Genomic DNA, 566,634 nt, shown 5'->3' with positions numbered 1-566,634 from the left:
ATTTCCAAAACTAGGAAGATCTTTGGAAAGAAGAAAGAGAGAATTAAGGAGAAAGCAGTGATGCAGATGAAACTGGCTCAGTCAAGCGATAGACACTGAGAACACCATGCTGCTGGCAGTAATTGCACAGAAGTGACAAGGCAGGCTTGGAGTGCATGTTACAAGACACCACCGGCTTACACAGAATTCCCTGCGTGATAGTGCTTCTGTATAAGAACCAACAGACAATCATCTCAAGAATTTTACCAGTTTTGGTAAGAAATGAAAATTGAAATGGTGGGCATTTACAGGACTCCAAATGCTACCTACAGCTCAGGAAACCTTTAGCAAATCACTGCTGAAAAGCACTTACTCTCTCGGTCACTACTGCAACTCCGTTTCAAAATGCAAGAACTGTTTCTCCAGTGCAGGACCTTGCACAACAACAAGCAGGTACAGGAACTGTTCCTCAGAACAAAAAATAAGAAGGGAACGTCTAGGTGGAAAGAGCATCTAATGTGGGCAGGGACCATCCAGTTGCTGTATGCCACTGGGGTATACAGTAATGGCAGGAAAATCCCAAAGGGAGTGAGATCTGCAACAACCTCAGAGGAAAAGGTCTGAATGTGAATTGACAAGAGTTGTAGCAGTAACATTTTCTAGCATCATTTTTTCTACAGTTTCAGAATTTTAGTTGCACTACACTTTCTGTGGAAAAAACCCTATGGTAGTAACATTCATGTAAATAATTTCTGATAATTTTTACATGTAGATAACAACTGATCTGTCCTACAGTTTTAAATCAAAGCTCTGGCAGACACCTGTGGTAGAAAATAGTATTTTTCCCTTTTAAGCAAGGTGGTTTACTATTTAATTCAATGGATAAACACGGCACAACTACTAAGTGCATGCCATTAGAAACTACTTAAACCCTTTAGTAAGTATGAGAAGGAGAAAAGTAAGTAGTGAACAAGACTGAAAAAGGGAAGTGGATCTTCTCTGATGCACAAGTAAAACAATTACAGAAGGATAACTTTAGGAAATCTAGTTTGTATGATCTGTAATAGATTACTTTGTTGCCTTTTTGTTGACATTTACAAGACAAGATCCAAAAAGTTATTTTAGTGAATGCAAAAAGATATTATGACAACTCATGAAGACTAACCCTGGTTTAGCACAAGTATTTAATGCACAAAGACAGAGAAATATTTCAGGTATGAATGAGAAAAATAATAGTCCACAACCCAGCAGTGGAAAGGAAAATGGACACTGTGGAATAAACAATCTCACTTCTTTTCTTTAGCTCCATGTAAGCTAGATTTGATTATGTAACACAGACATCTAATGATTTATTTTTCCCTATTATTTTATCTGATTGCCTTATAGGTTCTACTATTTCTTAGTGCGCTTTTGCCAGTAGAAAGAACCGAAAATTTTTATTTTAGTATGGATCAATCCATCAATGAGTTTTTAAGTTGATTTATAACCATTTCATTCTGAACAACATGATAAAAAAACTGCATATATTTCATGTCTCTTTTTACGCTGCCAAAATGAAATAAGCCTCATTATGTACCAACCCCCTAGAACAGATTACATTTTCCTCATATAGCATCACATTAAGACAGAGAATACCTTTGCTGTGACATTCTCCTTTCTTTGTCTAAACAGAAATGTAGTGAACCCATTTCTAAAAATATGCTAATTATAAAGCCTCAAATTAACTGAACTGGCCTTACATTTGTGTGAAAAGTAAACTTGTATTTTCATACAATGGATCTGTATTTTCAGTGAATATTCTCCCTAAGTAGATAACATAAAAGTAAACGTTTCCTGTTTTCTGAGTTGGGAAGGGTGTTAAAAGGGTTATTAACTTTTTGCTGACAGAATAACTTTAACATATTTTCAAAAAATAACAAAAGATTTTTTTCTGTAATATACTAAGATATAACAAATACATTAAAAAAGCCTAAACAAAATAGTACGTTCATCTCCATTATGTGCAAGTTTGTGTTCCAGCTATATCTCACATGTTAAAAAATTAAACCCTACCTCCCTTTCCCCTTCCAAAACCAGTCAAACACAGAATTAAACGCAGCCTCTTTCCTGAAAGCCAAGAGATGGAGGTTCTCGAATCTGTTCATCTGTTTCCAGTTCAGCTGTTGTTGCTCCTTAATCTTTTCCTCTAGTTTCTACTAGCACATTGACTAATGTCTGAATATTTAGTTCTAGAAAGGGGAGATAAAAACGTTTAAAGTTACTTCTATTTCATGTTATTTCACACAATACAGCAGAGAGAATGTTAAAATGATACTATTAACTATCTACCTAATTAACTAATTCTGGTACCATAAGCATAGTTTCACATTTGTCCAAAGCTCAACAAGAGCTATACAGTAGCATATGCTCACCTTCCTTTAAATTCCTCTTACAATCTATTTCCAAAGGAGAATCTTTTATTTTGAAGATGTCACATACAAACCAACTCTTTGATAACATTTCTCTTTTGTTATTCCAATATGTTTGATCTATTTGGAGTATTTTATCTATTATAATGCCATCCAAATTTGGTTCTGCATGGATTCCAATATTTTTTTCTTTATGCAAATACATTCCCTTCCCATAGTTGCCACCCCAACAGTATGAACTCTGACTATGATATAAGATGCTAGTCAGCAAGATGAGCTAAGACAAACCTTTCAATTGAGGAAATTTTTGTGCTATCAAGATTTCCTCCCACCCACAGCTCTATTTAGTTGTCAAGAGACAAAGTCTCCTCAGAGAGGCTTGTTCAGCTGATACAGATGTTGAGCAAAATGAACTCAACTCCTCTGAATGGAGCATACTATCTCTGCAACACACCATCTCCTGCTTGTATTAAAGCAACTATGTCGATGTAACTCATTTTACATAAGAACTAATCACCATCTTACTTTGAAGTGCTGGATAACATGGAGCCAACTGTTTGAGCATCCTGGTCATTGGAGGTATATCATTTCCTTGTAGTGTATTCAAAATGTTGGGAGCAAGACCAACAGCATCTTCATCAAACATCTTATCTGAGCTTCTGAATTGCTGGTAATCTCTGTATGAACCACTGCCAGAAAATGAGTACCGATGCGAACTCCAATCAGTCTTGTAGCCTGACTTCTGATGCTCGAATCCTTGACACCTAGTCTCCTGGTTCCATCTACTCTCCTGGTTCCACCTAGACTCCTGGTTCCACCTAGACTCCTCGTTCCACCTAGACTCCTCGTTCCACCTGGTGCCACCTCTTCCCGAAATAGCAGAATTTGCAGAAGATGTACAAGTACTCACAGACTCATCATTCTCGTAAGAGGAATAGCTTTGCAAAGAATAGTTTGTGGAATATCTTCCAAATGAAGGATATGAGGCAGAAGAATTGGGATAAGGTAATCCTTCATCACTTACACTCCTTGCTTTTGTACATGCTTGTCGGTTCCTCCATTTTGTACTTTTCTTGCCATATGAGATTCTGTTATCAGGGATCTTACTTCCTCGCACATCACTGGACATATATTCTGCTGGGTACTCACTCACTGGACTGGCCTCATAGGAAGAGGGCCCACCAGCTGAATTGCTGCCAGAAGCAGATCGGCTGAACTGTCTCAGCCATTCACTGATACCACTGGCAGGACTTCCAGTCTGACAAGCAAAAGAGTCCCTGAGTGCAGACATCATTGCAAAGTCATTAGATCTCAGATGATAGGAAGATGGTCCATCATCTGTTTGGTAACTGTATGAGTTAGCAGGAGCAAAAGAAGCATCTGCAGAACACTCTTCATAATGAGACAAAATACCTTGATTCCAGTTAGAATTTCCTGAATAAATAAATAAATGAATACAGGGCACTACAAGTTAGCAAAATATTAAAATATCAACTGAAAACACAACTATTTAGAGGTTTTATCAAGTGTTCTTTTCCTGTTCTTTTCCCATTTCCTGCGTTTATGTCCTACCTGAGTCCAGCACCATTTTACCCAAAAATCCTGATGTTAAATAGGTTAGGAGAGGTTACCACTTGGATTTCCAATCACCTTTACTGCTGTAATACCATTTAGAGAGAAAGAAGTGTTCTTAGACAGTGAAGGTTGAAGTCATTAACGCATCAGAAAAGGATATTCTGAACTGACAGACAGCAGAGAAAGACATGCAGTACTCTAGCAAAGAAGCACTATGGCTGGCTTTCGTAATTTTTGGTAAATTTTTGCAATCTGTTCAGTGTTTAGAGAAGACTTAAACTAGCAGAGCAAAATATCTAAATTACCTTTGGATTTTCCATATGGCTTATAGTGTTTTGGGATGCTTTTCTTTCCTGGAAATTCATCTTGAGATATTGACATCAGTGGCCTCAGACTGTTAGTATAATTAACCTGGGTAAAGCAAAAGGTCAGAATGTCTGTTTTTAAACTCAGACCTTGAGCATTTAAAAAAAAATAGCAAGCTGCCCATGGAAAGTTAGCAGAGTACAACTCTAGGTGACAGCAAACTCTGTATGAATGACGTGTTGTTCTGTTGTTCACAATTACCACATTAAACCACAATTTTCAAAACTATTGTTTGGAAGAGGTATGTGTCTTAGAGTAGGATGAGGTGTCTGGGGAAGACAACATCACCTGTTTCAAATTTCTTCACTTTATTGCCCCATATCCCTCAACATCACCTGGCTACAAAATAAAACTGGAACATATGCAAATCCTGTCTCTAGCTGGGGAATGCAGAATGGAAGGCTCAGCTACTGCCTGAGATCAATCTGTGGCAATGATTTTTAACTAGCTCACAAGAACTGTATTATATTCAAATACATGAAGTTTTTTAAAGTGTATCTCTCAAAAAACTGGTGGTTGTGACATTTGCACAAAGACAGTTACTATAGCTCAGCTGACATGGAATATATTACTAATGCCTAAAAAAAAAAAAAGTATGAAATATCAAGTCTGAAAAATCAGACTGAAGAACACACGCTGAATTTTGTGAACCACTAGCTGCCAGAGGTGATGAGTCATTTTTGTGCAGATTCTGGTCCTTCTTCAGACCCTTTTTTCTACAGGTATACAATTTTTATGCAAAGAAGCTATGGAGGTGTGTAAGGACCAACAGAAAGACAGGAACATCTTGCCTACCTTAGTTTTAACAGATTAAAGCTCTCAACTAGGAGCAGAGCTACAAGTCACCAGGAAAGACAGACTTATCCACATGCCCACAAAAGGATGAAGTGACACATTTGGGCAGCATATAAAGCCTGATTAACCTTAGAGGAAACGCTATGAAGCAAGGGATGAACTGCAAAGGAAAGATGACAACCAGACAGACATCATGAAGCAAAATGGTGCCCAAACGAGGGGGAGAATGTATGCAAAAGAAAACCAAAACAGATAGAAGATGATGGAAAACTGACAGAAATGTGCCATGCAATTAATGTATTTGGTACTTAGAAATTGTAAAAAAAAAAAAAAAAAATATATATATATATATATATATATATATTTATTTATTTAAGTGGGGGTTTCTGACCTATGCCTGAACTGTTACACTTCATCAGAGTGTTAACACAATGAGTTCCACCACTACTTTTCTCCCAATGGTAAAACAGCTCTGGTCAAGATTAAGTTACTTACTGCTGCTTTCTTTTCACAAAAGGCCTTCAAAGCTTCTGTGAGTTCCTGCGTAATATGAACAACAAGTGTTGCTTCTGAGTCTGAGGTGATGTGAAAAGTCTCCTGTTGAAAACCATTGTGAGAATCGGTCAATAGGAAGGCAAAGGGTCATATAATGAACAGATCAAAGTTAATACTTTGATTTAGCTATAACCAAGCTTATACTATTAGCTGATACATAAGACATATATAACATACATATATCACACACATATGTATGAAAAAATAAAATTGTGAACATAATTATGGCCTGATAAAGGGTAAATATAAACCTCAATGCCGGTGCCACTCCCCTACTGTCAATCATGAACATTTTCTTGAGGGTGAAGAAGGGCACAAGTCTTAAATTTATGTTGTCTGTGTAGAAAATTGAATAAAAAGTAAGCTTCAGCACCATCGGATGCCTTTGATTCAAAAAGATGAGTCTCCATTATAATTTTCCTATGTGTAACTTTGGGAATAAGAGATACCAAAAGATACTGATATAATTCTATAAAGCACAGATCAATTTTGGCTATCTGTCTTTTTAATGTCTAAAGAGACTGATTAGGAAGTATATAAAGTGATTACAGTAAATTAAAAGAACATGGGCAGTCTGACATAAGGAATAACTGTGATTCCTGTATATAAAGATCAATTAACTGTCTACCAAGTACTTTGGTAGTTTACTGATTATCCCCAGACTTGCTTTCTCTCTCCCTCTTCCTAAAGTCACAAGTAACCACAGCTTAAAAGAAATGAAGCACACATCTCAAAACATTCTGCTTGTGATTTCAGTGTATAAGCACAATTCGGACTCAAATGAAATTTTGTAATTACCTTAGGTGCAGAACATGACTTTCTTTCAGTAACATAGTGAATATAAACGGTCAGGTATTTTCACAGCATAAACCCAAAAGGCAAAGAGAGGCTTACTATGCCACTGCTAACAGCAACTGAACTGATAAAGATTTCCCCACTCCACACCAGCAGTTGTGCTCTAGTGTCACCCGGTTTTGCTTGGCTGTCCGGTTCTGTGGCAGCAGGACTAGCCACAGCATCACAGGCAGCCAGACTGGACTGGCTCCTCTCATTCAGCATTATCAACAAGCCCATTAGATACAGTCAGACAACAGCACCTGAGCAACATCCTAACACTGTTCATCAGAGTGGTTCCTCTGCAAAGGGAAGAACGATCCAGAGAACAGGTAGAGAGCTCACATTTAAGCCAGCAAGTTGTTCTCAGCTAACATTCTGCTACAGCTGCACTAGCTTTTCAAAGAGCAGAGTCCATTAAAATAGAACTTGGAAATTAAAGTTGTGGTCAAATGAGTTTGATCAGTAATCAAAGGCTGCTTCACAATATTCATTGCATCATACCAGTGCAATTGCATCCCTCTTACCACAATTATCTTACATACATACCAAGAACTCTAGAGCTTTCTGTTTCCGAACTGGATCATTCTGTGTGATTGTAGAATGGGGAAGAAAAATTAAAAGACTGAATATTATGGTATTTGTCGCATCACCTTGTACAAAACAAGACCTTTTAATCTTTTATCCAACAAAAGTGAACACAAAGAAAAGATAGCAATTTTTGGTCGCAGCCATAAACAGGTAACATTAGAGCCTCAATAGCAATTAGGTAGCAGCTACTACGAAAGCAACTGCATTACTTCCAGTATCAGGAGGAACACATTTCACGTCTACACTACATACCTACAAGAGCTATCCTCACTCAGGCTCTCCTCACTCAGGTCCAACCTCACGTTTAAAAAAAAGTCAAGTGCCCAGCTGCATCTAGCATAGCACCTGAACAGCCTGAGGCCTAAAAGAGCAAGACATCACCACAGAATACATCAGATTACAAAACAACATCCGCCACTAAGATAAAAAGGAGGCCGTTCTCAGTGTTTGTGCCCAGTGCTATTCAGGACAGACACTGAGAGATCAGTTTGAGTTTCACCTCTGAGTTAGCAAACAAGATTACAAATCTTTAGATTTATCTGAAGTTTCAAACCAAACCTTCAGTATAGAATACCTCAGATCTGAAGAGGGGCAAAACAGAGAAGTGGAGACTACAGCACAGGTTGGGAGACCTGGCCTGCAGACACTGGATCTGAGACTCTTCAGTGTCTTTGAACAGGAATTATGAGAGCTAAGGTGGATGTACAGTATCCATTTCCCCTCTGCTGTGATGAACACAAAACTCTGGTCATTAGGTCAATTATTTTGCTTCTGCAATATTAATAAAATAGCAAATGAAGCCAAAAGAGCAGAAGTTTTTTTCAGCAAAATTAAAAGAAAGCATAAGGAAACTGCTACAGCATAAGACACTTGCAGAATTACTACCTCTACATACCTCATGCTTATAATCATCTTCCCACCTTAGAAAGAAAATGACAATATTAAAATACATTCCAAAGATTACTAAAAAGTGAGGTTTACTCATAGCAACTAGACTAAAATAATTTCAATTTCCAAATCTCTATCACTTACCAATACAGGATATCTTTTTCTATGGTATATTTAAAATACCATTATTTCTTAAAGGTTCTCAAAGAGATCAGTAGTACTGATGATCTCCTTTACAGATCAGCTAAAGAAGATGACCAAAGTAATGGGGGTTTTATCCTCCTGTATGAACAGCGGTGCCTTTTATACAATTTACTCAGCCAATGGCATCCTAAATTAAAATGGTAACAGCTTAAAATTTGAATTGCAATTTCTCCATTTATATCAGACTGCTATCTAACTGCGTAACCAGTATAATATTTCCTCAGCCATAGCTACTATTTCCTTACAGACAAAAAGGAACAATTTACACAAAGTACAGTGGAAAGAAAATATTTTCCCTATACATTATGATGTTTGTTACAGAAAAGTAAATCTATTTATTAAGTAAAGAGATCTCAAAAAAAAAAACCCTCTTCTGATTCCCCTGTGGGGTTAGTACTCTCACCTTGCTTTCTTCTTTGATGAGGCTAGAAAAGTAAAAAGAATTATTAGCAACTTCATAGGGTTTCCACCGTATTGCTGCAACAGAAGCATCACACAAACAGAACAGTTACAGGCCCTGAAGTGGCTGCAGCTTCTTTAAAGGGCAGGATTTAGCAGCCAAAACCTAGGCACATGCCATTTTAGCAACCACCAGGCATCCTTGATGAAAGGTCTATGGGAGGCTTGTGCCCTAACCAATTCGCAGGGTACCCTACAGCATCCATGTTCAGGCAGGTGAATCCCACACAAGCAAGAAGTCAGTACGGATTGAGCTAAGGTGGGCATGCCTCCTGTGTGCAAAAAGTGAAAAGGTTTGTTTGGGTTTTTTTCTGTGAACATACCAGTGAACCTCAAAAGCTGCACATGTAATAGTTCAGTCTCCAAAAAGAAGTTATGGGGATTAGAACATCATCTCGCTTGCCAGTATAATGCATAAGCATGAGCAGGGAGGGAAAGCTCAAGTACCACAAGGTAGCTGAAGACAGTAGCTATGCTTCAAAGAATCGGCTGCTGCATGGTACATAACTTACTATCTCTTGACTTAAGCATTTACCAGCACAGGTGTTCCACACTAAGCAACAGGACAAGTAATAATACTCAGGACAAATGACATCTTTGCCCCTACAATATGGGGCCGAAAGACTTGTGTTACTGTTTTAACCACCCAGTGCTGAACACATGCTGATGAGTTGCAACAAGATGCTGCACTGTAAGTCCCAAAGTTTTCCAAATGTCAGGAAAGAAAAGGACTGCTACCATTTCACAGAAGATATCCAACCATGAAAGATAAGAACCATGAAAATGTAGGATAGGAGGGACCTCTGCAGGCAGAATCACAGAATCATAAAAAAGTTTACGTTGGAAGGGACCTCTGGAGGTCATCTAGGGCAGCCTGGGAGGTAAAAGTACCACAGAGGTGGTAAGTACCAGAAACCAAACAAGTTAATATAAGGTGAGGACACTGGTAATTAGAATAATTTTCCTTGAATTACCCAATTTGTGCCATCTTTCCAGTAAGCCTCCAAAATCCTCCCTGTTTGAAAAGAAGATAGGTGGAGACAAGGAGTGCTACTCAGTGGCTGAAAACTTCACCCTACTCAAGCTAGTGACTGAAGTTCTGCTCACTTTGACAAAGTTCACCAAAATTTCTCATAGACACAGGACACAATATTCCAGAAGCAGCTTAATGAGTCTTTAACAGAAAGAAATAAGCATTTCCCTAATCTGCTGGCTACACGTCCACTAATGTAGTTCAGTACGGTGTTAGCCTTCATGACATCAAGCACATTCAGCATGTTCATGCTGTTGTATATCAAAGCCTGCAGGCTCGTATTATCGGCTCCCTAGCCCAACAGCATCCAGTCTGTGTCCAGCCGGGTGCTGCTCCATCCCAGGTGTAAGATTTCACATGTAGCTTTGCTCCACTTCACGTTTCTGACAGCCCATTTCATCAGCTTGTGGAGATCCCTCTAAATGGCAGTCTTGCTCTACCACATACCAGGCATTCCCTCAATTTGACAGAAATGTCAGATTTGACAGTGGTGTATTCTATCGCATTTTCCAAGTCGTGAATGAACATGATAAACAGTGCTGTCCCCAGCAGAAACCACTGAGGAATGCCACTAGTGGCTGACCAACACACTTAAAATCACCGACAACTATTCTTTGAGCCTAACAGTTCAGCCAGCCTTCATCCACCCTATAGACCAGGGGTCCTCAAACTACAGCCCCCCAGGGTCCTCAATCCGGCCCCCGGTATTTACAGACCCCCGCCGGGGGTTGGGGGGGGAAACCCAGCAGCCGCAGATGGCTGCCTGCCACTGCATCCGCGCGCCGGCCCCCTGGTTAAACAGTTTGAGGACCCCTGATCTAGACATACCTCATCTCCTCAGTTTGGCTAGAAGTATAACATAGGAGGCTGAAAGATTTGCTAAAGCTAAAATGACACCTGTCCTTCTTCCCCTGTCCACAGAGCCAGCTTATGTCACTGCAAAATGCAACCAGGCTGGTCAAACCCAATTTGTCCTTGGTAAATCCACTGGCTAGTCCCAGTCACCTTTCTTGACCTTCACATGCCAGTAAATGATGTCCACAAGGACTTGCTCCATAATTTTTTATAAGTCTGGGACAGGCTGTAGCCATTACTTTCAAAGATAAACACATTTGGGTTTTTTTTCAGGTATCCAAGGAACTACTCTGGTCACCATGACCTTTCAAAGACTTCTGAAGGAGAAGACAGCTCCCTCAATACCAGAAGCATCCCTTTTTGTCTTATGGCCTTGCACATGCTCAATTTGATCTTCCTTAAACTAATCCTTCTCTCCAGTGGGTAATGCCATTCTCTCCTAAGCTTTATAACTACACACAAATATCTGAGACCAGACCGTCTCAGTAAAAACTAAGGCAAAGAAAGCTAGAAGTGTCTCAGCCTCTTCCAGGTCCTTCATCACCAGGCTACTTGCTCAGCAGTGGGCCCACACCTTCTTTTGCTGCTGTCATACCTGCAGAAGCCTTCCTGTTACCCTTCATAGTCCTTTCACCTTCAGACAAGCTTTGCCTTCTTAATTTCACCCCAAATATATCTGCAGTTCTTATGCATCTGCAGTTGTTATACATCTCTTCTTGGCATCTTGCCTCTCCTTCTGTTCTCTGTGCACCTTTTTAGCACCTAAGATCAGCCAGGAGCTCCCCGCTCAAACATAGTAGCCACTTGCTATGCCTGCCCATTATTTCTGGACAGCAAAATGGATCGTTTCTGCTCTTTGAGGTTTTCCTTGAAGACTGATTAACTCTTTTGGGCTTCTTTTCCTTTCAAAGCAACCTCTCAAGGGATCCTGACTACTAGTTTTCTGAAGAAGCTGAGGTCTGTTCTCCTGAAGCCCAAAGTCATTGGTCTGATATGTAACTTCCTCATTCCCCAAAGGGTTTTAAGCTGTATCATCTCATGATGACTCCAATTGAGGCTCCCGTTGACCATCACATTCCTGACTCTTCTTCTCCTTTGTAAAACACCTCCTCTTGTTGACTCATCCGGCACCTGCATGAAGAACTAGCCTTGACTCACTTTTGGATTATTTGCAACTTGCCATGCTGCTTTTCCAGCAAAAGTCAGTACCCCCAAGATAACTGGGACCTGCAGGTGGGAGATTTCTTCCCATTATATAAAGACAGCCGTGCTACAGACTGCCTGTCTGAGAGGGGCAGACATCTACCATGATGTCATTCTTTTTAGCCTTCCCCCTAGTCCTGACCCATAAGATCTCAACAACCACCAGCCATGGCTCTATATAGAAAAGGTACTCCTGCATCCAGCACAACTTCTACTGTCATCTTCTGTTGTCTTTCATAAGGAGCCTATATCCACCCAATAAGGCGTTCCAGTCATACAAGCTGTTGCATTACATCAATGCAATTCTGAAGAAATCAGAATTCTGTGGCCACACAGTAACGTCCAGTTCCACCATCAAGTTCAACCTCCCACTTGAAGCAGGACTACTATCAACATAAGATTCTAGTTTTGTATAGCCAGAAAACCTCTTGAAAACCTCTAAGGATGAAGTGTTCGTTACCTGTTCCAGTGTTGTACTACCCTCTAGGAAAGAAGTTCCCCCCCTCTCCTAAGTTCAGCCTCTCAAGTTGCCATCTGTGGCTGCCACCTCTTGTTACACTGCTGCAATTACCAAAATTTTGGCTTTGTCATCTTTGTAGCAGCCTACAGATTGCTTGAAGGGCAGTTATAAGATCACCCCTTACCCTCCTCTTTCCCATTCTAAACAAGCCTTACTCCCTCTAACCCTCATTCTCGGTACAGGCGCTTGACCCCTGAAAATCTTCATAATCCTCTGCTGGATCCTCTCCAATTTCTCCATCTTACCCTTGATATCTGAGACTGTCTCCCAGTTCTACAGAAGTCAGTAAGCATTGCTGTCAATTTACTCTGAACTGAGCTAAATTACTGGGTCACTTTCCCTCTCCTTCACAAGACAGACTAACAGAGCTCAGAAAGGGTCTCTGCCACCTTGTTTTGCAGACCAACATTAAAAGGCACAGCCCACAGAAGCCACTAATGATCAATCCAAAAAAAAAAGCACTGCTATGGTGGGCACCTACAGCACCATTCATACTGACAAACTGTTGATCTATGCAACTTTCACCCTTTTCAATCAAACCTACCTTCCCTCTTACACTAGTACTAGAATCAAAAGGTAGCAAGTAGGTATTTCTTCAGGTTGGCACCGTTAAGCATCAACAGCACATCTACAGTAATGAAGAACATAAACATATTGTATAGGGGAAGATGCTGTTTTTCTGTTTGAGGGTTTGTTTTCCATTGCTTGTTCCAATGGACTTGCTAAAAAACTGTAAGTTCCACTGTCACCAGTGATTCAGCATGTACAGCTTTTCATGACTGAAATGAGGTGAAGGCTTTACCAATTTATTCAGAGAAACCCACCAAATACCATTTTTCCATACTTTTTCACTTTCCTTGATTAGCAAATTACTGTAGTTATCTTAAATACTTAAGAACCAAGTAGTCAAATAAATGTCTAAGAAACACTGCAAGTTTGGCAATTCCCTTCTTCCCTCATTTCAAAACCACAAAAACTGGGAAAATCTCTGAAAACATTTTGTGCTATTACAACTTGAACATTTTATATCAGTCAAACCATTTGAGTTCAACTACTAATTCAAATCAGGCCAAATGGCAATTTTGTATCACATCTATTATAGTCAAGTAATTCATAAACTTACGTGAGGTACTCAGTCTTACATAACCTTCAATCTGGGAATAGAAACAGATTCACATTAGATTTTCCAATTAAAATTTCATAACAACAGTTAGAAATGGAACCAGTACTTTTATTTATCCCATCATAGTCCATAATTTTATAGATACATCATCTTGTAAATATAAATGAAATTTGGGAGAAAATCTGTTTACATTTGAGAAAATTTAAGTTGCAAAAATCAAGAATCATTGAAGTAAAGCAGTAAAATTTCTGAATGACTGAATTCAGATTGGACATCTTATCTAAAAAAAATTAACATCTTGAAAATAAACAACTTTGGTTTTCCAGATGAATTTCAATACTACTGTTCTTCTCCCCAGACTTTTTAGGGCAGCTTTAAGTGAAGCCTTAGTTCAATTTAATACTACACTTCCTAGAAACACACAGAAATTTAACAAGCTTTGTTAGCAGTACTTTTAAAATTTACTAGGTCAAACATAAATGCACAGATAAAAGACACATTACTGGATACTTCAGATTTACTTCCAATTACCTTATACATTTTTAATCCTTCCGCCTTCTCTAGCTCTCCTGCTATCCGTCTGAGAAATGAGACTTTGCATTCTTTTACATCTGTTGTCTTTCTCTTCATTTTATCTGGAAATTCTTTAGACTGTTGACAAACACAGCTTGAATTGGTCAATATTAAAATTCATCACAATATTAAAAAACCTGACATATTTCACCTTTTGGACAAGCTTCCAAAAGACCAGCAAAACATAATTTTGAACACTGTTAGCTCGTTTTTTCTCTGTAACACAACTAATTAAATTTTAATGTCAAAGTTGCTTAAGTGGTCTTCAAACCAAAAACTGGATATTATGCAAAGCTTGCTACCAAAAGGTATTATGCTCTGTACCATATCCAACACCACTATGGGCATGCTGAGGAGTAAGAAAGACCACAGTGTTCTAGGAACCTGATCCTGGAAGCAATCAAAACACTTAGGAACAGACTTGAGCAGATACAGACACACATCTCTGGACTGCACTTCCTCAACAGCTCACAGCTTCATAGCTGTTCATGTTGATCTGACCCCCAGAGTCAACCATACAAGTATTAGCGATTTGCCACATAGGGGTTTAAACTTCAAACTTCATGTAAGTATTTATAGAAATAAAAAAAAAGGGGAGGGGGGTATATCATAGAGAAATTGTGATCAAAACGCATCAAAATTACTCACAATGTATGCTCTTCTGTGTTTATATCCACTAAGATGTTCTATCATAGGTGCCATCTCTGTATTAAACCCACACAGCTTGCACTCATAATGTGGCTCTTTTCTTCCTTCAAATCTGATTTCAACCACATGTTCTAAACCTGTAAAAGCAAGAATTACAAGTATCTGTGGTTTAGTACAGACTACTATAAACAAATGTGTTCTCTTCAATGTTGCTCATGAAAAGCCAGAATGAATAAATAAAAGTATTCCATTTTCAGAATTTCAATGCATCTTCAGGATCACTTCAGCAGTTCTTTGGACTTATTATCCACATCAGTTAAATTTATCTCTTTACAATGCTTTATTCTGAAAGGAGAAACGGTGTCTCTGGCAGATCTGCAAGCCCACCAAAATAAAACATTTCCAAGAAACGGACATTTGGACATTTCCAAGAAACTAAGACATTCAATACAAAGTCATGTAAGAGAATTCATAGGGAAGTGCATATAAGTAAGAGAATGAGAATAGGAAATGCCATGCAAATAAACTGCATGTGAACTATTTGGTCAAACATACTTTGGATAGTGTCTGAGTAGCACAAAGCACACGTAAGAAAGACAATAATCCCTTCACAAAATCGATTCCTTCATAATCTAAAACTCTTCTATAAACTTTTAAGAATTATTGGAGGGAAAATGGGATTTTTCTTCCCTCTTTCTTAGAAATGACTGAAAGACTACGCCTTAGAAGTATTGAGAAATCTCTTAAGTTTGAGACTTACACCTTGCATGAGAAGTTTTACTCTGAAGAGCTTAAATGTAACAACTTTAGAAGCAGCTTAAAACAAATAGGGAAAACCAGCAGCTGTTCCCCATTATCATAATTTCCAATACTGTGTTATTTGTGATGATGGGTTGACCCCAGCTAGCAGCCAAACACCACATAGCTGCTTGCTCGCTCACATACACACCCCTCAGCAGGAAGAGCAAAAATGGGAAAACTCATGGGCTTATAAACAGTTTAACAGATGATGGAAAGAGAGGAAAAAAAACCCCAAACATGCAAAAACCAGTCCCTCACCTCCCCACAAGCAGACCTATACCCAGTCAGTCTCTGAACAGCTACCTTGGAAGCTTACCCCCTCCCCACCACCATCACCTTTTTTATTTCTTTACCCCAGCTGCGATAGCCGAGCATTGACATTATGCAGTACAGAATGCCCTTTTGGCCAGTCTGAGTCAACTGTCCCGGCTGCATCCTCCCCAAGTCTCTTGCCCACCCCAAGCCTACTCAAGAGGTGAGTGGTGATGACCCAGAGGGAAAAAAAGAGTCTTGAGGCTGTGCAGTGCTTAGCAGCAGCCAAAAAACCAGGGTGTTACCAACACTGTTTTAGTCACAAATCCAAAATACACAGGCTGCTATGAAGAAATCCAACTCCATCTCAGACCCACTAGAGTATTGTACTTCTAAATCTTAGTTCTGAAAATAAACTATAACCAGATGAACTGAGTATACACAAAAGTAACACTTTGCTAGTCACCTTTTTCTATTAAAAATGCTTATAATAATAAACTGCTATGCTTTTTAATATTAATACTGTATGTAGAGTGACAGCAAGATAATTCACTAAGGGAAATTCTCTGCTCTCCATAATAGGAAACATGCTACTTAGCTCTTCATCAGGGAACAGATTTCTCCAGGTCACCAGCACATACTCGGAACACTAAGGCTGCCAACAAACATCCTTGCTCATCCTCTCCTAAGGGCTGCCTACTCCAGTTTAGAAAGACGAAAACCTTAAAATCATCTCACTACTTTTAGCATTCCCAAAGATAGTGAGGAAATGTATCTCACTGAACCGAAATGCCTGCACATCCCACCAAATGGAAAACCAAAAAGAATCCCCAAATGACAAGTCAGCAGCGGTGTGAAGTCTAGTTGGAGGCCAGTAGGTAGTGGTGTACCCCACGCGTCAACACTGGGTCTAGTCATGTTCAACATCTCCATTAATGATCAGATGATGGAGCACAGCATACTCTCAGCAAGTTTGCTGATGACACCAAACAGGGCAAGATGGCTGACACACCAACCGCTTGTGCTGCCATCCAGAAGGACCCCAACAAGCTGGTGGGCTGGGCTGACAGGAACTTCAGGCAGTTCAGCCTGAGGAAGTGCAAATTCCTGTCCCTGGGGAGAAACACGCCCAGGTACCAGTACATGCTGGGGGCTGACCAGCTGGAAAGCAGATTGGCAGGAAAGGACCTGAGGGGACACCAAGCTGAAGATGAGCCAGAAATGTGCCCTTGTGGCCAAAATGGCTAATGGGATCGTGGGCTGCACAAGGAGGAGTGTTACCAGCAGGCTGAAGGAGATGATCCACCCTCTGCACTCAGCACCAGCAGGGCCATGCCTGTAGTGCTGTGTCGACTTCTGGGCTTTCCAGCACAAGAGACACGGACATATGAAGGGCCATGAAGATTATGAAGGTACTAGGGCATCTCTCCTATGTGGAAAGGCTGAGAGAGCTGGGACTATTTAGCCTAGAGAAGGCTCAGAGGAGATCTCATCAGCATGTATAAATAACCAAAGGGAAGGTGTAAAGAAGAGGGAGCCAGGCTCTTTTCAGTGGCGCCCAGTGACAGGACAAGAGGCAATAACCACAACCTGAAATACAGGAGATGCTGTCTGAACATCAGGAAACACCTTTGAGAGGATGACTGAGCACTGGCACAGGTTCCCCTGAGAAGTTGTGGTGTCTCCCACCTTGGAGATACTCAAAAGCCATCTGGACATGGTCCTGGGCAACCTGCCCTGGATGACTCTGCTTAAGCAGAGACTTAAGACCAGATGACCTCCAGAGATCCCTTCCAACCTCAACCATTCTGTGAAAAGCTTCTTTACTAAGATTGCTCCTTCAGGAATGAACTGTGTTAACAATTAAGGTGTATAAAAGAAGTGGCCTTTACAGAAGTAAGTTAAATAAACTAATCTTTAAAAGGTGTTAGAAATAAGATATATCCTATAAATTATTCAATACATTTACAGAAAATGAAACTGTACCTAAAATTTCACCTTCCATTTTAAAACAAAAGCCATCTGGTCACAAGTTCAAAGACATACCATTCAGAAAATAAAAAAACATACCAACTAGAGGTTCTTCTCTTTTGGGATCATTCATAAAATCCTTCAGACAGGTTATGTCCTTTGCGAGTCCTCTCTTCACTAAAGTAAAAAATATACACATGAAGAGATATTACACATTAAACAGTCTGCATATAATTTCTATGATCTTAAAGGAGTTTCTAGTGGAGACTTAAGGGTGGCAAAATTAATTTGCGCTCTGAAATGCATAAGAAAAATGTGCAAGATTTCAGTCACTCACAAAAAGGTTCCAAGACTCTGTTTTCTATAACAATTTCACACACAAGGAATTAGCGTCTTCAAGAGGAGAACCAAATAAGCAACAGACCTTCTAACATGATCCAATTTACTGAGGAAAGATAACAAGTTCACATTCATAGCATGCTCCAGGCCCCATCAGTTCTCATTAAAAGAAAAAAAAAAATAGCCAGGCCACCAATCTCTTCCTTCCCCTAAACCCCTGATACTTATATAGCATACTGAGACTGCTTGTGTGGAGCCTCAAGTTCAGGAATCACACTGCCTTCAGTCTAATAAAGAAAACATCATCTTCACTTATACAGCAAATGCTTCTTGTTGTCTGGGCGGACCAGAAGCTGCACAATCAGTTAGTATATTCCTGACCCTGAACTAGCAGTATTTCCATCATGGCTGTATCCTGCTCCTCACTGAGCAGGTTTTATTAAGTTTTAATAGCTTGGGTTTTGCACTGCCTAAACCACTTTTGAAGTATTACTGGTCAACTTGGAGCACCTGCAGAGTTTCGCTAAACGTATGTGCAAAAGAATCTCAGAGGCATTAAGTATATTCAAGTGCTGGCCATTATAAAAAAAGCACATTAAAGTGTTAAAACGCATATTTTTAATGTGAGAAAAAAATGTGCAGAAACAGATCTTCCTAATTACATACAGCTGTATTTTAACAGACTGATGAATTTCTTCAGTGTCATAAATGCTGCTCGTTTCTTCACACTGGGGCAAACAAGTAGAAATACCACAAACACTGAACTGTTACTATATTCTTCCCCCCTCGGATGCCAGGTTATGGCTAAAAAAAAATAACAATCACCCAAACAAAATTTCAGGATAGGGAATTCCATGCTTGTTTTTAAATATTCATTCCATTAGGAATATACTTGCGCTACCATAAAGTCAAACCCCACGGCTGCACACACACACAAAAAAAAAAATCACGAAGTTTCAGCATTAATTTATATAGAAAACCTCTTGCAATTTAATTGCGGTAAAAAACACCTCATGGGACACCTCCGGCCATGGGAACAGTGTGTCCCATTCCCACCAAAACTTCACAGTCTTGCCAAAAAAATCTCTGTTATTTTTTGTCTGAAGTGACATGCAGCAGTAGCACAGTGTGAGAGGGTTGACCCATACAAGTTGGTGCAATGTAATTAATCTCCATGAACAGATTTTTTACCAACATTTAAGTGTATTATGCAGTTTTCATGCATTTGTGTGTCTGTGCAATAGCTCTCAGTGTGAGATGGCTGTTCCCGAGCTGACAGTGAAATGCATGTCATCTTTTGGACTTAATATGGAAAGATCCACACAGAAAAAAGTTAAAAGTTCTCTACAAAGTAATGGCCATTTTCTTCTTGCTTCCTAATATTGCTAACTAAATACTCTTGTTTTAGTACCATCTTGAGAAGAACAACGCATACTGTCCTTGGCTTACACGTGTTTGTTTTGTCAAACTTTCACTGCATATGTATACACACACACGTCCTGCAAAATTTTCTGTTGAAACTTCACCAGCTATAAAAGACATTAGCTAAAATAATTGATATCAGATGTTATCCGATAATGAGGATGACAGAAACTATGTCTCAAGACTGAAAGTCTTTCTGTGAAAATACTTGTAACTTCATATTCTCCTACGATCTTTTCTTACATAAATTAACTAGAGCACAGAAGAAAAGCAACGGTTCAAATGTTTGGTAACTTGCATTACTTCTTCCTAAACCATAATCAACTACCTGCTTTGGTAATCATTAAAATAAAACCACTGTTTTCATAATTGCACCAACAAAGGGCATTAGCTCATTTATATTCAGCTACCTGGTCTCTGTGTTTCGTACTTCATCGGAGCTCGGACTGCAGCTGAAGGACCTAGGATAATAGTTTGACAGTCAGACTAGTTCTTCTCACTTACTTTTATTAAGTGCCTAGTAGATCATCCAAACAAGTCAGAGAACTGAACAATTATCTTCATTTTACAGTTTAATATAGGCTCGGTAATAGCACTATTCCATTGTGGTACACCTCCCTTTTGTAACTTTACTGCTTTAAGAGAAACTCTTCATTTCCACTCCCTTTCCCCACCAACACAATACACCAAATACATGTATGTCACAGAAGCATAAACTATTCAGTTTTTATTTTAAGTGCTTTTCATACTACTTAGTTAATTAAAGTAACTATTCAGTATTGTTCATGACAGTCAATCTCTGCTACAGGTACCTAACAGAAAACTTCTGGTCTAAACACAGAGAGCCTTAACACAGTCCCAAATACAAATCATAAAGTCATTAAACCGCATCTTCTTTTACATAGGATTCTGTATATATTCTTATCACTCAGAGCTTTGGAGTGAATTTTGAGACATGTTTTTTAAAGGTACCTCCACTTCCTTCCTTTGAAACTTCCTTCCCTTGCCCCCCTCTTCCCCCAAATCCACAGACACATCACAAGCATGCTTTAATGATGTTCTCAGAGGTTTCTTAAGTTTCAGAATTCAAGATTAAAACAAGATGACACACAGTACTCATTAAATGGAAAAAGTGAAAGCTTAAGTTAAACTATGTATTTGCCCACATAATTCCTATTTTTGAAGGCAAAAAGTTTTCCACAGTCATGGCAAATACATTTTTTACACATCAATGGTTTTCTCCTCTTTCTGCATAAGCCAGGCAGTTAAAAGACATGTATGAAAGCTGTAAATCAAATCAACATTGTAAACATTTTGCAAACAACTCTGCACCATTATCATAAGTGAGGGGTATGAAAAAACATCTCTCCACTGACTTCTCATAATCAATTATCCATCTTTTATCAGTAAAAAGCCTCAAAGTCTCTGGTAGCATGAACAAAATAAGATCTCCAGGTACTCTGCAATTACGAAAATTACTTCATTCCAGAGTTGTTCAGGTAGTGCCGGAAGCCCAGGTCATATTCCAGTATCTGGAGACTGACAACATGACCAAATACTAAGTGACATGAATAGGTACCTGTGAAATAAGATTTTTAGTGCTTTATTTTCTGTTTACTTCTATGAACTAACCACATTTGCAGGGAACTGCACCAGAAGCAGTTCACAGTGCAGTCTGTCTTAACATGGTTGAGATTTACAAATACGATCAAGTTAAAAAGTCAAGTTGTAGCTGCTACTATTACCAAAGGTAGCAGTTTGGGGGTTGGAGATTTTTTGTTTTTTTAAAAAGGCATTTAGCAAATACTATCATTGCTGCCTGCAAGAGTTCAACAAAGCAATTATGATCTTGAAGACACTCTCATATTCAGCAACAGTAGGTTTCCAGGCTAACATTTAATTCACATTTACTAGCCACATGGCTTTGGAATTATATTAATAATGTAAGTTATATTTCTTAAGCATCTCAAAACCAAAATGCAACAGTATTTTCCCTTAAAGCACATCAGACTGACCAATGAGCTGAATATCAGTTGGAGTGCCAGGCTCAAAGGGCAATGATCAACAGCCCAGCCTCTTGGCATTCAGTAAGCAGTACAGTACCCCAAAGACTGATTCCAGGGCCCACAATGATTAACATCATCATCAATAACAGAAATGAGGATGCATAGAATACCCTTGGCAAATACACAGACAAGATAATTTAGGGAATACAACCGATGTCGCAGCTTCAGTTGACCAGACCCTTAGGAACATTTAAGATCAAAGAAACCTTAAGAAACATGGTACGTGTAGAGTTCTGCAGCTGAAAATCCCATTCATGAGTACAGGCTGGGATTCGTCTGACTGAGCAGCTGCACTGTCAAAAAGAACCTCAGAGTTATGATGAATGCTAAGCTGAATACCAGCCAAAAGCATGTCTCCCATAAACTAGGCAAACTCTATCCTGAGATACCGCACAGGCGGCATACTTCCAAGTATCTTGTCCTCCACCGTTTGGGACTTGTAAGGCTATCTAGTTCCATCCTTCTCCAGTTCAAGTGGGATGTGGAGAAACCAGAGACAGTCCAGCAGAAGGGCTACTAAGACAAACAACCCAGGGCAAACAATCTATGAGAACAAGTTTGGGAGCTGGACTTGTTTAGTTTGGTAACTTGGAGGCTAAGAGAAGACCTAATAGCATGGATACCTGTACAGCAGCTACAAAAATGAGTCAAAACCTTTGGAGACTGACAATAGCATAACAAGCAGCAGCCAGAAATAGTTGCTTAGGAAGCACAGATTAGATGTCCAGATAAAACTCCTCTTTAAAACAGAGGAGCAACCACCGCTGTGATTAAACACAGGTAGCAGACACTCTGCCCTAGATGTTCATGGCTTCAGTAACCAAGTGATGATCCAGCACTGGCAGCAGTCATGCTTCAGTCAGGAAGTTAGGAAATCACCTAATCAGTCTCAGGAAATCCCTTCCAACTAATAATTTAATAAGCAATATTTGTTTTCCAGGTATAGTTATATAAAATAACTAAAAAAAACCCTTCTCCAAATTTCTGAATATTTCCCCATTATTCAATGCCACAGTTCTGAACATATTTCTTTGTTCTCCATCTTTTACATCAATACACGTATACGTAATGCACACACATGCATAACAATTGCCAGAAATAAAACAGCTGTTTCAAAATTTAAGGACAGTTTCCAACACTGTCAATTCAGTTACTCAGCAGCAACAAAGAGGTACCAGGCTCAGCATTGCCGATTCACTTTTGAATACAAGAGGAAGCGCACAAAGACTCTATATTCTTGGGAACTCCGAAGAGAGGTAGTAAGGGAGCTGGAGTAGCGTTCAGTCTTCGCACTTCTATGATTATGGTTTCTGAAGCATTTTATTTTCCAGTCTGTGACTCAGAAGAGAACTTCCAGGTTTCTTTTCTTTGAAAACACAGTAGTTTTACACCCCAAAACCTTATGCATACTAATCAATGCTTGGCAGACACTGAGCACAGAGAGACATGTTAAATAAACTTAGCTTCTATCACAAAGCAGAAATGCTCATCAGGATACTGATAAGGTGGTCATTGGCGAGCCCAAGGCAGAACACATAGCGTTTGTGCTTTCACTGAAGGAAGAACTTGTAGTCAGTGCTGTTAAATAAATGCAGCTTATCTTCAGATCCGATTCCTCCCCTTGACACCGTGCCTCACAGAACGAAGAATGTAGTTGCTGGATGAGGCGACCCGCATCTACACACCCATAACACCCCTTATTACACTTTTAATTTGTATCATTGCAAAAGAAGTCCTGCAAGCTAACTCTGCATCTTCCTGTAATGCAAGATAAATTCCACAGGCTGTGCAAAAAAATTCCATTAATCCAACTCTTTGTGTGTCAAATTAATTTCACCCATAAAGCTAGGCAGCCCAGAAATAGCTTTAACAGGGCCCACACTCTATACTATGCCTCCTGCCTAAACCGCCTCATTTTAGTAGTAAACCACTGGATTTTGCTATTGCCCAGGAAACATTTGCTTAACATTTATATTGGCATTCCCCCATCATTTAATTACTCTTGTTCAAAGCAAAGCTTTCCTCCAAACTTCTGTCTGCTTTGGCCAAAAGGTCCCAGGAAAAAAAGAAAAGCAGCAATGTTCGATCTCCTCCCCTCCTTATCCCTGAACACATACGTGCATCTGTCTAAACTACAGCTGAAAGAAGTCTTCCATCTGTCCAATTATACCATTGTACAAAGAAATCACATGACTGAAATGTATATACATAACTGAGCTTTGATTTAACTCCCTTAGTAAAGTCTTAGAACTTCAGCATCTTCTCTTCCCACATCTTCCATTAAGTTCTCTCCTCTGAACTGCTGGAGAGCAGGCAAAAAGCCACTCCAGCTATCCAGTTCTGCCATTACCACAAAAATAACTTGTTAGTTGTGCTGCATGGAAACTTGCATGGTATCCAGATGTCTGTCTTACAGAAAACAGTACTATTCCAAACACAATCATCTGGAAACAGATGCATTTTCTGACTTAACTCACTTCAGAGCCAACAAGATTGTACAGTTAAACAGGTTACTCTTGCTCATCGCTTCTGGATTATGAACAGTTACTTCTGATGAGTTCAAAGAGGATACCGTACATGGCACGTCCCATTTGAAAACACTCAGAATCCAAATAATTTGCCTTTTCAAATTTTGGTTTAAAAATGATAGCAGCATTGGTGGTGGTCTCCCCAGTGACAAAGGAACTTGCTTTAATTCTGCATCAAGGAAGAAACTGCAGATGCTGGGGTAAAACATTATGAATATGTCAAACCTCATCCTCTGAGTCCTGTTCTTTTTTAGACAGTGGGACAACAGCTGAAGTGTACAAGTGACTTCCAAGAAAACTCATCCTTCAATTTGACAACATCCATACATTTTTGTTCCTGGCTCTTTGAACTCCAGCTCTGTGAACATGCTGCCACATTTCATTCTCACTGCAGTATCTGACAACGTGAACATGAGAACAAGACTGCAGATTCAGCAGCATCTCATTAATTTATATCCTGAAATAATCCTAGATTCATACTTTACATAGTGTACCTAATTTAAGAATATCCATACTTTCCATGCTCATTCACAAGACTTCACTGCTTAACTCCAAAAACGCAGTGTAATTCTGTTCATGCTTAGTACATATGTCTGCGAACTGTAGAAAAAAAAAGTCATCAGCTATTTAAAATGAAAAAACAAAGGCCAAGCAAATTCAGAATTTATTATTCTATCTCAGTGACCGAGTATAATGAATATCCTGAATCTGCTGACTCTTGAGGGAGAATTATTTGCATAATTGGTAATACATCCACGGGAGAGTTTAGAGAAGTTCTGCATACATACTGGATATATAATTCTGCATTACAGTTCCCAAAATGAAATATGAATTGCCATCTTTGAAAAGTTACTCAGATGGAAAACTTTTCTACCTGTTACAAAGTTTCAGCCTCTTTTGGACAAATAAACCCTAACAGTGGCTGGAAAATTGGCCTCCAATGTCTGGATCCTCAATGAAGCAGAATTTAATATGGATAAAGTAGAATAAAGGAGACTTCAACAGTTTGAATAATAATTTCATATTAGAAGTAAAAGATGCTGGGTTCTTCAAAACAATTACTGAGGCACAAAACTTTCTGGATTAAAGCATATCTTGCAATGCTTCTGATATGCAGTACCCTGTGATGCTGGGACTCCCTCAGAAGCTAGCTCTAACTCGTTTGGCAAAGTTTCACATCTAGATTCTTCACTTTAATAATCACATTTTAACCTATCTTTTCTCATTCTGTAAGATACATCACAGTTGAAAGATTCTAACCTATGACAATGACAGATGCAGTGTTTATAACGAGCAGTTCTTAACCCGAATTCTCCATGGAATACTGAGCTTGTAGCACATTAAGCACTATTGTTTTCTAAAGGCACAGGTCTTTGCAACGGGCTCCTGTATTCCACCACTCTCTTTACAGTCTTGCCGCCACACCTTCTGTCCTCTCATTCAAGTCTCGCTTTCCGTCCCTTGCATTCTTTACATTACTCCTCCAACACAGAATTTTATAGTCATGAAGCAAAAACCTCTTCAGTTAGTATTATTTTTAATGACTGTTTCTGACAAGAAATACAAAGAAATTTCTAGAAAGTGTCTTCCACTAAAAACACTAGCCCATAGCCAAATAAATCTGTTGTTGTTGCTGAGGTATAAATACAATTCTGGACTGCTCAAATCCATTGGATTTTGAGGAGACCTCTATGTTTTCAGAACTTTTGCACAAATTCTGTCAATGAGCTTCACTAGCAGTATTTCTGAGGAGCGATCTGTATGAAGTCCCCACGTTTGCTGAGGCAAAACATCTCACAATTATTCACACACTTGAATGATACATCTTGCACCGACAGTCTCCTGTCAACACCGATCAATGAGAACCATTAATGAAGCCCAGTCTCTTAGAAAATGGACTCTGACCAGTGCTTTTCTAAATCTTTCTCTTGTGTTGATTCTTCAGGGTCCAGTAAGTGGTGAGCTCAGCCTGCAGCAAGCACTCCCCTCAGTAGAGGACTGACACCATCGCTCTTCTCTGTGCAGATGTGCATTTTCATGAACCCTTGATCAACTTGGTTCAAAAAGTCTGGGAGGTTCAAAAGATACTGGGAAACAGATGACAAAGCCAGAATGTAAGCCTTGTTTCTTAGAAGAATGGGCTAAGAAGATAAAGCAGAAGTGAAAGGCTTATTCCTTGCGATGACTGACTGTATAACCATTCTGGGTTTTAATCTTCTCATTGTTTTTTTTTAATCAGTATTCCCATACCTCTCAATGTTCTCTGCTTCCTGTATTTTAAAAATCTGATACATCATCATCAGTGCCTTTACAACAAGATTTCCATTTTCACTGTGAGCTATTTATATGCCACGTTTTCAACCTTTCACCACAGCTCTTACTATCATTGACATATGACAGTCTGGATTCACGTTCTTAGTTTCTGGGGGAAAAGATATCCCAGCAACTGATTCTACCTTGAAAGGCCTTTGCTACTTCAAGTCCACTACAATAAAGAAAGGCAGAACATTCCTGTGATGCAGCTAAGCAGACTCCAGCACTGGTAGAGCTGCATCTGCAACAGTTCTGTGCCAGCCTGCTGATTTAGCTTCTTAGCATACTGCCTGAAGCTTAGAAGTGAGTGCATAAAGCTGACAGACAAGTGGGAGACAGCTTAGCCTGGGAAGGTAAGAAACTAAAATACTGACTATCCATCCCTCTACTAAACAGGTATACAAATATTTATGTGGAAAGGCATAATTAAGGTTTCATGCTCCAAATTATTTCTTTGCTCAGCAGTTCGCTAGATCGAAATCTCAGAAGAATGTTCAGCATATAAAGAGAAACAGTAATAGACACAAATCTCACAAATGTAAATATCTGAACTACTAGAAAAACAACAAACATTAAAATCCCCAAGCAATATCTAACCTAGGAGGCTGGAAAGAAAAAAGTGTTAATACTTACAATACAGTGTCTTGGGTCTCAGGGCCTTCTCTTTCTTTAATTATGAAAATGCAGGTCATCCCAAAATAAAATAAGAAAAAGAAATTAATGTGCTGCACCATTTGAAGGAAAAACCCTATGCTTCCTCCAAAACCTTTGTAGATGAATTATACTACAGACCAAAGTTTCCATTATCAGATAGGAAAAAAATACAGCCTTTATGACTTTCTTCAAAAGCATACTTACAGTTAATACAAGGTTAATTTCAAGAAAACCCTGTTATTCCTGATGATTATGGCTTGAAACACATCTCAAGAATGCCAGACAAAACCTTGAGGGTCTGCATGATCGCAACTCTTAAGTTCTCAAAAGCTGTAGTACCAACAAAAAAGAAAAAAAAACTCACCCCAAAAGGAAAAAACCTACGAAAAAGCAGCATCCCCACCATTTTGAGTGGGTGTGAAAGTTCATTCATATAATGAAGAAGAGGAAAAGTGGTTTTCATCAGCCGAATCCAGAACAGATCGCTTTTTTGGCAGAATCTATGGAAAAGAGGAACTTAAATTTCCAATTCAGAACATGGCTAAAATGATCCTGACTAATTTTGAGAACTTTTTGGCGAATAAACACAAACTTGCCATTTACAGTAATGAAACAATAAGTGTGGTCATTCCACCAGTAAAGCAGCTGTCTGTCCAGAGCTGTCCATCAATCTGAATGCTGTATTTTCAGTATTCAGTGGCATGGAAAAGATGCTGCACGTCAGTGTGACAATTCAGTAGGAAATAAGACTAACACAATAGTTAATTGTTTAAGAAGCCAAATAGCTGTTCTTTCACAGCAGTTATTAAAAAAAGGAAGTTACCCAAGTCCCAGTATTGCCACAGATAGTGGGTGGTGCTGTATAAACTCAGCAGGATTTTATAAGCATAGAATACAGACACAGTCTCCCTTATGCTGCCGCAAGTTTTCGTTACTTGCCATTCTACAGAGTTTTACAACAAACAGCTACTAATACCTCACTTTTCAGACAAGTGTAGAAAACATTAGTAACTATGAGCTGTTGCTCAAAGAGAATTTCTTCCTGACCATTTTTGGAAAAATCAACTTTGACTTTGATTGCACTAGGATTACTGCTTCTGTTAATATTAGAAATGGAATTCTGGAACTGAAGATGGGCCCATTTTACTTGTGAACCCTCCCTGAGGCTTCTTTAAGAAAACAAAAGAAAACTACATCAGGAATTAAGATTCTCACACATTAGGTAAGAAACTTATTCTCTGTCCTGTGTCATGTGTTGCAAGCAAGTTGCAACAGCTGTTTTTGAGCTAAGACTATGAAAAAATTAAGTAACTTTTAACAAAGTGTCTAACTTTGAGAAGCCAAAACTCAAAAATTTCTGGTTTTTAGGATTGAAACCTCACACACACACTGTAATCTGTAAGCACTAGCATAAATTAGTTTTCCACACAATTCAGGTTCACAGGTTATCAAACAGCTTCACATGCATAGTTTATTATGTAAACATAATTCGGTTGATCCTAAACATATGTTCTTAAAATCATACCAGCTAGATGTTAGCAGCTCATACATAGAAATTCTATTTATTTTAATTCTCCAAGCTCATACTAAGCAAATCAAAGTGGTTTTTTTTCCCCAAAAGAAAAGCTCTACAGTTTAAGTCTCTTGGGATCATGAAGATAAGCTGCTGAGCAGCATACTACTGAGAGCAAATATAAACAACACAACAGCAAAACAGTTTTCCTGGAACTGAAACCTAGCCATGTTAACATTCCAAGTATCAACATAAAAAAAGTCCAATTAAAATGTTTTTCCAGCACGGCTGATTTTAATGTCATACAAAAGGACAGAAAAGTTGCCTGTACATCAGGTATTTTCAACCATAGGTTCTGATGCACACCAGCCAGGGGCATGAGGTATAGCAGAAATGCGAACACTGAAATGGTGAAGACAAAAAAATAACAACTCTTCACAGATCTAAACATTCCTTGTTTTTAATGAGGCTGCAGAGTCTCGAATGCAGATTCCTCTCCGTTTGGAACACAGTAGGCGTTTCTACCCTGTCTATCGCCAGATATGAAGGGAGGGCAAGGAACCCTGAATAGTTGACATAACCAGAGCCAACTTCATCTGTGCTCTAGATACAGTTCCCAGAAGAGACAACACTCTTCTGCTGATTTCATACCTGCAAAGGGCTGTTCAGAACACGTGGAAAAGACATTCCACTTTAGGATTTCCTCTCTAGTAAACTGAGCAATAAAGCTAATGTATATTTGTAAAACCAGAATAAAACTGATCACATACCACAGTATTCCAGGTACACGCACAGCAGATATATTTTATCTGTCAACTGCTCCCTCCAAAGGGACTAGCTTTTTCCTTGGCTGTCCAAAAAAAAAAAAAAAAACCAAAAAACCACCAAACCAAACCACCTTCCATGCATAACATCCCCCATTACTCTTATAGACTTGGTTCAATGAAAAGCATGAGTAAACTGATATAAACATTGTTTCCCAACCATTTTACCATAATGGCTCAAAGTAACATTCAACTTTTTTTTCCAAAGTATGTAATACGAGGCAATTCCAACTTCCAAAAAGCTAAGAACTAAATGCACGTGTACAAATTCCATTTTGTCCAAGTCATTTTCCACATACCCTCTGCTCCATCAATAGCTAGTCAGCAACAAAACCACAAAACCCTTCGCCATGCAACTATGCAGATGCCATAAGGCACTTAATGAACCTTGCACTGTAGTCACCCCAACCCCACAATCTATTGTCCATCACTACTTTTTACAGAGGTTTGGCCTCAGGAGCTATCAGCACTAGAAAAAAATGGAGATTTGTATTCTGCTTATTACTCAAGCTCCAGTTCAAGGACACAGAAAGCATCTGTCATGAGCACTGAAATCACTGAGAAATACAAAGTCGTCATAACAAAGAATCCACTCTCAGGAACAGAAACTAAATGAATTCTAGAAAGGTACACCATATAGAATTAAAATATTACCTAGTATTTTGTAAATTAAGCATTCAAAGACTCGAAAACATGTTTAAGCTTCATGTATCAAAGAATGCAAGCAGCAGTAATTTTATCTAGTTAGTTAGCTGATCATCTATTATTTGACTACAGCAGCTACTCTGAGCCATTTGGAAAAAAAATATTGCCATAAATTTGAAAGTGCAAATGGAAAAGGCTTCAAATAAGCAGAACCTAATCCATCAACAAATTACGAAGAAAGTCATTGCACTGACTAATCCTTTGCTTTAAATATTTTTAAATTACTTTATTTCATGATGCAATATGACATCTAGTCTATTTCTATCCCTTGAAATCAATCAAACATCAATCCAGTGGGTTAGAGCATTAAGCTTGCAAATATACAGATGAAAATACAAATGAACAACTCGGGACTCACTTTCTTGTAAGAACACAGACTCAAAGATCTTTACCTTTATGCACCAGATTGTCAGCCTCCAACACAGGAATTCCACAATGCTTTAGGTACAGGCTTATTCTCTTTTAATTTAGGAAGTAACAACATATTCTAGGTAAAACTTCAGTCCAATTTATAACAAATCTGGGTAGTCTGCCTAAGCTTCCATGAAGAGACAGATATTTACATTTCCCACTCTAGCAGCAAATTATTTAGTCGCTGTCAGCTCAAATACCCAGACTGACTGTTAATAGAGGAAAAACATCCTAAAAAAATCCCATATTCATCAAAAGCAGTATTTATGGAGCCTGAGAAGTATAGCACATATGAACTAGATTTCCTCAGGGGAAAAAAAAAGTAATCTTAATTCTTTTCTTATACGTAGGTCACTAATAAGTCTCCCTAGTTTTACGGAAGCTATGCATTTGATATGATTTACCTAAGAAGTATGCTTAGATGTTTGGGAAGTGGCCTCTTTCAAAGAAATTATGCATTCTGATGCCATTGTTAGGAGTCAAAGGCACCAAACCAATCAACTTACAGAGATGAAACAAAGATATGCAGAAGTAACCTAGATAAGTATCTTAGGTACCTATCTAAAATCCAGAATAAACAAACTACCCAGGTGATACAATAACCATATACACAAAGTCAACCGAAGTACTCCTACAAGTCTGCCAGATAGTCAAGCTTTACTAGTGCACTACTCAAAATAATGCATTTTACTTTGAATAGCTATGGGAAATGCACACATGTGAAATGAGAACCATTTCACACGTGTACCTAGTGTTTACATGGAATTTTCCCAGTGACTGTCTTTCTCTTGATGATGAAGGGTTATTTCTTGTGATTTTGAAACTTCCTCTGGTGGAGAACAAGCACAAAGTATCTTTACCAATACCATTTTAAAAACAAATGGGTAGCTGAACGAAAAAAAAAAAAAAAAGTCGTCTGACTCAAGTCATTAAAAAAAATGGCTGGTGGGTTGGCCAACATTGCAATTTAGGTAAAGAACTACCATGTCCTCTTCATTTTGTTATGTTGTCAGGACATCCTTTGGTACTATTCTGAACAAGAATTCCTCTAATAAAGAACAACCCAAGAACTATTCACCATCAACACCTAGCCTGTATCAAAATGGAACATAAGCTCACGACTTTTACAGTTACTTCAAACTCAGTGACACAAAACCTTCTTGAGATAACTCAATGAATTCTGATCTTCTGCCAAAACACAATACACTTCATATTTAAAGTGAGGAGTTAGAAGTAACTGAAAATAATGACGACAATCTTGGAGTTACTACTACAGAAATGCAGTCATGTGACTTACAAGAACTCCACACACTACCACTAACATTTAACATCTAACAAGCATCCAGTTTTCAACCAGCCTGACTCTTGTTCCCTCTCAGTTTGCATTTCTTCATTAATTCAATCAAGTCTGACAGATTTAGCCTAGCATACGCTGATTTCCAAGAGCAAAACAGAATGAAAACTACGTGTAGATTTTTCCAAGACAATAATCACTAGTTTTTCCACTTTGAAAGGGAGAAACAGCAGCAATTGCTATGGAAGTTAGCTAGGGAATAAAAAACAATCACAAAACCAAAGGAATGCCTCACATAAGCAAGAACATTAGTCTAATAAGTATAAAACAAGCAAAGGCAGTAAACCAGAAAGTCGCTATTGAGATGCTTCAAACAGAACCATAGGACTTGGTAGTTAAGCCTGTAACCCCTGCAGGAAATCTGAATTTATATTGGTCTCAAACCAACAAGTAAGCTAGTTTTATTCAAAGTACAGGTGAGTTATGTAGACTTGGAAAACAGAGCAGTACTTTTACCAACTGTATCAAAACCCAGAAGTTTGCATTCTTTCACCATCTGTGATCCCCGTGTAATTCAAGTGTTAATTTCACAATTAACACAGATTTACCTTTCGGTGCAGTTGATGTTTCAAACTATATGCTGTACAAAACAGACTTGTGAGATTGCCACCTCATCTTTTTCACGGGACTTTTCAAGAAAATTACTGTTACAGATCCACCAGTAAGTTGGATAAGCACTTGAAGCATTGTGAAGTCAATTACTGAACTTTACAAGAATCCCAAATTTATGATTAAATTTGCATATACATTTAATATGGAAAAAGGTTACCTTTCTATGCTTTGCACCACGATAGTGTGACTGAAGACTTATAGAGCTCATACACGGAACTTTACAAACCTAAAAAGAAAAATTGAAAACACATCTTCAGTTATGCTATGGATATTCTGTAGTTGGCGAGTTATAAGAACTGGGAATACATCCATTTCTACAGCACAGTTCTCAAGGTCATCTTTGGCTTAAACAGTACAACCTGCACAACATTTAGGAGAGCAGTACTCTGCTAAAGCGACCAGAAATAGCGTGCAAACTTGTTCAAATGACACTTAAAACACTTATACCAGGTGGTAAAAAATCTTTTAAAAGCCTTCCCCCTCCCTCCTACCACCACTTTCTGGATTCTTAGTTTTCTAAACTTCTCCAGGCTGGAAAGCCAAAAATGGGATGATCATACAGTGACTAGAAAGGAACAAAATTATGCCCTAAAATAACTGCAACTCCCTTCATTGTTACATCAAAGGGATTGGAAAAACAGAGGAGGAAGACATCTGCATTTCATCAACATCCACAGACACGTATATATTAATTAATAGAAGACAATACAGATCTACAATTATTTCTTACTATTGTCAGCTAAAAAAAAAACAATGACTAATATATGCTAACACTGTCTATTCACCTGACGGGCTGTCCCACCAGTTTAACGCACCAGAAAATTTCACTGCTAGAACAATACATGACTGAAGTTCAAAACGTTCTGACCAAGAGTTGCAGCCTTTACAGATATGTGAACCTTTACAGTCACCTATGAGAAATACTTAACAAGATCTGAAAGACTACAACTAAGGACCATTACATTGCACCTGTGACTGCTCAAGAACAAACTGAATTTGCTGAATCCTAAGACAAGCAGCTGTTCCAGGGGCCAAAACCATTACTCTCCACCTTATCAGCTTCTCTCACAAGTTTGCCACGCTACATCCAGGTTAGGTCTGCCACCCTACGAGCATGGTCTTCCGATGCCTTAGGCCTGCATTTTAGCATACAGTCTGAAAAGCCATCAAGAAACGCACTCACTTCACAATAAAATATTTTTTTTTCAGATTCCGGTTTGCCATCGTCTGGCTTAACTTCTTCAGCCACAGTGCTCATCCTGTAAAACCGGTTCACTGCACACAACGAAAAAAAAAAAAATCCAACTCTTGTTCATACGGCACTTTTCGGCAAACAATCGGGGGCGGGAGGGAAGCGTCAGTCGGAAGAATTAAGTTGATTATTTCGTTTCAATGCATTTCTAGATAAAACCACCTCTTTCATCGCTGGGACACCTTCACAGCCTTCAGCCTTGCGGCGAAGGCACCCTCCCCGCCGGCCCCTCTGGAGCGGTCTCACAGAGAAGCCGGCCCCCGCGAGCGCCGCGCTCCGGCCGCGCACGCCCCCGCCTCCCCCGCCAGCCGCCGAACGCACGGCGGTACCTCAGCGCCGCTCTCCCCCGCTGCCCCCCGGCGCCGCCCCCGCCGCCCTGCCGGCGCGTCCCCGGGCGGGCCGGTACCGACGGCAACACCGCCGAGCGCGCGCGCCCAACGGCATCCGGCAGCGCGAGCCCGCCGCTCGTCACTTCCGCCGCTCCACAGCCACCGGGAGGCACCCAAGGGCCGAAACCAGAGTCAGCCCCGGCGCCACGCCCCCGCCGATAGGCGAGCAGCCAATAGGCAAGAAGCCGATCGCCTCGACCAATGGGAAGCCAGCGCCGCCTCGCGCGGCCGAGCGCCGGAGCCCTCCCCTCACTCGGAGGGCGGCAGCCCCGCCCTCCCCGGCGGCCTCTGGGCGACCCCTGGCGGCCCGCGCGGCACGCGGAGTAACGGAAGCTAACGGCCGGGGCCCCGGTGTTTGCAGCCTCGGGGCCTCCGAAAGGAGGCAGGAAACGCGCTTGGCAACGGTCTGAATTTAAATGCAAATCTTTATTTTAAAATGTCATAACTTTACACTTCTGACTGGTAATAAACATAAAATATAATTTAAGAAATACACTTGAAAGTTCCTTCTAAAAGCAGACTGAGAAAACAGTAGAAAAAAAAAAAAAAGCACACAGAAAAGTGCACCGGTTTTAACAAAATGCCAAAATGTCAAACCCACGTTTCACTGCCCGCCGGTGACATGGGAGGGCTGTTGTACCGGCACACGACGCAGCGCAGCTGGCACTGGTTGGGTTGCGTGTTCCCGACGGCGTGTTCCTTCGCCGGCCTTGCTCTCACCGGAGTTGCCACGCTGACATTCCTGGGGGCCGCTGGGGCTGGGGCTGTGCCTGCCCACCGCCCCCCGGCCCGGTCCTGCGGCTGGCGGAGTCGCCCGCGTGTGCTCCCCAATGGCGCCCATCGCAGGCGTCACGTGCACAGACGGGATGTTTCCCAATAATCCTGGGGCGGGTGTGGTGTTCTCTCCAGAAATGTGGCCGTAATTTTGGGGATCAACTGCTGGTAGATCTCCACGCACCTTTTTTTTGATCTTGCCCTCCACTGGGTTTCTTCAGGAGCAGGAACAGCACTTGTAATACAGAGTTGCGAGCAGAGTGCGATGGCAGATCATACCCCTCTTCAAGATGAATGAGATTATTTGTACCGGTACTTTTCATCGGAGTTTCTGTAACAGTCAGAGGCCTTTACATGGAGTCACATTTAAACACCTGATAATTATTTTTGGTTCTAATCTCCAAATCTAAAACGGACTAATTGAGAATGCGGCACTGCACATGTTGTGTAATGCTTCCATACCCTCCTTTTTTAAAAAATTACAAATTAATAGTGCAATTACACAGTGAAAGTATAAACACATATAGAAAAAAAAAAAAAGAGAGAGAAGCAAAAAAGGAGAAAATAGGTTCCTTGATTTCTTGAAAGAGAGACAAGGTCTGCACAGAGAAGGATTTGGCGGTATATATATTTGCAGAACTAAACTATTGGTGGTAGCTCAGAGCTTCTCAGCAGCACAGCCTCCTGAAGAGAGGATGTTTCACCAGCAAAGTGATCTTTCTTCTGTTTTAGGAGTACAGCCGTAATTAGTGAGTACCTCTGTCTTATTAAAGAGGGCAGGGGGAAAATGGAGGATTGCACTTCTGCCTAACACTTTTGGCAGAACTTTTGAAGTATGCCTAAAATGGAAATAAAGCTACAGATGCAGAAAACACAAATGGTCGAGGCCACAATGTACCATCCTATAAAATCAAAAACGTAGAAAAGCTAGAGGAAGAAAAAGGAAAACTTTTTCTTGATGGACACTGCCTTTAAGGAAGAAACTGTTCTTTGGTTTTGTTAAGAAGGGGGGGGGGGGGGGGGAGGGGTATGGGGAAGGACCATTTCAGAAGACCAGAAGACGGACATTTATTGACCATGTAGAGGAAGAATCTTCTTGGCTATGATTAAGAGTAGGAAGAAAGGAAGAACACTGAATACTGTTACTTAGAACTGAGATAACTTTTGCCTTTTTGAAGTTCTTCCTTAGAAAGACAAAATTTTTAAAAAACACTCAACAGTTGATGCTAGCATATCCTTATCTCACATTTTAAATGAACAAAGGGAGGATACATACAGTCAAAAAGTAAAAAAAAAAAAAAAAAAAAACTAATAAAAAAAGAGGTTCAGAACGGAGAGTAGTGGGATAAACAAGGCAGAGATCAAGGTGTGACCTAAGAGGCAGAACAGGAGTGTTAATTCCTACGACAACCCCCTGTGCAAAATGGGGAGCTGTAGACCAGAGCTTCATGTGATTTTTGCAACATGGCCTTTTAGTTAGTTAAATACAATTACTGAGAACAGCTAAGCAGCTGATGTTCTTTGCATTCCCTTCTGTTCTATTAGTCATTGTAATACCATAATTCTACCAATACAAATGTGAAACTGGAAGTTTTGGCTGTTGTACGGCTGTCCCTGGACCCCTGTTGCATCGAGGAAATTCTGAGAGTCTTCAGCCTGCACAGTTAGAGCACCAGCTGCATAACAGAGCTACAATTACCGGCAGCAAGAGAGTTAATGCAGACACTGAATTTGCCAGTGTTTCAAAGACTAACCCCAGGAAAGGAACAGGAGCACTCCATGCCTCCTAGAATTATGTTTTCAGTCTGATTGAGAAGCATACCTTAGCACTGAATTACCTCGATCCTTGTTCTTGAGAAGTTATTTCCAGCCTGAACCATTACAAATTCAGTTCTACAGCAAAAATGAGGACATGATTTCAGAGCACAAAGTTATTAGCGGTGGGTGGAGAATTAGTGCTGTAGTCACAGAATAATTACACCTTGAGAGCAATATATCAATCAAGGTGATCTTTTTTCTCCCCAAAATTTTTCTTAACAATCTTTTTTTACTTTCCCTCCAAAATTCCACCCAAAGAAAGTCTTTGCATAAGCACAGGCAAGTGCTTGGATTTCCATATGTGTTTTTTTAAAAGAAGTACTTAGTGGGTTTAGTATGTTTTTCAGCCTGTCACTGATGATTTTGTTCAGAAGCATTTCTGATACCATGATAGGGAAATGTATTTGTAATGACACGAACACATGCCACGTATTCAAACACAACAAAGACGTATTTGTCAGGGTTGGTAGTGTCTATGAACATAGGCTACTGGCAGTCCTCTTGCATGAATCTCCTTCAGCTAGATAAAAACCTTGTGACTACAACATGAGCATGGCCACCTGCAGAATCTCTTTGCTCACTACGCATGTGACAGAAGTCTGCTTCTGTTGTGACACATGATTTCATATCAGACACTGCAAGATTTAAAAGAGAGGAAGAAACTCCAGGGAAAGAAACTCCTTTTCTAACGAGAAATTTTCTACAGTTTGGTTTAGGTTTAGGGGTTTTGTCTCAATATAATCAGAAAAGTCTTTCCAATTTGAATGTTTACACTAAGACAGAAAAAGAGAAGAGAGCAGAAAGAAAAGACATGAAGAATAGAACAATGGCTCTTATACCCCCATGGTTCTGAGGTTGGGTTTTTTAGTTACCTGACACTCTGGTGGAAGAAAAGGAGTACATTAACTTTTTCCCCACTACCTAAGGCAATGGGGTAGAGGAAATGGTGTCTTTTAACTATTTCAGTTAAAACATCACACACTGTTAAGACAAATTAATGGCTTTTCTGAAATAACTACAGCGGGTGAGGCTGCATGGCTTCAACATGAAGAGTTAAGAAAGGCCTCTTAGGCAGCAGAGGCTGATCTTATCCCACAGAATATTCCTTGCCTCAGGCTCGTTGTCTCACACTTAAGTATTTTAAGTACTGGCAATTTCCAGAAGAATTGCACATGCCCTGTGGCCCCGTATCAAAGGATCAGCACCTAAAGTCTTACTGAACTGGCTGATGCACAAATGTCAGGCTTCCATGCTATCCAGAGGAGAATCAGTTCTAAAGATTTTAAGAATACATCACTGTGTTCTAATGAAGGGTGAATAAACCATAGAGATATACTTCACATTACCATATTACAATCAAGGAGTAGGAAGTCAGTCTTTCCTGCAGAGAATTTAGGTACAGGCCCTTGATCTTTCATTTCACTAGTTAAATCTCCAAACCGAGGACCAACTGAAACCAGCTTATCCCTTGCACACTGCTGCCCTCACTCAGATTTTCAAAACAAAGCTCTACTTTGGTATTCAAAGAGTCTAAAGTGAATAGAAATTAACGATGGTGTTATCTACAGTGCAAGGTCTGCCCCAGTTTCAGCCTCTCGTGTAACTGCATCCCAGCAAACCTTAGAAGCAGCAGGAAAATCCACTCTTTTTGCTGTGTAAGTTTACCCCTCACTCAAATCAGGTTGGTTTTCAGAAAAAATAGTGGCTTACAATGGTGTAATTAAGTTGGACTAGCATTTGTACGGTGCTCAGCAGCTGTCTGCTGACTGCCAAAATCAGGCCACATTGATAATAATCTTATGCTATCTGTGGACCCAGTAACATCTCAGACTGAGGCACATTCTTCGAGTTCTTAGAGCTTACCAAAAAAAAAAAAAAAAAAAAAAAAAAAAAGGAAGAAAACACCAAAACCACCTCTCCCCCAGAATTCATGAGTTTATTCTGGCTCAACCTCTGGAGAGTTTATGGCTGAATAAATTTGAATGCTATCATCAGTCAGGTGTTTGAGGCAAGCAATGGAAAAAGAAAGGCATTTCTTTCAGTCTGAATGCTCCAAGTCCCTTTCAGGCGAGTGTTTGTCTAGGCATTTCTTCTACAGGAAGATTTTTTTAATTGTTGTTACAACAAATGGATTGGGAGGGTCCTAAAACAGACTTTAGGGTTGTGCTTGAGGGATACAAATACCAGCTCATTAAGGATAAAAGCTAAACACCAGTGATTGAAAATATTTTAAACACTACTTCTCAGTGCTAGCTTTTAAAATAATCCAAAGCAACAGCAATCCCTATGAAAAGGTAACCATTTAAAAGAACTGCTTTGTCTTTCATGGTTTTTTTAGCATTTATTTCCTTTGTTCTTTCCAAATGGTGCAATATACCAAGTACTTAGAAGGAACTAGTCTTTGCTTACTATCAACAGTACTTAGTGATTGTCCAAAAAGAGGATAAACTGCTGGTCTGTAATAAGCACTTCTTAGGAAATTGCTGAATGTGTGTAATAACTTAGACTAGAAAGAATTCCACTGATACCACATTTTTTCATGTGATACCTGGAATAACAACTTGGCCACAAATTAAGTGGGCCAAATTCAAATATGATTTGCAGGATAAGTGTGTTTTTCTTGGGTTCACACTTTATGGAGTGATAAGGAAGCAAACCTGACTGCATTTACACAGGAGGGAGTCAGAAGATGACAACTCACTTCTGAGTCACACGTTCATCCATCCTTCTAGAAGGCATCTGTTACATCTCTGATATCAGATTGAATTCTCCTACATGCAGAAGCTTCATCTACCTGTATAATATCGATTAAGATGTGTAAAATGTGTCTGGGTTTGTTGGAAATATAAGAAAAATCATCCCAACTGAAATAAAGCAGTAAAGCCTTAGAGTAGATAATGTCGACAAAATAACATTTATTCTGTAATGGAGAAATATGTAGAGAACTGCTGTTGTTAATATAAACTGCTTCTGCATTAAAGAGAGAAATCTGGCTGGTATCTTTCTCCCACTGTAGTCATGCCAAGAGATATTTCTGAGCGCAGACAAGGCATTCAGTGGCACAGTCCTCTACAGAGTTGCACCTGGTGTAACCGCTTACACCATGCAAAATGGCACCAGCATGTCCAGATGAGGATAACAGTGCTTTACAGTCATGTTGCATCAATGTAAGTGATGAGAGAAGATGCAAGGTAGTGTGAAACCAGGTCCAGGTAGTCCCGTTCAGAAGGGTGTGACAGTGAGTCCAAGCCTGGAATTAGATGAGCAGCTTTTCAGCAATCACGCTGTCACGTCCTCCACTTGCCCCCAGCCATCTATTCCCACTTACCCTGTCTCCACACTGTCCCATTTCTGCCAGGCAGCTGCACAAGAAGATGGACTGGAGAACATTACATGTCTCATAGCACAACCCTACCAGTAGCTGTGCAGTCAATGCACAGTGTCTGGCACCAGGTCATAAGCGGTGCCACTACTACACCCCAAGCAAAGGGCTGTGAGAGCAACTCTGAGAGAGTCTGAAAGAACTGCTGCTCTTATTTTTGCAGACAGTGAATCAATGAGGCAGAGGTCGTGCAGCCCCATGGATTTATGGCAGTCTCACTCTACATGAGTAACCAGTTTCCTTGCCCAGAAGTATTTTTGCAATTTGGCTTGAATTTTTGTGATGGGAACAGTGACGTACTAGAGAGCAGTATAAATTCCAGCACTGTGGTCTCACTTCAGAATGGGGTCTGATGTTGCATTGCACTCACTGGCAGAAGTATTAAGGCAAGGATATCAAGACTGTCTCAATAAGAGGCAGCATGTAGCTGACGAGGAGCTGATTTACCTCAGACATCAAAAAAGGTGATGTGATGTTCTTATGGCTTGGGTATGGTCCGCTGGACCTCACTTTAACGCAGATTTAACTTGAGCTACAGTAAGACGTTATTGCCTCTCTTTACTGTCCACTCTTGCCTTTCCTCTGGGAATACTGTCTTCTGCAGGACAGTCATCAAAAGGTACTATTTCAGATCAAACTTAACTGACATGCAGAGAATGTATATGTTTACATCTGCCAACTTTAACATACAGGCAGTAATTTCTGTCAGAGAAGACAGACAGTCTTGGAGAAGAGCAGCCTCCCAGGTGCAGAACCATTCCCCTACCTGAAAACTACACTTATCCCACATATTTATAGTATTTGGGAGAAGTTTATGCCACTTTTCTGGCATGTAAAGCCATGCCCTTAGCGACTAATACCTCTAGAATTGAAGACATTATAATTATTTATAACATTTTGAAAAAGAAAACATTCATTATAGGCCTTCCTTCAAAAAGCACATATACATCTAAGCTTTTTTAAAATGATGTGTTTTTTATATAGGTGAAGTTGATATAGAGTTGAAATAGTGCAATTTTACAACAAAAGTTAGTGCAGGAGTCAAACTACAACAACAACAAAAACCAAAACAGAAATTGTAGGTTGGTTTGGGTTTTTTTGTGAAAATAAAAGTTACTGCCTGGGTACAAAGGAAAGCATACGGATCTGCTTTCAAAAGCACCAAAGTGCATCAAAGTGCTTCTGAAGGTATACATCCTCCGATTAGCTCTTGGTGAGATTAAGATTTTCTTTTGGGAATGGAACTAGGATGCTTTTGAAAATAACATATCTTGTCTTAGTGTAGGATTTTGTTTTGATGTTAGGTGATGATGTCTAACAAGCTGCTATCAGTCAAAGAAATACTATCAAAAAATGGATTTCCTTTGTTAATGTTACAAGTAACAGCAAGGAAAATAATCGGGGCAATATTTTCTTCTCATGTACATTTAACAGCACTTTGTAACTCATTTCTAGGAGTGGATAACATCCCATTGTTCAGTCTTTCAAACAGGAACATGAAAGGCTGATGGCTTTAAAAGGGAAAAATAAATATGAGTACTAAGACATTAGTATTATCAAGGAAACCTGGGAAGAACTTCAGTTTGAAGTGCAATAATTTTTAATGCATTTTATGAAAGTAATTTGTTTTAATTAATGCTAACCTTTTATATTAAGAAGTTGGGAAGCCCTTGCCTGTTGCCATCTATTTAATGTTGAGATAAAGGAATAGCTGATGCTTCTCATTAGAGTAGCAAAAAAATAAAAATGCAAAAACTCCTAAGGTAAACTGGCCACACTGAAAACCATAAAGGTTTTGTCTTTGCATAGAGGTGTCACACCAGCTTGAGAAAAATAAACAGAACAAAGGCAGGAAACAGAAATAGCTAGACCTTGGTAATGAACTGTAGACAAGAGAGCAAAGACGCTAAAGACAAATTAGCAGGTACACCTGTGCAGTGGGTAAAGATTATTTTTCTGTGCCTAAGGTTTTATCTTTCTTTCTTTCCACAGATCACTAAGAGAAGGGCAGTAGGGGGAGTAGGGAGCGTAGGATGTGTGTGTGTCTGTGTCTGCTTTTTCTCATACACAGATGCACACACACACACACGCACAAAATCTTTCCACTGGCTTTTAATTTTAGTAACTCATTTAACCCAGCTGGAAGAGAATCTACAACTTCTTGCTTTTAACATTATAAATACTCCAAATGTTACAAAATCTATTGTAAAAATGTACATTCAGTGGTTTTATGAGGCACGGGACCTGCTAATGTATTTTCAGGGAAGCTCGTGTGTACTCTGTTCTGTCCACTGTTGGACAACGGTGGAGAATCCCGGGGCTCACGCTTGATTGCTTGAACCAAGCAGGGCATTTTAAATTCGCACGGCATTTTGAACACTTCATTATTGTGCTCTTTCTCCTCCCCTGGGCTGGGGCTGTAGAAGTGGCCGTAGCATGCTGTGTGCGGCAGGCTGGGCATGCTTTCCGAACACGCAGATGAGTTCTGAGGGCAAAACGGGGCCACCTCCTTGCTATGTGAACCCTTGCAAGATCTGTTCTGGTTTAGGTTGCTGGGGTGATTTGCTACGATGCATTGCCAGTTATGTGGCGTGTAGAGGCAGTGCCTTGGCTTCTGACAAGGTGAGGCTGGCTCACAGAGGTCCGGTTCTGTTTTGAGGTGCACTCTACTGGGGTAGCTAAACACCTGCTTTCTCACCGAGCCATTCTCATCCAGCCAGGCTCGGTTTTGCGACATCAGGTAGTTATGGGCAATGTTTTCCGAGTCAGAATCGTATTCTGTTTTGATAGGCATCTCTAAGGGAAAGGCTGCGTCATAGGCAGACTCTGAGGATATCAATGGTCTCTGCGATTTCGGATGGTCCGTTGCATAGTTCTCCACACAACGCTGTTGCACACTCGAGTAAGACTGGCAGTTTTCTGTGCTCCCCCAGTGGGAAGGGCAAGTTGATGCTAAATTTAAGAAACTTTGGTCTCTGTTGTAGAATGATCCAGCTCTCCTGTTTGAACACGTGCTCATTCGCTGGCTCATAGAACAAGAGCTTGAGTTTCTTAAAGTCCAGCTACTGTTTGTGGTGCAGTTGTTTTGAACACCTGAAACTGATGTGTTGGAACTGAGAGGTTCCTCTTGCATAAAACACTCACTGTTTGTATGAGGCTCAAACTTCACTTTTACATTATCTTGTTCGTTTTTTACTGCTGTCCAGTTAAGGTGTTTCCACTGGCCCAGAGTTTCAATGGCACTGTTATAGGGAAGTCCTTCCAGGTTCCCTTTCAAACTGGCAAAACCGCTTAGTATCTTCAGTTGTTCATCTTCTTCCCTTTCAATAACAGTAGAAAAAAGATCAGTCACTCAGAGGTTTCTAAATGTATGTTTTCTGGGATACAGAGTGGTTCAGCATACAATACAAGCGATACTTTGTCCTTAACTTAATATGGGACTCTCACACCCTTGTTCATATAACCTTTGCATTTGTTTGAGAGAAAAAAAGTGTGTGCATGCATCTGGGCATCAATGTATGTGCACAGCTACCTTTCTGTCACACTGTTTCATTTGAATTCTGACATGCATTTAGACTTCCATTTCAGGCCCACAGTTCACAAAAAACCTTAAATATTGTAGTACATTATGGTAACTACTTTACAATTTTGTTTTTCCTTTGAAATACATCTAAACAATATTTGTGTGTGGAAAAATCCAGAGAAAAAAAGCAAAGAGAATCTGAAATCTTAATCTTTATAAGGAATTATTTAGACACTTAAGAACTTTCTGATCAAAGTGGTTTGAGGGAGAACCATGAGGATTGTATATTTTGAGAATGCAAAGTTAGCTGAGAGGAAATAAAATGCCCGAATTAAGTGCCCAGAATAGTCACAGATGTTCATATTGGGCGTAGGTTTGGTTTACATGTCTAATCTAATTTATGTTCTTTCGTTTTCTAAGATGGCCAGTGAATTCATTTTCCATGACCTCCAGCTGAAGTACTCAACATTAGCAAAGAGATTTATATGCCTGCTGCAACAGTTTTCAGAACTTGGGGTCAAAATCTTTAGGTTCAGGATCTATCCTGAATTCACTAATATGCTGATTCCCGACCAGGCAGGACCAGTGCTACAAAACCACCCCCACCTCTCCGAAGAAGAAGTGGACATCTCAGTAATAAACAAGTGCATGAAAACCTGGAGACCTAGAAAGGGTTTTATAAGGCTTTTTCTTAGCGTGCTATTAACTTTTTCCTTGGGTTTGGACTCAATGTGCAAGTACAGGAGTTTTCCAGTAGAGGGAGTCCATGTTGCTGCAAAGAGAGAATGTCCCGCTGCAGTAAACGTACACCAAGAACGGGGAACGTTTTCTCCCTTTTTTTCCATGAGGTATTCAATATTTTCAGTCCTCTGATAAATATTGTTATTATTGTTAGTCTTGAGATGCAAATGGTATGACACAAGTTTGCTGCAGAACTAGCTTCTCTGGAAATGGGCTAATTGGGAAGCATGTCACAACTGGGAATGCAATATTGTCACAAAAGCTTAGACCGTTAAATGAAGAATTTTACAGTGAAATAGTATCTAGTGAAAATTCTGCAAAAGAATGTATATTTCCAGGAAGGCAGCATACATTTGAACAAAAAAAAAAAAAAAAAAAAAAAAAAAAGTAGTAGTAAGGATGAAGTCTATTGCAGCCTACCAGGACCACAGAACTGAATATAATCTCCAAGGCCAATTCTTGTAACACTTCAGTCTGCAGGTACTACCAAGCACAAAGGAAGGACTTTAACCACTCAGAGGGTAAAAATGTAACTAAATAAACATCAAAAAGCATGCTTAATTACAAAAAAAAATAAATAAATTTGGAAGTAGAGAACTGAATACAAGAAACAGCCACTTTTAATCTGTTTCTTAATAGAAATCCATTCCCTCAGACAGCATGATGATGTTTGTGCTAATCCAGTAAAGGTGAAGAGTTCCATCACCCTCAGGTGGGAGCTCCTCTGCTATTCACATGGATCCTGGGAGATATGCTGCCTGCAAGGTTTATCTACTCTAAATGTTCAAGGACTTTTTCATTTATTTCTTCCACCTGCAAGGCATCCTAAAGGAAAAACACAGTGATAACAGCCACATTTTTTTTCCACTGGGCCAGATGGTGGCTGTGTACACCTACTGGCCCCTGCTTATTCAGTCCACTCTGCTATCTCTTCCCTCAGACCAGCTTTAAGGGATGCCTTAACAAAGCCTAGAGGAACTGGAACAGACAATCCCATGGGGGAAGGCAGAAAAGCCTGCTTGGGAGGAAGGGGTAAAACCCAGTGGAGTGGTCCTCTTTGAATACAAATCCATGAGATCAGCTTCCATTCCAAGGCTGACCCTTCAGCCAGCTAGATGCATCTATCTACAAACATACAATCAATATGAGCATCCTTGTTTAGATTCTGTTGAACATCCACAACTAAAACCTTAAGCTCAACTGTCATCCATAAAGAAAAACGAAGAAAAAAACCAAAACAGAAAGCTTGACCTAATCAAATGTTAAAAAGTAGAAAAACCTGGATACTAAATCAGCAAAGCATTTCAGCTTCAAAGTAAAAAAAAAAAACAAACCACAACAAATTTTTGTGCAAGAAAGTAAAAACATTTTAATTATCAAACATTTTTATTTTGAAGTATTCTGATTTCTATGTATGTACACTCAACTTCAGAAAGAAAAAAGACTGAAGAAAAGAAATAAATATTGTTTAGGATTATAGCAGCCATTTCATACGATCCAAGACAAAAATGGATTTCCATTTCATAAGTAAACTAAATCCTTCTCATTCAGCTCTTCCCTTAGGACACTACAGTCCTTTTAAAGGTCTCATACATAAAGAATACATTTTTTTCCTGAAATACAGATTTTTTTAGTATTGGAAAATATACTTACTTTAACATTTGCTGTTGGGCAAGGACATATTCTGAACAACCATTTCGATACAGAAGTTGAGTGTTAGCTTGAACCCAGACCCAGTGATCTTCATTTGTTTGTACTTTGACTAGTGAAATGCCATTTTCTCCATTATTCTTTGCTATACAATTTAAAAGAAAATCTATTTTAATACAGGCAGTATTTAGTATTTTTTCTTACTTAAACTACACATGAATGTTCACAGGTTTGTTTGCTGCCCTGAAATTATCAGCATAGGAAAGTACAAGCTAAAGTATGTCACAAAGCTAGGCAAATCAGATTTTAAAAATAAAATCTGAAAAGCCTAATGGGCACTTAAACTGTAACCAAGGATTTTTCAGTATTATCAGTTCATTATAGTTTCTCCCTCTCAGTAGTAGTACTATACCAACAAGAAAATGTTTATGAAAAATGGGGCTATGACAGAGGAATGGTTTTAAAGAAGTCAAAGGTTTCCAGCAGCTATGACAGATGGCTGAATACAACTCTATTCAAGGAGAAGTTGCCCATTGGTGTAGACTCACCATCAAAATTTTATCCATTGTAAAATCTGAAATACAGCATAGACTCTCATATTGCCACAGCCAAACACTGGAAAAGCATGAGTCAAAGCTGCAAACAAATAATGAGTTTAAAGGCAATACATTCTAATTTTCCTCTGTTTTCTGATCTTTGGGCAATAGAAGCATTTGTAACATACTCAGTTTTCCTCGAAGAGGGATAGATATTGTCACTAATTATGAAGGTCTTCACATAATCTTATTAAATTCAGTGCTGCCAATTTTAGGAAAGCGTATGTTGAGTATTCTTATTTACTATGATTGTTTATATATCTGTAAACTTGGCATCACAGTATTTCTGCCCACTCTGCAATAGCAGACTGATTCAGTACTATCTTTTGAGGCAGAGAACTCATCTGCATTTTTTTAAAGGGATTTTAGGGAGAGGAAAAAAGAGAGTATTGGGAACAAAATTTGAAAAACCTAACAGGAGAAAAGACCAGGCTCTTTCTCCATAAACTGTATATAATCCAGAAGTACTTAGCAGACACACCTTTGATTTGGTTCTCAGCAATCTGTAACACATTAGTGAAAGCGGCACCTTCATGATGACTGTTTCTTCCATACATTTCTGCTGCTTCACACAGCCCTGAATTACCTTTGGCACTGGAGCTGTAGAGGACAGAAAATGTGGAAAATACCTTGTCAGTGAATGACAACGCAGTAGAATCACAGACTCTGAAAGATGTGATCTTAAAGCTGTTGACCATTAGTGAAGAATCATGGTTTAAGTATATAGTAACCAACATTAAACAATTATCTGTTTCCTGCATCATTCAATTGCTCAAAGTAGTGTATGAGCGGAATTCTGTATTCAATTAAGAGGAATAGTTCTATTTAGGAATATTCTGCTCACGACTTACTATATCTGGAATAATAAATTTCAGCTTGAATTGAGACAAATGCTGTGTATATTCTGCTCTGCCTATTCAAAGTACGTTCAAGTTACATACATCACACTGACCAGCAATGCACTTAAGAGTTAGCATGACTTCAATTGCAATAATCATCACATGATTTGAACGGATTCCTTCCACTCTTTAGTTCAAAATGCAAAGGGCATGGAAAGGGTGCAAAGTCCGTAACACTGCTTTACAAATTTTACCCCTTATTAAGATCATCAGAAAAAAAAATTACTATATAAATTTGCCCACCGTCCCTGGCTAGCTTGCTCCAGGCATGAACCAAAGGAAACACAGAAGTTAAATGCCCACTTCATTCTTGTCAAATCCTTGGCCACTGTCCAGTCAGTTAGCAAAACTTAAGTAAAGTTCCTCTCTTCTAGGAGCTGAATTCTGATCATCAATTAATGTCACCTGGGCCACTGAAAAACTAGTAAGTGGAAATAACTTTCCAACTCTACTCCAAAACCCTGCATAATCCATCAGATCAGCCCTCCAGTAATTTAATTCTTGTCAAAAGGATGTATGTGTTAGAACCACATTACATGTCTGGACAGTAAATCCGTACATACACAAGCATATTCTAATTAAAAGCCAAATTATGATGCTGTCAGTCACACTGATGAGCATTTTGCTTCACAGCAATGGACCTCATTACTGTAAGGTTATATGTAACCAAATAAAGGAAAACATAATCCCAGCCTAAAAACATCAACTAAAATTCAATCATAGAAGAGTAACGAAAATAAGTGTTAGGAAGGAAATGAGTCTGAACACAATCTGTCCTGATCTTCTGTGATTGCTACCGAGCGATCAGCCCCAGGCCTTTTAGTGCAATTGTAGACTTATGTGTTCATAAGCCTTCTGTTGTAAGATAAATGCATACACCAAATACATCTCATTTCACTCTATGTGAACAAACACACACACGCACATTCAGCTTTCTGAAGTTTTCCTTTTCCTTTGTTTACTACCAAAATGCCCAAGTCCAAATAACTGTGCTACTAGAAAATGCTGAAATTTGAAAAGTCTCAGTAAAAATACTTTTTTTTCCACTTTTATAATTAGCAGAGTAACTTATTGTGTTGGTAACTTCTGAAAGTTAGGAAGATATTCTAACTTTCCAGGTTTTATATAAATTTATATATATATAGGAATATAATACTTTATATGTATTATGAAGTATTTGATATGATATGATAACATTGTTGTTACGCATTATATAGTTAAATCCAGGTAGATTACTCCCTTTTCTAAGAACAGTTTTAAAATGGAGAGTTATTTAGCCTGATTTGTGCTTTTACATGCTTAATAAACACAAAGCCCATAGTATACTTTATTAACTGCTAAAATATTAATTTGAAAATACTTTGTATTCACAGCTGCTGCATCATCAGCTTTGTGTTTTGCTTTCACAAGCAGACTTTTCATCTTCATCTCTGTCACAGAAGGGAGCAGAAGTGGTACCACTATACAGAATAAGGACAGCTGAGGTGGCAGTACTGTTCCTGATGAGGATTTCTTCCTTTGTCCAAAAAGAAACTTTAGTTTGCCTTGGAACTGCATTGTCTGTTATAAAAAAAAAATCAAACAACCAACAATAGAATTATCTTAAGCATTTAGTGTATAAACATTTAAAATGCTAGCACAACCTACGGATTGTGCTGCTTAACACCAAAACCAGTTTTGAAACAGGGAGAAAAACTAGGACCTTCATCACGTTCATACAATTTAAACCATGCCATTTCAGAGGCTTGGTGAGTGGAGGTACTATCAATGGTAAAATGAGACATTTGAGGCTGCTTTCGTTTTTTTTTTTCTCTCCTGTGTACTTAAAGTGGAAGTTCTGTGTGATGTTCTATTCACCAAGATGGGCAGCATATGGTGGTGCAAACAGCTATTTCCTCTGTGCCTCAGTCTGAAGCTGGAACTATTATTTTTCTATGCTCTGTTCTCTCCAGTGAGATGGTTGCTGAGTTTCTTTCCTCTTGCTCAGCACCTCCCCTGGGAAGTATATGGACTGGCACAAGCCAAGGGCTTTGCAGGCACATGCCAAGGGAAAAGATATGCCCAAGACAGCCAGATACGAAGTACATAGCTTGGAAGAAACCATCCATCCCTGCCTCAAATCTCCATATAATCAGAAGAAAGAGATCAAGTTAATAGCAAGCTGCTGCCTCTTGGTAAAATACTACCTACCAGAAAATGATCAGAGAAAAATCTGTCCATTTGAGTTGGGCATTTTCCAGAGCTACAAGATTAAAAATGGGATGCGGAAATGACTTAACTGGTCCGGCTGTTCAGACCCATAGCCTTCCAGCAAACAAGCATCTGAGACAGAAGCTGCATCTCCCTGTCTCATGCCGATCCTCTCATTCTCCTCCCATGTGTCTTAATTTGCCGTAAGGAGAAACAGCACTGGTCTTTACTAAGCAAATGGGGAAGTGATTTCTAGAAATGAGCCACTCCTAGAGGGGTATTTAAGGACCATGTGAGAGACTTTCTAATTCTGTTTTTTATTATTAAAGGACCCTTTACAAAAGGGGAAAATAGATCACTATTATTCCTGTCCCATAAAGCAAATACTTTGTGCTTAAACGTTAATCATCAAACCCCAGGCTTGTCACACTTGTGCTAGGTCCAGTACAAAGTGAGGACAGATGTTGTCCAAAAGAGCTTAAAACATAAAAGTTTAAAGATATTTTCCAATTTCAAATATTACAACTTCCTTTTCTCCCATTTTATACATATCTTTATACACATTAACAAATGTCTTTAGGTGTTTCTTGTTAGTGCGCAGTAAATGAAAAGCGTATCCTGTCTGTGACTTTCCACAATATTTATGTTCAATATTTATGTTGAAGTTCTTTTCATATGAAGTAATCAGGATCTACTATGTCGTGACTACAGTTCTCTCAGTGAAGTTATACTTACAAGGAAGCCAGAAGTACTGTCCAACAAGCAGCGAACTCGACAGATGAAACAGCGAGTTAAGAAGGGAGAATAATCTGTTGTCATGCTGTCGTTCTCCTGTGCTTTAAACAATTTACTGAGAATATATTCTTCTCCTAGGAACAACAGTGGAGGCAATATATATCAGATCACACTAAGAAAGAATGAAAATGTTCTGTTGCCAATTGAAGAAGCTGTTATGGAAATTGCTAAAAATTACTTTACGGAAGGGCGAATATTACATTGTATCATGCATAGATACATCTGCACATGCTCTACCAAAAGGAAAAATAAAAGCTTTACAATGGGAGTCAGGTGAATTTATTCAGAAACTTTGACTTTTTTATTTCCTGAGTTTTTGTGATTTTTAATGATGCAAAGCAGGGCAACAGATGTTGCTGGTTTTGAGATCAGAGATCACAGAAAATACATTAGAAAAAGGAAAGAAAATAAGGAAAAATGCTAATGCGAGAAAAAACCAAATGAACAGTGGCAGTTCAGCTGTCGCCTCCTTGTTTTTTAATGAAGCATTTCCTAGTTTTGGACTACAAGTGTGTAGCTTTTGAAGCACTTATTTCCCAAAAGACACAAGTATTTGTACAGAAGTATGAACTCCAGAACTGAATTCTCCACTGTACATATTAGGACACAAATTCCAAATACTTGTAACTTTTTATACTTTGAAATATTTGTGCACACTGTTTAGTTTGTTTTCTTGTACCTCCTACAAAATCTTGCAAAGTTCCTCAGATACCCAAGAATCTTGCAAAACATAGAAACTGCAAGAAATTCTACTGAAGTTTTGTGACTGTACCCCAGGATTTCAAAAAGGCTGCTGAAGGATTTCTTGCAAGTTTCTCCTCATCCAGGTGGAGACTGTGCTTCCTCAGTTTCTTTCCTCAATTGCTTCCTCACCTTCTGGTGAAACGCATACATTTTGCTGAGATCAATAAATCTTTATAAAGTTAATAATTTCAACCCCATTGTATGTTCTGGTGTTGTGATTTCAGCTTAACGCTTTGTGTAGGAGAAACCTTGAGCACACGTATCCACCTGCCATCCTAGGGAAATAGACCCTCAGGGGAAAAAGTGCAGTGCTAAACCTGCTTGTTCTTCTGAAGACTCCTGACTACATGATTTTCCATGAGAAAACAAACAGCAGAAAATTATATTGCCACTGTGGTACCATACAGAAACATTTTGCATGGGATGTATTTGCATTAATGAGAGGGATACTACTGTCCTGATCAGCGTGAACAAAAGGCTAAGTAGGATGAAGACTGGTGCTGTTCATTCTGCATGGATAAGAATATCTGTAGGTACAATAGTCAGAGAAAAATAAAGGAAACACCAACTTTGTAGCCTCAGTGGCGCACACTACCTTATAAATGTCAAGGACCAGGAAGAAACATCATCTGTGGGACAGTAACATTACAACTGGCCACTATGCAGCTTCTCAGTGAAGAATCTGACTTGACAAGGAACAGACATGGGAGTAGGCGGGGTGCAGTTCTACCTCTGTACAGTGATACCTATATTTCCAATCAACACATACAATCCCACCTGTTTCTGTCTGTAGTTGCTGTCCAGACAACATCTGGGGAGGATTCATGGCCCAGTGCAGTTGTCTACAGAAATCCTGGCGATCATCCACGTGAATGTAATCATATATGTTTTGGTGCATTACATCAGTCTGAAACAATTACAAGGAATGTTTAATTTGTAAGCGTAGTGGGGCAGACACTTATGTTCAGGTTGATGCTTTCCTTAAAATAATGACTGCTGTAGGATACCTTCAGAGCAAAGACCAATTGAAGGAAGTTATTTCAGGAGGCCCTGTTTTTCAGCATCTGCTTTTTGACTTCATATTCTAAGATGATTCTTTTTATTCTTAACTCTTGTGCACCTGCAAATGTGAGTCACAAAATAGTCCACCTGGCAGCCGGTGGCAAATGGCATCCCCCAGGGATTGATGTTTAGTTTCGTGATTAGTGAATGATGGGGCAGAGTGCACTCTCAGCAGGTTTGCAGAGGGTACCGGCTGGGGAGAGTAGGGTGGCTACTCAGACCTTGATGAGCTGTAAAAGTGGGCTGACAGGAACCTCAGAAAGTTCAGCAAAGGCAAAGTTCTCTCTAACTTTGGGCACCCCAGGAAAAGAAAGACATTAGCATACCGAAGTAAGCAGGGGAGTGCTACCAAGACACTTCAGAGGGCTGAAAGACATGACATACCAGGAGAGGAGAGAACAGGGGTTGTTCAGCCTTAAGAAGAAAAAACTTCAGGAAGAACTTACTACTCTCCACATCAACTGAATGAAAGGTTGCAAAGAAGGCAACGCCTGACTCTTCTCAGAAGAACAAAGTGGGAGGACAAGAAGCAACAGACACAAGTTGCAACATGGGAAACTGGCACTTGATATAAGTGGAAAAAAAATTACAGTCAGGGTGGTTAAACACTGGAACATGTCTTCCAGAGGGGTCACAGAAACTCAGAACTTGGCTAGATGAGTCCCAGATCAACCCGCTCTAACTGGGTCTGCTTTGAGCAGAAGGTTGGACTAGATGACCTCCAGAGGTTCTTTCCAACTACACGGTTCTGTTATTCTGTGACCTTACAGTACATTTATTATACACAGGCAAGTAGCCTAGACAGCAGCATTGTATACCAAAACTGAAAGGAAACTTTTAGCTTTTATAATGGATTGTGATTTTGTTAACAAAAGCTTTACAAAAGGAACAACATTACAAGGAATTCATCTTCATCTGTCAGACCTCAAAAAAAAAAAAAAAAACCCAACAAAAAACCCCAAACAAACAGAAAATTAGTCTGAAATGGCATAGAAAATAACTTCATTTCAGTAATAGTGTATGTCTAATCAGCAGTAGAAGGACAAGGTGAAACAACATAGAGTGCTGCATTTTAAAAAGCCAGTTAGCAGAAGTAACTACAAGAAAGTCATTACAATGACAGTGACTAAGTATTCTAAATATTTGTTCATATATTTACCTGATGAAACCCTAGATAGTCCACAATCGTCGATGATGCATAAAATATCATTCCATCTGCACTCACCACCAATGCAAAACCGTTCAGTGACTAAAGAAGGGAAAATAAAACAATTTAAAAGATAATCAGAAAGTAAAGAGTAAAAAGGGTATAAAACAAAATAATTTTAAGAATATTCCAGATATATAAAAAAAATCACTCTGCAAAAAGTTGGACAGCAAATTTTTGCAGAAAAGCCTTTTTTACCTAACATGAAAAATTAGTAACAATCTGGAACATGTTTTTCTCTTAAAAAAAAGTTAGGATAGCTAATTACAGTGTAACCATATTACATTACTAGTTTATTATCTGCTTTAAACTGTATTTTGTCATTAATTCATAATTAAAAGTGTAATAGCAACCATCAACTACTTTTTTTGCTTTTAATTTAAAATATCACATTCCATAATAATTGCTTTGAATTTATATGCATTTATACATATCGATAACATAATAATCTCCAATAAGGAAATTAAACGCATGTGCTGTTGTAGCTATGACTTTAAAACTGGACATGTATTTTAAAGTATGGCTATTTTTTTAAGCTTCTATAAAAATATATACATAGCATAGTAGCATAAATGCAATGAATAAAAAAAGCAGGCAATAAATACTTCACTGATATAGACCAATATTTAGTCTAGAAAAAGCTAAACTAATTCTCATAGACTCAATGATGCAAGGAAAGCAACCAGAGAAATCCAAAAATAAAAGTAAGGATTAAATGAAATACATGACGTAAACATTAAGAGCCACCATGCTGCATTCAGACTAACTAATTTTGCCTCTCTTCCCCTGATAAAGATTCCGTAGCGTGTCTTCACTCCAGCAGGCTTGCATTCCCCATGGTAGTCTAGATGATCCTTTCGTGTGATGGTTTTGAGGTCTTTTGAGATTATACTTCAAATAGCTGCCGATGAAATTCTGATTATTATTATTATTATCCTTGCTTTACCTCACCTTTCTCTCAGTTTACTGTTGTAGTGATGTGCCTATTAATCCTCAGTTAATCCTGAAGCACAATGAGGGAAAATTTTCAATTGCTCAGTAACCAGATACACTGACATATTTTTGTGAGCTTGGTTCTCTTTTTGGTTCCTAAATAAGGACCAGATTTCCAAGACTGCTTGAAGCCTGTTCCCACTGTGACAATGGTGGCAGAATTTCAAGAGTTCAGTTCACAATAGGCTGACCTCCTCAGAAGATTTGGCCCCAATCACAGATGTGGAGCACCTTTGGAAATGTGGCCCCGTGGGACTACACACGGCCAGGGGCTCTGTGCCTTGAAGAACCAGTGGAACAGTGGCTGGAGAAATGTAATGGAGAGACTGCAACGGCTCACCTACGTTTGAAAAGAGCTGTAGCAGCAGCTGATACAACCAAGTCAATGCTAACCATGAGCCACTGTCAAGAACAGTCAAGGGCAAATTGTGTTCACCTCCAGGTCAGCTCTGCAGATCCTTTCCAGAATAAGTGCTATCTCAGCCTAGCTGGGTTTGCGTTGAACACTAGATATCCCTGCTGACCCTTCAAGCGCAAGGAGTTGCTGGACTGGTACTATTTTCTGCTCTAAATAATGTCCAAATTCATCCCAGCACCTCACCAACCAGAAGACGATGTAAGAAGAGTTCTACAACTTTGGTGCCTTTCACTGCACTGAGTGGAGCCTCCATAGATGGTATCTGTCATATCCATTTCCAATGACAAGTGGAGGCCAGAAAGCATTTTTGGCATCTTGTCTCTTTGGACTCATCTTCACAGCAATGCACCCATCAGTGATGTGATGTTAGGAATTTTATTACATTTTGAACATCTGGCAGGCCTTTTAATTTGGACATACTAAAAATTTCCACAAAGATAACTGCAGGACATTTAAGGGAGCTCCTTCGTGTCTGTGGCTGTTACCATGCTCATTACAAAAGACCTCCAGTCCTGCCCATGCAGCTGGGGGAGGTAGAAATTAAAAGCATTAAAGAAGTGGTGTTAATTAAAGAAATGTTCTTAACCTATGCATATTAACGCACCAAGACCTAACCGGGAAGGCTTAAAAAATGACCACAGGATTGATATGATTAAAGAATCTCATACATGCTGTACATCTTTAAAATGTGCCTTCCATTGCCCTGCAGGCAAGCTGGATTCTTTCAGCCCCTGTAGGAAATAGCCAGGGACCACCTGCCTTTGGCAAGGATTGCTTTTATGAATCAAGAAATAAATACCCCTATTAAAAAATTAATCTTCTTCATCTAACATATTAGTACATAATCTTTAGGCTTAGACACATACCCTAAGAGACCAGGCTCTACCTTTAAAATATGAAACTTGCTCCCCTACAATGAAAGGTGAGCAGGTTTTTTCTTCCACAGAGCCAGAACTGGGCTGGACCAGGTGCAGGAGTTTGTAAAGATGGGAAAGGGAAATGGGACCACATGTGTTTCTAAGGTTGAGATCAGTGAACTGGCAACTACCTCTGTGAGGTTGGAGGAGGTATTAAGGAAGGGTGGGAGGGAGCAAGAGGAAAGAAGTAGTGGAGGAAAAGTTCAAGAGGCCATGTGTTTAAACTAAGCCAGAAACAAGCGTGGCTTTGAGGGAAGTATGTAAATGAAGAGAATTACAAGCTTCCCCCACTTTGTTTTTGTTTTGTTCTCAAAATGCTGATGTCCTCTCCTGAGTGAAGATCTCTTAATGAAGCATTGCCTGGTTTTCATGACCGCAAACGCAGACATCAGATGCTCTGCCCTGCAGGAAGGAAAAGCAAAACCCACTTCGGTGCAACAACAACTTTTATGTAAGTCACACGAGGCTATTGAGGATTAACACAAATTCCATGTGTATAAACCTCATTTTAGCTAGGAAACCTGGTGTGGCTTCAGCCACATTAAAGAGAGACAAGCTGGATATGGAGTAAAACTTCATAACCAGTGAGTCTTACCCATGACGGCAAGTTTTTCTGTTTTCTTAAAATTACCCTGAAGTGCAGTTCAGTGTGAAACCTGACATCTGTAGCACAGAGGACTCTGAATAGGCTTGGAGCTGGGCTGAGATTTATATTTTTCTTACCTACTTACCACACTGGGGAGGACAAGGAGGGTGTTTGCTAGCACAGGTCTGGTAACCCAGGAGTGGGTAATACTGATTGCAAATTAGTAGGAAAAGACTTCTTCTGACCTCTCAGATAAATCTCTTGGTTATCATATACAACTCCATACTCAAGCCCTTTACAGTAACACTGCATAGAGATTTTCCATTATTCTGGCCAGAAGCCTAGTGATTTGTTAGACTGAGTGGAAGAGAGAGACGGCTTCAGTCCATGAGAACGACAAAAACTATTCCCAGCTTTTTTGTTGTAAGTTAATGGGTCTCACATTAAACAGGACAACAAAGTATATGGCTCCACTTAAGATTTTAAACATTCTTAGTTACTGAAATAAAATCCTCAGCAATAGCTTTCTCTCATTCCCAGTGAACGGGAGGCTGCACTGCTGTGCTGTGTCAGAAGCACAGCAGCTGTCTGGCTGGGTAATTGATAACCTACAGGAAAGAAAAGGGAAAGAGGATGCGAATGAGCGTCTTACCTGTGCAGTTCACGCTCCCTAATGTAAGGACATATCTGCCCAAAACACAGAGGGGACAGCACAGAGAAGTAAGGGCAGATTTCCTCATTTCACTTGATTTCTTTCAGTAGAAATAATGGAAAGCCTAAAATAGGGCTCTTGATTTAGAGGAGGAAATAACCGAATTCTACAGCTCAATGTTAATGGTCTTTGCTTTGTGTACAACTGGTGTGTTTTAATCAGTAAAGTCCACTTGCATCCTACTGCAGTTTTTAGCAGCTTTGCATATACTTACACATGCACAGAGGGACACACACAAAGATATTAGCATGGACATGAAAACTTTTGCAACAGAAACAACTAACTTCAAATCTGCAAAAAATACACGGTTGTAAACTACCATTTGGTAAACCATATGGATTCAATGACAGATGGAATTTCTAATCCAGGATAATAGCTGAAACATGTGAGACAGACTTAAGTATGTATTGTGAACATTTGTTTGTTTGTATTTGGCTTTTTAAAAACACTTACATGAGTTTTCTACATTGTACTTTAAAAATGAAATCATGGGTTTTTTTCCCAAATGGAAAAAAAGAAAGAAAAAAAAAAAGCTTGGCACCAGAGGCCTGTGTTCTTTTGAAAAAAACATGTACATCCAATTATGCACTCACGAAAAGCTGCACCTGCTACTGAAACAAAAAAACAATTAATCTCTCAGTTCAAAGAAAGTACAACATTATTCTGGTGCCCACAGTAGCTGTGAGATGAAAGTTACCAGTTTCTTCCATTAAGAAGTTTTTGAAACATTATTAGTCAAGAGGTTCTCTTTGGGAATGAAGGCAAATATTTTGAGGAAGATAGGACTTCCTTTGGCAAGATCCTTTATATATCCTGGTATTTTTTTCTGGTCCCATGGCAGAAAATCAGCCAGCAAATACTTCAAAGATATTTTGGTCAAGGTCATGGCGTAGTAAAAATAAGGGGGGGGAGGGAAAAGCAAGAACAAGTTCCAATCCACATTTCTCTTATTACTCTTCCTTGAAATAAAGGAAAATTCACTAGCATTAGGTCTCCAGAGACCATGTTACTATGGTTACTAAAGTACAACAGTCAAGGCCTGCAGCCATGCCTTGCTTTGAACAGATTTTCGAGTCACGCAACTTGGGTACTAAATTTCCAGGGTCAGTTGGCTCGCAGTTTATCTGGAACAGCTTCATTTTAATAGTGGATCGCTGGGTTTTTGCATCCTATGTGGGATGGGGCCATTTTCTGGTGATCTAAATAAGCAGCTATTTAAAAACTCTGGAAATGATATACTCGTTCTTGTCTTATGAATATTAGCAGGAAAATGCAGACAGTTAATGTGCCTTCTGTCTTTAACTGTATTGTTTAGTGAATCAGTATTTCTTTCCACTGGTGTTTTTAGGACTCATAATTGCTCTTCTCAAAAATCCCTCTGGAATCCCTGAGGTTCTCTTTATAAACCCAGGGGAAAAAAAGGAACTCTTACAGAACCTTGAAATAAAACCCCGCATAAAAGACTATTCAGAAATACCGTATCTGGTGACATCAGAATATGGCCTTTGCTCAACAAGTACAGTATCTCTTAGCCTTCCAGACTCTTATGTATTTCTCTGGTATCTACAAAGCAACTTCAAAAGGAGTATTTCTGTGAGTAAGCACTATTTCGTGCAAAGGGGGAGTGGCAGCACTGTTTTTAGCATTCAGTGTTGATCAAAGGCTTGCGTGTACTGCTTAGTTTTCAGGCAAAAGAAACAAAACAGAAAATGAATTTCCATCATTTGAGCCAGGGGAGGAAGTAAATCCTACAGACTGAAGCCTACAGCCACGCGTTTATATGGCAAGCCTTTCAGAGGCAAAGTGCTCGATCAGACTGATTGGTTTTCTACAAAGAAATACGTACGTATGATCATTGTTCCCCTTTCACTTTTCTTGTCTTCCCAGACAAAATGAAGTTCATGTTCCTATCTCCTTGAGCCTAGATATCACTTCAGGCTCCTTAAACACAGTATGGAAATTCAGCATCTAGTGCTGCGCTGCTCAGAGTGGGGCCTGGCAAAATTTTCAAAGATTGTTCACATTGCCAGAAGAATTTGAGCCCTGGCCCCCTCATTTACTGTTGGAGGGAACAGCTGTGCCATCTCAAAGGCACGGATGACTGTGAACCATTCAGCTGATGAAATTTCTTGTTGTTCCATTTTTCGGTATCCCATCACTTCCACTGAGGAATTAGGGCAACTTTGAAGATACTTGTTTATATATGTGTCTCCAGTCTAACAAGGGAGCTGGAACACAGTGGCTCAGAGGCAGCAGACAACTGGCCTCCTGGAAATCAGTTAGGAAAATGTAAGTCATTGAGCTCTGGTAATTGTGAGCTATAAACTTTCAAGAAAACATAGTAGTTCTCTGGAGAGTGAGACTGTAATATGTGCACACATGTAAACACATATTAAACCATGGTGATGTTGGTTTTTATATGCTTGATATGCAATAAGCATTGGACACAACCAAGAACAACTTTGCCTTTAAAGTTGTTTTGATTGCACAATGCAAAATTGTAAACGTAGTTTTTCTTCCCCTATAGTTTCCTTTTAAGTTAAGCTTCTGTAACAAAGCTTGCTTAGTCTCTGTCAAGTTCTCAGGGTAGGGCCTCTCTTCTTTACTATATGCAGGAACCGCTGGCCCTCGATGAGCGCGGCACCTCAAAACCAACCCCTCTGTCCACAATGGTACTTAGAAAACAAGAGCTGAAGCATCGTTTGACTTTGTGCAGAAAGCTGATGTGGTGCCTGCTAGAAAGACATACATCCCAACTGAATCCCATTGTTTTCAAAAGTACTAAACACTGGAAATGAGAACACTGACTGGGCTTCCAGAGTGGAGCAGTACTAAAGACTAGTAGCTTAAAGACAGGTTAGGGAAGGTTTTGTTGCCGCAAAAGTGAAATCATGGGTGACTCCACCTCAGTGCAAATTTGTTATATGGCATGTTTATTTAGAATAAATTATTAACACCAATAATGCTTTCTATTGATGACAAGGTTTGGTGGATTGTTCCATGTCTAATTGTAAAAAATCCGTGATTCTTTTCTTTGCCTTATCAATTAGTATTTCATATGGGAAGTGACTATATGAATACTACTTGAGATTAATGGACATTATACAAGTATTGGAGACTATTTATTGTAATCTAAAGAAGAATAATATTCAAATCATTAATTCTAAAATTGCTGGGGAAAAGCACATTTTATTACTACATAGATATATGCATCATGATTACTGGATATGCTAGTGAGTACCTGGATGAGTAACATGTCATTTACCTTAGCAATTATCATGAAAGGATACTAAAGTATGACATAATGTTTTATATCTTTTCCTTTAGCCTCCTTATTAGTCATGATGTTGAATTTAAAGTTGTGCTCTACCAGTAATGGAACCCTACTGTCAATGCTCTTTCACAATACTATGCCCTGAACTACACTTGGAAACAGAAACAATCTTTATATTGATTTATGCAGTTTCTCATTTCACTTCCTCAAAAGCAGATGTTGTATTCACAGATGGAAGCAAAGCTGGGGCAATATCGTATCTTCAGTGCAAGTTCAGCCTTTCATTCTTTCTGAGTTCTGCAGCTGCTCTGAGCTTTTCACTCTTCCCTTCAACAATTTCTATATAGAAAATGCAAGCCTGATTAATTCCATTTGAGAAGACTCAAAATGAAGCATTAATTGCTCACTACTCTACACTTGTAATAACAAATTTAGTTAGGTAGCCTTTGCAGTAACAAATGTAGTAAGATTACCCATTATCTTCCACAGAAATAACTTACTGAAAAGAGTCTCAACTAATATTTATCCAACATGTTGGACAATTAGACATATGTAAGTGCCAAATGTCTGGATTTTTTTTTTTTCCAGTGCTATTTACATGTAAGTGCATCAAGTCCTGAAGGGAAGAAGCCGTCACAATATTCCATCCACAGCTGACTTTTACTCCTACTTGCAAACTGTTAAGAAGCATGAATGGAAGGCATCTCTTTCTGTAAGGAATCAAAACCTAAAAGAGACAATGTTGCAGCCTATACACTGTGAACAGAATGTGATGTCCTAATTTCAAAGCACTATTTTTCTGCGTATTTAGCACTATATATCACATTTTACAACACAGAACTGTTTCAGGGGGTGGGGAGAAGAGCAAAACAATCTGTATTTCAATATTCTGTTCAATAATATATGGTAAATCAGCTTTTTTAAACACCATTTCAGGTCAGTGGAGTTTTTAGGGAATGTGGCATTCCTGAATTTGACTCTGGGAACTGTCTTACTGCACAAATTATCATCTTGAGTATGTTTTGTATCCTGTAAGTATCCTGTATAAAACACACCCTGTCCCACACTGGCAGCAGGGGTGAATAATGCTGTTAATGTTTTTCACTGACCCAGAAAGGCAAGCAATACTTTCTCTAATCTAGATACCAACTGAATGACAATTGATCGTCTGGAAAGAGGTAAGGATGGAAAGTTAGAGACAACTCCTCTAACCAGCAGCGACGACTGCAAATCTTAAGCTGAGGAGGAGGAACCCTTCCCCAAGGCCCTTCCCTAAGACCTTGCTTTAGTCTGAGCAGGCACTTCTTTTCTTATTGCTAAAAAAAGCCCAGTCTCAGTTACTGGAAAATTCTGGGAGCATTGCTGTACTGGAAGGAGGAGGGAAGATGTAGAACATGTTAGAGAAATGCCTGCTGTTGGCCACCATCGGCTTTTGCAGCTAGGAATTCCTAGAAGAACTGCAATTACAATGGGATATAAAAACTATCTATTTTTTCTTTTTTCTACTCATAAAAAGTCAGGGACAGTTAAAACCAGAATGATAGTGATTTCTTTTGAAGTTCTTGGAGTAGCAGCAGAACTATTTGAGGGGTGCCTATCTGTCCTCCTGTCTCTGAATCAATACTACATCCTTGCTAATAGGATACAGTACATTTAACAGTCAACGTCATGCTTTTTAATAGTGGTTTTCAGTTCAAATCATCAAATGGCATATTCAAGTTTTATCAATTGAGGTAGGCAAAAAGTCAAATAGAAATGTAGTCAATATTTCTAGAAAAACACATAAGCTTTTCTTTGGAAACCTTCATGACCACAAAAAAAAATCAATGCAAATTTGCAAAAATTCTTAAGACAACACATAATCTTGCCTGGAACCACTGTCTTGCTCCTCACTTCACTTTACTGAGAAGATAGCAAAGTTGCAGCCCGTTCGCTTTTCTGAGTTGAGAACGAGGAATATACTGGAAGTGTCAGCTGTACAGATTAGGCTAATAATTTATAATTTCACTTCAACCAGTTGAAGACCAGTTAAACAATGTAAGATTGCAATTATCCCTGATAATAAACAGGCGTTATTTAAAGTTGGGGTTTTTTTGCTTTTTTTTACAATACGTGACTTTTCCATCTTTAAAAACAAGGCACTTCCTCAAAAGCAAATGCTCATGCAGAAATTTGTATGCGAGGAACAGAGTGTTGTGATTGCTTTTGTTACTTGAATGCATGAAGTCCAGTTCTAGTAGCAGACTAAGTCCCAGTGCATCTATACAACACAGTGCTCATGTACAAATATTGAACCTATCAATTAGTGAGAACAGTTGCCAAGGATTAGCTTTGAAGTCGGTGAGAGAAAGAAGCCCTAACTGAGCTGAAATGGGAGAATATGTTTTGTTGGGGAGGAAGTCACATGGCCACTGGACTGTCTCCAGAGGCACCGAAATAGCCTGGGCAGAAACAGAGAGGAAGCGGCTGTGAAAAGGAGCGTGCTGTGATCAACCATCTGGAGACAGCAACAGTGGCCTGAAGTTCGGATCCACATCTGGCCTGTGCCCAAAGCTTATTGATTCTTACCTTAACGCTGCTGACGGACAGCTTCTCCATTCACCAGCATGCCTAACATTTCTTAGCCAGGCCTTCTCCTATGACAGCAGGTTTGCCTCTGCTCTGACAAATGGAACCCAACTTTACCGATGCCGGTTCAAACCAGAGAGGATGCTAACCGTCCCTCCTCACTGCACACCTGCACTGGCTGCCCACTCCTCCTGCTCTATCACATTAAACATAAGCTGCTTGTCCTGATTTTCTGATCTGCTCACAGCTTGCTCCCTCCTCAATTAAAATCTTCATTTTGTGTTGGTGAAGCTAAGTACTAACCCTCATCAGTCCAACATGTTACCCTTACTCACATGCAAGATTCCAGAACAAGCACTTAATGATGTTTCCCACTTTGCTAAAAGGCACCACACAAGCCTCTGCAGGGGCACCTGATTTTTCTCCTTCAAATCCCTCCTTAAAACTCTTGCAAAAGTCCTGACAAAGGTCAAGCTGCTCATACACTATGAGTACCAGCAATCGTGTTTACCCCTTTGTTCATTATTTCCACACGCTGTGTTACCCATAAAAATTCATCTTTCATCACTTGTCTTGTATTTAGGCTACAAATCTGAAGGGGATCACGTCTTTTTGTTTTGCTCTGCCTCCCTGTCAAGCTGGAGGGTGCCACCGCCTATATTTCTGAAACCTCAGTGCTGTGGCGGCATCATGATCATTACAGTCGTAACAGTAGCACTAAGGACTGGAGGAGATATAATACTAATGGTATTTAATGGTCAGAGGCTTTTTTGTCCTGATTTGTTTGAGAAGGAAAAAAAAGAAGAAAGGAATAAGCGAGAACATTAGTTATTTGTTTAAAGGGCAACAGAAAGGATATTTTTTGCACAAAGTTGTGGCCATGCCAGATTTCAAGTCTGGATTTTAGAAATATGCCTATTTGCAAAGAAAAAAAAGGGACCAGGGCTTCTGAAATGTTCCTTTGTGTTTTGCCTGTGTCTGGCAAGAAGAAAGTGAATGTACACATGTGATAAAATGGCAAGTTACTCCTGACCCCATTTATAGCCTTTTTTTTTCATGGATAAATTCTCTGTAAGTCACCCAAGTGACTAATGTCAGCTTAAATCATGTCATCTGAATTACTGGGAGAAGGTTCATGTTTGAAAACAAAGCAAAGCAAAAGGGTTGTTTGGGTAACTTTTAAGAGTTGTATTAGCTGGAAAACAAAATGCACTGAGACTACGAGCTTTTTATGAGAACTTCCTATTTTGATGGCCCCATTTTAAACTAGTAGATTAAAAGGTGAAGCACTGTATCATCATCTAACAGGACTTACTTTAGAAGGACTGTGCTAAGAGAGTCAGCACCATAGGAAACTGAAAAGGAATTCAAGACCAGAATAAATCAAGTCTCTCTTTACCAGTTTTTGATTTCTGAAGTCCGTGCCTTGGTCATAGCCCAGCATAATAACCATGCACTTTTGTCTGATTCCCAGCTTTCCTTTTCAAGTTTAAATTAAAAAATAACAGGAAGAGAAAAATATCTTGCTCTCAGACTGAAATTCAAACTGGAGTACTTTTTTCAAGAGCGCAGTTTTATCAAGTACTGATTACATAAATCAGTTTGGAAGGAGGAAGTGGAATTACACTAACAAGTTTAAAAAAATTACAGGAAAGCAAGTGGAAAAAGGGTTTCCTATGTTATTTCCTTATGCAGAGTGAAGAACAGCACCAATAGGGTGTTTTTTAATGTATCATTTTCTAACTCCCTTGGAATGAAACTTGAACCCTAATTCAAGCTGTTAGTAGAGGCCACCTGGAAATACCTCTCAGTGCCAAAATATGCACATACACCTCTCCGTTCAAAGAGACTCCCAGAAAGCTTATTATCTGCAGCTACTTTTAAGGTAATGACATAATGTTAAATAATACGCTTCAAGATTATATTGTCTCGAATTCTGAATCCTTTACCTAGATAAAAGGTCTAACTTTCATTGGTTTTGATTAAGACTTGGACTCCATTGGGTATTAAAGCTAATGAAAAAAAGCCTCACTGACTTCTGTGGGAACTACCAAGCAAGAACCAACATTTCTTATTCACAATAATGCCCAAACCTGTGATATGGAATTAAGAAATAATACATAAATGACTTGTCTGTGTGATAAAGTGCCTATACCTGATCATGCTACCACGTTGCACCAACAGTCAATTCCAAGCACAAATGCCACTGGTTCAGTAGCCAGATACCTGAATTGCCTCACTAGTTATGTCACTTACAACTCAAATCAGTAAAATTAATCGCTAAATGGTAGAACAAAAGCATGCCTACGAAATATGGATGCTCAGTTTGAAAAACCCAGCTTTATCTGGTTAAGTAGTTAATGTAATAAAGCTAAGATTATTGATACCAGTGGACCAGTGATTGATATAACGCCCACACCACCAAAACTACCTTTCACTGTTTTTCTTGACTTCTGAAGACTGACATGATTTTGAAGAAGTTATTTTTCTTTTTTTTTTTACATAAAAGACTATATGTCTATGATTTTAAGATGTTTTTTAAGATGTCAGGCATCTGAGAGTCTTTGTCTAAAAATTTAAGTAAGTTCTAAGCCTGACCAGACCCCTCTGCAGAGCCTTCCTACCCTCAAGCAGATCAACATTCCAACCCAACTTGGTGTCATCTGCGAACTTACTGAGGGTGGACTCAATCCCCCCATCCAGATTGCCAATAAAGATATTAAACAGAGCATACAGTGTCACTGAATAAGAAATACCAGGACAGTATGATGACTGGCATCTTCAGTGCAGCCATAAAAAAAAAACATGAGACAAAACCACAGAAATGTGATTCTTGTGCCCTGAAGCCTTAAAACTAGAGGACTCGTGGAAATCTCTCTGCAAACTGGGCAAAAGAGTGGCTTGGAACATCCTGAAAACAACATGGGCCTTCACTGAAAGAATGTCAGCTGTTGGTGACCACGGTAATGGCAGAACAAGCCAGGTCTGGCCTTTATCGGTATTCATCAGTGAGATGGGGCATGACGGAGCCAGGCGGTCTTACTCCATTAGCATCTGTTTGGGAGCTGCCTGGATCATACGGATTTCTTTTTTAATTTTTGTGACATTTTGGATATAAAACACTATTTTCACACCTGAAAAGAATTATGTCCAGTACATCTGGAGACAGGGATACCATATGCTGCAGCCTACAACAGCGGAATAGAAGACCAACAGACATTATAAAGAGGGGCAGAAAGCCCATCAAGATACAAGATATCTCCTTCAGCAGCAAGGGTTGAGACAGAAACATGAATATTAACGATCCTTCCATAATGAGCAGAAAAACTGTAGGAGCAACTGTGAGGTGGTCAGTAAAGTCCAAGTGACAACGTTAGCAGGGTGCTGCTTAGTATATGGGTGACCATTAGGCAAGAAGCAATGTCAGTGGTGATGATGGGGCCACTGCCTGACTGCATGTCATTGAGAAAACAAGTGCGGATAGGGTGTCCCTTTTGACAATGGACATTTAAATCATCTGCTAGGATAGTATAACATGTGAAAATTAAACACGCATTTGGATGAGGAATTACCTGAACAACAGTGTAGACTCTGAGTCTGGACTTGAGACTGTGAGTGCAGCGTAGCTGGGGGGAAGAGCAGGAGGTGGCTAACAGCCCTGAGATGATTATTGCAATCAAGGCTATTGCCTAGATACCCACCAGTGATTCATTCTTATTTTTCCAAGTCACCATTTTATTGTGTTTCTCCACCCCATCACCCCATAAATTCTATCTGGATTTATTGACTGCCAATCCAATTTATTTTCACACTTTTCCGGTTATGGGTTTGGCCCGGTGTTCCTTAAGTATTCAGTAACAGGCTTCAGCAACTGAATGTGGCCCTTTTCTGCCAGAAGGCATGTGGCACAAGGGTTGCAATACCACCTGTCTTGGAAAGTATTTTGAAAGTGCAAAGTTAAAAGTCATTACTGCAGTCAAACAGTTGGAGTCTCAAGTCTCCAAGGAGAGCAAAGATTGCAAGAATGGGGTATAGTCAAAAAGTCCGTTAATAAGATTGGAGTTTGGTTCTTAGAGCTTTGCCTGTCTTCCCTCCAAAGGGAAACAAAAACAGCAAGAAAAGATTCTCTTATCCAGAAGAAGCGATCTTAAAACACTGGAAGAAATTATTTATTTAGGTACCTGCTGTGATCCACTAAAAAGTCTTTGATAAACTGGTATCATTGTTTATTCTGTTATTGCTGATGAAAGCTATTTGATTATAGCTGTAAAAAATCTCTATAAAATCTTAAATAAAAAACACATGTTGTGGCAGAGGCCTTCAGAAATAAAAAACATTTTAAACATACTTTGAAGACAGTCTAATTCCATTGTTTTCTTTCAAGCTGAAAGGGAAGTACTGCATTTTTCCAAGACTCCGGAGTCACAGATACATCATTTACCAGTAATTAGGGCTGTTGCTATTTCATATTTCTGTCTATGCATAGAGCAGTGCGATGATACCCGCGCTAGGAAAAAAATAAGCCATTATCCCTGGTTTTCCATTAACATTGCACCCAGGGATTATTCACACATATTTTGGCAATTCAGATTATTCTTGTTTGTATTATATAAGCATCTAGGAGAAGTTGCACAGTGCAAGGTGGTGTCACGAGAAAGAAAGTGGCTTTTAACAGCTGAAAAATATCTTTTGAGACCTGATAAAGCGGCCAGATTCATAAGCCAATATACAAAGCAAAGCAACTACCAGCAAGACGGTTTGCTTCTCCTTCGAAGGAATCACAAATGCAACTATTCAGTTAAAACCCCACTGTCCCTAATAAACAACATGGTGAATTTGTTTGAACAACAAAAAACCCCACTTTTCTTCACATGCCATGGCCACTGAATGAGCATCTAAGCCAAAATCAGTCCCCAGGGAATATTCCTGGCAAGCCCAAAGGAAAATTAATGCTCTTATTCTAGGTCAGACATGCCCATAAATGAAGCCTGGCAAATACATTCATATTAACAGGCACTTAATCATCCAGTTAATGATCCTCATTAAGTATGACCCAGGATAAAATATCTCCCATATATTCAAAAGGAATATGACTCCTATATACCCTGTATTAAGCAGACCATTACCATGTCCAGTAGTATTAGTCTCTTGTAACCTACCTGAAATTACACATCTGTGTTCTCTCCATGTGCTTGTAGCAGTAGGGCTACTGTTTGAAGAGTCTTAATGACTGTAACTTGTGGTCATGCAATATGCACCCAACAAAACATAGACTAAAGAGGAGAGCCTCATTAAAAGTTATATACTCACCATATTTATCATTTGTTGTAAGCCCTGTACTCCTTGTTCATTGAGAATGGAAATGGTTGCAAGCAATAGCTGACAGCCAAACATTTCATTTTGGCACTAGCACTAACTAATCAGATGCTTCTGTGTTACTTGCTTTGAAATATAAAATTAAAATCTTCTAAAGTATTGAGAGGAAGGAAATCAGGGTGCCAGTTTCCATTCCACAGACTTGACAAACTTACGATATTGGATCCCACGATAAAATGTCTTTTTACTTTAATAGTATACCGCATTTATTTGCTTGAGGCTACTATTTAATTTACATTTACATGAATCTCAGAGCTGTCATTAAAACGCAGTTTTTATATCATGAATATTATCCTATCCAAAACAACTATACATATGTAGTCCTAATCACACAGGAATTTCCAAGGACCTCAGTGTATAAAAGGCATTATTACATCATGAGTTTGAAATGCAGATGTATCTGGGATGGACCGCTGTGCTCTAGCTGGTTCAGTAGTTCACAGCAGTATTAATTCTTCCTCTAGATTAATGGATCCAATTCTCAGAAACAGTATGGCCCCTTTATGCTGCTCTGCCAATATAAAAACATCCTAAAGGGGATAAAAATACATGGAAGGAGTAACTTCTACACACACAGCTTCCCTCAGAGCACAGGGTTAAGGAAGTAGGATAAATTAAAATATCCCAGAATAATCTCAACTCAGATCAGAAACCAAGCAAGTTCCTTCTGACAGCCTCAAAATATGGGCCAAGTAAACCAAACTTCTGCTATCACTCCAAGTGAAAAAGAACTGTGAGCTGGCCCACTGGAGTTCACTGGTCATTTCGAGGATGTAAGGGTGTAAGGTACAGTTGCCCAAACAGAGACTGACCGGGACTATCACAACTGCCAGCTTTGCTCTTGCAAGAAGCACTCACAAGTGTGATTCTTGAATGACTGACACCAAGAGTGACCATTTGTCCTGAGTTGCCACAAAGCATTAACCCAAATAATTCATCAAACGGAATAGATTAGAGCCAGAAAAGACAGCATTCTTTCACTCACTTCTAGTAGAAGTCCACCTTCTTGTACAGCGGTCTTGTTAGATATATTGTCTTCTTTTATCATTTGGCCAACTTGCTTCTTAAAGTGCTTTTCTTGAATGGCTGTTGGAAAGAGTTATTATCAATTTAGATACCATAATGATTAGGGCTGCTAGATTAAAATTCTTATTTAGGCACTTAACGTGCATTGATTTAATTGGGAGTTCTTGTCTTTGTGGTCTGGATGTCAGTTACTGACAACTTTCTTTTGCTGTGAAAGAGATAGATGCATATTTGGCAGTCCAGATGTTTTTTATATGAAATATCTATCACAATTTTATTGAACATATTTTTTCCATTAGTGTATTCTACATAAAGCAACAATGAAAACCCACAGGAAAGAAACAAAAGAAAGTTAGCAAATTGTTTTGTTTATAAAAATATGTATTATGACAATATAAAGAAATGCCTATATAGCTCAGAAGACAAGGGACTGAAATAAGTTTCTTATTTTCAGTGTTGACCTTCTTGGCATCAGATTATTTTCAGTCTCACTGTACCCTATTTGCTTCTATGAGTCTGAGGCTGACTGTAAGACTCAAGGGAAAGTTCCTTAACTTTTAAACAGAGGTTTAAGATTTGTTTTAAGCTGGTCGTTTACTGTATGAAATTTATTAATATCTCTCACAATAGATTAAATCGCATATATTTTCCCTAATAATAATGAAAACCTTAATGGGAGTCAAAACTGGTGAGTGCTCTTCCCCCACATGGGTTACCACTGCCTGATCTGAAATATCTTTGAATACTCAGATTAAAGTCTTCATGTCAATACATCCCACAGAAAAATCCCTTAAATACAATCCCATTTCTGGGGGTAATGAAAGAATTTCTGAGAAGGATGACATCACTTGACACACTGGGATTCTGCTTCATCTGGGGAGTATGACAGGAAGCTGTCTTTATCATTTGGTCAGTAAGAATTAAGGAGTCAGCTTCAGTACTACTGTCCCATCCCAGAGAAGAGTCATACAAATATCTGGGTAGCAAACAGAGATTCAGTTTTCTGTTTGTTCTCCTTTCCATGGAGAAAATGAGAGAGGAGAGCATACCAGTGAGATTAGCTGGGACATTTGATACACATTGTCCCTTCCAGCTAAAGGAGAGCTGGAGCAGCCACAGCCAGAGATGCTTAATAATCCAAAAAAAGAAGGGTTGAGATGGACAGGAATAGTTCATACCAAATGAGAATAAAAAGAGGAGCCAGACAGCAAGCCTCTAATACTTCTGAGCTTGTTGCTAAAAGCCATGACAATTTAAATTTTTAGTAAAAAAAAAAATTAGATTTAAATTTTTAGTAAGATACCAAATCAAGAAAAAGGTCTACATTTTTAAATGGCTTGAATAATACTTGTTGCAAATGATTAAGGATATCTAAATGGAGTTACTTCCTTTCCAAACAGCTGTGCAAGAGCCCCTTATCAATTTAACAGCCTAGTGAGGGACTGTTGTAAGATACATCAGCGTTTTACAACAGATGATGGCAACACAGAACCACGCTGACTGAATATTCGTGATGTTTTTTAGCTTACATTGTAAATATTTGCTGCCAGTCATAATGTCGGTCATTACCCCAAAGCAATCATCTCAAACGTATAATTAGATGTAATAAATCCCTCCCCTGGGCATGGGAAAACACATCAGGAAAATCCCAAGCTGCCTAAAACAGTTCCTTACCCACGTATTCCAGCCAAAACAATTTTGTGATTTCAGATTTGTAAGCTAGGCTGCTATGAACAGGACATGCAGATGCTTCACTCTGCATTTTCATTTTGGTATACCTCTTGGACTTATTTGAAATGGTTGCTTTTTTTCACCCCCAATCAGCCAAGCCTTCTGCCACGCCTGTCCATAAGAACAGACATATGGACACTCACGACAATAATTTTTAAAAGTCCAGCCCCTATTCCAATGGCCTCTTCCAGAGTTTCCACCCTCAGAAAAGATGTTTTTATAATTACTGACACTGTGGTTTGCAGGTTAAAGGACAGACAGGGAGGGGCGAGACAAAACTAAGATTTTTTTTCTGATGCGCTCTTTTGGCATTGCGAAAATTCCACCAGTTCAAACTTCATCGTTAGTGGAAACTATTATTTTACCCAGCTGAGCGGGCCAGAGCTCCCTGCCTGTTTGTTAGCCTTCAGGCTCACACAAACACAGCAGCAGAAGCACAAGAGATGTTTGTTCCGTAGCTCATCTGGCTACTATAAATTCCATCTCCAAATGGAAAGTATTTTAATGTTATTTTGCCGGCTAGAGTTACCCATATGCTAGGCCACACACATCCGTTTCATAACATACCCTACCCGCTGGCCCGGACTGCGAGGAGACCCATTGCACCATCAAAGACGAAGGACACCCTTGGCGCCAAGAGGCTCCTCAGAGAGGGATGTTTGTTCCTCGCACCTGAGGCAGCGGAGCTGTTGCTGGCTGTTCACTCCTGTTCTGCCTCCCTGCACTGGAAATACTGGATTAATCCACCCAGGGCTTGGCTGGTACTGCAGTGACAGCTCCGAAGAGATACTGTACCGGGAAATAGCCTGTCACCTGGAGAAAGCAGAGCAAGACAGGCAGAAAACTACACAGATCCCCCAAATTAATGAGGAGGAGGAAAAGCAAGACATGACAGGATGAGGAGGGAAAACTGCAAGATGTTATCTAACCAGGCAGAAAAATAGAGAAAAGAAAACAGAGCAGCCTAACAACGCCCCTGTCACCACCAGGAATCACGAGGGAGAACTGAAGGAAAGTCAGCAAAGTTATGATGGGTGGCTTGGTAGCAAAGGGCCTGATGCCAGTACAGCTGTGATCAAGCTTGGACATTATATAAAATGGTGGCCCTCTGGAGCAACGGTGAAGCCTGCGATGACAAAAACAAATGAAAGACTGGAGAATGCAGGAGTACTGTTTCTAGCAGGCAGGGAGGAGCAACTGTGCAAGGCTAAAAAATAACAAACAGCAAAGGATGGCTCCAGGACCTGAGGGGAAAACTGGCTGCTAGAGTTCCCATACATCAAGAATGGGGCAAGAAAAAAGCTGATATTGCAGGCAGACTGGTGGATTCTGCTGGCTGTAAAAAAATGGAAAGTTTTATCTTTACGGAGCTTTGGACTGCGTTCTCTGGGAGAGGCAACTCTTTAGACGAGACTGTCAGCAATTCAGCATAGAGCACTCACCTACTGCTAGGTTCAAAACTGGCAAAGTGAAGAGGTGGGAATCAGGAACAGCAGAGACTTTTTTCTGAGCACAGCTTATCTAGCCTGCACTTCCAGAACACAAAATAAAACAGAAGATGGAGCTGTTCTGCCAAAGAAGATGAATGAGCGTATTGATACCATAGGGTGATAAATAAAGATATACATGTACCAGGGCTGACAGTTTTGCAAGGTCATGCAATCTAGTGAGCATGGTGCAATCCCAGACAACATTAAAAGCTCACATGTTTGGAAATGCTGGGTCCTATAGAAGGACAACACTGTGGAAATATACAGGGCGCGGGGGGAGGGGGTTAGGAGGAGGGAGAGGAGGGAGAAAAAATGAAGAAAAATGGCTAACACAATTTCCTGAAGGAAAGGTCAAAGATCCGAGGACGTTGTTCCAATTTCTGATCTGAAAGCACTGAAAGGAGGGGAAACCAAAAACTAATATACCGTTAGAATTGACAGTTAATGAATGGACAAAAAGAAGTCCACAAAAGAGATGATAAGTTTGGCTTAAGGAGTATGGGACTGTCTCTGGCAGTGCTGCTGAGCCTTTCACAGCTGCACTGTTTCTCCCCAGAACATTGTAAAAATCTGAGATCTCTTGAGCCTCCAGTCTGATACAAGCATCACTATCTGCATTTGCAAACCCCTTGGCTTGAAAACAAAGACTGGAATATGGTAAAGAAGAGGAAAGCTGCCTGACACTTTAAAGACTATAGAAGCATTACGAAACCAGCCGTTCCCTTCCCCCCAGAAATAACAGAACATTTATTCATTGCAGAATACTCCTTAGTTCGGAGAGATGGAAATTTCAGGACTCATAAAAGCGTACTTTTTAAATTCATGGGATTACATTCTCCTGAGTGTTTCTGTACCTCTTCCCGCACAAGCACACCCTTCCTTCTTCAGAAAATAATCAGCAAAACTACCTGCCAAGCTAAGCTCTGTAACAAACTAAAGCATGGTCAAACCTTATGCCCGCTGGCCCAGGGGCCTTGCACTGCTCAGGCCACCTGCACCAAGCAACAGCAGTACAGGTGAGAAAACAGCAGTGAAGGGATGTAATTTCTTATCTGAACACCTTGCCTGGGTTCATTTGAGATGTAAGGAGGGGACAGTACTGTCTTCTTCAGACTTGGTATGATGCAGGCGTATCAGTGTCAAGCTTTTTTACAAGGAGTACCTGTGAGATCCCTTCTCTCCAGTGATGCTCAGGGGATAAATTGTTTCTTAAAATGAGCAGAGGAAAATACCCAAATCTAGCTGGCAGGTTCAGAGATACTGCTTTATGCATACAAATCTTACTTTTGGTAACTAGGTACTTGAAAGGAAGTGAAGACAGGGTCTTTCTTCCTGGATCTTCTAGCTGCAGGAAGAAGCAGCTATGCGTGTTACCGTGAATGCTTAGAAAACAAAACAACAGAACTAGGAAACACTTGGTGTGAGCAATTCTGCTTAACAAACCTACAGTCATGAAATGAAACGATCTGTTTCCTCTTGCTGCATTACAAAGAACATCGAGTGACAATAAGGGCTCATTAGATACACACTGAAATTAAACAATATAAACCGTAAAGAACAGTTATCATGCGTTGCCAAACAATATGAAAGGGGTGCTTGCATTTTGAAATGCCACAACATACAGGTTGCACAAACGCTTTGGGAAAGAAGAAATCAGCACCAAAACACACCCTCTGGATAAAAGATGTATGGTGCTCAGTCCCGTCGTGGAGGCTACCAGAACGCCAGATGAAATTATGCTAGCAATAATGCAAACTTTTTCTTCCCAACTTAGCGGTTTTCTCAGTCTGCTTCTTCTTAAGAGATGCTTTGAAATCTGACTGCCCTTTGAAGTTTCTCAAGTACAGCATGACATTTATTTAAGGTATGAACCAAACTGTTTGCTTTCCAGATCCCGTCCCCTCTTTTTTTTCCGAACCACGTTTCCCCTTCCCCAGCAAGCCTCATCCATTTTTTCCCCATGCAAGAGGGGCATCAAAGAGATGCCACCGCCCAGCAGCCCTCCTCTCCCCCCAGCCTTTGCACGGAGCTGGTGGGGCCACCTCGCCCCCCTGAGACCCCAGCCCATGTCTCACCCCCGTCCAGAGGAGCCTTTTTGAAGGGAGGCGAGGGGGAGGAGAAGTCCCTGCTGCGGAGGAGGCAGACTGCTGACTAACCCCAGCCCCGCTGTCACGCAAGCCTCGCCGCCTGTCAATCTCTCAGCAGCTCTGACAGGGGCCTGGCGCCCGTTCAAACCCTTGCGTGCGAGCAGACAAGCCGCGTTACCCTATGAAGTATTTCATAATAACAACAGCTGTTAAATATTGATGACTCCTGGCAAGCGCTGAATGCTTTTCGAGAAGGTTAAGCCTTCGTGTAATGGAACCTAATTCCTCATTATATACTGTATCAGATATCTGGAAGCTGCCTAAAAGAAGCAAAGGGGCTTAAAGTGAAGGAGCAGAAAAAGAACTCGTGCAGCAGGGAGAGGGGAGAAAACAGGCAGCGCAAACGGTGAGGAGTGTTTCCCCAAAGAGTCAAATCCTTTTGCAAACAGTAAAAAATGCTTCTGGAGCGATTATCAGAATAGCTGGTTTTGGTGTATTCCACCGGATGGTTTTGTGTTTTTAGAAATTATTGCAGACGACATGAGCTTTCTAAAATGGTGACCCAGCTGCCACTGCTGTCTGTGTATGTAAGCGTACACATGGAAATTATTTCTACAGGAAAACATAGAAAAGAGGGAGAAGGCTCGGATTCCTATAGTTTTTCTACAAACATCAGCCCTGAGAGATCTTGCTCGTTAGAAGATGTAGTGGTGATCAGACAAGATGTTCAGGATGAGATCTCAGGGAGGGTTTCTAGCAGGCAAGAAAGGGAAAAGGGTGAGCCTCTTGCCTTGGGCAAGTCCTGGTGTGCTCTCCTCCAGTTCCCAGGCAAAATGCTCCCTCTTTTCACACTGCCCTCTAAAACCTATCAGTCCTATCTTTTCTTTCTTGACCTAACTGTTGAGCAAGGTTGTGTCATGAAGGGAATCAGTTTCAGGCAGGAGTCCGTGATCAACAGATGGAGTCTTTGGGACAGAGCTGGCGGGATGCCAGGGCCAGCAGTACTGGGGAGTCCAGTGAAAAGGCAGCACCAGAGTCAGGGTGCAGGTGAAAGAGAAGAACCGCAAACCGAGGACTTCTTGGGGAGATGACCAAGTCAGGGTATTTTTTTCTTGCATGTAAAAAAGAGGTCTGTGTGCCTTTGGGGAATACAATTTAGATGAGGCAAGCCGAGAAGCTGAAAACAATTACTTGCTTATGTTCAGTTGTGCTGTGGTGCAAAGAGTTCTGCGAAGCTTTAGGGAAGTTTTTTACCAGTGGGGAACCCTGGCCTATTTATTGTGTTGGGACAGACAATCACGGAAACTCAGGAGGCTGGAGGCTGGAAGGGACCTTTGAAGGTCATCTGGTCTACCCCACCCTGATCAAAACAGAGCTAACTTCAGGCAGGCAGGTTGCTCTGGATTTTTGTTGAGTATCCTCAGTAATGGACATTTCACTTTCCCTTCAGGAAAACTTTCATAGGTTAATTATAAACAGCATTAAATTTGTAAGGTAAGAACTGCTTACGGTTTTAGGTGAATGAGCATTAGGATGTTCCGGATGGACACTTCCTGTTTCCACAATTCTAAGGCTGTAAAGTGTGTAGAATAATTTAAGAAATGCTGGGAATGCTAAGTGGGTGTTATGAGAAGTGTGTGTATATGGAGAATATGTGAAGTATGTTAAGTTATAGCTATTCTTAGGATGTTTTTGATGCTTTATTCTATCTGTATCTCACAAAACCGTATGCCACCACACTTGTATGTCATGTTTTTATGTAGTCCGGGACTGTAACATCTCCCTTATTCCATAACTTCTGAGGGATCACAGATCCAAAGAAAAGCTGTGCCTCCATGTGAAAACTATACATGAGTGCTAACTGTACAAGCAACAGGCTCAAAAGAACTTGTCTAGAAAGCACATTTCCTCTCTGCAGCTTACTGTTGCAACCTTTCTCTCTTCATATGACTCAACAGATGATCTCCCCAGCAAACAACCCCATGTTGTGCATTGGCAAAGAAGGTATTTTAGAGATCTGTTTGCATCACTGTGAGTCAATATTTGTTATCAGTGGCTCTGGTAGACTATATTGGCTATAAGACTGCCAAAGACATGCAGTCCTCCTAAATTATCCCAGGATATAAGACTTGTTCCAAGTAATTGTCTTCTGCTTCATCTTCCTAATTCCATTTGATTACCTACTACTTTAAATACGATGATTTGATAATGAAAACTTATTGATTTATAGGTTCAGTTCTGAGGCCTTAATTTTGTCCCTGTATTATTCCATTCTTAGTTTAGTTAAGCTGTAACATGATAGCTTCTCTGAGTGTGTGTTTGCTTGCACGCCCTTTTGAAAAAATCCATTAAAAGATTTAAAAAAAACGCATACAAATGAGTTATTCTGTCAAACTACAAAATGGAACACAATCGTGAGTTGTCAGCAACCTCGAGTGAGAAATCTGAAAACCACTTAGCCCACTTTCAAATCAATACCCACATCCCTCATAAAAATTAAGATGATTCCAAAAAATTCCTTATCCCTTAAAGCATAAGTTTGTAAATTACATGTCCATTAATGAGAACTGAGATATAGAGCATGAGTTTAATGTAGAAAAAAATAAATTTAAGATAACTATTCTGTATTTAGAAAACTTGCTTAGCGTTGGGCCTCAGAATGTACAGTCAATGTAGTTTCATGTGTGTTTTACTCTAGTTTCCATTTTCCTCTGTACTACACTGAAACACTGCATGTTACACCTATGCTGAGGGATTCAGACCCCACCAAACTAATCTAAATTAGTCTTAAGTGTACTGCAGTGTGTTCTGACCTGCCACATGTTGATTGCTTGAGTGGGATCTCAGTAAATCCCACCTATCATGGTATACATACATATTGGGAGGAATGGCACATCAAGACACATTTATTCTAGGCTCTATGGAGCAGATGGCCTATCAAAACAACTTGCAGAGTTTCCCAGTTCTTCTAAGTGTCCTTCATGATGGTTTATTGGCCAAAGAGCTGCCGTCTTTTCTCTTTTCCAGGTATTTTAAAAAAACTGTACAGGGAAAAATAAAATCTACGTTCTCTATATCCTCTGAATTCCCAGCACTTTCTCTCTCTGTGGTTGAAGAATGTAGTCCTCTTTTGATGTGGCTCATATTATTTTTATCCCAAGGTTTTTTCACTGGTTGGATTCTCCCAAATAATCCAACAGTGGACATTGGGGTCCACAGCAGAGGCAGCTATCCTCTCAGGAGAGGCAAAAACACCTGTGACTGTTTACTGAGAAGGATGAGGGGAGAGGTAACAGAAGTTTACAAAATTGTAAAGGCAGTGGATAAACTGAATGCAGAACTGCTGTTCACCCAACCCCACCATATAAGGACTGTGAAGTGCTCAGTGACAGTAGCACAAGACTGCTTTAAAGCAGGTAATAGACAGCAATTTTGGAGATGAGAATACCAGACTAGATGGACCACTGGTGTGACACAGTAGTGCATTTCTTATGTTGTTATAATCTCACTGCAATGCCACAACCTTGTCCACAAAATTTGTTTCAGACAGAAAATAAACAACAGATGAACAAGAGCAGCATCTGTGATGCAAAACAAAGTATATCACAGAAGCAACAATAACAAAAATCAGAACCTTATGAGAAAGCCTGTATGTGACTAAATTTCAGCATATGATGAAAGACCAGCTTGTGACTAATCACGGCATCCAAACAAACAAGAAAATACTTCTTTTATGATAAACAGCCTATTGAAATAAATTTGAGTCTGAAATATTTTTGAGAAACATAAGTATCGAGACCAAAATCCGTTTTTGCTGAAATGACAGCTAAAAGCTATGTGTGTTCATAAGTAAACAACTACAGTCTACTGGAATCTTCCCCATTTTAAAAAAGGAGACTGTAACAATTGCATCTTACAGAAGAAACACAATGAAGATCTGATAACAGATTTATCTTGAGAATATCAGAAGATTTGTAGTCTTTATTGGCTGCAGAAAATATGCACCATTTTACCCTCTTCAGTTTAGGTCTACAGTTTAGAATATTTTGTAAATCAATCACTGGAAAATGAAATCAAATCAAAGACCAAGCATGAAAATAAACGCAACTAGGAAAGTGCATGAGAAAGCATCTCTCCCCCCTTCCTGATTAAATCACCTGACATTGGCTGACTTACGTGAGATTTACATGATCTTTGTTAGCCTTTTTGGATTTGATATCCTCTTTTCCAGGCCTATGTTTCAAACAGACTATCTCCTGAGCTTCCACTCCTCAATTTCTACTGCTTTTATAACATTCTTTTCCCTTTATAATTGTGTTTGCACCACTCTGCATGGAAAGGCATGGGCTAAATTCATACCTGCTACCCCCAAGAGGGAATTTAAGTCAGTATCTCTTAGAAGGGAGTTGAAAAAGCATGTGTCAGTAGGCCAGTATATCACCCAAGAGGCTGTTTAAAAATAGCCAAAGCACATGATCTGGAGAGGATAAAGGAAACCTTTAAGATGAAATAAACATTGCATCTAAAATATTCACACTGAGCCCTCAGTGCACAGGATGTGCATATGTTACCCAGAAAACCAAATCTGGCTTCATCAGTTTCAGAGTCAGAAACATCATAGAAGCCATTCCTTAATATCTGCTTTATATAGCTGTCATACTGTATCCAATATTAAAGGCAAAGACACATTTGCTTTCCAGTGTACTTTAAATAAGCAAACACACTTGAGAGAAGAAATGCAAGAATCCCCACCTTTAAGTCAGCTGGATACCACAGTACACTGCTGCACTATCACCGATAAACACACACACACCACGGAACGCAGCACCTCTTTCTAAGGCAGAAAGAGTCTAAAGACTCTGGCCTTTTCTGCCATCTGTGGAGACTGCCAGGATGAGATTGACTGTGTGAAGCCTTGAGAGGTTAAATGAACCTAACGAGCTGTGGGGAAAAGGTGCCTGAAAGCAGGTCCTTGAGCTTTGGCTTTTCTACTTTAGGAAGTAAAAGAACGTGCTGAGACAAGATACAGGCAAATGAAGCATCAGGAACAATAAAAGTTTTAAAAATTCTTTCAGAATCAATTTTCAGGATAATTTTTAAACACTGAACTGTATTCCAGAACTTCTTAGAATGCTGAAACCAGTAACATGAAAATCTTACATAAAAGCTCAGGATGAAGAACAATCCAACAACAAAAGTCAAAAACTGAACCACCAGAACCCTAAATTGGTAAGGTTACAATCCCTGGAGATGTTTAATGTAGTTTTAGACACATTAATATTTTAATGCATGCATTTAAAGAGTAGTCCTGAAAAGCTATCCAAACAGATGGACCTTGCTTCCAACTGGAATCCCTTGTTAGTCAGAGGGCCTGGAGAGAAGACATTATGGTTTGTCCAAAAATAAATTGCTTTGCAAAACAGGAACCTTCTGCAGAAGTAGAAAACGCATGCACATGATGTGTTTAATTACTACAAGAACCTTCATTTTTCACTTCCTCACAAAAGTTTTGCTTTGCCTTTTTCCACAGCCAGGTTCCATGCTCAGAAAATGATCCTAAGCAGATCCTAAAGACCCTAAGCAGGCCAGTAGTGGGCTTACCTGTTCTCTCCCCCTTAGAGTTAGAGAAATCAAGTTTTTTTAAAAAAATGCCAGTCCCTAGGTCAATGACTAAAATTAGGACATTCAAATTTTCTAAGCATAATGAAAAATACTGTCTTTAAAAAAGGCAGAATAAGTAATATTTGAACACTCTACAAATGTAAATTGTGGCCCTACTTTGATTTGCCTTTCACTTTTTAAAAACAGAGAATACTTGGATATAGTGATAAAATTAAAAGACAGTCACAATGTTCTTATCAGACTCGTCTCGTGTGAAGACAAGGAACAACCAAACAAAGTTCTGTATTTCAGAAACAAAGTTCTAGCTAATAAAACATAACCTTTTCTCCAGTTTCAACTATTCTGCATATGTGTCATTAACTTGAACAGGCAAGTCTGACTCCTGTGAAGGTGCCCACTACCTTGACTCATAGCCAGAACCAAAGCAACAGCAAGTGTTCCCTATGGGATAGACAGGAAACTCGACTCCCACTCACGAAACATATAGGATGGGGACCTCAACTTTCAAGACAGTTATAGTTAATTACAGCTTTCACTGAGTGATCAATACTAGGTGAATAGTACGTATAAAGAGAATTATGATCCATAAATTACTTTTAGTGCTTATTCTGTCAAGGTCTTCTGGATGAAAACTGGTGATTTCTTTCCTATTGTCTCATCAGATCTGCATCACACTCATTATGTAACATAGACATCAGTTTATATTGGTTTTTCATCAATTCTTATATGAACTTCATGGGATACGCGCTGCAACTCGCTGCCAGAGTCAGTCCAATAACCACTGAAACAAATTAGTACTATGCTAAGAACGTGAACAGGTTTAAGGCAGAAAATGAACCTTGCAAATTGCAAAAAGGAAAAGCAAAGATGCTCTTGCACGTTTCTTTAGAAATGTGAAAGTTAACTGGAGAAAATGCATCGTCTAGAGCCTATTTTGTTTTAAGCCAACTATTTTTCAGAGCAAAAAAAAGCTGCATCCAAAGGAGTAACATTTTTTCTCCTGCCGGGGCAGATTTGCAGGGAGGAGGCTCATTTCTGCCGTGCTGGTCTGGCAGGCAGCAGAGCTCTATTCCTCTGATCAAGAGATCACTTTCATAACCACTTTTCTGAGGTCACAAATGAGGCTGCTGCAGTCACGCAACCCCTCGCCTACCAGAGCTTACTATAACAATGCAGGTTCACGGAAACCTTTTAAAGAGGCAGCCCATCCTTTCGACCCATGCAGATACAAGGTACATGCATATTATCTTACTGGCTTCCCCCAGCTATGTCACAGGACTATTTTATTTGAATTTGAGCAGGGAAGAAATGTATAGCTTGGAGTTTTATCTGAATGGAGTCATGTTGCCCCAGTAGAATTAAGTAAAAGGTTAAAATAAATAGCTCTAAAATTCTTTTAAACTACACTGGCACCTTTTTCAAATATTTATTCAGCCTGTTCCTCTTTATTATCTTAAAGGTCCATGTCTGCCAACCATGTGCTAATGTGAATTATGTTCATTAAGATATCTAAAAGCCATGGTAAACAGTCAAACAAATATTAGATTCAACAAACAACAGATACAATTGCCCTGAATTAAACACTGCACTACTGCAGTGTTAGGGACACCAACAATACAGAAATGGTAGATCAGGACATGGGTTTACTATAAAAAATTTATTCTGGAGAAATACTGTGAATATGCAATGAGTACTAGTTAGAGCTTGTTTCTAGGACAGAAAAGCCTGTTTTATATTTTAGCTGACAACATCCCACAAATGACCAGCAGACTACTGTAGGGACACGCCTTGTAGGTGGTAGCTGGAATGGCCTTTGGGTGATGGGGGCAGGTGGGAATTTAAAGAAACGTTAAAAATACTTTTCCTTTTATGGGTAAGTCAACTCTACCCATTGAAGGGGGGTGGTGGCCTATTTTCACAAGCAGTTAGCGCTATGAAAGCAACCGTTGTTGTTCCATCATGAAATTATTTGCACTAATTACCTGAAATAAAGTTTTCAAAAGCTGTTAAATTACTTTGGAGCCTACAATTTAAAAAATTAAGTTGGATGTATTGCTCATTGACATTTTATGAGGATTAGTATGCAGACACATTTCATTTAAAGGCAGCACAAATAGGCTTGCCCAAACCAGCTTTATCCAGCTTAAATAAGTAACAATAGTAATGAGGGCACAGCACTAAGCCTGTTGAGGACTCAGTGTGGGCTGAGATGACTCGTTCGCACACTGTCCCGCAAGTTCATTGCTATTCTTAGCCATGTTAGCCAGGTGAAAACTCATTCAGGTGCACCCACACATGCTACAGACTGATTCAGGGATTCTGGAGATGCACCCACTGGTTGTGAAGTGGCCTTGGCTCCATCCAAAGTAATATGCAGTCTTGACCTTGATGTGTATCTTCACCCAGCTCAGGCAGGGGGTCAGGTCCCCTCCCATCTGCACCGCAGTTTGCCTTTTACACAAAAGTTGACCTCCTGTTCTAGCTTTTATATGAAACTAATGACACCCCAAAATCAGCCTCGTCTCTGCTCCAGGTGCCACCTATATTTATGGAGGGGAATTAGGCTGGAAACTGGACAGGGGATTGTGCGCTTACTGCTGGTGGACCTCACTGTCAGAGCCTGGTGCACTCACGTCATGGGCGGGAAGTCAGGGCACCAAGGCAGGCTCAACCTCAGGCACCAAGCATCACCAGTTTCTCGGCTCAGAGAAAGTGCTGGTGGAGGTGATGAGACAGAGATGCTGGTCTGTAACAAGAGGGTGTTGCCAGCCTCCAGAGTGACCTGGAGGGTAACCGGACTAGTGCAGACCAGGCTGCAGGCATTTCTGAAGACAGGCCATAGTTTCAAAGGTTTCTGAAACTTGTGAAGATGTTGCCCTGAGTCTTATGTTACTGATTTGTGCCCGTTCACTTACCACTACAACAACTTCCCACGGAAATGAAAAATATAGAAGGTCAGCTCCTGCCCAAACAAAGAGATGTGACTTTGTCCCTGTTTATGAACTTCAGCTAAACCACAAGAAATTTAGATAAAGTGAAAGACCATTGGATACTAATGCAAGTATTTAACACAGCAATTTTCCTTTCTAGTTATGGCGAGAGATACACCAGAGTACTGTTGTGCTACTTTACCTACAGAAATAAATTATACTGTTCTTCTGGAGACAGTTGGCAAAAAAATCATTGGTAACAGCAGGAATTAGTTTACATATGGGTATTTCAGGGTAAACAGCTGCTAGAATACTTGCTGCTCAGCTCTGTTCTGCACGACAGTCTGGCCACAGAGCTGGTACTTAAAACATCCTGCCTTACTGAGAGTCCTTTTTCTATTCCTTATTATATGAAAATAAAATATTTGCAATCTTTTCTCAAGAATATGACCTCTTCTATTCAAAGACCATGTGGTCAATTGCTCCATTTTCTAAGTAGATGCAAGAAGGCATCCAATACATGTGCCTAAGTCTCATTCGATCTGCAATTCTAGAGAAAGAATTGGTCAGTAATTTATTATAGTGAGATTAGGATAAGCAATGACCTCTGATATGCCAGTTTCCAAATAATTACTGTAAGCTTTCCTCAGTCCCTTCTCAGCTCTATAAACTTGCACCCAGCAGTGAAAGATCTGTACACCACCTATATATCTAAGGGATCATGCAGACAGTAATTTGGATTAGCTGCAAATCTGCCTTTACATTATTTTTTTTAATCCTCTTGTGAAGTTTATTTGATTTGAAAATTATTCAGAGAAATGTAAACCAGCTCACTTATACTCCAACTAATAATCCAAAATCAAACCATTTCAGATTAGTGTAATATAAATTTTTATTTAATAAATTTACTTTTAATAGCCACTAAGAGGTATTCTTTCATTAGAAATAAGTTTAAGTACTGTGAGAAATTACAGTCATTACGATCAAGCTTTAAGGATTTCTGAGTAACTCGATTACAAAAATTATAGCAAGCATGCTCAAAAAAAAGCTTCTGCCCTCACCCTCCTTCCTGTTGCCCCAACACACTGTACATACTCGATACTCAGCTACCTTTCCACTGTGGCCCAGTGCTTTCCAGACAGTTTTTGTGGAAGTGGAAGGAAAAAAAGCGTCCTGTTACAGCAACATAAATGAAGTTCTAGCTTGGCCTGAACTGCTGAAGGATGCCTCCTACTATCCAAGTAGCAGGCAAAAGAGGACAACACATAGTGCAGCTGCAGAGATCAGTTTAATGCAAGTTGTTGTGACTGAACCTTCTGCACATGGTGGTGCATATAACCTGTCCTAGCACAGCACAGCCTTTGCCTGATGTGCAGCATAAGAAATGGAGCTGGAATGCCTAACCATAGCACCCCAGCCAAGGCATCACAGCCAGGAGTTGATGGAGTCAAGGCAGGACAGGGCAGACTGGGAATGGGGCAGCTGGAACATTCTTATGCCTTATGCATTTTCCACTGCCCAGATGTTCCCCAGTTGACATGAGCTGTGAGACACTGGATGTGCCAGTCCCGGAGGGTGTTCTGACCCCTGGGAAGCACTAAAGAGGCACAGGCCTGCCCGGCATCGAGGAGGCACAAAGGTATTTTGAAGCTCCGTTTGTCTCTTCTCCCACTCGGTCCCTGTACCAAGTTCAGCTGTGGAGCGGGAACTCAGCTGTGGCGCAAGATTCATTTTGTACATTAACCCGATGAGTTAAAATACCATCTGAGACCAACATGTAGTTAATTGCTGTGAGAACAAAACTTTGAATTTCCTGACCTATTCAAAGTTTGAATTTCCCATTAACTCTACACTCCCATACTAACAGATGGTATACAGGGTGCAGTTTCAAAATTCCCTGCATCGGAGTGTATGCAAAGAGAACAAGATGAGCTGAAATGCACACCCCTGGAAACCTGCTCCTTATACACAGAATGATAAACCTCTAAATGAATCGATTAACATGCCCAAGCACCCCCCTCCCCTTCTGGGCAGATAGTCCTGGCTGAAACTCTTAGGCCAAAGCCATCCCTGCCATAGGGAGCTGGAAAAGCACTGGTTAGCAGAGCTGACTCATCAGCTGACTAGCCACAACATCAGCCACAAAGGACCGAGAATGCTGGTGGTGGCATGAAGCATGTGGGTGGGAGCAAGGAATAAGCAATCATCTGGCAGCCTAATGCAGTAGGGAGGGTTGACAACAATTCATTTTTTATTCCCCCCTCCCGCCCTAAGGCTTCATCCCTCTGCTGCAGTGATTCTCATAATTTTGACGCTGTGGTAGGGCTCTGTGTAGGGGAGGGAATGAAAGGTACATCCCCTCCCTGTGGCCCATGCAATGAAAGCATCAGCAGGCTATCTGAGCTCACCACACCCAGACCACATAGGGCAAAAGGCCCTCATGGAGTAGAATAGAAAAGAAGTTTGCCTGATCCTTCCTTTACCCAACAGGAGATGAGAAAAATGTCTTACTAGCAGGGGGGGGAAAAAAAAAAAAAAAAGTGCGCATCGCTTTCCCACAAGTGTCAGTCTGTTAGTAGATGGATATCCAGTTCTGGAATGGCAGAGGGCAGATATAAGAAAAAACTCTTAGGGACAAAACAAGAAATATAAGGGAAAGAGAGAATGTTGTAGCAAAGATGGGAAAAAAACCTATATGAAGAAAACAGAAAATCTGCAGATGAGGAAGATGCAAAAAAGAAAAGCATTTTGAAAAAAGGTGAGGTGGATTATCTCTAGAAAGACCTTAGAGAAAAAGGGGTGGAAAATATTTCTCAAAGATTTCAGAAGAAAACAGATTAACAAACTACAGACACTGAAATAGGGAAGGAAAGTCACCAAGGTAAACAGCAAAAGCACATACAGAAAAAATAAAATTGGCAGATTTAATTAAAAGCTTGACATGAAAGTACACTGATAAAATCCCCCAAATTGTTCACATGTATCCCATTATCTCTGCCTAGATCTGAGTTCACTTTCCAGTGTTCTCTCCCTCCAGCAGCCTGCCGCCACTGTGAATCTGGCTGCAATATGGTTAGCGGGTCCCCAATTTACCTAGCACGAAACCTCCCCAGCCAAATTACTGGAGTGGTGAAGGTGTGAGCTCACCCCTCCCAGGCTCCAACCTTCTCAACGGCATTTTTGCTTTCATTCCTAAAAATACATGCAATTTCAGGCAATGCAGTTTTCAAAACGCTGGGCCAGATTTTGAAGGCCTGACTTGTATTAGTCCACTAATGCCAAAGTTAAGCAAAACATAACAAGGACTTAAGGACTTGACCAGTTGTATTTAAGTTTCCTCCCCAGCCAAACGTGCTGTTTTCTGAGAAGAGGTTTTTTGCCTGAATTTTGCCTACAGTAGGTCTTCCCTGGCAGATTGCCTTGGTGGGAAGAAGATTAGGTTTCTCACTGTCATCTTCATCCCTGGAAACTTTCTGTTACACTTCACAGTCTCCACTACAGGCATTTCAGGGCACATGAATATACAGCTTAAAAGCCTTCCGCAACATGTTTTTCACATGCTGCTGTATGTATCATTTGGCAAGAGAGTGATGAAGAGTCACAAAATTGTATTTTGCCATTGCAGCTTTTCTCTAGCTGAAGAAACTGTTCCACTTTATTTCCTGAATTAAAACTAAGCTAGCTGGACATTATCTTCAGAGATTCAGAAGATGGAATATCTGCTGATGCTAGAATAGCTAAAGTAAACACGCTGACTCCTGTCTGGAAATTGTGACTTGACTTGATAAAGACAAGAAACAATAAACTCCTCTTTTCCAAATGACCTCTTGGAACTTAGCACCCTGTAGCGTTGCTGTGAGGAGCATGTCTTCTGTCCCAACACCGACCTCTCCTCCCACCTCATCATGCCAGCGGTGGCTCTCGGTCATGTCACTGGTTTTAAAAACGTTATCAGTTACCATCACGATGTTTATAAAGTGCGATAACGAAGCAAACCTTCAAACTGACATTGTCTGCCTTCCTAGCCATAAGTCTGCAGCAACAAATGTAGGGTGGATCGCTGTCCCCAAGTAATATGGCACTTCCTACCATATTTATTAAATATTTCTAAATTGCTTGTTAGCATTAATAACAGTGAGGACTGAATATTGCAATGTGCAATACCTTCAAACTCTCTGACATGGCATCTAGTATAAGGCTCACAAGAAAGAACTCTTCCCTTAAACAAGTATATAGAGCAATTTTACTAGTATGTAATTACACGGTCCTGATGGTTCTGGAGAAGTATTGAAATCAATTGTGTTGAACGCACAGTAATCTGAGATCGCTCTGCACCTTGCATGACTGAGCATTTAACAGCTATTAAAGTAATTCCTGTAATTTCAAACAGCTCTACTTTCATCACACAAATATTACTTGTTTTGAGATGTACAGCCTTTGTCTATATGCAGTGACGTAGGCTAAGACATTAAAAAGTATGGAAAGAAGAAAATGCAGTTCCATTTTTCTCCACTTTACTGTCTCAGCCCTCATAATAACATATTGGAATACGTTCCACATAAATCCTTATATTCATCAGTTCAAGATGTATTATCTAGGTTAGATTGTTTCTCCTCTCAATAAATGTTTTCATAAACTATTATTTATTGAGCCATTTTCCCACACAAGGCTTACAGAGGTCATTTGATGGCACAATATCATTTTAATAAATTATTTGGAACAAAATACAGAGTTCTCGTAACAAGATTTCAGTGACACTGATACACAACAATACTAACACACAGAAGATAGCATTTTCTGCACAGATGAGGAAACACTCAGGGGACTATGCAAAATTAGTAGAAGGTGACATACATTTTGCAACTACACAATTAGTAAAGTGGTATGAAGTTGTTAATGGACTAAAAAAATATAAAATATATTGGGTTGTGATTTAGATCTGATCTTTACTTGTTTTCAATCCTTTTCTCTCAACTTTTTTCAGCTGTTTCCAGTATGTAAGTAGCCAATTCATGTTGCAGGTTCAGAGGTAAATGGGAATAGCAGATGCTTTATTTATTACAACAAAATACTATAGGCAGAGATTTAGTTCCAATATATACCTTCAACTTGATATATTCCATGCAGATATGAAAAAGGAGTGTACTGAAGGGATCTCAATGGACTTTTAGGGACATGGTAAATCCATGTGGATTTATGGCAAGACCATTATATAGCATCGAACTTTCAGAAAAGAAATTATGAGCTTCTTTGAAGGAATTTTTAAAGTCTGTTTTAACTTCTCTTAGCAAGCATTTAATTTAGTTTACTGATCTGCATTCTGCTTCCACTTCTACTCATATAGATGTCAAGGTTTTAGAAAATGTCAGTTGCATTATCTACATGATTGCACCAAAAATTATAATCAAATTAAAACTGGATTTATAAAGGGAAATCTGCTGTGCTTCATCTAAAAAATTATTTCATTACATGGTGGGGAATGTTCAGAGCACTGACTAATATGTTACTGCTACATTAGATACAGCAGAAAAGCATCTGTGTTAATCACTTGGGATTTTCTTTCCAATAACATAAAAAAAAGATACTAGACCAAATACAATTAAATGAAAACAAGCCCTTCAGAGTAATCCATTGAGGCAAACTGTAGGACTAATCCTACACCAAACGAGGTAAGCTTTGCAGCAGACACCAGCTCCCATCTCATGTTTTATGATTTCCAAGTATCTAAATGATATCTAGTCACAGCTTAGAAAGGTGTCTTGCACAGATTCAGCAATATAAATCATGTGACATATCAAACTTCTGTGTTTGACTAAATCATCGGTCTATTTATTTACTTTCATACTTCTATAAGCCTCCCAGCCACCCATAGCTCTGCTTATAACTAAGAATATTTTTATGCAGGAGGAACTGGTGGGTGACCTGAGCCTGACTTCAGGAAGGGTATTTCATCCATAAAGGGCAATGTGAGGAAAATGAGCAACGGCTGTAGGAGAAAGAGTCAAAACTACGGAAAGCAGAGAGAGGGTTGATAAGTATAAAGACTTGACATGCAAGGATTATTACAATTACATGGCCTTAATGGGAAAAAGCCAGGCATAGAGATGCCCACTGAGGTGGCAGAGCAAGTTGCTCATTCAGAGAAATGGGCAACAAAGAAATGACTAGCTATGATTTCTGCAGGGCACAAACGCCAGTGGTGTCAGGAAGGCCTGCGATACAAGGGTTACACAATGAGAAGGATACGAGATTTGTTCAACAGTCTTTGCATTGTGTTCAGAGAGGAAGTCGCAGTCCAGAAATGGTGGAGGGGGACAAGACGTGCCCAGGATATAGAGGCAAGATAGAGAGAGTGTGGCACTGGCTGGTCCCCAGGGAGGTGCCTGATGCCCAGCGCTGGGGCTGTCCCTGAGCCCTGCAGCTACCCTGCTCCTGGCTGTGGTGGTAGCATGGGCCCTGATGGACACCACGGGGACCCCTCCATCCCTTAGGGAGCAGCCAGCCCTCACAGCACCCTGACAGGTGTTTCTGACAGCAGATGCTGGAGCAGCAGCAATATTGGCAACCAAACGGAGAGGGGTTTGGGAGAAAAGGAAGGAAGGGCCCCTCTTGTCCATGGTCAGCATTCAAAGATATCCCAAACTGTTTTGGAAGCTATACAACAAGGAAGACTGAAAGGCATGATCTGAAGAGATTCTAGTCTTTTCCAAGACTGTGAGGACTGTTCAGAATGTGGAAAAACAATTATTAAACGAATCCTGAGAAACAGGGTCTGCCGGTCACGTGATAATGTCCTTTCCTCCATGTCAACACTGAGCAAATGGCTCAGGCTGCTACTCTGATGTCACCACTGAGTGTAGCATGACATAAAATAAGAGTTTCCAGTCATTGGCACACATTTTCTGAAGCAGTAACTAGGTTAACCAGGGTTGCCTACCTGAAGTCTAGCAAGGTGGGTTTTTTACTGCTAATATTTAATTTAGATGTCATTTGCTCATTTTATATGCCTTTTAAAGTCCAAGCACAGTATGCAAAAAAACCTCACCACACGCCTTAAGTACATTCAAAAAAGTCAATAAAATGCTATCAGTAAACAAAATTTAAACTGAATAAATCAGAAACTATGTAAAATATTTAAAAAACAAAATTAATTGCAGAAAACACTCAGGCCACTTAGCCTTCCCATCTTCCATGTCTTGGTATCCTTTTGTCCCTGGGTTAAGTCGTTCCAGTGGACCTTTAGGGCTATTAGAAATGGAAACACAGTTGCCACCACAGAATAAAAACCTGGTCACTCACTGACAGAGCGTGCATATAACCAGTATAAGAGAGGAAACAATAGACACATACAGAAGTGCAGAGGGAGCAATACAAAAACCCAATCAGACAATACTGATGCACATGACTGGCAATGGCCTCAGAGTTTCAGTGGCCCAACCATTAGCAGGACTTTGGGGAACAGAGCCAGAAAGAGGGTTTTTAAAAATAAAACTCTTGAAAGTAGACAATAAAACACATCTGTGAGTGGATGATAGAAGCAACACAACATTTATATGAAAATCTAGTAAGTAGATGATGGAAGCCAGTTAAGGATCTAGCTATTAATCTTTATTCTCTACCCTCCAGCCTACCCTGCACCTTCCTACCCCCTCCACCCACCCAGCTAGACTACAACCTGTAAACCTATCTTTACACATGACTTCATGTTAGCTATGGATTCCAGTTGAAAGGAAAATAGTAAAGTGTGCTGGTAAGTACAATTTGTAATAATAACATTTGGCCTACTCTTGACACATCTTTGCAACCTCCACATTTCCTCTCCCCCATGTTTAGCCTTCACACTGCATTTCATGAACTTCTCAGGGTTCCAGCAACCAGCATGCTTGCTAGTGAGGCATATGAGACAGCATTTCAGAACTCAATGACCTGACTCTATAAAAGTACTACAAAGTCTGAAAGCTAAATGGTAATCCAAATTATTTTTAAAAAGTCTTAGAAAGGAAGTAGTGTTTTAGATTTACATCTGAATGGCAGGCTCTTAAGTCAAGATATTAATGGGTTTGCCTTCCTGAAAGTCTCATCAGAAATAATTTCTGACTATATTTACACTACTCTGAAAGAGTTGTCTTCAAAGGAGCTATGATGGTACTGTCATATGGTTCTCACCCATCTCCATCCATGCTGCTATCTGGCAAACCATCTAAGGACAGCTTGCAGAGTTTTGCCTGATGATGTGATAAATGACAAGGAACACTAAATGAGGGTGGCTCTATAAGCACTAAAACATGTTCTGGCTTGGCCTGAGCCTACACTTGCAGCTTTCCATCTCCATGGACCACAAGTCTCATTCTGAGGTCTCCTTTGGCCAATATAATTGCGCAGACACAAAAAAACCGGAGTTACCTGGTCTGGCAAGCACCAGAGAGGTATGTCTGCACTGGACATGATATTGTCTAGTGCTGAGATCTTTGAGCTAGCTCTAAGGGTGTTGGGTATGGGTGCACAGTGTCTTATGCTGCTACACAGAGCTAACAGGACCCTGAAAAAAAGTTAGTTGTATAGGGATGTCAAGGCACGAACTCTAGTAAGCTGTGCCTCTCAGAAGGACTAATTCACATGGGCTTACCTACAAAGTGGCATAGCCACTCTGCTTATTGCTACAGGACCCGCTTTAACATCTGTGTTGTTTCAGAGTTCTCTGCAGAGAGCTTCACCCTGTGCTGTAACCCAGCAGTGAGGTGGTAGCAAACTGAGAAGAGAAACTAGAAGTCTCCCACACTGTTCTCTAGCCTAAAACTATTTGTCTTCAAAGCCCTATGCAATTATATTATGCCAAGCTAAATTCCTCATTCTGTTGGATAAGAGGTATTGTCTTTCCTTTAAAACATATCTGTGTTTAAAAATAAGAAAGTAAATCATTTTCTTGACAGTAAAGGAACATGCTTCCTCTCAGAGATGGTAATCACTCATGAAGCCGAGAACAAGTGTAAACCAAGCCAAAGTTCATGCCTGAGGGAATGCGTTCCTACCTCCCATTCACTGCAGCAGTGACTAGCACAACATTACTGCTAGTACCTTCTACGGTCACTGCAATTGCTAGCAACTTCTGAAGTAAAAATGCCATCTTTCCTATGATGAAAACCAATCTTATTTCCATATCCATGGAAAACTTGGGTTAACGTGGAGCTAAACTTATACTAATTTCTTTCTCAGTCTCCAACATCCAAACACAATTTAACTCAAGAAAATGAGGTCAATGAAAGTCCATTCATTTTAGCGTAGGATAATAGAATTTGATCCATTGGGGACTATGAGGGTATTTCAACAGCTGGTACCAGGCTGGGCCGAGGAAATTCTTTGCTGCAGAGTGAGGATTGAGCAAGCACAGTGCACAAGCAAGATTAACATCACTGAATGCAAAAGACAATGCACATATCAGTCTACTGGATTAGATGGGCCCAGCTTCTTCCCTGCCACATGCCTATATTTACAGTGATGCTACATGAGATTTATCATGTGAGCTAACCAAATGCAACCAAGCAGAAAAGCCTACCAAATCAGAATGATTAAAAATGACTAAGCAAGCTGGAGAAAGATGAAGATCCACACTTAATGGCTCAAAGTACTCTGGGACTTCCCCTAGCATTGGACCAATATGTCAGCTGTGGTTTGTGGGAACACCTACAAAACCAGCCACTGTGTGTGTCTGTGACCATGTTGTCTGGTTCTGAGTGTACCTCCACTATCACTGGAAACAGTGGAACTCTTCCAGTGCCAAATGCCTTCAGGAGAAATCTACCACTCAAAAAATTTCCCTCATGTCACTTGTCATCACCAGCTCCCTGGTTTTCTAATCAGTTTTGCTTAGATCAGGAGAAACATTGACTCCTAGAGGGATGTTCACTTGAATGGCATCCAGCAATAGAAAAGCCATATAAGATATAGTTCCTGAAAGCAGCACAAAGTCTATAGAGTCCAGCCCTCTTTGTGCAGGTGACTGACTCAGCCTAATGGCTCTGACATTGTGAGGTCTGACAATACAAACAACCCACAACACATGGCGTAAGTACCCAAGGAGTATCAGACAAGATATGAAACATTTATAACTAAGGTCCCTTTATTTGCCATTACTCAAAAAAATAGGTATGGAATTTAGAGCCAGTCTCAGAATTAACGCTTAACACAGTGTTGCACTGGAAGGTTCCCTTGATCTTCAAAGGTGTCAGGAATTCAAACAATTTAAGAGTCCTTTTGTTTTTCCTGAGTATAGGCTTATCCTGAAGTAAATCAGCTACTCTCCTTCTCTTACAAACCCCATCTTGTTTGCAGGAAACTAAAGAGAAAACTAGCTAGCACAAGAAGGTCCGTCCTCTCACAACAAGGCATAAAGAGGAGATACAGTCCTCCTTCAAGACTCAGCAAAGGTCTCCCAAGGGTCAGAGAGATCTCCAGGTTATCCAAGAGGACATAAAGCACAAAACAGCCTGAGGTATTTGCTAGAGGGAATGAATGGAGTCCCAAGGAAACAAGGGGAAAAGAAAAAAGTGAAGCATTGGTATAAGCAATACATCACAATGAAATGGTCTTTCTGGCAATTCAAAATGTCAAAAAATCTATTCAAAATAATCCACTGTGAGAACAGGTAATGTGGAGGAGAGTCAATGTGCAGCTGTTTCTCCAAAAATGAGTTCTGCAGGATCTCAGGAATGAATATATGCAGGTAGCTTGCTTGAAGTCTTGACACTTCCACTAAAATTCCACTGATGCAGTATTTTAGCACTTGGTTAAATAATGACTTGCAGACAGCAGGTCTTCCTTCAGAGATTTACTTATGTCAGACTTAAGCAGCAGATCTCTTTTTCCTTTTTTCAATTGCTATATTGTTATGAAGATGGTAAAATTACAGAGCAGTAGAGAGTAGAAAACATTTCATGAACAGTTCCTTTTTGGCTGAAACACTCTGACTGCTGTAGTAATTTGAATATGACAGCTCAGTACAGCCACAGACACAAACTTACCTGTTACCCACTATGCCCATGAAGTTTCCTTCTCAGTGCAAGCCACTGAATATGCTGCCCTAAGAAACCTAAACAAGCCAAATGCTTATTGACAATCTAATAAGCCATGACTGAACTACAGCAATAGATACCCTAAAGACATTTTGTATGTTTTCAAAAATAAGAAGTTCTTACTGCTTTTTCAAGAAAGAAGTCATTCAAACATTCATTTTCAGAGGACAGGACTAGGAGTGCTCTAAATCAGCAGAATATGTCTTTAAAAAACAAACTTGTAATTGTTAAAATATTCAAATATGTTCGGGACTTCTCAACTCAAGGCATCAGCTTCAACCCTAGTTAAGCAGAAAACCACAGCTTAAACCCTATTATATTTGTAACTCAAGATACAGGTTTCATCACAAACTAGAGGCTTGAGGATAATTTGAAAGCTTCTCACTATTTCCATACTGGAAATCAATATATACATCATACCAAGAAAAGTGGTGGGAGTGAAGAGACTGAGTCAAGGAAGTATAATTCCATGACTGTTGATTTAGGCATTTTATCCTGTTCTCAACGTAGCCTCTCAATTTTTATCAGTAATTCAAATATTTTATTTTACTTTTCCTATATCTGTTCTAAATATATCCAGTACAAAGGACCTGGTGAGTCCAGTGAAAAGATACAAAGATGACGAAGGCACTGGAGCATCTCTCAGAGTTAAAGCTGAGAGAGCTGGGGCTGTTCAGCCTAGAGAAGAGAAAGCTCAAGGGGGGATCTCATCAGTGTGTATAAATACCTGAATGAAGGGTGTAAAGAAGATGAAGCCAGCCCTTTTCAGTGGTGTCCAGTGGCAGGATCAGAGGCAATGGTCACAAACTGAAACACAGGAGGTTCTGCCTGATCATCAGGAAACATTTTTTCACTGTGAGAGTGACCAAACGCTGGCAGAGGTTGCCCAGGGATGTTGTGGAGTCTCCATCCTTGGAGACAGTCAGAAGCTGTCTGGACATGGCCCTAGGAAACCGGCTCTCGGTGGCCCTGCTTGAGCAGGTGTGTGGAACCAGATGACCTCCAGAGGTCCCTTCCAACTTCAACCCTCCTGTGATTCAATGAGACTATGGTTTAAGTTTAAGGGAAAGCTTCAGGCTACTGGAACCAGCTAACAAATGAAAGAAGACATTTTCCCATGGAAATGTAACCAGCATAGGCCATAATTGTAACAATGAAATCAAACATATGACTTTAGTTTCAAAATCAGTTAAATCTTGTTGTGGAAAATTTTTCCTTGCTTATGTAAAGTAAAATCTAAACAACATATTTAAACCCAAAAAGCGGAACTTGTCAATCCAGAACAAAGCTGTAGCTGAGAGATTTTGAAAAGAAAACTCTGGGAAAATGGAAATGTTCAGGAGAGACAGTGGGGGGAAAAGGGATGCCTGAGAGTCCTGGTACATGCACTGCAGTAGAATCTTGGCTCCTCAGACCAGAAGCTTTGGTTCAGGTAAGCAGTACTCATACAGCAGTGTTCAATAGCATTACAGTGTAGATAATGCACTGAAAGCAAGATCGTTCTTTGCTTCCTTATCCATCTCAAGTTTTAATTTCTTGTATCACAACTGTAATTTTCTGCGTCACTGGAGACATGCACGTCACATCAGAAACAGGTCTGTAAGCTATGCAGCGGGGACTGCCGCACCACTCAAATACTATAATAATAGTCTGTCCTGTACAGCCTAGTCTAAAGAATTTAATGAATGAATCTAAGGAATCTGAATCAAAGTAATAAAAAGTCCATGTATGTTATTGAGCTAGGAGATCAACAACCATGGACACAGTAGTAGAAGAAAGCTGGAACAGACTACAAGTAATTGAGGAAAAAATCAGGCTGGCTGGGAGGAGTCCTTTGTTGCTTTCTTCTTAAAAGGCATAAATCCAATTTCCATTAAAGATAAACATTGGTGGGGATTGGATCACACCAAACACACAAATGAGTAAAAGGAAATGATCCACTAATATAAATGCTAAATCAGAAGACAGACAGAAACCACACAGTGTGTGCTATGCTGCCAGAACTGAAAAGAATTATATATAAAAGATTTAATTGAAGGGGATAAATGGGTTAGAAGGTAGAAGGGCAGCTTGGTGAAAGTGGCTGGGAAATCCTGGAACCAATGGTTCTTCAGCAGCAGCAATCCAAGGCACAGCAACATGAAGACAATGAACCCAAAGAAAGGAGACTTCAGTGCTCCTGGAGAACTGGAAGGAAAAATCTCAGAGAACAGATATCTAAGGGAAGGAGGAGCTGGATGTTCTTTCAGCAAACCACTATGAAGCAGATAAGTGGAAACTATCTCAGTGGCAGTGAAGAGTGAGAAATACAAACAAAGACCATCTTAAAATCCTCAGTTCTTCAATGACTGGAAGCTCAGAAAATATTTTAAAAAATGAATGAAATAAAGCACAAGTGTATATGGAGAAACAAAAAACCCAATGTATAGCATAAGATGTAGCAAGAAAGCAAAGATTATGAAAAGCATGCTGGAAGTCCTTCAAACATACAAGGTTGGGAAAAGTTTTCTGCTACTCAGCAAAGAGGGACTAACAGATAATGCAAAAAAAAGAAGTTTAAGTGTATATTGCCTCTTTTTGCTTCCGTCAGCTAGGATCAGGCAGATACTGCCACTAAACACTAGCAACAAGGTTAGCACCTCAGGTACTTGGACAAGTTTAGTTGCACCTGGTGAGACTCATTGCAGTGTATTCTGAGAGTGAGCTGAAGCATATTCTGCTGTACTAGCTATTAATCTATGAGAAATCACGATGGAAAGGGGGGATTTTGAAAGATGCAAAGAGGACAAACATGGAGCTTTTCTTTAGAAAGCATGGGGAGAGAAAACCAAAGATATTAGGACCACTAAGCTGAGCTTCAATCCCCAGACAAATACTGGACAAAAATATCAAACAACTTATTTGTAAACACTTATAGGTAGTAAGTAGAAATCAACAGATCTGTCAAGGATATGTTGCCATGTTACACTAAATTAATTACCTTCTACAAGGTGGACATATGGATGGAAAGAATAGCTATTACATGTCTTCATAACTTTAAAATGGCTATTCCTACTGTCTCATAATCTTTTCATAAGTAAACTGAAGAATCTTGTTGGAAGGGAGTCCAAGCTTACTTAGGAAACCATAAGCTGAGAGAAGTTATCAATCATTTGCTGTAAAATGGTAGGATGGATTGCACATACCCTAGATTAATCTTGAAAAAAGACAAGCAGAGCAACAGGAACGATTAAAGAAAATATAGCCCTTGCAGGAAAAACAAAGGAGCAGGGTAGGGCTGGTTTGTCTAAAGAAGAAAGGACTGAGGGAAACATGGGATACCTTCATGGCTGTAAAAGCTGAGGTGCCACGAGAAAAGGGAATAAATTGTTCTTCTCCAAAAGAAGGGCTTAAACTGCAGTCAGAGAGCTCCAGCTTGGATATTAGGAATTGCCAAGGAAGATGTGGAATCACTCACATTGCAAATTTAGGAAAACATTAGACAAGTGACCCCCAAGTTTAGGCATGGCTGGTTCTTTACTCAGGAAAGTCCATTACAGGCCTGTTTCCTGAAGTCTTAAGTTCTGCGTGGAAGCAGATGAACTAACATTTGTAGACAAATTTCTCAGACTCTACTGTAATTCAGTTTAAAATCCATATATAACTTTAGTCTAAGGCAGGTCAAACAACTTGTCCCCATACTTGGCTGTCACTAATTTTGGAATGACCTGGATTACAATTTAAATATATTCAAAGTTTCTGTAAATTTTATATTTATTCACAGTGTTAATCTATAACTCCCTATATTCCTTATTTAGTCATCCATAAAGGTATCAGATTTTCAGCTTTCAAAATGAAATGAAGCTGGAAGTAAATACAGAGAAGGCACTGAAGTCTGAAACAAACACAAAGAGTCAAAATTATACTGCAAGGGAGATTTTTGTTGCGATGACGCTGGTTTTTGTGTGTTTGCATTTCTCTGCATATGTGCATGTGTGCATAAACGCAAAACACACGTTTGTGCATGCATAAAATGTCCAGATGGGAAAAATAACAAGCTATTGAATTATATTACTTTTCATACAAATTACATAATGAAGGACTTAAAATACCCCCATGTCTTGAATAATCAAAAAATTGCTCCATATTTAGGTCTCTACATTTGCCACCTAAGACTGTACTCAACAACATGTTATCATATATTAGGAATGCTCATGGCTAAAAGGATTAACGTTAGCGGATGGTACATTGAAGGAAAGTTTGAGTGGCCGGCTGATACAAGTTTAGTCACTAAGGACTGAACAACGAGGAGCTCTAAGCCCTAGTTGTAACTATTGGTCTATCTACATTGGCATAACTGGTTTTCCTTACAGGTGATGGGAAGCTTAAGTTAGCCGTCTCTCAGAAAGGATCTGAGGTGCTAAAAGAACAAGGTGCTATTCTTTTTACATTTATTTACAGAATTAATACCTGTACTAGAAGGGAAAAATTTAAACAATTGACAAAAGAGTCTGTTTTGAAGTGGAGTGAGACCACCATTTTTCCGTCAGTGGAAAAAGTGAGAAGAGGCACTAAAGGATGTATTGTCAAGAGTGGTAAAGGAAGAGAGGCAACAATTAACCAAGGTGGAACATGGCCAAGACAGAGGCCCAGCAAGCTCAAGTGGTCACAGCCACTAAGTGCCACTCCACTCCCACAGGAGCTCCACCCAAGGCAAATTTTCATCAGGGCCAAATGGCCAGCACAGCTTTCCTGTAGCAGTCGGATGCCTCTCCGTCTAAGCAGTGGTTCAGATCCACGCTGCCTTATACAAGAAACCTAGTGGGACTGGAACATTATTGCTGCAAGCCATTTTGAAGTGCCTATCAGAAAAATGGAAAATGACTAAATGCATATGGCTTGGGGGGACCGGGGCTATTAATAGAACCACTGTCAACTGATAACAGAGATACAAAGACTGTAAACCAAGTAGACAGAAGAATTGTTCTGAAGCCAAAGGAAAACATTTCTAAGAATGAGGGAGGGTATCCACCACACTGACTTAAACTGAATACTAGAACAATCTGTCTCAACAACCAGATCTAAATTTGGAAAAGAACCAGGCCTTTGCTTAAACAATTTAACGAAGATGAATTGGCCATATGCTTCGAGGTACTAACCTGTAACGATCACCAAAGAGGGAATAAATCACTGATGAATAGTCTCTATCCCTAATACCTAATTCTCTGAAAAATTATTTTCATACTCAAAATCAATATGGTGAGGTCACTCCACACCCTTTAATTGGTTATTGATCTTTATAAATACAACATTTGTGCTACACACTGAGTATTGCAGAGTAGCTACTGAAAGGACATCTAGTGGTAAGTAAATGAGTATGTCTAGAAATCACAGGGACTGTTGAAGGTGTGCAATTGTCATGGGAATTGCTGAACTATTATGGGTTGAATCTGCAATGTCATCTATGAACTTATGTGCCCAATAGCACTGTTCATGGTTCTTAAAAAATGGCATTCTTACAAGCACCTTTTAAAAGCCTGGAATTTAAGCTTAATTTCCTTAAAATTCGCAGAACAGTCTTTTAAACAAAAGATGCGCATTCCTGTGTATCGTAGATACACCAATTTGAGTCTCCTGAATCTCCACTGCATCCATTTTAGGAGTATCAGCTGAAGAGAACTCATTACAGCTATGGTTTTGCTTGATATTCCAGCCAAATTTCAACTTGCTCATCATCATTCCTTGGGTCCTCCATTTTGCCACTCCACAATATCCTAAGCTATTCCTTCCCTTCTCAACTTTCTCTCCTATGAAGGCAAACAGTCAAAGCATATAAATTCTACACATTTGAGCTAATTTTACTCTTTCTTTTTTTTTTTGTCCATCCAACTTTACAGCCACTTCTTGCCCGTGCTTATTCCAAACCCCTTAATATGTACTAACAGCCTTGTGACCAGGAGATGCCCACAACAGAAAGCTGTATTCCAGATGGAGTCATGCTGGTCTCATGCAGGGAGGGATTACAACCTTCCTGCGTAGTGACATGCTGCCTCTAGGCAAACAGACCAAAATCCACCCTTGGCTTTCTTGTTCATGTCAACATATCGTATTACAAGCATAGAACAATTTTCTGACCACTGTCCCTCTTTGATTATGGTTTTTATGTTCTCTTTCCCAGGTTTCTCTTTTCTATTGAACACTAGTTCCTTTGGATTAATTTTCCCTGAGTGAATTCATACGGATTTGCTAGGTCATTTTTTCCAGATATAAAATTGGATTAAAAAAAATGTAACAACTCTGTATGCCACTGGTCTGTTCTCTGTCCTCACAATGTTTATAACAGCTCCCAACTTAGTACCATCCTTTAATTTAAAAAGCCACAAACAAGCCATTTCTGCTCTTCTATCCTCTTTCATCACAACAAAGACTGAAACACTGAGATGGATATTTTTGTTTGCTTTTTTTTGGTGACTTCCTACCAAAGTTTTTGTTTTACAGATTCTGCCTTATTTCTCCACAACTACAAGGAAGTAGATTGTGACGTCCATGAAGGAGGCTGCAGCTCCTGCTCTTACCCAAACATTAGCACCTATTCCTCACCCAGTTATTTCCATGGATCGACCCTCCTCCACTCCACCCTTCTGAAGCTCCAGCCTGCTCTCGTCTTAAAATGGCACGTAGTTTCCTTCCTTTACTATAAACAATGTTTTCTGTAACCTTAGTTTCATGATGTAAACACTTAAAAATAAGAATGATGGGAACACCAACTATGTGTTCAATTAGGCAATTTGGGGATTAAATTAAACAAAATCTCTCAAAACATGGAACATTTCAGAGTAACGAAGTCTGGCTTTACTCGTTTTCCTTTCATCCCATCCTTTAAAAGAAAGGGATGATGAATCTTAGAGACTCTGGCAGAAGAGCAGTAAAGGCAGCTGAAGACAGCTTATTGCTTGTGAATCCAAGAGAAATGAAAGTAGAGCTCAGAGGAAGAGGACCTTACACTCAGGTATGTGTTCAAAGGGAAAGAGAGGCACTCTGTACACTGCAGGATGCTGGAGGCTGGGCAGCCAGCTGCCACAGTTGACATGGGAGGCTCCTGCTATCAGTAATATCACCATCTGTAATCTGATGTCAGCTTGTAAAATGCCCCGCAGTCTGCCAAAGCCTCCTCAAATTGGCATTTCTTTTATACCAAGATATATTTTCTAAGCAAGAAGCCAAGCAACAGATACTATTCTGCAGTCAAAACCAAAAAAAATATAGGCCTCCCTTGTATACACTGTGCATAATAAGGAACAGTAACAGGCAGGAGTAGTAAAGGAAAAATAACGTTCATAAAACCATACTTCTGTTTATTTCTGCAGTCCACCTATAAGTTTTGGTCAATTATACTCCTTCAAATAGGCTTTCTTCTTTTTTTTAAATAAATGCAGAGAGAATTTTAATTGTTAAATCCCTAACCTGGATTTTGCTCTTGTGAACTCTTCAGCAACAGAAGAAACTAAAACTGTCTGCAAATTTGGAAGAATTTTTATTATGTACATCTGAACATGCACATTTGGCTTTCATTGTGCCGTGTGCCAGACAGCTACAAAACCAAAGCATAGCCTAGCACAGCCTTAGTCAACACTTCAAACTCTGGGTCTCACTTATCCTGAAAGACAGTGACCTTTTTGGCCTTCCAAGCAAGCCCTTGTATGTCCCCTTGGCATACAGCAAATACAGGTAATACAGTAGCTGCTTGACTTCCACATCACATTTAAACAGGCATTGTGAACATGCACGACAATAGCTTCAAAAAGGGAGTTCAAAGTATCTACAGGTACTACACCTGTCCCCAGCCTCTTTGCTGGTTTAGGGCTTTTGCAGTCATGTTTCCCTGTTTCCTAGAGCCTGCTGAGGAAGGGCAGGAGTTATCCCATTATTTGCTGAAAAACACGCAAACAGCATAGGAAGAAATGCACAAAATTTCCCATGCAACATCCCGTGCACAAAATAAGTTTAATAGAACTTTTTTTTTTCTTTCTCTACCAATATGACTTCTTAATTTCACTTTAGGTTTAGTACAAAGCAGCAATAAAGAGACCTACCTTGGAAGAAACTTTTGACTCTGAGATAGCTGACACTAAGGCGCAAGATGGAAAGTTTGTCCAACTTCGATATGATGTCAGGTGGAAAAGGCAGGAGGCTGGCCAGGTGGTCCAGCTCCGCGTTCAGACGGTCCCTGTGTCTCTTCGAAGGATTTGATTTTTCATTCCCAACTGCAGGCCTTCTGTGGTGGAGAACACATTTTCAATTACCTGTTTTACCTCCAGACAGTACAACTGCAGACTGAGGTGCTATGTGAAATTACTTTATAACAGTCATATTTAACCTAGCTTCTATGAAAACCCTTAAAGTTTCTGTTCCTTGTCAAAAAGAGATTTATTGTCCTGTAGTATTACCCATAGTGCAAAGACATGGACATCAGCCTCTCTTTTCACATCTGCCCAGTGAAAAACAGATGAAGAACTGAGATCTCTTACTCAGAACACTCTCACCTTAGGGAAATGGGTACTATCTTCATGTTCTAGTCAATACCAGGAAACACAATTTCTCATCTATGTTGTACAAGTTAGGGTCAGAACAACAGAGGAGAATTACCGTGACTAATGCATGAACCCATTCAATACCCACTGTGTTAATTCAAAGCATCTTAGTTCCCTCCATTCAAAGACTCAGTTAACCTGTGGGTTAGGAGATAATTAAGAAAAGATCCTGTCTTTCTATATGATTTTAAAAAGTATGGGAACCAGGGTGAAGAGATGTTCTTTCCTCAAGTTCAGAAGTCCTGTGAACATTCTAATATTTTCCTGCCTACACTAGTAATAACAAGGATAATTTGGTTTCTGTCTTAAGAACATTGATATTCCTCCCAAAACATTCCTCCTGAGGCACCTTCTCCAGAATAAGAGACATTGAGACAAATCAAGGACGAAAAGATGGAAAAATACTCAAGAATGGGAAATGGTAGGCAAGGGAAATATGGGCGTGCTAACAGTTTCCACTTTTCCCTCATTAAGGCAAGGATCATAAACTTATGTAGCTTAGCTAGTGCTCCAGTGAAGAATCTGGGTAAAAATAAGTATTGGTAGCACTTTACTACTACATTTCCAGGCTCCACATATTTACTGTATTTTTCAGTCATAATTTTAATTTTTGAGCATTAGTATTTCACAAGGTGGTTAAAGGGTTAAATTACAACATTTACATGTCCCCTTCCTAAAAGTGCAATATTAATTTATCATTGTAAGTGTTATTAAAAAAAAATCCTGTGCTTTAGGAATTAGTTTTAAAAAGATCAATGTTTTGTACATTAGGTTTGAAAAATTCATTGCTACTTTTGAGAGCCTCACTTCATTTTAACAGGACAAAATTATGGACAGAATGAATGAAAAAACGTTTGAGGCAGGTATCAGTGAAAAAACATAATATCTGCTTTTTCACTCAGAATTACCAATACATGGCCCTTCAATAACACAATGAGTTGCTTTCGAAGACATGGGGGAGGTTTTGTTGATTTGGATCAATAAATAACTTTCCCCTATTAGAGAGAACAAATATGGAACAAATAACGTAATCAACGAAGAAGGAATACTCTTCACTTTTCCAGAGTTAACTGTTTTTCAAAAAAGGGCGTACATATTGGGCACTAATTCCTTGAAGAAAACTGTGAAGCTCAGCCATCCTCACTGCGGCAGCAAAAGGGTATGTGACCTGTGGAGAGGAGTAATTTTATGGGAACATAGTCTGTAGTTGAGCAGAAGCTATAGAACATAAGCTTTTACTAATTGCTCTTTACATCTGACAAACCAGCTGAAGCAAGGAAGCAATTCGTGACAGAAAAAAAAATAATTCCCATGAGGAAAGTTAGACTGATGAGTTCAAGGGGTAAAAAACTGTCAATACCAACATGGAAGAGAAATAGAAATTGCTCAAGCCTATTTACTACACAAAATAGTGACTGTTGTGTACCAGAACGGAATGGTTTGAGGCAGTTATGGGGACTGCATTTGTACTGAGCACAAGGAACAATTTTCTGGAGATTGCAGGGAACGGTGTAAAAAGACTACAAGAGAAAGTTCAGAACAGAGTCTTCCTGAAAATTCAAGGAAATGATTCAGTAAGGGAGTGAATCCAAACAAACAGGGGTTTGATGTAAATGGTAATTAGGTGCCAAGTGGATGCAATTTAAAACAATGCAAGTTCCATGGAAAGGCTAGCTTAGCTATCCATAAACAGAAAAGGGCAGGCAAGGAAAATCTTCCATGGGCTGTTTTGAGGCAAATGGCGATTTTAGCCCTTATTTTGAGCTGAAAGTGGATGGTGCTTGTTGTGTTTGTGTTAAACTCTGGATTCTCAATCTGTGTAAACTAGGTCGGAACACAGACGCAGCACTCACTCTATTATACCTTTTACCCTGCTTTTCATACAACACTTACTACAGAAAAGTAGCAATTAATGAAGTTGGCATTTCCTTCTTTGCATCATTAAACAGTCCAAATTCTGCTCAGCAGTAACAAGTATTTGCACTTGTACAAGATGCTTACCACCAGTCCCCATTCAGCAGGAACTGAGTGTGGGAGCTAGTGCAGAGAATATTTTCTGTTTCGGTAGAACGTAAGGCATTGAGCCATTTGCACGGTAATGATTCAGTGTGCCCATGACACACAGACCACCACTAGTGTAAACCAGTTTGGTGAGCTTGCAGAGGAATTTCCTGCAGCTACTGCTCCGCCGGCTGTTCACTACCCTCTGTGGGAGCCCTACCCTGTTAACAAAAAGTTCACTCTGAGTAAGTTTTTAAAGTATGCTGAAGTGTTCAACCAGCAGATGACCTAACCTGAGAAAAATCTAATCATTTATTATGATGGCAAGCTTTCAGTAAGAAGAGAAGAAAGAGACCATGAGATGCAACAGATAGGATAAATGCAACATAACAGCAAAATGATGATGATGACCTTACTGACCAGCACCCATAGCCACCGAGCTGTGCTTGGGAATTGCACAGGTACCCTGGCAGAGCTGAGCTCCAGTGCCCGCTGTATATGTGCAGATGTTCACCATCTCCCACAAACCAAAAGGACTGAACAAGAGAAAGCTGTTTGAGAGAAAGGGGGCCTTTGCCTCCTTCTACCTCTTCTGGGTCTTCGCCGCAAGGAAAGGTGAAAACAGAACTAACAGTCAAGAAGACATCACACCAGCAGAGCAGATGAGAGGTGGGATAGTGTGATACCAAGCAGGAGAAAGGGCTGTGCCACAGAGGGCCTTGAAGTGAGAACTAGGAATCAGGAGAGAGCTGCACCTCCTGAGGTCTCTGTTTACCCTGGCACTGGTACAGTTCTGGCTGAAGTGGGCAGTTTGAAGCAGTTACAGACACACTCAGAGCTAGGGCAGCTGTAGCTTGCCTGTAAAGAGCTGTAAAACATTACAAGAAATGTTTTGTGGAGGGAGAGAGTTTTATAAGATGCCAGGGTTTCAGACAAAGAAGTGGCTGAAGCTCTCAAACGGTAATTCTACTGAAGCATTGCCTCAGCGTTTCTAGTATAAGTATTCATTTTAGCACAGTGATATTAGTTTGAGGTTAAAAACAAGACCTCTTTAGCTTTCAGATGCTTGTATTGCCAGTAAAATGTTAGATTTCCACAGGAAACAAACACTTGGTAGAAAACATTTCCTTTAGTCAAAACTCAGGTTCTCTGGCTGAAAAGCATATCTGATGGAAATTTTTCCATCTGTCCAAGCTCCAGGTGTTTGAATTGAGTCCATAAAAGCTAAAATTCTTTGGTGTAGACCACATCTAATGGGACTTGTTTGGAAGCTTTCTGGGGCAAAAGGAGAACAGCTTGAGGGATTTATTTACATGCATGTATAAAAGTAGAACTTGAACCCAATGTATTGTTTGAAGAACGGCAACCTAATGAAGATAGACTCTCCTAGTTCTGTATAGAGAAGACTACCGAAACATATTAGCTCCTCACAGTAAAACAAGTTTTCCACATATTCTTCCATGGTCTTGTGGATATCTGCATTCTTCCATGGAGCTTTTCCATAGATTTTCATCACTGTTCTGTAGAACTACCTCAGAATAGAATTTCTGTGTCTGGAAAACCATGAACATAATGAGCAATATTATTCTGCGATATCCTGGATTAAAAGCCAGCTGCAGGTTCACCACCTGGCTTGACAGCCTGATGACAAAAATCTGACAGAAAGGCAGAGAGCTGGCTTCCTGGCATGTACGGAGTATGGGTAGATGTGAACATCCCAGTTGCCCTCTGCAGAGGGCAAAGGTGCAACTCTCTCCTTTAAATCCTGACCTTCAAAAGGACTAATTCATTAATTCCTACAAAAATTCAAGTATCCTGCTCAGGCTGGCACCTGAGCTGACTTTTTCCTGTGTCAAAAGAAAGTTAAAATCTAGAGGCTATTAAAGTTAAGAAGAGAGGAATCCTCACTAGAACTGGCCAAAGAATTCCCATCAACATTTTTTGGGTGAAAAATTAGGTTTTCTCAACTGAATAAACAGCCCACCCAGAACAGGTGGGGGGCATCTACCATGATTTATTATCAGAATGACAGGAGAAAAAGTAGAGCAAGGCTGTGGAGGAAAATGCACTGTGCTATCAAACAAGAAAAAAAGCTGTAACAAAAATGGTACGACAGATCAAAATCACAGTTAAATATACTGTTTAGTTAATAGGCTTTGTCTACCCTTCTAAATTCAAGATAAATGATTTGAGGCAACATAATAGCAAGGATACCTCAGAGTCCTGAAATGTAAGTTCTGTAGGACTGAAGGATAGACCATGAAAGGAGCTCTGTCAGCCCGTCTGTCTTGGACATTTGGAGCCTCTTTAGATGAGAGTTAGGAAGTCCCCGAGTGAGGGAATGAGCACAGGAAAGGCTTACCAGAGACCAAGCCCACAAACAGATAAGGTTTGAGGAAGAGACCAGTGTTGCTAAGAACTGAGAAATCATCCTCAGCAAGCAGTAAGTAACTAACCACAGAAAATAGAGGCTGTCTTCAGTGGGGGAGCTCAGTGTTCTAATAATCCAAATGATTCCCTTTAACCAAAACAAGGTTTCTTGATCAAAATTGTCTATGTCCTGGCTGGATAAGCTTATGCACAGGAACCTGTACTGCAATCTCACAGCAAAGCTAATTTCAAGGTAGGATTAGCTGCAGTGCCTCCCAAGGTCAAAGTAAGGGAGAATTTGGTTCTGAACTGATTTGAAGGCAGAACTCCAGAAGGGCTAACAGGGACAGTTCCATCCTTTGTTAGCAAGTAGTTTTCTTAACCATTGCATTTATGTAGAAGTCATGTTTGAGAGTTCTAGCTAGCACATATGTTCCTCAAAGTAACTGCAACTCTCGCTTCTTTCTCAAAAAAGTTACAAGCCATAAACAGTTCTGCACAGAGGTAATTTCATGTACTGGAGCGGTTCCATACCTCATGCAGTTTTAAAGTTAAACGCTCACATCCCTTACCTGCACAGTAATGCAGAAATGTTACATACGTTTTGGATTTAACACTTGAGGTTTTGCAGGAAGAACAATTTTCTTATGTCATTATTTTTGTCTATTGAAATCATCACCTATGATGTATTTCACACTAAAAGAAATATTTTAAGTGGGAACAAGTGGTTCATGTGCAAATATTCTCCAAAGTCCAAACAAAATCAACAGATTTCACTCAGAGAAACTCCCTTTTGACTTTAGACCAATATATACAATTTTAAGCCAAGTGGGTTATTTTTAGAAGTTCTGAACAACTGAAAATAGGGAAATCTATTTTAGTTACCTTCTCATCCTTAAATTGTCTGTGAAGGCCACCAGTGCTAGTTCATAATTTTAACACAGTAAAAATGTGTGTTTCATAACCATATAATCAAGTGTAACACAGAATATGTGGGATGATTATATTCAAAAGCTTCATTTCACAGCATGGTTTATAGCATCTGGAAAACATTTTATATTTGAGTGATAGCAACCTTTTCCCCCTCCCATTTCAACATCTCCCTTCCATTTCAAGGATCTTGTAGTAAAAATTCCCATTGCTCTTTTTCATTTTCTGCTTTGCCTTCACACATACAATTCCTTTCTCCCACTTTTCTCCTAATGAAAGTGATCCCATAGTAAATAGTGGTTTGAAAATGATGCGTTCTTTCTGCAGAAAGTGAGTCACCAGCCTGCTTTTCAGTTGGCTGAACTGACCCACTTTCCAGGCTCGCACATGTTGGACTTTGCGATGCCCCAAGCAAGGCTAAGCCAAGGAACAGGGAAGAGGGGAGCACCATGCCAGCGCACTGGTGCCACTCAACACACAGCTTCTCAAAAGGCTCCTTGACCAGGTGGCAGGGAACAGAGGCACAGAGGTGGCAGCCACCCCTCTGGCCTGTTGCCCAGCTGACATTTAGTCCACCAGGATCTTCTGCCTGAGAAAAAGCGCTGTCCTCCGCTTCTCACAGCGGCACACCCTGCAGTACACCATGCTACACACCACAGCCACCAGTGGGCTCCTCCTGGGACACCTAGAGATGGTTAAGGATGGGTTGACCCATGCTCAGCATCCTTCCTACAGCTGGTCTTGAAGAGTGAGCCCCGCAGCCAGGGGTTTCTCACTGCAGAGAAAGAGATTAGGTCTCTCCTGTGTCAGTGGTCCACGGAAGGAAGGGAGTCTTTCTTGTACCTCATTTGTAGCACATTCAGAGGGAGACGCCTCCTAATGAATATGATACTTAACTGTTTCTGAATGGGTTTCCTCCTTTTCCTCCCAGCATATAGGCATTCCCCTGGAGGAATCATTGTTTTGATGCTGAAAAACAAAAGGAATAGGTTTCTTAGTTTAGAGGGTTCTGTGTGTCATACAGCTGCTCAAGATGACAGCACCAAGAAAGTTCAACTGAAGAAAACGTTCTTGGAGCGTCACATTCAACAACACTAAAAAGCACGGTGGCATTAGTTAATATAGAAGCTGAAAGCTTACTCTAATTTCCTACCTTAATATTATTAGTATATTGATGTTTATATTCAATTTTCATTTTTTCAAATTAAGCCTACTATACAATACACGGTATAAAAATGGGTATAAAATACATCCTGTTTGCTGGAATCCAAAATACTTTTTTCCTTGTATATTCACTTTTAAATTCAGCTAAGCAAATAAGAATGAATAATACTACCCATCATCTTCTGCAGGGAGGATTTCACAGCTTTAATACACAGGAATATTGTCTTCCATTACTGACACTGTGATAAGTAGGATGCAATTATTTAAATCTGCATTTTTCCAGGTCCTCAAATCCCAATTTTCAAAGGCTGAAGGGTATAACTGCTGGCAACTCACACAGTATTGTGGCTAGCACTAGGACCTAATGCAGGTGACAATTTTCAGACAAAATTTCACCTTATTATTGCTCTATTTAAGCAAGTTAGCCTTAGAGACGTTGCAAGCTCTGAAACAAGTCTTTGCATTCGGCCTGTTTAAATTTTCTGGAGAGTAGCTGAATATTGAAGTCTCTTGCTTTTCTGTCTAAAAGAGTATTTTAGTCCTGCTGTGTGCTGTTGAGTGGTGGGTGCACCCTGCCCAAGAGGTTACTCTATCTTAAGAGTATTCGCTGCTTTGTGCAAGATCGTAAAATTAAGGGAAACTTCTATGTCACTGAATCAAATCCCATGCTACTAAAGACACATACATCATCTAATACAAATCATAAACTTGGTGAACTTGATTTAAAAACTTTAGAGGAGCTTTGCTTTTCATTGAAAGACAGATTTCTGATAACTAGAAACCTTTTACTTTCCAGCTTAAAATTGTTCATGGTCATTTTATGCTCATTTGTTCTTCTGCCAACATTGTCTTTTAGTTTAAATAGCTCTTCCTCCTCCATTGTGTTTACTCATTGGCATATTTTTAAATAGCTGTCATATCTTCGGTCAGCCTTCATTTTTCTATTCTAGGACAACCCAAACTCTTTTATTCCCTTCTCATGTTACAAACTCTATTCTTCCTCTCACCTTAAGAACCTTTATTTTCTCACGTCAGTCAATCTGTCTAAAGCATGGATAAACATAGTAATGCACAGCATACCAAGTAAAATCTAAAAGTATTTCATACATGCAGATATATATACATATTTATTGAAAAGACTAATTCTTTATGGGAATTATTTCACTTGATTCTTGTTTGACTGAATTTTCCTTTTTCATAACTGTTACCAAATTCACAATTCACAGTCATCCTGTGGTCACCTAATACACAGTTCTCTGTTTTCATGTATAACTTCCAATGCACAGTTTATGGAGGAAATTAACTTTTTAGTGCCAAAGTGCCTAACCATCTCATTCATACAGTTAATCTCCAGTTCATTTTTGTTACGTGAGAATTGTATCTTCTTCTCTATTGATGGCACAAGCATCTAAATTTATCAGTATGCTTCTGGTTTTGCATGAAATTTCTTAGTAAAAATATGATTGTCTCCAAACTGATAGTTGAGGAACTCTGCATGCAGTTTCCTCCCTGATCAGTCATTTTTCTTTCAGCACATGCTGTTGACCCAGTTCCTTCCCCTAACCCTTTTAATTCTTTACTAGTCCTCAGCAGCACAGCAGCCTTCACTAAACTGAGATAGATTAGGTCCACTGTATTTCCCTCATCTGGAAAATCAGTTATCGTATCAATAGAAAGCTATCAGGTTACTTTGTCAAAATCATCTCCATTTTTACTCCATTACACAACTAACCACAGCCATTAATGGTTCCTTCCTTGAGAATTCTTTTAAAAATGATGCATAGTACAGAGAGCAGACAAATAGGTCAGTAGTCGCCTTCTCTCAATTGTAGCTGATAGTGGAAACACCAGTCATTCTCCATTGGTGCAGCGTCAGGTATAAAGTTCTTCCAGAAATAAACAAAACCATTTTTTTCACTATTACTAGGATGATTTCATATGACATCAGATGGGTGAACTGTCTGGCTAAAGTCTATGAGGGATATGACACAGTGCAATAACTACCACTCCAGGTTAAGAAAGTTTGTGTATCCCACAGCCTTCACTTAAAGCCTTCTTGCCACCTTCAAAGACCTTGTCAGGTTAGTCTAGTCTACAAGCTCATTTTTTTGCAACAGTCCGAGAGTTTTTAAGATTTCATCTACCCTGGGTGGGTTTTCTGCTGCAGGGGGAAGCTGAAGTGGTGTGAAGATGATAAAAGAATTGCTGAAGTTTCTTGTGAGACCTTACATTAAAAGGTATTTTCTTTATATTTATGGCGGGTTGATTCTGGCTGGATGCGAGGTGCCCACCAAGCTGCTCTACCATTCCCCCCTCTTTGACTGGACACGGTAGAGAAAATATAATGAAAGGCTTGTGGGTCGAGATGGGGGCAGGAGATCACTCAGCAGCTGCCATCACAGGAAGAACAGACCGGACTTGGGAAAGTCTAAATTATTACCCATCAAATCAGAATAGGATAATGAGAAACAAAACCAAATCTTAAAGACACCTTCCCCCCACTCCTCCCTTCTTCCCAGGCTTAACTTTACCTGTGAATTCTCTACCTCCTCCCCTGCTGTGGCACAGAGGGACAGGGAATGGGGGCTGCAGTCAGTCCATCACGCACTGACCCCTCACGCTCTTCCCCTGCTCCAGCACGGGTCCCTCCCACGGGGTGCAGCCCTTCAGGAACAGAGTACTCCACCACAGGTCTCCTGTGGGTCCACAGCTCCTACCAGGAGCCTGCTCCAGCACAGGCTTCCCAGGGGTCGCAGCCTCCCTTGGGCATCCCCCTGCTCCCATGTGGGGTCCTCCATGGGCTGCAGTGATATCTGCTCCACCACTAACCCCCACAGGCTGTGGGGGGACAGCCTGCCTCACCAGGGTCTTCACCTGGGGCTGCAGGGGAATCTCTGCTCCTGTGCCTGGAGCATCTCCTCCCCCTTCTGCACTGACCTGGGTGTCTGCAGAGTTGTTTCTCACATACTCTCACTCCTCTCTTGAGTTGCAGTTGCTGCAGCAATTTCCCACCCACCCACCCTTGTTAAATACGTTACCCCAGAGGCACTACCACCTCACCAATGGGGCTCAGCCTTGGCCAGCAGTACATCTGCCTTGGAGCTGGCTGACATTGGCTCCCTTGGGCATGGGGGAAGCTTCTAGAAGCTTCTCAGAGAAGCCACCCCTGCAGCCCCTACCCCACCCCCAAAACTTCACCACACAAACCCAATACAATACTGTAATACTTGTGTTCTGAGTCCTTCCCATCCATAATATGAATCCATGACTCATAGTTCATGTTTCAGAACTGTGTCACATGCTAGACTTCCCTTCTCTTGTCTTCATGAGCAAAATTACAAGGAGGAAAAAGACTTGGACAGCATAATTCAACAGAAAACTGGAAGTTAAGAGTTCATTCAATTTCCCAGAAGGACCACTTTGTTTTAAAACTCATTCTGGTTCAATTGATGAATATGTGACAGCAAATAGAAATAAATAAAAAGGCCTCAGTATTCAAACAACTGAAAACCAGGAAATAAACAGAAAACAATACGAGCTAGAATTTATGACGTGTAAAATGCTGGTTGAGAAAGATAAAGGCCCAAAGGAAAATTCACAAGTTGCAGCGCTAAAGAGAAAAGATAGTATGCTTTTTAGAACATTATGAACAAAAGTCTAAAAAATGTGTACAGTGCTTATTAGATAGAGATGGCTGTACATCAGAACTCTGTAAAATTTAAGAGCGTTGAACAGATTTATTTCTATTCTCTGAAAAGAAAGAGAATCATGCACTTGCATCAAGTAAGAATAAACCGTGCACTCTTCAGGCTTTCTACAGGAACTTTCTACAGAATTAGGACAAGGGGTTACCACAGCAACATGGTATGAAGCACTGCCTCAGCAACTGCACACCAGCACCCCAGATCTGCGTGCAGCCAAGAGGTGCTTCTGCTGCTACCGCTAATGCCAATAATGGCATGCAGATAAAATGAGTTTGAGAATGAATGTACAGGTGTAGAGGAATGAAGGCAGTGGGTTGATTAGCATTGTTAATATAGGGTTTGTCTCTCTGTCCACTTCTGATTGCTCTAGAAAATCCATGATCAATCTCCATGTTGTTAACGAGGCTGTAAGAATTTTGTCTCCCCTCAAGGCAGCCTCAAAAAGTACCTTTCCAATGCTTTGCCATTTCTGAATGCTGAAAACCTTTTTCACTGTAACTGGCAAATCATACTTTTACACCATACCAGCAGAATTCTTACTGCCATTTTATCATATTTTACCCCTTTTTTCAGATATATCCATAAGCATTGCAAATACAGAATTTGTCTCCCTGTCCACTTTTAATTGTTCTAGTAAGTCTAAGACTAATCTCCATGTTGTTAGCAATGTTGTTGCAATTTTATCCCCCCTTGAGGCAGCCTCAATAAGTATTTTTCCAGCATTTTGCTATGTCTGAACACTAGAGACATTTTTCAGCGTAACTAACACATCATTTACTTTGCACCATCCTAGCAAAGTTTTTATTGCCTTCTTGTTATACTTTATGCTTCTTTTTTCAAATAGATCTATAAGCATTATTAACATAGAATTTTCTTCTTCTGCACCCATATCAATTAGGCCCCATCTACACTAGGCACCAAAAGTTGCCATTTGAGGTAAGATGGACAACAAATATTTCAATACACCCATATTGATTAGTCATCAACAGCTCACCTCTCACAGCATCTGTTATGGGTCACAGGTTCTCCCACTTCTCTCAGCTATGTTGGGCACCAGTTGCTTTAGCACAAACTAATAGGCTACAACAAAGTTTTTACCATCAGTCAGATTCAACTGCCTGGACTATTTCTCCTTCCTCCAGAGGCAAGACCACACTACCCCACCTATCCCCCCAGTCCTCAGAGCTATTTAACCACTTTGCAGGAACGAGCTACAGCCACACATCATCTATGTCAATCAACCCACTGCCTACGTAGCAAGGCCACAGCTGCATGTTATCAATGCCGATCAACCCACTGCCTTCATTCCTCTGCATAGGGGAATAAAGACAAAATCAGAAGAACCATAGCTAATGGTCCTAAAAATATGGTTGAAAATAGCACTTGAAATTGTTGAGCTGCACAGAACCATACCCCAAGAAAGCATTTCTTTTAGAAATTGGAGAAGAGCACACATTCATGGTCCCATCTGGACTGTGCCCTCTTCTGATCATCTGTGAGTTCTGCTTTGCACCGCTGGGGCAGAACAGCCCGTCACCACTGCGGCAGGAGGCTGGGGGCTCCTGCCCCTGCCAGCCCACCAGCCTCACGTGGGAATGGGAAACAGGAAGAAAATGGGGGGGATGGCACTCAGCTGCTCAGAACAGTTGTGCTCTTTCTCTCTGTAACATGAATGAGAGTCCTCACATGCTCTCTCCGTCTTTGAGTGAGGACAAAGATAAACCTAAAAGCAGCAACCTTCCACCCCTCCAGCAGCAGAAGAGGGGGCTTACAAGGCTGAGGAACTGCAGGAGGAGGAGAACTGGGACTGAAAGGAACAGAATTGCTGGGAAAGGGCAGATGTGGACCATGATCATTCACTTTCTTATGTCAGACGCTTTTAATCACTGCTGACATTAAGTCGTAAGGAATCTCTGAACACTGGGGAAATCCAAGCGACTGAAAGACAGCTGCTATATGACAATCTTCAGAGAAGGGAAACATAATGGTCCAGCTAACCACTGGATGGCAAGACTGACATCCATCCCAAGCAAAATACCAGAAAAGCTGATCAGAAAGATGAATTACATCACTTAGCAGCGTTCTATGGAATATCATGCTCTTTGGAGTGAAACTAGCTCACTGAGAAGTTACCACCTTTAGCTGGAATTCGCTTGTATTAGTAATTCATTTAACTTAGCAGCACAACATTCTGATTTTAAAAAGCCACAACGAAATATGGTAGTGCAGAGTTTCTGTAAGTAAAGAACTTGTCAAGTGATGATAAAAAAAAAAAGAGTAATTCTAGAAAAATCACTGCTAAATATAAAGGTTTTTATAAAGATCTTGACAGGCAACAAGGTTCAATACAAAGCCATTGGTGATAACATTTGCAAAGTTATAAAAATTTAGAAGACTGGTAAATAATGCTGAAGACAGTGAAATGGAGCAATCTGGAGTGCCCTGTAGGCTGATTCTGTTTATCCACAATGCATTTTAACACAGCCAAATGCAAACACTGGCATCTCAGAATATGGTATGCAAGTCATTGCTACTGAATAGGGACTGCATCCTGAAATGCCAGTGATTCTTGAAAGGAACTAGGGATCAGAGTGAAAAATGAATACAATTCATCCCCTGAGCTCCCAGGAAGGAGCTGCTGCAAAGGCAGCTAATGCAGTTGCTGACCTAAGTGAAGTGATTTTACCTCTGTTTACAGATACGATGAGACTGATGCTTGGAACAGTGTGTACAGTTCCCATGTAAGTGTTTTTCAAATGATAGAAATTGGAAAGGGTGAGGAAAGAAGCTAGAAGAAATACTTGCAGGCTGAAGAAACTGCTTTGCATAGAAAAAAGAATTTGGTGACTTGAGTAAAGCGAAGTACTTTCATGGGGAAGATACGGGTGCTGAATTATTTTCATCTGAAACATAGCAAGCACTTAGTGAAGCTGAAGCCAGATACATCCAAGTAAGAAATAAGGCATTGATCTCTAACATCATGAGCATTTAAACAGTGGGGCAAGCTACAAAGGATTTAATGGATTCTTTGTCTTGAAATGACTGTTAGATGTCTTTCTGTAATGTACACTTCACCCTAACAGAAGTTAGGCTTAAATTAAATAGAAGCAGTTGGGCTGAACACAGACATACTCATAAAAAAAAGCTTGGTAGCTTTGGTAGCTGTAGGAGGTCAAATTATATTATCTGATCATCTCCCCTTTCATTAAATTTTATTAATAATTTCCTTCCCGAATGTGATCACATACCATGCATTCAATGCCAGAACTACCTAAAAGGGCTGTGCAAACCACAGCTTCAAAGCAGTGCAGGATTCGAAGAGGCAGCCTGGGAGTAAGGAAGTTGCGTTCCCGTTCCCGTTCCCATCCCCACCACACCACACAACTGTGGCACAGCTTCAACAGGAAAGCCAGCAGGGGATGGTGCTGGAGTACAGCTTGGCTTTTCACAGGGTTGCCTTTCTACCTTGGGAGGAGCAACTCTGGAAAAAGACTTCCACTCGCAATGGCTAATCATCAAAATCGAAATCTACCTTCCTGCTGTCACTAAATTAATTGTGATTAGCACGTTTCTGCCAAATGCTTTGCCTCTGATGAACGGCCACGTTTTAGAGAAAATATGATAACGGCTTTGGATATATCTTTGCAAACAGCATGCAGTACTCTTTCCAGCTGAAGCAGCCCCACTTCAATAAAAAAAAAACAGAGCAGAGAGTCACAAAAATGATTAAAGCTTGAGAAAACGAGCCCCACAGTAAGAGTCCAGGAGCTCAAACTGTTTGGGTTATCAAGGAGAACAGCAACAGAGAATTTCCTCACAGTAAGTAACTACATGATGTAAGAAACAAACATTTCGTGACAGAGATCAAGCTAATTCTAGCAAGATCCAATTTACAGAATTTGAGGCTAATTAAATTCAAATTACAAATAAATGAGGATATCTATTAAAATAATTTACCTAGGACTATAGAGGCCTCTTCATCACTGAGCCTTTTTTTTAATCAAGATTTTTTTTTTCTGAAGAAAACTATCAGACCTCTGTGGCGCAGAATTTTTCTAAGGATATCTGATGGTCCATGTTTTACATGAGATCAAAACAAGACCATGGTGGCTCCTTCTGGCCCTATAACTTACTTTTCTGCCTCAATCTTCTCTCCAGTGAAAAAGGAAGAAGGTTAATTCACAAACCCGAAGAGTTGCCAGAAATATTAATTGACTAATAAAAAGGCATATAGCACTTGACTTACAAAGGGTGTTCTGCAAGTACTGGGAATCATATGTTGGGTTCCAGCACAGCTAAGGTTGTCTGACATAGCATATATATATAAACTTTCTTTAGTTTCCTTTAAAGAAAATATGTACAAGTTTTGCTACATTCAGAGCTTCCGAACCAAAAAACAGTTTGCATGTGCTCAGGAGACTTGTGGTGGTCTGACAGTTATCTATAGTTTCTGCCTGAGCTGAGCACACGTCATCCCCTTCATTCCTCCTACAGGCATCTGCACTACACATATGCATCCCCATGCGCTTTACATGCCTCCCCTCAGAGCAGCAAAGGCAGAGCCAGACTTTCCCTCTCGCTGTTCCTCCCCATCCTGGTGTGCTCTCCCTGCTCCAGCCGCTGCGCCCAGAAGCAAAGGACTCCAAACACCAGGCATGGGATGAGGAGTCGGCATGGGAAGGGCTGGGAGGCAGACGAGGCGAGGCAGGGAGGGGACAGAAGCAGGCTGCTTGTGGTCCTGAATCTCAGCATCCCTAAAACCTGCAGACAGACGCTGTGCCTCATAACACTCAGAAAGGGACGACTGCTTTTGAATTATCACTAGGACTTCAAAGTAACCATCAAAAATCCAGGATTTTTGCCAGAAATCGGGTGGCCTGCGCCTCCCAGCTGGAGTCTCCCACCCAGGTCTCCTGCGTGCTCCTTTGCCATCACTGCTTGCGTTCGAGGGAGAAGTGTGAGCAGATGGAGGCAGACCCTGCCCAGCTCACGGAGCTTTGGGGAGGAATCAGGGCTGTGCTGCGGCTGTAGGAATGAGGGCTGCGTGAGTGTAGGAATGAGGGCTGCGTGAGGCACGGCACGCGATTACAGCCCGTGACATCAGAGGCATCAGCCCTCGTTTTCTGGGAGCCTTGGTCTGATTTCCAATGGTGATGAGCTCTCAGCGCTGCAGCTGAAGGTGCTCAGAACTGCTCTCTGAAGGAACGGACACCAAAGGCTGCACCTGCTGGAAAATCGCCTTCCGAGTGCCTGGCATTGCATAAATGAGAATACATCTTTCAGATTTATCTCTCCTAATAAGACCATACGTCTCAGCAGTATAATAAAGATTAATTGAAAAAGATTAAATTAAGTGGTTTCAATGTACTCAGATATTAGAGTCACAATTATCACAGAACTGTCTGTGACAAAATTAATAGCACCGTGTTTGCATGGGATTTGAACAGTGCGTAGTATGGAACTGGGATCACAAGGTGAATGAGGACAATAGAAACAAAATACGCAATTTCTCGGTTTAGTATGAGATTAAGTTTAGTGCCTGTCCACATAGCTGAGTAATTCACATTTCATCTTTAACTCCCAGGTTTCCTAATTTGCAAGTGCAAGACTCTGAAACATGGCAGCCCTTTGCTACAGGGTGGATACGCAGCTACACTCTTCAGGAATCTTTAGTAGAACAATAAATTCAATCACTATTCTTCCCTCGCAAATGAGTTCATTTGGGGACTAAATTATCTCATCAGCCCTCCTTTCTTTATTTGTTTATATAAGAAAACCTGAAAATAAGTTCAAGGACACTTTTTTTGAGCCTTGAGGATGTAAATAGCTAACTTCTAAAAAAGTTTAGATGGAGGTGGGGGTTTTTTTAAGTCATGTTTTACAAATTAAGCTGGTTTTAGAACTTTTAACATGTGCACTGTGTCACTTCAGAAAGGATACAGACCATAGCATGTAAAAAAAACCCACAGAAAAAATCAGATTGGCCATAAATCTGGTACAATACTTTATAGTTAGTGGAGTGGCATCTCTATACCAAGCTTGACTGTGGTTCTCTACTGTCTTTGCCACAGATCATCTGAGGACAACACGGGGCTGCCGCAGCAGCAGAACTGTCCTTTCCACCGTAAGGTGTGAGCAGTGATGAAAAGTTTGCTACAGCTGGGGCAGTTAAGGTATTGTCTGACCCATATGGATTACATGATGATTAACAAGACATTAAGTCTCACATCGCAATCTTGCCCTCAGTAGAGATATTAGTGTAGCATGTTTCACCTTTAAATTCTCAGGAACATTACATCTTTGAGATCAATATCCCTGTTATTTTCCTGGTACCAGACTAACAGGTCAAAAGAAGTAACTTCTGGAGAATGAAAAGCAGATGCTGTGAAAGCCTAAATATCATTTCCATAGCAAATTTGAATAAAACCAGTAAGATAGGTCAATGAAATATTTCTGCCATGAATGTGTAGTGTGGCAGGGCCGTAGTTCAGCTGTCTCCAACCTATAGCTAGTTCAGGTTCTGGGAGCAGCTTCATGCTGGCAAGACAGCTCAGTACAAGCTAACAACTTAAGTATATTTATCTAGTGTATATTTAACTTTTCAGATAACTTCTGCCCCAATTTAGCTCTGTGCTGATAGTTTATCAGGTTTGCCTAGTTCACTGACTTGTCTACGCTACTCTGCAGTTGCAAGTGAGGGATAAATACCCTTAGATAAAAGAATAACAATTTGTTTTCACAGGACACACATGGCCTTGCATTGGCTGCGTTTTGGGTTGGTTTATCCTCACCCCACTGTGTGTTGCTCCACTCCCCTGTTCCACCATAAGGTTGTACATGTTCCAGCACCCATCCACCACCACGATGGGGTGAACTAGACATGTCACTCTGAGTCACAGAACTAGCCACAGGTTGCAAATGCAACTATGAACTACAAAGCTACGCTGGTCCTCCAAACGCTCTTCTAAGTTCACTAGCATTCCTGGTGTTACCCTCCCAACCACCTATGTTTTAATACTCTGCTTGTCATTTCAACAGATGCTGGCTGTCTGGGCTTTGGGACTCTCTTTGGAATACTAGATGAATGATCTTCAGTAAGACTATTTATCACCCTACATCCACCAGGACAAACTAGAAGTGTGGTGCAATTTTGGAGCAAACACTAACAATGTGATGAGAAACTCCGAGTTATACAAAGGGAGGCTGCAGATAGATGAGAGGATTCAACAGATGACAGACAAAGAGAGATATACTAGGAACTGTTTTTAGGAGTTTTCTACTGTAAAGCCAAAATGGAACTAATTGAAATAGAATTTTTGTCAGGAAAGGATTGCTTACCCAAATCAGGGAGACTCTTCATGGTAGCCAGTAAGCTGGTGATCGCCTCCTGCAAGTGGGCCAAGACACAGCTCCAAGTTTTTTGAACACACCATAATTGCTCTCTCATTTCCCTGACTCCTCTCTTCTTGTCCATAAAAGGTTTCTTAAAAGGTTTTAGTTGCACTCCAGCACAGAACAGAAGTCAAAATATGTGACATCTCATACATGTCGTCTATCTAGTTTTTCATGTTTATATATATGATACATATGTCGCATATGTATCATATATTCATATATTTCTGTATCACTAGAGACAGTGTGGAAAGAGAAAGAAGTGGCCATCTCTGGCTCAGAGACATAGTGTGTCCTCAAAGGAGCCTCTGTGACACCAGGAGAACACAGCACAGCGTTTTGCCCAAGAAAAGAGAAAAAAAAAAAAAAAAAAAAGGACTGGATCTAAGGCAAACAAAATGGGGACTGACATCTTTATTATTATAAAACTTCTTATGAAACGTCTGTGTGTGTGTAGGAGTGGGAGAGCAGGGAGAAAAATGCCTTATAAACCTAGATGTAACATCAGCTTGTTGGGAAGATGCAATCCCATTCTTCTGGCTTTGCTCTTCTGTGTTCCTCCTTCTCAGTGATATTCAGTCAGAGAAAAGGAGAAGCAGACGATGAAATGCCAAGACTCCCATAACAGAGGTTCAGCAGAGCTTAGATATATGAAGATCCACAGAAAAAAAGCCAAAAACTTTCAGGACAAAAATAAGGTGTTTTCCTCAAAGCTTGACATGGGAATGCAAAGAAAAATTGAAATGTAACTTGAAATATTTTCTCCTAGAACTGAGCAAGTTATGTTAACTTGATGCCTAAATTGACATTGCTATTATTGTTATCGCTGCAATTCAGTCTTTTAAAATGTTTTTGCTACAAGTGTAAGAAACACTGCAGCATTTGAAAGAAGCAGGTCACAGTTTAGAAAGGCAGACCGAGAGCCAGGCTGGCGTACGAGTTGTCAAGATTTTGCTCAGTTCTTGCAAGTGTTCAGTTTCATGAAGTACATGAAAATCAGAATGAAAACTTAAAAGTTCCTGTTCTTTCAGATAATAGAATCTGAAGACAAAAGTAAAAATAAAACCTGATGTAGCTATTATTTTTGAGATTACAAATGTAGCTAAACAAGTTATACTGGTTGAAAGGCTGGCTAGTTTTGTCTGCTGTGCTGACAAGGCACTACTCCAGCACCTTGGTTCGGATACGTACTCAAGTATTACTGCAGGTCATTAACTATGGCTGTATTAAGTGTACGATTTCTTCCCCAGGAACACAAATTTCTCCTTTGTAAACAGTATAACATATCTATTCCTATTCTGTTTCTGAGATCTATGGACATATCTACATTTTTGTTTGTTATTTGACAATTTTTGGCACTTTCTATTGCAAATAATTTTACTCTTTTAAAGACACATCTCCAGAGGAAAAAATACATTTAAATACATTTGCAAGTTGTCTGCAGTACAACTCTGTCTTCTGTTTATATCTGTTACTACCCCATACTAATCAATATATAAAGATTTATTCTCATTATTAACCCCAGCAGTAGTATTTCCTATGTACTCCTTAAATTATTCATCATATATTTTTAGATTTTTAAAAACTAATTAAATTAAACTTTCATAAACAAGTAATGACTGCAAGTATTTCACTTTATATAATCAGTGTAAGACGTGGAAGGAAATTTAATCTTTTGCCTTCAAAACTCCCAGAACTTTTTTTAGTCTCTAAGATGAAAAAGCAAATGTTTTATGGGTACATCCTACCACAGTATAATTTGTTATAAAGCATTGCTACCATCCAAAACCACCTGACACTAATGAAGGAGCTAGTTTAACATTGACTGATTCTCACCTACTCCTGAAAAGCAGCAATAAACAGTAATTTTTCACTGAGTGAAAATCTTAGGGAATACCCCCACTTGCAGGGTAGGGGAGAGCTCTTTTAGCTGCTTTTATAGCATGGTTTCCCTCCCCAGTCCCTGAACACCCATCTATCCCAAGACAGAAGGATTTTGTTAATCATTTCATCTTTGCAAATGGGGCTGAAAGGACCCTCAAGAGATCATACAGAACATCCTTCCCTGCTTCATACAGAAGCAGCTGTACCAAAACTATTCAGAGGTTTCAGATCAGAGAAATGGCTTGCAAGCATGAAAGCCTTGTCTGGTTTTTTTTGTAGCTAAATCAATTGATATAATAAAAAAGCGCCACATCTTTCTAGTCTTTTACATGCTTAGGCCATCATAGCTGTAATGACACAGCTGCTGAACCACTCCCAAAAGCTGCTTATACTGAAGAAGTATAGTTTCTATGAGTACCCCAGAGATTTTATTCCAGCATTTAACTATTACTAAAATCACAATTTTTTTCCCAAGCATCTTAACCTAAATTTTCCTTACTGTGATGTAAGATATGATTCTATCATAATTTCTTGCCCTAGCTGAAATGAACTTAAACAACAGTTTAAGCTCAATTAATTTTGCAGCTAACCCTATATTTCTAAAGATTTTTAACTTTTTCCCCTTTACTCTTCCCATCTCTAGACTAAACAATTATTTTAATCTTTTCTTGTAAGTGATGTTTTCTAGGTATCTGATCATTCCTGCTCTTTCCTCTGGACTCTTAATTTGGTCTGTACTTTTTCTCAAGCTCTCAAATGATCACAATACTCCAGCTAAGGACCTACGAGTAACATGAAAAGATTATTCATTATCTTAGAAAAAACACTCCTATTTTTACACTCCCATTTTTACACACTGTTTTCACAACAGTGCAATGCTACTGACTCATATTTAGTTTGTGATCCACCAAATGTCCACATCCTTTTTGCCTCAGCTTGTGTTGCCTAGCCAGCTATTCTCCGTGCTGTGTTTGCGTATGTGATTTACTGCTGACTGAAGGTAAGCGTTTGCACAAAACCTTACAGAATCGCATCCTCCTTGGTTTTCTGGAAGTTGTGACTGTCAAAAATCACTCTGAACTTGATTCTCATCTTCCAGGGTGCCTGAAACCTGTTTCAGCTTGGTGACCTCTGCAGGCTGAATGCCCACATCATTCAAACCATTCATGAAACCGGGAACAGCTCTGACCGACCCCTGCAGAGTCCCAACCTGAATGACAGTCTTCCCAACATACCCCTCCAAAATCTCTAGTACCTTTATCCTTCGCCCACAGAACAACCTCAGCAAATTTTGCTTCCCTAGAAGACACTGTGTTTGTGGAAGGATTCCTCATTTGAGGGCAAGGAGAGGAAGACTCAATCTGACAAGTGCACCAGCAGTGCTCAGACATCAGAAAAACACATTTTGGAGAAGCAAACCCCTGTGAAAGACGAGGCCAAGAAGAGCCACTTTCCAAACAATGCTGCCCTGACTGTGAGGTGAGAGCATAATATTTGGAATTTCAGCAAAGGAAAAAGTTCAAGAGGCTACTCAGCATCATGACTTCCAGGGATCAGTACACTACCAAATGTAGCAAACAGCTCCTGGGAAAGCAAGGCAATGACCCCAAAACTGCCACGTATTCAACTTCACTCTGTCTCAGCTCCAGCGTTAACAGAACAAGGAGAAATCCACTAATCGTGGATTTTTACAGTCCTAACAAGGAACAAAATTTGATTTTATGTTGTTAGCACGTTTTCCACAAGCTAAACCTACCAAAATGACCACCATTTAGCATCAATACAAATCAAGTTTAAGAGTAAGGAATAAATATTTAATATCTTTAATGCATTGACATAATGATTGCTGTTGAATACAGAGCCATAGCTCTGGTGCACCAGGCACCGCTGCAGTCACAGGACAGGTCAAATACATGATTACAAACAACGTGGTTTGCAGCCCCAGCTTAATAAGACTGCATCATGCAAATTTATTCATTGCCTACAGATGCAGCCTTGATTCAAAACCATAGACAGTACAGCCCAGCCCAAAGCAATCTCATCATGTGACAGGTACCTGGGTAGACTAAATGCTTTGCTCAGAGACACTCGTATTAAAGGTGTTCCACTGACACAGGCTGCTAAGCACTGCTGTCTTGCACAATTTTACACCATCTTCCTACACTTGCCCTGCTGCTGCATACCAGAAGGCACCTATCAGAGGGAAAGGGTAAGATCCAGCATAAGGTTTCAAAAACAAAGGTAAAAGAGACACGCTGGGGTTTCTTGCAATTGTAGCTGCGTGCCTGCGTACCTGAGGATTGCACTTGAGTGAACAGATCCTACCTTGTCTACACTGCAATGGTGGTATCACACACCGGCCCTACGGACCTCGGGGGATCGTGAGTATTTGGGGTGCATCCCAGTTAGCATTATGTTGGCATCATTTTGTCCACCCCACCTGCGCAATCCCGGAAGACCATCCATTCAAATTCTGCAGTTACCCATGTCATATTTGTTATGTTGACAACAGCACAACACAGCCACAACTGCTACAGAAACCTCAAAGATCATGACTCTGAAGGTAAGTTGAACGAAATCCAAAATTGCCAACAGGGAGCTCCGGACTGACAGAGACATACTACTAAAGCATTTCTGTCTCAGGATGTTCAGCTGGTCCTTAACACTGAGTCAAATTCCTTGGAAAGCACCTTGAAATTTTCATTCTTCATGCAGACACAGGAGTCTGCTTTAGGGTCCTCTTCCTCGTAAAGAAAGCATCTACTCAGTACACTTAAGGCTGCATATTTGCCCTTGTATCCACTTTCTTTGCTTTGACCTCAAAATGTTTGTAGAAATCCTGGTCTGCATTTGCTAGCAGCAATTTGCATAGAGGGCCAACAACAAAACTGCTTCTCCCAGAGCTGCAGCTCTTGCTTCTGCTAGCCAAGTACAGCCAGATTTATTCACATATATATTAGCATATACCTCTGACATATAACTGACCTTCTCATACCAGCAGGTAGCTGACAGGAAATTAATTTCTGGAGCAAAGACAATTTTTTGCTTTTCACATCTTGTTGCAGCGATGGCCCATTCTGAGCATCAGTGAGCACTGCATGGCTGCAAAGTCCTCCTGTCCTGCTTGCCACGGCCATGTGGTGACAGTGACCACCAGCAGTGAGCTGCCACAAGCAGGGCAGTTAGGCAGTAACTATGCGGGAACATTCACATTGACAAGGCTCCCCTTGACCATGTCTTTGCCCATACCAGGGAAGCAGGCGGGCACTGCCTGCGGTCCAGGTAACCCCGTTCAAGTGGGAGCAGCCGGAGCTCAGCAAAGTCGCACTTGTGTCATTCAGGCAGATCGTGTTAGCAGTTGATGAATTGTGGTTATCTGAGCTATAGCTTATTCCTCATGGGTAAGCCAACTCAAATTGAAAACATCACCACTCTTCAGAAACGGGTTTGTGTGTGGACATGAGTCAAATTAGAAGCAATGTCTGAGTTAGGACACCAGTTACTCCACAGTGAAGACAAGCCCATGTTATCCAAATTCACCCCCTTCCCGGGACTCAGCTTTATTGGTTATTCAAACATTACTGAAAAAAAAAATCCTGGCTGACACTTCCTACCCAAACTTGGCAATTCCTTAAATTTTCCTCCAAAATCTGCTTTGTCCTAGCTGTCTCTGGGCACAAAGAGACACTCCCACATCCTTTACATTCCAGTTGGGGCTAATTGAACTCACATGTCAGCATGAGTCAGCAGTAATTACCAGGAATATTAAAGAAAGATTTGGCACCGGACCTTGGTTATTCAACAGCAGAGCCCCCACATTTAGTGGGGTCTTGGGTTGAATCAAACCCCTTGAAAACACGACAGCAAAAGCTGTACCAAGTTCTCAGTCTAGTTCAACTACTTATGGGCAGTTCCTGATACCAAAAGTGTCTTTACTGCATTTTTAGATATACCTACAGAAAGGCAAATCTAATGGTAAAATAATTTCTGACTACTAAATCCTCCACGGTGGAGTTTAAACCTGTTTACACGCTGAAGCCGACGAATCAATATTAAAGCGGCTGCCTGGTTTTTGTAAGCATCCGCGCTGCAAAGCGGGCCTAGCAATGCATTTCCTCCTTACGATTCCTGGACAGAAATCCGAATCGATGGGAAGTTGAGGTAATAACATACCTTCCCCTCCCACAGCTCATTTGGAATGAAAATCCTGAAACGACAACAACCCAGCTTTTCCACATACGAGCGTTCAGTCCCTGCCACTCTTTGCTGAAACGGTCCCCCTCGGAACACCTTCACTCTGGGGACTCCAGAGCCTTGTGCTTCCAGAGCTCAAGGCTGGAGGTGTCCACAGACCAGCCCAACGCAGCCCCTCAAAGCCCAGTCCTCTCCTCAAGACCAGAGAACACTCGAACACGCTTTTACGGTCAACTACAGAAAAAAACAGGTTGTCACAAACATATATAGTGACACAGAGATGTGGTGGATGCGGCAGTGAAAAGTGAGGACTGCCTCAGCCTGTGCTCAGGGGTGCGGGCAGGAGCAACAGCATTAAAGTTACTGTCAAAACCTTAACCGGTAACTCACTCTGGATCTTAATATCTGCGGTATTAGGTACGTTGTTTTTCAAGGAAATAAATTCTTGCTCTTGGTTGCAAATTAACCGAGTGTCTTGCCAGTGAATTCGATCTTGTCAGTCATTAAGTCTCTCGCTTAAATGCAACGATTTAGTCTTAGCCCTGGATAATAACACTCTCTACGGTTCATAAAGGAGAACTGTTTTATTTTATCTACTGCAAACATATGTGCATCAACATTCTTCTCAACAGACTACTTCTGAGCCCAACCAGATCATTCAGTTTTATTTAAATCCAGTCCCGGTCGTCTTTTTGAAACCTCCAACTACCAAACAACGTCAAGCATATTCTTGGGGTTTTCTGGTGGTTTTTGTTTCTTTTTCTTTTTTTTTTTTTTTTGGTCTTCAGAGTCTATCTCCTAGAAACTCACTAATGACGCACAAACATTGTTTGTGCCCGTCTTCAGAAAAAGAAAGAAGTTTTTTATGTGATAGAATTTGGATTTATGCTATTTATATTATTCTTTAATAAAGACATAAAACTACAGCTTCACCCGAAGACATACAAAATTCTTGTTTACTAAACAAAGTAAAGCAAAGTCAGAAAAAGCGGCAGAGCCCATACACATGCTTTGCCCTTCCCTCACTGATTTCTCCCCCTTTGCTGTGTCAAACCGAAACGCAACAAGAATTTGTACCTCTGAAGTTAGAAACCGCTGAAAATGAAGGTCTTCAGGGGAAGCGCTGCCTGACCCCAAAGGATACTCACCCTGTCCAGCGCCAAGCGACCGCACTTGGGGCTCGGAGGAGGCGACGTGAAACTTTATGTCACTTGCTTTCCCCTCGGCATGTCTCTCGAGGCATCAGTGGCAAGGATGGGCGAAGCCAGACGTGGCCAAGGTGGCACGGCTGAGCCCTTCGCCGCCCGGCTCACAGCCCTGGGGACAGCGAGGCAGCGCCCCGGGCATCACCCCGTGGCCAGCGGGCACCCGGTACCTCCCGGCGCTCTCGCCTGGGAGCTGCGGCCGGCGCCGGCGCCCGGGTGGCAGCTGCGGGGCGCGTCCGGCGCGGCTGCGGTCCCGCCGCCACCGAAACGGCCGGTGGGGAGCCCCGACACCCCGGGGCGGGCGGGGGGGCGGCCGGGGAGGGGAGGTGGCCGGAGCCGGCGGGCCCCCGGGCCCCCTGCAAAGCCCGGGCTGAAGCCTCGCCTGCCCGCCGCGAGCTCTGGGGATGCAACGACTTACCGCACGGTCCCCGCCGCCACCCGCGGGTGCAAAGTTTCTGCGGGCGAGGAGCAGCCCCCGGCCGCGGCGCGGAGCGGCCGGCCCAGGCGCGGCGGCGGTGCCGGGGCGGCGGTGCGGGAGCGGGCGGCGGGAGCGGCCCGGAGGGCGCCGGGGGTGGGGAGGATGCTCGGCCGCCGCTTCCTCGTGATTCAGGTGGCGGGCTGGCGGCCGAGTGACAGGGCGAGCCGCCGGCTCTCCGCTCGCACGCGATCCCCGGCCCGCCGCCGCCACCCCTGGCCGGCGGCAGAGGGCGCTGCGGCGGCGCGGCGGCACCGGCGGCCGGGGGCGGGCGGCGGCCGGCGCGGCGGGGACCGGGCCACCGTGCGCCGCCGGACGGGGCCGCGGACCTTCAGCGCGCGCCTCCGCCGGAGCTGCCCGCCGCTCCGCCGCGGGCCGGGGGGCCGAGCCGGGCCCCCTGCTGCCCCCGGAGCCGTGCACCTGCCCGCGCCGCCGCCGGGCCCGGCGCTCCCCGCAAGTTGGAAAGGAGAAAGTACCGTGCGCGTCCGCGTCCGCCCCCGCGCTACCTGGAGCCGCCTCAGCCCCCCCGGCATCGCCGCCTCCGGCGGGGGCTGCCCCTGCCCCACACTGCCCCGCCGCCTGCCCCGGTCTCTGCCCGGTGCCGGTTTCTTTGCACTTGTCGCCGTGCGGGGCAGAGGCACATCGCTGCGTACCGCACCGGCACCGCGGTGCAGCACCGCATTTACCGGCTTCGCCAGGAAGCGCAGTAACAGCTGGGAGGTTTTCTCTCATTCACACACCCCCGCCCTCCCCCGGAACATTTTGCCAACGGATTGCTGGTTTGTCCTGGAAGCGGCAGGGGATCCCCGGCAAGCAGCGGGGCCTTTTGCAAGTGATGTTAGATGCTGGTTTTGGTAGGTACCTAAAGCGGCTCTCGCACGGGAGGCGGCAGGACAGGACAGACCAAACCAGAGCAGGCTGATGCGGAAAGTCCAAGGTAACAAACCGACAAACAACCCTCTCCCTGGTGGGATGCCGGTCCTTAGCAAGGGGATCCAAACGGTGAAACTCCAGCAGACTTCTGGGAGTGGTTGCTGTGGGGAGGAACTGTCTACTGCTCCGCAGCCTTGGCCTGCCGCAGCGTCCCCTCAGATGCAGGTGCTGTGGCAGGTAACACCCTTCGGAGAGCAGCACCCTGCACCGCAGTGCTGCAGCTTCTCGGGCCCCAGCTGGCTGAGCTTTATATCCACAGGCAATCCTTTTAGGAAAGCCCAATTATCAAAAAGCAGGTGGCAGGAATAATGTATAGTAAAGCAAAGAACTCCACCTTTTGCTAATCACAGAATCACAGAATGGTTTGGGTTGGAAGGGACCTTTAAATGTCACCCAGTCCAACCCCCCTGCAATGAGCAGGGCCATCTTCAGCTAGATCAGGTTGCTCAGAGCCCCATCCAGCCTGACCTTGGATGTTTCCAGGAATGGGGCATCTGCCACCTCTCTGGGCAACCTGTGCCAGTGTTTCACCACCCTCATTGTAAAAAATTTCCTCCTTACATCTAGTCTGAATCATCTAATAGATCTTTTATCCGTACAAAGCTTTACTCTTAGGTTGCTTGTGGTACAGACAGAATGAAAATGTACTGCCTAGGCATGAATTTACTGAGGAAGGAGTGGCGAGGAACAGGAGTGTTAGAAAGAGTGCCTGAGCCTTCCCTTCTCCCCTCTCGCCCTGGACAGCAGTGAGGAGGGTGGCACCAGCTTCATGGGTGGCCTGCATGGTTGCACTTGCCTGGCTTCCCAGCTTTCCCAGCTGTTCAGAGCTGTATCTCTCTGCAGTGCCCCACTGCCTGACCTCACGATCGCTGTTAAGTCTTTGGCTTGACCGCTCTTGTCTTGCTTTTAGCAGAGAGCCTTCACTTTGACAAATGTACCCGCATAATAAGCTTCCATCCCTCTTTTGCCCATGTTCTTTAAGATGAGGGGAAGTCCGGACCCCAGCCCTCCTGTCCTGTGCATGAAGATGGAAGAGCCCAGCTCACAGGAACACTATTGTTCCAGCAAAATAGAACCAGTCAGTGTTGTTGATTGCTCTGTTACATCTTCCCAGACAGAGCCTTGGCTATAAAAATAGATGCAATAATCCACATGGACAGTTGCAATTGTAAACGGCATTCAAAAGGCAAAAACGGAATTCATAGTTTGACACAGACATATCCCCAATCCGTCAGGATGTGACACACTAGCAACGTGTCTGTGCCAAACTATGAATGCCGTTATTTACTTTTCTTCTGAATGTTGTTTAGGATTGTAACCTTCACAGTAAATTAGTGTATCTATTTTATATCGGACATATTCTGAGAGGCTTTGGTATTGTCTACACTTACTATATTCACAGAATTGATGTAAGTTAGACCGATTTGGGCCACCATAAATCTTTGGGGACTACAGACTGTGCTTATGTTAGGAGGATTTGCCAGCATAACCCTACCAGCAAAATCCTATCTGGCAGAGGCAAGGCCTATGTTTGGAAAGAGAAATCAAAGGCCATCAACACTGAATAGCTCTCCACTAGATGGAACAATGGTGCTTCTGCTGCCAGGCCATTGACAGGGAGTGATTTACCCAATAGAGAAGAGGGGGGCTGCGGGGTGGGGGGGTGGAGTCCAGAAAGTGCTGGATAATGGTGAGACAGTCATAGGACAACTATTGTTCATCACTTCTCCTGGTGAACTCAGTGCTACAAAGGAAAGCCAGGGAGCCAGGAGGTATCTTGGTGTGTGAAGACACATCTGAGCTCATTGACCAGGCACAAACCGGCTCTCCTTTAGAAGCGGTGTCACCCCATGGTGTTCAGATCACTCTACCAAACCTCTTGGTGAATTCATTTGTCTGGGAACAGCGCCGAGCTAGCATATGTCCAGCTTGGAATTTGGACCCTTTTGCACCTGTCTGCATCGATACTTCCGAAGATGACAGTTCAGGTGTTTTATGGGAGCTTATTCCATGTACAGTTGAATGATCCAGCCTGCAGAGACAGTATTTGTGCTGTGTTTTCTTCACTCTCCGGTTTTTAAATTTTGTTAAAAGTAATTACATTTGCCAGGCAAGGATTGTTTTTCATAATCTCATGCTGCTGACTGTTTATACTTATACCAGCTACGTGCAGATCTTTTTTATACAAGTTAGGCTTTCTGAACAACTGCCAGATAGTTCTGCTTTTCTTCTTGAATTTTAATTGCTTACTTGCCCAGCATCTATTTTTAAAATGGAACTGTAAATGGAACAGTAAGTTCCATCACTCACCGTAGAGGCAGGAGGTCAGTGCCCTTCTTACTCCTCCTCTGCTCCCTCCTGCAGGGAAGGTGAAGGAATCAGGACCTGAGCTCTCAAGGCATTTAACCATGGGCATAAGCATTTAAGTTCAGGAGCGCATCTAGATGTAGGTGTAGAGCTCAGTATTTCACAGCACCGAGACCAAGGTTTTCAGGACATACTGATTTTGTATTAGCAGTGCGATCCATCTATAGAGTCACGTGCACAAATACACACATATACATAGAAACACAGAAATGGCTGTTGTTGCAATGCACATAGAGTAGGAGGCTAGAGACTCGCTCAGTCTCAACTGTGTTGTGTGGCCAGGAAAGCAGGTTCTGGATAGTGCTATGAGGTAGCTTAGTAAATCCGCTATAGTAAATCTGTGCCTGCACAGGATTTCAAAGCAGAAACTTTGAAATACTAGTCTGTTTTCTTCTCAGACTCCCTCTACTTGGTTGAAAATGTGTGTTCATTCAAAGGGCTTGTTTGAACACTAAACCTAGACTGTCATCCACACCTTCCTTTTCAAGACCCCATGCAATCAATTTATCCCATAAGCCCACTTCTCTTCTGGAAAATAATTACAGACTTTAGTCTTTATCTGCCTTTTTATGGTCATCATTATTTCAAGCACCCACATACTTAGAACATACATTTTATCTCTCGTACTATAGCTTCTTGAATGTAACTGGCTTCTCAACTGTATCCTTTTGCTCATTTTTTAATATTTCCCATTATTTTTAGACTACCAGGAAGGGAGGTGGTCGTGTGCAGGAAACTAGCAGGGAGCTGGAAGCCAATGTAATTTTCTTCTTGATGCTTTAAATGACACATGCTATTTGAAAAAAGAGACAGACATTCTTAATATTCTCATAAACACAAGCATTTCCTCATGAAGCAACACTGGTTGCTTCTTATTCCTTCCACACTGCTTTTATAAACTCTTAAAGTACAAAGTGATTGAAATAATCCAGATTGCCAGAGCTAGCAAATTACCTTATTTTCTTTGAGTAGTTTTTCAGAACTATCATATCCTCTTTAAAGAAGAAAAAGAAAAAAAGAAGGTAAGACGTTCGGATAACATTCTTGTTAAACTGCAAGCTGTCCTCACTCCAGATTTAGCCCCCAATTTAATCAACTGTCCATAGCTGCAGAAGAAGTGAAATCGCGGCTCAAAAGAGCGTCTTGATGACCAGTTGGGTTTTGGCTTTTGTTTGTTTGTTTGCTTGCTTGTTTTTAATTATTATTTTCCAAGATGTGCTTAACTGGTATTGGGTAGCTCACTGAATTTGCATACTTCTAAGGGTTGTCTCTATTGACCTTATCTTACTGTTACATGGCATCAAAAATTTCATCGTCCAAGCTACTTTTGCTTCCATTTTCTTCTTCCTACTCCTTAGAAAGCTGCAGGTCGGTAGGGCTGTGGTGCTGATGTCTCATTGAAGGCTTCTGAACACTGCAGGGAAAGAGGAGCTTCAGTTGCTGCACTTCTGCTGCTGCCTGCATGCAGGGGCTGGTGCTTGCTTGCTTGCTCAGCAAGAAGCCACTCTGGGAGCCACGGGGGAGAGAAGGCTGAAACCACTGCTCGCTGTGGCTGCCTGGAGTAATGGTAGATCCAAGTTCTCAGATAACAGCCCCCTAAAAGTGACAGTGATCTTGATATTGAAACTCAGTCACTTTTGTCTTCACTTCCCTGCCAAGGGGAAGGTTGACTTCAGCAGGGGTGGGACCTGGTGTTTAGTGCAGAAACTGTAGGTGGGTGCCTGGGGAACAGAACCACCTTTAAAAGCCACCAGAGAAAGGGAGGTGAAAAAGAAAAATCAAATGTTTTTAAATCAATGCAGAAATCTCAAAAGAAGATTACAAGATACTTCTTGCATCCTTCTCTGGCACTTTTTGCACACTTCTGTGTTGTTCTGCATGCTCCAGTTCTGTTTCTAGCAATTCCCCTGACCTTTCTTGCTTAGAAGTCCATATGAACCTGTGAATTGCAGCAAAATGCAAGGAAAATTGTTTAAAGCACTCATGTAGAGACTGAAGAAAAAAGAAACGTTTTTTAGAAATCTAAATTCTAACTGTATTTTCCCGATGGGAGTAAGCAGAAAGAACATAATAAGAAACTATTTATAACAGCACATTATGAGATACCAAAATATGATTCGTCATATTATTCATTTATTGTAAGAAGACATACAGACAGCTAAATGGACTCAATTCCCTGAAGTATTAAAAGAGGGTGCTAAAGCAACAGTGAAACGGCAGAGCTGAGCCCTTATAGGTCATTATTGTCTATAAAAATCAATAAATAACTGCATCATGTCAGTGAACTTTTAAGTCAGTTCATTCCATATGGTCCATCTTTCCTCAGACAAGTCAGTTGCTAAAAACAAGCAATAAATCATCTCCATTCTTTTATTTTAATACTGTAAAGAATATTTGTTTTTATAACCAAATTGATTTAAGACGTAGCGTGGCCACAAAACATTCTAAACAGATGTCTAACTTGAAAGACACTAGTATACTTTCTTACCCTGTAGTCATGGAAATTTAGGGTGCATGCAACCTGAAACTTAGATTTTTAAGCTCAAAGGAAAATGCATTTAGATAGCATATATGTTATTATAAATATTTATTTGTAAGAACTGAATTCAGTGAATAGAAAACATGCTTGCTGCACAGCTCTAGCTGAATTAAAAGCTGCGCAAACAGTGAAGTTGTTACAATACTTGGGATTTATGTGCAGAGGAAATATCACTGCATTAGTATGTGGATTTCTGTTTACAGCTATAGATGGCTCAGAGAAAGGAAAGGTTTTTTTGACACATATATGAAGAATCTGATGTGTAGCACAGCTCATGAGCTTTTATAATTGTCTGTGCATAGCACTTTCTCTGAGAAATATTAGAAATGTTTCATCCCGAGAGATGCAGCAATGGAGGGGCACCAAATGCTTCTTTCTTTGACCTTGGTCTCAGGGGTATGGCAGTATGGCAACCACATTCTCTTTCAGAAAACTGCCTGCTGCCTTCCTCTGACTGTTCCATTGACTGGTAAACCGGGCATTGCACATTCATCAGACTAATCTGGAGCTTTTCTAGTAGAGGATTAGAATGTGTAAAGAGGCTAAACTCAACTTAAAGGGGGCAAAGCCAACCACAGTGAAAAAGGACATAAGCCTGATCTTTTTCTGAGTCCTGTATAAGACAGAGTATCCTTCTATCAGGAAAAAGCTTGCAGACCTGTTCTGAAGCTATGCCAGTCCATCTTGCCCCTGCACACAACTCACTTGGACAGTGCAGACATGAGGAGCATGTGTGGCTGACTAGCACTGATCTTACAGTGCCCCATCACTGACTTCCTGCCTCTGCTCACCCTGCTCCCTCTCTACAGTCCCCAGTTAGACACTACCTGAGAAGGGCAAATGAGGCTTTTTCCTAAGGGAGCCTCTAGCATATGAAGCAGAGTGATGTGGGAACAGGTGCCAGGCTGTGATGTGGATGAGCGAAAAGGTGGCGCCGGGCAGGGACATCCTTAGCTCAGTTCCCAGTATCGCTCTGGAGAGCTCCTTGAGATACTTGGAGCAGCCCTAAGCTGCCCCCTCCCAAAGAGAAGCAGCCCATAAGCTGAGGATAGGGTACACTGGACTTCTCCTGTGGAGGACAAAGATGTAGAGCAATTGTTTTTTCATGCTGTGGATGTCCTTATGAGTTTTAAGCTGGCAGAACAGCACTTTTCAATAGTGGATGCTTGCGTATGTGCACATGGTGAGGAATAGGAGGGTAGATCTGGGCACATTTTTGTGTTTTCATTGAATTTAAAATGTTGACTGCTGTAAACTGTAATTTGATGTCCAGCTTGAGCACCTGGACCTACCAGGTTCTTTGTGGAGGGTTTTGAGGGAAAGAGGGATTGCATATGGTTAATGGTACAGAAAATGGGAGCTCCGCACAACTCAACAGCTTCTTGCCTGTCCCACCATGAAGTATTCACCTTGGTGAGCTGGGAACAGCACTGTCTCTTGTGTTGCCCCAGGAAACAGTTTGGCTATAGGTGTTCCATGGACATGGCTTTGTACAAAGTATAAGTGTCACTAAGTGTGCAAATATTATGCACTTGTACTAATAGTAAAAGTTCAAATTAGAGAAAAGGGAGAAAGTGAGATAATAGTTTGAACACAGTGAAGTCAAAGTTACTGGAGTAGACTGCCTTCCTCAGGGCTGTTGCAGAAGACAGCAACCCAGCTTTTAGATCTAGAGGCACTTGCCCTTGGGAAGAGAAGAACTGAGACAGGTGAGTCTTGCCAGCACAATACCTGATAGTGGTTTAATCACTTACATGCTGATAGAAATAAGTTTTGGGAACCCTGTAGCTTAGAAGATAGGAAGCAGGCAGAAATTTTGACAGAGCCTGTCCTCATGAAGTTTGGTTGTTCATGACATGTCACCTCTGTATCAACTGGCATTTTTAACAGCCACATCCCATTCAATCATGTCAAGCCCCTCTTCTGCTAGGTCATCTGGCAAGTTCAATATTTTCACCTCCCTCTGCTGTTATCCTTGGCCTTTGATTCTCTCTCTCTTCTTTTCCTTTTCCTTACCTTTGGGAAATCCTGCAGTTTGTCCCAGAGGCATCCCTTTCCTGCAGACAAGCCAGGAGTTTAGCCGCCTTTTAATTCAGTGGGTCAGTACATTTCAGGAACAGGCACAAAGCTGTGTTTGTCAGTACGAGGCTCCGTGGAGAAGATGCAGCTAAAGTGTTGCTTCATTATGCCTTTGCTGTCTTCTTAACTGTGATTTATAGAAGATTTGAGATAGTGCTTGATAACTTTACTGTCAAAAAAATGCTCTGCCAAGATACATACTGGAAATTCACAGTCTTTTTCTGACATGATTTCCTTTGTGATCTGTATCAGTATGTACATTGTAGGGGACAAATCCCCAGCTATGCAGTGCTCTGCTCTAGACTGTTTCTGTGACAGGGTTCATGGTGTGTTGGGATGGCCTGTGAAAGCCAGGTATGCAGCACTGCAAGAGAAGCAATGGCCAGGTTAGAAAGCTAACACAGGGGAGATGCAGTGCTACAGGAATCGATCTGATTGATTCCAGGAAGTGAACGGGGAATAAGATGGGGTTTTCTTTTACATATCAAATACTTCTAGATTTTGTGGATAACTATAAAAGACACTTAATACATTTAATTAAGGAACTACCTTAATTCCTTGGTAGACACATTAAGATATTCAAGCCAAATTTTGGCTTGTTTTTTTGTTTTTTTGTTTTGACAGAATAAGTATCGTAAGTGGCAGGTCTCATGTTGAATATCCTGAAATTGTTATAGGAAAACCAATGAGGCTTTGCAGTTTTGATGTGACAGGTCAGCTGAAGTGGGTGGTGCTGACCTTTACAGTTGATTTTCCAGCTTTGGCCAATCTGGCCTTGTCTCTTGCTTTCCCCAATACTCACCACTTGAGCTGGGGTAGATTGTTATCCTTTCTCTAAATTCACAAGACACAGAACTTTTACTCCCCAGAAATGAAGGAGACACAAACAAGAAGAAAACCAAACTTAGATGACATATGTAGCAGGCTGGGCAAGGGCTCACATTCAGTCGTTTTCACCAGTGTGCTAATCCTGATATTCCAGTAAAAAAACAGAGTCCCTGGAGTGAAAGAAGAAACATCTAGTCTTTCCCTTAGGGAATCCTAAGGAATTTTTCTGCCTTTTTGGAGCTCTGAAATCAGCATACCAACCTCAGACACAGAGCAGTTTTTACCATCTTCTCTGAAGTGTTGCTGACAGGGCAAGTGTTCTCAGGGGAAGGAGGCTGGCTGGTGGTGGAGAGAGAGGATGGGGTGCCATCTCCATCTCTGCAGTCTTGTCAGGCTTAAGCTATCTGGTGCACTCTTTCAGGAGAAGTCATCAATCTTGTTTCCTTGGCACTTGTTGTCTGTCATCAGCTTCTCTTCTGTTGGCCATGCCTAAATGTGTGGGTCTGAATGAGTGCACCATGCCAACAATCCTGTCCAATTTCAGAGCTGGGAGACATGACGGGAGCCTTGCCAAGAGTGCTGTTTGCCTCAAGTGCTGTTGTTGGCCACTTTCATATTCTTGATCTTTATTCCATGCTGTAGTGCCTTATCTGCAGCCCTACATAAGCATTACAATGGCAATACCACCAAGGGTATCAGCTTCTGCCTCAGTACAGGACTGTCTGCATCATCAGTTTACCCCAGAGGCATCAGTTGGAGTACAATGACCAGGACTAGCTGAAAACTGTCAGTTGTATTTGCCCAGGATATGCCTGTTGAGTTCTATATTAGGCAAGTGCAGCAAGACAAAAACTTGGCTGTACCAGAACACTGAGGTGGCACCATAGCATCTGCTCACTTTGACCCTAGGAGCAGTATCATCCTTCACATTTCTTCCCCACCCCTCTCATTCTTCTCATGGAACATAGCAGCAACAGGCACTGCCATGCCCTGAAGCAAGAGGCATCTGCAGAATGGCAGACCTTTACAAACTGGCTAGATAGAACTCAACTACGCTGCTGTGATTGTCCCTGTGGATGGAGCAGGTTTGCATATCCCTCTGAGATCACCTTGGGCAGCAGTTGGACTCCAGTCCTGGATACTCTGGGGCATAATCAGACAGGAGGTTGTAGCTGGCTCCCTCTGTATATTCATAGAGCTACAGCAGGACTATTGCCAGAGTCACTGCAGCATGCAAAGCTCATCTACCATTCACCAAGACCCTGCCAGTTAGTTTTCTTGCACTGTCTTTCCTCAGGAGATCTCTTCAGATGTTCTCTGTGCATCACTTCTTACAAACGGAAAGTCTCTGCTCACTTTTGAGCACCCAGATGTGCAGATAAATTTTCCTGGTTTGGGGGTGAGGAGACCAAGGCACCTTTCTTAAGCATTTTGGCATCTGTGCTTGGAAATTGAATCCAGTCCCTTTTACAGTTAATCATTGCCTAGCAAAAAGGTTTTTATATAAAGCTGGTTGGTGATGCAGAACTTAATACTGAGGTCACAGATTTATACCAATGGTGAGAAGCACTCCATAATGCTATTTTTGCAAACTAGATTGTTAGTTTTGAACTTTCAGAACTTTTGCTTACCTTGTTCTTTGCCTGAACTTCCGAGAGGCTCATCCTGTAGGTTTAAGGACAGAAAGCCACATTGCAGACTCTGGTTCCAATTTAGGCTCCTGGTGAAAGAAGCAACTATTAGGAGAAGATCATGCTAAATGGTTACAAGATTGTCACAGTGACTTGTGCTTTTCACATATTCTAAGAAATTGAACCAAAAGAAACAGAGTTCTGACCAATAGGTAAAATGATATGGTGCATCCTATTTGCCTCTTCCTCTCCTACTCCAGCATGATCTGCTAATGGATACTCACATTCTTGTAACATTTGAGGACAGATATAGTTAGTGCAGGATAGCAAACAATGTTGGCTTTAATCTTTGTTCCAGTCTTTGTTTTATAAGGCTATTCTGTGCAACTCTTGGTGGAAATATGCTCCCAGAAAATTCAGCATAAGCCATTTGAGCAATCTCATTTGAAATTCCTATTTTTTGACCAACACTTAGAATGACAAATGGATTACCACAGTTCATCAATGAAGTATGGTATCAGAGTGGTCTTTCAGCCCTGAAAGCTCAGAAGTGATGACATATATTAACACAGAGGGAAAAAAAAATAAAAAAAAAATATATATATATATGTATGTATGTATGTATGTATGTATGTATGTAATAAATACTGGAGATCACTCCAATCTGCTAAACAACTTCTTACCTGCTATTGAAAGAAGAAAGTGGCACCCCTTGTACCCATTTACCAGTTGCTCCCCAACAGGTACTCCAGAGCTAGGAAAAAGAGATAGTCCTCATCTCCTTTTCCTCCAGCATTAATTGACCAGGGGAAGGAAACGAGCCTTGCCCTCCTTCCCTTGCATTGCTTTTTCTGGGAAATCATGATCTGTGGTGCAGAGATGGATGTAGCAGGCACATAACTATCAAAGCTTCAAAGACAGAAGTAGGAATACTTTGCAGATCTGAAAAGGGCAATTCACGATTGTGTCATTTCATGTGCCACGCTTGTTTTGTTCAGCTGTGAAAGACAGTGAAGAGACAGCTTCATTTCACACTTGAACCTCCTCTGCTGCAGATAGCAGTGTGCAACTGCCTTCTAATGTCCTGGTCCATAACATGCACCACTTACTTCTGCCTACAGATGGTACATACCGTTCTTACAATTCATGTCTTTCTTCTTTCCTGGGTGGCCAGGGAAGAGGAGGATTAAAGCAGAGCAAGTTTGGAGAAGAGTAAGGGAGAATGCGTTGGGAAGAAAGTGATCAAAACGGTTAAGAAGACAAGTGATCCAAGCTGTTTTCTTTAAGGCCATCCTTTATCACTATATCTGCTGTGGATGGGCCCATCCACTCTATAAAGGTGAGGTGCAGGGTCCAATGAGATTATCCTCTGTAGGTCAAATCCCTGCACTGAGACATTACCAGTTGTAGACCACAGGCAGATGGCAGATTGATGTTGAACTGAAGAACAAAGAGTTCCCAGTAAGATTCCAGAAATTCCTTCGGTATCCTGTTCAAGTGCTTCAATATCCTATTAAAAACTTGCCCATTATTATTTTCTGCAAAACAAGTCCATTTATTCTTGTCTTTTTCCCAGTGGAGGCTAGTAATAACTGATCACCATTCTATTCTAACATGTAGGATTTAATAAGTTTATTCTAGAAAAGAGAGGAAAACAGAAAAAAAAAGCCAGACTTCTCCTCTCTTCTGCCAGACATTAAAACTCTTGATCACTCTTGTTGCCCTGCTTGAGTTCACTTTTGGGGGTCTTCTTTACTTGAAGTATTGTGTTTGAAACTAGGCACTGCTTCCGTTCACTAGTAGCATCTTATCTGAAATTGGCATTCTCATGTGACAAGATGGGTTGGATGATGTTTGTCCAGCAAGGCTCAGTTCTTCAGTGGAAAGGCAGACAAAATAGGAGCAGCAAAGCAATTTAATTATGCGTCCCTGGAGGAAACATTGGCTGGGGAGCATGAGGATTTCAAAAATGTAATCAATACAGAAATTAATTGCTCAGATCTGTCTTTAATAAAGGGTTGTAAAGTTATCCAGTGGATACTTTGCAGACTTCCAAAACATCCGTTTCTACTACACTCAAATCTTTGGAGAGAAGGCAAGTACATGTTTGCCCCAAACCAGAACTCTACTCCATGTCATTTCTCTCCCTTCAAAGGTTATAGAGAGTCCTCCAGAATAACCTAACCGTGATTTTTACCATAAAAAGACTCTTCAGGATAAGATATAACACCCTCTGCTGAATTATACAGCCCCAATCTGCTCATTGCTCTGTTAGCTCATTATATTAGGGGCTAGTACACCAAAGAGTGACAAGATTAATTAAAACAGCCTGGTGAAGCTGTCTAGGGTAGGGGAGATGCACTGGAGTATCCTGAGCCGTATTTCAATGAAGAGCTCTGCAGATTGTGTCAGTGGCAGCTGTCATGGTCAGGAAATCTTCCTGCCTTAGCAGTGCCAGCCTTGTGCAATAGCACTCCCCATAGCTTTAAGGATGACAGATCTCAGCAGGAAGAAAAAATGAAGCAATGGTGATTTCTGGTGGTGTTCTGCAGCAATCTGGAAGCTTTCCACCTTCAAGACTTCATTTCCCAGTATGGAGAAAGACTGTGGCTGGAACTGACACTTCTCACTGCTGCCACTGGTAATCTTACTTTCACTAGTGGTGTTTGGGAGGGGGGAAGCAGGGGAGGGATGCATCCACTGTGAATTGCAAAATGTGGACCTGTAAGACTGTTTTCTTATCCCATTGTTTTCAAAATGTAGTTACACCATGAGATCTGTGTCTGGGCAGGTTGCAGAGATACACGTTAATGGCTATTGAAACTTACAGACTTCTACCAGCATCTCTAAGTGTGTCTCGCTCTTCAGGTGACCTCTAACTTCTTCAGGTGTTTTGCTGTTTTTCCTCTACTGCATCTGCTGTCTTTTCCTTCCTAACCTCTTCACAAATGCTTCTGCCGTGTAGAAACTGAAGTCTTACATATCAATCTATGTATCAAAGAGCTCTTTCCCCTTCCAGTAGCTGATTTCTTTCTTGTGATCATCTCTGGAGCAAGGACAGATGGCTCCTATCTCTGCTTGGGAAAATGAGTGGAGTGTTCCTCTGCCAGTCCCAGCACAGGTCTCCTCCCACTGCAGCGAGACAAAAAATGAGGAATCATCTCAAGCAGTCCCTCTTGCATAGCAACTGGAACGTTGTCATTTCTGAGTCACCGCTGGGGCTTTGAGTATTCTCTTCACATGCCTCTTATCCACTAGTCCTACCCTGACAGGCAGTGTAGGAAGAATGTAAATGGTATCAGTCCAGAAGTCATCCCCTGCTCTCCTCATAGCCGAAGGAGAGGTTTGAGGCATGACTGTTGCTGTCCATTTCTACTGGGTCTTCTTAGTCCCAGGTTTCAGGCTTGTCTCAGAGGGGTTGAGAGTTTTCCTGCTATGCAGGAAGAACAAGGCATCTGCCACAAGCCACTTGCAGCAGAACTTTTACGCACCAAAGATTCCCTTGTTTACAGGTTGTTCAGACAGCCCAAATGTAACCCATGTTTTCAGACTGTTAACATATGCAGTAATAGTTAGCAGCAGCACTGAAATTCCGAAGCATGTTTCTTTAGAAAAAATACATGTGATAGCAAAGGTATGTTTCTGCTCATTTTGTTCTTTCCACTACTTTCTTTCAGTAGCAATTGGAGGGAGTTTGTTTTGTCAAAATGATTATACCCCTAGAACAGCAAAGTTTTCATCTGCTTTAAGAAGGTAAAAGAGTACAGAAATGAAGCCTCAAATGATTTGGATATCTCTGTTTACAAACGCAACTTGCCAAGTGGAATAACTACACCTGGCACCTGATGTATTGATTACACATTGTGATATGATGCATTAATTTCTTATGCTGACTTAGACTGTCTTACAGGTTTCACTATTGTGTTCATTTTCCGAATCAGTTTTTTATTCTTTTCCGGTATACCATATGAGTTAAAGACAAATATTTTTAGAGTGCATGATGTCACGCTGTTCATTGATTTTGATCATACCTAATGCCCATTCATACATGCTTTGTGGACTGAAGATAGCTTCTCTAGCTTTTCGATTTAGTGTTTCTTTGGTTATATTTAGATAACACAGGGCATCTTATATTGCAAGGGAATGAAGACATATATGAAAAAGGGGGAATCTTATCAATGTATATAAACACCTGAAGGGAGGTTGCAAAGAACAGCCAGGCTCTTTTCAGTGGTTTCCAGTGACAAGATAAAAGGCAATGGGCACAATCTGAAACATTCAAGGTTCCCTCTGAACATCAGGAAACACTTTTTTACTGTAAGGGTGACTAAGCACCGGCACAGGTTGCCCAGGGAGGTTGTGGAGTCTCTATCCTTGGAGATATTCAGAAGCCATCTGGAAATGATCCTGGGCAACTGGGCCTAGGTGACCATGCTTCAGCAGGGGCGTTGGCCCAGATGACCTTCAGAGGTCATCTTCCAACCTCAGCTCTTCTGTGATCTGTTGTGATCTATGATTCTGTGAAAAAGACACGGTAACAGTTATTTAAAAAATAGAATACTAACTCTGTCTGTGTAGGTCCAATGTTTCTGTCACTATAATAAATTACTTGCCGAATCATAGCTTAAAAGTGTCTTTTTATTTCAATTAAGTAGCTTGATATTCCCTTGTTTTGCTAAGGAACAATTAGGTACTAATTAACTTCCTCTTAAAATACGGAATTTTCACCTGTTTTCTACTCGTGCTCTCTGGATCTTCCTCAGTCACCCAGAACTGTACTGTATGAGAAGGGGTAAACCAGTTCTTTGATGAGTCACCCTGCTTATTTTTCTGTCCAAGTTCAAAGTCAATGAAGCCTGGCTTTCTTAGTACTCAGAAGGAATGGAAAGGAAGAGACAGAGATATGTAGGGTATTCCTGTGACAAGTACGTCAGTCTTTCCCTTAGTACATTTCAGCTGTGGTTTTTGTGGTATCCAATATGATACACACCATTCTCATTGCTGAGTGCATTCATTTCATCTGATGCCTGATGTCTGCCTCCTGTTTATTAGTTGCATTGTTGACATACTCCATGAACCTAAAAGCTAGGAATTTATCATGAAAACGTAGGTATTATCAACAGCACAACAGTAATTCTGTGTACAGTGATCAGAGCCAAATCTGCCCAGTGGTTTTCTTTGCAGTAGCTTTGCTGATGTATCAAAAAGGGTGGAAAAGAGACCGAGGCCTAGTGGTATTCCAGAGATGAGTCCCTCACAGTCCTTCTTCCAAGTCTCCCTACAAAGGAGAAGCCCTTCATCTGCGGCTGTAGATTTGATACCTACATGCATCTGACAAACCTCTCAGGTGCAGAAATTGCTATCTGGCCTCTGGACAGACATCTTCTTCAAAAACGGTGTCAAGGAAGAAAGGGTGGAGACAGTAATTTCAGACCTGTACACCAAGGATGCCAGTGGAGCAGTCAAGCTGCAGTGATAGCTTGTGGAAGGGAGGAGATCTGGGACAATCCTGTGAGGATCCTGTGAGGTATATTGTTTATGTAGGGTTTGAACATCCTGATCCAGGTTTTCTTGCTGGAATGGGATGCACCCTCGTGCTTCCTGCTTAGACAATTGGTATGTTCTTCGGATGAGGGTGCAGATGCATGGCAAAAGAAGGAAGGCAGAGCAGAGCTGGGGTGGACCTGCCTCTATCGGTCATGGCTGTAACATTTCTAGGACAGAGCTGATCTATCAGTAGCATTGGCGCTTTAATAAAGCACAGAGCTTAGGCTCAAAGATCCTGCAGGACCTCTGGCTGTTTGCATGGACTATGCTTCCCACAGCTGTGGGTCTCAGAAGGTTTGTCAGCTTGGGCACAATGTCAGACTCATGCCACTTCTGGATACTTTATGAGGGCCTGCACACTGACAAGTAAGCTTCCTGGACAGCAAGGTACTTGGGAGCAGGAGGGAGAGACCTGAGGAGTTGTCCTGGTGTCAGCACAGGTCCAGTGGGACTGGCACTGATCCAGAGCTAATGAGCTCTGGCTGAATGGACCTGAAAGTGCCACTGGGTATCTGCACCCCATATACTCACCACTGTGTTTTCAGCAGTACAGCATTTTTCTGAAGCCACTAAATGTTGTGAGACAAAAGCTGACACAGCTCTCTCCCCATCTCTTACCTGCCTTACCTCCTCTAATGATCACTGTGCTGCCCGTAGTTCCATTATCCTGCTACCACAGTAACCCCAAAACAGTTCATGGCCAGGAGGTGCTGCGTGCTGTCTACCTGACTGAGCAGTGAGCTACTAAGCCTTCCTGGATTTCAGAGCGCTAGGTATTGACATAAGATGCTCAGAAAGCATTGAGACTTTGCCAAAGGTAATGAGCCCAGATAGACTCAAGCTTACAGATGTTCATCAGACTACTTAATGTAGCCCAGAAACAGCTTGGCCATTCTCCTGACAAGGGTAGTGCAAAACTGGTGGAAAGCAGTAACTTTACTGCCTAGCAGGAGTACTCCAGACTTACCCAGACAGTCAGTGGTCTTTAGTTACTTGTTTACATTCTGTTTCTTCAGTAATACAATAAATATCAAGTAACTTCTTCTGGAACTTGAGATAGGGATCTGTCGCATTTTTCAGGCAGCATAAATACTCTTTATTAAAAACAACAATTGGGGGAGGAGGGGGAGTGGAAACCAGAAAACTTTTCATAGATGGTTCTTCTGTTAAGAGTGAAGGAAACCGATCATGTCTGCAGATTTGACTTCATTGTAGTTTGTGCAAGTGCCTGGGTAGCAGTAGTCTACAGGTTCTTCTTTTCTGCCCACTGCGGTTCTTCTGATTTTCCCCAAAGTGACTAGGAGCAAAGAACAGTTGAGTTTACCATACAATACATGGCTTACTATTTGCTCTTTGAATAGTCTCCCTCGTGTTTATAAAATTCCTTGTCATTTTTGTATATTACAAACACATTGGCAAATGCAAAAAATTTTTCTGTAATATATAATATATATTATAGAAGACTTAAGTGTTTAGCTTATGCCCTCTGTGGGTTTAGCTGTGCCATTTCTAAGAGATCCTGGTAGCAAGAGAGCACAGAAGGGGCTCACTCGCAGTGACCACCTGCAAGGGGGGACGAGCTCTTCTCAGGCCTCCTCGCTCCAGCAGAATGCTGTGCGAGCAGCTGACAGGAGTGGGGTGTCTCAGCTGATGCCTGCTTGCAGCCTTCGGTTTACAGCCATCCCACTAAAATAAAGGTCTGCTCGCAGTGGTGCTGTATTTGTATTTAGTGATTGAGGGCCAACAGAAGTGTGCCTGTGAGGCTTTGATACTTGAGGTGAAGGAGCCCTGGACAGGCAAGATGGGAAACGGAGAAAAAAATAAAATAAAATAGGGATGTCTTTCTTTTGCTTATAGGGACTGGATGTGGATCCTGTGCACCATTCATTTATCTTACAAGAAAATAGACTTGTAGTACCCTTGGGTCTGTAATGTCCCAAAAGAGGCTGGGGAGGCAGAAGGGGGAGCTGACTTGCCAGGACTGCAGTGGCTGGGGTGGGCCATGGAGTGGTGACTTACAGGCAGCTGGTGGTAGGCAGTGGCACTGGCTGCTCTACCAGCCAGTTGCTGAGGCCACTGCCTGGAGTGGGAACACTGCTGGAGCCTAAATACTAAGCCCCAGCTCATCAGGACACATCCAGGCCAGAATTATAAGTTTGGAGCGGGGTGCAGCTAGTAGCTGGGGTAGCATGGCTGTCCTACCAACCACATGGTGCTGAGCCAGGATTGGGTCAGGATGATTGCCAGCAGTGGATGGCTATTTCTCCTATTAGTTGAGCAGATTTTCCAAGTTACATTGTCGTGTCTTCTTCTCTTCCCTGGCCTCTCTCCTTTCTGGTCAGAAAATATGTACGTCTAGAGCCTTTCTGTTTAGCTCTCTGCTTGGGAGTGGGAAAAAGTTACTCATGGCTGAGCTCTCAGGGTATAATTTAATTTCCTGGGTCTCCGAACAGTGATTTAAACTGGTGTCATTTAGGTGATCAGTAGCAAGAGCACCTAGCAGCTGAATTGGCAGAAAGGATATGACAAGGTACAGGTATGCTTACTTTGAAAACCAGAAACAAATGTGAATGCTACCAAGAACCAGGAACTTCAGTTATTTTGTGTGTACTTTAGTGTTATCTGCGCTGATCAGCCCCCCCAGCCTTTGGTTGTCTTTGTTTTCATTTTCACATGAACACAATGATGGTGCTTTTAGACTGAGGTATTTCAGGCACTGTGTCTTACGCAATTTGCTCTTAAACAGCTGAGACATGGGTGCCTATCTGTCTATGACAAGGATTAGTTTATTGCTTATTTAATAGAGATCTTGAAAACTTGTTTATAACTGTTTACATACAATTTTTTCAACAATTCAGATTGCCTAAGGCTACGGCATGTTCCCCATGCTTATGTGTAGTGTGTAACCCCCATGTGGCCTCAGGCAAATGGAGTGGTTAAAAGATTTATGCACTGTGGGGATAAACAAAATCTGGGAGAATTTCCCTGAGGCTTTGCCTGGATTGGCAAAATGGTGTGATTTTAAAACATGATATTTAGTACCTGGCATTTCTCATATATGCTGGCTTGATGAGGAAAAACCTGTATGAGAGAACCAGGGTTTTTAAAGAAACCCCACTTAGGCAGAGCATATGTTCACAGCTTGCCCTGTCTAACTAACTTTTTATGAGACAGCAGCTACTACCACTGAAATACAGCCCTTTTTCCTAGTGTAGGTGTAACCTGAGAAAACAAATACCTTGAAGATTTTCAAGAATCTCCCTGACCAGGCAATGCAACACACACGCCAGACTGAGATGGGAGATTTGGGGAGTTTCTGGTGGAGGAGACAAAGAGGGGGCTGCCAAAATCTCCTGGGGGTTCAGATCCTGCCCTGAGGCTTTCAGAGGATTTCCTGGAGCCCAGTATCAATGGGAAAACTTCCATAGGCTGAAAAATGTGATGGTTTCACCTGCAATGTGCTTCCCTTGTTCTGGTTTTGTGTTAAACCCACAGACGTCTAGAATTAGGGTGGGTGGGGGGTGTAGCCAAAGGATTTGGAAAGACATGCTCACTCTCCCTCGGCTTTTAAGCGCAGTACAATAGGCTATATATAGGCCGTATATAATGCTGATTTCTCTCAGAAAGTGATTGATTTTCTTTCAGTATAAACCAGTCCCTCACTGACTTAGGCCGAAACAAAGACGTTGGCTTGGCTTCTCACACCGGCAAGGAAATTAATTTTAAAGCAGCACCATCCCTTACACCAGGCATTCGGCTGGTGCTCAGGCCGCCATGCAAAGTCACGGGCGCCGGCCATTTTCCTCACACCCCCTGCGCGGACCCCCAGCCCCTGCGGGGGCAGTAGGTTACCGGGGCTCACCGCCGACCCCAGCCCACCATCCCACCCCCGCTCTGAAGCCACCCTGCGGGCTGGGCTCGGTGCGCGGTGCCGGTCCGGTCCGGGGGGGCTTCCCCAGCTCCCGGCGGCGGGTCTGGGCGGCGGGCGCAGCAAGCCGCTCGCACGGAGCAGGTTTCCCGCTCGGGACTGCAGCCGCCCGGCGCTTCCCGGGACACCGGCGAGCCCGGGGACGCTTCTCGGGAAAGCGGCTGTTGACCGAGAAGCGCCCCGACGCCGGGCCGGGCCCGGCCCGCGGCCCACGGCTGCCGCCCGCTGGAGGGAGCGGGCAGGGCCCGGGGCGGGGGGGGCGGCCCGGCACGTCGCCGGTCAGACGCGTCCCCCCGGCCCGGCGTTTCACCCTCCGCCACCCGCTTCCTCTGAACCCAGTCCCCACCCGGGCAGCTGCACGGCCTAGGCGGGCCCCTGGCCCCAGCGGGCGGCGGCAAGGCGAGAAGCGGCCCCGGTTACCTGCGCTGGTTTCTCTCCCGGCGGCTGGCTGCCCATCGCTGTCCGTGCATGTCAGTCTCAGGCTTACTCTGCTAGAGCACTTCTTTTCAGTTAAAAAGCCCTTCAGTAAAAATTTTTATTCATGAGGGGAACTCTCACGCACTAAGATCATGCTGTGTTACCAAATTCTTATTTATAAACCAAAAGGACTCCTCCCATACCATTAAGATGGCTGGTATAATCGCTTTATGGCCCACATCGGCACCCTCACCCATTCACTTTTAAAATCTGTTTAAAACACGGGCATCAGGTCCAACAATATTTTGTTGCTGGATTCCCCAGGGCTAGGTGGGGCGGTATGGCTTCCATCTCTTACACCACCCTCCTTCGCATTTCCCTTCAGCCCTCCCTGCGGGTGTGTGTCCTTGGGAGCCCCTCAGTCCTGTCGGGTCCCTGCCCCAGACCCAGCAGCACCGCTGGCTCGGGCATCTGCTTTTGCCTTTAGGCCTCTGCGCATCAGCCCCAAATACCGAGTTCTGTGTCTGCACTGAGACGCTTTTGTGACCTGCCCCATCTCACAGAAGGAGCCAGGCCCTGCCATATCTCTGCCTTGCCCTGCCACTACTCTTTTGGCAAACTTGGCACCAGCTGTGAATGAGAGCGATGACTTGAATGAGAGCAATGACTTGCATGTTTCCTTCAAGATCATTCCTGCTACCAATGCCTGCGAAACATCTCTAGAGAGAGCTTTGACCAACAACTGCTCTCCAATCATATTTATGCCTGTCACTGAGCAGGTTTTAGGCCATTTAATTTGAACCATTTCTTTTCCAGAAATCATGTTAGACTGAAGCAAAGAGTTCATCAATGTCCATGTGTTTTTTATCAGTGCGGTTACCTCTTCTATCACAATTCTGATTTTGTCTAAGAACAAAACCAGATTTATTTGATAAAGGGTATTTGTTTGTTTGTTTTTTCTGTGGAAGGGGTGCTAGTTGCATTCGGATTTCCCTACGTGACCCTTACTTCAACTAGCAACCATCTGTGCTCCTCCAGGTTTCTGAATTTCTCCAGTCTTCTGAGATGAGTATCAGTTGAGCAGTAATGGTCAGCCATCATTTCTGGGACACTTGTTACAAGTTTTCAGCAGGTTTTAATGAAAAAACCCCAACCACCCCAAATCCAGTCTTTCTCTGTAGTCTTTCTTGGTAGAAAGAACTGTGAGGTTCTTTGTCATCCTCATACAACAAATCAACCATTACCCATAAACCAGTATCTTGCTGCTTTCAAAACAGAGAGACTATTCTTTTTAACATTTGCCTTTTCTGTATCAGTAACAGTTTACCATTAGCATATAGTAACAGGACAATATATTTTAAATTTTTAAATGGGTTTGTTCCTTGTCTTGTACACCTCAAAAACTCTTTTTCTTGTATTCAGATCTGCTGGTCAAGACTTCTTTTCCTACTGTGTTGTCCTGTTTTCAGCTGGGACAGAGTTAATTTTCTTCCTAGTAGCTAGTACAGTGCTGTGTTTTGGATTTAGGATAAGAACAATGTCGATAACACACTGATGTTTTTAGTTGTTGCCAAGTAGTGTTTGTACTACGTCAAGGACTCTTCAGCTTCTTATGCCCTGCTAGCAAGAAGGCTGGAGAGGCACAAGAAATTGGACACAGCCAGGGCAGCTGACCCAAACTGGTCAAAGGGATATTCCATACCACATGGCGTCATGCTTAGTGTATAAACTGGGAGGAGTTAGCCAGGAAGGTGGGATTGCTGCTCAGAGACAGGCTGGGCATTGGTTGGTGGGTGGTGAGTAATTGGATTGTGCATCATTTGTGGTTTTGGGGGGTTTTGGGGTTCTTTTCCCCATTACTTTTATTTCTCTTCCTTTTTTTTATCTCCCTTTCCATTACAACTACTACCACTACTACTATATTTTACTTTATTTCAGTTATTAAACTGTTCTTATCTCAACCCATGGGTTATACCTTTTTCCAATTGTTCTCCCCATCCCACCGGGGGCTGCATGGTATTTAGTTGCAGGCTGGCATTAAACCACGACATGTTTAACTGTATTTGTTACCACTGAACTTCATTAGCTTCTTTTCTGTATTTATTACCATCTATTTTAATTTCCTCCTGTTTGGTAAATAATGCCCTTACTGCCAACAGGTACATTTATTTCCCCTTTGAAGCAGGCTGTGCTTGTGTTGTTCACTTCACCACCAAGAGCATGAAGTGTGGACACTGTCCCAACCCGGCTGGTTTAGAAACTAAAGGGACATGGTGGCAGCACAGTAGTGACTGCCACTACAGGGAGCCAGTCAGGTTTATAATCATTTATCATACAAGGTCTTTCAATTCATGGTTTTACCTTTTTCAAGGAGCACTCAAATTAGCTGTGAAAAAAATCCAGATTATGGCATAACATACTGAATCTTGCAGATTCAGTTACAAGAAAAAAACCCTGCTGAGTTTGATGGCGTAATCAGCCACAAAACTGGCTAATTCTGTTCAGGAATCAACAGCGGTAAGATAAAGGTTTTAGACCGAAGCCTTCAGGTGCGCAAACCTGTCTTCCGCTGTCTTGTGGTCACACTCTGGAAGTCTTTGGGAAGATGAAATGATTTGAGGAGCATCCTGCTGGCCAAAAGCAATCATCTAGCACAAAGGCTTTTTTCACTCAGTGGAACTATTATCTCCTATTGAAAATGAGTTAGCGAAGAAGAGGATCAACCTTATTTTTAAGTGAAGAGTGGCTGCTTGAAAAGTACAAAAGTGAAATTCTGTCCCTACTTTTATATGTAATTATGCTACCCTTTCTTTATTCTTTCAGATTTCATGAAAGTATTTGTTGTTTTCTGATCAAATGCACTGGCAGAGATATTTTTCTGTATCAATTAAAAACCAAGCTTGTGTTGATGTAAAAGAAATTGATTGAATGAGCTATTCTAACCCTTATCTGATTTGAACCAGTCTTAAGACCTGTGAGTTTCTAACTCAAGGTTCTACATGGAGAGATAGGGCAGCAAGCTAAAATAGCAGGAATTGGCTTTGAAGCAAATGAAGGAAGGTATTTCTTCACTCTACATATATTTCAGCTGTGGAACACATGGTTACTGATAGGTTACACAGGTCCAGAAAGATCTTGGACAGATTTATACAAGAAGAATCTATTGGAGGTCATTATATGCCAATACTCCAGTACAGTCTCATTGAGTATCTGCCTCATGGAGCAGTACATGCTCTGAAAGTATTGTAGACTTGCTTTTATTTTTACTTTTTGCGAGGCAGATGCTATTAGCCTCTTTTGTAGGCAGGATAGTGGATTAGATGGAGCTATGGCCTGATCCAAAATAGCTTTTGTTTGGTCCTACATATATGAATCCAATGGCCTCTAAGGTCTTGTCCCAGTTCCTTTGGACATCTTAATACTCACCACAAAGTTCTGCATGTGGCATAGACGAGACACCATTGGGGAATTATTCGTAGTAACGTGGCTTTCAGTACCTTTGGTCTCCACAGAAAATCCTAGAGATGCAGGGAAAAAGCTCCAGTTGTCTTTACCCACGCAGCAATGCTCTCCCCTTTCCTTTCTTCTAAGCACTCAGCCTTGTGGGTCTTCAACCCTACTGTTCACCATGCTGCTTGTGAGTGGGACAGACTTTCACTTTCTTGAATGTGTCACAGCAAGGTTTAGTCTCTTGAATTTCTTTGTAGGCTTTGAACCAATATTATTAGGTGCTCTTTATAGGAACCCTATTATTTTTATTGCCCATCAGTGCAGGAGCGGGCTGGAAACTAGGACCATGTGCGGCAATCAGTTAGCTGAGGGGAATGTGCTCGAGCTTGTCTAGACAACAATTAACACGATGAGGCATGTTTACAGAGCACAGGGGAGTGGGAGAGGGATGGCGCCCAGGAAAGGTAACACCTTGCAGTTAATTGCTGGTAGTTAACCACCAATCAGGGATTGCCTAGTATGCAATGCTTAGCTTCAAGAACCAATCTGTTTAAAACGCGCAGCTTCTGAAAGTGTATAAAAACGCGTGCTTCTGTACAATAAATTGACATTTGCTTGCATCAAGCTGTGTCCCATCTCTTCATTCGCCGCAAATTGGTGACCCCGAGGTGATCCATTTAAGGATCTAACGTGAAGGGCTCTCGAATGGCCTATCTGAGCGACATGCAGCGAATCCCACAGAACTTTGAATGATCTGCTGAAAGGAAGCAGGAGCCGGCCTGAAATCCCTCCGGAGTTGAGAGGTGAGCTGTGGGAAATCCGTAACGGGGAATCAGGCTTCGTCCCCAGAAAGAGACGTATATGGACTCATGAAGGGTCTTCTAGTCAGATCAGGGAGTCCGTGCCTCAGTCTCCTCAAATGGTGACCCCTATGGTGGTGTTCCGAAGCCTTGGAAGAATAAGGACGGAAAAAAGACAGCTCGTGGAAGAGGGCTGCGTTCCGGAGGAGACGGCTTGGCTGAACGATCGTCTTGCTGTCTAGACCAGGCGGACAACCTAAACCCCGAGGATAACACCTGTATGCATCGACACAGGTGAGCAGCCAAGAAACTTTAGAGACTTTGAAAGAATGAAAGTGTGTACATACAGCAGCCAATTGTAAGATGCTGCCGCGGAGGGGAACTCCGTGTCGGGAATGCATTTAACATCTTGGTGGCAAATTCTGACTACTCTTTGCCAAGTGTGGACTAATTCTACTAACGGTGCTAAACCAGAGGAAGCTGTAAATTCCACCGACAGCGCGACTCTTCTCAAGACACCGTCAGCGATGGCGATTCCGTCCACACCTTCTCTGCCCCCAAAGCTTCTGTCACTGATTGCAGCGACCCTCACAACACAGGAGCAAGCACGGGAACAGGACAACTCGGACAATGATTTTATTGACGCTGATAAACCTTTTGATCCAGGTCCTATAGATCTGGAAAAGGAGCTAGACCTTCCCCCCCCCCCCCCCCCCGATGCACTGATTGTATTTTTGGGGAGGGTGAAAGGGGGTCTGAGGGATTGGTGGCAGGAATGCAAGTGGGAAGCACTTAAGTGAGGGGAGTCGCTATGGCATGTTCAGTATTTTATCAGACAGATCAACCTCGAGAGTGGCAGCCTGTGCAATACGAGGCTGTTAAAGAGTTAAGCAAAGCAGTGGGGGATGGGAGGATTCATAATGAGAGAACAACTAGGTATTGTGAAGGAGAATAGGAAAGATAAACATGGTTATCTAGTGTTTAATAGGTGTCTGCACGCTTGTAGAGATACATAGCTATGTAACTACATGAATGATTCCTGCCCTGAGCCTGGTGGCACATACAGCTGCTGTTTGTGTCCGGGCTCAGAGATGTAAATAGGGGCTTCTCTGTTATGGTAAAAGTGTTTCTCTTTGCATAAAAAAGAGAGGGAATGAAGGGAATGACCCCAGAGGTATGTTCAGAGAAGGCATGCGATGTTTTGAACTTTTTTGATTGAACCAGTTCTTGTTTGGTGTGCCCTTCCACCTATGTGTAATGTTAATCCAAAAGAAGATGATACTGTTTACACTTTGAATGTCGATAATTGTCTTTCTGTAGATGCTAATGTAGTAGGAGGCTATGATGGGAACGTGTCGCAGCGGTTCTTCTCTTATCCAGAGTAACAGCAGGGAAAGCATTAAAGAGTTAAATCACCTTGTTTGGTAGGCAGTTAAGAATGTGAGTCAAAATTGCCACTGCTTTTTGTTGTTGGTTCAAGGACATGGCTGTGAGGATTTTGATGGTATGTGCTGCGTGGATTTTAGGCGCCCCATTGCAGCAACATGTTATCAAAATCTCAGAAAATGTCAGCCTTTTTGGCATCCATTCACTCAATTGGCAGTATTGTTTGTTTGCTATTACCTTGGTTGCCGTCATGTTTGCAAGGGCCCAGCAGAACATGGCAAGCCTGGTACTAGCTCTTCAAAAACAAAAAGGGGAAATTGTATAATTGTACGGAACAGAGACAGTGGGTTATTTTGACACTGATAATGTGTCTCAGTTGGTTTTTTATTTGTTCTATTACTTATACCTTGTTTTTACTCTTTCGGTTTCAGAGGTTCTTTTTGTGCAACAGGAAGGGGGAGATGCAGGAGCGGGCTGGAAACTAGGACCATGCGCGGCAATCAGTTAGCTGAGGGGAATGTGCTCGAGCTTGTCTAGACAATTAACACGATGAGGCGTGTTTACAGAGCACAGGGGAGTGGGAGAGGGATGGCGCCCAGGAAAGGTAACACCTTGCGGTTAATTGCTGGTAGTTAACCACCAATCAGGGATTGCCTAGTATGCAATGCTTAGCTTCAAGAACCAATCTGTTTAAAACGCGCAGCTTCTGAAAGTGTATAAAAACGCGTGCTTCTGTACAATAAATTGACATTTGCTTGCATCAAGCTGCGTCCCGTCTCTTCATTCGCCACACATCAGTGCACAACACAGGCTGCCCAGAAGCAATCTGCTAGTGCTTAACTCGGGTTCAAACTTGGTCTATTCAACAGACCTACAGGATCAACTTTTCAGAGGAACCTATGACTGTATCAGCATTTAATCAAGCAAAATACAAAGTTCTGTAGAGAATATGTACAACGGGCTTCACAAATAGCACTTGCTCCCACAAAATTTGACAGTGCAACTGAGGAAGTTTCTCTGTTCCATGCAGTTCAGTGGAGTTTAGTTTAAAAGACAGAAATAGCACAATCATTTGTAAATTAAATGACATTATTTGAAAACAATTCTAAAAGAATTGAGACTAAAAATCTCATCTAATTAATGCATAACAATAGTTGATGATTTATTGACTTCTCTGTGAATATACAGCTTCTAGTAACAATATTTAGAAACATTTTCTCAGAAATTCTTCATTATTTATGTTTAGTAATTTATGATTAAACATTTTACAAGAAACAAGGCACTAAAACGTACAGTTAGTCATTCTTATTACATATGCTGTGAGTTTCAGACATACAGTAGATTCCCCTCACTTAGACAATTACTGAATCTCTTCCTCCAATGGTAGTGTTTGTTGCAATTCATGTATCTCCAACCGTTAGAAAGTACACATTTTAGGGCCCTAGTTTTGTCTCCTTTTACTCACTGTTTCTGTAGGAAAAACAAAGAATTTGCTATGAAAATTAGCTATACAATAAAGACAATGAAAACCCCATTCCTTACATTTTCAAGGACTCAAACATACTGTTGAGCTCCTTAGAGATTCAAACTATGATGTGGGCTTTATTTATCAATCAAAACCAAGAGTAACAACAAAAATTTTTTTAAAGGTGCAATTTCAGAAGCTACTTCCGTGCAGGACAGAACTAGCTTTGGTGGTGTTTGAGGCACTGAAATACTAAATCAACATTTTACAATGGGTGAGATGACTGAGGCTGACACCATACTAGGAAAATCAGATTAGCCTAGTGGCTACCATTTGGCTAAAAAGGGGATCTTAAATAATGTATAGTTTTTAGTGCAATTTTAAATGCAAACCCCAGAAATTGTTACTAATAAAGGCAAAGACCACAAGAGATACCAACTAATACTCCATTAAAATATTTAGTATCAGAAGTAGTGTATACATTCTCAAGTATCTTATGACAAATAGCCCAGTACTTAAGAAGTGCTAGTTCCATTTTAGATTCTCACTGACTATAAACACAAACAGCCACAATGCGATTTTATATATTGTTAAAATACAGCAGAATCTAATGTCACATAATAAATACAACACGGTGTAAAGGAAGAGTGGTTTCCTAATTATTTGACCACTTATATAAAAATGACAGAGGAATGCCTAGATTCAAGTTTCTCCTTGAGATTCTCAAGCTCTTGTGCTGGCAATATTTTAGCGGTCCAGTTTCCATGCCTCTGCATTTAGACTGCAGTGATCCCGAGCCCCTGAATACATATAGAAAATATTACCACTTTCAGAGGTTTTCAGAGGATCCTTGCAGTTTCTATGACTAAAGGAATTCAGGTGCAATTCCAGTGCTGGTGGAATATATGTGCAAAATAGGGGAAGATTCTGCAGGACAGGAAAAAGCAGTGGTGGAGGGAGAACCTCACAGAACAACCTCAAATAATTTCCTGGGTCATTGCCAAATCAAAGTGAAAGCTACTCTTTCCCCTTGGAAAGGTAAGACTTCTAAAAACCTGGCCGATAAGACTTCTCAAAACATGGCCAACATGATGCACCATCACAAGACAGTAGTACTAGCAGAGATGGCAATAACAGATTTGGAAATAAATTTTATCTTAAAGCATTTTTGCTTCTTGGGTATTGCGAAAATATTTCTGTTAAACTGCATGTGTTTTTTGAAAAGAGAGGTTCTTACTCATTTAGCAATACAAGTCACTCAATAGTCACAGGAAGAAAAAATGTTAAAGAAAACCATTATGTGATTGCTTTTGATAAGCAAAAACTATGTATTTTTTAAGTTTTAGTTGCATAGGTTGGAAATTCCACAAGATGCCCGGGGGAAATGGGGCTCCAGTGCTCCCTGGAAATTAGTGGGATCTGAAAGTGTAACCAATGTGCTCTGTTGAAAATCCCATCCATGGTTTCCACAGCCCATTTTGCCTAGAAATCCTGACTTTCCATGACCCCTGCTGAAGACAGCGGGTCAGCACCTCTGAAAAACAGGCCCTGTAACTACACCAGTGCTGCTGGATGCTAGCTGGTGGTTACACAGCTTGTACATCTTGTGACTGGAAGTTCAGAAACAACGACAAAAACAAAGGTATGATTAGAGCTATGCCTTCTAGTTCTCTGGGAAGTAGAACAGACCAGAATATTTCTGTATTTGCTTTTACAGATTACCAGAACTTTTTTCTGGTACTGATCTAAAATATCAGGACATCTGCTTCTCAAGAAGCTGAAGATCAGATCTCTCATTATTTAACCTTAGACTCTTCAGGGAAAAACATGAGGGAAAAAAAAAAAAAAGTGGAACATATAAATAAAAAGCCCACAGATAGCTGAAAATACAAAATAATAGAAAAAGATTTGATATATTGTCCATTTGGTTGAATTTATGTATGTATCTAACTTGGGATGGATTTTAATGTAGCTGGATTTATTTTTTTAATTAAGAATGTGAACTAATTTGATGGAAGTAGCAAAGATTTTACAAGGAAGAAAAGTGAGAGCATGCCTATGTGATATATTAACCACACCAGTGAGCCAAATCCTAGCAGAAAGCTGAATCCGTCAGGCTGAAGCTGTGTTAATCTATTGCTCTTGGTAGTTGAACACAGACAGGGCATAATTTTAACCTGTCCCATGATTTGGAAGATTTTAATATAGAACAATTTAAAAAAGCAATTGCTTACCACCCAAAGCCATTTTTACAGATCACCAAAGTAATCCACTTCTGTTACTATGTCCATACTTGGTGGTTTAAGTTGTGACAGGATGCAGGCTTGAGTTTGATGTGCTGTGGGGCTTGAGCCACTTATGTCCACGTGTAAGAGAAGGGATTAAATTTAAGCCAGTCTTTTCCAATGCCCGATTTTCTCAGCCTGGCTCCCTGACAGTGCACTCATACTGGATTTACAGAAGCAGTGTTGGTGGCTGCGGCATTTGGACCAGAATGAGATTGGTATCTACACTGATCTATCAAGCCTGCAGCAACATGTAGAGAAATGTATTGGCTTCAGTGGGATTGTGGAAGTATAAAGTGGCAGCAAGCAATTTATTTATCAGTCTACAAGAGGAGTAAAAGCAAGATTTACCCTAGAAGACTGTAATTGGCCGAGACAAAGTACCATTGTGATTGTTTATTGATTATACCTCTAAATTTGTAACCTTACCAGTGTGACAAGGCACCTCAGTGAAACAGTTAGCAATGAGGGTTGTTCCTGCTGGCCAAAGCCCCAAATTCATCCACCACTGCTGATCTGGTAATTGGAAAAGATGCAAGGATTCAGTGCCAGACAACTTGAGAACGTGAGCTCCTTGCCATGGTCCAACTGGCAGCACCTCATGGCTAAATGCATCCAAGTAGAAGTATTGCATTCAAGAGGAACAGGGCAAAATCCATATGGGAACTCTTCTTCAAATGCTATCCGCCACCAACCGAATGCAACATGAAGCCCAGTCTAGCTTCAAAGCCTTCATGAACACCAGTCATTGAAAGCAAAACAAGTGCATTTTGGAAACTAATGTTGCTTTATTTGGCAAGGACTTCTAATTACACCTCATTTTAGATGGAAAGTTGGAGGTAAGGCAATATTTATATTGAACATTATTGTTCCTTCAGCAGAAGCTGAACCTATTTATTAGGTCAGCACTGATAAATCCTGGCCTGCCAAAATTTCTGCCCTGGCTTAAATACCAGATCCATCAAATCACCTCCCTAATTTGTATTTTTCAGAGTCTCAGTATGTGAGATCATTTACAAGATCTTTTTTGAGATAAATGGAATTTATTGTGTGTGTGTGTCAATTCAGACATATAGTCCATAGGCTTGGTATTCAAAAGTCATAAAGACATGTGGCTCCTGGGGTTGAAGGATGGTTCTCTGGGAACACATAGCTATCTAACAGAACAAAACAATTTTTAGCAAAGCTTTGGTGAGGTAACAGGTTAGAATTTCAAAACTCCACAATTAAACAGAAGCAGGAGTTTCCTCCCCCCCACGTTATATTGTGATACAGAATGCCTGGCAGGAATTTATATGGTCGATTCATCTGGTCCATTTGTGGCTCAGTACATAATTTCAGGGTATAATTCTAAGAAAAGGGAAGGAATTTGTACATGACCAAATAATGGACTGAGCATGAACAACTTATATGTCACCTTATTAGTACCATATAAATAACAAATTACTACTAAATCAGTGTGTAGTGCCAGTTTCAGATTCAGGGCTGTTCAAGAACAGCCTCTTGTATCTGAGAAGAAATATCTGAAGACTTGTGGAATACAATCAATTTCACATCGTGCTGAATACAAACCTACTTCTACTCTCTTGCCAAACAAATTGGATTAATGAGGTGCTCTAACATTTGGTCAGAAATTGAAGCACACAGCTATTCTGCAGCTGGACTGAATAACAAAAGGAAAACAATCTCAATCAACATTAAACCGCCCCCCCCCCCCCCAGTTAAATAAGGACAATCTAAGAAATCTATCTTGCTTTGTTTCTGTTACATTAGAGTTATTGCCCTAAATATATATATATGTAGCATAGCTTTTTGTCTAGCCAGCTCTTCATCAGGAAGATAACATTGTTACTAGCTATTTTGACTGCTTAATTCTTTTTTTTTCTTCCTTTTTTTTTTTAACTTCTGTTTTCATCCTATGGCTGGTTCGATAAATTGGGAAATCCAGATTAGGATGAAATTAGATTTAGCAAAAATACTTCTTGAATCTTATGGTTAACGAGACTGACTATCCAGTGAGATGCACCCACACGCCCTGATGAATAAAGCAGTTTTATAACCCACAGCCATGAGCGGGGACAACCTTTTTCTCTTCCTTGCGGTGTAGCCTATGCCATTTGGCAGACTACGCACTGGACAAATTTGACATGCCTCTCCACAGTGCGTAACATGTATGTCTGGGTAATGCAGCCTCAGAAAATTGTCCAACTTCAGTTTAGTAAAGAGTGAGGTCTAATAACTCTGGTGGGACTCTTACTTGACGCAGTTACTTTTCTTATTGTCAGGCATTTGGAGCTGTGAATGGTATGACAGAGGTGTCCGGAGTCTCAAAGGAGTGTAATCAGGGAAGGTGAAGACCATACAGGGGAATTGTTCGAAATGCATGACCGTGTTATCTCCTGGAACAGCTAACAGCTGTCTTCACTTCTGACTTGCTCTTAACACCATGCCAGCTTTTTTTTTTTTTTTTTTTTGCCTTTGCAAGTTTTTAATTTGTTCAGTGTTATTAACATGATTGATGTCATGGGATCCCTAATCCCTTCCTCACCAGAACAGTAAAATGTTCAGAGCCACAGCTAGTACTTTTCTATTTTATTGCTCTTGTTTTAGGACCAGAAATCTGTCCACATTTCTATGTGCACCTTCTTCACATGTAAGAGAATCAAATTGTTCCGCTTAATTCCATGACCAAAAAAAAATTTAAAAAAATTTAAAAGATATCTAGGAAGCAAAGTCCCTTGTAAATCAGCAGCATGTAAATTAATCTGTGATACTGGAAACAGAGATCACCGCTTGCTTTCACTGTAAAAATATATTATTATCCTTTTATTATAGAAGGCAACAAATTGTCTTCTTTCTTTTTATCAAATGTACAGAGCTGTCCTCTGTAAAGTTTGTTAAATTATATTAACAGTCACTGCACATTATCCTGTCATCTTGTTACTTGATTTATTTTCTTAGCCTAAATGTATTCATTTTAGTACACATTAGTACTTAATTTGCACAGAAACGTTTTGAATATCTAACTAGAGACAAAGTTCAGGAAGAGTGATGATGTGTGAGTTTACAGTCAGCTGCTTTGAGAAGAAACAGAAAAAATAATGTGAAAAGACAGGCAATTATCTTATGAAAACAACTGTGATGCATCTGTCTCACAAAAACAGCTTCAAACAAGCTAGCTCAAAACATGGAATCACAGGACTACTTGTGAGGGACTTTACTTGGCTGGAAAAAAATACAATTAAATGTTATTTTAAGATTTACATGTAATTCCCCTACCCCTAAAGTAACAATATATAAATGTGTAGCAGTTTATCCTTTCAATGTCATCATGAGAAAAATACCTGAAAATATGATATTGCACGGATGTGGGGTTACACAGACTGTGATGATACAGATTCAGAATGAAACTGGAAGAATTATAATGCAAGTGGAGAAGAAGGAAAAGGAAATATTGTAAAAGCCATTGTAACTATAACCAACAAAATAAAATCTGCAAAAGATCATTGAAAAACACCTATGTGAACATACAAATCCTTGGGAGACTGATAAATTTTTTTATTGGAAACACACAAAGATAACTGATCATTAAATAAAGTTCAGGACAACATCCTTAGCTGCACTACATGTGGTATAATTCAGAAAAGGGTAGCCCTGAGCCACCCTTCATTTCTCTGGTCACAGGGCTGCAACGGGACTATTTCAACGCTGCGGTCCAAGCGCTGAGCCCAGCTGCACCAGCTGCACACCCGCTCTGTAAGGACTGCTGCTCTGAGCAGTGGCGGGCCAGGAGGGCTGTGTCTTTCAGCCCTGGCTAAACACGTCTCTGCAGTGTAGGAAAGAGCATCACAGAGAGGATTTGGGGCAAGTAACAAGATCCCTTACTCCTGTGATAGAACAGCCTGGGTGTTGAAAGAAGTAGTATAATAGATTGCAGGATGGGTTATTTCTTTGTCAAGATAAGAGCCTCCGTTTGAGGAAGTATCTGTGAAAATCTTCCACTGAGATTCTTCAATTACCTAGAAAGAAGGAACTTTGTTATCAGGAAACCCCAGACTAACCTCTGGAGAACCCCAAGGATTTATGAAGAATCAGTACTGCTTACACAGCTTCAGCGCCCTGCATTAGTCACAGACTGTCCTCCCAGAATTACATGGAGCTGGAATGGAGGAAGTGCTCTGCTCTATATGGACCTTTCTGTATACTAACCTCTTCAGAATCCTTTAATGTTTCCAAGCCTGTGTGCAGTATCCAGAATGTATGGGCAGCTGTGTAAGAAAGCCTAACTAATCATGCTTTCTGTGGAAGGGGAAGATGATGACTGAGGAGCACCCATTTCATGCTCAAATGTTGTGATATAGGCAATCTGGGCAAGAGAAAGGAAAAAGCAAAACACATAGCTCTGGATGAACCCCTCTGCTCATATTGCTGGTTAAAAAGCCACAGGGGAACACAAGACATAAGGAAGAAACAGAGGAGGAAAAAAAATCAACAAATAAAAAAGATTGTACCAGATAACAAGTTAGATGATCTCCAAGGAGAGACAGCACTTGGAGCCAGGCTCATATCAATTTGGGGACCATAAAGGAATTCACCACCCATTGTCTAGGAGATCATAGTTTCCCTTCATAAGAACACAGAGGTTGAGAACAACAGCCACTAAATGTCTGGTATATATTTTTTCTTAGGGAGTCAAGCAGGGCTCATTTTGCCCAGTGTATCTTTTAAGTTCATTCTTGCCAGCAACTTGTTTAACAAATCCAGAGAAGAAGAACAAGCATGTTCTTCTTCTTCAAACACTGCTGTATTTTATCTGTGGAGAACCCTTGGGAAATCACCTATATAGCTTGGCCAAATGGTTAACAGGAAAACACAATATAGTGAAAGTATTTGAATGATGTAACCTAGAAAAAAGGGAGAGGAACAAGTAGACATATTGTCTGAGATGGCTATATTACATATAAGTAAAGTTAAACAAAAGAAAAAATAAACTCTTAATACCAGAGGAAGTAATTGTAAAAAAATAACAAATGGTAAAAGCTACATTTCTCAAGTCATTTAAACTCCAATCACTTTATAAAGCCTTTAGATCGAGAAGCCAAAGCCTGGCAAGGAGACACATTATTTTGTCTTGTTGATCTTCTACTTTTTTCTGTGTCTGTCACCCAACCTTACAACAACCAACAGTCAACTACAGATGGGAAAGCAAAAGCCTGTGTCACCAGTAAGCCATCAATTACCTGTACCACAAAAGCATTTTGTACCATTTGTGTTAGGTGTGACATTCTTATTCTTCCTCTATGCATGTACTGATCATTCTTTCTTTCATGTCTTCATCTTGGCTCTTTCTAATTTTTCTCCTGGATCTTTCTTTAAATAGAAGCTGAATTAAAAGGGTCTATTGTTCAGCCTAAGAACTATAACTTTTGGTCTGAGAATAAGCATATATACCAAAATGCAAGGCATTGCCCACTTAGTACAGTCTGAAAACATGCATATTTTAAATGATTTTTTAATATAAAAAACCCCGCACAATCTTTCATGAGTGATGGTGTAACTTCCAGGAGTCAAAACTACCCTAATCTCACATTTCATGAGATTCTCCCTGGGCTATTTCACACCTCCTCACAGGGCTATCTAGACCTGGATTGCCTCTCTGTTCTTGCTCTCTTCACAGTGCTGAAACTGTTTCCATTTGTCACCTTTTGAGACTTAATATACATGGTTTCAATTTCATAGCTTCAAATTACTTTCACTTAGAAGCAGTATGGAAGGAATCCCATCATTAATTAAGACAAATGCCTTTCCTATTCTTTTTTTTCCAGATGGTGCCTGAACAGTTGTCATAACCACTCAAATAACTGACCCATCTCCTAGACCACAGAATGCAACCCCAGAACAAGGTCCTCTCTCCTGTTTACTTCTTTCTTTTGCCTCTACTGCTATTATACCCTCCAATAGTGTTTCCATTCAGCAGAAAAAAAATGTGTCCGTAATTATATTCTTCTTTGGAAGTCCTGTGCTTCCTTACAGCCGATTTATAAGAAAACTGAATTTGCTGTGAAAAAGATCTGTCTTCAGATTTCATACATGGCCTATTTTTTTGATCTTGCAGCAGCTCTGCGGATTTTCTTTTCTCTGTCATATAAAGTAAGTTGTAATAAATCACCCCCATTGCAATTGCTGGTGTTAGCACGTTGAAGGGAACAACGCATGTACCACAGCGCTAACCACAGTGAGTACTGTGGTAGATAATGGCAGTGCTTGCAAAGATGAATCACCAGCAGGGAAAGCAGTTCAATAAAAAGAAACACAAAAAACCCCAAACTCCAAATATAGCCAAAAGACACTCACTCCACTAGAAAGAACATCCAGGGTAGAGACAGGAGTGTAACTGGAATGTATGTTTTGTAACATATTCTACTTTGAGTATGTTGCTCACTGTATGGATTGCCCTCACAAATCCTGTTATTGAATAATGGGATACTCAGGTTTTTCAATGAAAAATTATGGGTTTGTTCATTTTTCTCACTGCTTCAAATAACAGTTATACACCTTTCTGCGAAACAGCTTTTCACACATCGGAAGTTCTTATGAATCTTTGCAGAGTTCTGTACTTCATGTTTTCTTAACCCTTGCCCCACTAGACTAAATGAATGCCTGGGGAAGGATTATCTTTATTTGTGCTTTCCTACCATCAACTATTCTAGACCTCCAAACTCCATAGGGACCTTCATGTGAATGTTTTCATACGAATAATGTCCATCACCCCTCAATGACAGCAAAGGCAAGAAACACACCACCGTAACACGTAAGACAGAACAAAACAGAACACTGCTCCAAGACAGGAAATATTCCCTTAAACTGTTCCCACCCTACATGAAGAAAAAGAGGACGAGTGTTAGTCTTTTGTTCTAGCTAGGGAGAGGTTGAAATACTCAAGCTAGTTGCTACACCAAGTACTGCATAGGGAGATAGAGGGAGACTTTGCCAATAGACTGGCCGGCTCACTACATTTTAAAAGCTTTATGAATTGTCGAAAAGCTCTTTCCCTCAGAATGACTCCAGGTGAACAGCACACCGCTGGCAGCAGCATGCAACCCTCCTATTTTGGTATTCTACTTGAATACAAGATGGGCCTGGAAAAGAAAGGACAAGCACGATGGCTTTTGAGGAAGAACTCACCTTCTTTCCAACTTTTTAAGGGCCAAGGCTCAAAGAACTAGAGACCTCCTCCACAACCGTTCTCTCAATCAGCCAGCCAGCTGGAAAATATTACTGTTCTTCATAAGCAAAGGACTCTGTTACTATGGTGGTCCTTTTCCTACTTCCTTCATTTTCACATCTTCTATGAAGAATAAGTTATGAACTATATTAACTAGAGAAGGGTTTTTTTTCCCTAAGCCCCAGCATAACAATCCAACCAATATCTGTCAATCACCTTTTGTCTCAATAGCAGAGAGCAACTCCAAACCTTGCTTTTATTTGGGAAATAGTTGATAGAAAGAAATAGAAATCAAAATAAACACTATAACCTGATGTTTAAAGCTGTTATGTTTTCTCAAGAACAACAATGTAAGAATACCCAGAGTACCTTAAATTTCAAAAGAATGTTAGGGTATTCTGAGAGGGGAAAATACATTCACATTTTAGAACACTGTGTATGTCTGAGAGTTAAACAAATCAGAACTACCTACAATTGAACAATACAGTTTTCCCCTTGGTGGACTCTACCACTGTTTCCCTAAACATTAAGAGTCAAAGTGTGTTCACTATCAGCCAGGCACCTATCCTGTCACTGTACATTCACATTAAAACATCCTCTTTCCAGTGCACGTTACTCATAAATGTGCTCAATCAGACTGACTCTCTGGCCCTTTATGTTCTAGGGTGAATTAGGAAAGGGTCTGTTAAACGATGATACAGGCCATTCTTTTGTGATGGTCTGCAGTTTTCTCTCCCAATACATTTTCTTTTTATTTAGCACTTCCATTTTTATCCTGTGTTCTTCTTCAGCCATCTCACACTCTCTTTCTATTTGCTGTATTTTTGCCACATGAACTTCATTCATTTGGATTAACTGCAGTTGCAAAATTGACATTTGCTGATGATGTTCTTCCTCATGCATCTTTTTCAGAGCACTTTCCTGAGATGCTTTACTTCTGTAGTTCTTATCTGCTGCTATTCTGACATCAGAACATGAAGGCTCAGGTTGGGAGGTACCTTCACATACTGGGAAATGTACCAGCTCTTTCTCTTCATCACAAAGTTCTCTATTTGAGACAACAAATGACTCTGCAAAACATAAGAGGAAGAAGTATTACAGTATTCCCTTCTTCTCCCTCAAGAAACATGAACTTGCAGTAATTTAGTTATTGGTGTATGCATCTAAACCTTGTGCTTCTGTACCATAGTACAGGAGCCATTACATAATGCAGTTCTGTTACAGAATACTAAGGGCACCATGAGCTGAACTGAACCACTTTGGGCTCTGTTGATAAACCTCTATGGCTATGACAGCAGCTCAGAATACTGAAGTGAATGTAGACATTTATAAGTAGACATCTAAATTTAGGTGGCTGAGCCTGGAGCTGAACCTTAATGCAGTTGTTTAAGCCAAATCCATATATGATTTGCAATATTGTTACGAAAGATCTGAGTATCAGGTGAAGAGCTGTATCAACATGAATACCAAGAGGCTGAAGGAATACTACAAAGAATATTATTTATTCCTTCCTTATCATTATTGTGCATATTGTAAACACAGTGGTGTATATTTTAAGGAAAATTTACGTTATTCTAACTTTGGGAAGGTTCTATCAATTCTTCTAAAATAAAAGAAACTACTAACGGAATAAAAGTTACCACTGCAAATAAGGGTCTCTAAATACATTCCTTTACAAATCCTGATGACTACTTACGGTAAATATAATTATGAAAGAAACATTGTAAGAATGTTATCTAACAATGTAGTTACTGTTGTCTTTTGAGCAAGGATAGTCTTATATGTGTGATCTTGACATAGTGAAGTTTGCAAGTAACTGCTGTAGCCACCCTTCCTTCTGGTTTTGGATTATGCCTTCTCTGTACGCTTGCCAAACAAAGAAGAATGTAGTGCTGAACTTTTCCGGAAAGGCCATTCTCCAATGTGGACTGCAGTGTGAAATATGGCTCTACATACTCTTTTTAGTCCTTGAAAACAAAGGAGAAAAGACCTGCAGGGAACTCTTGCAGCAGACAATTGTGTATCAATTTGCTGCTGGTGGCTTTTTTTTTTTTCCATGCTCAGACAACCTTTTCCCAGCAAAAGGCTACTTTATAAAGGATCAAACTATCCTTGGGACTGTTCTCTGGAAAGCCAGCATGATGGCTACTGCAATGCTACAAAAATGCTGGAAAAAACTGAGTAAAATCTGAGTTTAACTCCTGGGGAGCTAGGGAAATACAGAGTCTTGGAATATCATAGCTCTGAAATTACTTTTCTATAACCAGCAGTCACAGCTAAGTGGGAGATTTAGACTGCTGAAAGAGAATCACTGGCAAAATCACATACAAAAAAATACGACTTGCAACATTACAGTAACATTTATACCTTGATTAGAAGCATCAGGCTGATATTCAGAATCTTCTTCTGGTGGGCTCTGCAAAAAGTACATTTGCTCAGGCATTATGCTGGCAATCTTCTCTTTCCCTATGATGTGAGTATTTATAAGTGGACTAATACTTCTTTTTACCTTCTCCCGCCTCTCATGTGCCATTATCTTTTTTGTCCGTGCCTTGATATTTTCCCAGCATTTCTTTAACTGTTTGAAGTCTCGCAGTGATACACTGGGCTGTGAATTATATTCATGAGCTAGTGCTTGCCAGGTACGTTGTTTCAGAGCAATCGTTCTTGCATCACTTTTTTTACATTCAAGTACGTATTTGTATTTTTCAACTAATGCAAGCAGCACACTCTTCTCCACTTCTGAGAAGTATTTAGCAGGCTTTATTATTTCGTTTTGCATTTTCTACTGTTTCTCCAAGAAGCCAAAAATCCTATGAAAACAATGTTGAAAGAAAAAACAAAACAAAACAAACACACAAATTAGAACTGGTTACAGTATCAGGAAACCATGTTTCAGCAAGTAACTCCTAAGCATAGATTCTGATTCTAACACACTTCATTTTCTAGAATAGTTTGTGAATCCTTCTGGAGTACATAATGAAACATTCAGGTAAGATACAGTATAATTATATTATAATTATAGTATAATTCTATATTGCAACTTTAGTAGCTACACAGTTACAGAAGTACACTATCTCTCCTCTTTGTTAAGATCTATCTTCATACAAAATACTCAGTATTCAATTTACTTAGTAACTTGTTTAATAACTTGTTTTCCTATTCATTGCACTTTGTTAACACCTGGAGAGTTTTCAAAGTCCTGAACTGTGGTACAGGTTCTGAAATCCAGCCCATAACAGCTTCAGGTTTAAGTGTAAAGCCACCTTTCTGCCCTTGTTGACTGTGTATAACTAATTCCGTCTCCATAATATTTGAAATTTGTATGAGAAATGGTAGTAAGAAGTTATCTTTTTAAAGACTTCTGTCAGTTTGGTTCTCCCTCATGCTCAGCCCTTCTTGACTGACATCCAATAGGCAGCAGGATCCTGACCAGTATTACAATACAGAGAAGATACAAGTGTTGCAAGACATGAATTAATTATGGGAACTAACTGTTCTGAAGGTACAGGTCCTTCATCCTTTACTGCTGACTCTGTGCATGTGGCACTCTTTCTTATGCTTGCACTGCCGGTCATCTCAGGAGCAAATGACCAGGCTAAAAAGAATTTTGACCTCACTCAATACAGCCACTGCTATATAATTACACCAAGTTAACAACTGCCTCTCTTCTCAAGCCTAGGACTTAGACAGGCAACAGAAAAAGGGTACTTTGATACCAGGGAATTCTTAGCCATAAAAAAAATAAAAATAAAGCAGTGCTTCTTTGAATTATTAACACATGACTGTGCTGCAAAATGTAGTTTTTTCTTTTGTCTTTGCATACTTCTTTCCCCATTCCTTTCCTCTACAACTGTGTTGCCCTGATTACTTTTATATTTTGGGCAAAACGTTCTGGATTATTAAGCAGAAAAAGGGGAAGTAATGCTGATTTAGCTTACATTTTTTCTGGTTTTAGTTGTAAAACTCAGAGGTGGAACATATATAATGAGATAATTGGTTCATATTCCTAAGAGTCTAGGACTCTCCCAAAACAAATTTTCTAGTATTTTGCCCACTGTTTCCACTACTTCCCTTATAATGTTACTTGAAGATGCAACAGACATCACCATCAGACTTCCTCTTTTCAGAATTTTTTCTTTAACTCCACTGCACTAGCACTCTCTTCATACTATCTTCGTAATCTCTTTTCTCCAAACATCTCAATACTTACAGTTATTCTCATCTCTTTCAGTGAAAGTAACTACGTATATTTACAAAGAAAATTAGCAGATTAACTAATATTAAAATGAGAACCCAAGTCTGTGGTAAGAACAGGAGTTTTCTCAGGCAGCCCATAAAATAAGACAAAACCCAGCAAAATGAAGAGGAATCAAAGAATAGAGGAGGCAGTAGAACAAAGCCTAGAATAGCGGAACTGAAACAAAGTGAATAGAAATAAGGAATAGTCTGCCCTTAAGTCAAAGGCATGAAGTCAGTAGCTGTAGCTAAGTTGTATCCCTACTGAAAAAAAGAGGCAAACCCCACTCAGTTTGTACTTTCTGTCACTGCTCAACTGGGTAATCACCGGGCATTTATTGAGTGGACAGCCGGCACCTGTGTGGTTCCTAGCTAGTCACAGTTCTGCAGTCTTTTACCAAATGCTGGTGTCATGACATGGGAAAGCTGGAGCTTTTGCAGCAGACAGGAATTAGGGGACAAAGGGAAAGATCCATAGGAAACAGAGTTGTTTGTTTTGCAAGAAAGAAAAAAGGTGGAAGAGGGAAAAGAACTGGGTGATTAAGTCTAAGAAGACAGTTCCCTGATCCAGCATTTCCTCCATCAAACTATATAAAGTTATTTATTACTTTCTGTGAAAACTTAGTCACCCGACATGTTGGTGACAGGACTTCTTAAACACTTATAATCCTACAGAACAAACTAAGTGTACATAAACAAACTTGAAAGTATCACATACCAATTATTATAACGTCTAAGTCTAAGAGACAGAAGAGAACATCTGCTTCAGAAGTTCCTTAAATGAAAAATAAATTAAAAAAATAAGCAAAAGTCAGGAAATGGACATCCTAACAAAGATATACTGAAAACTGGCAACTTTGCTCCATGAAACAGCTCTCAAAACATGTAAAATAAGAGACCTATAATGAAACAGACTGTCTACTAATATATTTTACTAACATACTTACTGTACCATTCCAAACCATTGAGCTGCTTTGGACAGCTGCTGAAATTAAATTCTTGGGACTAAATATTGATGCTTCAACCTGCCTTAGCCTCAGTTTCACTGAAGAACAGGACAAAAAGCAGTCCCATCAGCAAGTCATAAGGTCCAATAGCTTATGACCCTGAAAAGCCAGGATGAGAAACTGTGTGATTCTGCCGTCTGCTGATGCGTATCAATCTTTTTTCTAGCTTTGAAAAGGTGTGAGAATCTCAGACCAAAAATTGTGAAACATTTGCGCACAGAAATCCCTTTAATTAGAGAAACAATGTATTTTCAAAAAGTTAAACGATGATACCGGGACTTCTGGATTTCAAGTGCTAAATATTTAGCCACACAGACTGGCAGAGATCAACTGATTCCAAATATGATTTCATATATATTAACAAGCTACGTACTAGAATAAAAGTTGATCTTTCATGGATCCAGCTACAGCAAACTCTTAAGAATCACTTATATACCACACTATCACTACTAATATTTTTACTGTGCTAGCATCTGAGATCCCCAGTCATAAGCCTAAATACTGTACATTTAAGAGCAGAAACGTAGGTCCTAATCTGAGAAGAATACAGTATATTAGTCTTCCCTTCCCCCGTAACATCCCTAAATATTCTTTCCTACACATATACACTGTACTTGTGTCCTTTCCATGAAAAAGCCAGGATTATGATCTAGGATGCATAAAAGAACTCAAGAACTGGTGAAAGCAGTTTAATGCACTTACTGCACACAAGAAAAGAGTTCTTGAAGATTCTTTTAAAGCTCACCTGCTTAGACTGCTGGCTTCAATATATTAAAGCCCATTTTCAATTAGATGAATGGAAAGCACTCTGAGATGTCAGAGAACCTAGAATACTGAGAAGCTGCAACAAACCACCACCATATATTTATAGTCACGTCTATTCTTTATGCGTATCAATCACCTTCTGGCAGCCTGCTAGGGCCTCTGCAGAATATGAGAAAGGACTCTCACAAGCTCAAACAATTTCCATTTTGAGGCTAAAAGATCCTTTCAGGACATATGCCTAGGATATAATTTATCCTAGTAGGAATCTGTGCTGAAATTGAAATAGTTCACTGCATATAGCTCATACAGTAAACAGGATTCATTTGGGAATGTGTGGGCATATGAAGACAGTTGCACAGTAAATTCTAAGAAACAAAGCATGGAAGGCTTCTCCCACTCTTACAGGTGCCCAGGCTCTAAGACATGTGCAGTAAGGAAGTAGTTTATGCTAAATATCTTCTCCTGGCATGGCTCAATTCACAACTTGCCTTAAAACAAATCAGTATCCTATGTATTTGTCTTCTCACACAAACCTTTATTCCTTTAAAATAATAAATATATATATCAACTCCTCATTTTTCCTTTGAAATGTTGCATGGCATTCTTCTTTTAAAGATTGTAAGGGATGTGCTATGATCTGCTGGAAAAATACCTTTGGGGAAAAAAAAAAAAATCACACAAGTGAAGAAGTGTACATATGTATTACTTTGCATACACACACCTAAATGTACACCTGAAATCCAACCAGCTGTAAAGAAGCCCATTTAAAAAAACACAGACCACTTCATGTTGGCATGTGTGAGCATTTTCAGTCCCTGAAATAATTTTTTTAGGCATAAGAAAAAAGCAAAGAGAAAGTTACAGTGGAAGATTTAACCTAAACATTAAGGTTACACTAACCAAACCCAAAATAATTTGCTAGCAAACTGTGGTCACTTAATGGTGTGAAAGTGGAATTCATTTACTAATGCCAACAGGATTATTACCAGAATGTGTTAAAAGTATGAGAAAAAGAATATTTATTTATCCAACTTAAAATTGCAGATGAAGCTTTAAGCATAGTCAGTAATTAAAAGCACTGGAAAGAAATCATAATTCTGTCTTTTTCATCCAGTGGCGGGTAAAAGAAAGGTATGGAAATGCAATGACCCTAACTAGTCACAACAACAGGTTTGTATTTCATTTGAATGGCAGAACCAGCAGTAAACAGTGTCCTTCTTCCTCAAATGTTAGGTTTTCCTCACCGAGCTTCCCTCAGAGTGCTCCAGGCCTGACCCTGTCTACCTTGAGACTTGAAATCACTAGGTAATTAGGTGCGTATTACAAATATGAATGAGATCTATGTGGAAATTGTGTTACAATATAATCAGATAAAACAGACGAACAAACTCTTTGGGTGCTTTCCCCCCCCCCATTTCCCACCACCCCTTTTTAATACAAATTAATAGTGATCATGGATCATCCAGCAAATAACAAAATATTGGTTAAAAATCAACAGTACTTCGCCAAAAATTTCTCCTGCAGATTTTATATACAAATACACGCAAAGGTATTTTTAAAAATACAGGTAATATTACACATACACACACATAGAGGCATTTTAAGCGGGTCATCCCACTACCTATGGAGGACATCCAAAGCAGTTTGTGCAAAGAAAGGTAATGGACGCAGGTTATTTCGAACGATTGTCTGAAATTCATCAGAAATAGGCACAAACAGGAATCCTACCAGACTCTCCTGCACCCGAACTTCTCAGACATTAACTCGAGCTTGTTTTTATTTCCTCGCTAGCTCCTCTTCTGCTTGCCCGAGAACGGAGAGCGGGTCCCGGCTCGACAAAGACGGCCGCTCCACCCAGGGCGAGCATGCGGGCTGCGGCTGGCGCGGCTTCAGGGACATCTGCCGCGGCGGGAGGCACCGCAAACGGCCACGCTGTCACCCAGCGCCCGCGGAGCCCGCGCTCTGCGGCGGCGGCGGCGGGGACAGCCCCACCCTGCAGCCCCCCGGCTTCTCCCCTCTCGTAACAAAGCGCCGCCGAGAGCCGCCGCCGCCGCCGGCTCGGCCCCCTCCCTCCCTCCTCCCCCGCGCTGGGCGGCCGGGCCTGCCTCCCTCACCTCCTCGCCGGCAGGTCGCCGCCGCTCCTTCAGCTCCCCGCAAACCCCGCGCTGGATTTCCGCCTCTCCCGAGCACAGGCGCCGCCGCACCGGCCTCCCCCTCCACCGCAGGGCCGGCCAACGGAGCCCGCCGTGCCGTCCCGGGGAACTCCGAGCCCCAAGGCGCGGCGGCGCTGCGGGGGGTGTGTGTATTCTGGGCAGCAACGTGCGAGCATCCGGCGGCCGCCAGGACGGGGTAGGGGTGGCCCCGCCTGCACCTGGCGCGGCCGGCGGGCGGAGCTCCCGGGCTACACATCGCTAGCGCGGTACCCGCCACCCCCCTCCCTCCTCCCCGCTGCGGAGCGGGACGGCATAGGAGTCCCTGACCCTGCCCGCCCTTCTGTCCCGGTGCGGCGGCAGCGTACGCCAGCTCGGGCCTTACCTCCGACAGCGGACGGCGGACCGACGCGCGTGTGCGCCAGCGCCCCCAGCGGCGGCGGAGGGAGGCGGGCCGGGGGGTACCGTTCCGCCGCCGCGCCCCGCGCCTTCCCGTCGGCGCGGAGCTCTCGTTCCCCGCTACCGTCTTGTCCCCCCCGGGCCGGCCGGGCTCCCGCGCCCCTTCCGCGCCTGGCGTGACGCAGTTCCTGCCTGCCCGGTGCGCCCCGGGGGCCCTGCCGGCGGCGGCGGTGGGAGCGTAACGGCGGGCGCGACCGAGCGGCTGGCGGGCGGCACGCGGCGGCTCTCCCTCGGTGCCCGCCCCTCCGCGGCCGCCTGAGGAGGAGCGGGGGCCGCGGCGGCCGTAGGCGCGGCGGGGAGCCACCCTGCCAGCGGGGCGGTGGGACGGGGCCGGTGCGGCAGCGGGGAGCGGCCCTGGGTCGCCGGCCGCCTCGGGCGCTCCGGGTGCTGCCCGCTCCCGGGCTGGGGGTAAGTTGGGCGCCGCAGCGGCCCGGCGGTTTGCCCGGCGAGCAGGTGCCCGTCCCTTCCCCGGCAGGGCTGGAGGTGCTGGCGAGGCCGCTCCCCCGCGCCGTGCCGTGCCGTGCCGTGCCGCCCCGGGGCCGGCTGGCTCTCGGCGCCGGTGTTCCCGTGGGGTCTGCGGCCCCGGGCGGCAGCGGGCCTGCCTCACACCGCCCCGTCGCGCCCCCGTTACAGAGGCGCGCTGCCCGCCCCGGCCCGCGCCGCCCGGTGTCATCCGGCCCAGCGCCTGCGCGTCTCTCCATCCCGGGAAAGGAGCGGGGAACTCGTGAAATCGTTCGGATTAGTTTAGTTTCTTCCGGTGGCTTTGTGTTTCCTGAGGGGAACTCGTAGAGAAGAATCGTTTCTTTCCACGCTGTACCTTTGCTCTCAAGTTAAAAATAGGATCGCTAGCCTGGAGATGTAAAGGTTGAACGTAACTGGAGGTGAGGCACAGATTGAAGTGGGAGCATGCATGACCCTTAAATAGGTGGAACAAGAACATGAGTGATATTGTGAAGGTAAAACAAGAGTTTGCAATCTTTTTGCAATTTTCCTAGAGTTTCCTTGTCATCTAAAGATCAAACATGGACCCTGAAGCTGAAATAAAGAAGCAAGTAAACCCTTTTTACTGCAATGTAAGTATTCCTAGCTGAAAATTGTAACTAACACTAAACAGTTTTGGCAAAACAAAGCTGGACTAAGTCAAGTGTGCACTTTTTTTTTTTTTTTCCCCTCCCCTTGAGCAAAATGGGAAAGTAGTTCTGGAGTTGAACTTACTTTGCTGTCTGTCATGTTTGACTTGGTTGTGTGTCGGGAATCAATTTATTAAAATTAACAATTTTAATATTACTGTGTTTCTAAATAAAAGTGTTCTTTTAAAGTGGGAGATTAAACTGCAGCTCCTGTTGAGGGGGAAAAAAAATCCTAATTTATCTGGTTCTCGGTTTTATTGCTGCTGGTTTTTAGTATCTTGAATTTTATAGAGGAGGAGAAAATATTTGGACTGCCTTTGTTCATTCACATGAATTTAATCCTAATCTGCTGCTGTTCTGAACCGGCCCAGGCATAAAGCAACTGTGATCGGAAAACTTCATATGCATGAGAGAGGCAGGCCCTAAACTGGTCAGAGTTAAGTGTGTTAGCCTGAATACAGCATGGAGGAGAACTGGCTTATTTTAGGCAGGTGTCCTGGGTTGTTACAGTATGCGGTGCCTCTGGTTCAGACAGGTTAATAGTGGGTGAGGAAGGTCTTGGATCTGTCTCTACTTACCCCCACAAAAATACGCTATGAGATAGCTGCAGGGTTCTGGAGACATCTGAAATGTCTATGTGATGTGGAGATTCCTTTTTGTTTCACTGTATTTTGGTGGTCTTGGAGCCTCATAAAGAAAAGTTATAGAAGCTGCTTTAGTTTGTCTTTGGAGGAGTAGTACTTTTGTAGAATTTACATGTACTGATATTTTGATAGCAGACTTGGTTTAGTATCGGTCATATTTTTTCTCTGTTGGTATGCGTGCGACGCTAGAAATACTTCTCTTTAACCTAGATTTGCAAAATCTGGTGTGCTTCAGCATTAAACTTGCAGACTCATTTCCTCGGATTCAAACACAAGACGGTAAGACCAGTTTTTGAATGAACCTTTTGTCAGATTTTACAGATTTATTTAGCAATAGAATATGCGTTTATAATCTGAATTGTAATGTATTGTTAAAACGTGCAGTTTCAGGTATTTAGCTAGGTTTGTTGCTTTACTATTTTTTTACTGCAATAAAGTAGAACTTATTTCCTGACAGGACTAATATACAAAACTGTAGTTACAACTTTGTGTCTCATATTCTGTATTAGTAAAGACAATACATGAGAATATATGGCTGTTAATAAGTGCAGACCAGAATTACTTAAATAATAGACAATCTAGGAAAAAAGATGTATGTCTCTTTCAAGTTTCATGTAATTATCTATTCATTTGAGATTAACATCAACACCACAGATTACCTAATTTATTTTCTAAATAATAAAATGCTTGCATTGTCATTTCTTGAATCTAAAGTGTCTGTCTGTCTTCCTTGTTGGTTGATGACTTGGTAACTTAGGTTGAAGAAGCATTGAAAGCTCATGGCATTGGTAAGTGCAAAATTTTCCACTTCCTACTCTGTTCTAGACATGTGCCTTTTTCCCCACCCTGATGTAGTTGTATGAAACAAACAAGAAAGATTTTCTCAAGACTTGTGCTTTAAGAACTGTCTTGCGTTCTTTAATGACATATCTAATCCTATGACAATAAAATCAATAATATGAGCAGGAGGTATGCAAAATTTATTAAAAAATGCTAGCTACAATACTACAAATCGCCTACATTAAAGTTCTGAGAAACCTTAAAGAACTCAAGACCTTCAAGATTTAAAATATATTTTAAAAAACTATGCTGCTTAAAGCATGTAGAAATACTTGTTTTGGTGTATACTTTATGTTTGATGGGTTTTTTTTAAATAACTTATTAAAAATATTTTAGTTAGCTGAAGCAAAGTACTTTTAATAGGTTTAATATATCATTAAACCTTCCTCGGTCTTTATGAACTGGTCTAGTTCCAGAAGGAATGAGGGTCTAACTATGTTCATAATAGTTTGCCTACTTCTGTTTCATGATGCACCAAAATGTATTTACAAGTTTCTGCAGTGCACTACTCCTAGGGTTTGGTTTGAAAGTTGTGGCCCAAGTTATACATAGGCATTGTACCTACCAATCTGGGAATTTGTACAGACTGTAAAGGAAATATAAGTGGATAATCTTTAGCAGCTGGATCTAATGAAATGGATGCCCTGAAATGTTTAGAGGTGAATTGGCAGACAGTCACCATATATCTTTATTTTTTTTTTTTTCCTTTCTAAAAGGATCAGCTGGCCACTGAAAAACTGGATGAGTTCTAGTGACCAGAATATGAATTGTGTTATTAGAGTCTTTGCAGGTTTATCTTCGTAACACTTTATTTCTTGTTTTTTACTCTTCTACTCTTTTCATTAAGGTAATTTCAGAAGGTTGGTGGTAATGCAGCTGGTATTAAGCAACATCTAATCGGCAGGAACAAGATGGCAATTTTTTCAGTTGTCAGTACAATATAGTTTGTAACAAATACTCAAGAAGAGTTTTCATGAAGATTATCTCTGTAATCTAAGTGTATGTGTCTCTTTCTGATGCAATAGGATAGGTTGAAGCCTTCTTTCTCCCACCTTCTGTATAGGGTTTATTGTAAGCCCTATGTTCAACTTCTAAGCCATATCTGAAGTCTTAGTAAGAGATTACTTGCAACAGAAGGGTAACAGTGTTGAGGGACGTTGAAGAGATGGGGAGAAACCCAAATATGCCCTTAACTGTGTCTTGTTTAAGGCACTGCTAGGAATTTATTTATTTGTTTATTCCCATGTAGTAAAATGCTGAGCTTTCTTAATTTTAGAAATCCTAATTTTGTTGTATTCTTATAGCAAGTGTGTTAAGCCCCTATTCAAGAAATAGCAACTTGCTTCCTTTGCGTGCTTGGCATTCTGCTCCCAAACACAGAGTTTCATCTCATACACATGTCTGTCTCTCTCCAGGTTCTTCAATGGCAGATAATGTTATATGGTCATCTCTGTCTGATCTTTCTTAAGGTTTTGCGGCCCCAGCTGTATCATATGCCTTATGTGGATAGAAATAAATACTGACTGGGGAGGGGATAAATGCAGACCTTCTGAAAAAGACATCAGAGTTACAGGCTGAGTCAAGTGCCCTGGCAGGCAGTATGTGATCGGGCAGTTTAAACACCTCAGGTTCAGTGGATTTAAACTGAATTGCTGTGATGTATTGGATTAAAGTAGCCCTGAAATGTATGAAATGAAGCTTTGTTCATTACAGAATAAAAGATATTTACACTGTAGAGAATTGGTCAGGCTTCTCCTTTGCTGCAGGTTGTCTTCTATGTAAACTAAATTACAGCCATAATTACTTGCAATTTAAGCCACCATTTAAGAATTTAATTTTGTGATGTGTGTTTGAACCCATGTTGTGTGCTAACTAGTGGCTTGGCTGGTCTTCCTCTCTGCCTGCTTTATTGAATTGCCTGACATTAAATACCTTTGTTATTGTTTGGTGTAAAGGTTTTTGTCCATTTTCACTAAAAAATCTGACAGTCTATTCAAAACTAAACATAGCTTATTTTTCTCATGTCAACAAAAGCTCAAAGAGTTTTCTTTAAAAAAATTCATTATCATGCCAAATTTGGTTTTGTGCTTAGAATTTTATTTTCATTTCTGGTTTGTTTTTTATTTAGTTAAAACAGCAAGTGGCTCAGGGGAGCAAGTGAAAACACCTGTAAAACTTCCTGATTATGGTAAGAATATTTAATGCAAAAAAAAAGTGGAAGAAATAAAATACTTTGAGATACAGTGATACAAGTATGTCTAGACCTTAGCAAGTCATTGGGAATTAATTTCTGTTCATTGTGGCTTCCATCTGCGGTAATGTGTTGTTATTAAACAATAATATATGCAAACAAAATGCTATAAGAAGAGTGAAAATAGGATTGGGGGGGGATAATGCTTCTCAATAACTGACTTAATTTGTGATGTGGGGCCATGTATAAGCAGGGATTCACTTGAATGTGAATTTCACAGCATATTTTCTCTAGGCCAAAGGTTAGACACAGGTGTTTGTTTCATTTTGGAAGGTTTTGTGACATGACTTGAGACCACAAGGACTGATTGATAGATAGATGATATGGGATCACACAAAATTGATTTTTATCTTACAGTGCAAACTGAGCCAGAGAGGTTTCATGGACAGACCTTGGAAGAACAGCTTAATATGTGTAAAGATTCAGAACCTGCACTTGGTGAGGGCTTTTAATACTGTAATTGTTTGCTTGTGTGATGTTTACCTTTAAAGAGTATTGTTTGATTTTTTTTTCTTTTAAAAAAAATGAAATTAGGTAATGTATAATAAAATCTTAGAATGTTTAAAATGAGTACCCAATAGTATGGTATAGCATGGTATGAAAGTGACTGATCTCAGTGACAAAATCATTGGATTTGGCCTGGAATATTTTTGATTAGGGTAGATACCACATGTTGAGAATATTCTCTAGAAACATTGTAAGGTGATATGACAGAAACAAACTTTGACATAGATGATCCTTACTATTCTTTGCAGTTAAACTGCCCATTCTGCAGAGGGAAGGGAGAGTGGAGTGGACAGGAAAAATAACAGCAGGGGCATATATTAAAATACTTTCCTGTTGATGCAGAAGGCTCGGACACAACTTAGACAATCAGTGTGATCAAGTTAGTGCCACTTTATTAAGGGATACACAGCAATTTATACTCTACTGGTGCTATTAATAGACTCACACCAATTTATACCCCCAGCTAAAAATACACATGCTACACACGCTTTGTTATGTAAAAGATGACAGGTTAAAACTACTCGTTCACATGTTTCTACCTCCCCTATGATTGGTCCTGGTGTGGCACCCACACACTGATCCCCCCTTGTGCAGACATCCTACTTTTTCTCATCTTTCTGTCCAACTCTCTTATCTCTCTGTGAATACACAGTTTCTTTGTCTCCCTTGGCCTTGGCATACGTCCTTAACAACACCTGCAGCTTGTTACAGCTTCAGCCTGCTTGCCCGGCTATTACAACAAAGTTACTTGGTCTGGATTGCTCATAATATGTCCGTTGTCTTCCAGCCACTCCACACATTCCCTTCTAAATAGTTACAAAAGAATTGTTGCTATTATTTTTTTAGATTATTTTTTTTTTAATTGTCAAGCCCTATGTGGTAAACATAAGGCATCTTAAAAAAAAATCAGTTTTGTACTTTTGGTGTTGAAGAAGTCTAGATGTCTAAAAGATAAAATAGCTGATGGTTGTAAAAACCTTGGTTCATGTGTTTGGCATACAGTAGTAATAATTTCCTTTAATGTCTCTTTTGAAACTAGCACTGATTATTTGTTTCAGCAAACATCAGATTTCCTAACTTTTTTGTTATCAATACAGGACTTAACTATATAATTGAATACAGATCAAAAGACAATTTCCCTTTTCTCTATGAATGTCAACTGTGCCACTGTAAAACAGGATTGAGTAATATGTTCATGCATGTTTGTGGTTCCAAGCATAGACTGGCATATCTGGTAAGTTTTTACAGGTTGGTTTGATGGTTTTGGGTTTTTTTTAATGTAATGATTTAAGTAGAGAACTTTCTAGTCATATTACAATTTAAAAAAATAAAATTAAGGGGTTAGATAAGCTTTTGTGACAATGTGTGTGTTTGTATTACACCTGTGCAACTGTGATAAATGGATTTAAAATTCTTCTCATCAATGAGGTGTACACCTGCCCATTGCTGACACTTAAGTTTTTAGTTTATTCTGTTTTGGTTGACTAGTAATGCCAATAATGAAATCTGCAGCTAGAATTGACTGGAAGTCAATACCTCTGGGGAGGCTATTAATAAGGCAGAATTAGGCCTTCAATGGATATACTTGGCAGGAACATAAATTCAAACAATTCCTACTTGACAAAAAAAAGTTTTTCACTGTGAGGGCAGTCAAGCATTGGAGCAGGTTGCCCGGAGAGGTAGGGGAACCTCCCTGTTCGGAGGTTTTTAAGACCCAAGCGGACAAAGCTCTGTGCAACCAATTCAGTGTTCAATGTTAACCCTGTTTTGAGCAGAAGATTTGGCTTTGGTCCGCTAAAGTATTCCATGATTCTATGCAGAGTCATTTTAATAAGTTCTCCTAGGTATATGTAAAAGTTGATGTATCCTCCACGGTTATTAGCTGTGCTAGATCTGGAATGAGTTGTGTAGGATAAAGTGTGACTTCAGGATTTGTGTTTCCTTATTTTCTAGAAACAACATTATCCTGAGATAGCAGAATCTGATGAAGTTAAGGGTAAAGGCTCTGAACTGAACAGAAAAGTTAGGCAAGTTGCATTAACAATTGAGAAGAAAGAAGGAAGAAAACAAATAAAGGTACATGTCTCTAAGAATTCAAGAAGTTTTATATTTATTAAAAAACCAAAGTAATTTCTGTTATTGTGGGAAAGTCTGCTTTCGATGGTAGGATAATCTTGCTTTTAAACCTTTATTACAAATGCTTTTTGTCATCTTAACAATTCTTCTAGGATTATTCTGGACATGATCTCCTGTTGCTCACTCCTGTCACAACACAAGTGACAACAACTGTCACAACACATCACAAGTATTTCTCTTATTTAAAAGAATACTCATGCTACCTGAGTCTACAGAACCATGACTCGAGTGCACAAATAACACAAAATATCTATATTAATATTTAATCAGTTCACAGCTGGGGTGGATAGGTATAAAATAACTTGTTTCATTGTTGCTAGGAAAATACCTTTATGACTTTTCTGAATTGGTTTCTGCTTTGTTAGCAACTTGTGGCAATTCTCAGAGGAGCAAGGTAAAAATTCTGGTAGTACAGAGGGAAGTGTGAGAAGTGTGATGTTATCAACAATGCCATGGGGTCACACGAACACCGTAAGCTTAAATTCTTGGGGGGCTGCACCCTTAGAAGCATGTCCTTATTAAGATATCTTCATATTGTTTTCTGTGGATGCTTACATTGCAACAGTATTTAGAAATGTTTACCACCTTCATCAGGGCAGGACATTGGCGAAGTTTCTTCTTAAGATGTACCTTAGCACTGATTCATGACAAGCTTACTTAGGTGCTTAGTGTTCTTTATAGTATATATTAAATTAATTTTCTCCATCAATTTAAACGTCTACCAACATCCTGCTTGTTAAGCAATGTTTCTTGGCAAGATCTCTTGCTAATGCTGTGTAATGTGCATAGGATGTGTCTGATTTCAAAGTGGGGTTCACAATATTACTGTGTTTAAGCTTGCTATGTTGTGCCCATCTGGAAAAAAGATCTATTTTTCTTTCTGTGTGATACTATTGCAGCTAGGCTCAAGGATGAGAGCCTGTACTGATCCTACTCTTTTTGATTAAAAAGAAAGTATGGTAATATTGGAAGATCAAGTCTTTCCTCTAGAACAAATGCTGTAGAACGGAGAGATTTCAGATTATCAAATTCAGTCTGTCTGCATAGCCTTCATTTTTAAACTTCTGCTTAAAAAGAAAATCAAAACTGACTATTGGCAGCAACTTTGTCTTTTGACCTACTTAATTCAAATTTCTTCTTGGCTCAAGACTGTATGTTTTAGATCATGGATACAGAAATAATTAATTCCATCTATATTTTGTAGACAGTTTTGTTTTTCTAGGAAGTTGCGCTACATCCACAGCAAATCCATCCTTGATTTTGGGAACTTCTAAACAGAGTACGCGTAACCTGATTTGGTTTTACTGCTGTATTTTCTGAAACCAGATATTTGGGGCTTTTTTATTTGTTTGTTTGTGTGTGTGTGTCTGTTTAAGCTCTAGCAAAAATTCATTGTAGCAAATAAGTGTCCAGGTAACTGACTTACTGACTTTTTGAATATCCATTCAGTGATTTACACTACGGATCATATATCCTTACAAAAATAAATGTTTAACTCTGATGAAATACCTGTGGAATGATTTTATACACACAATATCTAACATTAATGGGTTTTATTTTTAGGTTGTTACAGATGCTCCAGTAATGAGGAGGAGATGGCAAGAATGTACGTGTGCTCAGTGGGATGTAAATTGTATAGTTAAAATTTGGGTAAACTCCCTTTTATCTAAATCAGCTTGATTTAAGGGCAAATTGAAAGGTTTGGTCAGTAATTGTAGCGTGTGTTTACATTCTAAGTTGCATTTTGTAAGGTTTATATTGAAAATTTGATGGATGAACAAGTTCTTCCGTGGAGAACATAACTAGAGAGCACTGTTTTATATAGCTTTGTTCTCTCTCCCTCTTTCCATCCCAGTCCCTCTTGCTTCCCAGGATCCTTTCCCTATGGGCAAAAGGAGCAAGTTGTAGCTCCATACCAATATTTAATTTGCAGTCCAGAAAGCCAGACAGGATTCTTAAAGCACAGCTGTCGCTTTTACTTGTGGAAGAAAACTTTCTGTTTTACTAGCCATTGATATTCATAAAATTGTAGAAACATGGTATCTGTGAGACTTTTCCGCTCAGTTCAGTCTTTCAAAACTTTTTGTAGTACGATGTCATCCAGATAGACAGATGGTACAATTGCATGCCACTACAGGAAATGGCTAAAAATTGCTATGAGACATCCTTATTCTCAGATCTGTGTGAAAAATAAAGATTTGAATTAAAACTAATGTACTTAATTTTAATGTATATTATTAGTATGTAAATGGTGTCTTAAAATAGCTCCTCAGAATTAAAGGGAAGATTATTTTTATAATAATCTAGATGAGCAGTGTCACACTCTGAAGAGTAAAGATAGCCATTCTGAAACTAGGAAAGTGTTTTGAAATAAATTGAATCCTATTCAGATTAGCTTTCTTGACTGCAACCTATTGATTAATGTGTCTAATTTTGTGCATAGCTGTGTGGCATTCTACTATATTTATAATACTTACATCTGTTAAGAAATTTTTTATGTAGTTATAACCAGGCTATAAAATATTTAAAACTTCGTTACTGATTTGTATTTCACATTCAATATGCTGTCACATAATAATGCTTATAAAATTCCTCTGAATGTTTGTAACTAGTAGCGCACAGAAACAGAGCTAGTTGAAATTGAAGTGCAGTTGTAGAACCCGTCTCTGTCAAGATAAGTCCATTGTGCTACATTTCAAGCATGTTTATTTAGATCCTAATGCAGATGACAGCCCTTCAAAAGCTAAAGTTCAGCATATGGATACATCACTTAATAATGAAGAAGACTGTAAAAATAAGGATGGAAAAATGCCAGACCTTATTCAAGGTAAGAGAAGAATAATTTTTTTTCAATTATTTTTTTTTTAAGTTTTCACTTTTTTACTCTGTATTTGCCTGTTTATGGCTTCTATAGTTATGTTCTTCTATAGAGGGTGAATTTGTGCCATATCTGAATGGGTTTGGGATCTGTGGCAAAGGAAAGAATAATCCCAGTGTTTACAAAAAAAAATACCCAGTTTTACTTAATGTCGCTGGATAATTCAGAGCAGAAACAAGACAAGTTTCATAATTAGAAACTTTTACTATGCATATTTTTGGGAGAAGGGGCATAGACTCTTTTTGGCCATATAAACTGTTCTTTGGTGTCAGGAAAAAAAAGGAATAGCTGCATGCCAAACTGTTCATAGCACAAGAAGAATAAAAAGGAAATAGATTGAATAGATATTTTTTTTAATGACAGGTAAAATATTTGACTAATGCTTATTTTATTGGGAAGAAACCAACAATTAAATACAAAAATAAGTGAACACCGTGTAAGTGAAGAAACATAAGAAGTTACTGCTTGGTTGTAGACTTAATGTCAAAGGTGAGATTAGGTTTCAGTCTAGGGGCATTATAATTGTTCTCATTCAGGGTATTTCTGATCAGAAATCTAAACTTGTGCTTCATGGCTGAACCAAATCTTAGATTTTTAGGTCCGGTTTTTATTTTATTTCTTCATAAGATACCTTTCTTACACCTTCAGGTTTTATTGACATTATCTTTCAAAAAATTCTAAGCAAGGAATACTTTTAAATCAAAATACTGGGAAACCATTACTAAATATACTGGTTTTATTGTTTTAGATGAAAAGAAGGTTCAAGAGGAGCAGGAGAAAATTCAGAAAGAGCAGACAAAGCCAGATGAGAAGATTGAACCTAATGAGGCTATTGAAAGCAGCAAAGGCAACAAGACTGAAGAAGGCAGCAAAGGCAACAACTCAGAAAAGTAAAACAAACAAAAAAAATCCACCACCCCCAAAACCCTTTAAATTTACTCAAAGGAAATTTTTGTAGATTATAACTGTCTGTATTGGATTTGCATAGTGTATGCTGTGAGGAAGAAAGGCATGCTATAATAGTAAAATGCTTGTCTTATGAAATCATGCTCAGCTGTAAACTTCTCTCATCAACAGAAAATCTGGCATATGTAAAGTGACCTCAGATTTTGCTCTAGATGCATCTAGTTTTTATATTTAGCTGTGTTATCCTTAAAGCATAACCCTCATGTATTACAAATTCAAAAATAACATTCTCTTATCATTTAAAAACCCCTCTGTTATGGGTTCGTGTTGGATAATTAGAATGGTATATGAACTGATTTTAGAAGGAAAATATAATCAGTAAATAGCTGTAACAATTGGGGTTCATCTTTACAAAGAGATTTCATGGAGGAACAATTAGTAGTATTGTGTGTGGTTCCAAAATGGTGAAACCATGCTTGCTGTTTGTAAACGTCTTTATTAATAACAGTATTGTCAGTTAGTTTGAACTATCAGCCTTTGTGTGAGGGGGACATCTCCCAACATCAGTCGTCTTTGTGCTACACCAGGAACTACAGGAAAGCATTCAGTAAGGGACATACATGCGTGAACCCAAACATAAGACTTTTGTTCCAACAATTAGTTCTTTGGTTTGCTCTAATGACATTCTCTTGGAATGTTTCTTAAGCTGGTACTCTTTCCCAGACATGGAGAGCTAATATCTTTTGCTTGTTTACTGTTATCAAGTAAAAGGAGAAATTTTCTTGTTTCTGAAATCTTTTTGTAGGAATTCTGCCTGTCTATGGGACAACCATTAAGGAAAAGGATTCATTGAAACCAGATTCAAGTCCAGGTTTATGAATCTTTGTGTTCATTTGTCTGGCTTTCAAATACCTGTAACAGTTCTTAATCTGGAGATTGAACTAGATCATGAAAACATCAAAAATAGGGAACTAAATCAAGCTCAGTTATCCACACCTGGAAATGCTGCTGTCTGTTTCTCCCTGACACTGATCCTCATTGTGCTGTCCTGTACTTCAAGTTTAAAGAACAGTATCTTTTGGAAAAGCACTTAATGTTGTTCTTTTAATCCAGTTGTTAGATAGATCCTGGGTAACTATGAGCAGCCAGGTGTTTCAGCAAGAGATTGGTTTGGAAGTTGGTTACTAAATTAGGACTTCAGCTTGCTCCTTTACTGTTTATTTTTGTGAGACTTCTGAGAGATGTGAACTCAATATATAGTTTCTTAAAAGGAATAAGATCAGATTCTCGTTGACAGCAAGCAGTCAAATGATGTTTCATTCTTTTTTCTGGGTTTTAGAACTTACGTACTAGCTACTCGGACTGAAAAAACCTCATAAAATTTTTTTACAGTGATACCTGGGACCACTGGGATTTCTGCAAGAAAATAATGTGACCTTTCAGGGTGTTTCAGAACTACTGTACGAGTATTGTGTCAGGAATTGAAACTGATTATCAGTTATTGACTAGCTACACATTTTTGAGAGATCAACCAACTGTATACTGTTTTATTTATTTATTTATTCTATCTTAAGGTGTGAGACCAATAAACAATCGCAGGAAGAAAAGAAGGAAGTTGAGGTGAATGTTTTTCCATTAATGTGTTTCCAGTTTACAAATAGTTGAGGAAATAATTACTTTAATATATGATTGGCAATGGTGTTTGCTTTTGCTTATTCATATTGATAATATTATTGATAGTAAATTAGCTACAAGTTGCTAAGCAAATTTATTAAGAACTAGGTTTTTTCCTACTTTGTCATGAAAACACATGTACACGTTTCATATAAGCACACATAGTTTAATTACAATCTAGAATAACCATAATTACTGTTTAATTTTAGTTATAATTACTGCACATGATAGATCTGTGGACTTTTTTTTTTCTATATGAAACAGCAAGAATTTACAGCAAATTCTGAAGAATTTACTAGTCAAGAACAACTGTTGAGTTATTTGGTGAGTGTTGATTCTTACCTTGCAAAGTAATTTTTTTGGGAAAAAAAATAATCACAGAATTACTAAGCTTAAAATGTAGAAAGTAGCAGAAGCCAAAATGTGGGCAGTCTGATAATTTAATGTGTTTTGTCAGAAGGCAGGATTCAGAATAAAATAAATATCACTGAATTTATAATTTATGTATTCATTCTAAAGTTTCTAGACAGGATTTTTGCTAAAGTGCTGGTTTACTATCAGTAAAATGACTTGCACTTAAAATGAGCACATTTTTCTCAGCTATAGCTTAACTCTACTCCTAAACTACATGCTTAAGTAAAATGACTGTTTTAAATTTTTTTTTTCTTTTATAATTGGTCTATGATTGCCAAATGAGGAGTTTGGAAAGATGTAATTCACTAATGGAAGGAAGTAGAATGGAGAAAAATATCTGAGATATGTGGAAAGGAAAGAAGCAATTTTTAAGAAATAAAATACAAGTTGTATACTTGAACACAACACCCCCCCCAAAATCATAAACTAAAAGAAACCTACCTGTTCCCTTTGTAAAGTATGTGACAAAACACCTGAGTCTACCCAGTTGTTGAAAATATGTCTTATGTACACATTCACAGCAGAGATACAATCAATAGGAGGGGAAAGCTAGCAGTTGCTAGTTAGATGTATTAACAACATTTGTGGTCTTGGTCTTGCATACAGAAATGGTTATTGTGACAAACTGTACAAAAATCTTTAGTGATAGTTGTTGTGACTCAGCTACTGCATGTTAATTTAAACATCATTGACTATCATAAAATCTTTTTTCCCCTTTTTAATAGGGAGTTATTAGGTTTAAAGATTGCTCCTTGCTAATGAAGCTTGAATTTGTTTTGAGACGTCCTCTGGCTTGGTGTTATTGTCTCCAAGAACAAAAGAGGACTATTGGGAATGTGTTTGGAAAAGAGGACTGTTGGGAATGTGTTTGGAACAATGTTCTGTTTTGGAAAGTTCAAAAACTGTTTAATATTGGCATTTACAGTCATTTTTTGAAAAGCTGCATGATGTGTTTCTATTGTTGGATTCTGAGATTTCTTGTGTAGTGGAAAGTAATTTCACAAGTATCTTTTTGGAGCTCCTGTTCATATAATGGAATAATTCCAGTTGTTCAACAGCTATCCATGATACATACTTATTTAGTTGTGAAAATCAGTATGTTCAGCTTTGTCATTAAAATAATTGTATTTTGTTTATTACCTGATAAGATCTCCTTGCTAAAGCTTAATTTTTTCCCAGCTGATTTTTTGACAAGATCTTTAACTAGAACATATGCAAACCAGGAGAGGCAAACACTGTTAGTGTTAAAAATATAATATAATCCCTGTTATGCTGGTTTTTATTACTGTTTGTCATCGTCTGGAGTGCTTAGAAGTGTTTGTTTCTATGCCAGAATACTTTGAATTGTTAGGACAGACCTGCAGTTGTTACATTGTGCCCAGTGGAAATGTTTTCAGCAGAACTTTATTAGTACAGGATGATGCATGTAGCACACTCTGGGAGGGCTGTTGGTGCTAGAACTTGTTCCCCTACTAGAGCTTCAAAGTTTTGAAGACTTTTCCTTAGGCTTTTTGGGAAGAAGAAGATTAGTATAAGTCAAGGCAGCATATATTTTTAATTTCAGCAGTGTTCTGGATTTTTGCTATTTTTTGGATACATAGCTTATGACTATATTGCATCAGGGAGGTTGTACACATTCATTTGTATGCAAGTGTCTTGGGAAGAGATCAAAATACTTAAGAAAAAGCATTTTGCTATATCTATTTCCAGGCATATTCTTGGGTTCTTCCTCTTCAAAGGACTGTATCATGTAGCTGCAGCTTCCTTCTGTTAGGATCCTCTTCCATTGCACCTTCTTACACCAATTAATGGGATTAAAAGTAAAAACTGTATTTGCTTTGTAACTTCAGCCACGTCTGACAGAAGGATAGAGACATGGAAGTTCCTGCAGGTTTTGTTTGAACATGTTGATACTTCAATCTTTTAGAGGCAATTTTTTAATGTTTTGGTTGTGGTTTTTTTTTTTCTAGCAAAATTTTGAGATACTGAATGAAGATGATGCCTCATTTATCCTGAAAGTTACACAGACTCTTACAGATGCACTGGTGGAATATCGTCAGCAGGCTGTATCAAACAAAGTAATGTGGATTTTGTTTTGGTTTTGTTCTATAGATCTGTAGATTCCTGTGATTATGCAATTTTATTGTTACATATAGTTTAAACAAAACATCTGTGAAGACTATATTGTAAGTTTTGCCCATTAAATACTTCACTTTTTGTAGTGATGATAGAATAAACTTCCAGCTTTTCTGGTGAGGAGTCTCAATACTTTCTGTGTTCAAAGGTGCTTTCTTTTTTTTTCTTCTTTCTAATAGAAGCTAAACATTATCTTGTCTCTTATTTTCCATGCTTTTTGTTACATCTGTGTTTTTCTGCTCTTTTTGCCCCTGTTCAATTCTAACTTAAGCTTTTCTCTTCTTCTTTTGTGTTGCATTTCCATTCTGTATTGCATTTCCATTCCCAGCTTTCACTTCACTCACCATGCAATTAAGCATTACTGACACTAATTTTCTTTTACACAACTTTTGGTCCTACTCTTTGGAGTGTTCCCTTTGAGGTCTTTTTCTTCCTCCACTATTAGAAACCCAGTTTTTCCCCTCTCTGCTATTACTTTTGACTGACTTCACATAGGCATAGTATGGAGGTGTTCCGAGTACTTCTTTGAAGCTGTTGTGGTTGCCACTTGCATTTCCTATACCTCCAGTTTGTGTTCCATTATACCATAATCTCCACAGTTTCCATCCTTGGAATGACTTTTAGTTCATTCCTCTGTGATCAACAGATAGGTAGGAACTTTCCTCTTGGTCATCCATTCAACATCTTTGCCATAGGAAACAGTATTCCTTATCCCTCCCAGTGTTTCTTGCAGAATTGTTATGTGTTGAACAGACTTCTCATTTGCCACAACAGCTACTCCTACTGCTACAGCTACTTAACTTTATTTAAAGGGTGAGCTTAAGTGGAAAATGCCAAATGAGGATAAGTACCAGCCAACAACTGGAGAGAATCACAGAGGTGATGCTTCGAGAAAAAAAAGTTTAGTGTTGTTTTTTTCTCTTGTCTTCAAAAGCCTTTCTTAATTTTTAGAATAAAGTTTATCTTTGTTCCCCATATTCCGTCTTCCCTCTGTTATTTTCTTTCTGCCCCAAAGGCAGTACTTATCAATGATAAATTCCATGCCTATAGCTCTTATGAATAATTTACTGCTTTTTACTTCCTCATTAAGCTTACTTTCACCTTATTCCTGCTGTTTTTTCCATACAGGATTTTGTTGTTTTATTCATTGACAAAGGGTAAAATCTGACACGTTACAAAACAAGTTCTAACTGAAGTAACTTCTGACCTACTAGTTGTAGAAAAAAGAAAATGTTTTGCCACATTAGGGTTTTATAGTACTCAAAACTGTGATCTTTCAACTGGTAATATATTAACTAACTATTGTTCTAAGAGTAAAACGCTTCCTTTTTTAGACCTGACAGGTTGAGAATTAGGCTTTATCTCTTCTTGGCCAAATATATTGCTTTTTCAGATGTAGAGATACTGTGAGCAATGTGTACATAGAAGTTCATTACCAGCTGCCTAATCTTCAAATAAATACTTGTTTTTTCAGATTTTGTAGCAGAAATACTGGTCTTCTATTTGGTTTGTGACCATTAAAAATGTACAAATTCATCATTTCAAGAGGTTGTCTTGATGAAAATCTGAACACAATTTTTTTGAAACTTGTAGGACCTCTTAGATACTGAATATAATGGAGAAGCAGCATTGGAATATTCCACAGAACAGTCTGACTTGACTTCGGCAGATATTAGTGACTCTGATACTGGTAATGTTAGCTTTGCAATCTTGAATGTGCTTTAATCTTAACACTGAACCTTGCATAAATTTTAGTAAGCTTTTTTTTTTTCTTGAAAAACACAGCTTAAGAGCAGAATAAAGGCAGGGTCAAGCAGCGTGAATTAGTAGTTTTGGGTTTTTTCCATCCTCTACAAATGTTAGAAATGGCAAACTATTCAAAAACATTCATCCTGTTTAACTGTAGCATTTGAGGAGAAATTTAATTAGTACCGACTGTGACTTTCCTCTGTCTAGAGGCAACTGTTTCTAAGGAGGCTTTCAAAGTTTAACTCTGGCTTCCCCGCACCCCAACCCCCTCCCATTTCTTTCCCTTCTTGATGGAGAAGAGGCTTAGTGCAGGTCTAGTCAAATCAAGATATTATTTGAACAAAATTATGTTGTATAGGATGGATAGTTCTGTTTAATACCAGCTACTTGGCCTCAGTACCTCTGACTAATTTTTTCAAAAAATCTTGGATTCCTTTGAGGTCATTCCCTTCTTGATATAAACAAATCGTTATTTTTCTCAAGCGTAGGAAGTAAAATCATATGTTTGGAGAGGCAAGATATGCAGAATACTAGTGGAGCTATTTTGTATGCTTTTTTATTTTTTTGTGTGGGGTCAATTTTCTTTTTTTATAGAAACTTTAGCTTTGGAAACCTCAATTAATACAATGCTAATAAAAAAAAATGCAGTGACTTATAATACAGGAGACTTTTTGTGAGCATAATGGAAATAGCTTTCACCCACCTCCCACTCTTGTTTCTCCAGAATTTTCTGTAAATGGAAAGCATTCCTGACTCTTAGTTGTATGAAAATGTAGCAAAGCCAGATGTGAACCTTAGCAGCAATGCTGCTGTGCCAAACTGGAAATGCTTGTTTTGAAAAGCCCTATTTAGAGAAATAAGAGAAATCTTTCAGAATCTTCTGTTACTGAAAAATACTATTTCTTTTCTTTAAGATTATTCAAGCAGCCGATCAGCTAAGCACTCCTTATCAATAAATGAAGACGATGAGCCCCAAAACTTTTCAACTGGCTCTTTGGAAACAGCATATGAGAACAACATCACTACTGAATTTTTGAACAGTGTAAGAAATATGAACGTTGAGGAAGTTACTGCTACTCTACACAAAATAGCAGCAGCAAATCCAGCTTTCAGAGGTAATTCACATATACATGCATAGACACACATACACATACACACAAACACATATATAAAAATACAACATAATTTTGTTAGCTCTGTGAAATATTAATAACTATATGGGTCAAAGAACTTTGAGGTATTAAGGAGAGCTAAAGAGACCTTTTTTTTTTGGTCCTTTAACTTGCAGGATCCAGTTTAGAAATGGTAATTCAAAGTAGCTGCCTTCCCACAAAGGTGTTAATAATCGCAGAATTTTAAAAATTATTTTCTCATTGTGCATAGTAACACTTACATGGTGAGAGGCAGTAATCTAAAATCAAGCATATTGTTACTGGAAAAAAGTGGACTCTTGTCTGTGATATAACTGGTGAAACACTGGTTTTGGGAATGGCAACAGCAAAGAAATTTTTACTTATTGATTCCTGAAGGAACCGTACTTGCACAGTAACACAGAAATAATAATGAATCAGAGACAAGTAGCCTTTCTTTTGCTTACAAGGGTCTAATAGGTTTCAGCTACTAAACCTTCCCACATCTTCAGTCAACTGCTGCCCTTTCTTCAGAAGCTTCCTGTGTACATGTTTAAGCTTCTCAGAGTGAGTTTAGGATCATCAGAGTAAAAAAAGAATGCTGAAGATGAGTACATTGTGGAGAAGCTTAAGATATTCTCTGCTTGAATACTCACTGTGGAAGGAACTGCTACAATCAGTGCTATAACCTCTCTTTGGGCGTGTGTGTGTGCACACAACTCAGTTCTGGAACAAACTGACAAAACCATGAAATTAACAAACTGTTATAACTCTTCCATGAATATCACCTGGTCCTAGGGACCTCAAGACCAAAATTGTGAAGTTACTGATGGTAGTGATTTCTCCCATAAAGCTTCCTTTGGAACCTGAAAACTTGTGGGTGGCAAATGTGGTTCTTTTTCATGTATATTCCTCTCTCTCTCTCTCTCTCTCTCTTTTTTTTTTTTTTTAAGGTTTTGTTGTGTGTTGAACACAGGTGTTTGTTCACTGCCCCCCACCCCCCCTGCAGCTGGACAGGGAAGAGAATAGGAAGAACAAAAGTGAGAAAACTTGTGGGTCGTGATAACAACAGTTTAGTAAGTGAAGAGAAAGGTTTGGGGGGAACAAGTCATGCAAAGACAATCACTCAGTGCTTCCCACAAGCAGGCTGATGCCCAGCCAGTCTCTGACAAACACCTTGGAAGCCAACCCCACCCCCTTGCCTCCCCAGTTTTTATTGCTGAACATGATGTATGGAATATCCCTTTGGCCAGGCTGGGTCAGTTGTCCCAGCTGTATCCCCTCCTATCTTTTTCCTATTCCCAGCCTAATCACTGTGGGGGTGCAGAGTAGGAAACAGAGAAAGCCTTGCCACTGTGCAAGCATCCTTTGGCAACAGCCAAAACACTGGTGTTTTATCAGCACTGTTTTGGCCACAAATCCAAAACATGGGCCCATACAAGCCGCTATAAAGAAAATTAACTCCATCCCACCCAGAACTAGTACAGGGTTCCAGGTGATCTTTGAAACTGCCAGCTTCTATTGGACAGGTGAATAAAAACTGCTTAGGAAAACAAAGTAGGAATTAGTAGACACCTGGAAAAATGAAATCTGCTTAAAGTGGTTGGTGGGGAATATGAATACATTTTTTTTTATAAGAAAACCTTCCTTACAGACTTTCTGTAGTTATTTGAAAGGTATCAGCAAAGGAGTCAGATAAAGGTGATCTGGTTCATACAGTCTGTTTGGAATTCCAAGAAGTTTTTGATAGGTACTCTAATCTGGGCTTGTAAGGAAACTAACTGGCTGTGGGAAAAGAGGGAAATGCTTGCATTGTTTAAATAATAAACAGAAAATAGGCAATTACTTTTTACAATGAAGAGAAGTTCTAGCAGAGAGCTCTGAGCCTGTGCTATTTTGTATCTTCACACATGACCTGGAAAAGGGATGAGTATCTGGATGGCAAAATTTTCTCAAGAGTCAGAACAGTTAAGTGTTGGTTGACTGATGAATTTCAAAAGCTCCTAATCAGATCAGTGGAAATATCAACTTATCAGTCAGAAGAATATGTCAAATACAAGAAATTAAGAAAAGAATGGAAATAAAGGTGTGAGTCATCATTTTGCTATTGCATGAATTCATGCTTTGCCTGTATCTGGCATAGGGCATAAATTCTGTTTCCCTTATTTCAGATAAGGGGCTTTATTGCTGCAAAAGATTTAGAAAAGGCCACAGAGTAAGGGCATATCTTCCATACAAGAAGCAATAGAAAGCTACAACTTTTTAGCCTGGAGATGACAGAGATAATGTAACAGATCTGTGAAATCATGAGTGGATGGAGATGACAGACAGGATTCTGTTATTTCCTGTCTCTTTTGAGACATAAACTTGGAGTAGTGTGGGACTCCAATGTGGACAAAAAGAGTTGGTTCTTCATGCAGTATCAGGTGGATGATCTAAGGAGCTCCTAGCAAAAGGGATACTGTGGATACAAAAATGTGTGTGTCCTTGTCTTTGCTGTCTGGGCCAGACTGGGCAAGTGTTTGGAAGAGGACTACTAAAGTTCACCATATCAGACTTGGAAAGTTTCCTGAGCTGAAGATGATCTGAGATGGGGAGAACACAGTATTTCCACACCCCACCAAGCAGCAGGCATGCTTGCTCTGCTCTTACCCTTACCTTAGCATATGGTTATGGGTGCTGAATGTTTATTACCACTGCATTTCTTCTACTTCTCCTTTCCCCCTCCCAAAGCCATGGGCATTATTTTCATCAAAGCAACGTGGCCTTCTTGCTTGTGTTCGGAAGAGAACACTTGTCTTATCATTACAGTGGTAAAATCAAGCACTTCTGGTCACGCTTTTCTAATTATCAGCTGCAGATCTTTCAAAGTCGGAGATGAGTAGAAAGGCAAAACACACCCGTTAACTGGACCAGTACAGCTGTTCATGGCAATATGTAGTGATAGTTTCTGGGCGCATTCTGACTGTTAAAAGTTACGGTATTTTTCATTTAATACAAAAAGATCCAAACTCATGTCAGCATCTAAATGTTTCAATTGTGCTTTTAAATGCATTTTTTCATAAACCCACTTATTTTCTGTTTTTGTTTGTTTGTGTGTTTGCCTTTAAGGAATTGATATTCCAAATGTTATAAGGATCCTGACTGAAAGTGGAACTCTGAGAAGACCAAGCAATGGCAGCACACAGTGACGTGGTAGTTGATAGTTAATATAGCAATGTTCACTTCCTGTCACTTTGTTGTTTTACTCAGTATGAAGTCAATGTAGCTGATTTTGCTATGTTCAAATTTTGTACAATATTATTTTAAATTAATAACTTGGCTTTGAGGTTGTTATTTATTTCTTAGTATAGCTTAAATTTCTATATTGTGGAAAGGTTGTAAAGCTCACGTTCTCTCTTTCCATGTTAAAATATACTTTTAAAACAGGTAACAGTTTTTCTCAGTATCATTAAATACGATACGTTGACAGTCTAATCTTTTCTTATTGTTGGTTCTTTTCCAAAGAGTTATCAGCAGAATGAACTACTGCAATCAGCAGTACAAATTCATCCTACAATAAATACTCAGAAGTTCTTCCCTGGGCTGCTGGGCCTGACTCAAAAGATTTTGTAATCAAAAATCCTCTCCCATATAAGGATAATGACCCATATATATATATATATATATATATATATATATATATATATATATATATATATATATAAATTTTTTTTTGAGTAAAGGTTAAAAATAATAATCAAAAGTCAGTGCTGTCAGTCTAGTTCTGAGCTGAGGAGTACCTGGATTATAGCCAGCTACGGGAGCTTCCGTAATTGGAAGCCTTAGCAAAGTCAACAGAAGTTGGCTGTGCCTGCAAATTCAGGGATATGTTCCAAGAGAACTAACAGAACTGCAGATAAGAGGCACTGATGTGGTAGTGAAAGTATCTGTTGTCTTCTCTTATCCCACCAGTATGAGAATTAAATGAAAGCTGACTTATACTGTCCTTCAATTCAGGCTCTTTTAACGTGAACTTTTTTTCCATCTATAGTAGTAGTGTTTTTGACTGAATGTAAAGGTCTTGACATTAATGACTACTACTTTTGTAGGATAATGAAGAATGTTTTGGATGGTTACAAATTAAGTGTGCATGGGGAAAAGTAATTTTTTTTTAACTTGTATAATTAAAATTTGCTTTCTGCTTGTGACATTGGGTAGCATTCGGTGGTTCTAATTAAAGCTCTTCAGCTTTGCAGTCAAATGCTGGTATAATATAGACATACTGAGGCCAGATGGTAAATGAACCTTTTAATGTTAACTTTTTTTTTGAGATCTGGATGGAATTGAGAATCCTCATCCTGATGGTTTCACATCTTCTTATCATGGAATGCAAGATATCATAAAAATAAGATATCAAAGAAGGCAGCAAGAAAATTGGTTGGTTTTGTTCCATGAACAGACACAGGAATGAAAACAGTTCACTGACAATTAAAGAAATGAAACCACAGAAAGCTGCTTTAAAGAAATTGTGAAGAATTTCTACAATGCCTCTAAATATGTTCTTGTTGGAAGCAGAGATGGAACCAGACCTCTTACAGCTCATTTACACTATAATAAGGACAATGTTAATGCCTGCTTAATGAAGATGATCAGTAAAAACATCTTTTAGTTGATACAAAACTTTTGAATTCTTTTCCTGTAATACAGAAAATAAAAATAGAAACGTCTTTTGTTTATTTTCCAAGTACAGAACATTCTGTGAATTAAAATAATAAAATAAGAATGTTCAGCTGTTGGGAAAGGCCATCTCTGGGGCAGCTTCTTTCTCCTTTTGCTATGGAATCATTCCTAGTGGAAATAAAGTTAAAATTAAGTTGAAATTACTTGGATTTGGTTATTTCTTACTTCCTTGGGTGCCAGAGGAGCACGCTGAAAATGGAAACACTTCTGTAAAATGGTTTGGACGGTACCTGGCAGAGTGCTGCTGTACTTCTCAAAGACAACTGGGAAAACTAAGTTTTCTGAATCATAAAGTGTATCCTTCTGGAAGCGTTTTCTGAGAATACGGTCTAACATAGCCTATTCAGTTGTTAGAGTTGTTTTCCCCTTCATTTTTTTTTTCCTCTGGTGCAAATAGAGGCTGCGGAACTATTATTTTGTTCTTGTATCTGCCTGTGTTTTGTGATGGCTTGGTATATTCTTATACTAATGGAAAACGGTGTATTTGTTCCAAAATATTTTTTAAAGATAATGTTTTACTTGTGCCAGAAGTGTAAAGTAAGGAAAAAAGGCAGTCTCTTTACTAATGAAGTTAAACAATGTTGCTGACTGTATTTAATATGATACATTGTTTCTGAGAGTAACAGCAAGGCAGTCATCTGGGGTCACCGGCGAATTAATAGAATTAAAACTTCAGCAATAGGATGAAAAAAAGAGAGAATTCATTTTTCTTTTAGTTTTACATGTTTTACTCGGGGACCAGAGACTTCGGGGAGGAGATTTTTAACGAAACCACAGCACTTCTGCTCCTCTAGAAGGCGGAAGGTGGCAGGTGGGAAGGGTCCTCCCGGGCGGGTGGGCGGGAAGGGGAGAGTTGGGAGGGCGCGGCGGCGATGTCTGCCCAAGACCGGCATGGGAGCAGCCTGCTCTCGCGCCGCTTCCCGCGCCCGCTGGGACCGGCCCGCCCCGGCGCGGGCGCCCGCCGCTCCTCCCGAGAAGCCGCGCAGCCGCCTGCCGCGGGCGCGGCGGCCTCTCCCGGTGCGCTCCCAGCCTTGCGGCGCGAGTCCCGCTGCTCGCTGCTACTGCCGCCGTGGTCCCGTTACCCCCCGCACCCCGGCACCGCTTCGGGGGAGGAAAGCCCCCCGGCACCGCTGCCCTCCTCCCCCCCCCCCCCGCCGCTGAGGGGCCGCCCGCCCGCGCTCCCCGAGCCCGTGACCCGGCGCCCGGGCCGGGGCTGCCGGTGCTGCAGGTGGCGCCAGCGCCCCGGCCGCGGCGGAGCGGGGCGGAAGGCTGCTCCTTCCCGCGCGGGGCGCTCGCTGGCCGCCGCCGCTCACGTGGGGCGGCCGCTTCCGGGCAGGTTGTCGGGGGCGGAAGGGTGCTCGCGCTGCCGCGTGGTTGGTGAGTGGCCGGCGCGGTGCGCGCGGGGCTCGGCGGCGCCGTCGGCGCGCGGGAGGAGGCGGCCGGCCCTGGCGGCGGCGCGGCGGGGGGGCGCCGGGCTCGCCTTGCCCCGCGCCGGCGGCCGCCTTTTGTGTGACCCGCCCCCTGCCCGCGCGCTCCTGCGCAGCGCGGCGGGAAAGCGCGAGCACAGCCGCGGGCGTCGTCCGCCGCCGCCGCCGCTCCGCCGAGCCCGCCGCCGGCCGAGCCCCGGGTTATCCCCCGGCGCGGCTGCGGGGGCTCGCGGGAGCCGAACTCGCGGCCTCCCCGCCGGGAGCCCCGGCACCGGGCGGGCAGTAACGCGCTCTGTTTGAACGCCCCTTAGAGCGACCGGCGCCGAGCGGGGGCAGCGGCCCGTCGGGAGCAGCCGGAGGATGCCCCGGGACCGTGAGGAGGGTCGCCTGCCGGCCTAGACCTGCGGGAGGAGCCGCCGCCTCTGCCTCAGCAGCGCTTTGGCTTCGGGGTATGGCGTTCGCGGCGTGAGGCGGCCTGTGGTGGGGTTGTGTGGTGACGGGGGATGTGCTGTCCAGCGCGGGAGCCCAGAGCGTTACCTGCCAGTAAGTATCGCCCTCGCTGGGACGGCTGGCCCAGGTATGACCCCTCGCTGGGAGGGCTGGCCCAGGTGAAGGCTTTATCGGATGAGGGGAGGTAGCGCAGGTACCTCGCCTTTCGGTTTCTCAGGTTTTTCCTGACTGCTTGAGCTTGTCAGCGTGCTGGCAGCGGGATTCCCTGAGGATACGCCTCAGAGCTGCGAGGGAGACCAGCGCAGGTGAAACAGTCGCTCCTTTGGTTCCCCTCAGCTCCCCGAAGCTTGAGGCCAGGGTGGCCCAGTGGCACCTGAAGCAGCTCCTGAAAAGCGCTGCGTGCAGCTTCGCCTTGCAGGGAGCTGGCATTGACTTCTATTGTAATGGTTTGGATTGTAAAACTGTAGTGGTGCGTAAACTCTGAGGAGCACTTAGCTCAGTCCTGTTGGAGGAGGGCCAGCTGAAAATGCAGTTGAAGTCAAAAGGCGGTTTCAGCAAGAAGTTTCATTAAAATATTTACGTAACTTCATAAGCTGTATACAGTTTTGCTTAATGTTTTGTTAGGTAGACACTCTGGTGTTTTCAAGGCTTTGGTTTTGTAACCGTTTTATCTCTGATTTAGCGCGGTACATCTGAATTGGAAAGGGATATGTTTAGATTTCCAATAAATCATTGCCAAAGTGTGCCATGCAAGGTAAACTGTGCTACATTGTTTTAGTAAGAGGAAAGCGTATTTTATAAGCCTCCTCCTTTAAAATAACTTCACTGACTTTGTTCAGGTGCGTGTGCACCTGTATTGTTAAGTTTTTAATGCTAATTGGAAGCCAAACGATTCGTCTCGTAGACTGAGGCTTGCTCAACATCTCCATGAAAGCAAGCTTTGTAAGTGGAAATAACGTGCATGTCAAAAGCTTCTAGCTATTTCTGCATGTCTTTCCGTCAAGTAGTAAAAATCGTAATTCTTTAATAAAAGATGCACATGGTAAAAATCAAAAGCCTGTGAAACCATAGTTGTTACAATTGGACACTAAAGAACTTTTTTATTTTGGCACCAAACCCCAAGTTTTTTTAAAGCCTTTTCAACTGATAGGTTACTTACGCTAAATGGTTGTACATATAGCTGTTTTAAGCTAGCATGCGAAAAGCGGAAATTAAGTTGTAGTCAGATGTTTGTATAATCAGCTGTTTAAAGTGTTTTGAAAGGATAGAAAATGACAATTGGCTTTAAAGCATTCCGTAGTGATCATCCTGATGATAAGTATATGAAGTACTGTACTAAGCACAAATTTACAGTTTGAAGTCCATTGGGAATATCAACTGTAGAATTCTATTTTCTAGAGTAAATGATGATTATATCCACCGTAAAAGAATCATTGTTTGGGATGTTTTATTTAGAAATTTCTGTGTTTAGTCAGCTGTATTGTTTGGTTTGTTTTGGTTTTTTGGTTTTTTTTTTCTTTTTTAGTTAGCATGGTCTTTAAAATCTGAATGTTGTGTTTGCAGCTTTTTTGTATAGTTCAGATTGTAAGAACGTGCAAAATCTAGTTACCCAAAGAGTAGTTTCAAAGGGGGAAGAAACAAAAAGTTTGTGTACCTGACAACATGGGCTTTATACTGTGTACAGTGGTGGTCTGGAATTATTTAGATTTCCAGCTCCATAAATTTCCTGTGATCATTAGAAAGTTGTGAGATGTTAAACCTCAACATCAGAATGGCTTTGTGCTTGTCTCCCCCTTAAAAATTGTAAGCAATCACTACAGCCACTTCTAGGAGTCATCAGACCTCGGATTCATGGTCTTAATTAACAGAAGTCTAGGCACAATTTGTGTCTGATGCTGAATGTTTTCACATCAGCTTCTGGAGTTTTGTTATGGATGAATTTAGAAATACAGAGATGAAGGGAAGGAAGATTAAATAAAGGAGCCTGTGGTGTATTGTTTGTTGGCGTGGATAGGGTTTTTTGTTTTGTTTTGGGATATTTTTGTAAGTCTGGTAGAATTAAGATTACTCTTATCAATACAGACATGTCAAAGCCAAAAGGTCATTCAGAAACTGAGGTCGGTTTTAATTTGTTTTATTTTTGCACATCTGGTATGTCTGTATGACTTCCGAGTATAGCTACTCATACTACCTTATCTCTTATGCCTTATAAATGACTTTGTTTTTCAGTGTCATCCCCCTCCCCCTTCATTTTTCTAGTTAGTGTTTTTAAATGTACAGGCTGACTTTTCAGTGTGTAGTGGAAGTTTTCTTAGGTTCTTGTATACTGTTGTTGTCAGTGAAAGCTGATTAAACCCATGATTTTACCTGTGTACCCATATAGATTATGCTGTTAATGATTGAATTGGTAAACAATGTACAAATTAAATGAAACAGTTTGCTGAGCTTCTTTGCCTTAACCAATAGTCAACTGTATAAAACATTGCTTTATTGGCAGGAACTTTTTAAAATAATAAAAACAAGAACTTAGCTGATAAGGCAGCGGAAGATGCAGCTACTTCAGTCATCTTTTCCAATGAAGTAGTTCTCAGAGCAGAGACAATCAAAGGAGCAGCAGAATGTTTTCTGGACACTAGAAGAACAACTGTGCTGAATCGGTCTGCATGTCTAGCCTAGCATCTTGTCTGAGGAGCGTCACTAGTTTATGCATAGGAAAAGGTGTGGAAACAGTAGCCTTTGTTAGGAAGTTGGTGCTCTCTGGTGGAAAAAATACTTGTTTGTAGTGTATTTAAACAAATTAAAATTCTGAATATCTTTTTGCAGAGAATCAGAATGACTAAAAAAAGGAAACATCAAGAAGATTTCCAGAAAGTGAAATTAAAAGTTGGGAAAAAAAAGCCTAAACTAGAGAATGCAACCGATACTACCTTCAAAACAAAGGCCATACAAATTCCTGAGCAGCTTAAAGAAGATGGAGTGCTTCCTACGCAAAATAGAAAACTTAACATAAAGGTATATTACATTCTGAAATGATGGAAAATTACTTGTCATTTATCTAGGCTTACTATGTTTACTAGAGTTTAGGGAAAAAAATCATTAAAAAATAAATAATGAAACCCATCAGAGTATGTGACTAGCCTCTTTCTTTGTTCTTGACAGTAAGCTGTTGCAGGAATTCAATGACTCAAATTCCTGGACCAGCGTATAACCCAAGGGGAAGTTTTTTACCAGTGCAAAAACTGAAGTTGCACACTGATTTAAGTATTGAGGATTAACATTCATTTTTTTAAAAAGTCTTGGCTCGTAACTTAAAGGCGTTGGTTTTTTTTAAAGTAGATCTCCTGAGACAGTGTTTTAAAAAATAGTGTATTTCTTTCAGTGGTGGTTCTGCTGTCCTTCCTTTGCGTCATCTTCTGTCTCTTGCAGCAATCTGCTTAAATTGAAGGAAGCTGGTGAGACTGAGATTTCATAGTTGTGCTTTTGAGAACAAGTGTGAGAGGACTTATTTTTGGTCATCCCTCTGTTAAGTCAGTAGGGTTGTACATAAACTTAAGAATGAGAAGTATCTAATTACCTGAAGGACAAACGTGGTGGCTTATTTTTCCTGTAATTGAATTTTGATGACTTGTTCATTGTTATGCTTTAAACTAATACTTGTTCTGAACATATTACACTGTTATGAACAGCAGTACATTATAAGAATAGACTGTATTTTTGAGTGTTGTAAGAAAAATGTGCTGGAGCTTAAAAGTAATAATGCTGGCAAGTATGTATGTTTCTTTCCTTTTAGGATCTGCTTTCACAGATGCATCACTATAGTCCTGGGGTTAAGCATAATGCACTCCTTGGGCTCAAAGATCTCCTGTCTCAGTATCCATTTGTAATTGATGCACACCTTTCAAACATAATAAGTGAGGTGGCAGCTGTGTTTACAGACAAAGATTCTGGTGTCAGAGGAGCAGCTGTTCACCTGCTGCAATTCTTGGCTTCAAAAATAAGAGCAGAACAGATTGCTCCGTTTTTTCCTTTGGTAAGTGCCCATCTATCCAGTGCCATGACTCATATCAGTGAGGGAATTCAGGAAGATTCATTGAAAGTCTTGGACGTTTTATTGGAAGCATACCCAGCTCTTCTCACAGACCGCAGCAGTATATTATTGAAGAATTTTGTAGAGCTTATTTCTCACCAGCAACTGTCAAAAAGACTGAAAAACAGAGAGAAACTTTCCTGGATGCTCTCTGTTAACCCAAATCGCAGAGTGACTTCTCAGCAGTGGAGGCTGAACGTACTTAGCAGGCTCAAGAAGTTTCTCCAAGCAGTGGTAGATGGATCCAGTGAACTAGAGGATGAAGGGCTTCAAGAACAGAAGGATAGCCCTCATTCTGCGAGGAACCCAATATGTATAAGTTGGAAGGTCCATGCAAATAATCAGCAACATGTACAGCTGTTTGAAAATGGTGGCTTACGACCAAAGATCAACTCATCATTTAGACTGAGGTGAGAAAATGTTAATTAAATTTAGGAATTAATGTCAACTGTGTGATCACAGTGTTAAACTCTTGTTTGTTGCTGCTGAAGAAAACGGTTTAATTCTAATTGCGGAATTGTCCCTTAGCCATATTTTAGGACACTTAGTGTAGTGTGCAGTCATACTGCAGTGGCTTGAAAATACGGAAATGCTCAGCAGATGACTGTGCTATGTGTATATCATGACTTTCTTGTTATCAAATAAAAGCTTTATTTTATGCAATTCAAAATAATTTTGGAAGACCAACTCTTAACAGGTGTTTTTGGAATGTGAACTGACGACTGCAGGTTGTTGCAGGATATCAAACAGACCTGTCATCAAGCAGGGAATTTCTTTATATTAAATGTAAGTTTGTTTCATACGCAGTGATAATGAATTTTACTGAAATTTTGTGCTTTTACTTTAAAGAGTCTATCATAAGCTTAGGAGTGTTTTTTGTGAATGTAGCTTCTTTTAAAAAGGACAGGACATTAAGAAGTATCTGGCTGTATGAAGTTCTGCTGAGTTTCTGATTCTAGATATTTGTAATCAATTCACCATTTTAATCTTCACCATGGATAAAAGGTACCTCATCTGACACATTGATGAATATGGAAGAACGCATAGTGTGTTTAGTCAGAGAAAGGTTTGTGTGCGTTTTAGTAGTAATCTAAATAGATGTGAGCTGAAGTTAAGGGAGAAATAACTAACCATCTTTATTTCTCTTCCTCCTTTCTGATTCACCCACTCCTCGAACTAGGGGGAAACCTCCCACCCCTCTTTATGGTACATGTATATGCATTGGCATCCTCATGTATATGCATTACTATAGGTGTTACATACCTGCTGGTAGGAGACCTGGAATGAAGACTTGAAAAACAGGAACTGATTAGCCATTACACAGCGCTTCTGATCCATAGATATCAAGGTGGTTTGAAGAGAAACCACAATCCTTGTTTTACTGCTGGGGGAGACTGAATAAGCGGTATAAAGTGGTTACACCAAATTCATCTAGGAGGTCAGTGGCAGGAAAAGGTATAAATCCCACTGCCTAATCCATTGCTATGTCTATCTCATATTCATTCTTTGAATGAATGAAATGCAGAAGAGGAGGTGTTCTTTTAATACCACAAGTGTTGGCCTGAATTAGCGGGTGTTTTCCATCTCTGTCATGGAGACACAGAAATGACCATTCTATTCCCACTCTGCTAGGCTTCCTCTTGGTAGATAGCATATTACTTTTGGTGTAGGTATAGGAAATTTATATTAAGCTAAGTAAAATGTGCAGCTTATTCTCAAAAGGGTTGTTAACATGGCATTAGAGTTCAGTCATTGTATCTGCTGCAAGTAGAAATTCAGTTGGAAACCAGAGTAGTGAAGCCCACTTGTGGCAGGGGAAAGTGTGTGGTGGTGAGCATGAGAAAGTCGTATGGACTTCATCTCTGCAGTGTGGACCACTGTATCTCAGAGGATTCTTGAGTTGTGCCCTGAATGATGTGCAGTGTGTGATTATACCATGCCCTGTAATAGCTGAAGATGCATTTAAGCTTTACATCTGGTGTCATCTGAATTGAATTCCGGTTTTCTGAGGAGCTAGATTTTGGTGAAACATCGTGATCCACTTGTGGTTATAAATACTTTCAAAAAGGCGTTTGCAAGCATGAGGAGGAGCCAGAAGAATAGAAGGAAACATTGCTGGAATCCAAGGCGAGATTGGCAAAGCAGGCTGATGGCAGCAGAACAGAAGAATGGAAAGAGAAGGGGCACCTGCAGAAGGTACTAAAACGTTTTATTGCATTTGTGCCTATTTTTGGTAAATTAATTTTGCACAGAAGGCCAGTACAACAGTGGCCATCTGTGAAATTCTAGAAGTGGAAGTTGCTGTGGTGGCTTTTGCATTTGCCACTGAAATATTTTTTAGTAATCTGAAAATGTTTAATTTTATCTCTTCCAATCCCAAGTATGGCCTTTTACAGGCGTTCCCAGGCCTCTGCTGTGGCTGTTAATGCAAGGACAGAAATTACTTCTAATAAGAGGTGCAAAGCATCTGTAATGCTCCTTGAGTACTGCCCAAATCTCAAACTGTATGTGCTTTTGTTTAAATAAGTCAATGCACAAATAGTCAAGTCCTAACTATAGATAGTGAGTTGGCCAAACTATAAGTAACTAATTGTGTGTGTGTGTTGATGGCTTCATCAATAATACTGCAAGTAAGCTTCATCTTTGTTCTTCAAAAAGTAGGCTTCCAAACACCACTAATAGTATGCTAAATTTTTAAAGTTCCTGTATGTTTTTAATCTTGCAAGTTTGATGGGTAGGAATGGCACCTAATTGATAACCTAGTGATATGGAAAGGGATTTTCAGAATCAGTTTGCAGTATTAGTGTTTATTAAAAAGCGTAGATTCTGAGCTTGGAACGCGAGATGATTCAACAATGCAAATCTTAAGACTTGTTTTCTGTTGTGTGCTGGGTCTTCCTACTGCGTGTGAATTAAAGATTACAGTGAATGAGGAGATTATTGAAATATGTGCCTCTGACTTTGCTGCTTTTTGCAAAACTCATTTCAGGTGTGGAAAAATGGAAAGCCTTCACAACTTAAATGTGGTGATACTAAGGTGTGTGATCTTTTTTTTTGAACTGGAAGTGGTGCTGAAGAGAAATGAGAGAGCTTCTGTTTCTGCTGAGAAAGGACAAAACGAAGCTGGCAGAGAAAAGCGAAGACCACTTGAGAGTCCAAAATGGAAGAAAAAGCACAGTGAATAAATATGTATATGGTGTGACCTGTGCATCAGATAGAAATGGAAAATGCAGTTCACTTGGTGTACTGGGTGTTTTCTTTGCTGCAATGGCAGCGTGTACAATAAAGAACAGTAACCTGGCTTAGGCTCTGAGCCGTAAAAACTTACTAACTTGCAATGACTTTTAGTATTTTAAGCAGCAGAAAGTTGTTCCCTTGTTTTCTGTTTCTTTTACACTTCCTCGACTTCCCTTTGCTGAATTTCTGTTCTCTTAATGTCTTATGGCAGGTATGTTAGTTTTCTTTTATTTGGTCCCGCTTTATAAAAATATTGGCATTTTGAAGAAAAATGACAGCTTAGGGGTACACAAATACCTTGCAGCTCCTCTCAATAGTATTTCATGCTGATATGAAGATAATATGCTTTTGTAATGATTCTGAAAGCCACTTTACCATTAAAAGATAGTGACCACAGATACGTGACAAAGAGCCAACACTTTAACATGAAACCTTCCCAGTTCCAGTGAGCCTGTATTGCTAAGGATATTGTTAATTGAATGGATACTGGATGGGTTACAGTAATGCTTTGTCATAATCTGTTACTGGCAATCAGATTTTATTTACCTTTTTTATTGTTGATCTTGAATATTTGGAGGCGTCTTGAGAGATAGGGGCATCTTTTGCAGGGGTATGTGAAAGCTATGCTAAGTATTCTTGCCCATATGTTTTTCAGCAGCTGGGTGGAATATCCCACTTGGCATGGATTCTTCCTTTTTTCCATCCCTTGTTTCAGATAAGTACTGGAATAGTTGTGATTGTTCTTGGTGGTGTACTTTTGTAGGAAGTGTGTTCAGGTGTGTGTTGCCAGCTTCTTGGTTTCCTGCACTATACAATGGGGAGATTGTTTTTGTATGCTCTAATTTCAGAGCTCTGCTGTAATATCAGGTATTATTTTCAGAGAATGATTAAAGATTATTACTTCAGGACTATTACTAATTACTGAGATTTCAGAATCTCAGCTGAGTGTCTAGTTCTGTCATGGCATAGCACTTACAGGACAGCCTAACTTTTTCAGTGACGTTATGGTCTTGGTGTCAACTGACTTGTCCAGTGGCACTTTAGAATTCATTGTGGTTATAACTGGAAGGTGAGATTTATCTACTGTGTCTTTAGATGACTGAGAGTTAAATGTTTAAGTTGCAACCACTTTAAATTCTCTTTATAGTCTGAAACTGGTGTCTTGCCTGCAGTGTCTGCAGCATAGACACAGCATAGAGCAACAAAATAGGGACAAATAAGCCAAATTACATTGACTGCATACATTGGTTGCTGCAGTTACTGCTAAGCTTGATAAAATTTTAAGATGTCTGATAGTTGTAGGAGGTACTAAAGATTAGATTTTTTTTTCTTATGACCAGGTACATTTCTGCATGTCCATTCTGTTTTGTGCTGGAGATGTAAATTCTTTCTCCCATCTTGCCTTCATTGAAAGGAACCTGCATTTGTCTCACATTTCCTTTTTAGTCCTTTGTAGATGTCTTCTCCCTGCTCCTTTTGCAAGTTTTTAATACCTGGGTTTGGTTTGTTTTAGTAATTTTCTTGCTATACCAATTTCAACCAGGGAGAAATGACAGAATACAATTTTCTATTATGTGCATATTATAGATAATCGCAACATCATGAGATGGGTAGCTTCATAGAAGGCTATAACTAATTGGATAATTTGGATACGACGGGATGACCAGGGAAAACTGATTTACCTCTTTAATCCAATATTAAATTTCAATATTTGTAAACAGAACTCTGCCTATCTGTGGAAGGAAAGCAAACAGTTTTTCAGATTTTATTTTGAGTATATACGTAAAGAAAAATCACCTGGAGAACACAATTGAAGTAGAAAGGAGTTTAACAGGAGGTTCAGTGTACCGATTTTATGTATATTAGGAAGTAGAATTATGATGGGAATTCCTTTCTGTGAGAAAACAAAATCATGGAAAACGATGTCAGAAATCATTGACTGAAAATATTGTTGATTTTTTTATTTCTTTCCTTTTTAAAATTAATTTTTAATTAAGGGCTCTGTATTGCTTAAAATTAGCAGGAGTTATTCAGGGTTTTCTTTCTTCTTTTTAAAATGGTTACAAATTACCTGCATTTATCCAGGAGCAGGATTTGGTCATTTGTGCTGATAATGCCTTTTGAAACAGTCTTTTAAGCAGGGGGGGAAGCCCTTGTTTTCCTTCCTTTCTTGGGAGATCTTCTTTTAATTTACACTGTCTCTTCATTTTTTAGTAATTTTTGTTTAAATTCATGTTGAGATCATCTTAATAATTTTCTAGCTAGTTGCTTGCCAGAGCATTATACTTAAACATCAGGTGAGAACTAAAGCTATACTTTTGCAGAATTAATTCCCCCCCCCCCCATTGATATGAACAACCATTATTTTTATTATAGCTGGAGATAGTTATTAACTGTAATAAACTTCATGCATTTGACAATACTTCGTAGTCAGTTTCATTATTTGGCTTCAAGGAGCTTAAAACGTTTTTTATTTTGTTGTGCCGAGTACAGTGAATTCTTATCTGCTGGTTGAAGGTGATAATACAAAGCGTATTTCTCCACTTCATAGACTTCACACATAACAATGGGGAAAGAAATACTGAAATCTAAGAAGTTGTTACAGAAGCACACAAACTTGCAGGGAGACTCGGGAGCAGGTTTGTTATAGATGGTTTGAACTCCCTTTTTTCCTTCTAGCAAGAAAGCAAGTAAACATTTAATGTATTAAAAAAGTAATTTTTCTAACTTTTCCTGTTATTCCAGAAGCAGGAAAGTGGTCTTACTCTAATCTGTTTGTAAAGGTGTGATCTTTATCTTTTATCTTTTTTTGTTTGTTTTGCTTTTTTCATTTAGGTCTCTGGCAAGTGTAATGGACAGTGCAGAAAAAGGCCTGTCCTCGGCTGAAAACTTAAAAGGTTTTATTGAGATAATAATTCCATTACTGATTGAGTGCTGGATTGAAGCATCTCCTGCACAATCAGCTCCCATTCTCGGAAACCTTTTGGAATCAGAATCTCAGCAGCTTATGCAGCAAGTGCTTAGTATAATACATTTATTGTGGAAACTCACAAAGCGACATGATGAAACATACAAAATGGTAAGGGAGAGGTGATCTGTGGCATAATAATGACAGTCCATTTTGTTTTGATTGGGAACTAGTGATCTGGTGATTGCAAGTAGTGGAAACATTTTTATTAAGAGGGAAGAAGCCTGGGTTTTGAGTAGAATTCGAGTTTGGATTTTGTCAAGTCTCTTACTGTAGAAAATCTTTTGAACTGAACAATGACTTCACTAATAGTCTCCACGAATCCTTCTTGACAAACTGCAGCACAAAAGGTTTTGAAACTGAAAGTGGTGTTGGAGAAGAGGAGCATTTTGTCTCCCTGATAACCTCTAGAATATAAATATGTACAACGTGTAGGATGGAGTTGTTTGTGCCTTGGTTTTTTTATGTGTTGAAAAATTTTACAGGGGTGGGGGTTGAAAGTGAACAAACCCTAAACCCTTGGAAAGGTAGGATCTTATACCACAGTTATCCCCTGTAATTGTTTGATGCAATCTGTATTGTGTCATGATTGATTTGATGTCTTGTGATACTACCAAAACCTCAATAAGAACTTTGGAAAATACCCTTGTTGCCCAAATTATTTTGTCCGTCTTTTGATAAGTGAATCACTGTATTTTTGTAGTTTTTGCTGCTCTTCCAGAGTTTTGCAAGCTGGAAAAATAACACACTTTCCATTTTGACTGTTGAGAGTAGGTAGAAGCAGTGTCTTGGCAGCTCTTTGTTTTACTAGTGTGGAGGACTGTAGGTCCATTTGGTAAACAAAAATCTGTGCATAGAATAATTTGTTGGAAAACATTTGTGGAATTAATTGCATTAGACCAGAGTTATCCAACATGCAGAGCCTGAGGGGTGGATTCAGTGGTTCTGAACAAAACACACCATTCCCCTTTTTCCTCTTCATCTTTTCTAGAGGGCCTCTTGGAAGCAGGCAGGTGGCCAGGTAAATACCTGGGCCCACTTACTGCCCCTAGCCTTTTTCTTTAGGGTACTGCAGAGATGCTGCCCTTAGCCATAGGGTGCCTGCATTTCGGTTACATGAAAGGAGTGCTGCTGTGTCAAGGTAGGAGCTGGGTTAGGTACATGCAGTTGCATTATGACCTTAGGACGTTTTGGCAAAAAAAATTGATGCCCATACAACTTTTTTTTTTTTGAGCATATTGTGGTTTAGATACTACATGCAATTTATTTTGTCTTTTATAGTCACGTTTATATATAAAAAATGTATTCAAATGGCTCAGTCTGAAAATGGAAGCTTTGCTGGTTTGATAGCCCTTGGGCTTACAGGCCAAAGTGGTTATTACAGACACTTTGGGAAACCACTTTGAATCTGCTTAGTGGAAACCTATTAATCTTTGAAAAAGTATAATGGTCATTCTTATTTGTAGAATTTTTTGAATATATATAAAAAATTATTCTATGTGACCAATTTGTTAGTAATGCATGATTTTTTTTTTTTCATGAGTTCTGCGGGACACTGTGGAACGGTGACTGTGGATGTCTGCTAACATATAAAGTAAAATTAGTTTTAAATTTTTGAAAGAGTCCTTTTCTCTAAGAATGGCCTTTCTACTGGGAAATGTTTTGTCAGTGGGCTTTGAATAAGTACACTAACAATGGGGAAGATAGAGAGTCAGAATACATCTTAATGGAAAACTTGGGACGGTCACTGCAAGTAAATCAGAGTTCACTCTGATAAATTGATACAAAAGCACACTTAATTCACACCTGTAACTCACTCAGTTTAATACTGCATATATCCACGTTAATATGTGCTAAGAAAATATACTGAATACAGTCCAGTCTGAATTAAACATTGCTTAACCTTGATTTAAATTATAATTTTTACCCCGTTGTTTTATGGACCTTCAGGTTCATGCACAGGCCTTCACATTTACATCTGAAAGTAAATCTGTATGAAAACATGAAACAGAAGCTAAAGTTCCTGGTTTTCATTGATTCCAATAATGGATTTTGGAAGATGATTGCATTGATGTATTGCACTTACTACCATGTGTTCTGTCATCTGCTTTCCTTAACAGGAACTATGGCTTCGAATGAATTACCTTGTTGATTTCAAGCACCACTTCATGCGTCATTTTCCTTATTCTTTACAAGAAACAGTAAAACACAAAAAGAAAGATTCGTGCAAAGGGTAAGAATGAAATCAATGTCATGTTACAGCTTTTAATTTCATAAGAGAAGAGATAATGTGAGTCATGCGCTTTATCCAGTATTAAATTTTTTAATGTTGGAAAAGAAAACTTTTCATTGTGTGTTCCTTGAAGTTCTGTAGAGAATTTTCTATAGGAAGGTGGCACTGCTTTGAATTGAGAAATTTTGGTTGTTCTTTGTAAAAGTATTGTGTAGGAAGTTGTCTGAATAGCCTCCAGTAGAAATTAAAATGCTGTCCTTGAGAAATGAAAGTGTTTTATTGAACTCTTGATGTGGAATTTGCATATTGCTAAATGGTGATTTGCATTCGTCTGACTAGTTTCATATTTCTGCGTGTTTTCTTAAGTCGCTTGCTGAATTGCGTCAAAACATAGTTAAAACATTGTTTTTTCACCCACATCTACTCTTCTATAGTTGTATTACAGGGATGGCTAAATACAGCTAGGAGGGGAGATGGGACACATTGTGCCTATCTTGTTATGGCAAACCAGCACTGGAGCAGAAGCTAAACGCGTTTCTTCACTGTTGAGCTGGCAGAGTGGGTGCACCAATTTTATTCTGGTACAGGCCAGTAGCAGATCGTCTCCCGTCTTGGCTCCCAGATGTGAGACTGTATTCGCGCAAAGTCTGTTCTGGAGTCATTCTGCACCTTTGCAGTCTATGTAGAATGCTGGTGTAGGTACAAAGGATATCCGCCAGTGTCTGTCTTGGTTTCAGATACTTGCAAACTGCCACCGCAGCTAGAGCTGTAGTAGTATACAAAGGGTCTACCGTTACTTGAGGCTGAAATTTTGTTTGGTATTTTGACTGTTGCATTTTCTTTTCCTGGAGGGACACATAGATTAGAAGTACAGCATAGCTCTTTGTTAAATGCTGTCATTTCAGCAAAGTCTTACCTATTAAGTTCATACAGCCAAAAGGTGTTCTGCTTTTCCACGTTTTGACCTGAAAACCCTTCCTTGAAACTGAAAATCTCAGAATTAGCAGTTAGGCAATCTTGCCTTATGACATCCTGACTAACCATACTTCTGTTGATCTTCCTTCAGTCTGGTACTAAGTTTTGCCCCATTGTTACGCTTTAAAATAAACAGGTTATTGGATACATGCAGGAAAAACAATATGTGAAACTTATTTTTTTAAAAAACCTCATTTTTAGAAAACACTTGTGTTTTTATTTTGACTATTATTTCAAGACCTCTCAAAACTTAGCTTTATGCCAGAAAAATAAAAACAGCTGCTTTTTTTCCCTTGTTTCCCAATATATTGGGTTAAAGGCTTGCATTTGGAAACCTTCCATGGCATTTCAAAGCTTCCTTCCTTATCCAGTTAGAAAAAGTTGCAGAAATTTACCACAGTGTTACTGATAGTGCTTAGTATCTACATATTCTAAGCATAAAATTTTAAGTTATTAGCATTTATGCCATCAGTAAGTAATGTTCACAGGCTGAGATTTATTTGCTCATATTGTAATGGTTAGCTCTGAACTGAGGGGTGACTACACTTTTATTAGTGCAGGTTTGAAGTCCTTTTTGTTACTTTGTTTTCACAACTTTGCTTTGTGTTCTGGATGTAGACATTCATATTGTGCAGCTTTCTGCAGATAAATGCTGTGATTTTTTTTATATATACTGTGAGTGACCAATCAGCAAGTAGTGAATTTCTAGCATTATATGTCAAGCTGCAATACCCTTGATTACTTTCTTTTTGTCTTTCAAATCTCTGTAGGGCAACAGGGTGGTCCGGCAGAATATTGTGATGGTGAAAAATGTGGTTTTGATTCCACATGAATTTGGAAAGAAGTACATAAATGGACTTCCCTGGGCTGTTTGTGGTGCTTTTTGTTGTTGTGTAATAATGACAAAATCCATGTGATTCCTCACAGGAGAAACACAGAAGACACTGCAACTAACTAAGGATTAACTTTTTAGCTTTTTTACTGGTTTCAGTCACCTAAAAGTCACCCACTGCTAGGCCAGACTAAAAATGTCAAACAGGAGAAAAGATATGATTTAGAGCATTGGTTGTTGCCGCCACTATAAATATGTGAAACAGGCATTTTGGTGGCAGAACAAAAAATTAAATACCCATATGTCAAATATGAAGACTTTGGACATGTGTATTGACTTTAAAACTTTTTTCCGACATAGTATAATTTCTACCAAAGTAACACATATTAAAAGGCACAAAATATTTTTTTGAAATATCTCTTTTTGACTTTAAAACTTTTTTCTGACATAGTATAATTTCTACCAAAGTAACACATATTAAAAGGCACAAAATATTTTTTTGAAATATCTCTTTTTTCTTCTTTTTTTTCTTCTTTTTTTCCCCTTCCACACCCCTCTGTTCCAGCAACAAGTATTGTACGACATCCTCAAACAGCGTAGACCATCTTTTACTGAACTTAACCTTGTGTGACATAATGGTTTCACTAGCAAGCACTTCAACACTTCAGATGGATTCTGGTTGGCTGGACATGATAAGGAAGTTTGTGACAGATACTCTTCAGGATGGCAGTAAGCTGAATAGCAAGCAGGTGAACAGATTGCTTGGTGTGACTTGGAGACTAATGCAAATACAGCAAAACAAAGGTAAGGGTTTCTGAAAAGCCAAATTATGCAGTGACAAAGAGGTTGAGTTATTGTAGCATTTGCAGGTCACTTCATCTGATATCCTCCGTTTTTACGTTACAGTGTATTTTGTCTAAAGAGCTAAACTGAATTTCATGGTCATATGCCTGCATGTAGCATTGAAAACTGCTTGATTTTAGGGATGCTGTTAGATTCATACTGTTGATGTGCAAAGTACTAATACATTTGTGTACTTGTTTTCTGGTTTTACTTCTTAAGATTTTCTTATAAATGGGAAGATGAGGGGGGTTTACTGAAAAAAAGAATTACTAGGATGTAGAGGTACATGACACTTTAATATTCCAGTCCTTATGTAAAATCATTAATGTAGTTGGTAGGCTCCATTGACTACTGCCAGATGACCATTCTGGTTCTGTAGTGACATGAAATGCCAAGATAGTTGTGATGGAAGCTGCTCTAAAATATTTTCCAAGAGAAAATATATTGCCAGTTGTGACTTGCAGGACCAGTACAGTGTTTTGCCTTGGTTCCTGCCCCTCCCCCGCCCCTGCCCTTTTTCAAATACTTCTTGGTTTTGTTCCAGGTGAGACCTTGGTTGACATGTCCATTATGTAATCAATGTAGGACTTAGTGAAAAATTCCTTTCTTAAATAAATCTAAAGGTGGCAGAGGTCTGTGGTGTCTTCCTAGTCTGGTAGAAGTGAATCCCACAGCCACACGGCCAAGTAGAGTTTACAGAAAATGCTTTGCCCTTAGCAGCAGGTTTTGTTGTTAGTGTTGTAAGTGGAAAAGATGTCAAATGTCCCTCACATATATTTTGGCAGTTAGTTGTATCTCTGTCCAAATAGATTTTTAATTGGGAATCTGTCTATTTCTGTGTCTCTAATGACGAAGTTAACTAATTATTCCTATCTGCACCCCAAATTTAGCTTCTTGTTGAAGGCAGATAATAGTCCAAAGTTAGAGGTGTGCCTGTCTCGCCAGCTGAGCTAAAGCAGAAGAGTGGCTACAAAGGAAAATAGTTTCCAAACTATTGTTAGACTGTTAAATCAGATACTTCATGCTTTTCCTTGTAATGAAACAGTGATTTCTTTTTTCTCCTTCGTTTACCAAACTTTTACCAGATAGTGGATAATGGCTGGTGTTTTTCTAACTGAAGTGGCCATTTTAGTGCAGTAATTTTACTCAGGAATGCAGAAAATAAATAAGCTTAAAAAAAGTTTAAATGAAATTGTAAAAGATTAATGTGTATGGGTCTTGTCTGCTGATCCTGTAAAGGTTCAGGAATTTCACTGCAAGTAGAAAATTGTTTACCTCATGAATCTGTATCTGTTTGTGTGGACAGTATATCTCATCCCTTCAACATAATCCTTGTGCAGTACTAAAAGCCTGATTAGATGTCAGGTTCTAATTCATTCAAGTAAATAATTCATTTACTACATGTAGAGGATGTACAGCCTTGACATGCTGAAGAAAAGGGCTGATGGCTCGTTTGGCAAGAAGTGCAAAGTCCTGCACCTGGGGAGGAGCAAGCCCATCATGCAGCTGTGTATGCTGGGGGCTGACCAGCTGGAAAGCAGCTTGGCAGGAAAGGGCCAGCAGTGGGCCCTGGGGGCAAAAAAGGTCAGTGGTGTCCTGGGCTGCATTAGGAGGGATGTTGACAGCAGGTTGAGGGAGGTGATCATTCCCCTCTGTTCTGCACTGGTGAAGCCTCATGGGGAGTGCTGTGTCCAGTATTGGGCTCCCTCACATAAGAGACATGTAGACATACTGGAGAGAGTCCAGCAAAGGACCATGAAGATCGTGAAGGCACAGGAGCTTCTCTCCTATGAGGAAAGGCTGAGAAAGCTGGGGCTGTTCAGCTGGAGAAGAGAGCAGAGGGCATTTCATCGATGTATGTTAATACCTGAAGGGAGGGTGCAAAGAAGAGGGAGCCAGGCTCTTCAGTGGAGGCAGTGGGCAAAAACTGGAACACGGGAGATGCTCTCTGAACATCAGGAAACACTTTTTTCACTGTGAGAGTGACCAGGCACTGGTACAGTTGCTCAGGGAGGCTGTCGAGTCTCCATCCTTGGAAATACTCAGATGCTGTCTGGACATGGTCCTGGACAGCCAGGTCTAGCTGATCCTGCTTGAGCAGGTGTGTTAGACTAGATGATCTTCAGAGGTCCCATCCCACCTCAAGCATTATGTAATTCTGTGGAAGAAGAAAAGCTTCTTTCCTTGATTTCTTTTTTTTTGATGGCGCTTTAAAATTTCTGCACGGTATTGTGTCAGATGACGCTGCAAGAGATGGTACAGAACAAAAATATAACTGATTTGTTTAAAACCTCTCTGACATTGAGATTAAGGGCCTGGAAAGATACGTCGTGTTTAGAAGACAATACAAAATTAAAAATTAACTATTAAAATACAATTATTTTTTTTTAAGAACACAATGGCAATCAAAAGAGGGGAAATGTAGACAGAAAAAACAGAGCTAATGAATGAGAGATTAAATAAAAATAAGTCAACCTGCGCATTGTGCCACGAAAGCATGGTGGTATCTTTGCAGTTGCATTTTTCGGGGTTGTCAGTTTTGAGTAACTGTTTATGCCGAGGTGAAATGCACATATCCACCTTTTTTCTGTGGATGTCTTGAAGAGCTTTGAGCTGTGTTGTTTGAAGATTTCTCTGCATTGTTTAAAGGTCAAACTTTGGATCTGTTCTCTGTAATTAGGAGGTCTGCTCCTTTCTTGCATCTCTCAGGTATGACTTTATCAGCAGCTTGCCTGCTAGTTGTATTTTTGATAACTTTTCTTTGAGTAACAAAGCAGGCACACTCAGTCACTTCAGAAGGCTTGTCATGTGCCAATTAAAACTGAAATATGTTAAAAATCATGAGAACTTCGGCTGCATTTTGGAAGTCTGTATAATGCGGACCTCTTAAGTACTACTTCTTAAGAATACTTTTAAAATTGCTTCCATTTTTTAAACTTGTCCTTTTTATATGAAGCAATTCAAACAGTAGGAACTGCTTTACTAAATGTGCCGTAGAGAGTTGGAAGGTGTCTGAATGTCCTACACACTTAGAATATTTATTCATTGTATTTGTTCAGTTCACAGATCATTAATTATCTAAAACCCATGCAATGGGATAATTGTTATTCAATTAAGAATAAGCCAGTGTTCTGTTTAAGAAACACTATCCAAGATGAATCTTCACCTGAAGAGTATGTGAATTGAATAAGTTGATGCTCCCGATGCAATAAAAAGAACTTAATAATTTATCATAATTAAAATCCATTCTAATATTTGATGTATTTTTCTGTTGACAAGTATGTTAGATTTCAGCTTCTAGGTAGCTCCCTGCATTATGCTGAAGTATGACTGTGCCATTTCATCCACTTTTTATAGCGTGCCTTTTACAGAGAACCCCTACACAATAACTTAAATCTGTTCCCTGGTTAAGAGTTTTACTGATGAAGACCAGCCTCTGACAGGATCCGGAATCATTTTTAGCGTGAAGCATTGTTGCCTCTCTAGGCAGAAGTGGTGTTCAGTATGGAACACAGTTGTATCTGGTTTTGAATACAGACTGCTCTGTACATCTGGATGGAAAGACAAAGGTTTTGCAGTCTCAGTCTATGAAGATAAGGAAGTGATTGCTGCTATTTAAGTATTGTCTTGGCAGCCGTGAATTCCTTGGGACCCCAAGCTCTTCTGAGACAAATTGAGTCAGGTCTCTCAATACCCTTCATGTATTTCTAAGTTTTCAGATGCTTCCCCATTCTTTCCATGCTTATCTTCTCTCAGTTCAGATATTTTTTCCATGTTTTGTTAATTTTTACATCTAGTGGTTTAGTCCAGTTTCTAAAGAAAATGTTAGGTTTGTTTCTCAGTGTACTGGTAAATTCTGTAACTTTGTTACAAGGGTAGAATTTTCATACGTTGTTTTAAGTGTGGTGATAACACATAGCTAATGAGAGCTTCAGAGAAGGTAAGGTTCCAGTGGAGTTTAGCGGTTCTCTTTGCAGTGGCTTGCCAGTGGCCTCTTGAGGCGTGTATTTTCTGGTTAATTGGCAAATATGGTTTGTAGCCAGCTGGTTCAAAGACATGCAGAGCTGGTAAGGCTGGTGTGTGTGTGGCAGGGAGAAAAGAATAGTATAGAGAGAACTGAAAGCACTGTGATGATGAGGGTTGAGGGGGCATAAGTGAGGTATAAAGGAGAAGATTGGTGTGAGGTTACTGCACTAGGGGAAAAGAATGTGGAAGATGGCTGTGGAAAGCATGAATTCATTAGTTCTTAGCTGCTTCACAACCTGTGCACGGCCTTGTCTTCAAGAAGTTCTGAAGTTTTCACTTGCATGTTGTCTCTGTTCTTTTGTGTGTCTCTTTCACAAGCTATGCAAGATGATGATGTTTCAATGGTTTAGAAGTCTATCCAGTAGTTGTTTTAAAAAATTTTGATACTTCTCTGTGGAGTTAAATTTAAATAGTTGCAGATAAGTATTATAGGTCTTCCGTATATGTGTGTGTATATATAAAATCAGAAGATTAAGAAGCACTACTTCAGATTTTTGTATATTTTCTTTCTAGTGGCAACAGAACCCTTGATAAAAGCAGTATATACACTGTACCAGCAAAGGAATCTCCTCTTTCCAGTTCGTACATTGCTTTTGAAATTCTTTAGCAGAGTTTACCTGAAAGAAGATTTGAGGACTCAAAGAATCAGGTAAAAAACATTTTCTTTTTTTTCTTTTCTTTTTTTTTTTTTTTTTTCCATTTCAACATAGTATGCTTCTTTCAGAAGTTAGAATACTGGATTTCTATGTAGACATTATAAAACTTCATTCTGAATCTGTTTTGGCACTGTGTCACTGAAATTTGAAAGTTCAGGTTCTCTGTGAGATTGACGTGTATTAGCTTAGTTGTCTTTTTTTGTAACTTCAGTACTAGATTGATATTAAGGATTTCAATTTTAACTTGAAGTACACTGCTGCAAGCTCGTTACTGGCTGTGCAGTAGTCGCTGGATGTGTCAGGATTGTGCAGCTGTAGCCATGGTGCACTTCATTACTTCAGCCTGAGGTGGTGTGTGGACCTGTGACTTAGTGCCTTTGATGGTTCTGGTAGTGCCTGTCTAGCCTTTTGTACCTATTTTCTTTAAGAAAAGTATTCTGTTGTTTTGGGTATGTGGTCCTAAGGAGACTAGGTTTAGGAAAATGTTCTTGAAATGTTTGGGTTCCCAGTTTCATACTTCTATTAGATATCTGGGGTGCTTCAAGTAAGAGGAGATGATTTTCTGTATTGCTGCTGTTATTGTTCATAATAAAATTTGTCCAAATCATTTCCAAGTCTTAACTTTTCCAGAGGGTGTTTTTCAGCCAGGTCATCTGGTTCCAGCTACATAAAATCCTTAAACACAGGTCAGGCTGCATCAATCCTAACTTGTTTGAGAACAGCAAAGAGATGTAAGATCATATCCATGATACCTGTTTCTGCTGCTAGGTAAAAAATAAACCTCAGGGTCCCCAGAAGTACTGGCATCCAGTAGCAGAGTCAAGCTTTCGGAAAATTGTTGTCTTCTGCAACTACTTTGCTTTCTTAAATTTTACATTGTAGTAATGCCTGGGTGTACATGTAATTAATTCTGCAGCCAGAAACATCTAACACTACCCTATGAACGCTATAAAAAGTATGGGGAATTTGAATGGCAAACAGAAAAAAGGCTTGGGAATATCCCATTTTCCTCCTTTTCTCAACCAGCTAATTTCCCAGAGGTTACTGTTTTCTCTACTTACCTGGAAGTCTTGAGCATCTCATCCAGTTTCACATGATCATCTTAACTATCTAGAAAGCTTTAGTTTTCTATCTTTAGATGTCACAAATAGCACTAGTTTTTCTGCTGTTCATCTTAGTCTTCACATGGAATTGTGACTTTTTAGAAACAGATGAATGAAATTTCAAAAATTTGTTGCAAAAAGGATAATTGCACTTATGTCTGATAAGACATTTTAAGATGACATAATTCTTGTATGCTATACTGATTCATTTCTTTCCTTTAAAAACAAGTGGTTTTTTTCATTATTGCAAGATGTGTACTGTGCAGTAGATCCTGGATGACATTCATGTTATTCCATCTAGTTTGACGTCATAGCTCCTTCAGCCCTCCTGTGATTGCTCTCCTCCATATTTATTTTTTTTCTCAGAAGCTTGTCAAGAGTAGTCTTAAGAGGAGCAGAAGTTTTGTTGGAACATTTTCCAAGGATATTTAAGTGAAGGTGTTTAATTTTTAGGTGTATTTGATTCAAAGGCTAGGTAGAAGCTTTTGGCTATTGTTGCCCTGTGAAAGAAAACTTGATTGATTTATTACAAGGTTCAGAATTAATATTTTGGTCTTGATGTTAGTATATTGTAGTGGTTTAACCCCAGCCGGCAACCAAGCACCATGCAGCCACTTGCTCACTGCCCCTCACCCAGAGGGATGGGGAGGAGAACTGGAAAGGAATGTAGAAGTCAAGGGTTGAGATAAGAACAATTTAATAGGCAAAGCAAAAGCCGTGCACACAAGCAAAGCAAAACAAGGAATTCATTCACCACTTCCCATGGGCAGGCAGGTGTTCAGCCACCCCCAGGAGTGCAGGGCTCCGTCACACCTAACGGTTACTGGGGAAGACAAATGCCATAATGCCGGATGTCCCCCCCCTTCCTTCTTCTTCCCCCAGTTTATATACTCAGCATGTCGGCATATGGTATGGAATATCCCTTTGGCTAGTTTGGGCCACCTGTCCTGGCTGTGCCCCCTCCCAATGTCCCGTGCCCCCCCAGCCCTCTGGCTGGCAGGGCCCAAGAAACTGAAAAGTCCTTGATTTAGTATAAACATCACCCAGCAACGACCCAAAACACCAGTGTGCTATCAACGTTGTTCTCACACCAAATCCAAAACACTGCACTGCACCAGCTACTAAGAACAAAACTAACTCTATCCCAGCTGAAACCAGGACATATCTTCACCCCTAATCACTACACACATATGCGTAGTCATTGTGTGTTTACATGCATACCCAGTGTGTATGTACACACACGCATGTATATATACTGGTAGAGACTTAAAGGCTATTTAGCCTTACAGCTTGCCTTCCACACTGCTGACCTATGTGAGATGCTATAGAAAGAAGGCAAGAATTACTGTTCCATACTACTCTTAAGCTTCTAACAATTTTGAAGCCTGTGCTTCCTCACAGGGCAGATCATCTGTGTGTTTAGTATCCCTCGGTGGATGTCATTTCCATGAGCTCTTCTAGTCATTCCTTGGAGCTGCCTAAATCAAGAGCGGCTGCAGCATCCTTTGGAAAGGAGTGACAAAGCTCAGCTATCTAAAGACCAGCTTTTGTTTGTTTTGATCACGGCTCCTTCTAGTTTCATTTGATACCAGCACCCATTTCTTTTGTGGGAAGAGAAAACAACCGTTTTATTCCCATCCACCATTTACATGTCAAGTGACTTGAGACCTCTTTTGAGCCCACCTCCAACTCACCCACTTCAGTTGTCTGTTCTCCAGGCTTTTCCTGTTGTTAAACACAATCTCTCTGTGCAAGGCTCTTCCCTCTTATGTCATCGATACCTAGTTTCCTTGAAAAGCTTTTGGTCAGTGATCTTGTCTTTTGAAAATGGAATAATTTTTATCATCATTATGGTACTCTTGTTGACATTTTCAAAGACCTACTTTGAACTTCTTGATTACACCTGGTTGCTTCTTTCATGTAGTCATCACTTCAATAGTAAGCTGATGAAAATGCTTTTGGTTTATAAATGATACTTGGTTTGATAAGACAGGGTGTCATAGAAATTGTAGACTACTGAAGATATGATCTATAGGATTCTTTCAGTTTGAGCTAGAAAAGATAAATGAAATCAGATCTATAATGGAGGTTGTCAAGTTTACCAAAGACGTTTAAAGGAAAGAGAAAAATTATTAGTGAAGTTCCCTGAAGTACTGGCCCTGAAGGCCAGTTGATTGGAATGGGGAAAGGAGGTCTGGAGAATAAAGTCATAAATACAAATGAAAATTTTTCTAGGGCTAAGGAAGAACTGGTCTGAGGTTTGGGTTTGGTTGGGTTTGGTTTTTTTCTATTTCCTGACCATTTTTTAGGGGGTGTTTAGAGTAAACAGCACTTACAGAGAAAGGGAAAAAAGGAATTGATAAGCAAACGGGTTTCATTCCTACTTTTCTGACAAGAAGGTTAGAAGTAGCAGTTCCTAAATGTGAAAACAGCAAAAGCTTCTTAACCACCACACTATAGGATAAGGGAAGAAGTGGGTCTGAAATTAGGGTGAATTGAGGTTGTCCTACAATATAAGTAAGTGTCACATTTTCCCATAAAGATTATTATAACTTGTGTCAAACACAAGGGATGATCAGAGTCCTCAGATAAGAAAACAACAGTGCTGTAAACAAATTTGAGTTGAATGCAGTCAAATGACTGCAAAAGAGGACGATTAGGTAAATTTTATTCCAGAGGCTCAAGAGAACTGGAACGTGAAAATGCCGATAGTAAGAACTCTGTTACCTTTAAAGGCAGGTGATGCAATATGTATTTAGTATAAAAGATGGCATCTCACCTAGAGAGTAGGAGCGTGTACAGTGGAACACACTGTACACAGGTAACAACAGTGGAAATGGTAAAACTGGAGTGAGTCTGCCTGTGCAGTTCCTCAGAGCTCCTTTGAAGCTAAACTAGATGTTATCATTAATGACAGGCACACAAAACAGGAGTATGCCAATAGAAACTTTCTGATGACACACAGTTTAGAAACACTACCTGACCAGAGGAAATGAGAAATAAACCAGAAGAATTGGATTACCTGAGGGAATGGTAGAAGAGGGAAGAGAAGTATTTGTACAAAACACAAATTGGTGCATTTAGCAACTAACAGGATTTTTTAAAATGTAAAATTCAGCCAGGCAGTTGCAAACAATAGTCCTGTGATTAATCTCTCTCCTATATGCTGGGTTGTGTACTGGGGATGGGGGGTGGGGGGTGGTGGAACAAGTGTAGATTTTAAAGATACTAAGTGTTAGCAGAAGATACATGCAAGTATTGTAATCTGTGAACAAGCTCATTTGATACCTCATTCAGTTGTAGTTACTTATGCACAAGAAAGCCCAAATTGTAAGAGCTGCAGGGGCAACCTAAGCTATAGATTCTTTCTGCTTATGTTTGAATTGTCCCAAACACCTCAGTTGTGCTTGCCTGAGGCTCTGGGTAGAGTCAATAGAAAGGTAAACATTCCAGCAGAATTTACGTAAAAAGTCTCTTTAAATTTAGCAAGTGAAGAATCGGATCAGCTGAATGTAATGAAACACATGGGCCAGACAGATACGCAGGGACATAGCACCCTTGGGTTGAGAAAGTTGTCTTGTGAAAGTGAGGCCACTTTGTCGTCCATGGAAAGCCATGGTGACCGCAGGAGGTTCTGTATGACTGGGAAAAGACTGCTGTTTAACCCATCTTGAAGAGAATCTGGGGAATTTCAGGCTGATGAGCCTTGGCATGGTCCCTGCAAAGGTTGTGCAGCCCTTTGCTTGGAATTGATATGAACATGTAAAGACAAAGCGGGTAATCGGGAACAAGCTAGCGTGTATGCGAGAGCAAACTGTACTTTACTGACATGATAGCCCCCGATGACGAACGATGAATAGCTGCATGGTGAAGGGGAGAGTGTCTTGACACAATAAACTTGTTAATAAGGTTTGTTTAGTGCTGTGTTCTATCAGTTTTATTTTTTCGTTTTGCTTTAAGTGGTATCGGAAATGTTGATTTGCCAGCATATGGTCAGTTCACACAAATACTTTCTGGAAGAGTTGAAAATATGCAGTGCGAAAGCTGTGGATCAGATAAATACTTCTGATGTAGCTGTAGTGGCACACCAGTGTTCTCAGATCTTCTGGTGAAGTATTCTCAGCACATCACAGTATTGCAGTTTATTGTAACTTAAATGTACCTGTCATTAAAGCAACTTAGTCAACTGGAGAGAGTAAGTTTGTGGGGCGGTTGTTGTTTTGGTTTGTGTGTTTTGGGTTTTTTCCCCCAACTAATTTTCCCTCTTTCTTTAGAAGTCGAAGTAAAGTTTTATCTCGTTGGTTGGCTGGCTTACCTCAGCAGCTTGCTCTGCTTGGCTTGAGAAACCCTGAGCTTTCAAATCAGCTGATTGACATCATTCATTCTGCTGCTTCTCGTTCAAACAAGGAATTATTGCAAAGTTTACAAGCCACTGCTGCTCGAATATATGGTAAGACTTTTACACTACAGTGAAATGAATTTTGTCCATCACTTGGCAGGGAAGTTGCAATATGTGGGAAATATTGATGTTTCCTAGAAGAGCATATAGTCGGGAGGCAGGGGGGACAGGGGTGGAGATCAGTTTAGTCCCTTTTAGAAAAGGTTGAAACAAACTGTATGTCATTTCCTAGAGGCTAGTAAAAAAGTTAGATCTTTAGGTCGAGTCAGTAGGACTTGGACAGACTAGAAGGTTCAGGTTTTGTGAAATCTACTTCTTGGTAGCATTGCTTCTCTTTTCTGCCCCCCCCTCCCCACGTTAGTTATATTGTCTTCCCTCCAGCAAGTGCTGTAGGCCTTTAACTAAGACTAGTTAGAAGAGAGTGGGGTCCTTTGCGGAATTGCTGCAGAGTTTCGCCTGCGATGCTTCTGCTGTGTGATTGTTACCCAGCGGTTTTGCGCGTGGAAAAGCAGTGGCACGTCAGCGTTTCGCTTCCCTATGTGTGCCGGCAGATCCGCTAGATGGTACCCTGGTCCTGCTGCCGGCCGAGGCGCAGCGGCGGCTGGTGCAGCTGGTGTACTTCCTGCCCTGCCTGCCCGCCAGCCTGCTCGCCGGCCTCAGCCGCTGCTGCATCATGGGCAGGATGTCCTCCGAGCTGGCGGCCACCCTCATCGGGATACTGCACATGAGGTACGACAGTGGTTTGTGTTTGCTGCGGGGCGGGGGGAAAGTCAACCAGACAAAAAAACCCCCACACAACTGACTGCGGACGTTTATTCATTGTGAACTTTGTTACTGGTTTGCACAGGAAAAGGCAATATAGTGTGCAAGAATTGGCATCACAAAGAAAGTTAGTGCTTCCATCAAACTTCACTCCTAGCCTTTCACTTCCAGTGTCCTTCCACTGATCAGTTTTCTCCAATGCTTGATCACAAAGTCATACCAGTTACCTGTAAGGCTACGTGGTGTTGAGCAACCTCTACCCAGAATGTCATTGCTGGTGGTTTTTATTCTGCTGCTGGTTGCAGCTTTTCCTCATAAGTACTTTGACCTGACAGTGTTTCTAGTGAAAAATGACCAACTAATGTGTATTCTCAAGTTCTGCTTACTTTCAAACTTTTTAAAACTTAACTTTGCTTACAATTACTACACTTGCCTAGCAACTATGATTTGGCTGTTTAAGTGTCTTGTTAGAAATTATTCATGGTCTTGTTTTTGTCCTGGCCTGAAAGAGGGTGAGTTTGCCTACAAAGTCAGGGAGAGAGACCACTGTTCCGCCAAAGTGAGTGTTAGGCTTGCAGGGTTTTTACAAGGGTCTTTCACTTTGCTGCTTCTGGAAAAAATATACTTGCTCTTTTTCTATTGCTCAGTATTGTTGAACCTTGGATAAATAAGCAGGAATTAAACTTCTATGAATTGTGCTTAAAGTGATTTTTTTTTTTCTTAATGCTTTTTAGATCTTAAACGTTGTTTAGTTAAAATATGACACAACATAATGTACTGTCAAATGCAGACCTATTTGAATTACTGTATAACACGTGAATAAGGTGACTAATGTGAAGTGATGGCGATGAAATTTATAATAGCCTGTATATAATGCATGACCACTATAAAAATGAAGTTGTGTCTGGTTTTGGGAAGGTGGACCTCAAATTTTGTTTTAAAAAAATTAGAAGTTCTCTACCATATATTGGAAAATCAGTGGCAAACCACATCATATTCAAAGACAGTCATGGTAAGAACTAGAATCAGTAATAAGCATTTAGATGCTTATTCTGTTGTTAGATCTTATTGGATTTTCAGTATGGTAGACTTCTATAGTAGTAATATAACTTTTCTAAAGATTATCAGCAGGTGGGCTGCGGGCATTTGATTCTTTAAGCAGAAGGTGCAAGAGGCAGTCAGAGGGTGGTGTTCTTAGCAAAAGTAGGTTATATCCTGTCAACAGAGGAGGAGGAGGAGCAGCAACTTCTTACTTTTTGGAGTGCAAAAAAGATATATTGATTTTAACTTATGGCACTTGAAACATGTTTTACACTAAGTTGGATTCAAAGATTGTGGTTTATCTACCCAGGAAGTCAATCTGAAATAACTAGATGAAAAAAACCCAAGTACTGATGTAGTTATACTAGCGCAGTTTCTTGTATTGATAAGCCCTAACAGTCCTCCTTTCTGGAAGATTGCAAATTCTGATGAAACTTGGAAAAGAGATACTACTTTTGATTGAGTGTTGTTTTTCTTTGATAAGGCTGTTCCCACTTCATTGCAAGGATGCTGTTAAAAACAGGAGCTTGATCAATTTTATTTAGAAAAACATCTGAAAACAATGCAAGTCGTTGGAAAGAATAAAATGAGTCTTACAGACAAAGTGAATGCAACAGCATTGAAAATACATTATCACCTATATAGCCAATTTGAAACTTGTACAAGTTCTAAAGGGCTTATTGATGACACCTTTTTTTAGCTGTAGCTCAGCTTCTTGATACATAGGTGAGGTTTATTTTGTGAGACACTACTTTTTTTTTTCTTATTGTCACAACTGTAGACTTTTTTTTTTATCCTAAAGACTTCATCCTAGGATGCCTTAAAGAATTAGAACTAAGATCATGTCAGAAATTTTAGCAGCTGCTGAGGAGGGTGTACAAAAAAAAAAGTTGCTTTGGTGACTTCAGCATGCAAACATTGGGGATAAGTAACAATATTAACTTCTCAAGAACAGAAATGTCTGATGTATCTTTTCCCTTGGAAAAGAGGTACAGTTAAGGAAGTAGTAGGTTTTCTAGATGTGAACCTTAGCTGGGTTTTACAAGCTTCATAATCTGGCATTGCACATAGGATACATGAACAAATTTTCTGTCCTTTACCAGAAAAGCCAAGCTGGATTGTGTCCAGTTTTGTGGCTTGCTTTTCTGTAACGATACAGACAAACTGGACTCAGTTTAAATGAGAGCAGACAGAGACCAATAGTCTGTAAATTGTGATACTGGGGAACTGACAAATTGGCATTGTTAGGCAAATCAGGCTGGGAAGGAGGGGGAGCCCTGTGTGTGAAAGGCTGTTGAAAAGGAACAGGAGAACACGACTTTAGCAGGATTAGAAATACAGACCTTACACGCAGAAAAATTGTTTGGTTTGAGTGGTAGCAAAATTTTCTAAAAGCAGAGAGATGGCAATGTGCTGTGTAGGAAGGGGGTGTAAATGTACTTCACTGGAGATACTTAAAATCGGGTCGGACAAAAGGTTATCGTGGATGGCAGAGGGTAAAGCTATGAAGGAAGTAGAGGGACTAGGTAACTTCTGGTAACCATTTACTGCTTTTGGGATGCATGGAGTTTAACATGCAAGTTTTTTAAATGAACAGTGCTATAAAAAAAATGTATGTAATTTCACAGTTCCGTGCCACAATCTGGTTCATGGGATGCTTTCTGTAGGATTAGGATAGCTTTGCATACGGAAAGTGATACAAATCAGTCCTTTGGGAGACATCATTTATGAGTAAAACCAGTGTTGTCAGTAGATGGCACTGTTTTTCTTCCAGTAGATTCATGTTCTGTTGGGGGGGGGGGGGGGGGGGGCGGCGTTTTTATAAATTTTTCTTCTGTGCCACCTGCTTATCTGTCATTCTTTAAATAGATTGCATTCAGGAGCATCAGGGGCTCACTGCTGTGTTTGGTAATTGTTATTAATTTCTTCAAAAGCCTTTATTTCTGCGTTATTAATGACTAGCAGAGCATCTATGTTTTTACATGCATCTGAGAATGCACATATATGCCTATATATATTTGCCAGGGAGAAGCTGCATTAAGGTGGATTTGGTGGGAGTACATATGGATGATAATAAGACTGTCAGTTATTCCAGGAATAATCATTATAAACTCAAGGAACTCATATCTTTTTGTGTATGTGTGTAAACTGTAAAAGTAGATATAATGAATGTGTCCAGATGTCTTAAACCACAGCCCTGTGATGCTACCAGGAGGTAACGTTAAATTATAATTAGTGTGTTAACTTTTAGGATTTTTTGTTGATTAGAAATGGATTTTGAAGATGTTCAATCGCTTCTACTTCTTGTTTTTGCGATGGTGAAATGAATAGCCAGGTGGTCTGTAGGAGACCATTAAGACAGCCACGGTGGGCTCTGTGGGCCAAGAATGAAGATAATGTTGACGCTATTTCCACATATAATGGGAAGGTTTCTGAGTTTGGGAGGGTGATTATCTGTACTGCTAAATTATTAGGATGGTTTCTGTCATGTTTTTGGTCTGTTTTCACTAAAGCTTCAGCAGTTAACACAGGCCAAGGACAGTTCTGAAAACAAAGCTGCAGTGCAGCTGCCCCATTTTGGGTGCTCGTATGAGCATGGACAGATTTATGCTAATTGATCTCTGTGCCAACAGACAGACTTTGCTGCTGTTTGGGTCACTGGAAAAGCTACAGCTGGTGAGTTTCAGGTGAAACTGAGGGACAGGTGTTGTCTTGCCTTAATTTCCCTGCTGTTCTTCTCCAGTGCCTACTGTGTTGGACCTGAGATGTAAGTAACTTGAATAAATCCAGGCAGGTAGGGTTCTGAGACCAGGGTTTTGGTGTATAAATCTGTCTCCCCACTTTTGTTCATACATAAACAGGTGAGGAAAGATGTGGAGCAACATGAGTGAGCAATCTGTGACTTCAGACTGAGAGAAATGAGAAGTAGCAGCTTCTCTGAAGGAGATGACTTCTCTGAGTCGTCCTCTGATGAGCTTAAATTTACAGAGACATGTGGAGGGGTTTGGGAAGTATTTTAGGAAGTCTGCGTTGAACCTACTGGATGAATTTTTCTGTGGTCTTTAGGTGGTAGTACTTCGGTGTATTGAGACAAACCATTCACCTTGATGCAACATGTTATGTTTCTCAAAGAATTAACTTCAGTATTGATTTTTTCATGCATGATTTATTGGAATAACTGGTAAATAATCAAATAGTAGTTCTCTGCTAATTAAATGTTAAGGGTTTATAGTGTTGTGTGGGAATATGTGACATTTGGCATGAGCGGACCTTTTGGTTTGAAATTCCAGTCTTAGCTTCGTCTCAACAGTGGAGTTCTGTTGAACATAATAAGCATATGCTTATTTTTTTGGTACTTTTTGGAAGACTGGCTTTGAGGCAAATCTTCTTGTCAGGTATGGAAACTTATTAAATGTTGTAAACTCACCTTCCTGTATACAGTAGATTGTTTTGTTTGTTTGACAAAAGGGAAGCCTGCTGTTTACCGTACAGCTTTTGGTATGTAAGAATTGCAGAGGAGCGCCATTTTTCACCATTGATTAGGCTCAGTGGTTTTGGTTGCTACTTCTTAGTGACTTTGTGGTGATTGAATGGCATATATTCTTGCAAACACATATGTCTTTTTCTTTGCTTTTGTATAAGGCAGGATACTTAAGATGATTAATGTATAATCTCAGTACTTACTGTGATATATGTTCTGTGAAATATGGATTAAGAAATGCAGATTATGAGATTGTGATCAAACATATAAACCAGGAAGTTAGAATGCTGACTTTACAGGAAAAGTTCTGTCTCCTCTTAATATGTCTTGAGGTACAAATAAGGAAAACCTATTCAGTGTAATTACATAAATGCAATTTATTTGTGTGCCTTGTTTATACATAATAGTTATTATATTTTGGTAGAATTTTTTATCCGTTGGAACAGTGAGTCTGGAAATCATTTCACTGTAATAAAGAATTGGACAGATAATGTTTCACTACCTAGATAAAAAACAATGGGACTTAATTTATGGCATTTGTCTCTTGAAGTAGTGTCCATAAATGAGATCTCAAGTGGCTTCAAATGGCCATTTCTTATTCTTGTAGGGTTCTTTCCCTGCTGGGGACAGAGTTGTTGTTTCTGTTGCTGTAGAAAAGGAGAAGGGTGAGGACCATATAAATAAAAGCTGAGTGCACTCTTGTAGTGAGGCATAAATCATGTGGGAGTTCCCAGTCCTCACAGGTTTGAGATAACTCTGGGAGTAACTTGCATTTTGCTTGTTGTAACTGTAAATGGACTCTTTCCTTCAGAGGTAGTACCTTTAAAGTATTCTGTTGCTTTCCAGACAATAGTGAGGTAGCTCAGCTGGCATCTCATCAAGCAGCCAGGCATGCTTGTTCGTTCCTGTAATCATCCAGAATCTGGTGTTTAGAAAAAAACTAGGATGGACATTTTAACGTCTGTTTGTATAAGGTGTAAAATACTGTGTCTCCAAATACATTACCCAGAGATGTTTTAGGGTCATAATAGAGTTTAAAGTTTTCTATAGATACTTCCTTTTTAAGTATTACTCTTACTTCATTTAGTCATCCTATTTATGTGATCTGCAACCTTTGACAGTATAGCTTTAGGAGGCACAGTGAGAATGCAAAATGCAGGTAATGAAGAGCCTATATACTACTTCATTAAAGACGTACTGAATGCGTTATTGTAGACAGGAAAAATATTATGTTCCCAAGAAGTATTTGCAAGCTGGAGGGAACTTGGAACCTATTGTAACCCATTATTGTGAATAACAACATTGGTAGAGCAAATGAATACAGTAATTCTCATATAAATTAATTATAGAAAAGATCTTAATGTCTTTTTTGTTAAAAAAAGGAAGATATAAATAAAACTAAAATTTGACCAAAATAAGCTAAGTTGTTTTTGTTTTTAAAACAACAAAGAAAACCACCAGCCAGACACTTTCAGGTCATTACAGGTGGTACAATGGAAAGTCAACTCAATACACCTTGGAGAGTAAGTCAAAAAGCATACATGTATAGGAGAGTGTAGTAATTATATGAATGGGTTACTAAGAAAAGATGTAAGAATAGTAGGGTTTGTGTTCACTGTGAAGTGCTTTTTCTGGCTATATTTTCACACACCCCCAATTAAGAAACAAAAAAGGAGGAGGAAAGTATTAAAAAGGTAACAAAAATGCGTAAGCACTGTTGAATATAAAATAAAAAGAAGAATGTGCTTTCAGAATGCTGACATTTCCCTGACTGGTGCCAGTGAAGATGAAGGGTAATAGAATGATCTGTTTCCCTTGCTGCAAGATCAGAAAGGAACCATAGTTCTTGAGAATCGGATCCTGGGATGGGTTACAGTGCATTCCTTCATCCACATCTGCCCAGCAAATTTCCTTTTCCTTGCTCCTGTTACGCAAAGGTCTAGGACCTGGGAGAGGGAGAAGGCTAAGCCTGTGTTTAAGGACACAGCCATCTAAATTTGTCCCCAGGTGGTTGCTGGTAGTTTGATATTCCTAACCAAGGGGAAAAGAATTATATTGCTGCGCTTAAAATTGTACCAGTCAGTAAGTGCTGTTTGCTCATTAGTGAATGTTTCTTCCGATTTGTGCTCTCATTTATAATGTGTAAGCAGTTCTTTTCTTCAGACAACCTTTGTAAGCATGGAGCAAATAAGTAGCTGACAGGCTTACTTCTAACAATGCATAGTTCAAATTGTTGTTTTCTTAAAATAGGGTTCATATTTTTCCCCAAATCCCTTGTAATTCCTTGCAGATGTTTGTTGTATTTTGCCACGTCTTCAAATGGAAACACTTGATCCTACAAAAGGAGTAATGAAAGTTAAAACAAAAAACTCACGCTAACAAACCATTGCCTACGTGGTAACCTGTTAGAGGAAAAGGAAGATAAAAACCCTTCACTTGCTCTCAGAGTTTATGTTCAGGACCTGTGCTACCTGGAGCTAGGTTGGTGTGAATGATGAGATGGGTACAGGGTTTGAGAGGTGTTCAAAGATTCGGGTTTTATTTATTTATCAATTTTTAAATTATTTCTACATCAGTCTGTGACAGTCTTGGTTTCCTGTCTCTTCAAGAACTGGTATGAAAACTAAGTGCTGATCCTTGTTGACAATGTAATGCAAAATTGATTTGATTAAGTTGATGCAGGAACCTGAGTTTATACTTTATTGCAGTTACATTTCAATTTGACAGAAATTTTTTTTGATTAAAGCTAAACAGGAATAAACTATGCCAAAGCTGAGATAAATACCGGCACAGGACTTTTTAGTGTTTTAAAAGAACATCTTTTACAGTAGTGCAAGTACATGCCTACACTGGGGGAAAATGTTTTATGGTTTTCTTCTGTAAAGGTACAACAATCCTTGTATGGTAGTTGCACGTGGTTTTGCTCCTTCCAGTGTATATTGTTTATACACACACAGCTCCTGAGAATGAGAACATGGGAGTGTTTCAGATGTATCGTAACATACTTGCCAAGCTCTCCAAAATAACAAATTCCATAATTGTTCTGTTAACTTCGTATTTGACAGATGTTTTTACATGTGAGCACTATTTAAAATGGTTGGTAGACAGCACTGCTACTAGTTACGCAGCTACGTGTCTGTAAAACATGAGATGTTCAGAGCAGTCCTGTGAGGAGGCGGGCTAGAAGACATACCTGCACAGTGTTGTCCTGCCATTGTTTTAGGTAGCAGAGCAGTTCTCCTGGGCTCAAACAGTGACCCCTGAGCGGTGTGCTGAAGAATTTGAATGGAGTACTCTTAGCTCCAGAGTCCTGTGGAAGTCTTGTGCTCCTGAGGATACTGATCAGTAGCTGAACAGTTTTGTCTTCATAGATTAACTCTCTGGGCTGATATGAGATACGCTGTGTTCAGAGCTCATAGATGGCACAGGTCATAAAAACAGGAAGCCAAAAGAAAGAGGAACCCTTTTCTTCACCTCTTCCTGTGGATCAGTAAAGGATTTTTCTCAATACAGCGCCTGGTGGATCACAGTGGTATTCAGATTCAGTGATAACCAGATCCACAAGTGATAATAGGTATTGTCCTACGCATCTGTGGTCCTGTGTATCCACAGGATACTGTGATCCGCACAGTCTGGATTGTGTGGGAAGTCTTGGCCTTGTTTCGTGCAGTGTAAACAACTTCTTTATGATCCTTGGATGCAGTGTGATTATTCCGGCTATTGTGGAAGAATCACTTTTCTCTGCTGCTCGTATTTCCGGGGTCTTAACTGAACTCCTGGATGGGCAAAAAGAACTACTCGTTTGTATCCTGATGAGCTGCAGAACAACAGAATGTACGTCTGGAAGGTGGTGGTGTGTCATCTTCAGGCTGTAGGTGGATGAACTGACTCAGTAGCTTTGGCAAGAAAAAAAGAGTAGACTTGATTAGCTGCATGCTACTATACTAAGTGCTTTAGGACACTAAATAACGTTGTAATAATATTGGTGGGCTTTGTCATTTCTCTTTCTGGATTGTTCCTGAATAGGCTGTAGAGCCCAGTGCTAGCACTGATCTCGTGAACCTCCAGTGATGTCTGTCTTCCACTGTATGAGCTGATCAGTTAGTTCTACCCACCATTTCCTACCTTTACACCAATTATCTCTTGACCTAAGGACCTTCATTCCTACACTCTGGCTGCTTAGTTTCCTGGAGTTCTTTGTCCTAAGTATTATCGGCTCTTCCATGTTCATGTGCACCTACCCCTTAATATGTATGGCAAAAATGCGCTTTTTTTCAGAAACCATTCTGTCTTTTTTCCAAGCATGACATATGTATTCATGTCTCAGCTAATTTTATCTACCATAGTGTGTGTTAATTTGCTTAGTGCAGGCGTTAAAGTTACAGACCTCAGTTACGTGGAACTTATTTTTAAAAACCAAACTAAACAAATGCAAACACATCACCATATTTGCCACTCCACAACGTGTAGGTGTTGGGTAACTTCTCAGATGGCAGGTTGCTCACAGCTGCCAGTAGTTCAGTTCATCCTTGCCTTCCCTTGCAGCTCCTTTGCATTGTAAATGCCATCTCATCCTGGTAATACCCTTCTGTTTTCTCGGGCTCCGTAACATGTTGTGCAGCTGCTTGAAGTTACAACAGGTCTTACTGAAGAGTTGTTCTGGGATGGAAAGCAGCACGGTTTGATGATCACAGATGGGCAGAATTCCTCTGGTTCCTGTCCTAGAACCTTATCTTTCCTGAGCGCTGCTCTCATGCACTGGTTGTCTGCTGGGTGTACAGAATCTTGGGAAGTTTTCTGCTCCTGGTGTGTTTGAAGGACAGTTTATTATCAGTGTCTCAGTGGTTAAAGCACTTTCTGAGGATACAGAAAATCTGGGTTTGCTGACTTCATCTGAAGGGGAGGTTAATTTCCGATTTCCTAACACAGTGACTTAGTCATTGAACAATTTTGAGGAGGTGTACTTAATTTAATAATATATAAATAAATTGTATTGATTTTATTAAATTTCCACTGAGTTGAGGCCTGGAGTGCAGTTAGGTTCTTTTTGGGAAATGATTGAATCAGCTGGTGGCTGTGCCTATGAATATTTACGTGTTCTGTATGGAACAGAAGTATCAGTGGAAGAAATGGAGGGGAAGCTCTGTTTAGAATGGTGTTATAACCTAGAATTAAAGAAACAATTGTGGGAGGCCTTGCTTTAAATCTGTGATGAATGGTTGATAAAATGAATTTAAAATGGGATCACCTACCATAGTCTAAGTTAAGTTAGGTTTCTGATGATATTCTCTTGCAAATGTTGAAATAATTCTGTAAAGCTTCAGGAACACCCTGTGCTAGAATGTTTTCTGTTATGGTGCTGGAAGCACTTCCCTGGCTGGTGAGAGAATTGGATTTTAGTTTCCTGAACAGAAAACCCAGACCCTTGATCTTACATTTCTTGAGTTCTGTAACCCTCATATTTAAGAACAAAAGGATGATGGTATCAGTGCCTCAGGGGAACTGTGAATCTTGCGTTTGCTTTTTGTTGTTTTACTTTAAAAATACTAGAAGACTGAACTCAGGGGGTTTTGAGATTCATTACGCTTTTTTTTTTTTTCAATTTTATTGCTCAACAACAACAAGGTAATCAAAAACCCAATCCAAATTCTAAGCAAAAATTGCAGTGCTTTGATAGGTGTGTTGCTGTCTGAGTTTGAGCGGTGTGTTTTACAGGAGGACAAGTGAAAGGACAATTTCTAAAATGGCTACAGTAAGGTTTGCCAGGGTTGTTCTACCACACACCTCTAAATTACTCAAAGACTCCTTATGACTACCTAAGTCAAAACCAATGCTTTAAACCTGAACCAGAAATCAGTTGGTAGCTAGTTTAGGTCAGGAAGCACAAAGTTAATAGTCTGTAGTTGAGAACTAACCACTTGTGCACAAACAGCAATTGTTTGTTTTGCAACTGTGTGATACAGCCCAACCTGAAAGTAACAACAGTGTGAACAGAAGTAGTGAGGTCTGTCTGGAGTTAAAAGAAAAGTTAGCAGGAAGTGATGAAAGGAATGCATTGCATAGCTGCTGTGACTGGAAAATATTTGCTATGCTAATGGCAAGAGAAGCAGTGATTTTTAAGTTAATTATATTCAGCTTTTCTTTTAATGCCATTTCATATGCAGAGCAGGTTACCTAAAGGTGGAATTCTAAACCTCAGTAGAGAGGTTCTCATGGAGAGCAGGTAACCTTATGGAAATTACAACACGTATTCATCATAGTTAATGTAGGTTTGGACTACCTGACTGGAGGGGTCTCACATATATGCAATTTGAGAACAGGTTCCCATTGTCAGTAAAAATTTGTTCTATAAAAGGGAGGTTAGAATATGCTTATTACTGCTCTTCCACCTATAAATTGGATTTTTAAAATTTTAGTTAAATGTCTAACATGTAGTTACAGGCATCTTGAAAACTTATTTTAAAAGTGCACATTGTTCTTTATAATCTGCGGTAGTTTTAATACATTAAATCAAGATTTTTGAAATGGTTTGTAATGTAGTATAGCAACATCTGTTCTAGAATTATTTCTTTAAAATTCTGTTTTCCTTATCTTATTTCTATTTCCTTTAACACGAACCTCAAAATTAAGCAGCTTTAGCTACATTGTAGACATTTGTGTTCTAAGATAATTGAGGCATCAACAACTGGTTAGACTTGTATTTAAACAAACCTGTGTGCTGCAGTGCTGTTCTGCTTGTATTTGTAATATTGCAAAGACATTGGTCCTTGTCTTAATTTGTTGTGACGTATATGTTGTCTAGTCTTTGATTACATGATCTCATGTTATTTTCCCATCCTGTGTTCTGTATCGAGTGCATCGTGCTCATTAGAGGAGTGTTTACATAATGTTTTGCTTTGTCCCTGTTGTTTCAGTAAAAGACACCATGTCTTGTCTACTGTATTATGTCCCACTTGGAAAACAAAGTGATTCCCCCCACCCATGGAATTCTGTGTTGTGCTTAAGTATTTTCACAACTGTAGGATGTGAGGAGGGATACTTTTTCCAACCTACAGATGAGGAACTTAGACAAGGAAAAGGTGTAGACAGAAGTGCATAGAACTGACTTCGGGAATTCAGCATGAAACATTTGGGCACTGATTTTTCAGAATATTTAGCAATTTCTCTCTTGAAAGGAAAGGACTGACTTAGTTTCACTGTAAGTGCAAGTGGACCTGTGGAGGTTGGATGGGTCTATGTGCTGCTCAGTAAGACACATGATGCTGTATCACTCCGCAGCTGTTACTGCCCTTTTATTTTAGTCTTTTACTCGCTGTTGAACTTTTGCGGGGCTAGTGATAACTAGCAGAAAGAAGGGTTGAGGGAAACCTCCGCTATGAATGTGCGGTTTTTTTCTATTCTAAAAGTAAATTAATACCTCATCTGATGATACTTGGGAGAAATGTTTCCACTGACTTCCTGTCCTCTTAGTTTTAAAAAGTATTTATCTAGCATTTCACAGAACCTCTGCAATACAAATAGGGGTGAATCCAGTATAATACTTAGGTATTATATTAAAACAGGTTTTAGAACCTGTTTCTTTACCTCAATTTGTGAGCTAATCCTTTCTTATACTATTTTTAACCATCTCATGCCTCATACACTGTGCACATTACAGATGATGCAATAAATAAGGCAGGAACCGGTCAGGCTGTGTTATTCTTCATTGCATAGTCCTGATCAATCCATTCATCCATGATTTGAACAAGGCATAGATTTTTTTAGAGAAAGCGTGGCATACAATATTACCATACTCTTAAGGCACATCCACAAAGAAGCCAAGCTGAAGACTGTAAGCAACTTTCTCTGTCACTTTCTAAACTGAATGCTAGCTTATTTTTAACCTTAATGCTCTTTTAACATTAAGCCTTTTTTTAAAAAGTAAACTGCAGCTGGATGTGGGGATCTCGGTTGTGTGCCCGTGTGTCGGTGTAGGTCTGCTTGTAGATGAGTCTTAAAACCATTTAATAGCTCTGTCAAGGGTTTGTGTCTTACACTGCTTCCATGTTCCCAGGGTGGAACAGCAGCTCTTCTCTCCGCTTCCTCTTACATCTAGTCAGTGGCACTTAGCCTGGCATGCTGGTAGGATGCTTAAAACATTTGTCCCGTTTTGTGTGTGTACGGATAGTCGAATGTGGGTAGAAAAAAAATCCTGCTGCAGTATTTGAAAGATTTCCAGATGTTTAGCAGTAAGTTTCAGAATCATTTTTTCTTGTCCAGGGATCTCCTGAACCTATTGCAGTTTGTGTGTTTGGCAGCCAGCAGTAAATCTGAGTTTTTGTTTAGTCTCTTCGGGGTTCATGTAAAATTATTGCATCCACTGGTCCCATTATGAAGAATTTGACACATCTGCTAACTGTTGCGTGGAAAAATAGTTTTACATTTTATTATTTTAAACCAGATTCCGATAGCTTTGTCATGCAAGCCCCCTACTCCTTAAATTCAGATTTATCAAAGCTCTTCCCACAATTTCTGTCTTCCTGCCCAAGATTTTTTTTATTTTCACATTTTGATGATTCCTGTTGCAGCTTGTCATCTGATGTATCTCTTCCAACCTCATGCTTTCCCACCGTTTTGGCCAGTGATTGCATCATAATTTGAATTTCTGTCTCCGTTAAGTCCTAAATTTTCCTGAGTCTCTCTTCATGTTCCCCAGTGCTTATTTTGGTGTAATGAGTGGCCTCACGTCTGACTCATGATCCCTCTGCATTGGATTCAGGCAGCTTCTTCCCCTATGCTGAGCAGGACGCAAGCTGCATTGTCTCTCCTGGTTTATAGATGTAATTCTGGTGTGAATATGCACCTTGTTTAGGGAAATAATCAGCAAGACGTGTTGCAACCTCAGTTGACTACGTGTGTGAATCTCTGTGATGCTCTAGTGAATTGGACTGAGACCTCCTTGCAAGGAGAGAAGAAATTCTCCCTTCTCCTGGGAGAAGGCTACTAGCCACGGCCAAGGGGTTTGTCTTTGGAGAGCTCAGTGGTGTCAGCCAAGTGTCAGCCTTACCAATGAGAGGGATGGAGAAACCACAGGCTGAGGATAGGAAGCAGCGAGCCAGGCCTCAGAGGAGGACTGAAGGCCTGGGAACTGGAAGGGACCATGCCAAAGCGCCAACACCTCAGGGTCACTACGTGGCCTGAAGTATGCCTGGAAATAAGGTTCTGTCATTAAGGATACAAAGTGAAGTAGGAGCTTTATTTAATAAAGCCTTTCTTTGTTCTCTCTTGCCTACCTGTGGGTTTTTTTCTTATTTTTTTCTCCTATAGCTGTCCTATGTGGTAGCCTGATTAAATCCTGAATTTTTTTCTTTATAGAAATTCTGGTGTTCGGGTGTTTTTTTCCCCTTTGTTTTTGAGTAGCACCAGCCCCGTGCATATTCTAGCGGTCGTTTTTGCGGATGCTGAATGGAAAATTGCATTCAGAAGCTCTGAAAACTTGCAAGATGCTAAGAGCAGAAAGTGCAGTCTGTTACAGCAAAGATCCATAGTCCACAGTGCAAGTGCCAAGAGCAGCATCGAAGTAAACGTATGCAAAATGTGTATTCAAAGTGATGTAGGGCTGAGCTTATAGCCTTTTGAGGAAAGCGTGCGTGAGATGTACTTGTTCCCAGCCCCTGGCTTTCTCCTGGTTCTGCAGTGATTCATGGGCAAGACACTACCCTTAGCTGGTCAGTGGTGTCTGTTTGCTCTGACTTTCCACAAGCACATACGGCTTCTAATTTGAGAAACAAAAGTAGGCTGGTGCTCTACTTCCTTCAGATCGCCCCTAAAAAGGGAAGCATCAGGCAGCTTTGATAACAGGTTTGCTCCTGCCTTTGCATACTGCTCTTTTTGTGTTCTAAATCTCTAAGCAAGTTTTAATTTAGTTCTGTGTTTAATAGCTTTAGCTACTCTAAAATAGACGCTGAGACTGCTTTTAAATTGGGATCTATCATTCATGTAAAGAGCTGTATTAAAAGTAGTTGATGTAATGAAAAATGCAGCCCAGCTTTGTAATATAATGACTTTTACCAAATAAAGGGAATAAAACTAATCTAATTTATTGTATGTTGGCTGTCGTCACTATATTAAAGGTTATACTGGTATTTATGAAAAGTTGTTATCTTGGTCATTTAATCAACTTAACAACCTAGGCCTGTGTAGGGGTACAAAGCTCAATATTACCTGCCTTGTAAAGAGCAAGTTCTGGTTTTGAAGCTATTTAAAGTGCTATTCTAACAGGAGCAGTTAGAAACAGGAATGCTAAAATTAACAATTTAATCATGCTAATTGACTGTACATTGTGCAGGTAGGTTGTGAATTTTTACTTGCATGGTTTTTAATAAACTATCTGCTATTGGTTTTGTGTAGATCATCCTTTGCAGGCTGGAAGTGCCAAGTGCAGGATAATTCAGTGAATGATGTGGACTATTTCAGCTTCTTGTTTTCAACCCTTATAGGTAATCCATGTGCATGTCATAATTCAGAATTAACAAGATGAAATCTGGTTTGATAGTCAATTACTGGATTTAATTTAGAATAAATGGTGTAGTAAGTACTTCCTGAAAGTAATTCTAATCTTGTTACATGTTTTTGATAGAAGGTACCCTTTTTTTTTTCCTCTTGATCTGGTTTTTGACACCCTGTTTTTATAACTTTGCCATTTGGGCTGGAATATTTGCATACTGTTTTCTTCATGCTAGCCACTTTCTTTGAAAAGTATGGGGAAAACCTAAATTCAGCATATGACATGAACAAGATTATTTTTTTTTCTAGATTTAAGTAAATGCCTTTTATTGGCTCATAACAATACAAATGAGTGCCTCTGGGATTTCCTGTGGACGTGCTTACACTATTAAAAACATTCCATCAAAATAAAATAAAGTATGTTGAAGTGAGCTGCCCAAGGTCAGCATGTGAGCAGAATTCCTTCTGCTACTATATTCTTACTCAGATACCTAAATAATTGTATTGTGTGGTGATGCAACTTTGGGAAATTACAGTGGTTAAAATGGCATAGTATTACGAAGAAATATCTTCTACTAAGTTGTGCTGTGGTAAAAAGAAAGTGTCCTTTCTTCATCATCTCAGTCTGCCATAATATTAAACTATCTTGTTTTCAAAAATTACCTCTTTTTGATGAAAAAGTGAAGAGAGCTGTACCGATAACCCAGAAAACAAAAGCAAAACCGAAGTGACTGTTTTGGTACAGTAGTCCCATTATACTAAACCAACTAATACTTGGCTAGAAATAATTAGCCAAAAGATTTTTTTTTTTATTATCATTATTATTTTTAAAACCCTGAGGTTATATTAGAAGGTTTCTGAGTTATTTTAAACACACAGTGAACTGTCTTGCATTATACCTGCTTTCTAGAAAAATTTTTTAAAGATACATATGTTGATAATGGCAGCATAACATTGGCCTTTTACTGTTTTTATACCACTTTATAACTTAAATGGGTATGCCCTTGATTTTTCAAATATTTTTGTTTTCTTTCAGAAGTCAGAATTTGTATTTTGATACACTTAATTTAAAATACCAAGCAAGAGCTTTTAACAAAAAAATGTTACGCAGACATAATCTAAAAGACAGTGTTTGTCAATAATGCTGTTGAAGTAGAACAGTGCTTGGCTTGTTTTGTGATGCTGTTGTACTGCTTCTTTTTCTCTAGGGTTTTCAAGAGAGGAGTTGACTAGTCTCCAGGGCATTAGAGGAAAACCACACATTAGCCAGACACAGCTTTCACCTGTCCGTCTTTACCTAACTGATCTGGACCAGTTTTTACACCACTGGGCTGTGACAGAGGTAATACATCAACACTAATTCTAAATGACAGCATACAAACTCCGAGTGCTTTCCATCCCTTTTCCACAGATGCCTAAATCTTGTTGTGAGATGAGTTGAAAAAAGAATGAAAAATGTAATAGCTGTCAAACAGCCAATGTTTTTCTACAGTCATCAGATAATATTTTGAAGGAAGCTGTTTTAAAACTTGAATGTTCAGACATGTAATATGCAAAACAATACTTGTGGAAAAAACGGGTAGAAGCCTTGGTGGAAAATTCTTACAGTAACAAGATTAAGACCAGCAATGTTTTTTAGCTTTCAAAAATAAATTAATTGTAGAAATACTAATTATGAAGCATTTTCTTTGAGAGTAAAATCCACTGTTACCTAAAAAACACTTGCATTGCATGAGATTTTAATTTGGAAGTAGTACTAAATTGGCATTGGTGAATATTTAGAATAACTTCTGATGCTTATTTAATCAAAATTTACTGTGATCAAACTTTGTTTGGTACTTTGTTTGTAATCAAACTTGACTGTGAACTCAGTTCCAGCTTGTAAGATCGTAAGAGCTGAAAACTTAATTTTATTGTTGGTTCTAAAGAGATCTGAGGCAACAGATTCTGTTCAGAACAGGTGCGTTAGTCTTCATTCTGGCTCAACTCATTTTATTGCTTAGCTCACCAGAAACCACTTTAAGGTGTGACATCACGTTTTAATGACATGCCAATTTGACAGTATTTATGAAATCTCTGTCATGAATACAGAAAGAAGAGTGCAACAGAAGTTTTAGTTGTATGATTTCTTCTGGGATTTCGTGGCGATCTTTTTGGTTCAAGAAAGCAGTACAGTAGATTTTTCTCTAATTCATGAAGTTCAAGTGATAATCTGTTGAAACTAATGATAGTCTGAGGCGTATATTGAACGTGTGCCATCACGTATTGAAAAGTATTTCAAGTACAAGTTGTTGTTTGGTGCCGTGACTAACACACATCTAAAGATGTCCTGCCTTCAGTCAGCTGGCCTGTGGAACAACTAAACTTTTTCCAATTTGTTTTTTTGCCTCTTCTGAGCAGTAATGAAGCATTTCTCACCAATATCTTTCTCACTTTCAATACATTCTCCAGTACGGAAAGACTAGAATGCTTTCTGTCCCTGTCCCTGTCCCGTACAGAACTCTTCCTCTGAATGCACCAGAGGGATTACTTGTTTCTCAAAGCGTTAGCGTAGTCCCATACAGCATCTGAAAGATTTATTTATACTTCATCTGTTTCTGAAAATGCTGTCTCTTGTGTCGTCTTCCTCTTTCTGCGTCTCTTCCACAAATCTGTCAAAGTTGCTTGAGGAACTACACAGTAGGACTGTTGTCACTTAGGGACAGTGAAGTTGTTTGATTTGACAATAGCTTGTTTGTGCCTTCGGTTCCTGGTTGCAAGTTCGATTTACTTCTACCAGTGTTTTCAGTATTTCGGTGCCATCAAGGAAAGTCAGTATTTTCAGAACCTCGAGACGTGCTTTTGTTAAAAACACTTTTTCTTGGGAAAGATACAAGGTGCGCTCTCAGGTTCTCAGAAGTGGATGGCAATCATTAAGCAAAGAGCTGGATATCCTTGGTTAGTAATGAAAGAAGATCTGGACATCCTGTGGAGCATTGCACTACTTCCTCAGTTATGTGGCAGTTCTGGAAACTAAGTTATGAAAGGAAGAATAGGAACAAAAATCCCACACATCAGAAATCGCCGTGAAGAGTGATGAACAAAGACGGTGGAGCCTGACTCTTTTCAGTAGTACACAGTGACAGGACAAGAGGGCACAAATTAAAACATGCGAAGTTCCATCTAAACAGAAGAGAACTTTTTCACAGTGAGGGTGGTTAAACACTGGAATGATTAGCCTAGAGACATTTTGGTTCCCATCTACTCAAAACCAGGCTGGTGCAGTGCTGGGCGACTTGCTGTGGCTGACCCTGCTTGAGCAGGAGTATGGGACTAGAGGAACTCGAGGGGATCCCTTCCAGCTTCAGTGATTCTGTGATTCTTTGAAAATGTCTCCTCTTAAAAAAACAGAACTTTTGTTTCACCATCAATAAATCTTGTTATTATTAATTTTTATTTTAGACCATAATGAGATTCCCAGTATCAGGATATTTTAGTTTATTTGGTGGGTGGTTACAGTTAATGTATGATCTGCAAGTCAGACTGTTCCTGTTAAATGCTTGCCAGAAGGACTAGTTGGTATTGCAGTGCTATTCGGGGTCTTCCCCTGAAAATTGCTATGGTGGTTTTTTTCCCATTAAATTTGTGGACAGAGAACTAGGGGCACCTCTTCAGTAGCTTGCTTTCTTACGTGAGGAAAATTAAGATATTCTTCCCTTTTGCCTCTGATCTGGTGGTAATGGTCTCTGGGGTGCACTGTGTTCCAAATCTCTTTTTTACAAAGAGAAGAGACCGCTATTAGGGCAACCACTTCCTTTTATGAATCACAGGATTCCGTTCATTTCTCGCTTGGCCGGTTTTGATCTCAGATGCAATTGTCGATACGGTAAGTCATATATAAACAAAACTATGTTGAAGTTATACTTTAAAAAAATCAGATGTTAGGCTTTTTAGATGACTGCTTGCTCTGTGTTTAAATATCTAATGCACTGCTGTGTTCAGTAAGTTTTAGAGGTTTTTTTTCCTCTTTTCCTTGTTGAGTAACAATTCTTCAACCTCAAACCTGTTGACCCATATTCTATTTCTTGTTCAATTTGTAAAGAAAACATGCTGGGGATTTTAGTCCATAAAAACTTTGGGCTTTGGAAACTGGACCATCATCAAATAACAAGAAGGAAAAACATTTACAAGAGAATCCTGGCTTGGTGGAAAAGCCTTTCAGTTCACAATTTGCCAAAAGTTGCAGAGGAACGCTTTTTGTGGAGCAAATAGTTTCCACCAAGTATTGAACAAACTACTTTCCTCTCAAAAGAAAATAAACCAAACGGCAGCAAAAACCCTCAAAACCCAGAGCTGCAGCCTCTGGGGAGAAGAAAACTCCCAGCAAATCATGAGGCTCTTCTAGGATGTCTTGAAAGACAGTGTGATATGATGGCTTTATGTGCATTGAGTTTGAGCCAGGCAGGTATGGAGACCACTTTCCTCCAAGCAGATGTAGTTTAAGGCGTGACACAATTTCAGAATCAAAATATTTTTAGCTGTGACAGAAAACTATTTTAATAAAGAAGTGCTACAGAAAATGGCTTGAATTGGTCATGCTTTTGTGGAACTGAGTAGAACGGCACAGTTTCTGAATGTTGAATCTTTCATGCTTTCCCTTGCTGGAAAAGGAAGTTTATGGTGGTGCTGAAATGTTAAGCAAAATACTTGTAGTAATTTAAAATACCTAGTAACTGAGAACAGCCCTCCGTTGGCTGCAGAGCAGGCAGCATTCACACCTCTACTTTATGTTAAGAATTGTTCATTTAAAGGCATTCTCATTGTGTAGTTGGAACTCAGGGTTTCCTTGTAACGGGAGAACGTTGTGGATGAAAATAAATAAGGAACTGATGGAAGTAGAATTTGACAGCCTGGTTTCCTATGAATGCATGAGACTAGTGATTAGATTCTTATTTTTCTTAGTCCACCCATCTTCCTCTTTCTTCCACCACTAGTTTTGTCTAAACCATCGGCTAGGTTTTGGTGCTCTGCTAAAAGTATAAAGTTGCAAATACTAGTTGCCCATAAGTTTTATGAAAATAAGCAGGTGGAAGAGAAAATGCTCTAGATTAGCACAAGGCAGTTTATAACTGAATCTGCATCCCGCTTGGCAGCAGCCAGCTAGCCAGCCTGCGCACGCATCACCCTGGACCAGGCTCAGCACGTGCTGTGGCTTGGCCCATGGGGGTGTCGGGGGGTTGTGAGGCAGGAGCAGCTGGGGTTACAGTGCTGAAGAAATGGGAAGGCAAGGAAGGAGGGGTCCCAGGCACAAACCTGGAGGAGGCCATGGCTTGTTGGCTTCACTGCTTGCTGCTCGACTTTGTTTTCAAATCCAGGGGAAGGCAGTCCCAGCTTTGTCGCTAGCTAGCTGTACTGTGCAGCGAGTGCTGTGTATTTCTAATGGTAATGAACTGTAACAGGGAATTTATTGTGTGATGTCTGCAGGCCAGATATGTGGAGGAAGAAAAGGTGTCCTTCTGGAGAAAGAGCAAATTGTGTAAAGGAAAAGAGTAACTTGAGGCATTTTCAAATGGCAGTTTGGACTTTTGGAGTGTTAATATAACCAGTGCACTTGGCAGCACGTAGCTAACTGTAATTGGTGAAAAAGCCAAACAAATGCACTTCTGATAGGAATTAGTGGTTTTAAATGGTTTATAAAAAAAGCTGTTTTGAGATGGGTACTGTTTGTAACTTTTTTTTTTTTTTTTTTTTGGTCGAGAGAGTGGTAATCGGTATAGTGGAAATCTGAAGCCATGTTGTTGTTTATAAGTTTTTAGGTAATGCTGATTTTCACTTAAGGAGCAATGCTTAAGACAAGTGTCCCTTTAAATACAATTTTGTGTAGCTGTAAAGGTTAATCTTCATATTTTGTCTAAAAGATATATTAAACGCGGAGACCTTTGTTCCTTTTCTGGAGCAACTTCTGCTTAAAATGACTTCTACCTTATTAAAGCCAATTATTTAAAATCATGCCCTGTAGCCAAAATAGATGGGGCTCTAGGATAAATGTTGCAGCCTTAGGGAAGAGGCTTCACTCTTCACTCATTCTGACTGTGCCTATAGTGTTTGTCGGTAATACTGTTCACTCCCCTGTAATTGAATCGCTCTGCCAGTATTGAATGAAATGGTGCCAACAGAAATGAACAGCTTAATGAGGCAACCGTGTATACATGATAATTTCTGTAGTAATATTTGGTGTTTGTGACACTTGAATATTGTGGAGGAGGAAAGCAAAAGGTTCTGCTCGAAGTCGAGATTCTAGAGTTACACCGAGCACCTGGCTGGCTTGAAGAAATAAAATACTCACCGAAATGTTTAAAACATTTAAGAGCAATCTAGGGAAGGTCAGCTGATTTTAAAAGCAGTCTTGAAGTCAAAAACATTAGGATGCATGCAATGGGATATACTAATCTGTGTCGAAAACGGAGAAGTCTTACAAGTGAAATAGTTAGGAAGGCTGTATCAGCACTGACACGCTATGAAAAATTACAAGAAATCAATAAAGGTAACAAGTCAATGCATGTAAATGAAAAGTCCTGCAAGGATGTTTGTCCTGAGAAGTAAAAGGTGGTGTTGTAGCACTGCAGTTTAACTTCAAGCAGAGATTAACACTCAAAAAACCCACACTATTTTTAAAATATAGATTTTGAGTTGAGGTTCCTGTAAGATTTCAATTTGTCTTTATTGAGATTTTCAGTTTAGAGTTACATTGGACAGAAAAAGCAGCTAGGGGTAAAGCATCCGTTCTGAATGAGAAATATGCTATAATTTTTACCCTCTTTAAGGAGAATTTAAAAAATTCTGTGTAAGCCCATTAGTGTTTTGTAAAACTATGTTGTATCCAAGTTTAATGTTTAGAAATGAAAACAATGTTTTTTCTTGAAACGTAATGCAAATTCCAAAGAAACAAAAGAGAAACCATAGAAATAAATGTAATGCTTCCTAAAATGAATAAAGCTCTTTTTCAAAGCCCTCTTCCATAATTTTCTTAAGACATAAAACTTTCAAAACCCCACAAACACAAAAAAAAATCCCAAACCCACAGACAAACACAAAGCCAAAAAAACCCCAAACAACTAACACAAACCAAAAAAACCCTAATTTAACCAAAACACAAACTCCCAAAAAACTTTAACTTGATCTTCAGGCCAGTGCTCAATTCTACCTGCATCATGTAGTTCCAGTGTATCTTGCAACGTCTTACAGCTGGGAGCTCATGTGTTACTGCGTGTAACTAATGTGAATTAACACCTGTACAGTTACTGTGTGTTACGCCATATATTCACACCCTGGCTTGTGAGACCTAAACTAAAGTTGCTCAAAAAACCCGGCTTGGTGTGGCAAGAGCTAGCTTCCCAAGTGTACGGTTTTCTGTGGTTTCAAGCCCTTTTGTTTGGGTACGGGGAAGGGGGGCAGGCAGGTGAATTTGGGGGCTTGCACATCAGATGTTCCTTTGACCATCCTGCAAGTGGTCTGACGAGGAGGCGGCATCCGCAAGGAGGAGGAATCGGCCATGGTAACGTTTTGTAGCTGCAAGGATGAAACAAAAGCTCCTTGGGTAGCAAAGCTATTTTGTGATGTCCTTTCTTTGAATTTTGTTAGAAAGATGGCTCTGAGAAGAGAAACAGACATGTGCCATTTTCAGGTACGGCTTCATCTACTCCTGGATAGCATATTAGTTGTTGAGCACACAACCTGGTTTTGCAGACAAAAGAGTAATGTTTTCAGGTATGCCTGTCGGTGAGAAAATAGGATTGTCTCTTGCCTGTAGTTCTTTGCCTCCTGGCATCAGTCTTGCTGGTTTCCAGATTTAAACACGTGATCAAATTGTTGGACAGGAGGTGAGCAGGGGTGATTGCCACTCATGTATTTGTGTCCCGTGGCAAACCAAGATACCTCCGCTTGGTTTAGTTGGCTTTTAAATGTAGGTTTAACGTTAGACTGTGTCCCTCAGCCAAGGAGTCTGCAGACAGGCAATCACCGTGGTTCAACAGATGCAAGATGAATGAATTTGTATGTTGTAGTTAGCCTGTTCCTGAGCCAGAAATTGGACATTAACTGTGTTTCATAATCCTTCTAAGTCTTTGGAAATACGTACTCTTATCAAGGTGTGGGACACAATGCATGTTCTTAAGCATTTGTAATTCTTAAATTTCTGTATTCCTGCACTGATAGCCTGAATGTAAAATTAACCACATAGTAGGTGTCCCCCCCCTCCTTGCCCACCAATGTAATGTTCTCCTTCAGGCTCCATTCTTGCTTTTTCTTTTTTTAACCTAGGGTTTTGTTTTGTTTTATTGTGATTGTGCGTGAGGTTTTTTGTGTTGTGGGTTTTTTTCTTTCTTTTCTGGAGTCACTGAATCAGGAATACCTTTCACATCCGCCCCTGTGAGCTTAACCAAGGCAGATGAACAAAGATCTCTTGTTGTACGCAGCTTTCTCAACAACTCAGGGCACTGTTAATATTGCCCTGTCAAATCAATTTATTTCAGAAAGAGAAGCAGCACCTGTCAAGGGAATACACTGTCTGATAAGCTAGGGTGCTTCAGGGGAAGCTGGCCAGGCTTCAGACGACAAGCTTCATTGCCTGCCCCATCACCTGAAAACTTCTCGTTTTCTGTGCTCTACAGTAACAGGTTACGCTGGATAGAGTCCTGCTCCAAACAGTCATTTCACAAGGGCTTGGGAATTGACTGCAGAGCAGCCTGTTACATTTTAGCTACCCATGTTTGAGGTGGATGTCAGTGTGAATCGAAAAATACATTTGAAAGTTCACATTAGGATATAGTGTCTGGTGTATGCCAACTTTGTTTTTAAATAAAACCACTTCTCTTGGAGTCTGAACTGTCTTTGGTCTGACTCCACAGAGTGGCTTGCTAAAATACTTGACCTGTTAGCTTTCCTGTTTGCTTGGTTCCTCTCTGTGCCTCACGCTTGTGTGTGTCTTCAGAGGCAGGTGAGTATTTTTCTTTGAAAAAAAAGAGTACTTTGCAACATTATTAAGCTTGAAATAATACGTAGATTTTCCCTGGAGAGTTACTGATAAAATACTTGCCTTGAGGCACGCTGAGTCTGGATTCTGTCACGTTAGGGAAGCGTTGTGTGATTTAGGAAGTGGGAACAGTTAAATAATGAACGAATTATAGCTCTCAGTTCACCTTTTGTGCGTGTTCCTGTTGCCGTGAGGGCTGAGATTGAGTCTTGGCTTCCTGGGGTCATCGCAGCTCTGCCTTCTGGAGTTGAGAGCATCCTAACAGATAAGCAACATAAACTGATGGATCCCTCTGGTTGTGTATTAGAGCTATGAAAAGCCTGTTTCAGATTGGATTAAGAGGCGGCAGCTAGGTTGGCTGTCAGCAGGGAGAGTCCTTTTAACTTACCCATTTGAAGACCGAAGTAAAATAATACTCTGGTGTTAGCCCAAAAAGTGCTTCTGGGCTGCCCCCTCCTCCGCTTCATTTTAGCTGGCTGCTGTTGGAAGTATGTCTTGAGTATGGCAGGCAAGGAGGCCCGTGTAGTAACAATTTCCTGAAGCGCTAGTAGGGAACCTGCTGTTGTTGTGTGGCTCGTGAGTGTGATGGAGAGCTGCACTCGCCTGATCAGTAGGGTTTGCTTTGAAAAACTGCCAGTGGATTATGGAGCCTGTAGTATTTGCTGCGTAATGCCAACAGATAATCCCCATATTTAAGAGAATGCTTTTCTTTGGTTTTATTTATTTAAGAAGTGGACATTCAAACAAAATTAAAAAGGAAGAAGAAAAAACCGAAACAACAGCAAACCCCCCCCCCCCAAACCAAATCTGTTATAAAATACTTGTCTCAAAGATGATAAAACTCACTACGATCAGAAATGCTTGTTCTCCGTCCATTCGCTTCAGTAATACTCTGAAACAAAACTACTTTGGCTTCGGTCCAAAATCAACTTATGAATGTGCCAAAAACGTGATAAATGCTGATCAAATGTAAAATAATGAATCAGCTGTGACATTTTATTATGGAAATCAAACATCATGCAAACCCTTGCCTAAGGAAAACAAATTGTCAGGAAAAATACTAATTTTCATGTGATAATTAAGTTTTCTTTGCTTTTCATTTCCATGTCTAATAATGTTTCAGTTTCACTTTTTATAACAGGCATTTGTTATGAAAGCCATTTCAAGCAGGATTTAATTTATGGAATTGAAAAGGATTGCCACTCCCACTTAACCGCAGGAAGACAGAACTGCATATAGGGAATGGTTGTGCTATTTTGAGGATCAGAAGGATGTAAAAGGTTGAAAAACTAACTTGCCAATGCACTTCACTGCGACCCTTCTAAGCAAGTGTGCTGCCTTTCAGTGGCATGACGCCTATTTTCCTTGCCAGTTCTGGAAGAGTCTGAAGTGTTGGTGAATTGTACCTGTTAGGAAGTGCTCCTACAACTTGTCATCTTGGGGAGAACCTCAGTGGACTGGTCTATTCTAGTGATGTAGTCCTAAGAGTAAAATATTAGTAACGGTTTTATTAATAATGAAGCCTTAGTTTGCTGGGTGGACCTGGTGGATTTGCCTTCAGCGTCTTTAGTTTGTTGACCTCTCGTAGATATGTATTGAATTAAAAGGGATCTCTCTAGCATCTCGTGTCTGGTGTCACGTGCTCCCAAGCATGTGGGGTGCGCCGTTTGTAAACTTCCTAAGCTCTGTCCTGTGAGCAACAAATGTCTCCTGCATTTTCCCCTTTCATGGTAATCCTTCCTAATATCAATCTCATCTGCATTCCCAGCCAGCTATGGTCATCATTATTTTTAGTGCTGTTTGTTTGTATTTGTTTTCCTGTGGTTTTCACCTCTTTGTTGTATTTGTAGGTGACGATTAAAACCCTTCTGGGGTATCGTTTTGCCAGCTTGGGCAGGTTAAGTTCTTTCCAATGCCACCTGTAAGACAGGGTATCTATTCTTTGCACAGTTTGCACAGTATCTATGCCCATTCAGTTTGAATTTACCTTTCTTGAAAATGAGTAACTCCTGTTTTGCACACTATGTCAGAAATAGTCTAAGTAGGGTCTTACGGAATAGCATTCAACAGACAGTCAGTACTCTGATTACTTCTATTGTGATTATCTTTATTTTTATATCTTAAAATGATATTTGCCTGTGCCATGGTTTTATCACAACCACCTTGTGGCCGGTAGTAATGCACAGAATTTTAATTTCCAACTGCTAAAACTCCTAACTGCGTGCAGAAGCGTTTTATTAGTCTCTAAGGGAATGACCCACCACTTTCATTTCACTTGAGGTTTTTCTGTATGTTATTCATCAAACCCATACGATCTTTTCTATAGGTTAGTGCAATCCTCCTGTCTTGGCAGGTTCCTCAACCTTGAGCTGTCAGCTGACAGATTTCATCAATGTAGCTTTACCTTTTGTGTAAGTGCTACTCATTAAAATACTAGGTCAGATTGGCGTCAGAGTTTGTCCTTGTCATGACAATCCCCAGTAGTAACTCTGTCTTGGCTTGACTTTATTCCTTGACACTGCTAATACGCAGATGTTTTGAGTGCGTTTCTTGGGAATATTCCAGAGTGCTTACTATTTTATCACTTTCAAATTGCAGTGTACAGAAGTACTACCATATCTAGGACGGAGCACACAGTTCCAACATTATTATTTCATTATTAAATAAGCACACAGTATCAAAAATAAGGGTATTCCAAGAGTGTCTGTAAAATTATCTTTTAAATAGTCCTGCTAGTCAAATGAAATACTTGCACAGTTACACCTGTAATACCGATTAACATGAGCAATGTCCTGACAGTATCACGTTCCATCAAGAGGATGTGCTAAGGCTCTTGTGAATTTGGCTGGCTTAAGCAGAGCTAAAAGCGCACGTGGCATGTCATTTCAAAAAAAGCTGAGCACACCTTTCCATCACCTCAAATGATACTGCTTGGCCGTTGCTGATTAAACCACCGCTGGCACCCACATTGCTTAGGATCGAGTTTTCATACCTCGGGTCCTTGAGCTAACGGTTCTTTTCCCAACCTTTCCTTTCTTTGGAGTCCCTCTCCAGCTGGAAATGTTGGGGGCTATTGACACAACACGGGTGATGTGTTCTGTTTTGTCATTATCTCGTTTGGGTGTCTTGACCTGCCCTGATTCAACTGAAGTCTCAAACCCGAGACACTATTACAGAGTTTAATCCCTCAAGTCAGATCACTCTGTGAAAGTTTTCTTTAGCCCTTTCTTCAGCCAGCAAGGTGTCTTACCGGAACGGCTTTTTGCTTAGTCAAGATATTTGTGAAACTGAGGGACTTCAGTTCTTCCCTCCCTCAAATGTCTGATCTTGTTGCTCTCTTTCTGGTTCCCTTAAGCACAGACAGAGTATTTAATTCCTCAGGTATTGGTACTTCCATCTTTGTTTTCTGGTTTCTTTTATCCTATCAAGGAGCCATATAGCATTTCATGGGGTTTTGCTGAACTCTTCCTCTCCCTTTTCTCACCCATATGGTTTTTTTTACTAAAAATTAAGAACCTGAGTCTTCAGTGTGGGGCGTTTTGTTGGGGAGTGGTGGTGGTGTTTGGTGGCTTTTTGGTTGGTTTGTTTTGGGGTTGTTGGTTTTTTTGGTTGTTTTTTTTTTTTTTTTAACCTCTCTCCACTCTTTCCATTGTGTCTCTGGGCAGATAATACAGTTGGCTACTGCCTGATTATATAAGCACCAGGAAGTTTTGGGCAGCTCATAAAACAAGATTTCCCCTTGTAGTATTCCATTGTGTTTCATCTTTGAATATTATGTTTTTGGCAGGGTAGAGGAAAATAAGCTGGAAACAGATCTTTGCTACTTTCTTGTTATATTATTTTTCTGTCCTGTTTCACTGTGATACCTCTGTTTCAAGCTTGATAAAGTTATTTGTGAAGTTGTTTTCTGAAATTCTTCAGCTCTAAGAAAGGGCTTGTGGAGGCTCAGTGTGGTGCTGTAGCTGGATGGAATATTTTTAGCCTTCTACCTCGTATCACACAGGTAAAATAATAAAGCCACTACCCGGAAAACTAATGGTGTAGGCTGTCTTATCTTTAAAAGCTGAACAGTTTATGTTGACGGTGTTGCTCTTACACACCGTAAAGAATCAGTACTTTGAAATAAAGCTGCTATGTGTCCCCATATGTACTTTGAATTTAGGTTTGTCAACAAAGTCTGACTATACAGTGAATGATTGCTGGTTGCATTTGCAGTACTTAAATATAACTTTGTTTTATTAAAACAGATGATCTGTCACAGCTTGTCCACTATACCTTCACAGAGTCAGTGTTTCGACATTCTCCAGACTGGCATCTGTAAATATCTGGTAAGTACCATTTTTGTCTTCTAGGTTAACTTCTTGTGGTAAGATTTTTCTAACAGTCTCATTAACCCTCAAATACACTTATTCCATTATTTCATGTGTAATTTCAGCATTTGCAAAATTTTTCAACAAGATTAGTGGAGTTCTGAAAAATATCCAGTAACTGTTGGTATTTTTTGTTCCCATTTGTGAATAGTTCAGCTTGTTTTCAAGCCAGGACAGAGTAAATGAAGGGCTTCTTGGTTTGGTTTGCTTTGCTTTGCGAAAGAGCAGCTCGCACCTTCAGATGAGTTTTACAGTCTGTTGTCTCTTTCCAATCCTGAACACTCCCCGAGCTGAGGATAAGGATGACAAAGCAGAGCTGGGCAACAGAATTTTAAGGGATTTGCAGTTGCCTGTGATGCTGCCTGCCAAGAGGGAGGATCTGTCTGTCCTCCTGTCGAGATGGTTCTGCAATCTAACGGGTGTCTGCAGTTCTCTGTATGGAGCCCTACTGAAAAATGACTAGACCAAAGCTTCCGTGGGGAGCGGCTTACCTGTAACTGTTGTCTGGGGTTTTGGGGGTGGGTGTTGACTTAAATCACAACTTTTAGATCAGCCTATGCATTCTGCTACACGGTCCCTTTGAGAGCAAACGGTTAAGTGGATTTTGATTAGACTGCTGCCCATGATCTCCAGCTGGATGCTGACACCTGACAGGGAAGAAAGGCACTGTGTAGGCAGTGTCCTATATGGGAACTTGCTTGAGCAGACTCATCTATGGGATCTGTGTAAATTGAAATGTCTGCCTTCACATCATCTTCCAGACTGGCCGCCTGGCACGTTTCATCAGCAGCATTGGCTCATTTGGTCTTCAGGATGCTTCTTTATATGCAGACATCTGTCTGGTTCACAGTCGTTATTTCCTGTCTGTGGTTGGTCAGGAACTTCATTATTAGTTTTCATTATTAAGTGCCTCAATGTTCTGTAGTATTCAGCAGCATCTTGGTGATGCTGCAGTCCATATTCTGTCACATGAGAATGCCATCCTCCTCCTCCTCCTCCTCCTCTCTCTGCAATTGGCTGGTGCAGGCAGGGTCAGCGTGGGACAGTGATCTGCACTCGTGGTCTTGAAATACACCTGATGTCTTAAATTGGAAGTATTTAGAAGTTTGAACCCATCATTGTTCTGTATCTTTTACCTCTCATGAGTAATGATACCAATGATACATTCCACGTTTCTGTAGCTTGTACTTTATTGATCCTTTTCTAAACATTTCTAAAAGAAACATTTGACCTTGTTAAGTGAACCAACTGCCTCTGTCAGCTTAAAACAACGTACTAGCAGGTGAGTAAATTGGGCTACTCTAAAACTCCTTAAATTAGTTTTTTTAATAAGATGAATGGTGCCACATTAGCAATGCATGAAATTTTTTTATGACTTCACAGGACAAAAATCTAGGGTAGTTACTTGATAGCGCTTCAAAATTTAAGCTGCTTTTGAATTCACTGCCTCTACCCAAAAGAATAATTTTTTTCTGAATTATTTATCATGCCTATAAAATCCGTACTCAAGATGACGTTCGTTGTTAACAACAGAAAAGTATCTATCACCCCAGCAGGTGCCCACCATATATTTCATCAGCTTTAATTTAGGTCGGCTTATAATGCTCTCATTCCTGTTGGATTTCTGAGATTCACCCTGATGATGATCCAATCAGTTTCCTTTTACCTCAGTCACTGCTCACTCCCGTTTCAAGACACAGAAGGGCTGTTCTGTCCCAAAAACCTTTGTTAGTGCCTGTACCATCTTTCAGAGCAAGGCTCGATTAAAGCAGCGGTGGTGTTTTAAAATACATTTGAGATGTTTATTTAGAGGGGATGGAATGAAGATGCCAGTTTAACCTTCGGTTGGTATGGGTGGCGATTGCTTAGGCAAAGAGGGATTTCAGAAACACAGGAATGTCTGTCATGGTATGAAAGAGATTCATTCAGCTCTAGGCAGGCTTGCGTACCGGCAAAAACCCCTTGTGTATGAAGTGGTGAACTTGGGGGTTTTTTTGTTTTAATACAGGTTGGATTGGTTGTAATACCTGATAGCACAGCTGGATCTGTTCTATGTGCCATAAATAAGCTCTTGGATCAAGCTTGCATCCTAAGTGAAAACCTGCACAAGTTCTTAGCCTCTTGTTGTTACAGTCTTCTCTACTTCCTGCTAACTTTAGACAAAGAGGATGCAGAACATGTACAGAAAAGGTAATGCTGCTTTTCTTACTATGTTAATTGTCTCTGCCTTTATACCCATAAGTATTTAGAGATGTAAACTGGAGGGATAGACCCCACCCCCAATTTGTTTTGCTGTCTTTTACTTCAAAACACTATTGGGGTTTAAGAAAACCAGCCGCAAAGTTAGCTAGAATTATTTAAAACAATAACTGAAGAAGGTTTAACCTGGAATTGTTCTAGTTAGACATCAGAACCATCCTGACTTAAGGAAGGTATATACATGTGCACCTTAATCTTTAGCTTTAGCCTTTGGTTTCATTAGATATATATTGAAAAGCAACATGCACAGGATTTGTATGTGTATGCTTATACTCTTAACTGACTTGGCATTTCAGCTTTAACAAAACTTCTCAGGCACCATCTCACAGACTGCAAAACCTCTGACTTAAAAAACCCCCAAAAGGCTACAAATACCAGACTTAAAGAAATTTATTTGCCTGTATAACAGAAATGTCTTTAAATGGTTTAAACTTCAGTTTTTCCCTCTGCTCCATACACAGGGAAGTTGCTCAAAGCTTACTTACAATTTAAGATGTGTTTTTAAAGCTGGAGTCATCCTTCGCTTATTTGTATTTAATGGCTTGCATATCACAAAAAAGCAGATTCCATTGTTTGATTTCTTTTGAGTCTTAAATAGAGATTCAGTTGTACCTGAACGAGTGGAAACTAAAACCTCTCCCCAGCTGCATAAAGCAGAAATTACACTGTGTAAGAGCTTCAGCAACGTTTGTAGCTCCAGGACCTGAATTTTTTTTCCAGTGCTGTACAGAATTTTAGAGTATTTCCAAGTTTAGCATATTCTGGTACAAATTTTCTGCTTTGGCACCAGTTGTGGTGAAGGCAGTTGGCATGACTGAGTCCAGAGAGGCACATTTTCCTTTTAGATCTAGCTGTGAGCCTAGATCACAGAAGCGTATTTGTAGTAAGTGTCCTCGATAGTTTCAGGTTTTGTTCTCTTTTCCTCTCAGGGATATGCTGTGGGGATCGTGTATTTCTGCATTAGCACTCCTGCCACGATTACTGAGACTGATGCTGCAGAGTCTGCAAGTGAGCAGGATCTGTCAGGAAGAACTGCCTGTTGTTGCTCAGTTGCTTCGCTTACTAATGCAGCATGGTCAGCTCAGGAGCCATATGATCACAAATGAATTTCTGGTGCAACAGATTATCAAGGACATCATGGTATGAAACCTGTTGTTGTTTCCCAGAGTACAAGGATAAATACCTCACCTTTATATTTAAAAAATTACTGCCAAGCGCAGATGTTTAGCAAACCATGAGTTATGATTGTCTTTTATTTGTCTGGGGAGTCTGGGCTGTGTAGAAGGCTGCTGCTTGTCTGAACTCCTGTGGTCACTGCACAGATGAGCCAGTTTTGAAGCTCAGCTTGCACCTGATCCAGGGCCCTGGTCCACAGCTGGCTTCCTGAAACGAAAAGAAGAAACTAGTCTTTTCTGTTGATTGGAGCAGGGGTATATAGGTGTACAAAGATGTTATTGAACTGGACAAACTCAAATTTGTGCGGTGCAAAACCCAGCATTTCTACTCACGCATCTGTGTTCCAGTGGTTTTGAGACTCTGACAGTTGCTTCTCTCCCCAGAAAAAACATATCTGAAACTGCCATCACACAGAGCTCTTAGTAGTTTTGAGCACAGAGCTTGTATGTCCCACAGGTTTGATTAAGCCACATGTATCCATTAGTATCTTTTAAAAGGTCTGTTACCAGAAACACAACCTCAGTGGTGGCAAAAGCAGATATAAGAGGGTATCGCTCATTTGCATTTTAATTGACTATAAATTGCAGAGCTGGCAAGTAAGCCAAGCACTATAATTAAGAGTAAGGAAATCACATCTGGTGTAATTCGCACACTTCATGATGTAACACCCACTTAGCGTACCAAGTAGTAACACTTTGTTATTTTGGCTTTAACGGACATACCGTGTTGAAATGTATAAATCGGAATAATGTCACCGTGTGCAGGTGACCGAGGCTGTCCTGTACCTTTAACAGCGCACCTGATGAACTGTAAAAACAAAGCGAAGCTTAGCAACTTGCTGTTGGTGAAATTCTTTCTTCTTTTTTCCCCCCTTCTTTCTAGACACTGAAGAGCGGTGAAGTTCAAGAGCAGTGGCTGACAGACCTCCATTACTGTTTCAACATCTACCTTGCCTCTCATCCCCAGGGACCTGGCCCTATAAACGCGGTATATTAAAGAGGTCGAACTGCATTTATTGTAAAGCATTTACTTCTATTTAGTTTTGAATGGAAGAGGTTGGAACAAAGCTTGTCAATTTTTTTAAGTGAAACAGAATAAAAATTTTACAAAGAATTGCATATCTCTATTGCCTTTCCTTTCGAGCAAGTAGACGTTGCTGGCCCTTGTTTTAGTAGAAGTGGTGACCACAGTCAGGGGTGTTAAAGAAAATCCACCTCCTTGAAGCTTAAGTGCTCGCAGAGAAACAGACTTACATTTACTCCGATCATCTCAAACCATCATATTAAAAAAATTAACTTACATAATAACAACTAGAAGAAAAAGCAGAAAACCATATCCTTTAAAACTGGAGTAACGGGTTTTATTTTCACTGAGTTCATATTTTTAAATACTTTGTGCGAGGTAAATACTGTACGCTGGCAGGTCCAAAGCTATTACTGTAAGAACAAGTCCCATCTTGTCTTGCTTTCTGTAGAAACTTTCTGTGCGTGTATAAAAATAGTTGCCAATAGGGAAAAAATTGGTGATAAAGGGTAGAAAACACACCCACCCCACCAGTTTATTTACTGAGTAGTTTTTGTCAGCATCTCTACTTTTCCTTCTAAATCCAGAGATATCTTAGAAACGATTATTTCTTTAGTACAGAAGCGGAGCATGAAGGCTGTTTTTCCATTCCTGTTTAGATATTGAAATACATTTAGTAAATTTGAGGTGAAATTGAAGCGCAGTCTTTCAGAACTGGTCCGTCTTTAGTACAGTTTCCCTCTCCTTTGAAACCGCATTTGATGAACACATTCAAAATCCTGACTTTTGACAACAGACAACTTTGGGAGCCCCCCAACTCTATTGTCAGGCTGGGCTTAGTGCTTTGTTTTTCTGTTTCCAAATACAATTTAGATTTTATCCTGTCAGTAAATAAATTAACAGTTGCATTTAAAAACTAATTTGTCCACAAAATACAATGAGTCCAACTCCTCGGAAGTCTGCTTGGCATGTAATGCTGAGATAATACTAAAGTGAAAATGTGTTCAAATTCAGTATGTTGTAGATGACTTGTACGTTGTGAAAGATAATAGCTGTACCGGAGTGTGCTTTTTAAATTCCAAACATTCAGTTTTGCTTAGTGCTTGAGTCTTGTATTTTTTGACTTTGCGGCAGTGGTTGGTCTCAAGTTGTATGAAAATTGCTTTGATTTTCCCATGTTCTCCAGCAAATTGACACACTGTAAATTGTTTACTGTAAAAGAACACAAAATGGTTTTGATGAGTAACTTTAGTTTAATCTGCACTGCATTCTAGATTTCATAAACGCTGACTCTGCCAGGAAAAGAACGTGCCTTTATCCTGACATCTCACTGCTGATTATCTGTTAGATAGAGCTCTGTTTCTGCGGCAGCCGGCGCGGCTTATGCAGAATGCTACTGTCGGTGTTTAACACAGCCTGCAATAACGGAGCTTAACTTGACATTGACCCTCATAAACGAACGAAGGCTTCCAGGCTGACGGCTCCGCCACCAACACAGTGCTCGTGGCTGAGTCTGCTGAAAAACAGCAAGAGATTTTGTTGAGCAGTGTTTAGCAACGCTGGATACTGGGTCTTTTCTAGAAGGTAGGGGAAACTAGTGTAGGGCTACAGCAAGTACTCTCTGAATTATTAGAAAGCAAAAATGAACGTCAGCTGAGACCATTCTCTTCAGTTCTGAGCCTGGCTGAGCATCTGGACTCCTTCAATGTGTTTACTGTAGTGTGCTACAAATAGTACGTGTGTTTTCTTTTCCCAGTTTTGTAGAGGTTGGATGCAAACATTTCAGTGCTTTACCCCATTCTAGCCAGGGTCAGCCCAAGTGCAAATCGGAACATTTCATTGAGAGTGAACCCAGCAACATCTTAAGAACGTCTTTCTAATGCCAAGAATTGCAAAACCTCCTCCTTTACAACTCTGCACTTCAGTGTTCAGAGTGAAACAAAAAAAGGGGCTTATCTGTCTGGCCTGCTGCAGAGAGCCTCTTTAAATGCCATTTACTGAACTGACAAAAGGCATCTATTTAATAAAAACGAACAACTTTCAGGTTCCAAAGCGCTTTAATTGCAACGATGATAAAGGCCCTAATTGCCAGAATATTTCGAAGCGCCTACGCCGTGTCTGCATATCCCGTTGCATGCTCCTTTTCCACCTGTCACCCTCTGCCTCCCCTTACTTGTACATCTCCTTTGAATCCCTTCTGCATGTCCCTACTCCAAAGTGTTTGGTCTGCTTCCACCAGTAAGTTAACCGAGTTTGCTGTCAGGCCCTGTTAGAGATTGTCACTGCATGCTTTTCCCACTAGCTATAGGAACGTTAAAACTAGAGCTGATAGTCAGTCTTCACCTTCCCAGATGTACCTCCTACAAGAGAAGCAGCAAACTGAGCAGTCCATTCTGACCTGCTCCAGGCACCTACGTCAGAAACAGAGTATCTGGCATTAGCCACTGACAGCTCTGAACTTTTCCAACAAACGTAATGTTGTCATGCACAAAGGCAGGCAGATGAAAAACATGTTATTGTCTTTTAAGTAAGGGCTAAAGTTCCCCGAGCTCCTATTAGGTGAATAAAAGTAGGCAGTGTTCTAAAGGAACTGGGCAGAGTTCCTATCGCTATCCTATTCGTCACCAGGTTATGAAAGCAAAGGACACTCGAACCTCAAAAGAAAGCCTTTTTATTTCAGAAGACAGGGAGATCTGTTGTCCTGAACAGTTAAACGAGAAGAAGCTAAAGCTCTTTTAAAAAGTAGACTCATATCTGCATGAAGAGGTGGCAATCAAACACCTGTCTAGTCCTGCCTCTTCATTAAAACAGTTTCCAAACAGTGGAAGAAAAAAGCCTCTGTCTCTTTGTGAGGCAGAAACTTGCCTACAATTCTAAGGAAACCCAAGGGTAGGTACTCTCAGATCGCTTTCTGACTTCAGAGTTTCGTTAAAACTAGTTGCATAAATGTATTTTACTTCCCTTTGCAAAGTTTACCTGCAAGTAAAATTTACCTTTACCCGAACAACTGTCTCCTCGAAGCACTCGCTTTGTTGCTGTCTAGCCGTGGCCTGCCTCTGAACTACGTGTGATACAACCACAAAGACTAAGTGTCCAACGAGGCACTGAATCTTCCCATGGCCAAGTGCAAACACGACCATAGCTCCCACCCTGAGCAAGTGCACTGTACACTTGAAAAATATTGAAAATATCATTTTGTAAAGAAGTAGTACGGAAGACAACCATGCGCTCCAACTTCATTTTTAAGCTAGCTGTCAGTTAATGCCACATGCACAAAAGTTCCAGCCTTCAAAGACCTTGACAATACTTTTACAATCTGTTCTTCCACGCCGTTCTGTTACGCAGCGCAGCCCCATCTGTCTGCCTGCACAGCCTGTCGTTCCTGACTGTGCCGGTCCTACTGCCCCAATACCGGTCCCATACCTAAAATTTCAGTTACAAACAGAACCAAGGCTTCCCTAAGGAAGACCTGGTAATTGCTACATGGCTTCTGCGTTAAGCAGAAAATAAAGGCATGATTCTGTTAGAGCCTTAAAAGCTTACAGCAAGTAAAATTCAATGAAATAACTGAGGCTCTCTGCGCAGCACAGGACCCCCATTTTAGAAGAAAGGGCAGAGATCAGATGAGTAACTTTGGTGTTTCAAGTTTTCATCTGTGCAGTAAACCATGCATTTCTAACAAGCAGCTGTGTAAATTCTTGGCACATGTAGCAATCTGCTCTCTTCTTCTTCTTCTATAGGACTAGTAAATACCTGTGCTGCTGAACCAAAGTATGAGCATCCATAAGGGAATTTTAACCACCGGTGAAATGTTACCTATCCGGCTTATCGCTGCACAAGTCCGTTATATTGAGGCCTTTCCTAGTAACAGCCCAATGAAAATAGGTCTTCATAGAAATGACTCAACATAAGGATAAAAGTGTGGTGCTCAAGTAAGTCTGAAAGTAGTGAAAGAGTGTGCAGTCACAACAGTGTGGCAGTAGTTATGTTTTGATAGGAGATCCCAGTTCTTGAGCAGTTTTTTTTCTTTTCTAAGATGAAACCAATCTCGTATGTATATAAACATTAAAGTATTCTTACAAGTCCTACCTGAGACCAGCTGCACGTCAGAAAGTTTCAGCTTAGAAGGAGGTCTTGTTGGTTGACAGACTTTGCCTTCCTGAGAACGTCCTTTAACAAACAATACAAACAGCTCCGGTTTTATTCCCATAGAGATATGGTTATGTATAGCTATAAACTATTTAAGTAGGCTACAGCATTATTTTATCCTAAAAATTATTCTCATTTATGATAAGGAAACTCAAGTGACGTTATATATGACATAAAATTGTGACAACCACAACTGAACTTTAACTAAAGTTAAAACACATTTTGCAGTTGCTATAAAAAGGAAGGAAAATTAAATTATTAGTTTTATTTATTTGTTTATTTTCTGCTTGTGTGGCTATTTTGTGGCTATTTTGTGGCTATCTGAACTACAGAGCCATGACGGAAGTGACTTACCACCTGGTAAAGTACATACAGTTAGCACATCCTTACTCCATCAGTGATCCACACTGTAAAGGAACTCAAGGTTTACAGGCAATGCTTTTCCTCTACCTTTTCTTCAAGATGCATTCCTTTGCACCGTGCACATTCAGGCGTAGTGCAAAGCAGTGCAGCATTACCACAAAAGATGATCTTGCTCTTCCAATAAAGACCAGCTAATAACAAGGAAGTTATTAACATGGAACAAGACCATATTCTTCAAACTGAAATACTTAAAAAGATACAAACCCAAAGTTTTAAACAATGCTTAAAAAAATTAAACCGTGACCCAGATAGCCACTGTGCATGGATACAGCTAGCTATCCCCAGTTTAGCTGCTCTGTTCTCTTTCCGCATTGATACATGTGAGCAGCTCTGGCAACAGAATTATTTGGTTGCTCAAGACCCGTGCTGGAAAAACGCTAGGTGGTGATTCAAACGGCTTTAGCAGCAGACATTTTAAATCACAGATGTCTGAGGGTTTTTTTCAATCTGAAACAGAAATGCAATTACCCAAACCACCTGAGATTCAGACTAATTTTTTATACATAGTTGAAATCCCTAACAATTAGGTAAGAAGTGTATAGAAGAATATGCTCTGTTATAAAAATGCAAGTGCAGCTATTTAAAATAAAGCATAGTGAAGACAAAATTACCATATATCTGCTTAAGGATGGACTGCTTGCTGGTTTTTATGGCTGAGCTGCTTTTGTTTATAGATTTCAGATTTTTACATGAAGGAACTGACTTCAGAGGGCTATGGTTCAGCTGTTTCTTCCAAGCAACCTGAATGAAGAAGGCAGTTGTCTCTTGTCTCCATTTGTCTTCATCTTCTTTGCACTGCCGCTTGGCACTAAGAAGCTGAAACAACTCCTGTCTTAGCTGGTAACTGGAGAGCAGGAAAGAGAAGAGCACTTGTTTTAGGTGACCTGTTTTAACTTCAGTGCTTTCCACGCATCAGTTCACATGGTGGATTACATGAGTAACTGGGAAAACAGAACTCCCACTGATGTGCTAAGTCATTTGGATGAGAAATGTTTGCTCGAAAGAAAAAGTAGAAGCTGGGTTCAATTCTGGATGCATCCATTATTTTCACACATTCTGGCATTACAGTTATCAAAAGTTAGTACTGCAACATCAGCTTATCAGCTGCTTTATAACATATAGAAAATCTAGAGAAGACAAACCCTATAAATATTTATGATGTAACAGTCTAATCAATACTGTTTTCTCACTTTCATTGTATTCACAGCTTAATAGTACCAAGTTTTTCGTGTGCCTTACCACTTTGTATTCTTAGTCAGTGCAAGGGGCAAGCCAAATCTACCTCTTAGAGGTTCAGCTGTGCACTGCCTCTACAGAAAACCGAGCTGCTTTCCAGCCCTCTGAAGATGCTCCCCTCACCTTGCTTTCGGCAATCCACTGTTTTTCTTTACCCCTTCCCTTCAGAGGCTCCCCGTCTCCCAACCCAACCCTGCCACAGCTGCTCTGATTTTACAGGCAGTCACAGCCCTGTTTGAAGTGGCAATAGTAGATTTTTTATCTGTCCTTCTTCCCACTTCGGTGGCTGATTGTACCAGCAACAAGGAGTTGTTGGTTTGGGGTTTTTTTTTTGAATCAGATATAAGTATTCAATCAGATATTGGCATTTCACACTTGCAAGTCAATTAACTGGCCTAGCAATTAACTCTGATCTTCCCAGTACAAACCTGTCACAAATGAACACTGAGTAACACTTGTAAAATATTAATTGTAAGTGTTTGGTAACGGGCCAAAACACACTGATCATCATCCCCTCCAGCATTCAAAAGGCTTTTACTGGATGCCTCGGTAAAGGAAACGAGGAAGAAAGAGGTGATTTTGGTTGTTTTGTTGCTCCATTTGCAACAAGTTCCAAATTAAAACAAAAGACAACACAACCAGATACAAATTGTTTAAATATATAAGCCAATGAACGATGTAATTCAAACAAAACAGCAGCCATATATTGAAAATGAGTACATAAAAGCACAACAGAATGCCAAAGGGGGATGATACGCTCAGTTACAGCCCAAATAATTTTAAAATATCGATAGGCTTCATAAATTACCTCTGTGAAATTTGCTGGGTGAGACAAACATATTTAATTTTAATTTATTTGAGCTTCAGAATTCAGGCTTGTACTATTATACAGCTCATTAAAGTACGTAAAAAATGTGGGGAGCAACTGTATCTTACCAGTAAATGTCCGTAGTGTCTGCAAATTGCAAAGCACCGTATGAATTCAAAACAGGAGCATTATTAAAAAAAGACAAAAAAATATATATCCAGTTTTGTTAAATAACACATCGCTCAGAACTTCTCAGTGGGGTAAGAGAGGAAGAGAAAGTGAAGGGGGAGACCACAATTATTGGGACTTGCTGACATAACTTGAGCTAAGGATGGGTCATGTGAATGCCGCTGCAGGAGGAACAATTGGGGAACTGTTTTATACTTGAGCAGAAAAGAAAACTAAGGTATTCTCTTGGAATTCGGTAATTACTGCCAGACACCTTTGCTGATATGTGAAATGACCCATTCACAGGCTACTCCACCTTTGCACCCAGCTGTGACTTCATGTTTGTAGAGAACTTCTGGTAGTTTTTAAAGGAAACAGCTGTGAGGCTCTGACACTGAAAAGTCTAGACAGCTATCTTTAAAGCACGTGCACATTTTTTAAGTTCAGCTCTCCCCTAAAGATCACTCTGATCCTAGTGAGAAAAAAGAAGAATGGGACCAAGTCTGAAGCTCTAAGAATCTGATGTGATGCCTTAACAAAATAACCCAATGCTTAGTCAACAGAACTACTGCACATAAAAGAAACGCGGGATATATGTGCAGAACAACAAAGCTGGCAAAAGGTATTCAGATTCGTTGTCACGGAAGCTCTAATCTTAAAAACCACTGCTGGTCAAATATGCATATAGGAATAATACGTTAGAAAATATAGCCTGACTCCCGCAGGAGAGCAACAGCGACAGCAACCAACTTATTTCCAGCTGCTGTCAACTCACCGTGGACCCTGGAGAATGGTACAGGCCTCAGCGCCCCCCTCCACCCTCCCCGCGAGAGAGCAGGCCAGACACAGAATCTGTAAGCCCCAACGAGCAAGATAAGCAAGCAACCTTTGGCAAGCCACACACCTTAAAATACACTTGAGGAATACATTTATAAAGTTTGCTGGCTGTGGGTATTGAAACAATTTCCCGAGAAAGGCAAGTTTAATATACTTAAATATACCAGTACCGTTGTGTCGTAGCTCACAATAGCTCTCAATACACTTTCAGTAAGTAAATCACAACTACAAAATTTGCAGAGTGAGACAAATGTATTTAACCCTAATTTAGAGACATGCCAGAACTCAAGCATGTACTTCTACATGTTTCTAATGTAAAATTACACATTAACGATGTATCATTCTACTGCTGTCTACAAGTACATGCTATTTACCAGTGCAATCCTGGACCCAAGAGACAAACACGGGACTGAGTGGGACACAGGCACGCAGCAGGTACCTGCTTAAGAACTATAATTCATTGTACAGTGGATGGGAAATCACGGACTTCAGAGACGGTGTCAGAATAACTGACGTATTAGTAGTCAGCACATACAGCTGCCTGGTATGAGCTAGCTGGAAACACTAACCACGACTTCTTGGCAGGCAGATGCCACCATCTGACTTGGGATCCATATTCTAAAATACTCACGCCACCTCTTTTTTTTGAGATATATATGAACTCTGTTTCAAAGGAAAAGGCGGAAATCTCTTCTTTGTAAAAATAAACATTACTGCTGTGGTAATAGCATGGAAATCAGCAGGAGGAAATCTCATTCAACTTCACAGCTCTCATCAAGTCACGTGAGTTTTAAAACACTCAGACGACAAAGCTCGGGTTGAGCTTCAACTGAGGCAGCAAAGACAGCAGAACTGGTGGGCCTGGGAGAGAACGCAGGGGGGGAGCGTGGCTCTTCATAACAGTGCAGTGCCCTCACCTCAGCATCGCTGCCCATCAAACTGTTCTGTATCAAAACATTCACTGGCATAAATGCATTATGATATTGCTGCAAACTTTACTTTCCATCAAAGCTCTAGCAACAGTAACCTGTTTGCAGACGTAACAAAATGACAGTGAAGAAACTGCCAAAGTAATCCCTACTGCCGTCTTGCAGAATTTATGACCCTTGTTGGCATTCTATAAATACTGCAAATTATGAATTTTGCAAACAGAACAAATATATTTATTTTTCTTTATATATTTATAGTTTATATTTATACATATATATTTATTTTTCTTTATTAATTCTTTAAATAGCAAATGCCACTTAAACAATATTTAATCCCCACAATTTTCAAAGTGCCATAAGTGCATGCATGCACTTGCGGGTGAGACAACACACTCTCACTGTTTCAGCACGTGGATAGTTTAGAAACATCTATCCAAAATCTTTATATAGTCACAACTGTAAACGGAACGCTAAGATTCCTACACAGGTATGCTAGCTCAGTACAAGATTTTAGATCCCAGTTCTTGGGAGGAGATTTGCACAAGCACTCACTGCACATCTTTGGCTGAAAGCTATGGCATGCACCTCCTCCTCTACAAGGATTTTAATTTGGTGTTAAGTGAAAACAGCATAACCTTCAGAGCAATAGTATCGCTTACAGATATACTGCCTTACCCTGCTCCTGACTTTAGCTGTTGGTATCTAAAAGGATATGGACATATAGGACAAAAATTTGGGATCTACATTAGAAAAGAATGCCAAGGACATTGCCAGAACTGAGCTGCTTACATGGTGTTTGGGAACAGCACAGAGAGCTGATGGCAGAGGTGGCGTATCACGGGAAAACAAGCGGCTGCTTTGCTTCGCAGTTCAGTGGGGGTATGAGGAATATGACATGGAATCGCAGAACGGTTTGGGGTGGAAGGGACCTGTGAAGACTACCTCATCCAACCCCCCTGCCATGGGCAGGGACACCTTCCACTACATTAGGTTGCTCAAAGCCCCATCCAACCCGGCCTTGAACACTTGCAGGGATGGGACATCCACAACTTCCCTGGGCAACATGGTCCAGTGTCTCACCACCCTCATCACAAAAATCTTTCTCCTTACATCCAACCTAACCCTACCCTCTGTCAGTTTAAAACGGTTCCCCCTTGTCCTGTCACTACAGACATTGGTAAAAAGTCTTTCTCCATCTTGCTTATAAGCCTCCTATAATTACTGAAAGACCACAATCAGGTCTCCTCAGAGCCTCCTCTTCTCCAGGCTGAACAACCCCAGTGCTCTCTGCCTTTCTTCGTAGGAAAGATCTTCCAGCCCTCTGACCATTTTTGCGGCCCTCCTCCGGACCCATACAACAGGTCCATGTCTTTCCTGGGCTGGGCACGCCAGAGTTGGATGCATAAATAGAAAACAGAGAGCAAAGACAATAGAAGTACAGAAATAGGTGACACTGTACCAAAAACCCCAGCATTTTCACTCAAAAGGTCTCAGAAATGAATTAAAAATACTATGTTCCAGAATTTTAACTTTCCATAGGAATAGGAATGTACTTTCAAAAGCCAGTGTAACTTTTATATTCCAACAGTGAAGAGATAACCTGGAATATTACTGGACTGTAAATCCAACCTCATGCTTGGAAATACTTAGACTGATCAGTAAAAGAGCTGGGGCAAACAGAAGTATTTGCTGAGCCAACACAAATGTTTAATTGGCCACATTTCAGTTTAGGAACAAATGGACTACTGGCTTGGACCATGGGGTGTCTGGTCTGGTGTCCCTTCCCTAGTAATGGGCAGTGCCAGCTCTGTCTCAGAAAGACAAGACTTCTTTGGACTTTGTAAGTTAACTATAAAAAGCAATGAGAGAAATACCAGTTCTTAAAACTCTACAAACAAGCATCGAGTAATACTTGTCTTTCAGCTCCCTGGTCTTTCGTACCATGGAGAACACAGGTAACACTCCACCTTGCAAAATTGAGAAAGAGGATTTTTTTAAGCCTGGAAGCCCTACTGAACACAGGCACCACAACCTCATGCCTCTCTTCTAGCTTTTCAGAGCTACATGGTACTAGGTGAAAAGACCTTGTCAAAACAGCAGGTTTTTACGGTAAGTATTCAGTACTGTTCTCTCTCAACGTTTTGTCCTGGCCTTGCTTGACAAGGCCCAGAGGACACGTTACTGGAGTAGCTGAACAGCCCAGGCTGGCTGCCTCCTGCTGCTGGATGTGGCGATAAAGAGCAGACCCCGATGCTCCAGCTGCTGCGGGCTCCCCTCTGCTCCACGCTGGGGCAGAGCAGGTTGGATGCAGACGCTGCCCTGCGTCGGGAAGACAACTTGTACTTAGCTCTTAGCACAGCAGGGGGAAGAAACAGCCTCTCCGAATTTCTCTGCGAAGGAACCAGAGCTTCCAGCATGACCCAGAAGAAAGGAGGTCTACCAGTGACTCAGCATTTCTTCTGCAGGCAGTTGGGTATTAAGATCTGATCCTGCTGTTGCAGGAAACCTGCAGGTTTCCCAGGGACTACTATAAAGGTGGGTACTGCCCTCTGCACGCTCCCAGACATCCACCAGCTGCTCCCTTCCCTACAGTTTAGTCGGGGGAACAATTTTTGCCTCGCTACTGAACCATACCATAGGGCGTGAGAGTTGAGCTCTCAAAGGAACTTCCTTGTTATTTTTTCTTTAATTGAATACTAAGAAATATTAAACCATATATGAAACTGGTCAACTAGTGAGAGACCTGGAAAGATCGGTTATTACTAACAATCAGCAATTTACAGTTTTCTGCATCCACATAAAACCTGAAGAAATTGTCAATAAAAATAGGAAATACAAGTTATTTACATATTATATGCTTAATCTACAGTTGCCATACTCTTCTTATCGATTTTGATAAATTAAATATTAAGGGGAATGTACAACATGAATGACTACTTCTGAGCCTTCAGATGCACGCGTTCATCAAAGCAGGACAATGCTGTGGAAAGCAACACGGGGACATCTCACGCTCTCCTGCCTGCCTCTTCTGTACAGCGGCTGTTCCTGCTCAGTCAGGTTAATCAGGGTAGCTTCAAGTTTTGGCAATGAACTTCCAAAGCTTCCAAACCACTTGTGGTTTGGTTATCCAGCCAAAAGTCAGGTCAGAATACAATTTCAAGTGAGTCGGTAAATGGTGGTGAAGGCTCTGGCTATAAAAACCTTTTTAGGAAAAACCCTGTATCTCTACATGTGCAAGTTGGCTGATGAACATGACAGCAGTGAACTCTAGGCTTAGGCAAATCTTGATCTGCACCTCTCTAAAGAAATATCAGTGCCTGAAATAGAAGTTTAATAACTTCTTTTATTATTAAAAGTCATCACTTACCTTGCACTTTTAATGAACTTACGTAATTCTAGGCAACTGGAACCCACTGCTACTTGTTTGGTGAAAGATTATTAAATTTCTGATTTAGCACTGTAATGTAATGCTGTAATGTTGTATGCAAAAGGACAAAATAAAGCACATTGCCAACAAGCCTAATTTAATTTACATCTCCTTGTATTTCACTCTTCTCTAGCTACTGAAACAAGTAGTCTTACCTTCTCCACGTCCTCTGTATGACTGTAGCAGCATAGTTCTTCTTCCGAAACAGCTCTTTTCTTTTTCTTTCTTTTTCTATAATCTGCATTCGAATCTCTAAAGGGATTAGTTCAATATTTGTACTTTGCCATGTGACAGAACATAATTGATCATCTGCATTCCTGGACCCAATTACGCCTGTTTTTTCCAAGTTCAAACTGTCATCAGGAGGAGAGCACGCTGCTGGGTTTCTTGGCACAGTTCTGGTAGGTTCTGCCTCAGCAGACAATAAAGGGGAGGCCTTTTTTGCTAATTCGTTATTTCCTACTTTGCTAGTCTGTTCTACAGCACGCATGCTGTCGTTTCTGGTGCTTACAAATACTGTTTTGGCACTTCCTGGTCTACTAGAGCCAGCTGGTGAACATCGCTCGTCGTTTACCTCTTTATTTCTGGATTTCTGCTGATGCCTTTTGCCTTTGGAAGAAGCTTCACACTGCTTTGAGCTTCTTGCAATTCCACCGGTACAACTGACATTGCAGAAGAACACAGCCGTCCCTTCACAATGGTCCCTGTTGCCAGATGAAGACTGACTTGGATCTCTTATTTTTTCCCCAACACTAGCAGCTCTACAAGAAGAAGTATGCCTTCTGCTCCTCCGAGCACAAGTACCCATTGCCTCGACAGTGTGCTCCTTGTGCTTTTCTCCATCCAGCTCTGTAGCAGCCGCAACCTGATGTTTCACTTCCACTTTTGTTCCCTCTTTTGCTTTGCCACAATGGAAATGGACACAACTTGACTTGGTTTTGATGTGTTTCTTCAATGAATCTTTGGACAGAGAAATGGAAACTAACATTCAGTCACTGATCCAGCAACACATAGTTTATGTCTCTAATTTATTTGCTCAGTTACCTTTAAGGCAACACTAGTATTTACTTAAATAAATATATATATATATATATAAGCAGAAAGAATCAAAAGTGGACATGATTGCCTGTAACAGTACAGCCAAACTTCTTTATCTGCTCAATGTTCTACAAGTATTTTTCTTTCTCACATCACATTTGAGTTAGATGCCTAAAAAGAAGTTTACAAGGAGAAACTATTTCTTCACCTACCTGAATATACTGGTGTTCTTCAAAGAAACCAGCTCGCCATGTGGTGCAGGAATACAGCCCCATAAACACACTTGCTCATTTCAAGTTCATTTGCTAAACTTTTGCTCTAGCTACCCTGCATCCTGGCACATGGTGACAGGGTAATCCACTGACCCAGGAAACACAGAGTGCTTGGCTACTCAGTACTTTCCTTGACATCCTAAATGAAACTATCAAGTCCTTTCCGTTTCTCCCTTGCTGCTGTATGATAACTGCATCTGAACACTCTTGTGAGGATAACTTGGAAGCCAGACTGGAATGCAAAACTGAAAATCTCTCATCTACCATTCACTTCCATTTTGTTTGGAAACTAACAGGAGAATGAGAAAATAAGACTAGACAGGATGAAATGTAATCAACAGACAGGGTGTCAGAGGGTAGGTAAGAGGAGGAAAAGAAAAGAGCTCTTTTGATATACTGGAATCACAGAAATATCTTCTAGATCCTCCACAACCTGGTGAAACACGCTATATTTTTAGTCACTAATGCTTTTACAGGATATTCTTTTCACTGGATAACACAATATGGCACATTAATAGATTATACAGAAGACACTAATGATCATAACCAATGATATCTCCAATAGAGATTTATGACAGCGACAGGTCAGTATGGGCTGAGAGGCTACTCCTAACTTATAGATGATTCTCATATAGGTAGGTAGAAAGCCCTGCATGTACTGGGATGGGGGGTGGGGTGGGTGGGAAATCTTTTATTTTAATCTATTATTCATTTAATTACCGATTTTGTATTTATTTTGAGATATTATTTTAATCTCCCAGAATGGAGAAGGAAATTCTCTCTCTCTTGCATTATACCAGGAGAACAGACAACTAAAAAAACCATGCCTTCTGATGCCAAGATTTCTATGGGCATAATCCCATTCCCAATGAAGCCAAGTAAAAAATTGCTATTGCCATCAATAAAAATGGTATCGGGCTGACAGTCAGTTCAAACATCCAAAATTTCCAGCACCGTCACAACACTATTTTGATCTTTCAACAAGGAAAAAGAATACGGCTTTTTAAAAAAGGCCTTGTCATTCTGAACTCACCAAAACCTACTACCTGGTTTGCACATACAGCATGTAGAACGCTTTTTTGCTTCAACCATAAGACATTTAAGTAGTATGTGCAAACTTCCCAATCTGAGCAACTGGGTAACTGGATAGCAGAAAAAAAACATAATTTGAGTATTCTATCTCATCTTTTGAGGCTGAAATAAACTTTCTTAGATAGGAAGACCAAGCAATAACAAGTACAGAGCACAAAAAGAACTAATCTGTTTTACAGTCAAGGCAAATGAGATAACATACATAGGAAAGAGGATTTCTCTGTGGAGAACAGATCAGAAACGACCCATCAACTAAATCACAGTTTTCACAGGCCACAGGATCTAAATTTATATTTAATTCCAAGAAAACATCCAATGAATTTCATTCAAGTTTTGGTCACGAGAGGCCTAATTAAAACACCTCAAGAGAACTGATTAAAGAACTTCATGATCTGATCCTTGCTGCATCAACTTTCCTGGCACCTTTTCAATAGTAAAAAAAGAATACATGCCTGAAAATGGCATAATGTTTTATTTCAAACACAGGCTTTTTGAATTGAGCAAGAGGAGTCTTTCTTTACAATCTCTGAAGGTAAACTGATCTCACTGTAGAAGAAGTAGACTTGTTACATATTTTCAGAATAACCTTGAATGAACAGTTCTGTTCTTTCGTGTTCAACACTCATGGTGAAGACAGATAATAAACAATAACAAAGAATTGTCTATTTAAAATTAAAATACTATCTTTTACAGAAATTATATTCTGCTTTTAAATATACATCGAAAAGCAAAGTATCTCCAGGCAACAGCCTACATGATTATAAAATTTTACTTGAAGAACCATCAACATGGAAAAATTATTCTGGCATAGCTACATAAGGATATCTCCAACTTCATGGAAGCCTTCAGCCTAAAGTCCAAGCTACATGCTGCTGGCATTTGCTCCTGGTTTGAATTCCCCACGTTACTGTGAAGGGTAATGCAGATAACTGAACATAAATGCATTTTTTCAAATACAAGTATCAAATCAGAATCCTCTGCAGAAAATTTGGAAAATTCAGCCCTGTCCTCTGTAGTCAGTTTGACTCTATAATGCATGTTTCCCACGGACTACCTACTACCTACTTCCTGAAGTCATTCTCTCAGTGCAAAACCATTGTATTTCTTCCAAGTAACAGTGGTAGTCTGACTGATGCAATGCAGTTCCCATTGTCATAACCAATGGAAGATTTTGGCTAAGGATGGATGCTGGAGTCAGTAAAAGAAAAGGTCGCTTGTTTTACAGTTTCTTTGTCCTTCTCATTCTTTTCTCCCCACTTCACTACTGTAATCCTCCCCACATCTTTCTTTCTCCTTTCCCATTTTTCTATATTTATCAATTTCTCCTCATTATGTTCATGACAACTATCCATTTTTCATTTGGCAACCACTGTTTCTGATTATTCTCACGTTTTACTTTGTCATCTGAATATTTTGATTAATACAAAGTTAAAACACATGCAGGTGAAGCTTGCTAGCATTTTTAACACCTCTGTTTATCATTACCTAGCCATCATAGTATATCTTGGGCTAAGGTATATATGTCTGCTTGTACTATGACAATATAGTCAAGTATTTTGTTACCAAGACATTTCCATATAAAAGCTAAAGAAATATAGTAAAAAGACTCAGCAGGAACAGCTCTTTGACCTTCTTTTCTTTCGCATTATTGAAATATTCTGATGAGCAGAGCATCCAGAAGGATTAGCAATATTTTTACATCTGAGGAGTTCTTGCAACTTACCTTAAACAAACTACTTATCCAATTTTTGCTTCTAATGATAACAAAGATGATTTAACATTACCAGTTTTGAAAGATTTGAGCCATGGGCTCAAATAACCGGCTGAAGTCAGAACTGATCAAAACGTTATTAAAATGTTTATTTTGCAAAACTAATATAGGAGTGGGCAAGAAATAATAATAAACTGATGATATATTTACAGACAATAAAAGAGTGCAGCAGGGCAAGAAAAGTAACAGAAGGAGCTATCACACACTTTCATAGTATGATTTCTAAAAACAGTCTCACTTCTCAAAAAATATCCTAGTGTTCTCAACAAGAGGACTTCAGAGACAAAGCACAGGAGAACCCCTGTCATGGAGAACAAAGCTGACTGAACAGTTCCCTTTGTATGGTAGGGATGTCACTTAGAACAATTTTATCCTCATTTTAACCTTGCTTAAAAACAAGAGTTACCATTTCTCCATTAACATTCTTCAGATAGCCCACAGATACGCCAAGTATCTTTAATCTCATTTTCTCCAAACAGTGAAACTAATAGAACAAATTCCAACAACTAGTTCTCACATATTTTAGGTATTTTTACAGACACTGTACATACTGGTATTTTGATAGAACATATGCAGTAAAAGAATCTGTATCTAACCCTATCCTATATGAATTGTTTGAATAATGAAAGAATAAGGAATGATAGAAAGATAAAACAGTTCCCATATATAAACCACCCCCAGACATGGACAAAAAGAATAATCAAGACAATTAAAAAACATTACAGACCTTGCCTGATTTTATGACCTTCACTCTGAGGGTCTCCTGACAGGCAACTCTCCCTTGGTGTAACTTTGTTGTGAAAAGCTTTAGGTGAACCTCTACTGTTTCTCCTTGGTTGAATCTGTGAAGCACTGAGGGGCAGAGGTCTCTTATTCTGTGTATCAATTGATTTATTAGGTGACTGCGAGATGCTGGTAGTCTTCTCTCGATTTGTAGGATTCTGTTGTACTTGAAACCTATTTTGTTCCACGCTCTGCATCCCTTTCTGTAGCTTGGCTTTTCTCTTACTTTCCTCTTCACGTTTCCTGTAATCATAGTCAATACTGTAAGAATTCCAAAGACAAAATCTTGGGAGCATGTATCTAACTTCAACACATGCCCTTCCAGAAACCTGACGCTGCCCCAAAAGAAAGGGAGACCTACTGCACTGAAGTATCTTGGCTTGATCCAAAGTAACAACTGACTTGCAGCTACAGCCTAAAGAAGGTTAAGTCCTTATCAGCCAGCTGCCCGTTCAGTTTGTGGGAGTTTAAACTGATTTTACAATACTCCCTTATTGAAAACAATGACATTTATTTTTTTATAAACAAACAAAAATTCAAAGGAGCATTTTGAAGAGGTGTCAAAAGACAAGAAATATGATACTAATAACTATGCTTCAAATTTGTGATGAACAATGCTTTAACACAAGTAGTAATGCAATGAACTGTATTTGAAAATAGGAAACTCTGATTAAAGATGTCGTATCTTTGACAATTATTTTTCATGCTTACCTGTGTCATAATTATTACAGAGAATTATAAACCAACTTCAAACTAGCTATTGGTACTAATTTTCTGCTATGTATTTATCATTACTAGATAATTAATATATTTTACATAAATAGATTATACATTATACAAATGATAAATATGAGATGTGAACTAAAAATGTGTATACATAGTATGCCATGACAATCATGATGCTTCGTTTTCAAAAGCGAAAGAAGTCATGCATCTCTTAAATAGCATAGACAGAAAAGAGAATTTTGGACAAGGTTATGAAAGGCTCATCTGTGGAATAAAGTTTTGCAGCCTGTTTTGAAATAAAGTAAGATATCATTGCACTTTAGCTTTTACATTCTTTTTCCTACAAAGCAGAATAAACCCAATAGCAAACATTACATACCTACCTACCACTGAATTTGTTTTTATAAATTAAGCACTGGTTGTAAGATGAAGTGACACTTTTCCTGTTGGAATGGACAGGTGGTAAATGTCGTTATCATGTAGCTGTCTGGTATTTTAACTTGCTTCCAATGCTACAACATAGTTTGCAGACTGTTGACACGTTAGCTCACAGCACAGCATATGACAAGTTAGTTATGCAGCATGCCATCATCAGTTCCTGTGAGTCATATCAATGCCAGTATATGTCATTTCAGAGGAGGCTGCCAGAGAGAAGCCTTAACTTTATCTGTCAGTGCTATCTTATCAAGTACGCTTTGCAGAAGAAGCTGACTGAACTTTGCACCTGAAAAGCTGCTAATTGACCTAAAAAATACACTCTTGGCAGCTTGAGGTTCAGTATTCCCTCTGCAACAGAAAAAAAGTGGCTAGTTTCAAATAATATTGGCATTCCACAATCGGACTATGTGGTTGCATACAGTATGGGTCTCACTGCCGTTACTCTGCTGTTTGAGCTGATAAATCAGATCTTTCTATTCACAGAATAGTCATTTTCTTTTCTTTACAAGAATCAAGCAGCCTATTACTAGTATTCTCCACTCAGGGTATTAAGTGTGAGATGGGTTGTGTGATACAGAATCAAGCCAGAACGGCCTGCACTCTTTGGGCGTGCAGATTAACTCAAAACATTAACTTCAGCAACATACCAACTGTAAAGTTATTGAAATGACAGAGGACCAGAAACTGAGTAGTAGTAAAATGGGATTTTTTTAAAAAAGGTCTTGTGTGCTAATTGATCAGATTAAACTGAAGAAATAATAAATGGAAGAGATTTCAAAGCTCACAGGAAGGGACCTCTGGGGACCATCTAGCCCAACGCCCTGCTAAAGCAGGTTTACCCAGAGCAGGTTGCACAGAATCGCATCCAGGTTGGTTTTGAGTATCTCCAGAGAAGGAGACTGCACAACCTCTCTGGGCAGCCTGTTCCAGTGCTCTGTCACCCTCAGAGTAAAGAAGGTTCTCCTCATATTCCTTCTAAAGTTTTTAGGGGTAACCATTTTAAGATTACATCTCCCAGTTTTCTAAAGACCTCAGGATTAATTTTGTCAGGCTAAGATGATGTGAAAGCACCTCACTCATCCAATTAGTCTCTAAACTGTTGTTTTAGTATTTTAGCCTGCATTGCTGCCCTTTGTTATTGTGTGAATTCCATTTGCTAATGGACATCTTTTGAAATTTAAGAAAGACTGAAGGAAAAACCTCAGCCTTCTTCACATCACTTGCGGACCAACTCTCTTTGCTCTTCCTTTTACAATGTGTATGTTTACAATGATTTATTGTGATACCTCATATCCCTTGCTAGTTGTTCTTATTTTGCACCTCAGCTTGTTTAATTTTATCGTTGTATGTTAATATTACCTTCAGTTTTATAATTGCACCAAATTCACACCACATGCTTTTCCTTTTCAGGTTGCTGGAGAGCTCATCATTCTCTCTCTTGCTACACTACCCATCTCTTCTCAGCATGTGGGCCTTACTACCAGTTTTTTGAAGAACCTCATGATCTACATGTACTGTCTTGCCGCTAGAACGTTTTCCTAACTCTATTGAAGGCTGTTTAATTGAGCTGATTTAATTTCTTGTTGTTCCTCTCTTCCTAAATATCACAAGTTACTTAGTCTTAACTCATTTTCATCCATTTCCCTTTCATATCCACATTCTCAATCAAGCTTCCTCCAACTGGTCAGAATGAAATCCAGAAGACTTAGTGAAAACAGAAGTATGGATTCAGGAACTTACTTCTGAGAAATTCAAATGGATGGTCAACCAGTGATGAATGAGTTCCGCAGCCCTTTTACAAAACGGCATACACTGGACATCAGTTTTCTCAGAATATGCTTTAAACCCTAAAGTATTATTTTTCTAAAGACCTGGTTTTGTAAAAAATACAAAAGCCTCTTTGTAAAAAAGATTTTAAAGTCCATCAGTTTACCTGCATGTAGTCTGACTGGTTTTTAAATGCCTCCCTCCCCGCCTGCCTCTGTGCTGCCCTCCTAAAGCACTGCTTCTCTCCATCCCACCTATTAATAACCAGTTACTTTCACTCCCCCTGAAGAAAAACACCTATTATATTGACACATTTATGGCTGTTAAAATGTTCAATGCTCATACATTGCATCAACATTGCACTCTTCCAAAAGATCATAGGATCATAAGGTAACACATATTGGAAGGGATCTCAGGAAGTCATCAAGGCCAATGTTATGCTCAGAAAAGGGTCAACTGTAGGACAGACTGGGCTGCTCAGTTGGGTCTTGAAAATCTTTAAGGATGGAGACTGTACCACTTCTTTGGGCAACCCGTTCCACTGCTCAACTGTCCCAAGGGTGAAAAAAATTCTCGTTATTTCCAGTCAAGATCTCTCTTGTTTCAACTTATGTTGAAGCAAGTTTCCACAGGACCAAAGTGAGGCCAACCAGTCTGCAGTTCACCAGATTGTTCCTTTGGCCCTTTTCCAAGTTGTGTGTAACATTTGCTTTCCTCCAATCATTAAGGACCTTCCCTGGCCTCTATGACCTTTAAGGATGTTGGAAAGTGGCCCTTTAAGGACATCAGTTAGTTCTCAGCACTGCTGGATGCAACCCATCTGGTCCCATGGACCTTTCTGGGCTGAGTTCTCTCAAGTGATCCCTGACTTAATCCTCATTCACAGCTGGCAGCCCCCCCCTCCTTGAATCATGCTAAGGACAGAGGCATGGGAGACCTTCTTGGTAAAGACTGACGAAAAGGCCGCGTTGAGTACTTTGCCACACCTGTCTGTTGTCACTACGTCACCATTCAGCAACAGGCCCACATTTTCCTTGCTCAGCCTTCTACTGTTAATGTAGAGGCAGAAGCGTACCTCGTACCTCGTTATCTGTGACATCCCTTGAAAACCTCAACTCCATTTGAGTTTTGGCTTTTCTGATACCACCCCCACATGCCCAAGCAACATTTTTACACTCTTCCTTTGCAGCCCATCCCTGCTTCCACCTCCTGTATACTGCCTTTTTGCATTTGAGCTCCGTTACCCAAAATTGGTCTTCTGATATCCTTGCTCAATGACATAATAGCGTGTACATTGTTTTGGCCTGCATCAATATTAATTTTATAGATTACCATTTCTTTTATACAGGTTTGTTCAAAATGGGAGAATATGCTTGTATAGAAATGTGTTACAGGTACTGAATGTAACTTTACCAGAAAATAATACAGTATGAGATACCGGTTGACTTTTTGTTAAGGAAAAAAACTAAAAAAAAAAAAAAAAAAAAAGAAAAAGAACAGACTAGTTAAACCATGCAGTCTTAGGAATGATTTATGTTAGTGTGACTCTCTAAAATAACGTATTACAAAGCAAGTTTTAAATACATGCACTGAAATAGTTGGGGGGTGGGGGGCTGTTCAACCTAAGAATTCACTAGCATTCTGGATTCCCACATAATGTCTACTTTTATCTGGAGAGCAGATTTTTTAAACATCAGTAGGGATATTAGTTTTTTGCACGTAGCAACACTCTGGCCAATTTTAGCTGTGGAATGCACAGATGGGTACACAGAATGATGACAACATAATGTCCCCTCCAGTTTATTACAGATCATAAAATTGCAATTAAATAAAATTTGTTATGTGACAACTTGATTTGCTTGTACACTCCAATTGTATTTTAATTCTGTTTTTATGGTATTTTGTACACAGACTTTGTTTCTATTGTTTTCAAACAAATCAACTACAGCTTAGTAGGTTTCAGAAAGCACATCAGAAACTTACAAAGACAAACAATTATAAAAACATCCCCAAATTTCCATGAGGCAATCCTTTTTCATTTAATCTTCTAGATGGGGTATCACAGATTCTTCTAAAAATGACTGTCATCACAAAGAATAAAAATTGGTAAACTCAGTTGTGACCACACAGCAAGAAGCAGAGTTCTCCAAACTAAAAAGAAATATCTAAGATATTCAGGACATTTTCAAAGGCAGCTTCTCGATGCATGGGTTTGACTTCTACTGACTTAAGCAGAAAAAGCAAATTGTAGGAGGTCTGCAAGTTGCAACTTTAGGATCTAAAGGTGTGAGCAAGAAATTAAGTTATCTGACATTTCTAGCTTTGGTTCTTACTGGGCATTAACAATTATTAACCAGTATAGTAGTAGCAATCAAACCTAATGAAGATCAGACTCGACAGTTATGCAGAACATCAAACTATCAAATTTGAAATAGAGCACAGTGCAGGTGACTTTGTCTATGATACACAGATGCAGCAAGAATATCCCTAGATGCAGTAAATTACATTGTGTGTCTATTCATATGACCTAACAGAAATATTACCACAAAATCATGCAGAAATCTTTTCTGACTTACATTTCTTCATTTCAGAATCAGATTTCTTTGTAAGAAATGAGCTGCTAGTTTATTCTTCTTCATATTATGAATCTTAAAGATAAGGCCCAAGCAAGCATTTTAGAATTTCACCACTTTGCTACCATTACCTCATTTAAATAGGATAGAAACTCAGAACCTACACATCTTACAAATAACTATTTGAATTGCATATATTCATTATCTAAAATCTAATATCATGATTTTATGGTAACTCTAATTCAAGAGCAGAAAATGTAAGTGCAGAGAATGATACTGCCAAGACAGAAGTTGCAAATAAAATCCAGGAGTTCAGTTTGCTAGAAAAGCACAACTTACTGTTTCACAGGGCAGGTTAAGCCTTATCAAACCAGTATTTTCCCATTTTGTTTTGGGGTTTATTTTCCTTCTTTTCTTCACCTATTTATTATTCTCTTTTCAAAACTGATACACAGACTTGATAGTTCAATAATTATTTCCATTACCTTAGAATGATAAATGTTTTCCAAGCCTTTTTATCATCATACAGAATACCAGGTAACGATTCATGGATGCTAACATGCTAGTTTCTCAGCTTTTGCTATTTTGCCTTATTCTTGTATATTACATAAAGCTTGTTATTTAATTTGGGATTATCTGGAAAATAATTTCCATCTACAGGTGTATGGAAAAAAAATCCATGATGCTTCCTACAGTTTCATGCATTTTACTAAAAGGAAAAATAAATGATGATGAGTTACACATAAAATCATACACTGATACAAACTTAGGACAGATGTCTATTTGCATTTCCAGTCTCAGACTTACTTGGCAGCAGCATCTTTTCTCAGCTGTTCGTGCTTCATTAAAAGATTCTTCCTCTCTTGAAAAGCCTTTCTAACTTTGTATCCTTTGTAGACAGCCTGAATTTTGAAAGCAGCAATGTCCTGTATGGCAGCTATAGACAGAGCCCCATGTTCTAACATGAACTGAATCACTTCATGGTGTTCACCAAGCAAGGCATAATCAAGTGGAGTATATCTGAAAAAAAAACCCACAAACCAACAACCCCAAACCCAAGCCGACAATAATTATCATTAAACTAGAAATCTAATCATAACGTGCATTTACTTCATCTGCATTTCATAAGATGGCAACTTCTAGTTTGAAGACAGATTAAACACTGTTTTCAGTAGGCTGTTTTACTAATTTTTTAACATTATTTCCCTGCCTTATTCATTCTACACACCATGACTACACATCATACACACTATGTTTAAGGCTTATTTTAGTCTCCTAATTAAGGGGGGGAGGGGGCAGACTATATGAAGCATTGGATCAAAATCCTCCAAAGCCCTATGAATAGAATTAACTGCTTCAGGTAAGCAATCTTAAAAAGGTGCTGGGATTCTCATATAGGAATATAACTTAAATAAAAAGCAAATTAAAACTTTCTTTTGTGTTACTTCCATACGAATTTAAGTTCTAGATATTTACTGTCAAATCTGGCTTAGTTTCTATAACAATGACTGAGAACAGTTTGACTGATGAAGCAGCAGGATTATGCCCACACCAAGGGATAATATAGATATTTTATTATTTTTTTACGCATTAGGAAGACTTAAGTCTGTTTTCAAATGGACACAGGTGCTAAAAATATTAACTATTTTATTTATTATTAAATATAAATCAATAAATGTTAAATGGTTTTGCTTTTTAATGGTGTCAAAGATGCCTAAGCCCTTTTAAAAATAATTCCCAAATTTTCCATTATCAATAAAGGAGCAAAATTTACATACCTCCCTCACCAACACTGAAACATTGGACAGAGACATTCAGTGGCTGAAAATTATCAGTCACAAACTATAATCAAGACCATATAATAGAAGACTATCAAATAGCAAATGTCAATGCATGTGTTTGTGAAAATTAGGGCTCTTCTTGATGGTAACTTGCTAGGACGCAATGCTGGTAAGCAAAGAAAAACAGACAGAAAGCACAATTGGACTTGCCATGCAGCAATGATCTGATGGAAGGATTAACAGTATCTGAACTGAAGTGTCTGCAGGAATAAAGACAACGACATAACAAGAAAATGTGTATGCCAAGGTGCGTTGCTGATAGCGTTTGAAGAGATACAGATTTTTGATAACCCAGGAATGGAAACTTCAGAAGGGAACTCATTTCAGAAAACTGCATTTTTAAAGTATACCTGATTTTGAATATTTTCATTAAAAACATAAAGCTACTAAAGTAAACTTTATGCCTTCAGTATGTATGTACCAAGACAATGTATTATATTACAGATCCCAGTCATGAAGACCCGTATTTTTAAACGTGGCTTCTATAACTCCATTAGACCTATCTGTGGAAGTAAAAAATCACTCAAATAAAATCTGAATAGGGGTTTGTATGACTGGACACTACTCATTCAAAGCTGCTCACACACACTCCTCACAACCAGCCATTACTCTGCTCTGTCAGCTCAAGGCCTGTTAAAAATTTTCTTTTTGAAGAAGTCAGCTTTTAAATCAAGTTGGCTTCACAGGAAAACATGCAAAAAGGACATGAGCCATCATGTGTTATATGTAATTCAGCATGAAGCTGGTTGAGCAGCAGCTAGCCTGGCATCATGTGATCATGTTATACATACCCAGGACATCAAGTTGGATTATGAAATAAATTTGCAAAGAGCAACAAATCTATCACACTCCAGACTAGCACCTGATCACATATCCGCAAGCAAGTGGGCAGCTTAAAATCCCAGATGCAATCTCAGCTCCATCTTTTCACAAACCTATTTAGTTTTAATCACTATATTTGAATTTTGAACTGGTATCTCATATTGCACTTTAAGAAAGCAAAGAAAGGAAGCTTCTTTCTATGTGTATTTGAAAAAAAATTACTATATGGTGAAAATGTTACTGATTAAAAAACAATTTCATCCAAACAGATGAACCATATTCATAAGGTTATTTTTACTTTCTTACAACACTCAGTTTTTCCACTTTCCAAACTTCCAATCTCTTAACAGTAAAACAAGCTTTGTAGATGTTTATTAAGAAGCAATTGTGTGATTTATAGCTATCTACCTATCTATGAGAATTATATTTAAAGGCTGATTAATCTAGAAATATTAGGGATCTGCATAGTTCTGCACATGGACCAGTGCCTAGGGGCTGACATATGGAATACTGCTAGTTATATTTTGAGTAATCTAGGTTTATACGTAAGAACATACATTAATGCCAGAGGGGAACAGAAGAGATACTAACTGAATGGCTATAGTAAAACCACACCCAAGGTCTTTCTCTGACATTTGAGCATCATTAGTACACTTCTAAAAACTAAGGAAAATAGCAGCCTCCTTTCTGGCAAAACAGTGGCTTTTAATCTTACTTATTACCAGTAATTTAATTACAACTGTTTATTTAATTTTCTATCAAAAATCACTAAAGAGAGCATTGGCACTACTTAATTAGGAACTAATTATACTTTCATTTGTGTTTCTCAATAAAAAATGAGAACAGAAAAGGAAGAGAGATCTGAGTGGTTTGGAGTAGAGAACAATAGAGAAATAATAGGGGAAGAAAGCAATTAAAAACTGGGATAAGTATGGAAATCTCCAATTTAGCACTAAAATATGGGGATTTAAAGTCTGTAAGTTATTTAAAATGTTGAAATATTCAAATTTATATGGCACAGTGATCATAATTTTATTTATAATTATAAGGAGGTCATCTACGCTAGAAAAGGCATTATGAATTTCTGCTAATAGTAATTATCTTCACAGTCAGGTGACTAATTCAAGCTCCACAACCCAAATCACATTTAAAAAACTATTATTTATATGTCAATGAAAGACAAAGAAAAGAGATGCAAATGTACTGTCTCTTTATGATTATAGGAGGTTTTTTTTTTTTTTTAAATAGGCCTTTAGAATACAGTTAACCACCAGGTAATGTGTAATCACTATTTTAAAACCTAACGTTGCATTTCTCCCATTTTCTTACTTCTCACTGTATTCTACCAAATAGAAAAGAAAAATTCCAGTCTAATCCAACAGCAGCAGAAATGCCTTTTTATCCTTTATCTGTACATATCCACTGTCAACTTCATATACACGAAAAAGATTTTTAGTGTTTCAAACAAGACTAGAATGAATAAATACTTGCAGAAATCTCTGTAAGTTCAAGGTTCAGAAGTATAAACAGTTGAATTTGCAATGTCTTACTTAAAGAAGAGATTTTTCACATTAGAAAAGCTGCTTACACTGAAGCTCAAGATTACAGCACTCCTTTTAGATACAAGATCACAATTCTCTGGCAACGCCTGAACACTTAATATTGAAATCAGTAGGTAGCACTTTTGCTAAATTACAAACTAATGCAGTCAGACAGGCAATACCTCTCCTCGCTGTTCTCCATATGATTAGGAAAAGCATCAAAACCAAGCAGCAACTTTATAGCATCAAGGTAGCCATTGTTACAGAGCCAGTGCAAAGCAGTTCTTCCCTGCAAACAATAGAACAGCACAAAAATAAATATTACCCCTGAACTCTATCGTGCCACAATAAAAGTTGTAAATCATACTGTAATTTATGCTTTTATGGACATGAAGGACAAACTAATTCTTATAAACAAACCTCCTTGTTAAAATAAAAGAATAGAGCACTTTAAAATTAAGTAACTTTTTTTTTTTAAAAAAAACAACACAAGATTACAACACTAGTGCTTTTTTACCTAAAGCGGTTGAAAACCAGCATTAGGAGACTAGCTCCAGAATTGCTTTCTTTGCAGCTATACCACCCAGGTCTGAAGCAGCTCTCATCGGCTGTTGTAGGTCAGACTGTTTTCTAGGCTGCTCCAAGACACTGTGATAAGACTGAAAGAATTACTACAGAATTCAAAATCAGATGAAGTTTGAGGAAAACGTATCAGCCCAGGCAGACTCCAGCTGTGCTTTCAAAACAAGCCCGAGTTCAGAAGTCTAGTTTCCCTCACATGGTGGAGAAGTCCAGCTCTCAAGCTGCACTCTATATAGCCAGCTCATATATGACCAGTCTTGGGACTGGGATCACAGAACCACAATACGAATACCCCAAGTTCTGTTAATACCAACAAAACACATATTTCACTTCACTTCCAGGTCATGCCTCCTGTCTGCATCTCGCTTTTCTGAACTCCAAAACGTAGGGAATACGAAGAGGCTGGGAACCACAGAAAAACACGAAGACTTTGTGAGTTCAGTGCTAGCAAGCCACCTCCCTGAACCCCAAGGGCTGAAAAGCACGCTGCAATGTCTCTGTGTGAAATAGAGGGGAGCTGATGTGTTCAGCTGTACTCAAGCGGATGCCACACAGAGCTGGAAGCAGGCTGGAAAATCTCCCCAGCATGCTCTATAGAACACATAATAAAACCCACTTTTCCATTACCTGGAATTATCCATGCTGTACAACGAACAGCTACAGAAAAGTTTAATAAATGGGGTGAAATTCTTTTGACTGATGAAGTTCTACTGACTTCTGAGAAATTATCTCATATAACAAGGAAATCTGTTATATGTTGCACAATTATTTTGGCTCCTAATTTCACTTACTGCTCGAATAATGGCACAAAAGAACATATAAACTGATCAGTGTTGTTTTTTTTTTTTTCACCTGGAAGAGTGATACATATGTGGATACTTATGTAGGTAAGTAAATGAAGCAGTTCTTGTGCAATCTCACTTGCAATATCTTATTTGCTCTATCTGCATGCTGAAGAAACACATAACAGACTATAAATTCACATTCTCATGTTAGCTGTTAATAAGGAAGAACAGAAGAAATTTGATTATTAATATGACTCCTCATAAGATCACACTTTGATAAGGAAAAGTCAAGTGATATGGAAAAATACAAATCTTCAATTCATGCTGCATATTGAAATACTACTTTTCATTCAAGGTTTTAGAAGAGAAGACACAGGGAAAACTACATCAGGATGCATTTCCCTTCATGATAGCAGAAATGCTTCTATGTCCCAGAAAAGGGAATGATCTTGAAGGAAAATGTTTTGATTTATGATTATTCTAAAGTTAATAGCTCAGTGAAGAACAACATACCTCTTTATCCTGAATATTTGGATCTGCGTTGTTTTCCAGTAACACTACCATACAGTTAATGTAACCTCCATAAGCAGCACACTGCAAAGGTGTTCTACCTGCATAATCTTGCACATTAGGGTTGATTTTATTTTCTATCAAGATTTGGCACACATCAGCATTTCCTCCCAGGGCTGCCCAGTGAAGGGGTGAATGGCCATCTTGGTCAACCAAATCTACCCTTGCTCCTCCTGTAACAACAAATACATTTTTGAACATAAACAGAAAATAATTTTGAATGCAAAGAAAAGAAAGGAAAAAGGTTATGGTCAACTAGAAATTAATTGGTAAACTGAAAATTCAGATAAATATTTCTGAAAGTAACTTCAACTTTGTTGCTAAAATCCTAAAATCTAAATCAAAATTAACTGGGAATGAAATAGTTTCAGTGAGGGTCAGGCATCTAACTTTTACAAGCTTCTGAGTATCCCCTCAGATGCTTTAGAATCTCCAGATTTGTCAAATGCCCTTGAAAAACCTAGCCTTTGTTTGTTTCAGGCCTATTAATCTGCAGGGAAATTTTTATTTCTTAACAACAAAATCACTTTTGAAAATTAGACCTCAGATTAAATCTCTTTTTAGATCTCTAAAGCAGACGAGATAAAATATTCAGTGTAAAAACGACTTTTGAAAAAAGCTTAATTTTTTTTTAATTCAAGCATGCTAAGACTCTTTTATGGAGATAATTAATTTCTCTATGTGCTCCTGTAAGGTGTAAAAGCTCTGTACAAAGAAAACCCCAGCAACAATGAATGTCAATATCATAAAATATTTAATTAAGCATAACTCAGATTACGATAACCAAGCTTCTTGCATCTACAAAAGCTAAATGGCACAGAGGGTGGGAGAAAGAGCTTAACAGTAGGTTAAAATATACCCAGCAGATCACAGAGAGAAGCATGCTTTTCAGTAAGAAAGGCTGGTTGATGGAAAACTTGCAACTTGTTAGCCTGGATACTTCAACTGTCCATAAATGGGGTATTTCAAGTAGGAGCTCCAACTACTTGCAATGTTTCTGTGAAGCTAAAAGGACAGAATTTTGCATCTAAGATACTACTGTTCTTTCACCATACTTCTTACACTTCAGCAGTTTTTACAGTTATCTAAAATTGTGTGTATTGTTAAAATCTTATTTCTGTCTACAAATAAAATACTGCACATAAAAAACCAACCAGAGGAAAATATTAATGATTTAGGATTTTTGATAGCTACCTGCTACCTTCATTAAAAAATAAAGATTCATTTAAAGAGTAAAAAAATGAACACAATTGTCAAAGAACCTTAAAACTGCTTTCTCACAAAACAGAAGAAAGTTTAATTTGGTTTTACTTAGTGAAGGAAAAAAAAAAAAAAGAAACCCAATGACTTACTGGGGGAAGAGGCAGTTTGAGAGACTAGAACATACTTGAAAAGGCCTGAGAAAAGAGCTGTGAAAAGAACTATCCCAGTTTTTAAAGTATTATATTTAACACTTCTAGCCATTTTTCACAACATTCTGATAACCTTTTACATTTACGAGCGCTGTTCCACAAAGGGTACTTACAGACAAAATGTGCTTTAGGAAAGTAATTTTCCACCTCACCTCTTGCTCAGCTATGCTGTTTATTTCCCAGTCCCACAGAAAGCACCACCAGAACTCTGAACAGGTTTGCAAATTTGTAATAGCTGACCTCTAATGAGTGTTTGTATCACTTCTTTGTGTCCCATCTCACAGGCTCGGAAAAGCGGCGTATGTTTCATGACATCCAAAGCATCTACCTGTGCGTTATACTCCAACAGCAATTTCACTGTGCTGACATGGCCAGAAAGGGCGGCAGCATGTAACGCTAAGAGAACAAAGTAGTAAGAAAAAGGTATCACAATATCATGAGTTAGAACCGTCAAAAGAAAAATTAATTTCAACCTTTTCATGGAAAAGTTGTTCTTCAGCCACAAGAAACTGAAGAATCAAAACAAGTGATCACTAACCACATTTTCTTCCCACACAAGCATAAAAACTGTTAGCTCTGAAGTGGATTTCTAACTTGTACAAATAGGAATTTTCACCTTAACACCACCAAGACTAGCTTATGCTGAGGACTTGTACAACATGATCTACTTCTGCTTCTGTTTTGTGACATTTCTCACATCATCCCGATGGAGATGAAACTGCCCATTGCCAGTGAAAGAAAGCTTTCATTATTTCTTCAATAATTTCTTCCTGAAAATACCCTTTATATTTCTTTGAAATAAGGAAAGCTGTTTCAATAAAAAACTAACTCCAGATAACTACCTAGCTGTTGCCCCTTCCCCTGCCTTTTTTTTTTTTTTTCAGAATTACTTGGAGAAAATTTTACACAAAATTATGTAGCAAGGCCATCACATCTTGCACAGTATCTGCAGCTCCCTGTTTTCTTCAGGAAAAAGATGATGGAAAGACCAGATACTGCATTTTGTCTCATTCTTACAATCTGTGAAGTTCAGTTGTATGAAAACTACGCAAGTTGATTCTGCAGACTTCTACTGTTCTATAGGGTATTTTGCCCTCACATATTTGAATATATGCAGACTTCAGTGAATCTAAACCAACAAATAACACTGAGCTACTTTAGACCTCAGGAAGTAAAGATGTAGTGCCCTATAACTGAAGTTGCTGTTGCCTAACACAGCATCCTGTGGGTACCATCAGCTGGAATTCAGGAAAATGTTGAAATGCCAGTCCAACCAGTTCACAGCTCTTCCTGAAGGAAAGAACTACACATGCAATGTGATTTCAAACCAACGGAGGATACATATTTGGTGATTTCACTTACAGTTTGATTTCAAAATGCTTTGGATTATTTCCTATAGTCAGCAATCAAATCAGATAAACCTACATTCTCATACTGCCTTACATGTAGGAATATTTCACAGATGACAAAATCAAAATAATTTAGAATGAAAATACAGAACAGTTCAATTGTAAATGTGCATTTAGTAAAGTGAATTCATGTGTCCCCGTGAAATTTCACAAATATTCATCCTTAGTGAGAATTCACTCTGCTCAAGCAAGGGAAATGAGTGGCTGTAAACAGTACCTAGGTGTCTACTTGTTTAATCTTAAACCCGGCAGGGTCAGGATCGGGCAGAAGCATTACACAGAAAGGCACACCACAAAGTGCAATGCTAGAGGGAAATGCTTCTTGAACCATAGCCAGAATATTAAAACCGTCAGGCTTTTTGTATTTGCCTACTGCTGTTCACCACTGGTACCAGCTTCACACAGTTTATGAAACAGTAACCTAGCACAACGTGTTACACAGGCACTACTAAGATGCACAGGTTGTTCACAGTGTCCATGAATCAAATCCAGCTGAAGTCTGTTGCCTTAAAACACGCATTCTCAAAATCAGTGACAGTAACTCAATTGTGATACAGACAAATGAGGCACTTCCTACAAGAACTGGGGTTACAGGCAGAGACACTATGAGAAGTGCTGCCTTAGTAATTGGAATCATGCCTTTAAGATGACACTGATGTTTAACTGTTGCAGCTAAGCAGCACAGGGGCACTCACGGCACTCACAAAAAGTACCTGTAAGCAGCGAGATCTGCAGTAGCTATGCAAGTGGGTGGCTATCAGCAGAAATTTGACAAGAATGAGATCCCCACTGCTTCGTATTTGAATGGGTCTAGTTTTCAGGGCCTGACCTCACAGTAAACTCTAGGTTCTGGGGTTTGTACTGCATTTTTATGAAACCAAAGGCAGTAAACCACTCCATCAGATGACACATGGGGTGTGTGTAACAATACAATAGAAAAAGAGCTGCTGTGTCAGCTTGGCCAGTTCTTCTCCCCTATCACTCATTCTGACGCAGGCATCATGTTTCGCACTTTGTGCTCAATATTTTCTTGTAAGCCAAATTTTCTGTGATGGAGTCACGGTGACTGAAGAGATTCTTCGGCCAGCTGGTCACAATAGGCCCTTTGTTCAGCCGACACACAGAGCCCTCTCCATTGTACGCAGTGACGGCAGAGCTATAAAGCTGCCCCTGTAATGCTCCTGCAGCGCTGATCTCTGAGAAGAGGGAAATTCCTTTCCCTTGGTGTCATTCTCCTACACAATACAGACAGTCTCGATGTTCTAGCAAAGCTGAATGGAGAGCTTGCTCTTTTTAAGTAAATGCAAAAGGCTGCGTTAACGCAACATTATAACTGAGCTTAACAGTCGCACACAAAAGTCAGAAAAACACGAACTCTCCTCAGCAACTGTATCCCAGGCACGGTGGCATGTATGTTATTTTCTATTAGTGCAGTTTTTTGTTAGAATACCATGCCACTTTTCCCCTCACCAAAACTTGGGAATGATTAAGAGCCTTTCAGAAAAAAAACACCCAGGTCTGAAATCAGAGAGTGATTTACTAGTGGGCTTCCTTTTAAGTTTACTGCTCACTACAATAAAGCCCATGCTACTGCACATGCTTGCACAATGGTAAAGTTCAGATTGCTCGACAGCAAGCAACGAACAGCATAGTTCCCCACTTTAAGACTATTAGTGCGTTCTACACAATGGCAATTTCGAGTAAATGGAAAATCCATTCATTTCCTTGGATTAAAAGCCCTACAAGAAAATCAAGAGTACAAGGTGATTACACATCACTGCTATGAAAAGTTTAAGACTGAAAGATAATAAACCCAACCACCTGAATTATTCAAGCATGAAATCCACACCTGAGTAGTTTCAGAAACACAGTATGTGATTACTGTCCACAAAGAAAACCCTTTTTAAGAAGGTTTGCACAGTGACTGCAACGTTACAGCACCTTAAGGTTTGAAAAAAATACTGTGAGGTATTTAAAAGGGAACTGTCAGGAAGGAGCAAATACAGGTGAGTTATAAAAGATGAAACAAGATTAAACTGCAGTGTATGTAGTTTGTGAAGTCATCAAACATGAACACTGAGATTTTATTTGTTGCACTATTTCCTAAACTCAAAAATTACAAACTATCATAACTTGGAAAGACTGATATTTTGTGTGTTAATTTTTAAGGAAAGCAAGAAATTAGATATGTAAATAGAATATTATGCTAACTGTATTTGGCTTTTTGTGAAAAGACCAAATACCAATACCACCAAAGAAAATAAAAATTTTCAGGTTTTTTTATGAGAAAGTAATATTCATACATGCTATCATACAAATTCTGAACCACGCAAGATATTGCATTTATTTATCATTTATATGCTATTCAAAGTGTGATCTGAAAAGAGAAAAGCTCCTATCTTTGTTTCTTGGTTGGGACAGACCTACACAGAAAGTTCCCTAAAGCTAAGCATGCAGCTTAGACTAGTTTGTGTCTGTGTGCAGCTAAAAGATAATGCTTGAGTATACTTTAAAACAAATATATTGAAATTTATATAAACAAACACTGCAATACACATTCTTGTTTGTTTAAAATAACATAGTTTTCTATTTAGGAGAAATGCCCTCTATTGTATTGTCATGGGTGTGTGCTCTGACTACCAGCTTGGCTATCATTTTACTACTTACTATACATATGTATACATTTTTGTATTTTAAATTTGTGACCTGGCTGTGACTAGCATAGGGTAATTAATGACCTCTTCCCACACAGATTACCTCTGCAGCCCCCTGCTACCAAGCCCCTCCAATTTATGCCCAATATATCCACATACTCTTTTTTTTTTTTTTTTTTGATTCAGATTTCACCAGCACACTATACAGCTCCACTACTTTTACTTGTATTTCCAACACTGTTGGGTGCATATACCCTTCAACACCTGTCACTCTGTCAGAACTGTTATTCTATTTTTGTTGAAAGTACCACCTAGGTACAATATGTCTAGCACAAATTCTTATTTTTCATTAAAGGAAATAAATTCATAGTTGCTATAGGATATTTTGAATTTCATTACTTGCATGCTTGAATTCTGAAACACTGTTGCATACCTATCTTTTGCTTCAGGTAGATAATGGGATAATAAACTTGGGGGATATCAAGTTTAACCTTGTTTGGACAACAGAAGTGGAATACCTATAATCTTTATTACACTACCTTTACAAATAACTATGGTACTTACAATTTTCATTATGATAATTTAGCCACTTCATTGGTTAGTTTGCTCTATACTGTTTCAAAATATTCATTTACTGACTATTTTTTTTAACAGGCATTTTAAGGGAGAGCCTTTTACAAAATTGTTTCATTTTACTCTTCAAAATACAGAACAGCTCTTCCTTTCCCAGGATTACAGATCTAACTAAATAGCTGCATAGCAGTACATTTCTTCTTGCCGTGTTTCAAATGAACTGGTCCAGTCTTCACAGAAAAGATTGTTTCTTTCCCACAATAAGGCAAAGAAGTGACTCACACAATTAAACCAATGCAGATATATTTTCAGGATTAAAGTACACATCCAAGAAAAGATTAATACAGCTCCTAACACTTTTTCATTCAGTGGAAATCACACTAACTGGAAACATCTAGTGGCTCATTAATGTAAAGCATCTTACCTGTGCCAGCGTATTTGTCTGTCATATTGATATCAATATCCAATTTTAAAGTCAGCATAGTCCTAATGACATCATCACTGCCTTTGCCAGCTGCCCACATGAAGGATGTTCTTCCCTCAAGATCTGAGTCATCTTTTACAGATGGGTGTTTCAAAAATACTTCAACTGTTTCCTGAAAAGACATACTATTGAAATTAACACTACAAAGAACCTGCAACAAGAAACTATTGTCTCATTTTGCTGTTTATGAAGCAAATCAAAGCTTCATTTTTCCTTTTTATTTTTACATAGAGTAACAGCTCAACAGCAGCACTGTACTTTCTTTATGCCCTTTGCCTCATCAGTGTTTATAGTGCATCCTTAACTATGAGTTTAACACTGTAATTTATTTCATACTTTTTTCTTTTTAGTGTGAAATATCATGTCTTCATCATAAGGAAGTAAAAGACACTGCAGTCATTGTGAAGAAAGCAATGGGGAAAAGATTATCAGCTTATGAAAAAATTACTGTAATACTATGATGCTACAACAATGTTCTTTCAAAATATTCTCCTGACATATGTTTTTCTCCAATTTTAAATATGACTGTACACACAAGTATTTTAGTTTGCCAAACTCTTAATAATTTGACTATTCAACAAAAAAAGGACTTCTGGGCCAACATAGACATATCTCCTAGTATTTAATAATACAGCAGGTTACTAATTACAGAAATACTTTAAATCAAAAAAGATTAAGAAAATCTTAAGCCTGCGTCCAGGCTTTCCACTGTAACTGTTACACTAAAATCTCTATTTAAATCAAAGCAAAAAGAATTATTTCTTTAAATGGTGTGCCTGTTTTAGCTCTCAGCAAACAAGTCCACTTGTTTAACGGGCTCCTAAATTCTTAATAAGCCCCACAGGAAAGGAAGGGAGAGGAAATCACAACTGCTAGAACAAGAATTAGGGGAAGATTTTCCCTTTTTGATCTAAAGTCTTAGGCTGTGTATTTAACAGCTGGTAAACATCTCTTAAAAGCCACGGATAGGCTAGCTGATAAAAAATGGGAAAAGAGGGGTTTCATTATTTTATTTTTATATTTTAGTATTAACACAATTTTATCCTTTCCCCCACGTTACCCAAAATAGCTCTGTCACTGCTCTGGGTAGGATGAGAATTCTTTGGCTATAAGGAATCACAAAGATGTTTAAATGCTTAAGTCCTATTGATTAGTTTGGATGTTTTTTTAACTACTACTTACTATTTCATCCTGCTAAAGAAATTAGAAGTTCCTCATTTATCTTATATTAATGTGATCTAAGATCCTAACAGCTTTGTGACTTTGGGACCACGTCTGAACTGTCAGTTTATTATAAAAAGGTCCAGCCAGAAATAATGAGGAATGGAAGCATTAAGCCTTCCACACAAACCAGCATGTGTTTGTAGCTTTATAAACTCACACTAACCACCACTAGATCTCAGACACAAGTGTCTACTCATTAGGCCAGCAACTCTGCACCCTACCAGTACTCAACACTGCTTGAAATCCTGCAAATTCAAAAGCAGTATGAAGGCTGGACCTTTTCAAGACTAAGGCACACATCCTACAAACATAAATAAGTAATTTTATTTTTCCATTAAGTTTTAGCAAAGCAACACTTCTTTCAACCACAAAAAAAGAAAGATTTTAATGGGAAAAAGTGGAAGAAAATCCCATAGTGCTGTAAGAGTTGTTTTCCAAAACGAAGTTATCACAACTTTAAAACAAAATGAAATTAAAGTAGAACAGGATGGTTAAGAAACTGGGAAACAGATGTATCAATCATTGTAATTCTATATGTATTTTGTAATGAAAAACTGCATGTATTTTATCTGTATTAAAAAAAAGTGGAGAAAAAATAAAAATCAACAAATTTGAAAAACAACAGTAAAGGAGAAAAGTAAACCTGAATCATTTCATTCTGTGCTATCAAGAAACTCTGAAAATTACTAAATATTATTTTTGAAAGTTCAAAAGTAAGACAGGGTTGTGCACATTTCATTTACTAGATCAATCTATAAAAGTATGTGAAAGGGAAGTACATTTTCCCGGACATCTGTGGAAAAAAATCAGAAAAAAATTTGCATATATTTAGTCCTGCATTCTACATACCAAAATCAATACTAACAGAGCATCTGCCTTCACACATGAAGTTCAAGAATTTTAAAAGGAAATTTATTTGGACCTTCTACAGGATACATAAGACATCTACATTTCAGGCAACTTATTTGGGTGGTTATATTAGGTAACTTCTCTTCTAGAACTTTTCCTTCTATAATAAGTGGGGATAAGTTAGTCTTACAGAACAAATCTTCACGTAAATTAAGTGCTGGCTAATTCTCTTTAAAAAACAAAAATGTCACATTAGATTAAGCAACCCACAGAAAATGAAGCAAAGAACAAGATATCGAGCAAAGTAAAACTGAAAGCAACACAAATATTTATAATAAACACAAAAGAACAAACTTTCTTCTTCTTGTTGGGGACTAAGAAACATAGTATTTTAACTGAGAAACATAACACGCCTATCCAAATTTGGGCAGACTGAACAGAACAACTGTGTGGCTCTCAAACTGTAAATATATAGATGCTATTGCTGAAACAAACATGGATGTGTCTCCACTCAGTTGTCTGACTATATATATGGAACGTAGCAGTAGAAATTACTCAAGGTTTTGTATGTACCTGAGAAAAAAAGCAAATAGTGGTGCTCAGAAACAACCAGTGGTAAAAAAAGTGAGAAGCTCCAGGCATAACTTAGGTATGCACAAACAGGGGCTCTGGGATACATCACCATCTAAAAGAGGCCTGCAGATCTGCATGAGACTCTCCTGTTTGATTCTTCATGTAAGATGGGAAACAGTATTTTCATTGTAAGTATACAACATTACAAAAGAATGTTTGATTCTGTCATGTATTCTATTTCCCCATAAAACCCTAAATGATACCATAGTTTGGCTGGGTGGTGGTGTCAAAAGGCAGCAACATAATGAGGATGTTTCATACTGATGAATTAAGCCCAGAGAAAGAAAGCGAGTATGAAAAATAATTTTTTTTCCAGAATGTATCAATATAGAAAAGATAAAAAGATAAAAGCATGTGGAGATAATCATCAGTTTGTAAATAAAAACAATTCTATCCTTCCCATGAGTCTGAGTCAAACTAGAAAGAACGGCTTTTACATTATACGTATTTTAGGCTTGTGAGTCAGACCCAAACTGCAGATACCATGTAATGGAGAGTAACCAACATCAATAAAAAAATCTCTAAAAAGGTGTAAAGTATACACAGAGATATCCTCCAATGAACATCTGAACTTAAAAAGTATCTGTATGGTCTTACTAAGACCACGTCCAAAAAAACCCAGCAAAATCCCACAACATGCTCTTCACAAGGAAACAGGTGACAGCTGTGGTATTAATATACATTGGTCAGATTCCTCTTTCAATAGTACTTCTGGATTTGTCAGCTTGAATGGTTCTCAAGGGCATTAAAATAGTACTTTTAAAATGAAAATTAATATGTGGGTGTGCAAGAAAGACCCAAATTAGTATCCTTGTTAAGAAAATGCTACAATATGAGCTACATAACTATGTTAATTAGGCACGAAATAACCCTTTTTGTAAAGGGAGGTTATGAATAATACAACTGAAGAGAACTTAGATGGGAGCTCTCAGCTTACTATGCGTGGCGTAATTCGACTATGAGAGACAGAGCAGCATGAGAAAAGCCCTCATAAGTTCCAGCGCTTGAGAGCTACATCCATGATCAGCAAGATCAGCAATCATTAAACGGCTGAGTTTTATATTTAGTTCTACTGTACCTGATCTTGCTCTAGAAAAAAATTATCTGTTGTACCAAAATATAAGCATTAGGCTATCTGAGAAGCAAATTTTCTTTGTTGTCTGAACTTAAAAAATATTTTAAAAGTATTAAAAATGTAAAAAAAAAAAAAAGATTTCATGGAGGATTGAGAAAAGCTACTCACTCTGTAGCCATTATTTATGAAATAACAGCTTATTCATAATAGCAAATATTTATAAGTTAATCACCTTCTTGAAGGCAAAGACTGGTTCGACTGGTACTGAAGCAGCTGTGCAAATACTCATACAGGTGATCTCACTCTAGATACCTTCTAACTGTTCAGATTTTGCTACAATGAGTCTTAAAAAGTGAAAGCACTGTAAAATAGTAGGTGCCACTCTCCTTTCTGTTGAAGTACCTAAATGACTATTGTGTTCTGACGCAAACATATAGATCAAAGGACCTTTCTTTGTACAGCAATTTAGGGTTTTTAAATCTATTTTTAATAGATTGAACTAACCACATTTATACCACATACTCTAAATTAAGCTTGTGCAGACAACACTGTGTTTATATGATATTAAAACCAACTCAAACACTTTGTTACATTATAAATACTTCAGCAAAATATATTTAAGTCTCATTTAGGGTATATGCTACTTACAGCAAAGTTGCTCTGTGCTGCATAATGTAGGGGTGTTGCACCTTGACTATCAGATGGGATAGTTCCAAATTTATTTCTTTCTAATAAGAGATGGACAATCTGTGCATGACCTGAGAAAAACAATATAATAAAACTAGTTTATGTACCATGTCCTAAAATTGAATACTTCATTATTAAAAAAACCCCAACAACAAAAAAAAACCCTGAAGAAAATAAACAGATTTCAATAAATTGATAGTCTATTTGTGTTGTAGCCATTATAATCTAAACATAACACAGAAACATAAGACTTGATTATTTGAACTATTAAGACTGGCATGCACCTTCTTCCTAATAGTCTTCCAGTTCCACACTCTCTATCATCATTTTTGAGGGGCATCTGTAAACTGGAATGACCTATGAATAGGAACACGTGGAAAGATTTTCTGTTTCTTTTTAAAATAAATCACCAGAGCATTTTCCTAAACAAAGAAACCAGCAGCAGCTGGCGAGACAACAGTGATTTTAACATTGCAATGAATGAGTTGAATATTTCCAGAAAAAGCTCCTGATGAGATACTGCATTTGCGAGTGAGTTCAGTCAGAAGCAGGAATGTGAGCACAGACTGATGTTGATGAACATTTGTTCATCTACACTAAAAGGTAGGCTAAACCAACATTGACAATTTCATCCAACATCACACTGTTTTAGAGAAATTAAGTGTAAACTTTTGCTTAGATTTTACTCAATCAAAATTTCAGCTGAAGATGTATAGAATCTGGAGGCTAGTCTACTACCAGCTGCCATATCTGCAATAAACAGCAGACTGACACACACAACTCCTTCCATCAAAACAGATCAGAATGTTTTTATATTAAAATCACAACGTTTTTGGGGGGATAGGTAAACTTTACATCCACTTCACAGACAGGAAAACAAAGACAATATAGTAGTAAATTGCCACTAAAGTCAACTGATCATTTCATATGCTTTCTTTTGCAGGCATATGCAGCTCAGAATATCTTAATGATTTGGTATTTTAAAAGATAATACAAGGCATAAACTACATTCAAATACTCTGACTTTACAGAGTACTTTTTACTCTCCCAGTATCTTGCATGTGGGGAAAACAATCAATTTTGTAGCTTGTTACTTTTGCATAGTTGACTTAAATTACTTCAGAATAAATGGAAAAAAAATGAGGAAACCTTTCCACTAGCAGTAGACTTCGTTTTAATGAAAACACCAACAATTACAGAATGAAGCTGTGTAATAGTTGTGGCCTGTAGCTTTTAAAAACCTAAGAAATGGAGGACTAGGCAAGACTTCTTTTGTGGAATGACACTTTCAGACTTTCTCTGTATAGAAGTATCAGAAAAAAAAGAGGAAATGGTCAACGTGGGTCAAATAGGATAAACAGCTATGTGGGGGCTCTTTTTCTCTAAAGACTTTAGGGTGTACAGGAAGGTTCCTCTTTCCTTTCAGCCATTCAGATGAGCCAGGACCCAGAACATTACAACATTCTGTCCCTTTCTACCAAAAAAACACCAAAAAGAGGAGCTGTAACGTTGCTGTGCTCCTCCCATCTCAAGACTCTAAGAAGTGAACTGAAGTGCACTGGAAGAAGTTGGTTCTGAGTGCAATCCCAGCAGGAAATCCATAGGAGTACTGAGCCTGGAAAAAAAGCTGCCTGAACTTTCAGGATACACAACTAGAAAAAGGGTAACTGAACTCTATAATTGGGACAGGAAGTTTAGCTAAATTATCTGTGAGAAAGAAGACTTGAGGGAGTTGAAAAAAAATTTATATTGGTTGCAACAGGCAATAAATTGGTGCAAAGATGGATCTCACTTGGATATTACTGTAAACATTAAAACTCAGTTCTTGAGGTCAAGAACTGCGATTTCTATAATACTTTTATTTAGAAGAGATGTAACTTGGCTGAAGCAAAAGTAACAGGGGCAATAATGCTCTAAGATGCAGTCACATGCAACCCATCACCTTTAACAAGGTATTTGAGGCTGTATCCATGCTCTACTTAAAACCTCCTACTGTTAGCCAATTTATTAACATTTTAGTCTTTGAAATCTATTATACAGCATCTAACTTAAAAACTGAACCCTAAAAATTAATCATAATTTACCAATCAGAAGTTCCCCATGGGCATATGCCACCTAGAGACCTCATCAAGTTCACAAAGGATGCTGGAGGTCTTGGCACATCTCCCGCCTTTAGTCCACATTGATTAGACAATCCATTTTTCCAACAGACAAAACTCTCCTAAATACAATCAATTTAAAAACACAATAAAATTTGTTTCTTGGACAGAACAAAGTGATAACAACTATTTATTTGGGAGATCAATCTTATAACACTTAAAATGTTTCACAGTTTCTCTGTAAAAATTCAATATCCCTACTTGAATGCAAATGCAAATCTGATAACATTCTTTCCTTCTTTCTGTTTTTTAAAGTAAACATAATCAGACTACATGTATATTGTCACTGAAATTGCAGTAACTTGCTCCAGTGAGCAATCCGATTCTTCTATTTGCATTCTTTGTCAGCAGCGTCCCAAAGGATCATGGGGATGAAGCCATTAAAAGGGGAGAGAAAGTGTTTGAAGATTCTTTCTTTTTATCCGGTATGTACATGGTGGCTATTTTTCTCCCCTGTACATAGGAAACGGAAAATAGGAGGTCAATTTTCTAAATCATATTATTTTTGTGCTTGTCAGTTAATGAGTTGTTTTCCTGTATTTGGACTATATTTAATCTGGTTTTTACCTGTTTTGTAAAGATCCAGTTTTGTAACCTGTAAAATCAAACTATGCAAAATTAATATATGCAGAGTTATAATTTACCAAGCACCTGAGTCTCAGAGCAGCAATCTGAGCAGAAAGAAACCCCTTTATCTGAATAAAACTTATTGTCAGATCTGATTAGATTGTCAAAATGTATCTGATGAAGAGCTTGTACTAGGAGTAGGAAAAGTGTCAGCTCTGCCATTTTCTTGTTCACTTGTGCTGGCATTATCAGATTATCTGCTGTTTCTTTGTGGGAATCTTTTTAAGTTACCTGTCTATTTTCTGAGGAGTAGTTTAGTAAAAACTAGATAGTATAACACATAAATCCACTTAACTGGGCACATGTAAACTGCAGTACACACAAATGAGCAATGATGCCACTGTCAACCCCTCCATGTTGTGGAGCACTCACTTCCCTCAGGACACCTTGCAAACTCTACATGACCATCTTACATATGGACCAAGAGAGGGTGATATCATCAATCTATCTTATTTTTTTCAGATTAAAAATAACATAAACAGAAGTTCTGATGTTTCCTTCATGCACCCCAATGGATTGTCTGGCATACATGCTGGTATATCGCCTGCTGAAGCAGTGCATTTTACAATGCTTTGGAGACTGAAGCTAAAAACCCCCAGTTTACACACAAACTTTAATCCTGATTTAGCAGAAACTACTATTGTTTCTATTGTATTGATCTAAGAGATCAGTCAGCATAACGCTCGGCTGGAATTAAATAAAAATCAGAGACAAAGGTTAAACACCACAGTCAATTAAATATTAAAGGACTTCAGCATTGTTCATTTTACCAAGTAAGGCTGCCCAGTGAAGGGGAGTTCGAAACAAGTTGTCATAAGATGTCACATTGCAGCCTTCATAGGAGGTTAGGACATCAACAACAGCTACATTCCCATCGGCAACAGCAAAATGAAGGGGAGTTCGTCCTTCATAGTCTTGCCAGTTAAGCAGAGATTCTGTAGGTGCAGCTTCCTTAAAAAAAAATATATATATACAAGATTAAAAATATATTTAAGTTGAAGAGGAAAACTATATACTCTTTACAGATTTTTTTTTTTTAGTCTTATAATAAATAGATAAACCGTCCTTGTTCAGTAGAATACAGCCCTACAATCAAATACTTTTGTTACAGTATAGGCTATCTTCAAGTATTTCTTACGGAATTTTTTTTTATACTTACTTGTATAAGATCTGATTTTCATACACAACTTACAGTTTTACCAGTCTGTTGTGCCAGTGGCTCCTTACACAGATCTTTGAAAGAATAACTCAGACACTTGTAAAAATAACTAGATCTTCTTACTTGATTTCCTAAGCTGAACACAACATATATATCTTTGTATTTTTCTTCTAGGACATTCCTCTTTTTTCACAAGTTAATCGTATGCCTTTCATTATACTTTTACAGCATTTTCAAACCACATGACTTAGAGTATTTCTAAAGGAGATGTCAAGGTCTCTAGCTGACAGGATAGAAGTAAATTAGAGAGAACTTCTAATGAATGCATCTACTTGTAATGGGCTCAATTTTGAGTAAAAAAACCTTCTAAAGTATTGTGATTAGTCATTTGATCAAATAATGTAGGAATTAATAGATATAACTTGACTTTTCATCACATTTTCTTTAAAAACATGCTAAATTACTTTCACATAAGGCCCCTAGCTATCTAATTTCATATTATGATAATTTCCTCTCATCAACTTTTTTCTAGACAGATTTCTCTTCATTACTTTCTTTCTCAGACAAAAGAACAGAACAGGTACAAGTGAACATCATCACAGTGTTCCAGAGATCTCCAAATATCTGCAAATATCATAAAGGCCAATGAAATACAAACTTTAAACTTCACTTTCCTGAAAAAATAGGTATCTCTAAAGAAAAACGGTAAATAATAAAACAATAGAAATTCAGGATGCAGGACACCAAACGTACAGCAGAAGCAGAATGTCAAAACAAGAGCTTAAATAAACTGTAGATAGTAAGTCTGCTGCTCTATCACCAACAATTCAGAACAATTCACTGAAGTCATGGGAACCCTGTGCAAAAGAAAAAAGAGAATGTAGTCCTGAGATTTTAAACTTCCAACACTAGAGTGGATTTTAACCATGATAATTAAGAAAAACAATCCTTCTGAAAATAGAGCCACACTGTATCTTACAATATACTTATGAAGGAGGAGGGAGAGACTGTGATCCCTGCAGCTTGTTAGCAGTTAAAGCAAGTTCCTAATCCCTTCCTCACTAAACTAACTGCAATTTTTCCTACCAACTTCACTAGGCACACAAATAGGCCATAAAATCACTTGTATTTGCATTATTTGAAATGCAGTAAATATTACCTAGAAAATTAACATCTAACATTGGGAATAATAAATCAAGAAGCAGAAGGTCAGGAAATTCCAGAGATGTGGTTTGTCTACAAAATGAATTGACAAAGTTTGTACATTCTGTATGTTCTATTTAATAGAAAAAAAAAAAAACCCAACAACTCAAACCTCACTTTTAGAGCTACATTTAACCGTATTTCGGAAGTGCAATCTGGTCAAATTAATACTGAAGTAGTAAACTGAACTCTGCAATGCCCTGATTCTTGAATTCTTACTGTCTTACTTTCTAACAGTGTCGACTTAAACCTCCTAATATTTGATTAACTTAAGTTTTCTGAAGTTAAACATTTACATACTTCACATTCTGTATGTAAATGCTACGTTGCCTGTCTCACATATAAAAGACCACATCAATTTCAGATATCGGTAGATAGCCATGTTTTGCTAGAGAAAAAAATTAACATACTTGAAACATACTGTAGTTCATTACTGTATCTAGCCACTTGTGCAACAACAAATAATTATTAAAAACAAAAAATTGGTAGATATGAATCTCAACTAAAAATACAATCAAAGTTAACGTTGTTACGTGCACAAACCACAATAACCAAAGCATGAGTAACATTTCTTTTAATAAGCATTCAAAAGTATTTATCTGAGCCACTACATTGAGAAGTGAAGTTTTACGTTCTTCCCCAGCTTTAATAATTCTCAAGAGAAAGCTAACTGATAATATGCTTACTTTCTGTTTACTCGAAGAGCTCAGCAGGGGGAGTATAGAGTCCACTGCTACAATTCAGAAGTGATCTTTATGAGAATCACTTTTAAGAAATGACTAAAAATGAATGATGACATGCACAGAAGTTATTACTGAAATTCTAACTCCACCAAAGGAAAACCTGTTTGAACAAAATGGACAAACAGGAAACCAAATGCTTCTTCACTCTACCTGTAACGTACTGATGTAACCTGGATAGCTAAGTTTCAAGCCTTCTAAAAGCACAACAACATATTAAATACATGAATCCTAGAACTCCTGGCTCAAAGTCCCTGATGTTGCCCAGAACATATCCTCATTATCAAAAGTGTTGCTTTTGCAAAGTGGTAAAGCATCTTTTAATGACAAAGCCACTACTTATATTCTAGTCTAAAAGTACTTGTGTTTTGAAATTTTTGGCCACTTAAACTAAAATTTTGTATTTTGTATACATTCAGGAATATAATTTCTTTGGATTTAAAGTGGTTTTGTTGTAAGACTAGCTATAATTAAACTGTCATACTATACTAATATTTTAAGCACAATACACAGAAGACACACATTTTTCTGCAGTCATTAGAATAATGGAACTGTAGGCAATAATGGAAAGTGTTGTAATAAGTAAATATCATGTCTCTTACCATGAAGAATAAATAAAGAGAAGAGATACAAAATAGACAGAGTACTAAGCAGTTGCTTCCATCATATTAATGGAACCTTATTCTGTTCTTTTCTCCTTAAATCTTCCCAAAGTTTTTCATGTAACCAAGCACTGCTGAATCTGGAAAGGTGGAAAAGGAAGTTGACTATGAGAGGACCTCCCGATCAGAGTTTCTCTCTACTTCACATGTTTACTTTCTAAATATGTCATAGGTTCCATTTTCACTGTATTTCACAGATTTCAATATAAGATATAACCAATGTGTGCATAACTGTCACCCCTGCAAACCCAACCTACTTCTTTAGCAATCAGTTGGGCTCTTTTCAGTATTGTTTATTTTGACATTCTCCCCTCAGCTAAGTACTAAAAAACAGCACACAGAAAGATGACCCTTAATTTTAGGAATTTATAAACAGGAGACAATGAATGGACACAACCAGATGGCATGGAAAAACAATACAGTATTTTTCAGTATCATAGACCGTGGTCTCAATAAAACCCAGCAGCTTAACTCTTCTCAAGATTTTGTAAAGCAGCACTGAAGAATTCTGAGTAGGACACTAGAGAAATATAATTTTCTGGGGAATTCTGCCAGAGTGTCAAAGATAACATGAGAAAAACAACAGCAGTGTTGTTTTTCATAACTTAGTCAGCAGGCAACAAAGGCTGCCAATGTAGACTGAGCAGCAGTAAATATCAATATCTGACTGCTACCTGAGCACCAGCACATAGCTTACAGCTTATAGCACTCTATCATGAAAGCAAGGACAAATGGCTTGTGTTGGATGCAGTCATGAAAATGGAAAGGCAACAGTGACAGAGTTGTCGGCCTGCTGCACTATCACTACAAGACAATATTCTTGTGAACTTAGAAATGCACTTATGTAAGTTAAGACACAAGATGATAGAAATTTTAATTGTATGGGTACATATATTAGAAGTACCATGCAGAAACAATGTGAAAAACTGTAATGCTAATCTGGATGTGAAGACCTAGAGAAGAATGAGAATCAGAGGTGATGCCTGAGCAATAGATCTGGAATAGAGTTATACGGCAAAATGCAACTATAGAAATGAGGGGAAGATTAGAAACTCTGCTAGGCAGATATCTATGAAGAAACACTTCAGTTTGGAGGGAAAACAAGATCTTACTAAAGGATTAAACTCAGAGGCACCACCACCAAAAGAAAAGGTATTTATACTCAACAACATGTTTAATCTACCTAGCAACAATGTTTCTGTATCATCAACGTTTACAGCATATTTTGTAAGCTAAATTGCTTTTATTATCTTCCTCCATCAACAAGCATATACAGGTGTAACTATTTGGAATATAAACAATTTAACTGATGCACGAAAAAGGCTAGATGGAATCAGGAATACTCTTTTAACTGTCAGTGCTAAAAAGAAAAGAATCAAAAAAACTAGACATGATCATCATTCTGTATTACCTAAAGAGAATCTTTGAGAACACCTTCAGTAAGGAGACAGGTATTTTTTACCTTTTATAGTGCACCTGGCTAGGATGGAATTAATTTTCCTCGCAGCAGCAGGTATGGTGCTGGGCTTTGTATTTGTGATTAGAACTGTTGATAACACGCCCATGTTCTGGCTGTTACTGAATAGTGGTTCAACAGCATCAAGGATTTATCTTTTTCATGCCCTGCCCTGCTCCCCTCAGTGAGTGGGCTGGGGTGGGCAAGAGATTGGGATGGGACACAGCTGAGACAGCTGACCCAAATTGACCCAAGCAATATTCATTGATATAACATCATGGTCAGCTAAAAAAAGCTCAAGGAAAGGAGGGGGGCAGGGGGGATATCATGGCTACACTGTTTGTCTTCCAAAGCAACAATTATGAACGCTGAAGCTCCTTTGCCACTTTCCTGGGAGTGGTTAACATCTGCCTTCTGATGGAAAGTAGAGAATAAGCTCCCTTTTTTGCATACAACTTTCGCTTTCTATACTAAACTGTCATTATCTTCATCCATGAGAGTTCTTGCCTTCCTTCTCTTTTCTCCCAGTCTTGTAAGAGAGGGGTGAGTGAGTGGCTGTGCAGGTGTTAGGCTGTTGGCTGGGACCGACCCACAACGTTCACCTTGACTATCTAATGTTTGAAAAAGTCTGTATCTGAATACAGTAATCCTTACCTACTTTTCAGAAAATTTATTTCTTAATGTGGCAGAAAATTAGATGGTATATAGAAACTAAAACTTTGAGACAAAATTCTGTTTGTGACAAATTATTTCAAAACTTAGATCAAATTACAAATAACTTGAATAAACAGAAGTAATACAGAAATAAAATCGCATTAATTTAACACTGGAAACTTCTCAAAAACTATTTTCATTGTAAAAAAAAAGTATCAGTAACAGTAAAATTATCAATGTGATCTGGAGAAAAGCAAAGCAAATTTTAATATGCCACACTAGTTCTCAACTTGCAAGCTAATCAGGGAAACAGACATATAAGTCATTGTAGTTAGCTTACAATCAATATGTGTCTAGTTCTGAAAGACCTTTGAAAGACAAAGATAATAGAGAGATTGCTGTAATGGGAGAAATATTCAATTGAGACTTCTGTATCTTTCCATGTTAGTGAATTTCAGAGATTTCCACAGAATAAAAATCAAGATGAAAATCAAGCTGAGCACATGATTTCATTCTACTCATTATAACTGTCAGTGTAGAAAATGGAACTGAAATACTGCAGAAAGAGAAAATATGCCATAAAGGAAAAAGTATTAAATCCATACACAAAAACATTTTGAAAGCCTCTCAATAAATTGATCATATGCTGACTGATAATTGATCAAATAGTTCCCAGAATTCTGACTTGAAAGACAAAATTAAATTAGACTTGTCAGTACAGTTATAACTAGAAATAAACTTTCAAATAATGAAGACACGCAACAAAAATCTGTGTGTGAGATGCAACCGAGATGAGTCACGTGACTGGCCATTTTAACTAGGAGAACTTGCAACCCCTTCCTCCCTCCCATACCCCCTAATGAATAGTTACACACTTCAAACTAATTAAGAGAAATTTTACAGTCCATGAGTTGGAACAAAGATATCGACCTATAGAACTTTGAAGAAATCCCTCTTAAGAGAGGAAAAATATTTAAGATGATTTCTTACAAAATTATGGATATTAGGAAAAGCAAATTATTTCATTCTCAAAGAGTCTGTGGACTAAAATGATAAATTTCAAGATAATAAAAAAATTCTATTGAAGTAACAAATACAGAAAGTGTTATATATATAATAGACATTCTTACCAGAATACATTTCACTGTGTGAATTGCACTAGGGTCCTTGTTGTTAGCTGCCCAGTGAAGTGGAATTTTTCCTTCAATATCAGGGATTCCAATATTTGAATCATGTTTTATGAGAAGTTTCACATGCTCTGGGTTATTGTAGTAGGCACTCCAATGCAATGCAGTTTGCTGGAAGACAATATTCTCAAGTTTTACAAATGCACTCACATATGATTAAAAGATGAACATTAAAGTTGGTTAGAACCTGAAATATGATTGAATTATATTTTCACAGAATGAAAGAAATCACCTAGTCCAACTCTGCTCAAAGCAGGGTCAACTAGAACAGGTTGATCAGGACACTGTCCAGTCAGATTAGTAGTTATCTCCAAAGAGACCCCACAACCTCTCTGGACAACCTGTTCCAGAGTTTGACCTTCCTCACAGTTAAAAAAAAAATAATTTTCTCAGGTTTAAACAGAAGTTATTATATTTCAGCTTGTGCCCATTGCCTCTCATCTGTTCACTGGAGACCATTCAGAAAAGTCTGGGTCCTACAGCCTCCCATCAGGCATTTATATACATTGGTAAAATTACCCCTGATCTCTCTTCTTCAGGCTAAACATTTGCAGGTCTCAGCCTCTCCCTGAGGTCAGAGACTCCAATCTGTTAATCATCTTTGTGGCTCTCCACTGGACTTGCTCCAGTATGTCTATGCCCTTACTGTACTTGATACCCAGAAGCAGACCCTGCATTCCATTTGTGGTGCTACCAGTGCTGAGCAGAGGGGAGGGACCACAGGCAAAACCAGCTTTAAACAACCGGCAAATGAGCAAACTTTTGTTACACCTCAGTAAAAAGGACTGACAGAAAATGGAGCACATGTACCTAGGGTGGGTGACAACTCCAAATCAGTGGAAAACAGGCTTTAAACAAAACTGAACAAGAGGCTCATCTACCTGAGTAAGGGTAGATACTCACACATCTTTGCTGCTGAGGTCTGAATTAAGTCTAAGCTACACCATCTTACATGAGACCCACACTGGGAAGCCCTTATGTTTGGAATATAAGTATTTCTGGTAGAAGATTAATTGCTTTGTATGAGGATTTCTTGGACTATGTCAGGAGAATACTGTCCATGCTACTTAGCCAGCCAACAGGGCAATGCCATCAGGTACAGCAATTTCAGATCTGGAGAAAGTATCTGAGCTTGGTGTTAAGCAGTCATGTCCAAGTTAGAATGATCTCAGCACCAGAGGCTGCACTACAGAACAACTGCAGTAATTATTTGGTCCCTCTTAAATTTTGAGATCTCTTGGAATAACACAAATCAATGCAGAAGCATATAAGAAGATTACTCTCCAGTAGAGGAAGATGGCACAGAATACTGACACTGGACTTGCATCCATCTTGAGCAACGGTTTTGACTTTCTACATGGTCCTTGTTCACTCAGAATTATGAGGTTGAGTATTACTGAATCAAACACCCACCAACCCATGGCAGTCCAAGAAAACATCAAAAGGCAATCCATGCTCCTACTGCCAATTACAGACTGCCAGTGGCTTTCTAAGGGCGTTATTGATGCTCATAATTACACAAGCAAACCAGTGTGTGTGTGTTTTTTAAACAGCACAACTAAAATACTTGTTAATACACCAATATTATCAGACACATCTTTCCCAACTGCCAAGTAACAGAGGGTTGTAACATACTGAACAAATTCTATTTCCCATCTTGCTTCCCCCCTCGCCCCTGCAAAATATTACATGGCACTTTGATTTGAAAATTGAGAGAAATATCTGCTGTGGGACATTAGTGTATAAGCCTATGATACCCTGGATTAACACCCTTGAAGTTCACTATAAGAGTTCACTATCGTATCCTTAACGTCTCTGTAAAGAAAGAAGGCAAAAAGGATCTGTTTTTTGTGTTTGTTGCTTTAAGCTATTAGTTTAGTACCATGGTAACATAATTTGTCTATTTGGTAGTTTGCTGAAAAAGAGCTCATTCTAAGACATGACTTGGAGGAGCTGCAAGAAAAGGTCTGGTAACCGACACTGCATACAACAACATATAGCCCAGCACCAGAAAGCTTGTTCAAACGATTGTAGCCTGTTGGGATTTGAATTGAAATAAAAACTTCTAGCAGTAGAAATTTGTAAAAAGTTAACAAGTGTTATTTCTGAAGTGGAGCTGACCAGTATCCCTAGAAACTGACAGTTTCAATGAAAGCAAAAACTTTTGATTAGGCCATTGTAGCCTGATTTACTGTCTTCTGTCACCTACAACCTGCTTTTCAGTCAGTTGCCTACATAGAAGTAGATGTAAAAGACAGTTGTTCTATGTTCAGGAATTATATCTGACAGTCCCAGTACGGACAGTTGCAGTAAGATAAACGAATAAGCTATGTGTCCAACAGGGTCAAACATGTTGGACTCTGTCCCTGAGACACCCTTTCATCAACCTGAATTCCATCTTTGCTACTGTGACCGCTCATGACATGCACTGCAATAAAAGTGCTTTACATTTTGTGGGAAATCTGGCAATGCTTTAATACTGCCTTGGAAATCTGCTAAACAACAGGCAAGGTTCCTAAAAGTTATTGGCTGGTTTCCATATACCTTTGTTAATTAATTAACATGGTCAGGGAGTCAGCATGACCGCTCCGGAACGACTGCTGTAGTTATAGCCAGGGTTTCCATGACACATGTTAGAATATCCTGGAAGGCAAACAGCTGATTGCTAGGGCATGGGCTGGTTCAGCTCCATTGTACAGAAGGGACAGAGGTTCATTTGTTGCAAACTGGGCTTGCAGCTGTCTTATCCTGCTTCCCAGATGATAAAATCAGATAAGGATTTCAGAATTTGAGCAGTTACATCACTAGAAAGTCCAGTCCCCTTCTTTTACTATGTCCTCTTCTGGTAGAATAAAAACCCACTATATTAGATACATAATGATGATTTCCACTAAGACCAGCCTTGCCAAGCTGGTACACTGGTTATCAGCTGATCCAAATATACTTGATCAGGGCACTCACATTTGAATCAGCGGTAGATTAGTGCCTCCTGCAGAATTTTTTGCAGCAGTTCCAAGATCACTTACAAATCGTAAGAGACTTTCCTGCTCAATGCTTAAAAAGCCTCCATCATCAGTAACTCTTCCAGCTGTATTCAATACCCTGCCTACCCTTGCCAATGGTAGTTACATAATGAATTTTTTTGGTCTTCCTTTTGCTATCTATATTCACGGTGTCTCACACTTTGTTACTATATCCTTGCAGAAAAAAATTGGCTTAGGGAACATTCATTTCTCTGGGTTCTTTGAAAGAAGTCTCTTTCAAATTTCAGGAGACACAAACTCTGCCAGCACATGAATCTAAACCAGATGTTCCCAGATTAACAGGTCCACAATAATTACTAGAAATCTGTCTACTGAAGGCAATGTGATCATGTCCCAAACAGAACACGCATCAAGCATGCCAACAAGAGGCATGATTCTGTTTTGTTCAAAACATATGTGGAAACAAGAAATCCTTTACCTAGAATGCCTGTCAGGACTGTGTGAAAGTCCTATGCTTCCTCATATCCTACTACTAATGCTAATGGAGGCCACCATTTCACATCAGTTTTAAATCAAGCATCGCTAAGCACTCAAGCTTAAGAACCACACTAATCTGAGGCACCTAAAAAAAATATAGTTACTGTAGTCTAAATATCTATTCCTTCTTTTAAAACAGGTTACTGTGGTATTATTGTGGACTGGCAGTACCTCTCTGTATGAAGAGTATTCATAAATCAGTTGTTTTAAGAACTGTACCACTTTCCTTTTAAGATCCATCGTCTTTTCTGGCTAGTCATTTTAATTACAGTCTTTTTTAACAAATATCAGTAGATTATTTCCTGAGGCTATAAGAAGTCAGGGTGCTTCTGAATCAGGCTGGTAATTTTATTGATGTGGTAGAGCATGGCTTGACTTTGCAAAGGGATGTGAGACAACTCATAGTGATATATGCACTGTATGACATACTAGGAAAGTTACCTGGAGATTTCCTGGCCTTTCAAGCAACTGTTGTTACTACAGATACAGAAAGTTAGTCTGAAGGACTTATTCTAAGGCGGCAGTAATGTAAAGCTCTGAAGATGTCAAGATTACATTTTCTCCCCAAGGAAGTCTGCAGATTCACAAAACAAATGTCAAAGTCACTAACTGCTGCTCTGCTTCAAATGAAAGTCTTATGCCAGAATGTCAATCAACTTCATCATCACATCCGTCTCACTAAATGATTCACTCATGGAAGTAACAGTGCATGTGCATTGATAGCAGACCTTCTGCTGCCAATTGGTCCATTTAATAATAATAATGATAACAACAACAACTTGATACTTTTTATTGCCCTGTTTGAAAACCTTCTTGACAAATGTTATCACATTCTACCCCAGGCCAGAAAGCCACATATGACTAGGAGACTCTAAAAATTATCCATTTTTACCTACAGAGATACAGAAAAAAGGAAAGTTGACCAGACAGATTTAGTCTATGGATATTTTTACCCATGGAACATCCTTGCGAGTGGAAGTGAAGGAGTAAAGTTGAGCCAGGCAGATGGAGGTGGTGGTGGTGGCTTCAAGGTGATGTTCTAATTTTTGCATCTGTTTCTCACTATACAAAGCTATTTCAACTGGCAACAAAGGAAAATAATTTTCTTTAAATCAAGTCTGTTTTGCCCATGACAGTAACTGGTGATCAATCTCCCTCTCTTTACATCAACCTGTGAGCTCTTTCCACCTATTTTCTCCATCTGTCCCATTGAGGAGGGGGAGTGACAAAGCAGCAGGGTGAGCATTTGGCTGCTTGCAAAAGCTAACCCACCATATAGTTCTGAAAGGTAGCACCTATAGACAGCTGTGTCAACATCACCACCACTTTAGTGGCCCCAGTGCAGAGCAAAATCACTACACCCAGTGTTAGGAAGGATGTCTGCTAACAGCAAATTTTTAAAGCTGCTACAAGTCTTGTCTTAAAATAAGCCATATTTTTACCTTGTTTCTGTCCTGTGTATCCACTTCTCCAGGTGCCATATGTTTTAGCAACAAAGCTAAACATTTTGGGCTTTTGTGACGTGTAGTTAAATGTAATGGTGTCATATCCTCTAAGTCCTTCTGCATCCAGTTTCCTCTACGAGCCAGTAAAAGTTTCATGAAGCGGTAATTTCCCTGGGTAAAGAAAAATATCAGAAATTTATTCCAGTTTATCAAACCAAACAATGATACTGTTTAGATATATTTACTGTTGTATTACAATGCCTAAGAACCTGCATTAAAACAGCTCTAAGCTTTGGAAACATCTACTGAAGATTTTTTGTTAAAAAGCATTAATTCTTGATTTTTAAGTCTGGTTTGCTACTCAGTATCAGATATATATCTTCTGTTAGCAGAGTGTGTAAGACAGGGTTCAGTAATACTGAAAATTGTGCAATATTGTCAAGAGTTTCTTGACAGTTTAACCTCAATAAACATCATGTAAAAACTGAAACAAGACCATTCCGCGCTAGTCTCAGCAAGGCAGAGAGTTAGCAGATGAGGGATAAAACAAAACATGAAGAAAGATTACAATTTTCCAAATGAAAGTAAGAAAAATAACAGGGAATAATTCAGAGAGCTAAAATGTACTCATTTGAACGAGTAACAAACATACAGGAAAGTGATTGTTCGTTACATTTTTAAATTGGGAACCATATATCACTTTTGATCTACTGTATGCATGACAAATGGATGGGACAGCTAGCTTTGTAATACATTTAAAATACTTAACACTCTGGACTTACTAGGTTTTCAACAGAAATAATGTAGAAATGCTTCTGTGGCTAAAAACTGAGGGTGGATCCTAAAGAAAACAATCCTGGTTTACTTCTCAAATCACTAAAGAAGCCAGTCAAAACTTAAAGATACAATAATGAAGAAGCTGTAGTGATTTAAGGTATAGCCAGCCTGGACTTGCTACTGCTCCTTCCTTGGTGGATATTTTCCATCTAACAGAGATGCTACATAACATTTTGATACTTACACTTCAAAACAAAATCTTACGTTTTTTTTCAAACCACCTTCAGCAGATGAGTTTCAGTCAAGGACCAGTAACAGCTGGAGCAATATTAAAGCAAAACATCTGGATCTACTTGTGTGATCATACTTTAAGCATCCCTATTCTTCCCTGCTTTTTTAATCTTTCCTAAAGTGAAAGGAGTATGTTGTCTCCCAGTTTTGCTCATTATTTCCCAGTGTTTCACAAAATACTATTTTTTGCTAAATTCACATATTGACAGTTTAAGTAAAAGTACCAATTACCCATAAATATAATGAAAATAGCTCAGAAGAGAAGCGAAATTGTACTATTTTCCCCCACTCAGGGAAAAGCTGCAGCATTTGAGGATGCTTTATTGGACAATGTACACAGGGAGGTGACACTCAAATCAACAGAAGTCCCGTTTTCAGATACTTCTGCTTATTGGAACTACCTGCAAATTAACATAGATCAGTCTGCCACAATTCTTTCATAAATCCTGTACGCTAACTTAGTCCCTTTAGGCTGTCTTTGGAAAAACAATGAAAAAAAAGTAAACACGCAGACAAGTGCAAGCAGTGCTAATGAATGGCTGCACTTCTGTGTATCATAAGACTCAGAATTGCGAATCACTTTCTCAGCAAAATTGTAGGGTGGAGATGGGCCAAAGGATTCCAGAGGCCCCCACAGTATCCCGCAACAGGGCATAAAAATATTCTAGTTTCCTTTTTTACAGCAGCCATAAACATTGGAAGGGCAAATTTTGCATTTTGCATATATTACTGTTCTGATCTTTGCCTAATAAAAATGGAAGAATTGACCTTTATGTGGGCAGAATGCATTTCACCTAAAATAAACGAATGTAATTTCCCCCCATCCCCCACCCCGTACACTATTTTATTTTAAGATACAAAACAGGGAAAGCAAATAATGAATGAGCTCAGACAAAATAACTTCTTCCTGTTGCTACAATTTATTGTCATTGGTCCTTGCTCTTCAGCGAAAGCCTACAAGAAAAGTCTGCCAAAAACCTTACCACAAACCTGCCTGAAACTGCAAACTGCTCTTGCCAGAGACAGCATGGCTACTGTACTCTTCAACAGCACTCACAGCAAGTAGTGACCAATTCTCTTTCTTCTGCTGGGCGTCAGGGAAAGCATAACCTTAGGATTTTGTCCATTTAATACACAGACACACATGAAGGCATACACTGAAGTAGAGGCAGAACAGCATAATGCCTGCACAGCTACTAATCTATGCAGAACACACTCAAAATGAATTAACGATAAATTTGGGAATGAGTTAGGGATGAGAAACCCCTTCATTACTGCCATTGTATTTACAGGTAAATACAAGAAGAATTTGCAGAACTCATTAAAAAAGAAAAAAAGCCAAAATTGCAATGTATCATGATGTGGTTGAGAATTAGACCGGGGAAAACAATATTAAGTAACTTGAGAGTATATTAGTCTTGGAAAAAATATAGCTGCTTTTCTCCACCACAGAGGATAACGTATTTGGTTTGTTTCCAGTATTTCCTGCCCAATATGCATGCATACACATGCAAAAAAAAATATTTTCTCCTGTTGATGGATACTTATTGGCAGGTTTACAAGTATATTGTGCTTCTTGAATGAATTCAGCTGAAGAGTCAAAGTTAAAATAATATGTAAAATTAAGGAAACATGCATTTTATTGTTAGAGTTTCTTTCCCTATACTGTATTTTATTTTTGCTGTTAAAAGTTTTTCAACCAGTTACTACTGTATTATTCTGTTGCATGCTTAGCCACCAACAAATCCCTTTCCTTAGGAAATGTATCTGTACTAAATTTGCTCATTCTGAAACACAAAAGATTCTGTTCCCTCCAAATGATTTAACATTTTTTTTAAAACACCACCACAAAAAACATCTGTACTTACAATTACTTACTCATGATGATCCTATTCATGTGCTTACTTCTAACTGCTATTCTTTTCTTTAGTAATACTATGAATTTTGCTGTGTTTCTTTCACGTGTTAGAAAATAATACCACCCCTACTAACTACAAAGGAAAAATTCCCCACCTTCAGCTGATTACTGTTTACGTTTGTAAATATGCAATGAATGTATAAACATGTCTTGATGGCAGATTTAATTTAAGTCCTACCAGGTGGAAGGGGAAAAAGGTATGCTTGAACTGAAATGCAACTGCTAGCCAAATTCCTTCATTTTTCTAAAACTGTTGCATATAACAAGTCTTTAAGCTTGCTAGTTTTTACAGATAGGAAATGCATTTGATTGGCCTAAACATTCCTGGGCAGCATGAAGCACTTTGGGTCAGTCCATGGTCTCTTAACATTGATAGTGTCTCTAAAATGATTCTGTTATACTGTGGAAACATTATGAGCAAGCAGGATTAAATACCGGCACAGAAAACTCAGATCCTGGTAGCCAAAATTTACTATTCCAATGCTGTTTCTTAAAATTCCTTCATTTTCCATTAAAATTATTTTTAGCCAAAAGATGTAACTCTGTGTGCAAACTACATCACAGTTTCAGAGAACAGCTGACAACTAGCTTCAGCACAATGAATTACTTCTGCTATTTCAAAATTTCAGCCTCATATACTATCTGCAGTGGAGTATAACAAATTTTTTGGTAGATAGCTCAATAAGCAATCATTGCTTTGCTGTTCAAGAAAGTTCTGGACCCCAAGATTAACTACTAAGTTGTCAGAAAAACTTTACTTACCTGAACGTTTCAACAGAGAAAAAAGCAATGGGAGAAACATCTTAGTTGGAATCAATGCATTTGCCAGAATTCAGATTATTTCTAAAACTGAAAAAGTTATTCCCAAAATTGCACATTCACTCAGAAAAAAATTGTCTTGTATTTTCAATACGACTGTATTGCCAGAAACAGGCTCCAGCAGGAAATTGCCAATAAACTCTTTTCTACCTACTTTTCTGGGCCTACAAGATAATGTGTTTATTTCTTCATCCATCTGAAGCAGCTTTTTCAACCTATTTCCTCTGGCTGGCCTGCTAAGGAGGGGGAGTGAGAGCACAGCTGGTGGGTATCTGGCAACCAGCCAAGGTTACTCCGCCCCATATGGTCACCTAAGCAAAAGTCTACAGAAAAAATGAGGTTTGTACTGATAACAGTGTTGTTATGATCCCAGTCATGGGTTGATACTGAAATAACTGATGGCTGTATTACCAATGCACTAAAAACATTAGCCTCACACTTCACATCATGCCACGCTATACAGCCTGGCAGAGTCCTGCCCTAAGTCACCCAGCGCCTCTGTTTCAAACACTTCCTCAGAAGTTGGGTCATGGTACCTTCACTCAGCAGTGGGAAGGAAAAGAATATTTATTTTTCCTTTCCTTGGATCAGCGGCAGTCCTCTTCTTCCCTAGCAAACTAACAGAGAACAGGAGATCTGGTATGTGACTGAACCTAACGTGGGCATATGGGTATAGGGAGAGGGATTCCAGCACCACTGCGAAGCCACTCTAACATCTAAAGCCTTTCTGGGCCAGTTTTCAGCCTTTTTCCAAACAAATAAGCAGATACAGGTTCCTACTGGTCCATTGTTTAAAATAGTTCAATTGTACTGCAACATTTAGAGCAATCATATTTTCGTATATTATTCATTGGAAAGGTTCAAATAACGTTACCCACCTCTACTAGCTGGCTCTCTGATAACAGGTAGCACAATAGACCAATCAACCTAATATAGAAAACACTATCATAAAAACACACCTGTGCAAATATTTCAGCACTCAAAATGAACAAGGATCCAGCAGACATTTTTGTTCTTCACATGATATCTAGCAGTATAAGAAAGATTCAGAATTGTTAATGGATCTTTTTAATTTACCTTTTCAATAGATGGAGATAATTTAATACATGTATTAATTTAATAGATTTAATTTAAATCTTTAATTTAGTAAATGTAATAATTTAATTCCAAGACACATTGTTAAAGCATAAATCTTAGACTAACACAGAGCTAACAACAAATTGCTGTACATAATCCTGTTTCTTGTGAAAGGTTTTATTCTTCATGTAAGCAAAATCCTTCCAGAAATTTCTTAGCAGACACAAATGTTAACCTCCTTAACAGGTGACAGGGTATTCTCTCCTCAACTGTGAGATACCATGCATGTTCCTTCCGAGACCCAGACAGATTAACCTGCCAGCAAAGAGGTCATGTACAGTGCTCTGCTACATTTGGTAGAAGCCTGGCTATGCCGGCTATGGCAGTTGGGATCACTGCTCAGCTATCAGGAATAAAATAACAACAACAACTGCATTTAATACTTACTAAAAAAAAAATCTTACTTCCTCTCCTCTTAGGTACCTAAAATCTGATGCTTTTCAGATTTGGAATTGAAAAGAAACTGAGTACAGTTCCTGTAAAATGTGTAACATTTTCTTTCTGTGAACTGGAAGTCAAAGTATAAGAGCAATGGGGACATTTAAAGTAATATCATATAAAATACATAAATGTAAAAACCTGGATTACTGACTGTGGTTATGTAAAATAAAACACCATCTGAAATGGAGAAGTTATTATCATCCTAATATAAAGTATGCACATACTGAAACTAAGTTTCATCACAGATGTCTCCTGCGTAGTCATTAAGTAGATATGGGTCCAAACACTTTCCCAAACTACAGACAACATCAAAAGATGAAGTACACTTATTAATAGAAAAGGAACCAATCCTCAATCTGTTAATATTATTTCTCATTATATTACTTTTATATGCTATTCTATATGGATAAAGCCTCAGTAAACTGATAACCCTCTCCTGTACCAGATGTGGTTCTTGGATAAATGGGAAGGGGGAACAGAACTATTTCATCTAAACAAATGACACTGTATCAGTTTGACTGTAGTCCAGACTTCCATTTATTATGCACTAACAATCAGGAATATTTTGCAGAATCCCAAATAGAGTTCTCCTGGGCACATAATGATGAATGACACCCAAGTATTTTGCATAGCAAACTTTTAAATATTTCAGATATATACAAGCTTGCTTTAAAAAGTTCACCTGGATTCTATAAACATTTTGCTGATGGGCAACACAGCTCTGTGAAAACGTATTTCCCTTCTCATTCCACACATATACGTGCACCTCTCCAAGCATTAAAAGCACGTCCATAGATTGGCTATCACCACCTCATCATCAGTGGGTTAAAAGGAGCCAATACATACAGAAAAAGTGCTTATTTCCCTATTCATTGCTGAGACCACAATTTCAAAAAGCATAACAATTCTAATCTATGTGAAATATTTAACGTGACTTGAAAGACTGACTTGTAATAATTTATAATGTAGCACACATGAGCTGACTACTGACTGTTACAGCACAGCTACTCTTCGTTTTCAGAATACCTATAATAGGCTTGTGAAGATTTCATGGACTGTAAGGGTTGCTAGAGAGCTAGGGAAAAGGCAGCCCAGCATCTCTGTATAACCTCCTGGTAAACACAGCAGGGGTCAAAAAGAATGCCAAGCTGTTAAACCATGAAGATGTTACTTTGGCTCCAATTCAAAATTACATACCTGCTTTCCCAGTACTGGGAACAGACAGTCCAAAAGAACATAAAACAATTTAAAAGTGACCCTTACAAAGGAGGTGGGTTTTAAGGGTTCTTCACTGACAACAGCCATAAGCACCGAAGATAGTCAGGGCATATACTTCCAGTAGAACAGAAAGCCTTAAAAATATTTACACACAAACCACACATTAGAACTGAAGGTTAAAATTGACCCTCTAGGTTACTAAACCAAATACTTTAGCACCATAAGGAGTAAGAACACCTAAACCTTTTCAAAAAATCCTTTGAGATTATTTTTTTTAGTGGAATTATGGTGTTTTGGATATTTCCCCCCATTTTTCTCAGTTTTGGGCTGGGATTTTTAGGTTTTGTTTGGTTGGTTTTGGTTTTTTTATTAAAGGCACACAATTTCACTCTCTGCCCATGGAAGTATAGTGCAGGTTTTAAAACCTAAACAAGCGTTGGTCTTTTCATCTTAATAACAAAGATTAAACCCCATTCCCCCCGCCCCCAACACTGTCAGCTCTCTGCACTCATTTTAGTTTGAATTCATTTGTTTTGAACACAAACAAGACATGACAGTGTACCACTAAGTATCCTCCTGAATGGCAATGATATTTGCCTATTGTTAGTGCAAATGTCTTGTCAGATATATCAAACCCTGTATTTCTTTCATCAATTAAGTACATTTACTGATCAATTAGCACATTGATGTCCTTCTCAGTAATTTTCAAATAATAAATGCATAATACATAGAATAAATTGTTCTGCCCTCAACCCCTGCGTTTTGGACTCTCTCATTTCCAACCATTTCAATTATTTTCAGTATTCTCATTCCAGATACTCCAATCCTGTATTTGACTGACAATAACACCTAATCTTGTGTCACACTGAAGTATCCCTAGAAAAAGTACTACTTGTGATGCTAAGTTTGCTAATGAAAAATACTAATACTAGATGCACGTGCAACTGTTGAGGCATTCTAATACACTTCTGATCTCACAGCTCCTATTTCAGCTGTATTTGGTTTTAGTTCATTATGAAATTCTTTACCGTACTCTTACATTTTATGTCCTAATTTCCCATTTACCTTGCAATTTTTCATCTAGCACTACAGTAAATACTTTCATACAGGCCTAAAAAGGTCATTTATTGAATTTATTTCTAGAAAACCAGCTAGCAAAAGATCCAGTTAGTCTTGAAGAACCTACTGCTGACAGTGTGGTGCACATTCTACCCAATTTTCTATTTAAGTTTACATATTTATCCTTTAGAAAATAATTTTAAATTCTTCCATGCTACTGAGGTCAAATAAGCTACTTCTCTCAGCTACTCTTCTTCCTATGGAAAACATTAATTACCAGTATTTATGAAATTCTGCAATGTTATGATTCCCAAAGAATGATTCACTGATTAAAACTCTTTTGTGCCTTGGCCTTGCTGTTTCTGTACTATTAAGATGATCTCTATCAAAATCAGGCATCAACCACTGATCACAGCCCCTAACAGAGAGAACTGCAGTAACTAAGCCTTGTCAGCAAGTGCACAGAAGACTGCAGGCAAGTCATAATATAAAAGTCCCCACAAAACCAGAAGCACAAACGTCAGCCGGTTTCAAGGGGCGCATTTGAATACAAGAGAGGAGGAGTAGCAGTAAGTCCACCATCCATGACAGTAGGGATTTCAGAAAGCTGATAATTACACATCCCACCAGAGTTCAATAATTTATTAGCTTATTAATTTTTTATTTTTGAAATATATTCATTATTAATTAAGTGGCACTTATGTAAGACATTTTAGCACTATTTTCTTAGTATTCTTTTGTGAAAAGAGAGACTATTTAACAGTCAAGAACTCTTCAGAGGAATACAATATATGATTCAGTTAATTCTTCACAAACAACATCACAAAATTATGACATTTAATTAATTGAAAAGAAAAAACAGGTATGCTTTTCTATATACTACACCAATCACAGTATGGGCAGTGATTATACTTTCATTGTCTTTAAATATTATTCATGTTTTAATTTTCCTCTTTGAACTCCTACATCACATTTAAGAAAGTATAGCTGGATACATAACAGCTTGAGAGCAGGAAAACAAATTGTATCATAGGTTAGTACTTACATATTCGGTCATGTACACTGTTCCTCTGATTTAGACCCAGTTTGGAGCAGAATGAGAACTGGAAACGTGTGCGGAAATTTAGTATACCAGGCCACTGATAACCTTTTCCATAGATCCACATTGTGCCCCAAATATACTAGTTTTTATTCTAAGATAAGAAAAAAAGCGAAATAGATTGCTATGTTTTTAACAGTCAGACAACATATTAACCCTTTTAAACCCATGACTCCTTAAAAGTTGGAGTTAAGATTTAAGCATTACTCATGTCTGAAACACAAAATTGTCTATACTTTAATAGTGACGTGAGTTTCTGAAGTCAGTATAAATCTATACATTGGCAAATAATAAATTGTACTGTGCATTCCCACACTCGCAGGATAAGTCACTTAGATTTTAGCTCAAAACCCAAGCAGAGCATAGTAGACACTCTGCACGACATTAGCACGCATTGCCAACAGAATAGCACAGATGCTACAGCTGAAGTTGAGAACAGCTCTTTGCTGTCAGATGCTTTCAAGAAACAGTGAAAGTAAAAAAACTTGACTCCTTAATCGCTAGCTAAACCTGTAAAAGATAAATATATCCATGAGCTTTCCCTTTAAAAGCAAAATGGCAACTGAATTTAACCTGCTTATGTCCACAGGGCAGAAACTGCTGTCTTCAACCTACTCAATCTTACAGAAGATAACCTTTCTATATACACAAACATACATACTTTCTTTCCAACGAGTAGGTGCTTAAGAGAGGATGCTTCACCCCACAGGTCAGCTTGGTTAAAAATTTTCAGAACCCAAGAATTTAATAACTTTGGAAAGAAAAGGGGCTGTGCATGTAGTCTCTTTGGAGGTTGCTTCATCTATTAGTATCCCTTTGAGAAGAAACATGTTCTCAGAACATCAGAAACAACTTAGACATGGAGCATATAAAGGGACTTTCTGTCACCAACACCTGCCAGTTTTAGTAGCTTTTCAGAGAACAAACTAAGCACTTACAAAAACAGAACCATGACTATCATACTTCTAATTTGATATATATAGGAACAGAATAGTGTTCCAAAAGTAACTTCAATCCATACATCAAAAGGAGCATATTGATATGTTTATATTATGAGCCAACTTCCAGAAATCTGACAAGGATTCTTCAGAAGAAAAGTTATCAAAATGAGACTAGAAAGTAGATACATTAATTAAATTACAAATAAGAATTTTTTACATTTATAAATTAACAACACTTGTGTTTTGAAAAATTATCTATGCATGAAATAGTGAAACTTCTGATTTCTAACACACTGAAACTGAATTAATATTGCTTGGTTACAACAGCTAAGCCCTGTAAGAGCTAGCCTTTAAATGTATACGACTGCACTGTTCTTACACCCAAGTATCAGTAACATTTTTTAAACAGTTCCGGGGTGGGGTGGAAGGTAAAATTTGATATAGCTACGCAGAACCACAATTTCTAGTTAAAATGAGTAAAGTCACCATCAGACAAACAGGCTGTCCCTCTGGTTATCATGTGCTATATTGCCATACAATTTCAATACACAGAATATCCTTATTTGAGCAAATATACCCATGACAAAGTTTATATAAAATTTTGACTATGTTTAAATGTTAATCATTTTAATATATGTTAAATTTCAAATGCTTTATCAAGAATACACAAAATTAGAATCACAGACAAGCTCCCAATAACTTTTTTCCCTATCTCTGCCATAATAAATATTATTTTGATATGTAAATGATGAATAGGGAAGGAAATTCAATTTTATCCATAATTCTTAACAGCTAGATTAACCATTCTTCATTAAAACACAGTAGCTGCAAAAATACTGTCACTGTTGAATGAAACCACACCAAAAGAGAAGGTGATTAAATCAAATTATTTCAAAAATTTAAAGTAAGGTGATCGTATTCATCAATCTGATGGCAAAGTCCTATAGAAAACACACACTGATGTATTTTATTAAACATTACAATTCTAAGGACATTCTCAATCCTTTCAAATAGTCCCTTCAACCTTTGGGACACACGCTTGGGACACTGGGCAAGAATTAGACTGCAAAGATAATAATTCTTAGCTCATTTTTTCTGCATACTGTCTACTCACCATTGTAGTCTATATTAACTACATCATAAACAAAGTTGGTAGAGGTGGTAGAGAAACTACTCCCCTTCCTGTTCTCCACACTCCCTAATCAGATGGCAAATGATAGTCAGAAGACTTGATATCCACTTGCACCTTCAGTAACTGCTGTGGAGTAAATGAAAACAACCCATTTCTAAACAGACAAATAAAATCTAATAATGTAATTTTTATTAATTATAGGGAGTTAAACCAGTATTTCTTCTGCCTCTAGAACAATTTCAGTCACAGCTGGACCAGTTTAATTCAAGAAAACTTGAAATCAAGTGCTTATGTAGTTTTAATTTGAGCAAAACTAAGCAGTTAACTCCTTGATTAAAAATGTAACTGAAAAATAAAAGAAAATATTTAGTATTATTGTTTTAAACATAATCCTTAGCAGTCATCCATTGAACTACAGCTTTGAAAAAAAAATAATTGCTGTAAGCTAAAGGATGATGACATATCTTCTATCTAACAAACTACTGGTGGATTTAAATATTTGATGCTTTGTTAATCCTTTCAAGTCAACCATAGCAAAAACATCACTAATTTTGACATTAGGTTTATTCTCACAAAGTACCCTTTTAGCAACTTTGTTAGCAACATCTTAGACCCAGAAGTAAAACACTCAACTGGAGAGAACCTCTCAGACAGCTGAATAGAAACCTTATTTACCAGTTTCCAAGCTGATCGTGTTCATCTGTCTGGCTAAGCATCTTAGGCAATACATCAGCCAAGAACATCAGTACAACTGGAGGCCAGTTCTGACTATCAGACATTTTGACTGAAAGCAAAGTGGTGTCTGAACTTAGAGCACCTCTCCCCAAAGCCTTTTACAAGATTGGCTTCAATATCTTGGTTTCCATAGGAATAGACTGAACTATCCACTGGCACGCAGTCAAAGAATACAATAGAGAAGACAACTGACCAGTGCTGTAAAAGCCAAGGTAAAACTGTTTCCCAGCGTAAACTGAAGGAAAATAGGTGTTTGTATATTACAACCTTTGACCTCATTTATTCATGGTCTGTACATATGTTTCTGTGTAGTGTTCTCAGCTCTTCAGCTCTGGATTTTATGGTCTACCTATAGAAGTTAGTGGCTTTCATGTAAAAAACACTTCAAGGATGAAAATGCAATTAGCATTCTCATTTCCAGCTGATCTCTTCTACTGTTACTGAACTTGTTTTCCTGCAGTGTTCTTTCAAAGTCATTCAGGCAGAAGTACCCACAACACAATCTCTGGGGATTTACGACAAAACCCAAGACACATTATCCATATTTACAGGATTGCTGCCCACCTCTTCATAGAGAATCAAAGACTAAGTTTTCAAAAAATACCGTATTTCAAAACATACTGTGATCTGAAAGATATGGCACCAAGTACTGACTCCCTCCTCCCAAAAAGTACAAGTACTAGAAAATATGTACAACATTAATTTTCTTCATCTTAATGGCTTTAAGTTGAACAGTCTCGAATGAAGAGTAATGATAAAAAATTTAAAATATATACCTGAAATATGTTTTTATTTAAAAAAATGGTATTTTCATATATTCACATTCTTCTTGAATCCTTGTAAAGTTTTATGTCCATATTTATAATGTTCTTTCAATTTTTAGTAATTATCCATATACCTCACATAACTGATGTTTTGCAGATGTCCAAGTCCCTTATTGCTTAGTTATACGTACATTACCTAATGCCTCCTAAACTTCCCACCTCTCTTCCAGAAGCATAAGGCAAGTTAGGATGGTTGCTCAAAAAGCATTTTAGCAAGACAAAAAAAATCCTCCATGATCTTACACACAGGAACTTTTAAATTGTGTATGCTCATACTTTAAGAGGATAAACCTACATTTAGACAGACTTAATATAGTTTTCGATTCATCTACTTTTGTATACTATGTCCAGATTTCCAGTTAAAATCTAACAAAAATGTTATAAAGAACAGTATTATCCGTGACAGAATTCTAGTCGAAACACAAGTCTGAATGACAGCCATCAGTCCAGTCAAAGTATTCATTTTTTATCCTAACTTTGTGCAGTACTATTTCATTCTGGAAGCAAACTAATTGCTGGCGCTACACAGCATCTCTCTGACCAGTACTGTGTCACTATTGCCTTGTACTTCTTAACTGCACCCCTCTGAGCACCCGTGCATGTTATGTCCTCACAAACGGCTGGAAGCAACAATGCTTGCAAAATGAAAACTTTGCATATATACTCATTTTTGAGCATATCCTCCCAGAATTTTACGTTATGATTTTAGCTGCTGTTTTATCTGAAAATATCAGTCTTTTAATCAATTTATATGTATTTCAAACATTTTAATCCTATAACAAACCACTGTGTGCAATAATTACAAAACTACATAGCAAATTCTATTTTAAGAGAAAAGCTGTCCAGGGACAGTGATGTTTTGAGAACTATTACAGAAGTAGACAGACAAAACTTAATGAAAATAGCCTGCAACAAAGGTGGGTTTACCCTTACTTGAAACAGTTATTGAGACACTTGAGGCTGCTTTTATATACTGCAATATTTTACAGCTTCTATAGACACTACAGCGACATTTGAGATTCCAACTGAAGTCAGAATCTACTTACAGTACTGGTAAACAAATCAAAGCCTTAGTAACCTACTCAAACTGCATCCTAGTTGTAATAAAAGCACTAGATTTAGTTCTCTTTGTTCAGACTATAGGCAGTTAAAATAACAATTCAGGCTTGGTGTTTCTTAAAAGTCTTCCCAGATCTATAACATACTAACAGAATGCTGAAAAAACATGTCCTACGTGTGTACATACATATAGATATATAATTATGTTTAAATGTTCCTATCAGAAGGCTGAAGATATACATACAATACTTATAAATCACTTAATATTTCCGTAGAAATAATTCCTCATTAATAAGAACTGATAGCATTCTTAATTAATTAAAAAGTGCAATAAAAAAGGGTTCCAAACTGCTCTACAGAGACCAAAAAATACTAACTTTAATAGGTAAGTTAAATTAATTTTGTATTTTACGAAATGTTGACATTAGCTGTTGCTTTCCAGGAAACAACAGAATTTGCTTATGCAGTTTATACATATCCATTTTAACTTGGGTGTGATTCACCTAATTCTCTTTAATCAACAACTTAACCAACTGATTACAGACAAAGAGAGAGACAAATGAAAGATGAGTGCTCCTGGAGTTTGTGGCTGGCCATAAGATCTGAATTTATTTTTCAAACACCTTCTATAGCAATAGCCTTGCATGCTGAAGACATCCTATCTAGTATACTATTGATTCAAATGACAAGCCTGAGCGTCAGATTAAGGACGTGTCAGACACCTGATAGAAGATTCCTGGAGAATTCAGCAGAAAGGTGTCCTTTTTCAAAATGATCTATTGCTGGTACTACATTTATTGAAGTGTATGTGGAAACATTTAACACAAAACTAACTTGCTTAAAATTAGAATAACATTTATAATCAGCAAAACCAAATACCTTCACTTTTTAGTACAGAAAACCCAGAAAAAAATAACGTCATTCAAACAGAAATGGAACAGCTCAAAAAACAGAACTAAACTAAACTCATGAGCTAATACTAGGGGTAGCCCTGTTTTAATTTGTTAGCGCCAAATCTGGACACAAACAAGTAAGCAGCTTCTCAGTCCCAACAACAATATTTCTACTTGTAACCATTAAAGATCAGTTGTGAGGTCAGCTGCAGAGGGGCAATTAATGCAAGAATGATGTTTTAGAAAGGACACTCAAACAGGGAGATGTCTTTGCCTGTAAAGGTATTTTTAAGTTACAGACTTGGCAGCAGACAGCAATGTCCTGGGAGAAGAGCTGGGCAAGCCTCTTGTGCACTGAGGGATGCCACGAAGCTAAACACACTAAAGGAACAGCAGTAGTGAAACAAAATGAAATTATTCAGATCTGAACCATAACACTCCAAATATAGTAAGTATCACGTTTAAAGAGAATTGCATTTTTAAGATATAACCATTATTTTCAAGTTCAAACACTAGAGAAATTCTCACCTATCCTCTGAATGAAGCAAAAAATGAGAGAGGAGACAAGTTTTTGGTAACAGTATGTACAAGAGAGCTAGCCATTGAAAAACAGGATAATTAAGTTAACTCAAAACATCCAAATATCAAGTAACATGGAATAACATTCTGTAAAAAAAAGCACTGCTCATGCCTGCACAAAGTACTTGCTTTTGCTGGGCAAAATTTTGCCTAACTGTCTTGAAGTATGTCCGCATCCTGTCCAGTTCCAGTCCGTCTTCCCAACAAAACCTCTGCATTGAAGTTATGCACCCATGGGGTTTTTTTAGCCTTCAGTCCTCACTTAAGATGATTTTTTAATGACAGGATCCCTTTACCTTCTCATTCTTGATAACTAAAATTCTTCATAAACTAACACGAGCTATTTTATTAATTGATAGCAACCTGAAAAATTATTGCTGTGGAAGAAGACTTAGAAAAGATCAGAAAAAGTAACAATGGGTAAGTTATCGGCCCAGAAGCTCTCCCAAATTATACTCACAGAAGTACAACCATGAATTTGATAGATGAAAATAAAGTGATTCTCCAGATGACTGCACAGATATTTAAGGTCCCATTTCCTATACTATGCAGAATTAGTTCTCTTCACTGAAAACCAAAACATAAGTAGAGCTTCTCTATGTTCTACTACCATGTTTTGCACTTGATTCGTATTTTCAAAATCTTTTAGAGAATCGCTGGAGTTGGAGACATTTATTTCCTTATTATTCTTAATGACATTTCAAATGCTTAAGATCAACAGAGGCACTAATATATATATTATATATGTATATATATACAATATATTTTTTTGGCCTGACAATATCCTCTTTGGCAGTTTGGATCATGAAAGCTCATTTCAAGCACAGGGAGCATAGCAGAAGACAAAGCTGAAATGAGGAGAGTAACAGAGTAAGAAGCAGAACAGAGATGCAGAGAAGTGAAATTACATGGTGCTTGGAAATGAGAGGTAACAATTTGTACAGTGAAAATCAGTCAATGAGGTTAATGAAAATAGCTGTGACATTGCTGGAAGAAAAGAGAAAGAAAGCATCACCAGCAGTGATGTTCTAGCTAGAATAAGAAGGGGAGAAAATGGGGAAACCACAGATCATTGCCATGTCATGAAAATTATCTGAAAAAAAACCAGGGCAAGGATTTTAGTAGCAAGTGCTAGTAAAGCTCTAGAAATTAAAATACTGATCTAGAAATTAAGATACTAACTCTATAAATTAAGATGTACACATCACAATGAATAAAAATAAAGCAGAAACTTGAAAAAAACTTTCAGAAGAATGGAAAGATTTTCAATAAGCTAAAAACATAATTTAAAAATCTTCTAGTAATAAATGGGCCTGGGCTTATTTTATTGCCAGGAAAAAGCTGATTTTATCACAGTGCTTTTACAGTTCAGACTACAACACAGTGTAGAAACCCTGCATCAGCTTCATGGATATTATGGATATTGAAGCCAACCTGGCCACTGTAGCATAATATTTCTCCGATTAAATCAGATTATACAGACTCAAAAATAAGTATCAGGATCATAAAGTCAGAGTTGGGGAAGCAATGAAACAAAACAGAGGAAGATGAGGCAGGAGAAGTGGACTGTGAGAAGAGAAATGATAGAGGTACAATACCTGTCAGATGAATAATTTTTGCTTTTGCAATCAGTTAAGAGCCATGAATCCAGACTCTCACACAAAGATGACTCTAAGAGCATGACATGCAATCTCAAAGGGGAAAAAAACCACTTAAGCCATTGAAATATTATGATAACAGACAATCTATTCAAGATTTCTGCTTCTGAAATACTTACACATTGTACTAACCTGCAAAGATAAACCTAAGATTAAGGGTGGGTTTGCCAGTATTTACAGCAGACCACCAGTAAATATGATGTCATGAGTCCAAATACCCATCAATAAGTGGTGCAGAAGAGAGGGAAGCAGCTGGGGAATCAATCCAAACTGAAACACCAATAGTAAAACCACTAGTTTAGAATAAACAATCAAACCCAGAAAACAGAAATCTATGAGATTTAAAAAAAAATGTACAGGCCTCAAAATAAAGAAAAATATAAAATTGTCTTTTTTTAAAATTTTATTTAGTCAATAAAAAATAAAGGGCTTTTTCCCCCCCTTTCTAAAATCTTTGCTATTTCAAGGTCATCAGCAGTTAAGGATGTTAGCTTCTTGTAAAAGGTAGCCAGTTATATTGGTAACTTTGGCTAAGTTCTACAGATCTCTGGGAAAATGTGTTACTTAGAGAAAGGAAATACCGGTACAGTTACAGCTAAGACTTGCTTTGAAAAGTGTGACAAAATCAGATGACAAATAAAGAAACCACTATTTTAGTGATTTTATAAACAAACAAATCCTCCTTTAAAATCCAGTCCCATTATTTATTCTGGTAAGGTAAATATTAGTAGTGTAAACCTTCTGAGACATTAATCTGAAGAAATTATTTGTTCTACTATCATAATGGCTCTTTCATTGGATTTATCTTCTTATAACCACAGAAATCTTTCTCCAAGAAACAGGCAGAGAGCAAGGGATCAAAAGCAACAGCATGAAAATACAGACAAAACTCAGCTGACAATTTTACAGTCTAATGCAGGGTTGGATCATAGTACTTTATCTACTTACAGCAACAGTGAAACAACTGCTTGTGTCTCAAAAACATATTGGTACTATCGGACTGCCAAATCTTTACAACAAAATATTTAAAATAAAATCTTCCATTTCTTTATAGCTTCTGCTAAGTGATTCCCTCCATTTGTAGCTATTTTTCTCTCTTAAATTGCAATCTTTTGCAGTTATATTCTCCATCCGAGTAGTTAAATGGCTTTTTCTCAAAACACAGAACCAGTCTGATGTGGCACCATGCTGCCAAATCTGTTTCACACAAATTCTGTCTGTCTGAGGGAGAGAGGGAGGGAGAGAGGGAGAGAGGGAGAGAGGGAGAGAGGGAGAGAGGGAGAGAGGGAGAGAGGGAGAGAGGGAGAGAGGGAGAGAGGGAGAGAGGGAGAGAGGGAGAGAGGGAGAGAGGGAGAGAGGGAGAGAGGGAGAGAGGGAGAGAGGGAGAGAGGGAGAGAGGGAGAGAGGGAGAGAGGGAGAGAGGGAGAGAGGGAGAGAGGGAGAGAGGGAGAGAGGGAGAGAGGGAGAGAGGGAGAGAGGGAGAGAGGGCGCACACAACGCACCCTCATTAAATGGAGAGATCTATAATTAAACAAGAAGGGGTTAAAGTCTACGTTAGCCTATTCTACTTTTCTATCTATTACTTTTTAAAAAGCTTTCATGTGTCTCCTTCCTTGTTTCTGAAAGCTAACCATCCCTTCTTCCTTTCAGGAAGGCTGACATTTGACAGCTTAACATAGCTGACAGGGTTACCCAACAGCCCACCCTCCCTATTCTCAATCCAATTAGACCTCTAATCCTCCAGATGAAAGGCCCAACTACTCACGTTCCTCATGACAATGACAGCTATTGATTATTTGTCACTACAGCTAACACCTTCTCTGTCGAGGCCACTCTGACAGAAGCAAACCTACCAAATTAGACAGCACTTTATCTGCCCTGGAGGCCAAATGGCACAACAAGTAAAGGCTAATAAATGGTATAAAAATGAACAAATCATAACATTATGACAGGTTGATCGTTGCCAGCAGCTTCACAGCTCAAGCTTGATGCTCTGTTAGACCTGTTCCTTCTCTTTTCTCTTCCACTCCTGCTCCAACTTTGACTGAATTAAAGGCCAGAACAATTAAGGCATTTGACCAGCAAAGATAAGCTAGGATAGAAGTATCATCAAGGGACACAAATGTCAATAGCAGACTACCGTTTGTCAATAAAAACATTCCAGAGATGCAAATGCTCATGACTCTGCTCTCCACTAGGCTGTACTGACTCCCTTTGTACAGAGCTCTTCTCAAGCCCAGACAGAAATTCCAGGAAAATTAACCCCAGAAAACCAAACTTGAGCTGGGAAGCGTTCTTACCAGGCAAGGATTTGCATCATTAATAAAGGAATCCCAATACCAAGCTACATGACAGAGAGACGTTACGGTTATTATTCCATTTAATATCTACACAATTTTCCTTTCTTTTTAGTGGGCCGATATAAACCAGAACTACATCACTTGAATTTATAAGTTTTCTTCAATTGTTTCTCAAGGAAAAAAAAAGTCCATTTCTAGGACAATATGCAATATCTAATAACACAGGACTTCACAAATCACATCACTCCAAGGCAAACTGAAAAGCAGCAACAACATTGATTATTTTTATAGCAGTACTATGCAAAATCATTAACAACAAGATCAGAGGCACAGTCCTTAAACTAAGGCTGTTTAATATAACAAGCAACAGGAAAAGAAAATTTTAAAACCCCCTAAAATTAGGCACCAAAACCACAGGAACTCTGTTAAGATCATGCAAACACAAAAATAATGTGAGTAAAAATACACAAGTTCTTGAAGCAGTTAAAAAGAAATTAGAACTCCTGTGCCATAATTAATTAGTTGATTTCTCAACTATGTTAAAAATACGTATTTTCCAGCAAAGGATTCCTATGCTTCTGAAATTACTTACTAACAATAAAATGACATTAAATCAAATTACATTAATACTTAAATAAAATAAAGCTTCTTTAGTCAAGGAAGACATAAGATGAATATCTACTATTCTATTTTGGAAAAATCTACAGTTTAATTGAGGAAAATGTTTTTGTGTAACATCTAGGTCATACAGATACAGGAAACTACATGCAAGTGCAATACTATTCTTTACAAAAATCTACACACTGTAAAACGATTTACTCAGAAAAAAAAAAAAAATCAAATTGCATAGCATTTGTCCTAGGAGTGTTTTAACTTCTTAGGTTTACAAAATACTCTTAGGGTTGAACACATGTACTAATGTTTCAATCAGACACAGCTGATTAAATACTTTAAAAAGATGGTCATTTCAGTACAGTATTATCACAAAATAGAGATATTTAAATAAACAATTTGGCAAACAGATAGATTACTACTGTCTGAAGAAAAACTGAACCTACAGGACACTGAAGTAAGCTTGGTCTCACAGAACTCAAGGAAACAAGTAAAAAACCTGAAAAGCTGAAATGTATATAATATTTCTAGGGATAAGTTTAAATTATTATTATACTACTCTAAAATGTACTCCAAATATAATAAATCACTGCAAAGATAAGAACAATATTTTAGCTTTCAAATAATGTAATGTACCATTTAGTAGATAAATTTTTATTTAGATTGATTAAAAGCCCATTTTCAATGGGTTAGCTCAGAATTAGTTCAGAATTCCAGCACCAGGCCCCCACAGAAGCACCTGTGCTGAAGAAGACACACCTCTGGGGGCTCATCCCACCCAACCCTCCACACCCGGCAGAACAGAGCACATTCATTCCAAATATTTATTTGCACAAAGACATTTGTCCCTATACTGTGACTGTGAGTCCAGAGTGTTCTCAGGAGGTGTTCAGGTTTTTCAACATCAAAAACTCCATTATTGTTTATATTATAAACCTCCTACTTGTCCTAGATTACAGTCACTACTAGGTTTTGGTTTTATTTAGCAGATTCTTATTCTTTTTAATGCATAACTTGTTTACAGAGGAATGGAATATGTATCATTCCCCCAATTTGGTTTTACCCAGTTCATTAAAAGTATTCTCATTTGGGCTTTTCCTCCCTTTTATTATTGTAAGAGCTTTTCTTCTTCTTTTGTTTTTTTCCCCTAAATCTTTAACTGCTAAAAAAAAAATAACGTTATACTAGAGGACTAGCTTGTGCCAAGCAGTGAAGAAAAACTACTGTTCTTAATGTCTAATCACATTAGACTCATTAACCCGATGAGTTGTCTCCCCCGTTATAATTCCCGAGTTTTCTTCTGCAAGACATACTTTTATTTGATTTATGATCCCTATTCTTGAGAAGTGTGAATATTTTCCACTATTACAGGTTGGAATCAGAAATTATATACCACTACATTTTTCAAGTTATGTTCCAGGTGATGTACCTCTCAGAATCATATCTGAACATCCTTTACCTATAGCAAGAGTTAATCCATTCATCTTCACAAAAACCTTAGATGTATTTATTCTTTGTTCTACTTTCAAATTGGGTTTGCAAACCTCACAATTAAAACAAAATGCTTCAGAATATGGATGCTACAATGATAGCTGCCAGTCATCAACTGCCCCTGACAACTGGAGTTCACCACTTCATTTGCATGTAAAAGAGAAGACACTACACAAGGGCTACACTTAGTCCATCCCTTTCCACACAAACACACTCTGCTACACAGTATTTGTCTAAATACTCCACAGGTGCTCCTGCTGCAAACTCTCTCTTTAAGCCTCTCCTGTTCACCTTCAGCTTTTGCTTCTACAATTCTAAATGGGGAAAACCAGTTTTTTGCTATTATGAGTGGAAGTAGATAGAAGCATTCTGGCTACAGCAGACTGCAGAACAAACCTGTCAGATATTTATAGTATAATGCATTTTAGCACCTCAGCTAGCTTGCTTTCTTTTGCACAATCCAATCCTATCCAAAGACAGTAACAGACACTATGCTTTTTGTTTAGCCATGCCATAATTCCTTTGCTGCTCAAAATGACTGCTGGGAAGTAGGTATATTCAGGGAGGTAGCCACAAATTGCAAGCAGTGTTTTCAAACATGTTTTATTAGAGTAAGTGTAGTAACCAACAGTTACTAAAATAATTTAAAAGTAAATTTTATATGTGCCGTAGCCTACAGACATTCATACCACATTTATCAGTGCAGTCTGTATAGAGACAGTCCAATCTTTAGCTACTCTGAAATTCTAATCTTGAAGTCAAAATAACTACTTTGGCATGTAAATTTTTGTATAACCTCATCTTAAAATGTCATTTCATTCTAACATAAAACCAGTGAGAAATCAGATTCAGATACCTTAGTATCTGCTGTGAAACTGAACCCTGGCTTCTAGAACAGTGTTTCCAGTTTCTCTTCTACAGACAAAAGAACTGGCTGGATTTTAACCACAGTCTGAAGTAGAGACAGATGATTGCTGGATATCAAATGACTAGTGATTTAACACTTCAGGAGAAACCAGCAACGTGCATGTTCTTGCACTGTTACGAGGCATGACAAAGTGTGCAAGCTGAAAATGTATTGCCTGAAAATATGAGAATAACATACCGGTCATGGAAAGTAGCGCCCAAATAAGCTCTCTGTACCAACAAAACTGTTATCAAGCTTTCTGTTTCAATGATGCTGCTCTGTAATTTTTACTATAACTGACTTGGAAAGCCTTCCCTCTCCTTCACATCTATGATGCACTAATGAATCAAGATACAGAATTTTTGAAGCTGAATAATACACAAGACAGTGTTCTGACCATCCTCATAAGATCTAGTGCTTGATTTTGCAGAACCTTTTCAGAACAGTCATTTCTCTCTCTAGCTACATGCAAAAGAGCTTACCTAACGCTGGTGTCCACAAGATGCTTCCATCTTACAGTATTTTGTGTGCATGATTATATTCTAAGCCACCCCGCATGTTTCAAGTGAGAAACAGTGAAATTTAAGATGCTCTGGAGCTGGAATGCAGCTTTTCATAAGAGGAGACCAATACTTTGATTTCAAGATCACCTTTTCATACTTCAATATTTTGCTTACTGAGCACTGAATTGAGACAGGTTAATGCAAAGGCAAATGGAAGTACTAATGAAATCTAAAGAATGCCTGAAGCGGAACTAGAGATATACAAGATTGTGAAAGAAAGCCAAAGCTGCTATTTATTGCACACAAAAAAACTTCAAAAGGGTTCCCTTGTCCTCCCTCAACTCAAACGGAATGGTACAAAATCTTACCTAAGGTTTTAAGAACAGTTTTCATGATGTCAGAGTTCATTTAGGAAGTTCCAGCCTGGCAAAGTCTTTGTCTGCTTTATTATTCTTCCTCAGAGGAGACAGCACAACTTTCTGAGGGACTATATTGTAATTTAGATCTCTGTAACAATGTGAAGTTTTTCTTCCTAAGCTTTTCCTGCAGTTATTTTTAACCATTTCAACAGGGCTTTCAGCACAGATCAATGGTAGTATCAGCACAACCAATAGTGAAAAGCATTTGGGAGCATGAGGACTTGTGCTAAGCAGGCAGAAAATAAATCGTTATTTTGTGGAGTTCATTTTCTATTGACTCACCAGTGAACAGTTTTGCGGTTGTGAAAAGGGCTCAGGGGAAAGCCATGGGCAGGCCCAACCCTGGGGCAGCTAGCGTATCTGTAATACAACACATACAAATCACATAGAAGGACCTGTACCTTCTGCCCTTGAGCATCTTCAGGCTGCTGCATGCACTAGAAAGAACCCTTTGTTCTGGAAAGAAAATATTTGTATCATGGTTATTGTCCATGGCTTAATTAAACACAGAGGAAACCATAGTCATGCATGTAAAAAACGCCACCTCTTCTGGCCGGCTGGCCAACATTCCTGTTTCACACTTTGGTTTGTTCAGATTTTTTGCATTTAGTCAAATTGTATGTTCACATGAAAGTATGCCAGAATGAATGTAAAGCTCATTCACACTTCATGAACCTATACGCACAGAATTAGTATTACTCATGAGCACTCACTTCAGGGGAAACCTCACACAAGGTTACCAGCTCAGGGAAAAAAAGAACATGAACTGACCACCATCACCTCTGAAAGGCACCGTGATTATTTATTTTCATGACATAGATTGGAAAATAAAAGTTAGAAGCACATGTACTCTTTTATGCAGTTCAAATAATGCCTTATGAATGATTTGAAACACTACAGCTGCACAAAATATATTTTGAAAAAGGTAGTGAGAGAAAAATGTATAAGCTTGTTCCCAGGCAATCCTCATTCAGGAGCTTTTAATACAAACATCTTTTACATGGACAAGAAAGAGGAAAGAACATGCTGGTTTGGGGGCTCTTGGACTACCTTGACTGTAGTCATTACATAAGACTTGGGAGTAAGTTTTCATAAAGTAACTGAATTCAAGTCTACTTTCTGTTTCCAGTTTTCTGCAATGTCTTATGCTTGCCACAGGCTGTCTTTTTTTACTTCCTTCTTTACCTCTATGGTTACTGGTGAGTGAGTATACAGGAATAACACTTATTTCTAGTTTAAGAAAAAATACAAGTAAAGATCATTAAAATACACCCTTATACTTTACACAGAATTCCTAACTGCATCCTAGTGTACTGTTACTTACCAATAACTGTGTCAGCAAAGAATTAATATAAGCTCCAGAATATTTAATGCTTCTAGATAATGAAAGCCACATTTTCCCACTGGGGTGGTATTAATCTTCCTGAGGCCAAAATTAATATCCTCTTGACAGTTAAGCATCCTGGTAAGATTATTTTAAGTGCATATTATTAGCATCCAACAACAAAACTATTGAATTTTTTCTTCTATCCTTGTTCACACAAAAGGCTGTGCTTGGGGTATTCATAGACTGTTACTTCCCCAGAGTAAACAGATTGCTAGTAAGTGAGCATTCTCTATGAGAAATTCTGAAAGAAGCAGGCCTGTTTTTTTCATACATTAAACTGGAATTACTCAATGAAAGATAAATGAAAAAATCATATACCAATATTTTGGATATGTAGAAACATTTCCATTCAGAAGTATCACATGCAGGTGTTTAAGCAAGTTCCAATTTAAGACTAGAAGCAAATTGCTACCAGAATGCTTACAAGTGAAAAAGAATGTCTGTAGTTAAACTGCAATCCCAGTACTCACATCCGCCTCCACAGCATGTTTATTTCACAATAATCTAAATTCTACCAGCTTAAACGATTTGTACCCACATAATAATAAAATTCCTCAGTGTGAAATCACTGGAAAATCATGTTCATGATTTTACTTCTGTTGCAATCAGTCACTGTTTCAGCTCCCAGTAAGTTCTATCTGTGTTCATGAAGGAACAACTATCCTCTGAAATTCCTACGGCAATCTTCACAGGTGCACTCCTGCAATAATGTGTATCATCTTCTGGCAGGTTTGGGGGTCTTTTTTTGTTTGAATGCTTTTAAAATTTAATTTTTCTGAAATTAACAACTTGACCTCTCTTTTTTGTTGTTGGGTGGGGGTTTTGGGTTTTGTTGTTTGAGTTGGTTTTTTTTTTTTCTGTAAGGGTGTGCACCCTTTCAAATTGCTTGGGAGACTGTCCATTTGAGAGAGACAAAAACGTTCTAACTTTGTAACAGAACAGAAGAAAACCCAACAAGAAAAACAAAGTAACCTCATTTACGTGGCCTTCTGTCTACAAAGACTGAATCACCTCCATCATAAGGCTGATGAAGAAAAGACAGATACTACAAAAGATCATGTGAATGAAAACTTGCTAAACAATGTATACCTTGAGTTAGATTCATTTGTCACAATGTAGACATCGACAACATCAAGATCTACATCAGTCAGATGCCTAAAAGGATGACTGAGCTCGTTAGTGTGTCCTAAGGTACTCATTTATACTATTGGGTGAACAAACTGCACCCTAAACTGCATTAACTTTGAAAGTGATCTAGATGACTAACACAATGTAGATGTCCACATTGTAAATTTCAGCAGTTACATGAGATTCTCAACCCATCACCTCACATTGCATTGTAGTGTGTTTTGCCTATTCTCCATCAAGAGAAAAGATGTATTTGTTACATTTAAGCAAAGAGTTTAACTTTCCGACTCCTTATTCACACTAAGAATCTTTTTTACACTAACAGATATGTAAAGCTTGAAAGCTGTAACACGAAGGATGTTTATCACCACATGAAAGACTTACCATTAAGAATATAATTATTATCATTAAGCAACCACTATCAAAGGTTATCATATCAATGTATAAGCAAAGGTGTTTTCAAAAAGCATTGCTATTTCAGGTAGTACTAACAGCTGATATTTCTGACCCTACCTTATTAACTTCAGGAACTTTCTGCAAAGAAAGGCGTGAGAACATGTACACTTAGCCTGCTATCACAGAAAGGTGGCTAGCTGCACCGGTAAGTCAGGGAATATCCTAACTCTTACTTCCTGCAAATGGTCCAGAATGTCATTAATGAAGTCTGAGAGAGAGAGATTACAAGAACCCTTTGTTGAGAACCTGGCACATCTTTCCAGGTAACTATTGCTTTGTAGACATGCTCCAGTGACAAAAGCCATTTGGACACAGCACAGCAAAACAAGGACAATACAGCAATTTTGAGTTCAGAGACCTCAGTTTTCTCATTAACGGGTCAAGATGACCTAGATATTAAAACTGCATTAGACAGGGTTACCGAAATCATCAGACCACCTTCACTTTTTACCTACATTGAAATCCTTGGAACTGAAAGAACACGGAACAGCACAGGTCAGTCTGCCTAGCTGTTCTATCAGAAATATTTTCTGTGGAGACTATATCAAAGGCAGAAATTTTGATAATGTTTATTGATATCCAAAGCCAAATAGAACTATTTTGACAACTCACAGTTCCGAAACATGGCTTCCAGGACATGTTTGGGACAACAAGCAAAAGCATCTAAGTGCACCAGAATACCTGGGAGGAGGTCAACTACACAACTGCAAGTAACAAACTACTTAAAAAGGAGTTAGAGGTGCCATCAGGAAAAGATGAAGGATTAAGGAATTATTGTGAGATTCTCTATCACATCAGATGTTTCACATGTCACATGGTACAAACTGCCCTTTACGATTGCAGCAAGACATAAAGGAAATTGAAAGCACATGCAGTTAATGGATATTATGTCAAGACAAAATATCTCATCTTAAATAGCTACAATACAAATCGCCACAATATGAGCATACAGATAAAGATTTAAACAAGAATTTAGATTGTTTTAATATGCTAAAATGTATTTTAAAAACCTGGGGGAAATTTAGTGTTTCAAATTAATTTTTTAATAGGATTAAAATGTTCATGTGCCTATCAGGTCATAAAATCTAAAGCCTGTATGAACACCAGGCAAGTACAGTATCTTAACAGCAATTTTTTTAAGTCTCTGACATTGTTATGTTTATGAAATACCTACCTTCAAAAGATTAACATTCACAGCAAGCTGGTCACTTAGAAATATGAAGTTAACCCCTGTACACTGGAGGCAAGGTTATGATGATGACTAAAATATTTCATCAGGGTGTTGTTATGTAACCAAACTCAACTGTAACCTACTGTAACTAATTACGAGGGTAGTCAAGTAATGTAATGCATTACTATACACATTTCATGAATGCATTCACACTATTTTTTAATAGTTAACATTTCTACCTATAGAATTTGTAAATTTAAAATATTAAATGAACACTTAATTTGCAGTAAGGGATGCAGTAACACAGACCACCTAGTCCCTATGGACTCCCAGCAAGTCTAACTGAAGAATGTCACCTTATTATCATCTTCCCAATTGGTTTTCTATTTAATCTCTATTTAATTGCTCCTTACTAAATACTGTGACCGTATTATAGTTACCGTTATGTAAACCTAACCAAAATAAAACAAAAAAAACTTGCAGAGTATATTAAAAAGTATATAAAACATCTGAACAATGTGAATGATTATGAATAGGTGAAAAAATTCTATAAACAGAAATGGTTTGCTACAAAAATCATGGCAGGCATTCTAACTGGTACCAAAAGACACAGCTTACATAGCCAAAACAACTTTACCTTTTGAGCAGTTACAGTTTTAAGCATACTATAAAAAGTAAAATACTAAATAAAAAGCTATTCTTCGCAGGTTGAGTTTTTAATCTTCTCTGTGGAGTCTTTTTCACAAACATCATGGTAAGCTAGCCAGCTGTCTTGGTTTCAGATGGGATAGAGTTAACTTTCTTCTTAGTAGTTAGTACAGTGCTGTGTTTTTGCTATGATTTGAGAACAATGTTGATAGCACACTGATGGTTTTGGTTGTTACTGGGTCATGTTTACACTAAATCAAGGAATTTTCAGTTCCTTGGGCCTTGCCAGTGAGGGGGCTGGAGTGGCACAGAAAACTGGGAGGGGACACAGTCAGGGCAGGTGACCCAAACTAGCCAAAGGGATATTCCATACCATATGACATCATGCTGAGTATATAAACTGGGGGAAGAAGAAGGAAGGGGGGGGACATTTGGCATTATGGCGTTTGTCTTCCCAAGTAACCATTACGCGTGATGGAGCCCTGCTCTCCTGGGGATGGCCAAACACCTGCCTGACGATGGACAGTAGTAAATGAATTCCTTGTTTTGCTTTGCTTGCTTGCGCAGCTTTTGCTTTACGCTTTTCCCCCACCCTTCAATTTTGTTATTATTGTTAATATTTTTATTGTTATTATTGTTCTTACCTCTTTATTCTGTTTAAATTATTAAATTGTTCTTATCTCAACCCTTGACTTTTACATACCTTTCTGATTCTCTTCCCCATCCCTCTGAGTGAGGGGGAGTGAGCAACTGGCTGCGTGGTGTTTGGTAGCCAGCTGGGGTTAAACCACAACACCAACCCCTCTTTTTTCCCTCCTCCTGTCAGCAGTGTACTTATTCTCCTCTAACTATGAACACTTCCCCCAGCCCTAAACATACTCAAAAGTTATTGCTGCTCTGAAGTTATACTTTAAATTACCTTTTATTTTATTGCAGAATACCTCCTTTATCACATCTTCAGTTGGACAATGTAACTAGACAATATAAAAGACTGAAATTGTAGAAGGAAAAACAGACAGTAATGCATTTCCCTCCTGGTCCTTTGAAATTATTTGGTATTCCGTATGCTTGAAATTCCCAGACACAGCATTAATCATTAGCAGTGTATGGCTTTATATCCACTGAAATTAACGGTAACATCCTAAAAAGTATCAGAGCGTACAGAATTTAGTCTTACAACTGGCCATACCAAAACAAAGACTATTTTTCCTAGAAAGTACAAGTTCTTAAAACAGCAATGGATTATACTGTCTCTGCAGGCATATACAAACACACTCAGCAAAAACACTTTAAAAAAAAAAATAGCCCTCCAAAGATTTACCTTGGGATGGGCCAAGTTTTTAAAAGACTCACAGCATTGTTTGCCTCTAAAATAATGAAAGCCTCTAAAGATACAACATGCTTAATCAATACAAGAAAATCTCCTTTATATCTTGTATTGGGTTTGTGTGGCAAAGTTTTGGTAGTGGGGGAGCTACAGGGGTGGCTTCTGTGAGAAGGTGCTTGAAGCTTCCTCTGTGTCCGACAGGGCCAATGCCAACCAGCTCCAAGATGGACCCACCACTGGCCAAGGCTGAGCCCATCAGCAACAGTGTAGCACCTCTAGGATACAACATTTAAGAAGGGGGGAAAAAAAAATGCTACAGCAACTGCAGCTGAAGAGAGAAGTGAGACTATGTGAGAGAACTACAGATACGCAGGTCAGCAAAGGAGAGGGACAAGTGTTCCAGGCACCAGAGCAGAGATTCCTCTGCAGCTTGTGGTGAAAGACCCTGGTGAGGCAGGCTGCCCCACTGCAGCCCATGCAGGTCCACAGTGGGTCAGATATCACCTGCAGTCCCTGGAGGACCCCATGCTGGAACAGGTGGATGCCCAAAGGAGGCTGTGACCCCCTGGGAAACCTGTGTTGGAGCAGGCTCCTGGCAGGAGCTGTAGACCCATGGACTGGAGGAGCCCACACCAGAGCAGGTTTGCTGGCAGGACCTGTTACCCCACGGGAAACCCATGCTGGAGCAGTCTGTTCCTGAAGGACTGCACCCCATGTAAGGGACCCACGCTGGAGCAGTTCACAAAGAACTGTAGCCCATGGGAAGGGCTCACACTGCAGAAGTTCACGGAGAACTGTCTCCCATGGGAGGGATCTCACACTGGAGCAGTGGAAGGGTGTGAGGAGTACTCCCTCTGAGGAGGAAGGGGCAGCAGAAAGTATGTGTGATGAACTGACCGCAACCCCCATTCCCCATCTCCCTGTGCTGCTCAGGGGGAGGAGGCATAACATTTGGGAATAAAGTTGAGCTTAGGAAGAAAGGAGGGGTCAGGAGGAAGGTGTTTTTAATATTTGGTTTTGTTTCTCATTACCCTACTCTGATTTGATTGGTAATAAAACTAATTTCTTCCCCAAGTTGAGTCCATTTAGTCTGTGATGGTAATTGTTGAGTCATCTCCCTGTCGGTATCTCAACCTGTGAGCCTTTGGTTAAATTTTCTCTCCCCTGTCCAGCTGAGGAGGGGCGTGATAAAGCGGTTTTGGTGGGCACCTGGCATCCAGCCAGGGTCAACTCACCTCATACCTGTTGAATGCCAGCAGTTTATACAATGGCTGAGCACTTGTAATGTAATTACCTTTTGTGCAGCAAGATGGAGAGCAGTTCTTCTACTACGATCAGCTCTATTAACATCAGCTCCAGCCTTCAGCAATGCCTCTGCACAGTCCAGCCTGTCAGCCAATACACAGTACATAAGTGGAGTTCTTCCGAACTGGTCCTCTTTATCTTTCAGCTCAGGGTTTCCTTAAAAAAAAAAAAATAATCAAAAAATCACATAAAACAGTTAAGTCTATGAGTATGTAAAGAAAGCTAGTACTTTTTTTATTAAAAGGATATCTTATTATAAAGGAACAGGAACAAGGTGATCAACTCAAAGTTACTACTTTTCACGCTGTTTTTACTGACATTTATAGAACATTTCAGAATATATTTACAGAAAAAAAGTACATTGAGAAAACATTAGTTCCACAAATACACCTACCACCAGTAACATTCTTCAATGGCATAATTACAAATAATTTAAAAATAGTTATTCAGATCTTAGCTGAAAAGATTACCTTAAAAAATATCAACAGCACATAAACCGAACAGTCCTTCTGAAACCTGTAAACACTGTAACTAAAACAAGATCTGAAGCCTGCTCACAGCAATATTTATTTAAAAAGCATAAACATGCCAATATTATATCAACACAATTATTTACTTCATAGTACTTTACAATATGGAAACTACTAAAATACTTCTCAAGCTGTCTTGAACTGGTAAGGTTAGTAAGGCAGTAATTCAGCTAAATGAGAAGTCTAAGGTCTTATAAAAAAAAAAAAGATCAAAACATTGTATTCTTATTCACAGTCAAAAAGAACCCTCCGAACATACTAGTGTACACCTTTCACTACAGAGTTTTGCATTTCTATTATGTCACCACATAGAAAGTAGCACCGATAAATTCATGGGTATCAACTAGCCTACACATCCCAACTCTAAACGTATCTCTCACATAGCCACTTTGTCTACAACTACTCGAGGAACACTGAATTTTAACAGGCAAGTTTAGTTTTCTTTTTAAATATTCCCTTGTTTGCATGACTTGACGCTTTAAAAGAACTCCAGCAGAAGCATGCTTTTCCTTTACAAACACCATCTTCACTCTACCCCAGCATATTATACTTATCTACGTATCCAGCAACTGTATTCTTAATTATAATTTCTGTTGCTTCACCCCACTGAAGAGGAAAGCAGATGAAGTGTGAATCAAGGGGAATGTCAAGAATTAAAACTCATTCCCTACCAACCAAGACTCTCACAAAAAACGCTGTTAAGCAGGATATTACCTGTTAGAGCAATCATTTGCTTGCTCACTCCATTTCTAAGTTCCTTTTAAACTGTTGAGTAAATACCACATTGTTCTTATGATTAATTCTGTAACATTTTCTCTTGCTTAGAAATTGTGATTTGCATTGAGAAAACTCTTTCTGCTCTGTCAAGAACTGCTTAGGAACCTTTCCAAACTGTTCTGTGAATGCAAATATAGAAAAATTTCTTTTCATTCTTCACCCATGGCCTTGTCTCTTCCCTGACTGCCCCTTCACCCTGATAATCCATTAGTTTTAAAACTAATTTTTATGCCTCTAGCAAATTATTCCCAAATATATATATATAAAAAAATTAAAAACCAAAATTATTTTACTGACTCGCATCTATCTTCCTCAGACACTGGTTGTTTTTTGAAGAACACCTTCTTGGTTTGTAAGACACACCCTCACACTGCTGTTTAGCCATGATTGTTTCTCTTTGACCTTCCTCAATGCTTTCTTCCATTAAGTGCTTTGGCATTCACTTTACACTGCAAGCTAGGAGCTTACCCTTTAGACTCATCTTTAGATTCTTAGTAGTAAGAGTTTTCATTTTGATGTCCCTCACCATTTTTAGAGTACACAACTATAGCTGGCTGCTCTTGCTTATCTGTATACTCTGGCCAAGAGTTACAAAAATCTCACTTAGTAGCACTGATTCAGGTCCTACACAGCACTCAAAAGCAACTCGAGGGTTGGTTCTTTTGTGGGTTCACCAGATTTTCTGTTGCCAGCCCATTCACGATTTCTAAAAATTTAGCTTTAGGATCATATCCTCAATAGCCATTTACCCAAAGCATATGAAAGTAATCTTCATTACTATTGTGTCTCCTGTCAGTTCAGACTCTCTGATCTCCCTTAGCATATCACACATATCACCATCTGGTCAGATAAACAGTAATAAAATGTTAGTACTACAGTTTTTTATTTAGACCTGTAAATGCAATCATTAAGTGGTTTGGTTTGGGTTTTTGGTTGGGGTTTTTGTTTGTGTTTAAGCTTGATTTATATGGTCATTTGTTACTCATTCGAACCCAAGACTTGCTTTCTGTTTTGGTTTTTAGATGTGTATCACCACTCCTCCACCCATATGGCTTCCATGAATGTATCAGAATACAAAGTATACAGAAAAAACATCATCCACATTGATGCCTTCCCTTTTGCAAATTTTATGTTCTCATCATATCATCAATAGCCTCATTTAAAACATGAAATTCTAGTTTTTCTATTAATTTTAGACTTCCATGTATGTGGAAAAAAGTGTATGTTTGGTTTTAATTTCTATGCAACTTCAACCAGTTTGAATACAGAAGATACAGAATAGCTACATTTCCACCTTTTGTAGATAAAACACTGAGAACTACATGTAGCCCTGTCAGCTCTTCCTCATTTTTCCCTTTAGCAATTTTCTCATAATGAGTATAACAGCTGAATATTGGATTTTTTCAATAAATAAATGACCAAAGTACATTTTTATACAGAAGAAAAATCAAATAATAAACAAAATAACAGAAAATTACATTCGGAAATATACACAGGCAATTTTTTTTCCTGTGCAGCTTTGCATAAGCACTATGTAAAAATCTGGTCTGAACTTTGCTTAGAATGGGAGACAGTAAAGTATCTGATAAATCTTATTCATTATTCTTCACATCAAAACAACAGATATCAAAAAAGCTTCATTTTATGGTAGCATTTTTAGAAGTAATTTTTAAGACTTAAAAAAATAATTTGCAATGTTTCTAAGGGGGAGTTAAAAGCTGGTTAAGTTGAAAAGTATTTGGATTATTATTTATGTCCTGTTATATATTTATATATTTTTTACTAACACTACATACTGTTTAAAATTCTACTCTTTATCAAAACTTTTTGAGAAAAAGTTCATTTACTGTCTTTCACTTATTTTCATTATTGAAGACCATAATTCTTTATTTCTGCTCAAAATGACAAGTTGTAAAATTTACTAAATCCATTAGCAAGCAAAATATAGAAGAAAAAAAATTCTGTCACTTGTTCAATTAATTCATGGCCATTAAGAAATAATCCAAAATGTAACTTATCAGTTTAAGAGGAGAATCAATTTTTTTTTTATTTTCCCTAACTTGTAAAAACATTTACTACAATTTCATTTCACAGTATTACAAATTTCATTGTGAACTGGGTGCAATTTCAGGACAACTTTTTCCTCTAATATTAGAAAAAAGTATTTTAAAGTTACACGTACATATTGTGAAGCCATCAATGTCTTACATCTCAGTATTTTAGCTAACAATAAACGCTTTTTTCATTCAACAGAGCATAGTACAAAACCAAAGCCAGTTATGAATAAGCATTCAGCCCTGTTTTGCAACATACAGATCTTGAAGTCCAAAGCATAATTTAACATGTCACTGCTCCCAGTCAACAAGCCAGTTTCTCCAATTAGCTAAGCAGTCACGTGCTCTTCTAGTATTAGTTCAGCCTAGTAATTTAGACATCACCAAACCATATTTAACTGTTCCGTGTTTAACATAGCCTCAGTAAATTTGTTAAAGCTGATGGGATTTCCACAATCACATGTATTTAAAAAAAGTAATATATAAACATGCATTTCTCCCACTAAGACACATGCACGTGGCTTGTGCTCATGTAACACTTGCTCTTACATCAGCAGTGTGCAAAACTAGTCCCTCTCAAATTCCATGTTTCCATTTTCTCATATAATGTTAGAGGATATACAGAACGTAGACTAAAAGAAAGAAATGAGTAAGGTCAAGATGAGCAAAGGTGGCCTAAAGCTCAAGCATAACCCAATTAAGTAGAGCAATAGACATCTATTTTCATTTATAGCTCCCAAAGAGCGATGTTGCTGATGACAAAGAGTTTCCATGACTACTCACAGTCTGAGTGAAAAACAAGCAAGACCTTCAAAACTTGATGCTGGTAATTTGCCTGAAGCTATTCCACTGGTTTTTAAGGTAAGAAACTATCTCCAGCTAGCACTAAGTTACTTCTTGTTATTATCTGGTTTGCTTACAAGACTCTGTGAGGCCCTTAGAATGGTAAAAGTCTTGTGGACGTTTCCCTAAAAGGGTGTCTCTGCACTCAAGCTAAGGGACAGGACAAGGACTCCGAGCTACTACATCACCATCTGATGTTAAGGGCCTAAGCTCATGAAATTCACTAACCACAATACCTTGAGGACTTCACAGTTGCAGCAAGTTATTTTGTGCAATCAAGCAAGCACAGGTAGCCTTCAAAACATTCATATATTAGCGTATCTAAAATACGCCATGGCATAATTAAATTATCTTCCACACACCAGCCAAAGAAAGAAAGTCTGTTTGATACCCTTTCAGGATCAACATCCTCACCCCACCAGATTATGCATTCCATAAGCTTGTTGCCAGTGGAGGTCATGAACATCACAGAATCAAGTGGCCCAATTCCAAAATTTAAGTCATATTCATACCTCATCAATTCCTCACAGTCTACGCAAGCAGTCACATCAGACTTCTAACATTTCCATGCATTTTTCAAACCAGAAGAGGAGATAGGGCAGCAGGAGGATGTGAATTCTGCTTAATTATTAAGACATACCACCTCTTGTTACTTGCAAAAGTCTTTTGTAATATCTGATTTGAGTTTTATTCAACGTCTCATATGGCAGAAAATGGAAGAGAGAAGCAGAGAGGAGAAGGGAACAAAAACATGTAACTGCGTATTTGCCACCTGGAATTTATAGTTAACATTTACAATGAAACATCATATCAGAGATTTAGAAGCATTTGTATGCAAACAATACATAAGTGTCTTAGAATGAGGAGTTGGACTGAACAGGCACTTTAGTGTAACAACTACCATACACATTATGTGTTCTTATAAGCAATTAAAACAGTTAGACCCATCTTCTCAAAAGTCTACATAAAAGCATTATAATGCAAAATGATCCTCCAAACACAGAATTAACTTTTGCTCCCTTTTTGGCTAGGATTAAAATGATACAGATGGGGTTTAACACTTAAGAACTGTTAATTAAAGACACGTTCACTGTTGTATAAAACATAGAAAAGAAAGTAACTGAGTATTCCCCAAAGCCTGAGATCATACAATTCTAAAACAATGTGACACAGTACTAGGCAACTCATGCAATGCAAACAATTAGCACACTTTGTTTAGAGCACTGGTTATACAATAAACACTTGGCATGTGCTGTACTTTATGATATTTAACCCACAGGCTGTTTAGAAAATCCTGTAATCAAGCATCAGCAGTGATTAACAAAGGGACACTGTTCCAAAGCCCTCTTTCTCAATATAATTTTTCTGCTTACCTTTGATTTTGTGTATTTATGCCTCTTACTGTCACAGGAATGTCAAGAGGAACATAGTACCCAGAACACATAATCTCAAACACCTGTTCCTTTAAAATCACAGGCTATTGGGCAGCAGATTACACATGCATTCATACTCATGAATTATATGCAAATAAAACATATATGCTCGTATACAGTCACACACACTCCATCAAGCTACAGATGGGAAAAGGAATAATTACCAAACAGGTTAGAGGGGCTGCTCTAAAAGACTGTTTACCCAGCCTCTATGCCCCTCCTATGTTAACAACTGAATAGGAAAAATTCAAAGAGAAAAGTAATAAATTTAGGGCTAAAAAGCCCTCCCTGAAAGGAGATAGTCAGAATTTATGTTACTGCATATACTGCTAGCTACATAATCAAGATGCACAACCTTGGCTGTCTTAGGAGAATGCTGTTAAGCGATACAGCATACACAGACATTACGCTGTCCTGAAATAGATGCTGCTGCTAAGTGCAGTCATGGAGTTCAGTGAGTAACACCAATTGCTCAATTTACTTTGGCACCAAGTTATACTTTCAACAGTGCCTGGTAAACAGCTAAAAATATTACTCTGATGCATTCTTCTGCTAGGCAATACTTTTTCTTTGGTCCTGTCCTAGCTAAAGTAAAGTCTGTGTCATATCCTGTCAAAACATGACAAAGCAGAAAAGCCAAATTTTGCTATTATAGCAAAAGCTGCAAGGATTATGCAGTTTTCTCTCCCATGTAAAAATAACACATAGCATTTTTATTTTGTTGCTGTGTAATCACCATTAAAAGTGATTTTCTTATCTGGCTCTAATGGCTGTTTTGTGGTACCAGCAACACAGAAGTACTTGTTCTTTTGCGTTTTAAAAATACATCTTTTGGCTGTAAGATTAACAAAACCCCGCTGAAGGTAGCTGTTAGCAACTGTTGTTGCTTCTGATTGCTAGCCAGAGGATTTGAAAGCTTGGACTTCTTCACTCCTCCATGTGCAGGCTGAAGATTTTTTTAAAATCTCAGGTATTTAAAGCTACTTCGTAGTTGCATCCCACAGATTTCTAAAGCATCTCCATATCAACTGCTCATCTGTTGTTTATAAAATGTTCTACAAAAGACTGAACAGATAGCATTAAATGCAAACAGTGTATGTTTGAACCATCATATGAGAAAATGAAGTTGAAGACCCAACAAGAAAATAGTCGTTTTAACCAGTGGAATGTCTATAAAGTTAGTTCCCTCAAATTTCTTCTCCTGTTTGAGTCAAATCACTTCTAGTTGTCTTTTGAGAAAATCAGATATACCTTGTAAAGAGGAACCATTTACAGCTTTCTAATACCTTGTAAAGAGGAACCATTTACTGCTTTCTGTACAGCTTAGACAATAAAAACACATAGCTTACTATCTTGTCTGCAATGCAGGTAAGCAGAAGATACATAAAGAAATTTGACAGTTGGTTTAATGTGATTACCATTAAATCCTTTACACCCATTAAAACTGACAGTTAACAGCACAAATACAGACTATTTCTTACTGTTTTACAATCCTTCACCCTCACCAAGCTCCAGGAATAGGATTTTCAAAAAAGGCTGAACAAATAGAACTTCTAGAGTATCACCTGGAATTGTATTTAACCAGAAATTCTGAAAAATCAAAGTCCTCACCTATCGTATCACAGCCTTCTAAATGTATGCAAGATTGGTTTTGGAACACAGAATATATACTGCTGTTGAAAACTACTAACCTGGAATGTCATACAGTTCTTGAATAGAGGGAAGGCAAAATCCTGGGCTTTTTAATGGATGGGAATTTTTTTCAACTTCAGCTCAATAGGACCAGGCTCTTTCCTTGCCTTCAATTTGTCTTGAGAAACACTGTTAGTGTATCAGAATCAAAGTAATGAAAAGGTTGGCTGACTTCGTCCCCAAATACTACACTGCAAGAAAACTTAATTAACTATACTAATTGATCTGTAAAAATAAGTTTATCAAAAGTCTCACAAAAGCAATTCCAAAAATGCCAAAATATTTCAGCCCAAAGCACTTTTCCAGAACTTCAAATCCCCTGAAACAGGAGTCCTGAATAACTCTTCTGGTTATATCATATACCAACTTTCTATTTTACTTCACACAGAAGTACCAAAGGCAACAGGAAATAAAAAGTATGAGAAATCTGTCATCTTTTCAGGACTACGTTTATTCTAGAAATACATATAACCAAGAAATAAAGACATATCTTAAAGATTAGAGCAGTAAGTCAAAACCAAAAAGCTTCAGTTCTGAAGTAATCCAAATGCATCTACAATGAAAACATTTACCTGCTATTAGCTTTTGGAGGGTACTCTTATCTCCATTAACAGCAGCAGCATGCACTTCAGATGCTAATGAGGAACCACTGAAGAGGCAGTTTGCTGAAATATTCATACTCTTTCAAGGTATTACCACAGGTCAGATCTGCACCACCAACATTATTTGTAGGAATTCAGATCTAGAAAAAACCCAATAAAATAGAATTAATTTCATGAGCCATTAAAATGACTCAAACAATGCTAAAGAGAATAAACTGTTTAGTTAAAAATAGAAAAGAACAAACACGTTTCTTATTTCATGGATTAAAACTACGTCTAGCCAAAGTCAACCAGAAAAAGCCTACATTAAGGAGATACATACGTGTATTTATTACAGTTTTGTTGCCTTCAACATAAATTTCAGCCAATAAGCTTTTCAAAAGTCTGCAAATAGGATAGTGTTTATCTACAAATCCCACAGACTGTTCTCCAGAGTGTTGCCATGCATGCTTCAACTCAGCAACCAATAAAGTTTGTTACTTGATATACTCCTCCAGTACTTTATCTGGCAGTATTTTTTCGTAATGGTTTCTGGACATATGCAGGACATGGTTTTTAAGTTGAAGTAGTACCTTTTATTTACCCAACTGGCATAACTGAAATAATCAGATCGGCTTTCTAGATCACTGATGTTCTTCAAACCTGAACAGAAGTGGGAAAATGTGTGTGCAAGAAAAGCCACAATGAATGAGACCAGAAGTCTGGCTCTAAATCCTGTCTCAAACTGGCCAACGGTAGATGCCAAAGAACAAAGACAGATAGATAGATATATTATATATATGAATATGATTTTATTCCCCTCTTCCAAACACTCTCCCAACCTGCAATTATTTCTAGTTCAATCACTTCCTAAAGTGGATTTAGTTTCTGTGTATTTAGTAGTCTGCAAATTCTGATAATTTTTTTCAATTAATTTCTCTGTTATAAACATGTCCAGTCTCCTCTTCAGATTATGCAAACTTCTAGCATCCACAACATCCACGCACCACAACCAAACACTGTATGGACAAACCACTTGCCTTCATCTGCTTTGTCCTGACTTTTGCCACCTGAGGGCTCTTAATTCTTGTACTGGAAGGGACAGTAAATAAACAATTCTTATCCATCGGTAAGTATTCTACAGATTTTTAACATATCCTCCCTGATCATATTTTCTTCTAGCTGAAAAAGTTAGAGCTTGCTTAGCTGTTATGCAGGCAGCAGCCTTTCTGTATGCGTGACTATTTTAACTGCCCTTTTTGGGGCCTTTTCGCAGTTCTGTTCTAAGCCTTTTGAGATGTGAAGAAAACTCACTAGCTATTCAAGATGTGAGCAAAACATGCATTTATGCAGCGGTATCATGGCATTCTCTTCTCTATTTCCTTCCTAAATCACGTCTACCACTACAGTTGTCTTCCTAGCCTCTTCTGAAACTGAACTGCTACCTTCACTGAACTACCAGGGCCTCAAGATCTTTATAATTTGCAGCTCAGGTTCACACACTACTTTAGAAATTAAGACGAGCCTGCACACTTGGAAACTTGTTGATTTTCTCCAAAAGTATCAAACACTTGAACTTCCACTTTCAATTCTTACCACACTTCACATCTGGAATGGAAAACAAACTGAGGTAAACAATAATTGTACACACCAGAAAAGAAGAGGAGGTATCACTGAGGCTGTCTACTGAATTCTGAGAATTTTTCACCTTATCTTTTGTTCCATGTTAATTTAAATATACTTCTTTTTTCATGTCCCATATTTACATCATACTACACTTGAAAAACAGCAAGAGGAAGCTGTTTTGCTTCAGTTGTTATTTTCAACCATCTATGGTTTATCTGTTCTATAAATTTCATCTATTGCTATACAGCATCTGCTGTCATTAACTGCAGATGTACACCTATCAACATTGCAGGGAAATGTTATTAAAACACCAGAAAAACATTCACTTTTATGTAAAACGAAGGGAAAATTTCTACAGCAGATATTAAGCATGAAATAATAAAGGCCTTTATCTGCAAACAAAACCCCACAAAAATACCCCAACTTAATACCCTAGTATAATTTTAGACCCTTCTTCACAAGCTTCAAACTCACTTGGAGAGCTGATAAGAAAATTAATACAGGAAGCTTCATGGCAAATCTAATCAGTTACTCAAAGAACACCTGCACAATCACGATATCAGTTCATATCACATCCCTGGAATAATCACAAACATGGAACCATGTGGTTGTGCAAACCTGCTCATCAACACATCAATATATTCCATCCACTCCACATGAAAAACACTCAGGTATAACCCAGACATTGCCTAAAGTATACCACATGGCAACTGCAGACAAAACTTCCAGCACACTAGCATCTAAATTGCTGCTTCTCTATCTTGTCCTCAGACAGCCATGTGCATGCTATGCTTCTTCTTACAATGGCTAACTCTTTCCTGAAGTCTGTCTAGTTGAGTTCTGATGAGCCATGAAAGTGGGTCCACCATTTCCTAAGAAATGAAACTTCTCTCCCCTACAAAAATGAATAATGCTGTGACTAGAAAGGCATGAGACGCAAATTTCCCTAAGTACATACACTAGAATTCCTCACTACTAGAATGCTTCCTTGCTTCTGTACACAGATCTCCCTCTGACTTCTATCAGTCACTTCAGAACCTGGAGTTCTGAACAGTATTGCCTAGTTTTATCGCTCCTTAGAGAATGTGTGTAATAGAAATGTGCAATGGCTTACTACACTTTAATAAAGCAAGCAATTTCTCCAAACCCAACTTTTGTTTCAGGGACCCCTATAAAACCATTTCAAAAATCACTCTAGTCACCCAACAACCAACTTGCCAACACCAAGCATGTATAGCATTTGTACTTATCTGAAGTGAGCAGTTATTAGAGCCAAGTTAATTGCTTCTACACAAGCAGCGGTGCACTCCATTGAGAACACTGGTGTAGAAGTGTAAGGATGAGCTCTTGCATAACTTTATGAAAGTATTTTTCTCATCAATAGTTTTGGAGCTATTTCCAGCCATCTGAAACGTATGGAACAATGTAATCCTATCCTACTGCTCCCTTCTCCTGTGAACCTCAGAATAACATGACACTGATGTTGTTCAGTATCGCTTGGAAGTCATGAATGTTTCCATCTTTACTGAATTTGGTGAACCTCTCTACACTTCAGAAAAGCCATCAACCTTTTTTTATATACACTTGTTTTACCACATAAGTAGGTGATGCTTCCTAGAATCAGAACCATCATTAATGGATTCACAGCTTTGTTGATTTCTAGGAGCACAGAACAGAAAGGAGTTCAGAAAGAGTCTAATGTGACAGGAGGTTACCTGTATTTCCACTTTTAGAGCCATGTACGACAGGCTAACAGTGCCATAATACACAATAAATTACCGAAAAGTTCAATCTGACTTGGTGCTTAAGAAAGTCAAAGAAATTGCAGATGCATACTCAACAATGCAGGATGGGCAGAGCTTACATAAGCCCAAACAAGCCCAAATTACCTTTAAAATATAAAGCACAACTGTTTTAATTTTAGTGTAACGGCCCTTCAAACATTCCCAGTAATAGCTACAATCGCTGTTTTCTTTCAAGGAGGATAATAATGAATATTCATATTTTCAAAATACTTGCTCCATTCTCTGCTTCCCAAGCATCCCCTGCTCCTCCAACAAAACTGCTTTTCTGACCTTTTAAGGACATGTAATTGATGTTTCATTCAAAGCTAAACCTTTCCTCCCAACCCAGCAGTATGGTTTATGTTTTCTGTTCTCTTCTCTACATTATACTGGATAAAAGCAGATGAGGCACTTCTAATTCAGAAGAAACCAAAAGGGACGTGAAATTGAGTATCAGTTACAAGTAGCTGCAGTGCCTCACCCTACTTAACCATTACTTTTCTCCTCAGTTATTCCTACAGCCATATGAAGGAAACTATGATACTCAACTGCAATCTGAACAAGAAGAAAGGAAGAGAAGGGAAAAGGCTGCATAGCTGGACTACAAGCTACATAGTTTAACATGCACTTGGCATACAAGACTACAGTTTGTCTTCAACTTGACTGCACTTTTCCTCAAAAGATTCCTCTGGATACTGAGAATACATCAGGGCTCTCTACATTGTTAAGTGGACCTACATGCATCATTGGAACTTTACACTTGCTGAAATTTTGAGATACTGGTTGTATTCCCCAAAGTTACCACTGATGTCTTTTCCTCAATTTTCTTTACATTTCACCCTTCTGCAAACAAATAAGCTGTAATATAAACTATCCAGGGATCGCAGTGTAGAATTCAGCAGATACTGAAAAACTTAGTATAAGTACCAAAAGCAACCCAATTGCATCAACTATTATATAAAACTGACTGAATACAGAAGAGAAATAATAATGAAAAATAGTCACAATTTCCAGATGAAAACAAGACCCATATCTGCATAAAGTGTCAGTAGTCATACAGGTTAGAGCAGCAACTGATTATCTCTACAGCAATTCTCAGTGCAGTACCATAACTCCATTGAAAGAGCTAATTCTGCATCAGAGAAACTCTGAAATATTAAGACAAACTACAAAAGGAAAATATGTGACTTTCCTCAGATATTTCTCTTATGTATATGACAAACAGACGAACTGGTATCTGGAAGACTTGTTTGATAAAGACCCTCATTAACAAAAATGAGTCATTTATTCATAAGGGATGAAAAACAACAATAAAAAAATCAAGAAGTAAAAGATCTGCTTATAAAAAGTTACGCAACTGACATTATCTGTAATATGATTTGTATTACTCGAATCAAGTAAATAACACACTTTTTCTTCTTTAAGCTAACGTATACAAAAAGATTAACCTTGTCGAGTCACGTGAAATGAAGGAAGTCATAGGACACCAAGAGCTCTTCAAGGAATGTGAAATTTCATACTATAGGTCTACTTCACATTACACAGATAATCTGAATTACATAATTTTTCTATTCAGCAAAACAGAGGGTTGTTAAAATTTAAACAAGATCCCTCTACTCAGTATTACTGATAAAGGTTCCAAGTCAAGAACGAACTACTATGAAAAAATATCAAAGTATTTTTCTAATGTGAATTAATTCAAAAGATGTTCATTCTATAGATTGAGGAGCACAGGTTCTTAAGGTAGACACTGACAAAATGATAGAACTTCCGATTTCAGACTATAAAAAAAGACATTTGTATATATACACGTATAGGTGTTTTCAGTCATGATACTGACAGGCCAAATGATTTTGCAGGGTCACACAAAGTCTGAGCTTGTCAGGCTTTCTCTGAAGCCAAATTGGACTTGACCTGCAAAAACCTGATGTATTTTCTTTTAAATGGCATTGTGCCTCATTTCACTCCTTACACTTGTGTACGTACTGGAAACGTAAAGCATACAAAGCACAGTCTCCCAGCATCTTTTTGAGACAGTTCGGCAAGATCTCAAAGCATATATAATATATTCTGTAAAGTCCAAAGTTTTACTGGAAGAGGATGAAGCACTGAATTGTAGGTGTTCTTCCTTGATTTCAGTACTTAGAACTGAGGAAGTGACAAAAAGCCCAAATCTATCGAAGTGTCAAGAATAAAACTGAATGATGACGTTCCACTTTAACACTATTATCTAGCTGAAATTTCCCAACTCTCCCACCAGCCGCTCTGCCCCCTCACGCAGGCTGCGTTCCCTCACCTCGCAAACAGAAAGCTGCTTCCCCAACTCCGAGGAAACGAAGACCCCAAGGCGCACAGCGCCCAAACACCCCTCATCTTCCCCACAGCCAACGCCGTTTCCCCAGTCCCGGCGGCAGAAGGACCAAGGCGGGACCCAGAGATGCCAAACGAGACGTGGACAACTTTCCACAGGCGCCGCCGGGGCAGCCCAACCCGCCCGGGCCCAGCGGAGGCGACCGGCCACCCGCCTCGGCAACGCAGCTGCCGCGCGCTTCCCGCCACCGCTGAGGGCTGGCAGGGCCCCCGCCCGCACCGAGGGGCCGCGGGCCGCCGGACCGGCAACGAGCCCCACATCCGACCAACAGCGGAACACGCTGCGGTGCCACGGACCACCGCCCCCGCCAAGGCGGAGAGGGTTAACCCAACCTCGCCGGAGCGCTGAGAGCCGCCTCCCTCCCACCCTCCTACCCCTCCCCGGCGCCGCAGCTGCGCCCCGTAACTCACCTCGACCCCACCCGCCGCCTCATTGCGCCGCCACCAAGCCCCACCCTCAGCGGCCGGGCGGGGCCGGGGCTCAGGCGCGGGCAGACGCGGTGCGTTCTGGGATCGCCCCAGCGCCCGCTCTCCTCCCCGGGCGGCGGCCGCTGGCCGGCCGAGGCGACTGGAACTACGCTTCCCGGCGTGCCCCGCGCAGCGCGGGAACCCGGAAGTGAGCGATGGAGGCGGGGAGCGCGGGGCCCCGCGGTGGAACTTGCCCGGGTGTTTCCTGGCGACGGGGGAAGTGAGGAGCCGCCGCCAGCGCGGAGAGTGGGAACCGCGTTTCTCCCCCTCCCGGGCGCCCGATCTACCATGAGACCCGCCATCTTCCCGCTCCTGCCTGACCCTGGTTGCCTCCTCCTTCTCCTGGTGAGCGACCGGCTCCCCGCGGCCCTCCCCTTCCCCGCCGCTCCCCCGCCCGGCCCGCCGCGGTCCCGCCACGGGGAGTATCGGCCTGGGCTGCGCGGCGTGGAGGTGGCCGGCGAGCTTCGGGGCTCTCCTCTCCCGACCGCCAGCGTCCTCCCGGCACACCCCGCTTGTGCGCGCCGAGAACGTGCCTCGGGCCGGGGGGCGGCCCACCATCCCGCTGCGGTGCCTCCCGTCGCCTCGCCGAGGGCCGGGGCCGCTCCGCCGGCACCTGCTCGGCGGGGGAGGGGAGGGAGGCGAGCGGCAGCTGCGGGAGCGGCCCCGGTTGGCGGAGCCCGGTGTTGTGGCCGAGGCTGATAGGCTGCGCACCCGGAACGGGCCGGCTGCGGGGCGGGGCCGGGCCTGGGCTCGGCGCTCTGAGGGCCGAGGCTGCGAAGCCGCCGCGGGCCCGGGTCGTAGGCCTGGTGGGCGACGGGACCTCATCTCGGTTCCCCGGCGGAGGAGGCCGGCGTCGCGCCTCCCCGCTTCAGGAGCCGGAGAGGGAAAGCGCGGGGAGGGAGCGGGGCCGCGCAGCCCCTCGGGCAGGAGTGGGACCCGGAGCCGCGGCTGCCGGGAGGGAAATGCCATAACGGTGCCTCTCTGCAGCCCGCTGCCTGTCGCCTGCGTTTCAGGTGCTGCCCCGCTGGAACTGAGGGGTGCGGGTTCCCGTGCCCGGGTGGAGACGGGGCTGCTTGTACTCCCTTCCCGTGACACGCCTGCGGTGAAGTAACCCATTCGAGCTCTGTGGCAGAAGCTGGGAAAAGTTCCCGAGCTGTCTTGCACAGTCGTCACATTTATCTTTAGTTGTCAGGCTACAACATTATTTTTTTTTTCAGGCTAGTATTACATGCATGACCTGAGCTACCTTCCGGCTTTGCACACACAAATGCAATCACTGGTGTGTGTGTTTTGTGGAGATAACTTGTCTGCGTTGTACTTCCATCTTTTTTTTTTTTTTTTTTCTTTAGCAGGCTGATGTAGCGATTCTGACTTTTCCAGAGTTGTATCAGGCCAGATTCTGGGCCATCCGTAGCATAAGTGACTTGCAGAGTTAAAGGAGACTTGTGTGAGTAAGGTTAATAGGATTTGGTGTGAAGATAGTAATGTGTTTAATCAATTTTAAATATAAAACATCTTGGAGAATAAAATTGGATGGAAAATGAAGGAATAATTGTAGGTAAAGGTAGATGGAGTTTTGGGGATTCAAAGGGAAATACATAGTAATATAGCTGCTAATGAATTAATTGGAAATAGGAGGACAGGTATTTAATGAACAATTACTCACTATCCCTTTGAATTGTGCACTTCTACCTGGATATGTTCTGGTTAAATTATTACAAATTTGCTGTAGTTTTAGGGTTACTAAGTATATGTATTCAGTAAGGTTTGAAAAAACACATTCGTAATGTTTATGTGTAGATTGCTATTTATAGTAAGTTAGCTCACCATATGAGAGATTAAAGTGAAGAACCCAGTATTTTCCAGTCATATCTGTGCTAGGTTGGTTTTCACCATTGTTTTAAGTACAGACTCCAATGAACAAAACCAAGGAGTATGTACTTTTTTAAAATGCCACTTAAACGGGCAAGTACAAGTTTGAAAATGTGGATGTGACTTTGTGAAAGTGTTTTTCTGTTTTCACGGTACTGTTGATCAATGCAGACTTAATATGCATCAGTTAGATCTATGTTTGCCAACTAAAAAAATAGGAAATGGCTAAGATCTGAAATTTCCCAGTGTTTCAGTTGCTATTTCTTTGTGTATGGGTCACTTAAACACATTTCAAATATGATTAAAAAGAACTGTATACCTAAAACCTCAAGAAAAATGCAGATCAGAGTTGATTTTTGTAAAAAAATATGATTATACATAAATGTTATTTGTGTGATTCTTCAGCATCATATCAGATGTGGCCCTGTGTTGAAAGGTGCCTAGTTACATTCTTGGCCAATGAGTCATTCTTTTTAGTAGATTTGTTAAGAGCTCTGGAAGAGTTGTCCTGAGCAAACTGGGAGTGGGTGGGAATCCTTTTTCTTTAAAATGGCTGAAAAACTCTTTTACAAAGTACGGAGTTTGTTTTCTTGTGGGGTTCAGAGAATCCAGTAAGGTCTACCAGATTAGGTTTAAAGTTCTGGTGAGGTTTTTTTTTCTTGTAACCGACAGGCATGAATACTTAAGACCAGCAACGTAGCCTTGATCTTGGTCGGTAAGGTTTGGGAGAGCTTTCTGCTCCTCATCCAACAGATGTGCCATCTAGCAGAGCCTCTTTGGGCATGGCAGTTGGCCTGTTTTGTGGATAAGTGAGTTTACTAGTGTTAATTCAATGGTTCCTAGAACAGAATCAAGTGATACGTAGCTGTGAAAACAGCTCACTAAGTTGGCCTTGTTTAGTAATAGCAATGAAGTTAAAAGAAAATATTTACATTTCCAGACTTCTGGATGAGCATATTTCTCTTCTAGATGGGAAAATTCAAATGCTGCAAAAGGAAGAAAAGATACAATGTCAATATCAAAAAAAGTTCTTTTGGGTAAAGAAGTTTGACAGTAGGAAATCACTAAAATGTTAGAGGGCTTTGGGTCTTACTCTGTTCTTCTCTCTGGTCTCACTGAAGTTTGGGTTGCAAGGATGGAGATTGTGGTGCAGAGCATTACTACAGGGATACCTACCAGTCCCAGCACAAACCCTTTTGCCTTCCAGCTTTTCATCCTCATGTGCTAGCATTGTACTGGGCTGCTGGGAGATGAAAAGGGGCTGGACAGACAACAGGGGAAGTACTGACTGGCATGACCCCTGCATCTGCAACATGGGAGCTGAGTGAAGGGACGAGCAGCACACAGCACGAGCTGTAAAGGATTGTGTACAGCTGATTGCAAGACTGAAATAAGAGATGTGACCCCTTGTACTAGTAGATTAAGATGTTTCAGCCACATTGGTATATTGCATAATACTTGGTGGGACAGATCTTTAAGATTAATCCAAGATAGTGGAATAAATGCTTATGGGACAGTGGGTCATCGCATTCTCCTGTGAGGAAGGGTGTGGTTCTTTGGCTTTGCTCTAACCAATAGTTCTGTAGGTTTGCCTCTACTTGCAGATGTGTATACCTTGCCTATAAAGGAAGTTCTAAAATGAGACACTCAGTTGCACATGCTTCTTCTGCATGTTTGACAGACATCTGTCATATTGCTTAGTACTTCACTGGGAGGGTCATGTGCAGTGTCCCTGAGCACTAGATGTGACTAGAGGAAACCACCAACTGATAGTAAGGGAAATGAAGGGGGAAGTTCTCTGTGGGTTTTTTTGTTCGTTTTTCACCCCCCTGCAACCAACTGTAAAAGGATTTTCCAGTTCTTGCACTTCAGTCTGTGGAGGTTTATTAAGATTCAAAGCACCACTACTATACCTTTTCTTTATAGCTTGTTTGGAAAGGTGTTGCGGGCAAACTGAGAACAGCTACTTCTTAATGTATTTGGTAACACCTTTGGAAGAGCTTGTTTGTCCTCTTGTGTTCTGAGAATGTGAAATGCTGGAGTGTTTTCTGAGTCTTAAAGCTTACCTAGTTTTCTAATTAGTAGCTTGCCTTCACTTGGGGTTATTAGGAAAGCCTAGTATATATTCCATTTGTGATACAGTAGCCTCGCTGTCACGTATGCTCTTGTAAGTTGATGCAGTTTATCATTGGCAGATAATATTTAGTGTTACGGTTGGTCTTACACTTTAATGTTCTATATTTTTAGTGAGGCTTTCAAAATACTGCTTACATAGCAATGCGATTGCAGCTGTTAAAAGCAGTAACTTTTAAGAGGTACTAGTGAATGAACTTTTGAATTTCCTATTAAACTTTTAATAGGAAAAAATACTTCAGGGTAGTATTTCTGTTTCTTCTTTTACTACCACTGTATTTCATATCTTGTTAGTATGACACCAAGTACCCAAATAGTGAAAGTAAAATGAAATAAAATTGTCTTTTGACTTAATTTAAATATTTTTAAAATTAATTTTTAAAAAAGTTAAATGCTGGAGTAAGCATTTAGTAAGTTGCCCGAAGAGAAATTGAACTCTCTGTACATATTATGTATAGAGTATATTTTGTTGCATTTGCCGCTCTGCATGTGTATTAACAAACAAATTTTATAGTCAGGAATCCTGCTCAAAATGTAGTATTTTGAATTTGAGCATTAGACAAAGATTGTAGTTACAGGCAAATTTTTAGACCACTGAGCCTTATACAATGAAAGAGTAGCATAGGAGTTCTGAGTTCTCCATCACCTGTCATGACCTCTAAAGAGTGAAATAGGAGTTATTTCACTGAGGACCTTTCTCTGAGCTGGGTAGGAGGGTGGGGAGTAGAGGGAGCTTGAACTCTTGCTATGAAGAAGAATTGCATTCTTCTTGCTATGTCATGTGTTGGGTAAGTTTCCTGTTTGGAGTGCTTAGGAGGGAAGAGAGAAGAAACTGAACTGATTCTTCAAACAGAAGACTCAGATGACACTGGAAAAAAACCATGAATGAGTAATTGACATAAGGATGTCAGAAAATCCTGTTGCTGGCAGCTGAAGAACTCTGTAGTGACACACTCCTTAGTTGTTCTTTTGATATCCTTACTGTTCTCCTTGATAATATACTTTGGGGGTTTTTGGCAAGACAGCTTTCTTAAGCAAGAGACTAGTCTTCATATTGCTTTATTGGGAAAGCAGAGTTTCCACTGGTTATGTACTCAGGAGTTATCCCCTGTTTTTTAATCAGACCTATTTTTTAAAAAAAAACTTAAGGATTACATGCTGCTGTCCGGGAGGATCCATTGTTTACCTCTAGAGGCTCTTTTGTAAGCCTCACTTGTATAGTTTCCAGATATTTTGTTTTGCGTGAAGGGAGTTGTCTCATGCAAAAAGCAAGTGTACAAATACACTGTAAATTTTGTACCAGAGCTGCTTCAAAAGCTCTTCAAGAGAGTCCAGAGATACATTGAAGTAATAAGGTGCTTCAGTAATGGAGTGGTTTTGGATGCATTAGCAATACCTTATCCCTTCCATTTGAGAGTGAGTTCCCTAGTGATTTAGAGGAGAAACACAGGAATATTTGGGAAAGTAAGCAGAAGCAATATAGCGTATAGATGTCAGAGCCTAAAGAATATTTTCTTCCAAAACTCTAAACTGAAGAGAGCTCCCCTGAGAAATAAAGAGCAGGTGCATTTCAGAGAATTAGGAAAGGAGATCAGATTTTCTTCTGAGAGTTCTGCCTTTGCACTTCTTTCCTCCCTGGTATGTCTTCGTTCATCAGAAGCATGCTAACCATTGGTAGGAACATATGTGATTTTCTTTTTGAAAACTGTTAGTAATGTCAACTGCTCATATAATCTTAATTTTAAAAAAAATCATAATTGAGATTTTAGAAGTTTTATTAACTTCAGGTTTTTTTAATTTACTGTCTTTCAGGTATTCTGTTTTACCTTAAGGTTTGTTCTGTAAAACTATTGTTATACTCAACAATAACACAGAATATTTTTTCACTGCCAGTCAAGGTTGTTGTATTTCTCCAAACTAGCTGTAGGACACTGTCCATATTAAATTACTGTGGTGATTACAAAAGTGCCCTACAAAAAGTGACAATGTATATTGCAAGAGTGTTCCATAATTTTTTCCTTTTTTCATGTATGCTGCTACTGATAAACTGACTACCTTGATAATATACCCTTTCATGCTAAGAGCTATTCATGCCATTAAAACATCTGCAAAGTTCCAGTACTGGGCTCTCCAGATAAGCACCTGTTATTTGCAGCTTCTTCTAGGAACACACCAAACCTGGAAGCTCTTTCAGGTAAATCTGGTAGTGATTCACAAGATCCGCTCTTTGTGTAGCTGATAGAACATAAATGTTATCTTGTTGTCTGCAGTGGCAATAAGAAAAATGTGAAGTGCAGTGGTCGGTGTCTGAAACCATATACCAATTGAAATAGTGAAAGCAGCGAGGACAGAACATCATACCTGGTTATCTGAATGCAGGTGCTCTATGCATACCTTCAGCAAATAACTGGTTTCCAAGTAACAGTGTATGCATCATGAGGTTTCTGGTAAACACAGTAAATCCCCTGTTGCTGGGTTTTATTGTAGTAAATGTTTTGGGTTTCTTCCCTCCTCTTGTTTCTTGATCTACTTTAGTTTGGCTTCAGCAAGAAAGCTTTGATGAAGAGGAGTACCAAGAGTCTAGATGTATTTACTTCATAGGGTCAAGTTGCAGAGTTTTGGGTTTTGATTGCCACTGGAAGTTTGATCATTTAAATGGGAAAGGGACCTATAAAAGTCATCTGGTCTTACTCCCTGCTCAATGCAAAACTAACTTAGATGAGGTTGCTCAGGTTTTTTTCCAGTTGAACACCTCCAAGGATGGAGGTTCTACAACTTCTCTGGGCACCTGTTTTGTGCTTGATCAGAACCTTGTTGAAAGTTTTATCTGAAAAATCTATTTGAAGCTGCAGCTCATCTCCATTGCCTCTTGTCCTATCACTGTGCATCTTTGAGCAGAGTCTGGCTCTGCCTTCTCTATAACCTCCAACTAGGTCACTGGTCCCAGCAGTAATAGCTTCCTCTCCTTAAGGCTAGACAAATGCAGTTGTCTCAGCCACCATTCATCTTCATAGCCATTTGTTGGACTTCCCTACTATGTGTTAATGTCTTTTTCAGGCAATCCTAAAGCTAGACAGAATCGTTCGGATGTGGTCCCACAAGTGCCAATTGAAAGGGAAGAATCACTTTGCTTGGTCTGCTGACTACACTTTTGCTAATGCAGCCCAGTATGTAGTTGTCTTTGCTGCAAGGGGGACAGTGCTGACTCCTGTTCAACTTGTTCCTCCTGTCTTTTCCTGCAGAGCTGTTTTCTGTCTGGTTGGCTCCCAGCCTGTATGGGGTTACTGCACCCAAGATGCCGGACTTGGCCTTTGTTGAACTTGAGGTTCTTGCCAGGCCATCTCTCCATTCAATTGGGGTCTCTGAATAACAGATCTCTCCTCTAGCATATAAGCCACTTCACCCAGTTCAGTATCCTCAGGAAGTTTGCTAAGGGGGCACTCTGTTCCATCATTCTGGTTATTAGTAAAGACAAACCTTACACCCAATATTCATCTGGAGAAACTCCATTAGAGACCAGTTGGACATGGTTTCTTTGGTTACAGCCCTTTGTGCCCAGCGGTCCAGCTGCTGTGTCACTTATTTTATAGTTCGCTTATTCAGTTCATGTGTTGCCAATTTAGGTCTAAGGACAGTTTGAGACAGTGCATTAGAAACTTGCTAAAGTCAAGGCAAACAGTGTCTAGTACTCTTCGTTCACTTACAGAGCTAATCATCTCACTACAGAAAACAGATTGAGCTACTTATTTTAAAGCCGTGCTGGATGGATGTGGCTTCTGGAAAGAAAATTTGTCTTCATAATCTTCCTGGGGACCCAGGAAAATGTATTTGATCTGTTCTGTGGTTCTGTGTATGTCCAGCTTGCCTAAGAGCTTTCTAAGTTGGTCTTTCACTCATGTGGGTAATGCTTCACGTCTGTGGTACTCTGCTACTAGGCTCAGACCTCATCAGGAGAAAATTAGATGAAGACAACATTGAGTATCTAAGCCTTTTCCATGTCCTTTGTCACTACGTCCCCTGCTAGTTGAGCAGCAGGCCTTAGTCTCCCTTTGGTTGCCAGCATATCTGTAGAAACTTTGTGTTACCCTTAACCCTCCCTCTCTAGTTTCAACTCCAGCTGAGCCTGGGCTTTTCTATTTTCATCCTGCCTGCTCAAGCAATGTTTCTATACTCCTACCAAGTGTTTATTTTCTTACCTCAACCTTCTGTGTATTTTTTTATTTTTTTCACAAAACCAACCAAACAAAAAAAGTCATCCAGAAATTCTGTGTTAAACCATGTAGATCTCTTGGCATACCTACTTTCCACATGGTGGATTGTTTTTGTGCTTTGAAGAGGTTGTTTTGATCCCTTTCCATGTTCAGTGAATGGACTGTATTATTATTAATACCTGAGTGCGTACAGTTTTTGTCTTTTTTTTTTTCAGGGTTCTGTAAAGGTAACATTTTACTTATTAAAAAATAAGTATAGTAGTAGATTATAGATGGGAATTAGCGTAAGCCCCAATCATTGGTGACCTAGATCTGCAAGTTTCATTAGCAGTGGCAATGAAATGAAACACTGGAGATCCTGATGTCTTGTTTCCTGGAAGATGCAAGTTACATTTTATGTGTTGGAGTCTCCCAACTGCTTCACTTTAGGACCAATGTTAAGGATATGCTAACCCACAAGGAGATTTCAGGTGTATGATTTTGCTGCATTCAGTTTCAAAAGAAGATACTTTTCTATGGCATCAGTTTCTTTAATCACGGAAACTTTGTAGCCTAAATGGTGTTCATGGAAGGGGAACCTGAGCAGAAGGTGGAGCCCTAGAAATAGGGTACAGTGAGTGACCTGGTTCCTTGCAATACTTTTTGCAGCCAGTGTGTCTTCTGCCATGTGGGTCATCAGTGATTCTTGCTTGTTTGTTGCAGTGTTTCAAGGTGCATACAAAAAACAGTCTGTAAGGATGTCAGCTTTTTTGGGTTTTATTTTTATGGATTTATGAAGAAAAGTGGAGAGAGGAAAAGCAATCTAATCTCTGTTGCAAGATAACTGTCAGTGAAGCCTACATTTCGTCTCCAAGTGGATTCATGTGGCAAATTGGGCATAAACATGGAGAGAACTTGTTCATTAGGAACTCTGCAAGGATGTATTTTGAAAGCCAGGGAATAGGTGCCTGTTCCATTGGTCTCAAAAAAAAGACAACAGCTGTGATGGTGTTATGCTGTTTCCCGTAGCTGTCGTGATTATGAAGTGATATAATTAACTTTCTCAAAAGCTTCACAAAGAGAAAGCTTTTCAATGATGTATCCACTTTTGTAATCCCAAGAAGAGCTTTTTGTTCCTTTAGTCACTGTCTATCACTTCTGTCTCTTACAGTTTATTGAAATCCACTTTCTTAAGTTTTGCTGGCAACACTTAGCCCCTAAAGGCTTTGCCAATCATAAAAATTATGAAATTTCATAAATGTGTGTATGAAAATACTTTTTTTTTTTTTCTTCTCCCTGTTGAGTCAATTCACTTGGGATTTTGGATAGAATGACTGAAAGACAAATCAGTTGCTTCACAAAGGTAATTAAGACAGTATGTGGTGTGGGAGGGGAGCAGGGGGGTGAACAGTTAGGGGTTCTTTCCTACTAATGAGCCGTTAATTAGTGAAGGGAGCTCAGCAAGTGTGTGGGCCTCTCAGGAATTACCTTTGAATGACATTTAAAACTGCTTTGGTTAAGAATGTATAATTGCAGGGGGGAGAGACTTTTTTTAAGTATTTTTCCTGTCAATATAGGCCAGCAGAATTTGATAAACTAGGGCAAAAATAGGCAAAAACATAAAATTGGCATTGCAAAGCTCTTCAACATTATTTTAAAATAAGCCAATGCGTAGCTGTGATACCTTGCTGAGGATTTTGGTAACAATTTTGGTTGCAGCAGTCCTCTCTGTTGAGAACAGTAAGCTCGCTACATGTAGCTCGTTAATTACAGAGCCAGAATGTTTGATACTTGCTACCAGTTCAAGCACTGTACCATGTGAATGTGTTCACATTATTTTTAGGACCAGTCTGGAATACTTGCTTTAATATTATTGTGGGAGTCCGCCTGAAGCTGGCTGGGTTAATATTCCTTGGGCGATGTAAACCAGCAATGGGGTATGTCTGTATCATGTTCTTTCGTGCATTTCAGAATATCTGTGGCATGTCCTATGCTCTGCATCCTTTACTCTTCTGCTGTCCAGGGTTATCCAGGATAAATTGACTGCATATGTGCAGACCGTTCGCAGCTGTTTAGGGTAGAAAGAAAATAGCTTTTACATGCTCTGAGGTTAGCCATTCATTCTTCAAGCTACATGCATCTGTGGTCCCAAAGGTGAATTTTTCTCTTCAGATTCAGGTAGCATTGCTTTAATCAATGTTCTTCTGTAGAAGATACCTAATGGATTAATTGTAAAATTTATCTTTTTTTTTTTCCTCATTTAAATCAAGAAATTTTTCCAATGCCAATGTGTCAATTAGAATGCAGCTGTGGAGTAGTATTTCTATTACTGCTTAATCAGAAAGATCTTATCCCTTGTCTTCTCATATGTCATTTTAAGGTAGCAAATAATAAATAGTAACCTAAAAATTGAGGCAAAGCATTTGTTAGAGACAAGCTAATGGATTGCCAGGGAGCTTCAATATACTATGATTGGAGTTTGCATGTAGAATGCAAGTTTATGGAGTGTACATCACAGATTTGCCTGGAATGAAGAAAAGAAAATAAAGTAACAGAAATTTAGATGATGTTTTAAATTGATTTGTTCTAAAGTTCAGAGTTCTTAACGGAATGAGAAGCTGATGCAGCAAAACCCCATTGTATTTTAGAAAGTTTTTATTTTCAAAATTCAAAGGTGTGATTCCTCAGAAAAAGAGGGAGGAGAGGCAGCAACACAAGACTGAATCTCAAATGGGTTTAATGTATGGAAAAAATGGCTTTGTATGCTACAGACAGCTGTGTCACAAAGTACCGTAGTTGTCTTGATAGTTAACAAAATCTTAACATCCTGCTGAAATACTAGGAGGTAATGTGAGGAAATGTGGCATCTCGATCATGGTCAAGGAAGAAAAAAAGTATTTGTAGCACAAGAAGGGTCTTAGTGATACTGGAAGTAGTATTGCTAAAAGCTCTAGATCTGAGGTTAGTAAGCCGGGGTGGTTTCATGCGTATTCATGTGTGTGTTAGTTCTGGCTGAGGTTGCAGGGGGCAGCATGACCATGTAATGCTAAAACTGGGAGAGTATTTAACTTGAACTGCTAATTGTTTTGTGTAGGTTTGCTGTATTTTTTAGGGAGTGTTGCTCTGCTGTTTACTTCTAATCATCATTGCCTTCATCATCAAATAAGGATGAGGCAAATCAAGCTGGCTGTGGTTCTATGCTTTCAAACTGAGGTTATTCAGTAGTACAAATAAGCAGCAGCACTAATATGAACAGTACAATTGAAATAGTGTTATCAGAGACTGGTTTGTTCACTTGTATTCCTTTAGGTTGTCTTTCAAGTGGTAAGTAAACCAGTATGTTTTGCTTCCCTTTGGGTGGACTGGGTGAGAATGACCCTACCTGTATTTTTCACCTTAGTATTTTGTTTGTCTAATTGTCACTATTACTGCTCTTTTTTGTTGTCTTGCTTTTTTTTTTTTTTTTTAAATCCAATGCTTCAGCTGTATAGTTTAAAGCTGTATGGATCCTGCACCTCAGGACTTGCAGAATTGTGATATTTCATTTATAAATGCTGATAAGAATATGCAAAATGCACATTTCTCCAATGCTGCACTTTTGTTGTGCCATCTGACTGCTATTTTATCTAAATTGGTTCTTAGGTATTTCTATCATGGAGGGCTTGTTTATACATGTTTATTATAGCCCTTATATCTGCATTTGAGCAGTTGGTTTCAGTAGTTCATACCTACTTTTAAAACAAGTTCCAGCCTGAAAGGTAAAACTCAACAGCCCTGTCTTTGCTTACAGTTCCCACCTTTCTGCAAAGAGATAGGTAACAATGTTTTGGAGCAGAAGAGTAAAAATGTATTCAGTATTGCAGGTTGATTGTATGGTTAATAAAAGGATAAGCAGCAAAAAGTGAGTAGGTGTTGAAGCTGAGCATTTCACTTGAAATGAGTTGGTATTTGTCTTGTTGAACAATAATACTGATTTGTATTAAAATATACCAAAATAGAAAGTGTCTTGTTTTTAAAGCAGTAGAATGTATGTAGGCAGCAAGTATGGCAAATTCAGTTATCAATTTACATGTTCAATCCAGATTATTCCAAGGTAGCATGTTCATGTGACATGGTAAATACAGTTTCTCATGAAAATGCTACTTTTGGTTTCTTCATTTTAAGATTATGCTTTGAAGAAGAGATTCTGAATTCTATGGCCACTCCTTCCACAGAATAACATAAAAAGTTTTGGATACATTTTAGTTTTCATTGTTAGTCCAAGAATGAACAAAACGCACATGTGTATATATATGTTATGTGGAAAAAAAAAAATAAATTCTGATTTCTTGTTCTGTGGTAGCCCTGTGTGTCAAGACTAGAATAAAGGGCACAGGAAAGACTGTGGAAGGTCATAAGGAGTAACAGGATAGTATGTTGTTTTCTGTAATGTTCCGTGTGGCTCGCAAAACACAGTTCCTAATAAGCCTTCTGGTTGGACTTGACAATTTGTATGAAACGACACACAATTTCTTCTCTAATGCTATGCATCAAAATAATTTCAAAAATATTATAAGTGCAAAAATGGTATTTGATTTATCTTCAAATGCAGAGAGGAAAGTATTTAGAAATTATTTGCATTTCAAGGTTACATGTGTGATCTGTAATGTGAGGAATGGCATTAAAGAACACAACCTCCAAGATTTAAACTCTCTACAATGAGCACTTACGGTAATAGATTTTACGTGTAATAGCATAGCAGTGGCTGAAATAGGGAACAGGCCTTTTTCCGTAGTAAAAAGGGGCAGCAAACTATTCTGCAGTGTTAGCCTTATCAAAGCCTTGACAAGACCGAGATACCCTTTATTTTGTATTGCTGGATCACAGCTTTAGCTTATAGGTGCTGGCTTTCACACACAGCAACAGCTGCTTAACTTGCATTAATAATTTTGGAAATTGCCTTTGTATTTTAAGTGGTTTATTCCTTCTTCAAAGTGCATCTGTGTGGTGTTGCCAGATAATCAGAGCAGTTTGTAGATATGTGAAAGAAAGGAAGAGTTATCAGAACATGAGGTTTTTTCCTAAGCTGTACAAATTATACCTTTCTTTTTTCAGAGGAATTCTAGCTTCTTGTGTAAGAGAAGAAGCTTGGTAAAGGAAGTATCTATAAAGATTCAGAATTTTCAGTAGTTTCCTGGGGAGCTAAATTCATGGCTTTAAAAATGTGAAACAGCCTTTAAGGTAGGCTCACATTTCTGAGGATGTGGAGCAGTCTACTAAACGTTATTCATGAAGTAATACAGTTGTTCAGACACCTATTTACATCTTTGTAGGTATATGGACTGTGTTGCCTTTAAATGGGTGTTTAAGACAAGTAAACTGGTGCATTAAGGTCCTCAGTAGAGATTGCCCTTTTCCCTCCAGGCCAAGAGAAATAACTGAAAATTAGAAGTAGTTCAACTGAAAATAAATTATAGGTCTTACCTCTTGTGAATCTTTCTTTTTTTAGACATGCTTTGTCATTTTTTGAGCCCCGACTTAAACATTTCTATAAAAGAAAATTATCCATAAGTTTGTGCCCAGAGATTTAAGCTTTAAAGTTGTGTTTGGGTGCATGATTCTGCTACTAATAGCTTTATGGAAAAAATGCAATGCATTGAATTGCACATTGTGTTAATGAGGTTTAATTTTCATCTCTGCAATGGACTTTTTGAATGAATATCTTGTGTCTTCTTATAGTAGTTCACAAGCTATTGAGGTTAACTTTCCCATTTTTTCTGGGAATGTTTGGTGCTGTGGTAACAGGCCATGGAGATAGATATCTTTGCAGCTATGAATCATTCCCAGTCATGCACAACAATCCTACAGGTCCTTTGCTTGTATGTTAAGTTCAGTTGTAGAAACCATTAGCTGTGAGGTTTTCTTCTGATTTGGAGTGTCAAATCAATATTATTTGGAGTTTCAAAGATACTGTTCTAAATTATGAATGTGTTTGGGTTTTTTTGTTCCCAACATTTTCATTGGCAAAAAGTTCTTCAATATTAATAATACATGTACCTACACCAAGTATTCCTGTCAGACACTTGAAATGGGAGTACATGACAGGATATGTGAAGGAAAAAACCTGTTGTGCTACCTCTTTTTAATATGGTGGTCTCTCTACCAAACTCTGTGCAGTTATAGCACTGTTTGGCTAAATCGCTATAAAATTGAACTGTCTATCAAGGCTAAAGAAATACGTTTACTTTTCTAATATATATATATATAATATCCATATATCAGCTGAGTTAGATTTTTATCTCTGTTCTCATGGAAGGTAGTCACTGCAATTATTAAATCTATTTTTAGTAGCTTCTTTTGAGTGTTTAAAATTTCCCTGATTAAAGATACGGCTCTTGAGAGAAAAATAACAGAAAAAGGATTATTTTGGTAAGAATTTAAAAATTGCTCTGAAAATGTAAATATAGCTCAGAAGTGATCGTTAGTGTTCTGAACAAATACAGTTTTATCTCATAGTCTTGTAGTGAAAGGAGCTTACATTATTAACAAAAATCCTGCTTAATCAACAGGGATGGCAGCAGTTAGTCTAAATTATGAAAGTATTCAGGCACAGTCTGGAATCAAGTGGTGACAATTAAGAATTGAACTGCTCTCACTGAGAGGGTGAATAATGTTCTTTTTTTATTTTTCCCCACCGTTCTCTATTTACTGTTATCTCTCCCTGCCCTGAACTTTGTGGTTCATTATAGGGCTTCTGGGAATGCTGCCAGCGAGATGCTCCTGATGGATGGCTCTGAAGCCAAACTTCAGGGGCTCTTACAATGTCTGTCAGCCTCGGCGTTGCTGTCTCCTGGGATTGCTGTCAATTTGTATCATCCTACAGCAGGCTGTAAACCCGTCTGCTTCCTGTTGTCCATGAGTTTAATGCAGACCTCAGAGCAGCAGCAGATTAGCGGCATGCATAAAGGAAAAAAGTACTCGGGGACCGAAAGTCAGCTGCAGAGTCCTGTGGGGCTAGGACTTCAGGTAGTAACTTCAACATGTCAATCTGGATTAGGTGTGGGCTAGAGCTGGTTGCTAAACATAAAATGATTTTGTGGTAGAGGAGGAAGGTGGTTTAGTAGTGTGCCTTTAGGATTTCCCAGCAGGAGGAAAAGGTAAATGGAAAGTTCAGCAAGTGAAAATGAAGACTGTTCTTATTCACTGCCTTGAAGGTGTACTACTAATTAGAAATCATAATGCTCCAATAATAGATTTTCTGTATTCCTCAGATAGTTTGCTCTGCAAATCAGGACCTCTATTTCATTATGTGAATTAAAAAATAAAGATGTGAAGAACTAAAAAGACCTGGTTTTTTTTCCCTTTTCTTGTAGTTTTAAGATTATGCACAGTTAAATTGTTAAACTCCTCTGCAAGAAAGTGGTGTATAAAGTATGATAAACTTGGAAACAAACACTACTAAATCTATAGGCCTGTCTCTTCAGTTTTCAGTTAAAGAACTAACAGCACTAACTGATAAGAGTGGAATGTTGATAAATGGTTGACCTAAATCTCCTGAATAACCAGTGGGCTTGTAGTGGTTTAACCCCAGCTGGCAATGAAGTATCACACAGCTGCTCATTCGCTCCCCGTGTGTCAGGATGGAGGAGACAATCAAAAGAGTAAAAGTGAGAAAAGTCGTGGGTTGAGATAAAGACAGTTCAATAGGTAAAGCAAAAGCCACACATGCAATCAAAGCAAAACAAGAAATTAATTCACCACTTCCCATCAGCAGGCAGGTGTTCAGCCATCTCCAGGAAAGCAGGGCTTCATCATGCATAATGCATCCCCCTTCCTTCTTCTTCCCCAAGCTTTTAATGCTGAGCATTGATGTCATATGGTACGGAATATCCCTTTGGTCAGTTGGGGTCAGCTGTCCCAGCTGTGTCCCCTCCCAGCTTCTTGTGCACCCCCAGCCTGCTTGCTGGTGGGGTGGGGTGAGGAGCAGACAAGGCCTTTGCTCTGGGTAAGTGCGGCTCAACAATGGCTAAAACATCCCGATATTATCAACACCATTTTCGGCACAAATCCAAGACATAGATAGTCTTATACTAGATACCGTGAAAAAAATTAGCACTATCTCAGCCAAAAGTAGTACAGGACTTCATTAATTGAATGTGTGGAGTGGCAATTGAACAGCATCACAGTCAGCAGAAGACAAGTTGAAAATGTGTTTGTTTCCTGTTTGGAAAAGGGATATGAAGCCTGGCAGAGGTCTGCCAGGTTGGGAGTGAATGGAAGGGGGTTTGTTCAGGCATTTTGTTTGGTGTGCTGTGTGTCAGAGGAGGATAATACTGTCTTTTGGGCAGTGCTTTGAGGTCTTTCATTAGAAAGAATGAGTCAATGTCAGCTAATTTGTAGTTACTCAGAAGCAACTAATACTGGCTCCCAACAGAAGTGGCGAACTAATTTTTAACTTCAAGTGGGGATCAAAACTGGACCAGGAGTACTAGGTTTTCTTTACAAATTAAATTTTCCAGGAAAAACATGAGCAGTTTCATCTTCAGAAATATCCAGGAACCTGAGCTAATATATTCCTGCTTTATTTGACAGTATTTCTGAGGACCAGAAGAGTAAAAATAACACGTGCCACATCCTCTTTCCTCCCCCTGTATAAGCACAAATTTTACCTTTTTGAATGCAGTTCAATTCCTGACTTTGTCCCCTCAGTAATGTGTTCTGTAAGTGTATAACGCTTTCTGCATTCATTTGGTTTAGTCTATAGTTTTTGTCATTTTTCTAAAGTGTTAAATGATTGTGAGTAGGTTACAAACACACTTATCTAACTTGTGCGGTTTCACATTCAAGTATTTAGTATTTTAATATTCTACTGTATTTTTTGAAAATTTTTCTTTCATACTATTACATTCATAGTTTTACCTTCAGAGATTTTAGTAGTTTAAGTATTTAAAAAACACAAATATAAAAATACTGCCTTTATATTGGATAAAATTAGCAGTGACCTGAGTTATTTCCACATGTACTTACATAGGTAATTTTCCTTTTTAATTGTTTGTTGCAAGGTGCTTTCGTCATTGAGTTTGTAGCTGTTTTGTGAGGTTGGTTGGAAAATATGTTTTTCTCACCAGTTACATTCTATGTCCTTCTGTAGGCCAGTGGAGTGCAAAGTTTGCATTTGAAAGTGAAAAAACTGTGAAGACTTTTTTTTTTTTTAGCCAGAATGTTTTTCAGAACATATGTTCAAGACCTGTTTTATAAGGTGTGTAGCTGACATTCAAAAATGATCTCCTCAAAAATATCTTGTTATCTGCCTGTGGGTATCAAGCACAGGCCTTGTGAAAGTTCAGAAAAACAGTGTAGCTTCTTAGCAATTTAAATAAGAATTTGTATTCCTTCATGTTAAGTATTAATGCTAGTAATATCATAAACCCTCTTGCATCTCGTGGGAGAGCAAGATTACTGAGTCAAAAGAATGTGTTTTCTTCCTTACAGGCATTATACCTTTATGAAAGCTTCAGCTGAAGTGTCTTTTGCATAGTTACTGACATTTCTTCAGGGAATATTTTTTTTTTCCCCCTGAGCCTATCTACTTATGAAGGTTTTGGCACCCACAATTAAGAACATGATTATGAATGTATTTTGACAAGATAGAAATTTTCATGCTTCTAGTGGAAAACTTTTTTCAATTATCTCAGGTTTTGCGCAGCTTTTGGAGAAAGTGTTCATAGTCTCAGTATTTTTCTGCTACTGTTTAATATAAAAGGGCAATAGGATATACAGCTTAATTTCATTTTCACCTTCAATATATGAAGATTGAGGTCTTTGTTTCAGTATATGCAGCTTGCACCATGTTTTTCCACAATAAGAGTTAAGAAAGCAATCAAAAATTTTATTCATGCTATAAAAAAGTTTTAATTTGCTTTTTCTGCACATAGCACAGTCTAGTAGAGGGTTTTATTGGTTAGTAAGCCCTGTGCTTTGATTTTGCAGTTAAATATTTGCATTGGAAGTTAAGGTATATTGTAGCGATTTACAAATGCAGCTACAGTTCCTGATGTATTTAAGTATATCTGCTCAATAACATAGCCTATTACCCGATTGCAGATAATATGCTTATCTATGTTACATGTAATTTATTCTATTAGATGAGATTTGTGTTACTAATATAAAATTGTATTAGAAAAAGCCATGTGGGTTTAAGAAATTGGTGTCTTATCTGTTTGGTATACTTAGACAATACAAACTGCTGAGCTTTCTGTGAAAATAATTTCACTGAGACTTACTGTGGAAATTCTTTCCAAGTATGGATGCTGATGCAGAGCTGTGTGCAGCAGTTAAAAAATTCCCACTTTCTAGAGGCTTACGTGGATTCTCTGTGTCAACAAGCATTATCTAAGGTTATAAACAGGGTAAGTAACTCTGTGGTCTTCAAGGGTATGATCAGAGGTTACTGAGACCTTGTGGGGCAGCTAAAGCCTTTGGAACTAAGATGAGTTTGCAAAGTCATCTGTGGTAGGAACATCGGATGTTGGCCAACAAAATTAATGTTGAGTTACATTGTCCTATATTGCCTAAAGCAATACTCCAGTTGTTATCGTTAATCCATAGCTACTGCTTCAGTTGTACACAAGTTACATCTAACCTAATACTTGCAACAAAACAGCATGTGCATACAAACAAAAACTATGCCAGTGCATTCACATGCTTAACTGACCTATTACTATAAATATAACTACTTACTACCAGCACCTCCCTATAGCAACACTATGGAAGTGTCATCCCATGCACCACCCAAGGAATGATGGGAAGGTATCAGCACTGATGGTTGCCATTGACTGTCACTCATCTGAAAGTAATCTGACTGATGCGGGCCAGGGTCCATATATATATATATATATATATATATATATATATGTAGCTTCTCTTTGCAAAGACTGAAGGCAGTCCTCCCTGACTGCTCAACAGTCAACACCACCAGCATCTTCAAAGGAACCTCCCCAAGACTGGCCTGCTGCAACTTGTACATTACATAGCTTGCCTAATCAGATATTTTTTGGCAGACCGTGTAATTACACTTAATTTTGATTATGGACCTTACAGCTCAACTGTTAGTTTTGTTTCTCTACAGTCATCTTAAAACCACAGTTCAGACATTTGTGTCAGGCAGTTTAAGTGCTGCAGGAAGGCTGTGCAGCCCTGCCTCGGATCTTCAGACCTGCATATAAGATTAGTCTCTTGTCCAATTACCAAGTGAGAAGCACTGGTACATATTTTGTACTATAACAGCTTGTGGGGTTTTAGCCTGTAGTGTAAGATGGAGCATATGTACTGCCCAGTGGCTTCTGTATGGGAAATATGAAAGGATTGGTATCTTCACTGAAAAGTGGTTAGTGATCCATAAATCAGAAGAAGTTGAAAATGGTTGCTGCAAATCTCACCTGCTTGCCATTTACAGTGATAGTTTGAGAGCTATTGACACTGTCTTGCTGCAGAAGTGTGCCATAGTTTTCGAAGCTGATCTTAATGCAAGCAGGCATACAGTTTGGCTGGTTTTTTTGAGGCCAATATTTGATATACGCTTTCCATAAATGTTAGAAAACTTGATGTTTGATGCTGGATTAATCTTTTGATAAATTGTAAATGGTGTCAAAGGCAAGTGTGCCCTGAAGGCTTGTTGCTTGTAGTCATGGTTCTAGTATAGGTCCAGGATGGGTCTCAGGCTCTTCCATAAATACAGATATCCTTGTATCACTGGATCCTTGTATCCAGCTGCTCTACTTGACATTATTTGGATGCTCTTTATGCTGCTAGCTTTTTTCTTGGTGTCTTTAATCAGCTCTGACTCCATAGCCATAAGCAGATTTTCTTTACAGCTGCAAGGATTAAACTAAATTTCCAGGAACATCAGTAGTATATATGTTTTGTGCCACTGCATCTCAGTGCAAGGACTAATTAATTCTTCAGATATCATTGTCAGTCTCTGGTCTCTGTCTGATTCCTTGACCTGTGTGTTCCTGTCAGTTCTCTACTGAAAACGTTCCTTTTCCTTTCCCGCCGTCTCTGTCAGCTGAGGAACCACAGATCCACTGAAAACATGAGGCTGGAAGGCACCTCAGTGGAGTGTCTGGTCCAAGCCCTGGCCCTGCTTAGACAGGTGCTGACTTTCTGACCAGGTTGCTCAGGGTGAAAACATTCGCATCCCAGACCAGAATCTGTATTGTCCTGTTCAAAAACTTGCAGGCTTATCTCTCTCAAAGCAAAAATAAGTTGTAAATTACGGATACCTCTCACCTGGGATAGAGCAGCAACTCTACCCCGCTTTTCACTTCTGCATTTTGAGATAAACGAACTCAGCCTGTTGCAGTGAACATGAGAGTGCTCTTCCATAAAACTGCGTATTGCGGTGATAGTTGCATTAAGAGTCATGCGTGTGTTGCTCTAATGAAATGATCTGGCTGATGCGGTGTCTCAGTTTTTATAGTCTGATATGGTGGAACTGAAGCAGTGTCAAGAAAAAATACAGAAGGAGATAAAAGACTGTAGCTAGTTGAGTTAGATACACTGAAACTGTTTTCTAAAACAGCAATACAAATGGAGGCAATTGCAAGCTTTACCTAATGAGAAAATTTTTAGCCAGGCAAGCCCTGTAAGTGACAGAAGGAATTACTTGTCTCTGTGTGAAACCTCTGAGCCTATGTGCTACTGGGCTGTGTGAGATTTAGGTGGCTAAACTGGGTTTTCATTTCTTTCTTGAGAGTGAATTTATGAATGTAAGTTATTCTTAAAGGTACAAAATTTACCTGTAACATTTCTGCCAGCATAATAGAAAATCAAATTGAGAGAGCCAATTTTGCTTTAAATATGAAAGTATGTTAAATCTGTAAATAGTGTTTATTTGTATATTTGTAGTACTGCTGGCAGCTGAAATGCATAGACTGAATTACATACAGTTCTTTTACTGCTCTTCTCCAGCTTTTGAACTGTATCGTTTAAAATCATAGATATGTTACCACTTTATTGCTGAAACTTTACATACCTTACTGGTTTGCTTTCTCTTTTTAGGTGTCTTGGCTTTTTAATCCAACAAGAAGTGAAATAACAAGTCTAGATAGCGGAAATATAGATGACATTTTAAGTAAGTATTTTGAATATTATTTTTTCTTTGTATGTTTACAGTCACTTACCTGTGCGAGTCTTGCAAAGCTATTAAGTGAATATGCATACCCTAGCTTTGAATATATGAATTGCAATTGACACAGAGCTATTAAGAGCCTATGATCAAAATTAGCTGTCTGAACTAGTGTATCACCCAACAAATTAACTTCATTGTAATCTCAACGAGGATTTTTTTTTGAATCTGAGGATTGAAGTGTCTGAGAAAAATAGCTGGTATCTTGTTTGCAGATAGGAGTGCTTGAATGCATAAGCAGAACCTGTCAAGGCAGCATCTTAGAAGTTCCCCTCAAAACAGCAGCAACTGAAACCCATGGTGATGGGCCTTAAGTATCTTGCTTGTTCTGCTGTGCTTTTCCTCAGGTTAAGCATTGTCCTGATTCTGGTGGCTTATAGAAAGGAGACCTCTAAATGAAACAGATGTGTATTCCTTGTTTGAAACCTTTTCTCCTGAAAAGTACGCAGTTTGCCAGTATCTGGTTATATTCATATGAAACAATGTAATAACTTTTTTCCAATATATGGAGAAAAAAATCTTTATGCTCTTTTATTTGTCTCTACTAGAATCTGCCTACTATTGCAGGATTGCTTTGTGTAGTAAATGTATGATGAGGGATATGAAACCTGTTTGTAAATAACTTGTATACAGTGGAAAATGTAAAATCCTTCTGTAAAACGTTATTCATAAAAGGAAATATATGCAAAGTGTAAGTACTTTTTAAATTTATCCGATTACTTTCAATGAATACTTTATGCCTTGGAGGTAACTCTATATTTCTCTATGCTTATTAATTTCCTGTTTACCACTTGCATTCTTTGCTGATAATGAAAATCTTAATGCCATAATTTTAATCAAAACTGTACTTTTTCCCAGCTTTCTCAAGAGTTGTATTTTTCTTGATGTTGTCTTTTCCAGGCTTCCAGCATCTTTGCGCATAACTGCTTCGTAACTTTGTCAATAGTGCAAATTTGTCTTGCAAACTTCTGCTTTATAAAGCTGCAGCTGATACTCTATAGTTCCAGTATTTATTTCAAGTTTTTTTCAATGTCTAGGCCACTACTATTAATAAAAATGAATTTACAGCATGGTTGTTATACTGTGTAAATATCACGATTTAATTTTTTGGGCAAGAGATTTGTCTTCATGGTTTTGATTTATTTTCCTTTTTTTTTTTTTTTTTTTTGTATGTGAAAAATAATATACAGGAGCATGATTTTACTACCTCATCATATGTATCCCTATAGTATTGCATTTTTTGTATTATTGTCCCGTAGCATTTTTCTTTTTTGGGGACTAAAGATTTCTCTGCTACCTTTTTGCCTTAGTATCCAGGTTCTTAGCAAATAAGGCAGGTAAGGACTAACCAGAGCAAGCTGCATAGGCAGACTGCATGTTGGTCATTCTTCTAACCCAAATAGCTAACACTTCAGCTTTTAACTGTTTTTAACACTTATGAAAAATCTAGCTAATGCTTAAAAGATATGCTAGAGTGCAACTTCTGGCTTTGAGTGCCTTAATTTTAAATCCAGAATTACTTTTTGTCTCATGCGTTACTTAATTACTACTTTGATGTCTTAATACCTTAAGTATTGACATTTTTTCTGTCTGATATATCAATAAAGTCAATAAAATTATTGACTGAAGGTTTCTTTTGTCACTTTCCCATTTAATATAGATTAAATTTCAGATAAGATTTATCCTGGCAGTTTTCTAGCAATTAGACTAAGTTGTATGCGGGATAATCTAAAATATTTGCTTTTATAATTGTGGTGTGTATTTTTATAATCTCAGATAAAAGCACTAAGGTTTGCTTCACAATGTGACATTGGGTTTTTTCTTTTTCTTTCCTCTCAGACAATGCAGATGTTGCTTTAGTTAATTTTTATGCTGATTGGTAAGTTATACAAGTTGGGTTTTTTTCCTATGTTTAAACTTCTCTCTTCTGAAAACTCATGTTTGGCTATAGTTTTGTAATTGAAAATACAGTCATATGTTGCTTTCAAACTAGTTGGTTTTTTATGTCCTGATTACTTCCTCTTTTGCTGTTCTGCCATCTTTTCTTCCATTCAGGGCTCCTATCAGAGAAAAAAAAAGGCTTCTGTAGTAGTATGGTATAGCATGCTATGTAATTGATTTTTTTTTCCCTCTTAGACAGTTTTCATTAACTTTTTGCTCCTTATCATACTATAGTCCAAAATATTCCATTTTTCTGTTTTATTCTATGTTGGTCCCATGCTTGTGTGCTAAAAAGAAGGCAGCTTGAATTTACACTAAAAATCAATTCCTCCTCTAATCTAGAAGACCTTCCAAGTGGAGAACTAGAGAAATTATAATTGAGGGATGAAATCTGAGCATCCAGAAAAGGAAAGAATTTGGGGCCAGATGGGTTAGACGTTATGAAAAACATACTGAAAGGGAACAGTTTACCTGAAAAAAAATTGTTTTTTAAAAACTTGCATACAGATTCATTGTTAGAATTAATTTCAGCACCATACACTTTTTTTTTAAATTGTGTAAGAAGTAATTTTAAATGTTCTTTTCTGCTCCACCCTTAATATTTTTAAAAGAATCTTTAGCGAGGACGAAACCAGAAAAAGTGTTCAGAGAAAGTAAAATTTAACATGTAAATTAATATAGAAAAAGAGGTTAGAAGTAAAGCAATATATAAACCAAAGTACTGCACTTCAAATATTCCTCTCCCTGCTGTTTTGCTTTGTGAGCATAAAGCATTGGCCTTCAGACTCAAAGGTTATGTAGGTGATTAGACTTCTGATTCCTTTCACCTCCTTCACATCCCACTGTACGTCTAAGTCTGTAGGTTTGTATGGCCTAGAAATAGAAAGCATACAGAGCTTTACATGAAAAATTTACAGTTTGCCTTTACTGATAATTCATTCAACTAGTAGCAGGGTAATTTGAATTGTTTTGTAAAAGTGATTTTGAAAAATTCATACCCAGTCTTTTCATGCAGAAGTTCTCAAAGATGTTTTTAATGCCTTCATTTAAACTTTGCATAGAGATTATGCCAATCGAAACCAGTTTAATAACCTTTGTATATACCTCTGTCATTTTATAGACAATTGTTATGTTCAATTAGTTTGCATCTGTTCATTTGCTACCACAGACTAAATTGAGGCACATTTGAAACTGTAGAATTTTTCTTTAGAGAGATTGCATTTGTTTACCAAGTAAGCTGTTTGTTTGAAATGTCTTTCTTTATAACAATAGTACAACTAAATAACTAGTTAAGAAAGAAACTAGGTCTAATCTCTTACCTGTTCTGTATAAAATTATGCCGCAAAGGCTGTCTTTTGAAATAAGTAAATAAATGAAACTTCAGATAGTTATTTTCAGTCTGTGATCTGCAGATAGCTGGTGGATCATGGGCTACTTCAAAAGGTTTTAATAAAGATAACCAAGGAATGCAAACCTTGGAGAGTAAATTTAATACACTGAAATTTGGGGTCTGTATTGCAATTGAAAAATCATTTTTGGATTTTCCAGAAGATGTACTGCAGGAGGGTAAAAAACTATGTTCTGATACTTCTGTGATAAGGGGAGTATACTGGTATTTTAAAACTTAATATAATAAGGTAACAAGCATCCTGTTTTAGGGCCTTATTGCCATAGCTCACTCTGCAAATCCCCACTGTTATCAGATCCTCTGTAGAATAGATTTGCTTTGAATTTAAAGACTTGCATGTGCTTGCAAGTTGGTTCGCATTATAGCAAGCCATAATTTTAAAACATCACAGCCTTAATTATGATCATTACAGGTAGGCATTCAGTAATAACCTCTCAACCTAGCATGCTGCCAGCCTCTGATGTAACTTGACCTTTGAATGAGAACAGAACAGTTTTGCTGATGTAGATACTCTGCTGTGAGAACAGAAGAACGAGGAATGAGGAATGTAACATAACATGCTGCATAAATGGGTAGCATACAGTTGTCCTGCCCAGAGCAGGTTTCTTTCAGAAAATGGCCTTAAGCCCTGTTTGTATTTTGAGAGCAAAACTTGCCTCTTCACTTGAGTGTGTAGATGTAACAGCATCCCCAGGCTATCGCTGCTAAGTTTAAGCAGGGCTTCAGTGCGGGCTGTTTTATTGCAAGTCTGCTCCATGAGGTCTCATTCTGTCAACTTCCACAGTGCTGTTTTATGTCTTGAATTTAAAATTCTGCTCTGTGTTAAGAAGAACAGATTATAAATTTTTTTTATATATATATTAACACTAGTGCGTAGGTCCATTATTACCCTAAACTCCCCAAAGCCACCAAGGCATCTTTCCAATGCTCCAGCCTTTTCCATGGGCAGAAAGAGAGAATTTGCTTCAGAATCTGACATGACTAGACAAAGGGACCCATGGGATTCTCTTTGTTCATAGTGATGTAATAGCAGTCTGTTAAAATTCTACCAAACTTGAGCAATAATATAATAAGCAATACTTATAACTTCTATTTTTGACAGTTAGAAAGTTATCTCTGTGGTATTTTTTGAAGTTGATGGTGAGTAGTTGAATCTCAACAATTCAAGTAACATCTCTTACTGTATTTTTAAAATTACTTGCCCAGGGATAACTGAGGTAGAAAAAATGAAGAGCAGACTTCATGAATAGAATATATTTCCTGAAGACTTTTAATGGATTAATAATGTTTCCTAAGCAGATAAAGCAGGGAGGCATGGGGGATAAAGCAGATAAATCTAGAATGATTTCCCCCCACCCCAACCTGAATTATTTAAGTTACTTTTGAACCTATTTTTACCTAGTTAGTTACTGGGATGATTACCAATAGATGTGCTTTTCCAGTAGCTTTTCTTTCTTTGTTTTCATTTTTTTTCAAATATTGACATATTCCCAGAGTCATCAAGTAAAACATTTCAAATTAATATTTTGAAGTTATGATTTTGTGTTCTATCCACAGGTGCCGCTTCAGCCAAATGCTGCATCCTATTTTTGAGGAAGCTTCTAACGTAATTAAGGAAGAATATCCAGATAAGAATCAAGTGGTGTTTGCTAGAGTAGACTGCGATCAGCATTGTAAGTAAACCCCAATTTAGATTTTTCCATGCTATCCTGCCAGTAAATTACTCATTGCATCAAACAATATATTAGACGGCAATCTGAGATGGAGCCGTACCTGCCTCATCATTTAGCCCAGAGTTGCTTGTATACATCAGTGAACCTCTTTTTGCAAATTTGTAAGGGCATTCTCCAGTGTTTCTTTCTCATTGCATCCATAAACATACATTTATATGAGTTCAGCCTCTCTCATTTAATGGGGAAAAAAAGGACTGGGATTATAAATTGAATTGGCTTATTGAGGTGTCAGAGAAACACTAGTGCAACAAATGGTGCAGGTCTTCACTACCAAGAAGAGGAAGAGGTAACTTTCCATTGTCAGCATCAAGAATATGTTCTGCTCAGGTCTTCCTTCCAACTAGGAGTCATGGTGGACTCTAAGTTGCCTTTCACATAGCCAGGAGGAGATCAGAGCTTTTCTGCTTTGTTATTTGTACACACACTAACAAATGGTTACCTGTTGGGTTTTCCCCACATCTGTAAATACATGAAAATGATATGCCAAACCTTACTCATTTTATGCTGGTATTAATCCCAAACGTTGCTTTTTAATCCCATAATAAGTAAAATGTAAGGAACATCTGCTGCATATTGAAAGACAAATGGATAGCACTGAGGTTTTTGTTACAGTGCTTTTTGTAGTATAGTATCAGCTGTATCGTTTTATGCTTCTCAGAGTTTTACAGCATTCACAGGTATAATTTCTTGCAGTGACTTGCGATTTCCAAAGAGTACTAACAGCAGGAATTCAGTTCTAATCAATACTGATTATAATATTTGGGCTTTACGAAATTGTAAGCAGCACTGCAGCTGAGGAATCACTGCACAGAGTTATTAGTTTATATCTGCAGCATATTCCTGACACTTACATTGACCCAATAGTTGTGTCTATCTAAAGAGAGAACTTTATAGGACAGGAAAATGCGTATCTATGAAAATTATTTGATTTCATTTACTTTTTTCTTTCCCCTTTTGACAATCTAACTTTTTTGATGTTAGAGAGGATTTTTCCATATAATGAGAATTCTCGGCTTGAAGTGTCTTGGTTCTTACTTGCAGATTTAAAAGTCAGTAAGTCAGTCTTCCACTGGCACCATTGTGTGCTCTGTTTTGTATACATGCATGTAGTTGCCCAACAGTACGAGAGCCTATCTTGTGATCTTGAAAGAGATCTCAAGCATTAAAAAAAAACCCACAAACCACCAAACTTTCATGGGAGCAAACAGAATCCACTCAGTATCTGAAATGTAAAATAAGCTGATTCTTCAAACTGGTGGGAGTGGCCAAGGAAATTCTGATTTGTCTTTTCCCAAAGATCAGTAAGACCAGTTCGTGACCACAGGAAACGTAAATGCCTCTGGGCTTAAATCTTTGAATCACTGGCATATGGGAACCCCTTTATAGCCTCAGCTGGAAAAGAGGTGCAACAGTATTCACGTAAGGCGGCTGCATGCTTCAAAGCTGCTCAGGTACCCTCCTGTGTTGGAGTGGTAGTTACGTCTTGATACATATGTCTTGATACAAACTTGATACAAAGTTTGAATGTTGGTGTTTTTGAAGAGCGGTTACATTAGGCACATGGCTGTAGAATCTCCTCCTCTGAGCAGATCTAGTGGCTTGAATACAGTGTAGAACAGTGCAGTTCTGTAACTGCCTGGAGCATTTCCAGAGCAGCGGCAGAATGAAGAGACCTGGCTGTATGTAATGTGCTACATTAGATATTTTTTAGTCTCCCTAACTTACAAGTCCAATAGCATTTTTTCTTTCTCATTATAATGTTGTCTCTGTTAAGTGAATGATTTCCTACCTCCTTCCTGAGTAGCCTTTTCCAGTATCACTGATTTTTGGGGGGTTTGTGAGGGTTTGGTTTTGGCCGGGGGTGTGTGGTTGTGTGTTTTTGGTAGGTTGGTTTTTGTGTTTTCAGGTTTTTTGGACCTGGAATACCCTCCCAGATCTCAAATACTTAACTACATTTTCAGCTTCTTTTTTTCACACTTGGTATTCTCTTCTACTTGCAATCATCCATCTATATGGTGTGTCTGGGAGATCTTAACCAAAAGCATAGCATTAAGTACTCGTAATTTCCATCCCTAGAAGTCAATTTTCAAGTAAGGCAATGAAATCCTTTGGAGGAGTATATTGAAGGCAAAGCCTGACAGGCAGTCTTTGCTGGATTTTTCTAATTGAGTTTTTTGTCTTTCTTTGTTCTGAGATCTACTGCAGGATCTACACAAATAAATAGCAAGTGTTATGATTAGGTTTGTATCAGCTTATTAAGCCAGTCACTCTACATACTTGAAATTACTTTTACTTATACTTTTGTATATATTCTAACACTTTCATCAGTAATAGTTTTTCAAATAACCTTGAATCAGTTGGGGAGAAGGGGAGAATTAAGGACATTCGTACTTCCAGTTTACTACAACCTTTTATGGTTGTCCTTAAGTATTATCTCAGTGTTTAACAGTTTGGTTGGCTCATCTTTTCATTGAGTTAAGATATTGACAATGAAACTTTCTGTAAAGTTCTCACAAAATACTGTAGTAAGTCTGTACTCAACATCAGCCTGTGATGTCGAGTTTTATTGTTAAGGTTTGCATTAACAACTGAAGTCCTTATTTTGTTTGCTGTAGCTTTAGTTGCTTGGGTAATTCAGAGAGTCTTTGGGCTGCTGGATACCCAGTGTTTAGAGATGTTCTTGTCTTAGCCGTTATGCCTAAAAACAGTGATGTGTTGTCGTCCCATCCCGTATCCTCCCCCCCCTCCCCTCCCCAAGTATTTGAAACACCTTAGAAGCTTATTGCTTAATCTTCTCATGTGCTCATTGAATTGAGCTCATGAGAGCTTGTTACAGAGAGCTAAGGCCTGGATGGAGGAGAAGATGTTACAGCAGAGATTGTCTTCCTTCCCCTGGGAGTAGGTGTAGTGGGCTAAGTAGTATGAGGCAGCCAGGTGTTTTGGTCTTTGTTTTTATTACTGGAATACTATGAGTTCTCTGTACTTACTATTTGTGTCCTTAACTTAAGAGGATGATGAGCATGACTAGTGCTGCAGAAGCTGTAAAATGTGAGAACTAAAAATAAAATCCTGTGACAGACCAAGTCTTTTCTCCCCAATTTGCATTGCCTTTTTGAATTAGAATAGTAAAGCTGCATAGGTCATTCCTGGTTCCTAGTGTTTATTTACTGGGTTGTAAGCAATGGTATGTTTTATGGCACATAGTTGTTGTGTATGTCCTAAAGTTTTAAGTATTTTAACTTTGATTTTGATGGATGTAATAGCAGCTTTATAGTAAGAGGGTGAATATTACTCAGTTATCCAGCTTGGGCCTGCTGTAATAGTTTACTAAATGCTGGAGTCAAGATTGTTATTGTCTCTCCCCACCCCCCATTTGACCTTTATATTTTTGCTTGTGTTTACATATTATAGCAACACTAGAATGTTTTTGCCAATATTTTGGGGTTTATTATGCCTGCAGATTTCATACCACTAGTAGTTCACTATTAGGATGATGTTCTAGAGATGGTGGATTATTTGCACTACAAATGATCTGCTTCTTTTTGAAGGCAAGTCTCTGTAGGGAGTCCAAATAGCTGATTTCAGGCCACTCAAAAACAGCTTTCAGAATGGTCAGCCAGGCATAGATACTTTCCATTTAATGTACTATTATTGAAGCACACTGCAGGGCCCAACAGCTCACGCCAGCTTCTGAGGGTAAAGCAAATTAAAGAGAATTATTGATGCACCGCCAAATGTTTGATTCTTAATGACAAAACCATCATTCTGTCTGCTCTTATAGCCAATATAAAGATGTTTTTCTGGGAAATGATAGGCCCCAATGTGATGAAATACAAAATCTAAACATTAAAACTATATCAAACCTCCGTATGTGTTACATTTTATACCAATTTATAATATTGTGGAAGATATTTATAACTGAAATGTGTAAGTTAAGTCATCCAGCTATTTTTAAGCTGATGTGGAACACACACTACAGATAAATCTGATGAAGCAGGTACTTCTTCAGTTTCCAAGACCTTATCCTTTTATAGCTTAGAAATCTCTAAGTTCCGCTACATTGTTTGCTGTTGAAATCGTTAGTGGTTTTGGTGTGTTTGATTTAGTAACTCACTTACCTTAAAATTTATGCACCTCTATTCTGTAATACCTAATAAAAGTGACCTTCTATATAAAATTATAGAAGATCCTTCTGCATATACATTATTAGGAAGGTTTTAGTTTGGGTGTTTTTTTGCTTGCTTGTGGGTTTTTTTTATCCTTTGTGTTAAGCCTCAATGTTGGAAGCTCACTTGGTACCATGGATTTTCCGTGTTTATGTGCTTCTATACTGCAATACTCAGTCACAGAGAACTCGTGTTTCTGGAGGAGAGTTGGTTTTGAACAGTTTCTGTGAATTCAATATTAGGAATTATGGTACAGACTTCTTATAAACTAAAGTATATATTGTGGTTTTAATTCTACTACACCAGTATTTCCTTTGGTTGTGGAGTAATAAAAAATAGCAGTGGGTTTTAATAAATCTTTGTGTTTCCAGACAGAAAACAACTTCTCACTGGTGGGGTGTTGATAAGTGCTTTGCTAGACAGACTGATTAGGGGGCTATTGGTTTTTCTTGGAAAATGGCCATGAGTGGTACTCACATTCACTACTTGAGCTGCTGATCTCTCTGGGTCTGGCTATTCCTGTAATGTCTGCTAATGTTAGTGTTCAGAGAGTTACTTAAATTGTATTGCTGCTGTGTCTTTGGTAAGCAAAATAACTCAGTACGGTAACAAATTTGGAGGTTCATAAATGAACTATAAATGAAACTATAAACAAAAATGAGGATTTCATTGCATTCGTGCCACTTTGCCTGGAAAAAAAACACTGGTCTGAAAGTTATTTGGCTAAAATAAAAAGTGGAAGTGATTCAGAGAGGTGGTTGATGGCTCTCCTCAGGAGAGCCATTTTGTTAGCCTGTCGGAAAAGGTTATGGGATGCCTACTGATGAGGCCCCGCTAAAAGCAGGCATGGCTGTTGTGAATGCTCCTTTGCAGCAGAAGGTGGTCTAGATTTGTTGTTACTCAGCTTCTTAGTAGCTGAGTTTGATGTAGGTCATTGATTGCTTTTCTTGTACCTGTTTTGGTCCATTATACAAGTCACCAGTATCACAGGCATCGGGGTGGGATGCCTGGTTTAGATGGTCTTCCAAGTTCCTTTCTAATTCTGCTTCCTGTGAATAGTCCCAGGTCTTATGGTTATGTGCAACTGTCAGGAGAAGAGTAGTTTAACTGGGGAGAATTAATGCTGTATTATGAAACACTTAAGCATAAGGTGAATGTAGTGCTGTATGTGGGGAACTAGGAGGCAAAAAGGCATTTGTCAGTGAACTTGAGAGAAAAAAGCCTGTGGAATAAGTAAAAAGGTACCTATCAAAGACAGATTTAATTTCTCATCTGTAGTGTGCCCTGGCAGGTAGCCTGAGGGACTTGAAAAGATGCGATTGATCTCAAATGAGCAAGCAGAATACTCATTTGGTTGTCCCAGCTTCAAATACACAGCTGCAGGAATTTTTTCCCTTTGAGATAGAAGGTATTGCACAAGGGTGAGGAAGAATTAAGATGATTTGACACAAAAAAAGCTTAGTTAGATCCAGTAAATTCAACTACAAATATATATATATATATGTGTAGCTACACAACTCCTGTATCCATCATGTGAAAACAGAATTAGGAAGTGCAGTAGCCTGGCTTTGTCCTAGTTCTTCCTCAGACAACATTAAGACTCTCCTTAGAAAACGGAACACTGAATATTTTCAAAGATTATTTTTATGGGGGTTGAGTTTTGGAACTTAAGATATATATTTTTTTTTTCCCCCCAGATAATTTTTTCAGGCTATTGTAGTCCTCTGTTAGGCATGTGAATTGCTTCAGGTGGTGCCTTATATTATGAGATGGGTATTTAGGATAATTCTCAATATTGTTCAAATCCTAGTGGACATGTTTTTGAAAGCCAGTCCTGTAGACTTAAAATCTAAGTATTTGTTGGATGGCAGTATGAATTATGACCATGGAAGACTAAGACAGTGGCTTGAGTTAATGGTAGGGTGATACCCTGACCCTTGTAAATATTGCTGGTCCTTCAGTAGGAAGGACCTTAACTACATTGTGGGTGGTAACCTACTTCATAGAATTACAGAATCATTTAGGTTGGAAAAAGACCTTTGAGATCATCAAGTCCAACCATTAACCCAGGGCTGGCAAAACCATCACTAAACCATGTCCCTAAGCACCACCATCTACGTGTTTAATTTTAAATAACTCCAACGGTGGTGATTTCACCACTGCCCTGGGCAGCCTGTTCCAATGCTTGAATGCCCTTTAAGTAAAGATTTTTTCCCTAATATCCAATCTAAACCTCCCCTGCCACAATGTGAGCCCATTTCCCCTCATCCTGTTGCTTGTTATCTGGGAGGAGACCAACCCCCACCTGCCTACAGCCTCCTTTCAGGTAGTTGTAGAGACAAATAAGATCTTCCCTGAGCCTCCCTTTCTCCAGGCTGAACAACCCCAGTTCCCTCAGCTGCTCCTCATCAGACTTGTGCTCCCGACCCTTCACCAGCTTCGCTGCCCTTCTCTGGACACGCTCCAGCACCTCCATGTCCCTCCTGCAGTGAGGGGCCCAGAACTGAACACGGGATTTGAGGTGGGGCCTCACCAGTGCCGAGCACAGGGGAATGATCACTGCCCTTGTCCTGCTGGCCACACTGTTTCAGATACAAGCCAGGATGCTATTGGCCTTCTTGGCCCCCTGGGCACACTGCTGGCTCGTGTTCAGCCAGCTGTCCACCCCTACCCCCAGGTCCTTTCCCCCCAGGCAGTTTTCCAGCCACCCTTCCCCAAGCCCATAGCACTGTGTGGGGTTGTTATGATTCACATGCAGGACCTGGCACTTCTCCTTGTTGAACCTCACACAACTGGCCTTGGCCCATCGTTCCAGCCTGTCCAGCTGCCTCTGCAGAGCCACCTGCCCTCAAACAGATCAGCACTCCTGCCCAGCTCGGTGTCATCTGCAAACTTGCTGAGGGTGCACTCAATCCCACACATTTCAATATAGTGCGTCTTGGTGCAGTTTTTCAACATACTCTGCATTGTGCATTTAATTTTAATTTAGTGACAATAGCCTTGAGATTCTCGGTGGCGTGATCTGATATACTAGCAGAACTCTTTGAACAGTGTGTTGTGGTGTTAACTTAGAACAATTGAGTCTGAATCATTTGGGGAATTAAGTCACGGGGTGTGTGCTTGCTTGAAGCTGTAGCTTGGGTAATGTGTGTACACACCATGTGAAACACCCAACACACCCCTAAAAAATGAGTTTTGGCATTCCTTTGAGTAGAGGAACACAGGATGGTCAGACAACAGAGAAATGGCTGGCAGTGCAAACATATGATAAAGATACAGATTACAAATGATGTGGCTCACAAAGCATGTTTTCTTGGAGGATCTTGCTCCGAAGATGATGTGGGAGAGTGTCTTAGTAAATATGGGTGTAAATGTCAAGCTTCATGTAAAAGTTTCTTTCAAAATAATAAAAGCTGCTGTCTCTTCCTTATTGTAAGAAGCAGCTTTGCTTTCCCTTGAGTTCAGGAGAAGTATCAATACAGCACATCTATGAAGAGAACTGAGTGACTGTGAAGACATTCCTGTTGGAGTTTATAGAATGAATAGTAGAAAATAGTCTGGGTGGTTTAGAAGTGGTTGTATGCTAACAGCAAAACAAGGAGGTGAGAATCATCAGAATTCAAGTCATTGCTCTGCCTGAAATTTCCTGATTTGTAGAAGACGATCAAGTATGTCAGTGTAGCTTCCTATCATAAATAGTGTGAAACCTTTCTGGTAGCGTAGACGCTAGTCTTGTGATTTAACGATTAATTGGGAAAAATACAAACACAAGGTTTGTTCTTTGTAGGTACCTTAGTAGCTGAAGAAAATGTGAAGTTGTAGCTGGGAGACTTTTTTTTTTTCTTTAGGTAGGTTATCCTTATCTGTTTCAAATACCTCTTTTTCATCAGAAAATAGGCAGTGAGAATGGAAATATTTAAAAATTTAATTTAGGATTTACTATAACTAATGAAATCAGTGAATTAGTTCAAGCAATATTCCATGTATTTGCATTGTGTATTTCCAATTTTAAAAGGAATATAATTTTGTAGTTGCTCTGCTTATGCTAACTCTACCTGTATCAAATGCCAAGGCTTAATGAAGCATTTAAGGTTTACTTTATTTGACTTTTGAATGAATTCAAACAATTTTTCATGTACTTGCATTTTATATTTTGTAAAAAGATGGTTTTCAAATACTTACTTGTGTAGGACTGTCATCTCTCTCTGTTAGTTCAAATACCAGTATTCATGGAATCTCAATGTAATTTGTAAAGAGCATGCAAGTTCTGACTTACGAAATAATGTTTGAATTCAGTCTTGACAGTGGTCATTTTATTACCATTAATTTTTTTTTACACAACTTCAGCACTTGATGAAGATCCACATCCCTAGGGACTGCAATCTGAATGCTCATTCTACAACCTCTGCATCCTCCTGTAACTGGAAATAACCTGAAGGAAAAGTCCATGTTGTGAGACCAGAAAGTGTAGTTTTGGTGTTCCCTTGCTGTGGAGTTCTGTAACAGTAACAGTCTTTAATCTCAATGGGTTTCTGTGCTCATTGTCTCTTACCAGACCCAGGTCAAGGTTCGATAGACTGACATACTGTCAGACCAAAGATCCTCCTATGAATAGGAGAGAAGGGCAGCAAATGCCTCATCTGCTGATGTTTGTCTTCTGCCAAACAAATACAAAGTGATTCCTCCCCCTCTATACCTGCCACTTTCTTGCAGGCAGCTGTTCGGCACTTTAACTAAAAATTGATGGAATTTAAAGGAAGAAAACAGTATTGATCTAATACCCATTAATTTTGAACATGTTGGCATCTTTCCTTTAGAAATTTGTATTAATTTGACATAAAAGAACTCTGAACTGAGGACATAAAATATCTTACCCTTAATTTTAACTGTAATTAGTGCATTAAAAAATGTTTCTGTGATATTTAGGGAACAGGTCAAATCCTTTCTTAGTCAAAATTGATAGGCTGAATTCTGTGATAGTTATAGTGATGCAAAGCTCGTTTGGAACTGGGCTTAGCTGGTAAAGCTACTGGTTTGAGGGATGCTCAAGAACATTTTGTAGAGTAGAACTGGTTCTTATTCCTTTGCTGTGCATGTTTTGTTTTCAGTTCTCAGACTTGTTTCAGTTGTGCAGCTGGTACAAAGGTATTTTTCAGTAATTGAAGCTGCAAGAGATTAGTAGTGTTTCAGCAGTGATTAAAACTACTGATGGGTTTCACTCAGAGTTTTCCAGGCAGCAGGGAATTTAGATTTTTTTTGTTTTTTTAATCTCACAGAAGTTCAAAAGAGGTGTAGAGCTTTATGTGCTGGAGGACAGTTACAGGCACAGTTCCACAGGGGAATGACTTCCAGTTGCACAGGGGTTTGATTTCGGTTTGCACCTGAGAGGTTTATGTCATCTGCCCAGTATCAGCGGTTTGTTCATGGCAGCTGTCTCTAAATAGCAGTTTTCACAGGACTTCTGTCTCCATTCTGTTTAGAAAAGAGTTAAGTGTAAGATAAGATAGAAAGCATGGATGGACCCTCATTTGGTTGCCTTCCTGCTGTGGACCAATCCAGCTCACCTGAGGTGTACTTTTTGGCTTCTAAAGGAGTTGGCGAACACTAACAGGACACGCATTCAGCCTACACTTCAATCCCCTCCTCTCTCTGTTGACTGGATGAAACTTTTCTGTCTCCAAAGGGTAAATCACTCTGAAGTTCAGTGTCTCTCTCCTTGAGAGAGAAAGGAAGAAGAGGAAGCAGAGGTGTGTGTGGTTGGCTGCAGTGAGTCACCTCAAATGATTAAGCAGCTCTGAAAAGTGGGCATACTGCTCGTATTTCGGGATTTACTTGGATTTAGGTACCAACATCTACCTAAACTACATTTGCCTAAACTACATCCCGCTCTGTAATAGAAGACACCCAGTTTTCACAGGAGCTGTGAGATGATTTGTTTGTTTGTTTGTTTCTAGATATATTTCCAGGGGAGGAATGAACAGGAGGGCATAATTAACCAAAGCAAAAATGAAAGGAAATTGTGCAAATCTACTTTGCATACATGCTTTGTTTCTGTTGTTTGGATTCTTAGGAAAACAAGACTGAAAACAAAGTGTAATCCAAAGGCTATGTTCTTTCTCCAGTCCTTCCTCATAAAAACTCCTTGAAGCTTTTTGCTGAACTTCAGCAACATCTGAAAGAGGGAAGGGCATTCAAAGCCATTAAGTACTTGCAAACTTTGATTAAAGCGGTTGCTAGATATTGGAGATGCACAAAACCAATTTCTACACTGTAGCAGAAGTTGCTTTAAAAACTCAGGGCTAGTGGACCCTGCTGAGTATGCCATGCATAGCTGGGAACTAGCTGCAACACCTACACTGCAACCTGCTGTGGCCCAGTGATTAACCAAAGTGGAAGAGGGACAAGGGGACAGTTGAAGTATTCTGGTGGGGCGTAGTGAAGAACCAAATCACTTTAGCCGTGGTTGAAGATAAGGGGCGCAGGATGCACATTCATGGGAAACTGGGCTTCATTGCTTCTGCTTGGCTTTCTTCTTCGCTGCCCTTCTAATTTTACTGTAGAACCTCTTCCCTTTTTTTATTCTTTTACATTTGTAAGTCTTGTGAATAACTTAAATAGCCGACCTGTTGTATAAAGGTGAAAATAGCTAGTGCTTTTATGCTAGATGAACACATATATGTGTTACTTTTGTTGCATGGAGAAGCTCTGTGCTATCCAAGTCTAGAAGAAGGTTGGGCTGCGTGTATAGATGTTAATGAAGAACTGCCTTGAAGGGAATGCTGACACTAGTTGACCAGAGTGGTGTTTGCCTTAATTTACAAACCTGAAATTTTGTGTTTATTCAAAATTTGAACAGCTCAGAACTGTAACAGCAGTCTTCTGGCCTTCATAGGCTTCAAGAAATACTTTGCGCAGGGTTCACATTCTCTAAAATTTTAGATATGACAGTTATATTTCCAGCACTGTAATTGAGATAAAAATCATAGTGAGTTTAAAGAAAAATACGGGATGGTTTATTTTATGAAAATTTTCTTATGGGGGTTAATTGTGATTTGGCAAGATTTTAAGATTCTCATGTTCTTGTGCTCTTAAATCAGCCTTCCTAGTTGTTCATAGGAGCTGTACTAAATTACTATAGCTGACAAAGTTGAGTCTTTACTTACTCCAGATTTTGGTCATGGGTTTTTTTATGAAGATTAGTACATGTGTGAAATACTGTACCTGCTATCTGTTCTGTCCCCTGTGGTGGTGTTTGGGTTGGTTGGGGTTTTTTAGTGTGTTCTTGTTTGAAGATGTGGAACTACTTGTTCAGAGATGCCACTTACATGTGCACGTACACTTGTATAAGATACCATGTTTAGTGTATTTATGTATTGGTACAGTTTTGGGTTTATTTTTTTGATTTCTTTTTAGCGGATATAGCTCAGAGATACAGGATAAGCAAGTATCCAACTCTGAAACTCTTCCGGAATGGAATGATGATGAAGAGAGAATACAGGGGCCAGAGATCTGTGACAGCAATAGCAGATTATATCAGGCAGCAGAAGAGCAACCCTGTTCGGGAGGTCCAGGATTTGGAAGAAATCAGTTCTCTTGATGTAAGTCTTTGAACTTTATTCCTTCTAAATAGTTTCTTTTTCTTTTTAATGTTGGACTAGTGAAATGTAATATATTTGAAGTACATATTTACTTCTTTGTTTTGCATTCAGAAATTTTGTGAGTGCTTTTATTTAAGCAGAGTAGAAAACTGGGTCATTTCGAGTATTACAAATTATTCCAATATAATCACTTTCAACTGCATTAATTTTGTAACAGTAACTCCACTACCAAATTATTTTACTTTTAATCATTTGAAAAGAATCATGTGTTGTATTTAACAAGACACTCCTAATTCCTCACTGGAAAAATATTAACAGGGATGCTTCTGGATATTGAAAAGGCAGAAAAGAAATAACTTCTGCTTGGTTATTGACTGTTGAATGAATGGCACCTCCGTATTTAATATCCTTAGGGAGTGATGATAGTTTTTGATAATTTGAGGTAAGTTATAATTTAACCTTTGTTTTTACAGCACAGCAGAAGAAATATTGTTGGATACTTTGAGCAAAAGGACTCTGACAATTACAGAACCTTTGAAAGAGTAGCGAATATTTTGCATGATGATTGTGTATTCCTGTCTGCCTTCGGGTAAGTGTTAAAATTTGTTGTTTGCATGACTTCATTATTGAAATTATGTTAATGAGTTGTATCTAATTTAATTGAATGGACTTTTTAATACTTTGTGTGGCATAACTGAAGAGACTAGACCTTAACAGATAAATACACTAAGAGAAGGACTGGAGGAGAAAACACTTGCTAGCCTTAATGTTTGGTGTGAAATCCAACTTTCATTTTTTGCCTCCTTTTTGTCAGTATAACTTAAATGTAACTGGCGAGGTTTTGGGGGTTATGATAGACAGTTGTGTCCCAAAAACCTGCTTCTTTGGAGGGAGAGGGGAAAATGTTGGGAAGAGTTTGAAAACTTCTTGGCAAACATTTTATCAGCTTTGCAGACTGAGTAACTTTTTTTACAACCTCTTAAATTTTTTTTTCTTTAAACTATGGTGGTTTTTTGTACAGGAGGAAGTTCCTTCTTTTTGTAGGTGGGACTTTTTTTTTTTTCCTTTTTTCCTGTAACAATAATTTTATAGTTACTTGCTCACTTCTTCCTGATGTTGGGGAGAGAACTTTGTTCCAAAATGCCTGATTTCTATGCCTGGGTCTATTTCATGCAAGTTCTGTGTCACTGTGCTTAGTAACAGTTAAAAAGGGAATTGCATTGTTGAGCTACATAGTGTGAGTCTAGAAGAAAAACCTACAGAAATTTAAATTTCTCCTTGTTACACAGTTTTACAGTGATAATTTAAAATATTACAAGATCTTCACTGGAAGAAGAATAATAAATTATGACTGAGTGATCCCTTTCTAAGTAGCATAATAAAATGCAATTATAGATTCTCTCTGCAGTGTTTAATGTGGCAGCACCACCCACTTTAACGTGATTGGGCATAAATGTGAATGCAGTGGTTTGCAGTCTACCTGCAGTTCCAAGACCAGGGAATTTGCATGGATTATACTAGCTTTTATACCATATACAGTCACCCTGACAGTTTTTTTGAGTTGGATGTAGCGAAGAATATTGGTGAAACTGAGAGGTGTTATCAAGGTAGAAAATGTTTCATCTGTTTGCACAAATTTTTTTTTGTCAGTCACTGATGCCTCTTCTAGTATGTCTCCAAAAAAAGTGCGTGGGTGTGAGAGAGTGTTTGTAATGTGCAAGAGTACACATGGCTTTCCTTTCCATCATTTCCCAGTTAGGTACCCTGTGACTGTGTAAGCAGCCTTGGCTGTGAGCAAATAATCAAGTCTTGTAAGTCTGTGGTCTGTAGGTCTATCAGTCTTAACCCCAAGTGTTTTCTGATGAGCGCATCCATACTGGTTCTCAGGGCAGCCAATCTGAGTTGTTATTAGAATTTTAAATTATTTTTTGTCCCCCTCATATGACTTGTCATCCTTTTCAGGAATGCCTCTTAAAACATCATTAGTAAGGTATCAATACTTCTAAGATCCTCTCTCCTGTTGTTTGAGTCTGTTCATCTTTATATTGCTATTTGTCAACTTTGTATAATGAGAAATACTCTCCCACCGCTCAGTGTTAGCATTTGGTTGTTGGACACTGTCCTTGAAGTAGTTACTATGGGGTTTTTCTTTTTTCTTTCTTTAGATATAAGCAAACATAATGGAACAGATCAGAGGTTGATTATTTGTACCCTGCCCACGTAACTACACAGCGAGCTTGCTGTTACTCTTTTCTCCAGACATCCATTCCTTTCCTAGCTTGGAGCTGTTTGTGTTTTAAGGTGCAGCCTTCCAGACAGCAACATTGGAAACTAAACATTTTCATCTCTGAGTGGCTGTGGTTCTCATGCTTCCTAACAAATTACATGTGAAAAGACTTCTGAGGGAGATACTAGCTATATAGCAGTGCTTTCTACTCCGGTTATGTATAACAAAATGTTTCATGGGGAGCTGGCGCTGATCAGCCAGACCCTTCTGACTGGGCATCCTAACAGCCCCTGGGAGGCATTTTTTGTTTTGCTATGCACAGAGTTCAACAGGTATATGGTTTGGGTGGTATATGGTAACGTGCTGTCATGTTCAAACTTGTAGTAAGCTAAAATAAACTCAAACCTATCAATTTGACAGGAAAAAAAATAATTACTTCACTAACTTCTGTCAAGGCAGAACTGTTCCCTGCTATGTCAAAGTTATTGTGGCTTTAGGTAGTGGTAATAACTTCTTTTTAAATTCTATTAATGGTACGTAGTTGCAGATCATCTTGATGCTTAGAACTATTCTTAAATAATCCTTACAGTTCTGTTAAGATCTGAGGTGACCGCAGAGCAAAATTAATGAGAGAAGACAGGAGGATACTGAGGAAGAGATGGTTAGAGGTAGATTTTAGAAGTAGAATCAGGGATAAATCTGAAATGTTTGTAGACATGCAAGAGAATGGCCTTGTGTGATTGACCCATGGCATAGGAAGCCAAATGCAGAGAACAAAAACAGCCAAAAAACCACTTTTCTCTTAAAAGGCTTATATGAACTCATGAAAAAGAGTAAAGAATCTAGGAACTGTTTTAATTTTGTTAGCAAGAAATGGGTGTGAGGGATGATGGGGAGCTGGGGTTGTGTGGTTCCAGGAGGTTCACTGTCTACGTTACTGCTTCAAGAAGAGACAAAATGCAAACTGAAATATTTCCATTTTGGTAGTTGTTTTAAAAAGGTGTATCTTCAGGCATCTGGGATTTTCACATCGTGTCCCCTGTTTATTTATCTGAAGTGAATCAGTCACAACTGAAGCTACTGAAGTGGAAGAACACAGAAGAATATCTTCTGGGTTCCACCACAGGTTTACCCTGGAGCATGTATTTCATTATAGATTATTATCAGTTTACCAAGCAGTGATCGGACAGGTGGTTTCTATGTCTTCACTTTCTTCTTCAGTGAAGGGTTGTTTAGGATGCAAGTGGTTTACCTCAGTAATTAATGATGGTCACAAAGGAGCGTAATTTCACATTATGGGAGCAGTTATGTCTGGAATACAAAAATGCATTTTAAAACATACACCTATCAGTATTTGTACCAGTTTAGAGATGTAACATACTATGCAAGACATCTTTTGAATGTGATAAGAAAAGGACAATTGGACCAAAAATATAAGGCTTAACTCAAATTATGTTTTGATCTCGTACTCCACCCTCCCTTGACCCTCTAAATTGTTTAGACCCCTGGAAGATTTACCTCATCTTGCAGTGAGATAAATTGAGATATTTTTACTTCTTTTTTTTTCCTCCCCCTTATCTCTCTTAATCAGTCTTCACCAATGCTTATATTGAGTCCACAAAAGAGATACTATAACTGGAGAAGCTGGAACACTTAGCTAACGTGCCCCAAAGGCTGACATGCTTACCTTTTAGCCTAAGCTAAAAGGAAAAGAAATGGGTAGCTCATTTACTCTTTTCTGGCACGTGCAGCCAGTCAGTTCTGTCTTGCTAGCATGAGTTATGTTGGAACATTAAGGCATGGGAGAGGAAAGGAGGCCTCTTTCAATGTCTGAAGGTGGTGAAAGGGTTTATTTCTGTTGAGAGTTCTATTTCCTTTCTTTTTTTTTTTTTTTTTTTTTTGTCTCCTGTGTTGGATGCATAGCTGTCCTCATTTGTTTGAATAAGAGATGATAATTTTGGGGGCACAAGCTGGCAGCTTTCAGGGTGCTCTGTTGTGGCTGGGATTAAGAAACCACAAAATATTCCAGAAGAGCAGGAGGAATTTACTAAAGTGACATTGTGGAGTTTGGGAATTGGTGAGTTTAGACAGCAACATAGTATGACAACATCGTAAGCTGAATATCAAGGAGGAACTGTATGTGTTCTCTGGGTACACACATACCATATCATCAGTGGTCAGAAACTGCATGCTGTGTCCTGTGCTTTCTAAGTCTGCTTTGAAGGCAAAGTGGACAGTATGGGCTTATTTGCTATCCATTTTCTCATTGCTTGGGCTGGTAGAGCACCTCAAAGCCCTTCTTTATGAGGGTAGATGAGATGTAAATTTTTAGTGTAACAATGGAACAGGAAGAGTAAATGCAAACCTATTCCTTAATAATAGGTATTTATTTGTTTATTTACTTATTTTAATTTACATGATTATATTAATTCATTAGCATTTTTTTCTGATAATCTCTTATCCAAAATAGTACCGGCATTCATCACTTGCACTTCGATGCCTTTAGTCCACACTTCTAATCCTAGGGACGCATCTTGCTGACTCACTTAATGCCTTCTTATATAGCCAGGCCAAGTTTCTGTGGAGTCACTTTACAGTTTACCTTAAAGATCCAGGATTTTAATTCTCAAATTTTGAAGGAAAAATAAGTACTAAAGAAAGGATAGCAAATTAAAATACGGGGTTTGGTATCTTAGTTATTTTATTTGTCTGTACCAAGACATGCTTACTGGTTGGTTTGTTGTAGGGCTATTTCAAAAGCAGAGAGATTTAGCGGAGACAATGTAATCTACAAGCCACCAGGGGTAAGTGTAACTATGTATTTTATTCTGCTTATTGTCATTATATATGAATATGAACTAATGGAGACTAAATTCAGATCATTCGGTATGTTACTGCATCTCAACTTTTAATTTATTTCATTACTAAATAGTGTGAGAAATAAGATTTCTCTAGATTTTCTAGTAAAAAATAGTGTTTCTGAGTCAGTGAAAAAGATCTCCATCTCCTTTGTTGCCAGTTGAGTGCACAAAACCTCTGTCATTTTAAATGTCGATGTATAGAATATTTTTTTCTTAGAAACACAGTCAATTCATCATGTGTAGATACTTTGTGTTCTGTAGAAGTCACTAAAATCTGCAAAGTTCAAGCTGGTGCAGTTCATGTTTTTCAAAGCAAGTGACAATTACTATTTTTCTGACTGCCACTTGCCTGTCTTATGTGTCTGAGCCCACAAGGGTCAAGACCTGTTCTCTGCATTAAAAAAAAAAAAAAAAAGTAAATAGTAAAATTAACTACCTGTTAACAAACTGTCATAAACATAGCTCTGCTTGAGGGAAAATTCAGAAAGAAGAAAATCTGCAAGAATTGCTTTTTAGAAACCTAATTAGTATCTGAAAATGTGCTTTATCAAATTTGATGTATGAAGATAGTTGCTTACAAAAGAGACCTTGCTTAAAAAAGACCTAAAGGGGAATGGAGATTAAAATATTTTTTTCTGCAAAAGCAGAATTTATTAGGTTACCTGACTTATATGGTGTTTCTGAATTAAGGTGTGCTTAGTCATGGCCACATCTTGCAAAGTCATGCTTCACTTCATGTTAATCAAAATTGCACTTACATTAAAAGATGACAGTACTGAATTCTGAGTTGAAACTACTGGTGAATGAAGGAAAACTATTATTTATTCATATCTCTTCGGCAAAGCAAATGTAAAATACCAGTTTCAAGTTGTGTAGGACATTAGGAGCATGGTTTTGGTGAGTCTGTCACTATCAGCATGAAGTAGCATTAATATCTGCGTTTAGTTATATCTACATGGGATTTTTAGGTATGGAGATACTATTTCTCAACCTAACAAATAGCCTCTGTTTGAAGCATCCCTGATTTGGAAGCAAAGTATCCTTTCAGTTGTTCTTAAGTTTTCTTAAAAAGTGGAGTTGACTGCATAAATGATCATACATTATATTTATTTTCCTGTTGTACTTTTGTAACATAGTTATTAGAAATGTTGCATGCACAAAGGTTGAATATTGGTGTAAAATTGGCTTTCAGTATTTATATGAAAATTGTTACTTTGTCAGGTAGGTAACCTTCTTTGTAGGTAGCAATGTCATTTTTACTGTTTCTCAACTAGTATATTTTTCTTTTCAACAGGAAAATGCTCCAGATATGGTGTATTTAGGCTCGCTAACCAATTTTGATTTGATTTATGCATGGACACAAGATAAATGTGTACCACTAGTTCGAGAAATTACATTTGAAAATGGGGAGGTAAGACTTTTTTTTTTACCGTTCTACTTTTGGGGTTTCTTTCTTAAAACCAAAATGTTTTTTTCAAGGTCTCTAATCCATGCCAAAGAACTCCCTTCATTCTCCACTTTTGGCAGAGAATAGCTGTCAGGTAATGTCTTTTCATTCTTTTGGAGCTTTTTGGTTAGACTTGAAATTCACTGGAGGCAGATTTGTAGCAGTTTCATACCCTACCAGAGGTTATGATTATGTGTACACGTCACGTAAGAAATGTCTAGTGATTTGCAGAGTGTGGACACTTGGGATGCTAAGAATGTGCACGTGTAAGAATGTGTGTAACACCTTGAGTAGGTTGTGTTATTCGTGAAGTAAGTACATTTATATAGATATTATGACTAAATGTTGATTTAAGATCCAGACACAAATGTTAAGTGGTTTTTGCATCTGTTATGATCTGGAGAAAATGTTTCTAGTCAGTGTAGAAAATATCCATGTCAGCATGTCTGTGACAGTTTGAAAGACTAAAATAGTTGTGAACTGTCCTTCAGTTATAAATCAGCTTTCAAAATTTAATGTTAAAGTTGGTAGCAGAAAAATGTTACTGTACTAACCACTTCCAAAGCATTAGCTAATAAATAACCACATTAAATGGTGGCTGACAATCTACTGAACTAGCAGTTTTCTAGGAGCTGTAATAAAAAAACGTGACTTTTGTGGGGGTTTTTTTGGTCAGTCTGTGTTTAACCACTGGTACCTTCTTAATCTTTTTAGCTTCGCTGCTCTTTCTCCTGGGTTTCTTTTTTTTAGCTGTAAATCATAAGATTGAATTTGGAGGTTTGCTTTTAAATGTCTCTCTTCTTCTTGTTAGCCTTATTTTCTTCCAATACTTTTCTGTTTTCTTTTGTAACTCACTCCTTTCATCTATTTCCAACTCCATATTATTTTTTATTTTTTTTTTAAATAACCAACAGGAAAAAAAATCTGTAGAAAATTAGCAAGTTTGTAGTATCTCACAAAAGGAGTATTTTTAGATAGCTACAGCATCTGCTAGAAACTCTGGTGAGGTTTGTAATAAATTGCAGTATATTGTCCACACTGGATTAGAAACCAAAGCATCAGTCATATGATTCATTCTCAGTTTGCACGCTTTATTTTTTTTATGCTGAATCCAGAATGTCTGTAACACTGCTGTTCTGGGCGCATGCAACATGTCAGTTTATATGACAGAGGGAGGGGGAGGGTGGGATGCACATGATGGTTTAAGTACAACCTTCTAGTCAACCTTGCCAACTTTTTCTTGGAAAGTTCAGTTAGTTAAACAAACTTTAATCCTTGACTTGCAACTCAATAGGTACAAGGTGCTACATGTTAACATCTTTAGAAGTGCGTGGTAGATTTTCAGTGTACTTTTCCTGTGGTGAAATTGGATTCTGAGCCTTAGAAGCCAAGGTTCATCACTCTCAGCTTGTACCACCTTGTGTTGTGGTTTTTCTGGTTGTTCTCTCAATGTTCCATTCCTGTTTACTTAGGCAGATATTTACAATTCCAATGTGACATTTTGCCTAGCAACATTTGTTTAAAGATTTAAGTGCTGCCGGTACCCAAACACATTTAAATGTGCCAAAACGGAGATAATTCTGCTTGCTGAGATTGTACAGTATTTGAATGGGCCTTTAATACATACTGCACAATATTACAGGGTAAAAATATGAAGTGCTGTGACTGTTAAGCTGTGTTTATGGTACTACAATGCCATATAAATAACATAAAGACAAACATTTCTACCGCATATTTTAAATTCAAATTTTAAATCAAAATTGGCCTCTATAAACTGCTGGTAGGTTTTCCCCTTATTTTCTTTCTTAACGCTTTCATTATCTGATAAGCGTCATGGGCAGACTGGCCAGGAAGATGCCCAATCTGAACAGAGCTCATCATTGTGACTTTAGACAACATGTAGTAATTAAGTAGAAGACCTTGCTTTAGAGTTTGAGAAGACTGTCTGTTGGAGAAGACTGTCCCTGTACTCCACAGGAAAAGGGTGTTGGGATCAGTGATAAGCGGAAGAAATCACTGTTTAACCTGTAATCAGTCTGTTTAGCTCTATGTTATACGAATACAACGAACCGTGTGGTTTAACGATGGTACTGAATTGAAAAGTTTTGAAAGGGTAAAAAACTTCTCAAAGGCGTACAGAAGTAAAGTGGGAAGCTCAGATCTAATGAAAAAATATTTTTATATTCTCAGTGCCGAACAAGACAGTAGCCTCCAAGGGAGCAGTCCAAAGCAAATGAAATGCTATTCTGTTTGCCGTGTCCTGATCAGTAAGGCACAGTATGAAAGCTGGAGTAGAAAAGCAAAGGAAGGCACTTTTTAGGAACTAGTTAGAGCCAAGATTGGCAAGGCTTTCAAGCCAGCAGTCCTAACGGCCTATTTGGTCATTAATTGATCTTGTGAATATAATTCTTCAAGGTTGTCGTTTTAGGTGCTTGCAAGCAAGAGGCGAGCTTAGAGCTGGAATAATAAGCTGTGTGAGTTCTTCCTTGGAAATATACCTGCTGAAATGAGTGAGGAAATAGAGCCATAATCATGGTGCTACAAAACAGACTTTTTCCCATCCTTTAACAGGAGAGCAGGCAGAGACCCAGCCAAATTCATGTGTGTAAAAATGAGAACGAGCAAATATGATTAGTGTTGGTTTTAGGGTTGGATTGGGAAGCTCAGATTTCATCAAGAGCGCTGAAGTTCTGAGGACCTTTGCAATCTGCTGTTAAAAAACAAAGCTTCAACTTACCTGACGGACTTGGTTGAAGGGAGAATGACAGCCGTTTCATGTACACTGTGTAACTGGCTGCCTGCTGATATGGAAAGCATTTCTTCCAATTTACTGCAAATGGAAAAATCTGCAGAAACTCTTCTATTTGGTGGCAGAACAAATGAGTGCTGCTTTCTCAAAAAGCAGATTTTATTCTGATTCAGACTAGAACCAAAGAAATAGTAGCACTTCCTTGTACACCAGTTGTGCAAATGAAAGATAGGCAAGACTGTAGGCATTTGTTAGATAAGTGATTATTTCTTGAGTTGGGCTGTAGCGAGTTGAGCTGATGTTTAAAGGTGCCTAAAAATCACTTTCGAAGCAAGCAAATGCATGTTGTTTGGGCTTTGGGTAAAAGAAAAATCCTGAATAAATTATTCAGGGGCTTCCTGCATTTATCTGTCCCTGGACAGAGATCTTTAAAAGGCACTAGGGCTACAAGAGTGCATTCCTATGAGGAGCTAGAGCTTGCCTGTCCAACAAAGCTTTTCATTTCTTCAGCAGTTTTAGTAATATGGTAGCCTGTGAATTTAATAGTGGTGGTATACAGATGACCAGTAAGGACACACATATGGCGAAAGAGCAGTACCTGATCATAACTGATACAGCTTCTGCTTTTTCCTTTTAATTTTTTTTTCTTTTTAGGATGGAGTTATTTAAAGAAAAAACCCACAAATTTGTTGTGCTATGCTAAGAAAAAACAGTTTAGTATATGAACAAGCTAGGACTGGATCTAGAATACACCCTCAAGCTTTACATAGCATTTAATACCATACTGTTCAGGCCTTTTTGCTGTTTCTATGAAGATGATATGTTTTCTCAGAATTGGGCTATTTCTTTTGAGCAAGTATTCCAATATATTCCACTGCAAGTGTATCCCTTCCCGACATGTTGATAATGAAATACCTTCATTCTTTATCTGCTGTATATGATAGAGGAAGGAAATATGGTTAACTGTATCACTCGGGTATCTTAGATGAAGTGTCAGCAGTTAACTTCCTTAAAAACAGTTAAACAGACAGGACTGAAGTAGAGATCTCACTGATTTTTGAAAATTGCTGGAGTCACTAAAGTGCCCTTAAGAAATGGAAGGAATAAGATTTGTCATTTGTTTTCTGTGCAGGAACTGACAGAAGAAGGCCTTCCTTTTCTCATACTTTTCCACATGAAAGATGACTTGGAGAGTTTAGAGAAATTCCAACAGGAGGTTGCACGACAGTTAATAAGTGAAAAAGGTTTGTAGGAACTCCTACTACTTGTTTTTACTGGTATAATTTTTTCAGGTGAACTCAGTAGAGTGGAAGCAGAGGCCAAACAGAATCCTAGCTTTAAAAAGCTTGAGACCAAACGGCTTTATGCACTTTTGACAGTGAGGACGGACTGACTCCTCTAGAAATTATTAAAATAGATACACAATTTATTGGTAAGCAGCTGTTTCAGAAATCCTTTTTGTCTAAGTGACTTAATGCAGTTAGAGAAGATATTAAACAAAACTTGTTTGGATTGTGGCCAAAACCTCTTGAAGAAAATCCGTTATTTTGGTGGTGTTAGTTATTTAAATCTACTTTCAAGTTCTGCTTGTTTTATCTATCGAGTATTTCCACCTTTGTAATAGTTATGAGTGGTTAGGGTTTCAAGATAATAAAAAAATCTTAACATGGATTTTTGCCTGCTCACAATTTTAAGGTACAATAAACTTCCTCCATGCTGACTGTGATAAATTCAGGCACCCACTCCTCCACATTCAGAAGACTCCAGCAGACTGCCCTGTTATTGCCATTGATAGCTTTAGGCACATGTATGTCTTTCCAGACTTCAATGACTTGTCGTAAGTATTTTTCTTCGTGCATTTTAATTTGAGAAGAACAAAGGAAAAGATGTGCTCGTATTTTAATCAGTACTATGGTAGGAAGATGAGTAAATCTGGGATAGGTAAGGCTGCCTGTGTATGGTTCGGTGTCAGCCTTAAAGCAATATGAATTGGTGTGAAGTCATTGTTTATACAGAGTTGCATTGCTTTACGCAAGAAGAGAAGCTTGCATTACAGTTTTAGATACTGCTGCTCTTTTATTTCAAAATTCTGCTATTTTCCATAGTAGTTAGGCATATGGAGTCTGGCATGGTATTTTTAGTGGTGATCTAGAGATATCAGTTAACTGTAAAAGGTTTAAAATACTACATGGAATGTTTAAGTGCTGTGTTACGCAATGATTACTGTAAAATGCACCACGTAAGAATTCCCAGCCTGCTCGCCTGCTGGCTTGCTTTTTCCTGCTGTGCAATTCCACCCTTCCTGCATTAGTCAAAACCTGGAAAGCTGGCATAGAAATGTTCTGTCTCCCCTGGTTCAGTTGAGGAGTGAGGATGTGTAAGTATTATTTTCAGGGGCTTTCAGCATGAGACAAACGCTCTGTCTTTGCCTTCAGGTTGTGTGTTGAACTCCAGTTTCTGCTTCAAAGGAGGTACCTGCATATACACTGCTTGTTGAGTCCTGGTTAGATGCTTAGGCTTTGAGACTTGAATTTTTGTCCATTCATACTTTTAAAAACTCAGGGTATTTAATTTTTGTCAGAGCCAAGGATTCAAAGTGCAAGCTTAGCTTGCAATGTGAATGTAACCCCATGTCTAATTCTGCCATTCCAGGAGGCATTTTTCTACCTGAAATTTGACATTTGGAAGGAGGGTTCAAACCTAGCTTCTCCCCAGAATTCTCTACAGGCTTATTCTTAAAATGTAGTTTCTGTTTGATGTATCTCAAATAGTGCTCTTCAAATACCTAAAGTTATGTATGTTGAAATTCTAGTGACTATTTTTCTCCCTCTGTTCCCATTTCTTTGGAAGATCATGTTCACTGCATGCACCATCACTTTTTTTAAAAAAAAAGGGGGGGGGGGTAATTGCATTCTGAAAGCACTTTTTATTACCACTTTTGAAATAGCCTTGAAATAAATTAATATTTCTTACAGGGGTAATAGAGATGTTTAGTTTAGACTTTCATGTTATCACAGAATCACAGAGTGGTTAGGGTAGAAGGAAACTCTGGAGATCTTCTAGTCCAGCTCCCCCTGCTCTAGAACAGCTTGCACAGAATCGTGTCCAGGCATGTTTTGAACGTCTCCAGAGGAGACTTCACAACCTTTGAACAACCTGTTCCAGTGCTTCGTCACCCTCAAAGAAAAGAAGGTTTTTCCTCATATTCAGGTGGAACTTCTTCTGTTTCAGCGTGTGCCCGTTGCCCCCTGTCCTGTCACTGGGCACCGCTGAGAAGAGCCCGGCCCGTCCTTCTGACACTCGCCCTTAAGATATTTGTAGACACTGCTAAGATCCCCTCTCAGTCTCTCTTCTGCAGGCTACACAGGCCCAGCTCTCTCAGCCTTTCCCTGTGAGAGAGGTGCTCCAGTCCCCTCATCATCTTTACAGCTCTCCACTGGACCTTGTTATGTTTCTTAGGTGTTATGTTTCTGGAATTCATTACCAGTTTAATAACAGCTACTTGCATGTTTGTATACCAGTTGTTACATACAAATGAAGATGAGAGAGATACATCAGGATTGGAGACAGTTGCTTAAGGATAAGTAATTATCCAGCCTTACTCTAGGAGATTGAGCTGATGCTTAGAAATACCTAACAGTTTGGAAACAAGGGGAGCTTGGAGCTCCTAGGGTGACATTGTTTTGTGTGTGTGTGGTTTGGATTTCTGTTTTGGTTTTTTGGTAGGGTTGGTTTTTGTTAGGTTTGTTTTTTGGTGTTTTTTTAATAACAGGTACAGTCTTAATTATGAGAATTTCATCTACCTGCAAGGATTTCTGCCACTTCAGTACATTTTCAGGACTCCTACAAACTGGCCCCAGACTGTCTCTTGTGATCTTAGTGCTGCCACCAACCAGTAGGGTTTGCATATGGCACTTTCACAACTGGCCCATTAAAAGATTCCTCTCTCTTTTAGGGAGTGGTCTTTTTGGAGAATAGCCACTTCATAGGCAAATGAGACCACCACTCAATATTTTGTCCTCATACTTTGGCCACTTGGCCCTATTCATCCTGCTGTTCCAGGTTGGAAATTATAGCCGGGAGTTGTTTGGTAGATCAGTTGTAGCTTCTCAGCAAGAACTGGCTGAGGTACAAGAGGCTGTAGGCACCAGATGCCCTTGCTGCGTTAGGAGAGGGGAGGAGGTTAGAGAGGAATGTCTCCGGCAGTGTGCCCGACCTAGAACAGGACAGGAGCCTGAGGTAAAGCAGGGAGCAGTGATTCTGCCGTCCCTACAACTGGGCTGGAATGATCCTTCTTCTCTCAGTCGGTACTAATTCCTGATCTGGGAGGGGAAGAGATCCCTCGAAGTACCACTGTAATACTGATGAGTTACAGACTTTGCTGTAGTGATACCCTCTGACTCTATATTAAGCTGTATTTTGTCCGTGGAGTTTTCTGATGATCTGCAACGCTGCTGATAGCCCATCTGACCACACTGTGTCCCTTTTTCCTAAATTTAATAAGTGGTCTGATGAAATACTCCCTACAAAACCTGTCTCTGTTCATACATTTCCTTTTGATTGCATGCATAGTGCTCACATGTTTTTTTATCTCATCTTTAATACTTGTTAGATCAGCTCCTTCATTTTAAGCTTTTTAGTCTATTTGATGTTTTACAAATAAAATTGGATGCTGTAGTTTAACATGTCTGCTGTGGGTGACAGTAGATGATCTCAGATTAGATTTACATTGATATCCTCTCGGTGCTTATCTCTAGTGTATATGCAGTTGCTTAGGCACTGGAGAGCCTTTCAAAGATGCTTTGTCAATACTGCTACCCAACTGTCATTTGTATCTGTAAACTGTGCATTTGGAACCTGCTGTTCCCTCTTACATTACGGTTAGTGGGGAGCTGAAGTGAGTATACAATGAAGTTATCGGCTAGTACCACTCTGTGGGAGTTATTGAAAAGATGAAATACTTGCTGTGTTCTCAAGAGACAGTGGAAAGAAAAAGAAGTTGGTAGGATACCTTAACAAACCATTTGGCTTCCTGTCCTGTATTAATCACCTAAAAGTGGGCATAGTGTGCTAGATAAACAGAAGTTGGCTACTCTAAACAGTGCACTCTAAATCTTCTGTGTTCAGACTTAACTTGTAATAAACGTGTGTGTTGGATTTGTTCCAGAGTTCCAGGTAAACTGAAACAATTTGTACTAGACTTGCATTCTGGAAAATTGCATAGAGAGTTTCATCATGGCCCTGATCCAACTGATGTAGCACCTGGTCAGGTAAGGTTTCAACAAATATATTTAATCTGGCCATTTAATAAAGGCCTATTTTCACTCCTTGTCAGAGCTGTGCTTTCTAATACACATGCACTTTTAACTTTGGTCTCCTGAAAGATAAATCTGTTTATAGAAGCATAACGTTGCTACTTCAGCTTCGCTCTTCCTTTAACTTCCTTTGGGTAAAGGCAGGGACAGCATTAGGGGAACATACGGTACCCGTTTGCCTTGAATGAAACAGATCTTGGGCTACATGGCTGTTCTGGGCTCATAGACCTGCTCTTGCGTTCTCCTGTGATTTCAGTGCAAAAACTGGTATGTCATAGATGCATAATTTCCCACACGATGCACTGTGAGAGGGTGCTTCTAAGGGAAAACATGCATTGATGGAATGTTTTATATATTCATTCGTTGACACCAATCCAAGCAGGAGGCAGGTTATTAGAGCATGAACAAAAGATTGGTAAGTGGTAGTGGGGCATATTACTTTCATTAATGCCATTAACAGGTGGCATTAATAGTGGTCACAGGCTGAATTTGTCAGCTTGGATTCCTCACTGTTCTGCTCAAAGGTTGTCATGCTGTATGATTACATGCCTGGAAGTCACTCCTGGAATCTCTTCAGGAACACAACTACTAGATTCTTCTCCAGACAAAACCTGGACAACATCAGTGCTTAGTTTAATCCAAGAAGCAGAAAAGAAAGGACATTACCAGCCCTGGTTCCCTCTGCCCAGCCCAGTCTTGCAGATGTGTCGTGACCAGCCTTCTATCTTCTTGATACACCACTCAGTTCATATGCTTGTTGTCAGGCTGAAAAGTGCAAATCTAACAGCCTGTCAGGCAACCTTCTCATTACCCTCTAAAAAAATAACTGTTTTAAAGCACTTTTAAGTTATATGTTGCATTGTCTAGGCTCAGAGCCACATTGGACCCAGAGATCTGGTGCCCTTGTGTTGGGTTGTCTTGGGCCATCCCAGAATCCATGGGTGAGGGGCAGAAACGATTTATTGCTACGGGCTCGTTTTCCCTGGTCATCTGTAGGATGTGGCAAGGCTGGCACTGCGCTAAACCTTGTGAGTGCAGCCTCCTGTCGCCCTGCTCAAAGTTAAAAGATTTAAAAGTGTGAAAGCCCTGGAGGGCTTGCCTTGAGCCAGGAGAATGAATGCTTCTGAATGTTGTCATGACTGGCTGCGAAAACACAGGGGCTGAATTGTCTCAGTAGTCATTCCTTTAACTGGTAACTCCCTCAGGAATGTATTGAGCAACCGGAATTCAGGTCGGTATGAGGAGATGCAGAAAACAGGGCTGGAGCCTGAGGCGTAGGGCAGTCAGCTCAGAGCTGCACAGGCGCGTGTGGGAAGTTGCCATCGGGCAGCTGCGGTGTGGAGCAGGCTTGGCCAGCGAGGGAGGGAGCCTGCAGAGGCCCAGGATCCTGCTGCCTGTCTGGGCACAGGCTGGTTGCCTAGAGCTGCGGGCTTGCTCTTGTCTTCATTCTGCCTTGAAAAATGCGTGCAAAACCTGGGATGTTTATTTTCTCATCTCCATATGGCATCCTGCCATCTTGTGGAAGATGTGTATGCGTGTGCGATGGAAATACTGGCCTTAACTAAACTGGAGGCTGCTGTCTTAGCTCATGTGCGTCCCCTGAATTGCATGTTTGTGTTCTGGGGTTTTTTAGTTTCCGTAGAAAAGGAATTGTAGAATATTTTGGCAGCAATACCACTTCTGCCCTGGTGTATCTCAAAAACAAACACACAAACTAGAATGCCTTGAAAGCAAGCAGTAGATAGACTCCAGCAAATACACAGTGGGGTGCATTTGCAGTACTTTTAAGTCACTTGCACATAAACTTGTGCGCCCATTACCTTTGAGATGTGCCAGCGAAAGGAGCATCCTTAACTGATGGTGCTTATTTAATTAATGTATGTGTGTGTGTGTATTCCACCTGCTTGGGACTTTACAGTGTGCCTTCCAAAAAAATCCCCCTCCGTTTGTGCAAATGCTGGACATCCGTGCACTCCCGTTATTAATACTAGTAGTTCATTTAATGGAGGTTGTTAATTATTAAAATGAGTCTAACAAGAAATTTTGCTGTTTGTTCTGTTTTTCAGCCAATTCAGGATTTAGCAAGCAGCCCACCAGAGAGCTCATTCCAGAAACTGGCACCCAGTGAACATAGGTACACCTTATTGAGGGAAAAAGATGAACTTTAAAAACTTGAATTAATCTTGCAAGCCTTTCAGACAGCAGCATTGACTTCTGTGTGGTGGAAATAGTAAACCTATATTTTCATAATTCTATGTGTATTTTTATTTTGAATAAACTGAAAAATAATTTTTTCCTCCCCAGGCTTGTAAATACATTTGTTTGGTGGGTCATTCTGTACAGCATCTTTCAAACAGTATGTTCCTAATGGTATTGTCAAATATCAGAGACCCATCCAGACTCTTGATCTAACTCTGTTCTGTAAAACTTTTATAATCCAAATGAAGGTATCCTTGCCAGAGACATGCTGTTAACTTGCACTATCCCATTAAATAGGACTTTTGGGTTGTTTTCTGTGTAACCTTGGTAGTATGTGCTTCTTCTTCTTCTTCATGTGAACAGCTATCCTGGTAATCTATTTCTTTGTCACATTTTTCTCCAACTTAAAGAGGGTCTTCTATTCTGGATACTCGGGAGGGGAATAAATTAAAGTTTTACAGAATCTCGTGTGGTGCTTTACTGGGTGTTAATGTCTAAATGATTAAAAAATTTCTGACTATTAAAATACCAAGTGAGGAAAGGAAAGCTTGTTAAGATAATGGCTGTACTTTGAATGAAAGGGCTGTATTGACCTGCTTAGATTTCCTGGAATTATAAATATCGTTATATTATCCACATGGTTGTGTTAAAAGAACGCGAATTTTGGAAACCCTTCAAAGTAGGAAAGGATTAGGGGTGGACTGCCATCTTAGTTTTGTCAGTCTTAAATTAATCTCTTTATGTATGTTAAAATTACTCGGTTTTTTCTTTTTCTTCTCTGGGTCCCTGCTTTCCTGGCAGACATTCACTTTCTGAGCAACCATTGTAGGTCTTCTCATACTCGTTTTCTCTGGCTTGTGCCTTATTTATTGCATACTCTTTGAATTCTGCTCTGAAGAAAGAATTGCTGCTTTCCTTGTGGACTTCTCTGTTGTGCATAATACCAGAATGTGGGCTTTTCTCAATGCATCTTCAAGCTGCTTGGTGAGATGAACATATAGAAACCGCAAGATGGAAAAAAATATGTTAATGTGGGGTGCGCTGCTTGAGACAAATTAGTACTGGAATTGTGCAGTACACTAACTACAAAGAACCCAGGTCCATGACTTAGGCCTGCAAGGTTTAGTGTCCTCAGAAGCTTGTTCTTTGGATGGGTGGACTAACTGGGTTCATGTTGACTTTCGCGAGTGCCCCAGCCTCTGCAGTTCACAGCTCAGGATTCCTTTTGCCTCTCAGCCAGACGCCACCTATTCAGTTATTGACAGAAGACTAACATGATCTGGTGCAGCTGGGGCAGAAGTTGATCCCAAGAGAGCCTGCTGAACCAAGCCCCTGCAGCAACAGGTTACATGAGCTTTCTAGGGGCGATTCAAGGGAGACAGCCGCCGATACCAAGCAACACTAAGCTACAGTGGAGTAGATGCAGAATTGGTAGCTAGAAGTATTGCAAGATTTTGTTTACAAGCATGCTTTTTTGTTGGCTTTCTGAATCTGCATTTTGAAGTGCACGTTAAGTACTTGAAAACCAGGTCTTCTCCTGTCCTGTTCTCCATCTCATGCCAAATCAAGCATTTTTGGCAGTGTAGTCATACCCCGCTTCCAGCTGGAATCTAAAGATGTGAGCAGGGTATGGGTTTAAGACTGCCGCTTGTTATCTGCAGGTGGTGCTACAGAACTACTGGAGTTGTTCAAGCACCTGACACTTTAGTCACTTCTTGCTTGGTGCCTACAAGTATTTATCCAGCTCCTCTGAGGTTCCCGTTTTTCCTTGGATTCTTATTTATAAATGTCTAAACTTATCTTTCCGGAGAGAGATGCAGAGTGGCCGGTGCTTTCAGCTAGAAAGTGAGAGAGATGTTCAAACCCCCTCCACCGTTCCTTAATCCAGGTTTGCTTTTCTGAGTAAGGACTCGTTCCCAGAGCTTTGGCATCCCAGCACTAGGTAGACAATTAGATGTAATAGTTCTATGACCGTTACGCACTGAAGTCATTTCATTGTGCATTCATTGGAGCTGGACCTGATTCTCCTGTGTTCTTGATGACCCTTGACCTGGCTGTACCAACTTCCGAGTGATTTTTCTATTTGCCAGCAGAAAGGTTGAACAGCTGAAGTCCAGGTATGCTTGCCTGATGTGATGTTGAGCATCACTTGAGCTTTTTAAGTATCTGATGATACAGAGTTTGCCTAGAGAGCGAGCGCTGGACAAAATGTGAGATGCGTTTCAAACTGATCCCTTCAACTCTGATCATCTACATCAGTGGTTTTAACCATTCAGTGCTCAGCTAACCACTCCATTCAGTGCTTCTTGAGGCTTTCCTAGGAAGCTGTCAAAAATTTTAGTGTTATCCCCATAGCGAACAAAACCATGCCGGACTCCCCTTAAGGACTCCATTTCTGAACTGGTAATACGTACAAGTTACTAGATGCATGCACCACTTTAGGAAATTGTGTAATTTCAGTTAATGTAAGTATTTCAATAGCTGAAGTATGTGTTTGGTAATTTAATACAGGACTCAAATCTTGTTAATGCAGTTTTTTTAACAATATAAAATTTGTGAGGGATTAATCTTTTAGCTGCTGAAAAGAAATAAAGTCCGACGTTCTCAGTAAATGCTACAACCAATCTCATAGGCAAAAAGTTGTATTTGGTCTGAAAGAATTATTTTATCTCACATTGCTTCTGACTCACGTGCCTAGCAATTTAAATGCTAGTTTGGGGTTATTCAGATGCCCATGTTTCTTCACATATGTAAATAAACCACCTATTTAAAAAAAATCATAGCTTAAATAATACTCTGCCAAGTCTAGTGCATACACCACGTTTTGAAATTGCTTCCTTAAAGACACAAGGAGGAAGAATAGTTTTTTGTGCTAGACATTTCATATAATGAGTGCATACTAAGCTGAATTCGTATAAGCTGCAGCAGGAATTCAGTTTTATGAATTTAGATTGTCCTGGCATTAGTCCAGAGGGAGAGGGTGGAGTCTGCAATGTCTCTGATGTGGCTGCTGTCATTTAAACACACGTGATTCTGAAGCATACAGTAGGAAAGCAGACAGGTTTTTAAAATCATACAAAGAAAAATCATACAAAGAATCAATCACAGTTTCTGATTAAGAACACTTTTTTTTTTTTCTTCCTTTAAATGTACAAATTACATATCAAAGGAATGAATAGCCTTAGTGTGAAGTTATTACAAGCTCGTAGATGCATTTAAAAAAACCTGCTTTTCGCCTGACTGGAGCAAAGGAGCTGAATTACTTAGGTCAAGTTTTCCACTCCAGCAGATTTTACAGATGTAGGCATTGTGGCTTTAACACATGGATTTTTGACAATGTTTGTGATTTCTTGTGAAAACTGTTCTCGCATGTGTTGCTTCCCTGAGCCTCAGACCTACCTGAAGTAGACACAATGCTCTGACAGATACCGATTTCAATCATATTTTAAAAGTAATAGGAAGAACCGTTCAGAAAAAGATGCTTGTGCTGTAACTAACAGTTGCTTACAGTGCCTCTAGGCAGAAAGCCCTATCATCTGTCATTAGCAGACAGTTATTTCCAATGATGGTATCAAAGTACTGGTTACGAAAAGGGAGCTCTTCTATAGTATGCTTCCTCTTCTATAGTATGCTTCCTTATACAGCGTTCCCTGCTAGGGAGCCTTGTAACTGAACACTGAAGTCAGTGTTCACCTAATAAAATCAGACTCAAGCAGAGCTCAGGATGAATTGAACAATCTAAAAACTTTAAAAAGCAGCCTCCCAACCTCAGCTCCTGTTCCCCCAAACAGTAGCAGCAGTAGTGTGGGAACTGTCCTGGAAGGATGGAGGTAGGACTAGGGGCTGATCAGCGGATTACAACTGTGACAGTAAAAACACATTAACCCTTCTGTATTTAACAATGGGAGTTTCAGAAGCAAAAGGCTTCTTAAGCAGTAAAATAAGGATGGTAAGAGTAACGGGCATCTGCTCTAAAAAGCTAGCAAAAGCACTAACAGTATCTCACCCCACACAGGCTCCACTGCATGTCCCAAAATCTTGAAAAAGCTGAGATGCTATCAGTGGCTGGTGGAAGTGTGAGTGGAAGCAGAAGGTTTGGAATGGAACGGCACGCAAGAGGTGTGCAGCTGACCCAGGCAAGCCTGGTTTACTTACTCTAAACAGTATCAGGTTGACATTTTCAAAACAGCCCCACCATCTGGGGATGTCAGCTGACACTGGCACCATTGCACCGCTGCTTCACCGTCCTTTGACCTGGTGCCTAAATGCCACCCTTGAGGGATAAAAAAAGACTATTGAGAGAGTGGGCCTTGCTGCAGCACTGCCTTCCAGGGAAGCTATAGAGCTCTCCCACCACAGCACTGTTGCTGGAGAGCAAAGGCCAAGGCAATATCTATCAGCAAGCACTGCTTAAGCTGAGGCTTCAGGTTCGAAAGGCTAGATAGAGCCCGGCACGTCACCTGTATGGTTCTCAGGACAAGCCAAGTAGTTGAACAGCCGTGGAAAATTATTAATCTCCACTAGCATTCCTGCGGGGTTGCTGCTTAAACTGTTGAATTCTTAACTACGCTTTGAGCAAGACGTTCACAAATTTAAAATAAAAAAAAAAGGTACCTGAAAAAGGGGAAAAGCTGCTTATGATGCTGTTCTGATCTGGCTGATGGAGGCAGATATGGGACACACGTAGGGGTTTTTTCCATATTAGTCCCCACCATTTTCACCTCTTACAGCAGCTAATGCTTCCCTGTGCGTTACTGAACAGGCCTAGCCAGTCATACCCTGGGGGTACACACAGGGGCAGTTTGGGAATCCAGATAAATGAAAGTACTATGACCATGAAAGACACGCGGAGCATATCTCCTTTTCTTTGGAGCACTATAATAAAAGCTCCAGCTTCTGGGTGGCATTCATGGGAAAGCACTAGGGTTCTCCAGATACCTCTCGTTGTATTGTCTGCAAGACACTTTGTGCAAATTTGGCATGAAGCACCTGTCACCCATCTTAACAGCTGTGCATATAACACACCTAAGAATTTTCATAATAAAAGTCACCCGTACAATTTCTAAAGGACTGATGTCACCACATCTGAAGACAGAAATTCTGACATAACTGTTTGACCCCTCCCAAGTAACAGCACTTATCAAAATTCACACAGCTCAGCCTTGTATTTAAAGCATAAGGCTGCGTGTCTGTCATTAGCGCAGCTACTACGCTTTTGTTCCTAGTCATAATGAATTTATACTTCAGCTGGATTTTTTGGCACTTTGGTGAGAAAGCTCTGGACAGCTAGAACAGACCTGCTCGATCATTTTTTTTTTTCTTCTTTGTATTAATTTTCCACCTGTGAAACCCAAAATCCCGCCACCAAGTGCAGCTGCAATTCCTGCTACTTTGAAGCCTGCGAGGAGACCAATAGGACCCCCCACCACTCCACCAATGACTGCACCTGCCACAGGAAGGGCTGCCAGCTTGTATTTTGCAGCCTGTAAAGGGGAAAAAAAAGCAAGAGTTAGAATACTTGCCTGTGGAGATGTGTGTTTCCCCCTTATTGCTCTCAGCAATGACTTAAAGCTCAGTGATAAACTTTACAAATTAGTATTTAAAAAAAGATGATCTCCTATCCCACACACATGACAGAACATAGTAAAAACAAGTCAAAATTGAGCTGTCTCATGTATGCAGTTGTGAACCAGGTCCCTTTTCCATGGTTCTGGCTGATTATATACACTATTTATTACTTTGTTGCCATCACTAAGTCAATGAGAAACTGAGAAAATGCTCACTGTTCAGTAACATGCCTGAATCAAGGTTTGTGGCTTATTAGCAACTATCACTGACATCTACATAGAATGGGACTGAAATTGTATGTTATCATCAACCTGTTTTACACTTATTTCATTCTTGTGACCCAATCGTTGAATGTGCTTGTCTTTGCAGATAAACCAAAGCAGCATCAGAATAGCATTACAAAAATGAAAAAAATTTTTTATTTCCTAGTAGTCTGGATGTGGCAGAAAATTACAAGGAAGATTGATTTTTTTTTTTCCCCTGCTACCTGTGAGTCATTTCTTTCTTATTTCCTTAATTGCTGGCTCCCTCAGCATTAAAGACGGCAGATCAATTGGGTTAATACAGAGGATTGCTGGGAGGCAGAGTACCATTGATTCACCAGCAGGAGCAGATCCCTACCTTTCCCAAGTTTTTGGTTCCCTCTTTAACATTCACAGCAGCACTGTTGACATGGTCTTCAATCCTGTCAATCTTCTCCTGCTGAGACTAGATGCAAAGGAATTACGAGTGAGGTAACCTGCTGGGAAGCAGCAGTGAGCCAATACACACCATTTTAATGCCTGTAATCAGGGCCCCACAGCCACTTTCATCTGCTACACACTGCAGCCGTGCAGCCTTAATGGTGGTTCATTAATAGCATCTGATAAACTGGGCTGAAACTACAAACTTACTTTAAAAAAAATCGTAACTATTAAGTAATAATAGTGTGGGTATTATACAATGTGTTGCTGCAGTTACAGAAAACAACCGAAAATACGGATTTCTACATCTTTTTTCTGAATAGATGAACTCGCATTCCAAAGGGAAAAATAATCCAAACTGGCCTTTTTGTTTCCTATTGAGTTTCAAATTTTAAAAAAATAATTCTATAAAGAGCATTTATAAGATCAGTACCAACTCCAACATACAAAACTGCACTAAGAAATCTAAATAGTAGTGTTTAACTATGACATTATAAAACACAGGCTTAACTTTACAAAGAGTAGTGACAGTACTGAAAATATACTTGATGTTACTCTGCATTTCACTGTTTGATTTTACAAAAATGTTCCATCCTTTCTCCAAGTGCCGTCAGATTCCCCTGCAGTCTCTCAGAAAACACTGGAGCAGAAGATAAAGGGGTTTGGGGGTTTGTTTGTTCTGATTTTAATCTCAGCAGTTTATGTCACAAAATAATGAGATTTAAGCTGAAAATAAGAGGCATTCTTAACTTTTTTCTCTTTCTAATTCAGAAACTGCTCAATCTGCCAGCTCTGGTACCTTCACTTGTATCCAATCCACACACTTTAGATGCTTGCTGTTATATCTAATGATGGTTGGGTCTGAAATCCAGGAAGTCCTGGGAACAGGAACCCCCTCCTTTTTAGCTAAAGCTGCTAACATTTAGGCTACTGAATAAAAATTTTTGCAGTCCCTCTCCTGTCTAATGAAATCTTAAGTCTTTTTTTCTGTATATGTGAAGCAGCACATATTCAGCAGAAAGGATAAAAGCTAGCTTATCTATCCCAACTAATCCGATAGCAAGGAGATTAAAGAACTCTCCTAGGAGATGAGAACTGTGGCTTTGAATTCCCAGTGGCACAGGAAGAACTAAATATTGGGAACTGAGTGTGGATGATGAAGACCTTTTGGCAGCTTTGTGACAGCAGAGAAAAGGTGTGATAAAAGGTGAAGGAAACCTAAGACTTTTCTAGTACTCCTGAACAGGCAAGAAAAAGTACTTGAGAAACACCCAACCTGTGCGGTGAAGGCCATCGTCACCATTAGGATTAGAAATTGTACATACGAATAGCACCTGTGGAGAAGTCTGCGGTCAATACTGTAGAGCTTCTGGCCAAGGACACTGGCTAGAATATCAGTAGTTGCTCTGGTGACAAGAACTTAGGAGCAATTACCAGCACTAGTGCTGAAACAGAAGACTATTGCCTTCTCAAAAAATTACCTTGACAGAGCCTCAATCAACAGGAGAGCCACAAAGCCACTTGTAGCAATGAGTCACTCATGTAGGGAAAGAAAAGCTGTTAGTTTTCTAACCAGATGGGGCAGCCGAGTAGTTAAAATAATGCTTTTGAACATTTCTCTTCTGTTGACACTTAAAAAACAAAATAAAACCTTTCACCTTACTGCTAGACAACATGACGTAAACATTATATGCATCACCTACTACTTTGGAAAGTATTTAACGTACAGTCTTTGAAACTATAGGTGTATTTACCATGGGTCCCAAGTAGCAAAGACAGCACCTTCACGCAGGCATCTCAGCTCACTGTGGGGAAACTGCTCTGCCTCTGCTGGCACTTTCCTGAAGTTCCTAACAGTGACTAGGATTTTGTAGTCTTTAAATACTGGACTGAAAATTCAGTTAATGCTATTCTGCTATTCTGATTTTTTGGTAAGTGATACCAGCTCAGTCTGAGTTCAGACTACGGACAGAAGTACTGCTCATCTTTTTTTCCCCCAACTAGGAGTTACCCGTTCGCCCTCCTTTTGTACAAGACTCTAAGATAGAATGCAGAATTAATACTTACGCTGACTAAGACAGAAAAATCAGTCACCAACTGGCTAAGCTGAATCAAGTCCTACAAGTAAGAAACAAATGTTACTTTGTAATAGTTGCTAAAAACAAAAGCACCAATAGGGCAGTGAAGGCATTCCAACATACCTCTTCTAAATTTTCCCAGGACTCAGCTGCATTTTCTTCCTGAGGTATTTCAGGAAGGCGGGAGTAGATCTGGATTAAACTTTGGGAGCCATCCTTCACTTCCATGTTATATGAAGTTTCTGAATGAGAAATACGATGTTTATAAATAAATGCACTGAATCAGAATGCAGGTGATGTGCAAAGTTTCTCGCTCTTAATCTTTCTCAAGGCTAAATCAGTATTTAATCTAATTCAAGCCAAACAGCAGCCCTGAAAATGCTCATATAGGGAAAAGTCTTACTCACAGCACCAGACAGTTTCTTAAAAGGAAGTTATTGCCAAAGACATGAATTACTTTCTATCAGCGTGCTTTCACAATCAGTTCTGAGAATTATATTAAATTATACTTCTGAATTCAAGGAGTTAGTTAATTTTGTATCAACCGAGCTAAGAAAACTGAGCTTGGGACAAAAACTTTTCATTTACATCCAACACACAAAACCACTGTATTTCCAAAACTGAACAGACAGTTACTCATTTTATGATTGATTATTATGCTACCAGCTTGATTTTCAGCCATTTGGGACTAAAAGAAGCTGCAGGAAAAGGCTTTAGAAGTAGTGAAAACCAAGTAACGTGCTTCCCAGCATTCAGTGCTGGATCCAGCTGGGTAACGGTACTGTGAGGATGGCAAATATTTGCAGCTCTGTGGTGTAATGGAGATATTCTCAAGTACCGTCCTTTCTAAATCACCTGGACTGAATGCAGAAGACATTAGGACAAAGTATGGTGGAAAAAATGGGGAATGATAGACAGCTGGGTGGCATAGGGGAGAGCAGATACATGAACAGACGTACACATACCTCCTCCAGTCAAAGAGCCCAGCCTTGAGCCACTACAGATGTAATGGCCATGTGTGTAATGACAGACAAGTAATTAAGTGGTAATAAAGTAGAACAACACGTTTGGCTTATCACAGCAAGGATTAAAGAACAGCTTGAGAGCATGAAAAGCAGACTGGAGAACGTATGTATATAAACAGTGCGAAGATCATGTTAATTTAGACAACTTTGGTTTCTGATGGAAGACAGCTACTTTAGCATGACACTGATGTTTCCTTTCCTTGAGGGTAGTATCAAGAGAAAGCTTAATATGGGAAAGACTGGTTAGATATGTCCAACAATACTAAAATGTAAATACTGCATTAAAATCTTGAGAAACAATGAATGTGCAAAGGTACTACAATAATATTATATAACTGTTACTACAACAGATACAAACAATGGAAAAATCATTTAAAAATTCAGTAATACTGCATGTTTATTCATGGAAATAAGATAAAATAAAAATTATGCATTTTCATAACATTTGTCCATTTCTCAACATTTTTATCCCAGTATCTCAAAACACATGAAGGACTTAATCTTCCTACTCTCACATCAATGGAAGTCAACATCAATGAAGCTGATATTCAGCCATAATTACTAAATAAGCAGAATATCAATGATGGAGTAAGTAAGTTGGGGGTTTACTTCAGGCTTGCTTTTCTTTCTAATTATTTCTACCCCTTTGCCTTTAAGAATCCAGACACAGAAGGCACTTCCCCTTCTGCAATCATCACCTGCTCCAGGACATATTTTGGTTTATAACATCAGATTAACTGATGTTGTATACTCAGTTCTAAAATATTACTTTTCTCTTTTCAACGTAATTAATCATATATTCAAATGTGTGGATTTTTGGAGAAACCAATTCTGCTACATATTCTGACATTTAGCATTGGGTTTGAGTGTTTTATTCCATTTCAATTCTCCAAAACCCTATTTCAAAATCAAGTTTCTTCTGCCAAGAGAAGTGTACTCTTCCCTGATCAGCCACATGCATGCTATAGTTGGCTGAAAGTAAAATACAATTCAAAAGAAAATAAAAAAGCTCACTAAGCAAAATTGCCTCGTCACAAATTACATTCCTTACTCTGGTCTGTCCTTAACAATGTATACTGACCTACTATAGAAACACACATCCTTCAAAGTACGGAAATGATACTGTAGTTTTGCATGACACATTCAAGAGAACTTAAAATTCTTTTTAATTTTTTTAAATTTTTTTAAAAAAAGATTTAAAATGTAGGTTTACAATGTTATTGTTTTCTAATAACTAAAAATTAGTGGGGGAAAAAAACCTCAAGAAAATCCTTTACTCACTTCAAAAAACTAAAGTAAAGAACAAGAAGGGTAAGAGAAGGTGCAGTCACACTTGGGCTGTAAGTTTGAGTAAGAAATTTATATTCACTAGTTCATGTTTTATCAAGTCTTAACCAATTTTAATAGAACTGAGAATAGAAGTGGCTCCAGCGGTTCCCTTACAGCATCTCCACAGAAATGCAGTAATACAAAACACCTCTGCAGATTTCATAGAGCAGCTTCACACCTCATTACACTCAAGATAAAAATCTAATGCTCTGGAAGATTCAATATGTTGCTTCTAAAAGATTTTAGTAATTTTAAGAGTGGAGTCTCACCTTTTGTTAATATTTGTTTAAAATGCAATTAAATTCCATTTCTATTGGACCTCAGCTGAGGATGGTGAAGGGGGGAAGGGACTACATCGTATCACTGATGCCTTCTAAATGGGCCATTTGAATTTGTAAACTCCTTCCTTCTCTACCAGATGGGAAGCAACAAGCTACAAAGAACGGGCATGCTGAAGCTCCTTTGATTAAGATCAGCAGCCAAGATTTGCTTTCAGGACTGTAGCCTCTAAGCACAAAAGAACAGGCAATATATTGCATCTGTGTTAGCAATTCAAGACAGCTGCTTTCACAGGCAGGCAAACTTGAAAAAAAAAATATCTGTTTAATTGTATTTAGTTGTCTGCCTGTCTGTATGTTTCACTTTAAATGGGGTGAATTACTTCCGAATTCTTGAGCAGACTTGCAGGAACGTGTCATTCCAGTAATATCTTTCTGTTCTTCTCATCCCGATCTTTCTGATCAATTGCTTGTCTTTCTGAAGTGCTGTTATGCTCAATGTCCTCCATACTTTCAAGGTATTTCAGATTTAAAAAGCAGTCCTGTTCTTTGAAATTAAACTCTAGTTCCCATTTACGACCTATGTAACTGTTAGAAAAGCAATAAGCCAGGACAAGGCCTTTCCAATGAAATGCCAGAATGCATTGAGGACAACTGCAGAAAGTTACCAAAAGAAGAGATATTTTAAATTTAGTTTTAATCGTAACAGAGAAGATCTCTCAAAGAGCCTGAAAGAAATGGCTACTATGCATGAAGGGGATCAGTGAATAACAGAGCTCACTATTGTAAAACTCAGAGTAGAAGATGGAAGGCAATGAGCTCCCCCAAAAGAGGTATCAACAAATGCAACAAACTGATTAACTATGGGGAAGAAGTTCCTAAAGGATAAAGGATTGCAGAAGAGCTGGCAGACACTAATAAAACAGGCTATGCTGAAGATGACAGCAAATTGTCCTGATGCAGAGGAAAACATTTATGGCTTCAGCAAAAGCTCTTCAATGCCCTGGATACCAAGAATTTGACACACAATTAAGATGAGTACGAGGAATAATAGAAGCATGGGAAGTCAGTATCAGAAAGACTGGGACGTGTAAATTGCAACTACTAAGGGGTATAAATGGTACCAAGAAAGTGTCTGTGAATGCTTTTGAAGTTAGAGGAAGACAAAGGAAGGATAAGTGCATTGCTAGGTAAAGAAAGAAAAGACAGATGACTAGGAGAAAGATTAAGTCAGTCTTTATGCAAATGGGTAGCTGTAATTAGGTACTTCATGCAATTAATTTAGACAAGAAAGAAAAAAAGGGACAGGGTGAAACAGGTTAAAAATATTTTGATGAGCTAGATCTACTCAAGTCCTGAGGGTCCAATGAAATCCATTCTAGGGCATTAAAAAACAGTTCAAGCATTTTTCTGAGAACTTGAATAAGGGGGTCCCAGAGGACTGCAAGAGAATAGAATCCGTTATCGTCCTTTTTTGGAGGGGAAGGAGAACGCAGCAAATACCCAGATTTTGAAACCCACAAAGATATAAGGACAAACTACTGACCAATCAACTGTAAGATGCTGAAGGTGTTGAAAAAATCCAGATTCATATGCCAGAAGCTAACTCAGTCTATTTTATTGGCCTGGTAAGAAGAAAGATTTTTTTTATGATGAGGGTGATGAGACACTTGAACAGGCTGCCCAGAGGAGCTGTGGATGCCCCATCCCCGGCTGTATTCAAGGCCAGGCTGGATGGGGCTTTGAGCAAGCTGGTCTGGTGGAAGGTGCCCCTGCCCACTTCAGGAGGGCTGGACTACATGGTATTTACAAGTCCCTTCCAACCCAAACTGTTCTGTGATTCTGTATTTGGTGTATATTGATGTTCATAAGGCTTTCTGATACTACTGCACATGACATTCCTGAAAGCCAGCCCAGTCTTCAACTCTACTTTTCTTTTCTCCCTATTTGACCATTAGACTCGCTAGCTTATTAATCACACTTGAAAGACTTCTTGTAGTTCTTTATGTAGCAATAAGAAGGGTAATGAAATCAAATTTGATAGCAGATTCTTCTACAATGCTGCTGACTGAGGACACTTCTAATGTTAAGATACATGGAATTTTCAAACAATTTTAAACAATATGTATTGTTTAAATTAAGGCTCTGATTTTAAGAGTCTTAAAAACAAGCTCTGGGCAGCCTCTTCAAGTGCTGCTACTGCAGCAATCAATCTAATTACTGTTACGTGGAAGGATTTAATCCTGATGTAACCAACTTTCTCACAGATCATTAGCAGCAAACATGAGCTGGTACTAGGGCATAATAAGGGCTTCCCCTGAAGACGGAATGGTAGAACAAAGAATGAAGGACACTTTGTACAGAAAGGAGGGAAGAACAGCAAACATTTCTGGCTTGTAGCGCATTACAGTTCAAAATCTTTTATTTAAATGGATTTATACTGTTTCCTGCTTTCTTGTCAGTTATCAAGTTAAAATGCTAGCGGAAGAGATGTTCTCCTTTATATAGAAACTTGCTCCTCTTTTCCATGTATTTCAGCAGTGGCATAATATATCACCTGTCATAAAAATTGTTTTCTTCTTGATGTTGCAAGCACTAATTCAATGAAAATGGCCTAAATGATTACTTGCACACGTTCAAGTGCTTGGGGCCGGGGGGGTGGGGTGGGGAAGAAGTCAAGCTATCGTGAAACATGAATGTAAGTATTCTGCTTCCTATGAACAGTCTCCTATTTCAAGATCCAAGGCTACGGGATCCTTCTCATGGAAGGCCACAGCTATTTAATTTGTTAAGACATTTAATTAGGGAATTCTCCACTTATTAAAACTCAGTCATAAGTCATGAGAAAAGTGTGGTGTAGGGAAGAAATCCACTTCTTGATTAATAATTATTAATCAACTGAAATCTCATTTGTTTACTTCATTTATAGCTGGTCAGAGAAACTGCAAACTGGATACAATGATATAGATATGATAGATACAGAAATTAAATTCTACTACCTCCTCCTACAGTTGCAGATCTGGTTAAAGAGGCATCCTCCTGTCCTTCAAGTTGCCTTTTAAGTTCTTCTGCAGATTCAGAATGGAGCTGCAGGAAATCTTTTATGGCAAATGAAGCTTCGTCTTTCACAGGTTTTATCATTCTCTGCAGAACTGGGATGTCTTCTTGTCGGACTCGCAAACACAGTTTTTCCATCTCTCTCATATTGGCACGAAGTTGCTGTAACATTAAGAGTTACTTTGTAGCTCACTATGTAAGAGCACCAGGACCTTCAGTGGCTGGGAAGCAACTATCATCTTGATTATCTTTAAATAATCATAAAAAGTGCCATTTCTAAGCTTTAATAAACTAAGACCAAAAAAAAGCCTCAGAAGTCCCAGGCTTCAAGCAATCCCCATGTTCCAGGTCACTTCTCCTCTCCACCCATTTTGTTTTCCATACTCCATTGTTTGACTGCAGCTGGGTCACCTGTCAAAGATGCCCCTGATCACTGTAAAAGCCCGTGCCTCCAGTAACACAGCCAACCCTCCCCTGAACCCATCCTGGGACTCCCAGACCCTGTGATTTTGTGACCCAGTGCTATTCCCTGGTCTTTTTACAGTGCTTTTGCAGAAGAGTCAGCCTACAAATCATAAAGCACTCTGCAGAGAAGGGGCTTATCCTTACTTAAGGTAGCTCAACCTAAAGATGATCCCTTCTGAGTAAATGACCTACCTCCACCTCTTCCTAAGGCAGGGGACAGTCCTGTAGCCAACAATGATACTGAGCAAGACAGCAATTAGTCACCTCAACCAGAGCTCAACACTGTCCATAGAGGAAGGCATCTGCACGTCCAAGCACTTCTTACTTGGAGGTGCCACTACATCATAACCAGCTCACTTAAGTCCATTGTATTTTTAGTATTTGCTTGTGCTTGTGAGTTCACTCGGTTTTCCATCTATTAAAAAAAAAATGGGGGCGGCAGCTCCCAACACAGCAGTCCCTAAACAGTGCAATGAAGCATCACTGGGACATACTGAATCTTTCTGGACACGGCCTGCTTTCCATAAGGGAAACTAAGCTAGCTGCCGCGGGATAATAAGAACCAAAGATCAAGGAAGAGATGGTACCTGTTATCTTCTCTGGCAAACTAATTTATCCACAGTATCAGCCAACCACAAAAGAAGGGAGAAATATCTTTGAAGCCATCCCCATAAATATTTTTATTTATTTTTATTGCTGTCAGTTTTATACTTTATCCACTTCTCCAACGAAGAAGTCAGTCTGTTTTATTTTGGGTTTCAATTAAAAGTATTTAACTAATTAATTCACTATGTAATTATTTAAGTTATTTCAGTGTCTGTGATCAATTTAGGCCTTCGCCAAAATATTTACACAAGTCGCAACAAGTTAAAATAATATCCAAATAAAGTGATTGCTTCTCAAAATTTGCTTTTTTAAATAATAAATAACTGCTGTGACTATAGCACTTCAGGATACTATTATTCACAACCCCCAACTAGCCCAACACTATTATTTGCATTTTGTAAAGAAAACTTCAGGGACAAAGGAGAAGACCACTTTTTTTTGCAATATTTATCTTCTTTTTTCAGAAGGACGAATGTATTAGTTTGATTGGAATATCAAATATAATAAAAGAGAGAAATATTTCTTTTAGTTACAAGAGTTTTGAGAAGATATAAACTATTCACAACCAGCAAGAAGAGTCTGTGCGTGGGCATGTCCTGTGAGATAAATTTCTGTCTACAGCTAAAATAGAGGGGGGTTTTATTGCCTAGGCTTTTAAAATCTAAAAATGCACACCACCTTTTCTACAGATTAAAAGAAGAAATGTATAGTTTAAATTACGCCCCTTCTTAAAAACAAGAGGTTTTATCTAACTATATAAAAAAGTAATAAAAATAATATTCATTGCATTACATTATAAGGTGATGTAATAAATCATATTTTTTATTGCACTGTTTACCAACTGTTTTGAAATTTCTTCTCACAGCAGAACAAAAGAATGGATTAACACCAGTGAGTGGTTAGAAAAAGAAAGGTTTTCTTCAGTAATGCAAACCAGGTGCAGGTAATGCTTTCGAAAGGCAATATTGCTTACCTGGAAAAGCAGGAACTAAATGGAACTTTTTTTCTTTACATACACTAGTAGAATTAATTTACCATGTATAAAGAAATAGTAGAAATGTAATTAGAGAAGGAGGAAATTGATTCAACAACAAATGAAAGTAACACTGCCCAAGCCGTATTAGGCAACCAAAGAAAGAACTACTGATTCATAAAAATCATTTGTCAAATTATTAAGAGGATATTCTACTGTATGCTTAAATTAGAAGTATTACTAGCCAAGTTAAGCTGCATTATATAAAACTAATCCCAGGTAAAAATACTGATTAACGATAAAAAAATCAGATACAAAAAGTAAGTTTGTAAGATGTTGAACTGAAACACCGTGCCTTATTTTCCTCATACATTTGTCATCTTAATCTACCTTGCTCTTCCTATTATCTTCCTTCCATGGCCTGTCTGTAACCGCTGAAAATGGGAGAATGTCATCACTGTCATAGTCCACCACATGCCAAAATTCTCGGTTTACAAAACCTTGGAATTTCATTTAAAAGACAAAATGGGACTATCTACACACAACATTTAATTATCTATTTCATAATAATTATATGCAGGGGACCAAGTGAAGTTGATCCTGCTTTTTGTTTCAGGAAACAAAATTATTATTATCCTGTCTTTGGCCATAATGGAGACAAAAAATGACAAGTCAAACAAAACCATGTTGTGAAACAGCGATGATCGTGAGTCTGGGATAAGCTAATAATACTTCCAAAGCAGTTTCTTTAAAATAAAGAACAACAGAAAAATTCTCAGTTGAAACAGAGTTAAAATATAGCTCTGCTAGCGATTTGTACCACTACAGCTGGGGCAAATTATGAGTATGGCCAACACACAAGTATAATGAAGACGGTTACTCTGCAGAGTTGGTCACTCAACCATTCACCTTGCTGCTGCAGTTTTCAAAAATTCTGAACAGAAGCTTCAAGAGATACGAACTACTCACCCTAAGGAATGACTAAATCAGATCCTCACCTTCACTGTTCATTATTACCTCGCTGATCAAAGAAAAGTATTTGTGAGAAAGAAGATGGAGGGATCAGATTATGATATTCGCCTATTCAGTGAAATTTAATTTTAGTAACTCTTCCTTTGTGGTTTTGGAGAGAGGACTCTTGTTCCATTCACTGTCAATTAAACAGAAGCTAAATGGATCCAGCCTAGCAAGAAAGCTGAGCCCTGCTGAGAGGAGACACATCTTAGCAGCTCACCAGGGTGTAACATGATAAATGTTATGGATATGCAAATGGCTGTGACTTCTTTTCACAAGCATTTAATGGGACAGAGTTTAATTTCTGGGCAGAGCATAAAAGTGTATCACTCTCTTCCCAACTGTTTCCACTTTTAAAACCAAGCTTAGCAAGGGGGGCAATACAAAATTCTATTTTCATTTATGGGAACTCCTGAGTTTTGGACTCACCAAATTCAGCCCAAAAGACACAGAATTTTTATTTATAATATTTGCAGTTTTGGTCTATTAACTTCCAAAGCCAAATAAGACTGTTTCATACGGCTTTCTCACAAAAACTAGGAAAACAAAGCTAGCAAACCCCACAGGAAGTCATACCTCCAAAGCATGATCTGTTGTCCCTGTTTTATTTCTGACAGTTGTTTATCTAATCTGGTCTTAAAAGGACTTCTTTATGAAAAACTACAACCTCCTTGATACTGTGCTGCAAGAATTCATTACCCTAATTGCTGCAGCATTTTCCTCATCTCTAACAGAAAACTCTTGCCTCAGTTTAAACCAGATATTTCTTACCCTCTCTGTTCAAAAGAGAGAAAGACAAGCCCTGTCCTCTTTGCAACCATCCTTTCCATGTTGCAAACAGCATGCCACTGCCAGGTGTTCTTTGGGCAAAATCACAGATTTGTCAGTCTTTCCAAATAAGTCTCATTTTCTCGACTTCTGACCCTTTTCATTGCTCTCCCTGAATACTCCCTAATCAGTCCATAGCTTCCTTACATGTGTGGTGCCCAAACTGGACAAACTGTTCTACCTGGGATCCTACTACTGCTGACCAAAGAGATTGCATGAGAGACCACACTGACTACTCTCCTGTTTTTACATCCCACTACGTTATTTGACATTTTTTTATCACTACAACAGAGCTGGTTCACTTTTAGTCTGTGTCCCTCAAGTCCTCTTCTGCAAAAGTGCTGCCCCAACACAGCTTCCCATGCTGGATCTATACAGCTGACTATTGTTCTTGTCCTCACCCAAAAACATACTGATTTTTCAAGTCTTTTCTCAACATCATTATGACTTCTAATTCTGCTCTCTCCACCAGAACCCCTTAAGTCTCTCTCAGCTTTATGCTGTTTGCAAATTTTACTGTATAATGAACATTACATATTACTATATAATGAATCAGTATGTTACATAGCTATTATACAGTGCCTTCATCCCTAGGTCTCAAAGGACTTCACCGGAGTAATGTTCACTGATGTTGAGCAGATGCAGAACTGAGGTAGGGACACAATGTCTGAGCCCAATTTTCTAAAGTGTCCACAAATTTGGAGGTACATCTGGAAGATCCACCAGGATGGTGGATTCACTATATTATGTGAATAAACATAATGGATTTTCATCAGAAAAGTAAATGATAAGTGGCATGGTTTTCACAAGCACTGTGAAAAACCCGCTGAATCCATCAACACATCCAAAATGGAAAGAAACAGAGAAGTCATACATAATGAAGTTGCACTGCTTTTCCATTCTTTTCAAAATCCTTACAAACACATTCAGTAAAAAATAAAGAATAAATTATAAATTTCTATCAGAAAGTAACATAGAAAAGGAGACAAATGAGCCAAAGGAGGGATTAATTTAAATATTTTTTTAATCACTGTTGCCGGACATTACTGTACACATCTGTCCATTAAGCTTACCTTATTACTCAGCACTGTTTTAAATAATGAAGAGAAGGAATTATTGTAAGTATTCTTTTTTTTATCTTTAAAATCACAAAATATCTTCCCATATTCTGTTCTTCCTAAGTGGTTTATGAATGTTACCTCCTCTACAGATGTCTGGACATATGCAAAAAAAATGGTAAGACTCCCTGAGGAATTCAGAAGCCTTAACAGCAATTTTCAGCAAACCAGTAAACCTTACACAAAAGAGTAAAAATTCTTCATTTTTTTCCAGTATTGGTTTTTCAAAGCAGTAGTTTTTCTTCACTAATAGTGACAGCTGAATTTTCAAAGTAATGTAACTTGATGAAAAATAGATGTTGTGTTTCCACAGGGTAACTGTAGGCTGCCTTAAAATACCACCACTTCACACTCCAATACTTAACGCCCGTGAACATCACTATCAATGTTATACCAGCAACACCTGTCTCTTGTGTGCAACCAGCTTCATTACAATTGAGAAAAAGTAACAGATGACAACAAAGAAATAATGGAATCCCTACTCAGCTGCAGGCAAATGCATATAGCAACCTGCAGTAGCATGCCATGGCAGAGAGCTTGGGCTGCGCTGCCACAGCATGCCGTTAAGAACACGTAACACCACAAGGAAAAGAGGTAGTAACAAAGAGCATAAAGGAACCTCAGTGCTTCAGTGCTGACCCAGTGTGAGGTCCTTGGGCACCAGGATAAACACTGCGTCTGCGTGGCTCCACCCTGTACAAATGTCAAAGGGCTGAGATGGGACCAAAACCCTTGAAAAGGCAGCAGGGACCTGAGCTGTGAGATTATTTGCATGTAACATTCAACATCTCTACCAGTTATGGAAATATCTGAAGTTCTATCTAAGGACCCCAGCAACAGCTACCTGAAAATTTGCAGTGTAAGTATCTGCTTCAGCCATGTGTCCCTGGCAAAACCGATGTTCCCGGAGTGCTCAGAAATTCCAGCACTTCACTTACTCCATATCCATCAGCCTATATACTGCTCCTAACACTACCAGGTAACTGAATCACGGCCGCCATGCCATTATCACGCTCCATCTCCGCCACCGTTGTTCTCTTTTTCTTCTTCTAATACTATCATTACATGTAGCGTCGTATACATTTTCCAGTAGTTTACACTTCAAACTCTTTATGCTGAAATAGTACATGGATGGCACAGGTTCTCTTCTGTGCAACATATCAGTCCCTTTTTCTCTTTACCTTCTGGCACCCATGCATTAAACACTGTCAACTCTCCCTCCATTCTGCATGTTGTCATTTTAAATTACAAAGTAAATACTGCCTCCAAACCCACCACCTTAACATAAACAGGACCTCTAAGAAAGTATTGCAGTAGCTTAGCTATGCAAATGTAAAGTTGCCTTCACTTATCTTCTCTGGACTTTGTTGAAAGTAATGTAATAAAGGATATATGTTACAAATTTCTTGGCACAGGTAAAAGAAACTCTGAGTTTAAGGATATATTTACCATACAGATGGCCACAGGCTGTAATAGTGAGCTGATTTTATATGACCCTTCACTGATACCATAATCTCCAGCAGCAATAAACTCTACCCTGCTTCTCATGCTCTCCCAGTATATTTGCATAGCATTCCAGAAAGATACTTGATTTCAAGACTGCATAATTTTAAAGGTGGTACAGAAGACATGAGCCATACAAGTAAGCTTTGAAGACTTATGCAAAAGAGAGCTGACTGAAAACAATCTTTTACTTGTAAACCATTTTCAGTTGAAATGGAAATCATAAAAGTGAAAAAGGAAAAAAAAAAATTAACATTTTTCAAGTAGCTTTCCAGGTTACAGCAACACAGTGGAGAGACTACATCTGCCTAGGTATGTTTTGCAGAACAGTCTCCTTTTGTGGGCTGAATATAGACTAAAAACAGATCATTCAACCACAGTATTTTTCCTTTTTTTTCTTCAACACCTCTAGTAACTGCAGCATTTTTCTTCCTCTTACTATGAATATGATCAAGGCAGTCCCTAGGTGTTACAACAAAATACTGCCATTTCGTTGAAATTGGCTTAAATCTTGCAATAATTAACTCACTGCATGGTACAGTCAGCATATATGCGGGCAAAGCCTAGCAAAACTGCATTATTTATTCAGGTCCTAACATTTTAAGAAGTCCAGGGACGGTCCCTAAAAATGAAAATCTACAAGAGCACATCGGTGTGATTTAATACATGGTATACAAGAGCTATTTTCTCAGTATTTTTGAAAGGGTGTTGTCATGCCCTACACAAAGATTTCCTTCTTCTTTGTTTCTTCACTCTCTTTTTTAGAAGTTTTTAACGTGGTATCCAGTCACCAGAAAGAAGAGGTATATATTTATGCTCATCTATACTTCTATTATAATTTTGACCATCATCAAAACTACAACAGAAGTAATTATTCTGGGTAAACTGAAAAATCAGAAAAACGGCTAATTATGTGCACATGGATTAAATGTAGAGTGGCTGTGCATATATTTGTCTAAAACCTGTGGCAGATGCCTTGGGTCAATATTGACTTAGGGATTCCTAATGTATTTTTACAACATCTAATTTTGAGAGCAAAGTGTGTGCTGCAGAGAACATTTGGTATCACAATAATTAATCTGATTTCTTCGCAAACAAACAGATCACAAGTCCATTGGTAAACATTTAAACAGCTTACAGCAAACACATTCTACATGTCATATAATTTATTATCAAGTACTCCAAACTCCTAACTATTTAATTAAAACAAAGAGCTAGTCTACTCTTCTTCCATGGAACCAGGTACTTATTCTGCTCTCTGGGTATCAGAATGTGGGCCACTTTAATGTATAACTTGTGTCCAGATCTAAAAGCAATAAACATTAAATAAAATGTAAGAAAATGTATTTTGGCTGCAAGTGAAAATGGTAGGGTTTAGGTTCAAGATAAATACAAATGTTTCTAGAGACAAATATGAGGTTTTATTACTAAAGCACTTAATGTATTTAAAAACATAATCTTAAACATGATTAATTATTGATAAATTTTGCCTTGCTAAACAAATGATACTGATAATAAAGAGAAGTCCTTCCTACCCCTCAGATGTGAAAATATATTTGAGCACAGACACAAGCAAACATGTGCTTACTACACCACACCTGTTAGAATACCATTGTTGTAATAGGATGTCCAACTTTAGAAGATTCTTTAAATATTAAGAATAAACCTAAATTCAAATTTCAGAAAGAATTGGTGAAAAATCAAAATAAACATTCAAACCTCCAAATAACAGAAAAATCAAGTAGATTTCATATATAACTTGTCATCTACACTACAAAAGCTCATTAACACCTTCCATTCCTCAAAAAAGATAACTCCAGCTCTGCCTACTAATACTGTTGTTCAATCAGGACTAAGTTATTTTTTCTGAGCTTTTTTTTTTTCATTTTTAGTCTCTCTAATTTCCCACAGGAGTCAGTAAAGCATTACAACAAACACAGAAATTTACAGTATTAGAAATATGAAATATAGTGGGTTTGGATTATGCTACCCCTGCCAGCAAAGCCTGCTGGTCTAGATGCCACATAGGTCACAAAAGGTTCATTCTAGTAACAAAGTCATGCATGTCACTCCTCTGAACATCTATGAAACCAACACAAGATGCCTTTCCTGCTGGCAAAGATATGTCTGTCCCCAGAATTTTGCCAGTACAGCATGTATGTTATAACCACTAGCTGCTATATCTGCATCAGCAAACTTTGCAGTGCAGATGTGCTCTTTGCGTTTTTCTGTGTTGATAGTCTTTTTTGGCTGTATGCTATTTAGCATCTTTGTGGGCTGTATCCTACTTAGCAGTGTGAAGGCTGATGTTTGGCATTAGCTTTTGCATCATTTTCATCACAACATGCATTGTTTTAGAAACAGATGTAAGATTCCCTGTGTGCTGAGCAATGGGTGACTGACTATGCATGAGGTCACTGAGATGATGCCATGCTGACAAATGGGTCTGGTATTTCCTCCTTTGATGACATAATGCATCTAACAAGAGATGTGCACACCAAACTAGTAGTCCAGATGTTCTGTGTTTGGTCTGAAACCACACTTTAAGATAAACAGCATCCCATACTGCAATTCCCGTCTTCTAATTTAGTAACATAAGAGGATAGTTTGCAAAAGAACAGTCTCCAAACTTTTGTTCGTTCAAGAATCCTGACACATTTCTGACTGTAGTTGCCTCATAGGACACAATTAGGAAATCCTTACCTTTTAAATGAAGTAAAGCAATACCATGTACTTCTCAAACCCACCTGTCAAATATATCTAATTTAATTCCATTAGTATCACAGTCATTTTAATATCCTTACCTGAACTGTTCGTCCTGCGTTAATGTGCTCTTCGTGCAATCTGTCCCAGAGCCTGCATCTCTGATACTAAAATAAAGGAAAAATACTCCACATAATTGCTATTTTTACCAACTGGCTATGCAGAAAAAACAAGCCTTCAGTAAATAATCACTTTAATTTTCCAAAATTGGCAGTAAAAAAGCTGAGCTGATCCACGGGCATTTCCACTGCAAAATTAAGAGAGGTAAATGGCAATGTATTTTGTGAATACTTTGTACAATGTATTTTACTGAATCACAGATAACTAGGGTTTCACCATCAGTTTCTAAAAATAAAGGCATCTTGTAGCATCCCGATACTACTGTGGCATAAATCCATTGGTGGTCAGAAAAATGAAGTGCAAAAGGAAAGGAACATGGGATAAGCAGTACTGGTCATATAGGACAACAAGGTATCTGACATTATTTACAAAGAAAATTGCATTCATTACACAGCACTGCTGCCTACATTTACACTTACCATTTCTATGTGGTTACAAACACAACACACCTACAAGGACTATCAGAGCAGACCTGGAACCTGCATGAGGCTCCACTAACTTCAGTGCATACAGCACTTTCCACAGGACAGAGTGATTATTCCATTAGCAGACAGCAAGTTTTGCAAAAGAACTGCTTATCACCACATATAAACCTTTTCATCATTAAAATCAAACAATCCCTGCCATTGGCAGTTGACATAAATAATATAGAGACATTATCATGAAAAAGTGTGGTAAAACAATAGAAGCAGAAACTGTGATTCCTGGAATATGTGCTGAAACCATCAAATAATGCGTTTACAATACCAGACAGTAAAAGAACATGCTTTTAAATGTTCAAGTACATGTTTAAAGTACAAGACAAAATGTTTACTATGATTTGAGAAGTATTTTTATGTAAAGTTTAATTCCCCAATTTCTTAACATGCTTTGGTACCAATAAAAAACCTTTATCTACAGCCAACATCTTTCCTTAATTCTTTTCATCATTTTAGAAGCCACAGCAATAAGGATCACAAATTACTCAGCTTCCTAAAGTACAACAAAAAATCAGAAGTTACTTCTTATTTTCAGAGAAAAAAGTTCTTTCATGTTAGGATTTTGTAGTGCTATTGAAGAGAAAAGGTTTAGTGTTCAATTAAGTCAGATTGAAGTGATTTTTCTAGGAAACTAGCAACTTCCACACAAATTGTTATGCCATTAAAATTACTGCTATTGTCTATTAAAATAAAATGGACCAAAAAATCTGTATCAACAGTGTATCTTCCAATTCAGTCATCCCTGAAAGAGTACTGAAACAGGAAGTTCTGAGGGTGGAACAGAAGGGGGCTGGTGAAAAATTACTTTTTCAATTTCAACTGACTGTAATACACTGTCCACATATCAAATTTTAAAAAATCCTGTTTTCCAGCTAAGGACAACAAGAAGAATTCCTCAGGAAACCTTTATTGCTCTTTATAATTTCTACAAGAAACGCTCCACAGATTTATCTGCTTTATATATTTAGAAGTTTTATTACTTTGCTTCGAAATTCCTAGTATGCTGATGATGACTCCAAAGAATCCAATGACTTAATACACCCAGAGTAATGATATTCACATGGTCGGATAATTCATCCTTGTTGACTTCTCTCTGTCATCCAGCACAAAGTAGGCTGGACTCCTGGGTAACATTCACTCTGTGGGACCCAACGATAGCAAACCTTGAGAAAAGCTAGTATTGACATTATTTACCATTAACAAACACATGTAAAACTAAGGGAGTTCCACGAAGTAAAACATCAATGGAATCCTAACCTGTTACAGCAGATCCAGAGGAGGGCCAAAAAAAAATAGGTCGGAGGGGTGGAACACCTGTGAAGACAGGCTGAGAGCTGGGCTTGTTCAGCCTGGAGAAGAGAAGGCTCCAGACCTGACTGCAGCCTTTCAATATATAAAGAAGGCTTAGAAGAGACTTTTTACTAAGGCCTGTAGTGACAGGACAAGGGGTAATGCTTTTAAACTGAGAGAGGCTAATTTTAGCTCAGACATAATAAAAATTTTTACAATGAGGGTGGTGAGGCATTGGACCAGGTTGCCCAGAAAAGTTCTGGATGCCCCATCACTGGAAGTGTTCAGGGTCAGGCTCGATGGGGCTTTGAGCAACCTGATCTAGTGGAAGACATCCCTGCCCATCACAGGGGGGTTGGATTAGATGGTCTTTAAAGTTCCCTTACAACCCAAATCACTCTGTGGTTCCATGATTCCGTGATATTTAATAACTGTGCTATAGCCAAATAGTTTGTATTTCACATCAGAAATATAAAACATAAGACATTAAGACACTCAATCTCTTTTCCTCTTTGTCCCATTCTCTTTGAGAAGCTCTCTTTAGAAAGAAACCTTCATGCTTATGCTTTGGATCACTTCCATTTCTCCTTGAAAATATCCAGTTGACATGGAGAGAACTCAAAGGTTTTCGTAATATCCTCTGCATTGATTTTTACAGTAGGTAGTACTCACCCACATTTCTAAAAGCTCTACAATAGATGTCTTACACAAATTTATACATTCTGATTAAGACTGCCATAAGACTCAGATAATTTCTCATTTTGTACCACCTTTATGTATCTTCCCACCACAACAACAGTCCCCAGTCAAAGGTAAAAAGTGTTTCGCACAGCATCCTTCAAATTTGGCACAGTCACAGGAAACTAAATCAAAACTGAAAGCAACAGTAAAAAGGACATCATGACTTAGAGCAGATTTCTTGGTTTTAAGGATTGTTGCATATCACCAACAAAGTTTAGGGCACCATGCAAAAATCTCCACCTTCCTGCAATACCATGACAATTGCTTTTATCTAACAGAAGCTAACAGAAACTTGTAACTCTTTTTGATAAACATGCATTTTATTTCCTTTTATGGAGTGAAAAGCCGTCCAATCCATGGAATGTACTTTCTAGGAAACTACAACTCTTTGGGGAAAACACGGAACTAAACTAAAACAGGTACAGGGAACCGATTTCTTAAGGATGCAATTTTTAAGTCTTCAGAAACTGTCATATGGGAAGTCGGGACTCTCAAATAGTTGAGAAGCAATGATGATGGACTTATGGTAGCCACTTCCTCTGAAAAGGTGTATTCAAGGTCAAATTTCATTATATGTTGATTTTATAGTTTCTTCAAACAGTGATTTAGTAGATTAATTGTTTGGACTATCTCTGGAACCGAAGGTTTAAATCAATATTCATGAAACGAGGTTAGAGATATTGGCTTCATCATAAGTAAATAATGTTGCTGCTCTAAGCAATTTGACGTAATTAGTGACTTTTGCTTAAAAGTAGCCTGTAAAATAAACAGGATCAGATTCTACAAAATTATCCTTTTACCTCTAGGGATGTTTGGTTTACATGGCTGAAAGTTAATTTTACAAAAAGTATTTTAGAGAAAACCATTTAAACTGCTGATGCTGACAGCTCATAAAAGTTCTGTAACACATTCGTTATGGCTAAAATGCATGTAAAAGATACAAAATGCAAACTATCATGGAAGTAATTCAACCAAACTAGTTGCTAGTGTTCTGATAATCTAAAACTATCTAGTGACAGATTTTAAATTCCGAAAATTTTTATTCTCACCTTCTCATAAATCTATCAATAGAGTAGATTTTGGAGTATTTATAGTTCTTACAGTCAGAAAAGTATTTTTAAAAAAAGATAAACTTTCAAATTTAAAGAACATTACACTGAGTGTGGACTTTTTAAAGAATCTGGCATTTATGAACTATTATTATACTCAGATGTATTACTTCTCATAAATGTTTGTGTCATATTTTTTATAATAACAAAGAAGTTCTGAAGTTTTCAGTACTGCTAAATACCTTCTGGCATAGTTACCAATTGATTATTTAAATAATTTATCCATAGTTACTTGTTTCTAATAATTCGATTAATTACTAACTCAAATATCAAATCTGCCAGGTTTTATACTGTCTGAGGACACAGAAATTTTTAACTGTATTCTGAAATCAGAAAGACAAACCTATACTAAACATTGCTACCACTTCTTGCTTTCATAAAAGTGTTGTTCTAGAGTAAGTGCTGTTAACAATTATGTTTACAATTATTTAAGGATTTTTCTGGTATACAATTTTTATTATGTTGACTGAAAAGATCATTCACAATGATACTACCTACAACCTGAAAATCTCAAGGACTGTCCAAACCAGATACTTCTAGATTGCATCAGATTTTTAACAGTTAAAATATAAAATTCAACTACTCAATCAAGCATCTTGGCATTTTAGTGTGGTCATTGAATGCCATTACCTATAATTAAACTCTGGCTAAGCATGAGCCTCCAACCATGCTTTGAACAAAGTGCTAGATCAGAACTAAACTAACGACCCATTTTATCCCAAATGCTAATATTTTCTGCATTTTCTTCCAGACACAGAAAACTGTTTTTGCAACAATCTCCCTTCTGTCTGCAAAACAGGAATGCCTCACGCAGATGAGTTGCTGGACCAGTAAAGACATGGGTGAATTGAGTGGAACGTATTTCACCCCTTCCCTGAACCATGGTAACATTAACTGGCTAGATACAGTGTAATTATTCTTTCTCTAAATAGATAAAATATTTTCAGCAGGATCAACCAGTAACTGCCCATAGCTCCTCAATAACCAGGTTCTGCAAAACACAGCAATTCCCAAGATCATCTCTCACACTGTTAAGTACTACACATCACTGATCATGTCCCTGTTCCTCACTGCAGCACCCAGTGTCCTGAAGCTTCTTGATAGGGTATGTATATACCCTAACTGAGGGAGCTTTTACGGATATGAACAATACTTAGCAAAGAATCTATTTAGCTGTGTAAAGTAGTCGTCTTACAAAAAAAAAAAAAAAATAAAAAGCAAGTAGCATAAGTTATGTCCATCCCTTCCATTGTCTCTTGCTATTACTGCCTTACACATATCAAAAGCTTATCTTTATTTTCAAAGTGTACCAAAACCATTTGTGTACTGCTAGTGTGCCCTGCTAATCATTTTCCATTCTGTAGTGGCAGGTCAGCTCCCCGCTCCCATCAACAGGCTACCTTTTTCCAGTGACCACCTGTGGTTTTCCTTTCAGGCAAAACTGTAGCTTTTATGCTACCCTTTTGTGGGTATTTATTGACTACATCCCTTTGTTCCTGGATGCCTTCCTCAAGACTCCGAAGAAAGGTATGCCTCGCTGCTCCACACTCATTGATGCCGTTGGTATTAACTGGAGTGCTGCCCCAAGGATAGAATTTTTAACGTAATGTTAACATAAGCCAGCTACAGACCCAAAACTCTACCTCTCTGCAACCAAGAAATCCCTCTTGCTGTATTATGACAAATGCATGTTGCTTCCACAAGCAGTAGTGCAACTTCTGGTTAGAGAAAGAAGGGAACAACCTGGCTACCAAGACTGTCTCTGTTTCAATGGAACAACCTGCATGGAAAAGCTGTTATTATGTTACTTTCCTCAAGCACCTCCAAATCCTTCACTAGTTGCCTTTAGCTAGCTCTATGGTCACTGCTAGGTACGGGCCATGCATGTACAGTGTACATCTGTCCAGGGCAAGTTAACAGTTGAGGCTCCTTGTTCCCCCATCATCTCACTCAAAAGCAAGCTAACACTGACTCCTCTGTACTCTGGCTGCAGTGCAAAGTAACTCAATTCTTTGTGGGAGAAGCTGGAGAAGAGAAAGCCACTCCTAGCCACTACAGACAGGGCTGCTCCAAACTGGCTGACTCCAAGGCAAAAAACCTGCTGAATCAGCTGGCATCTAGGTAAAGAAATTAATTATACAAATACGGAATAACACAGAGTAAACAACATGCTGTAACTGAAAAAAATAGGTCATCTCATTCAGAAGGTATTGCTTCTGGCAAATATTATACCAATACACTTTTCAGTTTGTGAATATTGCAGTTCATATCCTTTCTGCATCCTTATTACACCTTTATCAGGAAAAAGTCAAATGATTACCTCCCACCATTAGTCCCAGCAGCCCCAGGTCTCCCTCAATCACAGTTTTTCTCTTGTTCCGTGGTCAGCCACCATTTCTGCACTTTCACCTGCCATCTCAGGTACTTCTTCAGAAGTTCCCCCCACCCAATTCTTTATCCTTTATTTACATGAGTCAGGAAGTATCCTTTTGCACACAAGTAAGGGAAAGTAAGAAGATGAGACAAAGGCAACACAGAAAATCATCTCTGTTTTCATTCTCAGATTCAGGACCAATCAAATTAGCAACTCCAGGAATGAGTTCTGCTAATTTCTAAGCACAGGAGCATGCCTTTAGCATTGGGTAATCTTTAGTAAACTTCAGGTGGTGAAGTTCTACCAGTATCTACTAAATACCTGCAAACCACTTTTTTTTCAGAATTGTACATCTTGGCCAAAAACCAGCAGATTTTAGAGGCACAGCAAAATGTACAGTCTGAACAAAGACCACCCCACAAAAATATCTAAGTGTTTCAACACATCACTACTTTGGAAAAAAATTATCACCACACTATCAATCACTTACTACCATTTAAACTAATTATTTGTTATTAAAAGAAATTACTATCACTTTAACAACATATTTCTTGACTATGTTCTCAGAAACAAATACACGGACTTATTTTCCCTTCTACCCCACCACCAAACTATTTGTGGCAGAAACCAGGCATGGAAAATTTCACCCAAAAGGTTACCCACTTGGTAAAGTGACAGTAAAGTTATGGTAAAAGTTGTGAACAAATGACAACAGCAAAATGCAAAACAGTTTCAACAATACATTATACATACCCTTCAGATCATACCTTTCAGGAAATCAAAATCATGTTCACCTATTTTTTCCCAATTGCTTCATTCCTTCCCAAGGCATTAAAAAATGTCCAGATTTACATATACACTTGGTTTTATGCACCATGAATAAGCCTAGTCAAATTAATATGATGTACACTTTTTCAGAAATGTGCAGAACTACAGACACCGTCACTGAATTCTCTGTGGTGGTAAGTATAGTCTTTTCCAAACAAATGTCTTGTATGGTCATTTCAAAACTTCCATTGCAATGTTGATATTATGACTGTGTGTGTTTGAGTCACTCTTCCTTTTTTTATTGGTGTCACCTGTTTTAGTAAATCTCTTACCACCTTCCTCAATAAACCAATTTCTCTGTTTCCACATGCTATATTGGTACTAATAAACACAGATTGAGAATGTTTCAGGTCTGAAACCTGGTTATCCATGCTGTTAAATTGTTAGAACCATCCTTGGCCATACCAAACACCACTCTCGCATAAAGAGCTCCCGGGAACAGCTAAGGAGTTATAAACACAGAAGAGAGGCTACTCCCCATTAGCAGTGTGCATGCAGCCACCCTGTTTTGCACAACATGAGGATTTAATAATATGGACATAGCCAGTTTCATGCCAGACAACTGTCCTGGGCACGTTTATTGTAGCGGTGCAGGCACTGCCACAGTGTATGAAAGAATTCAACTTCTTGGAAGCACATTCAGTTTCACTATCAACTGTGAGCTAATGTCAACAAGAAGCATTATAAACATGCTACAATCCTGATACCATTCTTCTTCTGTTTCCTTAATTCAATCTCTCTATTTCTCTCAACTCAGTTTAAAATATATAAAGAAAAAGATACACATAAACAGTAAGTTACTCAGAACAGTTGGCAGCAAACCACTGTGACTTAAAAATAAAGAATATTAGGCTGCTTTCCTTACAGTAACTTTTTAACACAAAACAGTAATGTTTCTCACTCTGTAGATTGACCAGTTACTACAAATGTAAAGGCCTTTGTATACACTGAATTGTCAGACAACACAACATTTTCACTTTTAGCCAAATTTGAATTAAAGCATTTCATAATCAACCTTTCATTTTAATCTCTATGTAAACTTGCAGTGTGACTGCTTCTATACTGTAAAGAGAACTACATTAGCAAAAAGTGAACACTAACCTTCTCAATATTTATTTGGTGTTTTCTTAACCTTTCCAGATCTGTTGGAATGGCCACTTTGATGAATTTCTGAATGGCAGGTTCAATTCGACGGAGTCTAACTTTTTCGTCATCTTCAGACATCCTAAAAGCAGCTTTCAAGTCAACACTTGTCCAGTATACCTTCACCAAGGTAGAAACCCCTAAAAACCAAAGAATTACAAACTTACAAAAATGTAGTCGTCTAGAATCACTTAAAGCAAAATAAGGTAAATCAGTCTTTCCAATAACCACATCTATTTCAAAATCACAGTGGACCAGCATTAACTACTCAAAATATGGATACCGTATTTGCATTTAAATTTATTGTCTCCATTTATTTTCAGGCTTTGGGGATCATTTTTCATAGATATAATTTAACACTAACAAAAAAACCCCAACTAATAATTAAGGCAGATGCAAACATGCTTTGCAATATAATGATGAAAGCCTTTGAAAAAACCTTCCAGTTAGATGTCTTGCTTGATCAGCATTCAATTTTTGCCAATTTACATTCTGAATCATCTTAAAAGTTGTAAAACATGTCCGGAAAAACACCAAAATAAAATCAATTTTGGAAGTCCATTTCCTAGAAAGAGTAAGAGCTCCTGAACGAAGATTTGCACTCCAAATTGCATTTGTCCCCTACTGAAAATGACTAAGGCATCACCAACAACGGGGTTAAACAGTTGCTGAAATTATCTGCAGGACCAGTAGTACATCAGCAGCCTGAATTCCATTCCCTGCATGTGCATAAAACATAACTTTGGAGTTTCACTTCTCTAAAAGAAAGATATGTAGAACTGCATACAATAGCATTTATTTACAGAGTATATGAGTAATATAACGCTGAGTATGCACAAGGGGAAAGAAAAAATTATTGTGAGACAATTTCAGTTTTAATACTGTATAAACAGAGGTTATTTAAGTGAGATTTTCTTTCTGTATACTCCTTTTTTAACAAAAACAAGAAGTTGAAGCTGCAGACAGCTATGAAAAAGTTTTGTCACAAATGTCAGTAACAAGACAACACGCTATCTTGCTTATAATGAAAGTACCTGTACTACGACAATAATTGCATCAGAAGCCTTCCCCAATTTTCCTCTTCCAGTAACCAAACTAATTTTAAATAATTAAACTAGAATAATCCTCCTGGTACAGATGAGGCACAGCAGAATGTAAGAGGTTAAAAGATTTTCCTGTTTTTCACACAGCCAAACATATTATTAACGGTGAAATCAAACATTATTTTTCTTACATCTAACCAGTGTGAAAGTGCAGAAGGAGTGTGTTGAGGTTTTTCTGAGACCTGTGATTGCTGCAGGCAGAAAGAACTTGAAGGCAGACACCAGCTGACAGCACTGGGTCTTCAACTGAACTGCTCAAAGTTCCGTCACTGCCCTCACTTGTAGGCTGCAGGGAGGGTATGTACAAATCTCCCTCAACTTCACAGGAGCCAAGTGGTAAGCATCTTTCATCAGGCCAGTGAGAAAGCTGGAAGTACTTTTGGCAAAGGGAAGCTGCGTTTCTAGAGGAAAACAATCCCAGATTACTCACCTTGTTACAGATTTGCTAATAAGTTAAGATTGATTGACTTTATTTGATTTTATAAAATAATTTTTAATAGAAATATAGAGGGATAAGAAATATATTTGCACAGTAAAAGCTGTTATGAAATCCTTTGTACAGTCCCGTACCAAGGCCAGAAGAATGGGCTAGAATCAGTGTTTAAAACTTAGGTAATAAATTTAGGGTTTGAAAGGGTTTTTTTGTAGTTAACTAGTCTTCCGTATGTAGAAAGTGTATTGAAATGTCAGAATATAGGATTAATGGGAACTGGGGAGAGTCGACTGGAACAACTTGTAGTTACCTGCCAAGAAACCGTGAACTTTAGTAAAAGGTAATTCCGGCAGGGGGAGATCGCGACCACCGACACCACCTACCCAAATCGTACCCCAGACCCATTTCTGGACCTTTCTAAGCTCTACTGCGCAGAATCGGATATGGGAGGAGAATATGTTAATGATTTACGGGAAATATTATGATTGTGCATGAATATTTAATGAATATGTATGAATAAGTTCTATATATGGTGTCTGATTTTGAGACCTGGCGTGCATTGATCGTGAGAGGACTCACTCACGCACCCGGCTGTCAATAAAGAAGTGTCTGCTTATCTACATCACATTGGTGTCGATAAGTTCTTCATTCCGAGATTTCGGTAACAACCTTTTCCAACACAGCTGCAAATAAAACAATGTTGTGTTTTTCTAAAGAAAGCAATGCTAACAGAAGACTTCTCCTTTGCCCATCCCACCCAACAAAGAAACTGAAAACTGTGGAAAACAGTATTTACTGAGAGAAGACCAATTTACAGAAAGTCAGTCTTTAAGGCTTTACAGATACACCTTTTCCTTTTTCAAAACCTCTGAAGGAAATACTGACTTTGCTGTCATCGCTACTTTGCATCATTGCTAAATCATCCCTACTTCAAATTACAGAGACATACTATCAGTCTTACAAATCCTCTTCTAGCCCAAGGCATTTAATTTTAATAGTTCTTTGTCCAAATCTTCAAATAAACATGCAGTGGGTAGCCTCAGATTTGGGGGGATGTAAAAAGAACTTTAATTATTCTGTGCTGACTTACTCTTTCCACCATTCTAAAAACAGTAGCTTAAATGCAAGATGTTAAAAAATACACCGGTTTTTCTACTACATTTGGTAACTACAGTCCTTAACACTTATGAAAAAGCCCCTCATATCTCACAATTGAACTCCATTTTAAGCCTAGATCTGATTTTTTTGCAATGAGCAAAATACAAAAAGCACCATACTCCAAACTGCAGTGCCTCCTCTTCAAACATACATTCAGTTCCCTAACATCTTATACATTAATCCATGAGTTTGAGCTAGAATTAAAATTTGGTTCCTTAAAGATATTTAGTAGCTATGTCATGCTCTTCTTTAATACTGAACCACCCTGAAGAAGCAATGACACAAATTCTTCAAACTTACCACACAACGTGAAATCACAGAAACCCACAGCGCATTCTTAGAACAAATACAGCAGAGACTAAACTAAATCCATCATAATTTTGTCCTTAACCTTTAATGACACCTAGAGATTGCTAAAAGCCAAAACTGACAGTTTAGATTACTTACAAACTGGACCACTGTGAAAGCGGAGGTAATGTAACCAACAGCCGTGTGTCTTCAGTAGGTAATCAGAATAAGGAACAGTTTTAAATTCAAAGATTTGGCTGCATGCATGGCTCTGAACAGTCACTTTCTTCTCCTTAAAAATTCCCAGACAGTAAATTAGCTTTCACGAAAATGTCTATGAGCCCCTTTAAAGCACTGCTGCCTAAAATTCACTGCACAGTAAGTGTGAGAAACTAAGAAAGAAATATAAAAACTTACATTGTCATCAGGTCTCCTGCTTAATGTTTTCCAACAGTATACTAGCTTTTGTAACACAAAATCCAAGCCATAAATTACCAGTAAGAAAATATGCAAGGTCTTCCTTTTTTTAAGTTCACACAATATGGTAAATTACATTTACATTACAAGTTTTTGTGATGACCATATGTTCATTCCAGATGCAATTTCAAGAAAATCTAATGTTTCCTGCATACTTTATGGGGTTTGTATTTCCCTAAGCATAACTTTAACAAATTTCTAATGCTATAACGCCTGGGTTTTTTGAGTAATCGCAGAATAACAGTACCACATAGGTGGGGAGGGATTTTCATACTCCATCCAGTACAAGCCGATTTAGATGTGGTTGCACAGGCCTTTGTCCAGTCAAGCGTCCATAACACCTCCATGAATGGACGCTCCACACACTCACTAGACCCCCTCCCTTCAGTGCTTGGCCATTCTCCAGGTTAAAAGCAAACAAAACAAGGAAAAACCTTCCTTGTAGCTAAACCAGCTTACATCCATTACTCTCATCCTACTGTCATACACCTCCAAGAGGAGCCTGACTCTACAGATTCCCACCTATAGCAGTAAGATCTCTCATTCCTTCACCTCCTCTTAAGGCTGAACAAATACACCTCTCTCTTTCTCCTTGAATATCAAGTGCTCCAGTCCCCTAACCACCTTGACAGTCTCACAGGGGAAGAGTCACTCCCTTGACCAGCTGTCCCTCAGCTGCGTTTACTAACACAGCCCACAATGTGGTTGTCCTTCACCGCAACAGCACTCTCAGACTCGTATTCAGCATATAATTCTAAGGGGTAAAAGAATCTTAAGGTATCCAATTCCAAAGAGTAAAACTGTGAATTTAATTCTGACACTAACACAAAATCTCCACTTACTGTGTGGCAATGCATAGAAAGAACAAAGTCACATAGTTGCAGTCAGAAGTATTCCTTCTTGTCAAAAATTTCAGTAAATGCTGTTAAAACAAAGCTCATGAACTTTCGTTAAACTGCCTGGTGTTCTCCACTCAAATACGGCAGGACAAATGCAGAATAAATGTGAAGAGTTCTGCTTGCCCAGGGAAATGCAATCTAACCTGCATAATTAATTTTAATTCACATACGTTTTAGGCAACCACTGCCACTAAAAAAAGTACTTCCAGCATAGATGCCTTGTTTTTAAGGGCTGTAAGCCAAAAAAGCTTTTTCTTTTTCTCATTGCAAATAAAATAAATTAGAATCTGGATGCTAGAATACAGAGACTTACAGCAGCTTTCTCACTAAGGTGACCCGAAACACTTCTTAAAGAGTAGTGCTGGCCCCAAAATTGCAGCAACAGAGTATTTGCTATTGCTGAGTTGGCTGTGGTTTGTCATTGGTGAGGAACACGCTCCTGTGGCAGACTACAGACAAACTGCACTTTGGGTCTGAATTACATCTTTCTCTTTCGGCTATAAAAGGAACCAAAGGAAAACAGCTTTGTTAGGCTGAGATACAGCACTGCCAGCCCCAGCGTGTTCACAATGTGTCATGAAACTACTGAGTGGGATCAAGAGCCGTGTGTGGGGGATCTCCCACAGAACAAGCAGAATTAGCAGCTGTGGGTAACCGGCTGTGGCTCCTAGCAGCTCTGTGCGCTTGGGGATCACGCGGCAAGGCAAACTTGACCCAGGCAAGGCAAAGGCACATGACTGCATTTTGAGAAATCAGAGCAGATGACAGGCATTTTGTATTGGTTTTACATGTTTACGCCAGCTGCAGAATGGCAGAAAATACCTGATGACTAACACATCAACATTTCTTGACCAATGCTGAACCGGTAGAGCGAGTCCATAGTAGACTGACACCTGCAATAGGCAGCTGCAACGCAGTTCCACCTGCCATCAGCACCCCAACACTGGTTTTTCTGTATTATTGAACCATGCCTCTGGTCTCAGCCCAGCAACCAACAGTTTGTACTTCACCCCTGAAAAGCAAGGGGTGCATGCAGAGAGCAGAAGCATAAGAATAAAGTAAGGTTTTAAGTCTTACATCAAGGCTTCAAGCGAACTATGCTAGTTTCTTTTTCCTTACTTACGCTTTTAAAAGCTCGGGGAACGCCAGGCTAAACAATCCGTCACACTGTGGTTCTACTCTTTAAAAAAAACAGTAATAAGCACAGCTGGTGTGGCAAGCCCCGGTGGGGCCCAGCTCCCCGCCGGCACGGCAGCCTGCGCCTGCCCGCGGCCCCACCTCCGCCCCGGCACAGCCTCGCCGCCCCCAGCCGCTCCGCGGGCACCCGCACGGCTCGGCCGCCCCCAGCCGCTCCGGGGCGCCCGGCCTGGTGTGGAGGGGAACGGCCCTCAGCCAGGCGAGCCCCCGCGCCCGGCCAGCCCGGCCCCGGGCACGGCAGGGGGGCGGCCGAGGGGCGCGGGCCCGCCCGCGGCAGCAGGGCCCGGCCTGCGGCAGCGGCCCGCAAGGCCCAAGTGAGCGGGCGGCGGCCGCGGTGCCCGCCGCAGCCCCGGTTGAGGGGCAGGGGCCGGGGATCGGGGCCGGGGGGAAGCCGGCGCTCCGCTCCCCGCCGCGGGCCGCGCTACGGGCACCTACCGACCAGCCGCGTCCGCGGGAACCGAGCCCTGGGCCCGCCGGAGCCTTCCTCTGGCCTCCCCGGCGCGGGAAGCGAAAGCGAAAGGAGCCGGGCCACGGCCGGCGGCCGCCCGGCAGCCACCCCGGCCCCGCTGCCCGCCCTGCCGGCGCGCCGCCGAGGCAGCCGCCGCCCCCTCCCGCCGCGCCCCGCAGCTCCCACCGCCCCGCCCGCGGCCCCTCACCGTGGTGGCGGCTGTGCCGAGACGGGGCCCGCGGCCAGCGGCGGCCCGGGACGCTGGGCGGGAGCCGGCGTGCAGGGCTCCCCTCGGCGGGAGGCGGCCCAGCCCCCGCCCGCCGCCCGGGGCCATCACCCGCCGGTGCCACCACCCGCCCGGGGCCATCACCCGCCCGGTGCCACCACCCGCCCGGTGCCATCACCCCCCCCGGTGCCACCACCCGCCCGGTGACTGCCCTTCGTGGCCCCGGGTGCGGGAAGGGGCCGGTGCGCAGGGGGACGGAGGAGAAGCTGCCCCGGCCAGGGAGGGAGCACTGAGCCTCTTGGGATAAGGGCTCATCGGGAGGGAAAAGTTAAATTTCTTGTTCTAAAAAAGAGCCAGAGGTTGCCGGGATAATTTTAAGAACTTTTCTTAAATTCCCCACTACCAACATTTTTGTGTGTCTTGACAGGTAATTTAGGCAATACCAAACTGCCAAGTGGGACCCTTGGCATCAATATGTGGGGGACAAATGTCAACCAGGCCATGCCAGTGAGTCTCCTTTCACCTTTCACTAACCTTCGCTGTTTCTAACAGTGTTCAGAAAATAAGTATCTATACGATATTTCTGACCTGTATTTTGAAAACCACTGTGACCTGTTTGTGTCTGACACTGGTCATTGGGTCCTACCCCACGGAGCCTGTGGCTGGCAGAGCACTCACTCCCGGCGGGCACGCTGGCTGCTGTACGACCGGTACCCAAGGGTAGCCTGGTATCACTCCTGAGCACTTTATCACCTCTAAATAGAAGTGAAAAACTGTCTGGATACCTGGCAATATCTGTAGAGCAACTATATTACACCACTATTAAAATAAAACATTTTTACAGTGAACTCAACAGCATTAATAGAACGGACTTCAGATCTCCAAATTACCAAAGGCAAATTTGATTTTGATGTTCCGAGCAAGATTTACATTATCTGTTCATCTGTCTGTCGTTCTGTGCACTTTTGACCAGTTCCAATCTAATTTAGAGAAAGTCATTACAGTCCTGTAAGTTTTGTGGAAGTTGGTATGTCACTGAAATAAGCCTAAATTTGTTTCCTCAGCAAAGGAAGAGCAAGCAAAAAACTCAGCTCTTACACATTCTTGTTAGCAGCAATCAGCCAGACAACCAATACATTAGCCGTACACTTTGCATATACATAGTTCCAGACGGCTAGATGGGTTTTTCATAAGGCAAATGGAGAATAAATTCTAGTTATTGTAATTAAGTTTATTATGGAGCTAAAGGATCCAAATCCACTGGATCCAGTGTCTTTATTAGTTCTGTTGCTCACAGTACAGCTGCTGGAATGACAGTGGAGTACTGGGGAATGCCAGTGTACTACAAAAAAGCTTACACTGAACATATGCTTAAAAACTGGTAAAAAGGATGACACAGCCTAGCATAGCCAGTTTGACATGGATATGGGGCAGAATCATGGAAGTGCTGACATGGGATACAGTCATTAAATGGTAATAATTAAACACCAGTCAACACACTTATGAAAAAGATTTGATTAAATGCATTTGAAGTTAAGTTTGGTTGAGAAAGGTAATAATGTTGATGTAATAGTTTCCATCTGGGGTAGAACAGTGTGCTGTTCTCATACATGAGGCATGGAATGCAAATTCTGCACCGTTCATAAGAAGCGATTCAGCTGACAGTTCTCAAGAGAAGTAAGTTAGGATTTGTCAGAAGGTTGTCTTTTTGGGTGGTGTTATTCTTGGGCTGGTACTATTAGAAATTACCTAGACAGAAATACTAAATCACTACTTTGCTGTTGTAAATAAAGGTAAGGGCAGGTCACTTAGATAAACTCCTTTGAATTGCTTTGTAAGATTGTCTCACTTGTAAAAATACTCCCCTGAAGACAGTCAAATTAGAGGTAAGATTTAAGGCAAAGCCCCAAAGCCACACCTGGAACCTGAGGCAGAATGACTGGCATGAGACAATGCTGAAGAGGACCTGGACGTTATAGTACATAAGCAGTTGAATATGAGCTCCCAGAAAAAAGCTTTTGCTAACTAATCCTATGAAGCAAACCCAGAACATCAAATACAACTGGAATGGCTATTACCCCTGTTTACAGAACTCATGAGGCCATTATCAAAATAATGCATTCAGTCTGGGCATTTACACTTCAAAGAGATGTTAAATATTGGAAAGAGTCCAAAAGAAAGTTACAAAACGTGTGGGGAATGTGCATTAATATGAGATATTTTTAAAGCATAATCCAGTGCAGGTGAAGAGGTATCTTTGTCATAAGCTGTACTTGTCTGGGTTAGGAATGTTTGAGGAGTAGAAGCAGTGTTGGCTTTCAGAAAATGACAAAATTCTGAAAGCAAAACTAAGAAAAAAAATTAAACTAAAAATATGGCAAATCTTAATTTGCAATAGGATTAAATTGTGAACCTTTTGAACCAATACAAAATTGTTGGTAAAAAAATTGAGAGTTTTTTCAAAGATGTAGTGTAGCTCGGGCATACACAGCTGCAATTTTGATGCAGAATACATTGGTAGAGGTTCTGTGTGGCCTGATATGGTGGTTTTACAACTGCAAGATTAAACTCAGGTTTTCCTTTCCATAAACTTAATGACTGCAGAAGATGACCAAGAAGTCTACTTATGTAGCAGCAAAAGAAGGAGTAGGATCCCAAGGATATTCTCCAAAAGAAAGATTTTTTTTTTTTTTGTGAGTTCTAACAGGCAACATCTGAAGAGCTCCTGTCACATTTAATTATGAACATGACATTCATGCCTGACTGTCCAGTTCTGCTGCCATTGCTAATGTGATCTCCCAGACAATCCAGCAGTGACTTCAGAGAAGTCCAAATTTCCTCAAGGGAAAAATGACTATGCAAAACACTACGTCATTCATGTAAAGATTATCAAAGGAACAAGAGTTCCACCTTCAGGTCTGGGAAAATACTACCTCTGATGGCAAAAGATAATTCAGGAAAAAAAATTAGTATGTAGATAGAGTTGGACTTCCTGAATTACAGACAGTCTCAGACTTGTATTGCATGCCTGTGATCAGTTTTGAGTGGTCTCTTATAGATCTGATGACCTTGTGTATTCCTATACAGTTATCAGAGAAACTGTTCTGTATCACCAGTAAATAATACACAAGAAAATCGTGGAGAGTTCTAGAAAGACAGAGAACTGTTGTACATCTGACTAAGCAAAAGCTTGCAACAGGTTTTTTTTCCACATGAGATCATTCGTAGTTTTCAGATACATGAATTCAGGACCAGGATCCAGATGTGCAATTCATTTCACATGCTCAGCTCTATTCCCAGCAATCTTTCCGTATACACAGACTCTCACGTAACTCATGCCGGGGATGGTATTTCAGTGAGTGTTGCTCGATAAACACAGAACTTTCCACATACTTACATTATGTTCCCAAAGATATATCTTTTTCCAGTAGAACATTTCAAAATTCTGTTGCCTTTTTCAGTGCATTATTGTTACAGATACACTGATTTCACTCTCAAAAGGCGTGTGCTGGCAAGAACTGACAATAAAGTTTCCATTGTGTCATGGAAAACAGCCATTACTGTGTTACAGTGAGCATCACACGCTTTCTCAGTCTTTCAGGAGCACAAGTTTGTTCAAAATGAGATCCCCTTCTAACCTACATCTCAAAAAAAAAAAATCAAACTCTTTCAGTAATTGTTGACTGAGGGGTGTTTTGTGAAATATGTGGCAGCATTTTCTGAAACTATCTTCCTGGTGTAAGCAAAATACTGTGGGTGGGTTTGGAGGGAAACTGTTTGCTACTGTTGACAAAAATTGTGCTGTGTTTTTTTACGGTTGGTGGAATTCTGATCCCATGCCCTTTTAGTGTAATTTGTTGCAAAACGAGCTCAGATTTGGTTGAGGATCGTTTGTATAGTATTGCACAAAGTACGTATCCCAAGTGGCAACAAAACAGAGGTTTACTATACATTAACATATTGACAGTAGCAGTAACACTGAATACGGGTGTAAAAGTAGGAGAGAAAGCAATCAGGGCAAAGCAGATTTTGAGATAAACACTTCTTCACGGGTTGCACTGGTTAGTTGGGTCTTTTCCAGCATATTCACAAGTCTCACGCTGTGACCTTGGTGCAGGGATGGTTTACAGTAGCTGCTGTTGATCTGCCCCTGCAATGGTGGTGCAGGAAAGCCTGTGCAGAGAGCGTGGTAGGTACAGAAACCATCTGCAACAGGTGGTCCGCAGTAGGATTTCCCCGCTGACACGAGCACGCAGAAACAGGCATGGCTAGCTGGTGGCAGCTCGTGCTGCCAGCACCTGGGCAATGTGCACCTGCAGCACTTTGCCTGGGGAGCCTTAGCTGTCCACCGCTGGCATAACCAAAGGAGGTAAAGCATTGAAACAAGTGTTGCTGGGGTTGTGGCCCTAACTGGGAACTTGCCCATGACTGGAATTTCATCCAGATCCATGGTTGTTTTACCCAACATCTTTTTGTTCCCACTGGAGCTGAAGAGGATTTTTCCTTCTCAGAACTACTGATCAGCTTTCAGTATGTGCTGTACCAAGAGCATATCAGGCATTCTCAGTTTTGTTTGTAAGGTCACTTAAGCAGTTTTACTTTACTTCAGAAGAAGTTTGAGCTAACTAAGTTAAGCTTTTGGTGGGACTGTCTTTTGTGCACATTCATCTCTTGTTATAGGACTGAATTATAATGTCATCACCTTAAGCTAAATCCCTGCAAGTTACTGTAACTAAAAAAAAGTTTCCATACAAGGCAGTTTTACCAACTGAAGGAAGCTGGTCTACTTTTTTGTTTTTATACAAGGCCTTAGAAATTCTGTATCAGTGCCATTCAAGTCAATAGTAAAATTTCCATTCAGTTTAGCAGGGTGAGGATTTTGTTCTTTGTCCAGGTTCCAACACTTCCTGACACAAGAAAATACAAACTTTATTCAGAGAGGAAAAAAAGAGAAAGTGTCGAATCAACTGAACAAACATTCATTTATCCAGTTACCAATAAACATTCCTTTTGTAAAACCATTCAGCCTTGAAAGAGGGATTCAGAATTTCTTTTAATTGCAGACCAGAGGTGTAATATCATCAACTTGCATTCATAATCAGTTTATATTAAAATGGTTTTGATTCTGCTGCTTCTCTTAACTCGTGCAGATCATAAGCAACTACCTATTCAACAAAAACTTCAGGGGATTTCAGAAACAATTAAAATTTACAACACTCACATTAATTTGGGGTGCTTTTCCACTGACTTGATGTTACAACTCTACTTCTAAGATTTCTGGAGTTGTCTTTCTCTCTTCCCTTTTATGGGATAACCAGAAAGACATTGTTCAGCTCTGCCAAAAAAGTTCTTTGTGCTGAGAGGTGGGGCGAACAGACACGAAGATCTGTAGCCTGGATTATGGAATATGTGTTGGTTATTGTTTGCCTGGAGACAAAAAGTTTATCAGACTGGTTCTGATTTAAAAGCCACGTCAGACTCCAAGGAGTACATCAAGTTAATCAGGAATGTATCTGTCTGTACAATGACCTATTCATCGCACCGCTGGTTCAAAGGCCTTGCATGCCACCCAGCTTTGGATTGTCTCCAACAGCAGCCACAAGTGCATGGTGAGGTTAGAGTAAGAATCGGGCAAGCGTGCGTGCCAGTTCCTCCTTAATGTTCTCCCAGCCTTCAACATTTTTTTTGCTTTGAGTGTTGCCTGAACCCGTTCTGTTTGTTTCCTCAGTAACCCCAGTGGATCTCTCTTTCAAATGCTCACCCAGCCTCCCCTAGAAAGTAAGTAAAGCTCTTCCAGGCACAAAGTCCTTTGGCAAGGATTTTCATGGGTCTGCAGCTGTCTGTGTAAAGAGGCTGGCTCTTGATGGCTGTCCAACCTCCCCATGCTACTCACTTCTTCGCAGACCTCATTTATGCTCTATGTTGTCTTTTTTTTCAGGCTCAACCACTCCTTGTAGGCAACTTACTCCATAATTTTGATCATCCTCCTTATTTTTTTCTGGGCCTTTTCAATTTGGGATGAGGGGACCAGAGCTGCACACAGTATTCATTTATCTTGCTTTGAGTGGTAATGGCCAACATAATGGTTGGCTACTTAGCTTAGGAACTGGCTATACAGTTGTACTGAAAATGATTGAAGGCAACATAATAAGTAAGGTAATTGTACAAAGGAATACTTTAATTCACAAGGAAGTTATTCTTGCTAGAAGTCAGGGTGTGTCAGAAGTGGAGGAATGGCTGAGGTATAATTCAACATCTATTGCTAGAAAGTATCTGTCATTTCTAGTATGTGACAAGCTGTATACAATTTTGAATGTAACTGAAACATTATCTTAGTAAAATCATAAAATACACTTTCTCAAATCAGAAGCTTCTTTGGTGCTGTGCTGATTTGTTTCTTCCTGTCTTACACGTTTTCGACTACCCATCAATTTCTTTGTATCTAGGCAACCCCTCATGACCTGAATCTTTATAGTTATGCTTGCTGGTATTATCTTGAAAAGTTTAAGTTGCTTCTGGCAGAAGTCAGACCCTTTCCTCTGAAAGACACAAAATGAGAAGGTAGTCACAATTAGCTGTTTCACTGTCTTCTGTTTCCTGCTAGGTCATAGGTACATCTGAGCCATCAGATTCCCATCTGAGGGGGAAGGTTGGCATAAGACAAATGGCTTAGTTTCACATTTCAGAATTATTTCTTTCTTCCCTGCTAGACGGTTTTACTGCAGAGGTGCTCATCAGCACTTCTTGAAAAAGAAAATTGATGGTCTAACATCAAAGATGCAAAGCTGAAGGGTATCAGCTCTGTTGCTGAGTTGGGCAGACCTTCTCACTACCTCGTAGTCAGTGTTGTGTCTACGTTAAAGCTGTGAAGTGCTCAAGTTCTGTAACAGTAGGGTGGAGATGCTGCATAAACAAATATGCGTGATCCAAGGACCCTTAATTCCACAGTAAGGATTGTTTTTATAAATAATATTTGAATCTTATTCTATTTACTTCTAGTATGGCAGTAACACTGTGAAGCCCTGAAGTTCAGTCTTGTAAAGATAAATCTACTTTAAAGTTCTGTCTCAGAGAAAGAAAGCCTCTAAAGCCTATTTTAGTTTAAAATGTAATTGAAAGTTTGATTTTCTTGATGAGTACGTTGGGGTACATGTTCAGCTAGCTATGTGGAGAATTAGCTGTGTAAGTCCCATTACTGCTAATGCTGCTACTAATTCCCTGCACATCATACTGAATATTTACATCTTTGTTTAGTATTTAGATGAGCCATTAAAATATGAGTTTCTTACCATTACAGTCATCTGTAATAAAAAAAACAATAATAATCATAAACATGTAGAAAAGCCAATTTTTAAGTAAAGATATTTAATGCTATTTAAAAGATATCATTATTACAATTTAAATTAAGCCCTAAACTGTGACTAAAATGGCTTTGTTTCTTACCTTGGAAATAGTAGATTGGCTTAATGTTCTGTGGGCACCATGAATGTAGATTATTTTCTTTGTCTGCAAAAGCTCTGTGTGTCAGAGAAGCTTAAGAGGAGTATTAACTTAATGCTTGGGTGGTACAGAGAGTGAGTTATTTTAGCAGTTTTAAATCTGGTGGCAAATACTGTCCGCAGGATGGATTTCAATCATTTATGAATGGTTCTTTTCTGTATCAGCTGCAGACAGGTAAAACACTGGGCAAAAAAACCTTTAATTGGTGTGTGACTGTGTTTGGCAAACTTGCACATCGACAGTGTCATTTGACTAACATGACTGGATCTCATTTTCAGTCTGTGACTGCTTCATGCTGAGGGTCATCTCTGAGCTGGACAGCAGTCCCGAAGTGAATAGGATGGAGGTGATGAATTCAAAATAGCTCTCATGAGCCTCAGGCCTCAAAAGAAACCAAGACAACATTTCTATGGATCTAAGCACAAAATCTGCTATTTAACATTCTTTTGCAAGCATTTGTTTAGGTCTCTTAAGTTGTTCCTCTATTTTATTATGAGTTCTACTGCTCCACTGCTATACTTATTACTGACTTGTCCAGTGTCTTGCTGTTTGGAACAGAGCTATAGCTTAATAAGGATTTTTATCACAATTTTGCCAAGTGATACACCAAAATTTTGGAGGGAGAAGGAATCCAACAACTCAACAGATCACCACTGTTATTCTTGATTTCTCTTGTGAAAAATGATCAGCTTCCCTTCACTCCTTCCCTTTACCTGTCAACATCAGGCCTTGGGGAGAAAATGGGGAATCTGCCAGTACTTTCACTTCTAGTATTGGAAAATTTAAAGGTAATGCCAGAACAAACTTGATGTGGAGGGTGGCTGGGTGTGGGGGCTGACAAGAAGCAGGGCAGAACTAATGCAGTGCCTGGATGAGGGCAGAATACACCTAAACAGTGGAGAGAAAGGACTAAAGTGAAGGTAGGAGTGAGTCCAGATTCAGTATGTTTGTTTGGGAAGTCTAGCAGACATGTGGGAGGAAAACAGTTCAAAAAAGCAAGACAGAATGAGCTTTAAAATTTTACACTGGTTTGTTTTTAATCTAATGTTGTGTGGGTTAAACTGTTTTTGGGGATGTGACTCAGGAGGTTGTCAAATTAGAGTTTGGCCCTCCTGAAGATGATTTGCAGCACCTGAGTGTATCTGATGGAAGTTTGTCTGGAATTTAAAAGTGCCATATGTTTCTCACAACTGTTTCAGAGCTGATGACTAAAGACATTTCCTGGGACCGGTTGAACCTCAGTCTTACTGTTCAGGTTAATGGACTCACAGCAGAGTTCGAATGTTCAAATGTTATAAACAAGTTTCCTCTTTAGGCAGCACTTACTCTGGAAGACTTACGCTACACATACATCTGTCACTTCAGGAGCATCTTCAAAATACATTTCAGGAGAACAAGTTTGTCCTTCCTGAACTCCCTCACTGCAGCCCTCTGCGACTTCCCTTCCAGGTGATAGGAATGCAAGTACTGGGCACAAGGAATTGTCCCACCAATTGATGCTGTTCACGCAACACCCATTTCCAGCAGCAGAAGCTCTCTACTGATGTTGAGTCCTAGGAAAAAGGCTGCATGCAGGTACAAGGGGAGGAGCAATAAAGTGACTTGTGCCTCCTGTGAAAGTCTGTTGTCTTTACAAGTTCTGCAAAGAAGGAGCGTAATAGGGGATAATAATTTGGCTCTGCATCCTTTTCCACTGTCCAAATGCCCTAGGTCTATACTGCGCTCCAGCACACCTAGAAGGCCTGCAGCAGTGCTAAAAGTACTCATAATAATAGGTAGCAATGGTACCAGTACTGTAAGAAGAAGAGCTGTCAAACATATATTTTCACTGCCATCCTTAGCTGAAGCAAAGGACCATCAGACAGCACTGGTGATCACCATACCAATGTAGCCTGTAAGTCATTAAGCTTTTGACTTTAACAAAAACGTTTACATGTTTTGCAAGAAATGCAGAAAGCTGTTGCACAGCTGAGGCAATCATTTCTTTTTTTTTCCAGTTAATACCCTGGATTTGTCCATGAGTTACAGGGCAATGGCACTTCTTGCTCCCTCTGTATGATCAGTTCAAGATGGGAGGTATGTTCTTGCTGTCTTCCACAAGGCTGCCTTAGACCTTCTGGTCCCATTAAAAAACAGGTGTATCTGGGATGCCTTGAGTTCTTAGTTAGCATCGTACCTGTTACCTCATCAGACTTTTTAAAAGATAAGACTGGATGTAGGTTTTGAGACTCGCTCCTTGGTATTTTTTGCTTCACAGGGTACAGTCTTCAGCAGTTTTAGTCTATCTATCCATTTGCTGTTGAAGCAACTTCCAAAGACTGATTAATAGACTGTGCTACAATAGTAACATTTCAGAAGAAAACTGTATGAACAGTTAAATTTTTATTGTCAAATGTTACATTTTCCTTAGATTTACATGATTATAGAAAAGTATTTATATTTTAATTCTTTTATGATTTTGGATGCTATAAAAAGAAGTTGGAAGCAATAGAATGTAAAGCTATTTAAAGTTTGTATTTTTATCTATTTATTATATCATTTCATTAGCAAAAGGCATGAAGAATGCAGGTTTTATGGTTTAAAACCCAAACTTTATTAATATAAATTTCTCAGATAATGTTCACATTTTACCAAAGTAAGTGGAAATTTTGCCATTGATTTCAGTGTCACCAGTATTTAACTCATTTAAGATAAAAAAAGGCCTTTTTTAATATTGACATACTGGAAGTCAGGCAAAATATCTTATCATGGTTACAAGACATACAGTTGTACTTCAGAGTTTAAGTTCCTTTTTTTGCTATACATGACAGTTTGTTACTGTAGTTCCTGTAGTGTGTCCTCCCTAGACTGATGTCCAGTCTCACCAGAGCTCTTCGATAGACATTTTCTGCTAAAGCAGAGTGTTATGTGTCACTAAGTGCATGTAGACACAAACTGAATCATCCAATCTTGCTCTAAAAAGCAAGGAAGAGAAAAAAAAAAAAAAAGGTCTCTGTAGGAGACAACACTGGGACCTTTACAAAATGGGGGAATGGTAATTCTTGGGAGATGGGTTGGATATTCATGGACACAAGCAGATTTGCTATGATATATTACAGGTAGTGTCAACCTGAAAGGTTTCATAGTTTTTCACTGCCTGTTACTTCATTTAATTATTTGCAGTGATGAGGAGTGACAGTAAAGGCACATAACAGCAAAACCAATGTGATAATGTGCATATATGTATTGCACTGCAATTATGAATACAACAGAGGTTGTATACCATCTACTGTTACACCTCTGTCTTATGTGAGAAAATGGAAGCAGAGTTTGCATAAAAAGAACAGTGGGATTTAATCAATTTTCTGCCAATGTGCAAACATCTGTATTGACAGTATTTAGCAAAACTACAATATGCAGTCCAAGATCCATGGCTGGCAGAGATGACTGATGAACTCTCAGGTAGTGTGCTGATTTTTTTGTATCAATTTTTTTTTTTCTGACATAGGCATTATTGCTGTGATCTGTGACCCAGCTCTGTCTTAGCTGTCCTGAAGTATAGCAGAGACTGGGCAGTTGTTGGAAACGTCGATGGAAGTGTGACTTGTGTGCATAGAAAGAAGGGGAATTTTATCACCTAATACTGAAATTGCCCAAACATGCCTTGTGTGTAGAACTTTTACCACAAACTTCCAGGCTGCAAGCCTAAATACACAGCCCAACCATTCAGCTTAGAGCGGGAATTTTAATGGCAAACTGAGTGTGCAGGGTGAGGGAGAACTATAAAGCCAAAACATGATCAGCCAGGCAAAAGCAAGAGGCTAGGGGCAATGGGAGTACCAAGGAAAAGAAGAAAAGAGCAAAACCAGGTTTCAGTTATGTAAAAATGAATGCAGGCATTATTGTCATCTCCATCATCCCAAGATGGAAGGTACCACACCCAGAGCATTTTCAGGTTCAAAACGATTTTCAAAAAAAGCAGATGCTCAGAAAAGAGAGGCCAGGTGAGGGCTGAGGCAGGGATGCGAGTGGCCCTGGTGCAGCAGGGCGGGTGAAGGCAGGTTTCCTGAGGAGCAAGGTCTAGGAGCTCAGCTGCCCAAATGCTGGTGGCAGAGCAGGGTTCACCTTCAGCTTTTACTTTGGTGGAGGCATTGATAGGGCTTTCACCTTTATGCGGTTGTCCTGAAACTTGAACTTGGATTAGAATTTCTTCTTTAAAACCTTCACTTTTCCATTGTGTTTGGTTGAAACTACCCAGTGGGTTCACAAGTTCTCAATGGGGTCTGAAGGACAAAATCATAGCATAACATAAGTTTTGTTTACCTAGAAAACGAGGTCAGGGGGAATGTTAAGTAATGTTATAGGTCTTCATGGCACAGGTGGCTCAGGTGAAACAATTTGAAGAGAGAAAGGTGTTCTTTGTATCAAGCAAGATGGATTCCTGAGGTAAAAAATCACATTTTCATGTAGTTAAGGACTATATCATAATACTTACGCAGGAAGGGGGGAAAAGAAGTTTCTTCAGGCATAGAAGGTTCTTCTTCACTCGTTTATTTCTGAACTTCTAAATGCTTGACTAGAGCTACATAACTTTTTAAACAATCTTTTGTGTGTGTGTGAAATACATGTATCAAGTACAGCAACTGTTCAAGTGTGAATTTATTTTTAAATAGAATTGACTCCTTGTATTAGTATAGGCGCTTTGGAAGTAGAAACATTTCTATATTATCACTGTCTATCTTTTGAGAAAGAGAAGGATATTTTTACCTCAGCAATTCTGGTAGCAAGGTGGAAGCAGTTTTACAATAATCTGAATATGTTTAAGGTGTGCAGTTCATTTTTGTACCTAATGAATAACTGTGTGCCTGAGTGGGTGGATGGAAAATAAGAAGCTCTCAGATTAGATAGAGGTGAAACATGTTACATTTATGCACGTTACGTATCTGTTAATATTCCAGTTCATTTGATAAAGTCACTGTTAAATGCTATTTTTAATGCATGTGATGGCAATCGGTTTTCTTTGAAAACTGTGATTCCAGGAGGCAAAAAAGTGTCCGTACATTTTAGAAACCAATACACATGTTTCATCAAATTAGACCAGAAATCACTTTATTTTCCAGTCACATTTCTCCTATGGTCCCCGTGGTGCTGTAGGCAGAGATAAAACAGAAGCTGGCACAGGCTGAAAGGACGACGGGCAGAGTGGGCACTCCCTGACAGGGCCACGCACGATTCCTGCTGCACTGGTTGGATTCTGACACCTCTGGTCTTCAGCTGCCTCATGTGGCTACAAAAGACAAGCTACCAAATGCTTTGCTCACACACATTTGAATAGTAAAATGATCACTAGGAACACTGAGGCAAATTAAGAAGCACATTATGAAGAAAGAACTGCGGAGAGAGTTCAACAGCCTGTGTCAGAGAGGCTGGGGCACAAAACGTAGGGGACCTGCAGAGAGGTCTGCAATTATGGAGAAGTGGTTGAAGCAAGAGTCTTCTGCCCCATTTCTGTGCAACAGGATGGCTGGTCTGAGAGCATCTGGCAGTCCTGCTGGCCAGTGTGCCTGGGAGGTCTCAGCTGGAGGCAGGCAGCTCCATCAGGACCGTCACTGTCACCACAGGTGGCTGCTGCCCATCTTCAGCAGCTAACCAGCAACTATAACTAAGCAGCAGCTAACCAGCTGGAGTCTGGGGAAGTAGATGCTCCATAGATAGTAAAAAGTCATCTTTTTGGAGGACTGCAGAGCTTTGTTTCTTTCCAGCAGTCACATTCATGACCTGGTGCAATTAAATTCTCTGTGTTCCTTAGCCCTTCCTCGGTAAGGATGGGAAAAATTACTCCTTTATCTGTAAAGAACATTAACACGTTGATGCAGAAAAACTAAGTATCCCTTGGGAATTACCTATGATGGCTAGTGTGTCACTATTTCCTTTAGCACTTCCTCCCTATGGACAACAAAAAGGGATCCTTCATTTGTAAGGAATTTCATGTTGATACAAGTTATCTGGGAGAAAAAGAAACATCACATGCCACAGTCAGTTTGGCATTGATTTAGTTGCTTTACATTTCTTTTTTTGGTGGATAATTTTGAAATAAAATATAGAATAAGGTATCTGCAAATTAATCACTTCTGAAGGAGCCTTGTGGCTTCAGAGCTGATAGTCTTTCCTGACGATGCACTATGCCTTTCAGAGCAATTTCATTCAGCCTATGTATCAGCTTCCACTGCATGTCTTACGAATGGTAAAATCATCTAATTCAGCATTAATTGATTGCTGCATATCGATACAGCAAACGGTGCATTGCAGCATTCTCATTCTATGTGAAAAAGCAAGCAACATTTTTAATGAGAAAGAAAAAAGAAAGTATGACAATAAATTCAAGAGGCTGTTCATTTAAATAGCTTTTAAATGAAACAATTGCATTTTGTGAATAAATCTACACCCTGATGTCTGATATCTGGAGCAAATCTTGAACACCTTGGGTATCTTCATACTTGGGAGATAGATCCAGTTATAAGGGTAAATCTGCCACTTGCAGATGTTTGGCTTTCAGTGCTCTCTTCTCAACACATGATTGCATCTTGAATTCTGTGCTCAATATTTTGTGTTTCTGGAATGAGTGAATCCTGGGAAGGGGACAGAACAGTTAAGCTGTTTCTTGGCTTTCAGGTCCCATGTGAACAACTAATTACAAAGCAGCCTTAATAAAGAATGCCACCTATAGTTCCCCATGCCAAAATGAACTTTCTCCAAAATATACATACAATTTTAAAATTCAGAAATAATTTCAAGATATTGAAATATAATTTTAAATGCATTACCCAAGGATAGTACAACAAAGGGTGAGGCATGGGAAAGGGGAGAGAAGAATTATAGTATAAAATAAGGCCAGCACCTGGGAAAAAGGTGTATGACAGAGACCAGCATCTCTACTGAAGACTTTCCCATTTTCCTGCTGGTTTGGAAGATGCTCTCTCCCATGGAATAGTTGCTTTGGCCACAGCAAGTGGGGGGCTGCTGCAAAACTCAGCCCTCTCACAATCTATGCAAAATAGCTAAATCCCAGTCTCAGAGGGGACTAGCAATTTTTAAGCAGAACTAGATTTAGCATTTTCAAGTCTTCAGCTCCTTTCCCTTTTATCTCAGACAGAGCCATGGTCATACCATTGTGTGGAAAGCATTACTTAAGGTTTAAGGAGGGACTCATAAACTGACATTTGCAGATGAATCTCAACTGATTTATTTTACATTTTGAGAGGTGCATGTGAGAAGGAGAAGGATCTGTAGATCATCCTTGCTTCCTCTGACTGATGCCCGGCTGCTACCTTTTCGGGAACCTGGTGGTTAGTTTGTTTATGTTTTCAAGATTCCCTATGGGAAAAAAAATAATAGAGACAGAAACTTGATTTTAAAATAACACACCTCCAAAACTGATGGTGTTTAGGATGCCTGTCACTGAAAAGGTAGCATTTGAAATAAATTGCAAGTGTGATGCATATCAGGATAAACCTCAGAATTTTCCCAGATATACTGAAAAGTCTGGAAAAAGAGATAGGTGCCTGGGGCCCTGCTTAGACATCTGTTTGCCATATGTTTTTACTAAGGAAATGAAATAAAATGTTAGAAAATCTGCAAGAGGTAAAATGTAGGAGGCACCAAACTAATAATAGCAAAGCTTACATGGAGACTGGACAGCTGGGTCTTCATGGACTCAAAATGGAGTATAGTTAATGCAGTTTTTACCAAATGCTTTTGAAGCATGGTGGTACCGCTCCCCACAGAAGCCATATCTGATCCATGAATCTCCACCAGTCCCAGAATACGGGGGAAGACTAGACTGATTGACCACAGGCAGATACAGGATAGACTAGAAACATCAACAAGTTAAAAGTTGCATGTGTATGAGGTGCAGGCATCAGACATGAAGGGAAACGTGTCATGATACCAGGTGCAGACTATCATGAGATAACCCTGGAAAACAAAAATGTTAATGTGTACTAACTGATACAGACCACTGGCGGTGAAACGAAGAGCAGAGCTGTGTACTCAGCTAGATGGGGAACTGCTGGAAGGACATAGTAGCACAAGGGAAAGTTGCTGAAGAGAGGCTTGCATGGAAATTATGGCAACAAAGGAGCAATAAGTGGGAAACTGCAGAAATCAGAACATAAATATGTACAGTAAGCTGGATAACTATATAAAAGCTGTCCACAAAGACTATTAAACTTATTAAAAGCTAATATACATATGTCCTTGAGAAAAGGAACAATCCATAATATTTTGTTATTACTGTGTTATTGATGTTACTGCTCAGCTTTAGATTTTGAGCTGGTGGAAGTGGAATAGCTCAGTCAAAACTAATGGAGACAGCAGTTTCAACCAGGAGCATCAGGTCTTGCCTGTTTGCATGGAACCTTTATCAAGACAGTATGTGAAGAGGTACCTCTGCTGGTGCCTGAAAATAGAGTAACTGGTTGGGTCAGTGATGCAGTGTTAGCATGGATGTTTCTAGGACTGGATGAATCATTCACTGTAAATGGATTATAGGATAATTGTAGCTTTTTTGTTGTACACAAATCATTCATGAGCTGATCTTGATTCCTTATAATAGACTGATTTTTAAAGTCCTCACCTGAAGATTTAAAAGGAAAATATTGTCTATGCCTGTGAGTTGTTAACTTTGACTATTTGCTTCTTGTGACATATAATTGGTCACTTCAATTACATTGCATTTTTTCTGCTTCATCATTAATTATTGGACTTTGGATGCTGAATTATAGTGTGATTACTAATGATTAGTGAACAGAACATACTCTTAATTATGCATGAATAGTCATGTTTGTATCTGAGAATTCATCTGAAAACAGACATTCCCAAGACGTTTATGCCAATAAAAATCAGAGATAAGGATTAAAAAGGAGCATGAAGTTGGCAAGGAAAGATGCATTCAGAATTTGAATACAATTTCATAAATTTTATTTTTGCATTGTTTATCATATTCTAAATTTTGGCTTGTTACTGATGCATTTAGGAGCTCAGGAGTGCCCTTCCTAGGTTGAACTTATATTTGCAGGTTCATCTACAAAGTTGTCAGGAAAATGTAGCTCCTTCTCATTCAGAGGCAGAAAAAAAAGGATCAGGCAACTCATGCTGACCTTATACATAAAGGTCATGAAAGCTCATCCCTAAACTGAGCCCTACAGCTTCAGACATACTGGCATATTCAAACTGTCAGGACATAGTCGTTAGGTTCCACCCAGGCTTGCATCCCCTGCCATATTCAGGAATTAATTAGCTACACTAGTTTCAGTTTAATTTATGATGATACATATGTGCACCTCTGAGTCCCTGCTCTGAACTGAGTTTTCACTATTGTGAGATTGTATTTCTTACTCCTCAATACATGTCTTCACATCTCTGTGCAATTTTTTAATATGCTCTTCTAATCAGGCAATTCAGATCACACTCTCTAAATTACCTGTCTCCTTGCTTACCATCTTGCTTAGGTATCTGCAGCAATGACAAAATTATTCACTAACAGACTGATAAGAACCAATTCCTAAGTTATATCCTTTTGGTTCCATATAATGTGATGTCCAAAATCCATGGTCAAATGATTTGAAGGCACGGGCCTATGAATATACTGTATGAATACCGTTACCTCTGTGAACCAGAACAATAGCTGTGAAGAAGAAAACTGAAGAAGATAAAATAAAGACTGTTTGTTTTACAAGACCTGCGTTCCATGGAATTGTATTTATAATTATTAATTGCACCTTAAGTGTTCAATTCTGTGTTGGTGGGCTTCTAAATGAAACTTCTCATTACGTGTCCAGGTTCAGCATCTAACTAACAAATCTGTATTTTCCTGGATCATCTCTTTGCTTTTTTTTAATATTTGGAATACATTGGTAATTGAAAGATCTTCGAGATTTTTCCTGTTTTCCATGCTGCTTGTTTCCCTCTAGGCTGCTTGATTTGTACGTGTATAATTGCAGCTGACTCTGCATCATGTTTTTCTTCATTCTGGATGCCAGGTTTTCTGTTCCATCTACAAGTTTTTATTGGGCCAATTTATCCTCCTGCTTCCTTCTGAAATCAGAAGAGAAATAGTGATGAACATATCTGTCTTTTCTGAGCCTTTGTTCAAAATGAAAATACCTGGTTTTAGAAATGGATGAATATTTGGTGCAGAAATTTTTTACTCTAATGTGTTTCGCATGTGTTCCTTCTAACTGAGTTGGCCATTGATCTTTTCTTATACAGCTGTTTTCAGCAGAGTACCTTTTTTAAAATTTGCCGTTTACTGCTGTTATCCTTTTTTTGCATTCTTTATGTTTTGATTGCTAATGTTTGACTAGCATTTCCGCATCTTCTATATTTCACAAATTCTTTCTTCCCCAGCATGAATTCTTTTCTACTTGAAAATCTGTGGCACTTCTTTTTTTTATATACGCAGTAGTATGTTCTTGAACAATTTCCAGTTCCTATTAATATTTCCCACATTAAATTGATGTTCCTAGCCTGTTAAATCAGCAAGGTTTTTTAAGCTTGGACAAATTGTCCCTTTCTGTTTCTAATGGGTATCACATTCAGTGCACATGAAGTAAATGCCATGGTGGCCATGGTGGCCAAATATGGCAGGTCGTTACCATCTGAATGAGGTCCAGTAACTAGGATGTCTGCATTGGCTGCAAGGTGCCCTGTGTTTAGAAAATATTATTTATTGTTTCTAGAAATGCTACTAAAATGATGGGACAGCCTTTATAATCGTGATCGCCAAAGTGGGGTGCAAGGCAATCCATTGGGGAAAAAAATACAGAACTTCATTAGTACAGGTATATAGTTTATAAATAAATAAATAAATATACATATATTGACGGTGTGTGCTCAAAAACTTTTTGCTGATAGCGGTGCACACTCAAAAAGGTTTGGAGACCACTGCTTGATGAGGTGTCTGGTAGGTACACTCTTAGCTCCAGTGATCCCAAAGGCAAGATCAATCTGCACAGCCCGTTTCTAGTTTGTCCTGGCCACTGCCAGGATGCTGGACTAGATGGACCCTCACTTGGAACTAACACATGAGTCCTTGTGTAGTCTTAATCCATAACATTTAAACCTGCTGTGATTGTGAACCGTCTGCAGTTTTCTAACAATGTATTTGGTTTGATTTAAACTTTTTTTCCTCCCTTTTCTGTCCTTACTGAATTATGGTCTTTTCCATGATTCAGTCACATGAATTGCTCTTCTAATGGTGAGTATTGAAAACAAAATCTCTTATATGATGTTTTCAAATTTTTACCTCCTACTCTAATAGTAATCACTATACAGACAATTATAATAACATCCTTTGCTTTATATGTTATGCCATGTATGTTTGTGAGACTGGTTTGCACTACACTGACTGGATGGTGACAGCTTTTCACAGCAGGAGGGGACTACAATTTGAGATCCAAAGCAGCAGCCTGCTTCCAAAAGAGTTCCTATGGTCTAGAAATTTCTACATTAAAAAAAAAATATTGGACTAATAATGTAGCTGTCATTTTATGGCAGCCTGTGGAAGTGCTGCCCTTTGCAGCCTCGTGTGTCTCGCTAAGTGCAGAACACACAGAAGTTTTTGGAAGATTTACTTTTTAGACCATCTTAACACGCCTCCCGGCCCTACAAACCTGATAAGTTTTGTAGTCCCAGCTGAGTTTGATTGAAGCTGACATCTGTGGGCTTCTGTGAGTGCTGTGGGAAGAACATGCTAAATATGTCAGGTTACAGTCTCCCCAAGCAATTTGACAATTGTTAGTCTGAAAGCCATTTTGGAAAAGTATGCTGACTCATGGCATAAGAGAGGAAGGATTTATTTTTTAAAGCAATAGGCTAGTAGGGTGGGATCTGGGTTAACATCTTAACTTTTCCACAGTTCCCATGTGACAGAGCAAAACTCTAAATGCCTCTGTCCATAAAAGATCTATCATAGAGCAACTCTAACACTCTTTTTTTCTGTCTTCATTAATTGTAAATGTCTTTGGAGCCAGAGGTGTCTGGGGGTGTCTGCAATTATGTATGTGAGGAGGACTTGGTACAATAGGCCCCTCATTTCATCGGGGAATTCTGCAGGCTACTCCCTTGCAAATAGCATATGGCAGTAAGAGTCAAAAGAGTACCCATGGCTCTCCTTGCTTCTTTTTGGTGTTATGGGTATGCAGCAGATCTAAAAATTAGGCCAAAGTACCCTGAAGCAAATGGGAAATTAAGTGCCTATTAATAGCATCACAGACCAGTAAAGAAAGGGCAGGAATCACAGAACCACAGAACAGTTTGAGTTGGAAGGGACCGTTGAAGATCATCTTGTCCAACCCCCCTGCCATCAGGAGGGACACCTTCCACTAGATCAGGTTGCTCAAAGCCCCATCCAACCTGGACTTGAACACTTCCAGGGATGGAGCATCCATGGCTTCTCTGGGCAACCTGGTCCAGTATGTTGCTACCTTCACAATAAAGAATTTCTTCCTAATGTCTAATGTTGACCCTCTTCAATTTAAAACCATTACCCCTTGTCCTATCACTACGCTCGCTGGCAAAGAGTCCCTCTCCATCTTTTCTGTAAGCCCCTTTAAAGTACTGGAAGGCCACAATCAGGTCTCCCTGGAGCCTTCTCTTCTCCAGGCTGAACAACCCCAACTCTCTCAGCCTGTACTCACAGGGGAGGTGTTCCATCCCCCTGATCCTCTTTGTGGCCCTCCTCTGGACCTGCTCCAACAGGTCGGTGCCTTGCTTATGCCAGGGACACCAGAGCTGGATGCAGAGCAGAGACCCCACCTGGGAAAACCAGGTTAGTTTTAAACCCAATGAGTTTCTTTTTGTTTCTCCTCCCATCTACATGGTCCCTGCCACTGGGCCAAGGAAGGGAAGGCACCACAGAGGTGCCTTACTTAGGCTGTAAGAATAATGCATTATGGAAAAGTGGAAAATGCTAACACCAAATAACATTTCCCACTGTATTTATTAGATTTTCGTGATTGTTTCTGCCCCTGAGAGGCCAGCAGCATGATTCTGCAGCCTTTTCATGTTGTGTTAACAACTCCATCTCATGGGAAGAGAGGCTGCTTCAGAGGCACGGAGTAAAACAAGCTTTTATTTCAGTTAAGTTAATGACATCTATGTTTTTAGTTTCTCAGGTTCAGCCATCCTTGAAAACTTACCTTGAAAAGTCTTTCCTGAAAGCTATCACTTAGGTCTAAAGTGGATGTAATTCTGTGTCTGAACGTGTGATGGATCCTGATTCTTTTTCCAAAAGACTGAACTGTGTCAGCTTGCCCAGTCGATGGCAATACTTTCCATTGTGCTTTCCTCAAGAGATCAGTTTAAAACAGAGCATTGGTACTTCTGTAAAACTTGAACCCAGAGCCCTCCAGCTTCGGCATTTTATTTTCACAACTTAAACTTGTTCCCTGAGTCCCTAATTTCAAAGGGGCAGCAATCCACCAGGCTTTCCTTTAGAAATCAGATGAAAAGCAGATGTCTGTGCTGAATATTGCACAGCTCTGTACGGCAGACGGGAAACTTCATGTAATAAAATTACCCAGTGTGGAAATCCTTGACTGTGGCACAGTTCATAAAGCTTACGAAGAGCCCTGCCATGAGTTTGATTATGCCTTTTGAAATTAAGGGTATGGGGGAAAAAAGTTAAGTCGTGAAAATAAAGTCCCAAAGGCTGGAGGGCTCTGGGTTCGAATTTCTCAAAAGCATTAGGACAGGGTTTTAAAACTGATTCTTGCAGTGAAGTGCAGCGGGAGTTGTCATCAAAAACTGGGCAAGCTGGCACTGTTCAGTCTTTCCTCAGAAAATCAGAGGCAAAATGTACACTTCTGAGGGTTTTTTTTCAGTAAAGGCTTGCTTTAGATGTTTATGTTAGCTTGTCTCAGCATCTGTAGGAATACAGGACTTCTTCCAAATGGTTCACTTTTGACTTGAATGTCTAATCTAAATCCTTTGTTTGCTTCTTAAACACATTATATTGTTTACTTCAATAAGACATCCTTATCAAGTAGAGCAATTCTGCCCTGTTTTCATTTATAATCTCCTAAAAAGATTTACTAATTTACCATCAAGATGAACTCTCAATTCCTTCATATCTTATTAGATGTTTTTCCGTCATTTAAAAGGCTTTTTACCTCCCCATGCTGTAGTGAAAGAAGGTGGTAATCAGACTCAGAATTCATTAATCAAATACCAGTTCTCTGTTAATAATAATAGCAGGAGGTGTCTGGGGGTGTCTGCAATTATGTATGTGAAGAGAACTTGGTACAATGGGCCCCTCATTTCATCGGGGAGTTCTGCAGGCTACTCCCTTGCAAAGGGAGGAAAGGGCAGGAATCACAGAACAGTTTGGGTTGGAAGGGACCGTTGAAGATCATCTTGTCCAACCCCTCTGCCATCAGGAGGGACACCTTCCACTAGATCAGGTTGCTCAAAGCCCCATCCAACCTGGACTTGAACACTTCCAGGGATGGAGCATCCATGGCTTCTCTGGGCAACCTGGTCCAGTATGTTGCTACCTTCACAATAAAGAATTTCTTCCTAATGTCTAATGTTGACCCTCTTCAATTTAAAACCATTACCCCTTGTCCTATCACTACGCTCGCTGGCAAAGAGTCCCTCTCCATCTTTTCTGTAAGCCCCTTTAAAGTACTGGAAGGCCACAATCAGGTCTCCCTGGAGCCTTCTCTTCTCCAGGCTGAACAACCCCAACTCTCTCAGCCTGTACTCGCAGGGGAGGTGTTCCATCCCCCTGATCCTCTTTGTGGCCCTCCTCTGGACCTGCTCCAACAGGTCGGTGTCTTTCTTATGTTGAGGGCCCCAGGATCGACACAGTGCTCCAGCTGGGATCTCACGAGAGTGGAGCAAACGGGCAGAGTCCCCTCCCTCAGCCTGCTGCCACACTTCTTTTGATGCAGCCCAGGATACAATTGGCTTTCTGGGCTGTGAGCAGACATTGCTGGCTCATACGGAGTTTTTCATCCACCAATAATGCCAAGTCCTTCTCCATAGGGCTACTTCCAATACGCTCATCGCCCAGCCTGTGCCCACGTTTGGGACTGCCCTGACCCCGGTGCAAGATCTTCCACTTGGCTTTGTTGAACTTCATGAGGTTCATGTGGGCTCAGCTCTCCATATTATTGCATAGTAAATTAAATGTCTGTAAATGCTTTTGGTATGCTTGAATTAAAATATTTCACGTGATCTTTGGACATTCACAGAACTTAAGGTTTTGCGAACAGAAGGCTTGTACTCTGGCTTGAGCAAGATTTAACATCTACATTTAAAAGTAGCTTGCCTAGGAAGACGCAGCTAAGCCTCCATACCTTTCCTTACTACTTTTGCACATGCCGGTGTAGAAATCAGCTGTTTGTACTGAATCTTGGACTAATTTGAAGTGTAAGAAATGGAGCTTAACACAAGTGCAGGTAGGGACTGCAGCTACTTCATAACGGGTGCATGCAGAGGTGTAAGAAAAGTGGCTGTAAATCAGAGAAGTTATTAACTGAATCCTGGGGACATGGGGGAAAAAACCCTGTATACATACTGAAGAAGTCAATCATTAAAGTAAGGTATAATGAGGAATGGGTAAAAGAGGGAAAATTATATGAGACTGTACTGAAAACATTCCAAGTTGCCAACCCTAATTAGTGTTTGTGAAATCCCTGACTGTTGCCATGGCAATAAATGTGATACTACAAATGCGGCATTCTGACTTCTTCACAGGATCAAGCAAAGTTGGAAAGGAGCAAATCCCTGTGTAAACATCAATATCGTCAATTAATTAGGAAACACAGCAAGATAAATAACAAGACCCCATGAAAGGTAAATTAATTTTTGTTTCCTGTCTGCTGTGTTTGAAAGTTTCCCCAGTATCAAGCCATCTCTGTAATGCACTTTCGTTCTGCAGTAGCGCTTAATCACAGACCACAGTGGAAGTTATTGTAGAGGGAGATTTTTAGTACATTACTTAGCAGGTTAAAGACTTCGGCTTATTTGAGATATTTCAGCAACTTAAACACATTTATTTCTTTAAATCCCACTTAGCTTGTTTGTCTATTTATTTGAGATAAAATTGTACCTTAACAAGCTCAGAGTTCTCTGTTCTTTGAAGGAAAATTGATAAACAATCTAAAATTGAGATCATCTTGAGTGACGTCACGCAGCATGTACAGGACAACCAGGGAATCAGGCCCAGCCAACATGGGGTTATGAAAGGCAGGTCCTGCCTGATGAACCTGATCTCCTTCTACCACAAGATGACCCACTTAGTGGATGAGGTAGAGGCTCTGGATGTTGTCTGCCTGGACCTTAGTTAAGTCATTGACATCTTTTCCCACAGCGTTCTCCTGGAGAAACTGGCTGCTCATGGCTTGGATGGGTATACTTTTTGCTGGGTAAAATCTGGATGGATGGCCAAGCCCAGAGAGTGGTGGTGAATGGGGTTGAATCCAGTTGGGGGCCAGTCACAAGTGCTGTTCCCCAGGGCTCAGTATTGGGGACAGTTCTGTTTAATATTTTTTCAGTGATCTGGACCCTCAGTACGTTTGCAGATGACACCAAGCTGGGCAGGAGTGTTGATCTGCTTGAGGGCAGGAGGCTCTGCAGAGGGATCTGGACAGGCTGGACCGATGGGCCAGGGCCAGTTGTGTTCAACACAGGAGAACAAGGTTCAACAAGGAGAAGTGCTGGGTCAATCACAACAACCCCACACAATGCTACAGGCTTGGGGAAGAGCTGCTGGAAAGCTGCCTGGTGGGAAAGGACCTGGGGGATGGGGGTTGGCAGCCGCCTGAACATGAGCCAGCAGTGCGCCCAGGGGGCCAAGAAGACCAACAGCATCCTGGCTTGTATCCGAAACAGTGTGACCAGCAAGACAAAGGAAGCACTGGTGAGGCCCCACCTCAAATCCCGTGTTCAGTTCTGGGCCCCTCACTGCAGGAGGGACATGGAGGTGCTGGAGCGTGTCCAGAGAAGGGCAGCGAAGCTGGTGAAGGGTCTGGAGCACAAGTTCCATGAGGAGCGGCTGGGGGAACTGGGGTTGTTTGGTCTGGAGAAAGGGAGGCTCAGGGGGGACCAGCTCTCTGCAGCTGCCTGAAAGGAGGGTGTAGGCAGGTGGCGGTTGGTCTCTTCTCCCAAGCAAAAAGCAACAGGTCAAGAGGAAACAGCCTCAGGTTGTGCCAGAGGAGGATTAGATTGGATATTAGGAAAATTTTCTTCACTGAAAGGGTTGTCAGTCATTGGAACAGACTGCCCAGGGAAGTGGTTGAGTCACCATCCCTGGAGGCATTTAAAAGATGTGTAGATGTGGCACTTAGGGACACGGTTTAGTAGTGGATTTGGAAGTGTTAGGTTAACAGTTGGACTCCATGATCTTAAAGGTCTATTCCAATCTAAATGATTCTATGAAAATATGAAAATATGAAAAAATGGCATTTTTTCCTCCATGTTCTTGTCTCTTGCATGACTTCAGAATCTTGTGTTTGACATTAAAGTAGCCCCATTATACACACATAAGTATCTTGCCATATATATGATATCTATTTACAGCTGGAATCCCACCCTTCTCTTTAAAGAAAATCCTTGCTTTTGTGAGTTTATGCCAGAATCTTGATCTCATCCAACTTTCACAGCCATGTCACAACTTCATGTATTCAAACTTCTTCTGTAACCAAATCCAGCCAGAACATTCCATATTATGAATATAAAAGTAAAGTTTGTCTAATGTTAAAAAAGAAAACAGAAGAAAAATTGCTAAAAGTGTTTCCATATGGTAAACAAGTTTCTTTTTCTTTTATTTGAAAAATCACTGTATTGGTAATTCTCACAAAATGTGGGTCTGGAATACATTTCTTAAATATGTCATCTGCTGCTAAGAATTTGATTAATTGACTCCCCAATTATTCAATTACTGCATCAATAGTTTGGCATTTTTAAAAGTTAGTATTTTTATCCATTAGTAACTACTGTTTAATCTGTATCTTACAATATTTCTAATGGTCAATTTCATTAATTTACTAAGGAACAGAAAAATATCTTTTTTTAAAATACTATCTAGCTTGTATCTCAGCTTAGTTCCAAACATGTGATTGACCAGGATTTTGAATAATCTCATGGATGACTTATATATGCAGGATAAACAAGATCAGTTTGAATACAGGGACTATTTTGAATTTTTCAGTGCTTTTATCATGTTTGCATAAAATTCAATACAGTGGCAGCATAAATTGCCCAGGGAAAGAAAAGGAAAACAAATTAAGAGCATTCACTGGACACAAGCTCAGTAAACAAAAGTTTTTATTCCCAGCTCTGTGACTGAAATGCTGTATGCCCTTGGGCATGGCACTCCTTTTTTGTTGTGTTGCTCCTTTCTGTCTATTTGGACTGGAGCTTCTCCTGGGTGGGTGCTAGAGGTGCTGATCAGGGTAGCTAGCAAAACGGGGTCCTCATCTCTGTTGTGGCCTCTAGGTGTTGCTATAATACAAATAATTAATCAAAGGACGTGTTTCATGGTGTCCATAGAGGGAGTTGCCAATTTTTGTCAGAGCCATGCTTAATTTTATGCAATTAAACCCCTCTCTCCCTCCTTCCTTTCTGCAACATTACTGAAGTTTTAGCTTTGTATATTAGACAAATGAACCTGAATTCGAAAAGTAAAAGTAGGGAAGGTGTAGAAAGAGATTTGACTCACCTCTAGTTAGTTGTTCATTTTGGGGTGCCTTGGTGCCAGCCTCTGTCCAAGGATGGTCTCTAGTAGAGGAAGCCTCTGTGATATTCCTGACTCAGCCCAACCTTCCACTGCCAGAGTCAATCATCAGGCGTCACAGCCCCTCACAAGGACTCTGGCACTGGTGTGCTTTAGGAGTATCGGCACGAAAGGCACACGTAAGGACACAAGTGCAGGTGATTTAGATCAGGACACAGTTCTGTTCTCATGTCTAAGGACACAGCTTATGGCCCCTGAAGTGATTACAAATTGAGATACTTGTGAGTTCAGTGAGGATAAGCTTTGTCTTGTTGGGTGAAAATTCAGACCCTGGTACAGGCTGGTCACAAGATCTGCATGTTTTGCCTAACAGGACCATTAAGCAAAAATCATTGTCATTATCATTAACAATTCTAGGGTTCATGGTTTAATTTTTAAAATAAGGCATAGGAAAAAAGCAACAAATAATTTGGAAAAGTTTGAGCTTTTGTTTTGCAGCATTTCCAAAGGAGCTGCTGATGCTGCAGCTCGCCACAGCTCATCATTTAATGGAACCTCCAGCTGAGCAGTTCCTGCAGAACAGCTCTTGTGGAGGTGTGCCAGAGCCATCAGTATTGATGGTGATACCTGGAATAGTATCAGATGCCTCTCAAAACTGCATTTGTTGAAAACGCATTTGCAGCCAAACAGTTTTGTCTGGCAGGGGATAAAGGATCCCTCCTGCAAAGCAAAGGCACAGTAAGGAGAGGAATTGCATGCACATTTAAAGAAAATGCTGCAGGTGCCTGCTGAAGCGATGTCTTACCAGAATTTACTGACACAAAGGGGCAGAAGATGGGATTAGAGCTCTGGCCTCTTTCTAGCCAGACATAGGTGCTATGGGTCCACGAGCCCTATAGCCATGCCCTCCCTCCCTTGTGGATGTCATCATCTGCAAGTTAATTGCAGTCCCTTCCTGGCGTGTAGAAGTACAGCGAGGGGCAGGTAAGTCTCTCTGCTCTGGACTGTGTGTGGTTCAGCCTCTGGGACAACCATGGTCCAGCTCCCAATATCTGAGATTGTGTAACCAGATACTGCCGGTCTTAGTGTATTTATACAAAAGCTATTTTAATCAAAAGACTAGCCATTAAATTGCCAGTGTTCTTAAGCATGCTTCACCAATTTTTCCACTTTTAAGACTCAAGTAGACAACTTTTTTAATGTTTTATAAATGATAAAAAATTCACATCAGATTTTAACAGAATTAAGCATACTTATTCAACACACATGGGGCCTCTGAAAAAAATGTTATTCAATTTAATAATTTTAATTTACATTGTATATGTACAAGAGCATTTCTTTCAACCCACAGGTTAACACCACCAAAAAAAAAAAAAAAAGAAAAAGAAAAAAGTACTGCGGTTAGCGGAGTGAAGAAACTCTCGAAACACTGTTGTCTGAAATAAAAGCAAGGCACTCTCCCTTAACACCTGATATATTCCTGAATTCTGCCTAGACAAAGGCATGTTCACACTGAGAGAGCTCTAAGAAAAGTAGATTTATTCTGCGTTAACTCTTTCTTTTGCCACTGTGACGTGTCACTGGTTGTACTCTGGGATCAGTCTGAAGATGACATGAAGGACAATTCCACAGATGACGGGATTTGGGAGAGTATCACAGTTAAGACTATCTATGGAAGACTGGAGGACACTGGCTACGTGAAATCTCACACGGGGGCTCTGGACCTGCTACCTCCCACTCACATTCTACTTAATAAATAAACCTTGCTCAACGAAAAAGCAATTTTACTGCACTATGCTGATTTGCCTGAAAATTCTTTGTAAGGGCCCACTCACAAGAAGTGCCTGCAAGCCCTCCTCTGGCTGGTGCTCAGCACCTGGCAGGATTTGTCCCCAGATAAAAGTAATTTCTCAAGGGACTTTGTGTCTTACACAAAAGGACAAAAGTAAACATAGTTCTGGATTTTGTGTCTGTATGTTTTTGTATGCGCACATGTGTGTGAGTGTATATATATATGTATATATATATATTTAGTATATACAAAAGCAAATTCAGTCAAAATATATTTGTCTTGCTGGTCAGGCTTGTTACAGCAACCTACAAGAAACATTAGCTTCTCTGATATTTAATTATGCTATTATGTTTGCACATAAGCTTAAAAGTCAATACAAAAAGCAATACTTTTCCAAATATTATCTGCAGGTAAACTGGAAATATTAACTATAGTGATTAGAAGTCTGTTTCCCTATTGACACTACTATAAATCTTGATATAAGAATAATTTTTTCATAAAAGCACATCCAAACATAGTTAAGTGATAAAATACCAGATTACTATTTGAAAACCATACAGTGACTCAATATCTGGGTTATCCTTTGCAGCAATTAGGCAATTCATTTGGCATCTGTTTGATTGTATAATTTAATTTCCATATAAACAGCATAGTTTAAAAAAAGACAAAAGCTAGAATGTTTAAAGCTAACAAAAGATACAGTGACATCAGGTTGACATTCAAAAATTTCCTTAGCAAAATGACCAACAAAATTTTGACTTAATACAGTGCATATAAAGTTTTTTAGAACTAAACTTCTTAAATATTATTTGAATTTAGCAAAACATGAGCAAGATTTTAATATCAAAGTGCTAAACAGTACTGCCTTAGAAGTCACTGCAAATAAACTGTAAAATAACTCTGCTTGTGATTTGACAAGATATTTTATATACAAATGGTTAATAAAAAGACACGCGCACACACACACACGCACACAAATATAGGTATATACATATATATATATACACATTATATATATGTATATAGTTTTCCAACTGGTGTATCTGAGTCAGTGTGAACACCCCATTTAGTTATCGTGTGTAACAGGGCTCCCATGAGCTGGCAGTCATTGCAATAAATACAGGCAAAGCCATTACAATATACCATGCATACAAACATTTATACAAATAAAGACACTATGCGACAAATTATTTCATATTAATATGGCATCAACAGTATAAACATACAAAAAGAAGTACGAACACGGAATGTTTAAACGCAGCCCACTATATCCTTCCTAGCACTTACATTCATACTATTTTACAAGACTTGCTTGTTCTTGAAAACCATCTTCTGTCTGTTTACTAACTAGTCACTTATGTTAGAAGTCTGGAACTGACCTATCCCTGATGCTGACCCTGTATGCTCCAATCACTACTTACGCGGGTTTCCTTAGCTAAGGAACAACTGAGGCACAATTGCTCCCGTGTCTTCCACATACATCTGTCAATAAGTCACGCTACATGGAATCAAGTTTGGAAAACTCTGTCAGGTAAGTTAGTGCATGTAATTTTCTCACTTGATTTCTTCCGTTTGTTTTCATAGTAAAATAAATTAGTTAATAAACGAGACTTGGTAAGACAGCACTTTAAAAAATTGCACTTGAACATGGGAGCTAACAGCCATTGTCATTTTGCTATATTTGATTTGTATGAAATGTTCAATTGAATGTACTTTGCTAAAAAAGTGAATTTTTTGTTTAGATTGTGCTGATGTATGTGCCCTTGATGCAGGAAGTATGCTAAAGGTATCCTCACAAAATACATACTACCCTGGCAAACAACTATTTGCTGTTCTTGTTTTCAAACACAGCTTCTACAATTTTATTCCTCATATACCATGAGGTGTTAAACAACAGATTTAAAACAGTCATGTTAACCTTTTACTGCTGCTGGGATAGCATTGTCCAAAAGTGCCATATTAGCTGTTTAAAAAACCCAAATCACACAAAAGAAAACAAAGAACACAACCCCAAACCAGTAAGCCAGTAAGTTTCAGGCCTCAGGTTGTAAGGACAAAGCGCCAGAAAAGACCTCATTTTAGACTCGGAGCTGCTTTTCTGTTAAGTGAGGGCAGAAATGTTAGCTGTAAGTCACGATCCGTTTGCCTGCTCTGGTGGGCATTTGCCTTTCAGGAGGGTGGTTTGACTCAGAAGGGTAAGGTGTCCAGAAACAGCCTGTCGATAATGGAAGGGGCTGGCACCAAATCTTCCAGTTTCAGGTAAAAGATGCGCTGCAGTCCCAGTGTGCAGAGAGAACGCAAATCAGCCAGAACACCCAGTACCTTCGGCTCTGCAGACTCAAGCGGTTGTCCTTTGTTTTGGCAACTGAAAGTTAAGTGATCTTTCAAACTGCTTGTGATCTTGTTGCATAGCTCTTCCACTTTCTTTGGTTCTTTTAATCCATGTCGTTCTGCAAAGCAAGAGAAAAAACACATCAGCATCCCTACCACGAATTGAAAGAACTCGTTTTCTTCAGTGTAATCCAAATTCATATCCTGGTACTCAAAGCAAAAAGTGCTGTGGAAGTATAAGATTTCTCAAAACAGCTGGGGTTATACGCTAAGGTCCCTTTCAACCCAAACCATTCTACGATTCTTTACCGTGAGGGTGGTGAGACACTGGACCAGGTTGCCCAGGGAAATTGTGGATGCCCCATCCCTGGAAGTGCTGAAGGTGGGGCTTTGAGCAACCTGATTGAGTGGAAGGTGTCCCTGCCCATGGCAGGGAGGTTGGAACTAGATGATCTTTATGGTCCCTTCCAACCCAAACCGTTCTATGATTGTGTGACCCCATGTCAGCTAACCTTTCTGACATGCAAAGTAAGAGATGGCAAGTGCCCTTTTCTCTTTAGCTGCTAAAATGGGTGGCAGAGACGCTCAATTATGATTGAAATTCTAGTACAAGGAGGCCAAGCATCCTGTGTATCCTGCATAATTTTCATGATATGAGACAGAATTAATTGGGTGATTTTCCAGCAAAACTATCACAGGAGGTGTTTTGGAGATTTCCGTGCTTCCCCACCAGTTGTGAATGCTCTATAACTATGGCAACCATTATTTATTCAGTGAATTCAAGTGGCGATCGATATCCTTAGCCAGCTCCATCAGCGTCCGGCCTAGAATTCCACCAGGAATTTGCAGACACTGTTATAAGAAACTAAAGGCACCTTACCACCCTTTGTTATTTTCATCAGCTGCTGCTTTTTAGTTTATTCATTTTTAGAAGGTCTAAGATAAAAGAAGCCTGGAAGTTAACTGTTTTGCTTTGTGTAAGCAATGCCTCAAGTGGAAAGGCTGCTGGGTTATCCATCACAAAAACCTCAGCATTCCTAAAAGGGGAGCTGGGGTTTGTCCCCAGCTTCAATTAGCCTTTTAAAATACTAAAACGATGTTAAACACATCCACAGTTCTTTAAGTATAAGCGGAATGCGTCAGATTAGTGATTCATTAAGAGCAGGCTCTTCACAGGTACATGGGGAAAGAATGTTGTGTTGTTCACTATCAAGATTTAGTGGATAAATTAATATAACATTTCAGAACAAGAATCTCAAATAATTTTGTGATGTTTTGATTTGCCTTTGACTTTGAAATTCACAGGTAAGTATGAACTCGCTTCACAGCAAAGTCATAGTAATTTACACATGAAACAGAATTATACCAGATAAGGCAGTCTAAGAAAATGCAGGTTAAATTAATTTTAATCCACTAGACATATAAAAGCAGTGTCAGCAGCAGATGAGGACTAATTTTGGCAGTTCTTGTGTCTGATGCATTTGAAGTCATCTGCCTTCCCTGGCCCTCTCCCCTATCCCTGGCAGCCACGGGCTGCCCATTGCCCCCAAGTCTTACTCCTCTACTCCAAGGGGGCAAGCAATAGACACTTTCTCTGTCCATCCCCTAATGAACAGTGAAAGAGTACAGTTTTCTTTACTTCCAGAAGCAGGTGTAATGTCTTCACAAGGCACAGTGGTGCCTTGCCCAGGCACGTGTATATGAACTCCTTGCTGCCTCCCCTTACCACCTGTTTTGACTAGATGTTCCAATAGAACAGAAGGGATTCAATGAAGGCAGTCAGAAATGTAGAGGTCTGTTTTTCGACTGATATGCACCCATTTTACACTTCTTTCAGCTTTAGTTACTTAGGCAGAGCTAGCTGCTGAAGAATACTAGTTTGGGATGAGAGATGTGCAGACGTGTACGTCTCAGGCTGGAAGATACTGTGGTATAGCATTTAAGTACCATCAATCTGCCCTGTTGCTTCAGAGCAACACTCATCCAAGCAGTAACATCTGCTTTGGACATCTTTTTCACCTTGCAGGAATTAAAAACTGTAGGTATTCTAAGTGCCTTGTTTACATTAAAACACGAGGAGTCAATGAATATTTAAAGACTTTCCAGCAAATGGTGTATAGTGTAATTACATAAGCCTTAACTATACAGGTCACTGTGAGTAAATACTTAGGCAGATTCTGCCATTAAAAACCTGGGTGGATAAATATTTTATACAGGTTTGAAAAGCTGTAGGGTTTTGTTGTTTTTTTTTTTACCACTAGCCTACTGAGAGAATCTGCAGGACATTAAATTAATCTTGCAGTCTTTGAAGAGTTCCCATCTTTTAATCTGTTTTAAGGTTTTTTCCTGGCTATGTAAGTGAAAATGTCTTTGTAATTCTAAGGAACTGAAATACTAGAATGGATCCAAAACCTGACTGGAGCACATTTTTAAACCAGCACCTCAGTAGCGGTGTACCTGGGTGCAGAGTACCAAAAATTATCTCTGGCTCTGGAGCGTACAGCAGCACCGTTAACATTTCCAGCCAGAACTAAACAGTCTTTGTCTCACGCTGACAAGTTCAGAAGGTTTCATGAACAAATCGTACCTTTGGCGGCTAGCCATGAAACATACCAATGAAAAACACAATATGTGCAAAGATTATAATATTAGTAGCCTTACTTTACATAAAAAAATCATGGAAATTCAGAATTAAGAGATACCCCATCCTTAAGCTGCTCTCTGGTGCTACAATATTAAAGCAGTCTCTGATAAACCAAACTTCCTCTCCCGCATGAATTGCCACGCAATGGCCTTTGCTACTTGCAAATCTCTGCAAAGGTAATTCCTCATGACTGGAACTGCCTCAGGGGTTTTCAGTCTCCAATCCCTAAGGCATCCCTTATGGACCCATAGAAAGTCAAAGTCCCTTCTGCCAGTAAAGGGCACTGGATGCGCTGGCACTGCCACCGCGGTCTCTGGTGTTAGCATCCAACTAGTTTCGGACGAACGTACTTGTGTAAGAAACAGCTCCTCTGTTCGGTAGACTTCAGGAGTCGGGTCTAATTTACAAAAAGATTTCAATTTAATAGGATTTGAATAGCAGGAAGCACATTTTCTTGCCTTTTCCACGTGGCCAGACCCATTTTCACAGAGACAGGCCCACAGTCTTACTCAGCCTAAAGGGAGCAGCACGAGGCACCTGTGGTAAGTGTGTGCACTGGCGCTGAAGCCAATGGCCTCTAATTGTTCACCGTCTTCCAACGGGTGTTTTTATCCACATGGGAATGATAAGGCCAAGATTTATCCCAAGAAGGACAGCTAGTCAAAACTGGCAGCTTATCTCTAACTGATCGAGGAAACATGTAAATATTATTATATTCAGACTTTCTTACAATGACAATTAAAAAGGCTTGGGTAAAGTGAATATAGGTTTTCTCAGCTTGTGTTTCAGGATACCATTGACTTTTGCACGAAAAGTGGTGATTTATGGCAAAGATGCTCTCCATAAGCCTGTCAAAATGATTCATTGTAAATCTTGCCTCTAGAGCTCTGCAAACTTAGCAGCTCATCCTGGCAAACTGAATGCAGCAAGTGTTTTACACCTTTCCCCTCTTCCCAGGAATCTCAGTGCAATTCTGTGCTAGAATTATGCTGATCAGCAAAAACTTGATAGGAAGAAAGCAAAAGAGCAGGAAAACCCGTCACCAGCTGTGCTAGTTCTTCTTTCCCTAATCTCTGACACAGGGTAGATTATGCCAGGGCTAGGCAGACCGAGCACTACCTGAATGAGAAACAACTCCTGAGGAGCCCAAGTATTTCAAAGGCCTTGAGTACCTCAAAGACCCTTGAGCACCTCAAAGACCCTTGAGCTTTGTGCTCTGTGTCACGGTGGGTCAGTTTTAGCCTTAATTCCTCCTGAGGTGTCAGTCTGACCAGAAACGCAACAGTTTTATGCTGCAGACTTAAAATAGGCCTCTTGATTGTCTCAGTTTCAATATAGTTACCTGATTTTCTCCTTCCCCCTTCACAATCCTCTTCCCCGTCTGTAACGCAGACAAACACAAGGCTCAGTTGCCTATAGCTTTTTGATTGTCTCACACACACTCTGTGACACAGCAAGATTGCAACTCAGCAGATCCAAGCGTCTCCTTTCCTGTTGCAATGTGGCCCATATTCATCCTGCCTGACTCTCAGGCACTTCGCAAGGGTGCCCAAGCTAGGAGCGGAGACTTCTCAAGCTCCTCCTAACATCAGTGGAAGGATGGGCTTTTTAAAAAGATGATTACAATTTTAGATGGATGACTCATCTTCTGGAGGTGCCCTGTATTCTCCACCAGCTGTGCAAGGTACCTAAAGTCAGATGAGCTGAGTAACCACACAGGACATCATAGTTTGTTCCCTCCTTTAAGAAAACCACAAAATAACACAGACTGCTGGTTGCTGTAGAAGGGAAGAGTTCTTGCCTCAGCAAAAGGGTGGGAGTGGAGAAGGAGTGAGTACTTCACTTTGATGCTGACAGTATTTCCCTCAGCAAAGTGGCAGGAGGAAGGCAGACAATGCAATCTGGAGGGTTTGTGGGTTTTTTTTATATAACTGGCTCTCCTACACTCCTCCAGTCTGCCACCTGCTTGTATGTAGACCCAGCACACGAAGCACCCACTCTGGAAGATCCTGGCAACAGGACTGAAGGATATCTGCTGCTGAAGAGTAGGTGAGCCTCGACAAATTCATGTTCAGAAGGGAACTGCAGCAGCCAGACCCTTTGTAGCCAGGCTGGACTCATTACCACTTCTTGGTATGACTGATGGTGCTAAAAATTGTGTTTGTAAACTAGAATGGAAAGCCCAACAGCAGGAAGACAAACACAAACTTAAAATTAATTGAAACCTCAGAATATTCTTCAATGTTCTGGTGCCAGTCTAACGAAGCTTTAAGAGTGTGAATAAGCCTGATACATACAGTGGGTCTGGGCTGGTCTGTAACACACTTAAAATAAAACATATGCTGAAAGAGCTTGGCTGAATGAGGGCTAGAATGCTCTGTACTCGGCAGCATCCCACTGAGAGTGTCAAGTGGGTAAAACAATAATATTTTGATGTGGATAGAGAAAGGAAGAGGCCGAGAAGAAAAGCACATCAATGAAAGAGAGAAAAAATACCAGCAGTTTTAGAGCAGGCAGAAACTTGAGGCTAAATTAGAGTGTGCCCTTGAGATGATCTGCATTGGATTCTCAGTCTTTATATTTTCACACTGTTAGAAAAAACTGTACAACAGAGCATTATAAATGGTCATTTGGGAAGTTAAGGAAGCATTTTCAAAACTAATACGAGCTAATATCTGGTCTACTCTGCAAAGCTTCATCATCAACACTATCCAGTCCAGCATCGAGTGGTTTTGCAGGAACCCTTGTGACCATGCCACACACTGAACTGATAGAAATCACCCATGTGGATCTAAGGACAGAATTTGTCCCAAGATGACCAGCATTTTCTTTACATTTTGGCACTCTTCTTTAGCTCATTAGATCCTACATCCCAACAGAATAAGTGATCCAAAGAAAAAGAACAGGACAGAACCGATTTCTTGCTCTCATGGGGATGTGGGGCGAGCGTCATGTGTTGCTTCCTAACTACTTTCTTCTGGCTGATGTTTAGTGAACCACTGATGTGCTCCGGAGGAAGCTGGGTCCAGCCCTTCTTAACCAACTGAAGGAAGTAAAAAAAGAGAAGAGACACAGACAGAGGAAGATCCTAAAGGAGTACTTTAAGGAAAAAAAATGTGTTTTGGCATTGCAGAGTTTTAAGTTAACTGTTCGCAAGCCGCTCACAATAAACCAGATATACTTCTTTCATTCTGGGTGCTCTTTCAAGCTGATATCCTATTTGAAAGGGCTTGAAAATGCAGCAGCAATCTGACATGATGCTTATCCTTCTAGGCAACATACTGTAAACTCCAAGAAAGCATAAAATAAACAGAAAAAGCACAGATATATGGACTTTCTAATGGATTATACAATGCAAAATATTACAAAATCTTTTCCTGTTTATTTTGTTGTGCATACCTTTAGTTTTACTCATAGTAAGCAGTGAATTAGCAAGTATTATGATACTCACTAAGTCTCCTGTTGTTCTCTTCAAAATTACCAAACAGAATGAATGGTCATACATGCCTATAACTATGTATCCAATGCTGTGACCTGCAGCTGTGGAGCTTTTCAGCTCCAAACAAGTCAGCTGAGTTAGTTAAAGGGCACTGGAGCTACTGGGGCTGTTACTGGGGAGTCGACTTGACATCCCCAAATGGGAGATCAGCCTTCAGTACCTTGGGACACTGGGAACAGTGGAATGCCTTTTAATCTCCAACACTAATTTTTACATTTATTCCCTCTTCCTTCACTGGGAGACAGATGTCAGTTTTCCCTGTCTGTCTTGCAGAACGGAGAATATTTGAAAGAGAGCAGCGACTTCTCTTTTCTCCTTCAGCAATACTGCCAATGACTATTATACAAGAGGGTTTGTTTTCTAAGAGCACATCTTTGCTCAGGCTGTGGAGAGCACTCATGAAATCAAGAAGAACAAACAGGTCTTTATTCCCAGGAGTTTTTTTCCTTACCCAGGGAGCCAATTCTTGAATTTGGTGCTACCTATGATGTTGTACAGTATTAAAACAAGCTATGACTATTACAGAACACTGGGTTGTTGTCTTTTTCCTTTTTTGGTTGAACCATCAAGTCATGACAAGTTGACTCATGCAAAATAAAAACTGGAGCAATTTGTGTAATAATGCAGAAAATCTTGCTCAAGCCAGCACTTCAGTTTTGCAGTGTTGCTAATAAAAGTGAACAAGCAGATTCACAAAACAGAGCTTTCCTGCTCTGTCCTAGCTTGCAGCCCAGTAACAGGGCTATCCATCTGGGACATGGGAGATTCACGGTCAGATTCCCTTCCTGTTGGAATCAGACCAGAGACTGGGCCTTGGGTGTCTCTCTGAGCACCAGCTTGTTCCCAGATCATCATATACAACAGCCATTCCGCAGCGCATGAAATACGTCCAATGGCCTCAACACAAAAGACAGTGATACTCAGTAGTCAGATATCTTATGTACCTGGAAAAGGTCACTCTCTTTTGCTCTGACTCACAAAAAGGATTTGCACCAGGGTTTGCTAACTACCCATTGCCTCCAACAGTCCATTCCAGGAGAAAAGGGTACCTTCTTCAGAGAGCAATGGCCCCTCAAAGACCCACCTAAACCTAAATCATGCCTCAAAACAATGCTTAAAAATGTTCAACAGATTTCTGATTTCTAAACTTTATTATTTTTTCTCTTTTGGCGGGACCAGCTGAAAATTAGCACATGGCTTGTCATACTCAAACTGTAGGGAGAAGACATGAAGACACTTCTCATGGGATGCCACACCAGAGGCAAATCTCAAGGCTTTCCTGAACATAGAATTTCAATATACTATCACTGAGAAAGTCTCAAAAGAACCCTGTCCACCAGCACTTTGTGCTGCAGTGCTCTCTTAGCCATAATTACCTAGTTTCCTCTTTCAGGTTTGTTTGGGTTTTTTTAAATATTGTTCATTATGCAATACCATCCATTTTCAGGTGACCAAATTTCTGGCTGAGTCCCTAAGTTAGCTAGCTGACCTTGGAGATCTGAAACTGTGAATATAGATCAGTAGACACAGGAGCTTTGGTCTAACTTAGATCGCATGAAAGTATACTCTGTCCTTAAGAGCAAATCAGCAGAGATATACTGGCCTCATGAAATAAAAGAATAAGCAGAAAACGACTTTGATTTTAAGCACCATCTCATAAAAGTAAGAAAATCAAGAAAAACTTGACAAATGCAGAAAACCTTAAAGCTTTTATGGACAGAAATGGTCTCCTTTTAAGGGCAACCGTTACTTCCATTTGTTTAGAAATTTTGGGAAGACCAGCACAATATAGTCAACTCCTGAAAGGATTATTATCAAGGTAAGGAAGAAATGTGAGGTTTTACGAATTGGAAGCTTTTTCCACTAAATATCTTAGGATGACCTAAGCCAGCCACTGGACAACTTTGACTCGTCATGTAAGGGCAAGCAAACAGTGTCTAACTGAACAAAGAATTATCATATTAAATCAGGGCATGGGTTTGTAAGGAGAGTAACTTTTCCTTCTATACAATAGCTTTTTCTATATTCGCTTAGACAGCTTGCTAGGATCCTGTTCATTGACCTGCAACCTCTCAGTCCCCAGGAAGATAAATCAAGAACAAGCTATCTGTGTCTATCTAAAAAAGACACATCTAATATATAGTAAATAAACGAAATTAATGATATGTGCTATGTATGTGTGAGCTTATGTGCCTGTATGTAAACATATATGGAGAGAGACAGCATCTGTCCTTGGTTTATAGATATCTAAATGCATAGGCATACAGATATGTATTATATAGGTACATAGGTATGTATATACATACATACATATATATGTATTTATAATATATATATGTAAGTATGCTTGAACACATGTCAGTGGATGTTTATATTATATACAGGAGTAAAAAAATAAGGTTGGTATCTTCTTTCTCATTTTAACATATCACTCCTTTTGAAAATTTTTCATACAGAACAAAACAACTCCAATGAGTTATTCTGGACTTAAGCATTTTATCAAAGAAACTAGAACCTGGACCTTAAAGTACCCTTTACACCTGCAGAAGAAACGAACAGAAATTACTCAAACACCTGAAAATACTCTTCTTAAGAAACAAAGAGTTACACACATACACTAACCCTTCACCAAAATGCAGGGAGGAAGCGTAACATGCAAATTCTAATGCCAAAGTCTTGGCTCTAAAAATGCCAGCAGGAATTGGCCAATTTTATTTTTCACATTTGCCACTGAACGTTTTATCTCAGTGCTTCCCTAGCATCATCTCATCCTAGGTAAAATGAAGACTGCAGCTGATATTGTTGAGGCCACTGCCTGCAAACTGGTGCATACCTGAAATGCAGAAGGAAATCAATATCCATCCCAGTGGAACTTACAGCATCCCTGGTAAGGTCCAGCTCAAGGCACACTGAAGCCCTGTCTCACACTAACGACACAGCTGCACTACCAGCTTTTCTGAAATTAGTGTGAGGTTCTCTGTAGAAATGACTGCTGCTCTGACTTCTGCTGTATGGTTGTCAGACTCCCTTGCTCCCTTCCTGCTTCCATCAGCCGTGCCTCTTCAATTGCAAGAAGACCAAGGCATGCAGTGTGTACTTCAAGAGGTTTTGTTGTTTCAGGAATGAGAAAATTAGACTTCATAAGGTTATGCTTCCCCATTTTGTACTTGCTGGCCGGATTTGGCAGATTCCAACATTAGTTCCTGCCGTTCACCCCAGCAGCCAGAAGGGGTGATACAGTCACATGCACACCCAAAAGCTTTTATACAAATGCAGAAGAGGATTTTTTTCTTACTGACCTCTCCAATTTTCTCTCTCAAAAAAGCAGTAAATGAAATACCCGCAGTAGCTTGGCTACCAGAAACAGCCTGCCTGCCCTTGTGAAGCACTTTCTGGTCTAGCTATCTTGCTGAGAGATGAGCTGTATAACTTCTAGCTCTCAAGCTACCTCGATATTAGTATTGCTACACAGAAGACCTAGCTCTGGTCATTTCATTAGGCTTTTCAGGGAATTCAGCAAGTATTTTGAACATTTTTGTAGGCGCTACACAATTTGCTTGGAAGCAGTTTGCTTTCTAGAGGCTAGTCCAGGAAAACAATGAAACGGTGAAGAAACAGATTTCATTTTAATAGGGGTATCTAACAGCCTAATGTCAGTCCACAATTTCAGCATGGTCATTCCAATGCATAAAATTCATACTCTTTACCCTGAATATAGCTAAGTTACCTGAAATTGCTTGAATCTACATTAAAGCAAAGCACTAGTCTGAAGGTTTCTATTAACAAAGGAGCACTTACCTGTAATCATAGTTAGAGCTGATAAACTTGCTAAGGCTGGGATATCAAGGTTAAGGCTCTTTAAGTTTAAGGAAAAGTCTTTAATAGAGTCGAGCCACTCCCCAAATCCACGAAGGCACTGAAGTCTATGAAGCACGAGTCCATTGCAGAATACAAACTTATCCTCAGCAGTATCAGACCTCAAATAAAAATAATTCAAAAAATTATAAATGCATCTTCTACTTTATAGCAAAATGCATAACCAATATTGAAGTGTCTGTCATTTAAAATCCAAAGCATATTATCCTGAGACATATGTGGGCATTCACGTTTGACAATATGCTTCTCCCTTGGGGCCAAAGTACAACAAACAAGCTTCTATGATTGCTTACTTGGTAGAGTTATAAGCCTGAGGTTAGCTGTAGCATGTGGTGTAGACTGTCTAATTAGTTAAGATTTTGGTCCTGCCCAAAGGCATAAACAGAGAAGACATTTTACATTAAATACTGTATGCTTGAACCAAAGAAATATTAAGTGAGCGCATTTTGAAATACAAAACTAGTAAAAGCTGGAGAAAGAAGAGATTCTGCAACTCTGCATTTTCTTCGTCTCATCTGCATTTTTCAGATTGTAAAAATTCATAAGGAAAAAACAATGGAAAATACGTGCAATAATGCACCACAATATACATAATGTCATAAACTCTTTTATATGAAAACCTGTGTGCAAGAGAGAGATTACAGCCAAACTCTCCTCTCCTTCCCCTCCCCACTGCCAAAATCCCTGTTAAAAAACGCATGCAAAGGTCATTTTCATCCTAAAGAAACAAGGGCAAAATTCAAATCACCGGTCTGGGATTTTCCCAATGCCTGGAAGTGGTTCTGGTAAAGTGTATTAACTAGTGCTAGACTGACAAACGACTTCTCACTCCATTAAATGACTTAGTATTAATAAGAAAAACGATATGAACAAGATCTTAAATCTGCTTCATCCCTTTCAAAAACAGATGGCAATGATGTGCATGCACAAAAGAAGGAGGAAAAGGAAAAAACTTTCATACTGAAGATGCTCTTCTATAGTTTATGCTGATGAGTACAAAGCAAGCTTGCTCAAATAGTACCTGAGGATCAATTTCGATTACTATGGAAGAAGAGGATGCGGTATATCAAATAAAAAGAAACACATTAGCGAGACCTATGCTCTCCTTTTAAGTCACTTTCTTGGTTTTCCTGGAGCATAAAACAAATTAAACACCATATCCTTTGGATACAGACATTGCTGATGTTTTGTGGGTTTTTTGGCACAATTGACACTGTTCAAAGATAGCACCACATTTATTCCTTAAAAATATTTTGATGGATGATTTTTCACATCAGCTCAAGAGGAAATGAAATAAATAGTTACCTGATGGAGAGTCTTAGTACAAACAGCTCCAAAAAAGCTGATTCTATGAGTAATGTCTGATCTTCTTTTGGGAGGTCAGTAAATCCTGGGATTTTTTCTGCCCAGCCTCTAGTTATGTCAATGGAGGCAGTCAGAAGATTATAGAACTGTTGTACATGTTCTGCATCTGTGCCTGCAGCGGCCTGATCAGTGGAACAGTACTAAAATGAAAGCCACAGAAAGCAAGGTTATATGCATTTAAGGGCATTCTGTGAAACATACGGTGTTACTTGCCCAACAACATTTCCTTCTGTGGCAAAGCTGGTATTATTATCATAGTAAGTAGGTCTACATCTATCTACCCATTCGACTACCTGCAGGCATTTTGCTATTCAGATGTATATTGCAAAAATATTTCCACGTATATAGAAATTGTTTATCACATTACAAGTACCTATATGCTATTAGTAAACAGAAACAGGAACCTGGTGGGTAGCATAATTTCCATCATACTAGAGGAGGAATACTATTTAACTTACTACAATTAAACACTTTTCCCATTGATGAATTTGTCTCAGTATGTCCAAAACACAATTTCTTCCAAAACCTCTCAAACCGCATTTTATCTGACAGTGATAGAGCCATGTAAGATAAATCACGTTTTATCTGACACATGCAGCATTGCTTCATTTGAATACAGAATTGGTTCAAAGTAAAACAGCTGCCCCATATCACCTCTTATCCTTCAAAGAGAAGCATTTAGGGTCCAGGAGAACCTATTATCCTGCTTATGCGGCCATAACTCTTCCAGACAACCATTCGACAGGCTCAGCTTTCCCATGACCCTCTGAAAGCTCCCTCCCCGCTATCTCCTACTTCCTCACCAGTGGATCCTTGTCACTCCCGTGACATTGCTCTCTCTCTCTCTTGGCAGAAAATACAACAGGAGCTTTCGTGGCTTAGTCCGATTCTACACTTGGAAAGTGCTGCTGCGTTTCTGAGCAGGAACTGAATAATTTGGCATTTATTGTAACATCCTCATCATCAGACATCTGGTGGGTTATTTCTGGGAGAGATTTCATATGCACCCTCTCTCTGGGACTCAGCCCAGGCAAGGTTGGGATGGTCCCCATGGCTGAAAGAAGTGTGCACACCCTTTGGGAACAACTTTCTACACGCAGTTAGGGTTTGAGCCCATCAGCCTAAAGGGCTTCCTAGCAACTCCCCAAGCCAGAGTGGAAGCAGAAAGACCCACATCTCTTTCCCAATCAGTAACAGTGGACTGGCAGCCTGGGAGGACCTAATTACAGGTGTGCCACTTGGGCTGCAGATACCACCCAAGCTCCTAACTGCAACCCAAAAGTCACCTGAACGCAGGAAAGAGAGGGAGGCGGCAAGCAGAACTTCTCGAGTAGGTGTCCTGTACTCTGCCTGTCCTAGTTGGAGCTGGTTGCTGGTGGTAGGTAAGGGACGACGGACACAGTGTCAGAGTCGCTGACTTCCTGGAGAACCACAGCAATCCTGGAGACCTCTGGCCATATCTGGGGTACTGGTGCTACCCTGAATAACTCTGGGTTCTGCCTACCCAACACTAGCTGCACGAGTTTCTCATGGTAAACTCCAGCTCACATGCCTGGTCAGCTAGTGAAACACATGCGATCCCTCTTATAAAGTTTATGTGGAGACAAATTCTGCCCCAGCTACTCTGAAGGATCCTGTGACAGTGAAGCACACAGAGGCCAAAATACAGAAAGGATGGGGAGCAGCAGTATGCTGCACCATTTACGTGCTCAGTCCCCCATCTGCGTGGAGCACTTGAGGATGTTCAACCAGTATGAATTAACTACTCCTGGCACTGGACTGCAGCAAGATGCACTGGGGTGATTAGTGGGTGGCAAATTATCATACGGTTTTTCAGAGGCCTTGTATATTCTGAACCCTCTTAAAATGAAGCTGCAGAGCAAGCCATGACAGTGTGCATCTTGGCTCTGGGAGATGTGCTTTGCTGCACAGGGCTCACTATAACTCCTTTCTACATGGTGAAACCAAACAGGCTGCTGGGAACTCCTGCCTCACCATAGGTACTGTTAAGGCAAAACACATTCTTGATCCTTTAGGCAGTGAAGAGGAAGGAAGAGAAAAGGAAAAGAAAAAAGATACTACCCTAAGTTCATTCTAAATATAACTCATCACAAGTCAGCATAATTATGCCAGGTATTAGTTTGTTCCAAGTATTTATAAAACATTCCTTTGGCAAAAGTAAGGCAAAGTTTTAACATTTTCTAATGAAGCTGAATGCTGCATTATGTCACGTAACTGTCAATGCTACAGTACGGCCCATGTGGGGCACTTAATTAAATGCATTTAAAAAATATATAACCTGTATTTGTTGTTATAGCTTATCCCATAAGAGCAATTTTAGAGGAAAGGTAAAAAAATTTATGCAATTGTGTAATTTTTAGCTGCTGCAATGTCACTGCTTACTACAAAGAATAGCTAAAATAAAGTATTATTTACTTGTAACAGACTTACAAGTATATAAGTAACCATAATCATTACATATGGTTCTGTTTCATGCACCAAAATCTGTGGCTTTTTTCTGTGGCTATTTCTTTGAGAAAAGGTGATATTTGACCTAACTTCCAACCGAGACAGCTGGTAAGTCTGCCCTTGGTCAGGAGGCCACAGTATGGAAAGGCTCTGATCTGCACTTCTTAACCTGCCCTGTACAAACTGGAGTCACACCAGGAGAAAACCAGAAGAAAAAGCTCTGCCTTTCCTCCCTCACTCAGAGCTCCCTTGGAAATTACATTAAACCCAACTGTTACTCAAGGAGGGGGCTGCACGTGTAGGAAGCAACATTAACTTGTATGGTATATCTAAAGAGATTCAGAACGGCTGATGCTGGGAAGCCTGATAGCACAACATAACTCTACCCCTTGCCTGCTTTCATCAGATCTCCATCAGCTGTTACAGCTGCAAAAGCCTGACAGTAACTCCTCTGCGCAGACAAGGAGCTACGCTTGTTTTTCCAAAAGCCCCAATATTTGCTTTAATTTGTGGCTGGGGAAGGGGGGTGGGGGGGTGGTAGGGGGAATATTATTACCTAAATGCTGCACTCTCCTTCCAAAAAGGCAACATTTCTATTTAAGTTGGTGGCTATTCTGCATGAGTAAGGACAGCGAGATTTAGTGTCTGTTTCTCATCTTGCTTACTTAGGAGTGGAATTGTACCAGTAAAACAGGTGTGAGACCAGACTGCGGCCCTTGGCCTTTAAGGAGTTCACAAACCAAATTCTCTTCCTAGTAATTGCTTTTTGAAACCAAGTACCTAAATATACCATTGCTGTGGACTGGTAAGTTAAAACCAGTGCTGAAGTGAAAAGTAGCCATGTTCTGAACAGAACTGGTTCCAACCTTGTTTTGGTTGAAAATTCATAGCTTATGTAATTTATTTTTGGGGTTGGGTTTTGGCCTTTTTTTGTGTGTATAGGGTTTTTTAGCGCGAAGGGGTACCCATTCCTCTCTGAAACTCTTATCAGTATTTTTAAGACAGTCAAGACATTACAGCTTGTAAACATGAAGACCATTCTAAATATTGAGGTCTTGCCTGCAGAAGTGTTAGGACGGACTGCAAAGCCAGATTTCCCTACCTATCCATTTGTGGTGCTCAGCAGGGTCACAGCCTAACCGAACATGCCATAAATTAGTCTTTACGGGTGCAGGTTTATTCTTCAAAGGGTTTTTTTTAGCATTGCAGTGTGTTTACAGCATATTTGATTTAGGTAATCTCAGTTTTTACATTGTTTGTTTCTGATCTCCCTTAACTTTTCAAAGTAAGTATGCTTTATGAAAAACATAAGAACTTATTCATTTCTTCTAGCATATTTTTGTCTTTTCAGTACTGCTGAGCATAACAGACTATTACATATTTTATTCTAAAGAAAAACTTAGATATTAATATGTCCTAAAAGACAATCACACTTAATCTTTCAGCTACCAAGACTAAATTAATTTACTGTCAATCATATGCTTCCTGTAACATCCAACAGAACTGTTCAACAGTTAGATCTATGGACTGTTTTCATTAAAGAAGAAATAATTACTGCAGGACAAAGAAAAAAGTCACATAAAAATACACAGCTTTCATTCAGTTTTTTTGTAAATACAGAAGAACTTTATATCTATAAATAAATAAGTACACAAGGTTAGATACCACTTTCATGGCCTGGGCTATTATATGCCTGCAATTCTGTGGAACCCAGCAGATTTCTGTCAAAGAGCACAGCTCATCACACACCTCGGTATTTGCAGAATGACCCCCTGAGACATTCTGGGTAACTTAACATACGTGTAAATATGGCTAATGCATTCTCCCCCTAAAAGGCTGTCAGATACTGAACAGCTAGAATCTTAATAATAATTGGGAAAATTATATGATTGTAAACTTACAGATTAGCTTGAAGAAAAGATGCTACAGTATGCTTAAAATAGCTAAATGACATGTAAGTATAGTTTAAAATAGAATAATGTAATTTTTATATAATTAAAATGAAATATGTTTTAGTATTAAATATTACTTAGCAACAAGTGATAAATGGTCAATGTAGATGTTCTCTGAGTACAGCTGTAGTTTTTTACAGTCTCTGATTTAATCATATTTCATTAAGGGGAAGGAATTTGATCTTGTTTTTCCTCAGCTGTATTTTTTTCTTTTCCTATATCAACCTGCCTAAAAATGTATTTAACAAGCCACCCCAATGCTGTATTTTAATAACTATAGAACAGGGTTTTAAGCTTTCAAAATATTCCATGAATATTTAAATGGTGAATATGATAGATTAGAGAACAAGCTGGTAAAGCTTTGCTGAGATAATTTTTTAGAATTTTAATTTTTAAAGGTTTGTTTTACAAATGTGAATTTTACTGAAGAAATAGTCATACCGGAGTATTCAAAGCCAGACCCTGGTCCCATTTAAATAATGGCAAAATTCCTACTGATGTCAATAGAAATGGCCTTATCCATCCAGTTATTATTAGGATGAATATTAGGGAAGTGCTATTAGATTTTAGCCTTCAGAACCTGGAAATTAAGATACTGGATGTAGGAGCACGGCTCCTGAATCTGGTAGATTAATTGATTGTATTGTAACTTCTAGTGTTTTGGCACAGCCTTTTGCAGGAAGAATGCTCTACTTATCCATGCATTTTTGCTGTCACTCACCCATGGAATATACAGCAGTTAACACTGTGATTGAGATCCTCATGATGAATAGTTACTAACAGTAATTTCTACTGCACCTTCTTGCTCCTCATCATCCACCTACCATGAAAAGACATGGCTGGCTGGACAAATTTCTACCCTCATCCAAATTTCACATTTAATTCAATTTTAGCAGAACAACTGGTAAGTAGAGATGCATTTTGCAAATCATTTCTATGTGGAAAACAAACAGGCAAAAAAAAGTGAGACATACTCTTGAATAGTCAAGTTCCCTGGGTGTGGAGTCGGTTAAAGCTCGTACGAGGGCGTTCATCATGCTGATGGGAGGAGAAGGCGGGGAGGGCTGAGAGGGTTCTTGTTGTAAGGGGCTCTTTGGTTTGGAAGGCAGCCGACCTCTTCTCCCTTTCAGGCTGTCGGTACGGACGACTAGGTAAAAAATAAGAAGGGAATCAGTTGTGAAGAAACCAGCAAATGACAGTTCAGAATGAACACCTGCTTTTCTTGCGGTGGCCAGACCAGGAAAAATAAGAGCATCTCCATTTTCAGCACATGCTCCCGATGCCTTTGATTGCAAAGGAACACAAACGATACCAAAATTGCATCAGACCTATGATCATAAGCAGCAATGTAGCTGCTTACTTAAAGCCCAGCTGTGTTCCCAGTGTTCATGCTTTGTTTCCAGCACATCTGTGTGCCTGTGGATGTGTGCCCACGCACACACACACACACACTCGCTAATTCACTCTACTGCTGAAAGAAAACTGAAGGTGAAACACATATTATAATGTTCCTACTAATGGTGCACCTTTTAAATGGCAGAGTCATATATGCAAAGTAATTCCAGCTTTCTTGAAGCCTTTGAAAAAATATGGTCATGCTATATAGGTTATATTGTACATGTTACTATTTGCAATGGGACTGCTCACAGAGTATTACTCACATACTTAAATATTTGCAGAATTGGGACTAATGAGTTGATCCGGTTTCCATTTAAATTAATTGCATATTTACAATCAGCTTATGGGAATGAGGCAAGATCCTATGTCAAAATGCACACAAGCCAGTGCAGCCCCCAGTAACCTAACAAGGGAAGCCAACAGCATTATCGAACAATGTTCAAAGTTAATAAAGGAGACATTTTGTCCAGTGTCAAATTATCCTCTTGTGACCTTGCTGTTCTTGAACTCTGGGGTCTAAAGTCTAAATATGATAATATGGGTGAAAAAAAGAAGATCAATACATTATTACATAAATACACATATTTGGGGGTAAGTTATGAATCCCATCAGTGTAAAATTAATTGTAAAGGCATCCATGTCCACACACATATACACACAGATTCATTAAACATCGTATTTCAGTGTCTAGGACGATAATATCAATAGTCCTTACCTTCTTTAACCATGCCGACGCTGAGACACTTCTGAAACCGGCAGTACTGGCATCTGTTACGACGTCTCTTGTCCACTGGACAGTTTTTGTTTGCCAGACAAACATATTTTGCATTTTTCTGAACTGTTCTCTGTGAAAATGCAACACAAAAATAGTAAACTGATTGTTTCTTGAACAACTCAGAACCTGACAAAATGTGTTTTAATTACAACATGAAAAGCGACAGTGCAATTCATATAATTAGATAAAATTAATTTCCTAACACACTAGCCTGCAGGAAAAACAATTTTATTAGTGTTAGCTGCTGACAATGAAAATCATCTAGGATTGTTCTGAAGCAAGTCTCTAGAGACAGGCAACTTTGAATGATAAAATCATATCTGAAATTACCAGGTCATCACATCTACCTTTGGGGATTAGATTATCTCCGCTCTTAATACCCCTATGGGAACAATTTTCTACTTGGTTCATTCCCTTGATTATTGCTGACCTTATTAAAATAAAATCAAAATGATCTCCAATGTACTTCTCTTGCTATCACTATTGTTAGTCAAATACCACAATAACTGGTTTGGTTAGCCATTAAAATCATCAGGGAGAAAAATAAAAATACCCAGAAACCCCTACAAAATACATGTAGTGAAATATTTCTGGGAAAGCTAACCTGACCTGGGGAAAAAACCCACAGAATTATACTGTAGTCACATACATTTAACTAACCTTAAATTGATCTTAAAACCATACAATAAATTTAAAATTTGTAAAAACCTGGTAAGCCTTGAGAGAATGTAACAAATATTGATGCAAAAATGTATTATGTGTTTCCATACTCAAAATCAAAGATACATCAATAAAAAACTTAGCACCAAAACAAGGCATTAATAGGAAAGACATCAGAGCAGGCACAAATGTATCAATTCAACATTCAGTATTAAATCTTTCACTGCAATTAAATTAATGGATAAATATTATTTTGTAATTTGTGTTCCTTTTCAAATAACAGCCTCAATGTACTAAATTTAAAAGACACAGCAAATATTGTTCATTGCACTTTGGAGCTGAAAACTGTTTAATGTTGCAGAATAAGATCTAGGTACTACTCCAAATCAAGGATATGGTACTGATTTCCACAGGTGCAGGATCGGGCCCATAAGAGCTGGATCGGGCCCATAAGAGCTGCTATTTCCAGGTCATTTGTGTTCCTTTTTCTAGTTATATTTAAATAACAAATGAGTTACATAGGAGATGGGTATTTTACCATGTTGTCGAAGGATTATTATTAAGTAACATTAGCAGCTCTGTCTACAATTAAAAAAAAAATCTTGTAAGCCCTCCCTCCAACTATTTTTGGACTATTTTTATTCCCATCTTTTACCAGAACAGGGGCATGACTGCTGTCTTTGCAGGAAGGAACATAACAAATCAACCCCAAACACATCAAATCTTAAACATGCTGCCCAGAACCATCACACCGAAAGTATATCCCAAGTTCTTCACTGAAAACAAGCTATTTCTGAAAATAATACTGCAATCTGAAATCATTTTTCTGCAAGGAAATTACAAAGCACCCATATCTAAGAGCAAAAGAGAGTATTCCGTTCTTAAAAATGTAAGCACAAAGTTTCCACTGAGAAACTGCCATGCGTGAGTTATTTGTGTTGCTATTCAGCTGCAAAGCCTTCTCCGTTACCGATCAGGCACCGGGACCCTGTGCAGTGCTTAGTCACTGCTCTGCAAGCAGCTTCCCACTGGTGAGGACTCACTGGGCTCCCCAACTGAAGTGTAATGATGAGGCAGCCACCAAGTAAAACCAGAAGCGCTTGGGTGTCCCGTGTATGAAATCAGTTTCTTCCTGGTGCCGACCCCCCAGCCCTCCTCACCCCAACCGCCCCAGCACGGCAAACGGCACTGCTGCCATCCACTGAAATACTGACTTTTATGATATCAGGGTTCCTTTTCTCACTCCAAAATGAGTTTTAACAGGAACAAGGGACTGAGTAAAACCCAGGCTGCACGTATTCCAGGTGAGCTTCACTATAGAATAAATGCAGTTTATAGCTCAGAGAGGGGTGACCTGTGCTCCGCTGGGGGATGCTGGCAGACCGGAGATGTGGTTTGCCCAGCTCACTGCCACAGCCCTTCCTCAGCAGAGACTGGCTCATCTTCTTACCCTACGGAGGGCTCGCTTTGGCCTTCTTCAAAAACCCTGGGCAGGTGTCCATCCCGCCCTGCTGGGGGCCCTGAGCCTGGACACACAACACCCCGAGCTCCCCAGGCGAGGAGCAGGGGCGTGCTGGGGCAGGCGGGGAGGGAGGGGGGGCTGGGGGAAGCAGGGAGGGGAGCAAACAGCAGAGCTCTCACCTTAAAAAAGCCCTTGCAGCCCTCACACGTCCGTACCCCGTAGTGCTGGCAGGCGGCATTATCCCCACAGACGGCGCAGGTGCCTTCCCCGGATGAGGAGCTCCTGCTGGGTGGAGATGGGAGGCCGCTGCTGCCGCCACCACTGCTCTCACCCATCAGGCTGGAGGTGGCTGCGTTGAGGCCGAGCGGTGAGAAGGCTAAGGTGGCTGGCCTTTTGGCCAGGTGAAGCCCGTAGGAATGGCCCTCCATGGGCGCCTGGCTGGCGGCGGGTCTGTCGGAGCCCAGGGGCAGGCTCAGGGAGGCAGGGTCATAGCACATGTGTGTGGCCGTGGCCGGCGTGTGGGGGGGCGAGTGCTTGAAGTGGAAGAGGGGGAAGCGCGGAGGCACGGTCTTCATGGGCGCGGCGTCCATCAGGTGGCTGGGCGGCAGGCAGGTCTGCGTGGGCTGCAGCGGGGGCTCATCCCACAGGCTCTGGTGAGAGGGGAAGCCGGGCGTGGTGGGCGTGGAGGGCGGGGATTGCTTGAAGTACATGGAAGTGCTGGGCATCCCCTCATCCGTGGAGGGTGGCAGTGAGGGCTGGTATGGGGAGAGCCGCGTGTCTTCCATCTTTATGAGGGGCCTCTGGCCAGAGGAGGCAGATTGCATTTGGTAGAGGCAGGAAGGCTTGAGCTCATAGCTGCCAGAGTAACCCTCCATAAAGGTGCTGAAGCTGGGAAGGGAGGTGGTGGCAGTGGCGGTGATTTCGGTACTGCTCAGGTCCATGGTCAGCTTGGCATAGTCAGGGTTCATGATCTCTGAGCTGTACTCCGAGCCATACGCATAGGTCTGAGCTGCATAATTTGAACCGGGCGGTGAAGGGCTATACTGCGCTTGCACACAGGGCATATCTGCAAGGGCAAAGGGCAACGTTAGCAACAAGTCCAGCACACTGAGGCTGCGGCCCAGGCCCTTGTGAACGTCTTTCCTAGAAGCTTTCCCACACGTCACGGAGCTAGACACCCGACTCCCACTCTGGCCTGGACAGGCGACAGATAAATCAGCCTCAAGTCTTTGCCTTTCAACAAGAAATAGGCATGGGGCATCGACTAAGCATTAGGTATTAGGGAGCCAGCTCTCAGCTAGTTGCGGGAACAACGTGAATTTATACCAGCGTCAGTGAGAGAAGACTCCATCTCAAGCTGCCCTGCATCTGCTGCTTAATATACATAGGTGTCAATGAGAATTAGATAAGCAGAATGAAAACAGTTTGTGGCTCTAAATCTATCTCAGTATGCACGCAACTGTGCCGTAAAATTTTCACGAAGGGTAAACAAGATTATCAAATGCATAGTATTAAAAATTATATTTATTTTAAAAGAAACAGCATCTGCAGTGCATGCCACAGGAATGGCTCAAATCACAGTGTTTGCTGCTTAGGACTTGCAAACATCAATTTTGCTTACTCAGCTCTGGGCCTTTGAAGCATATTTCTGGTCAGCTAATAATTTAAGGTTGCTGCCTAACTAGTAGTTTCAAAGCTTATCTGTGGTACAACATTCTCCTAAAAAAGTGGGTGGTACAACATACCCTTAAAATTGCAAAAATGTAAGAGAAAAAGTATGTGGTATTTCTGTTTCTGTTTTCATGGGAAAGCAAGGTTGAGGCTGCTAATACAATAGTTTTTATCCATTAGTCATAAAAGTTAATGTGGTTCACCAATAGCTGGGATGGTTGAAGCAACACAGTGTCTGGCTATAAAGATTTGATTTTGGTTTTCTTTTACATTTCCTACTAGTCTGCTCTTTCCTTTGCTGCTCTCAGGAAATAATGGACCCAGTTCTGCAATCCATCTGAGGTTTGCCTGACTAAACACTGGGAGACTCTAGCCCAATATTTGCAACCCAAACTAAAAGTGCATGGTGTGTTTTGGTTCCACAGCAGAGGAATAAAACACATCAATTAGTATACATTCTGTTGTGAAGAGAAAAGTAAATATGGAGAAAACGTATATCAAAATTAAGTGCAGTTCATCTCTTCTTAATTGTGGTAATTTGTATTCCAAAAGCACTTGAGAAACAATTCATACTGAAAAAAAAAAAAAAAGCTGCCTTGAAAATAATGAGGTTTTCCTCGGTATTTTAAGAACTCCCTACACTTACTATTTTAAAATATTCACTTGAGCCTGGCATGCAGGAGTCCAAATAATTTGTATTAAATCAACTTTTAATTCTTTCCTGCCTGCTTTTCAGATAAACATGTTTGAACTAAGCATGATATTTCAATTATTGTCCTGTCACAAACCATTCATATCTTTCTTCTTCTCCAGAAAACATTAAAAACTGAGAAAAAAATAGTGCTGAAATTAAGACCTTCCTGCTTGTAAATCCAAACGCTTAAAGTAAAAAGCAGGACAACCCTTTCACAAGCCTTGCCTCCCAATGTTATTTATGTATTTTTCTACCGTTCTCTTTTTTTTCCCTAGCAGTTTCTGCCCATGCCATTCCACGCACACACATTTAATGGAAAGTCCTATTATTATCATTTGTTAAAGGACTGCCTGTTAAAACATAGTGATTAGTGCTTAATCAGGTAAAAAGAGAAAGACATTCCTTCCACACACCTCCACTGAGAACTGACTGAGGAATACAATGGAGCGAGCGGACAGATAATGTCACAAGTGGATGTGTTGATACACAGCCCTGTGAAGGAAAAAGGCTTTTTTGCTAGCCTAGAAAATGAGCAGGAGTTCAGGGAAACAGATCATTATGTTTTTTTCTGTGCTCTTCTGAGCATAACAGGGTTATGTCACTGAATTCTGTGCAAAGTGGAGTAAGAAAACAGAAGTCTAAAATAAGTTCGACCTCAGGACAGAAAAAATATCCCTAACCTAAAGGTCTGGTCTCTCCTGGTTCTGCAGGACTCCTCCTACCTTGCCCTTTGCCAGCACACTTGACTAATTCTAACCCCTACTTTTCCACTTAGAGAACCAGTATTAATTACCCAGCAAAGTAAATAACCTGGCATTTTTTCTTCTTTATCCAACAATATATAAAAAAAAAAGCCAACAAAAAAAACCCCCAAAGAACACCAAATACCCACAGGAGGCGCATTGAAGAGCAACCTGTCATCAATGCCCAAATGATGGTAGGGACATTCGGAGCTCGTTATTCTGCTACCTTTGCGAGAGCTCGACGTGCGGGATGCCCAGTTCCACGCCAGGGAAGCTGGGCTCCTCGCAGGGACGCCAACATCCCACCCATTTTCCCCTTCACTCCGGCACATCTCGGGCTGGGGGCTTGCCACCGCCATGTGCCCTGACGCGGCATCGCTAAGAGCGCTGCCCAGATCCATTTGGGATCCAAACGTCCCTCGGCCCCCGTACGGGACGCCGGGGACCGATGATGCCGAACGGATTTGGGAAGGGTAGGGGCCGCGGCAGGATCTCCCGCACACACACACACACCCCTTCCTCCTCCTCCTCCTCCTCCTCCTCCCTGCCGGGAGGCGCCGGCCCGCCCGGCCCCGCGGAGCGGCAGCTTACCTGGCGGGTATCTTGCGCGCTGAATGGTGGGGCTGGAGGTGCGGGCGGCGGCGGCGGCGGCGGCGGCGGGCGGCGGGGTGGGTGCCGGCTGGGACCTCTCTGCGGAGGCGGGTCTGGGGCCTGGCCTCGGCTGAGGGCGCTCTTCCGACCCGGGCTCTGTCCGCCAGCGGCGGGGGGAGAAGGCAGGGTCAGGGGGCGGCGGTGCCCGGCGGGGCAGAGGGCGGCCCCCCCGCCTCTCCCCGGCGGGACGCGGGGGCACCTTCCCCCGTGCTCGCACGGCAAAGCGCTCGCCTCGCCCCGCGGCGGGGCAGGGGCGGCCGGGCGGGGAGCGCGGTTTTGCCGGCTCCCGCCCCCGCATCGCACAAAAGGCAGAAAGCAGAGGGCTGGGACAGCGGAGCTGCCGGTTAGTTCCCCGAGCAAGGAGCCTAGGGAAGGCAAGAGGAGAGCCTCGGGCGGGGTGACTCCAAGGAGCGGAGCAAAGCATCCCCGCGCGTCCGCTTCCCCGCGGGAACTTTCTTTTCCCGGGGAGGAGGGACGGGCGGGAAGCAGGCTGGAAGTTTCTACGCGCGGGTACCTGCCGAGCTCGAGGGGTACCCTGCCAGCCCGGTAACCGGCGGCGTCTCCGGGCCCCGCGGGACGCCCCGCGGTCACCACCGTGGGCGCGGGGGAGGGAGTGCGGCCCCGCCGCGTACCCCCGGCTCGGAGGAGCCGCCCGGCTCTGCCAGCACGGCCCGGGGGCTCCGCGGCAGCGCGGGGGATGCGCGGCGGCGCCGGCCCCTGCCCACGGGAGCCGCTCCCCGGCGACTCCTTCTCCCGTTCCTCGTCCTTTTTTCCATTGCCTTCCCCGCTCCCCTCTCCTTTGATCCCCCCACTCCCCCACCCCTCGCCAGCTCCCGGGATGTTAAGTGATTGTCAGCTCATCCCTTTCTCTTCCCGAGGGTTTTGTTCCCTGCCGAGCTCCGGCGAGGCGGCTTCCCGCTCGGCGCGGAGCGCCCTGGGGCTCCTCCACCCCCCGGGCCGCCGGTTACCTAGAGACACTCGCTGCGCTTTAACCATGCAACACCCCTCGGACTGCAGCCGCCCGAGCCAGGAGCGCAGCGCCGTAAGGGCTGTAAATTAGGAGGAAATAACTACCCTTGTCAAAGCTCTTTTCTTCCTCCGTGCACTTTACATTCAGCCCCGAGTGACACCCCTCCCCACCCTGTAATACGAGGAGGAAACCGTGAAATACTCCATTGTGATTGTGACTTCTTCAGGCGAGTTTCGAAACCTTCATTTACCCGGGAGGGACCGCGGAGGGGGAAGCTCCATTGAATTAAAAAGTTTTGAGCTCGATTTCCACCGCCGGTTAGCTCGCGATTTGTTTTTTGGGGGGGAGGAATCGCCCCGAGCCGCACGGTCACTCCAGCAAACATCCACGAGCTCGCGTGAGATTTCACCTCCGAAGGAACCGTCTGGTCTGGTTTAGTCCATTGTTTTTTTACCGGGGCTTGACTCCAGCACACAACGGTCTCCACGGAGGAGAGAAAAATAGGGCGAAGAATGTAATCGATTGAAGCGGCTTGGATAAAAGTTAGCGATTCATTCCCAAACTTTTTTTTTATTTTCTGGAGAAAAAAAAATCCGATCCCAACACGCCACCACCACCCCCAGAAAACAGCGTTTTCCGCCCTTTCCCTGGGAAATACCCTCGCACGTAATCCATCGTCTCCAAAAATTGCAAGTTAAATAACAGCGTTATTAACTAGCCGCGCGAAGGTGAGCCGCATCTCCGCCCGGGACAGAGTATCGCGATAATGCCGTCCCCATAACTGTCCCCCGACACAGTATCACAAGCCAACTCTTTCTCGCCTCTTTCCAAGACTGAAACTTATTTCGCAGCTCGGGGGGGGGGAGAAGGCAGCGGCGCGGCGGGGCAGGGAGCGGGGCAGCCCTGGCTCCCCGCACGGGGCCACCCGTGCCGGGGCACCGCGGCCCCTCGTTACGGCTTCTGACCTCCGAAGGGAAAAGTGCACATTTCCGAGGAGCAGATGCCGGGCAGACGTGCCGAGCAAAGATCCCGTCTCATTTCAATACAGTATGTCACATTCCAGCAATTACCTCTTGGGCGAGCTCTTTCGGGCTGCCGAGGGGGGCTGCTCTCTCCCGGGGTGAGATTAGATCAACCTGCCCCGCCGCCCCTATTAGACAGCTCGAACTTCTGCAAGCAAAACCACCTATTTCCCAAGCGCGGTTAAAGGAAGGAGACAAATTACTGCCATTCATCACCGGCGCTGTAAACTCCCCGCCGCCGCCGGCAGCATCATTTCCATGACAACAACTAGCAGAAATACCTTAGTACCACCGGCTCCGGCTCCCGCTCCTCTCACCCACAGCCCTCCCGTTTGCGAGGGACGGCGGTGCCCCGGGCACGGCGGGGGTTGCGGAGACGCCCGGGAGGCTCGGAAGCCGAGCGGCAAATGAGCATCCACGGAGCGGGGGGGGGGGGGGGGGGGGGGGGGGGGGGGGCGGGGGGGGAGGGGGGGGCGGAGGAGAGGGAAAAGTTTCAGCGAGAGCCCGGCACGGCAGCGCGTCGGCTGAGCCGCATCGCCCGCCGACGGCATCTCCCGAGCATCTACCCCGGCAGCGCAACTTTCCCGGAGTGGGGACACGTCGCGTTGTCCCTCTCCCTCAGCTGCTCCCGTTCATTCGTATACGTACTCGGTTGCTGTGAAGGTTCCGTCTTTACATCTAGTTTGTAGGTGCCCGCTTCCTTAAAGGCGCATGTAGGCGCTGTCCAGCGGCACGACCCGAGACACAAAACCCCGGAGACTCCCGGCGGCTGCAGGTCCGGAGGGTGCGTTATCCCGAGGCATGGAAAAGGATTGCAAAAGCCTGAGGAGCCAGCAGCCCGTCCCCGGGCGGAGGGAGGGAAGGAGCAGGCGGGCGGGCGAGGGATGCCGAGCCGCCGCCGCCGCGATGTGCCTTTGTGTGTGTGCGGCGGGAGCCGGGCCGGGACCTGCGCCCGTGTCCCCGGTGCGAGTGCCCCGGGGTGCGCGTGTGCCTGCGCGGAGAGAGGGGACGGAGGCGCCTCTCTGCGCTGCTCTCCCGCTCCCTCTCTCTGAACGTCATTTATGTGAGAGGAGCCCTAGCGGCCTCTCCATAGAGCGGCTGGAATGCGAAACGTCAATAGTGACGCCATGGGAGCCTGACGCTACTGACCCCCCCCCCCCCCCGCCCCAGTGTGTGCGCCGCGCTCCCGCCGCACCGTGCCGCGCAGAGCCGTGCAGAGCCGCGCAGAGCCGCGCAGAGCCGCGCAGCGCGGATGAGGCGGGCGCTCAGCGCGGCCGGCAGCGGGACAGGGCGGCCGGCCGCCCGCCACAGCCGGGCGAGTCGCTCCCGAGACAGATTAAAATTACTATTACTGTAATTATTACTGCTATTATTATTACTAACAACAGCAGCGGTCGTGTTGTGCTGTTTTGCAAACGCAGCAGCGCTCTCCTGGAGTGGCTGGAGGGGGAAAGAGCTCTTGGTTAATCAGTGGCACTTTCAGGATGAATTATTAAACGTTTCTTTTTTTCTTTTTACTTTTTTCTTTTTCCCTTTTTTCTTTTAATCTTTTTTCTCTTTCTCCTACCTCCTTTTTTTTTTTTTTTTCTTTTCCCTTCCCTCCCCCTCTCTTTTTATATTCTTATGAAACTTTCCAGCACGCACGGGCGAAGAGCAGGTTGCGGGCGATGCCGCTGGGAGCGGGCGCTCGGGCGAGCGGCCCCGGGGAAGTCCGTGCTACCGCCTGCGTGTGTCTGTGTTCGTCTGGGGCACCGGGCCTGGGCGCTGGGTGCCCCGCCGCCAGCGGCCGCTCCGCCGCCGCGCCCGCTGCTGTATTTAGTTCTGCCGCCGGCAGCGGCAGCCGGGCCGTTTGCGAGTGTCATTGCGGCCGTTATGGCCGTTGCTTGCTGTGCTTGTGCTTCATACGGTCGGGCTCTGCGACACGCGTTCTGCCGACGGGCGCCGGGGCGCTGCGGGGCCGGGGGCGAGCGAGGCGCCCCGCTTGGCGCACGCCCGCCGCCTCGAGGAGGAGGGACCGGCGGCGGCGACACTTTCGCTTTGGCCGCTCGGGACTCGTCGCTTCTCGCTCCACCGGCCTCTCACCGGCACCGCCGCAGACCGCCCTGCTGCCCGGGGCGGCGGGGAGGGGAGGCCGGGGCCAGCGCGGCCCTCGGAGACTCGACTCGGCGGACACGTACGGGCCCGGGATCCCCTTCCCGAGGCGGCTGGGCCTCCCTCCCGTGCCGGCGCCGCTGCCAGGCCCCCGCTGCGCTCCCCCCCCCCCCCCCCCCCCGGGGGAACCCGCCGGCCGCCGGGCTCCCCGCGCGGCGACACTTCCCGTCCGGACGCAGCCAGCCCCCGGCGGGGCCAATCAGCGCCTGCACGTCACCGCGGAACGCCATCCTCGTGCCGCCGCGGCCAATCCACGCACAGGACGCGGCGGGCCCCGTTCCGAGGGGCGGGGCGTAACGGGCTGACGCACGGCAGCCGCGTCATTGACGCAAGCGGCGTTGCTAAATTTAGCCGCCGGGCCCCGTGCAGGGCGATCGGGATCGCGCGGGGGAGGGGGCGGAGCCGGAGCCCATTGAGCGGCGGCGGCGGCGGGGCGGGCGGGCGCGCGGGGCTATTTTTGGGCCCCCCGATTGTGATCCGGCCAAACCAAATATAGACGCGGGCGGGTATTTATAGCGCCGGCGAGTCCCATTGTCGTGGGGCCACGCCCCCGCCCGCGCCCGGCTTCCTCTGCGCAGGGGGTGGAGTGCGGGGCCGCGGGGACCGCCCGCCCGCGGGGACCCCGCCGCGCCCACGCAGCCCCCCCACCCCCCTGCACACACCGACGCCACCCTCCCGGCTGCCCCTCGCGACTCTGCGCAGGGGACAGAGCTGCGCCCGGGGACGCCGGTCCCGGGTGTCCTCCACCCGCAAAAAAATCCGCGGCGGGCGGCGCTTGGCGCCTGGCCTCCCGCTCGGCCGGTGCGGCCGGGCTGCCGGTTCGGGGCGATTCCCTCGGTGCAGTTCGCGCTGCTATCCCATCCCGTCCCGTCCCATCCCCGCCCTCCCCCCGGCGCACCACTTGACACTCCGGGCGGCGGAGGGGCTGGAGCCAGCATCCCTCCGCCCCGCCGCCGAGGGACACGCGTGGAAGCGCGGGGTGTTTCCGCGGCGGGGATGCCCCGCTCGGCCGCGGCGGGGATACCCCCTGCCTGACGCAACGGAGCGGAGCAGGGGCGGCGGCGGGCGCGCATAGCGCGGCGGTGACCTCATGGCAGAAGCGGCGGCTGGTTGGGAGTCCTCCCCCCGCCCCCCCCCAACCCCCCCCAACCCTCCCCTCCGCCTGTTGAGTAAGCGCCGGGAGAAGTGAAAATGCCATGACGGGCCGGTGCGCTCATCCCCGGTGCTGACACGCCGCGAGAAGGGAGATTCCCTTTGATGCCGCTGCCGTCGTGGGCGGCTGAGGGCAGGGGAGGAGAGAGGGTGGCACTTTCCGCCCGCCGCTCACCCCGGGCACCGGCCCAGATAAAAATACTCCGCTTTCCATGCTGTCATTTCTCCTTTGCATCGCGGCCTCTCTGCCGGGAAAGGGGCTCCGCGCAGCGCGGCCGCCGCCCCGGGGCTATGCCCCCCGCCCCCCCGGGCGAGCTACCCCCGGGTATCGGTCACACTGCCATCCCGAAACGCGCAGCCCCGCACCGGGGGTGTGTGCAAGCGCAAAATGTCGGTACCGGCTGGACGGTCCCAGAAACCGTATTGGCCACCCCTTTGCCATCCCCCGGGTAGCCCGTGCAACTTCGCAGCTTGCTCGAGCCTTTCCCATCTCCCACGATGTGGAAACATCGTCATGCAAGAAGGCTAAAAAAAAAACCCCACCAAAAAAAAAACCCCAAACCAACAAAAAAACCCAACCAACAAAACCGACCCCAAACCCCAAACCGGCAGCAAGAGTGCTTTGAAAGCCTTTAAAATAATCCTCGAAGTGCTATTTAAAGAACCACTACACAGGAAATGGGATATTTGGAGAAAATGGTTAGAAAGTGGTGCGGGGAGCGCTATGTGCTTCGGGGGGGTGCGGGTGCTGCAGAGGGTGCTGGGCACCCCGCTCTCCCCGGCCCGCTGCGCTGCTGTTCCTGGTGACCCATGGGGTCATCCGCCACACACTTCCGAAGTGGCGAGAAGGAAGTCCTTCATGCAAGGAGCTCCCAATCCATGGATAAACACCGGGGCAGAGGGAAGAGATAAGGGGACAGGAACAACACAAGGTGAATTGTCTAATTGGTGTGTACATGTCGGCTTGATTCACTGGAGGTGGTGGCGCAGGAGCGAGGGCCAGAAGGATGCTGTTCCCCGGGCCTACTGGATAACTCACGATAATCAAACCAGGCGCTGGAGGCTGTGCAATGAGGGAAGGAAGCCTGTAGCAATGTGGAGGAGAAATAAAGCTCCGGGAGGCAAGGAGGGTTGTTGAGGGACGTTTTCTGGATGATGCCAGAGTTGGGGAGACTGAATGTTACGGGGGGGGGCACTGGGAGCAAACAATGTGGAGAGGCTGAGGGGTTTGCTCCCAGTGTCCACCCACGCGTTTCCATTTATGGCCAAATAACCTGACGGTAACTCCTTATCAGAATTTACTGTTGACTTCTCTGAGACCAGAGTTTGTGCGGTCCAGGCCAGTCTTTAGGCTGCAAATTTCTGGGCAATGAAAGGCAATGAAAATGTCACTGGTTTTAGGCTTTTATGCACAATCCAGACATCCTGACCAGCTGCCATCTATCTGGAGGCACCTAAATTCAGCAGTGCCGTAGAAGTGCTCTTGGGAAGGTCACCTAGTCCAGCCTCCTGCTCAAAGAGTATATCCCCCTGCATTACCTACAAATGTCCCCATCTTCCTCCAACAATAGAAACCAATTGTTCCTCTGCCTAAATGCCACCTTCTAGGAAAAGGCCGAAAGAGGAGTCAGTTGGTGCACCCAAATTACATGGTAGCTTGGTAGACTTGCACAGAAATCCAGATTCACCTAGTTTGTCTGGGGCAGGGGGGGTGAGTGTGGGGATGGGAAGAGTCAACCTACATTCCCCACCTCCCAGGAGATTGCTGTAATCCCTGCATCATTCTGGGTGGCATCTCACCCACCCATTTGAAGTGGTGAAACTGCTTCCAGGATTGTGTACAAGCACTGTAGTCTAGTGCTTCAGGCTGTCTGCTGGGATGGAGATGTGTCTATCCACTCCTGCTCCAAGGATGGCTTGTGTTATTTTATGCTAAACACCTACAGTGTGAAAACACTGCCATGACCTTACATGAACTTTCTTGCCTGATTAATCCCTTCCTACTGAGCATGGTTTCTATAGTAAAAGCTCCTTTCCCCTCCATACCTTCCTAGACAACCAATAACCTGGTTCTCTCGGGTAATGGTCAGTGTGGATTTGAGTCTCTTCAGGCAGAGAAAGGAGCTGAAACACAGATCTTCTCTTTTCTAGGAAGTGCTGTAACTAACAAAGCTACAGTCAACAGAAGGTAGGACCCACCTTCTTCCAGCTGTGTCTTTGAAAAAACTTATAGGTGAGCATCTTCAAGATAGGATTCTGACACCCTGAGACTTCATGCAGTCCTAATCTGCATATCCTGGCTCCAGAGGGGCAGGATTTTGGGATGTGGCCCCTGTCAACTTGTTGCAGGTAGTCTGCTTTGTACCCTTTTATCACCCTGCATGCCTGCAAAGAGTTAGATGATTAATTTGGATTTCTGGATTTCTTTCTGGGGATGGGGCACTAAAGAAAACAATGCAGTTCTTAATTTGGTCACCTAAAACCCTGTTGGATTTAGGTCTGAATCAGAATCCTACCATGGTATCCTGCCATTCAGAAAATAAATGTAACAGGTTCTGGTGCTGATCAAGGTGACTAAAGTCTTGAAAATAGGATGTGATCCTGGTCAAAATGACACCTAGCTGAGTCTGGATAGCCTGGAGCAGCAGTTCTGCCTTGGCTGCCTTACGTGGTTAGGGCAGCAAGTTTCCATATGTGAGGTAGCACGCTGCAATAGGCAGTCAGGACACTCAGTGTGTCACTGCTGTGTTTCCAAACTGAAAGAGGAACTTATCCTGCCTCCTTTGTTTGAAAGGTGCCCTCGTCATACAAAGGTCATGGTGGGGAAGCAGGGAAGGCCTAGCTTAGCCTTTGGTGGTGTGTTTGGCAGGGGGTACCCCCTGCCAAAACTGAATCGTAGTCTTGACTAAATTAAATCCCAGTCTAATCTAGCCTGCCGTCATACTTCTACAGTCAAAAGTTTATATTTTCTTTTCCCAAGTTAAAAAAATGTTTGAGTGGTTTATGCTGAGATTTTCCAAGTGACTATAATTGGATTGAGGCCATGCGTTGGAAATTTTTGCCCCAAAGGAAGAAATTTTGAGAAAGATTCAAATGATTCAAATGCAGTCTTTTATGAATGTTAGAAATATGCGCAGTATGCTTTGTTCACAATAGCTCTGTTTTCCCAGACAGAAGCTCCACCAACTGGTGGAATTGCCCTGGAATTCTGCAATACCACAGATGGGGAGGCTTGAATATTCCTGGACTGACTCAGCCTCTTCACTTTGCCTGACTTGTAAAACAATAGGCGATTCTTTCTTGCTTGTGGAGATCCAAAACTAAAAGTAAAGGAGGTCGTGTATTAACAAAAGGAACGACTGCCTTGCAGACAAACCCACAGACCAAACTGCGGTCACACTAAGCAGAGGGGCTGTTGAGAGTATAATTCCTACTGCCCATGTAGGGCATTAGGAATGGGAGAAGCCAGAACTAGACAAGGTTCAGACATGCAAGCATAGCACATTATTAAATAAGATGAAGAAGCATTCAGAGGGATCTTAAATTAAGTACATTAATTATGTAGTAATGAAACAGCTTTAAACTGGCTTTATCACGGATACACAAGAACTACATGTTGCATTGGCCTTGACTCTTTCAGAAAGACAATCTTAATTGATTGTGTTCACTTCAAGAAAAATGATGGGGGGAGCAGGGGGAAAGCTGAAGCTCAGCCCGGGCAAAGATCTTGATGAGTGTAACGTTTATTACAGAGAGATGGATTTTAATGAAGAATCAAGGCCATGGGGCTGCTTTATAAACAGCAAAAGTTAGTATTTTTTCCCCTCTACTATATAATTAATAAAATAATAGAAATTATTATTTTGTAAGTTTTTTTCCCATGGCTTCCTTCTGAGCCCATCCTTTCTTAATTTAATTTTTGACTGGATTGTCAATTTCTGTTCCTAACAAGGAGTCTCTCTACTTACCACATGGAGTACTACACAAATGCAACTGTATCACTGTAAATAAAATAACCATTTATACCAAATAATCATTTAGGATTGTTCATCAGACATTGCTGTTCTGGCAGACTAATACTTTCTGTTCGTGTTGACAAAGGATAGCTCCTCAAAAGCATTAACTTATTATTTATTTACTTTTCCTAACATCTTCTATGAGCAGAATCAGCAGACCCTTTTAAATTCCATCTCTTCTTATTACCTCATCTTTCCGGTTACCCTGTTTGTTTTACTCCTAATGATCTCCAAACCATTTACCCATTTTACCGTGCATTGCGTTCCATTTGCTGCCTCTCTCACCTCTTCTTGGACTGCATTTTCTTTCCTTCCTACTCTTTCCCTGTCCGTTTCTCTCCCTTCTCATCGCTGTGCTACCTGAGCTGACCATTTCCAAGAGCCATCGGGCAGAAGTTCCTCAGCTGGGGTAGGACGAGGGATTCAAGGAGAGGTCAGCGGGAGAGTCCAGCTGCCAAGGTAACCAGCTGTCCAGGTTTTGTTTTTTGCTTGTCTCTGTCATGGCTTGTGTCTTGGCACAACTCCGTTTACCTCTGCCCGCTTTGTTTTCCCATCTGTAAGATTAGAACAAGGGATTTAGGAAATAAAGACACAGAACTGAAAACTAATTACTATTATTGTTTATGTCTTACTAATGCATGAGGCCTCAGACCCCTCAATGGCAATGATGCTTTTTTTGCTTATATAAAGAAATGAATAATTCACCTGAGAAGATCTGGACTATTTCAAGCTTATTAGATATCAAAGATCAGAAGTGGTCTTTAGTATCACGTCGCAGGTTAAGAGAGTTTAAGCATCAGCTTTCTTCAATTATGACTAAATCTTCTGGCATCTCTGAATCAGCTAAGTGTTAGTGAGCTGATGAAACCAGTCCCAGTTCCACCCCCTGCACCATATATGAAAGACCAGACCATGGTGTATGCGCTCGGCCTGAACTTATGGTCCTAGCTCCAGGACTAGAGCTCAGGGTCTAGTCTTTGGGGTTGTGAAAATCATCTTGAAATCTAAACTTGAGTGAAACTGACAAGTCATGGCTGCCAGAGGCCAGAGCAGGCTGGAAATGTCATACAGGGAGCTGCATTACGCGTGCTCCTGTGTGCAGCCCTCTGGAGATGGCGGGAGTGAGCAGTGCCAAAACAAACTTACAAACAAAAGGAGCAAAGTGCGCTGAGCACAGGTGTGCTGCTGTTGGACCAGCTTAGGCGTTGTGGTTTAACCTGGCAGGCAGCTGAACACCACATAGCCGCTTGCTCACTCCCTGCCCTGAGTGGGATGGGGGAGAGAATTGGGATAAAAAAAAAAGTAAAATCCATGGGTTGAGATAAAGACAGTTTAATAGGACAGAAATGGAAGGGAAAATAATAACAACAACAATAACAATTAGAATTAGAATATACAAAACAAGTGATGCACAATGCAATTGCTCACCACCCACTGACCAGTGCCCGCCACCAACTTTCCCCCCAGTTTATATACTGAACATGACATCCCATGGTACGGAATATCCCTTTGGCCAGCTGGGGTCAGCTGTCCTGGCTGTGTCTCCTCCCAGCTTCTTGTGCTCCTCCAGCCTTCTCGCTGCTGGGGTGGTGCGAGAAGCTAAAAAGCCCTTGACTTGGTGTAAACACTGCTTAGCAACAACTAAAACATCAGTGTGTTAACAACATCATTCTCATCCTAAACCCAAAACACAGCACTAGATCAGCTACTAGGAAGAAAATTAACTCCATCCCAGCTGAAACCAGGATATTAGGGAAGCTGGTCTGTTCCTCTTCTACCAAAGAGGAAGAGCCTGCTGCCATTTCTGCAGGAAAAGCTGTGAGAAAGGCAAAGGAGGATGCAACTGCCTCATACTCTTCAGGAAAGCATTTGAGCTTTGAAATATCTCTTGGAAAGTTGATCTTGAAAGCTAAACCAAAAGAGAAGCCGAATTGCTGGCTTTGTTCCATCCCGCTTCAAGGAGGCAAGAGCTTGACAGTCTCACCTGATTATAACTGTATGCCACGTAAATAACTTACAGGTGGAGTGCTGTATGAGACGGTGATGTGGTTCAAGTAGCAAAAATTCGAAACACCAAGAAATGAAAGCCAAACCCATCTAAATACAGATTTAGAAAACAACCATCACTGCTTCTGGGGCACCTAGAGCAGAGATCCAAGACTGCAGAAAGCTATGTATCTCAATGATGGAGACAAGGGGAAGAATGACAGGGAAAAGAGATTCCATGCCTCGTCTTCTGCTTGCTTAAGTTAGCCTCCCTCGAGTGTTCGAGCTTTGCAAAGACAAACAGGAAGCACCGCAGTGGAACTGAGAATCAGTGGAGCTGCTCGCTGCTGTAGCAGAAGGTGCATGTGCTTTCCTTGTACAAGGACCTCCTCATTTTCAAAGGAGCAAAAGTCATGATAGATTCTCTCTGAAAGAAAAGACCAGCAAATGTTTTGCAAAGACTACTCCAAGTCAGCATCGTTCTGTATGTTCCGGCCGATCTCAACACTCTGCCGTACAGGAAGGGAATGGAACGCCATGCAGCAAGAGAATTTATGTTTGAACAATCTCCTGTTTTTTACTAGAACATGTTTTGTATTTTTATAAGACAGTTGTTGGGGATGATGAGGCAAAAGCTTTGTCATGTTGCAGTTCTATTTGGCAATAGAAACTAATGAATAATTAGGAGTTGTGGGCACTTGAATTATTTTTTTTTTATTCCCATTTTCTCTTTCCTTCACCAAAGCTTTCATGTGCTGAGTGCTAGAATAACTCTGGTGCTTTCACCCTACCAAAATTCCCCACTGATCATTCCGTGCATTTGTGGTTCCATGCAAGGAGGAAAAAGGCTTCCTGCCATCTGTTCTGAATTAGGTATCTTTTCTCATTATACTTCCCCGCTTTATTGTTTTTGTCGTTACAAAACAGTAACTTAAATTTGCAGGACTCGTACCCGTAAGAGCTTAGGCAATTCCCTTTATTTTCCAGGCTGCTGCTCTTAAAATTAAGACAGAGTATCCTTTTTTCAATGCACAGGTAACACCACTGAGCTTCACCTTTTTATCACTCATTATACCTCTTCCTAGCATGGCATCTTCTAACGATGCGAACCCAAACAGTATCATAAACAGGTTTTCATTAAAAATTGTGTCTTTTCACGATCGCCGCCCTCCTGGCTCTTCAGTTGGCTTTATAATTGCTTCGCCATATTGCCAACGTTTCTAGAGAGCTCCAGGTTACCTGCAGACCTGGGGCCACACCAGCCCCCTCCGCTAGATTACACCCGGGTTTGCCTCCTGCTGATAACGCGTGCCAGCAACGCGCGGCTTTCAGACTCTCACACTTGGCCGTCGTACCGTCCCCAGCTACCGAGCGAGCCCCGCTGGCTCCCGTGCGCCCGGCCCCGGCGGCTGGCAGCGAGCCCGGGCGGGGTGAGGTGCCCGCCGGTCCCCACGCAAGCAGCGCAGCCGCCCGCCGTGCCCGCTGGCTTCGCCCCCAGCGCGACCGGGCCCCTCCGGCGGCTCCCCCGCGGCGCCTCCAGCTGGCGGCGCGTTACCCGGGGGCGAGCGCTCCCAGGCGGGAGGGGGTCCCGGGGTGACCTCCCCGCCCCCCCCGCCCTGGCGGCCCGCGGGCAGGTGACGGCGGGTGCGGCACGCGCGCCCGGTCCCGTGACCCCGCCGGCGGGCTTGGAGCCCGGCCCGCCGCGCGCCCGCCCAGCTGAGCGCCGCGTGACGGCGGCGGCGGCGCCAGCAGGTGTCCCCGCGCCGCTGCCGGGATCGCCGGGGCACCCCCCCGCCCCGTGACCCGGGCCGGGCCGCGCTGTACCGAAGGGGTTCCGCGGGGGCAGGCGGGGCGGGGGCTGGCAGCGGGCCCGGCCGCTCCGCGCCTCCCGGTAGAGCCGGTGGTACCGACGGGCATCACCGCACGGCGGCGGCCCGCAGCGGCGCAGGCCCGGGCAGCGGCTTGTCCCGCGTCTCCCCGGCAGGGGAACGCTGAGGGACGGCGCTTTGCAGCTGTCGAGGCAAGGGGAGGGGACGGGGCCCAGCGCGGACGGCAGCGTCTCCGCGCGGGGCTCGCTGACCTCGCGCTGCCCCTCGCGGCGGAGACCCCCTCCCCTCGCGGGCGGGAGAGGCGGCGGGGCGGGGGGCGCAGGCAGGCGGGGGTGCTTTGAGGCTGCCGGGCCCCGCCGCTCGGCCCACGCACGCTACGGGAGGAGCAGGCCCTGCCGGCAGAGCTACGCCGCCAGGCCCAGGCGGCGATTCCGCTTCCCGGAAGCCCGGGACCGGCTGTTACGCTTTTATTTTCCGTGGGGTTTTTCCCGGGGATGGGGGGTGGGGTGGGGATGGGGAGGGGGAATCCCCCGCCCGGCGCCCCGGCCGCACCCTCGCACCGCCTGGGGAAGGCCCCCAGCGGCCGCCCCGCGCCCTCCGCCGCCCCGCCCCCTCCGCGCGCTGCCGCCGCCACCCGGCCCGGCCGCCCGGCTTCGCCCGCTCTCCGCGGGCCTGGGGCCGACCCGTCACCTGACGGCGCCCACGCGCGCGCGGCCCCGCCCCCCAGCGCGTGCGGATGGCAAACAAACGGTCGGGGCGCCGCGCGCCACCTTTTTCTTTTTTTTGTTCTTTCTCTTTCCCCTCTCCGCCTTCTGCAGCTATAAATAGCTCGCGCCGTGCGTGTGTCACGTTCCCATTACGTACGCCTTACGCTGACGCACGGGGGCGGTGCGCTCCGTGACGTCAGCACGTATCCGGCCAATCTATAAATAAACTTCCGGCAGCGGGTGCCAGGGGCGGGCGCGGGCCGTAGCGGCGCTGCCGCGGCTCCCCGGGGAGCGGTCGGCCCCGTTGCCCTGGCGACCGCAGCCTCGTTTCTTCGAGCGGCTGCTGGGCGGTGCCGCGGGGGGCAGCGGGCCCGGAGCTGCTTGGGCCGCTGCGCTGGGAGCCGTGGTCAGCCTGGAGAAGGGCGCCCGGAAGCCCGGGGGGTGGCCGCGGTGTGTGGCCGGGCGGGGGGCCTAGTCCGCGCTGCCGGCGTTCGGCCACGGTTCGCGCAGAGCGAGGCCCCCTCCGGCTGAGACGGTGGTGCGGCGCATCCCGGCTGCGCTGCTGCGAGGGGCTCCCTGCCGCAGAGGCCGTAGGTGTTTGGGGCAGGCAGGCAGGCAGGCCGGGCGATGATGCGGGCTCGTGGAAGCGTGTGCCCGCCGTGCTGTGCGGGGCTTGGCTCAGCTGGGGCAGAGGCTGCTCCCCGGGGCCCGTGTCCCAGCACCCCCGAGCAGGGGAGCTGCACGCCAGAGGCCCCCCCCAGCCCTTAGGAAGGGTGAGCTGTGTTCTAGCAGGCAGTGATGCAGCTTTTCCTTCCAGTCCCCTCACCCGGCTGCGTAGCTGGTCCCCAGCTGTGGCAGCTTGCAGCCATGTGTTTTAAATCAGTTTGTCCTCAAGTGTTGACTGTGAGTTAGTAATTCAGTAGTTGCTGTGCAGTCGGCCCGAGTCCATGTGTGGTGGAGATGGAGTGTGCAGCAGAAATGGTAACTTAGCGATCCTGCTGTACTAGTCTGACATCCAGGCCCCAGATGGGTTCACGGAATACATACATATTTTTGGCAATGTATTCCCTGCTACACAGTAGGGGTCTCATAGGCTTAGCTGCCGCCATGTAGGAAGCAGGCAGTGCTCTTTCAGATCCCTTTAGGGTGAGGTGAGATGTGAACATCTTTCTCTCGCAGCCTAGGCAAGTGCACTAACCACTAGTCTGCTGTGTAAAAGCGGCTGTGATGGCTGGTCTCAATGTCGTCAGTATGTATTAGGCCCCTCAGGGCTAGGGGTGTAGCAAGATAAATCATTTTGCAAGCAGCTGTGCTGGCTGAGGATACAACACTTCCCCAGTGGTTTGCTGCCTTTCCTCTGCCAGAGTTACCACCCCCACAGCTCTTGAGTTAATGTTGGATAAGTGAGCAGCTGGATGAACTGTACTAATTTTGCCTGAAGCACTGTAGGGAGGTTTCATACGATCTCTCTTGCTGGCAGAGGTTTGGACTTGGCTGTCTATGGCACATAGATGATGACAGTGTTGTATGGCAATAAGACATTCACCTAACACAGTGATGCTTGAAAGAAGATACTTGCCTGTTGCTTTAGGCATTGGGACAACTTTCTTGTGAGTACATGATATCTCTGGGATTCAGGTGGGTAGAGAAACGCTCAGGTCAGTCTAGATGGTAGTACCTCTGTGTCTGGGCACAGCAGTGCTAGATGTCTGAGTAGCCTCTTCTGGTGACAGCGTAGGCATGGGCAGTGTGTTTGGCTCTTGTGTCTGGGCTTCTCATTTGCATCCAAAATGTTTAGGGCTGGGTTCGAAGGTAGTCCTGCTTGACTGGCTGAACAACCTGTTGAAAACTTCTGGACAAAGAAATCAAATTCTAGTACTTCAACTGCTGCTAAGTTGTGTACTAATTGAATTAGTACCTAGTTTTGATGGTAAGCTTCCTGGGTAGGGGAGCATCGCAATTATTGGCTGTCTCATGCCTCTTAGTGCTTGCAGCAAGGCCTGTTTTTCTTCCAAAGAGTCTTTGCAAAGCAGTAGTAAATGAAATGTAAATACCAGATTTACTTCATATAACTCTTACTTGGAGTTTCAGGAAATCCAGCCCTTTTGATGGTTTTCTAGTGCATGGTATTGTGTTTTGTTTTGTAGGTCAACATCTAAAACTTGATCAATTTGCTTAAACTATAGGTTTTGAAGTACTTGATGTTACACTTCTCTTGTCTTGTGCTTTTATATCATCGGAATTTAAAAAATAACTTGTTCCACTAAGAAAATTAGCCATTTCAGTGATTCAGGGTTTCCACAGAGTTCTGTGCGTTTGGGGAGCTCTGTATGTAATTTTCTAGCCCTGGTACAGTAGACAAATTCACTTCTGTCTTTCTGCAGATAAAGTGAAAGTTTTACAGCTAGCAGTGGGTGGAATAGTGATACTTACCATTTCTAATACCTCGTCAGCTTTCTAGGGCATGTTGGACGTAGTGATTTTAGAGATGTTGGAGCGTTTCTTAATCTTTCTGTCTTTTTGGAAGTACACCCTTCTCTGATGTATGTGGTCTGTTGGAGTATTATACAGAGACTGTCAGCCTTCTGGGAGTTCAGATTTGATGGCAATACCAGCTTCAGTTCTCAAGCAAAATGGTTTGCTGCTTCAGTAATTGCATTCTTGGAGAGAAACTCAGTGGTTCTGCAGTAGCTTTATTTGCAAGGATTGTAGTTTGTTGGAGAGTTTTCCTAGACAGCATCTGTGGCTGTACAGGTGAGGTGAAACTAGGAGTGGCTTAGTTGTGACAGATTTTCACTGTTACATAGGATAGATTACCTGCAGCATCATCAGTGGGATGGCTGGTATCTTTGCCTCTACCTAGTCATCCCCAAAGTATGAATTCCAAGCCATTGGTAGGTGAAAAGGGTGAAAGGATCTAGTTATGAACAAGCTCTCAAACTAACCTACCTTTCTGAAAGTGGTGGAGTAGAGTCACAGCACTGTCTTTCCAGGAGAAGTTGGCTTTGTATTTCTGCCCTGCGATATTTCAAAGAAAACTTTGGGGAGATGTATTGTGCAGTGTCACTGGTGGGTGAAATGAGATCTTTAGATGTATTTGACCAAATACACTGTTAGTAAGCTTCTGTTAAACTGATCCTGAGCTTTTTGTTAATGAGCCTCATGCCGCTTGATGCCTAAAGGTCTGCTGCAGTTGCCATTGAAAGGTTTCTGTGAGTAAAAGCACTTAGGTGTGCAGTGAACTCTCTTCCCACAGAAAGGATAGAGAGGTGGGACATTTGATGGTGAGCCGAGGAAAGCTGACTTTAACACTGTGTCACTTCTCAATGCTGAGTCCCAAGGCCTTGAATTAAGGAAGATGAAAAAGGTGGGAAGTTGGAGGTAATCTTGGTGGGGCTCAACCTAAACAAAAAAAAAGTGATGACTCTTCTAGTGCACATGCATGGGCAGTAATTATACCAATGTAGTGACCTGTTTGAATAACAGATGAGTTAAAACTGAACAAAAATAGAGTTTAGGGGAAAGCAGGGAAAGATTAATAAGACACGAAGCCATAATGGCTTTGTAGGGTACGGTAATGAAGCAAAAGCCTAGTTTCTTTTATGGTTGTCTCCCCAGGCTCAGATAGCTCTTAATTCTCAGTGCTGGGAGTAAATTTCCTCAATAGTGATGCTGTCTGTGATCAGGCTAATGGATAGTGTTTCTGTCATTGCAAATGGTAAACTGTGAACATATTTTTGCTGTAACACTTGATCATAAGAAAAATGTGATATTAATGTGACAATATTGTACACTTGGAGTCTTTCACAAAAAATAATAATTTTTTTGGAATATTTTTGTTTTTGGAATAATTGTTTTGTTTTTTTAAAAACCTTTTTTTAAAAGGTTTGCTCAGGTGGACTGGGATACTCCCATCAGTGAAGTCACTCCAGTCTGTTTTACAGAATTCAATGTGTCAGATACATGTTTTTAATAAGAAAAAGAACAACATTCTCTTCCTTCTGTGATGTATGTCTAGGAGCAAATTTGTCAATGTTTATTTTGAGCAAATTCTTGTTGCTTCTTCTCCAGAAATGTTTCATTTGTTAAAGTGAAGAAAATTGAGTTAGAAAAACGTGTTTGGATGGACTATAACAATGTGAATGATTGTACTAAAACCCAGTTTGGTATTTGAATTACTAAAAAGTGTGGCTTGGTATGGTTCTTGAATATGATTGTAATAATACTGTGTATGAGGGTTCCGCATTCTAAACAAATTTTAATTGGCATTGTTTTCCTTGTTCCCTTGTTTTTTCTTTTCATGAGAAGCAAAAATGGGCTAACTTCATGATTTGAGTGGGACACCGTAAGCAGAAGAGCACAATATAATGTGGTTTGTTAATGTCAGCCTTTTGGTTGAGGCCTGTGGTCACACTTAAAAATGCCCTTCTAGGTTTGTCTGCCTTCTGTTCTTCTTTTCACTTGCATCTTTTGTCTGTCTTTTACCTCTAGAGTTTCTAGTCTCTGTTTTGGGTCTCCTTCATTCCGCAGCAGGCCAGTTCTGGACTTTCTCACTTCACATTTCCCTAATTGACTAGTTTAGTTCATTTCTGTGTTAAAAATAAGGAGTGTTTTCATGTTAGCTTTCTAGGGTTTTAATAAAACTTACATTTACTTTTTTCATGCTGATCTCCTTGTGGAAGAAGTACTAGTGAAACCTGTTAATGTCTAAAGCTCGTGGCAATTTGTTGTGCTACGTTCAGCCTTTTTCTAAATATTTTTTGACATTTGGTTTTCATTATGCACTCTTCTGCTATTGACTTAGTTGTTCAGAACTGACTCCTTTCTAGTTTCTATACATGACTGGAGTTTTGCTCTGGGATCTGGCATGTAATGGAGACAAGAGCTACTTACATGAGATTTGTGCATGTGTTTCCTTGTGATGGTCTTTTCTACTAGTGAGTAGATCTTCCTCCTTCTCCCACTTAAATGGTCGGCAGCTTGCTCAATCTTCCATGGCAAAGCCAAGGCTTCTGCACTAGGAAGGAGATGCAAACCTGGGATGTGATCTCTGTTTCTTCTCTGAGGAAAAGAAATCAGTCTGTCTTTAATATTCTTGAGGCCTCTAGAGTGATAGAGCAGCAAGTAGTTGTGGAAGACTGGTGATGCTTTCCATTTCCCATTAACCCAAGGTGATTGGAAGCATTTGGAGAAAGTCTGGTCCCCTCTGTGCGAGGAGAGGCAACGTGGTCTGTCTTTATGGGATGGACACAGTTACTATCACACTAGCCCTTGTAATTCTGTGCGTCAGAATGATTTGATATTATATGCATTCTCAGTAACTTATTTACAGAAAGGTACTTGGGTAAGTTTATTACTCTCAATTAATGTGATACTTTAAAAGTACATGATGCACTTAATTAACACTGCTTGTGCTTTAGTTATGGAAGAAGTGGCACAAAAGTTATGAAAGGTAGAAATAACCAGGGCAGCCATCTGCAGTATGTTTTAATTTTGTTTGAATCTCCTCAGTCAATGTGGGGAAAAGTTAGGTAATGAGGATTTAAGCTATTGTTCTTGGCTGTGATCATTTGGACACTGGGCCAGTTATTGGTAGAAATGATAGTTGGGTAGAGGAAGGGTGGTTGAACAATACAGATTATTTGGAAATTGTTGATAGGACTTGGTAGGACTGCTAAAAACAGGAAGAATGAAAGGTAAGAAGTCTTGGAAATATTGGATAAGATCTCTTACAGGTCATAAAGGCTAGAGTAAGTGCATTGGGAGATATATTTTTTTTTTAAGAACCAGAAGAAGATATGGAGAATGTCATATTGAAGTTCTGAAACTCACATACTTTGGAGAATTTTGCAAAAACAAGTTCTAAATCAATGTAGACAAAACCTGATTGTTGACCTCTACTTCTGAGTGATGCTTGAATTCCCTTTGTAAAAAAATCAGTTTGTGCATGCTGGTATAATAACTGTATAGATGTAAAGATGTGAACTTCCATGTACACTTTCACATCAGCAGTAAATGTTTTCTTTTTTTAATATGTCCTAATTGTTTCTTTAAACTGAAGAAAGGAGTTAAGTATTAAGCTAAAATAAATTCTTAGCTGAACAGTGTGTGGGATTCAGAGTCACGGACGCATAATTGTACAGATTTATTTATATTTAAAGTTTCCTGAATTCAGATTGTGCCTCTTGCTTGTATAAATACTGAAACACTCCCTCCCCCCATAATTTCACAATAACTTCAGAAGCTACGAATCCTTGTGCTCTAGTTGGCTACTGACTTTTAGTAGCCGGTCATATGGTATAGATTTGCAAAGCTGACGCAAAAAGGAGCAATTAATCTCATCCGTAATACAGGCTGCTGAAAGCATATCACCCTGAAGCTCTGCTCGTTGCACTGTAACCCTGCTGAGTACCAAGACAAGTTCAAGGTTTTGGTTTTGGTCTTAGACTTCACAATGCTTGATGGCGATGGCCCAGGCCGCCTGAGGGAACACCTTCTGCAGTCACGGCAGCTCATGACAGCTGCATTCCACGGGAACAATGGCATTGTTGGCAAAATGGGGAATGAATGGAAGAGACAAACTGCTTCTGCAGCTAGCCCACAACTGAGGGATTAATTCCTGGAACACATCAGAGTGACTATAAACCTCCCTGTCCTCAGAATTAAGCGTAAAATTCACTTGCTTCAATCTTGACTTTCCACAATGACCAGGAAAAAAAATAAACCCTAGGGCGTAGATAGGGATGATCTCAGTTTCTTTTTAAAAAGCCTAAATAATGTATATAAAAGTATGGAAGAACTAGTGTAAATTTTGTCCATTCTTCCTGTGCGGTTTTTGGTAGTCTTCCTCATGACTGCTGTCCTCAGAACTTTCACTCTGCTGGCCAGCAGTATAAATGCTACTTAGACTTGGGTTTTGGGTGAGGAAAAATCCCAATCGAAGAGGAGACAATAGAAAGCCAAGCGGAAACGCAACACAGAGGAATGTTCTAAAAATTTTAGCTTCATTTTTTTTCTGCTTTCCTCTTTCCTCTGTATATGTATTCGTAATATACTTATTTACAGATGTGTTATTGATTGTTGAAATGCAACAGTAAAATTTATTGAGTGTTGCAACTGTTCTTGGGACAAGAACCTCACTGATCTGTTGTAACGTGGATTTGAATGAGAGTAAGGAGATCAAATAGCAGGGAGAAAATACCCACTACAATTTTTTCTAGAAAAGCATTGGACAACGTAGATGGCCCATCTGGCTGTTGTAGTCCTTTTGCTCGATAGTTAAATTTTGGGCCTGAGCCTAAAGAAACTATAAATCTGTTCTGAAATAGCTAACAAATGTTTCAGTCTTTAAAAACAGAAGTCCACCGATCCATGGGTGTCATTAAGAGGGTGACTAGAGACCGAGTGTCTGCGGTGCCAAAGGAAGCTGGTGGGTGTCGGGTTCAGAACAAGAGGAGGTGGTTCTTTGCAGTGTGTCACAAAGCTCTGAAATTCCTCGCCTGAGGACATGACAAATACTAGAAGTTTGCCTGGGTCCAAGGAGACAGCCCCAGGGAAAAGTAAGCCATCAGGAGTTAGTAGCTATAAATACATTGTGCAAACTCAGGCGTGGCTGAGAGTGGAAGGTCTTCCAGGGATGTGTTCTGATGCTGTTGCCTAAGCATCTTTTTTTCAGTCTATATTGCACAGAATGGTTGGTTAGGGGGATCACTGATCTGACACAGTGCAGCTGTCTCTGTGTTTTTATGTTTAAAAGCAATCTGAGGAGACTGGAGGGAATGGCAAAGCTTACAGAGAAATCAAAAGTAAAGCTGGCTCTAAAGCAGTGCAGAAGATCTTGCAATTCTGTGTGACTGAGTGGGAAAATGGCAGATGAAATTCAGAATTGATAAATGCAAAATAATGCACATGGAGAAAACCAACTAATTATACATACACAGCGATGTGCTCCAGATTACCTGTTATCACTCAGGAAGGGTCTTGGACTCATTGTGAATAGTTCTGTGAAAATGTCAAGTTTGATACTCAATGGAGGTCAAAAAGGCAAGCAAAACAATGTTAGGAAGGGGCAGAAAGCAAAAAGAAAAAAAACCCCAAACATCAGGCTGTTATGGAGATTTTGAAAACTGCATGCATTTTGGGCCACCTTATCAAAAGGAAGATAGAGTAGAATTTGGAAAAAACCTGAGCAAAGGAACAAGGATCATTGGAATGGTTTTTGTATGAGGACAGAAGTTATTTGCCTTAATGCATCTCAAGGGAGAGGATTTGAATATGATAGCTTTCTGTAGAGGGATAAATGGTGGATGGGAGGACATAGAGCAAATAATTCCTTTCTCAGTAATAAACCGTAAAGGAAAATGAAATCTTAAGGATGAAGTTTAAATGCAAGCAAGAGGAGGTATTTTTAAAGGAAAATCACATAAAGGAAAATTCTCAAGCAAATAATTACATTGTCGCATTTGTTGCTGCAGGTGGTTTGAATAAATAGGTTACAGCAGTGATTGACAAATTAGCTGGCCAGAGGTCCACGAGGGTTACCAAACACGAAGGTGGTGATGCTGCCTTTAAGGTTCAGAAAGAACTTAAACCGCATGCGGCTGAAGGGGGATGGTGCTGTGCTGTTCCCAAAGTAGTCAGGGCACTGTCAGGGATGGCAGCCAGTGAAATTGTGGCCTGATGCTGTGGAGTGTGGCTTGTAGTGGATGAAGCATCTTGTTCAAAGTATGTGGTGGTGTGTGCATATGAGGAAAGGAAGACTTTGTTCCTGAATATCAAAAGATGGAAATAATTGAAATTCAGTGTAAAATCATACAGAGGACTATGACCGGGCTTGTTGCCCATCACATGTTGTTTTGATGGGTGATTATAATATCAAAATGTTTATAAGGTTTTAGTAGGCTGTGGAAGATGATCTGTGGGGTGGTCCAACAATGCAGTCTCAGGTGCATCTTAATGTCCAAGAATGTTTTCAGTTTCTCATTCCTCACTGCAAAGCCTCTTTTTTTTTTTTTTTTTTTTTTTTCCCCCTGAGTTTGCCTTGGTGGTATCTTTTTCAGCCAGGTAGCAGTTTCTTCAAGGCATTTAGACACACAGGAGATGGTGCTATCTAAATTTGAGGTAGCAAAGATCAGGAGCTGGGTATTGCCTGTGTTTTGGTGATACTGTGACCAAAGCTTGCTCACCAGTTCTCTTAGTCACTTTACAGAAGCCACTTCTGTCTGTTGAAGACCACCTGATCATAACAGCTGTGAGGGTGGGTCATGGCATGAACAGTACTTATTTTCATCCCTGAAGCCTTCAAAAAGCAAGACAGGAATGAAGAAGTTGTTTTTACAGTGACAAATACGGGTTAACTTTATGGGCTCAGTGAAAAACATAACAACTTAGACAGTCTTGTGAATACACGTATGTACATTATGTCAGACATTTGCTGGACCACAGACTAATAATAACAAGAGAAAATAAAACTCAGTTATTATTTGTTACCTCTTCAAGACTGAGTCGCTCACACTGGAAGTAAAAGAAAACTGTGCTCCTTCCAATGTTTGTTTGGTTTTTGGTTTGTTTGGTTTGGGTTTTTGTTTGTTTTTTTAAATAACACCCTGTACAAAGCAAGTGAGGTAATGCTGAAATACATATTTTCTAGTGCCAGTCTGCTCAGCATCTGTTAGAAAATATCAAGAAGTCTTCCTCAAGGGAAGTATCTCCTGAATCAGACTGAAGGCAATAATTGAGATTCTGTCATTAAAAATTCTGCCTATGATAAAGTTCTGGGTACTGGTGTTCCAATGCCTGTCTTCAAAAAAAGCACAGTAACTGGTTCAGTAGGGGAATAACCCATATGAGGAACAAAGATGCTTCATGCAAGTCTACCACTTTTTACAATTAATGAACAATGGTAAGTGTTTTTTTAACTGTTAAAAAAATATAAAATCTGGTATACATATGCAGGTTTGAATATTTTCTTTCTCCAAGTTACTGGACTGAGTTTATTTTTGCTTTACACATAGTGTTACTCTTCCCTCCTGTAGGTCTTTGCTGAGGGCTTTAAGTCTTCATGTTACAGTTAGACAAGCGATTTTCAACCTTTTGGTTTGAAGTCCCAGGAAAATGTGCAGTGGTGGAAGGAAGAACAAAGATAAGCCTGTGAGAGTTGTCTTTGTGGTTCTGTGGTCCCTGAGTCCACCAATGCTTTGGGGGTCTCCAGAATTTGAAACAGTTTATTTAGACTCTCAAAATTATGCATACAAAATAAATAAACCCCCCAAACCCATTCTCTGCATGGAAGCTAACAGTTCATCCCAAGGATGTTGCTGGCTTTGTCAGTAGCTTGCTCTGCACATTTATTCAGGTATCAACTAGAGTTTTTCTTTCAAGAAACTGGCTAGCATATATTTGATCAAATTTAATTATGCTGGACCAATAGAATCCATTTTAAGTCTTCTGTCCTGCAGTGCTAAGGGAGTTATGAGCTGGTAAGAAAACTGTTGTTTTCAAATCCCACTCCATGAGTCACCAGTTCTTCATTATTAAAACAGATGAACTGTCCCGTCTTTTCATTCTTCCTTTCTTTCCTGTCTTTCATTCTTTCCTTTTGTCTTTTAAGGATTTACTCAATTCTCTGCTACTAGTAGCTTTTACTGATCTGATTCGTAGGGAGGACAACCATACTGGTCTTAGGATCCCTCTTCAAGCCATTACAGATTTTTCATGTTCAGTATCTGGCATTTCCAGAAGCTGAAGCAGACTGAAATGATAGATTACATGACAGGCATGGCAGATTTGTGATTTGGGAAGAAGTTCCTTTACATTTTTGGTTTTGTCTTGACCTGTTATGATACAGGATTCAGCTGACTCCAGATTTCTGTGCTAGCATTCAAATTCTGCTGGCCTTATGAACAGCTTCATCCCCGATAGCAATGACTTCTGACAATAGCTGTATTACATTGTAACTAATATAATATAAAAACCCCATAATCCAAACCAACAACCAAATCCAAAAGGTAGACATCTTATGAGAAAAGACCCAGGTCCCTTTCCATAGAGTTTATTCTGGTAGTTGGCCTGTCAAGGAAGGAGAATCCTTATTAATCTCATAGCATTCTGATCTGTAAAATGGATGTTTCTTATAAAAATTGTCTTTCTGATCCTTCACATGCAACTCTACCACTCTTTTTTTTGAAAATCTTAAGCACAAAGGTCTATGAAGCTGCTGAGTCCTTTCTACAGAGGCAAAGGATTAAAATACGTGACGTGCACTTGCACACATACACGTAGCACCCATGTTTGTAACACTTTCTGGTCTGCTTGCTTCTTTACATTTTTTTCCAATTCTGAGTGGGAATCGAGAGCAGGAAGGTAGAGGACAAATGTGCTCAGCAGAATTGTTTTCCCCTGCTCCTCTCCTAAACAGGACCTCTGGAAGAGCAACCTGCTGTTTCAGGACTCTGGTGCATTGATAGTGTGATGTCCTGCCTATGCATCTGGAGGATGCCCATTTGGCTTTGTGGGTTCTATAGGGAGCTTTTCTACGGAAACAGCTTGCCCAGTGAAGTAGTCTCTCTTGGTGTGTGTGAAACTGAACTGGGCCAAATAAAGAAATTTTGCCAGCTAGGTGGAGCTCCCCCATTAGGTTTATCCTTGTCTTGATTTTGTACAGCCTTAGTCACTATCAGTGACTGTAAGTTTGTTTAATAAATGGCCAGTTTACAAAGAAAACTAAAATGAAAATGTGGGGAAGCTTTCTTCTCCATGGACTTTGCCACAGCTGGAGGCAAGGACACAGTAAGCCAGGGTTGTACGGATCTATGCTGCTGAGGCTGTGTCTTCCCACGGTGTTTTCATTCAGTGCAGTCCTGGAAGTGCTGGCAACACTTTAAGTAGTTTTCTTCCTGGATAATAGAATTTAAAAAATACCTTGCAGTGATTCCAAGATAGCCCATGGGTTACTGTAAGATAAACTTACCACTTAGCTGTAATAAACACGTATTCATAGCAAAACTTATTCTTCCCCCTTCCTTCAAAGAGTGATTCTCTAAGCCTGACATCCTTTGTTTCCATGTGTGCTGGGTCTCTAGAGAGCACCATATCAAGTGATTTCTGTCTGTGTATGACAAGGATGAGCCTTCCCACTGCAGCCTGAGATGTGAGGATCAGATGAGATTCATCATGCATTTTTATGCTGTCTCCACAGTAAAGAATTTGCAGGATGTTTTAGGCACTGATGCAACCCCATCATTTTTCTATTAGGCTTCTAGTGATGGTGAAGACACTTATTCTTCAGTAGCTGTTGGTAAATACATGAAGTGAAGCTTAGTACATGGTTTTATTGATAGTTCAGGAAGAAATACAGAATCTAGATTGGTGTCTTACAGAGAATTTGTGTTTTGGAAAAACAACTGCTTTGTTGTGGCTGTGAGGAGTGCCTAATGTATATCCTCATCAGTGCTCAAAATAATGGGTCTGATTTTGCTAAAAGCACGCATGGGGTCAGTTACTGTTGCTCAGCTGCTGAACAGTAATTCATTATGCTACAGTAATGTGTTTATTGTTTGCTGTGATACCCATATGCTGGAGTAAAAAGTTATGGTTCTGGATTTGAAATGTAATAAAATAGAGCTAGTAAGAAGCTAATTTCTTTTTCCACAGACATACTTTTTGAAGGAAAAGTGAACTTTTTTAAGGACCATACTGAAGTATAATTAGGTAAAACTTTTTTTTTTTTTAAAAAAAAAAGGAAATAGTGAACAAATAACTATCTGTAACAATAATCAAGGACATTTGTTTGAAACCAAATTTCTCCAACAGAAATGTATGTATATGTGTTTCTATTATAATCTGCCAGTAGTCCGTTGACTTCCATATGATCATGTATGGAATATATTCAACCACTAGCAATCATTGTTTCAATTCACCAAATAACCTATTAAAAGGAGAAAATCGGTACCATGTTGTAGCATTAATAATGGCAGTAGAAGAGTTTTAGGCTGAGGCACATTCTTTTTTTTCTTGAGAATATGCATACATCAGTCCAATGGAAAAATGGCTTAAATTCTACCCTTAACAGCGGTGCGAAAAGTTTAAAGAGTTTGAAGAATCTTTTTAGTTCAGATGAAGGCAGTCTCTGAGGTACCTGCTGACTGATTTCTGAAAAACAGTGCACTGGCGAGTAGCAACCTCCCATCAGTTAATGACTCATGTTTTAATAACTGACAGTGGCACATGTACACGTTTTATCACAACTTAAGTAGAACATGGAAGGTGAAACACCAGAAGGAGAAGGGAGGAATTTGGAGGAATCATCAAAAAGTCATTTTCACATGCCTGACTGGAGTGGCAACTCCATTTATGATGTTGTGGAAAGAAGGGTATTTCAATACAATGCTAATTTAATTTTATAAATACAGAATTGTTTAATCATGAAGCCAAATGTATTTTTATGTATTTGCTATTCCAATAACATTGGAAAATTGTTTACTCTAAACCCTATGTAATTGTTAAAGCTTAGCAGCCTGTGTATTTGTTTACAATTGTAATTCCATTCACTTATTAGTTGAAGATTTTTTAGCATAGTGTATAGAGTGACGGTTACGTATTCTGTGCATTCCCATGACACTGTAGACCTAAGCTGTACAGTGATGACTTTTTCTGGTTATGAGCACATCTAAATTTTGGAGGAAGATGAGAGCCTGGGGCCTCGTTCTCAAGGAACAGATCCAGTCCTCTCTGCAATCCTAAGTGCACCTTTTTCAGCTGATGGTTTTGAGGTGAGGAGTGACCTGAAGTTCACTGAGTACTATTGACTGTTGGTTCAAGGCAGATACTCGAAGCATGACCTGCATCAGTGACTCAGTACCTATGCCAGTACTGTAGAAAAAGTTTTGGTTACAATGGTGCATTCACCATCAGGATTACCACTTCAAATAAAAAGAAATACTTGAGTTCCTCAGCAGAGCTACACTAGAAGGCCTTCATGTTCTGGACAAAGTCACCAGAATATGTCAATACAAGTGACCTACTTTTCACAGAACCATGCAATCACAGAACTGTGGAGCAGTTTTAGATGGAAGGGACCTTTAAAGACCATCTAGTCCATCGCCCCTGCAGTGAGTAGGGACGTCTTTCACCAGATCAGGTTGCTCGAAGCCCCATGCCTGAACGCTTGATGGAGCATCCACAACTTGCCTGGACAACCTGTTGGGTCTCACCACCCTCATCATAAAAAAATTCTTCCCTATGTCCAGTCTAATTTTACTTTGTTTCAGTTTAAAGGTGTTGCCCTTTGCCCTGTCATGACAAGTCATAGTAAAAAGTATCTTTTAGCTCAAAGTATCAATCTTTGCAATGTGGTGCCTCACTTACTCTAGAATGCTTTAAAAAGCTGTACCTGAGATTGGCCATCAATAGTAATGAGTACTGTGATATTACGTGACTTGGAGGAGAATCATTAGGTTAAAAACACAATGGAAAAGATGTACAGTCCGTGTATCAGAGCAACTTATTTTTTTATGTGACACTTCATGAAATTCTCTGCATCTGAGGCTAACACTTTAGTGTTAGTGGTTTTGTATTTGTGTAGACAGAGAATTTAAATGACATATGAGGTACTGATGTTTCAAACCAAACAACAGGGCCGTACATTTGACTGGAGAAGAAATTTGAGTAAATAGTTTATGGGAACCTTGTAAACCAAGGGTGATGGTAGTTTTGCCTTTAGGTTAATCACTGATATAACTGAACTGGAGTCAGGAGCCAGATTTCCATCAGTGAAGCAAATAGTGATTTGTGTATTAATGGCAGGGGAGTCCCTATCCTTGAGGCAGTAGCTAGGTATGAGGTTATCAATCAGTATCTTCAGACTTGTAATAGTTTACCCTGAAGTGGATGCCTTGCAGGCTGAGCAGGGCTTTTTACAGGATCCCGACAGGCATTGTTTTGTTCTGAGTCATAGTTGCTTTGGGCTGTGGTGACAGCTGCTGACTTCGAGAATGGCTGCTGGGCTGGTTGAGGAAGTTAAAATATCATCTTTTCATTACCAATCTTGCTGCTGAAGAGTATCACCCTGGTAAATCTTGTAATGGAAATAAGTGTGCTTACTTTATCCGCTATGGGCCCAGCTAGAAGGTTTGATTAAAACAGCTGATAACCTTGCAGACTGGATGAATGTGAATGAGGGAGGGCTCATGCAGTCTCTTTTGCTAGCAGGGCCCTGCAAGTGGTAACCTGCAACTAATGGGTTATGGGGAGCAACCAGGAGTGGTAGCAACTTCATCCTACACAACTAGATCTGGAAGAAAATAAACATATGCAGAAAAGCTTGTTCTTACTCAAAGTGCTACTGCTTCAATTCATATTGGTATAGGAAAAAGAATACAATTTCCCCTTCTCCAAACAATTATTACTAGTACAATTTTGTACTTTAGCTATAAGCTGTGCCAGTAGAATATTTTAATATTCAGATTGGCATCTCTTTGCTAGGAGGTCTGTATTCATCTGATAGTTTTGCAAAAACACCCTTTTGTGTTTTTCATTACGTGAAATCGTTACATGGCTAGAAAAAAAAAAAGCACCTTAAAAAAGTTATATAATTGAGTGTTTATGTGGTTTCTCAGTAATGTTGCTCTAGACGGGTTAAATAACGTAAAGTGTTAAGTCAGCATATATTCTTTTTTTTTTGCATAGTGTAGCCTGTTCATAATAAATGTAGTAGAATAATAGAACAGATATTTGCTTTTACCTTTGCTGCAGAGTACAAATATTTAAAAGGTATTTTAATCCTTTGTTGACTATTGGTTTTGTTTCTGGCCTGCAGCCTGCAGAGACTCAGAAAAGGAAGTGAAAAGTATTTTACAACTTGAACTAGTTTTAATACCTAACAGACTTGTTGCACCATCTGTACAGGAGCCTGTGGGGAACATGAGTATTCTGAAAAGAAAAGCTTTATGACTTCTTAAATGTTATAAGTTTACTTGTTTAGCATCAGCAAATGGAGTGGCCTGGCACCTCAAGACTGATGACTAGGAGCATGGTGTACTTCAGAATGATGGTAGTTTACAGATGATTTTTCTTATTTATGTATACTTTTGGATTCATTAATACATATTTTTTTCTTTTCAGAGTACATTGCAAAACCATAATTTTATATATATTTATAAAATATATATATATCTTACAACACTTGCTGAGAAGTTTATACCTCATTGGGGGTAGAAGGGGATTTCAGAAGCATTTCAGTATCAAGAGACTATTTTGAATCACAACATCTTGCTTCAAAGGAAATTTCCTTGTGAAATGTATTAGCATAGTGAAGACTATTGATGTCTTTGTGCCATGTATTTAAATCAACTCCTCAGCCATAAATGAAAGGTTATAAAGGTAGCAAACAATAAAACTAAGAAGAAACTGTACATTATGTATTTTTCAGGTGAGGAAACAATACAAATGCTATGATGATGAGATTAATGTGGCTAGGTGTGGATAGGGTTTATAGTGTCACACTGTGCAAAGTTGAAGGGGATTTTGAGGGAATGAGGAGCTACCAGCAGGTATAGTTTTTATTTGTGCTGATGGATCTGGTAAGTGAAGAAAAATGCATACGTGGCATAGTTTCTCAGCTATTGACAGTGCTGTGCTTGCTTACATATGCAGATTGTCCTGCGCTTTTGGTTACAGCAACAGTATCAACTGGATAAAGCAAATTATGTAAAAGTTTCTCCACAGTCTTTGCAACATTTAGTTGCAACTGCTTCTGCTTCTCTGCTCTCTACTGTTGTCTACACTGATGAGCATTACTAATGTGACTAACGTTCCCCAAAGCAGTATTTACAGGACTGTTACACTGTGCTAGGGAAGGAGGCTGTTCTAAGTGTGTTCAGGACCTCTGATGGAGTAGTTTTCAACAATGACATATTCTTTGAAAGCATTGACAATTCAAAGAATATAGGGCCAGTACTTCACATTGTTTTGGCTTCTTGCTGACAGTTTTCCTTCCTGCATCTGCAAAGAAATGTCATTCATCCTGGGGAGTACAGGAAAAGGCAGAAAGGTGAAAATAGTAGTGCCAAGGACAGGAAAAGGATAGGAAACTGCAACTCTGTTAAAAAAACCTAGGACTTTTTGAAGTTTCAAAACACAGTCAATGATTTAGCTTCTTAATACATAAATGTTTGCCCCCAGCTTTCTCAAATTGGTTTCTAATGTGTCCCTTATCATGTTTTATAAGTAGTAGGACAAAATTTCTAGTGAGTGAGGAAGTGTAGCAGACAGCAAGTCTAATATGTGGTATGATGATAATTCTTTGAGAAGCAGCAAGACTAATTCTAATACTAACTCCAGAAGCAGCTTTGGTTGGTTTTGTTTCAAAACAGGAGGTACTCGGAGATATGTTCAAGGTCAGATTTAAGTGTTGTATTGACCAAGGAGGCATTAGAAGGTGGTACATTCTCCAGCTGCGCATCCAGGAGATTTTTACAAAGTTAGATTTTCAAAAGATGTTAAGTTGATGTGTAGAATTGGTAAAACCATGAGACAGACATTAAATGTACATCCAGATTTGATGCTAGGTGTTGCACAAAAAATATAACCTATAGCACCTTCCTCTCAAAAAATACCTAAAATGAGCATGAAAGATCCTACATGTCCTATCAGCCACTTCACGCAGCATTTGTAATTCCATAATCACACTTTTTCATTTAATGAATGAATCAAATATGTGAAGAGTCTCCGTATTGGTTGCAGTACAAGAAATGGGTGTAATATACAGCAGGATGTGGTAAGAAGAAATATGACCTTTATGGGAATAGTTTTTGGGCTTGTTCATAAGCGAAGACTAGGTTGAGAGCAGAGGCTAGAATAATACCACCTCTGAGATGTACCCACCAGTTTGAGCACTAGCTGCTGAATGGCACAAAGTTTCTGTGACTTACCTGTGTCACAACTATCAGCTGATCTAAATTTTTAGGAATACTTCTTCCATCTAAAACCAACAATGAATGGATCTCAGAAAGGCATTTTTTCTTTTTTGGTACTTGGAGGGAATAGCCATGACTAAGAGCAGTTTCTTAGATCTGTAATGCACCAGGCATTGCAGAAACCACAGCGTGGCATGGAACATACAACGTCCTGGTCACTCAGTCCACGAGGGAGCAGACTGGTAAGAGAGAGCAGGACAGACACCTGGAGCAACATCAGCCAGTGTGAGCTCCTCTTGGTTAAAGGACAATCTTCTAGTCAGGCGTGCTGCATAGTCAGCAGCTAGGAGCACCACCACTTTCATTTCAAGTGGCCTCATGTAAATGACAGGAGACTTGTAGGTGTCAAAAATCCATCATTCTCTTCCGTAACCACAGAGATCTTTCTCCAGATGAAATCAGGCAATCTAGATGCAATAAAACTAAGTAGGGGAAATGTTGGGCAATACCTGCTGACATCATATCACTAGACACAGACCATGTGTGACTGCTGTTGACTGAAGTATGTAAACTTTACTGAGCTGTGGTGTGCTGCGAAGGTCAAGGTTAGTCATGCTGGAACCCTTGCAAAAGGTCTTTTGAGGGGGGTCCTCCTCTGCGGTGTTCAATACCCAAAAGAACTGAAAAGGCAGAAGTTTTCTCTAGGTGAGGATGTCCACGTCGGCAGGGTGGTCATCAAAGCTGGGCACTGGTGCAGCTCTGGAACCTGCTGCTTTCTGAAGAGCCAGAGCCTCAGCGAAGAAGGGGGACCCTGGTAAGGGTGCATGCATGCTGTGGCTTAAGTCTGTTAAGGGAAGCCTGGCAGAAGGGGGCTGAGAAGCTCTGCCAGGAGTAGGAGACTGGGGGGAGAAGTGGCTTAAGGTAGCAGCGCCCAAAGTTTCTGAGCGATGGATGCCTGTTAGCCTCATTCTTTCTCTGGTACTGCCACTGAGTTATTTTGTCAAACCTTTAAAAGAGACCCTGTTGAAAACAGTGTTTTAATAAGACTTTTGTGGGCCAGCCTTAGAGCGTTTAGCCTGGCCTGGTGGACCATACTTTGGGAGTGCCTTCTTAGGGGGAATTCTGGTCTACTTATTGTAATAAAGTTCTCAATTCATTGTCAGAAGACTGAAACTCTTTTGGGGATTCTGCACTATTGTCATTTGACATGGTGGCTGTCGGGGATTGTGGATGGTTTAGAGGCATATGGGGGGTATTGGCCTATCACAGATTCCCTGGGAGCTGCTGTGTGCCATGGGGGGCCTTGGAGTCTATTCTCTCTTGCAGAAGGGGCATGCTCTGCCACCCCCAAGGAACAATAACGTTCAGACAAAGAACATTTTTTCCAGATCTCTTTTGCAAACATGGAGCTGAGAGTAGAACCCTTTCTGAGCCGAGGGGGACCTGCAGAATTTTGTGTATCTGCTCTACCATGAAGCCAGGATGAATATTAGGCAGAGGCTTCTTTGGAGGGTGACGTTTTGGGACCATCTGAGTGCAGGTGGTTCTTGCTACTCTAAAACCAGGAAAAGAGCTTCTGAACCCTAGACAGAAGGTTTTCCATCCTTGTCGTTAGAAACAGTTCCACTGAATTATGGTGACATGGGTAGTAAAAGCCAAAGCACTTCAAAAAGCAGAATGGAGTACTCTGAAGTTCCTGAAGTCTGGTTCCTGAGTAAGTAAGCTACATTTGATGGAATACCCAGGATAGCTACCGCATCACTGAGATCAGTTGTGGGTCTACACCAGGTGTGGAATGTGTGGGACAAAGACACAGACATATTCTCTCAAGCAGTGTCTTTTTAGGGGATGGTCAAATGAGACAGAATGAGTAGACATATCATCTCACCACTACCAAAAAGATGAGATCCTCTACCCTGCTCTCCTTTTCCCATCATAGACTTTGTGTTTTCTCTGACACTTGTATCTGTCCAGGAACTGATTTAATTCATTTAAATGGCAGACTGTTTATGCCATTTATGATTTGGGTAGTTTTCTGAAATTTCAGCCAATCAAATCAAGTCATAGAAGAAATTGGTGCCACAGCTATAAAACGTGACAGTGGATTATGTGGCTTTGAGCAGGGATGGAGGAAGATAGGAGCTGGGGCACAGAAAGAGGGAAGCAGGAGAGGAAGAAAGGGGAAGGCAGACCTCATACTTTCAGCTGCAGGGAACCATTCATTGGGTTTATCTACCCGTCAAACTTATGCTGTGGCTTTATGCCACTTAATACATTTTTTTCCAATTAAAATTTAAGAGTTTTCCTTACTAATTTTTGTAAATGCCTTTTTTCCCTTTTCTATTCTGGCACTGAGTAAGAAAACAGATTGAAAAAAAATGTCTTTCAGAATCACATATCTTTGCAGCCAGGTCAGACCTTTGGCCATGTACCCTCACCACTGGCCCTTGGTAGCTTTTTGCATACAACTTTGATGCAGCTAATTCAGGGTTCCTTTTCTCCCTAGATGCCAACTCATAACTACACTTGCTCTTTGGATGGGACTAGATTCTGGGGTTTTTGTCTTTAAATTGTTGTTGCTTATAATTACCAATAAATGAAAATTTTCAGTGAACACTGAAACAGCTGTGGTGAGAAGGGTCTAGGGGCAGATAGACCCGCTGGCAGGCTGGAAAAGTGTGACTTGGGGGCAGTGAAGGTGTGACCTGCCGAGCGAAAGACCCTCGTACCAGGGTACAGGGGGACAAAGATGGGATCATGCAGAACAGTAACTGGAGAGGAAGAATGGGAAATGCTGTTATGAGGTACACATGGAAAGTGAGGAGCATGAGGAAAAGGGGAGATTGGGAATGTGGCGTGTTACAGCAGTTATACTGCTTTAATCTGTCAGTGTGGTGTGGTAGGGAAAGAATGGGATCCACATTTCTGCTGTTTCTTACACATTCTTGTCATGTTGGCTGGTTGCAGGCATATATTAGAGCATTCATTTAAATTTTTTTATTTATATCTGAAATCTGCTCTAGAGGAGTTTGTAGGTCCTTTAGTGCAGACATTTTCTTCCTTTGTCTTTGTAAAGCAAAGATCAACCCACAACCTTTCATATTTCTTAACCAATTTTATATTGAGATGTTTATTACATCTTTCTTGCCTGGGGAAAATCCCATTTGTTTCAAGCGCACAGTAGTTTCTTCTGTTTCCTGTGAAAAGCTGTTCTTCTCAGTAGGCTGCGCTTCAAAGATATTTGCTCTAAAATGCAGGCTCAACAAAAGCCATGCCGTTTGCTTTATCCTGTCTGCTTTAAGCAATCGCATAGTAAGACCTTCTCCTAAAACAAACAATGCATTCTAAAAGGTGAGCATCTTTATAAAGCTGTTAATGGAGAAGTGCAAATGAAAAGAAATCAAGTTGACATTTTTAAACCTACTTTTTAAACTTACTTTAATTTAAACTTCAAGCAAGTAGAAGGGTTAGAAAGGGAGGGTGAGGAAAAGGATCTCTCGCTCTTTCTTTCTCTCTTTCCAGCTTGTTTACTCTGTCCATGTGCCAGCACAGTGGGGGTATTCAGTTTCACTCTTTTCATAAGTTTTATAGAGACATGCACCAATTTTTATATTATTTTTTTATTATTATTTCTGCATATGTCAGTAGATGTGAAACCTGTTAAAAAAGTAGAGGATCCATACTGTAAAGCCACAGGAAATATCCCAGGGGATTTAGGGACAGATGTGGGATTTTCCCTATTTCAAACCAAGTTTAGATTGATTAGCTCTCAGTGTCCTGTACATCTATGAACTGCTCTAAGGATGGCTCCAGGACGTGATAAACTGTGCTTGGCTGACGGTAGGGGTAGGTTTACAACTTTGAACTCCAGCAGCACACATGCCCTTCTTGTCATGTATGTTGGGCAGCATGTGACAGGGAACAGAGTAATGATTCTCTAGATATCTGATCAATCACAGGAAATAGCTGGCACATAGTCTGCTAATCTTTAATCTGAGATCAGTTGCATGGGAGAATTTTCTTACTTCTTCTCTCCATGGTTATAATCTGGCCTTGAGTTTTTTTCCTCTAGATAACATCTGATAAGAGATTAAGAACATGATAAGAAGCTGTTTTATATGAAATTTAAGAGGCCATTAACATTCCATTGAATTGTAAAATTGTCAAGCTAAAAACAGCTCTCCTGGTGTTCTGCACAGATGCAATAGCAAATCACTGAGTCACAGGAAATGATTCAGTCAACATTTCTAAACTTTCAATGTGTGTTTTATGGAAGAAACTTGATGTAAATGTTTAGACAGTTATGGTTTTGGAGATAAATATTGCAATTTTATGGAGTTTGGGGCTTGACGTACCAGAATAGTGGTGCATAGTTGTCAATTTACTGAACATCTAAAGCTGTTCAATTGTTGTGTTCGATTCCAGCATGGGATGTATTTTCTTTGGCTAGTGGTGTCATATTTGGGCATAACAGATTACACATCAGAAAATCAAAGGCAAGTTAATTTTTAATGATCTGGGATTCCCTCTGCACTGCTGCAGGAGAACTTGCACTGGCCTCCACACAGTTACTAATTTTTGTCTCCTCACCCTGTAAATACAGCGCTTCAGTGATATGACCTCTCACGGCAGGTTATGCTCTGACCTAAAAGGTCTCGCTGGGATAAACTGCTTCAGAAGGTGAAATTAAAATGTTTCCTTGCTCCTCATTTCAGTTTAGTTAATTGCAACAGACTGAGCACCGACAATGCTAAATTCACCTTCTCTTATGACAGTTGCTTGCAGTTAAAGTGTTTCTCATATTTTTCGAATATTTTATTGCAATAGGATTTTCTTCAGTGTTTTACTCAGTAAGAATTTGAATGGGCCTGCAGTGTGCTGTGGTTTAAAGGACATGAAATCAGTATTAAGGTTATGTACTAAACTATTATACCTAGATATACTTCTGTGAATCTGAAGTAGTACTAATAAAGCAAATGTAGATTCTCTGGATTTACACTGATTTGACTGAGACCAATCCAGGCCTAAATGTTAATATTCACGATTAAGATGTACACAGTAAGACAGGAACTTAAGAGTTTCTATCGCTTCTTGACACTAAATATCCCGTGGCACGGAGGCTGCTAGCTCTGGCATGATAGACAAATTCTAGCTTCAACCATATAATTTCTGTCTTCCTAACTTGTCTTTACAGGAAAATAGTCCCAGGAGACAGCTTCATGGGTGTGCAGGTGTCTACTGATGTGTGGGAATGGGTATTTGGACCCGAGACAGTGGAAGAACTACAGGGTGTCTAAAGTTTCTGGCTGTAACAGGTGAGGACAGGCATGTCAAGACCAGTAATGTCTCTGTGGTTCTAGATTTCCACCTAGAGGTGGGCTGGGCCAGTCCAAAATGGAAAAAGAGATCCACCTGAATGTCCCTGCCACCTTAGGCAACAGAGGGTGCACCGGCGACCGAAGGGTTTGGTTCAGTGTGAGCGATGATGTGCCGGGCGGGTGGCAGGGACCTGCCTGGCCCCAGACAGCCCCAGTCCCCCTGCCACAGGGCACGGCTGGGCCCCCAGCCCAGGTGGTGGGGAAAAAGTATTTAAGAAAAGGCAAAACGCTGCTTGGCAGTGAGGGGTGAGGAGAAATATGAGAGAAACAGCCCCGCGAGGCCGGAGGGGAGGGCAGCAGGAGGGGAGGAGGTGCTCCAGGCACCCCAGGAGAGACCCCCCAGCCACTTCTGGAGAAGACCATGGTGAGGGGGGCTGTCCATCTGCAGCCCACAGAGAACCACGGTGGAGCAGACATCCACGCTGCCGCTCATGGAGGACCCCATGCTACAGCAGTCTTACCCTGAAGGAGTTGCAGCCCAGGCGAAGGGCCCACACTGGAGCAGTCCATGAAGGACTGCAGCCCATGGAGCGGACCCAGCTGGAGCAGGGAGCAGCCTGAGGAGGAAGGAGCGGCAGGGAGGAGCTGTTATGGATTGACCACAGTCCCCATTCCCCATCCCTGACACCGCATGGGGAGGAGGATGTAGAGGAGTGGGGATGGAGGAGTGAAGGTGAGTCTGGGAAGAAGAGAGGGTGTTTTTGCTTTTGTCTTTGTTTCTCAACATCCTATTCTATTCTTCACTGGCAATAAATAAAATTAATTTTCCCCAAGCTGAGCCTGTTTTGCCTGTGACAGGACTTAATGAGTGATCTCCCTGTCCTTATCTCGACCCATGAACTTCCTTATCTTATTTTTTCCCCCCTGTCCTGCTGAGGATGTAAGAGAGTGGCTGGGTGCGTGACCAGCAGCTGGCCAAGGTCAACCCACCACAAATGCACTGTATTGTACATGGTGACTATAGATGTTCTAATCGAACCTAATGTCTGCTATGTAATTCCTCATGGTAAGATCTTTGATGTTGGATTGTTTTGGAGGAAGATGTAAAGAGAAGGAGAGAAGGGAATCAGACCAAATATTGGACAGGTACATGTGGCAAACCAAGCACAAGTAGCTTTCACTGAAAATTGTCTTGAAAGGTTTGTAATGATGATGTTTCTTGATTGATTTATTTTTTCATCTCCAGGGTGAATTTTTTAAGTAAAGGCAATAAACAGTTAAAAAAAAATCACAGTGCCAGTGACATAGCAAAAAAAATCAAGCCTTTAAAAATGAAAATAAGTTTCCTTTGTTCAACAGCATGTAATAGCTAGCTTTGATACTTCAGTCCTGAAGCTTTTGCATTTTCTTTTAAAAAGTTTAAACAAAGTATTAATGTGGCCGCTTGGAATTGCACACAGTCCCCTTGAAAGGACAGAGAAATGTATCCTTCTAGGTCATATACTATATATTCAGTTTTGTAACTTATAGCACCTTTTTTTGAAAACTGCAATGCTGTCTGTAAAATCTCACAGGCAGCAGCTGGCCAGAAATACATTATTTTGACAACAAAACAAACAAATCTTTTAGATACAATTATATATAAAATTAATTGCAACTTAATGAAGCTACTATTAACTTGTCAAACTGTATCCCTCACTTACATATAAAACCTTTTCAACATACCTATTTCGCCCTAATGTTCACTTCTCCTGCAGAGTACTTATTACTATTATTTTCAAGTTGGCTTAAAGTAAGTAATTTAGGGATTGTCATAGCTAAGGTTTAATAATGAAATTGTTGAAATGTATGTATGACATAGAAAGTAATGTGACTGTTCGTTTGTCAGATTAGCTCAAGAGACAGAAAGCTGATTTTTTAGTATACAGCTTCTGTAAATTCTTATGGGTCTGTCAAAGCCAAAGTAGTTATAGCAGCAAACGTAAAAATATATACGGTGAATAGAAGACAGTGAAAAATAAATTCTGCATGAAAACCAGGACAGACTTCTTTATCTCTCTTTTAAGCTAATCAGATTTTAATGTATCCTGAATTATGTAATCCACCTCTTTAAGCTAAATTGTAGTAAAATGAATTTGCAGTAGTAGAGCAAAATGGAAAGGAGGAAAATGTTAAGCTCCTGTTTAAGAACCATTCGTGGAATTATCTGTCATAACGAAGTTAACAGAAATTTGGCAAGGACAAATGCCAAACCCTGTGCCTGGGAACGAGGGATCCCAGGGAGGAGCACAGGCTGGGGACAGAGTGAGCAGCTCTGTGGAAGGGACCTGGAGGGCTCATGGACAGCAGGTGTGGCAGGATCCAGCAATGTGTCCTGGCAGCAAGGGAGGCCGACAGTGTCCTGGGCTGTAGCAACAGGGGTGCATTCAGTAGGTGAAGTGATTATTCCTATTTACTCAGCACCTGTTAGACTACGTGTGGGTACCGTGTTCAGTTTTGAGCCCCTGACAAGACAGCCAGTGGTAAACTGGCATGAGGTCAGTGGAGGGCCACAGTCAGGAGCTGGAGCTCTTGCCCAGTGGAGGGAGGCTGAGGGAGATGGGCTTGTTCAGCTTCGGGAGGAGGCTGTGTTGGAGGGCCCTAACAGCAGCATTCCCCTACCTGTGACAAGGTCGCCCAGACAAAGCCTGGCCCATCTCAGTGGTGTGACGTGGGAGAATGATAGGCAACAAGCAGAAGCTGAAACAAGAGAGGTTCGCAGTGAGTGTGAAGAGAAACCTTTTCACCATGAGGAAACTCAGATGCTGGAACAGATGATCCAGAGGAGGTTGTGTGCTCTCCATTCTTGGAGGATTTTGAGGGCAGATTGAATGAAGCCCTGAGTAACCACAGAGCTCATCCTGCTTTAAGCAGGATATTGGACTAGGTGACCTCTTGAGATACCCTCTAACTTGAATTATCCTGTGATTCCATGTGATTTTATTATTATTATTTTCTTCTCTATAAGGGGTGGAAAGACTGTTGTAAAAAGTGTTCTTTCCAGAGTTTACATTCAGTCTCATTTCAGTCTTAAGTACTTTTCACTTATGCTAAATGTGATTTGATATACATGAAACAAATTGTGGCTGACACAGAAGACTTCAAAGTTTTTGATTCTATTACCTCAAGACATTTAGGTAATTACATGTTTTCCCTCAAATAAGAATACTCCCCTGCTCATTTTGGCAAATATTTATTAATCTCCCCTGTTTTAATTGGTAATTAAATGAATGGAGCATGACTTCTCTATCAAATAAATAGTTATTTTAGAAATTAAGGGTATAATTTGAAAATAAAAGGTAATTTTTGAGCTGAACAGATTACTTGTATTCAGCCACTATTCATTATCTATTTTCACTTTATGTCTTGCCTGTTTAAAAGGACTTAAGAATATATTCCTAAACTCAGCATTAGGTGCAGTAATTACATTTTCTGGCTGGGAAGTTAAGTTCTTGAACAGACCTTACAATAGGCTCAAGTGAGCTAAAAATAAACTCCAGGCAGTTCATATTAACTGGGTAATAACAAGGCAACGGCAAAAAGCAGTATCCAGCTATGATGAAAACAGGAAGTTCATTACACAAGCTGCCCTTTCCAGATAGGTATGAATTCTTAAAGGCTTAACTAAAATAATAATCCCTCAAAGTTTTTAATAAAAGCAGAGAGTTGCCTATTGTTCATAGCTCAGTGGAGACGAAAAACATGCACCCCAGTACATTGTGAAAGATCTGCTGCGTTGTGGGAAACAACACTATTTCCATTTAGTTATTGGTAACCCTGATTTCAGTTTTAAGTCACTATGGATTTGATCCTGCAAGGGCTGAGCATCTGAGCCCTACCCAGCAAAGCTGCATAATGCCGTTAAGCCTGGGAGCCTGGTGAGATTGAAATGCAGGAGTTGCCCCTGATTGACTGGGGTCAGAAGTGAGTGCTGAGCTCTTGTCATTGATGCTGAAGCTATCTCTGCTCCAGCATCTCCCAGGAAACCACATTCCCCCTCGGAAGCAGTAGTCTCCTCTCCACCTCCTCTCATTGCAGGCGGAGGCGCAGCAGGGTCCTTTCTTTAGAAGTGATGAGTGAAGCACTAGCTAGATCTAGACCACTTCTAGAGGTTTTGCTAGAGACACGCTACTCATTTTATTTCTGTGGTAAGAGGCAGGCAAAAGAAACAGTCCCCCTGCTGCCAATCCAAGGTATCTAGAGAAGATCTGCGTTTTCTCAGCCCCTTTTTCTGCTTGTGAAGCGGTGAAGGGTAGTTGTGCATGGAACCAAGTACCTGGTGCATATGGCTTCCCGTCGCGCGCTGCTCTGAGTACGCCGGCTGGGTGCTTTGGATGCAGGACCAGCTCCCTTGCATTTGGGGGTGGGGGTTTTAACACTTTCTCTGATGTGTCAATGGAACAAATCACAGCAGCTTAAGCATGCTGCGTTTGACAAGACGGCTGGCTTAGGTCAGGACCCAGCCAGGCTGCAGCGATAGAGGGTGTCGCCTGCCCGAGAAGGGGCACCCCGCAGCCTAGCCATGGCCTTTCCTCTGTCCTGTAGTGCCGGCTGATCCCTGCCGCCCTTTTGCTGCTATTGTCCCTGCACCACTGGGGTGCTCCACGGGGAAGCTCTCGCCCACCTTTCAGAAGACCACCCCTCCGCAGCGTGGCTCTGCCTCCGAGGCCTGTAAGCGGAATCCGTGTGTATGCGGTACACATGATACAGCACGACTCTCTCTCACCCTGTGTGTTCAGCATGCATTTGCATGACAAAAGAAATGTCAGTGTGTTTTTTGTTTGCCAAATGAAATCATGTTGGGCTTTTATGTTTGCTGTGATTTGGGCACTTTTTATTTAACGCTGCTCATCCAATAAAATGGCCTCTGAAATTAAGATGTTTGAAAGTCAGAATTGACTATTTCCACCCGGCAGGGCAGAATGCAGCCGTGTTATTAAATAATGACAATGTAGATTTACTGTTAACAAATTTCTCATAGGGGCTAAATGCATGAGACCGTCTATGCAGATTATAGTGGTGTAAACCCAGACCCGTGGATGAGCTATTGCCATTGTGATCTTACCACAGAATTTTGGTTCTCAGACTGGAAAAAGCTGGTATTTCGTGTATTAATTAAATTACTGTATCATCTGCAAAGGTTTCGTATCATGTTTCAGAAATACATAACCGTAAGGATTCTTCTGATATATGACAGGAGAAAGCTTATTAGTAAAGTTAAGATAAAGTTTCCTGTGGAATCTCCTCAGGTTTAAAAATTGGAAGTCACACAATTCCCTACTTAATTTGCCTATGTTTAGCTCGTGGATTACAATAAGTACTTCCACTTTCAACCACGTCTTGCTCCAACGTATTTCTTTTTGCTGCTTGTGGTGGGTTGACCCTGGCTGGACGCCAGGTTCCCACCAAAGCTGCTCTATCACTCACCTCCTCAGCTGGATCGGGGACAGAAAGTATGACAAAAGGCTCATGGGTTGAGGTAAGGACAGGGAGAGATCACTCACCAATTGCCATGATGGGCAAACCAGACTTGACTTGGGGAAAAATTAATTTAATTTATTACCAATCAAATCAGGGTAGGATAATAAGCCCAAATCTTAAAAACACCTTCCCCCCTCTCCTCCTTTCTTCTCAAGCACAACTTTACTCTTTGTTCCAGCATGGGGTCCCTCCCACAGGAGGCAGTTCTCCACAAACTTCTCCAGCGTGAGTCCTTCCCATGGGCTGCAGTTCTTCACAAATTTCCCCAGCATGGGTCCCTTCCACAGGGTGCAGCCCTTCAGGAACTGCTGGCTCCAGGATGGGTCCCCCGTGGGGTCACAGGTCCTGCCAGCAAACTGGCTCCAGTGTGGGCTTCTCTCTCCATGGGTCCACAGCTCCTGCCAGAAGCCTGCTCCAGCACAGGCTTCCCAGGGGTCGCAGCCTCCCTTGGGCATCCCCCTGCTCCCATGTGGGGTCCTCCATGGGCTGCAGTGATATCTGCTCCACCACTAACCCCCACGGGCTGCGGGGGGACAGCCTGCCTCACCAGGGTCTTCACCTGGGGCTGCAGGGGAATCTCTGCTCCTGTGCCTGGAGCATCTCCTCCCCCTCCTGCACTGACCTGCGTGTCTGCAGAGTTGTTTCTCACATACTCTTACTCCTCTCTCAGGCCAGGCTGCCGTTGCTGTCATTCAGGGTTTTTTCCCCCCTTCTTAAATATGTTACACCAAAGGTGCTACCACCATCACTGATGGGCTTTGCTTTGGCCAGCAGCAGGTCTGTCTTGTAGCTGGTTGGCATTGGCTCTATCGGACATAGAGGAAACTTCTAGCAGTTTCTCACAGTGACCACCCTGTAGCCCCTCTGCTACCAAAACCTTGCCACGCAAACCCAACACGCTGCTGCTCTGGCTGTGCTAAGTCCAGCTTGGATTACTGTGGCTGGTACAAACACATGGGAAAACGCAGTTCTCAAACTTGAAGCCTAATCTCCAAATGAGGGGAAGGAGGAGATGATGATGACATCTGTGCAAAATTGTCACCGTCACCTGTTGATCTGACATGGTTTTGGTGTGTAACATTTTATTTACATTGCAAACATTTAGCTTTAACGTTTTGTCATGGAAAATTTCATGATAGTGATGTGGAAAAGAGGATAGCTGGGTTTTACTGTGGGAAAGAAAAAAAAGAGAAAAACTAGGAAAACGTGAAGGGATGAGCAAATGTGGGTTCCATTGGGGACAGTATGGACATGTGGACAGTAAATTTCAGTAAATTTGAGTGACTGATGTGTCTCAGAGGTGAAGGGGGAGGAGGCGAAGGTGACAGGCAATCAGCAGTAACACGGTTCAGTGGCAGATCTGGACCTCTGGCCCAAGTCTTGTGGTTCCCACCTGCAGTAAGGCAGTGAGGCTGCTGGATTTCTTGCCCCAGGATTTCTCTTTCATTTTTTGTCTACTGTGTTTGCAGTCTATTAAGTAATTCTTTCCTAACAGATAATTCTTAAACATCCCTTTTATTTCATTAGATTGCCAAAACCTGTGGTAACACTGAATAGCAGTGCTAGTGATGTTTTTCTGAATTCTTTGCTTTTTTATACTGTTCAGGTTCAGGTTACACTGAGTACTATTTAGGTGTGGGGACACAGCTGCTGAAAGTTTCTTTGAAGGAGTTTTATTAAGTCCTGAGGAAGTTGGCATGTGACTGGCAAAGGAACTTCGCTAGTTTTTTTTACCTCGTTTTTGCCTTTTTGTGAAGGATTCCCTTTTCAACTTGTGGTTGGATTTTGAAGGCTTGGAGAGTTCTCCACTCCCCCATCTGCCTTCAAGAAACCGTAATTAAGCTGCAAAGACTTAAGGCCTGACACTGAGATGGCACGATCTCAGTGGTTTTGACAGATAAACGTGGAGAAACGCCAAATAAGAGATTTGTGGGTGAGGTCCTGTCTCTGAAGAGCTGTTTCGTTCTCTCCTGCTGACAGAACACCGAGGAGGGGGAGGCGAGGAGGCCTTTCTGACTGCAGATGCTGCTGCTTTGCAGAGTGCCTGTGTGAAACACTGCTGCAGTGGATTGTGATAGAAGGGATGAAACCCCCCCCTCAACTGCTGCTGGGAGGGAATGGGCAACAACAGGAAGGTAAGTGCCTAAAGAAAGGCATGGGGCAGGGAAAGAGCACATCTGGAAGGAGAAGAGCTAGAAATAAAGTTGTAACTGCAAATGATAGCGATAATTAGAATTTTAACATGTTAGGGTAGAGGTGGGGGAATAATTGCTATTTTCCAGGATAATTTTTCAAAGGACTGAAGCAATTATTTATATTGTACAGTTTTCTATATACTTTATATATACACCCTTTGATATACTTTACAAAATTTTTTTAAGAAAAAGATTCTTAAAACAATGCAATCTGAAATGTCAACAAGAGAATGAAAATCTTTAATAAAACGATGACTTCCTGGAAAAAATATCAACTTAGTTGGAATTTTTTTTTCCAAAATTGCTGATAAAAACCCCCTTGAAACCTCCTCTAATTATATTCCCTAGTTTTGCCTACTGCAGTGCAGGATCATTCCCAAATTCATGTAGATGCTAGTGTTCATCTAATCTACTATTATGCCAATTAATTCATTTCAGAGACCAATTAATGTTTTCCCTACTATTGAACTTCAGTGCTCATAACTTAATTTTTCCTTGATGTTTGTGGAATACTGTCTTGTATCTCTTTAAATTATTCTGCTAATGAACCAGCGTAGAGTTTGCACATTTTAAATATTTGTTATAGATGTAATCGTAACTTAGCTGTCATTTAGGCAGCACTATGCAAGTATTTCTCTTTTCATATTTTCTTTTTGTTTAGCCTCCCCTAATTATTTTCATAGCTTTTCTTTGATCTTAATCCAATTTGTCTACGTTTCTCTGGTAATTAGGTGCTGATAGCAGAAAAGCATTTGGACAAATTCCACCTGTTATGTGAAGAATCAACTCCTTTTATTTCTTTGAACCTTGTCTCCTACTAGCTTTTGTTAATGGCCCCTACTTCTTGTTTTTGAAAAAAACAGCGCTTGATTTCTAGTCACCTTCCTCCTTGTAGTGTGATCATTTTGCATTCTGTAACCCTTTTACAGTTAATTTCTTTTGACTTCCAACATTACTTGCCCTGTTTTTTTTGTATGGGAAAGAAGTTAGATTTTTTTCTGCTAGTGGTTTCTGGAGCAGTATGGTTTTCTTTCTCCAGCAGTAGAATTGTCTCTGTTTTTTTCTAAACTTCTGCTATTTATTTAGCTATAAATTTTTTACCTAATATCTTTGTCAGTTTTTAATGCTTTCCCCTCATCTATGAGTATGCACACAGATAATCTGTTAAAGTAATATTAATGTGGCAAAGTGAAGATCTCAAAGGAAAAACAGAGTTACAGTTGCCTGGGCAATACTAATTTTGAGACCTCCTTCACTTGTATGATATATCTTTAATTTACGATTCTTTTGGTTTTTTTTCTTTTACATAGGATTCTGTCTGACTAAATGCAAGGATGGATAATACCAAGTGACAAAAATCTTCCTGCATTTCTTCCTTACCCTTTATCTGTAGCATCCTTATTTTACAGGCAAGGAAAATATGTCAGAACAAACTTTTTATGAGTTGACATAACAGACTTCTGCTGACAATTAGGATAATGTTTGTCAGCATGGAGATTCCCAGCACTGCACTCTGGTCTTCGGAGCTGGTCATCAGCATGCCTGGAATGCACACTTTGGAATGACCTTGCTACAGGAGTGAGGGGTCAGATGACACACCTGAAAGATAGTATGAAAGAAAGTTTGGTATGAAAATCATACCAAAAATGAGGACTGCAAAATATCTCTCTCTTGAGGGCAGGGAGGGAAATCTGGAGATTTCTGTGAAATCTGTGGAAGAGTCAGGAGTGGAAGTGGGTTCAGCTGACTTAATTTCTTTTTCCTAAACTGTACATCTGCTCTCACCTTGAAGTCCCCCTGCCAGCCTGCTTAAAGCCATGTAGAAAATGAGGCAGGTACAGAATCAAGACTATTAACCGCCCTGACCTGTGTGTAGGTACTGTTCTTTCTGTGAGCTGTGTCAGGCAAGGGCAATACCAGAAAAATCAAGATGTGAATGTATAATTTAAACCAAACTGTTCTCCTTGTGGATGATGGACATTACTCTCGCTTGGGCAGTCTTAATTCTGGACTTCCCAAGCTTTGAGTGCTGGATCCTAAAAATTATTCTTCAAATATTAGTTCAGGGAAAGAAGGAAGGAAAGAAGCTAAATTCATCAATTCATTAGAAGATGGAAGTTGGGCTTCTTCTCATTGCTTTTATGTATAATTTTAACACCCTCAGTTTGTTTAATTGGTTTCTGCAAATTCATTTAATGAAATGAAGGTTAATTGCTTCAGTAGCTATATGCCACTCTTAGTAGGCCAAGCAGTGGAAGATGATGTCACCCATAACACACTGAAGCGCTGTAATATATACTATACAAATCCAGTAATTTTTATTGTGTTGATTTTAGGGGTCATCCTGAGGTTGTCTACAAATCCAGTGCTGGTCACTGTTGGCAATGATCCTGCAAGGGTGGCTTGAGGTAAGACCAGCTGGTGCCATGCATGATGTGCTGATCTCTCTGATATGGTGAGTGTGTACATCTGTCCTGTTGCACTGGCAGCATGTAACTGCTTTCTCTACGTTCTTTCTTCCTTAATATATCTAAGTAATGCTATGCTCTCTATGCTGCTTAGTAAGTCTTTGCCGCATTAAAACAAAATCTTTCCTTTTATCAAGAGGAACATTTATTAAGAGGAGGAAAATGTTACGACGTGAGATACATTTTCTTACTTTCTTTCCCCCCACCAGACTGTTCATTTCTTATTCTGCCATTCTGTGGTCATTATATGCTCAGTCTGTGCATGACTTTGCTCGTGCTCACATCAGTTTTACAGCACTGCTCCCCTTTGCCTGTAAACTAGTGCCTGCTGCCTGCTAAGTGCTTCACACCCTCTTGCCTTCCTTCCCTGAGTGCCTTTAGAGCTGTGTCAAAACTTCTGGAAAGAGCTGTGCTGCAAGAGGAACAGGGAAGGGCAAAACCAGGCAGTAGGTGAGTACCAGCCAGTGCAATGATTAAGATGCCTGTCTGTGTAAATGTGTAGTTGTTTGGTGTGGTTTTTGGGGTTTTTTTTGTTTGTTTTTTTTTTGTTTGTTTGTTTTTTTAAAGTTGTATTTTTGCAAAAAAAGCAGACAGCATAGTAGCAGAATGTACAAATTTGTAAATAGAGCCTGGTTCAGCTCTAGTTACAGAGTGAGTGCCCTGAAGTAGTAGGGATTTCCTTAATTTCACAGGAGTTACTGAGTAATAGCCCATGTTTTATCAAATGTGAGATGAGAACCTTAAAGCTTTGTTTTAAATGATAAGATTTTCTCTCAGTGAAAGATTATAAAGGTTCTGGGCAGAGTGACAAAGTTTAATAGGTGATTTGAAAGTATTTAGGAACCAGGTGGTGCAGACTGGTCTATCACAGAGCATTGGACAAAGAAAACCTGTAACTACTATAGACTATCATAAGTGTTCTGTGTTATGATTTCAAGTGAGTCAATTTAAGGAAGTCTCTGATAAAGATTATTTCTGCCAGATTCTACCTATAGAAAGATGCCAGGAAAACTGAGGAAACTTTGTGTTCAATGAGGTTTTAAAAAACAGACAAATAAAAAAGACCCTTTATTTTGTGAACTTTTCATTAACAAGTATTTATGAACACTGGGGATTTCTGCAAATTGTTTTTAGCAAAGTAGCTTTTGGCCATACTAAATAGCTCCACTAATGCACTTATTTAATTTTTCATTGCTCATGGTTTTGCTATGACAAAAGAACTTGATCCTTTGGCATCCAGTAACGTCTTTGCTTTGATCCTGTAACCAAATGATGCTAGTCACAAAATTATTTTACTTTTTTCACGATTCCCTTGGGATACTTACTATTCATTTTGGTTTTGTCACTCACAGCATGGAAACTTAACCCAAATAGCCAGTAATATCAAGCAATATTGGGCAATCGTTTCACTGTGTGATTCAGGAAGGTGTTTAACACCGACTTGATTGTATCTGGGAATAATTGTGAGTATATGAAACTGAGAGTGGAATTGTAAACTAAACAGCCAGTCATTTCTGACAGGAATATAGCAATTATACTCTTTCAATAATATGTGGTTTAAAACTGGAAATCAATACATAACAGGTAAGGAGTGAATAGTAGGCCAAAAATAATTCCTACCAAAGAGGCTAAGAGGGTGACTAGGCAAGACTTTATGGTTTTAGTTTTACATTTCAGCTTAATTCTGTTTTATGTTTGTGTACATAACTGTACAAGGATGTTTTACAGCATCCTTGAAGTCATTCCGCCTGCTGTGGAATAGGGAAAAAAAAAGGGTAATTGATGTGTGTTGCGCTATTTGAGGTCACTGATGTACTGGCTATACAAATAGTGATTGCAAAGGGAAAGGAAGAGTTATATACAACCTTGAATTTTATATAACCAGGAATTTTTAAAATAATTTTTTGGTCTTTGACTTGCTAAATGAAGAAAAGAAAGATTATTCCAAAACATAGGCATCCTGGAAGTACAGGTGAGAGGGTAGGTAAGCAAACAATATATTGCTTATGAAAAGAATAGTTCATACTGCCTGGCTGAGGCCACAACCTAGGAAAAAAATTATGAAGTAATGTAGTTTATCTGATCATTCCTATTGATCTTCTTATCTGATCATTCCTATTGATCTTGATAGGAGGTCTGTAATGGTGAATGTTAATTGACATGTAAGAGTTAGCAAGGTCTGGGACAGATTCAGTTAAAGGTATATGGTAAGGGGCTATGGTAATTAGCTCAGGGGTTTTAGTCTGGTTAGACTGGATTTAAAATATCAAATCCTTACTTCATCTTAGGACTAGTTTACATGTCTTTACTAATTTTAAGAACCAGGTAATATTATACATTTTTTATAACTTACAGGTAGAATGAACAGGGCGTAAAAGATTATTTGCTGAAAAGCTGATGATATCAACAGAGAGGTAACTAGATGATGGCTTTAATGTCATTAGTATTATTGTTGTTGTTACTATTATCATTGTCATCATTATCATAATCATCTCAAATTTTCACAAGATCTCCAGCCAAACTTGTTGAAACTGGATTTAGGTGCTAATACTTTCTGCCAGTTCCTAGTGATTAAGCATAGTAAGATAGGTACATACATTAAATTTCAGTGACATTTTCCCATGGAAAATGAAGTTTTATTTCACATGGGAAAATCTCAAATCTGCCATATAGAAATAAGAAATTCCCTGGGCTGTGTTCTTTTCACATCACTAAAACTCAGAAGCAGAGTGGCATTTCTACAAATAAATATACAGCTTCAACATAAAAGAAACTTCCTGAAAAATGTGAAAAATAATTTGCCAGAGATAAAGTATCAGATGGTAAAAGTACTGCTTTGGCTTTGTTGCACAAGTCCAGGTCTTTTCTGGTGCAAGAAGAGTTCAATTTATCAGGATAGTTCCAGCCATGAAGCTAAACAGAATCTATGAATTATAGTTAGTTTAAGATAACATATGCAATAAACCTTTATGTCTGGCCGGACAGATTTAACACCAACTACAAGTAACTGTTATTAAAAAGTTTTCAGGATGAAAGGACCTTTCCAGTTTGCTTTGAAAAGGAAAATACTATCATATTACCCAATAAAATACTTATCATAATTACTACTGATTGCCCTAACCTCTCCGTTTTACTTGGCAGAAAGCAGCATGGGGCGTTGCTACTCTTTCCCTTGCTTCTGAGGCTCCACAGGAATATCTAGCCAAGGTGGCTAGATGACACTGTGGCACTGAAAGCATCACATTTTCTCCTGCCAAATCCAGATGGTTCATATATGCAGGTGAAATGTTGCCCTCACGGTTTTTTGGAATTCCATTCTCAGCCTTCTTTCAGCCAGATGTGTTAGGAAAATGGGAAAAGCTTGAACTGTCATTCTTATCAGGTGCAGATATTTATGTGTGTGTCCCCCCAGCTTATTGATATTCTGGCTTGCGATATGAAGGACACTATTATGATATTTAACTTGACGCTTAAAAATTGCAGCCTCTGCTTTCTTATAGATGGATCCTAAAGAGGAATTAGGAACAAGCTAAATACAATCTATTGTAGTTTCTCTCCAGGCATTCATTCTGTGCAGGAGGAATGGTTAAACAAGTTTCACTAATAATCTGAATCATGTAATGTGTTAATGATAATGAATTCTAATACCCAGCCCCCCCAACTTCTAAGTGTTTTTAATTCATAACTGCCATTTCTTGTCATAAGTAAGCACTTTTGACGTATACTTGGAGCCACTCCTGTCTTGCCTTTTCCTTAGCTCAAAAACTTGCCTTTGAAGATGGAGGAAATACAATTGTTGGAGACTGACTCCTAGAACTGTGGATTACTTTTTGGTGCATTTTCTAATTCGTTTTGCTCAGCCTTTAGGAAAGCCAAAATTCTTTCAGTATAGTCTACTGGATGTTACTTAAATTGCAGACACTGACTCTCACACAGTCATGTGGTGAAGGAATACATGCTTTGCTGGAAGAGAGTAGTCTTAAGGAGGAGTTTACTGTTTAAACATTTAGTCAACTGCTTATAGTTTTGAATACTGTAATTTCCGTATGATAGAAATACATTCATTATGTTAAAAAATGGTAAGAGGTGCAAAACCAATCTACTTTCCCTAGAACTTTTCACATGACTTCCTGATTCTTGCCCTTTTCTTTGTCTGCAGTAATTCATTCTTAACAGAAATTGACGGTGTCTTGGTGGACTTTTGCTTTCTTCAGAGTATCCTAGAAGATGTTGGAGTTGCCAAATGTGGGAATTACCCGTAGTGGAACTGGTAAAGGAGGTGATTTGTGGATCAAAGACATCGCTGGGCAGTGCCAACAAGTGGCCTGTCACCTATGTAGGACCTATATTTTAATGACCGTTTTGAGTTCTTAAATGGGACTTGGGCACAAAAAGCTTTTGGCATAGTCTTCTACAGAACAATGAGTATTCTCCATTTCTCCATTTCCTCTTTAAATTTTCTAGGGTGATTTTGTTTCCTCCTCCATACTTTGTTAGGCTCAGGGTGAATGCAGCATTCAGCTATTCTGACATCCAGACATTTCAAACAGTATCTCTTTGCTCAAGAAGTCTTATTTTTCAGTGAAGTGCATTTGTTCCTGTATCAATTCCTTGTTTGATATCATCCGACCATTCAAATTAAAGTTGATGAATATACAGAAAGTATTTGCAAAGAAACACTTCCATTTTTATCCTGTCCTTGTGGAGGAATCCTTGCAGTAAGCAAATCTCTCATCTTTTAACCCTCCTCCAGCCTGCTGAAAGTCAGTAGGCTGATGATGTTGCAGCGACTGCTTTTCTTGCTGCCAGGCTGAGAAAAGGTCTATCTAGGAAAGCATTCTGCAGTTTACAGTTACTTGCATGTGCTCTCACCTTTCTTTCTGCCTGAGCTGAGACAGACTTCTTCAGAAAAGAGGTCCATGTTAGTCACTTACCAGCCTCTAAAAATGCCCAGTGCTGAGAAGTATTCAGGTTCTGTTCAGATTAATTGCTTGAATTTTGTGGCTGGCCTGACTTGCAGTAGGAAGATTCGGAATGTATTTAGTAATCCAGAGGGAGCTTGGAGCTTGTGTTGTGGAATTTAATAGTTGCTGTTCTAATTAAAACTGCTGCATCAAAAAACCTCTGTGAGCTAGCATAGTTGTCTGATGAATGCTGAACTGAGGTGCTTCTGTTTTGAAAATTTTGTTACGCAATACCAGAAATAGAAGTTTCTAATAAAAAAGTAGGTATTACCTATGTTCATAATTGGGCTTGGTGCAAAAAATCATTAAATTGCCACATTTTTGAATGTAGAAATTCGGAATTATGGTTTATCTTGAAGACAGAAATGTATTTGTTTTACAGTCTACAAACAAGGAAATCATGACTCAGTATGTAAAACCAAGATAAATTCCTAAATGAGAAATTTTGACATATTACTCAAGGGAATGCCTGCATTGCATTAGTTCCACTGTGGTAACTTTTAAGTGTTGTTTTTACCTGCTACTCTAGATGTTTTATAGGAAGCTTTCCCCTGACATATCTCAACGGAAGGATCAGTTGTCTGGAAAGTTGCAGGTGGGCTTCTTTATCCAATACTTTTGATAGGAATGTATCATAACTCTTGGCTCTGGGGCCAGTCCTAAAAAACGGAAAAGAAACATGTCATTGTTAGATGGCAGATGTTAAAACCCCAAACAATTAACTGCAAGCATTAAGCATCCAGTTCAGCTGGCTTTTACATACATACTTTGTTTATATGTAATCTTCAAGAGCAGTTACATAGATACAAAACTGCTGCTATACAGGTAATGTTTGTCTATGACCTATAAGCTCATCAGACAGAAGAACTGAAAGAAGCCTCTCATGTTGTGCAAAAGAACTTGGGCAGTGCTTGCAAGGATGTACGCTTGCAAAACAGTTGCTTCTGCTGCCATGAACAGTGCAGTTCCCAGTCTGCTCTGAGGTCAGCTCATTGACTTATGTAGACCTTTGGATGGTCCTGAGCAACTTGGTTACATAGGAAAGACGATATTGGTGGAGAAGAGGTTATATATAACAAATGCCTTTGTTTCTTGCAGACTTACATAAACTTAAGGTTCCCTAAATGTCAAGTGACTAAACTATATATTAGAATTCACAGTCTCATTGCCTTCTTATGCCCACTTAATCATTTTTTTATGTTTCAAGAAATGTTAAAGCACCTGACAATTTTTAACTGACATTTTGGAAATATTTAGACGAGTACCTATGTTCTGTACTTTAGTTATGATACTCAGAAACATGACGCTTGTACTGAAAGATGGAGAAATGTTATAGAGAATTGATACTATTCTTGCTGAATAATGGGATATTACAAGAAAAAAAGACTCTGAAGTTGATAGCAAAATTCTTATATCTGCCAAGAGGATTGAGATTTCATGAGCTTTCTGATTTTTTAAAATTTTTTTAATAAAATAAAATTTAATTTAAAAAAAGAAATTTTGAAATCACTCCATGGTGAAAATAGTAAGTGATTTTATAACGTTGGAATCTCAGGTGGTAATTCTAGTTGAACGGACTACTTAAGAGAAATTATTTTTTAACTTGATTTCAAGATTTTTGGAAGAGACATGCTGTGGCATTGTCTGTCCCTCTGCCTCTTCTACACTAACATATTTTGAATTCTATGGTCAAATTCAACCAAATCTGAGTTACCTGTAAGAGTTCTAGTTTACTTTGTGTTCCTTCAAGTCACGTGAAAAATTGGGGGCTGCATGAAAGAAAGAGACTCAAATGAGTTTGCTGCTGAGGAAAGGGTAGGCAGAAAGTAAGCACTATACATTTTACTAGGCAGCAGTGGGCTAAGTCTTAACTTCAGACTATCTATTGCATGTACTCTCTTGCCTGATTGGAGTGGCACAACGAGAAATGGTGGTGTCAAGCAGGTTTATGGGATCAAGGGAACTACTTTTCATTAGTTCTACTACTCACAGAAGAGCTCATTTGACTGGCATTGCTATAGCTACCTTAGTTCAAAAAGAGAAGATTTTGCAAACCAATATGCTTTATTAAACTCAAGTCTTAAGTAAGGCTGTATATAATCATTTTAATTTCTGAGGCTTCACGAGTAATCCTACTTAAATATATATAGAAGATTTATCATAAGACGTTAGTGCCATTTTTCTTGATTATCACTTACTGAGGCTTCAAAGTACTCACTTTGAAGTGCTTAAAAGCCAATGTGTTCTTTTTTTTTCTTGCCACAGCATCCAGTAACCTAATAAAAGGCAGATTATACTGATTTACTGTGAAGCGCAAGGGATAACTAAAATATAAGGGTTTTTATAGGATTGTGAGTTATTCCAGGACTAAAGGCAATGTAGATGGTTTTGTATTACAGGTACAGAACAGTCATGTTTTTTAAAAATGATATTTTGCTTCAGTATGACTAAAGGACATGCCAGAAAGGAAGCTTTGCCTTCAAACTTAAAGCCACAGGGTCTCATGCTTATTAGGCATCTCTGCTGGAGGAATGTCTCCACGGAGTCGCTGGTGAAGCACTGTCCTGCATGGCCTTTGGCAGCCAGCCACAAGGATGCTGCACAGCAGTCTTTTGCCCTCTGAACATAATGCTGTCCTGCAGGCAATCTACAGCTGGCCACTGGGGTTGTGCCTGGTGTAAATGCAGCATGCCTTATGCCACTCAGCCCCTGGGCATTCTTGGGTGGTCTGGTGTTCCCCTTGCAGTTCCTCTGTAGCAACAGAGCCTTCTCAAGGCACCCTTCAAAAGATGTTCTAGACCTGTTCTTTGGCTTCCCAGCACACTTAGGTCACTGTTGAAACTGTGATTTTCACTGTGGGGGAAAGTTTTAGTGGCAAATAATTTTCCTTTAGACGAGAAAGTTTTAGGTAGCCCACAGAGGGCTCTGAAAGGAAAAGCAGAGTCGTTTCACTCTGGTGTAACCTGACAGTCAGGGTGACGGGTGCTGGGTGACTGGTGTGGCTGAAAGAGTCCGGCTGATGCACTTCAAACTCGCTGAAGCAATTCAGGTGTCAGCTGAAAATAGCAAAGATGTCTTGCAATAGCCAAATCTGGAAGATATGTTTATAAGTACAAACCATGGCTATGTCATAATATGTAGAAATGATAATTTTAGTGGCGTCTCTATTTGCAGCTAAAAACTGTTGAGGTTATCTTGGAGTCAAGCCACCAGTACAGGTAACTCAGCCTTTAGAATTTTTGTTCTTAACTTCACAAGTTTTCCACCTTGTTAGGTTTTAATTCTGTCTTAGCAAAGCACTGGAACAGCTGGGCTGTAGGACTCATTGTGCCACACCTAGGAGATGCACGTGCCTGGTTTTCCTCAATGTGCACTGGATGTTCAATCTGCAGTATCTTCTGAATTCTGCCAGCATGTTAGGGTAGCTTTTCAGTGAAGATGGGAGGGACAGTGGACCTGCAAGGACGTGCATAGAAATGGCTGAGATGTTGCTGCAGCAGAACCCTCTGGGACCAGACCACAGCTGGTTTTTGAGTACTGTTTTGTTTCAATTTGTGATGGGTTGGTAAAATAGCACTGAAAATTTACTAGTTCTGGCATAAAATTCTTATCCCTCGCCTGTCAAAAACAGGTATGAGAAAATAATATTTGTGTTCAAAGCTACATTTTAACACTTACTTAGATATAATGAAGGAAGCTAATTATCCATTTAAAATATGCCTAGCGCTGAAGTTGATTCTTAGTGAGTTTAACAGCAGTATATTGTTCTGTGCTGTGGAGAGTGGCAAGTGTACCAGAACATACTGAATTACATCAGAGCATGGCTCTTACACTACTATCCACTCAACACAAACCTTGAAGCTCTTGCCTATGAGGCTGCCAGAACCTGGTGCTGGAACTGTAAGACACCAGCTGCGTTTGTGGGGAGAAGTCCTTTCTGCCAAGTAATTGGAGCCTCTCTAGAATTCATTCAGTCAGAGTTTTGACAGCCTCTCATTCAGAGGGACTTGATACCCTAGATCAGGTTAGGGGCATCTCTGAATTCAATCAGAATGAACACACATAAGTTCTGAATATCAAAGTCCTTCTGACAGAAATTAATTAGCAGGCTCAAAACTATTGCTTTATATAGGTCTTGACCAAATTACTTTAAGCATTAAACAAAGACATTCACCAGTGATATTTCCTGACCCAGAGAAGAGCAGCCTTTCCTGAGCATCTCACCTATAGCAAGCCATTTTTGGGGAGTAAGAACTCTGTTGGTGCTGAAGTGTGAAATAATTTGGTTAGATGGTCCAGGTTTCATTTATGTGTAAACATTGAGACAGCTGACAACCCACTTTGAAAACTATTGCTAAATTTTAAAATGAGAGAAAATGTAACACCAGTATTTGTGCTTGCTGAGGACTGCCCAGACTGCTTTGCGATCTGTAGTACTGGGGTCATGAAGCCATAGGTCAGGCATGAATCTGGAAATGTTTTCCTATTGTCAGGATTCATTGGAGTTCACTTGGAGTAATGACTGTCTGTGAAGAAGGAAAAAGAGTGGCCAGGGTGCGGAGCTGATAGGTCACTAAATAAGCAAGTGGGCATGGCAGCTACTTGTGGTGCCTGGCAGACTTGGATGTACCAGCAATGGACTAGTCATGGAGGAGACCAGCAAGATCTTGTCATTGACCACATGAGCAGGAGCTCTGATCTGGACAGGGCTGGTGACTAGAAGAGCCTTGGGAAACTGCTCCTCCCTTTGCAACAACAGACCAACCATCTGCTGAAGTTATTGGACAAGTGTAATGTCGATGGCCACCACCAGCGGAGGAGGGTAATAGCAGTTACTTCGGTGGCCACTTACACATATGGGAAGGGGAATGAGTCAGAACATTTCCTGGAGTACCCTAAGAAAGGGAGGAGGCTAGCTGATGGTGATGTTGGTTACTCTAACTCAGGTCTCCCAAATTCAGCTTTGGTTATGTTGTCATCTCCAAAGCCACTGAAGTTCTGCTTGTTCATAAACCTTTTGAGTGATCTGCTGCATGTGAGTGTGGATGTTTTCTCAGTTTTTGGCATAAATTATGCTTCATACAGCATAATATATTTCCCTAGACTTTTGGGTCAGGGCTCAAGATGGTATTTAAGAATTTTACTGGAAAGGTCTAGAAACTGAACAGACCCTTTAACTAAAACAAATAAATATGGGACAGAAAGGTTACCTAGTGACTGAAATTACAGGAAATATTCCACTCTGTAATTTCAGTAGCACAGCTGCACCGTTTGCACCCTTAAATTCTTTCTTGCTTCTTAGCGAGCATTAGAAAGCACTTGTTCTCTTGGTTATGCTGGAGCTGTGGAAGTAATTATGGGATCTCAGCATACCAGAAGTGAAGCATTAATTTAGGAAATTCATCAGCAACTGGAAATAATGTAAGAATTGTATCAGACTAGGCTGATATTATCTAATGATAATTCTCATTATATGTTTGGATTGCCACAATGGCTTATATCCACAGTCTTCAAAATACTTCACTATATATTGTGGTTCTGAATACTTCTGTGAGATATCCTTTTTGTCATTTCTGTTACAGACCTCTTACATCTGAATAGCTCTGGAAGAATAGAAAGCCTCCTCTACTCTCAGTGGGAGGAATGGGTGAACAATGAAGACATCATACAGTTCAGCCTGTTTTTTCAAAGAAAAAATGACGCATAGGTAAGTTAAGTAATTGCTGATGCAGGTATCTGTGGCAAGATTTGGAATGAAATTCAGGTATGAGTCCTGGTTCTCACTATTATTGCTAGGCATTATACACAGAGCAGTTACAGGTCCGTTGTACGATATCACTTATGAAATGTAATGGAGAGAAATTTGGTGGTGTTTAAAGTTGACTGGCATAAAGAAAATAAAAGACTATAGGTGGTGTTACCCATAACTGGCATTCTCAAATGTGTTTCTTAATAAGGACTCTCCTTCCAGAGGGCTGTTTGGCTGTAACAAACAGCTCCTTGGGTCCAAATCTTCTGTGCTGGATGACTGTCTCCAGCTAAAAAGATTACTTTTTTTAACTTCAGCTATTATGAACCCAAGCTGTTTACAGGAATGTTGTTCCGTCCCTTAAAATATAGCTGCACAATGCTTTTACTGGGTAAACTCTAGAGCATTTGTTTTAATTTAGGAGATATTTGAGATGGGACTGGTGACAGATACACACCTTTTTTAGTCTCTATAGAAGCCTCACAGTGTGGACAAGGTACAGAATCCAATCACATCTTAGATTACCTATGCAAATAAGGGGATAAACTTATCTAGCTTATCTGAAGATGTTACATACTCGATCTCTGATATCCTGGTGGTTTGGAAGCCCATGATGTTTTCTGTAGCAGATCTGCAGAACTGGGTGGAAATACAATGTTTATGAATTAACCAGTACTGTATGGTAGGTTTTGTAGTTTACTATCAGTAACTTCTGCTGCAATGCTTCTCCCTTGCTGTGTGACCTCATATGACCACTGACTCCCCAGCATGTGACAAGTCCCACATGGATGGTCCACAAGATTCCAGAAGTGGTTCAGTGCTCCAGAAAAGTTCAGAAACTTTGATTTATCCCATAGATAGAAGGGGATTATCAAAGTTTTGCACTGTTTTTCTCTCCTGTTAGTTGCTGACGATGTTTGTGGAAGAATAGGATCACTGTCTTTTCTGTGCAATCAAATGCTTCTGCAGCTGGAGATAAGGCTAAAGGGAGAAGGATGAAACACTCCTCTTATTTTTTTTTTTTCCTGGTAACAATGTATTTCTTTTTATTCTCAATACATATTTCAGTTTTATAAAGAAAGCTGGGATTAGATCTGTGGAAAAAAACTCCACAACTTTCTTCCTTTGTCTGCAAAATTAAGATTGCATCTATGCTCAGAAGAATGCAAACCTTGAAAGTATAGATTATCTCATGGTATTATCTTCTGGTTTTTTGGTACTTCCTCCCCCCATGCCATGATGTTGAGAAATTTATTTAAACTTAAGGAAATAATAAATGTTCTGTAGTGTGTTTAAAGGTCTAGACACATTATTTAAAGGATTAGACATGTTAGTACTTGTTATGTAGTAACATGCTTCCTTCTTTCTAATCAACATGTTTGCGTTGCCTTGTCCTGTCATTGACCTGCCATGGCATGGAAAGAACAATATCATGTCAACCATGGAAAATCAAAATATACTCACTTGTAGGCATTTGGAAATCTTCAGAACCAAGTGATATACTCAAGGGTACTGGTAACAAATCAGGTAAGTAGCCTGGAACTGGGGACTAAAACCCTACTTCACATGGTTCTTTCTTGCAAAGCTCTGTCCTCTCATACTTTCTGTAATGTGGCAGTGGGCAGTCAGCAGCATGGGTTCTGCCTGTCTCAGCTTGCAGGAGGGAATGTAAGGGGCTGAACATGACAATGCTGCTGATCGTCTTGAGCTATTGCTCTGAAACTGTCTGTCTGGCGGGAGCAGCAGCCTGATAGCCGAAGAGACAGCTTTCAGAGGCACAGAACAGTTGATGTTAGAAGGGACCTCTGGAGACTGTCTGCTTCAGTCACTCTGCTCAAAGAAGGGTCATTTAGAGCAGGTTGCTCAGAGCTGTGTCCAGTCAGGTTTTGAATATTTCCTAGGATGAGACTCCCCAGCTGGCCTGGGCAACCTGGTACGGTGTTCTATCACCTTTACAGTATAAAAGCTTTTTCTTGTGTTCAAACTGAATTTTCTGCATTTCATCTGTGCCTGTTTCCTCTTGTCCTTTCATTGGGCATCACTGATAAGAATTTGGCTCTGTCTTCTTCACTGCTTCCCATCAGGTATTTATGCACGTTAGTAAGATATGCTCCCTATCTCCAGCCTTTTCTTCTCCAGGCAAAACCAGTCCCTGCTCTCCCAGCCTATCTTCTTATGTCAGACACTCCAAACCCTTCATCATCTTCATGGCCCCTTTCTGGACTTGCTCCAGTATCTCTATGCTTATCTTACACAGCACTCTAGATGTGGTCTCATTAGAGCTGAACCATGCAGAATAATCACCTTCATTAACCTGCTGGAGATGCGCTTCCTACTGCAGCAGGGTGCTGCTGGCTGCCTTTCCTGCAAGGGTGACTTGTTGGCTCATTTTCCTTTTGTCAACCAGGACTTGCAGGTACTTTTTTGCAAAGCTGCTTTCTAGTCAGTCAGCCCATAACATGTACTGATGGGTGCAGCACTTTGCATTTCACTGTTTTATCACCTAATATTTCTGTTCACCCATTTCTCCAGCCTGTTAAGGTCCCTCTGGCAGCACATACACTGGACCTAGCACACACTCCTACCAGTTTTATATCAACTGCAAACGTGCTGATGCTGCACTCTGTCCCATCACCTAGGTCATTAATGAAAATGCTAAACAGTATTGAAACCAGTGTCAACCTGTGTGGTACACTGCTGGTGACTAGCATCCAGCTGGACTTCCTACAGATCAGCAGGTGACAACTCCTTGAGCCCAGTATTTCAGTCAGTTTTCATTCAACTTCACTACCCATCTGTTTGTCTATGAGGATATTATGAGACAGTGTGAAAATCCATGCTCCAGGCAAGATGAACAACATCCACCACTCTTCCCTCGCACCAAGACAGTTATCACAGAATCAGGTTGGTTAGGCATAAGTTCCACTTCCTAAATCTATGCTGAATTTCCCCAGTCACCTTCTTATCATTCATAAGTTTGGAAATGGTTCCCAGGAAGATTTGCTCCATCACATTCCCAGGGCTTGAAGTGAGGCTGACAAACCATAGTTCCCTGGATTCTCCTTCTTGCTCTTCTTGAAGACAGCAGTGACATTTTCTTTCTTCCAGTTCTGAGGAACCTCACCTGATCCCCATGACCTTTCAAAGATTACTGAGAGGGGCCTTGCAGTGACATTGACAAGCTTCCCCAGTCCTTGTGGATGCATTCCATCAAGACCCATGGACTTGTGTATGATCGCTTTACATGTTCTCTAACTTGATCCTCCCTGCTGGAGGAGAAATTGTCATTGCTGTAGGCTTTCCCACTGGTATCAGGGGATTTATCAGGGCTAATCTTACCAGTAAAGACCAAGGCAAAGAAGGCATTGAGTGTCTTGGATTTTTCCATGTTGTTTGCCCTGAGGTGCCCTGCCCTATTCAGCAGCAAACCCACATTTTCCCTTCCTTTTGCTGCTCCTGTACTTGTAGAAGCCCTTCTTACTGCCTTTCATGTTTCTTATCAGATTCAGATCCATATGGCCTTCAGCCTTCTTTATCCCACCTCTTCATGCTCACACGTGGGTTGCCTTGCTCTACTCCTGCCTCTTGTATGCTTAATTTTTGTGTTTTAGTCAGAGCTACTTGTTCATCCATACTCTTGCTACTTTTGCTTGATTTCCTGCTCACCAGGATGGACCATTCTTGAACTTGGAGGAGGTGGTTGTTGAAAATCAACCTACTGGACTCCTCTCCAGAATGGTCACCCATTGGGATTCTTCCAAGCAGATCCCTGAGCAAGCCAAAGTCTGCAGTCCTGCAGTCCAGGATTGTGATCCTGCTTTTTGTTTTTTTCCCTCCTCTCAGCATCCTGAATGCCACCATCTCATGGTCACTGCAGCCAAGGCTGTTCCAAATCTTCACATCCCTGACCAGTTCTTCCTTGTTTGTAAATATAAGGTCCAGCAGAGACCTTGTCTCCTCATACACCTGTGTCAGGAATTTATCACTGATACACTCCAGAAACCTCCTGAGTTGTTTGTACCCTGCTGTATTACCCTTCCAGTGGGTATTGGTGTAGTTAAAGTCCCCTCATTTACTTATAATGTTCTAGTAGCAGAAATTAAGTAAAATACCAGGATGTAGGAGTAAATATTAAGTACATTGAAGTTAGCCATTCTCCCCCTCCTCTCTTGCCCACCTGTGTATGAACAGTTAAAGGACAGGTACGGACCTCTATGTGGCATGTCTACATGTGCTCTATGTGTGTGAATATTTCAAGTGCTGTGCATTTGTATTTTCAAAAGTCCCTTACCAGATGCTGCAAGGCTCTAAGGGTGGCTGCTCTATTTCTGAAGAATGGTAGGCTTCTGAAAAAGTACCAGTTAGGGTGAGAGTCAAAACCTTGTAAGTAATTTGTGCTGGCCACATTCTAGTTATTTAGTGAAAAGAGAGCTGTTATCCTTTTATAATTGTGGATAACCTGAGAATATATCACTTTATAACAGAACTTGTGTGGATTTTCCAGGTGACAGGGAAATCTCGGTAGTTGGGTGTTACCCTTTATCTGTGAAAAGTTCCCGAAGTCTGGAGGATGAAGTCTTTATTATGGTGGTGAAACATTCTCAAGTGAATAGATATCAGTGGAAGCAGAGTGAAATTGATGCCAAAAACTTCTCATAGTCCTGCTTAGAATATTCAAGTCTGTATTTGCGATGTGAATTTGCCTCTTCTCCATATCAGCATCTCCCTTTTTTGAAGAATTGCCCCGACATTGAGCTCTTTTTGAGTTCTCTGCATCATGTATTCAAACAGCTCCTTCAAAGACGTTCTACTCTTGGTTAAGCAGTGCCTAATCCATATGGATGGTTGGTGGCTCTGCTTAGGTCTGTTTTCTTTGTGTATTTTCTTGAACGTAAAGGTTTGAAAGGCCTCATATAGACTGGTTTGTTCAGTCTTGGTAATGGGTCTGTGATAGGATTTGTACAGATTAAAAGAAAGATTAGTTTTATGCTTGAAAACTATCAATTTTATGCAAGTGAAGTAGAAGTGGAAGTTAGGCTGAAGCTCAGTGATAGATGGTGCTTTATTTTTAATCTGCTGCTATGATGTTTTGCTCCTTTATAAAAAGAGAGTGATGAGTCAAGCAGAGACCTCTGGAGAAAGGGGAAAATCACTCCCTGAGATCACCTGAGCATGTAGGAGGAGAAGAAAGCTTTTATACGTGCTGGTCAGGCAGAGGAGGAACGGCTGGGACTGAAAGCTAGCTGAGGAGCTAGGAGATGGCTGAGGAGAGCAGGGAGCAAACACACAACTAGGCCTGGGTGTTTTCTTGGGATCAGGCACTGCACAGAGTTGAGCTGCAACCTCAAGAGAACAAGCTGTTAGGATGCCAGAAAGCCCAAATGAAAAGATGTACTTCAGAAGAATAAAATAAGGAGAGGACCTTCGTTGCCAACATTTTAAAATTTCATTTCTGTCTCACCTGATCACTTGATTTATATCTATTATAAAATGTTAAGTCTTCTTATTTGTATTTTATAATAGAACCTGGCTTTTCA

The 566,634-nt window shown here is 40.1% G+C and overlaps 9 protein-coding genes across 51 annotated transcripts; 3 read left to right on the top strand and 6 right to left on the bottom strand.

Moving 5' to 3' along the window:
- Positions 1-1,086: 1,086 nt before the first annotated feature.
- LOC130146493 (uncharacterized) lies at positions 1,087-34,114 on the bottom strand. Of its 2 annotated transcripts, XM_056332654.1 has the most exons (16): positions 33,956-34,114; positions 33,558-33,649; positions 32,532-32,600; positions 26,935-26,968; positions 19,805-19,855; positions 17,733-17,810; positions 14,610-14,746; positions 13,920-14,039; positions 13,389-13,419; positions 8,599-8,620; positions 7,999-8,023; positions 7,062-7,100; positions 5,619-5,720; positions 4,268-4,373; positions 2,913-3,821; positions 1,087-2,207 (listed from the first exon to the last, which is right to left on the bottom strand). In XM_056332654.1, the coding sequence occupies exons 2-16, from the start codon at positions 33,630-33,632 to the stop codon at positions 2,152-2,154; spliced, it is 1,854 nt and encodes a 617-aa protein (XP_056188629.1). In that variant the 5' UTR covers positions 33,633-33,649; positions 33,956-34,114; the 3' UTR covers positions 1,087-2,151. The 2 variants fall into 2 exon arrangements, with proteins under 2 accessions (XP_056188629.1, XP_056188630.1); XM_056332655.1 differs by lacking the exon at positions 19,805-19,855.
- A 4,419-nt stretch (positions 34,115-38,533) lies between these two features.
- Positions 38,534-128,133, bottom strand: AHRR (aryl hydrocarbon receptor repressor). Of its 7 annotated transcripts, none has more exons than XM_056332996.1 (12): positions 128,028-128,129; positions 108,964-109,035; positions 102,268-102,449; positions 69,226-69,326; positions 53,349-53,438; positions 51,905-52,034; positions 50,324-50,457; positions 48,759-48,958; positions 46,981-47,099; positions 45,907-46,048; positions 42,234-43,309; positions 38,534-39,857 (listed from the first exon to the last, which is right to left on the bottom strand). In XM_056332996.1, the coding sequence occupies exons 2-12, from the start codon at positions 109,023-109,025 to the stop codon at positions 39,760-39,762; spliced, it is 2,334 nt and encodes a 777-aa protein (XP_056188971.1). In that variant the 5' UTR covers positions 109,026-109,035; positions 128,028-128,129; the 3' UTR covers positions 38,534-39,759. The 7 variants fall into 7 exon arrangements, with proteins under 7 accessions (XP_056188971.1, XP_056188970.1, XP_056188974.1 ...); XM_056332995.1 differs by lacking the exon at positions 128,028-128,129 and adding an exon at positions 127,553-127,692; XM_056333001.1 differs by lacking the exon at positions 38,534-39,857 and having other exon boundaries at positions 42,087-43,309; positions 128,028-128,133.
- A 34,540-nt stretch (positions 128,134-162,673) lies between these two features.
- Positions 162,674-174,285, bottom strand: MSANTD3 (Myb/SANT DNA binding domain containing 3). 20 transcript variants are annotated; one of them, XM_056330288.1, is made up of 5 exons: positions 173,511-173,631; positions 170,956-171,035; positions 169,922-169,978; positions 167,332-167,777; positions 162,674-166,034 (listed from the first exon to the last, which is right to left on the bottom strand). In XM_056330288.1, exons 4-5 carry the CDS (start codon positions 167,744-167,746, stop codon positions 165,625-165,627), a joined length of 825 nt encoding a protein of 274 aa, XP_056186263.1. In that variant the 5' UTR covers positions 167,747-167,777; positions 169,922-169,978; positions 170,956-171,035; positions 173,511-173,631; the 3' UTR covers positions 162,674-165,624. The 20 variants fall into 20 exon arrangements, 17 of the variants coding, with proteins under 17 accessions (XP_056186263.1, XP_056186262.1, XP_056186266.1 ...); XM_056330287.1 differs by lacking the exon at positions 173,511-173,631 and adding an exon at positions 173,090-173,439 and having other exon boundaries at positions 170,956-172,874; XM_056330291.1 differs by lacking the exons at positions 170,956-171,035; positions 173,511-173,631 and adding exons at positions 172,704-172,874; positions 173,090-173,439.
- On the top strand, positions 173,590-196,841 carry LOC130145479 (uncharacterized). 4 transcript variants are annotated; one of them, XR_008820582.1, is made up of 19 exons: positions 174,110-174,465; positions 174,580-174,657; positions 175,569-175,637; positions 176,116-176,146; positions 178,327-178,386; positions 178,807-178,887; positions 180,054-180,190; positions 180,910-181,032; positions 182,656-182,698; positions 183,806-183,919; positions 184,719-184,860; positions 186,451-186,496; positions 186,815-186,874; positions 188,935-189,042; positions 190,694-190,790; positions 191,764-191,964; positions 192,933-193,055; positions 195,091-195,174; positions 196,293-196,841. XR_008820582.1 is itself a non-coding variant. In XM_056330276.1 (18 exons), exons 2-17 carry the CDS (start codon positions 174,607-174,609, stop codon positions 195,168-195,170), a joined length of 1,443 nt encoding a protein of 480 aa, XP_056186251.1. In that variant the 5' UTR covers positions 173,590-173,723; positions 174,580-174,606; the 3' UTR covers positions 195,171-195,174; positions 196,293-196,841. The 4 variants fall into 4 exon arrangements, 3 of the variants coding, with proteins under 3 accessions (XP_056186251.1, XP_056186250.1, XP_056186249.1); XM_056330276.1 differs by lacking the exons at positions 174,110-174,465; positions 192,933-193,055 and adding an exon at positions 173,590-173,723; XM_056330275.1 differs by lacking the exons at positions 174,110-174,465; positions 192,933-193,055 and adding an exon at positions 173,862-173,992.
- A 1,126-nt stretch (positions 196,842-197,967) lies between these two features.
- On the top strand, positions 197,968-257,634 carry TEX10 (testis expressed 10). 3 transcript variants are annotated; one of them, XM_056330437.1, is made up of 16 exons: positions 197,968-198,078; positions 198,440-198,577; positions 201,402-201,590; positions 202,369-203,075; positions 208,738-208,981; positions 210,991-211,103; positions 213,476-213,714; positions 218,293-218,428; positions 223,813-223,988; positions 224,489-224,666; positions 239,611-239,699; positions 240,915-241,048; positions 252,964-253,044; positions 255,095-255,276; positions 256,275-256,485; positions 257,404-257,634. In XM_056330437.1, exons 3-16 carry the CDS (start codon positions 201,411-201,413, stop codon positions 257,515-257,517), a joined length of 2,784 nt encoding a protein of 927 aa, XP_056186412.1. In that variant the 5' UTR covers positions 197,968-198,078; positions 198,440-198,577; positions 201,402-201,410; the 3' UTR covers positions 257,518-257,634. The 3 variants fall into 3 exon arrangements, with proteins under 3 accessions (XP_056186412.1, XP_056186413.1, XP_056186414.1); XM_056330438.1 differs by having other exon boundaries at positions 198,440-198,671; XM_056330439.1 differs by lacking the exons at positions 197,968-198,078; positions 198,440-198,577 and adding an exon at positions 200,090-201,296.
- A 225-nt stretch (positions 257,635-257,859) lies between these two features.
- INVS (inversin) lies at positions 257,860-356,404 on the bottom strand. Of its 8 annotated transcripts, none has more exons than XM_056330430.1 (17): positions 356,271-356,404; positions 350,071-350,240; positions 342,159-342,325; positions 311,933-312,106; positions 306,913-307,080; positions 300,679-300,859; positions 297,084-297,193; positions 292,595-292,766; positions 287,775-287,930; positions 286,066-286,295; positions 284,368-284,474; positions 280,789-281,001; positions 274,422-274,720; positions 269,677-270,481; positions 262,728-262,960; positions 261,634-261,714; positions 257,860-259,060 (listed from the first exon to the last, which is right to left on the bottom strand). In XM_056330430.1, exons 2-17 carry the CDS (start codon positions 350,174-350,176, stop codon positions 258,951-258,953), a joined length of 3,312 nt encoding a protein of 1,103 aa, XP_056186405.1. In that variant the 5' UTR covers positions 350,177-350,240; positions 356,271-356,404; the 3' UTR covers positions 257,860-258,950. The 8 variants fall into 8 exon arrangements, with proteins under 8 accessions (XP_056186405.1, XP_056186406.1, XP_056186403.1 ...); XM_056330431.1 differs by having other exon boundaries at positions 257,860-259,057; XM_056330428.1 differs by having other exon boundaries at positions 257,860-258,756.
- Positions 356,405-356,477: 73 nt separating this feature from the next.
- On the top strand, positions 356,478-411,801 carry ERP44 (endoplasmic reticulum protein 44). The gene is made up of 12 exons (XM_056330440.1): positions 356,478-356,672; positions 377,564-377,636; positions 379,530-379,569; positions 382,597-382,712; positions 394,352-394,536; positions 395,010-395,125; positions 399,510-399,567; positions 400,919-401,035; positions 404,953-405,064; positions 405,516-405,657; positions 408,988-409,090; positions 411,202-411,801. The coding sequence occupies exons 1-12, from the start codon at positions 356,616-356,618 to the stop codon at positions 411,301-411,303; spliced, it is 1,221 nt and encodes a 406-aa protein (XP_056186415.1). The 5' UTR covers positions 356,478-356,615; the 3' UTR covers positions 411,304-411,801.
- A 2,052-nt stretch (positions 411,802-413,853) lies between these two features.
- STX17 (syntaxin 17) lies at positions 413,854-449,078 on the bottom strand. 4 transcript variants are annotated; one of them, XM_056330441.1, is made up of 8 exons: positions 448,918-449,078; positions 442,665-442,846; positions 434,664-434,729; positions 425,295-425,514; positions 419,787-419,905; positions 419,653-419,703; positions 417,524-417,610; positions 413,854-416,817 (listed from the first exon to the last, which is right to left on the bottom strand). In XM_056330441.1, exons 2-8 carry the CDS (start codon positions 442,785-442,787, stop codon positions 416,578-416,580), a joined length of 906 nt encoding a protein of 301 aa, XP_056186416.1. In that variant the 5' UTR covers positions 442,788-442,846; positions 448,918-449,078; the 3' UTR covers positions 413,854-416,577. The 4 variants fall into 4 exon arrangements, with proteins under 4 accessions (XP_056186416.1, XP_056186417.1, XP_056186419.1 ...); XM_056330442.1 differs by lacking the exon at positions 448,918-449,078 and adding an exon at positions 448,697-448,852; XM_056330444.1 differs by lacking the exon at positions 448,918-449,078 and adding an exon at positions 444,830-444,925.
- Positions 449,079-477,206: 28,128 nt separating this feature from the next.
- On the bottom strand, positions 477,207-506,268 carry NR4A3 (nuclear receptor subfamily 4 group A member 3). Of its 2 annotated transcripts, XM_056332832.1 has the most exons (8): positions 505,779-506,268; positions 503,079-503,234; positions 499,559-500,445; positions 497,198-497,327; positions 496,059-496,231; positions 490,604-490,803; positions 489,221-489,399; positions 477,207-479,398 (listed from the first exon to the last, which is right to left on the bottom strand). In XM_056332832.1, the coding sequence occupies exons 3-8, from the start codon at positions 500,441-500,443 to the stop codon at positions 479,136-479,138; spliced, it is 1,830 nt and encodes a 609-aa protein (XP_056188807.1). In that variant the 5' UTR covers positions 500,444-500,445; positions 503,079-503,234; positions 505,779-506,268; the 3' UTR covers positions 477,207-479,135. The 2 variants fall into 2 exon arrangements, with proteins under 2 accessions (XP_056188807.1, XP_056188809.1); XM_056332834.1 differs by lacking the exons at positions 503,079-503,234; positions 505,779-506,268 and having other exon boundaries at positions 499,559-501,555.
- Between the last annotated feature and the right edge of the window lie 60,366 nt (positions 506,269-566,634).

This window comes from Falco biarmicus, chromosome 3 (genome assembly GCF_023638135.1).
Source record: "Falco biarmicus isolate bFalBia1 chromosome 3, bFalBia1.pri, whole genome shotgun sequence".
NCBI lineage: Eukaryota > Metazoa > Chordata > Aves > Falconiformes > Falconidae > Falco > Falco biarmicus.
This window is presented reverse-complemented; position numbering and strand designations above follow the sequence as displayed.

Bases quoted from the DNA above. Each gene is read 5' to 3' on its own strand.
- AHRR (XM_056332996.1), bottom strand. From the start codon at position 109,025: ATGATTCCTCCAGGGGAATGCCTATATGCTGGGAGGAAAAGGAGGAAA. The intron at 48,959-50,323 runs GTAAGTATAACT...TTTTTATAACAG, and splicing joins ACAGTACTTCTGGCTTCCTT to ACAATGCAGTTCCAAGGCAA. The intron at 46,049-46,980 runs GTGTGTCTGCTA...TAAATTGTATAG, and splicing joins TGCTGAGAACCAAATCAAAG to CAAAGAATAATGGAGAAAAT.
- LOC130145479 (XM_056330276.1), top strand. From the start codon at position 174,607: ATGGACCCTGAAGCTGAAATAAAGAAGCAAGTAAACCCTTTTTACTGC. The intron at 175,638-176,115 runs GTAAGACCAGTT...TTGGTAACTTAG, and splicing joins TCGGATTCAAACACAAGACG to GTTGAAGAAGCATTGAAAGC. The intron at 176,147-178,326 runs GTAAGTGCAAAA...TTTTTTATTTAG, and splicing joins ATTGAAAGCTCATGGCATTG to TTAAAACAGCAAGTGGCTCA.
- MSANTD3 (XM_056330278.1), bottom strand. From the start codon at position 174,285: ATGGAGAGACGCGCAGGCGCTGGGCCGGATGACACCGGGCGGCGCGGG. The intron at 173,263-173,510 runs GTAAGGCCCGAG...CACCCCCCGCAG, and splicing joins TCCGCCGTCCGCTGTCGGAG to CGCCGCCGCGCCTTGGGGCT. The intron at 171,052-173,089 runs GTGAGGGAGGCA...GGTTTGTTGCAG, and splicing joins GGCGACCTGCCGGCGAGGAG to CTTCTCAGTATTCTAGGTTC.
- LOC130146493 (XM_056332654.1), bottom strand. From the start codon at position 33,632: ATGAGCACTGTGGCTGAAGAAGTTAAGCCAGACGATGGCAAACCGGAA. The intron at 17,811-19,804 runs GTAGCTGAATAT...TTTTTACTTTAG, and splicing joins GTACGAAACACAGAGACCAG to TGAAGAGAGGACTCGCAAAG. The intron at 7,101-7,998 runs GTATGTAGAGGT...ACAATCACACAG, and splicing joins AAGATGATTATAAGCATGAG to AATGATCCAGTTCGGAAACA.
- NR4A3 (XM_056332832.1), bottom strand. From the start codon at position 500,443: ATGCCCTGTGTGCAAGCGCAGTATAGCCCTTCACCGCCCGGTTCAAAT. The intron at 490,804-496,058 runs GTATGTCTCACT...CTTTCATTTTAG, and splicing joins GGGAACTTGACTATTCAAGA to TACTGTTCCACTGATCAGGC. The intron at 489,400-490,603 runs GTAACTATTTAT...TTTTTATTTGAG, and splicing joins GTACTAAGACTCTCCATCAG to GTCTGATACTGCTGAGGATA.
- TEX10 (XM_056330437.1), top strand. From the start codon at position 201,411: ATGACTAAAAAAAGGAAACATCAAGAAGATTTCCAGAAAGTGAAATTA. The intron at 253,045-255,094 runs GTAAGTACCATT...GTTTTAATACAG, and splicing joins CTGGCATCTGTAAATATCTG to GTTGGATTGGTTGTAATACC. The intron at 256,486-257,403 runs GTATGAAACCTG...CCTTCTTTCTAG, and splicing joins AGATTATCAAGGACATCATG to ACACTGAAGAGCGGTGAAGT.
- ERP44 (XM_056330440.1), top strand. From the start codon at position 356,616: ATGAGACCCGCCATCTTCCCGCTCCTGCCTGACCCTGGTTGCCTCCTC. The intron at 377,637-379,529 runs GTAAGTATTTTG...CTTTCCTCTCAG, and splicing joins AAATATAGATGACATTTTAA to ACAATGCAGATGTTGCTTTA. The intron at 395,126-399,509 runs GTAAGTGTTAAA...GGTTTGTTGTAG, and splicing joins GTATTCCTGTCTGCCTTCGG to GGCTATTTCAAAAGCAGAGA.
- STX17 (XM_056330441.1), bottom strand. From the start codon at position 442,787: ATGTCTGAAGATGACGAAAAAGTTAGACTCCGTCGAATTGAACCTGCC. The intron at 434,730-442,664 runs GTTAGTGTTCAC...CCTTTATTTTAG, and splicing joins ACCAAATAAATATTGAGAAG to TATCAGAGATGCAGGCTCTG. The intron at 419,704-419,786 runs GTATGTTGGAAT...TCTTACTTGTAG, and splicing joins CCTGGGAAAATTTAGAAGAG to GACTTGATTCAGCTTAGCCA.
- INVS (XM_056330428.1), bottom strand. From the start codon at position 350,176: ATGAATATTTCAGCAAACTGCCTCTTCAGTGGTTCCTCATTAGCATCT. The intron at 307,081-311,932 runs GTAAAAATATGG...ATTGTCTTCCAG, and splicing joins ATACACAGGACAGAAACAAG to CAAACTGCATTGCATTGGAG. The intron at 274,721-280,788 runs GTAAGTCTGAGA...CTATGATTACAG, and splicing joins AGAAAAGATGCTGCTGCCAA to GAAACGTGAAGAGGAAAGTA.